This window comes from Oncorhynchus mykiss, chromosome 26 (genome assembly GCF_057628025.1).
Source record: "Oncorhynchus mykiss isolate SJ-2025 chromosome 26, ASM5762802v1, whole genome shotgun sequence".
NCBI lineage: Eukaryota > Metazoa > Chordata > Actinopteri > Salmoniformes > Salmonidae > Oncorhynchus > Oncorhynchus mykiss.
The window spans coordinates 16,450,895-16,988,784 of record NC_143047.1 but is presented as its reverse complement, the minus strand read 5'-3'; the positions used below and the strand labels follow the sequence as shown (position 1 = coordinate 16,988,784).

Sequence of the window (537,890 nt, the reverse complement as noted above, 5' to 3'; positions counted from 1 at the left end):
AGTGTGCCCAGTTGCTCCTGCTGTGTGCATCAGACAGGGCCTTGATCCCTCTCCCCCTGTATTCCTCTGGAACATGAAAGCATGAGAGAAATGTCACCCCTCAGGCCTAAAAACGATTTCACCCCTGCAGGCCTGAAAACGACAATAAACACTGAAACATCTCAGCAGCCGCTCAATGGGGGGCATCATGGAAGATGGATATGCAATATTATATTGTAAAGTTGAGAAGGCTATTGATCTCTGATGCCAGCGTGAGTTCAGCTGCACATTGAGACTTTGGTTTTATGCCTCGTAGGAATGCAAATGTACTGGTGGAAAGGCATTATTTCCTCCCCTCTAACAAGTGATTCAGCACTTGAACAATATGGCGTCATTATTTTGTAAGTTAATGGATTTACAGTAAAGCAAAGATAACATATTCAGCACCACAGCGATTCATTGATGCATGGTTTTGCATTGTCTTTTTCTATCTATCGACAGTGCATTTGCAAAATATTCAGACCCCTTGACTTTTTCCACATTATGCTACGTTACAGCCTTATTCTAAAAAGGATTCAATAAAAATAAATCTACTCACAGTACCTCATAATCACAAAGCGAAACAGGTTTTTAGAAAAGTTAGCTAATTTATTACAAATAAAAAACAGAAATACCTTATTTACATACTGTAAGTATTCAGACCCTTTGCTATGAGACTTTAAATTGATCTCAGGCGCTTCCTGTTTCCATTGATCATCCTTGAGATGTTTCTACAACTTGATCGGAGTATACCTGTGGTAAATTCAACTGTTTGGACATGATTTGGAAAGGCACACACCTGTCTATACAAGGTCCCACAGTTGACAGTGCATGTCAGAGGAAAAAACAAGCCATGAAGTCGAAGGAATTGTGCTAGAGCTCCGAGAGAGTATTGTGTCGAGGCACAGATCTGCGGAAGCGTACCAAAACATTTCTGCAGAATTGAATATTCCCAAGAACACAGTGGCCTCCATCATACTTAAATGGAAGAAGTTTGGAACCACCAAGACTCCCTAGAGCTGGCGGCCCCACCAAACTGAGCAATCGGGAGAGAAGGGACTTGGTCAGGGAGGAGACCAAGAACCTGATGGTCACTATAAAAGAGCTCCAGAGTTCCTCTGTGGAGATGGGAGAAACTTCCAGAAGGACAACCATCTCTGCAGCACTCCACCAATCAGGCCTGTATGGTAGAGTGGCCAGGCGGAAGCAACTCCTCAGTAAAAAGCACATGACAGCCCATTTGGAGTTTGCCAAAAGGGACCTAAAGACACAAGATTCTCTGGTCTGATGGAACCAAGATTGAACTCTTTGGCCTGAATGTCAAGCGTCACGTCTGGAGGAAATCTGACACCATCCCTACGGTGAAGGATGGTGGTGGCAGCATCATGCTGTGGGGATGTTTTCCAGCGGCAGGGACTGCGAGACAAGTCAGTATCGAGGGAAAGATGAACGGAGCAAAGTACAGAGAGATCCTTGATGAAAACCTGCTCAGGACCTCAGACTAGGGGCAAAGGTTCACCTTCCAACAGGCCAACGACCCTAAGCACACAGCCAAGACAATGCAGGAGTGGCTTCGCGACAAGTCTCTGAATGTCCTTGAGTGGCCCAGCCAGAGCCTGGACTTGTGCCAAGCTTGTGGCGTCATACACAAGAAGACTCAAGAAGACTCAAGGCTGTAACCTGTGTGCCAACAAAGTACTGAGTAAAGGGTCTGAATAGTTATGTAAATGTGATATTTCAGTTTTTTATTTTTAATACATTTGCAAAAATGTCTAAAAATCTGTTTTGCCATTATGGGGTATTGCGTGTAGATTGATGAGGGGGAAAACTATTTAATCAATTTTAGAAAAATGCTGTAACGTAACAAAATGTGGAAAAAGTCAAGTGGTCTGAGTACTTTCAGAATGCACTGTATATCCAACCTTTATGTATGGTATGTGACATTGGTCAGAGGTGAAAGGCTAATAAAGGTAAAGGTTGGGGGCGCTGCACCTCTTCCGTCACATCCCTTCATTCCTCATCCTCCACCCCAACAATGCATCCTCCTTCCTGAATTACATGCTCTGCTGTACACTAATTGCCTTTCTGGGCCTCCCTTTTGTTGTGATGCCGTTAATGGATCTCAAATCGTCTAGTCGTATGAAACTTGAATTTTGAAAATTGGTATTTGCGTCTGCCCAGAGTGCAGGCCCTTTGTGAATGGCTTCAGTGCCAGTTTTGTAAGTGCCAAGCACACTGCAGCTGTGGGAGAGAGTGGAGACTCAATTAAGGGGCACAGCAGAAAGCCAGTCTTGTTCCACAGAACCTAGTCAGAGTGGCGAGGGTTTTGTAAAAATCTCAGTCCAAAGCACCATGCTGTAATTCTCATATCTGCTGGAATATAATGTTCTTGGTGCAGTGGGGCCAATGGATTTTCTGTTTGTGTGCCAGTTGGAACAAAATGTCCCCAAATCCCATTCTGATTCGCTCTTCATGCTGGCTGCTTTTAGAGATGAGAGACATCTGTGTAATGCCTCAAGTGTTCCTCTGATACCAGCAGCTTCCAACAGCCCTTTTCCTGTCGCCAATCAAGAGGAACTAATTTATACCTTTTTACAGGTCAGCCCACTCTATATATTGTATTCATAAATCCAGCTGGCCCCATGGTCCTCTTGTGAGGTTTGTTGCAGTGTGACCAGAACATGACTTTTGTGTAGCTCCCTATTGCTAAAGCACCGGGTTTCTAAGCCTCCTCTCCCTCAGGGTTCCTAATGGGCATAAATGGCAATATCAAAGTCTGGTATCAGCATTCGACCTAAAATTACATTTCTCAATATGATCTGAAGGAGAGCTAGAGGGTCATTTGCACTCAGTGTCTTAGTCATCACAAGCACCAGTCAAAGACAGCAGCAGGGCCAGACTCACAATAGATGTGATGAAAGAGAAGCAGGGAATGTTGCCCCAGCAGGCCAGTTGTGTTTCCAACACCGGATTAAAGGCGGATAATTATGACAGGTCTTTGCCCCTGACAGACGTCTGCACTGCTTAAGGAGTTTGACCAAACATATTTATGTCACAGCAGGGAGGTGGCGGGTGCCCTCTCAACCTTCGCTGTGGGACACTCACAGTCCCTACCTCTTCAGAACAGAATGAATTACTGGCCGCCTGTGTGGCTGGCCTCGATTACAAACTTGATTAGAGAGAGGATGCCACAAGTAGAGAGCACCAAGCAGCCTCAGCATCTCTGGGAATTAAAAAGCTTTAACAATTGCATTGATGGGAAATTTGTAAGGATCAGTAGGGGAAGACATTATGCAAACACAATTAGAAGATGTAATACCATCTGCTTACCATTTGATATCAAATGTATTCCTTTATAATCCCATTAGAATCACATTTGAACATAGAGGGTTGTTATTTAAATATATTTGATCATCAAGATGGGATCCATTTGTTTTCCATTCCCCCTTCCCTGTGTAAGCCCTGAGGTGGCATGACAAACAACCACTGGTCTCCTATGCTGCTCCATCTCATCAGCTTCACTCTCATGGGAGAATGAGTCAGGCCCTTATACAGTATGATCAGTGTGGTCCATTCCTCCCAGCTAACAGGCATACAGCCCACTGCACATCTGTGATTTACTACAGTGTGGAGTCAGCGGTTTGTAGGGCTACCTGGGTGTGATGTAAAATGGCAGTGCTTATTTTCATCTGGCTCTGCTTATTTACACTTACATCAGAATTAATGTCAACCCCACCACTCCAGCCCAGCCTCCATTCCTTTCATTTAACCTTGCCATATCTATCAACACTACAGTATGTGTCTTGGAAGCCTTGGAGTTTTCAGACTGTCCTAAAAAACATTGACTTGGATTTTTCCGGGTCAGTTGAAGTGCTTTTTAACTGAGTTCTAACCCTGCACAGTTCGTCGCATGGTACAGAGCTGGCCTTAAGCTCTCCTGCTTCAAGGTATGGAATTAGCTTTTTAATCAAAGTGTATAGAAAGCAGATGGCAACTCTCCTTGGGTTTAGACCAGCATATTATTAATATGATATTCTCTGTCTTTAATCACTCTGATGACAGACATGGCTGACAGATGGCCCTTAGGTTTTGAGGCCATAGTTTTACGCTTATTCCAGCCCATGCTGCTGACGCAAATCTACTCCATCCACTTTAACCCACTACATCTAGTCCTGACAGTGCATGCCTGCATTTCCCATCATAGGATTATCTCATATGTTGTGGTCAAAGTATCCTCAAACAATCTCTGTATACAGGTATAATAATGGCTGAGGATGCCAACCATGGAAACCTTGCTTCCACAGTGACAGAGCAGGGTGTTGTCATTAAGCTTGGGGCTCATGCGTCTGTCATCTCACACCTCTGTTTAAATTGTATATATACTGCATTGTCACGCTCTGATCTGTTTCACCTGTCCTTGCAATTGTCTCCACCCCCTTCAGGTGTCTTGTATGTTTCCAAGTCAACCAGCGTTTTGCTTTTTGCATTCTCCTTTTTCTAGTCCTCCCGGTTTTGACCCTTGCCTGTTTCTGGACTTTGTACCCACCTGCCTGACCATTCTCCCTGCCTTGACCATGAGCATGTCTGCCACTCTGTACCTCCTGGATTCTGATCTGGTTTTGACCTTTTTGCCTGTCCATGACCATTCTCTTGCCTACCCCTTTGGATTAATAAACATTGTAAGACTCCAACCATCTGCCTCCTGTGTCTGCATTTGGGTCTCGCCTTGTGCCTTGATACTGTATATTTTTTATAAATAATTTTGACAGTAACCCTCCTTTTTAATTTGCACATGTAACAAGCAGAGTTATTGTGTTGTTAAATCTACAGTAGGTGAGTCAGACAATATAGTTTTCATTAATCTAATTAGCCTATTTCTCAACGGCGCCGGCGGCGAACCGCCTCGGCCTCATCACCTAATTGCCTATCAAGTTTTTAAAAAGTTAGGTGAATCGGACTCAGATGGAGAATGAGTGAATTGTTCAAGATGGATAAATAATAGTCAAGACCAAGAGGTGCACAAATACGCCGCAAAAAAAGCTTTATCTGATCAACCTCGTGCCAAATTGCCACATCAGCAAAGCTACCCCCTTGTCCTCGTTTGACGAAACACCATCGCAGGTGGAAGCCAGTAGTACTACTTACAGTAAGTAGTTTTTTGGGGTACAGTGCATTTGTAAAGTGTTCATACCCCTTGATTTTTTTCCACATTTTGTGACATTACAGACTTATTCTAAATTAATTTAATTGTTTTTTCCCCCCTCATGAATTTACACAAAATACCCAATAATAACAGAGCACAAACAGATTTGTATTTTTTTTCTCTCCAAAAAAACAAAACAAAACGGAAATATCACATTTACATAAGTTTTCAGACCCTTTACTCAGTACTTTGTTGAAGCACCTTTGGCGGTGATTACAGCCTTGGGTCTTCTTGGGTATGACGCTACAAGCTTGGCACACCGGTATTTGGGGAGTTTCTCCCATTCTTCTCTGCAGATCCTCTCAAGCTCTGTCAGGTTAGATGTTGAGTATCGCTGCACAGCTATTTTCAGGTCTCTCCAGAGATGTCGATAGGGTTCAAGTCCGGGCTCTGACTGGTCCGCTGCCAAAGAGGTTCTGATGGCTCTGGAGCAGGTTTTCATCAAGGATCTCTCTGTACTTTGCTCCGTTCATCTTTCCCTTGATCTTGACCTGTCTCGCAGTCCCTGCCGCTGAAAAACATTGCCACCACCATGCTTCACCGTAGGGATGGTGCCAGGTGTCCTCCAGACGTGACGCTTTGCATTCAGGCCAAAGAGTTCAATCTTGGTTTCATCAGACCAGAGAATCTTGTTTCTCATCATCTGAGAGTCCTTTAGGTCCCTTTTGGCAAACTCCAAGCGGGCTGTCATGTGCATTTTATGAGGATTGGCTTCCGTCTGGCCACTCTACCATGAAGACCTGATTGGTGGAGTGCTGAAGAGATGGTTGTCCTTCTGGAAGGTTCTCCTATCTCCACAGAGGAACTCTGGAGCTCTGTCATAGTGACCATCAGGTTCTTGGTCACCTCCCTGACCAAGGCCCTTCTACTAAACACAAATGCTTCATTTGTAAATGATGTCTGAGTGTTGGAATGTGTCCCTGGCTATCTGTAAATAAATTAAAAATGTTGACGTCTGGTTTGCTTAATATAAGGAATTAGAAATTATTTTTACTTTTACTTTTGATACTTAAGTATATTTTGGCAATTACATTTACTTCAGAGGTGGAGGGAGAGAGAGAGAGAGACAGCTGCATGTGAGCTCTTACATTTTTCAACATATTTTTTGCAAAAATATAGATTTTGAGTTAGATCAACTTAATCACTCTGAGAGCTTAAGGCTACCCTCGACAGCATAACCTTCACTCCAGATCAAAACTCCAAACCTACAACCTAATTTATGGACAACATTACCTGGAAGGATTAATACACCATCCAACCTAGAACTGAGACAGACCAGACAGACCAGATACAACTTCAATTAGCGCAGAGGTGTGGAGTGAGAGGTGTCGAAGCCTTTGAGGCCAACATATGGCAGGCTACCACACCCAAATCCAGAGGCCTTGAAGCCCGCTCCTGTTCAGAGATCATCCACTGGAGTATTCTACAATAAATCTGCCTCCAGAAATAAAAGCTTCTCCCACGTGGGTGTGACACCTTCTCCTGTTGTCTGCTGCACTGCTGCTTGGATTCCACCTGGCGATTTGTTCGCCGTCTGCTCAGGTTGTCTCCCCCTGTCTTGTACAGGTACCCCCACCACACTCCCCCCTCTCTACTGAGCTTTCGTTCGCCTCCAGCACACAGGCACTGTTGGGGCGAGTGACTCTGAACTTATAATGGCTATCCCCAAGTCGTTATATATTTTTTTCTTGTGCATTTTGATATTTGCCTCATGACTCCTGCATGCTTTGTTGACTATGAACTTTCATCTTTACCCAACTGTGGGACAGAATATGTTTGTTCCCACACTCGGGATTCCGACTTTCTATTGGTTACACAGACTTTTTGCCTCCCATCCTATTCTAACCACCTCTCGCCGGGTTTGTTTTCATGTTACCTGATGAAATTGCTGTATAATATGATCTTGTTGCCATATAATACACATTCAAATGTCATAAATCAACACTGCAGAGCTCTCCCTGTCCTCTGCCGTGCCTTGATTGTATTACTGTTGATGATATCTAGAAATGTATATGTACACCCGGGCCCATCTACTGTTGCTAGCCTGAATTCTGACTTGTGCTCTGATATCTGTTTCACAGACTTCTGCTCTCGTAAAAGCCTGTGTTTTCTGCACGTTAACAATAGAAACTTATTACCGAAAATGGATCAATTGAAAGTGTGGGTTCACAGCTCCAATCCAGATGTGTTCGTCATTACTGAGACGTGGTTAAGAAATAATGTTTTGAATACTGATGTTAACCTTTCTGGTTATAACCTTTTTCAGCAAGACAGAACTTGGGGGAGTGGGAATCTTTAACAAGGATCACCTTCAGTGCTCGGTTGTCTCCACCAAGTCTGTCCCCAAACAATTTGATTTGCTGGTTTTAAGCATTTAACTTTCAAAAAGCTCTTCATTGACTGTTGCTGGTTGTTATCGTCCTCCATCAGCCCCGGCCTGTACCCTTCCAGCCCTAACCTCTCTCCTGGCCCCTTACACTAAGTCTGAATTTTTCCTGCTAGGTGACCTAAACTGGGACATGTTTAAACCACCTGACCAAGTCCTAAAGCAATGGAACTTGCTAAATCTTTCTCAGATTATTACCAATCCCACAAAGTACGACTCCAAACACCCAAAAAAGGCTACTCTCCTCAATGTTATCCCCACAAAAAGTCCTGATAGGTATCAGTCTTATGTAATAACCTTAGTGATCACTGTTTTACAGCCTGCGTTCGTAATGGCTGCTCAGTGAAATGACCTGTCCTGATTTGTCATAGACGCTCGCTAAAAATAAGCAATGAGCAAGCCTTCCTTCATGGCCTGGCCTCTGTAAATTGGTATAGAATCAGCTTGATCCCCTACGTCTGTCATGCCCTGACCTTAGAGAGCCTTTTTATGTCTCTATTTGGTTTGGTCAGGGTGTGATTTGGATGGGCATTCTATGTGTTGTATTTCTTTGTATTTGGCCGAGTGTGGTTCCCAATCAGCGGCAGCTGTCTATCGTTGTCTCTGATTGGGATTTATACTTAGGCCGCCTTTTTTTCCACCTATGTTGTGGGATCTTGTCCTTGTATTGTTGCTGTTGAGCCCTGCAAGGCTATACATTTCATTGGTTCTCTTTTTCTTGTTTCGCGGGTTATCATTAAAGAATATGAGTAACCTACCTCACGCTGCATCTTGGTCTCATTAGTACAACGGACGTTACAATGTCGAAGACGCTTGGACCTTCTTCTTTGATATTTTCAGTAATATTTGTTTTAAACACGCCCCCATGAAGAAAAGGAGAATTAATAACAGGTTCAACCCCTGGTGCGACCGTGATCTTGCAGAGTTACTCCACCTCAAGAATTGCATTTGGCGAAAGGCTTGGCACACGCATGCTCAGGCTGACAGGCTCTCGTTCAGGCAAATGAGAAATAAGTTCATTAAAGCTATCCGGAGGGCCAAAGTTAGTTACTCTAAGGAGCAGTTCTCTCTCTGTGGGTCTAAACCCAAGACTTTCTGGAAAGCGGTTAAAGACCTGGAGAATAAACCCTCCTCCTCACAGCTGCCCATGTCCCTTAAAGTTGATGATGTGGTTGTTACAGACGAAGCACATGGCTGGGCTTTTTAATCACCACTTTATTAAGTCAGGATTCCTATTTGACTCAGCCATGCCTCCAACATTTCCTGATCTCCCACCCCTTCTAATGGGACTAGCCCCGATGCTCCTCCCTCTTCTTCCCCTGCCCCACTACAAAGTTTCTCCCTGCAGGCGGTCACTGAGTCCGAGGTGCTGAAGGTGCTCCTTAAACTTGACCCCAATAAAACATCTGGTTCAGATGGTTTAGAGCCTTTCTTCTTTAAGGTTGCTGCCCCTATAATCGCCAAGCCTATCTCTGACCATTTTAACCTGTCTCTCCTCTCTGGGGGTTCCCATTGCTCGGAAGGCAGCCACGGTTTGTCCTTTATTTAAAGGGGAGATCAAGCTGATCCTAACTGTTATAGGCCTATTTCTATTTTGCCCTGTTTAACAAAAGTGTTGGAAAAACATGTCAATCATCAACTGACTGACTTTCTTGATGTCTATAGTATTCTCTCTGGTATGCAATCTTGTTTCTGCTCAGGTTATGGATGTGTCACTGCAACCTTAAAGATCCTCAATGATGTCGCCACTGCCTTTGATTCTAAGCAATGTTGTGCTGGTATTTTTATTGACTTGGCCAAAGCTTTTGATACAGTAGACCATTCCATTATTGTGGGCCTGCTAAGGAGTATTGGTGTCTCTGTATTGGGTCTTTGCCCTGGTTTGCTAACTACCTCTCTCGAAGAGTGCAGTGTATAAAGTCAGAACATCTGCTGTCTCAGCCACTGCCTGTCACGAAGGTTGTACCCCAAGGCTCGATCCTAGGCCCCACGCTCTTCTCAATTTACATCAACAACATAGCTCAGGCAGTAGGAAGATCTCTCATCCATTTATATGCAGATTATACAGTCTTATACTCAGCTGGCCCCTCCCTGGATTTTGTGTTAAACCCTCTATAACAAAGCTTTCTCAGTGTCCAACAAGCTTTTTCTGCCCTTAACCTTGTTCTGAACACCTCCAAAACAAAGTGGTTTGGTAAGAAGAATCACACCTGTGGGGAGAGGGGCATTACTACCTCTGAGGGTTTAGAGCTTGAGGTAGTCACCTCATACAAGTACTTGGGAGTATGGCTAGACAGTACACTGTCCTTCTCTTAACACATATCAAAGCTGCAGGCTAAAGTTAAATCTAGACTTGGTTTCCTCTATCGTAATCGCTCCTCTTTCAACCCAGCTGCCAAATTAACCCTGATTCAGATGACCATTCTACCCATGCTAGATTTATAGTAATTTATAGATCGGCAGGTAAGGGTGCTCTCGTGTGGCTAGATGTTCTTTACCATTCGAACATCAGATTTGCCACCTATGCTCCTTATAGGACATATCACTGCACTCTATACTCGTCTGTAAACTGGTCATCTCTGTATACCAGTCACAAGACCCACTAGTTGATGCTTATTTATAAAACCCTCTTAGGCATCACTCCCCCCTATCTGAGATCTATACTGCATCCCTCATCCTCCACATACAACACCTGTTCTGCCAGTCCGCATTTTGTTAAAGGTCCCCAAAGCACACACACCCCTGGGTCGCTCGTCTTTTCAGTTCACTGCAGCTAGCGACTGGAACAAGCTGCAAACAAACACTCAAAATGGAAATTTGTATCTTAATCTCTTAATTCAAAGACTCAATCATAGACACTCTTACTGACCGTTGTGGCTGCTTTGCGTGATGTAATGTTGTCTCTACATTCTTGCCCGTTGTGCTGTTGTCTGTGCCCAATAATGTTTGTACCCTGTTTTGTGCTGCTACCATGTTGTGCTGCTGCCATGTTGTGTTGCTACCATGTTGTTGTCCTGTTGTGTTGCTACCATGTTGTGTTGTCATGTGTTGCTGCCATGCTATGTTGTCTTAGGTCTCTATGTATTATTGTGTTGTCTCTCTTGTAATGTGTGTTTTGAGCTATATTTTAATTTTAAATCCTAGCCCCTGACCCGCAGGAGGCCTTTTGCCTTTTGGTAGGCCGTCATTGTAAATAAGAATTTGTTCTCAACTGACTTGCCTAGTTAAATAAAGGTTAAATAATAATTTTGATGCTTAAAAATATTTAAAACCAAATACTTTTAGACTTTTACTGGGTGACTTTCACTTTTACTTGAGTCATTTTCTATGAAGGTATCTTTACCTATTACAATTACGTACTTATTACACTATTGACAATATGATACTTGATAAGTCCCACTGATGTGAACAATGCTGATGTAAATGTATTCCTCTGGCTGCTTGTCTGCAGACACCCTCCTTCATCTGAGCCCCAGAGAACACTCATACTCCGTTATCATGTCAGAAAATGTTCAGTGATGACCAATCTCCATGATCAATAATTTGATGGGATTCATACAGATTCATTATGGGTTATGGCATCCCCTACACTGTGATGGAAGCTCTGGGGTTCCATGAGTCCCTCTAGTAATCAACCGATTGATTCTTAGCTAGGGAATGTGGTGGTTGGGTGATTCGTGGAATAATTCATGGGATTCATGCTTTTAATCCCCTCTCTGCATGCATGAACAATCCACACAGTTTATAGGCCACAGGCACAGATGAAATAAATAACCTCAAGGAGCTTGAGCCATTTTTCTAAACGTCTTCACATTTTGCATATTCATTATTAAGAGTGGACTAGGGTTTTATATGGAGATTTTAAAGATTTGAAATGGATCCTCTCAATAGTAAACACAAACACACAGCTCCACGTTAATGAGCTCACAGCTTATTACAGCGTGCAAAACCTAACGGCAACAGGAAGGAGGCAGGTGCTCTGTGTACCTTCTGTGCGTCTGCAGGGATTACGGCGCTGCGTTTGGCATATATAACTAAATCACTTTATACAGTATCTTCCCTAACACTTTTAAAGAGATCTGTGTAGGGTGTTTAGGGTAGGGTTTTAGCTAAGCAGTTTTATTGGTCTTCATGGTAGGTCTTTGGGGGATGGACTCCAATTTCCTCTTTGGACAGTATAGTGCAGTATGTGTGGTGTGTGTTTGTGTATTTGTATTTTGGAAGCCTGGCATACTTCTAAACTGATGTTGCAGTGTTTAAAGATATGTTTTTTTTAATTCAAAATTCACATGCATGTCATAAGTCTATAATAATAGAGGCAGATCTCTGAACTTTACGTTATCTTGTTCAAAGCTGTAAATGGACCCAGAGGAGAATGTCTGTTTGTTTTTCATTACTGTCTGTGCCCCATTCTGTTGACCCGTCGGATGGGTGGTCACAGATGAGATTAAGGTGGAACAGGGATATTACATTTCCTGCCCTTGGCCAGTCTCTTCTGACTTCGCTGGCATCAGATAAATTCACAATAAATGAGCCCAGAGAATGGAAGGAAACAGAGGCCTTCAGACAGGAGGAACAGACACTGTAGGTCACCAACGAGGGGGAGTTAGCAGGGGACATGTTTTAATTTTCTCATCATGCTGCATGCTGGGAAAGCTCAGTGGGGCCAGATGTGAGCCTTTAAAAAGAATTGCTTCAGATTGTGGAAAATAATCAGGAAACAAGGAGAAACAACAGGCAGGAAAATTAATATGTGAAGAGAATCGTCTGTGATGTCAAAGGGGATTTGAGAGGTAATAAGATTAACAGGCGCAGTTGGGTCCCCTGGAACAAAAGTCTGGGGCCTTTCTCTCTGCAGGCAGACAGGAGTCAAATAAGGATAACTTATCACTGTGCTCAAATTAGTGAGACAATGCTGCCGCAAAGGACATTGAATCATAATGTTCTCTTTAATTTCATTCATTTCATAAAGTCCCTAATCCAAGAGTTGAATGAGTTGAACATTTTGAAGCCCTCCCAGATATAGGACAGAGAGAGAGAGAGAGAGAGAGAGAGAGAGAGAGAGAGAGAGAGAGAGAGAGAGAACACTAGCTTCCAGTCTGTTGACATGATGCCAGGCTAAACCTGACAGGATCATCCTTAAAAATACCATGGGTTGTGAAGCAAACCACAGTCTTTGCTTGAATGAAGTAGAAAAGCAAATAATTTTGACTTGGAGAAACGTTGTTCTTGAACTACAGTATGAAACATAAGTTACATCGATGAGGTTAGAAAATAGGAGAAAGCTTCGCTTGCTGAGGGCACATGTTTAGCTATGTTAAATACATCAAAGGGGTCTCTTGTAATAGAAACAAAATAGAACAAAAGTGTTGGCAAATAAACTGCAATTTATCTCTGAGGTGTTTTAGTACTAAATGTCGCTTTGCATCATGTAGGAACAACCGTACACTTAAGCTGCGTTCGTCCCACATAGATATATAAAGATGCTTGTCCAGTTAATCTGTGCTGGATTGGTGAAGTATTTATTTGACCTTAATCTGCTTTTTTTATGCTGAGGAAAAACAACCAATTGATAAGCCTTGTCAAGTACAGCTTTGGTTTAATCAATTATTCTAATCCAATCCAATGAACTCTCCTCCTGATCAACAGACTTTGAGTAACCGGCCAACAATGCATGGAGACAGCTGCATGTCAGTTCTATGCTACTGGAATGTTATGTATAGATAGCGCTGTACTTATAGCGTGTGGTTCCTGCTGATACTGCAGGTCTTTACCGTTTATGGCCCTTTATGACTTAATGCGAAATTTGCATTCCCAAATGTTGTACAAATTCTGCTCTGCTCTCTCCCAGTCACCAGAAAGTAGCAATAATAACATAATAATAGTGGTGGACTAACACCCGGGAGAAAATCCCTTTGCCCCACTTTTTCAGTTAGAGTTGCAGGCGGAGGCAGCAATTCCGCTCCATTTCTCTGGTGTATACAGCAAGAAGAGCACTGACAATACTCTGAGGAGAGGACACAGTCTGCTCTTGAATGTACTTTTGCCTCTCACATTTTCACCCACATGTCAGGGTGAGCAGTGAGTCACGTATCAGCAGTGCAAGGAGCAGCCAGGCATCATGTGGTCAGAGTAGATCAGGGTCTAATTCCTGACCTCCCATGATCCTCAGTCCCTGACCTCTCATCAGACCCCCTATTGGCCTCATCTGAGGAAATTACCATTACCAAGAGGATCTCTTTAGGAGATAGGTCATCATGTCAGTGATAATGACTGCATGGGGGTTTTCTATAGAGTAGAGACATTTAGACAGGAAAGGAACACTGCTGCCTCTGTCCTAATGCATCATCATCTCTGCAAGGGGGAAATTACATTTTTTACCAGATATTGTACTCTAGGCCTATTTGAGAGTGATCTTCCAAGCCCCTCGTCACTTTTGCCCTATTTCACTCCTACATCTTACCCCACTCATTCCTAGGCACCCAGGGGTAACCGGGTAAATGTAAAATTGTTCTAAGCTGTACCTCACTGTCATTGCTGCATCCACCGTGACTCAGATCCTTCTCAGCGGAACTTGTTTTAATTTCTCCCTAGACCTATAAAACGAATGACATACATATAAGATCAATGTAGCATATTCATATGTTTGACAATACTACAGACGATACTAATTTATCTTGAGTGTGTGTCTTTGTAATCACCACGGTATAGCTCTTTACATATTGTGGAAAGCTATTAAAGCTTGAGAACTGTGACCAAGAACTCTGCGACAGGCCTTTTTGAAACAAAAGCTTTTAGGGCAGCCTACCAGTCGGTGCTTGCTGCTCGCCTGCCCGTCCTTGTGTCTGCCACTTCATCTCTCATATCAATTTGTTACTGTCACTTATCTCCATGTTCTCTGTGGGCAGCACAGAACAAGGTCACAAGAGGAAACTCTGTCCCTGAAGTGAGCCTTTTACAAATCAGTGTGTGAAGAGAACACTTTGTCTGAACACCCAGTAGCAATGTTGAGTGTTACGCAGAGCGGAGCAGGTGAACCCAAGAGTAGACTAGACTCAGACGAGGAGATTGGGATAAGGTATCCAAGGTTATTTATTGAAAAGCAGGGGAAAGATGGAGTGCAGGCCTGGGGAAGCTTGGGAGGGTTGCAGGAAGCCAGGTTCTGAGGCTAAGGCTGGAGCGAGAGGAGTTGGGGCTGGGTAAGTAGGTCCGGAGCGGAATCCAAGGAAGCAGTGGAGTGGGTGTTCTAGGCAGAGTGGCAGGACTGACAAGACGTGGGGCTGGAGACAGGGACCAGAGTCAGAGCAGACGGAACTGTAGCGGAGAGAAAACAGTGTCAGGCAAGGGAAAACGGGCACAGCATGAAAACAGGATCTATGCGTGAGCCAATGGCTAAAACGCAGACTGACTGAGTAGAGGCTACGATCTGGCAGCGTGGAAGTGACAGGGCTGAGTATTTGTAGAGGTCTTGATTATGGAACAGGTTGCAGCTGGTGGGGATCTGCTCCGACTCCAGCACACCTGTCTCCGCCCACACAATCACACACACGCGCACACGCACTGGGGGAGTGGCGGAAGGTCAAGGAGACACAGGATGAGCAGTAGAGGGCATGGCAGGAGCAGATGTAACATTTCGAGGATTCATATCCGTAACCAAGCACCTATAGGAGGCTTGAACAACATTAGTATTTTCCTGAGAAATGTACTGTATTTCCTGACCATGGTCTTTGATAATCTAATAGCCTATGGGTTTGAGCGGTAATAGCATCTAAGTACAGGCATAGCAGGAACACTTGAGAAGAAAATCAATTGTGAGGATTCTCCTGGCTCCGACCTCTTGACAATTTAATGATTTAGCCCATTAGATTGATGCTTTTTGAGTCTCTGAATTATTAACACAAAGATAGACCCATGAGCAGGGATAGAATTACATCAAGAGATTATTAGTGTTCTGACCCATGTGCATAGGGGATATTATTTAATTGAACAACCAGTGCTTGACTTGGGCAGGAGCTCACCAGAGCTCACCGGCACCTCAAATGTTCTACTGCTTGAGCTCCTGTTCCTCCTATAGAATACTAGCACAAAAGTACTGTTGAGCTCTTGCCCCTAAATATAAACAGTACCTGCACCAAAAATGAGTACCAGAACCTATTTCAGTCCAAGTCAAGCACCGTGAACAACAATGACAGTATCTTGTGTATATGAAGCATTGTATGTTATACCTGATTCTGATTTATGCTACTAACTGAATCTGATGCATTTTGGTAGCTATACGAGACCTTTTCAAATCAAAATCAAATCACATTTCATTGGTCACATGCGCTGAATACAACAGGTGTAGACTTTACAATGAAATTCTTACTTATGAGCCCATTCCCAACAGTGCAGAGTTAATTAAAAAGTAAAAAAAATATTTGTAAAATGTAAAGAGGAAATAGTAACTCAATAAAAAACAATAACGAGGCTATATACAAGGACTCAGTACCGAGTCAATGTGCAGGGGTATGAGGTAGTTGAGGTAATTGAGGTAATGCAGTATACTGTGTACAGGGGTAGAGAGGAGTAGAGACAGACTTTGGAGGATAACCGACTGCATGCATGAACCCATTAAGTGAATCTCAGTTATCAGGTGTTTCTTCTGAAGCAGAATGGCCATATGTCAGTTATGGAAGTCTGCATTTGTTTCATGTCAAGGCTTTAACAAACCCATTCTACGATGTCCCTTTGACAGAATAAACACACATTTCTTTGAAATGTCAAACCTATTTAGACAAGGAAAATTTGCTCAAGCAGTGCAAATTGAGGTCACAAAACAAACTGTCTCAGAGCAAAGTTAAAGTCTAACCTCTTGGGAGACACGGACTTGCTCCCTCCTCAAGGCAGATGGATTTCTTGTGAGGTAGCTAGAAGACAAAGGGGTAACTGCAGTGAAGATCACAATTTATTAGGAATAGACATACTGTAGGTCACTTCCCACTGAAAAAAACTGGTTGAATCAACATTGTTTCCACGTCATTTCAGCAAAAACAATTAAATGTGATGACGTTGAATCAACGTGGAAAATTGACTGGATTTGCAAAAAGTCATCAACATAAGGGAATTTCGCCTTTTCTTCACCCAATTTGTTACCTAAATCCAATGTCATGGTGAATTCTCGTTGAATTCACATTAGTTGACAACTCAACCAAAAATAAATCCAAAATAGACATTGAACTGATTGATGTCTGTACCCAGTGGGTTCTTATCTTCTGCTTCCCCATTTCCAATGGCAGGTTTGACCAAATGCAGAGTGATGTATAACATGACAAGCCCTCTGCTAGTTGATGGGGTAGTTAGTGAAGATCATTGGATGAGCAGTAGCAGCAGGTGTTGGGCCTGGATTGTTAAACGCTAACTAGTCTTGACATCCTCTCTCCGGGGACTGTGCGAGCCCATCTGGATGCCTTGATGTCTGCCGGCTTTGTTACGGAGCACCGAGCGCATCATGTTTACCCTGTCAATCACATGGTGATTCCTGTCACTCACTGACATATTAGTGTATGTGAGTGTGTGTTTTGAGGCGGAACAACAAACCTGCATTATTGAAAGAGCTACAGCAACACAGGGGACAGATGTCATCACGGAGGAATCAAATGAGGACATCACTGTGTGTGTTGTCGTTTTGTTCTTCTCTCTATAAATGGATGCAAGTGCAGGAGGTGCGATGGCTAATTCATTAGATCTTATCACACATAAGAGTAACACACATATTTTATTGCCAAAAAATTGTATTATAGACAATATGAACTGAACAGGAGACAGTAATATATGGGACCAAAAGGGAATTATGTGCTGAAGTGGAGTGGATCAAATCCACTCCAGAAAAGTCTGAAAGGAACCCCATTCATGTCAGCCAAAGACCTTCAGTGGCCGTCAGCCATAGTTGTACATCGTGCTAGGTTACATAAAGTACAGTATAAGGGCCTCGGTAAGTAACAAGTAACTAGTCAACTGTAGGCCTAATCAGGGCAACCCTTAATTCTGTCCTTTCTATTCTGTCCATTTCTATGGTAAGCCCCTCCCTCCATCCAACACAAACACTCTCTTCAATCCAATAGGAACACCATTAACAGTTTGGGAAACTGGAAGCCCAAACATAATTAGCAGTAATCCAGTGATAAGGATTATCTCTAAATTGTATTGTTCCGCTGGCACTGAACACTGCCCAGTGGCCATAGGCTTGTATATCTGAGCCAATGTTGTGGTGTCCTTGTAGCAGTTAAGCAGCCTGCACGAATGACTGCATTATCATGCTGTGTGAAATAGTTGCATACAAACTGTAATAGGGCATGCTTAGTCATGTTTTGTAGATTGCTCATACATTATACAGTAAGAACAGTTGAGAGTAGTGCACTGCGTATGGCTGTTGACATTTTTTTATCATAAGCTCACACCACTGAATTTCTGACCTCCGTCTCTGACTCTTAGCTCACCAGTTGCCCTTATTGATATTGACTATCAATTTTGAGACATTTTCCACCATCCAGATTGAATCACATGGAACAATAACCAATCCTCTAGCTCTCTGGCGTTAAATCCATATACTTAGCAGAAGTAACAAGTCTGAGAGGACCATGTCCTGATCCGGCGCCCTACTGATAGCATAACGTGGACCTCTCTGAACTATGCGTCTGGTGAAATAGATGCACTCTGACACCCCCCGACCTCCTACATGCCCTCTGTGCTTTAAAAGGTCTCTTGTGTACGATCTGAGCTTTCTGCTTTCATACAGCAGTCCAGTCTAATTTGCACTTCAAAGCCACAGCGAAAGAGGGAGGGAGGGAGATAGGTAGTGAGGTAGCGAGGGAGGGAGGGAGGGAGGGAGGGAGGGAGGGAGGGAGGGAGGGAGGGAGGGAGGGAGGGAGGGAGGGAGGGAGGGAGGGAGGGAGGGAGGGAGGGAGGGAGGGGACAGAGAGCCTTCCAGACTTAGTTTTGATTTCATTAAGTCTGAGAAAGAAGGGGAAATCAATTGGAGTGAGGGTGATGGTTCTCCCAAGTGACTCTGGGCCAGCGTTTCTCTAACATTAGGACAGCCATGCAGGTGCTCTCTGTGCCCAGTTGATATGGTTAGGGATTCAGACTGAGGCTTTGATGAACGAACGAGTCCTCAGCTGTCACTCACAGCACTTGTTGTGTTTGTTTCCTTTGTGTTGGGAGAACATCAAAAGCTGACGGGCAGCTCCCTGCTCTGTTTCCTGTGTGCTAGGCCGCTGACCTCCTGATGCTGTGTCTGCTAGAGATGTCACTCTGCTATTGCTCTGTGCTGTGTCTGGATCCAGAGTGCACTGCTTCCTCTCATTAGTCAGAGTTATAAAGTGGGGAGTGCTGACTGGGTGCTTCGTCTATTAAAAAACTCAATTGGGCTCAGAGGCTTGTCGTAGAGTTGCTTACTACGCAAAGTTATTTGAACATGTTATTTAGAAAATAAAAAACATGGATTTTGTGTAGAGGTGGATCATAGACAAGACTGTTTTAGCAAGACCACCCTTGAGATTTTAACTGAATTTGGATGGCTACAGGGTGAAATACAGAAACACAAAGGGAATGTTTTCTCATGGTTTACAACAGTGTTGTACAACACTCACCGGTCAGTAGATTGAAATCCAACAACAACCCCCTCAACAAAACAAACTAAAACAATCCTCTCTCAGAGAAGGTGATGCATCTCTCCTCACTAAAACAGTGTTCCATCAGCCTACAGCTTCACCGCAGGACTCTAAATGAAGTCCCTGGAAGCACAGTGATATATAAGGCAGAAATAATGTAGCTCCTTCTTCACTCTCAGACAGAGGAACCCACAGAAAACAACATTAGGCCATACATCAACTACACCCACCCTCATTTGAAAGGTCTTGGCAGAAGCTCCCTAGACAAGCAAGGGACCCTGTCTCTTCCATATCCCAGTGTCACCAGTAACCAGTGTAAACGAAGGCCGACACCCAATTTGGTGCCACAGCTATGTCCAATCAGGTATATCCAATCACAGCCAGTAAGGTGAGACAAAGTTTGTGAGGTGAGACGAAGGAGACATTAGAGAGATGGATGAGGCTGGGAAACCTGGGGAAGAACATTTGGATCCATGGGAGTTTGGATGGATCAGCCAAGAGGTGAGGCAGGAAACAGGTGTCTGTGTGGACATGTTGTGGTTGTGTCTCAAAGCTCAAAGCTCTGAAGCTGAAACAAAGGAATGTGGAATAATTCATAAGCCTGAAACTATTAGCAGTATTAAAACTGAACACAGAGCACTGCTTAACTTTCCTCTAATCATCAGATATCAATTGTGAATGTATAATATACTCTGTGGAGTATTTTGCAGTTCATTTACCCTCTTCTGAGACATGAGCAACATGACTCCACTGATAGGAGCGAGCATGCATTGCACAATTCACAGTCATTAGGAAGATTCCCTATTCTATTAAAAAGCGTTACTTGAATTGACCTGATAGCCCACTAAATAATAAGCTTGGCTGACACAGAGCATCATTCGTCTCTATTATAAATGATCACATGTAAACAGTACAACTGCAATCTTGAGTTAGAGCCCTTACACCAGTGTTCTATGATATTTTAGGGCAGTCCAGTCATGCCTTGGCTTCATTTTGTTCTTTTAACATTTGAAATTTGGGGTGACACGCCTGTGGCATGTCCAGTTCATGGCTGTTGGTTCTCAACTGTCTCACTAGCTTCTGATATTCTCTGAAGCACTCTAGGAATGGAAAGAAGTGGATTTAAACCCCAAAGGGACACCACCGACACCACTTACGTTTTCCAGCTGCATACCCTTGTAATTCAGTTTTAGGTTTAGCTGCATAGACAATAGCAAAACAGGTTTGGTCTTTCTAACTTCCAGACATAGACTAGCCTACAGTACAAACAGAAAAGATTCAATAGCGGCTTTATACTGCACGCTTTGCCACTTGTGTGTGTGTGCTGGAGAGTTACTTTGGCATTGGATGATTTAAGCTATAACTGAACACAATTTCCCTATAAATGGCCTGTGATTCCACTGGGTCTTTGATTTATCCTATCAGTCTCTCTCTCTCTCACTCTTTCTCTCACTCTCACTCTCACTCTCACTCTCACTCTCTCTCTCTCACTCTTTCTCTCACTCTCACTCTCACTCTCTCTCTCTCTCTCTCTCTCTCTCTCTCTCTCTCTCTCTCTCTTTCTCTCTTTCAGACCTGCGTTTAAAATTTAAAGGGAAGCCACAGTGAGACGGTAAGGACTCAGGGTTTGTTTGCAGGAGGAGGTTAATGGCCACAGACAGGCCTCAGCAGGCTGTACAGAACACCAGAGCACCAGAGCATCCAGACTGCTGTGCTGCATTTACTTCTGCTTTGGGGGTTGATTCATACAGAGTCAGAATAAAGGCCATGGCTTTTCATGACCTGGCATATTTATAGGCTTGGATATCCTGTGGGGGTTTAAGACGTCATGTTATTATTTTCTGTGTCTCAGGAATGTTGCTTCTCATGCATTTGTGTCATTTAAAAGTATTGTCTACACCTTGTCATAACAGCCCTATGTGACCAAATATCCACTGCAGCTCCTGGCAAAAATGCAATAGCTCCAGTGTGGTTGAAATCCAGTGTTCTTTGCCTTCACCTTAGATTGATGCTGTGCCAGAGGTGGCATGGTGTAACCATTCCTTTCTACCTGAGTTATATTGTCTACAGAGTAATAATATTTCATTGTATTATTTCTACAGCTGTAAGAACTCTTATGTAACAATTGTAGTAATTGTCTGTCTGGAAATAGACAGCACTTTGAAATGCTACATAGCCACTGGTCATACCCATCAGTGAAGCAGAACTCTGCTGCAGTGTGTCCATAACTTCCCTGGTGTGATTCATTGGTCTTGAATGCTCCCATCCTGTATGCCAGACCAGACTGCACCACACAGGGTCTGTAGCCAAAGCAATACTACAGAATGTTCTCCTGTGAGAAATGAACTGATTCTGTTCATCAGGACATCAGATCTAGATGTATGCATCCATGAGATCCTCTGACCTCAGATGTGCACATCAGAGAGATGTGCAGACAAAACACCAATGCTGTCAGAACACATATCCCCCCACTTACATGACAAGCCATTCAGACGGTCTCCCGAGTCTCAAGTCTCAAGAAGTGTGACGTGGTTCACATCTCAAACCGCTGAGGGACTGCCGATTTACTGCCTGCTGTCTGGGATTTGTAATCGGCCTCTTCTTCCACCGTGCCTACACTCACCACACGTTATCCCTCTCTGCAGAACTAGTACTGCATATGCCATAACCTGGAGAGCATTCTGGGACACTGGGTTTTTTGTTGTCTCGGATCAACAATCACTCTTCATCTTGGATGTCAGGCCCTGAGAAACGTAGCTGTCTTGTGCCAGAGTTAGAGTCAGGGGTCAGAGTAGAGCTTAAGCCCGGGCAATCCTCTTCCCCATGCCTCTGCCCTAGCCAAAACACGACATCACATTTTCGCTGCTGCCCCTTAATGCAAACTCTGGAGGGAATAACTAGCACCAGCTCATTTTAGAGTGGTGTTTAAGAAGCATAAGGAATGATCAAACATTCTCACAAAATGCATCAAAATAATGTTAACTTTGCCCCAGCAAGCCAAGTCTGAATACTGCAGAACTGGCAATGGCATGGACTCCTTTTCCTAAATAATATTAGCAGCCTGAAATTAAACTTTCACTCAACCACAACCAGAAACGCAATGTTTAAAAAATTGTTTTTCCTCAAAGCATTTCACTTTGTGCTTCCTTTTGCGCTGTGTACTATAGTTAGCCAATTAGACTGGGAAACAATTGAACAGAAAACTATTGAATCCCAGATGTGTCAATGACACTATCTCAAAGTGAACTTTAACAAGTGTCTTTCTCCTGCTGTTTAGTCAATCTAATTGTAAATGGGGCATGTTATAGCCATTGCGCTAACCTTGATTGTTACGATACTATTGACTCCTCTCTGAATTGTAGACCTTGGCTGAATGGGCCCTGGGGTAATCGATAGCAGTGTGGGCTCATTATTCACCAGGGTCAGACGGAGGGGAGAGAAAAAGCATCGCAGCACCAAGGAAATAGGAATGCAGGAAAGCCATTCATGTAGAGAAGCTAAATTATATTGTCCTCGAGGCACACAATGCAGTAAGATAAAATTGTCTCACTAACACAACAACATCCAAATCCCAGTGCCTGTGTTTGCAAATGGAGCAAATAATGGTGGCTGCCTGGGACACATACACAGTCACCCAAGCAGCTTCTCCCTCTGAGAGGAGCCTAAAGCTTCCTGCTAGGATGTCCCTCTCAGCAGCACAGGACCTCCCTTTTCCTGCCTCCTCCAGCCTTGCTCCAGTCTCCCCCAGTCATGCTCCAACCTCCTCCCTCTTCTTTCCTGCTTCAGCCTCTTCCTGCTTCCTTCCTGCTCCAGCCGTTCTCCAGTTTCCTCCAGCCCTGCTCCAGCCTCCTCCTATCTCATTCAGCCTCCTCCTGCCTCCTTCAGCCTCCTCTAGTCTACCCCAGCCTCCTCTAGTCTACCCAAGATTCCTCCCTCTTCCTTCCTGCTCCAGCCTCCTCCAGCGATGCTCCAGCCTCCTTCCACCTCTTCTTGCCTCCTTCCACCACCTCTTGCCTCCCCCAGTCTCCTTCAGCATCCTCATGCTTCCCCCAACTCCTCCCGCTTTCTACGTACTCCATCCTCCCCCAGTCTCCTCCAGGCCTCCTCCTTCCTCCAGTCTCCTCCAACTGTAGAAACCTCCCTCTGGTTAGAGGGAGCACAGTTGCACAGTTGCACAGCTTCTGGAAGAGGAAGGGATCTGGGTCTCATTGAGAAGGATGGCCCATTTCATTTGTGGAAATGGAAGTGCTCATGGATCCAATGGTCCTGTCACAGGTTTCTACAGTCACCAGAATGTTCATTTGAGTGGCTGTGTGGTAGAGGGGAGGGGGCAGTTTCATTTGGAGAGGGAATCATTTGCATTCTGCTCTCCTCATGTCCATGCTACTCCCTCACACTCTCAGACTGAAGTCTAACTGGAGTGGCGTTTGCCTGATGAGTGAAGATACTGTAAGGACAATGGATATGAAAAACTTCCCATTTCTCCTGCCTCCTTATTGTGTCAAAGTCAGAGAGAAGGGCACTGTCCAGTGGTTTAGGTGGAGAGAGAGGTAACGATGCATTAACAACAAATTGCTTCAGCAAATTGGAGACCATTAGTAAAATGGATGTCCACACATAAAAATGGAACTGTAACTGTACTGATTAAAAGCATACATTTTTTTAATCAACAACCTCAGCTTGGTTATTGTCTTTCTCCTGCCAGAGAGTGCAATTAGCTGTGCATTAAAACCAATTACTGTCTAATGGCAAGGAGTGCAGTACAATGAAAACGCCAGCTCGTCTGTTCAGCAAGGATAACTTGCTGCTCTAAAATATCTTAAATGTCGGAACATTATTCATTCAGGCACTGCACCAGCGGCTAAAATCATTTATGGACCTACTGTTATGGCTTTTAGGCCATGGGGACGTTTCCTCAAGACACAAGTCATTCATCATCCATTTACCAAAGTCGAGCCTCACTCAAGCAGAACTGGGAACTCACACTTGGTCCCTTTCAGAGTTATTTTTGGGAACTCAGTGCGGTTCGCTTACATTTTTGTGCATTGTGAATGCTCCAAAGGAACTCAGAGACCCCTCAGAAGAGCCCATGAAGTGAACCAAACTGAGAACATCTCGAGAGGTGGTCTGAGTTTGGTTCACTTGAAGTCTGTAGTTCGGTTCCCTGTTTTAGTGCAATGTGAACACAAAGCTCTCCAGGCTCACTTGTCATTATTTCCACATCAAGCACCATAAGCTATTGCAAAACAGTTCCCCTGCCATAGCCCCTCTCATTAGTGCCACAAACAAACAAAAAAGATGATGTGCAGGTTGGCAGTAAAATTTTGAGAATAACATTTTCAATTTAAGCATTATTTAAACCTGCAATTATTATTCTGCTATTTATCCCGCTACCAGTCATTTTTACATGTAAATATTATATTTTGATTGTAATTCTTATTTTGTAACTAAATACAAACTGTTACCTTTCAAAATGTATGTAGGTACATCCATGGCTGTCTGATAGTAGGTTGTGATGGTATGGCTTGTCCTGCACTGTGTATTTACCCAGAGTGCATTGAGTGAATGTTGGAAAAAGATCTTGGTTCTTTTCTAAACTCAGCAAAATGAATGCAAAGAGGACACAGATCACAAACATTTTGAAGTGAACTAGCAAGAGAGCTGAGACATCATTCAAAGGCAAGGGCAGTGTGAATACGAAGAGAACGGAGTTCTTTTGCTTTTTTAAAGAGGGCCGAGATCGGTTATTTTAAAGAGGACTATACAGTGGACTCCATAAGTATTGGGACAGTGACACATTTTAGTTTTGGCAGACTGTCAGCTTTAATTTGAGGGTATTTTAATCCACATCGGGTGAACTGTTTAGAAATGACAGCACTTTTTGTACATAGTCCCTCTTTTTAACCTCATAGTCATTGTATCCTTTCAAATCCAAAGTACTGGAGTACAGAGCCAAAACGAGTGGTCTAAAGTACTGAAGTCATTTATTGGGGTATTTGTACTTTACTTTTTATATTTTTGACAACTTTTACTTCTACTTACTCCATACATTTCCCTGACACCCAAAAGTACTTAGCAAGACAGGAAAATGGTCCATTCACATACTTACAGTGCCTTGCGAAAGTATTCGGCCCCCTTGAACTTTGCGACCTTTTGCCACATTTCAGGCTTCAAACATAAAGATATAAAACTGTAGTTTTTTTGTGAAGAATCAACAACAAGTGGGACACAATCATGAAGTGGAACGACATTTATTGGATATTTCAAACTTTTTTAACAAATCAAAAACTGAAAAATTGGGCGTGCAAAATGATTCAGCCCCTTTACTTTCAGTGCAACAAACTCTCTCCAGAAGTTCAGTGAGGATCTCTGAATGATCCAATGTTGACCTAAATGACTAATGATGATAAATACAATCCACCTGTGTGTAATCAAGTCTCCGTATAAATGCACCTGCACTGTGATAGTCTCAGAGGTCCGTTAAAAGCGCAGAGAGCATCATGAAGAACAAGGAACACACCAGGCAGGTCCGAGATACTGTTGTGAAGAAGTTTAAAGCCGGATTTGGATACAAAAATATTTCCCAAGCTTTAAACATCCCAAGGAGCACTGTGCAAGCGATAATATTGAAATGGAAGGAGTATCAGACCACTGCAAATCTACCAAGACCTGGCCGTCCCTCTAAACTTTCAGCTCATACAAGGAGAAGACTGATCAGAGATGCAGCCAAGAGGCCCATGATCACTCTGGATGAACTGCAGAGATCTACAGCTGAGGTGGGAGACTCTGTCCATAGGACAACAATCAGTCGTATATTGCACAAATCTGGCCTTTATGGAAGAGTGGCAAGAAGAAAGCCATTTCTTAAAGATATCCATAAAAAGTGTTGTTTAAAGTTTGCCACAAGCCACCTGGGAGACACACCAAACATGTGGAAGAAGGTGCTCTGGTCAGATGAAACCAAAATGGAACTTTTTGGCAACAATGCAAAACGTTATGTTTGGCGTAAAAGCAACACAGCTGAACACACCATCCCCACTGTCAAACATGGTGGTGGCAGCATCATGGTTTGGGCCTGCTTTTCTTCAGCAGGGACAGGGAAGATGGTTCAAATTGATGGGAAGATGGATGGAGCCAAATACAGGACCATTCTGGAAGAAAACCTGATGGAGTCTGCAAAAGACCTGAGATTGGGACGGAGATTTGTCTTCCAACAAGACAATGATCCAAAACATAAAGCAAAATCTACAATGGAATGGTTCAAAAATAAACATATCCAGGTGTTAGAATGGCCAAGTCAAAGTCCAGACCTGAATCCAATCGAGAATCTGTGGAAAGAACTGAAAACTGCTGTTCACAAATGCTCTCCATCCAACCTCACTGAGCTCGAGCTGTTTTGCAAGGAGGAATGGGAAATAAATTCAGTCTCTCGATGTGCAAAACTGATAGAGACATACCCCAAACGACTTACAGCTGTAATCGCAGCAAAAGGTGGCGCTACAAAGTATTAACTTAAGGGGGCTGAATAATTTTGCACGCCCAATTTTTCAGTTTTTGATTTGTTAAAAAAGTTTGAAATATCCAATAAATGTCGTTCCACTTCATGATTGTGTCCCACTTGTTGTTGATTCTTCACAAAAAAATACAGTTTTATATCTTTATGTTTGAAGCCTGAAATGTGGCAAAAGGTTGCAAAGTTCAAGGGGGCCGAATATTTTCGCAAGGCACTGTATCAAGAGAATATCCATGGTCATCCCTACTGCCTCTGATCTGGCAGACTCACTAAACACACATGATTTGTTTGTAAATTATGTCTGAGTGTTGTAATGTGCCCCTTGCTACCAGTGAATAAAAAAAACTAGAAAATTGTGCCATCTGGTTTGCTGAATATAAGGAATTTTAAATTATTTATACTTTTACTTTTGACACAATAAGTATATTTTAGTAATTACATTTAGTTTTGATACTTACATGTATTTAAAACCAAATACTTTTCCTCAAGTAGTATTTTACTGGGTGATTTTCACGTTCACTTGAGTCATTTTATATTAAGGTATTTTTTACTTTTACTCAAGTGTGACAATTGGGTACTTTTTTCCACCACTGGCCAAAACAACAACAAAACGTGTCACTGTCCCAGGACTTTTGGAGCTCACAGTATGTGAAAACCCCATAAGAAAGAAGTAAGAAAGAAAGTGTGAAATCTATTCTGTCTTGAGATGTATTAATAGCTTCTTCTGTATCCAACATCCGCCACAGGCTATGTAATTTGTGTAAACCCCTACCCTTACTACAAAGTCAAAGAAGATGGTGAAACGTAAACTTCCAATTAAGTTTTTTTACATATACATTGTTGTTCAATTGCTTTCCAACCGATTGCATGTGTCCCTGAGGAATGATTTTGACCAATTTCCTTTGCAGCACAGTACACATCTAATGTGTCAGCTTTCATTACAATGTCATTTGAATTCCATTTTCCCAACCTACGCTTTCCGCAAAACAAGAGTAAAACAAATATATATCATTCAAACATTGTTGTCCTGTAGTACTGCTGCTTCTGATCAGAATCCTTATGTCATAAGACAAGACTGGCTAGATGAATACTTCAAATGGCTGGTCTATTCTCCTGACTGTTCAACAGGAGCTGGGTACATCATTAGGTCAGACCCTCCAGGGTGAGGATCAAGCTGTCTGGGTCGGCCCCACACAGCAGAGAGAGCAGGATTTGTTGGAATCTAATGGCCATTTGCAAAGAGGGATAAATCCCTTAACACCTACTGAGCTCAAGAGGGTTTAACTTAGCTGGATACAGTCAGGCAGATCCCCATAAATTCTTACCGGGAAGCAAATTCTGACCATTCTCTCCACAGAACCTGGTGTAATGACTTAATCTTTCAGGTTATTTGCATTGTCGGGGGTTGTGAAACAATGGCCAACACTTTTATATGTATTTTAGGTTTTACTGTGACCTTACTGTACAAAGTACATTTGGAAGTTAACTGATGAATGACGATTCACTCTAGGATATGTCATTTGTCTTTAAGATGCATGTTATTCTCAGACCAACAGCAATTCAGTTTTGATATGCAACAATGATGTAATCTGGTGATAGCGTCTTTCATTTTTATCACAATCCTTTCCCCTTTTTAGGGGAAGATATTTGATCTTTGTCTTGAACATGAATCTATTCCAATAAGTCATAATAAAATGTAAATCCAAGAGGAGAGTGTCACACTGACTCTGTGTCCGTTTTTAATGTGTTCTCCCTTTTTTCGTCTAATGGTTTTAACAGAAGACCTAACATAGGTTTATTTTACTGCCTATTATTAGGATAAATCATAAATTCCATTCATAAAATTGACAGACAAGGATGTGACACATATTTCCGAAATGTTATTGATACCTCAGGTCTTGGAATGTCCGTTCCCTGATCACTCAATCCACCCCCATTCAGATTGGATTCTGTAAAGATTTTACTGCGTGAGACCAATTTATGGGAACCTATTGGACAATGTCCTTGAACAGGACATTTTAACAACCTAATTAATTCATTAATTATAATTTCCCAAGTCCCATAAATCAAGCAGTCAGTTCACACTTGATAGCAAATGTAGAGGGGATGGAGGACAATCCATTATCATATCCATCTATAATGGCTGATACATCAAAACTGATCAGGGAGCCAGATAACTATTGGGAATTACTGTATGTTACATCCTGTACTGTCAGCTTCTTGTGATCTGATTTAAGATTCTGAAGCTGCATTTTGATGATGCAAACTATCACTCCAATAACTTGTTAAAGTGACCTTTCAGGCGTCTCCTTAAAATGCCATAATAAAGTTATTTTATTTCAAAAACACAGCCATCACTAATTTCCAAAATTCCTTATAAAAGTCACAGTGCAGTCAAAAATGTGATTTTCCTGTGTTTTATATAGATTTCCACACTACGAGGTGGGAATAATACTGCGAAATGGTGATAACGCCCTTTTAGTTTAAGAGCTGTTTGAAAAGACCGGTAAGAAATGTTGCCTGTTTTGGTAGGATGGAGTTTTCGCCTGTCTGGTGACATCCCCAGGTGGTAATTTAATCAATAGACCAATAAAAAAGAGAGTTCCAAACCTCTCTGACAATAACAACTAGTTTTTAGTTTCCCCCTCCCCACCCAGACAGTCCTAGCAAAATTCTTGCATGAGAAATAGCTTTTGCCAATAAGCTATTTTTGTTTATTTTTGACCATTTTAATTGAAAACAATCCCAGTAAGGTACTTAATTGTTAGTGAAAAATGATTTGATATTGAGATAAACTGCTGCATTTGACATTTATGGCTTCATTACTAACCCTTTAAAGTTGGAGGGACCACACTGATAAATCCTATATAACGATTGTGATTGGCTCTCTCTCTACACCTGTTTAATATCTCCATATATTATACCTATAATCCCAAACCTAATTAAATCCTCTCTGTCAGCCCAGTTCCAGCCAGGTAAAGGAAAGTCTGTCCTCAGTTTGTTTCCAGGCTGGCACACCCCTCATCTCCATCACTGGCCACACTGTTGAACAGAGTGAGGGCTGTACTCCTCCGATAAGTGGATTGAGCCTAAGTGCTACTGTATCATAAATGAATGAGAGAGAGAGAGAAGGAAGAGGAAAAGAGACAGTCATTATCCACTTGCTCCAGATGGTGGAATCCCTGAGTTACAGTGTAGTCCTTTGTGTGAAAAGGCAGCTGTAGTCCCTCCTCACGTGCTGTGGCTCACCTGGTTATGTTTGATGATTGGACTCCCATTCAGGACGGTGAGCTGTGGAGTCCTAATAATTTGTTAGAACAAGAGAGGTAATTAATAATTGTGATGAAATAACAGGTAGAAGAGAGGAGAGGAGTGATAGAGAGGAGGGCAGTGAAGCTGTGTGTGTTACTGTGTTTCTGACCTTCTTCATAATATGCTGAGTTTGTATTATGTTGTATTGATGCAGGTTTAGAGGGGGTATAATCCTTCCTCCTTCATTAAGGGTAATAAAGGATATCCTTTACATCTAAGCTTTCCATATAGAGGAAGTGGTGGAATACATGCATGTGGTGTTGGACATTCTGGGTGGTCAGATTGTAATTCTGTCTGCTTAGCCAAACTCAGTGACTCTAGATGTGGTATTAGATTCAGAGTTAGGGCTTAATAAAGGCTGAGTTGTCACCATGCTCCCACCAGTACCCGATCATATTACCGAGAAACTTGGAAATGGACCTGAGGCATAATTCAGATTTCCTTTCTCTTGCTTGAGTTTCTGTTGGATGGAAGTTATATGCACATGGTCTGTGGAGGATAAAGAATAAACAATTGAGGGCTGGGTTGGTTGACAAACTTCATACAAGATGAATTATGTCTTCAAACAGATTTGATCTATTTTTCCCAATCATAAAACAAAAAGTATGAACACATTTCTTTCGGACTTGCCTGCCATTGGGAATATGAAAGTCAACAAACTTTGAACAAACAAATAACAGTCCAGGTTCTAGGTTGCATAGCCTTCAACTATTACATCAAACACTAGGATGTACAGAACAATAGCTCTTCCCGCGTGATATCTACTGAAATCCTTGTAGTAGTGCATCCATAGACTAGTAGTTTCTGTTTGAGTGTACCCATGGTCTTGTTGAGTGTACCCATGGATATTTGGGGCAGCACTCCTTTTCAGAGTGTAACATCCTCCCACGTGCCAGTGTGCAGGCTTTAAATGCGGCTGATTTAGGCTTGGGTATTTTGTTAAAAAATGTTTTGTATGTATTCTCTCCCCTTGCTGAGGGTATAATTGCAATAGCTATAACTTCACATAAATTGCGGATTTTGGACAAAAAAAATCACTGAAATGTCTCGAAAAAAGCAGGAAACAAACTTGAAAGCTCCAGACAATTGCCTGACAATTTGAGTTTAAATACATCCAACTCGAATTAATTCCAATTTGTCTAGATATCACGTTATCAAAGAGGGAAGGATGCTTATTCAAGTTTCATTTAGGGCTACAGTTGAAGTCGGAAGTTTACAGACACTTAGGTTGGAGTCATTAAAACTCGTTTTTCAACCACTCTACACCTGTATTGTTAACAAACTATAGTTTTGGCACGTCGGTTAGGACATCTACTTTGTGCAAGTCATTTTTCCAAAAATTGTTTACAGACAGATCATTTCACTTATAATTCACTGTATCACATTTCCAGTGGGTCAGAAGTTTACATACACTAAGTTGACTATGCCTTTAGACAGCTTGGAAAATTCCAGAAAATGATTTATGGCTTTAGAAGCTTCTGATAGGCTAATTGATATAATTTGAGTCAATTGGAGGTGTACCTGTGGCCTACCTTCAAGGCCTACCTTCAAACTCAGTGCCTCTGCTTGCCATCATGGGAAAATCAGAAGAAATCAGCCAAGACCTCAGAAAAAAAATTGTGGACCTCCACAAGAATGGTTCATTCTTGGGAGCAATTTCCAAATGCCTGAAAATACCATGTTCATCTGTACAAACAATAGTATGCAAATATAAACACCATGGGACCACGCAGCCGTCATACTGCTCAGGAAGGAGACACGTTCTGTCTCCTAGAGATGAACATACTTAGGTGCGAAAAGTGGAAATCAATCCCAGAACAACAGCAAAGGATGCTGGAGGAAACGGGTACAAAAGTATCTATATCCACAGTAAAACGAGTCCTACATCAACATAACCTGAAAGGCCGCTCAGCAAGGAAGAAGCCACTGATCCAAAACCGCCATAAAAAAGGCAGACTACAGTTTGCAACTGCACATAGGGACAAATATGGTACTTATTGGAGAAATGTTCTCTGGCCTGATGAAACAAAAATCGAACTGTTTGGCCATAATGACCATTGTTATGTTTGGAGGAAAAAGGGAGAGGCTTGCAAGCCGAGGAACACCATCCCAACCATGAAGCACGGGGTGGCAGCATCATGTTGTGGGGGTGCTTTGCTGTAGGAGGGACTGGTGCACATCACAAAATAGATGGCATCATGAGGCTGGAAAATGATGCAGATATATTGAAGCAACATCTCAAGACATCAGTCAGGAAGGTAAAGCTTGGTCGCAATAGGGTCTTCCAAATGGACAATGACCCCAAGCATACTTCCAAAGTTGTGGCAAAATGGCTTAAGGACAACAAAGTCCAGGCATTGGAGTGGCCATCATAAAGCCCTGACCTCAATCTTATAGAACAGTTGTGGGCAGAACTGAAAAGGCTTGTGGGAACATGGAGGCCTACAAACCTGACTCAGTTACACCAGCTCTGTCACAGGAGGAATGGGCCAAAATTCAGCCAACTTATTGAGGGAAGGTTGTGGAAGGCTACGTGAAACGTTTGACCCAAGTTAAACAATTTAAAGGCAATGCTACCAAATACTAATTGAGTATGTAAACTTCTGACCCACTGGGAATGTGATGAAATAAATAAAAGCTGAAATAAATCATTCTCTCTACTATCATTCTTATATTAAAGTGGTGATCCTAACTGACCTAAGACATGGGATTTTTACTAGGATTAAATGTCAGGAATTGTGAAAAACTGAGTTTAAATGTATTTGGCTAAGGTGGATGTAATCTTCCGACTTCAACTGTACATGTTTTGTTGTAAATATTTCATAAACATGGTTTATTGGTACTTTAATGAGTGGAGTGTGACGTTGTTTGGTTAATTGAATCCCTTAGAGAATATATACGTTTCCAGAAAGCTGCTCAGTGAGAGCCTGCAGTGAATAGATCATTTTTGGTCACAGTATTTATCCCTAATGGTTTCCATGGAGATGCCTTAGGAGCATTCATGATAAGAGCTTACAGGTACTGTATATTTTTCTAACACCAGGAAAATTACAGTTGTTATATTTAAAAACTGAAAGCAGAGAAATAGTAGACAATGTCAACAGCCTAACAATATGCTTTAATCCCTTTTTCTTTTTAGTTTACCTGCCAGTTGAAGTTTAATTCTCTATTCTCACTATTCTACCTAGATTTCCATGCTGCATTATCCAATGTGTTGTTGGGATAACATGTGCATATTTTACTGAATGTGTGAAATTTGAGACATGAACCATAGCAAATGTCTGCAATTTGACGCTCCATGTTTGAGCTCAGTAGATAATGGGAAAACATAAACTAGATTAGTTGTGAGAGAGAGCACCTGTCACAAGGCAGAGTGAAGAGAAATGGGAACGGGGGAAGTTGATAATTAGGTATAGGTGTTTCCTCATCACCTTTTAGCATTCTATTTTAGCAGCATGTCACGTCTGCTCCTGCTCCTCCCCTCCGGCACACGACGTCGCCAGAGTACTAACCACCGGTCCTGGGATTCATCATTACGCACACCTGGCACTCATCATTACACACACCTGTGAATCATTATGATTCACACCTGGACTCCATCATTACCTTCATCATTTCCTCCCCTTTATATGTCACTCTCCCATGTTCACTCATCAGTTGGTATTGTTCTTGTGTATCGGCGTACTGCCTTATGTTAATGTCGTGTTCTTGGTTTTGTTGTTTTATTAAAATGTTTCACCTGCTTCCGACTCACCGCCCCATCATTACACAGCATGCGCTATTTCCCCAGCTACGGGAGCATGGGTAATGATGGCATTACCCATTCTGTTGTAGAGGAGCAAACAAAACCTCTGGGAGAATATCTGGAAGGCTACAGTATCCCACATGGTTGGTAAGGCAAAATTTCAGCTGCAGGATGTTGTTGCAGTGAGTCTTTCCTGGGTCATGCAATATTATATTATCATTCTTCCAAAGTCACTGAATGGCTGCAGCTTTAGCAAAATGCTAAACCAACCAAGTGGAGCGTAACTTTGGATACGTATTGGGTCAAAGATCCATAAGGTCTTCCATCACAAAGATGCTCTCATTTCTCTGTATTATCCAAAAATCTATTCAGCAAGTAAAATTATTCAGCCCCAACTTACAACTTTTCCAACCCGTTCTTAGGTGATTCAATTCTTGGTTGGATATGTTAAAATGAATATATTGCAGTAGAATTGGCCCTTTAATACTTGGAAGATACCGAAGAAGAGAAATGATGGGCTTTGCATTATCAGTTGACAGAAGATTCTTCTCCCTGCGGAGAGTGGATCTTGTGAGGCATAACATTCTCTTTCACATCAATATACTTTTTTAAAATTCTTTAGCCCAATTACCTTTAAGTATTCAATTTTTTGGTATGGTTTATCTTCTGTGGTTGTCTCTCCCTCTTAATCATTTCCCATCCACCCTTGGCATGGCACTGTGTCATCCACCACACGTTGGCAGGCCAATTTACCTCAATAAAGCTAATTAATTTGAAGAAACAAGAGACTGGGGTAAAATAATTTATGCAAATCATCTGTGTGCATTTCCATTCACTTGGAAAAGCACATTTGATGTAATGATGTATATTTCCAGGTTAGTGGAGAGCAGGATGTCTTATCAACACCATAAGGGTAAGAACGTGTGTGTTTTAATCTCTGAACATATGTCATATTCATCTGGGTCATTTATTAATTGGAATGTGTACAGTGCCTTCGGAAAGTACTCAAACCCATGCATTTTGTGGATCAAATCGATTAAAACGTTTTTCCCTCATCAATCTCAATCTACACACAATACCCCATTATGACAAAGCAAAAACAGGTTTAGAAATGTTTGCTAATTTATAAGAAATAAAAATAAACATCACATTAACATAAGTATTCAGACCCTTAACTCTGTACTTTATTGAAGCACCTTTGGCAGCAATTAGAGCATTGAGTCTTCTTGGGTATGACGCTACAAGATTGGCACATCTGTATTTGGGGAGTTTCTCCCATTCTTCTCTGCAGATCCTCAAGTTCTGTCAGGTTGGATGGGAAGCATTGCTGCACAACTATTTTCAGGTCTCTCTAGAGATGTTCGATCTGGTTCAAGTCCGGGCTTTGGCTGGGCCAATCTAGGACATTCAGACTTCTCCTGAAGCCACTCCTGCGTTGTCTTGGCTGTGACCTTAGGGTGTTTGTCCTGTTGGAAAATTAACCTTTGCCCCAGTCTGAGGTCCAGAGCGCTCTGGAGCAGGTTTTCATCAAGGATCTCTCTGTACTTTGCTCCGTTCATCTTTGCCCCAATCCTGACTAGTCTCCCAGTCACTGATGCTGAAAAACTTCCCCACAGCATGATGCTATTACCACCATGCTTCGCCACAGGGATGGTGCCAGGTTTCCTCCAGACGTGATGCTTGGCATTGAGGCCAAAGAGTTCAATCTTGGTTTCATCAGACCAGAGAATCTTGTATCTCATGGTCTGAGAGTCTTTAGGTGCCTTTTGGCAAACTCCAAGTGGACTGTCATGTGCCTTTTTGCTGATGGCTTCAGTCTGGCCACTCTACTATACAGGCCTGATTGGTGGAGTGATGCTGAGATGGTTGTCCTTCTGGAAGGTTCTCCCATCTCCACAGAGGAACTCTAGAGCTCTGTCAGAGTGACCATCAGGTTCTTGGTCACCTCCCTGACCAAGGACCTTCTTCCCCGATCGCTCAGTTTGGCTGGGTGGCCAGCTCTAGGAAGAGTCTTGGTGGTTCGAACATCTTTCATTTAAGAAGGATGTAGGCCACTGTGTTCTTGGGGACCTTCAATGCTGCAGAAATGTTTTCGTACCCTTCCTCAGATCTCTGCCTCAACGCAATCCTGTCTCAGAGTTCTACGGACAATTCCTTCAACCTCATGGCTTGGTTTTTGCTCTGACATGCACTGTCAACTGTGGGACCTTATACAGACTGGTGTGTGCCTTTCCAAATCATGTCCAATCAATTGAAATGACCACAGGTGGACTCCAATGAAGTTGTAGAAACATCTCAAGTTTGATCAATGGAAACAGAATGCACCTGAGCTCAATTTTGAGTCTCATAGCAAAGGGTCTGAATACTTGTGTAAATAAGGTATTTGTGTTTTTTAAAATGTGATAACATTTCAAAAAACCTGTTCGCTTTGTCATTATGGGGTGTAGTGTGTAGATTGCTGAGGATTTTTTTTATTTAATCAACTTTAGAAATAGACTGTAACGTAAACCAAATGTGGAAAAAGTAAAGTGGTCTGAATGCTTTCTGAATGCACTATGTGCTATTAAACCACAGTTTCCAGTCACATTTTATGCACAGGGGCATTTACAGTGGTCATCACAAGGACTGTCTACTGTGCACCTAGGGCAGCTAGTGTGCTTGTCTGAGGATGTGGTCACCCAGTGTGACAAGACAAGTCAGGAAAAATTGGCCTCTGCTTGCTCTTAGCCTCTGTCTCCCATGGTTAGTGCATCTTGCTCTTTTCTGGCAGGCTGATATAAGTGCCAGTGAAATATTAATGTCTGCTTGACGCTGGTGCCCATGAGCAGAGACAATTAGGTCTGGCTGCAATCAAAATGTGGTGAGACAGGTTGTTAGAGCCTTCCATACGGAACCGATGGCTCTACACTTATTCTGTCTGAAATAGTTCTACTCATACAAAAATTAACAGGACAGGTCTGTGTGTGTGCGTGTGCATGCATGTGGGTAAGGCATTGCCCATTTCCACACACTAGACCTGTGTTACTCAGCCTTTCTGCTCTGATGACTATCACTTCCTGTCTGAAATGTCATGACCTGTTGTTACCATGGTGAGGAATGGAAACTGACATTCATAGGCTGAAAACACACTGGTGCCAAATAATGCATAAATGTCACCCAGTTTCCACAATAGAACACAATGGGACAGAAACCTGCTGTGCAGACACAATATCCAGGCTGGACCAGTCACCCTGTCTGCTGGCACAGTCATCATTCTACCACGATATACAGCACAAAATATGGAGCCTGAAAATCATTCAGCGTTTAGCACCTGAGAGTGAGGATCAACTGTTTTCCATATCTTCAATATATCATTCCTCTCACATCATCTCTGGAGACTAGGCCTGAGTAACACCAAGCAGTCCCAGCAGTCCACCCATGGCCACGGAAATGGCATGCCATGACAAACTGAATCTCTGAGACACAATTAAGCACCAGTGAGAGTGGGCAGTTATCGGTCGAGGGGAGCCCAGATTGACAGCTCAGTGGAGGCAGTGCGGGGTTAAAGATGAGCTCTGTCAGTGAAGAGGGGATGCAGCCCTGTCATCTCCAAGAAGGCCCGAGCATCCATCAATACATTTTCATTTGCAGGCTGGTGCATGGAGGCAAACAACCTTAAGAGAAGCAGCTAAAACAGCAGGCTCCCTGGTTCCCTGGCCTGGAGATAAAAGCAACAGGGCATGAACACAGTACAGTCCCTGAGAGACATGGCACTTGAATGGAAAAAAGAGGCTAGGGAGGGAGAGACGGGGAAGGGAGGAAGAAACCCAGCAGCTTGTTACCAAGTGTTCTCTCCAATAAAAGAAGGGAAGTGAACCAAAGTTTGTTTGCGGCCCGTGTGTGTGAACGTACACGTGCATGAGTGAGATTATGCTTGGGTTTGTGCTACTGTGCTACTGTGCTACATGACCTATCAGTGTCCCTTCTCCATATGAGCCTCATTATAGTGAAATGGACAATTGTAAGAGACTCACATGCAGCAGGGAACACTGGACTAATCTGATCTGCATTATGTTACTGCACCAGTGTCCAACCAGATTAGGAGAGAGCAGGTGTGTCTTACATGTCTCAGGCATTCTGGTACGTCTGAGTGACTCTATGTGAACTGATATGGAGACAGAGGAGTCTGTGTGCTGCGTATGTATAGATGAAGCGGACATTGAACACTATTGTGGTGTGCCAATTAAAACAGATTGTATCCTCCACTGCCTACGGTGCTAATGGAGATGGCAGTAGTCTATAAGCCTCCACAAAAGTTCACGAGTGTGAATCTGACACTCAATAAACATCTTGACCCCAATCAGAGACAGAGGATATTTCTACTTTTAATCTGCTCTGACAGGGTGTTAAAAGGAAGCAGTAAAAAATAGCCTCACAAACAGCAGCATGGGTTTGTAGGTTATGGGTTTGTCGGTTATAAATACTTCATTTCATTCGGTAACACAAGAACATCTTTAGCATTGCAGCACTTCTGAGTGCTTTTTGTTTTTCACAACACATTTCCCCTGAACTGTGTAATAGGCTGAAACAGATCCGCCTACAGGATGGGGTATCTTGAGAAGGGACATGATTAACATGACAGACATCTTAATAATGTCACTGTGGACCTAACATTTTTGTTTCCTGGGAGACGCAGGTTCCAGCGCTGTCATGACAGCTATGATTTATTTTCCACTACACCAGGTTCACATCACTGTCACCCAAACGCATTCCTTCTCTACATACATATACACTTAGTGTACAAAACATTAAGAACACCTGCTCTTTCCGTGACAGACTGACCAGTTGAAAGCTATGATCCCTTATTGGTGTCACTTGTTAAATCCACTTCAATCAGTGTAGATGGAGGGGAGGAGACCGGTTAAAGAAGGATTTTAAGTGTTGAAACAGTTGAGACGTAGATTATCTGTCTGTCATTCAGAGTTTGCATGACCAAGTCAAAAGATTTAAGTGCCTTTGAACGGGGTATGGTAGCAGGTGCCAGGTGCACCGGTTTGTGTCAAGAATTGCAACACTGCTGGGTTTTTCATCCTCCAGTATGTATCAACAACGGTTCACCACCCAAAGGACAATCCAGCCAACTTGACACAACTGTGGGATGCATTGGAGTCAACATGGGCCAGCATCCCTGTGGAACCCTTTCGACACCTTGTAGAGTCCATGCCCGACAAATTAAGGCTGTTCCGAGGGCAAAAAGAGGGGTGGGGGGTGTTCCTAATGTTTGGTATACTCCACAATACTAAAAATCAGAGAATATTAATTTAACGTACAAGATTGTGGTTTGAGGATGCAGCCCCTATTTATGTTAATCATGATTATTCAAGATAAATGGTATATTCCAGTGGCACATTTACCACAAAGCACCCCCGAAAGACCACAATAACTAGCTCAACAATACTAATGAGCGTCTTGCTGGGTGGTGTTTATGAGCAGGCAGAGAAGCTGCACACACAGCACTTTCTGCATCGTAATGACTGTCCAATTCCCATTCCCACACAGTGAGAGAAATCTACTGCTCTGATTAGCTGTAGTTCTGTAAAGGAAGGGTATGGGAGATGGTAAAGCCTGGGAGTCACAGTGAGTGATGATGCCATTTGAACTTCGGCAGGTCACACATACGCTGTACGTTATTAGGAGGAGTTATTAGTCTCGCCCCCAGTGTGATTTAGCAGCAGTGGTAATTACAGGGGAGCTTGGAAGAGGCTCAGAGGCTGTGGGGCTGGCCAACCCTGTTACTGTAGCTCTGTCTGTCTGTTAGTCCCCTCACTAGGCTGGCTGGGGAGGGGGAGGAGGACTGGAGAGTTACACATGGTGGCGTGACACTCCATGCTGGATGAATGCTGGATGAAGGTCACAGAATTCTCACTGACCTCAGATCAGATACGCCACATCACTGTAACCTTATCATTGAACATTGCATTTGATATGCAGTGAATTATTTTGCATCTTGCATTGACTGAGAAATAAAATATATAGTACATCTCAGTCACTTTTTCTTGTACTATGAATTAATGTAGTCTAGGACCCTATAAAGGTAGTGGGGGAGGGGTCTTATAGCCCTTCCCCTTCTATTAATACAACATAGGCATAATCAATTATTATAATACATCAACCATTTGGTGCAGCCCCTATCATGACCCAAAGGTGAACCCAATCAGCAGGCAATAGACAGGTCAAGGCAGGCAGGGGTCAGTAAACCGGAGGAGAGGCAACAGTACGGACAAGCTCGGGGTGAGCAGAGGTCAAAAATCCAGCAGGCGCAAAGGTACAGGTCGGTAGGCAGGGTCAGGCAGAGTGGTCAGGCAGGCGGGCTCGGAGTCAGGACAGGCAAGAATCAAAACCAGCAGGGTGAGAAAAGAGAGACGGAGAAAAAGCACGGGCTGAACAACAAAACGCTGGTTGACTTGACAAACAAGGCGAACTGGCAATGGACAAAGAGAGAGCACAGGGGTAATGGGGAAGATGGGCGACACCTGGAGGGGTGTGGATACAACCACAATGACAGGTGAAACAGATCAGGGTGTGACAATTCCTAATTTGGTGTCACGTTCGTCGTAAGAATTATCGGACCAAGGTGCAGCGTGAAATGGTTTCCACATGTTTATTGACTGACACCCACAAAAACAATAAAGAATGAACGAAAAGTGAAGACAATTGAGTGCTCACAGGCAACTACACATAAACAAGATTCCACAAAATACAGTAGAGAAATGGCTGCTTAAATATGATCCCCAATCAGAGACAACGATAAACAGCTGCCTCTGATTGGGAACCATACCAGGCCAACATAGAAATAAACACACTAGATTACCCACCCTAGTCACACCCCGACCTAACCGAAAAAGAGAATAAAAAGGCTCTCTATGGTCAGGGCGTGACACTTGGACTCACTGGAAAGTGTAGCTCAAGCAGAGAGGAATCCCTCGAGGTACTGGAAATACCAACACATGCCTGTTATGTATTGTAGCCTAGATCTCACCCTTTTGGTTTTACTCTGAAAGCATGTGCATTTATGTCTTGCTCTCCTCTATAACAGATGTATCAAACAATTCAGGTGTAGGATACAAAGATATATACTCAGGCTTTGGCCTTCCAGATTTGCTGCTTGACAACAATGCTGTTTTAATGGCTGGGGTCTGTATCTGGACAGAGTTCTATAGGAAGTGACCCCTGGTCCCTGGTTGGAGGGTTAATGTGGCGTAGCCTGCAGCCCTGTTCTGTGTCCTGGCTGTGTGGACTGATGGGAGGCGTTGGTCTGACAGAAGGTGATGCAGTGAACTGAGAGCTGCAGGACTGGAGCCCATAGAGGCTCTGGAAATGGTCCCAGATCAGCAACCCCACTGAGCTCCAGCAGGGCCAGCCTGGTGCAGCATATTGGTCCTGCCTGCAGACCACCTGCCTGCACACACTCTGGCTGACACCAGAACAGCGCTAAGGGACATTCACAGAGACACTCACACACAAGGCCAACACTGCTGCAGCATAGATTTTTCTATATGCCATATGATAATGCACATAAACTATTTGTGGATTTTGTCATGACTAGGGGAAAATAATATGTACCCAGGGGCCAATGTGAAGCACATGGCTGAATAAGAATTACCCATCTGACGCATAGCCCAACTCAAAACACATGCAAATGAATCAAAGGCGGTAGGTTATGCAGCCGTTGTGACTGCAAGTCTGTTGGAATATATCAGACAACCTCACTCTCAGCCTCTGCCAAGCAGATTGGATGGAGAAACGGGGATCATTGAACACTGTGAAGAAGCTTGTAAAGCGGTTATGCAAATGTGATGTGCTGCATGAGAATTGTATTTTAAAAATAAATATGCATAAGCTGTATGGGGAGTGAACAAATTATGAGGATAAGACATGAATAGCTAATGACTGAATTGCAGGTTGCTCAAACAGAATTAGAGTTTTGCATAATCACCACTGTTAACCCTGAAATAGGCACGTCCATGACAGCATGCTTTGACAAATTGATTATTTGATTTCTAAGGCTCCTTGGAGCAAAACAAATAAGTCCCAAATCATTGGCATAATGGGAGATAATGAAGTGTTTCACAGACTGGAGCATAGCACATCTAGTGTACTATAAGGGTTTGAATATGTGGTAATACAGCTGGTATGGTCATATCTTCCTGAATATCTTGGGACTACATGTAAACACTATGCAAGGAGAAATGTATTGTGATAAGCATAGCCGCGGGAAGTAGGGGTGCTGAGGGTGCTGCAGCTCCCCCTGATAAATCAAAATCAAAAATGTCATTAAACAATTCTAGAAAAATGATTGAACTAGGCCTTTATTACTCCTGTATGAGTGGAGAAAAATATTTGTTAGCAGAGCGGAGATAAACACTCCTCAGCATCCAGCATGCTACCATTCAGCCACAAGAGCATTAGTGAGGTTGGCACTGATGTTGGGCAATTGGGCCTGGCTCGCAGTCGGTGTTCCAATTAATCCCAAAGGTGTTCGATGGTGTTGAGGTAAGGGCTCTGTGAATGCTAGTCAAGTTCTTCCACACCGATTTTGACAAACCATTTCTGTATGACTTTGTTCATGGGGGCATTGTCATGCTGAAACAGGAAAGGTCCTTCCCCATACTGTTGCCACAAAGTTGGAAGCACAGAATAGTCTAGAATGTCATTGTATGCTGTAGCGTTAAGATGTTCCTAAGGGGCTTGAACAAAGAAAACAGCCCCAGAACCATTATTCATCCTCCACCAAACTTTTCAGTTGGCACTCTGCATTGGAGCAGGTAGCGTTCTCCTGGCATCTACCAAACCCAGAATAGTCCGTTGGACTGCCAGATGGTGAAGCTTGATTCATCACTCCAGAGAACACGTTTCCACTGCTCCAGAGTCCAATGGTGGCGAGGTTTACACCACTCCAGCCGACGGTTGGCATTGCGCATGGTGATCTTAGGCTTGTGTGCGGCTGCTTGGATATTGGACCTATTTCATGAAGCTCCTGACAGGCAGTTTGGAACTCGGTAGTGAGTGTTGCAACCGAGGACAGACAATTTTTACGCACTACGCGCTTCAGCACTCTCTTTCTGTGTGCTTGTGTGGCCTACCACTTCGCTGCTGAGCCGTTGTTGCTCCGGGACATTTCCACTTCAAAATAACAGCACTAGCAGGGCAGAAATTTGAACTGACTTGTTGGAAAGGTGGCATCCTATGACGGTGCCACGTTGAAAGTCAATGAGCTCTTCAGTAAGGCCATTCTACTGCCAATGTTTGTCTCTGGAGATTGCATGGATGTGTGCTAGTTTTTATGCACCTGTCATCAATTGGTGCGGCTGGGAGAGGTGGATCACACAGAGTGTTTCTTGGGAGTCTTAAATATATGTACTATGAAACAAAAGTACAGTATACACCTCACACCTATGGTTATGGAAGACAAAAAATAACAGAACCATTTGACATACACTAGATATACAAAAGTATGTGGACACCCCTTCATATTAGTGGATTTGTGTATTTCAGCCACACCCATTGCTGACAGGTGTATAAAATCGAGCAACATGGCGCCGACAGAGATGGTCGCCTCACTTCGAGTCCTTAGAAAAGTAAAAAAAAAGCAGTATTTCGTTTTTGTATGTATTATTTCTTAGATTGTTACCCCAATAAATCTTAAGTCTTATTACATACAGCTGGGAAGAACTATTGGATATAAGAGCAACATCAACTTACCAACATTACGACCAGGAATGCGACTTTCCCGAAACAGATCCTCTGTTTGGACCACCACCCTGGACAATGGATCTAATCTCAGAAGCCGACCCAAAACAACAGAGCAGCATAAGGGGCAGAAGGAGTGGCCTCATGGTCAGGCTCCGTAGACGTGCACATCGCCCACCGCTCCCGAGTATACTACTCGCCAATGTCCAGTCTTTTGACAACAAGGTAGATGAAAATCGAGTGAGGGTTGCCTCCAGAGAGACAGAGATTGTAACATTCTCTGTTTCACGGAAACATGGCTCTCTCGGGATGCATTGTCGGAATTGTTTCAGCCACCGGGCTTCTCCACGCATTGCGCCGACAGAGATAAACAGCTCTCTGGGAAAAGGAAGGGACGAGGTGTATGCTTCATGATTAATGACTCATGGTGTAATCATAACAACATACAGGAACTCAAGTCCTTCTGCTCGCCTGACCTAGGATTCCTTACAATCAAATGCCGGCCATATTACCTCCCAAGACAATTCTCGTCAGTTATCGTGACAGCTGTGTGCATTCCCCCTCAAGGAGACACCAAGAAGGCCCTCAGGGAACTTCAGTGGATTCTATGTCAACTGGAAACCATATATATAGATTTACAGTGCCTTGCGAAAGTATTCGGCCCCCTTGAACTTTGCGACCTTTTGCCACATTTCAGGCTTCAAACATAAAGATATAAAACTGTATTTTTTTGTGAAGAATCAACAACAAGTGGGACACAATCATGAAGTGGAACGACATTTATTGGATATTTCAAACTTTTTTAACAAATCAAAAACTGAAAAATTGGGCGTGCAAAATTATTCAGCCCCCTTAAGTTAATACTTTGTAGCGCCACCTTTTGCTGCGATTACAGCTGTAAGTCGCTTGGGGTATGTCTCTATCAGTTTTGCACATCGAGAGACTGAAATTTTTTCCCATTCCTCCTTGCAAAACAGCTCGAGCTCAGTGAGGTTGGATGGAGAGCATTTGTGAACAGCAGTTTTCAGTTCTTTCCACAGATTCTCGATTGGATTCAGGTCTGGACTTTGACTTGGCCATTCTAACACTTGGATATGTTTATTTTTGAACCATTCCATTGTAGATTTTGCTTTATGTTTTGGATCATTGTCTTGTTGGAAGACAAATCTCCGTCCCAGTCTCAGGTCTTTTGCAGACTCCATCAGGTTTTCTTCCAGAATGGTCCTGTATTTGGCTCCATCCATCTTCCCATCAATTTTAACCATCTTCCCTGTCACTGCTGAAGAAAAGCAGGCCCAAACCATGATGCTGCCACCACCATGTTTGACAGTGGGGATGGTGTGTTCAGGGTGATGAGCTGTGTTGCTTTTACGCCAAACATAACATTTTGCATTGTTGCCAAAAAGTTCAATTTTGGTTTCATCTGACCAGAGCACCTTCTTCCACATGTTTGGTGTGTCTCCCAGGTGGCATGTGGCAAACTTTAAACGACACTTTTTATGGATATCTTTAAGAAATGGCTTTCTTCTTGCCACTCTTCCATAAAGGCCAGATTTGTGCAATATACGACTGATTGTTGTCCTATGGACAGAGTCTCCCACCTCAGCTGTAGATCTCTGCAGTTCATCCAGAGTGATCATGGTCCTCTTGGCTGCATCTCTGATCAGTCTTCTCCTTGTATGAGCTGAAAGTTTAGAGGAATGGCCAGGTCTTGGTAGATTTGCAGTGGTCTGATACTCCTTCCATTTCAATATTATCGCTTGCACAGTGCTCCTTGGGATGTTTAAAGCTTGGGAAATATTTTTGTATCCAAATCCGGCTTTAAACTTCTTCACAACAGTATCTCGGACCTGCCTGGTGTGTTCCTTGTTCTTCATGATGCTCTCTGCGCTTTTAACGGACCTCTGAGACTATCACAGTGCAGGTGCATTTATACGGAGACTTGATTACACACAGGTGGATTGTATTTATCATCATTAGTCATTTAGGTCAACATTGGATCATTCAGAGATCCTCACTGAACTTCTGGAGAGAGTTTGCTGCACTGAAAGTAAAGGGGCTGAATAATTTTGCACGCCCAATTTTTCAGTTTTTGATTTGTTAAAAAAGTTTGAAATATCCAATAAATGTCGTTCCACTTCATGATTGTGTCCCACTTGTTGTTGATTCTTCACAAAAAACTACAGTTTTATATATTTTTGTTTGAAGCCTGAAATGTGGCAAAAGGTCGTAAAGTTCAAGGGGGCCGAATACTTTCGCAAGGCACTGTATATATATATATCCTAAGGCTGCATTTATTGCACCTGATTCCACTACACGCGGGGGTAATACACTCGACCACTGCTACTCTAACTTCCGCGATGCATACAAAGCCCTCCCCCACCCTCGCTTCGCAATCGGAATCCACGTTTCAAGATTGTTTTGACCACGCTGACTGGGATATGTTACAGTCAGAGAACTCAGAGAACAACATCGGTCTATATGCTGACTCGGTGAGTGAGTTTATAAAGAAGTGCATTGGAGACGTTGTACCCACTGTGACTATTAAAACCTACCCTAATCAGAAACCGTGGATGGATGGTGACATTCACTCAAAACTAAAAGCGCAAACCACCACATTTAAGAGGTCTGGGAATATGGCTGAATATAAACAGTGTAGTTATTCCCTCTGCATGGCAATAAAACAAGCAAAATTCTGGTACAGGGACAAAGTGGAGTTGCAATTCAACGGCTTAGACACGAGACGTATGTGGCAGGGTCTACAGGAAATCAGGACTACAAAAAGAAAACCAGCCACGTCACGGACACTGACGTCACGCTTCCAGACAAACTGAACACCATCTTTCCTCTCTTTGAGGATAATCCAGTGCCCACCCTGTAGCACTCACTTCTGTCATCATGAAATGCTTTGAGAGACTATTCAAGGATCATATCACCCCCACCTTGTCGGCCACCCTAGACCCACTTCAGTTTGCATACCGCAGACGATGCAATGGCCACCACAGACGATGCAATGGCCATCACACTGCACACTGCCCTATCCCATCTGGAGAAGAGGAATACCTATGTAAGACAGTGTGGTGAAGAAGGCGCAACAGTGCCTCTTCAACCTCAGGAGGCTGAAGAAATTCACCCAAAACCCTTACAAATTTTTACTGATGCACAATCGATAGCATCCTGTCGGCTGTATCACAGCCTGGTACGGCAACTGCACCGCCCTCAAACGCAAGGCTCTCCAGAGGGTGGTGTGATCTGCACAATGCACCGTGGGTAAACTACCTGCCCTCCATGACACCTACAGCTCCCGATGTCACAGGAAGGCCAAAAAGTTCAGTTAGATATTGCTGCACTGTCAGAACTGGAAACACAAGCATTTCGCTACACTCGCATTAACATCTGCTAACCATGTGTATGTGACCAATACAATTGTATTTCATTTTATTTGATTACTGACACCTAGACATGAGCCCCCTCTCTTTTCATTTACTGTAACCAGCATCCTTACTCACCAGCATCCTTACCGACACAGGACGTCCAAGGACTTAAGTAGTCATTCTGCCCTGGCCGTGATTTCAGCGTCCACGGATGTAATTTCATGATACTTTCTGGACTGGCTTAAATTTCCAAATCCACACACTTTGATTTTTGGACAGACCTTGATTTGGCCCCAACATAGGCATCCATGATTGGTTCAGATTTGGTCCGGTCCGGAATGGACAAAATATGAACCAATCAATAGACATCTATATTTCACAAGTTTGGAGAGCACAGTACAGTACAGTATAGTACAGTAGAGCATAGTAGATTACAGTAAAGTCAAGTCAAGTAAAAAGCTGAATAGTATACAGTACAGTACAGAGCACAATAGAGTACAGTAAAGTAAAGTAAAATATTGAGTTGAGTGTACAGTACAGTACGGTATGGAGCACAGTAGAGTACAGTACAGAGCAGGGTTGATAATGGCAAAACCTAGCCGTGACACCCCTGTCTGGGACTCTCAGATCGAGTTGGGATATGCAAAAAACACATTTTCAATTTAAACATGCGTATAATACACAATTTTACATGAAATAGGATAAATATAAGCACCCATTAGTTATATTATATGTACAGTACAATAAAGTAAAATAAAGTTGAGTAGAAGATGAGAGATGCAGAGTAGGTGAACGGATGATCTCTATCGGGAATCAAGGTAAGACCCAGATGCAGACACGAGGAATTGACAATGGTTGGATATTCCAACAGAGGCAGGCAGTAGACAGGTCAAGGCAGGGAGGGATCACTAAACCAGAGTTGAGGCAACAGTACAGTTTGGCAGGCAGGCTCAGGGTCAGGGGCAGGCAGAGTGGTCTTGCTGGTGGGCTCAGAGTCAGGACAGGCAAGGGTCAAAACCAGGAGGGAGAGAAAAAGAGAGACTGGGAAAAGCAGGAGCAGGGGAATAAAAATGCTTGTTGACTTGACTAACAAGACGAACTGGCAACGGACAAACAGAGAACACGGGTATAAATACACAGGGGATAATGGGGAAACTGGGCGACACCTGGAGGGGGGTGGAGACAATCACAAGGACACGTGAAACAGATCAGGGTGTGGCAGATCTCTGCATGTGTGGTTCCCACCGTGAAGCATGGAGGAGGTGTGATGGTGCTTTGCTGGTGACACTGTTAGTGATTTATTTAGAAAGCAAGGCACACTTAACCAGCATGGCTACCACAGCATTCTACAGTGATACTCCATCCCATCTGGTTTGCGCTTAGTGGGACTATCATTTGTTTTTCAACAGGATAATGACCCAACACACCTATAAGGGCTATTTGACCAAGAAGGAGAGTGATGGAGTGCTGCATCAGGTGACCTGGCCTCCACAATCACCCGACCTCAATTCAACTGAGATGGTTTGGGATGAATTGGACTGTATAGTGAAGGAAAAGCAGCCAACAGGTGCTCAGCATATGTGGGAACTCCTTCCAGGTGAAGCTGGTTGAGAGAATGTCAAGTGTGTGCAAAGCTGTCAAGCCAAAGGGTGGTTACTTTGAAGAATCTAAAATATAAAATGTATTTTGATTTGTTTAATGCTTTTTTGGTTACTACATGATTCCATATGTGTTTTTTCATAGTTTTGATGTCTTCACTATTATTCTTCAATGCAGAAAATAGTAAAAATAAAGAAAACCCCTGAATGAGTAGGTGTGCCCAAACTTTTGACTGGTACTGTGTATATTAGTGACAATTTCATAGGTTTTGTTTTCCTTTAGATTTGCTTTGTGAAAACAAACATGTTGACACAGCTGATTAGACGGCAGTGGAGAAAAGAGCAAAACGAACAGAACTATGATGCGAGACCGCACACAGAACACTAGCTTAGTGGAATGCATCAGTAAATTGGGTTTGATGAAAAACACACAAGGATTGCATGTTCAAATAAATATAACAAATAATCATGATCAGTCTTTCATTATACTATATGTCATTTTGATCCACTGTGAATATACTGAAGGTACATTCTTATCTGTTCTCAGTGTCAGGGCTTTTTAAAACTGCCACTGAAAGCTATGGATGGACAGATGAGAGAGGAGGGCGTAAATTGGGATAACTTTACTCCTTTTTCTGTCCAATCGTCTATGTCAGCAGCAGTGGAATGAATGTCTCAGTTTTGGGGACTACATTAGAAGTGTGACAAACAGCACTGGTTTGGAACAAACATTTTCACTCTGAAACAAATATTACTTGCATGACTCTCACATCTGTTACAATTTTTTAAAGGCCCATGTCAGTCGAACACATGATTTTTCTGTGTTTTATACATATTTCCTCACTATGGGGTTGGAATAATATTGTGAAATTGTGAACATTTGGATAATGCCCTTTTAGTGTAAGAGCTGTTTGAAAAGACCACCTGAAATGTCCAACAAGCTCTCACAGTTTCAATGCAGAATTAGACTTTTATCTACGTTTCTCCAAATGTAACATTTCGAAGTTGCTCCAAACATCGCATTTAAAAGGTTAGGATTAAGGTTTTGGATAGGGTTAAAACCTTAAGTTTAGGCACTCATTCCGGTGCTTAAGGTAAGGTTTAGGGTTTGGGATATGGTTAAAACAAAATAATAAAAACGAGTGTCCACCACTGAGATCCATCACCCTAGCAAAACCCAAGTCTGCTTAATGGTTATAGCACTCACTGTTGCCTCTAGTGGCCAGTTGAAGGCATTTCCCGGCGTCCTCAGGACATGGATAGACGTCCAATTTCAAAGTCACTCTTGAGCGATCTGCCTGGAAATTTCAGACTGTTTTGGTGGGATGGAGTTTTGGCCTGCCTGATGACATCACCAGGTGGTAAATTAGTTAATAGACCAATATGAAAGAGAGTTTCAAATCTCTCTGCCAATAACAGCTAGTTTTCAGTTTGCCCCCTCAGACAACTCCCAGATAGTCCTATCAAAATTCTTGCTTGAGAAATTGTTCTTTGCTAAGAAGCTATTTTGGTTTCTCTTTGACCATTTTAATTGGAAACAATCACAGTAAGCTACTTAACTGCTACCCAGAAATGATTTGATATTGAGAATAAAACTGCTGCATTGGACATTTAACAAACTTTGGGACAATTTTGGAACATAACGGAATGGTAGCACTCTGGAACATACTTTAATGTTCTGAAATGAAAGTCGGGGTTCTGGCACAGATGGGACGGGATCCCGTTGGGATGTCATCCCGTTGAAAGACAGTTAGTTGTATGGAGGGAGAGGACAGGAGAGGACAGGACGAGACATGAAAGGCTCCTGACTGGATGCTATAAGCACTTCAGGGACGGAGCAGAGATTTGAAAGCAGGCAGAGCACAGATACGCAGAGCAACTGATGTGTTCAATTAGGGATCAAGGGGAGACATTTCTATCTCAACAGTAAATCACAGAGTACACTACATATGAAAGGTCAAAATGCAATTGAGCCTGCAGCAGAACGGAGAGGCGGACATGTAAGGTCTGTTTGCATCCCTGCAAGCAAGGCAACTATTTCACAATGCAGCACATTTGTAATCTGTGTTGCGGCTGTTTCTCATAGGCTGCTGGACCTGACAGCGACTGGGACCTTCACAAGATGAAGGAGCTGCCAGAGAACATGGAGGACCAGATATTACTCTTACTACAGCCTCTGCTGGTCAGAACTAATTTCAACAAGTCATACACACACTGATAAATGGCCTCTTGGGTTCTACTGTGGCCTTGCAATCTTTTTAGTCATTAGAAAGATCACATCACACCGCTCCTTCCTAACAACATGACACCAAGGACCTGAGGACGCCCGCAGGCAGATGCACATGTAGGCTATTACACGTGTTCTGTCAGTTCTCTACCAGCCAGAAAATGATAATAGGTACAGTCAGTTCAGTCTTGAAAATCCCCTACAATATTCTGTAATCAAACTACATCACTATAATCTGCTGTGTCAAGATTTGCTTAGCTGAAGTTGGCAGGGGAAACACTGTGGTTCTGCATAAACACACATTTCTGTAGCAGCGTGGCTCTGTAAATGTGGTCCCATCTACCTTAGCCCCAGTCTCTGTGTGCACTCCCAGGGTTGGCAGGCTAAAGCCTGAGTATGATGTGGAAGAGGCACACATAGCCTTGTGCAGGAACTCCGGAGTGAAGCACTGCCAGTGACTATACACAGACCTGCCCAAGTGCTAAAGCTTTTAATCACATTCCCCAGGCGAGTGGGGAAGAAACAGTCCATTGTGTGTGTGCACATACAGTACACAGTATAGTGTAAAGTGTATTGTTTGTGAGACTTCCATTGTGTGTGCACATGTTCAGTGATGAGAAGTCATTTGTGTATGGACATATATTGTTGTGCAGTGGTGAGGCTGGTGAGCAGCGCTTGCTTTGTGTCACATCCTCTCACAGAGCTGCCTGTGTGGCTAAATGGGATTCTCAGCAATGTTTTGAATTTGCGTGCTGGGTAAGCGAGCACACCGGCCATGTTTATATTTGCTATTCAAGTTTAATCCAAACAGTTCTACTTCTAGTGTCTCAATCCTGGAAGTTGTATGCTTTGTAAACACTGTCAAACATTTGCTGAATGTGTGCAGCCTTTGTGGCACAGTTATTTTCACCCTAGTACACATATACACTGAGTGCACAAAACGTTAGGAACACCTTCCTAATATCGAGTTGAAACACCCCCTTTTGCCCTCAGGAGAGCCTCAATTCATCGGGGCATGGACTCTACTAGGTGTCGAAAGCGTTCCACAGGGATGCTGGCCCATGTTGACTCCAATGCTTCCCATAGTTGTGTCAAGTTGTCTGGATGTCCTTTGGGTGGTGGACCATTCTTGATACACACAGGAAACTGTTGAGCAAGAAATACCCAGTTGCATTGTAGTTCTTGACACAAACTGGGGCACCTGGCACCTACTACCATACCCTGTTAAAAGCCACTTAAATATTTTGTGTTGCCCATTCACCCTCTGAATGGCACACATCTCAAATGTCTGAAGGCTTAAAAGTCCTTCTTTAATCTCCTCCCTTCATCTTTCACCTTTTTTCACCTGGTCAGTCTGTCATGGAAACAGTATCTTGCAATAAGGCTTTGGCATTTCCTGGAAAGATAATATAATCCTATCCAACTACCACAAAAGAAACAAAAAAACATTGCACTGAACTTCAAGACAACTCAATAGACTAGACATAGACTGTCAACTATACACTCTTTTTCCGTTTCAACTTTGAATATGACAGAAAAATATATACTTATGCCTTTTGCTCTAAAGTCATACAATATTACAGTTCAAACCCCTTTGATCAATACCTGTCATTGCTACGCATTACTGGCTGCTTTGAAAAGAACACTGCGTTTTTTAAAGAGGAGAGGTTGTGACCGGTGAAGCTACTGTCACCGTTTCATATTCCCATTTCAGAATACCAACTTGGCGAAGTTCAGAGACATAGGCATAGCTGTGAATGTGAATGCTGTTGTCTAGTAGCCGCTAGCAGCTCCTGAAAATGAATTGCACTTGTTTGGGAAAGATGTTGGAAATAAAGAAGCTCACTGAGGGAATGGATCCTTCATTATCTGACTGTACAGTGACTGTCAATGTTGATGAGACTACTCTGTTCTCCCATTGCATGCTTCTTTCTAAAAAATAAAAAAAAACTGCTTTCCTATTTCCTCTGAGGAAATGTATTTCCTGGCTTGTGATATCAAAAGCAATGCATAAAACTGCTACATTATCCCAGAGACAACCCTGCTGAATTCACCGGAACAATTGAAATGTTCCAAAATCCATTGTCCCTTCAGGTCGTCCTTGAAGTTTTTACTTTCTACCGGTTGCTGTCTGCTGATGGGAGATGAGGTATCTCGTTTCATTTCACTCTCAGCTCAAGTACCACTTGTATTTGAGTTACAAAATGTAATTTACTAAGTGTTCTTATCTTCTCCATTTCAATTGTGATCCTCCAAACAGATTCCTCCTGCTGGATTAGTCAACCGTTCACAGTATACAAGGAGCTGAAGGAGCCAAGAGCAGAAAAGTTATTGCAAAAGAGTGATTGCAAAAGGCAGTGTGTGTGTGACTATGTTGTTAAATCTAAATGAAAATGCATCCCTCTGATCACAAATGAACTTGTCCTTGAAGGAAGGGCCAATGAAGCAAAGTAAACTTCTTCAACTCAATGCTTCTGCAAACTTCACACATGAGCAAGCATTTTAAATCGTCTCTCTGTTGTTGCACATTCTACATCTCTTTCCCTGAAATCCTTTGAGCAAATGTTTGTGCTGATTGCAGCAGGGATTACTGTGTTTATAAAATAAACTAAAGTTTCTCCAAATGAAAGTTCCTTTGAGAGTTCTTGGGAGTATCACAGAAAGGCAGTGATTCCTCAAAAGAAAGATCCTGTCTAATAAAGTCCCCTTGCAGTCTAACAAACAAATTCAAAGACAATAGAAATGTACCGTTGCATCCTCTAAAATGTAATCTGTCTAATTTCATATCAGCTCCTTCTGAGCTTCAAAGGAGCTGCACATGAATAAAATGTTCAATCGAATTTGATCTCAAGCTGTTTCAAGGATGCTGTCTTCACTGCTCATTTTATCGTTTGGACTTCAAGGAATAATTTGCATACAAATATCTTCCTGACTCTCTGCAGACGTCATTGTATTAGGCAAATTATCACAAAACTCCTCAGCTCAAGACAGCTGCTGTCATGGGGAATGGGCCATAGACATGTTATTTTGTACCAGCTGTTATGGTGCTCTGGCTTATGGCTCATGCCCTGCTTTGCTCTCTACTCCTTCCACCAACTCCATCCAGCTGTGATACACCCCCCCCCCCCCCCCCCCCAGGTCAGCATCTGCCCCACCTGTAGACAAACCTACTCATTCCTCACATGCAAGTCAATAGAGTCTATGTATACATGCAGCTTAAATCCCCCAACAGACGATATCACCTCTGCTCAATTCAAACACATTCCTTGGGTATTTTAAGATCAGGCATGAGTCTGTCTATGTACTTCATAGTCTTTGGTATGTCTGATTTGCTATGGCTGGGTTGTGCAATGGGGCACTCTTGGCACTTTGCCGCCTTTTTCACTTCATGTTAATGTAAGCACTTGAACAGATCCCTTTAGTACGCTGTGGACCGTAGTGCACTTCAGATCTAGGAAACACTATCGTTATTTTCCCAAAATGTTGCACTTTCCAATATATCAAGAATTCTCAACAGGAATCACATGGTGTAAACCTATTGGTTTACTGGGGTGAGACAATGTATTGTGATGTGATTCAGTATCGGTGCACTGTGTTCTTTATTTAGAAGCATTCTCACACAGTTGGATAAATAAAGCTCATCTCTATACTGGAAGAGGCATAGAGTAAGTTCTCGTGAAGATTTTAAACTTCCTGCTTCCAACTCCCTGTCAATTGCCCTGAATAGTCTGTACCTCTAATATAAACTGACATATTGGACCGCTCATAGCATTATGAGAGAAATTAAAACTAATATAATAGCGCATATGGAGACAGGCTAAGAGATGTCACACATAATCATGATCTATTTACATTATGTTGACAATATGCACGCAGCGTGCCATAGTGGGACACAAATCACAGCTCCGGCATTGACTTTATGAATCTCAAAACACCACCAGTCAAAGGAATGCAGTAGAAAGGAAGGAAATAGCACCATATCACAACCTAAATAAGGATTGCCTTGACACACGCATTGACGACAGCTTGTGCATTCTCATGACAGAACAATGAGAAAAAGGTGTGATTGTACCCAGATTGACTCTGTTCAGTGACCGTCTGAACACAAATCCACACATCATCATCTACAAATCAAATCAAATGATATTGGTCACGTGTGCATATTTAGCCGTTGTTATTGTGGGTGGAGCGAAATGCTTTAGTTCCTAGCTCCAACAGTGCAGTAGTATCTAACGATTCACAACAATACACAAATCTAAAAGTAAAATAATTGAAGAAATGTATAAATATTAGGACGAGCAATGTCGGAGTGGCATTGACTAAAATACAGTAGAATAGAATACAGTATATACATATGAGATGAGTAAAGCAGTATGTAAACATTATTCAGGTGACTAGTGTTCCATTATTAAAGTGGCCAGTGATTCCATGTCTATGTATATAGGGCAGCAGCCTCTATGGTGCAAGGTTGAGTAGCCAGACGGGAGCCAGTGCTGCTATCACTGCTCTGCTACGATTGTGCTTTGATGGCAGACAATAACAGGCTCAAACGCTTTTCAGGCAATTCTTATTTTGACATTCAATTTCTAACAAATGTTTCAAAAGCAATGTGGCTACATTGTCTCTATTCCTTTTACAAGAAAAATACAAGAACACTTCAAGGGAATATTCAACTGAAAAGGTCACATGCTCAGAATGGATTACTAAACCATACATTTTCAGCATTCTTTCTTTAATTGATCCCTAACTTTAGGGATCCATATTATGCTTCATGTAGCATAAATGGGATAGGCCTATCCGTGATATATTGATTTTGTTTTGGTATGACAAAGACATTTCAGTGTGGATTTGGACAGAGGGTAAAATGGAATATCTGACTGAATTGAGTGGAATATAGTGTACTGCTGGTACCTCGCCAACCACCTGCAGGAATACATGTCAACTGTTAATCTATGTAGAGGGGCACAGAGCATCCGCAGCTCGTTTGGCAATTAACCTGTGGGCCTCCGTACTCCCCTCCATTAGCAGGGCTCTGAGACAGCTTTGTTAGCTCAGCACTTCCTCTCCAGCTCCTGGCCCCACCGTAGAGCTCAGTCAGCTTCACAGCATACAAAGAGAGATAAATTGACTTGATAATGAAAATGAAATGTACTTCTGGGTGTATTAACATTAAGTCGCTGACATAATGCATTATGGCAAGGATGCATCAACTGGGAGATTGCATTATGAGGTGGTTTTGGGGCAGGTTGTTATTTTACAAATTCTGATGCTGTGCTAGGGAAAATGTTCTTTGTTGTGTCAAACAAGCTCTCGAATTGGTATTTTATTGTAGTGAATACACATGTGGAAATAAAATGTCTGAAAGGGCAAAATGATGAGGGTATGCTGCTGGGATGTTTTCTTCATTACTGTCTGTTCAGATTATGGAAGATGGTTTGTAAAAAATAAAATGTTAATGTTTGTGTGAGGCGAATGCACTGGACCTGTGCTTCCAATGTGTCTGTTGATTAACTTTACAGAATGAGCTGGGGGAAAGAAACTATGCCTCAGCAAGAAGAAAAGAAGACAAAAATCCATTTAACTTTAGGAGATAAGGAATTTATGCTTTCTGTGTCTGTAATCATCATGACAGTGTAGAGAAATCCACCATGAGTCATGTTCTGCCCTGCTCACACATAATAAACACTGTTATTTCTCTAGATAACACAATTACACATTACAACATTAACATGCACATTAGTCACAATGCGAAACTAAACTAAATTAATTTATTTCTAAATGTTCCTTTGTTGCACCACTCAGGAGGAGGGGACTGTAGAGAGCAATCCTCCTGTTAGGTCTCCCATTAAATTAAACTGCAGTCCTCAGAAATAATTTTCCAGCTCATTTGTATTGAACATTCATCATTTATAAACATTTATCCCCGGTGGAAAATCATATCTAAAGGTATCTTTAATTATTGGTCAGCTTTTCACCACACTTGTCGTCTGCATCAAAGAATACCACAGCAAATATATACATATACTGTGGTTATTGGTGTTATAATTCCTAGGTTTTTGGGACGATACAAAGCACAGAATGATTCACCTATCCATCAAGATTAGAGTCTATGGACTGAGCCAGGGATGTGCCTATGCATTACGTCACATCAGTTAGGTTGATAAACATTGTTCCATTCAGACAGTCTCGCTGTTGTTGAAACACATTGCAATCACTTTTATCTCAGTGCAGTTTCACCCAGCAGCACTACCCTCTGGCACGTGTAGAGGGGTTTCCCCTGACTCTCAAACTCTTTTAGAAAAGGGGGGGACGGGGGGTTCCAGGACCAGTGACCATCATTAGCTTCACCACACATCAGGAAAGACATCAAAATCCCACTGAACCTTATTAATAAACGTACTAGCCATCAAATAGAATATTATGCAGTGTCTCAATGACAGCCGTGGCAGCATCACAGCATCAGTGTGATAAAACATTAATGGAACAAGAACCAAGTAACATGCACAGTGGGCAATTCTATGATGAAAAAATAAGCCCATATGCGATTTCCTTGGTCTGCTGAGGTAATATGTGTCCTTTCAGAAAATAATCCCTCTTCGTCTGTCTTTTCTAGAATCATATCTGATGGCTAATAGACATATGGACAGAGACAGGGTTCAGAGCCTATTTACAGGAATATGATTATGGACACTGAGTAGGGTTTAGAGTCGGAAGCTGAGCTGCTGACATATCCCTCATTGACTGACAGCTAAATTGTTGGGATGATGCTTCTGTGCCGAAGATATGTATCTTTTAAGGGACAGAGGAGGCATTTCTTTAGTCTGATGTGGGTTAGAGGGCTGCATGTAAGGGAATGCATGACTGTTAGCTGTCGTGACTGTTGCCTGTGTTACCTGAGATGAGGATGCTTTACATAGTTATGTTACTGTAAAGTTTTGGAGTGGAACCAGACCTATAGTCTATGCTGTGTCCTCAATACGTGTGTATGAAGAATGAGGAGAAGAAGAGATGGAATCTAATAATACAGTGTTGACTGTGAAAGGACAAAATGCCTACTTATTCTTGCATTGTAAAGGGGTCAATTTCTTGGGCTTTGTGATGAATATGCAGAATTGCAAATATGCTGCCTCGCCATAAACCCGTCCTGAAGTATAATGGGCTCAAGACAGCAATAAAACCAGGTATTTGCTTCATGTAGCTTGACACCCTCTCATGGCACAACTGATCCAAGACCAGGGAGCCAGATCATACATCTAAATGCAGACAGCGCTATTCTAGGATTATAAAAGGTGTGTGTGTGTGTGTGCATGCGTGTGTGTGTGCGCAACTGACAGAGAGAGGGAGAAAGACAGAAACGTGTGTTAAAAGGTGAAAGAGAGGTTCACCCCTACAGCATCCAATGCTGAAGGTGACTGAAGTATTGACACTCAGCTCTCTCTCTGCTCATGTTGAGTCTAGAGCAGGTCTCTATCACTAAGCCGTGTCCTCCTCTCCACCTCCCAGGTCTGTGTATTGACAAAAGTATCACAGCTGCTCCTGGCTGCAGATACTACACTACACAACACAACTGACAGCCCCTGAAGATGTGAACAGAGGCCTCTCTCCTACGGTACAAGCCAGGACAAAAAACGCACACACAGCACACTGATAGCGCTCTAATTAAAAGGCCAGTAGAGAATGAACAGTGCCATTTCTTTGTGTGCGTTCCTCCTACTCACACAAATTCGGCCTACTTTTCTGGTCTTAAATTAAACATGTAACAAAATGAACGATTTCCTTCTGTTCCAGGTTTAGATTTCATTGGGGAAATTGATGGAAATGTGCTCTCTTACATTTAAAAGTAGCATTAAGTGAACTTTCGGGACTGATGGATGTGGTTGCATCGTGCTCATTCAACAGTTTGCCACTTTTTCCTCAAATTCTCCTGTATAACTGTGAGCATCACCCTCATCGTCTGGCCACATTACCTATATGTACATATCTACCTGTTTGTGCTTTGTCATTATGGGGTGTTATTGTGTGTAGATTGCAGAGAGGAAAAAAAACATTTAATCCATTTTAGAATAAGGCTGTAACATAAGAAAATGTGGAAAAAGTCCAGGGGTCTGATTATTTTCTGAAGGCCAAGTTATCGTCGTTGTGTTTTTAATTCCTTGTGTTATTATTTTTCTATATTTTTTCTATATTTTCCTCTCTACATTGTTGGGAAAGGCCCGTAACTAAGCATTTATCTGTTAGTCTACAACTGTTGTTTTACGAAGCATGTGACAAATACAATTTGATTTGACTTGTGTGACCCAAGCCTTTTGCCTTTTGGTTTCATCATCAAACAGCCATTCTAAGAGTTAATTGTGTACGGTATGAGTACCATTGCACAGCTTGATGAACAGCAAAATGAACATTTTCAAACGAGTATTAACACCAGACATATTTGCATTTTGCATAAGTTCATCCATCGTTGTAATCAGTTTGTGTGCTTTTCTGCATTCCTGCATGACTTTGACTACCTTTACCATAGCTTGGTACTCAAATTCAACGCATTTTCTTCTTTGCTAGAATCCATTTCAACTGCTTTGGACACAACACCAATACCTGTCCAGAACGCAACTGACAATACTTCTAGGGAAGCCTTTTCCTATCACAGTTTCAAATACTGCTTCTTTAAGGACCAACGTAGCGCAGTCACGCTTGCACCACTCAGGTATGAGCGGCAAAACACATCACCAGCGCTTGCAACGCGCCACCTTGAACTTGCCCAATCGGCTCCATCAACAAAATGCAACACAATCTCTGCCTTCATATGACCAAAACAAAAACAAAACCCACCACCTGACCTGTAACTAGACTAGAATGCCCCTGGTGGTGACAAATGTCGTGTCTTTGGCTATGCCGGAGTAAGTGATATGACATGCTATTCTATAAAATACATTTCCGTAATTAATATTACCCGATTGAGCTAATCATGTAAATGTAATTAACTAGAGAGTCGGGCACCACGTAATAATATTTATAGAGCTGTTATCTTCCGAATAAACTCTTAAAGACCTAGTAATATTTTACATCAATAGCAGACAATATTAATCGTCATTTTAATTCAGTCTCACTTGATAGTTGTAAATTCTTGGTTATCTGCACGAACCCTGGCTAACAAGTTGAACCAGCAATACAAAATTGGGTTTAATTATTTATTTACTAAATAGCTAACTAATCACACAGAATTACACATACACATAATTAAATCATAACTTGATTACAAATTACGTCATAAAGGAAAACGTCCCTAGCGGGCGGAACAGATATGACAGCTTGTTACACAAAAGAAATGGGGCTGGGTTTGAGTGAAAGAGCGGGAAGACTTAGGAACAAAGGGCGAGGCTGTGCTATCATAAATACAGTATCTTATGCATTCTAAATTACCACCCATTTGGAAAAGGAAAATGCAATAAATATTTACTCTGAGCTGCGCTTCTGTAGGTTGGTGGTAGATGGAAGGCTGTGTTGCCGAACCAAGTCCTTTGTCCTTTGAAGAATGTCTCTGCTGGTAAATTGAATACGTTGTAGTAACGTCGTTGTATGGTAGACGGGATACTCTGTCTGTTCCTTCCTAACCCTCGTTTGCAGCGGCTGTTGCTAACTCAAAGGCTAGGAGGTATTACTTCTGTAGTGAATAATAGTTAAAAGTTCATACCATTCGCAACCAAAGCTCACGCTGATGTTGGCTTCATTCTGTAGTTATTATCTGAACCATTCGTACATCGGACCGTCGTCCTCACGTCCTCGGAACAGGAGGTTACATTGTCGTCCAGGCTTTATATATGAAGGGAGAGGAGGGCGTGTTTGGAATGTTGTATAGCCCATGTCCCTTTACAGGGCCGGCCACTGATTGAGCATAGCCCTAACTTATGAAAACCCAAATCTCACATTTTAGAAGCTAAAATCACATTTCATCCCATCACGAATAATTTCATATTCAAACATTTAAATTGAACAACAATTCCATGTGAATACGATAACTCTGATGTGTAGACTTTCCACTATAGAGTTTGTCATCTTATCATTGATGAGAATGTCTCAGATGACAACCGAACTGACATCATATTCATTAAGTACCACCGCATATGTTCAATTAGTCGGATTACCAGAATATTGTTCATTTCCCCCCCAACTTCTGATGTTCCCAGAATCTCTATGTTAACCAAGGGTTTTGCAAATGTAACATCAGTAGGGTAGAGAGAGAGGAAAGGCCAACGTCATGACACAAATGACAACCAACAACACACCAACTGGCAAAATGACTCTTACAATAATAAGCAGCCTATTGAAGTTGGGCACCATCCCCAGGCAGTCACCTAGAGGCTCACAAAGAGGTGAATTAAACTCATTCTTGGAGATATAACTTTGCCTTGCATAAAAAGGCATGCACTAAGGGCACTAAACCTATTATTCCATTGAAGTGTTTTATTTTAATACAAAAATGAAATCTCAAACCATTAAATTGCAACGCTCCTCAAGGAGACAGGCCTAAAGTGATACAGCAGGTTATTGAAACAGTCAGTGTCAGTTTGTCTGCTGCAGACAAAGCAATGAGGCTGAATATTATGGCTTTCTGTATTTGTCAGACTGCTGGATCATCACAGAGGCAGAGGGAGCCCTAATAAATCACAAGGCTAATTTCCTGGGCCGCACCTCCACTAGCCAGGAAATGACTTGTTCTAACTCATTATTTATGCTGTGGGAGTGCAGTATAGTATGTTGGATGACATGGCCCTGTGTGCAATCATATATTTAGGTACATGCTTATCCTCAAAAGACCATTTTAAAAAGGAATAATCTGGACTATTCGCTTGAACACGTTCTAAAATCAGTCCACACATGGCTTCTTTGACACATTTAAACTCATTTTTGAGTTTAAACGCATTTCTGAAAAATGCCTGTCAAGACCAATTATAAAGAAATTGAATGCCTCTTACACCACTTTCACTGTGCCATTGTGTCACGCATGTAAAGCGCCGTCCCTCGTTGAGGAAGCTAGAGACTGTACCTCTGTCTCTCCTGCCTCTCTCTCTCTCTCTCTCTCTCTCTCCTCGGTCTATTGTCCTCTTTTATCATTAAGTAGCTGATTCTTTTTTTCCTGTTAGAAAGGCGACAGCATCTCCCAGAAGGCTCTCTTTGGTCCAGCACCTCTTTGACTGGTCTACTCACAGATTTTTATTAAAGGGCCTTCTCCATTAAATATGCATAGGCCCAATAACAACTCTAAGTTTCCTCTATCCCCTACCAGAGATTAATATGACGCTTTCTTCTGAGACATGTCTGTAGTGTGAATAGGTGGGTGGGACTTCATAGACCATTAAATCCAAGCAGTTGTACGTGATATATAATAGACATAACATCAAATTTAGAAGAATTTTAACCGTGGTTCAAATATCTCTCTCCCTATGTCCTCTGAGTCTGAGTCACATTATGAGAGGAGGAGTATTCCGATGTTCTACCTACACTATTACAGCCTGGTGTTGTTCTCAGTGGATTTAAACCCCAAAGGGACACCACCGTAGCGATTACGTTTTCCAGCTGCATATACTTGTAATTCAGTTTTAGGTTTAGCTGCAGAGACAATAGCAAAACAGGTTTGGGCTTTCTAACTTCCAGACATAGAATCAAATCAAATTGATTTATATAGCCCTTCGTACATCAGCTGATATCTCAAAGTGCTGTACAGAAACCCAGCCAAAAACCACAAACAGCAAGCAATGCAGGTGTTGAAGCACGTTGGCTAGGAAAACTCCCTAGAAAGGCCAAAACTTAGGAAGAAACCTAGAGAGGATCCAGGCTATGAGGGGTGGCCTCATAGTCCTCTTCTGGCTGTGCCGGGTGGAGATTATAACAGAACATGGCCAAGATGTTCAAAAGTTCATAAATGACCAGCTTGGTCCAATAATAGGTCTGGGACAGGTAGCACGTCCGGTGAACAGGTCAGGATTCCATAGCCGCAGGCAGAACAGTTGAAATTGGAGCAGCAGCAGGGCCAGGTGGACTGGGGACAGCAAGGAGTCATCATGCCAGGTAGTGAGGCATGGTCCTAGGGCTCAGGTCCTCCGAAAGAGAGAAAGAAAGAGAGAAAGAGAGAATTAGAGAGAACATACTTAAATTCACACAGGACACCGGATAAGACAGGAGAAGTACTCCAGATATAACAAACTGACCCTAACCCCCCGACACAAACTACTGCAGCATAAATACTGGAGGCTGAGACAGGAGGGGTCAGGAGACACTGTGGCCCCATCTGATGATACCCCCGGACAGGGGCAAACAGGAAGGATATAAACCCACCCACTTTGCCAAAGCACAGCCCCCACACCACGAGAGGGATATCTTCAACCACCAACTTACCATCCTGAGACAAGGCCGAGTATAGCCCACAAAGATCTCCGCCACGGCACAACCCAAGGGGGGGCGCCAACCCAGACAGGAAGATCACATCAGTGACTCAACCCACTCAAGTGACGCACTCATCCTAGGGACGGCATGAAAGAGCACCAGTAAGCCAGTGACTCAGCCCCTGTAATAGGGTTAGAGGCAGAGAATCCCAGTGGAAAGAGGGGAACCGGCCAGGCAGAGACAGCAAGGGCGGTTCGTTGCTCCAGAGCCTTTCCGTTCACCTTCACACTCCTGGGCCAGACTACACTCAATCATATGACCCACTGAAGAGATGAGTCTTCAGTAAAGACTTAAAGGTTGAGACCGAGTTTGCGTCTCTCACATGGGTAGGCAGACCATTCCATACAAATCGAGCTCTATAGGAGAAAGCCCTGCCTCCAGCTGTTTGCATAGACATCCTAGGGACAATTAGGAGGCCTGCATCTTGTGACCTTAGCGTATGTGTAGGTATGTACGGCAGGACCAAATCAGAGAGATAAGTAGGAGCAAGCCCATGTAATGCTTTGTAGGTTAGCAGTAAAACCTTGAAATCAGCCCTTTACTTGACAGGAAGCAAGTGTAGGGAGGCTAGCACTGGAGTAATATGATCAGATTTTTTGGTTCTAGTCAGGATTCTAGCAGCCGTATTTAGCACTAACTGAAGTTTATTTAGTGCTTTATCCGGGTAGCCGGAAAGTAGAGCATTGCAGTAGTCTAACCTAGAAGTAACAAAAGCATGGATACATTTTTCTGCATAATTTTTGGACAGAAAGTTTCTGATTTTTGCAATGTTACGTAGCTGGAAAAAAGCTGTCCTTGAAACAGTCTTGATATGTTCGTCAAAAGAGAGATCAGGGTCCAGAGTAACGCCGAGGTCCTTCACAGTTTTATTTGAGACAAGTGTACAACCATTAAGATTAATTGTCAGATTCAACAGAAGATCATTGTTTCTTGGGACCTAGAACAAGCATCTCTGTTTTGTCCGGGTTTAAAGTAGAAAGTTTGCAGCCATCTACTTCTTTATGTCTGAAACACAGGCTTCTAGCGAGGGCAATTTTGGGTCTTCACCATGTTTCATTGAAATGTACAGCTGTGTGTCATCCGCATAGCAGTGAAAGTTAACATTATGTTTTCGAATGACATCCCCAAGAGGTAAAATATATAGTGAAAACGGGTCCTAAAACGGAACCTTGAGGAACACCGAAATTTACAGTTGATTTGTCAGAGGACAAACCATTCACAGAAACAAACTGATATCTTTCCGACAGATAAGATCTAAACCAGGCCAGAACTTGTCCGTGTAGACCAATTTGGGTTTCCAATCTCTTCAAAAGAATGTGGTGATCGATGGTATCTAAAGGAGGACTAAGGTCTAGGAGCACGAGGACAGATGCAGAGCCTCGGTCTGATGCCATTAAAAGGTAATTTACCACCTTCACAAGTGCAGTCTCAGTGCTATGATGGGGTCTAAAACCAGACTGAAGCATTTCATATTCATTGTTTGTCTTCAGGAAGGCAGCAACAGCCTTTTCGTTTGGCTTTTTCAAGAGAGGCTTTATTTCTACCGTTTATTACTACCGTACTACCGAGCCGTTTATTATGTTCAACATAGGAGGGCCAAGCACAGGAAGCAGCTCTTTCAGTAGTTTAGTTGGAATAGGGTCCAGTATGCAGCTTGAAGGTTTAGAGGCCATGATTATTTTCATCATTGTGTCAAGAGATATAGTACTAAAACACTTGATCCTAGGTCCTGGCAGAGTTGTGCAGACTCAGGACAACTGAGCTTTGAAGGAATACACACATTTAAAAGAGGAGTCCGTAATTTGCTTTCTAATAATCTTGATATTTTCCTTAAAAGAAGTTCATGAATTTATTACTGCTGAAGTGAAAGCCATCCTCACTTGGGGAATACTGCTTTTTAGTTAGCTTTGCGACAGTATCAAAAATACATTTCGGGATTGTTCTTATTTTCCTCGATTAAGTTGGAAAAATAGGATGATCTTCGATACAAGCTAGTCGGAAGACTTCCAGTTTGGTGTGGCGCCATTTCCGTTCCAATTTTCTAGAAGCTTGCTTCAGAGCTCGGGTATTTTATGTAGAGCTCGGGTATTTTCTGTATACCAGGAAGCTAGTTTTTTATGAGAAACGTTTTTAGTTTTTAGGGGTGAAACCTCATCTAGGGTATTGCGCAAGGTTGAATTGAGTTCCTTAGGTGGTTAACTGATTTTTGTCCTCTGACGTCCTTGGGTAGGCAGAGGGAGTCTAGAAGGGCATCAAGGAATCTTTGTGTTGTCTGTGAATTTATTGCACAACTTTTGATGCTCCTTAGTTTGGGTCTGAGCAGATTATTTGTTGCAATTGCAAATGTAATAAAATGGTGGTCCGATAGTCCAGGATTATGAGGAAAAACATTAAGATCCACAACATTTATTCCATGGGACAAAACTAGGTCCAGAGTATGACTGTGACAGTGAGTAGGTCCAGAGACATGTTGGACAAAACCCACTGAGGCGATGATGGCTCCGAAAGCCTTTTGGAGTGGGTCTGTGGACTTTTCCATGTGAATATTAGTCACCAAAAATGTGAATATTATCTGCTATGACTACAAGGTCCGATAGGAATTCAGGGAACTCAGTGAGGAACGCTGTATATGGCCCAGGAGGCCTGTAAACAGTAGCTATAAAAAGTGATTGAGTAGGCTGCATAGATTTCATGACTAGAAGCTCAAAAGACGAAAATGTATTTTCTTTTGTACATATAAATTTGCTATCATAAATGTTAGCAAGACCTCCGCCTTTGCAGGATGCACAGGGGATATAGTCACTAGTGTAACCAGGAGGTGAGGCCTCATTTAACACAGTAAATTCATCAGGCTTCAGCCATGATTCAGTCAGGCCAATCACATTAAGATTATGATCAGTGATTAGTTCATTGACTATAATTGCCTTTGAAGTAAGGGATCTAACATTAAGTAGCCCTATTTGAGATGTGCGGTATCACGATCTCTTTCAATAATGACAGGAATGGAGGAGGTCTTTATCCTAGTGAGATCGCTAAAGCGAACACCGCCATGTTTAGTTTTGCCCAACCCAGGTCGAGGCACAGACATGTTCTCATTGGGGATAGCTGAGCTGACTACACTGACTGTGCTAGTGACAGACTCCACTAAGCTTGCAGGCTGGCTAACAGCCTACTGCCTGGCCTGCACCCTATTTCATTGTGGAGCTAGAGGAGTTAGAGCCCTGTCTATGTTGGTAGATAAGATGAGAGCACCCCTCCAGCTTGGATGGAGTCAGTCACTCCTCAGCACGCCAGGCTTGGTCCTGTTTGTGGGCGAGTCCCAGAAAGAGGGCCAATTATCTACAAATCTTTTGGGAGGGGCAGAAAACAGTTTTCAACCAGCGATTGAGTTGTGAGACTCTGCTATAGAGCTCATCACTCCCCCTAACTGGGAGGGGGCCAGAGACAATTACTCAATGCCAACGTCTTTCTAGCTGATTTACACACTGAAGCTATGTTGCACTTGGTGACCTCTGACTGTTTCATCCTAACATCATTGGTGCCGACGTGGATAACAATATCTCTATACTCGCCAGTTTTAGCTTTAGCCAGCACCATCTTCAGATTAGCCTTAACGTCGGTAGCCCTGCCCCCTGGTAAACAGTGTATGATCGCTGGATGATTCGTTTTAAGTCTAGTACTGCGGGTAATGGAGTCGCCAATGACTAGGGTTTTCAATTTGTCAGAGCTAATGGTGGGAAGCTTCGGTGTCTCAGCCCACGCCTCTGATTCCAACTAGCTGCTTAATGGGGAAAACCGGTTGAAAGTTTGGCTGAATGAGCGACACCGGTTGAGCATTCCTACAGCATTTCCCTCCAGAAGCCATAAGAAAGTTGTCTGGCTGCGGGGACCGTGCGAGGTGATTTATACTAACGTTACTATCTGTACTTACTGGTGGCACAGACGCTGTTTCATCCTTTCCTACACTGAAATTACTCTTGCCTAACAATTGCGTCTGAAGCTGGGCTTACAACACAGCTATCTTCGCCATAAGGTGATTGTTCTCCTGTATATTATGAGTACAACAACTGCAATTAGAAGGCATCATGTTAATGTTATTACTTAGCTTCGGCTGTTGGAGGTCCTGACGAACCACGTCCAGATAAAGCATCCAGAGTGAAAAAGTTTAATGAAAAAAAGTTGAGTGAGGGAAAAACCAAAAGTATAAACGGTAATTAAAAAGTAAAAACCGTAAAGTTGTCAGCCAGCAAAGTAAGATTGGCAACAAAACGCACAGCAACACAGTAAACAAGTCTGCATAGACTAGCCTACAGTACAAACAGAAAAGATTCAACAGCGGCTTACACTATTACAGCCTGGTGTTGTTCTCATCTGCTGTTTCCCATTCAGTTTCTGCTAAAGAGTTGTGTAATCCAAATCTTTCTATTCAGTTGTAGGGGTAGCAGGAGTATATAAACAGGGTCTCAGGGGCTACGCTGTGTTTGGTGTAGCTCATTCCTAGAGCTAATCATCACAGATATAATTTTGATGGATTAAATAACATTGGGAAAGTTACAGCGTGTGAGAGGACACAAATCAATGACACAGTCAATTGTTTTCCAAAGGCAAACACACTGATCAAAATGTATTATAGCCTAGAACTACCCACTTCCCATGCATTTAATTTGGGGTCTAACTATTGTGCCAATCATGGTAAATCATTTAGACGGAAAATCTATATGTAATGCAAAACCCTGGTAGGCGCACAAGTCACAGGAGGAACTTAAAATGTCAAGGAATTTCTTCCAAACAATACCTTACCAAGCAGACGACAGGTCCTTTTAAATTGCTGGAGTGTATTAAGAGTAACAAAAGAGAAAGTGTTATAATGGACTGTAAGATGAACAACTTAAATTGCATTTTGAATTGCAGGAAGGGGATTTGAAGGAGGCCTACAGAATTAATGCTGAGGCTTGAGAGGCACCAAGCAGTCCAGTGGGTGGGGGCCTTTGTTAGTAGGGGCCCAGGGGACAGAGGTGTCGGGCAGAGCAGCGCAATCTCTGAATCAACATGCTGCAGTCTCACAGGCTCCAAGGGAATGGAGAATGATTGGCTCTTGTCTAAAACAACCATTTTGATTCTAAAGGCTACCAAGGACAGAACACAGTAGTACTTCAACATTGATCATGTAATCACAGCGCCTGCCTACCTGTAATTATCATGTAGCCTCATGGGTAATAGCAGCCTGGTCTCAGAGACATACAAAATATATTTTAAGTATTTCTGAGCACCTCCAAGAGGTATGATACTCATTAATGGTCTAGTTACTTTAGACAGAAATTAAAGTAGGGAGGTGGGTGGGGGGATGGGTAGACGTAACCCACAACAGTCTACCAGTCTAGCAATCTAAAAGTTGTACGTTCAAGTAGTGTCGGGGACAGCTGAAGCATTTTAGCTAACTGTTACCCTAACTCTTATTCTACACTTTATAAAAAGGGTCTAGGGTTCTTCGTCTGTCCCCATAGGATAACACATTGAAGGACCCTTTTTGGTTCCAGGTACAACCCTTTTGGTTCCAGGTTAAACCCTTGAGTTCCATGCAAAATCCTTTCCACAGAGAGTTCTATATGGAACCCAAAAGGGTTCTGCCTGGAACCAAAAAGGGTTCTAACTGGAACCATAAAGGGTTTTCCTATGGTGACAGCCCCAAAAATTCTAAGCTTTGTCATTTTAGTTCTAACTTTTGTTGTTAGTTCCCCTAACCGCCAATGTAAATTCTCCCTGTAATTGTCCTTTGTTTTAAGCAATCTGGTCTCAGATAAAGATGTGCAATACCATAGGTCCTCCAAGAAGTATGATAATTATGTCATCTAATGTATGCTATTTCCCACCCAGTAAGTCATCTGGTACTATACGTCCTCTAAATTGTATGATCGCTTTCCATTCATAACCTAAACTAAATGGAATGTCACAGATTTTTTTATTTAACTAGGCAAGTCAAGAACAAATTCTTATTTACAATGACGGCCTACCGGGGAGCATTGGGTTAACTGCCTGCTTCAGGGGCAGAACAGATTTCTAACCTGTAAGCTAAGGGATTCAATCCAGTAGCCTTTCAGTTACAGGCCCAACAATTTAACCACTAGGCTACCTGCCACCCCAGTTCTCTGAGACCATGTTGGTATTAGGGACACTTTCTGTAAAGTGACACCCAGTGGGATTGTAAAATGGCTGATTTCCCAGAGACAGATTACACATCTTCCTGTACTAAAAAGCGTTTAATTAAAATTCTCCATTTGACTAGGCTTAATCCGAGTCCTGGAAACCAGCCCTCAAAGTTTTACACTACATTAAATGTGGTTTATGACCATTTAGGATCTTGGTAGGAGTGATTGAGTTCATTACCCCCCAAGTTAGTCTGAAGTCCTACTGGAACTATCAAACGATCACCCTCAGTGCAGGCAGGGCTCCCCAGTGTGTGGAGATCTGCTTGTTTGTCATGATGCAGTACACCACCACTGTTAGGGTGCATGATTAATTAGTCTTGTGTGTTAGCACAGGGACAGTGGGCAAGGTGAAACCCTAAGAGGGAGGCCTCAGCCTCATTAATCCTGAGAATCTGATTCCAGATACCTTTGAGCCACCTTGCCAATCTATGAGACGTGAGGTGAGATGAAGGGTTACTCTGCTCATTTCCATGAGACGACTATCGTTGAAGTTCTGACGTGTGATAAAAGGCCATAATGAAAAGGTTCACAGAAGAGACAGGGGTACACTGTGATAGTTGCTGTGTAAATATACATCTATCGCATGCACTGACTACACAGTTACAAAATGTTTGTTTTAATTAGGATGAGATTTAAATGACTAGCAGATGTTAACCATGATTTGGCTTGAACAGAATAATTTCAATGTGGGTGAACGAGGAAGAAATGATCATGTGATTTGGGTTCAAATGATTTGCGGGATGTTCATTCTCAAACCAATATGGCATTTTGGCAGAAAATAGGTCTCAAAGCAGCTGTAAAGCACTTTATTCCATATCATCATACACAAAGATTGTTTACTTCTAGCAAACACAACCGAATGCACAATTATACATTCATTACCTGTAACGGGTGTCGTCGTTGGATGAGGAGGAAACGGACCAAAGCGCAGCGTGGTGAGTGTTCATGACTTTCATTGAACTGAACACTTAAACAAAAATAACATGACTACACAAACCTGTCCTGTCCTGTCCTGTCCTGTCCTGTCATGTCCTGTCATGTCATGTCATGTCATGTCATGTCATGTCATGTCATGTCATGTCATGTCATGTCATGTCATGTCATGTCATGTCATGTCATGTCATGTCATGTCATGTCATGTCATGTCCTGTCATGTCATGTCATGTCATGTCATGTCATGTCCTGTCCTGTCCTGTCCTGTCCTGTCCTGTCCTGTCATGTCCTGTCATGTCATGTCATGTCATGTCATGTAAAGATCACTAAACAGAAAACAACTACCCACAAAACATAGGAGGGAAAAAGCTCCCTAAGTATGGTTCCCAATCAGAGACAACGATAGTCAGCTGTCCCTGATTGAGAACCATACCCGGCCAAAACAAAGAAATACAAAACATAGAAAAAGAACATAGAATGCCCACCCCAAATCACACCCTGGCCAAACCAAAATAGAGACATAAAAATCTTTCTACAGGGTGGGCGTGACATTACCATACTCACAGCTGGCCTTTGACAATTTTCAAGATGTACAGTGCCTTGCGAAAGTATTCGGCCCCCTTGAACTTTGCGACCTTTTGCCACATTTCAGGCTTCAAACATAAAGATATATGTATTTTTTTGTGAAGAATCAACAACAAGTGGGACACAATCATGAAGTGGAACGACATTTATTGGATATTTCAAACTTTTTTAACAAATCAAAAACTGAAAAATTGGGCGTGCAAAATTATTCAGCCCCTTTACTTTCAGTGCAGCAAACTCTCTCCAGAAGTTCAGTGAGGATCTCTGAATGATCCAATGTTGACCTAAATGACTAATGATGATAAATACAATCCACCTGTGTGTAATCAAGTCTCCGTATAAATGCACCTGCAATGTGATAGTCTCAGAGGTCCGTTAAAAGCGCAGAGAGCATCATGAAGAACAAGGAACATACCAGGCAGGTCCGAGATACTGTTGTGAAGAAGTTTAAAGCCGGATTTGGATACAAAAAGATTTCCCAAGCTTTAAACATCCCAATGAGCACTGTGCAAGCGATAATATTGAAATGGAAGGAGTATCAGACCACTGCAAATCTACCAAGACCTGGCCGTCCCTCTAAACTTTCAGCTCATACAAGGAGAAGACTGATCAGAGATGCAGCCAAGAGGCCCATGATCACTCTGGATGAACTGCAGAGATCTACAGCTGGTCACAGACGATCCCGCAGGTGAATAAGCTGGATGTGGAGGTTCTGGGCTGGCATGGTTACATGTGGTCTGCGGTTGTGAGGCCAGTTGGATGTACTGCCAAATTCTCTACATTTGGTGGCTTATGGTAGATAAATTAACGTTCAATTCTCTGGCAACAGCTGTTGGACATTCCTGCAGTCAATATGCCAATTGCACGCTCCCAATTGCATGCTCCCTCCATCTGTGGCATTGTATTGTGTGACAAAACTGCACATTTTAGAGTGGTCTTTTGTTGTCCCTAGCACAAGGTGCACCTGTGTAATGATTATGCTATTTTATCAGCTTTTTGATATGCCACACCTGTCAGATGGATGGATTATCTTATCTTGGCAAAGGAGAAATGCTCACTAACCGGGATGTAAACAAATGTGTGCAGAAAATTTGACAGAAATAAGCTTTTTGTGCATATGGAACATTTCTGGGATCTTTTATATCAGCTCATGAAACATTGGACCAACACTTTACATGCTGCGTTTATATTTTTGTTCAATATAGTTTAAAATTCAAAAGGCACTCGCACATCTGAGCAATCTTTTTTACAGGTGCATGGTAGCAAAATACCTGCTGTTAACTTTTAAATGATTGGAATGAATTATCCAAAGAGAGTATAAAGATTTTTTTTTTCTTGTTCAACACAAGATTAAGGAAAAAAGCTCTGACAAAGGCCGTTAGGCCGATACGTAAGCATATTAAAGATCAGGGATACTATCAAGAGCAGTGTGCGGTTGTCTTTTTCCTTCATCTTGTTCAGTATAGTTTAAAATCAAGGAAGAATAACGAAAATGCATTTTACATTTACACTATATTTTAGTAATTTAGCAGCAAGCACTCTTATCCAGAGCGACTTAAAATAATTACATTTAAAAGTTTTTCTGTGTGTACTTGTTCTCTAATGGATTCAGTCTAATTATATACATAAACCACTCCGACACCTCTTCCCTCAAATTATACCCCTCTTTTGTATGAGTCACCAGTGTTGGAATTTAAGGAGTTGGCTGGATGGTGAGAAGTGCAACCGGTGTTCATGTGTTCATTTCATAACTCTGAGCTCTATGTATGCAATACCTCCTGCCAATCATCAATGGAGTGCTTGGGTGGGCTCAACGGATGGAAAAGGGATTTCAGTGAAAGGCAGGTAATGATTTATGTGTCCTTGAAATGAAATACACCAGCATGAGCTTTAGCACACTGAATACTCACCACTCACTAAAATGTCTCTCTGGAGAACCACTATAAAAGTGACTGGCACATAAAAATGCCATCAAGAGAATGACAGCTTTCCTCCCTTGGACCAAGTGTGTAATTGCATATGGAAGAGTAAATAACACCTGTGGCTTGAAGATAAATGTGTGTTAGTGTGGCAGTCAGCTGTCATGCATTCCTCTGTTGACTTTGTGTTAAGTTAAGCAGGGTTAGGCCTGGTGGGTACCTTAATGGGAGATCATCCAAGTGGTGGAGGGAAACCCAATGCCCAAGGACAGTGGCAGGGACGCAAAACTCCCACTGGCCTCTTCCCATTGGAAGGCGATGTGAGGCTGACATGTATTACCCAGGCGGGTGCTATCCATACAATGTAAACATTTTGAGACTATTGAAAAGCGTAATAGAAAATGCATTCCATTATTAATTATTAATGACACTTAATGACACTTTGAACAATGTGGTTCCTCTAAAGTACACACATGTAGGCTTTTCAAACGGTTGGGATTGAATGATGAGAAATCTTTTCAAGACATTTGGTTATATTCCTCTGAAAACATTCAATGGGTGGGGGGGTCAACAGCACAGGCAGAGAAAGTCATTAACAGAACAGAAAGTATTTTTCATCCATTTAATTTAACACTACTGAGTTCCATTGCTCACATTCTGTACATATCCAGTCTGCATTGACACAGGGCAGCTGCACAGTATCATTCAAGCGCTCTGTTTCTCCTCGTCTTGCCCCACTTTCACACAATTTATATTTCCATTTAAGTAATTTAGCAGATCCTCTTATCCAGAGCAATTAGGGTTAAGTGTCTTGCTCAAGGGCACAAAAACAGATTTTAACCGTTGCCTCAAACCAGAAACCTTTCGGTTACTAGCCCTACGCTTTTAACCACTAGGCTACATGCTGCGTTTTACTGTGATCTTCATCTAAGGTTTCAAATACTGACCTCTATCGATTTTTTCCCATTACTCATTTTTTTTTCCCATTTTTCCCACAACAATTGGTGGTTGTGCGTATCCAAATGTTTTTTTCTTTATGTGGAGCCCAGTTTGCTAATAAAAGGACAACCTCAAAATTAAGTTTCTACCGTCTGTATACTGAACTAAAATATTAATGCAACATGCAACAATTTCAAAGGTTTTACTGAGTTACAGTTCACATAAGGAAATCAGTAAATTGAAATAAATTCATTAGGCCCTACATCTGTACCTTAAAAAAAGGTAGGGGCGTGGATCAGAAAACCAGTCAGTATCTGTTGTGACCACCATTTGCCTCATGCAGCGCGACACATTTCCTTCGCATAGAGTTGATCAGGCTGTTGATTGTGGCCTGTGGAATGTTATCGCTGTGCATTATCATGCTGAAACATGAGGTGATGGCGGCGGATGAATGACACGACAATGGTCCTCAGGATGTCGTCTCGGTATTTCTGTGCATTCAAATTGCCATACATAAAATGCAATTGTGTTCTTTGTCCATAGCTTATGCCTGTCCATACCATAACCCCACCGCCACCATGGGGGGTTCACAACGTTGACATCAGCAAACCACTTGCCCACTCAACGCAATACACGTGATCTGCGGTTGTGAGGCCAGTTGGATGTATTGCCAAATTCTCTAAAACATCAATGGAGGTGGCTTATAGTAGAAAATATTACATATGTGCAGTCAGCATGCCAATTGCACACTCCCTCAAAACTTGAGACATCAGTGGCATTGCGTTGTGTGACAAACTGCACATTTTAGAGTGGCCTTTTGTTGTCCCAGCACAAGGTGCACCTGTGTAATGATCATGCTGTTTAATCAGCTTCTTGATATGCCACACCTGTCAGGTGGAAAGATTATCTTGACAAAGGATAAATGCTCACTAACAGAGATGTAAACAAATGTGTGCACAACATTTGAGAGAAATAAGCTTTTTGTGCATATGGAACATTTCTGAGTTATTTTATTTCACCTCATGAAACATGGGCCCAACACTTTACATGTTGCGTTTATGTTGTGGTTCAGTGTAGTAAAAATGCTCTCTTTGACCACACTTGTGATTCACAGAAACCAAGACTACCATAAAGCCTGGTCTCATCTCCTCATCAAGGAATATTAAATGCAGAAGATGAAGATTTGAGCTCTGGGACACAAAGATCATAGATATTTCAGTATATGAGATTCAGGATGCAGGGCAAATGTACTCTGCCCCCATGAAAATGAGGTCAGCTTTGGCTAAACTAATTTGTAGCCTGATAGATAAACATTATCAAAGACATGCAGATTGCAGCCTTGCCTTCCTGGAATCTTGGCACAGATCCTCCCCCACTGCTGAATACAGCGCAGGTCCTTCATAACAACATACTGAAACCAAGGACCTGAGGATGCTTGCAGGCATGCAAGCAAACACACTCACACACATGCAGTATGAAACAAGAAGAGCACCTTTGGGAGCAAATATCAAGCCAGTACCAAGATGAACAGCACATCTAGGCACATCTCAGTGTGAACACTTTCAGGATAATGCCAGGCCTTATCCTGTCTCGATTCTCACATATATGTGTGAGGCACAGAAGTTGTTTACTGTTGGTAAAAACAACTCTGGAGAGAGTGCTTGAGGATGTGATATATGCTCTGTTCTGTAGGTGTTGCTACAGCAGAACAAATATCTCACTTATGGAGATCTCGTGGAAAAGAACGCTGATATGAAAAGTGGACGAAGATTACTCTGAAAAAATCTATGGATGTAAGTCATATGACTGTCAATAGTTAGATTCATCATATTTGGCAAAAATGTTTGCATATTGTCCCTGAGAATTTCAATCACAAACGACCATGAAAACATCACATTAAGGAGGCACTGTATTTGAAAAATCTCCTGAAAGCCCACTTTAAATTCAGCCTTTGCTGGGTGTTGAAAATCTCTGAGCTGACAGCCTTGACACTTCCTTCATAACGAGCAACATGGGAACTGAGTGTAACTTTCTACTGACTTTTCCAAAATGATGGAGACACCCAGAATCATCTTTGAGCTGTTCTTCACTTGAACTGAAAATTGGTGCCATCACACACAAGCATTTCATTTCGATTCTCTGCTGTGTGTGCCTGCATTCTTCATGCCTCAGACAATGCTTCACCAAGCCTCGACAGTCCTCTTTAAAATCTTTATCCAAGGCCACCTATTGAAAACCCCAGCACAACCCTCTCCAGTGAGGATGTCTCAAACTTCATTGTGGATTTTAAATTCAGATAAACATATTTACTTGGTCTGTGCTCAAACATTTGTAAATGTCTTCACATCGCATGTTAAAAACATATAAGACAGGGAGTGTAGCGAGAAAGTATTTATTTAAATAGTGTACTATGAACAGCTGTATTGCTCTCAACAAGAAGAGCATATGCTTTTCTATTCTGAAACACAAAAATATGTCAGTTAAACCCCTAAGAATGTCACTGCTGCATGACTTCAGTATTCATTTGAATATGAATAATCTGAATATGGCTGAAAATCACACACCACATAAAGTACAGTACAGTATGTTCAGTCAGTGAGTGAGACTGCTTCCAGTCTCAGTATTCCACACACGGCTGCAAGTCCTCTCTCGATCAATACCTAGAGTTTAGCATCTGTCATAAGATTCAGTCCACAGCTAATACCCATCAAACACCACTTGACGGCCAAGTATTGAGTTCTGGTGGACAGAGATGGTGGACACATTTCTCTTCATGTCAGCATGTGTACATCAGAGGATTACACTCTCCTATTAGCATCTCTAAAAGTTCTAAAGATAATGAAGGCCATCTAAATATTGAAAAGGGATCAAGAAAACCAAGCCTAGGTGGCTTGTCCTGTATAGATAGACCAGTCCTTTAGTCAGGCGTTAATTCATAGTGTGTATCAGAGTGGGAGATAAAGCACCCACATCGCTCAGTCCTGACAGGACACCTCCCTGAATGCCAAAGTCATTTGGCTCCACCAATCTGACGGCCATTTGTCTCACTAAGCGAGAGGGATTTGGTTGGGAATGTTATGCAGTGGCATGACAGCAGCTAGGGTCAGTGTTTTTGTCTGCCTGTAACTGATACAGTTGAAGTCAGAAGTTTACATACACCTTAGCCAAATAGATTTAAACTCAGTTTTTCAATATTCCTGATATTTATTCCTAATAAACATTCCCTGTTTATGGATCACCACTTTATTTTAAGAATGTGAAATGTCAGAATAATAGTAGAGAGATTGATTTATTTCAGCTTTAATTTCTTCACATTCCCAGTGGGTCAGAAGTTTACATACACTATTTGGTAGCATTGCCTTTAAATTGTATAACTTGGGTCAAACGTTTTGGGTAGCCTTCCACCAGCTTCCCACAATAAGTTGGGTAAATGTTGGCTCATTCCTCCTGACAGAGCTGGTGTAACCGAGTCAGGTTTGTAGGCCTTCTTGCTCACACACGCTTTTTCGGTTCTGCCCACAAATATTTAATAGGATTGAGGTCAGGGCTTTGTGATGGCCACTCCAATAGCTTGACTTTGTTGTCCTTAAGCCATTTTACCACAAATTCTTATTTTCAATGACAGCCTAGGAACAGTGGGTTAACTGCCTGTTCAGGGGCAGAACAACAGATTTGTACCTTGGGGATTTGAACTTGCAACCTGGTTCCTAGTCCAACGCTCTAACCACTAGGCTACCCTGCCGCCCCAGGAAGTATGCTTGAGGTCATTGTCCATTTGGAAGACCCATTTGCAACCAAGCTTTAACTTCCTGACTGATGTCTTGAGATGTTGCTTCAATATATCCACATATTTTTCCAGCCTCATGATACCATCTATTTTGTGAAGTGCATCAATCCCTCCTACAGCAAAGCACCCCCCACAACATGATGCTGCCATCCCCATGCGTCACGTTTGGGATGGTGTTCTTTGGCTTGCAAGCCTCCCCCTTTTCCCTCCAAACATAACAATGGTCATTATGGCCAAACAGTTATATTTTTGTTTCATCAGACTAGAGGAAATTTCTCCAAAAAGTACGATCTTTGTCCCCATGTGCAGTTGCAAACCGTAGTCTGTCTTTTTTATGGCGGTTTTAGAGCAAAGGCTTCTTCCTTGCTGAGTGGCCTTTCAGGTTATGTCGATATAGGACTTGTTTTACTGTAGATATAGATAATTTTGTACCTGCTTCATCCAGCATCTTCACAAGGTCCTTTGCTGTTGTTCTGGGATTGATTTGCACTTTTCGCACCAAAGTACGTTCATCTCTAGGAGACAGAACGCGTCTCCTTCCCGAGCGGTATGACGGCTGCGTGGGCCCATGGTGTTTATACTTACGTACTATTGTTTGTACAGATGAACACGGTACCTTCAGGCAATCCACAGACTTGTGGAGGTCTAAATAAAAATTCTGAGGTCTTGGCTGATTTCTTTTGATTTTCCCATGATGTCAAGCAGAGGCACTGAGTTTGAAGGTAGGCCTTGAAGTAAACCCACAGGTACATCTCCAATTGACTCAAATTATGTCAATTAGCTTATCAGAAGCTTTGAAAGCCATAACATCATTTTCTGGAATTTCTAAGATGTTTAAAGGCACAGTTAACTTAGTGTATGTAAACTTCTGACCCACTGGAATTGTGATAGAGTGAATTAATTAGAAGTGAAATAATCTGTCTGTAAACAATTGTTGGAAAAATGCCTTGTGTCATTGCTAAAGTAGATTTCCTAACCGACTTGCCAAAACTATAGTTTGTTAACAAGACATTTGTGGAGTGGTTGAAAAACAAGTTTTAATGATTTCAACCTAAGTGTATGTAAACTTCCGACTTCAACTGTAATTGCCAGTCCTGGGTATCAGGACTACAGCTAAACAAAAAGTACCTTGCTCTTTACCCATTAAATAATTACATTGGCACTCTCATTATGATTTGATTGAAATGAATCAATACTATGCAACGTTTGGAGCTCTGTTTTTAATTCCAACACAGATGGGAATGAACAATTCATATCTGCTGGCATTACAGTGTTTCTAATTCTCGGATACAGTCAACTATACTTAAACAGAAAATGTTGTTTGCTTATTATTCACAGATCATGGATCATTTCAGAATTTGCAGCGATTCCCTCTGAAATATGATGACAACCTTAAGTGCTATTGAACCTAAATATTGGGAGAAGTGAGTATTCCACAGATGAATAACTTTAAGGGGATGTAAGGGAAGTACCCCTGACTGCATTGTGCAGTACGGGGCGGGGCTTAATGTGGGTTGGAGTCAGATGTTTGAGTCCACCCACATTTGACCCTGCCCACTGTTTTTTTTTTTGTCCATCTGAGGATTGACAGTCACACACTGAATGCAAACACACACGTTTGTGCAAGACACATGTTGAATACAAACATATTTTATTTTTGAAGTTCGTAAGAAATATTATAGAAAGTGGTACCAACAGATGTGAGGTAACACTTTTTGCTTCATGCTATATTTGAGATAAGCTTTATTGTTGCGGTGAACAACAGACTTGTTATATATATATATATATATATATCATGTACTGTTAAAATTGTGTTGATAAATATTATAACTTTGTAATTATATTATTCCATTGAGCATATATAAACAGTTACTACCTATCCTGAGTGATAATGCTATTTACTTTCCTCATGAGAATGGAGACAGACTATATCACATAGACATACTGACAAGCTGAATGTGCTTTGTACATTAAGTTATACCAGCTCCAGTACAGAGATCAGAGACTCGGTGTGACTTCTACGTCATCTTTACTAAACAACATAACACAATTTACAAAGGAAATCATTAACACAGCAGACAATAACAAGATTTGACCACTCCTCAAAAATGGCTTCACTCCTGCTCCTCAAACGAGACAAAGACAGTCATTTTCTTGTTGTCAACTGCCTCCACATAGAACACCTCATCATCTCTCAGTAACTGGAATGAGAACATGAATGGTTCCTTGAGGGTAATATTTTGCTCTTCATCCAGGCCATTATACAACCGTAGTTCTTTAAAGGTTGTAATGCGGTCTTCCCCATCCATCCCAATTACACTATGGAGGGAAACAGTGCCTTTAAATGTTTGCCGTTTGCACCACCTTGCTTCCTCTAGGGTGTCCCTTAGAAGAACATCTGCTTCCTTGAAGAAAAAGGAAGAATAAATATTAAGAGTAGTGCTTCATTGTGTGATTAAGACAAATTACACCACTTTCACAATACCACCATGCAAACAAAAGCCACTATTACTAAAGTGGTTTTCAGTGATATCTATAACTATTCAAAAGGTCATCACAACTATTATATCTTGCCATGCAGCAAGCCTTCAGCATTACACACAGTATTGATGCCAGGCAATAGCAGCAATGAAAGTGTGTCACATTTCCACAACTGAAGCCACACTTTATGATTGTGAACTCTGAAAGAGAGGAATAACAGTAAAGTAAGAAGTTATACAATTCAATTAAATCCACTGATGTAACTGAAAAAATAGTGCAAATCAAAAAAACGTAAAGTAAACAAATAAAGAAATAGTACCTCTGTGCCTCACTGAAGCATGACCTTTGATGTGGTTGTTGACCTTATATGTCAACATGGAACATGCTTAACACCCCAGCCATCCTACAATCTAAGCTTGATGCCCTCAATCTCACACAAATTATCAATGAACCTACCAGGTACCGCCCCAAAACCGTAAAGACAGGCACCCTCATAGATATCATCCTAACCAACTTGCCCTCTAAATACACCTTTGCTGTTTTCAACCAAGATCTCAGCGATCACTGCCTGCATCCGTAATGGGTCAGCGGTCAAACGACCTCCACTCATCTCTGTCAAACGCTCCCTGAAACACTTCAGCGAGCAGGCCTTTCTAATCGACCTGGCCCGGGTATCCTGGAAGGATATTGATCTCATCCCGTCAGTAGAGGATGCCTGGTTATTTTTTTTAAATGTCTTCCTCGCCATCTTAAATACGCATGCCCCATTCAAGAAATTTAGAACCAGGAACAGATATAGCCCTTGGTTCTCTCCAGACCTGACTGCCCTTCACCAACACAAAAACATCCGTTCTGCATTAGCATCGAACAGCCCCCGGGATATGAAACTTTTCAGGGAAGCTAGAAACCAATATACATAGGCAGTTAGGAAAGCCAAGGCTAGCTTTTTCAAGCAGAAATTTGCTTCCTGCAACACAAACTTTAAAAAGTTCTGGGACACTGTGAAGTCCATGGAGAATAAGAACACCTCCTCCCAGTTGCCCACTGCACTGAAGATAGGAAACACTGTCACCACCGATAAATCCACTATAATTGAGAATTTCAATAAGTATTTTTCTAAGGCTGGCCATGCTTTCCACCTGGCTACCCCTACCCCGGTCAACAGCACTGCACCCCCCACAGCAACTTGTCCAAGCCTTCCCTATTTCTCCCAAATCCAGTCAGCTGATGTTCTGAAAGAGCTGCTAAATCTGGACCTCTACAAATCAGCCGGGCTAGACAATCTGGACCCTTTCTTTCTAAAATGATCTGCCGAAATTGTTGCCAGCCCTATTACTAGCCTGTTCAACCTCTCCTTCGTGTCGTCTGAGATTCCCAAAGATTGTAAAGCAGCTGCGGTCATCCCCCTCTTCAAAGGGGGGGACACTCTTGACACTCCAAACTGCTACAGACCTATATCTATCCTACCCTGCCATTCTAAGGTCTTCGAAAGCCATGTCAACAAACAGATTACCGGACATTTTGAATCCCACCATACCTTCTCCGCTATGTAATCTGGTTTCCGAGCTGGTCATGGGTGTACCTCAGCCACGCTCAAGATCCTAAACGATATCTTAACCGCCATCGATAAGAAACAATACTGTGCAGCCGTATTCATTGACCTGGCCGAGGCTTTCGACTCTGTCAATCACCACATCCTCATCGGCAGACTCGACAGCCTTGGTTTCTCAAATGATTGCCTCGCCTGGTTCACCAACTACTTCTCTGATAGAGTTCAGTGTGTCAAATCGGAGGGTCTGTTGTCCGGGCCTCTGGCAGTCTCTATGGGGGTGCCACAGGGTTCAATTCTTGGACCGACTCTCGTCTATGTATACATCAATGATGTCGCTCTTGCTGCTGGTGAGTCTCTGATCCACCTCTATGCAGACGACACCATTTTGTATACTTCTGGCCCTTCTTTGGACACTGTGTTAACAACCCTCCAGACGAGCTTCAATGCCATCTCTGGAACATGCTAACATCTCTGTTGATGAGTCTACGATACGTAAAACACTAAACAAGAATGGTGTACATGGGAAGACACCACGGAAGAAGCCACTGCTGTCCAAAAATAACATTGCTGCACGTCTGAAGTTCGCAAAAGAGCATCTGGATGTTCCACAGCGCTACTGGCAAAATATTCTGAGGACAGATTAAACTAAAGTTGAGTTGTTTGGAAGGAACGCACAAAACTATGTGTGGAGAAAAAAGCACACCAACATCAAAACCTCATCAACTGTAAAGTATGGTGAAGGGAGCATCATGGTTTGAAGCTGCTTTGCTGCCTCAGGGCCTGGACAGCTTGCTATCATGGAAGGAAAAATGAATTCCCAAGTTTTCTTTCAGGAGAATGTAAGGCTATCTGTCCGCCAATTGAAGCTCAACAGAAGTTGGGTGATGCAACAGGACAACAACCCAAAACACAGAAGTAAATCAACAACAAAATGGCTTCAACGGAAGAAAATATGCCTTCTGGAGTGGCCCAGTCAGAGTCCTGACCTCAACCCGATTGAGATGCTGTGGCATGACCTCAAGAGAGTGGTTCACACCAGACATCCCAAGAATAATGCTGAACTGAAACAGTTTTGTGAAGAGGAATGGTCCAAAATTCCCCCTGACAGGTCTGATCCACAACTAGAGAAATGTTTGGTTGAGGTTATTGCTGCCAAAGAAGGGACAACCAGTTATTAAATCCTGGGGGTTCACATACTTTTCCCACCCTGCACTGTGAATGTTTACACACTGTGTTCAATAAAGACATGAAAACGTATAATTGTTTGTGTGTTATTAGTTTAAGCAGAATGTTTTTGTCTATTGTTGTGACTTAGATGATGATCAGATCAAATTTGATGACCAATTTATGCAGAAGTCCAGGTAATTCCAAAGGGTTCACATACTTTTTCTTGCCACTGGAACTGTACATGTAAAAAAAAAAAAAAAAAAGATTCCCTCATTGTAAGCAATTAGCTAGCTCACATGCAAAAGAGTGCTATTGCTAATTAGCTAGCTCACATGCAAATGAGGGCTAATTAACGCTGCGCTAACATCGGTACGGTAGTTGGTTATATAAAAATATATCACTGCACTGGTATAACATGAATATTACAAAGTACATTATGCATGATGACAGTCTCACTTACTTCCATGGTTTATATGTTTATCCATGTAGGTTAGATTCAATTAAGTTTTCGCTTTTGTTGATGTTGATACCTTCAACGTGAACTTCAACTTGGGTGACCTTGAAGGAGACGGGAAGGGTTCAGGTTAAACATGTTTGACTCCACCCACATTGAGCCCTACCCCGAACTGCACACTGTAGTCAGGGGATTCTCGTGAGACTGGGGTAAGATAGGTCACTTCTGTCAGGTGGTTGACAGTGCAGCTTGTGTGCAGCTTGTCAGAGAGCCTGCCTATCAGTCATCAACAAGTGTGCCTCAGTCCTCAAAAGGGGTCCCATACTGCAACACTGAAACACTCCATCCCCAATGAACCACACTGGGGTGTCATTAGTTCACTTTACACTAGGATTTGATCAGACCGTTTGTTTAGTCACTTGACTAAACAACTAGTAAAAAACTGACAACTATATGCATAGGTGATCTACTTAGTCACTCAAAGAGTTAGGCTGGATTCCTGGCACATCTTGCAGCTTGTTTTTTTGAGCACTTCATGTGCATGTGAGGTAGAGAAGAGAAACTAGCAGAGGCTCCAAATCATAAAGAGCTCATCAGTACCATCTACTGGTCATTTGAAATAGAGCAAGTAAATAATCGGAGTCCTTGACAGAAATATTGAGTACTGATAGCCTATTAGAAATATTGAGTACTGATAGCCTATCAGAAATATAGAGTACTGATAGCCTATCAGAAATATTGAGTACTGATAGCCTGTCAGAAGTATTGAGTACTGATAGCCTACCAGAAATATTGAGTACTGATAGCCTATCAGAAATATGGAGTACTGATAGCCTAACATTCTAACAGACATAGAAGCTCAGATAAAGATGACTATGGGTAAAATATGTTACCTATCATTTATGATTCATAAATATTTCTAGACTCACCTTTGCTATGTTTATGCCCCCCCCCCCCCCCGGTCAGATATAATGTGGGAGGTTGCATATGAAACTGAAATGACAACGCACCAGGAAAAGTCACAGATGGTAATATATTTGCTGATATGTAAGCACTGTTAAAATGACAAAAATCAGATAAAAGAGGGCAAGGCAGTTCTCGTATTGTAAATAGCTACTGTATATTGAAGACCCCAAACTAAAACCTGCTGATACTCACACACACTAGCACAGGCACTGGTGCACACATACATACATAGGGCCTACTGTAAACTCGCTTGCAACAAGCTTATACAAATGGCCTTCTGATGGCATCACTTCGGGCCTTATTAGCAGCAGTGGCTGCCCACAGCAAGACAGCTGGTCTATTTCCCCGTGATTAATGATTTAAGAAAGCCTTACAGTCACACAGCTGCATGTAGAAATGTGAGGGAAAGTCTGTACAACCTCCACAATGAAAGATAAAGAAAAGGATTTGAGTGTGTGAATAAAACTGACCATGAAGCAGCCAGCTTCCACACTGACAAAGGAATCCCGGGCCTATTGATCATAGAATTTGAAAGGTTCTCTAAACGTGTTAGTGTGATGTGCATTGGTCATTGTCTTGAATTCTTTCTTCATTAAGTAATACAATTCCTTCACAATGACATTAGCTCACAATGCTCTCATGTTATCTGATTACAAAAAAACTGGAACCAATTATGTTATCACCAAAAATATTGTAATTAGATTACAGATACTTTTGAAAAACTAGATTATTAATTATTGGATTACTTTTAAATTCAGAAAGGATGTTTGCAACAAAATAAAAACATTATGCCGCCTTTCTGTTTTCTTAATGGCATTTAATTCAGCATTGAAAACAGATGCAAGTTGAAGTTTGTTCCACATAAGCAAGTCTGACCACAAGTCAGAGACCACTATGACACACCAAATGTGTTTGACGGATCCTTTTTGTCTTCTTCTAATGCCTCTCAAGGGGAAAGTATTCCAAAAGATTATGTTACTGATTGTGTAATCCAAAAGTTACCTTATTGATTACAATTTTGGACGGGTAACTATAACGGATTACATTTAGAAAGTAACCTACCCAACCCTGATGGCACCATTGTGCTTCCAATCTATCAAGACTGGTGATAATGGGCTTATCACAGAGGGAAATAGAAACACTTGGCAGATGTCAAGCAAGTCTGTCAGTGTGGATATAATTCATAGACAAGCTCTGATTAAACTGATTTCATTTCCCCAAAGCCTCCAGATACTGTGTCAAGGTCTTCTGGTCCACCATACATTTCAGATGGCTCATATCAGCACAATTTAACACCTGATGCGATTATTTTCAATAGACATGCTTGAAAGCAGCATCACCACTGAGAGGAGTGCAATTTACTTAGCAGAATATATGTAGGAAAAGCAGCTTCCTGTAATGGCCGTTGTTGGTGGAAGAAGGTGAGGACCAAGGTGCAGCGTGGTATGTATCCATGTTTATTAGAATGAACACGGAAATAACCAAAATAACAAAGAGAAACGACCAAAAACTGTTCTGGCTGGTGCAGACACAACAGACAACAGAAAATAATCACCCACGAAACACAATAGAAAACAGGCTACCTAAATATGGTTCTCAATCAGGGACAACGATTGACAGCTGCCTCTGATTGAGAACCATACCAGGCCAAACTCAGAAATTGCAAATCATAGAAAAACTAACATAGACAACCCACCCAACTCACGCCCTGACCATACTAAAACAAAGACATAATAAAAGAACTAAGGTCAGAACGTGACACTTCCTGCTCAATGTTAAGGATTGCCAGTAAGCATAAGAAATCTTAAATGTGTCTATCGTTGTCTGTGTATTCCATCCTGGCATTGCTTAATGCCTACTGTGGCAGACAATGGGGCTGGGCTGGGCTGATGACACACTATAAGAGAGACAGACAGGTACAGACTGGCAGAATGGAATGTGTCTAGCCTTGAGTCATGCCGGTCTCAAGAACCTCTGCTTCCAAGAGTAAATATACTTGGGAGAAACACAATGCTCAGTGAACTTCCTTGATAATTCAAACCTTTATACAGGGCTATGCTCCATCTCACTGGGCACTCACTGGTTGAATCAACACTGTTTCAATGTAATTTCAATGAAATTACATGCAACCAAGGTGTCATAGACATTGAATTGACATCTGTGCCCAGTTGTTTAGAAAACAGATTACACAGTGTGTAATCAGAGTGCTCTAAACGACCGTGATATAATCGAATGAACCTTGACAAACACAAAACGGTATATAAAACCAGTGGACACATTGACAAGAGAAAGATGAATTTAAGTTTCAGCCCCTGGTGGAGGGCTTTGAGGTACAGCCAGTGAATAAGTCAAGAACTGTATGTTTGGTGTGAAAAAGAAAAAGAAACCTGAGCACCAGTAGCCATTTACCGGAGGCATGAGGATCTGACTCAACATGACCTTATGAGCATTTTTATTAATTGTGTCAACAAGCAATGGTGTCAACAAGCAAGTTCCAGGAACTTCTTTCAGCAACATAGTCTGGCACTCCTCTCAGTTCATCATGACTATTGTGAAATCCTGGAGTAGAACGTTCTGTACAATACACTACACTGTAAATCAAAAAGTGTTGACGTTTTAAAATCACTGAATGAGAATACTGAAATTCAGGACAATCGTAAAATAGCCCACTGAATCAAGTTTAATCCCTTAAAACTCACAACAATAGGCTACATGAAACCAATACTCTCTTTCAGCGATTTCAAAACGTAAGTGAGTCTCCTAAACCTAAACATACTGCCTGGAGGTACCGGACCCCCAGTCAATCAATGTACTGCACTGGAAAATGAGCACATTGTCTGGGTCGACATCCTGTACACTTTGGTTCGGGCCAATAGGACCGCATACTACCCATGGCTTTACAGAAATTGAATGAAGAGTGGTTTAACCATGGGAGACCACCACAGATGTTGCTGTTTTTGTATCCAGATAGTGCAACTAATAATGATATAAAAACACAAACTCACATTTACAATAGCTCGGACACAAATAGGTAGAATAGAATATATATATATATATATCTTAGATTTTTTTCAGACAGTTAACTCTGACATAATGGATTAAAGGAATTATTTATTTATTTTAGATTTTTTATTTCACCTTTATTTAACCAGGTAGGCTAGTTGAGAACAAGTTCACATTTGGCCAAGATAAAGCAAAACAGTGCGACACAAACAACAACACAGAGTTACACATGGAATAAACAAAACATACAGTCAATAAAACAGTAGAAAAAAAGCCTACATACAGTGTGTGCAAATTAGGTAAGATAAGGGAGGTAAGGCAATAAATAGGCCATAGTGGCGAAATAATTACAATTTAGCTATTGAACACTGGAGTGATAGATGTGCAGAAGATTAATGTGCAAGTAGAGATACTGGGGTGCAAAGGAGAAGAAAAAACAAAGAAAAAAAACAACAGTATGGGGATGAGGTAGTTGGATGGGCAATTTACAGATGGGCTATGTACAGGTACAGTGATCTGTAAGCTGCTATGACAGCTGGTGCTTAAAGCTAGTGAGGGAGATATGAGTCTCCAGCTTCAGTGATTTTTACAATTCGTTCCAGTCATTGGCAGCAGAGAACTGGAAGGAAAGGCGGTCAAAGTAGGAATTGGCTTTGTGGGTGACCAGTGAAATATACCTGCTGGAGCACGTGCTATGGGTGGGTGCTGCTATGGTGACCAGTGAGCTGAGATAAGGCGGGGCTTTACCTAGCATAGACTTATAGATGACCTGGAGCCAGTGGGTTTGGTGACGAATATGAAGCGAGGGCCAGCCAACGAGAGCATACAGGTCGCAGTGGTGGGTAGTATATGGGGCTTTGGTGACAAAACAGATGGCACTGTGATAGACTGCATCCAATTTGCTGAGTAGAGTGTTGGAGGCTATTTTGTAAATGACATCGCCAAAGTCAAGGATCGGTAGGGTAGTCCGTTTTACGAGGGTATGTTTGGCAGCATGAGTGAAGGATGCTTTGTTATGAAATAGGAAGCCGATTCTAGATTTAATTTTGGATTGGAGATGCTTAATGTGAGAAGAGTTTAGAGTCTAACCAGACACCTAGGTATTTGTAGATGTCCACATATTCTAAGTCAGAACCGTCCAGAGTAGTAATGCTGGATGCTCCTCTGGATGTTGGTTAAGACAGTGTCCAAAGAAGGGCCAGAAGTATACAGAATGGTATTGTCTGCGTAGAGGTGGATCAGAGACTCACCAGCAGCAAGAGTGACATCATTGATGTATACAGAGAAGAGAGTCGGCCTGAGAATTGAACCCTGTGGCACCCCAATAGAGACTGCCAGAGGTCTGGACAACAGGCCCTCCGATTTGACACTGAACTCTGTCTGAGAAGTAGTTGGTGAACCAGGCGAGGCAGTCATTTGAGAAACCAAGGCTGTTGAGTCTGAATTTGGTGATTGACAGAGTCGAAAGCCTTGGCCAGGTCTATGAGTACAGCTGCACAGTCTCTTATTAATGGAGGTTATGATCTCGTTTAGGACCTTGAGCGTGGCTGAAGTGCACCCATGACCAGCTCTGAAACCAGATTGCATAACGGAGAAGGTACAGTGGGATTCGAAATGGTCGGTGATCTGTTTGTTAACTTGACTTTCGAAGACCTTAGAAATGCAGGGTACAGATAGATATAGGTATGTAGCAGTTTGGGTCTAGAGTGTCTCCCCCTTTGAAGAGGGGGATGACCGGCAGCTTTCCAATCTTTGGGATCTCAGACGATACAAAAGAGAGGTTGAACAGGCTAGTAATAGGGGTTGCAACAATTTCAGCTGATAATTTTTAGAAAGAGAGGGTCCAGATTTTCTAGTTCTGCAAATTTTTAGGGGTCGAGATTTTGCAGCTCTTTCAGAACATCAGCTATCTGGATTTGGGTGAAGAAGAAATGGGGGAGGCTTGGGCAAGTTGCTCTGGGGGGGCAGGGCTGTTGACCAGGGTAGGTATATTTTGCAGCTCTTTCAGAATATCAGCTATCTGGATTTGGGTGAAGAAGAAATGGGGCTTGTGTAAGTTGCTCTGGGGGGTGCAGGGCTGTTGACCAAGGTAGGGGTGGCCAGATGGAAAGCATGGCCAGCCGTTGAAAAGTGCTTATTGAAGTTCTCAATTATCGTGGATTTATCAGCGGTGACAGTGTTTCCTAGCCTCAGTGCAGTGGGCAGCTGTGAGGAGGTGCTCTTATTCTCCATGGACTTTGCAGTGTCCCATAACTTTTTGGAGTTTGTGCTGCAGGATGCAAATTTCTGTTTGAAAAAGCTAGCCTTTGCTTTCCTAATTGCCTGTGTATATTGGTTCCTAACTTCCCTGAAAAGTTGCATATCGCGGGGGCTATTCGATGCTAATGCAGTACGCCACACGATGGTTTTGTGCTGGTGAAGGGCAGTCATGTCTGGAGAGAACCACGGGCTATATCTGTTCCTGGTTCTATTTTTTTTATGTGGCATGCTTATTTAGGATTGTGAGGAAAGCACTTTTAAAGAATAACCAGGCATCTTCTGCTGACGGAATGAGGTCAATATCCTTCCAGGATACCCGTGCCAGGTCGATTATGAAGGCCTGCTCGCTGAAGTGTTTTAGGGAGCGTTTGACAGTGATGAGGGGTGATCGTTTGACCGCAGATCTATTACGGACGCAAGCAATGAGGCAGTCAGTGATCGCTGAGATCCTGGTGAAGACAGGAGGGCAGGTTGGTTAGGATGATATCTATGAGGGTGCCCGTGTTTACGGATTTTGGGTGGTACCATAGATAAAAAGTCTTTATAACAATTGAGAGAGAATGCAGTTCATGAATTCAGTCCAGGAATACAACACAAATACATCATGCGTGTATTTCCCCCAGTAAACTACCTTTTTTATTTAGGGATTTAATATATATATATATATATATATATATATATATATATATATATATATATATAATGTGGGTGAGCTTGAGAAAGGAGTATTTGATTATGTTTTACGTGTGATACAAAGGCTGGCAGCCCAGTAAATAAAGTCCCATCAACGCATGACGTAGATTACAGTCAGCGTTCTTCTCACCAGTGCGAGGTCTGGCCCTGGAACGCACTGCTTTTTATTTCAGTATTTCCAGTTAATTAATCACGACCAAACAGGGTCCTTCCTTCTTTATTTTTATTTCTCACATTTGGAAACCACACAACCTACAAAACTGACGTTCCTTCGGTGAAGGTAGGACCGTTACATCTAGTCTGTATTTAACTTTAGGTTTGGCTAGCTGGCCGTTTAACTGTTTTAAAATGGCTTCCGATTGTTAGCCTAGCTACTTGGCTAGCTTTCCAATGTGGCGTTTCCTGCGTATGCTAACTGGATAGCAGTCTATAACCTAACTAGCAGTTTAACTACAATTTATCACGACACATTAGTAGAACATGGAGTCTTGCCATTGGTAATATACTACTAATATTAAGCACTTGCCACACAGAACCGGCATATTGTTATTTTCATGTAACATCATGATGGCAGCTATCTGGCTAGCTAATAAACTTTGTAAATGTTGATATTGTATCACAAGACCGTTGACAATAATGTTGAAAGTGATATCACTGCTTGATAACTAGCTATCTAACGTAGTTAACTAGTCCACCACAAACAACAGGCAGAGAGGAAATGATGAGCTAGTTACCGGTAGAATTAATTAGCTAGCTAGTTAGTTAGTTATAATTTAATAAACAGATCACCTTTGATCAGAATAGACATGGATGGCTAAACATGCCATGGATTCGGAATCTCAGCATTACCATGTCCTTGTCATGTTGTTTAGTTAGTTAAATGAGTCAGGCTACCAGTAGTTAGCTACTGGCCATTTACAACAAAGGATGTGTAGCGTTAGCTGCGAGTGAAGCTAGCCAACTCTGTGCTTTAGCAGGAAGTGTATGCCATGCGTCAATCTATTAATTTACTTTGTACTCTAAAAATGCATTTTCTTCAGGTCGCTTTTGCCTACCCCCACCCATTGAATATTATTATTTTCGGGAATTCATCGTTGTCAAGCCGCCAAAGTGGAGAGTGTGATTGCAGAAGGGGGTGCTTCTCGTTTCAGGTAAGATTGTAACTTGTTTAGGGCTAAATGCAATTTAGTCCTCAGGTCGTTGTTTCACTTCCTACTGATATCCTTCACATAGTGTAGAATAGATTATACCTTTAATAGTCCTAGCTATGTCATTTTGTTCACACTATTCTTCAAGTAAATAATATTTGTTCCACAGTGCTTCTTCGGGTGGGGGAGGAGGTAGGGGTGCCTCTCAGTACCATCCCAAGACTGTCGGCAACAGGTACTATTCAAGCCATTTTACCAAAATGTAATGTTACTCCAAACAATCTTACTTCAGATGTCACTAATGCTGTTAATTGCAGCGAGTTCCTGGGGAAAGCCCCAGGATCTAGCGTTCAGAGATGGGTTCCTTCACGAAGCACTAGACGAGATGCCAATGCCTCCAATGAAAAAGAACGACATGATGCAATCTTCAGGAAAGTGAGAGGGTATGTAATCCCATAATAAATTGTGGCTACACACATTAGATTCAAATAAAAATGTTATCTTGTAGGCTGTTTTCCAACTTGAATCTGGTTGGCGCCCCATAGCTTTTTTGTTTTATCCATTAGAAATGACTGGCCCATTTGCAAGTCAGCAGATTTCAGTGAATGTGTGTTAGTGGTGCCATTTTCTAACACCAGATAATGCCTTGTCTTCAGAATGCAGTATTTTTCATGTTTCCTGTTCTTTCCATCCTCAGCATACTTAATAAACTGACCCCCGAGAAGTTTGACAAGCTATGCCTTGAGCTCCTGAATGTGGGCGTAGATTCAAAACTCGTCCTAAAAGGAGTGATCTTGCTGGTAATTTAAAATCTATTTCTTAGCTCTGTGTGCATTCATGTTTATTGATCGAGTGGAAAATGGCTTTACTGTTCAGTGTACATCACCTCATTTCAAACAGATTGTTGACAAAGCCCTCGAAGAGCCCAAGTATAGCTCGCTTTATGCACAGCTATGTCTGCGCTTGGCAGAGGACGCACCGAACTTTGACGGCCCATCGCCAGAGATCCAAACGTCACAAAAACAAAGCACCGTAAGCATCATTGTCATCCTCCTCACAGATTGATTACTACTATTATAGACAATGGTATCATGTTTTTTTTTCTCACCCCGTCTAATCTTTTCATTTGGAAACAATGTGTGTTGCAGACATTCAGGAGACTTTTGATTTCTAAGCTTCAAGATGAATTTGAGAACCGCGCCAGAAATGTTGAAAGTGAGTGAACATTTGAAAAAATGTGCCTATTTTCTGTTCCCTGTGTGGTTGATTGTGTTAACCTTTGCTCTTTTCTATTCCCTCAGTCTATGACAAACATGACAACCCTCTTACCTCTGAGGAAGAAGAGCAGCATGCCATTGCCAAGTTTAAGATGCTGGGAAATATCAAATTCATTGGGGAACTTGGCAAACTCGATCTTATCCATGAATCTATCCTTCATAAGTGCATCAAAACAGTAAGTCGAATACATCAGTACTGTTTTTACAATGTTAAACCATATGAAATACATGTTAACTAATCTTTCGTCTTTATTTCAGCTTTTGGAAAAGAAGAAGAGAGTCCAACTTAAGGATATGGGGGAAGATTTGGAGTGCCTCTGTCAGATAATGAGAACAGTGGGGCCTAGGCTCGATCATGAAAAGGCTAGGGTAAGCATATACTCTCGAGTCATTTTATTTAGTTTGTTAATATTCTTTTCCATTTGGGCGTGACTAATTTGTTTCTCTTGCAGTCTTTAATGGATCAGTACTTTGGTCGTATGAAATCCTTAATGAACAACAAGGACTTGCCGGCAAGGATTCGTTTCCTGGTGCAGGATTCAGTGGAGTTGCGGGAGAACAATTGGGTGGCTCGCAAAGCTTTTATCGATAATGGACCAAAGACGATTAACCAGATTCGTCAGGAAGCAGTAAAAGTTAGTTAACCATTCTTTATTAAGTGCAGCCAAATCTTATGAATCTGTAATGCCACAGTGTGTCTTAATACACTTCTGCTTTGTGTCTTGCAGGATTTGGGTGTTTTTATTCCACCAATGGCACAGGGAATGAGAACTGACTTCTTTTTGGAGGGGCCCTTCATGCCTAGGTTGAAACTTGACAGGGAAACTCTTGGCGGGTTGGCGGATATGTTTGGACAGATGCCAGGTACATCCATGACTGACGCTCCTGAGTAGTTTGAATTTATTGCTGTCCTGTTGTCCAACATTTTAATGTGTGTTCTGGCTACTAGGAAGTGGGATCGGCACAGGCCCTGGAGTGATTCAGGACCGGTATTCGCCCACCATGGGCCGTCACCGCACCAACCCACTCTTCAACGGGCACACAGCCCCTGCTACCCAGTCTCAGTTTGAGATGGGAGGCAAGCCCTTCATCAAATCTAACCAGGTGACAGTTGCACATTTTACTAAAAGCAGTAGCTTTTGAATATTATTGGACTGCTCAAATCTTGATGGATATGGCATTGCATCTAAAGTAATTTCAAACATTTTCCCAGGGGCAGAATCCAATTTTCCAGAACCAGCAACAGCAGGCTCAGTCTAAGGACATGGCACCGCGTTTCATCAAGAAAGGATCGCTCAACGCTGATGAGGTACAACACCTGGTAGATACCCACTCTTTTAAACCACCGTTTGCACAGGCAACAAGCCAAAATACTTTAATGCAAAAGATGAGAACGATGCATTCCCTGTCTTAGATCAGTCTAAGGCCGGCACAGTCATTCCTTCTCAACACAAACCAAGTGCCAAAGTTGCAGCCGCAGATACCAACAATGATTCCTCCAAGTGCTCAACCTCCACGCACTCAAACGCCACCACTGGGACAGGTAAAGACAAACGCGCATACCGCTTTTTATAGCATTCAGCTGGAGTTGATGTGTATTTAAAGTCTGCCCACTCTAAACGGTCTTATCATTTCTCAGCCTCCTCTGCTTGGTCTGAAAACCAACCCTCCGCCAATTCAGGAAAAACCTCCAAAGACCACCAAGAAACCGCCTCCTGCAAAGGAAGAGTTGCTTAAGATGACTGTATGTTCCATTTTACAATCTCAAGGAACTCCTTCAAGTTGTACTTTTTGCCCCATAGAAGGATTTCTGAACGCTAACAGTCTTTGTCCATATTATGTCTTATCAGGAGACCATAGTGACCGATTACCTGAACAGCAAAAACATTGATGAAGCTGTGAACAGTGTAAGAGAGATGAAGGCTCCCAAATACTTCCTGCCTGAGATGTTGAGCAAGATCGTGATCTGTTCTCTTGACTGCCCAGACGAAGACAAGGAGCATGCCAGCACCTTGATCCACACACTCCGCACAGAGGGCCTTGTTACTGGGGAGAGCTTCATGCGGGTCAGTCTTCCAGTCATGGCAAAGAGCTTTTGTTGTAAGATATCAAAGGTTCTACTGTTCAGTGAATTTACTTACCACATGCCTGTGTACTTTTTTTTACAGGCTTTTCTCAGTGTTCTGGACCAGTGTCCCAAGATCGAAGTGGACATTCCTCTGGTGAAGTCCTACTTGGCCCAGTTTGCAGCGCGAGCCATCATCGCAGAGCTGGTGAGCATGGACGAGCTAGCCCACCCTCTGGAGAATGGCACCCACTTCCCCCTCTTCCTGCTTTGTCTGCAACAGACTGCCAAGCTGAAGGATCGTGAGTGGCTCACTGATCTATTCCAGCAAAGCAAGGTCAACATGCAGAAGATGCTGCCTGGTATGCCAACCTCTCCTAAACCCTTAGCCTAGAAAGCTCTGTCAATTTTTCACATTTTAACAAGATTGTTGTGATTTTGCCAAAATCTGCAGAAATCGACCAAAACAAGGATCGCATGCTGGAGATCTTGGAGGGCAAAGGCCTGAGCTTCTTATTCCCACTCATGAAGCTGGAAAAGGAACTGCTGAAGCAGATCAAAGCAGACCCCTCTCCCCAGTGCATCTACAAGTGGATCAAGGACAACATCTCCCCTAAGCTCCACACCGAAAAGGGCTTCGTCAATATCCTCATGACCAGGTATGGGGAAAGGGCTAATGCCCACATTGCAGAGTTCTGTGGTTATGCATCTTGAGATGCATGTTATTAAGACTAGGTCTGAATTCTGCTCACCCCCCCCCCCCCCCCCCTCCAGTTTCTTGCAGTACATTGCCCAAGAGATAAATGCCAGTGAGGAAGAAGACCAGTTATCAGCCCCCACTAAAGAACAGCTGGACCAGGAGAAGCAGCTGCTGCTGGTCTTCAAGCCAGTGATGCAGAAGTTCCTGCATGATCACCAGGATCTGCAAGTCGGTGCCCTCTACGCACTGCAGGTCCACTGCAATGCAAACACTTTCCCTAAAGGTACGTACAGGTCACACGGTCAAATTATTACTTGGGTTAATTTTATGCAAGCGCATTTGCCTAGAAGGGTTTTTGTTCAGTTTTTTAAAAATATAGATTTTTATTTCTCTAGGAATGTTACTGCGCTATTTTGTCCACTTCTATGATATGGAAATCATTGAAGAAGAAGCCTTCCTTGCATGGAAAGAAGACATAACTCAAGAGTTTCCTGGGAAGGGGAAAGCATTATTCCAGGTAATTACATTTCTACTCCCAGACAATTTGTATTGCAACTCACACCATTACAGGTGCATACTAAACTGGCTTTTTTATTAGACTAGAAAACACCACATAAATGGGTACTGCATCTCTGTTTTGGCTCATGGTATGTTCCCTGTGAAGGTGAACCAGTGGCTGACCTGGCTGGAGACTGCTGAGGAAGAGGAGTCTGAGGAGGAAGCTGACTGAAGAACCAGCCAAAAGCCTAATGGTGCAGAAATGCTATTGATATAATACCGCTTTTGTTTCCTTCCCATCTTCCCTGTCCTAATATGATATGCATACCTAACCACTGCAACACTTCATTCCGCTATCAAGTTTTTGGCCATGATAAGCCAATGCATGTTTAGTTTCCCCCCCTTGTGGCTCTTTTCTAGCGCTTAAGCGTAATAATGGTTTGCCATCTGTTTTAAGAGCCCCTTTTAAGATCAATGGTATCAGCTGCTTTGAATCTAGACTTTTGTTTTTCTCCAAGACAATTGAATTGCAAGGGCCTTGTTCCTGCTGCTGAATGCTATGCTTTTATTTTTGTTGTTAGCCGATTAGCAACACTGTAGAGATGCACTTTGCTCAACGTCATACATGAGTCGTTGCAATATTCACTCATCCCTTGATTGTTACAAAGAATCCTCAACTGTAATCATTGGTTACCATAACATTAATGGTTTATATTTGCTTGTGTTTCTACCTCCTCATTATGGGCTTCATGTGTTGGGTTTGAATTGCTTAATGTCTCCATTTCAAGTGAAAACACTTAGTCTGGACTAATGCACAAGTCTGTAATAAAAAAAAAACGGTTTTACTTGCACAATATCCTGATTGTAAGAATTCAAATTCAAACCTTTTTTAAGTGCTTTTGTGGCTGTATGGCACATCGCCTGGGAGAGATGAAATTATGCGGCCTTGTTAATTTATCAACCCTTGTTGCTGTGTACCTCCCGCTGTGTCTGTCATACATTGTGATACTTGAATTTTCTTTACGGGGAACAACCAAACAATGTGTGAGTTGGTTTTGCATGGCTCGGTGCCCTAGCTGAGGGGTGATTTCACTTAAGGACCAATGGAATGGTCTAAACATTTGCAAGCTAACCCACGTGGGGCATTGGGCCATGCAAAATGAACTCGCACACGGTCTGTTCTCATGCAACAATTTTCAAACTACACAAGTGCAACATGTTTTAATTGGTGAATAAAGTTAACATGAGAAATGAATTTGATTTTGTTACACTTTAACTCTGCCCCCCCCCCCCCCCTCGTGTGAAAAATTGAAGCCTGTTTGCCATAATGTCTGATCCAGATATTTATTGTTTCTATCAAGATTTTAAAAATTATAATCTCAACTTATTATGATCTAATAAAATCACGAGGTATACATCTGTACAACTTTCTGTAAAAGTGTTACTGTAATGTTCTGTAACTGCTAAGAATGTTCTTGTGTACCACTATTGCTTAACTTTTTTTAAATAAAGTTAAACACTGAGTTCACTTAGACTTGTCCTGTGTAATATTTCACCTAGATTCAGATATGTAACTGTGAACCCAACAGGCCATTTAATATGGTTTATAAAGTCCTGCAACTACTGTATTAGTACATAGTTGCTATGTATAACTCCCCAATGACCAAGGCAAGCTCTCAAACACTTCCTGTTTCTTGGTAGGCCTACGAGAAATGCCCAACAATTACAGAAATTCCGGTTACCATGGAAGTTAACTGTTTTGATTTTTAAGGAGTTGCCTTAATATAGCACATTGTCACACCATTATTTGTTGGACCTTTCCCCTACTGAATGGTTTTATTGCAACGGACTGATCCTGACGGAGAACACTTCAAGTGCCCACATGTGGTATGCATTTTGTGAGAAACTTACTTCTTGAAGTAGGTCGCAAAGGACGGTGTAACGCAGCATGTAGAGGGTGATTCAACCCCTGAATGCTGATTGGCCGACAGCTGTGGTATATCAGATCGTATACCACGGGTATGACGAAACATTTATTTTTAGTGCTCTAATTACATTGGTATCCAGTTTATAATAGCAATAAGGCACCTCTGGGTTTTGTGGTATATGGTCAATATACCACAGCTAAGGACTGTATCCAGGCAATCTGCGTTGCATCAATGCTTGGCCATGGTATATTAGCCATATATCACACCAACTCGGCCCTTATTGCTTAAATATAGTACTGTAGCATTTTTGCATGTCAGTAAGTGGTTGCAAGGGGAAGATAAGGCCCATTAGTAGCAGTTGTATGTTAATACAGTGTGTCCACAGCTAAATAAGGCACTTGATCAGTGTATTTAGTGGGCTGGGGGTATTCAGACTTGTGATGAGTATTCGCAATGCACTTTGGGCTATAGCCAAGGCCTAGTTGTTCACTTTACTTCTATAGTCCCATTTCCTTATGAGCTTTTATTATTCTTAGAATAAGCAGTCCATCTGCACTTTGAACAGAGCTACACTGGAACCCATATTCAGAACCATGTTTAGGCTACCGACACAGTGACAACTCTGAGAAAACCTCCACAACAAGTGTCAAACTCATTCCATGGAGGGCTTAGTTTCTGTTTTTTCCTTTTAATTAAGACTTAGACAACCAGGTGAGGGGAGTTCCTTACTAATCAAGTACAAGAGAGGAGCGAAAACCTGCAGATACTCCGCCCTCTGTGGAACGAGTTTGACAAGTGCGCTACAACATATGTTCTTCAGACAGGCTCGGTCAGCCCCGTCAGACATACCCTGATCTGGTGTTGTCAGTTCCAGAAGCTGGCCACAGACAGGACCTCTTCACAAACATGTGTTTGCCTCATCCACCCCACTGCGGTACCTCCGGAATGGGGCCATGTATTTGGAGTCTCGATGTGTCTCAAACTCTACGAATACATTTACAACTGCATCACCTAGGCGTGCCGCCAGATTACTTAGCACTTCTTGTATCCATATAGAGGACCTAAATAAAAAAATGGCACATATATACACTTTCACTATTGAAGCTGAACTTGTAATATGGCAGTTTTAGGTTTGCCAAAAATATTTTTCTGAATGGCAGAGGTCATGTTGATACAGAAAACAAGGAAAATGCAGCCTAAACAATTACAACACATTTACCCCATAATCAGAAGATAAGTGTCAAGTGGTTTTCCAATGTCATTACAAGCATCTTCATCAGAAATAGAAAAAAACTAATATTTATTTTGTGTTTGTTTATTATCTACATATAATTTGTCCCAACTCTGGGTCAATTTACTAATTTTCTGTGACGTCACCTCTTCCAATCAGCCGTCAGACTACTTACAAGTCAAATTTTCCATCCATCATCAACAAAACAAAAGGACATGAGGTACAGCATCAATGCAAAAGTCTTAGTCTGGTGACCAAAAACTAGTAAAGACAACCCACATTAAGGGCTACAAAGCTACACTGCATGTGCTCAGTTCAATTTCATGGTACAAACCAAGACGGAAGAAAAAAGCCTTTACAAAAATCTGTTAAAAAAAATAATAAAAATTCTGTAGGAAAAAAAGTCAGTTCTGAGTTTGAGGCCTCAGTCACTGTCAGAGCCAGAGCCGTGGTTGGAGGCCTCTTTGGCAGAGCCCCCTGGTTCTGATCCGTTGTCGGAGCGGTGTGGGGAGCACGCCGGAGAACCTGCTTCAGAGCCAGAGGCTGCGGCCGGTGAGCCAGGTCGGGACTCCTTCTCCGACCCAGAGCGGCTCCTCTTGCTCTCGTTATCAGACTGCTCTGAGTCAGACTGCTGCTGCACTCTCTTCCTCTTCACTGGACGTTCGCTGCCTGAGTCGCTAACCGAGTTTCCGGAGCGTTGGGGGCTTCCAGCGCCGCTGCCGGAGTCACTAACCGAGTTTCCGGAGCGTTGGGGGCTTCCAGCTTCGCTGCCAGAGCGGTTCCGGCCCCCGTCGGACTCACTGTCGGAGGCGATGCGCTTCTTGTGTCCGCCCTCGTTATCAGAGCCTGAACCACTGTCTCTGGGGTTTCTGGGTGGTCAACAGACAAAGAATTATGAATTAGTGGCACAAAACCCTCCGGAGTTGTATTTTCATGTAGCATTTCATGTACGAATGAGTTTATGCCTTCACCTGTCTTCAGCAATTTTCAGTCCATCCTCGTCTGATGAAGAGTCGGAGGATGAGATGATGGCCTTCGACTTGATCTTGCCTTTGAGAGATGGTGGCACAGGCTCGTACTAGACAAGAACAGAACTGTTACATCTCTGGGCCTAAGGCCAGTCATTTGGGTTAAAAAATACCATTAGAACCTAGATAACCTAGATTTAACTGACCTTTTGCATCTTCTTGCCGCCCGCTCTGGGTTTGCGTTGCTTTTTGGGCCGTGAGCCTCCTTCCTCATCATCACTGCCATCGTCACCCCCTTTGTTGGGTCTGAAATACACAGTCACAGTGCCACTCACACCAGGCCATTTTCCTACCGATCACTACAAATAAAACACTTTCCACAGCAGTCTCACCTCCTCCTCTTCCTGCGGCCCTCCTCCTCACTCCCGCTGCCACCCTTCCTCTTCTTCCTCCTTCTCACTGGCAGGTCCTCATCAGAGCCATCGTTGACAAACTCATCAAAGTCTCCTTTCTTGCGCTGGGGAGAACGAAACAAGAACAATATAGTCACACTGCACCCTAGATCGTTTGAGATTTATATCGATCTGATGTGCCATGAGCTAATCATTGATCAACACAAACCTCTGCATTGCACTAGCTGTTCTCTACACATTTGCACTCACTCGGCCGCCACCTTTCTTCTTCTCTTTCCTTTCCTCCTTCATTCCATCGGCGAAGGAGAGCAGACCCTTGGTCTTCTCCACGTACATGGCTCTCTGCTCCAGCAGCTTCTTCTGATCCTCTTCCAGCTTGGTTCTCTTCTCCTCCTGGTGGTGCAGCAGGAAAAAAAGGTCAGTGGGTTAGTCACACTGTTATAAAGGAATACATTTACAGTGAACCAAAGAAACATGTTATTTAAGACATCCCAGCCTCAAGTAAGGTATGTTTACTTAAATTGCCGGATCCATTATGGTTTACAAGTACAACATAGAAGGGATGAGGGACTTGTGGAGATGTGACATCCCATAGACAGACCTGTTCTTTATGCATCTGTTGGCGCAGGAAGTCCCTCTCCTGATCCTGCTTGGCCCGGATCTCCTTCTCCTCCTCGTCCTGCTTCCTGGCCCGAGCCACGTGATACTGAGCCTGACTCAGCAGGTCAGAGCATTGCCTGCAACGACCCCCACACAAACACAGCTCACAATCCAGGCTTAGCCCGACATCTGATGGCTGGGCTCAGCTGTCACCCCTCTAAATTCCTCTGAGGTGTGATGAGAATTTTGGCTAAGAGTGGTTCATTGATTTACTGAAGGCTATGAAGTAAGTACTGGCCTGCATTTGGATTTTAGAGGGGAGATATTTGTTCAAACTGACCTGGCCTCAGTAGAGGCAAGCACTAGGTCGAACCTCATCTTGTCACCTGCCTTGGCAAGGTAGCTGAAATACCTGAGACAAAAGAGAACAGAAAAGAGAAGATTAGGCTGAGAAAAGTGAAGGATTATTTTAGGAGAAGTGTTAAAGTGAGTTTAGGGTGTACCGGTGGGCTAGCTCCAGCTCTTTGACAGCACTGAGTACAGCCTTTAGGTTACTCTTCTCATCCTTCAGCACCAGAGTGGCCAGCCTCTGCAGCACCAGGGCCACGTTGAACATCAGCACCGTGTCACTGGGGGCCACGTGACGTGCCTGGGGACACAGCCAGCCACATCAGTGAGCAACAGGTAGGGTTGCAAAATTCCAGGAACTTTCAATAAATTCCCTAGTTTCCCAGAAAGGATCCTGAAATTCCTGTTTATTCCCTTCTGATCCCAGGAATCCTCCAATCGGGATGTTGGGAGAAATGTTTTAAAAAGTTCACAAGATTTTGCAACCCTAGTAACAGGACATTCACACAAGGGTCACCTTCCTTTCACATAAACAGGCTCAGGGAAATGAATCCCAGCCATAGGGTTACTAAAAGGAATGAGAGACACTTCATTTCACACAAATCTCACCTTCAGCAGAGTCTGTTTGCACTCCTGGAGTTTCCCGCATTTGAAGAGTGCCCGAGCCAGGTACAGCAGCACCTCAGTGTTCTGATGCTTGTAGAATTTCTTCAGACAGTTCTCGTACTAAATGCCACAAAGAGTGGATAAGACATTTTAATAGAACTCCTCAAGTAAAAACATAGGAATGTAAAATAACTCTGCAGTGTGTACATGAGCCAGTACAGAGCCTTACCATCTGCACAGCGCTGATGTACTGTTTCTGCTCCACGTAGATGTGGGCCAGGTTGAGCCAGACATCACTGATATCAGCTGTGGCTTCTCTCACCTGGGCAAACACGTCACGGGCCTCTCGGTAGTAGCCCTTATGGGCCAGGACGGCACCTGGACAGAAAAGACGGCAAACTCCGAGGTATTTACACGCTAATAGTTATCTGAGGTAAATACATGCTTATAGTTAAACACAGTCAAGTCTGAGTATTAAGCATTTATGTGAATACAATGAGTGAGTGAAGGCCAACAAACCTATGCCGTTGGCAGCGTAAAGGTTCTTGGAGTCGTTTCGTAGGACCTGTTTGTAAATGGCCAGGGCTCGATCCTGATGTCTCTTTTCCTGGAGGGACACAACCACAGACACAGACAAATGATGAAGGCAATGTTTCTGACAGTGATGATTTATGGCTCCACATCAAAACAACTGATATTCTGCCGTACCTTCTCCCGGTCCCTGGTGGGCTGGTGCAGGGTCTGGAGCCACACGTTGCCCAGGGCCAGCATGGAGTAGGTGTCGTTCTGAGTGGACGGCTGCTTGAGGATACGCTCAAACTTCTTCTGACCCGGACCCCACTCCTGCTTGGCCAAGTGGAGATTCCCAATCAGGGACCAGGCGTCTGGGTGATCCTGATTAATCTGCAGAGCCTCTTTGAACCAGTCGGAAGCTTCATAGAAGTTTCCTTTGTCACGAGCCATTGCGCCAAGTCGCAGGTAACCTGCAAGCAACAACAAAGGACCAATTGATACGCACACACCCTAAGGAGACAGACATTAACTAAAAAGTATAGTGTGTCTTCAGTGCTTACAGTCAACGTAGTTGGGATGTTCCCTCAGGATGTTCTTGTAGAGTTTCTCCGCCTCATGGAATTCGCACATGGCCTCGTAGAGCCTGGCTAGGTTGTAAGAGGTGGTGACAGAGATGGCGTTGTAGTAATGCTCGTCATGCTCTCCCTCAGCTTTGGCCCGCTCCAAAGAGGCCAGGAAGTATTTCTAAACATGGACAGACAGAACAAACCCCTGAAATCTATTTATAGCTCTGTTGTGTCTACTAGGGTTGGGCGATGTCTGGAATGACACATCGTCCTGTTCAAACATCATTGATATACAATTGTACTGTAAAAAAAATTATAATAATAATAATAATCTGGGGGGTGCGCGTTGAGCACGGAGAGGTCAGTCAATTGGCGGGAAGAAGGCACTATAAAGGACACATTGCTAGGCCTAGTTATTTATCTAGTCTAGGCTGTTGAACGATTTACAAAATTGGGAGAGCAATGTTTCTCTTGTTCATAAAAATACTCCGATAGGAGCTAAAAATGAATATTACAGCCGTATCAAGTGTAGTCTATTGTAATTTCATTAGGCGACTTTCCGACAGTTTCAGACAAAATTAAAAAAAGGCGTGATGGGATTTCACTATAGTACAGTCTGCCGTATGCTAAAACAGGAACAAAAAAAAAACTCTGGCTCCTTGGTGGGAAAGAAAAGCCTGTCTTCACCTGTTTGGCAGTTGTTTGGTTTCAGGCTGAATGATAAAGGTGAGCCAGCAGACCTGAATAAAGGTGAGCCAGCAGACCTGAATAAAGGTGAGCCAGCAGACCTGAATAAAGGTGAGCCAGCAGACCTGAATAAAGGTGAGCCAGCAGACCTGAATAAAGGTGAGCCAGCAGACCTGAATAAAGGTGAGCCAGCAGACCTGAATAAAGGTGAGCCAGCAGACCTGAATAAAGGTGAGCCAGCAGACCTGAATAAAGGTGAGCCAGCAGACCTGAATAAAGGTGATCCAGCAGACCTGAATAAAGGTGAGCCAGCAGACCTGACTGAAGTCACCTTCAGAATACGTAAAAAGACAATCAGGGCAAAGGATCGAGACTGCAAACCTCCGTCAACATTTACAAGTCCATCATCCTGCTGAGTTCGCTACTCTGGGGCAGAAAAGTTGAACATGCTGGTGTTCCTTACCAGAAACCATTAGCGCGAGGAGAAAAAAAAAGAAAAGAAAAAAAAAGAAAATGGTTCCTAATTGTACTTTGTTTAATTTAAAAAATGTAGCCTATATTCAAATCCAGATGCATCATACTCAAATGACATACTCTAGCCTATCAAAGCTTGAAATACTTTTTTTGAACTTGTTTAGGCTACTTTATTTATTTTGTAAAGGGGCGGTAGCCTAGTGGTTAGAGCGTTGGACTAGTAACCGGAAGGTTGCAAGTTCAAACCCCTTTAAATGTTAACAGGCAGTTAACCCACTAGGCCGTCATTGAAAATAAGAATTTATTCTTAACTGACTTGCCTAGAAAATAAAAATAAAATATTTAGGATTTGTACAGTTCATTCGTTTTTTAAGTGTTATGAATGAATGTTTAAGTGTTATGAGTGAATGTTAAATAATAATTTGCTTTATCTAATTGTATATTTAGGATTTTTACAGGTCAATAGGCAAAAGGCATAGCCTAAGCCAATGTTCATTCATCTGCTATAAAGAATGTTAGGCTAAATAATAATTTGTTTTATCTGATTGTTGTTGACAATTTATTTAGCCCACACTTTGGTCAAGTAAAGCAGAAACGTAGCAGGTTTGTTTATACTTCCTATTCGATTAGTCGATCTTGAAATGGTTTGTTCTCTCCCTCGTTATTACTATGTTTTTATTTCGGCTCATCACAAACAACAGCTGGAACTCTGCTACACCTATAGATTCATTCCATGATTGATCATGAAACAGTAGGATATGCCTAGGCCAACAAGTCACATTACAATTGAGTGGGGATTGGGGAGAAAAAGGGAAATGAAAGTTGAAAACAATAAGCCCGACAACAGAATGCGTGATGCCAAAGTCCTATGATCATCCAACATTGGTGGGAGGAAACAACACATTAGGCCTCATTTGACATTTTGCACTGCTTTGGTGCTCTCCACTCTATCAATAATCTACATTGTTCTCCTGCATTATGTTAATAGTCTAACTACCTCATATTTATTGAACATTTAGGCTATGGCAAATAGGGAACAGGCTATTCGGCATGTCGCCTTGCTGGGTGCTCTCTGCACTGCGCTGTTCTGCGCTGCCAGACTCCAGAGGTGCAGTCAAATTCAAATATGCTAGACCACCGTGTGACATCACGATGTCGTCACTATCGACAATGGCTGTCAAACATCAAACACAAAGGCAAGTTAGGAAACTACAAATAGCCATTTGAGTAGTTCATGAATTCATTGCTACAACATGTAAATGTCTAAATCTAGTCAGGAAGCTCTGCCATCCTCCTAAACTGTACCTTGGCCTCTCCCAGGTTCCCCAGTCTGAAGTGGAGAGCCCCCAGGTTGTTGAGGATCTCAGGGGGGACGTCAGCCTGGACCTTCTCCTGCAGAATGCGGGTGGCCGTGCCGTAGGCAGAGAGGGCGCCCTGGATGTCGGTCTGCTCCAGGATCTGGGCCAGCTCGATCCAGGCCTCAACGTCATCAGGGTACTGCTCGGTCACCTTCTTCAGATGACCCTGCAGAACACAAAGACATTACATCTTATTGATTTTAGCAATAGTGCTGATTAACATCTACAGAGTTACAAGTGAATACTTCATGTGAGGGTCACCTTCGCATAGCTGTTTTACTTACTTTGGCAATGTCTCTCTTTTCCTGATCATCTGAAGTAGCATAAAGAGATCCCAGGATCTTCATGGTTTCATAGTTGTTGGGGTAGGCCTTTAGGACCTTCTCAAAACACTGGGCTGCATTCTCCTTGTCTCTACGGTACACGTACATCTGCCCCAGGCCAAAGAAAGGCAGCACAAAGGTAGACGAGGCAAATTGGGTGGCCTGGTAGTAGTACTGGAAGGCCTGGTCATAGTCCTCCTGAAACACACAAGAAGGAGAGATGTAATGCCCATTCAATTAGAAAAGCAAGAGTCTTCCCGAAAAATAAACTGAGGCCTTAGCGTTTACCTGTACATGAAAGGAGCGGGCCAACTGGTAGCAGCTCTCAGCCTGCATTGCTTCCACCTCTGTGTTGTGAAATGCATGGAGAGCCAGGTGCTGCACTTTACTGTAGTCCTGAAAATAAGAAAGTACATCAATGTGAATGATAAACGATGCTCAAGTCAAGACATGCTACTATATACCAGGAATAAGATGACAACCCTCTCACCTTTTTGAAGAAGAAGTGGTTAGCCAGGTGGTTGAGCACCATGGGGTTGCTGGGGTCGATGGTGTAGGCTCTGGATAGGAGCTGCACTCCATTCTTGATGGAGTCGGGCTCCTTGCTGTTGAGCTCCAGCACAGCCAAGCCCACAAGGGCTCCCACACACTTGGAGTTGAGCTCCAGGGCCCGGCCAAAGGCCAGACGGGCCTTCTCCAGCTTACTGAGCTTGACAAAGCAGTGGCCCATCCCCAGCCTCACCTCGGCTGGTAAGATAAATAGTGATGGTATATTAGGAGAGACCAGGGATATTATTCATTTTAATATGACAGGTGGAAGTGAAATGCTTACCAGGACATCCAGGGTTTGTGCGTAGAGCCTTCTTGTAGTAGGCCAATGCTCCCCTGTAATCCTTCTTATTGAAGGAGATGCAAGCTTTACCTGTTGAAATTAAATGTATAGTGGTTAGGCCCCATTTCGAAGTGAACCTTTGTAGTTGTAATGGTAGATCTTTCCCTTTGTGTTTTACTTACCAAGTAGAGCAGGGATGTTATTGGTAGACTGGTTCAAGACAAAGTGGAACTGAGCATCAGCCTGGTCCATTTTGTCCCCCTCCAGCAGGCAGAAACAGGCTCTTCCCAACAAGTGGTTCTGTTACAAACAAATAGATTACTCTTGGTTATGATTTTTTGTGTTGGGGAAATTAACTTTCACATTATCCAATAAATTGTTAAGCTGATTATCTTACCTGGTCGTACATGATGATCTTGTCTGCCATGGTGTAGAGCAGGGTGGCCTGAGTGATGAGCTCCTTCTTGGCATCTTTGTTCTTCTCTTTACGTGCCTGCTGGACATAGTAGGCTGCCAAGGTGTCCAGACAGGTCATCTGGTCCTTCTCATGGTCTCTGTAGTCCAGGTTCCCATCGATACGGGCCGCCTCCAGCAGCTTGACAAAGTCCTCCGTCTTCGTCTGTTTGTAATACTCCAGCTAAAAGAAAAATATGTCTGTGTTTATTTTGGTGACAAACAAGCCATAAACAAACCATCAGTCAGTGGGAATGCAACTACATAACTCACCAGGGAGGATAGCCCATTTCCTGAGATCTGTATAACATTTAGACACCGTGGGAGATATTTGCCGACACGTACCTGTTTGGCAACACTTTTCCCATGTTGGAGAGTATATCCGTGGTTGGTGGACAGTTCTGATAAGGAACTTGTTATTTGTGTCGCCGGACTGTGCCCAGGAAATAATTACATTAAATTGTTAGATGCTACCACCCCCCTCCAAATCAAAACATTCCATGTTTTGTCTCCGTGTTTCACACCTGTTTGTCTAGCTAATCAGCCTCACAATTGGGCAGCATGCTGCTGCAGACGGGTAGTAGAACAGTGTCTGTGCGCCCAAACATTGACATCCATGTTTGGTTTTGCCTTGGTAGCCTATAACAAATGGATTCAATTATTTCCTTCGGCGATGCAGACGACAATTTCCTAATCAAAACTGTCCACGGATATACTCTCCAACATAGGAAGTGTCTCCAAACAGGCACAGGTCAGCAAATATCTCACACGCCTCTCCAATGGTATGCCATAAGATGGAATGTTACTGTTAAAATAACTGTAAATGGCGGCAAGCCTGCAGGGCTACAGGGAGGAGTTACAGAAATTACAATCTAACTGTATTTGATGCATCACTCATAGAGAGTAATATGTGCAACTGTCATTTCAACCATTTCGTTTCTTAAGGCTTAAATGAATTATCATACCAGTCTATGTATTCATACTTACAGCAAGAGCAATCCATATGTGCAACTGTGTATGCTCCTGTTTCAGGATACTGATTACCTCATCTCCTTCTGGCAGCTGGTCGAAATCAAGCTCAATGACCTGCAGAACAAATGTCTATGTGAACACCAGTTCGTACACATACAACATGACATGTGACCTTTAACCTATGGCTAAACAGCTTGATCAGAAAGGCTAAGTTACTTTATGAAATGTTTTGACTGGGGACAAGAAGTGGCTGCATTTACTAGTTAGCTTACTGAATGATCGGAAAGACAATATCAGTGTAGAGCATGGTGGCCTTTACAACTCAAATCTTGGTTATGACCCATAATTTTCATGACTGATAGTAAAAAAAAAAAAAAGTAAAAGTAAAAAAATCTCAGAAGTTGTTAGCGATCTGGCTGACGTTAGTCAACAAGCACAGGGCAATACTACGTTAGCTAACGTAAGTAGGCTAGCTATAGCAATCCACGGTCAAACAAAGCAGCGTAGGTAGGTAGTCCTTACCTCATCGGTGTCCCGTAAGGGGATTTCAATTGATCCCCGAGACATCTTGGCTGATGGAAATCCACGTCCCTACACCAATATATTCCCAAGATTCGTTCAGCTGTCGCCGTGGTCTCGAGGATCTGGCTCCACTTCCGCTCTACAACAAATACATGGATGTTCACAAAACAATGTCCGGGTAGGACAGCGAGCGACTGTTCGGAATAAAATGACCCACTGGTGTAATACCCGTAGCAAATAAAAGTGTCCTCCTGACTAATCCAGCTGTTGTTCTCTCTCTTCTTGGCAGCCCAAACTTCTTTCAACTGAAAGAGAAACATTCTGTATTTTCACAGTAGTCTTTGTTTTATTTTCAAACGTAGTAGGTCTATTTGTTGTTTAGAAACCTGTAAATGTTTGTTAATAATAAAATGTGTTGTGTTCACTATTTTAACATGTGCAAAGTAGGGAACTAGAATTTGTACATTATGCAGTGTGCCAGTATGCCTTTCAAGTCAAGCTCCATAGTGGTCATATTTCGAGAACATCAAAACCGTACTGTATCATGGGTACATTGTGACTGACTGATCTACAAATAATAAAAGACAAGAAAGGGAAGGAAAGGCAGGACAATCAATCAAACTTGATTGGTTGATTGGTTGATGATTGATTAAGGGAGGGGAAAATAAGATAATAATAAAAGCTGTTATAATTGTGATAATCATCTGTGGTGTGTTTCTGTGACCTGTTCCCAGTTCTTCATTGACCCTGCCCTGTCCTAAAGAATCTGATTGCTACTGGTGATTTCCTATTGGTTTATACAGGAGATGTTATGCAGATGATCTAGAATCATTTGATATGTTAAACTGACTAATGTTAATTCAAAAAGTCCATTAACTGATTCATTGTTTGCTGGCCTGAGCCAGCAATTGGTGGAGCTGAGGGGAGGGGGTGGGGGTGTCAGCTGGTTTTGATGTGTGGCAGTGAATGATCAAAACAGGCAAAGGCTACACTCACTGAAGAGCATCTTGAGGGTTTCCCACTGCAAACTGGCAGCAATAGAATTGTCTAAAATTAGTGTGCATTTTTGACCAGCTTGTGTGATGAGATGTAGCTAGTTGTTATACGTTTTCATATGCACATTTTCTGCCGCTTTCAAAGGAACATTCCTCAACTGGAAGGTAAAGACTTTATTTTTTTGTATTCTCACCGCTTTTCCTAACATATCTAACATTCTTAGGGTAAGTGTGTATGTCTTGTATAACTTCATAATGCAATCTTGATTAAATAATAACTGTAAATATCTCATGTAGGCTACTTGACATCTAGTAAGCTTAGACAACCTCTCTCTGTTTTGTTACCTAATGTTTCCACTGTCTTTCTTTGCTTCGTGTGCTGTTGACTGACCTGCAGTTTCAGTTACATGACTATCACAAATCTAGTCCCTGGTTAGGTTAAAGTGGTCATTCCTTTCTCTTGACCAGGGACCCAAAAGGAAAAAACACATGAGTTCAGGAAACATAAGTTAACAAAAGAACATTCACATTCTAACTGGCCCTTAATACATTACCGTGCATGTACGTATGGTATTATATACATATAATGCACTTCTACAGAGATAGAATAGTCCTTAACAAACTAACTCAAACTTTCCGCCCACAATCAAATAGAAATATATAAAACAACACTTCGATTCTAACAATTTCTTGAAACTCAATCTTCAGACTTTTTCAGACTAATTTGTAAACCACTATGACAAGTATCTTATATGCATTGTCATATTTTTCTTTATACAGAGAGATGTTATGGCCTCGGAGAACTTACTGAATGGAGATCAGAGCTTTCATGGGGAACAATCTGAATCTAATCTTCTGAGGAGCCAGGGTGAGAACCATGAAAGCAGCAGGCCATCAACTCAGACCAGGCCGATGAGAGAGGACAGAAGGGGATACATAGCACCAGCTCTCTCAAGGGACTCTGGAGTTAGTTCCATAGACCATCACCAGGTGCCGGAAAGCAATGAAAGTAAGCATTGATATTAATATTGACTTATTGTCAATGGCCTAATACCTCATCATAATACAGAACATCTTGATAACCAGGCATTTATTTTTTCAGAGCAGCAAACAGAATGCTTTTATTTTGAAAGATGTGTATAGACATCTAAGTTTAAAACTACTTTCTCCACTGCACTTTGACTTCTGCTTTCGCTTATTTGAAGTTGTACATGACAAAGCGTGATGGATGTTTTAGTGTGGAGCAGCTATGGACCAGAGGATTCTACTGAAGAAACCATGGACACAAGTACATTTTCTGAGGAAGAGCTTCTTGATATAACATTTGAGGCATGCAATACCGCTGGCACAGGTACAAATCACCTCTTGTAATAACAGCGGTACATTAGTGTTCTCTTTGTGTACTGGCATGCTTCCTAAGTCTTTGTTCTCCATAGGAGAGGTTCTGGTCTCCACCATCATGCAGTACCTGCAGACGATGACTAGCCAGAGCCCAGAACAGGACAGGCTGAATGCTTTGAATCGTATGCTGGACCCTGAGTGCCGGGACCCCGCTATTAGCAGGGCCAAATTCCAATCCACCATGAGGGAGTGGATTGCCCAGTGCAGCCAGGATGGGTAAAGAAAAATCCTTCAGACAGCTAACTGCTATAGAATGTTCATCTGCAGAAGCCTTATAATCAACAACATGCCTCAGAAGATTTGCCACTAAATATGACTCACATTTATAGTTGATTGCATCTGTTTGTGTGATTTATTTTGATAAAACATTGGTTAATCTTGCTAATCTGCTGTGTACCTATAATTGGAGACTAGTGATTGTTTGTATCTTTCAGCATGCATGAGGACGACAAACATATTTCAGGGGAAAACCCTTGTAAAGTGTCTATAAATGGTAAGGTTTTACTTTTGTAGGCAGCCTGGAAATCCGTCTCAGATTACAGTGCAGCACTGACTGTGTTGTTCTTTCAGGGAGGGATTTCTCAGGTCCTGAAACTGCCTTCTCAGAGAGAGAACAGTGTCATTGGTAAGTTATTCAGCTTTCTCAGTCACTCATGATTTGACTCTTTCTATGCAGTACTATTTCTGTGTTCTACTGTATTCAACTGGCTTCCAGTTGAAGCTCGCATTGGCCCCCATCTCCCGTTCAGCCCAGTCAAATCTCTTCTCTGTCCTGGCACCCCAGTGGTGGAACTAGCTGCCCCCTGAAGCTAGGACAGCAGAGTCCCTGCCCATCTTCCAAAAACATCTGAAAACCTACCTCTTCAAACAGTATCTTAAATAATTATCCTCCTCACCCCCCCCCCCCCCCCCCCCCTGCCAATAAAAAAAGACACACACATATCTTCTAGCTCTGACTCTACTGACAGCTATATTATGGAGGAAAATGTTACTTTCTATGACTGTGATATGTGGTTGTCCCACTGTGATATGTGGTTGTCCCACTGTGATAAGTGGTTGTCCCTCTATCTCAAGGTTAATGCACTAACTGTAAGTCACTCTGGATAAGAGTGTCTGCTAAAATAATACAATTTAAAATGTAAATGTATTAATGCTATAAATCTGACTTCTCCTTTGGCTCTAGTGATTCCAGGGAGTTGCTGGCCACTGTGTCTGAGTTGAAGCATGCACACCGCAGAATGAGTAAGCAGAACAACAGCCTGTTGAGGACTGTATCTCAGGGTGAGGACACCAACCTGCAGCTCACAGTGGAGATCACTGAACTAAGTGCCAAGCTGGCCAGGTACTGTCTGTGAGGATGGAGCAATATGTTGTTTTGATATGGTGGAACATTATATGGATTCATTATTGCAAGGCTTGGTAGTTCTGATGATTTACTGTTGTAAAACTGTCTGTGTGACATCCCCAGTGCCCAGCGGTCAGCAAGGAGAACCAGGTCCCTTGTAGAGGAGCTGGAGGAGGCCAGGAGAGCCCTGAGGGAGGCAAAGGAGAGAGCCAGCCAAGCCCAGGCTAGCAGCTGCAAACTGGTACTGCACTCAGCTCTTAGCAGGAAATGACATATAAGGAAAGGACATACAAATGGCTTAGGCCAGAGTGTGGATGATTTTATTGGAATGTATACATTTCCATGTACATTGTACCTTTTTTCAATTTTAGAGCAAAGAATGTGACTGTCTGAAAGCACACATTAAAGTGCTTGAAGACAAGGTAACTTTGATCTTTATTATTATTTTATAATGTATGTACAACGTTTGTCATGCCACAAACTGTCCACTTTATGTGTGTGACACAATCCCTTTCATATCTGCAGAATGAACAACTCACACTCGAGGGGACTTGTTCCGAAGATTGTCTCAACAAATTGAGGAAGGTTAATGCTGAGATGAGGGTAAGAACTGTTGGCCAGAACATCTCTGTCTGTCACTGAGATAAGAGTGCAGTAATGGAGATCCTCTCATTTGTTTTGCAGGAGGAACTTGAAGAGACCCATGTCATGCTGACTGTAAGAGACAGGGAACTCATTAAGGTTAGTGTACCATACCTTCACACATAGAGGGTTCATTCTCTGTTTTACAATGACTGCATTGGTAGATTTCTCTTTTTCTTCTGTTCCTTTCCAGAAAGACATACTGATGGATAAGCTGAAGAACTCTCATCTGGAGAACCACAGAATCATTGAGGTATCTTCATATTAACATTCATCATTTCAAGTTCCTGTAGTTATGCCTGTGCACTAGCAGAAAGTAGCTCTGATTGTTTTTTCCCTGTAATTGAAGGGGCTACAGTCAGAGTTTATGCATTTATCAGAGCATTCCCAGCAAGCTCTTTTGAGGTAAGTGCTGTCAATAATTTCTATGTCTATATGCTACTTGTCATTGTTTTTGTTACCAACATCTCACCCAACAGCTGTTCAGGTGACATATTTGTTGGAGCTCATTCGTGACTGAGAATGTATGTGAGTGACATCATCACAATGGGACATGCTAGGGGTCAGTGGGGTCAGTGTGTTTAACCTGGTAGTGTGCTGCTGTAATTCATAGGTTTGACATGTACTGTAGCAGTCCACCAGGTTTCCAGGGAAGGAGTGGAGGTGTTCCTAACCACCGCTCTCTGCATGCTGAGATCCAGGACATTCAGCAGGTGACAAAGGCTTTAGTTCTGCAGTTGGTTGTCAAAAGCCCTATTGCGTTACTATAGGTTTATTATAACAATGTATTTCCCTCAGCAACGTGGGGTTCTGGAGGAGATGACTGGTCCAGTATGTGGGGTTCGGACCTCTCACACTCAGAGGGACGATATCCAAAACATAATTCACAGGATCAAGTCTGCTGAGCTGGCCCACCTTCTCCACGCACACTACCCAGAGAGAGTGAGAACACACACACACACACACACACACACACACACACACACACACACACACACACACACACACACACACATTCATAAATAAATACTAACACCGTCAGAAGGGTTTTGAGGGTCTAATGTCTGTTCAATCACTCAGGATTCTGTTGGCGGTTGTGCTGTTGAGACCCTGGAGAGGCCATATCCCCACAGCCAGCAGTCACAGCCTAGCATCAAGCAGCAGCTGGTTAATGTGTATGTGAGTTTTTATCCCCTTCTCTCTTCTGTTGTGATTACTGACATAATAAAAGTACGACAATGATTGCTATTTATTGAAACCCATTCTGATAATAAAAAAGCCTTGTGTTGCTACTTGCCAGAGCAATTATATGGACTACTATTATGTCATCCGTAGTAGTTACTGGCTTTCTGTCTAAGATGTTAGAGATAATGGCAGTTTTAGGATCCTCGGTTGGTTCAAGATGTAACAATGTGTGAGTGAGTTGTTTATAAAGTCCAGGCTGTTATTCCAGACTGAAGGAACTGGAGCTGCAGACGACTCTGTGGGAGGAGAGAGAGGAGAAGGTGGCGGAACAGCGGAGGCTACGGGAGCAGCAGGAGCAGAAGCAGAAGTCCCAGGCCAAGAAGGAAGCTGTGGTGAACTGGTGGAGAACCCTTAAGGTGGAGGGGAGTAGGACCAAGGCCAAGCCGGAAGACACCCTGACCCAGCCCAGCCAGGTCCTCACTGAGACAGAGTCCAAGCTTCAACAGGCAGAGCACACCATCACAAAGATTAGGGAACAGGTATGCCACCTTGAGGCGGCTCTGAGAACTGCCCAGGAGGGCGTAGCTGAGCACAAAAACATTCAGGACAGGGTGGGAGTTCTTCACAAGGACAAGGAGACCAACACGGTGAGAGAGGGACCTGGCTGGACTGGGGAGGAGGCATCAAAGGAGCGTAAGGACGTGGCTGTGGCTACAGACCCTGTGGAGGACCCAGGTAGATCAGAGAAGGTAGCAGGCCAGTTTGTGACCTCAGAGGGTCTGCTGGTAACCCTCAGGAGGATGGAGGCCATGGTCAGCAGTGCCCTGGAGGCAGCTGAGCTGGTTAGGGAGAGTCAGCAAAGGGTCAGCCAGGTCAAGGAGAGGATGGAGAGCATCACTCAGAAGATGGAGGAAGCTCTGACCAGAGCAGCGGACACAGAGGGTCAGCTCATTTCCCTGGAGGCCAGGGTCACAGCCAAACCTCAGGTCAGTTTGCATAGTCTTTTCTGTGTATTACAAGAATAGTGAGCTCAAATAAGCACTGACAGTGAAAGTTTAGAATATTCATTAATGTGCAATTTGAATATGCAACCCCACATATATGCTCACGTCTGCTTTTGCAATGATTACCAATGATCTACTAGGCTGTGTTTGTTTTCCTCCTGTAAAACTCTTAAAAGTTATTTACAGCCGTTTCATTTGCATTTCCTTTCTCTCTTCTGTTCCAAAGTTGCCAGGTCCTGTAGGGCAGACAGCCCAGCCTGATGTTGAAGCTATAGGCAGAGACAGATCCAGGAACCCCTCTCCACCAGAGCCTGTGACGGAAAGCTACAGCAAGTCTCGATGGCCCCTTATAAGCGGTATGATGAGACTACTACTACTGAAATACAGGGCAAACACGGCATTTGTATGTCACTGACTGTAGCAGTATTAATTAGCCTACTCTACTGTAATAGGAGAAACACAGAGGGAAACAAATTCGTTAGCCACATTCCTTTTTATTAGTAATCGCTGGGGATGTTACTGAAATAGACCCAGCAGACTGTAACGTACACAAAGCAGCTGGCGTAGAGAGGCTGAAGGCCCCTTGGTGAGTGTCACTCATCATGAAAGGTTTACTGTGACCACCATGGGCCTTGCCCTTTTTTTCTGTGTCTCAGGAGCCCAAGCCCTATTATCTGGGGAGGAATAGAGGAAGCCCCTCAGTAGAAACACCAGGATGTAAACAGTGAACATTTGGTGTGGTTTGCTCTCACAGCTAGAGGGAAGACCAGCTCTGTTTGGTTCACACGAAAGGGAGCCATGCTCATGTGACCTCCATGAGGAGAGTCCATCTATGCAAAGTCACAGCCTCATTGTTTATTGTTCAGTCAAGTTGATGAGTTTAGAAAATCTTGAGAATGCTGTAGATCAGTGGAAGTTGTTTGGTATGAACAGGCCTACTGGTCAGTGTTTGTAGTGTGTTGGCGATCAGATCACTACATTAGTTCTACAGTACAGTGTAGTTTATCACCTGACCCTTGCACCTGTTCTGCCAGGCTATTTGTGGTGATGAGAAGTCTTCTATTTGCTTAACAAGTGAAGCATCTGCCATGAGAACAGCAATATGCCAGAAGCATCCTCTGATGCTCAAATAACACTATGACACTTACCTTACGCATTCTCACCTGGCAGGCATTCACACAAACCCATAAAATATGGCACATACGGCATACGGTAGGTACTGCAGGCAATGCAGGTGGGATATGTGATATGTGGACTACTGAAAGCCAGCACCAGGCTAATGTAATACCTCTGAACGTGGGCTGTTAGTCATCTAACCCCATTGATGTGACTCCTAGTGGCTTTCACTTTAGAAGGAACTAAAAGGAGCTCTGGATGCCAGCATCGACTCTAGCTTGGTATTCAAAATCAAATGCAATCCATCCAGTAAAACAGGATTAACCTCCAGCAAGACAGGATTAACCTCCAGCCCTCCCCGCATGCAAATTAAGATATCCTTTTACGGCTATGTTTCGACAACATCCGGTGAAATTGCAGAGAGCGAAATTGAAAATAGATTTGGAAAATATTTAACTTTCATACAATCACAATTGCAATACACCAAAATACAGCTTAACTTCTTGTTAATCCAGCCACCATCAGATTTCAAAAAGGCTTTACAGCAAAAGCTAACCATGCTATTATCTGAGGACAGCACCCCATCAAACAAACCCGCCAGGCGTGACACAAAACTCAGAAATAAACATATAATTCATACCTTACCTTTGAAGATCTTCTTCTGTTGGCACTCCAATATGTCCCATAAACATCACAAATGGTCCTTTTGTTCGATTAATTCCATCGTTATATCCCCAAAATGTCCATTCATTTGGTGCGTTTGATTCAGAAAAACACCGGTTCCAACTCGCTCAACATGACAACCATTTATCTAATAAGTTACCTGTAATCTTGGTCCAAACATTTCAAACAACTTTCCTTATCCAACTTTAGGTATTTTAAAATGTAAATAAACAATAACATTTAAGACGGAATACACTGTGTTCAATTGCGGCTAAAATGAAAGTGGAGCGAGCTTCAGGTCGCGCGCCCCAAACAAGAGTACACTAGGCTGGACCCTCGTTCTGAATAGCCGTACTTCTTCATTTCTCTAAAGAAAAACATCAACCAATTTCTAAAGACTGTTGACATCTAGTGGAAGCAATAGGAACTGCAACCAAGTGCCACAGAAATCTAGGTTCCCATATAAAACTAATTGAAAACACAGTGAACTCAACAAAAAACATTTCCTGGATGGTTTGTCCTCGGGGTTTTGCCTGTCAAATCAGTTCTGTTTTACTCACAGACATTATTTTAACAGTTTTAGAAACTTTAGAGTGTTTTATATCCAAATCTAGCAAGTATATGCATATCCTATCTTCTGGGCCTGAGTAGCAGGCAGTTTACTTTAGGCACGCTTTTCATCTGGACGTGAAAATACTGCCCCCTATCGCAAACAGGATATTTGGAATATACTTTACAAATGTAGGCCTGTTAAGGTGTTAGTAAAAGGCCAGTATTCCAACACACCTATTGTAACATCTCCTGAAATAAGCTTGTAGGATAGTAGTCTTCGTCTGTTTACCTTATCAACATTCTACTAAGTCCCTCTACTCCGATTTACCCGTAAAACCCTAAAAGCAATTTTATATCCCCTGCACAATGGTTTCATACCAACCAGGGCAGTTTAATATGGGCTTGTGTTTATTAGAAGATATTAACTAGAATTCAAGTATGTTTTCTTCATACTGAACATTTTGTGCCAAAACATGTGTATTTAGTAGTACGGTAAACTAAAGCAATATTGTACATACTGTACTGTAGGCCCTATCACTATGTACAGTATCACTTGTACAGATGTTTATGGATTTTTACATGAGCAATACCTAAAGACTTGTGGAGCAGGTGTATGTCACAATCAAAAGATTGACTCAATTCACATACACATGTAACAAGATATTGAAATTGTTTTACTGAAATCAGCAGTGGCAGGAGCAAATGTGATAATTCTACTGTAGTCAGAAGCAAAAGGGCTCTTATGACCATTTATGCTTTTCTGAGCCTGAGAGCTCTCGGTGGCGACGTTGTAAAATAAATACTAGACAAGAATGAAGTGCTTCCAAGATGTTTTGCCAACGTGAAGTGCAATCGGATGTTTTCCTGTCTGTCCACTGTTGGAGTTGGATAGCTGTGATGTGGTTTCTTTTCTCAACCTGCCACTGACCCCAGTATGAATGAATTATAGATCCTTGTGATCATTCTATTTCCCCCTGTAATTAGATCTGAAAGCCATGAGGACGTTTCCAGTGATAAGGATGCTTCAAGTAGCATGTAGCATTGGTGTCATTTAGATTTCTGTTTGTTCGCAATGACGGAACGACACTGTCTTTCAGGAGAGGTTCAAAAGGATATGACACAATAGGCCTGCCGTGGGCCAAGTGCTTTCAACCAGAGGATCAAGCATCCCATGAAACTGGTTGCCAGGTTATTGTTGCCCCTAGAAATGGAGGTAGGGGGTGAGGTAGAGGACTTTCTGAAATACTGTCCGGTCCGCCAATTAGACAGACAGCTCAATCGGTGCGTCATCCTCAGAGGAATTACTCCTCAATTGAGTGGCATTAATTTACATGACATACAGTACCAGTAAGATGCAAATTGAGCCCTTCTCACTTTCTCTGGTTTGGTTCAAACAGGTGCCATTTATTCACGAACTGGAGGAGGCAGCAACAGTGGCAGCAAGGTAAGATATACATATATATTATTTTGTTTGTTTGTAATTTTGGTGTTGTATAGGCTAACATAACAAAGAATAAATATTGTTTGCACGTTCATATTTTACTACACGTCTTCCCACTTTGTCTACAATTCTGATCGATGTCATGTATTTCCTGTTGTAGTGACAGTTCACTGCCTGAATCATTACTATGTTTGTCTTATAACCTGGATGACTAGGCTCTTTGTTCTCTGTATCTGTTCAGTAGCATGATCCTGTGCCTCTGAATGGAACTTTGCTTTTTGATCTAATTGAGTCAAATACGAGAGGAATATCTAGAATGTTTTCTACAGCCCTTTCTCCTTTCCTCTCTAATCCTTTCTGGGCTTCAAACACCCAAACCTGAGATAAACAATTATCCTCACACTGTAGCAGAGGCCTGTCAGCCCATATTAGTGCAAACTGTACCGCTGCTCCCAGAACAATGAGATACAGGCTAGCTGTGTCATTATTGGATCATTTAATAATCACACACTAACAGAAGGCCTTTTCTCTTTGTTGAGATCTGATTTCAAATGGAAACAGGTTCCATAATGTGTCTGCTGTTACTGGTTCCACCTTCCATTTACTTTATGTGATGTGTAGTATCCCCTGTTTCTCATACTGTCTCTTATGGTCTTATGGTCTATTAATGACCCGTAAAAAAGCATATAACCTCAGATAATCCATAACATTTGAGAAGCTTATCATGAGAGCTTTTTTAGTCTGTGTGCCTCTGTATGTAGATAACATAGGATGCAGATGTGTACACATACGTATGTATGTGCGTGTATGTCTGTGTGTTTTATTTTAGGTGCTCAGTAGGAGCTACCCACCCACCCTTCATTTCTTGAGTTTATGTAACTGCTTGGAACACTGTTTACACCCTTGTCCTAGACTCCAATCTGGTGGGGGATGGAGGAATGATAGTTTGAGTTATAAGGTGTTTAGATCAAACACACACACGTCCCAAACTCTACCCTTCCCTGGTCAGACCTCTGCCCCCACAGAATGATCACAGAGAGGAAAAAATAGCAACTTGGCGCTCACAGGCAGAGTACGAGCTCAGAGTTGGAGCTCAGAGTTGGAGTGTAATTCAGGAGATGTGATCAGTCAGGGCTGAGTGGAGTGGAGTGGAGCGGCAGCCTTAGAGAAAAGCTGTACACATACACAGCAGCAGCAGCCCAGAGAGGCACACAGAGCCTTCTCCTTAAATGGTCAAAGCTCCCAGGAGTGAAAGAGAGGCTGGTGCTGGAAAAAAAGACGGGGAAAGGAAAAGAGACAGCCAGGGATAGCTAGGTTTTCTGTGAAAAAATCTGGGAATTACAGTTTGACTGAGGGAATGTTCTGTCGGGTGTTTTATGTGGAGTTTATGTGGAGCTAAGCAGTGAAGGTGGTATCTCTCACAGGAGGTTACAGGTACAGCTATTGATCTATTCTCTGCTCTGTGGACAGGTAGACATGATGTATTGTACGCACGTTCTATTTGTTTAGAGATTAGAGAGTCTGCAGCTGCATGATATGCACGTTATCATTAGTATCGTTGGCTATGTGCATCGAGTTGACAGCCATGTAAACATTTACACTGTTCATCATCACTTTGGGGTTACTATGACTTTGTTGGAATATGCATATCTCTGCTGAGGGTCTATAGGCTGTCACTTATTGGGAAGATAGCAATAGTTTGCTAAGGGAGAACAATAATTACAAGACTTGGTTGGAAGTTGCACATACTGGGATTCTATGCATGACCAGCAGATGCTAATGCTTTTTTTGTTTTATTGCGATACTGTATATAGCCGTGATCGCCTAAATGGCATTGGTATTTTGAACAAGCTCACTTGCCTCCCCCTCTATCTTTTCCCATCCATCTCTCATCTTTCTCACACTCCCTCCATATCCTGTTATCTGGGATGGTGGCTGTGTAACCACCACTTCCTCTGCCGGTTCTGTACTCCCTGTGCTTTACACAACCAAATTTTAAACAAATCTGGCAACAGGCAGAGGGCTTACGTAACAGGGGAGAAGGGGGTCGGGGCGAACGCTCTGCTCAGCTAACTTTATCATGAGGGAGCAGCGAGGCCAGCCCTCTGCCTTGCCGTGAGGTAACTCTGTGGCCCTCAGGGACCTGCCTGCTAAAGGGGACAGGCTGGAGGTTCCCAAAAATAGCTCTGGTCAGGGAAGAGAGAGGCTGAGAGGCCCTGTGTGTCCAGTGGACAGATCCTTGCAGGCGTGGATGTACTCCCGGGCCCGGCAGGAAATAATCAGAGTGATTCAATTACACTGCAATATTCATCTCATTGTCTCTCTGTTTAGACTCCTGCATCTCAGCTTGGCCCCCTTGACTCTGTTTGCTTTGAAATTTACTCACACTGTGGACTCCCAGAAACTATCTCAGCCCAGGACATTGCTTCTAAATTGCAGTGTTGCACTGTAAAAAATGAATTAATTAAACAACACCCACAAATCTAGTTATTTCAATAAATTGTTATTAAGTTACTGGGTCCACAATATTTTTGGTTTACTCAACTTTTCGGTCCAAGTGTTACTTGAACAACAACAAAAAAATTGTTGGTCCAAACTTGGTCCAAACCAAGCTCTAACTTGAGAAAACTTTGATCAACTTGATCAACTGGAAATGATGTGTGCTTAACTTTCCCATATGCTCATTCAACTAAAAATGATTATTTGGGCATCTTACCTTAAAAAAAGTCTATAGAACTAGTTACACACAGAGTGCTGTTAACATACATGATTGCAGTGTGTATGTTCATTTATACGGTAATTGTTGTTCAACATGTCCTCACCTGGAAGTTGAACTCACAACCTCTCGGTTCAAGGCATTCCGATCTTCCTGCTACACCACCCAAATAATAATTTATACTTGAACATATGAGACAATTTAAGCAAACGTTGTTTTAAGTTGACTGAATTTTTGCCTACGTTTTCTAATGTTGCAGCTAAGTTTGGGCCAACACGTTTTTTTAAGTTCAGGTACTGCTTTGACCGAAAAGTTGAGTAAACCAACAACAAAAAAATCTGTGGAACCAGTTACTTAATAATATTTAGTGTAAACATTTACAGTGTGTCAAAACCCTTGCAATGTTGCACAGCCACAGTACAGCAGTCTTTCTGGACAGCCTTCATTTGTCACTGTGTTCTTTAGATTATTGTTTTTATTTATTAACATAATTTATTAACTATGTTTGAAAGTGTTCTCTCTACGTCATCTCCTTCATCATGGCCAGATATAGAAGTGTGTAGGACTAAATAAGCAGGCTTGATAAGGAGGAGACCTTCGGTACTGAACCTGAACTCACTAAACCCTCACACTAATGGAAATAGCAGCATTCTCTGATGTTTGACAATGCACTAGAGATTTATAACAGCTTGTTATTAACTTTTATGACAAATAATTTGTCTGTTTATTGTAGTATGTTAGACAGGAGATCCGGGTGCATTTTGTGTTGTCTATGAGTGGTTCATCACAGCTCCAGTTGTAGAAAGTTGGCCTATCTAGACATTGTGTTTTGTGAAGGCCATAACAGGACAGTGATTTAATTTCGTCAGTGTTGGGTCTTGTTTTTCTTATCAGAGAATGGCACACGGTTCTCCTGGCTCATTGGCTCATTGTGATTATGGAAAATAAAAGGCCATGTCCTTACAAAGGGGCCAATCAACTCCAGTTATGTTATAAGTATTTCAAACTGAAAATAAATAGTTTTTCAAGGTTTTGTTCTAGCTCACATTTGCTGTTCCTGGGTGTGGACAATGTGCTTTTTAATTCTATAAAAACAATTAGACAATAAGAACATAAGTACTTTCATCTTACTGAGGCCTGGTCAAAATATCCCTCTTGTACATAGGAGAATGCTAAACAGTCGACTTCCTCCCTTGTGAGGGATGGGTCTATTAGCCTCGCGTTCCCAGCATCCTCTAGCCACGTTAGCCATTTTTGTCATGACATTTACCAGCATACACTGTTACTGTACTGTGTCTGGACTCAGGACTCAGGAAACCATTCCTCAATGAAATGTGCACTCTGGATTACTTATGAGCAAAGATAAGAGGGTGAATGTGTTCTGTTCTACAGCTTATTGTTTTTTCCTTCTGCTTAGTGAATACTGAACACATGACACTGAATCTCTCATTGCCGGCGTGTCAGAAAAATCCATTGATGCGTTCTCTCTCGCTTTTTAAATGTATTTTAAATGTCTAAATAGGCTAGGTCTGATACGGCTAACAGCCCCATGAAACACTAAACATAGGTAGGGACTAGGAGATGATGAGTGTGGATGACACATCATAGTTCATAGAATGGATTAATGGAATATGTTGTTTTCTCTCTGTCAGAGCTGTGATGATTCAGAGCCACCCTGGACTGAGGACAACAAACCAAGCCAAGTCCAATGTACTGACTTTGTCCCAGACCAAAAGCACAACAGTACCAGCAGTGATGGTCCTGCACCTGCAGTTTTAGGTAATAGATCCACTGTCATCTTCAAATCAAAATCCAATGTATTCGTCACATACACAGTTTACAGCAGGTATAATACTGTAGGTGCAGCGAAATGCTCATGTGCACCTCCCATTTCTTCCACTTCCTTTTGGCAGATCATTCAGATCACCTACCATTCATTTGCATGTCATTTCTGCTCCTATCTCCTGTCCATCTGCTTGTTTCATGTGTTTTGTTTTCACACGTCTGCGACTCTGCCTACAACATGTTGTTAGTGTGACTGGGACCTCCCTGTCTGTGTTGGTTCCTCCCTCTCGTAGGTTTCATCCCAGTGTCAGAGACACAAACGCCCCCAGTGTCTCCATCACAAGTCTTCCTCCAGGACGAGTGTGCACCTCCTCTTACTGTCCCACCGGAAACACCCCCTCAGTCTGCCTGTGTCAGTCACGCTGCCGCTCACACTGAGGAGAATGTAGCAGGGTTAGTGTTTATATTCTCTCTCTTTTACAGGAAGAGGATATTGCATGTGTTTAGATTAACATCCCCCACACTGAAGAGCTAGGCTAAGGTGAGACTGTGCAGGGATGCCAATGTTTACATGGTCACACACCAGCGCCCCAATAATATACAAGGGCACTCAGTAAGTTCTTAGGAGGAAGCGGGAACTGTCAGAAGATTGCATAAAGTGTGTTAGGAAAGGCCCACCTCTCCGGGTTTAGAATGAGGAGGTGGTGGTATTTCACAGAGCAGGAAGCAGTGGAAGTTATCACAAGTATTCAAGCTGATATACGGGTTACAATTGTGTTTGATATGATTTTGGAGAGATTTAACTGTTGATTGTGGATAAAGAACAGTGTGTTGATGTGTTTGATCAGTCTCAGATCGGAGGATCCCAGTTGCCGTGACTACTGTCAGTCAGAGGCCCGCGACTGTGGGAGTGGCCAAGCATTGCCGCCTGGAGACTGTGGGAGAAGTCAGCCATCAAACCCAGGAGACAGTGCTGGTAGTAAAGCCTCTGAACCAGAAGATCGTGGGAGGAGCAACGCATTACAACCAACAGATATTGGGTGTGATCTTGAGCATTGTGGGAGTTTCCATTCTCGAGATCTACCGACTGTTTTAATAACAGGCTCAGATAAGGTAAGTTAGGACTGAATACTTTTTAATATCTTTAATGAAGATAGCCTCTTTTATGATTAAATACTTGAGTGATTCCCAAATCATTGTAGTTTAAAAAAAAGAACACTCACACACTATTCTAAATGGGCAGAGACAGAAACATAAGCAAGTTATTTTACCCATTTAAGGTGTCCACATCCTTCCAAAGCCATGGTTTCCTACACAAACACCCCCTCCCATACCCAGGAACAGAGTGAGTGGTGCTTGTCTGCTGGCTGTGGGGGGCACGGGTTGGCTGATGGTCAGAGAGGCAGGGCAGGATGGGGGGGGGGGGGGGGGGATAGAATGGAGCAGGGGATCCTGGAGTGAGCCCTGGCAAAGACCATTAGGCTCAGAGAGGGAGACTCCAGTTAGAATGTGACCTCCGCCAACCCCGACAGACTGATGGCATGTCTGATTTGGATGATTCTGGCTCTGCTGAATGACATTTTCCCAGAGTATTATTTCCATAGGCATGTTGAAATGGATAGGATAAATAATTGTGTTTGTTTCCCCTTTAGAATCAGATTGTGATTGTGTGGTTAGATATGCTCGTTTTTGTGTAAATATGGTAGTTCAAGCTAACCTTGCTCTGTGACGATTTAATTGCAACTCTTCTGACCTTTCATCCTCCATTGTGCTACCTCGCTGTCTCCACGCTTGATTTGCCTGTCGTAGATGTTTAGATGCGTTACAAGACAACGGTATCTTGTTTTTCTTTGTTCATTCTCAGAATTAAATCAATCTAACTTTAATATCTGGAAGAATGCGTTCCTCTGGGGATTCCCGTTCTCCCAGATTAACTTGGCTCATCCGCCCCCGCCTAAGGGGAGAGAAAGGTCACATTTGTTTATGCACTGCTCTGGAATCTCCAGGACTTGTTAGTCAGGTCTAACACTAGAGAGAAGCAGCTGACATGTCTGTGTGATGGTTTGTCTGAGACGTTATTACAGTAATATGCCGCTAGAGAGTTGTGCTGCATCTGGAATATTGCAATGATAATTCATTGCATCATAACCAAGTTGTTTGAGAGAAGGGTCGATTCCATTGTAACAGAGTGACGCTGAGACTCTCTCTTTCACTTTAAAATGTTTAAAGGACCATTTCTACCTCAACATCTAATCATTTCTGCATAACAATGAAGTACCTTACTAACCACGTTTCCAACCAACCATTTAATGCGGATGAGTTACCTAACGCATGAAAGAAAGTCACAACCGGGCTGATGGAAACATAAAATGCCGGTACAATTTTATAAATGCCGACAAAACAATTTGTTCGTTTGACATGGTGAGATCTTTTTGTGTGGGTAAAATTAATTATCTGAAAAATGGCGGTGGAAATGTATGGGCAAGTATTGATATAAGAACCATCATATCGAAGTAAACTTGGAGTCAAGTGATATGGTGTGTTGTCCTCCCACTACGACTTGGGAAAGCATGCAGTTTATTAAACTACAGATGAAATAAGTTATGAACTTCACAGGGTGATTAATGTGCAAGGTGATGAGCTTGATGCTCCTTTCCAATAAATATTGAGTGTCTTATTCTGGTTTCATAATGATCGATGCTTGGCTGCCATTTGACAAATACAAATACTAGCGCTCTTATCCATAATAATCTCATAATGTAGGTATCCTACACGCACTGTATCTGCGAGGTGTTGGTTAAACCACATGTGCAAAAGTCATTCTTATGTGCACTACGTCATCGTGCACAGCCTTACATCCACAAAAAGTATGTTTGATGGAAACATCTCTGGTGGAAAATGGGCATATTGTTTTATACAGATTTTTGATAATGTAACGGCTTTCTTCCTGGGAAGGAGAAGCGGACCAAAACGCAGCGTGGTTAGGGTTAAACATCTTTAATCAAGACGAATACTGAGAAACACTACAAATATACAAAACAATAAATGTGAAAACCGAAACAGTCCTGTGTGGTGAAACAAACACAGACATGGAAATAATCACCCACAAAACCCAACACAAAACAGGCTACCTAAATATGGTTCCCAATCAGAGACAATGACTAACACCTGCCTCTGATTGAGAACCATATCAGGCCAAACACAGAAACAGACAAACAAGACACACAACATAGAATGCCCACCCAGCTCACGTCCTGAGCAACATTAAAACAAGTAAAACACACTGTCAGAAAATGTACAGATAATTTGCATGAAAATCTGTAGCACATTGGATGGAAACTTAGCCACTGTGATTATTTTCATTCAAAATGGTCAAAAAGAAAACAAAAAACATCTCAAGCAAGAATTTTGCTAGGACTGTCTGGGAGTTGTCTGAGTGGGGAGGGGAAAATGAAAACTATCTGTCATTGGCAGAGAGGTTTGGAACTCTCTTTCTTATTGGTTTAATATTAACACATTTACAGCCTAGTGATGTCACCAGGCAGGCCAAAACTCCATCCCACCAAAACAGGCTGAAAGTACAGACAGTCTTTTCAAACAGCTCTTACACTGAAAGGGTATTATTATCATTTTCATAATTTCACAGTAATAGGCCAAACTCATAGTGTGGAAATATATATCAAAACACAGAAATCAAGTTTTTGACTGCACTGAGCCTTTAACCCCTATACAAATAAGTCTACTTTTAACAATTGCCACTGAAAATGTTACTAAAATACATTTACTAGATGAACAGTACAGATGCAAAGTTTGGTAACAGAATGACAGGCTACAACGAAACTGTGTGCTGTTGGGGGTACTGGAGGACCAGGGTTGGGAAACGCTGCTCTAATCTATGGAATTAAAATGACTAGGAATACAGATATATGTATCTGTCATCACAGATACCTTAAAAAAAACGTAGTGGCGTGGATCAGAAAACCAGTCAATATCTGTTGTGACCACCATTTGCCTCATGCAGCGCGACACATTTCCTTTCGCATGGAATTAATCAGGCTGTTGATTGTGGCCTGTGGAATGTTGTCCCACTCTTCTTCAATGGCTGTGTGAAGTTGCTCGATATTGGCAGGAACTGGAACACGCTGTCATACATGTCGATCCAGAGCATGTCAAAGATGCTCAATGGGTGACATGTCTGGTGAGTATGCAGGCCATGGAAGAACTAGGACATTTTCAGTATCCAGGAATTGTGTACAGATCCTTGTGACATGGGGCCGTGCATTATCATGTGCATTATCATGGCGGAAACATGAGGTGATGGCGACGGATGAATGGCACGTCAAAGGGCCTCAAGATCTCGTCATATCTCTTTGCATTAAAATTGCTGTTGATAAAATGCAATTGTGTTTGTTGCCCAGTAGCGTATGCCTGCCCATACAATAACCCCACCGCCACCATGTGACACTCTGTTCAGCAAACCACTCGCCCACACGACGCCATCTGCCCGGTACAGTTGAAACCGGGATTCATCCATGAAGAGCACACTTCTCCAGCATGCCAGTGGCTACCGAAGGTGAGCATTTGCCCACTGAAGTCGGATACGATGCCGAACTGCAGTCAGGTCAACAGCCTGGTGAGGACGACACACACGCATATGAACTTCCCTTTGTGCAGAAATTCTTTGGTTTTCAAACCCACAATTTCTTCAGCTGTCCGGGTGGCTGCTCTCAGACAATCCCGCAGTTGAAGAAGCCAGTGGAAGTCCTGGACTGGCCTGTGGTCTGCGGTTGTGAGGCCGGTTGGACATTCTATCAAATTCTCTAAAACAACGTTAGAGGCGGCTTATGGTAGAGAAATTAACATGCAATTCTCTAGCAACAGCTCTGGTGTACCTTCCTGCAGTCAGCATGCATCTTTTTGCATGCTACCTCAACTTGAGACATCTGTGGCATTATGTTGTGTGACAAAACTACACATGTATTGTCCCCAGCACAAGGTGCACCTGTGTAATGATCATTCTGTTTAATCAGCTTCTTGATATGCCGCATCTGTCAGGTGAATTAATTATCTTGGCAAAGGAGAAATGCTCACTAACAGGGATGTAAACACATTTGTGCACAAAGAAAGAGAAATACAATTCTTGTATGTATGGAACATTTCTGGGATCTTTTATTTCAACTCATGAAACATGGGACCAACACTTTACCTGTTACGTTTATATTTTTGTTCAGTATATTTTGGTGGATCAACACCCGGTAATGGATCATGGGTGCTTAATCTGGACTATGCAGAAATGCAATTATGAATGTGTATTCATGGTGATACATCCTGAATAGGTGCACAAAGGTAGAAAAATGTAATATCCTCCTTTGCATGTTTTGGTATTATTCTACACACTGGCTATTTTTGGTCCAGACCGGACAAAATCTGTACCAATCATAGACGTCTATGTTTCACAAGTTTGGACATCGTACGGCACAGTACAGTAGAGTAGAATTTAGTATAGTACAGTAAAGAAAATACAAATAGAGTAAAGTATAGTGCAGTACAGTAGAGCTGTCACGGGATACTAGGAGTGGTGGGTTGGAATAAGGCGCAGAGAGCAGGGTTCAGTAAATCGTGATTTATTCTCCGGCCAAAAAACGGTCACGCCAACATACAGGGCGCATAAAACAGACCAGCCTAAACACAGGACCAAACAGTCCGGAGAATACACACATGAAAACCACATCCAACAGAGTAACAAAAACAATCCCGCACAAAACAAGGGCGGGTCAAACTACTACATATAGGGAAGCTAATTAAACTAAAATACACACAGGTGAAACTAATAAGACAAAACCAACAGACAAACGAAAAAGGTATCGGTAGCGGCTAGTAGGACGGTGACGACGACCGCCGAGCACCGCCCGAACAGGCAGAGGAGCCAACTTCGGCGAAAGTCGTGACAAGAGCACAGTACAGTACAGTAACGAAAAGTACAGTAGAGTCCAGTCCATTACAATGTACTCTACTCTACTGTGCTCTACTGTACTGTACTGCAACTGTGGTTAGTGACTACTATGATTTTCCATTGTGACGAATTCAATTGCAGATTTTTCAAAACATTTGAATCACTTAATAATTATTTAACAACATTTTTATCATTAGAAACAATATAACTAATTGCTAGGACTACCTTTACTTGTTATTTCTGTGAAATTTCATTATCCTCCCTCATAATATCTTATAGATATGTGGATTTTTCGTAACAGAATGACAAGACACTAGGCAATATTTCTTAAACTTACAGAAGGAAAATCATTTCTCCAAAACTAAATATAAGTGTTGATATTAGTTAGCAGGGGTCTTTACATCATCATTATTGGGTTTTGATGTATTTCTGATACCTTTTAAGACTTTTTCTGGTGGATGTTTTCTAAGACATCTTTTCCCTCTGTTTATCCACAAATCAAAACTTTACTTATGCCACATTTTTAGAATTGAAAATGATTGAAAAATCTATGCCTTCATGTCCCAAAAACATAGACTTAGCTTTCATTTGACATCAAATATGATATGCTCCTACAAACTTCACGTTGGTCCATTTACATCAAGATGACCAGAATAGTGCAACTGCAATACTATTTACAGACCTTTTGAATGTATGTCTACAAGGCCCTTTCCTTATGATATCATAGGTTTTGTCTTCCAGCATCAAAGTTCAAACAGACATAGCCACCACCAGTTGGCACACCCATTCATAGACAAATGTTCTATACACTTATCCTATTCGAGGAAGTGTCATGCTTCTTTGTGGTTTCCCTGATAGTTAGAAGCTATCAGAGGCTGTGTATTCTCAGTGGTGCCTGTGTGACTTCCTGCTTGCATGCATATAATTCTGGTTTCAGGAAGGAGGGGGCCACGAGTTGTACTGCTTTCCCTGGGTTCAGACTGAACAGCAGTTAGAGGAATCCCCTACCCAACCCACTCCAGCTGAGAGCCCCTTTTTCTTCCCACTGACACGACCCCGAGCCCCACAGCCCCCCGTAATGCCCGTCCTCCCTGAAGAAGAGGAGGATTCCCCTGAGGAGCTCGACAGTTCCTCCAGCTCACCCAGCACAGTGAGTACCTATCCATTACATTAAACCTTCACTCTAAAGCTGTGGTATGTTGCACTCAGAGCTATACATGGCACTCGCTCATTAATACTGAACCTAGAACATAAGCTTCAGTATTGGCAAGCTATACGGTTTTGCAATGAATATGTGAGCAACAATAGCATATGAGCAATATGAGCATTAGGCTTAACTCTTATCTCTATGCTCATAGTATTACTCACATATTCATTGCTAATACATGTCAGTGTGTTATGGATGTGTGTACCTTTTAGTAACAATGACCTGCTTTTCACCCACTTCTATTTTTGACTCAGGAACAAAGCTTTGCTCAGCAGTGAAAATATGTCATTAATTCCAGAAAAATCATAAGCAGGATGTTCTTTCCTCTTCTGTCCAGATCACAAACTTTTTTCCCCCAGCGCCTCTTATTACCCTGTGTTTTTTGTGTTGATGAGGTAATTTGCACTGCGCTGGTGGTCAAGACAAGGTTTGCACAGTGTGTCCAGACCCCTCTAGATCTTGGCTCTACTCTGAAGACTGAACTGTCTCTCGTTGTTTTGTTCTGTCACCTGTTCAGATCCTGTGTGACTCCCCACCCTAATGTTAATTTAGTTGAGTAGACTTGTACAGAGCAGTGGATAGATTGTATGTTTTATGAGTCTCTGAATGTGGCTTTGCCTAGTCCAGTACGTCTCCCTGAAAACATGCCATTGAAACGTAGACAAAAAGTAGAGGCTTCCTGAAAGCTGCCTGTGTACAGTCCGGAGCTATATACAGTGCCTTGCGAAAGTATTCGGCCCCCTTGAACTTTGCGACCTTTTGCCACATTTCAGGCTTCAAACATAAAGATATAAAACTGTATTTTTTTGTGAAGAATCAACAACAAGTGGGACACAATCATGAAGTGGAACGACATTTATTGGATATTTCAAACTTTTTTAACAAATCAAAAACTGAAAAATTGGGCGTGCAAAATTATTCAGCCCCCTTAAGTTTATATTTTGTAGCGCCACCTTTTGCTGCGATTACAGCTGTAAGTCGCTTGGGGTATGTCTCTATCAGTTTTGCACATCGAGAGACTGACATTTTTTCCCATTCCTCCTTGCAAAACAACTCGAGCTCAGTGAGGTTGGATGGAGAGCATTTGTGAACAGCAGTTTTCAGTCCTTTCCACAGATTCTCGATTGGATTCAGGTCTGGACTTTGACTTGGACATTCTAACACCTGGATATGTTTATTTTTGAACCATTCCATTGTAGATTTTGCTTTATGTTTTGGATCATTGTCTTTTTGGAAGACAAATCTCCGTCCCAGTCTCAGGTCTTTTGCAGACTCCATCAGGTTTTCTTCCAGAATGGTCCTGTATTTGGCTCCATCCATCTTCCCATCAATTTTAACCATCTTCCCTGTCCCTGCTGAAGAAAAGCAGGCCCAAACCATGATGCTGCCACCACCATGTTTGACAGTGGGTATGGTGTGTTCAGGGTGATGGGCTGTGTTGCTTTTACGCCAAACATAACGTTTTGCATTGTTGCCAAAAAGTTCAATTTTGGTTTCATCTGACCAGAGCACCTTCTTCCACATGTTTGGTGTGTCTCCCAGGTGGCTTGTGGCAAACTTTAAACAACACTTTTTATGGATATCTTTAAGAAATGGCTTTCTTCTTGCCACTCTTCCATAAAGGCCAGATTTGTGCAATATACGACTGATTGTTGTCCTATGGACAGAGTCTCCCACCTCAGCTGTAGATCTCTGCAGTTCATCCAGAGTGATCATGGGCCTCTTGGCTGCATCTCTGATCAGTCTTCTCCTTGTATGAGCTGAAAGTTTAGAGGGACGGCCAGGTCTTCGTAGATTTGCAGTGGTCTGATACTCCTTCCATTTCAATATTATCGCTTGCACAGTGCTCCTTGGGATGTTTAAAGCTTGGGAAATCTTTTTGTATCCAAATCCGGCTTTAAACTTCTTCACAACAGTATCTCGGACCTGCCTGGTGTGTTCCTTGTTCTTCATGATGCTCTCTGCGCTTTTAACGGACCTCTGAGACTATCACAGTGCAGGTGCATTCATATGGAGACTTGATTACACACAGGTGGATTGTATTTATCATCATTAGTCATTTAGGTCAACATTGGATCATTCAGAGATCCTCACTGAACTTCTGGAGAGAGTTTGCTGCACTGGAAGTAAAGGGGCTGAATAATTTTGCACGCCCAATTTTTCAGTTTTTGATTTGTTAAAAAAGTTTGAAATATCCAATAAATGTCGTTCCACTTCATGATTGTGTCCCACTTGTTGATTCTTCACAAAAAAATACAGTTTTATATCTTTATGTTTGAAGCCTGAAATGTGGCAAAAGGTCGCAAAGTTCAAGGGGGCCGAATACTTTCGCAAGGCACTGTACAGCTGTTTGGTTTACACTGTAGAGACACAACAGATTTGTGTTGAGCGGATGGCTGCCTCACCAGAACCACTGAGTTACTCCTCCTAGGAGTACACTGTCATCCGTTCCAGTCAGCCATAAACACGGCCTAGATAAGACTTCACTGAGGAATGCAATGAGCCTCTGTAATCTAACCTGGGGGTATGGCAGCCGTATAAAATGATCCTCCTTTATTAAACAATAGCCCTGGCCTTTCAGCAGTTTTAGACTCTTATAGGGATATAATTTATTAGCAATTTCTTCCAGGACAAAGGTCTCAGTGAAGTATCATTTAATGCCTCCCTGTTTATTTGCATACTTTTCTCTCAGGATAGAACTAGATACTAGGATATAAATAAAACGTGAATGGGGTATATAAGCCTGACCTTTAATGTTGGAAATATACTTAACATGGTTGACTTAGTTACAGATCACATGGTTCAGGTGAGTGTTCATTCTGTGCTTCCACTCTCCTGGGATGCTGAGGTCCAGTGAGTTCAGGATGTGTTTAGTCCAGAGGGACGTTGTCTAGAGTTTCTGATCTTCAGGGGTTCAGGCTGTTGACATTGTGCTGCTGAGCTAAAAATGCTGCTGCTGGAAACCAGGGACCACCTGCTAGTCAACAGAGCTAAGTGCCTCACTGAAATACCCACCGTTAACAGAGGACCACAAGTTTATTTCTTTTTCCCTTAAAAGTACTTTGAAATGGTTGTGCCTTGAAGTTGAAGTGTCTTTCCCCCTCTGCTGATTCCACCACGTTCCCCATACAGTCCCAGTCATGGTCAACATCAGGGAGGGTCTAGAGAGACATTAAGGTGTATGTTAGGCTCTGTCTTCACACTAATATCAACATTAAAAGTGTACGAAAACAGCAAGTCTCCAGTTTGGGGAACCAAGTCACCAAACATCTCTGTGAAAGTGTGTACAAAAGATTTTATAGATGTGTACACAAGCAGGAAGGTTAAAGGGCAGAGCATGAGAAAGTGTTGGTGCCTTTGCTGTGACACAAGCCATTTGGAGACATGTTTACTCAAATGTCTCTGTAATCTTTGTTTTGCATGATTTTATGTTTCAAAAGATTTAAATGAAAATGTCCCCCAATTTACGTCATTGCAGTAACAATATCCATATCTATGATTTTGCCTTATTTTTGAGAGACAATATTAGATTGTCTATGGCAGGATACCATTTCTATTATCCCGGTCCCTCAAAGTCCTCTCAAAACCCTTTTCATGCAGTCTAGTTCTGGTCTTGCTGCATAACTAAAGTTGTACCTCTCCTAACTTATTTTAAACCTTTTGTTTCTCACATATTTTTCTATCTAGTATACACCAGCTGAAAGTAGAGCAGTTACCGTGGAGATGCCTGCTCCCACCATTGTCTTCCCAAAGCAAGCGACCGTGACCGTGGTCCAAGCAGACGGTCGCCCTCTGGAACAGACCAGGTACATGTGTTATTTCATCCTGAGAACAGGACTGTTCATGTCAAGATGAATTGAGAGCAAACCACCTCTGGAAAAATTATCCACTTTAACCAAGCCAGCATCGAGATATTTCTAGAAAATAAAATCCATCCTTCTTCAAGTGTTTAGAGTAGCTAAATGTAAATAAAGACTGCGTCGTAAGAACACGGCGTCTGTTCATTTGAAACGTTTCTCTTTCCCAGACCACACAGTCCCAGACCTCGCTTGTCCCGAAACGCCCTGGGAGGACCCATCACTACTGTCGGTGGGTACAGTCAAATACTTAAAGGCTAAATATAGCCTCGTGTTTACAAAACGTACATAAGTCCATTGTTCAAAATGTGAGTTCCATTCAGATTTTCTTTCTTCATAACATTGTATGGCTAATTTAATTCCATCTATTGAAATGTATAAGTTTGGTCATCAGTGTCTGACAGCATACAGAACTGGGGCCCTTTGTCCTTAGAAAATCAGAGCCAAAGCTCTCAGTGCCGGGATGCTTCTGCTTTGATTACTATTGATGTTGGCCTGTTGCTCTGTGCTGAGCTCAGAGAGAAGACTATTGGTTGTTGCCACGTGTGTGTGTGTGTGTGTGTGTGTGTGTGTGTGTGTGTGTGTGTGTGTGTGTGTGTTTGCGCACGTGTGTGTATCCTTCTCAGACAGTACAGGCAATGTGATAGATCGGATGAAAGACCATCTGCCTGAGCTCAGAGAGAAGACTATTGGTTGTTGCCATTTGTCTCTTATTGTCTCTGTTTGTGTTTTAATTACGACTCTGGTGTGTGTGTGTGTGTGCGCGTGTGTATCCTTCTCAGACAGTACAGGCAATGTGATAGACCTGGTGAAAGACCATCTGCCTGAGCTGCAGCTCTCGGAGGAGGACCGTCAGAAGAACCTGGTGCTGCTGCAGGAGGCCAAGAAAGTCAGCGACCGCTTCCTGAGCCGCAGGGGCCGAAAGTCCACCTGCAGCCTCTCTGAATCCCCCACAGGTGAGAGACACTCACTGGTTTACAGACTGGTATACAAGTGAAACAGGGAAATAGACAAGTACTTTATGGTAAGTCTTACTGTGTACCGTATGTAAGTTTTAAGCTATTCAGTTGAAGACCACTATTTACACAGAAGATATTTAATCAGCTGGTGGAGTGTAGATTTGGTTGAACAATATTTTGACTCTTAACGCTGGTTATGAAATACAGTGAGCAGCCAACAAACCCTCAGGTCTGCTAGCTGAGTTGCGTAAGTGAGTCATTGTAATTGCTGTATGTTTCTATCTTGACTTCCGGAGTTATCTGAACATCACGTACGTGCCCTCATGCCTTCGTCTTGCAGCATTCTGAATGCACGCCAGATAAGTCCAGTCTTCCATCACGTAACAGACTACAGTGGCAGATGTCAAATGAAATCCCAATACCTATAGTTTTATTGTTGCGTTGTTATCTGGAAAGCGATGCTGATGCAGTCTACTGTACTTTCATTGTCCAAACATAAAACACATGTGTATGTTTTACCCACAGGTCTTTCTCCTAACCACACACCATCCTCCTCACCTGTACCGTCCAGAAGCAGCTCTCTAATCACAGCCCCTCAAATAGGTACGTCCATCTCTCTGTCAGTTAGAGGATATTCACTCTCTTTGCTGGGGAGCATGAAAATCCCTGCATAAAAATACATTTCATTATTCCGCTTTTTTTGTAAACCTTTTTCTTTCAGCTGTAGCCACAGAGGTGAACTATGCCCCCTCGTCGCCTGTCAGCCTGGTAATTATATTTTTCTGATGCACTCAGTAATGGTATTTTAACAGTATGTTGATGTGTGTTGTTTCGTGTTCCTCTCTGGCAGCGATTGGAGGTTCTGTCTGCGAGGGAGCAGGCTGATACCAGTACACCGGAGCATGAGGTAGCATAGCACTAATCACCACCACTCTCATTCTCAAGAGGCACCCTGGAACAGTTAGTCATACATGAAAATGCAATACGTAGTCAGTTTACACTCCAGAATAGCTATGCTCATAGCTATGTTGGTTACAATAATTCATTTACGGTAGAAAATTGTAAATGTTGACATTCTTGCGCCCCCTCTCCAAGAAAATCCAATTAGTTTCTCCTGAATTGACAGTGTTTAAAGAATTGTGATATTGCTGTTTTTAGAGCACCAGGAGGTTGGTGGACTGGAAGCCTAATGAGAAGCGTAAGGTGTCCTCAGGCACCCTGGCTCCACGCTACTCTGTTCCCCCACCCCCCAGGGAGCCCAGTGGGGGCCAGAAGGAGAACTTTGACCCCCGGGTAACAGCTAAGAATTGCCCAGCACCAGTACTAGTCAATAAGCCAGAAGAGGGTCTGGCCCGAGCCCCCAACCAGGCCCCTGCCACTGGGGTGGCCAAGCCTGTCCCTCGGCCCCCCACTCAGCAGGCCCCCTGCACGGCAGAGATCAAGACCATCGGGGCCTTTCCTCCCCTAATGAGAGCTGTGTCCTGGGACACTGTTGGAACTCTCAACGCCAGAAATGGGGCACCAAGTCTCCCCTCTACAAACGAGGAAACCTTCTCCTTTCAAGACAAGACCCGGGATGCCCTGCTCAAGTCCTCTGGGTACAAGGACTTCCCTGTACAGCCTGTCAACGTGCAGAAGCTGTCCAAAATAAGAGAGGTACGATGGGAGCCTTTTAACTACCGGGACTCATCCCTTGACTTGAACCTGATAGCATTAATGTGACATTTATTGCATGTTTTGGGGATTTAAGAACCTTTATGGTAAATGCTAAAATCTTGAGAGAGAGAATGTTTTGTTCTTGTAATATTTTGGTCTCGTAAACATCTTTGTATGTGACACAGTTACAACATAAAAGCTCTTTAAAATCCACATTTGCACTGTTCTTCTGTATACAGGAGCACAAGCTGATGCGGAACCAAAGCATTGTGGGGTCAAAGTTGGCAGACTTGAGTGAAACAGCTGAACAGGAAAGAGGTACTGTGTTACCCCGTGTCTGACCTGGAGAGGAGACAGTGCTGTGTGTAGTGCTGTCTAACAGACCATTGGAGTAGACAGTAGACTTTTATCTAGTGAGGGGGAAAGGAGTCAAGGCTCCCAGCTACGTCACAGTCCTTACTGACCCCGAGAGATTTTCCTTAGAACTGAGGGCATGTTCTGTTCTAAGTTTGGCATAGAGCTGCAATTTATTGGCAACCTGAAATTTTATTTTAAATTTGCACCAGCAGATGGTGTGAGTGAGAGAACCCACTCAGCTAATATTGTTTTGCCAAAACATTGAAAAGACATCAGTGAAATAGTTTGTGATCCAAGAAGACTGCAGCACAATGTTGTTCAGAAGTAGGTTGATTATCAAAATAGTAATCTGATTATTTAAATAAATTAGTTAGTTTCCCCATAGAGACCAGATAGTTACAACGTGGCTATCTAATTGTGTGTGTGTGTGTGTGTGTGTGTGTGTGTGTGTGTGCGGCCAGGTCCCTCTCTTCTGCCCCCTGCAGGGTCTCCTACTGATGAGGATGCTAAAGAGAAGTCAGATGCCATGCCCAACATCTCAGACATCATGCTGAGGAAACTCAAACTGCACAGAGGGCTACCAGGCTGGTGGGTATCACAGTATTTAGACTGACAGGGAATGACCTTTTACCATAGATTTTAGTATTTCTACTTACATGCAGAACCTATATTTCCTCTTTGATTATATTGCAGTGCACCTCCACTCACGGAAAAAGAAGTTGAGGTGAGTATCTACTCTGGAGAGTGTATTATACAGTAGTAACCAGTTTTATAGTGCATGTTCTCCCGTTGTCTGTGGCCTCATGAATGTAATGTACAGGAAGCCCCTAGTCTCTACCAATGATTGAGACTAATGGGAGCCTCAATTTCCTGTCTCTAAGGAGAAAATGCAAACATGGCTGTGTTGTTTGAGTGCAGAGCACTTGGACTAGGCTTTAGCCCCGCCTGCACAGACGCCTGTCCCTCCCAAGGGGATACATGTTGTGCACTAGGACAGTCGAGTTCACCAATTTCCTCTCAACACTTGCCTCAGTACTCTGGGACGATGTTTGGAATGCTGCAGCAGAGACCCTTTGATCATGACAGCATGACACCAAGAGTTCATCTGTCATCATCGCTGCACGTTATAGGCTCATCTCAGGCCTGGTAGCAAGCAGCACTGTCAACACACTGGCTATTTGGTGGGTAGCCAACTAGCCAGTGATAGCTGGGTAGCCAACTGGTGTAGTTCTATATGGTAGCTGGGTAGCCAGCTGGTGTCGTTCTATATGGTAGCTGGGTAGCCAGCTGGTGTAGTTGTGCTTTACATTACCGCATACTGTACATTGCTAGCATAACAGTTATGTTATGTTAACATGTGATCAAGGATGTTCAGTGTTACATGTGTTTATTCAGTCCCATACTGTATTCATGTTTTCTTGGGCAGCACATTAATTGACTTGACCCCTCTGATCTACTTTGTGTGGCGGTCCAGTGAGTTGACGTGTCTCAGTCCTTAATAATGGTACCTAATGTGTCCCCGGGGACCGTTTCATGAACATTAAACACAGTCATATCCTCCCCACAGAACGCGTTTGTTCAACTGTCGCTGGCGTTCCGGAACGACAACTACACTCTGGAGACACGGCTCAAACAGGCGGAGCGGGAGCGGACCCTGACCGAGGAGAACACGGAGAAGGAACTGGAAGAATTCAAAGGCTCTCTGAAGGTCAGCCTTTAGTCGGCCATGATGACACAGGATATGAAATTAGTTGTGATTCACTCATTTATCAAGGTCCTTTGTTTTGTTGCTGTTGCCTCCTCAGTGCACGGCACCACAGTGGAGTAACATGGAGCAGCGCGAGTCCTACCAGTGCCTCATAGAGACAGTAGCAGTACTGCACCGTTTGGCCAACAGGCTCTCCAGCAGAGCTGAGATGGTTGGAGCAGTCAGACAGGTACTGGAAATCAGACATAGGATAGGATAGCATGGGCCATCCACAGGGTACACTCAAACCCCCGAATGAGAGAAGAAAACATTGAGTGAAAGTGAAAACTTTTCCATGCTCCACTGTCATGAGAAAAATACTTTGGGATGTTCAGGAGCATGGGTATTTTTTTAATATTTTTTTTAAATAAGATATGTTTGTGAAATATTTAGCCTGTTATGCTTCCCTCAGGTTATCGTTCACACCAAAGCCAAGTCCAATAAATGACTAGGGAAGGACTCAGGGGTATGTCCGTTGTGATTTATAGACTAACAATATTGCTGCTGTACAAGACCTGACCCCAGACTGGACATGATGATGGCTTTCCACAGTGTTGGAGTCCCTCTCAAAATTATATTCTCTCTCTCTCTGCTGTGACTGTATGGTTAACTCTCCTGCCCATAGACAGTAATGACCCTGCTGTTGCTGCACTCTTAGAACAAAAGATACTATCTAGAACCTAAAAGGGTTATTTGTCTGTCCCAATAGGAGAATCCTTTAAAGAACCCTTTTAGGTTCCAGGTAGAACCCTTTTGGGTTCCAAGTAAAACCCTTTCCACAGAGGGTTTTACATGGAACCCAAAAGGTTTCTCCTATGGGGACAGCCGAAGAACCCTTTTGGAACCCTGTGTGTGATAGGAGAAACGTATGAACAAGGCCACAGAGGTGATGATGCAGTACGTGGAGAATCTGAAGAGAACCTATGAGAAGGACCACGCTGAGCTGATGGAGTTCAAGAAGCTGGCCAACCAGAACTCTAGTCGCTGCTATGGAGGATCCATAGACACTGGAGGTACACCTGCACAAACTCTTTATCTCCATTACATGAAGGGCAAGTTGTTGCAAAATGTTGATTGACTTAAACTACGTTCTCCTGTGTTCTTTGGTTAGATGATGGAGTCCCACGGCCATCCAGGTCTATGTCCCTGACCCTGGGAAAGGTTGGTGCTGTAGTGTTGAACAGAGTGTTTCTACTGGGTTTGACTGGTTATATCAGGGTAACAGTTCTCAATGTGATAGACCATATATTTTTAAGGATAATATCCCCAACTGAACTCTCCCTCTCTTTTCTTCCCTCCTCTTTCTCTCACCCTCTCTCTCTCCCTTCCAATGGATCCTTATCAGGCTTTGCCCAGGCGGAGGGTCAGTGTTGCGGTAGTCCCCAAATTTAACCTCCTGAACATCCCTGGTCAGACCCCGGTCATGGCAGGACCCGGCCCCAGCGTTGCCATGGGACCCAGCCCCCAACCCACCATGGGCCAAGCACTTCCTGTCCTGGTATGTTTTCTACCCAATCACGGCCTTCTCAGCCTGTCAACTTGACCACATGATTAAGTGGTTAACTTAAATAGACAGGATATTATCAGTCTGCTTTGTCTACATGCATGTTGTTTGATCTTGTTAATTACAGTGTGAAGCCAACAGTATGAAAAGCAACTTTCCCACTGAACCTACACATCCAGCTATAGCTGAGAGGTATGTTCCTCCATCCTCTGTCATAATGTTGACCTAATGCATACCCACGAATATACTGTACATACTGTTCTCAGCACAATCTATCTCCTTGCCTGTATTGCCTGGTTCCCAAGGTCCGTTCACAGCACTGTGAAACAATGGGCGATGCGGGGCCTTAATATATGTACACCCTTATCAGAAGACATCTTGTGCTGTATCAGAATCTTTGCCTTGTGTACTTGACCTTCAGGAAGTAGCTTGATTAACCATTGCCATCCGGATACCAGGGGCCATATACAGCAGATAACTGCACTACCGTTATGCAACTCCCAGATTGTCTATGCACCCAAAATAACTGTGCAACATTCCATAAAAACCCAACTGCAACTGGCTGATGGGATATTCTGAGATGTAATCTAAACATTTGGGCTGGGGAGCTTGACAAAAGCCAGGCCAGAGACTCCATCCCTGGCTTAGTAATAAGGGGAGTCTGAGAGAGAGAGAGAGAGAGAGAGAGAGCATTCAAGTGGTGTGCTCTCTTAGTTTGCCCCATGCCAAAATCTCAGGATCTCTCGGAGCGAGAGAGACAATAACAATTGTATCAAGTGTCTGCTCAGTAAAAGCCAGGGACGTTTTAAGAGTCCCCATGTACACATTTTGCCTTTGTACTTTTGGTTTTTACGCAAGCTTGCCTGGCAGTGATGGTGCCATCCCCGCACGCTGCCATTCAACTGCGTTCCAGCCTGTCCATTAACACAAGGCCACAGTGTTATGATGGAAAGCCTAATGACCATGATGCACTCCTCACTCTCATCATAATATCTATTGGTAAAATGTTCTATGTGTTCTTTCCGCAATGAAACAATGCAGTGGAAAGAGTGTGGCAGAGCAGGAAGCTGAGCCATCTGCCCCAGCCAAGCCCTCCGTCAACCTAGAGGAGATCAGATCAGAGATCAAGGCAAAGATCGAGGAGGAGGCCTACAATAAAGGGTGAGGCCCTTTTCTATGTACCCACTCACCCTGACCACCCACAATCATACCCACAGTCACACACCCTGTGCACGCTGACAGAAGAGTGGCTGTACTGACATAATAGTGTCAGTACATAATAGTATGAAGAATCAACAAAATATAACAGTACATTCAGTACAGTCAGCATTGCAATAAAGTGAAGTAGTGTATATGTAATGTGCCCCTGCTGCCTTATGATACTTCCTCTACGTTCAGCTCATGTGCCTTTTAATGAGAAAACACGTGTGATGTTCCAAATACAGCTACCAAGAGGGACTGAAGAGAAGTAAAGAAGTCAAAGAGGTGGAGGAAGAGGAGGAGGAGGAGAAGGTAGAGGAAAATCCAGAAAAGAAGGATGAAATAAAAGAGGTCAGCAGAAAAGAAAAGTTCAACAGGTAATTTTCACTTCATGTTGATCAACTGTAAATAAATTATGATGTAGTTATACTAGCCGCTGTATAATGACTGGGTGTATACCTTGTAATTGTTCTGAATCACCTCTCAATTTTGCCTTTACAGTAAGGTTGAAGAGGTCCTAGTTGTTCTTGACCGACTTTGCCCCAAGATTTTCCGCCGTAACCGACTTCTCTGGATTGTTTTGACGTTGTTCCTGGTCACGTTTCTGGCCGTCAGTGTTTTCACATACTTTAGTGATCGCTATAACAACCATGGGGACATGTCGGCAGAAAAAGCCATGGTCCAGGGCAAGAAGAAGATCTTTGGACTGAATGTAGGAGTACAGCCAAAGAATCCCACTCCAGAATAACAAAGAGCCTGTCTCATACTTCTCTCAGTCCAAATACTCTTTTTTTCCATGATACATCAAGAGCTGAACTTGAATATAGGGTTTTGAAGATCTAGGGTTTGGGGGGGGTGTATCTTTGGGAGCATTTATTTCGTTTTTTATTGGTTTCAGAGGATAAGTCTTCTAATGATCATAAACGTTATCAAGGCATATTTATGTTGTGTTAGGAAAGCTGCCTGACTGTTTCTGATGTTGATATATGATTGTTGCTTAGGGGGCCAAGTATAATAGTGTGATGAAATATGTTCTTATCTACAGTGAGATCCAGGATTTTGTATTTGAAATGATACAATGACTATTATGTGAAAATGCAGACTGTCAGCTTTAATATGAGGGCCTTTCCATCCATATCAGGTGAACTGAATGACACATTGAACAGAATGAACAGGGAGGGTAGCATTTTGGAGGGGAACAAATCATTATTCCCAATTCATTCATAAGTATCATGGTAGCATCCACATGAATTTAAATAGGGTTTAGAAACAGGTTCTATTCTTATTTACAATAAAAGTGACTCCAAAATACACAATACATTATTTACCATTCATTTCTCTTTGGCACAAAATAATCTGACACACAAACTGCAAATGCATTCAACAAGTTTGTATTCACGAGCTTGATGTAATCATTGTGTGCTATGAATATGGGACCAAATACTACACATATACTACACTTATGAATATGGGACCAAATACTACACATATACTACACTTATGAATATGGGACCAAATACTACACATATACTACACTTATGAATATGGGACCAAATACCCTCAAACTAAAGCTGACAGTTTGCACTTTATAGTCTTTATCATTTAAAATCCAAAGTGCTGGAGTACAGAGACAAATATATATTTGTCATTGTCCAAATACTTTTGGACCTCACTGTATATATTCACAACGTATTGTTATTATTCCTTGTCCTACTCTGAATGTCATCCTGTAGGACTGAATGTGGCCCCTTGGGCGAAAATGGATGATTCATGATGAGTTCCCTAAGACAAATGTCACAGTAGACATTAGACTAACGTACATTAATCTACCACTCTGTTACTTTTATGTTCATTCTCTCAGGTCCAGTAAACGGACCTCCCCTGAAGAGATTTACAGAGATATTTAAAGAGATATGTTTTTTAATTCAACTTTTTTTTTTGTGTAAAATATCTATATTTGTGGAATTTAAGCAGATACTTTTTTGGAAAATCTATAATACAAGCACATTCCAAAGTAGTTCCTCAAGTGCAATATTTAGCAGCTGATGGTTCTTGTTTGTATGTGTTGTTCCTGTGTTGGTTTGCGTCCTCCGAGCACTGAAAGATTTCCTTCATGTACGAGAGCACTTTTAGACAGCATGAGAAATGTTTTATCTTCTACGCACTTGTGTGCCAGGATTTTCTGTTGTGTCAACTTCGCCTTGAAATAAAGGTGCCTTAACTCCCAGCATTCATTTTCATAGTGAATAAGACAAACAGGTGCAGTTTACATGAAGCAAACAGGTGTATTGGCAGAATTCTCATGCTAACCTCGGTGGAATGAGTGACACAGTAATTGTATTTTTCAACACAGTGCTTGTTCCCTTCCGCCCTACACTTATGAAAATGAAAGATCTGTCATATCTCTCAGGAAACCACTTATGTAATCTAATTGGCTCCATTAAGCTGTAGCTGCAGTGTGTCAAGGCTGCTTGTGTAAGGGTTGTCGTCGGGAGAAAGAGAGGACCAAGGTGCAGCGTGGTAAGTATTCATTGTAATTTAATAAAGAATGAATACTGAAACAAAAACAATACCCGACAAACGAACAGTCCTGAACGGTGCAACAAAACACAGAATAGAAAATAAACACCCACGAAACACAGGTGGAAAAAGGCTACCTTAAGTATGATTCTCAATCAGAGACAACTAACAACACCTGCCTCTGATAGAGAACCATACTAGGCCGAACACAGAAACCAACATAGAAAAACAAACAGACTGCCCACCCCAACTCACGCTCTGACCATACTAAAACAAAGACAAAACAAAGGAACTAAGGTCAGAACGTGACAGCTTGAGTGATTCTCTCTGTTTTAATATTCAATTAATGTCACAAAAGAAAATATAGATGTCCTCTTTAGATGTCCATTGTTTTGGGACGTTTAAATGTCACTGACTCTTCTCACACATCAAAAAACTACTTTTGCTTATTTTTCAGTTCTGTCTGCGTCATTTCCTGCTGTACTAGGTTGGGGTGAGGTGTTTTGCTGGAAGTGGGATTTCGCTGTGTGTCAGAGTCATCAGAGGATGCCAGGGATCACGAGCTTGTTAATGACTGAGCAAACGGCAGAGGGAGGAAATCATTGTGTGAGGTGCCAAAGTCAATAAAAAAGAAAAAATGTTCCCAACATCTATCTGTGCCAAATAACTCCTCATGTACTCTCTCGAAAGAATACAACTTAAGGACTAGCTTGTTTGATTCATGCTTATTCTGCATCCATACGTTTTTTTAGGCAGACTCCCAATCTAACGTGCCTATCTATTAAAACAAATTTGACTAAGGTTCAATGTTTTAATGTTAGTTGTTTTAACAGAAGGGATCCTTGAGGTCAAATCAGAAATGATCATCTCAGAAATGTTTTCCTGAAGTTGGTAAAGGAGGCCTGAAGATCAGTTTCGGATGGAATCCTCCATCTGTCTTTTCGAGCATAATGTGTTATTACACAGTATTATGAGTAAGAGCTGTTCATCTTATTCTCAATTAATTAACCTCTTAAAAAAATATTACCACTACTTCAGCAGTTTATGCCACACTTCCGATGCTTCTGCATCATGTTATGTTAACGTCTTGCTACATTTATCTTATTCTTGGACCTGGTTGGCTCCTAAAGTGCTCATACTGAACGTACTGCCTGCTTCCTGTTCCCGGTGGTTCCGTGACCTTGTCACCACCTCGTCTGACTGGTCATTTATACAACAGCTTTGTACACTTCATGAACCCACCCTTCTAATATGAAGAGAATCACCTCTCACTAACCCCTTCATTTGGCTCACAGACACACAGTGGAACACATCCCAGTAGCTCCCAGTCCGGTGTCACTGACCATTGGTAACCATGATGCAGGTTTGGATCCTCTCACTACTGCTGCCTCTCACACTGTCATTCTCTGGTCTACACGTTGTTCCTAGCAAAATCAATGGTAAGATGAATCTTTTTGTATTCATTATTTTTATACTGCATGTGTCTCAAAGCTCAAAGATGTTGCCTTCAAAATCAGTTCTCAAATATGCATTGTGCTTTTGGAGAAAAACTTTGAACATCATTTTGAAGTGATTTTGTAATCTTCATGAATGATTACTGATGAACGTTGATATAAAAATATATTAAATAATACAAGGCATGCAAATGCATTAAGTGATACTTTCACTAAATTATCTAAAAGAAGAAAAACATCATTAGTTTAAAATATTCTGACTTATTATTGGATTTTCAAATTGATAAACTTGACTAATTAGAAATAATTTTAAAACCAGCAAACATGCACATAAACTAATCTTCAATTCCCTTAACACCAGCTTTCCCAGAGAGACAAATAGCTGGGGTGTTTCTGGTCAGCTACACAAATTACCTCAACCAGTTTACCTATGCCTTCAATGCCTCTGAGGCCAGGAAGGTGTGCTGGTATCTGGGTGTAACCATGGCCTCCAATTCCCAGGTTGAGGAGGCTCAGAGACTGGGCTTGGAAACATGCAGGTAAAATTACTTTTGGATTCGATTCTTCTTTGTATGCTAGTGATCCTTTTCATAATAGATAACCTCTGAGAATAAATGAATCCAATTTAAATTGGCTGTGTCTCTAGGTTTGGGTGGATTGATGAACATTTTGCAGTGATCCCTCGTATTGAGGCCAGTAAAACCTGTGGTCAAAACCAGACCGGTGTCATCAAATGGAGAGCCTCTGTCACCAAACTTTTTGATGTGTTCTGCTTCAATGCTTCAGGTACAGTAAAGGATTTTAAAAAATCTTAATCTCAATGCAAATCAAATCAAATCAAATTGTATTACCGTAGTCACTTGCACCGAATAAAACACCTTATAGTGAAATGCTTACTTATGAGCCCCTGACCAACAATGCAGTTTCAAATAAATACAGCTAGGAATAAGAGATAAAAGTAACAAGTAATTAAAGTAAAATAACAATAGCGAGACTATATACAGGTGGGAACCGATACAGAGTCAATGTGCGGGGGCACCAGCTAGTTGAGGTAGTATGTACATGTAGGTAGAGTTATTAAAGTGACTAGGCATAGATGAGAACAGAGAGTAGCAGTGGTGAAAAGAGGGGAAGCGGGGGGGGGGGGGGGGGGTAGCCATTTGATAGTCTGGGTAGCCATTTGATTAGATGTTCAGGAGTCTTATGGTTTGGGGGTAGAAGCTGTTTAGAATCAGTCTATGACTAGGGTGGCTGGAGTCTTTTTGACCATTTTTAGGGCCTTCCTCTGACACTGCCTGGTATAGAGGTCCTGGATGGCAGGAAACTTGGCCCCGGTGATGTACTGGGCCGAACGCATTACCCTCTGTAGTGCCTTGTGGTCAGAGGCCGAGCAGTTGCCATACCAGGCAGTGATGCAACCAGTCAGGATGCTCTCAATGGTGCAGCTGTAGAACCTTTTGGGGATCTGAGGACCCATGCAAAATCTTTTCAGTCTCCTGAGGGGGAATAGGTTTTGTTGTGCCCTCTTCACGGCTGTCTTGGTGTGCTTGGACCATGTTAGTTTGTTGGTGATGTGGACACCAAGGAACTTGAAGCTCTCAACCTGCTCCACTGCAGCCCTGTCGATGAGAATGGGGGAGTGCTCGGTCCTCCTTTTCCTGTAGTCCACAGTCATCTCCTTTGTCTTGATCACTTTGAGGGAGATGTTGTTATCCTGGCACCACACAGCCAGGTCTCTGACCTCCTCCCTATAGGCTGTCTCGTCGTTGTCGGTGATCAGGCCTATCACTGGTGTGTCATCAGCAAATTTAATGATGGTGTGTGCAGTCATGAGTGAACAGAGAGTACAGGAGGGGACCGAGCACGCACCCCTGAGGGGCCCTCGTGTTGAGGATCAGCGTGGCGGATGTGTTGTTACCTTCCCTTACCACCTGGGGGCAGCCTGTCAGGAAGATCAGGATCCAGCAGAGGGAGATGTCCCAGGGTCCTTAGCTTATTGATGAGCTTTGAGGGCACTATGGTGTTGAATGCTGAGCTCGTCTGGTAGGCTCGTGTCACTGGATCAATGGATCCAGTAGAGAAATGTTATGCTATGGTGATTCATGAATACAGTGCCTTGCGAAAGTATTCGGCCCCCTTGAACTTTGCGACCTTTTGACACATTTCAGGCTTCAAACATAAAGATATAAAACTATATTTTTTTGTGAAGAATCAACAACAAGTGGGACACAATCATGAAGTGGAACGACATTTATTGGATATTTCAAACTTTTTTAACAAATCAAAAACTGAAAAATTGGGCGTGCAAAATTATTCAGCCGCTTTACTTTCAGTGCAGCAAACTCTCTCCAGAAGTTCAGTGAGGATCTCTGAATGATCCAATGTTGACCTAAATGACTAATGATGATAAATACAATCCACCTGTGTGTAATCAAGTCTTCGTATAAATGCACCTGCACTGTGATAGTCTCAGAGGTCCGTTAAAAGCGCAGAGAGCATCATGAAGAACAAGGAACACACCAGGCAGGTCCGAGATACTGTTGTGAAGAAGTTTAAAGCCGAATTTGGATACAAAAATATTTCCTAAGCTTTAAACATCCCAAGGAGCACTGTGCAAGCGATAATATTGAAATGGAAGGAGTATCAGACCACTGCAAATCTACCAAGACCTGGCCGTCCCTCTAAACTTTCAGCTCATACAAGGAGAAGACTGATCAGAGATGCAGCCAAGAGGCCCATGATCACTCTGGATGAACTGCAGAGATCTACAGCTGAGGTGGGAGACTCTGTCCATAGGACAACAATCAGTCGTATATTGCACAAATCTGGCCTTTATGGAAGAGTGGCAAGAAGAAAGCCATTTCTTAAAGATATCCATAAAAAGTGTCATTTAAAGTTTGCCACAAGCCACCTGGGAGACACACCAAACATGTGGAAGAAGGTGCTCTGGTCAGATGAAACCAAAATTGAACTTTTTGGCAACAATGCAAAACGTTATGTTTGGCGTAAAAGGAAACACAGCTCATCACCCTGAACACACCATACCCACTGTCAAACATGGTGGTGGCAGCATCATGGTTTGGGCCTGCTTTTCTTCAGCAGGGACAGGGAAGATGGTTAAAATTGATGGGAAGATGGATGGAGCCAAATACAGGACCATTCTGGAAGAAAACCTGATGGAGTCTGCAAAAGACCTGAGACTGGGACGAAGATTTGTCTTCCAACAAGACAATGATCCAAAACATAAAGCAAAATCTACAATGGAATGGTTCAAAACTAAACATATCCAGATGTTAGAATGGCCAAGTCAAAGTCCAGACCTGAATCCAATCGAGAATCTGTGGAAAGAACTGAAAACTGCTGTTCACAAATGCTCTCCATCCAACCTCACTGAGCTCGAGCTGTTTTGCAAGGAGGAATGAGAAAACATTTCAGTCTCTCGATGTGCAAAACTGATAGAGACATACCCCAAGCGACTTACAGCTGTAATCGCAGCAAAAGGTGGCGCTACAAAGTATTAACTTGAGGGGGCTGAATAATTTTGCACGCCCAATTTTTCAGTTTTTGATTTGTTAAAAAAGTTTGAAATATCCAATAAATGTCGTTCCACTTCATGATTGTGTCCCACTTGTTGTTGATTCTTCACAAAAAAATACAGTTTTATATCTTTATGTTTGAAGCCTGAAATGTGTCAAAAGGTCGCAAAGTTCAAGGGGGCCGAATACTTTCGCAAGGCACTGTATATAGGCTAATTGTTCTGTGCCTTTCTGTTGACCCTAAACTCTGAGGTAATTGGGATTTTTTCAGAAAGTCAAATCACTTACTTTCCTTTCCTTTGTGAGACTAACAATTGTATGAACGTGAGAGGAAAAGGGAACATTTGAGTGTGAAAAACATCCTACATTAACTTCCTGAACTCTCCCTGGGGTGGTGTGACCAAGTTTTAGGTATTGAGTGAAATGAAAATGTTTGGCAAACAGCTACTGTGATGGTAATGCTGGATATCAATTTATTCATTTAATTGAATGTGAATGCATTGCTAACTTACTCTCATTTACTTACCACAGTGATACAATTGGAGGATACCACAGCTGATACCGCTTTGACCACGCCGAAGCAACAGGAGGGAGCACATCCTTCTCGTTCAGGAGAGGCCTCATCCCCCTCTACCTCCCTCTCTCCAGCCATCATTCATCTTGTCCCCTCCACACAGTCCGCCCGGCCCACCTCTCATTCTCGCTCCTCTCTTCTCTCTCTCAGTAGTTTTTCTGATAGCCCAGAGGTAGAGGTAGAACTACCCCAGCCCGTGAGCAGCGCAATACTTATCACCTCGACCATTGTTCTTCTTCTGACCGCAATGGCCATTCTCTTGTACTTTAGAATGTAAGTGTTTTTGTTTTGTTACCTTTTCTTTGTAAAAGGGGAAAAACTAGATATGTAAGATCCCTTGAATTGAAAACCATTATTTAGATTGAGGTAATTCATTAAGCACAATTACTATAACATATACCCGTTGACATGGTCATGCATACGTTTGATTTTTGGCAGAGGCAGAGTGACTTTAGGGATGTAAGTTGATACTGTGTTAACTAATGTTCAGCCTGCACGTCACATTTTATTTTTCCTCTTTAAAAAGGAACAATGGGCTCAAGACTATTCTCCCCTGCTGGGATGGAGAGCAGCAGAAAGAGTACATTGAGACAAAGGAATGTGCAGCACACACCTGTATGAAGGACACAAAGGAAGCCCAGACTGAGGCTGAAGCTGAGACTGAGGAGGATGTGTGCAAAGAGACAGCCAATGACATCAGTGTAAACATCAGTGATGAGACCAACGCAGATTCAGCATCAGAGACAGAACCTTGATGCTTTAGATTTGGTAAGACCAAAGATAAGGTCTGGCTGCTTTTTTAAAGTTATGTTCCTGCTTATGGAAGTTATGTTGTTTAGTAGTTTGTATAAAGTGTGCATTAATGTTATTCAAATGCATTTATTTATAGCATGGGATGCCTTTCCAATTTTGCTTTAAAAGGTTATTTTATGTCTCCTTGTTTTCTGTTGTTTATGTTCACAATAGATTGTTCTGGAGAGCGTCCTGTATTTTAACCACTAGATGGCGATGTCATCAAGGCAATTATTGCTGCAACGTGGATGAGTTGATTTTAGGACTAGTATAGTAGCTGAGTTGAAAATGGTTTCATATTTTTTGCTATACATATAATTGATTTTACGACTTCAAAAAAGGTTAGTCAGTATGCCAGGGCCACTGCTAACTACTGCATTTTAAATCATATTTTTAAACTAATGCCAATCTCGAATTGATGCAATAAATTCTAACTTTTTGTATACCCTGCCTTGCAGTTACTTCTTAGCCTTTTTTGGAAATGCAGACTAACGCCATGAGTTTTGGGTTCATGTTCTAATAAACAATGTATTCCATCATCTCACAGTTTTAAATTGCTGCATGACAACAACAAAAAAATGGAATTATCCATGTTTAAATATCTTTATTTATAACAAAAGTAACATCATTAAAAACAGGCTATTTTACAGCATTCTGTCAACCATTAACGAGGAAGAGGTGAGATAGAGCGTTGTAACATCTTTGGACATCTTGCATCTTATATGCTTTCTCATTTTTCTCTCTTGTCCAAACTTTCACAACTCAATTGACTCAATGTTGCTTTATAGACACAGCACAGTACGTTATAGATACAGTACATTCAAATGAAATATAGCATACTCTGACCAATATAAATGCCTGTTTTCATTCAAATTGAAACAAAACATTCACACAAATACTTCAAGCAGATATCATACAGTACATGCAAGTACAATGTATAGTACCTACAGTGTCCCACAATTGACTTCAGTGTCCTCCTTGGAACCTACTGCATGACATCCTGTAAAAACAAGCACACATGGAAAGGGACAGTGGAAATGTACCAGACTTCATTCATCACAGCTAAAGCAGTGTTCCAGCTCCAGAGATAAACACTGTCAGGTTCTGTCAACAGCTGGGACCGCCCATCACTAAGGCATGATGCAGTGAGTGTTGGACATCAAAATAGAAGTGGCCAGTGTTTTTTCTCCCAGACATTGCACTTGAAACCACAAATATGTTGTAACATTACTGAACTGTGAGTAAGTGCTCTGCAGAGGGAGCCAGCCTTAGTGCAGAGGATGTTGCTGCACTGCAGAAGGAAACCCTTGTACTGTGGACCTACATCATTAAGACACTAAGATGTAGTTGGCTCCTAGTGCTACCTCTCCAAACTATTTTTATACTGTTAAAGACATGCTCTGGAACTTTGGCGACTAATACGTATTCATTAAACCTCCCGCTTTGGATGTGTCAATGTGCAGTTCATACATGCATAACCTACCTTACCTCAGTTATACATGAAATGCCTAGTTTTAAAGAAACTACTTTTCTGGAAGCTGTGCTTGGCCTACATATTCCTCCATGTGGGCCAGCCCCTTAGGATTCGAATTCAACCAATGAGCTTCAGCCCCTCGCCATATGACAACTAGCAAGATGCACATGATGCACCCACAGCAGAGCGAGAGAGAGAGCAATGGCATGGTGCATATATCTGCACGTACAGTATGTGATATAGTACACCATTTTCGGGGGCCACTTTTGGCTCTTGAGCACTACTTTCAGAACCACTGGCAAAATGTATACAAAAGTACTGGAGAATCTCTTTAACTGCAATGGCGCCCCTTGTTATCTGCTTTCACAGTAGCACACATGCAGCCAGAGAAACAAGAGTCACACTTATCCATTCAAACCATTGGGCTTTTTCTCCCAAGAGATATCGTTGTGATGGTTGAGAGCTTACATGCATGGATTGAGCTAAGTCCCATGTTGTTGTGGTCACTCTGGTTGTGTGCCAATGGCCGCTTCAGTCTTCACTGCATCCACTAGGAAGCTGAGTTCATTGCACAGGGTCTCGTGGCGGTAGGCCATGCGGATCTGAGCCACATTGGTCCGCCGAATGTCGTTCCCCTCAGGTCCATCCTTCAAGTAGTTGGCCCCAATAAAGTGCTTCTTCTCCTGCACAAAATGAGTCATACAGTATTACCAGATATTGTATATCATGTAAGCTCCTTAGGTATAACCACTCCATTAGATGGGGGACAGGGGAAGGATATTTCATGTTATTTTGCATTCATGCTATTATACACTATAAAGAATATGCTATCTAGAATGTAAAAGGGTTCATTGGCTGTCACCATAGGAGAACCCTTTGAAGTACCCTTGGTTCCTGGTAGAACACTTTTGGGTTTCTACCTGGAACCAAAGAGTATTCTACCTGGAACATGAAGGGTTCTCCTGTGAGGACAGCGAAGAGCCCTTTTGGAACCCTTTTTTCTAAAAGTGTAGATATCAGTGCCCAGAGCTCTACCTGGTGAGACAGGCCACTCTGCAGCACACTGTTCCTGGCAATCTCACACACATCACAGGTGCTGAGCTTCCACAGCTGGGCCGCGATGGCATACTCCTCCATTAGTGCCTCCTACAGACAGGACACACTGTCATCCGGTACTGTCCTACAATGCAGCTATTGAACACTCAGCTGATTTGAGCTACTATTTTCTCCAACAGTTTACCTTGGTATAGTGGAACTGCATAGGATCATCTGTTGATAGAGACACGCACAGCCCCTTGTGTAGGAACTCCCTGAGAGGGTTTTTGGAATATTCCAGGAACAAGCTGTTATTGCTCAGAGGAGACATGGCAATGGGCACCTGGGCCAGGTAGTACAGGTACTGTAGGACAGGGCTCTGTGACAGAGAGAGACAGACACACTCAGTACATACACACAGACTCACACACACCTCGCTGTCACCTGCTCAGCGTACAGGGTCTCTGCTTACTGATCAGCAGACACGGTGGATGTTAAAATGTGTCAAAAGTTGAAAGCTAGCTCCTGTCTCTGTGGCTGGCTCGGTTATTTTCAGTGGCTGTATTTGCATGGAGCAGGCCTGGTAGACAGGGCCTTTCCTTGTCTGTGTGCTGGTTAGGCCCACAGAAAGACAGGAAAATGAAGCAAACAGGAAGCCCTGAAGGGCTGAACACTGTTACTGTATTACAGTACAATGGCTTGCATTTATACAGTGTGCTTTCATGTGAGAATATTAGATAGCTTTGCATTTCTTTAGGGTCATCTCATGACATCCACTATTCATGTGAGTAGCACCTACTGTATCACATGGGAGATCAGCATGAGAGTGCTCCATTCAAACATGCTGGGGAGTTGAGGAACTATATTAGTCCATTGATGGCAGATAAATGTGTGTAGGCTGTAGTGTGTTGAGGACAGTTGATGCAGGATTCAGTCTAGTGCTAAAGGACCTTCTTGAGGTTGAGGCCGTGGGAGATGTTGTCAGCTGTGAGGAAAGCAGAGACCAGGTGGGTGATGGATCCAGCCTCCCCGCAGTGTGGACGGAACTGGAAGGTGCTCAAGCCCCGCTCTCTGGAAGAGACCCAGGGAAATATTCAGTGGTCATATTCACACACACACACACACACACACACACACACACACACACACACACACACACACACACACACACACACACACACACACACACACACACACACACACACACACACACACACACACAAACCTGCAGGTCGCAATGTTAACAATCCATGTGTATTTTTACCTGGCCTGTTGAGGTTGACTGCGCGCACACACGTTGCACATACACAAACAGAGCTACACAAGTGCATTATGTAGCACCTACAGTAGCATCTTTAGTGACCTTGGAGGAGCTCCTTGACCATATGTGCCAGTAATTCAAGTCTGTAATTCTATTCCTTTGTATTATCATAGGGAATGTATTTATAGATGCCTTGGTGCATTACACTGTGCAGTAATGTAGCATGACTGCAACCAGACACCTGTTCTGCTCCCCTTGGTTGCCCTCAGGACATTCTGAAGTGCCTTACTGTAAATTCAATGAATAATAGCAACTGAACAATGGGTGTAACACCTACATTTCCCCTCAGCAGCATCAGCAGAAGGACAGTTGGAAGTCTATGTTTCTCTTGAATGAGATGTAATGGTTTGGGTCCATTACCAGAGGCCTGAGAGGGGCAGATATCAACAGGTACGTACTTCCTCAGATTGTTGAGCACCATGATGTTGGCGTACATGTGGAAGAGGTAGTAGCTGTAGGGAGGGTTTTCATCTGCTGTCCACTGCTCAGGCTTGGGGCTCTTGTAGGAGAACATGTGGTCACTGTGCTTGGACTCGTCATCCACACTGTCAAAGCCTGTCACCTGCACAGGAAGAGTAGGGGTTGAATGGTGAATGGTTGACACTATCAGGATAGTTTTTGCAGGAAAATCCAAATGAATTATACTCACATATTTGAGAAATACATGTAGCTCCTTGTGCTTCTGTGGATTGACTGTAGCCTCAAACAGAGGAAGGAATAAGTTCTCCAACATCTTGGCAAAGTTCGTGATCAACTTCTTTGACTTGAAAATATCACTGAAAGAAGTGAAACATTTTTAAGCATGACAAACATCTCACAAAAAGAGTATTATCGTTTATAGTAGCCATGTTACATACCTTCTCCAGTTGAAAGTGAAATGTAACTCTTTGCCTTCAGCTGTCACTCAGGCAGCAGCACTTACTAGATCCTGGGGACTTGGATGATCCACTGCATGTTGGTAGAGTGCACTTTGTGCTGGATGAACCACTTGGAGAGGCTGTCCCATTCATCTGCAGAGCGTCCGTAGATGGACAGACGAGGCTCAGCATGCTGGTACTTACTCTCCTCTAGGTCATGGGACACTTCCTGTCAAGGGCAAGACGTGGTAGAAAGTTCTCTCATCTCCAAACAAGACCATTATTCTGGGTCTCTGTCACCTCCCATCCATCAGAGTAACACATCCTCAAATGTGTTGCTGCACATGTTGTTGTTGCAAAATAACAATAACTTGTGCAACACAACATGTGTTATCAATTTCAGAGAATCAGGATGTTTTCTGTATGAATGAACTATACCTTGATAATGCGTGCAAAGTACTCTCCATCTATGAGGTTGTCTGTTTTCAGGTAGATTTCTCGGAGTTCACTGGCCCCCACTGGGTTGTACTTGGAGTTGAACTTATCGAATCTGTGAAAGGTTTGTCTGCCCTGTGGGGTGAGGCACACACACAGATGTAATATTAGCGTATGGATGGTGCTAACGGATCTCCAAAACTGAAATGTGTCTCTAGACATAGATATAACTGAACAGCTATGGTTACACAATAAATCTGTGTTTTATGGCATAACAGCTGTTCCTGTAGAGTATGGATGATATACTCTTACAAAAATACACATGTCTAACAAGCAATGCCTGTTTTCACATGTTGATCTTACATTTCACATGTGAAACCATATTTTCACATGTATTCAATTAAGAGTTCACAAGTCAACACCACCTTGTAACATGTGAGGAGAGTAACATGTGTTCACCTCACATGTGAATTGCGGTTTCAGTTGTGAAATTTCCAGGTGAAAATCGGATATTCAGTTTCACATGTGAAAAACATTCACATGTGAAAAGCTCACTTTCCCATGTGGAAATGCAAGTTCAGGTGTGAAATTCAATCATGTGAAAATCACATTTGCAGTTTCATACAGTGCCTTCGGAAAGTATTCAGACCACTTGATTTTTCCAACATTTTGTTACGTTACAGCCCTATTCTAAAATGGATTAACTAAAATAGAAAAAAAACCTCAACAATCCACACAGTATACCCCATAATGGCAAAGCAAAAACAGTTTTTTTTGAAATTTTAGCTTTTTTCATTTTTAATTTTTATTTTTTTTTATACAAAAAATATTTACATAAGTATTCAGACCTTTTGCTATGAGACTCAAAGTTGAGCTCAGGTGCATCCTGTTTCCATTGATCATCCTTGAGATGTTTCTACAACTTGATTGGAGTCCACCTGTGAGAAATTCAATTGATTGGACATGATTTGGAAAGGCACACACCTGTCAATTTAAGGTCCCACAGTTGACAGTGCATGTCAGAGCAAAAACCAAGCCATGGGGTCGAAGGAATTGTCCGTAGAGCTCCAAGACAGGATTGTGTCGAGGCACAGTTCTGAGGAAGAGTACCAAAACATTTCTGCAGCATTGAAGGTCCCCAAGAACACAGTGGCCTCCATCTTTCTTACATGGAAGTTTGGAACCACCAAGACTTCCAAGAGCTGGCCGCCCAGCCAAACTGAGCAATTGGGGGACAAAAGGCCTTGGTTAAGGAGGTGACCAAAAACCTGATGGTCACACTGACAGAGCTCTAGAGTTCCTCTGTGGAGATGGGAGAACCTTCCAGAAGGACAACCATCTCTGCAGCACTCCACCAATCAGATCTTTATGGTAGAGTGGCCAGACAGAAGCCACTCCTCAGTAAAAGGCACATGACAGCCCGCTTGGAGTTTTCCAAAAGGCACTTAAAGACTCTCAGAACATGAGAAACACAATTCTCTGGTCTGAAGAAACCAAGATTGAACTCTTTGGCCTGAATGCCAAGCGTCTGGAGGAAACCAGGCACCGCTCATCACATGGCCAATACCAATGCCTACGGTGATGCATGGGGGTGGCAGCATCATGCTGTGGGGATGTTTTTCAGTGGCAGGGTCTAGTAGACGAGTCAGGCTTGAAGAAAGGTGAACGGAGCAAAGTATAGAGAGATCCTTGATGAAAACCTGCTCCAGAGCGCTCTGGACCTCAGACTGGGGTGAATGTTCACCTTCCAACAGGACAACGAGCCTAAGCACACAGCCAAGACAACGTATGAGTGGCTTCGGGACAAGTCTCTGAATGTCCTTGAGTGGCCCAGCCAGAGCCCAGACTTGAACCCGATCGAACATCTCTGGAGAGACTTGCCCCGAAGCCACTCCTGCGTTGTCTTGGCTGTGTGCTTAGGGTCGTTGTCCTCCCCATCCAACCTGACAGAGCTTGAGAGGATCAGCAGAAAAGAATGGGAGAAACTCCCCAAATACAGGTGTGCCAAGCTTGTAGCGTCATACCCAAGAAGAGTCAATACTGTAATTGCTGCCAAAGGTGCTTCAACAAAGTACTAAGTAAAGGGTCTGAATACTTATGTAAATGTGATATTTCATATTTACATAAGTCCATGTTTTTGGTTTGTCATTATGGGGTATTGTGTGTAGATTGATGAGGGGAAAAACTATTTAATCAATTTTAGAATAAAGCTGTAACGAAACAAAATATGAAAAAAGTAAAGGGGTCTGAATCATTTCCGAAGGCACTATGTGAAAACTTCCACATGATAAAAATGACAAATAAATCAAATGTGCAGTTTCACATGTGGAATTGCAAGTTCACGTGGGGTTTAAATAATGTTATTCTGTTAGCATGTTGCAGAAGCAATGTTTCCACCTATGGAATTATGGTGACAGCATCTAAAAATCCTAAATTATTTACAAGGGAGAAATTATGCGGGACATTCACAGAGCAGTGGACGAAATTATTTCTCTTTCTCTTTTCGGGCATGTTAATGGTTCACGTTCAAATGGCGACATACACTGAGTGTACAAAACATTAAGAACACCTTCCTAATATTGAGTTGCAACCCATTTTGCCCTCAGAACAGCCTCAATTCATCGGAGCATGAACTCTACATGTGTTCCACAGGGATCTGGCCAATGTTGACTCCAATGCTTCCCACAGTCGGCTGGATGTCCTTTGGGTGGTTGATCAGTCTTGATACACACGGGACACTGTTGAGCGTGAGAAACCTAGCAGCATTGTAGTTCTTGACACAAACTAGTGCGCCTGGCACCTACGACCATACCCTGTTCAAAGTCACTTAAATCTTTTTTCTTGCTCTTTCACCCTCTGAATAGCACACATACTGTACACAATCAATGTCTCAATTGTCTCAAGGCTTAAAAATGATTATTTAACCTGTCTCCTCCCCTTCATCTACACTGATTGAAGTGTATTTAACAAGTGACATCAATAAGGGATCATAGATTTCACCTGGATTCACCTGGTCACTCTATGTCATTGGAAAGAGTAGGGGTTCTTAATATCTTGTACACTCAGTGTAGGTCTGCTGTATGAAAGTCACTACCTGTTATTAAATGGGCAATCCTTAGTGACCACATCCATTTTTGGACTTATAAATTAATGATATTTACCAATTGATTCTTGAAGAATATAAAATATTTTGCCTCATGACCGCCGAGTGCTGAAGTGCATAGTGCTTAAAAATCGTCTGTCCTCGGTTGCAACACTCCAGAGTTCGTCTGTCCTTGGTTACAACTACCGAGTTCCAAACTGCCTCTGAAAACAACGTCAGCACAAGAACTGTTCGTTGGGAGCTTCATGAAATGGGTTTCCATGGCAGAGCAGCCACACACAAGCCTAAGATCACCATGCACAATGTAAAGCGTCGGCTGGAGTTGTGTATAGCTCGCTGCCATTGGACTCTGGAGCAGTGGAAATTAGTTCTCTGGAGTGATGAATCACGCTTCACCATCCATCGTCTCATGGTGGACGAATCTGGGTTTGGCGGATGCCAGGAGAATGCTACCTGCCCCAATGCATAGTGCCAACTGTAAAGTTTGGTGGAGGAGGAATAATGGTCTGGGGCTGTTTTTCATGGTTCGGGCTAGGCCCCTTAGTTCCAGTGAAGGGAAAGCTTAATGGTACAGCATACAATGACATTGTAGACGATTCAATGTTCCAACATCTAGTGGAAGCCTTCCCAGAAGAGTGGAGGCTGTTATAGCAGCAAAGAGGAGGACAAAATCCAAATTACTGCCCATGATTTTGAAATGAGATGTTCGACGAGCAAGTGTTCACATACTTTTGGTCATGTAGTGTATCATGGATGGACAGTCCTTGCATCCGTAGCGTAGTGTAGGGATTTGAGAGTGGTTGCATTTCTCCAGCCCCAAACCGTAGCTTTTTACAGAAACGGTGGTGGAGTAATAGTGTTATATATTTTCACGAGAGAAAAATACATGGAAAATAAGATGTGGAACTTCCCACGTGTCTGAAAACGATGTTTATCCCCATGATTTTTTCATTTATTTTTCTTTGTAAGGGTATTGCATGATGTCAGGCGAAATAGATAGAGAGAGGGAGGGTCTTACAGCGTGTACATCCAGGGAGTCCACAGTGAGGTCATAGGGGTCCATGTTGAGGTGTTCAAACACCTCTCTGAGGGTCAGCTTCCGCCCGCCCTTCTCCAGCACCACACGGTCTGCCTCCGTCTTGTAGGTGGTCTGGATGAAGTTCAGAAGGTGCTTCTGGGACATGCAGGCGGCTGCATGGATGTGTGTGTCCACCTGGGGAAAGAGAGACGTCACAGTTTGATTGTGGCTTTTTATCACAAAGCCTCTGGGAAAGTAGCCAAATCAGATCTAAACGGTGGACTTTCACTTCACATTATAAATTTAGCTTTCACATTCAAGTGTTGGAAACTTGCCTTTCTGACATTGTAGAAGTCTCTGTGTGGAACACCCTTCAGTTCCTTTAGCTCAGCCATCTCATTGAGCATTTCATGCAGGTAGAACTTTGAGCCCAGGAAGTTCAGGCGTCTGTGACAATAGGTCTTCCTGTAAAGCACGTTAGTTATGCAGAGACAAAAATAAAGCTCCATTACACAGTGGTGAGTTCAGGAAGTGGTGGTCACTCACGTGGGTCCATCAATGATCATAGCCAGCACATGGCTGAGGTCTATGGCGAAGGTCTCCAGGTCAGGGTAGGGTAGGCTGCGGGGCCTGTTCTGACTTAGAGCCTCTGCGTTCTCATACACATACACTATGCCATCTTTTGTCTGCAGCTCATAGCTCAGGTTGTCTGGGATATTCTCAATGTTGTACGGGTCCTCCCCCTCCCTGGGGCAAGGGCAGACATCTGTGGGGAGACCAGTATGACTGACATAGACTCTAATACAATGGACTCTACTTGTACAGGACGTTAAGAACACATTATGGACATATAGTTAATTTATGGGCACTGTTTGAGTGTACAAAACATTATGAACACCTGCTCTTTCCATGACATAAATTAACAGGTGAATCCAGGTGAAATCTATGATCCCTTATTGATGTCACTTCAATCAATGTAGATGAAGGGGAGGAGATAAGTTAAAGAAGGATTTTTAAGCCTTGAAACAATTGAGACGTGGATTGTGTATGTGTGCCATTCCAAGGGTGAATGGGCAAGACAAAATGTTTAAGTGTCTTTGAACGGGGTATGGTCATAGGTGACAGGCGCACCGGTTTGTGTCAAGAACTGCAACGATGCTTGGTTTTTCACACTCAACAGTTTCCTGTGTGCATCACTACCCAAGGGACATCTAGCCAACTTGTCACAACTGTAGGAATTATTGGAGTCAACATGGGCCAGCATCCCTGTGGAACACTTTCAACACCTTGTGGAGCCCATGCCCCGACGAATTGAGGCTGTTCTGAGGGCAAAAGGGGGGTGCAACTCAATATTAGGAAGGTGTTCTGAATGTTTTGTACACTCATTGTATACCTGGTAGAACCCCGTCCTCTTCCTTCCACGTCTGGTTCTCAGCGCTGCGGAGGAACTGGGCGACGGTCTGGGGAAAGCGATGGTAGGCCAGTCTGGAGTACTTCTCCCTAATGAACAGGGCTTTCATCAGGGTTTTTGCTGCCTGTTCATAGTCCTCTACTGTGATCTGGGGAGAGGAGAGAGCTGTCATTACTAGTCTTATCACATGGCTTTCCATTTCATCCTGTGGACTCTCTACACACAAGATTATTGTTAACCACCTGGGGATTTAAAGTCATACCAAAATACCACTTTTATTATTTTAATTGTTTATCTAACTTTTATTTTGACAGGGAGTCATGCTGAGTCCAAGTTCTTTTTTTTTTACAGACGAAACAAAAACATAAATATACACTATACACATCAATATACACATTAGTATTCACATCAATACACGAAAAGCAAAACACAATCATTACTGTCCCATTTCATTGCAACTCTTCCAGTATGAAGTGAAATACTGTATGAGTTGAGTATGAACTGTATGCCACCTGCTTGGAGCACTTACACCAGCACAGTAGTCTCCACTGATGGTGACCCTCTGGTACTCGGGGCAGTTCTCTGGAAGTGAGGAGCAGGTGGAGGATGGTGAGAGGAATGGGGTCACCACAGAACGGGCCCACTCTGCAGTCACAGGGATCTGCAGGCCCTGCAAGGACGCAGACTGCGAACGGATCATCTTGAAACTCTTCTTCCTGGAAACCAAACGTTCTCATGAATTCCCGACACTCCAGTACTTAACTGATCAGCTAGGTTCGATTCCATGAGGTCCTGTATTGTCGAGGGCCAGACTCACCTTTTGGCGCTCTCTTCTGAATGCTGCTCTGCCAGCTCTTTGAGCAGCTCCCTCTCCTTGGCCTGGTGCAGGCCGATGGGACAGTCCTCAGGGACGGTGAACATGGACAGCGCATCGTTTGTGTCCTCCTCCTTCAGCGCTGACGCGTACACCTTCTCAGCCAGCAGACGTGTCTCCTCATCCACCTCACTCAGCGTGATCTTAGGGAATTGTCTCGGCATGTCTGTAAAAACACCAGGTGTAGCAGCTTAGTATAAACACTGTACAGATATGTAGACACTTAGTTTTGGAAGCGTTAGAGTGGAGTTTTTTTATTGTAGGAGGTGGAGCTAATTCGTCCCCAAAAAATCGCTGCCAATTCCAGCATTTCTGTCCACTCAGAACTCATATCTGCTTTGTCATCACAACACCTCACTGTCATGACATCCCTCTGCTAAAAGCATTGCTTTGCATATTCACCTAGTATTAACAGAGAACTATTAGCACAATGTGTTAGCTAATATTAGATCTATTAGCACATACTCATTTATTTGCTTAGCAGAGTTACCTCGAGGCATGGCAAAACAACCACCACGACAGATTGACAAATTGTGCTGCGCTTATACTGCAATCTCCTTTTGAAATTACTCTGGTAAGCAGATCTTTAAGCACTTGTGACCGACATAAATACTGACAACTGATCACGTTACATTGCCTCCGAGACAATATGCTATTTTCACTTATGACCTTTAGGGTCAACACCAGGCCCCGTACTGTCCTCTCTGAGGACAACATACAGACAGGGTAGAGAATGACATCAGGTTAGTGTTTATCTAATGCAGAGACTGTCTGCTGAGTGGATTGTACTGTCCGAGATCATCTTATTACCCCTGGAATTTAATTCAGTTTTAATTCCCAGCTGTTCCGTCATTCTCTTCATTTTCTGAAGACCAGAGTATCTGCAGTTGTACACTCGGGCTGCAATGATGTTGTTTATACGGTTTCATGAACATGTTTGTTCGTCATGTATCAAGATGAGGCTAGGGACACAAATCTTGAGCTGGCAGATTACACTGAAAAAATCTGCTGTCTTAAGTGGCTCAATGTGATTTTCAAAATGGAAAACTCGACTTTGGAAATACAGTATGACTGCCATTTTGATTTGTCTCCAGACACATACCAGCTCTATTCCTTTCAGGTTTATGGTCCTAATCATAATAACCTGTGCAACCGTGACAGTAATGGTTGAACTGTAGACTTTATAGCCCAGTGTCTGATTGTCAGTCACTGGTCCAGTAACCACACAGTTGTCCCATTTAGGGACAAGTCTGCACCCACAGATCAAGTGACCGAACCACGAGGGGTTTGTTGATACCCCAATGACATGAAACCCAATCCACCCAGACAGCACAGTGGCCATACAGACCTGGTGCCCCTGAGAGAAAAGCTCTAGTGTCATCAGTGACAGAGTAATGTCAATGCTCCATTCTGCCAAGCCTTTCCAAGAGGGCTGCCATTCCTGCCAAAGTTCTGTGCCACAAACACCCCACTGCTCACCCTAAGCCACTTCTAAGAACAGCTTTGTGGATCAAACTAGCGCCTGCCCACTGCCCACTGCCCACTGCCCACTGCCCACTGCCCAATTCCCACTGCACTGCAGACAGACAGAGAGAGCAGCACATTACAGCAAAGACCACAGGTGAACTCTGAAAGCTGATAGGGTTTCTGTGAAGCAGCAGCAGCATTGATTAAAATATGGGTTCTCATAAATAATTTAGCACCGCTTCTTCCTCTCAAGTGTTGCCTTACTCTCACACACACACACACACACACACACACACACACACACACACACACACACACACACACACACACACACACACACACACACACACACACACACACACACACACACACACACACACACACACACACACACACACACACACACACACACACACAGTCTCTCTCTCTCTCTCTCTCTCTCTCATTCTCTCTGCTTATACTGCTGCCTTACTCTCTCACACACACACACACACACACACACACACACTCTCTCTCTCTCTCTCTCTCTCTCATTCTCTCTGCTTATACTGCTGCCTCACTCTCTCACACACACACACGCACACACACACACGCACACACTGTCTCTCTCTCTCTCTCGCTCATTTTCTCTGCTTATACTGCTGCCTCAGCATCAGTTATACACAATTTTCTTAGTCAGAGACACCAAACAGCCATCAGTATTCCTCCCAGAGTAACAGCCATCTCATTTCCATCACACGTTATGAACTTAATCACATTCTCTCAAACAGCAACACAATAGTTTCCGAGTCTCTAGCTGCTAGAACAGTTTATAATGTACCGTAACTCGTTATCTGCTGTGCCTTACCTTCTGGTCTGTTCACAGCCATCTCTCTGTGCTGTACAGTCTCCACTGGGAGTCCTGATGATGGAAATCTCAGCTAGGATCACAGTGTCTCTGTACAGTCTCTCTGCGGTAGAGACTGGCTAACAGGCTGGTCGCCTGACTCTGACGGGCTGGCTGCGATGTGGGTCGGTCCCACTCTGAGCCTGCCGTGGTTCACGACCGCGGTTCTGTTTTCTTTGAGTGTCCTTCTCTATCTATTTTAAGAAGCCAATGGCATCATGTCGACAGAGCCAATGATCCATGGGATATGTCACAACTGGCTGTCAACAGAGAGCCCAAAGCCGAGCCACCAGCACTCCCCCCAGCTGGCTGGACTCACACACACTCACACACATACACTCCTCATACACTCCTCTCCACCTTTGGGACAGTGATACATCCGCAGCCTTCCTCCTTAAGGAGCCAGATGGCAGGCTATGCAGCTGTTGCATTTATTGTAAACATTACCCAGGCAGCCCTGATTGAGAGGACTGCCGCTGCGCAGCCATGCATCACTGCTTTGCCTCAGAGCCTCGACAGACCCACCCGCACACATGATCTCAGCTCTGACTGACCTTGGTTTAGGTGCATAGTGTTAGAATGAATAATCTCTGGCATCATGTCAGTCAGCTGATGGGTAATAATCCTTAGTAAAGGATCAGACTACTACTAGAATAGGTGATGACAAAACAGTGACCCACAAACCCATGTTTACCCATGCCTGTCCAGCCCCCTCTGCTTAAACACACACACACACACACACACACACACACACACACACACACACACACACACACACACACACACACACACACACACACACACACACACACACACACACACACACACACACACACACACACACACACACACACCAACCTGCAGGTCGCAATGTTAACAATCCATGTGTATTTTTACCTGGCCTGTTGAGGTTGACTGTCGAAATGCCTCACAGCAGAATGATTTATCTTTGGACAGCAACAATGTCATTCAGCTTGCTCTATATTTCATTCAGAGCTTCATTACATGGAGAAATAATGTTGTTCTGCATTGGAGCTGACTTCCTATTATTGATCTGCACATCTGGTTTTGGGAGCATTAGATCATGTGACTGAGGTGATTTCTGCTGCAGCTCCATAGAGAGCATTAGAGGAGATGAATGTAGGCACAGACACAGTCTGATCTCAATGGTTCCCACTCTGCACTGATGTACTTATGATAGCGGGATGTGGGGACTGAGAGACAGAGAGAATGAGAGAGAACTGAGCCATGATCAGTTGTATATGTTGTTCTAAGCCTCTGTACGTCCCAGGAAATTCCTGTGAGTCTGCAAGTGGCATTTTGATACAATGATGTTAGCACATTGGGGCAAAAAGGAATTTGAGCTTCTCCTGGATGGGTTGTTTCCGAATGGTCTGGTCATTGTATCCCTGCTATCTTACTGTCAGTGTTGGATCATTTACTGTAGCGCCCCCTGTCCCTGTGCAGGAATGTTCTGAGATCACTCCAGCCATTAGTAATTCTCTTGCCTCAGACACAGCTGTCACACACTGTTTTTATCATGTCCTCTCTGGGCTCTCTCAGACACCAGCCTGCTGTCTCCTCCAGTCCTGAATGACTGTACCTTCTGTCAAAGACACCTCTATAAGAGAAGGTAAACTACATCTCTGTCAGTCTGTGTATGAGAAAGACACTTATTACCCTGGCTAAAGATATTTTAAGAGAGTACAGTACAGTAGATCAACCTTTATGAACACTGGTTGGAGTGGTGTTGTTTTATCTATAGGGCTGATGTCTGCATGTCTGAGGGTCTACATGTATGAGTGAGAGAGCATGTGAGAGATTGAGTGAATAAATAAGCCTGAGAGAGGAAGAGAAAAGGAATGAGGGGAGGAAGGTCGAGAGCAAGCTTACCCTTTGCCAAACAGGGGCTTGATTGCTGCTTTAGCAGAGAGGTGTCTCCTCTCCTCATCTTCCTCACAGTGTTTGGGGCTGGGAGAGAAAAACAAAACAGTTCAGTCATGCACGAGCGCAACGCAGCTTTACCCAGAGTGTTCCTCAGACACAATTGGATGGTCCCTTAATGCATTTACATTAGTCTCATAGCGTTGACAGATTGATGCTCATCAACATGAAAGTAATTTATCACTTTGATACGATCTTAGACAGAGAAACTGGAGAAGACAGCAAGCTGCTGAATCAGTAAGACTATGTAAGAAACACAATGCACATTCAACATGTAGCATATCACCATCACATGTCAATGATCCATCATTTGAGTCTTCGTGAGATACAATAACATCTTTAGACCATAGCTGTTCACTCACCTCCTCTGTCTCCGTGCCTCCGTACCTTCTGCAGTCAGGCAGACTATATGAACTCTGGAAGTTCCCCCAGAGCAAACCCTCTGTCATTTTCTGCTCCTGTGGTGGTAAGGAGATAACTCACTCATCGCCCTCCAGTGCACAAGACACCATCCTTAACTCTTTCACTGCCGCTGCATAGCAAATGACATAAAGTAAAGTGTTCATTCTTACTTCTTACCCAGAATGCAAATTAGTATGAGTTGGTCATAACTCACACAGGTTACACTACCATTGTTGTCCTCTCACTGTCCCTCTCTGTATATTCTACTGCTGCCCCTCAGTTTAGCAATTCCCTCTTCGGTCTGAGACAAACTGAAAAAGAGGTGCTGACATTTTGCAAAGACCATATTGTTAAACATCAGTACTTTGTAAAGAGTCCTGTTTCAGCAGTAGACACAGAGGGCCCTCATGTTGAGGATTTGTTATTTCAGGATTTTAGGGTGAGATTAGACTGGTCCCAGATCTGGTATCATGTCAACACCATGGCATGACAAGGAGTGGCAACGAGTGGCATGATGGCACAAACAGACTGTACCCAGGCTAAGGTAAGAGATGATCAAATCAAATCAAAATGAGTTTGTCACATGCGCCGAATACAACAGGTGTAGTAGACCTTACAGTGAAATGCCTATTTACAAGCTCTTAACCATCAATGCAGTTTAATAAAAATACCTAAAAAAAAGAAGAAATAAAAGTAACCAATAATTTAAGAGCAGCAGTAAAATAACAATAGCGAGGCTATATACAGGGGATACCGGTACAGAGTCAATGTGCAGGGACACCAGTTAGTCGAGGTAATTGCGGTAATATGTACATGTAGGTAGAGTTATTAAAGTGACTATGCAAAGATAATAACAGAGTAGCAGCAGCGTAAAAGGGGGGGGGGGGGGGGGGTAGTGCAAATAGTCTGGGTAGCCATTTGATTAGACGTTCAGGAGTCGGATGGCTTGGGGGTAGAAGCTGTTAAGAAGCCTCTTGGACCTAGACTTGGCGCTCCGGTACCGCTTGCCGTGCGGTAGCAGAGAGAACAGTCTATGACTAGGGTGGCTGGAGTCTGTGACAATTTTTAGGGCCTTCCTCTGACACTGCCTGGTATAGAGGTCCTAGATGGCAGGAAGCTTGGACCCAGTGATATACTGTAGTGCCTTGTAGGCCGAGCAGTTTCCATACCAGGCAGTGATGCAATCCATCTGGATGCTCTCGATGATGCAACTGTAGAACCTTTTGAGGATCTGAGGTCCCATGCCAAATCTTTTCTGTCTCCTGAGGGGGAATAAGTTTTGTCATGCACTCTTCACGACTGTCTTGGTGTGCTTGGACCATGTTAGTTTGTTGGTGATGTGGACGCCAAGGAACTTGAAGCTCTCAACCTGCTCCACTGCAGCCCTGTCGATGAGAATGGGGGTGTGCTCGGTCCTCCTTTTCCTGTAGTCCACAGTCATCTCCTTTGTCTTGATCACTTTGAGGGAGAGGTTGTTGTCCTGGCACCACACGGTCCGGTCTCTGACCTCCTCCCTATAGGCTGTGTCGTTGTTGTCTGTGATCAGGCCTATCACTATTGTGTCATCTGCAAATTTAATGATGGTGTTGGAGTCGTGCCTGGCCGTGCAGTCATGAGTGAACAGGGAGTACAGGAGGGGACCGAGTACGCACCCCTGAGTGGCCCCAGTGTTGAGGATCAGCGTGGCAGATGTGTTGTTACCTACCCTTATCTCCTGGGGGAGACCCGTCAGGAAGTCCAGGATCCAGTTGCAGAGGGAGGTGTTTAGTCCCACGGTCCTTAGCTTAGTGATGAGCTTTGTGGGCACTATGGTGTTGAACGCTGAGCTGTAGTCAAAGAATAGCATTCTCATATAGGTGTTCCTTTTGTCCAGGTGGGAACGGGCAGTGTGGAGTGCAATAGAGATTGCATCATCTGTGGATCTGTGTGCAAATTGGAGTGGGTCTAGGGTTTCTGACATAATGGTGTTGATGTGAGCCATGACCAGCCTTTCAAAGCACTTCATGGCTACAGGTCGGTAGTCATTTAGGCATAGGGACTATGGTGGTCTGCTTGAAACATGTTGGTATTACAGACTCAGAAAATGTCAGTGAAGACACTTGCCAGTTGATCAGCGCATGCGCGGAGTACACGTCCTGGTAATCCATCGGGCCTTGTGAATGTTGACCTGTTTAAAGGTCTTACTCACATCGGCTGCAGAGGACGTGATCACACACTCGTCCGGAACAGCTGTTGCTCTCATGCATGTTTCAGTGTTACTTGCCTTGAAGCAAGCACAGAAGTAATTTAGCTTGTCTGGTAGGCTCATTACAACACTAATCCTCCCCTGCTCCAGTTATCAGGGATTTTTTAGAGTTGGCTGGAGAAGACTCACTCACAGAGCCATCGGTCTGCTCCTCCTGAATGACTGACAGACAGCAGGACAGAAGGATATGGGCTTTACTGTGTGAATCTGCCCTGGGCTTCTATAGCTGCCCGTCTGGTGTAGAGAACAGCATGTCACAGTTGGCCAGAGGGCTTCACTTTCTCCATAACCAGAATGGAAAACTGCATCACGTCTCCATGTGAAGCATAGGAAAGGAGATGGCGTCCCACTGATATGACTGTGGAAGTGATCTGGCTGCGTCCATAGACAGCGTTGGTATGTGATCTTATTGAATACTGATGTTTGGCTTCCCTGACAGCTTCAGACTGTGGTTATATCACACATGCCGTGCTGAGCTGACAAATTGATTACATTCATTTGGATTATTCAATTATGCATTGATATCTAATGACATTTAGTGGTTGAGAATCAGTATCTTCGATGACATTGTGATGGAAAGAATGGCCCTCTTGTGACTTTGTGATAACCGCCTAAGAGGAACACAAGAATCACATCTCTTACAAATCCATGGGCTCTTATCAAGCATCTAGGGCCTGGGGGAGTTATTAGTTTTGACTGATTGAAAACCTGCACTAGTCAGTTTGTAGACGCTATCACACCACTGGATGACTCCTTGTGTCCCTGTGGTAAAGCAATTCTATCTATTTCATTTTCTTCTCAGATTTTTAACAGAACAATTAACAATTTTCCTATGCGAGCAGTCATTCAACTGATTGTAGAGCAGCGTATGGCAAGCGTCAGATACTGTACCCACCACCAGGTGGCAGAGTCACCAAGAAAGAAGAGCGTAGTACCGTAGTGTCATTTACCTACGTCTATGGATAGAGAGGAGCCTAAGGCCTGATACTGTTGAAATAAATCCAAAGTGTGAGCTAATATGAACATGTGCTTATTGTAGTTTGTTGTCTCACTTGGCCAGAAGTCATAGTATTGTGTTTGTTCTGTCTGCATAGTTCCAGGAAAAGCCTTGAACTTTAGGCTAGCAGGGCCTTCTTGGTGACCCATGGTGGAATTTGTTACAATCCCTTCACAATAAAAATGTAATTGATTAGTATTTGACGACTCTCACATTTGTATTGATCACTCTTGACCTGTATACATAATGCCTCATCTAAGGTCTGCTGCACCGTCTATCCTGTGATATTTGTAGCCAGATCACCCTGATCAAAATCAAAGAGATTCTCACTCTTCAACTCTAATTATTACTGTCAGAGGCTTTGAAGATGGAAAGGTCCATTGCATGCTTTAGCCCCTCGGCATATTTCCACTGCTTTTCGGTTCTCATACTTAAAAATTCCATTCCTTACGTGAAGGAAAGTAATGAACTTGAGATGCATGGCCCCCAGGTTTATAGGATTGCCATGTCTCCAACTGTCCAGTTGTCCCCTGGAGGAAGGAGTATTGATGATGAGGTGTCCAAACAGGCAGACATTTACCTGAGTATACTCATCATTTAGCTCATATGTCACCTTACGGCAGGTAACCTAGTGGTTAGAGTGTTGGGCCAGTAACCGAAAGGTTGGTGGATCGAATCCCCAAGCTGACAAGGTAAAAAAATATCTTGTTCTGCCCCTGAACAAGGCAGTTAACCCCCTGTTCCTAGGCTGTCACTGTAAATAAGAATATGTTCTTAACTGACTTGCTTAGTTAAATAATGGTTAAATAACTAAAAATAAACAGATGGCTACTTTTCCTCAATGTTGCCTGTCTAGATTTCAGCACTGCTGTGGTCCAACTGGAACAGGCCCAGGATGTTTCTCTACTCTTTAGTGATTTCAAAAAAAAATTCTGGAGATTAAACAGGTGACATATGTATTTTCCGTTAATACCACCAAATTGTGCTTTTGTTTAGGTGGCCAAAGCAATCACTTTGTCAAGCTGGTGCCATTTTAAGTCACTAGATGGCATTAGAGCCAAAACAATGTAATTACACATGTCTCTGGCAAGCTGTCTTGTAGCGCATGCCTTCTTATACAATCAGATAATAATCATCTGCATTGCAATTCAATTGGCTCCTATCCTTGACTTTTACAATGACCCAAGACAATCCATAACCTCTCTCTGGTCCAGTGGAGTTACTAATGACCATGTTTTGACTAAGACAGGAAGGAAGTGCAACGGCCTCTTCTTGAACCATACATTCATCCAAATTGTATCTGGCATACCAATCAAATAGAGTTCTGGTATACACTTCACTTGCCTGTGCAGCAACATGTTCAATAGATTTGGTCAGTAAGCAAACCAAAATAGGTAGGGTATACCACAGACAGTTGTTGGAAACCCTTAAATGTTATTCAAAGTTTAGTTTTGAATTTGCCTGTGGAAGAGTAAAGTTTAATGCGAACAAATATAATTTTGTTAACTGGCATTAATAATTGCTTGATAATTAATGGGCACATTTAATAAACAGACATATATTTTACAGGCCTTGATATTTCAAACATCATGGAGTGAATGTAACCTTCCTGTGGTTGATTAATAGCAATGACAAACTTTTGTGGTTAGGAGTGTTCTAGCATGGAAAGTCGTGTCAAAGCCACATTAATAATCCATACCAGATGCAGGCAGAGGAACCTGGAGCCTAGGTTAAATGATCAAGCCCTTAGCTTTATGTTCCCTACCTATTGATCATAATAGACTGTGAACCAAGGAGCTTGGATTTGCTGTAGCCTAGGCTACTCCATGCAAACAACTCATGACAATGAACATGACAATGCGTCAACCTCTTGGCAAGATAGTGATGTTGGTATCTTATATGAATGAATGGAATTTTCAGTTTCTGAGAAGTACATGTACAACAATTAGATACTCTAAGTTTCACATTCCCTGAGGATGGAGGGAGAAGTCAGCAGCCTCTCTGTCCTGTCCAGTCAGATGTGGTCTGTCTGTCTGTCTGTCTGCCTGTCTGTCTGTCTGTCTGTCTGTCTGTCTGTCTGTCTGTCTGTCTGTCTGTCTGTCTGTCTGTCTGTCTGTCTGTCTGTCTGTCTGTCTGTCTGTCTGTCCTCACAGCTCATGAACGCGCTTCGCCAGGGCTGTTTTTACGATGCTCTCTGCGTGCCTCTCAGGAATGTTACACAGCCCCCCGTCCCCGTCCCCCGTCCCCCTCATAGCGCTGCATCCTGATGTCCAGACCATCTACCATTGTGTGCAGATGGAGCTGGGTCTCTCAGCCTCCCATAATGGCTCAAGGGCCACGCTGCGGTGTGGAGCGAGCCAGCAAATATGCACTGTACTATGCAGGAATGCGCCTGGCACTCCCGTCTGCCCTCTAGGGGGTCACAGGGAGAGTGGAAGGGGGGTGGATTTAATGAGACCCTGAAATCACTTAACCCAGACCAGGTGTTGCGTGTTTCACTGGAACTGGCCAGACAATAGAATGCCACTTTCAATTTACAACAGTAATTTCCTGTGGAAAATAAAAAGTCTGGACAGAGTCAACTTTTATATGCAAAATGTTTATTGTATGACAATGTTAATTGCTTCGACACAAATAAAATAGACCACATTTACAAATATATTATACCATAGCTATAAAAACCATTTCTCCTATTACCACAGTTTGAAACATATAACATCCATGATGCAAACAATAGTGGAAACAACAAATAGTTACAATGCCCTTATATTTTCTTCCTGTACAAAAATAGTTCTATCTCCATAAGTAGTTGAATCTAATCTAATCTATATAATATTTAAATTATGATATCTGAAATATCTTATATACAAATTGGCAAATAAAATATACATACATAGATTGCACGTGTTTATACAAAACATATTCAAGTATAGTTCAATCCATTGTGGACTGGCACAGATATTTCATACAATCTCTAAGGCATTTCCCTCGTACAGTGTCCAAAAACTTCAGCTTCATAGCTCTGTATTATAAATCCATCTCCTTATGTCTTATCTTCCTGTTTGGCATGGACCAGATGTCTTTGGATGTATTTTAGGTCCACGTAGATGTCTGACTGAGAAGGCTGGGACTGAAAAGTGCAGATGAGTATAGAGGGTTTGGTGAAATTGGCTCCTGTAAATCCACAGGGTAAAACTCAAAGTTCAGGATCTGCATAACAGGTTTATAGAGTCCCAGTATTTACGCAGTGGACTCTTCTCTGAGTCTGTACCTCTGTATTGACCTTGCTCCTCTCCCACAGCTGGGCAGAGATAGCACCATCCTCAGCATCTCTCCTTCTCTCTCTTCACGGTGCCATCCAGTGCCTGAAGACCAGCTGTTGTTTTGGCGCTCTGCATCGCCAATGCCTCTGCTGAGTCCAGCTTCCAGAGCCGCTGCAGCTATCGCTCAGTACTCGCGTCTGGAAAAAATGCACTGGAGAACTTTTGGCAAAAGTCTGAGGCATTTGGAGAATTTTAGAACAGGGCAGAGACACTAAGCCTCGGCTGCTGCTCTCCTCCCCTGTTCCTCCCCCGTACAAGTCCAGCTCATGTCCGTCTGAGCAGCTCCTCCAGCTTGTGAACATGTGAGTTTGCATTGCCCCACACAGGCCTCAGCCTGCCCCCCTCCAGCCTCAGTGTGGCCCTGCGCTCAGGGAGGGAACGACGCCTCCGGCCGTAGCCTTGTGGGCTGATCTTGTCGATGGGTGCACTACCAATCTTTAGTTTGTTATTGAGCTGGTGGATGCGGTGGGCCAGGTCGTGCACAGTGCAGGTGCCCAGAGAGCAGCCCGGTCTCCAGGCCTGGTTCACTGAAATTTTGGACCTCTTGGTTCGGACGCTGATGTCAGTGCTGGAAGAGAGATGAGGGAGAGGACCATTAATTAATGCGCAGCATTCCTGAGCGGACACAACTTGGCTCAGAGATCCCCTCCGCAGCTTGCTTACTTTAATGACCCTTGTTTGACAATGGTGATTAATCTCTTAATTCCATTTGAAATCTTGATTTCACAAGGATAACGAAATAGCACCATGCACATTGAGTTATGTAAATGTATGGTATGGGCTTTTACCTGGAATGAGGAATCAGGTTGTTCCTGACGTCTTCTGGGCTGACAAACTGTACAGACTCTGCTATCCTCTCTGCAGAAAAACTGTTTAGATCTTGTCTCGATCTGCTCTGCATCCATATGCTCAACCTGGGAAAGAAGAAATCCAACTCATTAAAAACTGTTCAAAGAAGTCCACAAAGTACACAACAGTAAGTGTTGATATCATGGTCACCATGCATTGTAGCAGACTAATCTTGACAAATAGTTCATCAATTAGCTCACCTCTTTTTGAGCTCTGGGCTAATTTCAAGTTTGAATCCAGCCACGCTCTGTGCAATGGTGGCCAGCAAACAGCCGTAGAGGAAAGACTGCAGGATCAGTTTCATTTTGACTGGCACCTGTGGGGAAAGTGGAAAAAAACGTGTTAGTTATTTACTTATTAACGATAACTTACTTAGTTACCTCCTATCATTCCAAGTGAGCCCCCCCCCCCCCCACCCCACCCCACCAACCTCTTGCTGTTGCTTACACAAGAGTCCAAAAGCCAAGTTATTTGCACTTATCATTCATTTATTTAAAATGTCACACTAAGGTCACATTTTGTTCCCTTAAGTAAACGTACAACCCAGTTGCAGGCCCTGACCAGTGAAAAGCAGGACACAGTCTATAGAAGACTGAGTTTCCTCAACTAGAGTGAGCTTTAAGCTCCCCTGAGCAAAGTCAATCCCATTCAGTCAATTAAATCCATAGCCCAAAAAGAACCGGTAAACTTAAGGTTAGATAGAGAGAGATAAGACTTATTTGGTATTTCTGCCCGACGTCCACAACCCCCCAGAGTCATGCACAAGAAGACCAGCACTCCTTATATAATAAGATTGATAACCTGTCCTTGTCTAACGCACTTGAGCTCCTGATAAAGCCATCTATAGCAAACAGAGCAACAGTCAATATTTGCTTCAATTGAAAGTACATACCTGAAATCCTTCAATAATTCACTTGGGTGATAAAGAAGTTATAGTAGAGTCAATGTGGAGAGAGTATTCCAAAGGCTTCTTGAAGTTGCTGTTGGTGCTGAAAGGCAGCTGTGACACTGTGCTAATAGTCTGTACACACCAGACGATGAGCCTTTATAGTGGAGGTGGGAGGGGCTCACTGACTGACACACACAGACTCTCATCCCAGTCCCCCCACTCCACCTCACACAGCCCAGCACTGCTGGAAGCCTACTTTATCAGTGGGATAATACAACAACATAGCAAACCCAGGAGAATAATAAAGTTTAAATAAACCAGAAGTAATTCAATAAATATTTGGGTCACATGAGAGTGATTTACTGTAATACTTGTTAAGGAATGTTGTTGTTGTTATCTCTGCTTTTCATTGACAGAATCTTTATTTGTGATGTAAAATTCACATTTTTACCTACCTTCTTTTTATCAAATGTATTCATAAAGATTACATATATATATATATATTTATTTTTATTGTTATATACAGATATATATATATTTTTTTAAACATTTGTTTGTTATGTCTTCACAAACACATTAAGAAATAATGATTCACACTCCAAACAGAGAAGGTTGTAAGTACTCATTCCTTTGGTATTTGGGGAGGAGGCAGAGAACATTCTAAACAAAATAATTTTGTCCTCTGACATTTTGGACATAAGTGAACTTTGAGGTCAAGGGGTTATTAACTTTTGTCCACCTGCATTCCGGCACATTTTTTGTCATATACAATTTAATCAATGTTGACACAATGCCCTCTCAAGGCAATATCTGATTAAAAGTTTAGTCAGCTTGAGGTAAAGTTGGTTAGTAGGTTTGACATGAGATAACACAAGAACACGAAGCAGTTATTCATTAATAGTAAGTGTGTCAAATTATAACCACTACATTCTCCATGTCTGCGTTTGTTTAAACATTAGGGCAAATATTTGACTGCAAAATGTGTGATTTATTTTCACATTTTTTGGACAAATGTTTAGAGGAATTTAGTAATTATATCAAATAAATCAAGAGGGTTCTTTTTCCTAAGATTATATCTGTTGGCTTTACATAATCTCCAACTAACATGGTATTTTAAAAACAATTAAAATGACTTCTTCATGCTCAACACATCCCAACTGAGATCCAGAAATTAAATGGGATAATAGGTTGAGTCACAAGAGCCAGCAAGTCTGTCTGCCTCCGTGACTCAGACCCCCGTGTTACTGATATCTGCTCCTCACAATCACTGATTATATGACTTCATCTCAAACCAAAGTACAATGATTGCACTGAACCCCTTTAGCTCTTTGACCATAATAAAAGTACATTACTTTTCATATGTGCTTAGCTAAATTAAACCATTCCGAAGAATGGTGAGACATATTTCAAAGTACGGGCAGTGAAACAAAGCAAGATATGCAGCGGGGTCAAAACAATGTCAGCGAGGGTCTTAAGGCAGATGTTGATTACAGCCCCCTGGGGACAGATATATGCACAAGACGCCATCAGGATTAGCACAGGGTGCAACAATTTTAGTTTTTCATTCCAATCGACCACACAGCTGACCCAAAGCTGGTGTCTGGTGAGGGTATGTCTGGGACTGGGAACAGGGAACAGTGCATTAAAATTTGCTTGTGTGGTCCCCAAGACTTGGTCTTAAGTCTCAAGAACACTCTGAAAAACATGTAAGCCTTGATGTGGTCAGATAATCACAATTTGTGGCTTTAGCTGTGTAATGTCTTTAATAGCAAATGCATACGTATTTTGGGAGCACCATGTGAAATGCTTTCTCAGTGCTCAGAATGTATCTCAAACAACTGATAAAGAACCTTGTATGTGCTGAATAGAACATAGCTGTATCTATACCCCGTGCAGTAATTCAGTCAGAAAGTCACCTAAATCTCTCCTACGCAGCATTCTATTCGTAATTCTTACGGCTTCCTTGCTTACCTGGTGTCCCTTGTGTTACTGTAAATACATAAATGTGAAACACGTGTTGTAAACCAGCAAACATTTTGTAACCATTTTGCAATGATAATTACCTCCACCATACAAGTAATCCCCAAGTACTCAAGTCATTTAAATCTCCTAATATGGAGAGAAGAAGATTGCGCAACCATGACAGTATCATTGTACAGTGGCTCCTTATATGGAGCAATCATTTGTTAGCTTCTTGTAAGACAAGTGTCAAAGACATGACTGATATTTGTTCAGTCACAGCTGTGGAATGTTAATGTAACAGGTAAGGTGGGAAAGAACGTATGCTAGGAAGCTATGTCTTCTAAGGTATATACAGGAATAGATGAACACATACCAATATGTTATGGAAATGTTCCACAAAGTTGTCATGGTGATTTGATAGACCTGGAAGCTTCGTGGGGTTTTCACCTGTATAGTCATTCATTCTTTCATTCTGCTCCCTTGAACCCATTGGAACAATTTCAACAACAACAAAAAATTCAACAACTCAAATACCATTCTCTAATTCTGTAGAGTAGATGACAAAAGTCCTGATTTATTATTTCAACTGCAGACTGAGCGGCAGACATACTGTATTATTGTAAAATACTTTCTATTCAGAAATATTATGCTATTGTGTAAAATATAACCAGGCTACATGTCTGGTGTTGAAGTGAAGACCCTATCATGACAGATATGATAACACCTTACAGGAGAGAAGCAGCTGATAGCATAAGCATAATAGTTGGCAGAGAGGAATCATCAAAATTAACTTAACAATAGGCTACTTGTTAATGAAGAGATTCTCTCTCAAATTTCCCTATTGTGCTAGGGACCATGACGTTGTGGAATATGTTCAGTCCAAGTCGTTGAGATGTTGGCAAAAACAGCGCAAGAGAAGAATTCCCGCGCACCGGTGTTTTCCACCCCGCAGCGTCTCCCTCCCCTATTTATTGGCAGGAAAGGTCACTCACTGTCCACAGCATTCCAGAAGTGAGTGGAGTTGTGCGCTCTTTTTTCATATTTTGCCTGACCTTGCCCCCAAGTCGTGTGTGAGTGACCCAAACACCCCCCGGTGTGTGTGTTTGTGTGTGTGCGCCATAGACATTAAAAGGTGTGCGTGCGCGTGTGCCTGGGAGAGAGAGAGAGAGAGAGAGAGAGAGAGAGAGAGAGAGAGAGGGGGGGGGGGGGGGGGGGGGGGGAGGAAGGGAGGGGATGTTTAAGTTTGACGGAGCATTGTGATTATGGAAAATAATAATCATGCTATTGACACTGATTTTTCCACCAGCACTCTCTGCTTAGTGCTTCTAGCATACTAAATATCCCATACAATTAATTCAATATATTTTTAAGAAACACTGGACGCCACAATCTGCAATACTAATTTAGCTTATTATATTATAACCCACATTCTTGCAAAGAAAATGAGACTACTATTTTTTCACATCTAGCCTAGTTACACCTCTATTTTGTCTCTCTACTCTCGAATGGGCTTAAAAATATTTGGGTAACTTATTTTTATTTATTTTATTTTGTAGTCTTTTTTTCTCAATAATTGGTAGGTCACTTTTTGAATGTGCATGCTAAAGGGATTCTAGTGGTCATCAGATGGTTTTCCGTGCGGGCCAACTAGCGGTGTGGCAGGGTGTGACCCCGTTTGCAGCCACACAGTTTCTATTTGGAAACCAAGCGCCCACGCCCATGCATGTCGCTACTCCTAGACGCAGGCGCAATATCACTCCTTCTGTCAAACATGGCTGTGCTTTTGAAGAAAGAAAAATGCTGAATTGTGTTGGTAGATTTCGGAAAAAGCAGCAAACATGGCGAGATTGGCTGATTATTTGATTGTCGTGGGATTAGATCAGGACAAAACCGGTGAGTTTTTGAATGTAACGCTTGGAACACGAATGCTAAATTGAGCTTCAAATAAATGCTTGGGATTATCCAGGCCGTCAGTGTTTATAATGCTAGCTGGTTAGCATAGACTAACTAGGTAGCTAGCCATTGATATCTGAGATTTGAAGCAGTCTGCAGCGTTTCATTGTTGAACTATCGGTAGATGTAGAATTTCTGATGCACATACGACGGGTTTTAAATATATGCAAGGGGGGGGGGACGACGACGACTGTGTGTTGTAGATATTTAAACCACAAACTGGAGTTTCATTGAGTCGAACTGTAACATCCTGTTGATGTGACAAATCCAGCCTTTGGAATTGTAGTTCGTGACGTGCGTGGTTTGCACCGGGAGCAGTTTTGGTGTCATGATTTTGGAGAATGCATTCTGCTGTAAGGTTTGCATTAGTCAGGAGCTGCTGTGATTTATTTAGTATCATGTAATTTGCAACTTGAAGGATATCTCCTTTTGTTTGACACCGGCAGAATGCGAATAGAAATCCTAACTTCCTGTCTTATCCCAAAATTGTTTTATCCAACGTTCCTACAAGATGGGTTGGGGATAGGGGAGGTCTATTACTTGGTATTGCTGTATTTTTGGGGGGAGGGCTCAAAAGTGGGGCCCCGAACTGAGGTTCCCAAACCAGACCCACGCTCTGGTCTGCTATAATTCCAACCCAATATGTTCTACAGTTCTCCTACATGGCTAGTTTTGAAATATTCCATCCACTATTATACAGCTATAACCATTTTTATACTGTACTTTTGTAATAAAATTACTTTGCCTACAGTTGGAACATTCCTTTTGATTGGGCTTGGTTGAAAGAGAGGAACCTACTGAAGAAGAGCAAACAAGAAAGAGGATGTTTATACTGATCCCAAAGTATGGCCTGCATTTGAAGAATGATGAAGGAATGTATAGACCACCCGTAAGGGAGTAAAGACACATCCCGAGTGCAGTGACATCTTTCCAGGCTCATGTGTGAGAGGGAGACAACCACCCAGTCCAGCTGAATCTGCTCACTAGAGGCAGCCACATGAATAGGTAAATAGTGACCCCAATGTCACTCAACTGACAAGCAGTGCCGTAGGAACAAAATGTTCCTGGCATCGCCGGAGCCTAGATGGATTCAGACCGCCATCCTCACAAAAACCCCTGTTCTGACTGGGATGGATAGTGATGAATGGACTGCGAGAGTGATGGACCTCCCTGATAAGAGGAAGTGTCTGTTGCAGCCACGGGTGGTTGAATACGCCTCTAGTAGGGACAGAGAATAAAAGTATCTCTGTCCATACATAGTGAGGTTTATTTTCCCATCCTCTTCTCATGTGTTACTGAGGTGTGGGATTATGTACATCCAGGGGGGGGGGGGGGGGGGGGGGGGGGTAGGGAATCAGCAGTTCCCTCTGTATGAACTGGAGTTGCATTCTCTACTAGGAAACCTGAAATTATTTTTAGAGTTGATACACTCTCGCAAAAATAAAACAAACAAGAACATGTCTCTCTGAGGATGCATTTCACTTAATTGCTTTGCCCTTCTTTTGTGAAGCATGATCATAGACGGTGCGCTGAGTAGACAGACAGCAGCTGCTTTTTCTTCACCTTGCTCGTCCAACCAGGGTTCCACACCGAAGTCATGATCACTTCCCTACTTCATTGTGGTTCCTGTTCCAAAATCAGTTACTCCTAAAAAATCATGTTGATACTAGTTGTCATCTGTTGAGAGAGCAGCCCAGCCAGTCCATGGCATAAGCTAGTTTAGGCTATTTCTACTTCAGTGATATTTTACTAATGGGAGTCTCCCTCCTTGTAGGAAGATTGGGAAAAGACTCATTGGTCAGAAAAGACACAAAGCCAACAGGACAATCCACATATTGTCCAGGCTTCATTTAATGGATTTTCAACCTAGAAAAGCACACACTCTTCAGATCCGTAACATTCATTGGAGACCTTAATAAAAGCACTTACCTAGCTAACATTAACCCACTACATTCAGGTTGTTGTTAGAGTCCGACCGATTATGATTTTTCAACACCGATACCGATTATTGGAGGACCAAAAAAACGATACCGATTTAATCGGCAGATTTAAAAAAAACTAATAATAATAATAATAATAATAATAATAAAAAAATAATTATATATATATATATATATATATATATATATATATTTTGTAATAATGACAATTACAACAATACTGAATTAACACTTATTTTAAATTAATATAAAACATCAATAAAATCAATTTAGCCTCAAATAAATATTTGGTTTAAATAATGCTCAGAACATGAGAACATATGAAAGTTGGTGGTTCCTTTTAACATGAGACTTCAATATTCCAAGGTAAGAGGTTTTAGGTTGTAGTTAATATAGTATTTATAGGACTATTTCTCTCTATACCATTTGTATTTCATATACCTTTGACTATTGGATGTTCTTACAGGCACTATAGTATTGCCAGTGTAAAAGTATAGCTTCCGTCCCCCCCTCGCCCCTACCTGGGCTCGAACCAGGAACACATCGACAACAGCCACACTCGAAGCATCGTTACCCATCGCTCCACAAAAGCCACGGCCCTTGCAGTGCAAGGGGAATAACTACTCAAAATCTAAAAGCGAGTGACGTTTGAAACAGTATTAGCGCACACCCAGCTAACTAGCTAGCATTTCACATTGGTTACACCAGCCATTAGGCTGATAGGCTTGAAGTCATAAACAGCGCTGTGCTTGCGAAGAGCTGCTGGCAAAACGCAGAAAAGTGCTGTTTGAATGAATGATTACCGGCCTGCTGCTGCTCAGTCAGACTGCTCTATCAAATCAGACTTAATTATAACATAATAACACACAGAAATACGAGCCTTTGGTCATTAATATGATCGAATCCGGAAACTATCATTTCGAAAACAAAACGTTTATTATTTCAGTGAAATACGGAACCGTTCGGTATTTTATCTAACGGGTGGCATCCCTAAGTCTAAATATTGTTGTTACATTGCACAACCTTCAATGTATGTCATAATTACGTAACATTCGGGTAAAATTCGGGCAAATTAGTTCGCAATGAGACAGGCAGCCCAAACTGTTGCATATACCCTGACTCTGCGTGCAATGAACGCAAGAGAAATGGCACATTTTCACCTGGTTAATATTGCCTGCTAAACTGGATCAGTAGTTATAACTAGTGATTACGATTGCTTGTTTTTTTATAAGATAAGTTTAATGCTAGCTAGCAATTTACCTTAGCTTCTACTGCATTTGCGTAACAGGCAGGCTACTCGTGGAGTGCAATGGTTAGAGCGTTGGACTAGTTAACTGTGCGGTTGCAAAATTGGATCCCCTGAGCTGACAAGGTGAAAATCTGTCGTTCTGCCCCTGAACAGGCAGTTAACCCACAGTTCCTAGGCCGTCATTGGAAATAAGAATGTGTTCTTAATTAACTGACTTGCCTAGTTAAATAAAAGGTTAAAATAATAATAATCGGAAATCGGCGCCCAAAAACTGTGGTCACTTGAATAGAAGTAGGCAGTGATATTTTATGAAAGATCTCCACTAAGGTTGGACGATATTACAATAGCATCGTCTATTGACTGTGAATGACAGCAAAGCGTTGAGGGGGACTTCATCGTGATGTGATAGACGACGGTTAAGCCTATTTGACTGTCGCCCCACAGTATTGAACAGTCTGGTAGAGCACAGCAGGGCAGCACACAAGTGACATTCTGAGTAATTTGCCTATTCCTATTTCCTATTACCTATTTCAATATTTTATACATAACGCCAGAGGGGAATGTAGGCCAGAAAGAGCTGAGAATTCCTGTCAGAATATACCCCCACCCCCTGGTCGGATGCATGGGTTTTAGGCTATAGTCTAAACTTATTAATTATTTTTACAACGGACACTACTTAACTATCTTGCGTTTTATCTGTTTTAAAGAAACACAACTTATATTTCTTTCTCTTTCCTTCGATTGGCTATATGATCATTCATCATTTTATGCCTGACTTTCTCACCTTCAGCATTCAAATGTTTGTAAATGACTTGCGCAATATTAAGCTTTACTAGTTGAGTGACAACCAATGTAATTTGCTAGGTTATCAAATGCAATGTTGAAGAGGATGTTTTACCAGAATAAAGTAGGCTAAGCTACCCCGGGAGACACAACTCTCATCTGGTTATAGGTAGGCTATATGCTGATCAGAGCTTACATTTAGATATCATTATTTTGAGGTTTTTTTTAGTACTTTTTCACCCCCTTTTCTCATAACTTTTTTTTGTGATCTCCAATTGGTAGTTAGTCTTGTCCCATCGCTGCAAGTCCCTTACTCACTCGGGACAGGTGAAGGTCGAGAGCTATACCACCCTGCCAAGCCGCACTGCTTCTTGACACACTGCTTCTTGACACACTGCTCGCCTAACCCGGAAGCCAGCCGCACTGATGTGTTGAAGGAAACGCTGTACAACTAGCGACTGTGTCAGCGTGCATGCGCCCGGCCCGCCACAGGAGTCGCTAGAGCGCGATAGGACAAAGACGTCCCGAGAAGCTCACTCCGAGTCTGTCAACTCCCAAACGGTCTAAAACATTAGATTATGAGACTGGGGTGAGGTGAAATCCAAACTTGTTCTATATATTCATTGGCTATGACCAATGTTCCCTCTAAACTGTGGACGGGCTACTGCAGCGCAGCTCACTGGGACTGCCAGCGCAGAGTGCAGAATAAATATCAGCCCAAGGAGAGAAGCACAAGCTTGAACTTCACTCAACATTCTAGAGTTTTCCCTGTTAGTTAACACTGTCAACGTTTCCCTTTACTTTGGCAATTGTGATCGAATCAACGCAACATACCAAAAAAACTATGCAAAAAATGTTGTTGAAGGCATCGGAGTAGATTCTATTGTGCACGACTCAGCCCAAACTCTACACAGACCAGTGCGGCATAACCAATCAGAGCTGCAGTAGGCCAATATGCAAATAGGCCATTGCTATATATGGATCTGTGCCATTTGCTTTGAACTGGACTGTTTACATCTGTGGTCGTGAGTAATTGAGCTTGTTTTGAGATCAAAGCAAGAGCTGCGTCTAGCCCCGTGTGCACATTTTCTTCATAACCTTTGCTAGTTAGTGAGTTATTAGCACAGTTATAGATACTACGTAGTCAGCAATAGGTGAGTAATTGCTTCTTACAAGAGCACAAACGTGTACATTTCTAGACATACAGTGCCTTGCGAAAGTATTCGGCCCCCTTGAACTTTGCGACCTTTTGCCACATTTCAGGCTTCAAACATAAAGATATAAAACTGTATTTTTTTGTGAAGAATCAACAACAAGTGGGACACAATCATGAAGTGGAACGACATTTATTGGATATTTCAAACTTTTTAACAAATCAAAAACTGAAAAATTGGGCGTGTGTGGGAAGGTTCAAGGGGGCCGAATACTTTCACAAGGCACTGTATTTGAAAAGCGAGTCAGGCAAAGAGCTTTTTTTTGTTGTCTTGAAGGGCCAGTGTTGTATTTTGAGAAAGGCTTGAATAAGCTTAGTAGCCCATAGGCAGAGGGTAGCATAATTTGTCTGATTCTCTGTAATAATTAATCTGCAAAAATAACCAATTAATTAGTTGGTGACGGTGGTTTTCAGATCAAAAAGCAAACATTTCTCCCCTGAAATGAAAGGGTGGTGGTATATATCCAGTATCCCTTATGGCTCAGCTCAGGTGCCTACAGACACCATAGACATATACAGTGCATTCAGAAATGATTCAGACCCTTTCACTTTTTCGACATTTTGTTGTATTACATACAGCCTTATGGATTAAATGGATTAAATTGCCCCCCCCCCCCATCAATCTACACAAAATACCTAGTAATGACAAAGCATAAACAGGTTTATATATATATATATATATATATATATATATATATATATATATATATAAATATCACACACACACAGTCGTGGCCAAAAGTTTTGAGAATTTCCACAAAGTTTGCTGCTTCAGTGTCTTAAGATATTTTTGTCAGATGTTACTATGGAATACTGAAGTATAATTACAAGCATTTCAAGTGTCAAATGCTTCTATTGACAATTACATGAAGTTGATGTAAAGAGTCAATATTTGTAGTGTTGACCCTTCTTTTTCAAGACCTCTGCAATCCGCCCTGGCATGCTGTCAATTAACTTCTAGGCCACATCCTGACTGAGGAAGAACAATGATTCCAAGCACCACCCTCCTTTTGAAGCTTCCAGTCTGTTATTCGAACTCAATCAGCATGACTGAGTGATCTCCAGCCTTGTCCTCGTCAACACTCACACCTGTGTTAACGAGTGAATCACTGACATGATGTCAGCTGGTCCTTTTGTGGCAGGGCTGAAATGCAGTGGAAATGTTTTTTGGGGGATTCAGTTCATTTGCATTTGCAGTTCATTAGCATGGCATTTGCATGGCAAAGAGGGAATTTGCAATTAATTGCAATTCATCTGATCACTCTTCATAACATTCTGGAGTATATTGAAATTGTCATCATACAAACTGAGGCAGCAGACTTTGAAAATTAATATTTGTGTCATTCTCAACTTTGTGTGTTACACACATATACATATATATATATATATATATATACACACACACACACATGTTTTCAGACCCTTTACTCAGTACTTTACTCAGTACTTTTGATGAAGCACCTTTTGACAGTGGTTACACCTATGACACTGTATGCTTGGCGCACCTGTATTTGGGGAGTTTCTTCAATTCTTCTCTGCAAATCCTTTCAAGCTCTGTCAGGTTGGATGGGGAGCGTCGATGCACAGCTATTTTCAGGTCTCTCTGGTGATGTTCGATCGGGTTCAAGTCTGAGCTCTGGCTGGGCCACTCAATGACATTCTGAGATTTGTCCCAACTCATTCGGTTAGAGCGTTGGATGAGTAACCGGAAGGTTGCAAGATTGAATCCCTGAGCTGACAAGGTAATAATCTGCTGTTCTGCCCCTGAACAAGGCAGTTAACCAACTGTTCCTAGGCCGTCATTGAAAATAAATAAAGGTTAAAAAAAAATCCTGCCTTGTCTTTGCTGTGTTCTTAGGGTCGTTGTCCAGTTGGAAGGTAAACCTTCGGGAGCAGGTTTTCATCAAGGATCTCTCTGTACTTTGCTCCATTCATCTTATCCTGACTAGTCTCCCAGTACCTGCTGCTGAAAAACATCCCCACAGCAAGTTTCTGCCACCACCATGCTTCACTGTAGGGATGGTGCCAGGTTACCTCCAGACGTGACACTTGGCATTCAGGCCAAAGAGTTATTCATCAGACCAGATAATCTTGTATCTCATGGTCTGAGAGTCCTTTAGGTGCCTTTTGGCAAACTCCAAGCGGGCTGTCATGCCTTTTACTGAGGAGTGGCTTCCGTCTGGCTACTCGACCATAAAGGCCTGATTGGTGGAGTGTTGCAGAGATGGTTGTCCCTCTGGAGATGGAGAACCTTTCAGAAGAACTATGGAGCTCTGTCAGAGTGACCATCGGGTTCTTTGTTATCTCACTGACCAAGGCGCTTCTCCCCCGATTGCTCAGTTTGGCAGGGCGCCCACTATCCTAAGGGCCTTTGTGCTACCAAACTTCCATGTAAGAAGGATGGAGGCCACTGTGCTCTTGGGGACCTTCAATGGTGCAATATTTTTGGTACCCTTCCCCAGATCTGTGCCTCTACACAATCCTGTCTCGAGACTCTACGGACAATTCCTTCAACCTCATGGCTTAGTTTTTGCTCTGATATGCACTGTCAACTGTGGACCTTTTATATGTGCCTTTCCAAATGATATCCAATCAATTGAATTTACCAAAGGTGGACTCCAATCAAGTTGAAGAAACATCTCAAGTTTGATCAATGGAAACAGCATCAATGCACCTGAGCTCAATTTCAAAAGTAAAAGGTCTGAATACTTCCAGTACCACTCATTCCACTCACACATGGAATCAAATATATTTGATTTTCTTCAAAGTAGCCACCCTTTGCCTTGATTACAGCTTCTTGGTATCATTCCAAATGATATCCAATCAATTGAATTTACCAAAGGTGGACTCCAATCAAGTTGAAGAAACATCTCAAGTTTGATCAATGGAAAAACATCAATGCACCTGAGCTCAATTTCAAAAGTAAAAGGTCTGAATACTTCCAGTACCACTCATTCCACTCACACATGGAATCAAATATATTTGATTTTCTTCAAAGTAGCCACCCTTTGCCTTGATTACAGCTTCTTGGTATTCTCTCAACCAGCTTCACCTGGAATGCTTTTGCAACAGTCGTTTTTTTACCCCTTTTTTCTCCCCAATTTCATGGTATCCAATTGGTAGTAGTTAGTCTTGTCTCATCGCTGCAACTCCCGTACGGACTCGGGCGAGGCGAAGGTCGATAGCCATGCGTCCTCTGAAACTCAACTCAACCCAACCTTGCCGCACTGCTTCTTGACACAATGCACATCCGACCTGGAAGCCAGCCGCACAAATGCGTCGGAGGAAACACCGTACACCTGGCGACCTGGTCAGCGTGCACTGCGCCCGGCCCGCCACAGGAGTTGCTAGTGAGCGATGAGACAAAGATATCCCTGCCGGCCAAACCCTCCCTAACCGGGACGACGCTAGGCCATTTGTGCGCGGCCCCATGGGCCTCCCAGCCGGGGCTCGAACCCAGAGTCTCAGGTGGCACAGGAACGATTAGACCACTGCGCCACCCGGGAGGCCTGACAAATTAACTTTTAACAAGGCACACCTGTTAATTGAAATTAATTCCAGGTGACTACCTCATGAAGCTGTTTGAGAGAATACCAAGAGTGTGCAAAGCTGGCATCAATGCAAAGGGTGGCTACTTTGAAGAATCTCAAATATAAAATATGTTGATTTGTTTAACTTTTTAATTTTATTTCATAGTGTTGATGTCTTCTATTATTCTACAATGTAGAAAATAGTACACATAAAGTGAGTAGCTGTGTCCAAACTTTTGACTGGTATTGTATGTCAAGGTATTTCTGTTTTTTATTTTTATAAATGCGCAAACATTTATAAAAACCTGTTTTCACTTTGTCATTATGCGGTGGTGTTTGTAGATGAGGAATTTTCATTTTGTTTAACCTGTCTACGATACTGGTTCCCAATTGGGGATCAACCCTCCCACGTTCAGCTGAAACGGTGGCGCATGGAACGCAAAAATATTCTTAAAAATATTTAACCTCCACACATTAACAAGTCCAATAGCTCAAATGAAAGATAAACACCTTGTTCATCTAGCCAGCAAGTCAGATTTCTAAAATGTTTTACGGCGAAAACATAGCACATATATATGTAAAACCACCACCAGACACAGCTCATTTCAATAGCCAAAACATGCAATCAACAAACGCAGGATTAAAAAATAAATCGCTCACTAACCTTTTGAAAATCTTCATCAGATGACAGTAATATGACATATTACACAGTACATATTTTTTTTTTCAATAATATGCCATTTATATCCATAAATGTCCATTTACAGTGAGTTCACCTTCAGAAATTACTCAAAAATGCCCGCAGGAAATCTATGTAGCGCGGCAAGATAACGTAAATAGACATCATAAACTTTGACTAAATATACATGTTCTACATATAGTTAGAAAGATACACTGCTTCTTTATGCAACCGCTGTGTTAGATTTATTTTTAACGTTACAGAAATCGCACACTATTCCATATGCTGAGACAGCGCTCAGTTCCAAGCTACATTTCCACGTAATGTTGGAGTCAACAGAAACACAGATTTAAGCATAAATATTCCCTTACCTTCGATGGTCTTCGTTCAGAATGTTCTGGAAGGCTTCATACTTACCCAATACATCGTTTGGTTTCAAGTCTTGCGTCTTTGTATTAGCTACTGCTAATAACATCAGCTGAAATGCACCCAAAACGTCCTCTGGTCCGGAAAAGTTGCGCATCAAAACTTCAAAATTACACATATGTCGACTAAACAGGTCAAACTAAGTGCAGAAGCAAGCTTTATGATGTTTTAGACACGCAAAACAAACTTCAATTCAATCGGCCATCGTCTGCCCTTCTCTTGAGTGCTGGAAACAAAGGAATGGCTGGGACCAATTCGCGCCCATACGCACAGCCTATTCTCTCGTGGCACGCACTAATTTCACTCCCATAGGGTCAATTCTCGCGGGATTTGAACGATTCAAAGCTCTAATGAAAGAGGACATCTAGCGGAAGAGATAGAAAGTGTCCCCAGAATCATAACTGGTTGGGAAGGGTGGGGGCCATGACGTCAAAGTTGCTCCAACTTTCATGGCCACAAAAACTAGTTTGGAAGAATGCCTGCCCTGTGAGTTCTGCTATACTTACAGACATAATTCCAACGGTTTTAGAATCTTTAGAGTGTTTTCTATCCAATAATAATTTTTGCATATATATATATATTTGCATATATTAGCAATTTTTGACAGATTTTTTTTCCAGTTTACTAGGGGTACCCAATCTCTCCAAAGGGGGCGTATGTCTGCCATATCCTTAACAGGTTTTAATACATTTTAGAATAATGCTGTAATGTAACTAACAAAATGTGGAAAAAGTCAAGGTGTCCGAATGCACTGTACATCCTTTACACACACACACACACACACACACACACACACACACACACACACACACACACACACACACACACACACACACACACACACACACACACACACACACACACACAGAAGTTAGCTTAGACAGATCCAGCTCCGGGAGGCCAGGCTCTTTTATTTACAATGGAAAATGAATGTGTCAAACCGAATAGCACCGACTCGTTTCAAACTATAATCGTTCCTGTATTGTATCACAGCCCATGTATCTAGATATGTATCGAATCATCTTGAAAGTGGAAGATGCACATCCCAGGTACATAAAGTTTGACATAACCTAAACTGTACCTCCAGAGGTTGTACTAGTGCTTTGTTTCCCTGGGGACTAATGTCTCATTTGATCCATGAACCTTGGATTTATATTGCTGCATTGAGCTGGAATTAAAAAAAAAGTGTGCTTGGTTGCAGACTTGAGTAAGCAGTGTGTCTTTCTCCTTACTGAGGGATACTGTTTCTGGTTATTGGCGTCGGAGCTGTCGTAAATGCTCTCTGGCTTACTGTGCGCCAAAAAACGTAATTTGCAAAGTGAAACGGAGGAATTTGCCCTGCTGCCTGCCTCCATGATCACCTCAGATTAGAGCTACAGGGATGTGTTTTCTGAGGCATTACTGGCCCATATTGGCTTTATGATAGACCTTGCACCTTTGTATTAAGGTTGTGGACACAGGAAATGGTTTACGTATTGTCACTCAAACCTGCAAGAAAAAAAAACCCTCTCATTCATTGCGAGCCTGAACAAACTGCTTCCATATGCCGATGCCTGATGGTTCTATCATGTTGTTGTGTTTTCATATTAGCTGTGCACCTTTAGGGATGCATGCATGCGAGAGGTCTATGTGGGGTGGACTGTCTTTATCAGCGTCTATTGTAGGATGACTCGGAATGGGTTCTCCAGACTTGGCTTTGGCTGTTGTACTGTAAGTGGAAACTCAAACACATTAGCTAACTCTAAATATAAAACGTACTGCTAGTAGCCATGTATTAATCTAACAGTAAATGTAATGTACAAAAAAAAAAACGAGGCCTAGTGCACTTGCGATGGCCGATGCGCAATTTCGTGTGCGCCGTATTTCAAAACCATATCAGATATCTTGATTGTAAAGCTGTGTGCTTTGAGCTCAATAATGATAATTCGCCTACAGAAAGCGTAGAGACTCGAGGTCAACCGATTAATCGGAATGGCTGATTAATTAGGGCCGATTTTAAAGTTTTCCTAACAATCGGAAATCTGTATTTTTGGGCGCCGATTTTTATTTATTTTATTTTTTATTTTTTGTATACCTTTTATTTAACTATGCAAGTCAGTTAAGAACACATTCTTATTTTCAATGATGGCCTAGGAACAGTGGGTTAACTCCCTTGTTCAGGGGCAGAACGACAGATTTTCACCTTGTCAGCTCGGGGGATCCAATCTTGCAACCATACAGTTAACTAGTCCAACGCTCAAACCACCTGCCCCTCATTGCACTCCACAAGGAGCCTGCCTGTTACTCGAATGTAGTAGAAGCCAAGGTAAGTTGCTAGCTAGCATTAAACTTATCTTATAAAAAACAATCATAAGCACTAGTTATAACTACACATGGTTGATGATATTACTCATTTATCTAGCGTGTGCTGCGTTGCATATAATCGATGCAACGCGGGGGGAGGATTTTACAAGAGCGCATTTGCGAAAAAAGCACAATCGTTGGACGATTACCTAACCATAAACACCAATGCCTTTCTTAAAATCAATACACAGAAGTATATATTTTTAAACCTGAATATTTAGCTAAAAGAAATTCAGGTTAGCAGGCAATATTAACCAGGTGAAATTGTCATTTCTCTTGCGTTCATTGCACGCAGAGTCAGGGTATATGCAACAGTTTGGGCCACCTGGCTCATTGCGAACTAATTTGCCAGAATTTTATGTAATAATGACATAACATTGAAGGTTGTGCAATGTAACAAGAATATTTAGACTTAGGGATGCCACCCATTAGATAAAATACGGAACGGTTCCGTATTTCACTGAAATAATAAACGTTTTGTTTTCGAAATGATAGTTTCCGGATTCGACCATATTAATGACCAAAGGCTCGTATTTCTGTCTGTTATTATGTTATAATTAAGTCTGATTTGATAGAGCAGTCTGACTGAGCAGCAGCAGGCTCGTAAGCATTCATTCAAATAGCACTTTCATGCGTTTTGCCAGCAGCTCTTCGCAAGCACAGCGCTGTTTATGACTTCAAGCCTATCAGTCTAATGGCTGGTGTAACCATTGTGAAATGGCTAGCTAGTTAGCTGGGTGTGCGCTAATAGCGTTTCAAACGTCACTCGCTCTGAGACTTGGAGTAGTTATTCCCCTTGCTCTGGCTTTTGTGGAGCGATGGGTAACACTGCTTCGAGTGTGGTAGGGGCGAGGAGAGGGACGGAAGCTATACTGTTACACTGGCAATACTATAGTGCCTATAAGAACATCCAATAGTCAAAGGTATATGAAATACAAATGGTATAGAGAGAAATAGTCCTATAAACACTATATTTACTACAACCTAAAACCTCTTACCTTGGAATATTGAAGTCTCATGTTAAAAGGAACCACCAACTTTCATATGTTCTCATGTTCTGAGCAAGGAACTCAAACGTTAGCTATTTTATATGGCACATATTGCACTTTTACTTCTCCAACACTTTTTTTGCATTATTTAAACCAAATTGAACATGTTTCATTATTTATTTGTGGCTAAATTGATTTTATTGATGTATTATATTAAGTTAAAAGAAGTGTTCATTCAGTATTGTTGTAACTGTCATTATTACAAATCTTTTTTTTTCAATCGACCGATTTAATCGGTATTGGCTTTTTTTTGGTCCTCCAATAATAAGTATCGGCGTTGAAAAATCATAATCGGTCGACCTCTAGTAGAGACCCTCTTTTTAGTATGGACAACTACTTACTATTTTTTTCCCCCCGCAATTACGTTTGTGACACACCGGCTCGATTCAGTCTTATGTAGCAAAATTGGAAATAGTGTTTTTTTTTTAATCTTTTTTTTTTACATTGGATAAAAGTAGAGACTAGCATAAAAGTAGAGCTTTATAGTACTACACAGATCTTACACGTAACGTTAGCCGGCTGGCTAAAGTACGCTTTAACTTGAAAGGAAAACAACTTTCTGACAATTTTGAAACATGTAATATCTGAAAGTCTAGCAAGCTACATTATCTTACCGGTATACATGGATGGATGCTTCTCCCTCTCTGTCACAGATGCCATGGTTGCCCTTAGTTTGAAGATGTAATCCGGAGATGGGTGTTTTATCAACAGCCTTTTGTGTTCTCTTTAGACTCCCTCTGCATTTTTTTCAATCAAACGTCAGAATTGTCTCCATCTGCTATCGTACTCTTAATACCACCGGGCATTCAACTGATTTCAAAACTCAGTCCTCCAGAAAGTGGAGAGCAACACTTTTTGCAGTTCTACTACGTGATATCTTTAAAACAATCTGCGTTAGAAAGGATTACCTACGCATACTGACCAGCTCATGTTATAGACAGATGTGTGCTACATGGCAGACCAATCTGAACTCATCTTCTGGCATGTCCAGCCCACCCATTATTTAATCAAATCATTGCAGCAGGAATGTTCCTGTCTTCTTCCGTGGCTGAACCAACTAGGCTGGTAATTTAACTATTTTATTCATATTTACAGATGCCACGCATGCCTTATTAAGGCACATGAAAGTTCACATGTTCCAGAAGGCATTTCTGCCAAAAAAACGCATTTTGATAAAAAAAACTTTTTAGTTTAAGTTAAAATGGCTCTCCTGTGAAGTAGTGTCTCGCAACATACGCCTAGTTTCCTGAAACGAGTCACATTTTGAAATGCTATACAATCACGAGGGACGCATGAGAGAGGAGAGCGTGAGAGGCTCGCTCATTACTGGCCTCAGTGAAACAGGCAAGCACAGTGGCAGGGCAGACACTTTTATTACAGGAATCATGAGTATAATGCACTTTACCGTTTTAACAAATGCATGGTTTTATCCTTTCAAAAAATAGGATGTTTTGATTGAGGTGACCAGGTAGATGTGCAGCTCAAACTAGTGCGAACAATTAAAAATGCAACTCACGCAGCCAATTTTAAAGGGTCTCAAAATGTGGCTAAATGGTCTGATTTTCATTTCTCTTCTCTGGTAGACCCTCAGAGAAATATGAGGCTGGTCCTGCATCTTCATTTCTTATCGACTTGGATAATTTGATATCACAGATGCCATTTATGATAAATAGTCAGGATCAGATACTGTAATCCACTTGGGGAAAATCATGAGCTTGGTTAGTGTCACAGACAGGCTGTTACCTGGACTGTTTTGAATGAATCTCCGGACCAGGCTGTATCATGCAAAAAGTAAAGAGAGATTTTAATATAGCTTCTGACATTGCTCTCATGCAGAAAATTACAAGCAAATCATAGTATGGGTGGCAATGTAGCATTTATATGGTAAGGGAGCATTGTAAGTATTTTCTGAGTGTGATCGATTTGCTTAGTGATTCCTGCCTCCTGAAAGTTACCTGCCTCTCGTGTAGATGGGTGAATGCCCCCCCAGCCTGTGTGAGTGAGGGTGTTGGAATGCATGCACTGTTATCTCAGACCCAGTTGTGGAGCATGGAATAGGACCTGATTGAAATCACAGGGGGAAAGTATGGGCAGATTGTGGGGAATTACCCCCCCCCACAAACACACACACACACACCAGAAAAAGGATTTATTATACTGACCACTACCCCCCCACCCCAGTTACCGTTTGTGTAGGCTACAAGCAACGACTTAAAAAATGTCTTCAGATGAGAGCCGCTTCATCCTTTACTTATTTATTTAGGGTGAAAGTTTTGTTTACAGGATGGGAGATAAGAACTAGCTATAGCTTTTGATTAGTCCTCTAGTTACTCAGGGATGACATAATAGCCTAGTAGCCTACATTAAATCAACATTTTTCTGCATACAGTACAGATGTTATCAGATCAAGCTCCACTCTGCAGACGTGCAAACAGGATATTTTTACACATGGTTTGAGAGACTGGCATTCCATGTTTCCTGTTGGTCAAACATGGTGTTAGTACAAAACATGCATCTCAGGTGTTGACAGGTGTTATTGCTGAAATTATGAATCATGAATCATTGGAGGGTGTTATTTGACTGTTTTACCAGGGACATCCAAAGGTGTAGAGGAAATGTTTACCAGCTGTTTTCAAAGTACATAGGAAAAGAGTTGGCATATTACATCAAACACTTTGCTTTTATGACTAGTGACTCAGGCCAGGATTATCCACTTGGCCAAGGATTTGTAGGCCTACACACTGTAATAGGCTTTGTTTAAAAAAATACATATTGTTCCTTAACTGTCCACACTTTTTATTACAACCCTGTAGCATTGGTAACGATAATACTTTTCTGACATTGCAGAGGTTTGACCGCAAATGAAGGCTCCTGTCACATGAACCTTTTTGCTGCAGTGTAATGCTTTTGTTGTTGAAATCCTCACCAATTATTGTCTTATACTTTCATCACGTTACCATGATGGTGGGGATGGGCATATTAAATTATTTTACTATTCGAATAATATCATTTAAATATATATATGTAATTAAAATAAGGAATTTGGTATCGACTCTCGATCACAGTAAATGCAATGGCACATGGCAGAGGTGAACATACTGCTTTTCTCCGGTGCTATGGCTAACGGCAGCAGTTAAAGACCTAGAGTCTAAAAAACAGCTTATTTTACTAGGCCAGCAGACTGTTGAACAGCTGTCACTAGGCATCTACCAAGTGGTGTACACTCACTTACACATTAGGGTTGGGCGGTATCCAGATTTTCATACTATTTCTGTACCATACTGGGATATACACTATTACCGAATGTGCACACAAGGTCGCTATTTTTACAAAAATAAATAATATTATTACAAAAAAAATTGTTTTTACGTTCAAAACAATTTAGGCAACTGGGATCTTGATCCAGAAGATGAGTGAATGTCTCTGCTGTAACCAAGAAGCTTGATCTTGACATCTAGCCGCAAGTTAGCAAACCAAATGCATAGTTGGAGCCCTGATCTTGATATCATTTGACAAATCTAAGGTTTCTTATACTTAAGTTCAAAGTATAAAAATTCTAATTGACAGATCTATAACTAATATTTCTTTCTCATTTAAGGTAGGTCTCTTCTATGTGTGCTATTTCTATGTTTCCCGTTCTTAAGTTTCATTTTTGCGTCTTTCGGTGTTGTACACCAGCTGAAAATACTATATTTTGGGTTATTGAAAATGTACACTACATGACCAAAGGTATGTGGACATATGCTCGTCGAGCATCTCATTCCAAAATCATTAAGATGGAGTTGGTCCCCCCTTTGCTGTTGTAACAGCCTACACTCTTCTGGGAAGGCTTTCCACTAGATTATGGAACATTGCTGCAGGGACTTGCTTCCATTCAGCAACGAGCATTTGTCATGTCACGCATTGATGTTGGGTGATTAGGCCTGGCTCGCAGTCCGCGTTTCAATTCATTGCAAAGGTGTTCGATGAGGTTGAGGTCAGGCCAGTCAAGTTCTTCCACACCGATCTCAACAAACCATTTCTGTATGGACCTCGCTTTGTGCATGGGGACATTGTCATGCTGAAACAGGAAAAGGCCTTCCCCAAACTGTTGCCATTTAAGTTGTAAGCACAGAATTGTCACTTGGTGGTCTCGTTCTGTGAGCGTTGTTGCTCCTCGACATTTCCACTTCACAAGAACAGCACTTACAGTTTGCCAGGGAAGCTCTAGCAGGGCAGAAATTTCATGAACTGACTTGTTGGATAGGTTGCATTCTATGATGGTGCCACGTTGAAAGTCATTGAGCTCTTCAGTAAGGCCATTCTACTGACAATGTTTGTCTATGGAGATTGCATGGCTGTCTGCCTGCGGCTATGGAACCCTGACCTGTTCACTGGACGTGCTACCTTGTCCCGGACCTGCTGTTTTGGACTCTCTCTCTACCGCACCTGCTGTCTTTAACTCTGAATGATCGGCTATGAAAAGCCAACTGACATTTACTCCTGAGGTGCTGACCTGTTGCACCCTTTACAACCACTGTGATTATCTGACCCTGCTGGTCATCTATTAACGTTTGAACATCTTGGCTATGTTCTGTTATAATCTCCACCCATCAGCCTGGTTCCTCTCTAGGTTTCTTCCTAGGTTCTGACCTTTTCTAGGGAGTTTTTCCTAGCCACCGTGCTTCTGCATTGCTTGCTGTTTCGGGTTTTAGGCTGGGTTTCTGTACAGCACTTTGTGACATCGGCTGATGTAAAAAGGGCTTTATAAGTTAATTTGATTGTGCTTGAATTTATACACCTGTCAGAAACGGGTGTGGCTGAAACATCCAAATTCACTCATTTGAAGGGGTGTCCACATACTTTTGTGTGCGTACATACATAAAGTTCCAGTCAAGTTGGGACACATACTCGTTCCAGTTTTTTTTTCTTTATTTGTACTATTTTCTACATTTTGTAGAATAATAGTGAAGACATCAAAACTATGAAATAACACATTAAATCATATAGTAACCAAAAAAGTGTTGAACAAAATGTATTTGAGATTCTTCAAAGTAGCCACCCTTTGTATTGATGCCAGCTTTGCACACTCTTGGCATTCTCTCAACCAGCTTCATGAGGTAGTCACCTGGAATGAATTTCAAGCAACAGGTGTGCCTTGTTAAAAGTTCATTAGTGGAATTTATTTCCTTAATGCGTTTGAGCCAATCAGTTGTGTTGTGACAAGGTAGGGGTGGTATACAGATTATAGCCCTATTTGGTAAAAAACCAAGTCCATATTATGGCAAGAACAGCTCAAATAAGCAAAGAGAACCGACAGTCCATCATTACTTTAAGACATGGAGGTCAGTCAATCTAGATAATTTCAAGAACTTGAAAGTTTCTTCAAGTGTCGTCACAAAAACCATCAAGTGTTATGATGAAACTGGCTCTCATGAGGACCGCCACAGGAAAGGAAGACCGAGTTACCTCTACTGCAGAGGATACGTTCATTAGAGTTAACTGCACCTCAGATTGCAGCCCAAATAAATGCTTCAAGTAACAGACATGTCAACATCAACTGTTCAGAGGAGACTGCGTGAATCAGTCCTTAATGGTCGAATTGCTACAAAGAAACCACTACTAAAGGACACCAATAAGAATAAGAGACTTGCTTTGGCCAAGGGACATGAGCAATGGACATTAGACCAGTGGAAATCTGTCCTTTGGTCTGATGAATCCAAATTTGAGATTTTTGTTTCCAACAGTCATGTCTTTGTGAGACGTGAACGGATTATATCCACATGTGTGGTTCCCACTGTGAAGCATGGAGGTGTGATTTCTGTGGGGGTGCTTTGCTGGTGACGCTGTCTGCAATTTATTATTACCTTCAGACTGTGTAAGGGCTATTTGACCAGTGATGCACCAGTGATGGAGTGCTGCATCAGATGACCTGGCCTCCACAATCACCTGACCTCAACCCAAATTAGATGGTTTGGGATGAGTTAGACTGCAGAGTGAAGGAAAAGCTGCCAACAAGTGTTCAGCATATGTATGAACTCCTTCAAGACTGTTGGAAAAGCATTCCAGGTGAAGCTGGATGATAGAATGCCAAGAGTGTGCAAAGCTGTCATCAAGGCAAAGGGTGGCTACTTTGAAGAATCTCAAATAGGAAATGTGTTTTGATTTAACACTTTTGGTTACTACATGATTCCATATGTGTTTTTTCCCCATGCTTTTGTTGTCTTCACAATTATTCTACAAAGTAGAAAATGGCAAAATAAAGAAAAAACCTTGAATGAGTAGGTGTCCAAACTTTTGACTGGTACTGTATATAGTGTATTTCACAGCGGTTTAGATGGTATAATGATTCTCTACACGATACTTGTTTGTTTTGTCACAAACTATTAAACTTTTTACAACCAGGAAATGTTAGCGATTTCCGCATAGTGCATCTTTAACGTATGCTGTAGTTTATAAGCAATGACATAGTACGCCCTGTGAGGTGGGGCTGCCCCCGTTTTAAATCATAACGTTGGTATTTTGAAATACCTGCTATACTGTATAAACAGTTGATCGCCTCGTTTCATAAAATAAGGCTTATGTCGCGTGTCACTACTTCACAGGATCGTATTGAACGATATACTGTTTTTACTTTACCTTCTATAACAGTATTTTAATGTTAGATTTGGTAAATGTGGTACGTTGTGTGTGTGTAAAGTCAATTTTTTTTTGTTCGCTACTTTAAAAAAAAATATTGAAGAAAAATCAGTATACAAACGAAGTACACAAACAGACAATGATAACATACCATATGCTAGGGGGTACAACAAATTACAGATTATACAAAGACCTTAAAAGATGCATACATATTGATTGTAGAGGTCAACCGATTTATGATTTTTCAATACCGAGACCGATTATTGGGGGACCAAAAAAAGCCGATACCGATTAATCGGACGATATTTTATTTATAATTTAATTTATTTTTTATTTATTTGTAATAATGACAATTACAACAATACTGAATGAACACTTATTTTAACTTAATATAATACATCAAAATCAATTTAGCCTCAAATAAATAATGCAAAAACAAAGTGTTGGAGAAGAAAGTAAAAGTGCAATATGTGCCATGTAAGAAAGCTAACGTTTAAGTTCCTTGCTCAGAAGATGAGAACATATGAAAGCTGGTGGTTCCTTTTAACATGAGTCTTCAATATTCCCAGGTAAGAAGTTTTAGGTTCTAGTTATTATAGGAATTATAGGACTATTTCTCTCTATACGATTTGTATTTCATATGCCTTTGACTATTGGATGTGCTTATAGGCACTTTTGTATTGCCAGTGTAACAGTATAGCTTCCGTCCCTCTCCTCGCTCCTGCCTGGGCTCGAACCAGGAACACATTGACAACAGCCACCCTCGAAGCAGCGTTATCTTTGCAGAGCAAGGGGAACAACTACTCCAAGTCTCAGAGCGAGTGACGTTTGAAACGCTATTAGCGCGCACCCCGCTAACTAGCTAGCCATTTCACATCGGTTACACCAGCCTAATCTCGGGAGTTGATAGGCTTGAAACATTGTGAAGAGCTGCTGGCAAAACGCACAAAAGTGCTGTTTGAATGAATGCTTATTAGCCTGCTGATGCCTACCATCGCTCAGTCAGACTGCTCTATCAAATCATAGACTTAATTATAACATAATAACACACAGAAATACGTACGTCATTAATATGGTCGAATCCGGAAACTATCATTTCGAAAACAAAACGTTTATTCTTTCAGTGAAATATGGAACCGTTCTGTATTTTATCTAACCGGTGGCATCCCTAAGTCTAAATATTCCTGTTACATTGCACAACCTTCAATGTTATGTCATAATTATGTAAAATTCTGGCAAAATAGTTCGCAACGAGCCAGGTGGCCCAAACTGTTGCATATACCCTGACTCTGCATGCAGTGAACGCAAGAGAAGTGACACAATTTCACCTGGTTAATATTGCCTGCTAACCTGGATTTATTTTTGCTAAATATGCAGGTTTAAAAATATATACTTCTGTGTATTGATTTTAAGAAAGGCATTGGTGTTTATGGTTAGGTATAGTCGTGCAACGATTGTGCATTTTTCGCAAATGTGCTTTTGTAAAATCATCCCCCGTTTGGCAAAGTTGGCTGTCTTTGTTAGGAAGAAATAGTCTTCACACAGTTTGCAACGAGCCAGGCGGCCCAAACTGCTGCATATACCCTGACTCTGTTGCAAGAGAAGTTAAACATTTTCCCTAGTTAAAATAAAATCATGTTAGCAGGCAATATTAACTAAATATGCAGGTTTGAAAATGTATACTTATGTATTGATTTTAAGGAAGGCATGCATTGATGTTTATGGTTAGGTACACGTTGGAGCAAACACAGTCCTTTTTCGCGAATGCGCACCGCATTGATTATATGCAACGCAGGACACGCTAGATAAACCAGTAATATCATCAACCATGTGTAGTTATAACTAGTGATTATGATTGATTGATTGTTTTTATAAGGTAAGTTTAATGCTAGGTAGCAACTTACCTTGGCTTCTTACTGCATTCGCATAACAGGCAGGATCCTCGTGAGGCAGGTGGTTAGAGCGTTGGACTAGTTAACCATAAGGTTGCAAGATTGAATCTCTGAGCTGACAAGGTAAAAATCTGTCGTTCTGCCCCTGAACAAGGCAGTTAACCCACCGTTCCTAGGCCATCATTGACAATAAGGATGTGTTCTTAACTGACTTGCCTTGTTAAATAAAATAAAAATACAGATTTCCGATTATGAAAACTTGAAATCAGCCCTAATTAATCGGTCAACCTCTAATTGATTAACAGCTTTCTTATTAGAAGAATGTAGAATGGTCTTAATGTACTGCTCGAATTCCTTTTAGAAAACAGTGTTTTTTTATTAGTGAATTTACATTTATGAATATGACATTCTGCCATTAGCACAATTAGATTTATGAGGTAAAATTGTTTTTCTTTATTATGGTTAAGGAAACCGAGCTGCACATTCTCCTATAAAAAAAACTAAAGTCATCAAGAATATTAACAATTATAAAACTGAATATCTTTCCATAATTGTATTAAATATAGACAATTCCAAAATAAATGTGAAATGGTTTCTGGATGCTCAAAACTAAAAGTACAATCAATGTTAATGTCTTTTTTGACTTTCTTCAAGTAATGATTCGCAGGGTAATACTTATGGATCATTCTGAAGGAGCTTTTTCTTTGACCTTGTTAACAAGCAAGTGGTTATTACCACACAAATATACGTTTTTCCAACAGATTGGTGACCAATGTATTCCACTAACTTGAGACATAAGGAATGGATACAATATCCCTTTGAAATAATGCATGTATAGATCTGTTGTTCTGAGGGAGCAAGGAGAAACAATGTTTTCCTATTGGAGAGTCAGCTGGATTAAGCGAGGGTAGGTCAAGAGGGTGAGGTCTGGCTACACCTCTAAATAACATGAGAGTTCCAGATGGAATAGCATCAAAGACTATGGCGAACTCTCTAGGTGTTACAGGGATATTGTAACGAGATAAAAATTCCTCATAATTGACTAACAATCCTTCTGCATTAAAAAGTTGCCTCACCAGTAGGATATGATTATTGAACCAGTTTTTCAAAAATAAAGACTTGTTTCTATACAAAATGTCCTTATTGTTCCAAATGAAATACGGGGGGAATTTTTTTAAATATATTAACAACCACGCTAAGAATACTTGTCTGTGAAAAGCAGGTCATTTTGCAGGAATCTTATCAATATCATAGTTACAAAGTAACAGGAAATTGAGGCCAACAAAACGGGAGAAGATATAATGAGGGATGAAATTCCAAATTGAAGTAAGATTCTTTAAAAAATGTTAAGCCCAATTTATCTTAAGTATTATTCAAAAAATCAAAAAAATTGAGACCACCATATTCGTGAGTTCATAACGACAGATTTCCTAATATAATGTGTACGATTTTTCCAGATGAAAAGCACCTGGTCAACCGCTTGACCCATTTTGTTGTCAAGATATAGGGACTGGGCTGCATAAGTAAGTCTGGAGATACCTTCAGCTTTAGAAAGCAATACTCAACCTTTCAAGGATAAATCCCTCCGCAACCAATGGTTCAACTTCTTTTAGTTTTTTTCAATAATAGGTATACAATTCAATGAGCATCTTTCCTGTTGATCCTTAGATATGGTAATCCCAAGGTATGTTACTTTTTCCTTGACCGGAATATTTCATATAGAGTGTATCACACAGTCTTTACCAGCAAACAATTCACACTTATTAAGGTTTAGGCAAAGACCAGATGCTTGGAAATTATATTTATCACAGCGACTGCTCTAGGAATCTGGTCAGCATCTTTCAAAAAAGGGTTGTGTCATCTGGAAGTTGACTTATGATAATATCTCTGTCAGCATTCGAGATCCCTTTTATATCACTGGATTTAACAGCACTTGTAAGAGGTTGGGTTGCAAGCAGGAAGAGGTAAGGCGACATTGGGCAACCTTGCCTAGTTCCTCTTTTCAAATCAAATATAGGGCCTGCCCAGGCCTCCTAAATTTCTCAAGGGAGAAAAATGGAAACTCATGTTCCACTGTATCGAAGATTACTATCAATACTATCGTCGAAGATTAAATCAGAATAGTCAATAAGGTCTAACACCAGTCAGATATGATTAGATATGATTAGATATGTCTATTCCTCATGAAGCCTGATTTGGGTCTCTTCTATATTTGAGTCCAATTACTGCCTTCATTATTTTTGTAGAATATAGAGGCTAATATTTTGTAGTCATTATTGAGCAGTCAGATTGGACGCCAATTATCGAGTAGAAGCAAGTTTTTCTTGGGCTTAGGTCTGTAATCAGACCTTGAGTCAAACTGTGAGGGAGAGCATTATTTACAATGCTTTCAGAAAAGACCTCCAACAGAAAAGGGGCCAACTGTTGAGAAAATGTTTTTTTTTAAACTCAGCAGATATACCATCAGTCCCAGGAGACGTATTATTTTGAAGGTGTTCAATAGAATAAATTATCTCTATAATACAGTCATCACACTGTTCCCTCTCAGCCTCCCCAATTGATTTCACATCCCCCAGAGTAAAAAAAAAAAAAGAGTTGAGGAAACCTCACAATACTTAACTATATACATTCCTGTAGAAGTTGCAACTAAAGTTCGAGACCATTAATATTTAATTGTTGAATTGTATTATTTTTAGTGGTATTTTTCTAACCTGAAAAAATAAGATTAATTTTGTTCACCCTCCTCTAGCCACTTCTTCCTAGATCTGACAAAGGCTCCCTCTGCTTTCAGTTTATACATATCATCCAACTTGTTTTGTAGCTCAAACAGAACAGATTTGTCGTCCTCTGAGAGTCTTTTTAAACAGGCTTTTGAACAAGACAGGTGATCTTTGTAATTGCACTTTCTTCTTCAGCTTTTTTTGTCTTGGCAAGAATATTCCCATATTTTCTTAAATATTTTCCAACCTCATATTTAAAAAGCTCCCAGTTATTACTGTATGAATTGTAATTTATAGCTTTGTTCCAAAAGTGTGTAATTAAATTGTTTATCTCCATCTTGACCAACTCATGTTTTTAATATAGAGCTATTAAGCTTCCACTAGGATGCTCTGCCAAGTCCATTATTAGAGATAAACAGTTTAATATCAATATAAATAGCTCTATGATCAGTGGCAAGGATGTTAACAGAAATTTCCTTTCTATCAAAACGTTTAGGCACCAGCCAAAAATCTATGCGTGATTGTCTGCAGCGTGCCTTATTACTCTATGTGAAAGACTTGTCATTAGGAAACATTACTCTCCAAATATCTATAATATATAATAATATATAATAAGCCTTTCCATAAACTGCCTCAAACTTGTAGTCATAGAAGTGGACTGTCCCGGAGGCCATCTATAAGTTAAATTATTTGGAGAAATATTAAAATCCCCACCTACAATAAGCAAAGCATTAGGGAACTTTGTAGCCAATGGAGAATACACTTTTCTAAAGATTCAAGTAAGTGATCATTTTCAAGTTTGGAATTGTAACCATAAATGTTGTTAATAATAATGATGATTTAGGTACAGTTGATAACAAGACAAAGAAAGTGACCAAAAGGGTCACTCTTGAGTGCAAAATACTTCCATTGAAATGATTCTTTAGAGTGATAACTCCAGCAGAGCATTCAGAACCATGAGAAAGCCTTACATCAATACCCCACTGAGATCTCCAGAAGTTGACGTCGGTAGCAACTGAATGAGACTTGAAAAAAACAAATCTGTTTTAAGCTGTTTGGCAAATAAAAATAATGCTTTGCACTGTACATTATTTCTTAACCCCCTAGCGTTGTCGCCATCCATTTTCTCTATGGCTTCGGACCTTGCATTGATGAGCCTGGAAAGAGTGTCGATAACATCCTTATTGGCAGTGGCATCTGGGCCCAGTTCAAACATGCCTTTCTTGGAAGCTGGAGGTTTGCTTGGGGTTATAGGCAAAGAAGGAAAATCCTCGTCTGACACGCAAAGTGTCATAGAGTCTGTCAGACCAGTATAGTTGTGGCAGTTGTCAGTCAAAGCATTTGCCTCCTGTGTAACGACATTGGATGATGCCTGAGCATTGCTAGCTGAGGAGTTAGCCATAAGATTTCTCTTTCTGTCAACGCGCTGTGACATTATGAAAAATATAATCTTAAACGTGGTGTTTTTAGCAAGCAAAGTATTAGTTTTGTAGTTCAAAATAATACACTTCACTATCTTTCAAAAATTGTTATGCAGAGCTTGGTAGGAAGCATGCGTTCAAGATGCCATCTTGGAGCCTTTCCGTTTACTTCACTACTTGAGTCATCGCTCTCCGCTCTCTCGATGCCGCTTTCCACACAGACTTAGCCCCGCCCTGTTTGTTGTTCCTGGACCACGAGACACTTCCGTTCAGTCTGCATGGTCAATGCAGCACATGCAACAATGTTGATGACAACCATGCTGTTTTCACTTTGCTGCTTAATATAATTCCACTAGCTTTCTGTAATTACACTTAGTTTGTTTCTTACATATGCAAACAGCTAGTTTGTCATTTAGCATTAGCCTAAATCTTGTTAGCCGCTAATCTCTAGTTAGCTGGCTAACTAGCTAATACATGTACTGAGTCAGAACAAACTTTTTGCTTTAAGAAGGGTTATAGCTAACTAAATGATCAGATTCCACCACAGAGTTTCAAGACTGAAGCTGGCAAGTAATTTGTTTGGCTAGCTAATGATAGCTGGCTATTGTTTTGATTCAAATGCCAGCCAGTGTCCGGAGGTTGAGGATGGCGAAGCCTCAAAAGCAAGACGTGACACAGCAGAGGTGTGGGGTGATGAGGATCGCTTTTGAATTATTATTGAAATGTGGTGTGCTTTCTGGCACCACGTGACTCCTGTAGCTTCATTTTGGTAGCAGTGATGGAGTAGCTAGCTGCACCTAATCTGGAGTCCATGAACTGCAGTGGCTGAGCTCAAACATCATCCGAGTCCTGCTATGGAGAAGCCACACAGATGGCAGGAACAGCAAGACACCTTGATGACACAGACCAGCTTTGCTTGCTCTCCCCCTTATGACCACCTTCCTCCGATGACCCCTCAAGCTATTAACTTTCCTTACCCTCTCATGACCACCCTTCTCATGAATGTTGTTTTTCTAAATTAGTCATTTTTTGTTGTTATTTAAGGGCTTATATTTTTTTATTTGAATGAATAATGCTATAAATGTTAAATAAATTATTATTATTAATGGGTAGACTGGCGGCCATTGCCAGTGTACCCACAGGAGCAAAGCAGGAAATGTACCCATCAATATGTGCTGTGATTTGTTGATTGAGCTGACATTACAAAAATTACATTCCTTTGCCAGAGCCACATCATTTGAATGAAGATTCTACATTGCCATGAAAATGATTGTATCCCAGGCAGTCATTGCAAGTGAACCTATGAGTTTACCACTTATACAGTAATTGTGCCAGCCCTAATTCTTGTTACAGTTCTAGTAGCTTATGCAAGGCCTTAGTGTTATGACTATCTTTACCTAATATTATTTCAATCATATTTTATAGGAATTTGTGATGCGCCAATTCAGAAGAGTAAGTGTCCGTATCTTTCATTCTACTTCTGCTTTTGGCCAATAGAGAGACTCCGGTTGTGGTGGTTGTAGAATTTACAAGATGTCAGATGTGGAAATGTCTCTTATGTTATTGAACACCAGGGATATGTTGCCTCCATTGATTGGCTGATGCACTTTGGGCAGCTTCCCGTTTGGTTTTGCGCTTTGTGGTGAGGCATCCTGACCCACAATGGAGGAGTTCCTTCCTTTCTTCATCAGAGTGGAGAGCGCAGGAGGGGTGATAGCCAAAGCTTGTCCAGGGAAACTCCACCGACTACACTGCTTCAGAGCAGCTATCTAGATGGGGATTCTGTTTTCCATTAAGATAAACATTCCATTCAAGTATTTATGTAAGTCAAGTAATCAGTTAGGAAAAGCATTTGCGTATTGTATGATGGAAAAGGAAGAGTAGGTTGCTGATTGTCACACGTGTGGTACTGTAGGAAGGATTGCAAAGGAAGCCATGGCAAGTCCCACTCCCTAATCAGTAACTGCCTAATCTCTGTGGTCAGATATCTGTCAATGTTCCCATAAAGATCATAGCTATAGACTAGTTGTAATGGATGCCAGAGGATTGAACTCAATGAAACCTTTTATTCTTATGCCTTGCTCTTTTAGGGAAATGAAACTCAAACAAAACCACTTACTTAGCCAAATGTTATGGCCACCATTTGTCATCCATAAAGGACAAGTTCACAAATGATGTGTGCTAGGTACGTCAGTGGCTGTATGGTTAACCTTCCACGGCTCTTAATTCATTTGACCCATATTATTTTGATGGTTGATGTGCATTTTGATCCATCTTTTCCTGTGATGCCCTGATGCCTTATCATTCCAAATATTTTCCTAGTTCTGCAGCTGCTTTCAGACACTGGAATGCTTCCTGGAATTGGATCTCTATGACATCATTAATTTGATCATCTTTGATACCCTTTCCCATGCAAACCACGGCATATTCCTTTGCGTATCTTCACTTTGGAACATCCAGTCCAGTGTGTTTAGTTCTAGGATGGGGGCGGTGGAAAGCTTTTGGACAGATAGTTGGAGTGATGAGGGGCTTTACGTAATAACTCTAGCTTAAAAAATAGCATTAGGCACTAACTGGGCTTCAGTACGTGGAGCAGCAGTGGGGGATTTTAATCAAACAATTATTGTGGAACGGAGGAAAACATAGTTGGCAGCACCTGCCAACCTGTCTCCGTCCAACCGGCACACCTGTCCACACACTGGGCCAGATGCAGGTTAGGAGCTGACGTGGTGATGACGAAAGCTGGAGGCTAGCAGTCGGCCTAGGGCCTGCCCAGGCCTCCTAGAGCTCATTTCTGGAGGAGCTCTGCTGGAAGAGAAAGGCCAGGAAGATGGATGAACCTTTTTCCAGTAGAAGAAACACCTGCTCTAATCAAGAGCGAGTATAGCAAGAGAGACCAACGACCATCCTGTGGTTGTTTTGGAAACAGAATCAGTCAATGATGAATGTCTTGGGCATTGTCTTTGCCCTCATTTTCCTTTTCTCTTTTGGTGTTTTTTCATTTGAGCATGTTTTCATTGAAGCTGTTGTGATGAAAGTATACTCTCAGCGCACTTGTCTCTTGTCCCAAATTTGCTGTACAGTCACATTTTCTGTGTATCTTACTACATGCCAAAATTGTAAACATGAGTTTTAGCTGTGGAATGCATGCAGCAGGAACCTCCAGCTCTGATAATGTGTGTTGCACTAACAGGCTATGTGTAGTAAACACTCAGCAGACCCAGTGATAACCTCTATCTTATTCTGGTCATTACTCTACTGTGGAAATACCCTGGCCAACTCATTAACACTTGAGTCTACTAAAAACAGGTTTTTAGGACACACAGGAGACCTATGTGGAGTATTCGGGGAAAAACATTGTTTAATGGTTTATTTTACAGAGTTTGGCTCTGTGCGTTAGACATTTGCTTTGTGCCTGTAAGTTTTACACCATTTTTTTGAATAATATATCTTTGAACCTTTTTTGTACTACATAACATATTTTGTTAATGTAAAACAAATAAGAAAAATATTGATTTCTCAAGTGGTCTAACATGCTAGGCACAGGCTTAAATCACTTGTGTATTGCTACTGTTAGTTCAGGGCCCTGTTCAATCAATAAAGTTGTTTGACGACAGCCTGTTTTTTGCAACCCTTGTTAAACAAAGGAGTGAATAGGTGTTACTTAACAAACCAAGAAGTTGGCCTTCAGAAAGTGATCAATATTATTATTCGGCACTTCTATAAACTAAATGTTATTCACTTGTTTATTTTTTTGTCATGACCCCCAAGCAGGTTTACAATGTGAAAAAGAGAGTGGAAAATCTACCAGTTGTTTGGAATTCTTCTCTGTTTGTTATTACAAGAGGATCCTGAAATTAGCATGTTTCTGTTCTAGGCTGGCCTGTCTTGTATTAACCACAGCCGTCCGGCTGCTTTATTGTTGTCTAGGGGGTAATATCTGACAGTGTGGACTGCTTTTAATTGTTTACAGAGTGCAGCCTCACTGAATGTTAGGAATTCTGTAATTTATTGTCATCCTTGAGTAGAAAGTAGAGCTTGGAATGCTGAAAAATTCTAAGCATGTGATCTCAATCAGGGAAGGGGCACATACTGCAGACACTTGATGAAATGTGATGGTCAGGACAGGGGACAGGCTCCTCAGGGCCCTACTCTGCCCACCACACAGGCCCAGAACCCTCATGAAGATTAACTCACCTCCTGTCTCCAAAGCCCTGACAGAGGTCTGCGTATTAAGGGGCAGCTGGCTTGAGCCACTGATGACATGAGGGCTGCAGCCAAATGAGACTGGTGATGAGGTGTAGGAGTCCCTCCTATTGGATTCCTGCTCCCCTCTACATGACCTGCCTGACTCATGGACTGCTGCTCCACCATGATGAAACAGAGTATGGTACTTAAGATGTGTGTTTTAGACAGTAGTTTAGGGCTAGTCTTCATGGTACTTTAGGTACTGTAAAAGAAAATGCTAGGCTGTCATTTTATTTTTCTTGTAATAAGAGGTTTAGTGACAGTGTTTTACTGCTGGTTACAATTTCAGTGACCAACATAGCCATTAGTGTGTTCTGTGAGCCAGCAGATTCCTGAAAAATAGATCTGGAGAGAAAACACTTGGCGTTGTCGCTCTCCAGTTGGCTGACATGTTTACAGGAAGCAGAATCGACGTCAATGTGGGGAGAAAAAGTGTATTGTGGAAAGAGATCTGTCTATTTTGAAGGAAACCGTGCCATGATATACAGTAGACCGTCTTGTCAGCAAATTCTCTTAATGTCACTCTTACACGTCAACAGGTGTCAGCGAGGTTACTCTGTTTAAAGCTACTCAAAGGTAGGATGGGGGGGGTCAAGTGCAAGTGCTGGTTAGATTTTTTTCAAGGGGGGGTCGAGGTGAGGAGGAGGATTATTTAAGATGCTGTTTGAGGTAGGGTTTCAGATGTTTTCGGAAGATGGGCAGGGAGGGACTCTGCTCTCCTAGCATCAGGGAAAAGCTAGTTCCACCATTGTTGTCCCAGGACACAGAAGTTCTTGCAGAATGGAGTACTCTGGTTGGAGTGTAGGGTTTGAGCATAGCCTGAAGGTAGGGAGGGGCAGTTCCTCTTGCTGTTCCGTAGGTAAGTACCATGGTCTTGTAGTGGATTGCAGCTTTGACTGGAAGTCAATGGAGTTTGCGACCAGGATATTGCGGAGGAGTGGGGGTGACATGAGAGAACTTGAAGGTTGAAAACCAGGCAGGCTGCAGTGTTCTGGATAAGTTGCAGGGGTTTGATGGTGTAGGCGGGGAGTCCAGCCAACAGCGAGTTGCAGTAGTCCAGACGGGAGAGGACAAGTGCCTGGATTACAACCTGTGCAACTTCCTGTGTGAGGTGCGTTTGTACTATACGGATGTTGTTGATCATGAACCTGCAGGAGCGGGTCACTGCTTTGATGTTTGCGGAGAACAACAGGTTGTGAAGGGTCACGCCAAGGTTCTTTGCCCTCTGGGAGGGCGACTGTGTGGAGTTGTCAACCGTGATGGAGAGGTCTTTGAGCGGCCAGGCTGGTGTAACCGAAGTGAAATGGCCAGCTAGTTAGCCCGCGCTAATAGCGTTTCAAACATCACTCCCTCTGAGCCTTCTAGTAGGTGTTCCCCTTGCTCTGCATGGGTAACGCTGCTTCGATGGTGGCTGTTGTCGTTGTGTTGCTGGTTCGAACCCAGGGAGGAGCGAGGAGAGGGACGGAAGCTATACTGGCAATACTAAAGTGCCTATAAGCACATCCAATAGTCAAAGGTTAATGAAATACAAATGGTATAGAGAGAAATAGTCCTATAATTCCTATAATAACTAGAACCTAAAACTTCTTACCTGGGAATATTGAAGACTCATGTTAAAAGGAACCACCAGCTTTCATATGTTCTCATCTTCTGAGCAAGGAACTGGAACGTTAGCTTTCTTACATTGCACATATTGCACTTTTACTTTCTTCTCCAACACTTTGTTTTTGCATTATTTAAACCAAATTTAACATATTTCATTATTTACTTGAGGCTAAATTGATTTTATTGATGTATTATATTAAGTTAAAATAAGTGTTCATTCAGTATTGTTGTAATTGTCATTATTACAAATACATTTTGTGCTTTTTTGGTCCTCCAATAATCGGTATTGCCGTTGAAAAATCATAATCGGTCGACCTCTAGTGCAGACACAGATCCTCTCCACATCACCTGGAAGGAGCGGCCTGCCAGATAGGTTGCAATCCAAGAGTGTGCACAGCCCTGAGAGGGTGAAGAGCAGGATCTGATGGTTCACGTGTCAAAGGCAGCGGAAAAATCTAGGAGGATGAGGAGAGAGAGTCCGCTTTGGCAGTGTGGAGAGCCTCCGTAACACAGAGAAGAGCAGTCTCGGTTGAGTGACCCGTCTTGAATTTTGACTGGTTAGGGTCAAGAAGATTGTTCTGAGAGCGATAACGAGAAAGTTGGTCAGAATTCGGCACGCTCAGGTGTTTTGGAAAGTAAAGAAAGAAGGGATGGATACAGGTCTATAGTTTTTGACTATATACCTTTTTTTGGGGAGGGAAGCATCTCGGGCCATTTTGAAGTCAAAGGGGACTCAGCCAATGGGCAGGTATGAGTTGATGAGGGAAGTGAGGAATGGGAGAAGGTCACCAGAGATGGTCTGGAAAAGGAAGGAGGCTTCGAGCGGGCAGGTTGTTGGCCGGCCAGACCTCACTAGTTGCAGGATGTCATGTGGAGAGAACGGGGAGAAGGAGGTCAAGGCTTAGGGTAGTTCTGTGTGAGACCAGTGGACTCAATTGGCTGAGTGATTGAGTAGCGAATGTTGTCAACCTTTTTTTCCAAAGTGGTTGACAAAGTCGTCCAGGTGCAGGGAGAAGGTGGGAGAAGAGTTTCCTAGGGTTAGAGACAGAAGCTTGAAATGTAACGCTAGATAGTGTCTTTAGCAGCAGATAAAGAGGAAGAGAAGGTAGAAAGGAGGGAGTGAAAGGATGATAGGTCATCCAAGTTTAGATTTCCTCCATTTTCGCTCAGCTGCCCGCAGTCCTGTTCGCAATGAGTCACTCAGCCATGGAGCAGGAGGGGAGGGCGGAGCCGGCCGGAAAGAAGGGGGACAGTGCAAGTCATAGGATGCTGAAATGGAAGAGAGTAGGGTCGAAGAGGCAGAATCAGGAGACACAAGAAGGATTTAGCAGAAGGGAAGTGTAAAGTGGTGTACTGTACTGAACATCATTGATATGTTGAACTATACTAAACAAAAATATAAACGCAACATGTAAAATGAGCTGAAATTAAAGATCTCAAAAATACTCCATATGTACAAAAAGCTTATTTCTCTCAAATATTGTGCACACATTTATTTACAGTGCCTTCGGAAAGTATTCAGACCCCTTGACTTTTTCCACATTTTGTTAGATTGCAGCCCTATTCTAAAATGTATATCAATCTACACACAATAACCCATAATGAAAAAGCAAAACTTTTTTTAAATTATTTTGATTTTATTTAAAAATAAATTGGTACCCTTCCCCAGATCTGTGCCTGGACACAATCCTGTCTCGGAACTCTACAGACATTTCCTTCAACCTCAGGGCTTGGTTTTTGCTCTGACATGCACTGTCAACTGTGGGACCTTATATAGACAGGTGTGTGCCTTTCCAAATCATGTCCAACCAATTTAATTTACAACAGATGGACTCCAATCAAGTTGTAGAAACATCTCAAGGATGATCCATGGAAACGAGATGCACCGGAGTTCAATTGATAGGTTTCTTCTCAACAGTGATGGAAGGAAAACTGTGTGCTAAATGAATGTGTGACTGAGAGCTTAAAATAACTTCTAAATGATGTCATTGTGTCAGACAATACTTTGACAAATGGCACTTTGGAAAGGAAAGCATTTCTAGATGCTGTTCTTGGCATGCTGAAGAAAGGTATTATTTTAAGTTTCTTAATTAGGTTATTTTTCCATTTTCTTAGCTTTCCAGATTGAAGAGGATTTGAAAGAACAATCACCTCCTTAAATAGATTGCAGTCTGTTGTAACTCATTACATTTTGTTGACGAGTAATTACATCCAATTTGTTTAAAAATTCCCTAAAACAATTGTAAGTCAGCCATATGTAAGTCAGACAGTGACCCTGTGTTCTTTGTCATGATAAGTTGGCTCTTAAAATAGACCAGACAACACTTTGAATCTATGCAGTCCATGCTGTGGCAGTGTCTGTTCAATCGTGCATTGAATACTGAACTGATAATAAAGGGATGATGGTGTTCAGCAGATCAGCCGTGTACTGCATCTCTCTGTGCCACCAAAATCTATTGATCTGACCTCTTGTTTGCTGATATTTCCATGAGCTGTCTGATTGGTGACCTACCTGACAGATGCTGGGGTTGAGGAGGAGGAGGGTGCTCTCTCCCCTTTTCCTTCTTTCGCTACTCATCCTCATCTCACTGAATCATGCTGTCAGAGTGGATCACTCCCAAATGGATGTCCTCCCCACTTCTGTAATTTGCTTTGTGTTAGCTGTCCGGGTTCATTTTCTCGCACTTAATCTTTGACCACATTCTCGGTGAAACATCTTGATTTAATCCAACCCTGTAATTTATTTATTGGCCGTGACTGATTCCAGATCTGCTGATGCATTTCGCCTTCATTCTTTTAACCTCTATTCGTGTTTGTTTCTTCCGTCGATGGTAGTCACATTTGAATTCAATTTCAATGTAAGTGAACTCATTTACACACCCTGCACGTTGGTTCTGGATGCTCTCAAGTTTGTTTTGAATGGAGCATTTTTCAATGGCAACTTGGCTACATTAGGGCTTTGGCATTAGGGCTTTGGCTCATGCTCACTGATTTGGAAATATGCCTATTAATTTATTTCAGCATCTGCTAGTGCAGATGCAAATAATATGGAAACAAACTTAGCCTATCTGTTTGTCTTCCCCTTAGAGTGGGTTGGCAATTGGCTTGTAGGATTGCTTCACCAGTTACACTTAAAGGTACACTGTGGGATTTTTTGCAATGAGGCCTTTTATCTACTCACCCGGAGTCGGATACCAACTCGTGGATACCGTTTTATATGTCTCTATGTGCATGCTAGCAGATACCCCTAGACTTCCAGTCATTGTGCTAATGCTATTGAGCATTGGCTCGCAAAGCTACCTCTAACTTCCTTCATACTGGACACCGAGACGTATAAAAATGGTATCCACGGGTTCATCTGACTCTGAGGAAGTAGATAAAGGTTATTATTGCCAAAATCCAGAAGTATCCCTTTAACATGGCAATCTTGGGTTATTTGTTAGTACTCAGGAGCAACACAATCCCTCACATAGTACCTCTGGAGAAGCACAGGATGAATGTTCTGTCGTTATGACCCTGTAGTACTACTCATCTGTGCTTTCCTCTTGTAAGTTGTGGTCAAAGTGTTCCCACAGCATGAAGAGAAAGCTGGAAAATGTATGGAGAATCATCACAGTGGACCTGTAAGAATGCTCCAAACCGATTGTGCCAATTAGGAAGTCTGGAAATGTGATCATACATCAATGATTTGTGTGTCCTCGAATGCCCCCTTCACCTCTACTGTTTGGGAAAAATTGTTTTATTAGGGCCATTCACAACCAGTATGTCCTTTTAACAATGTGAAAAGCTGACTTTTTTTGTGTACAGTGTCCATTCTACAGAACATTACCTTGACCCATGCATCATTCACCGTACACAATGCTGTTAACTAGAGGATCTTCCTGTGGGTGGTATAGACCCCCTAGAGCGCAGTTCTAGATGAATTCCATAATCTTGTGGATAATTTCATTCAGGGTACTCCTTAGGTAGAGGACAGACACATTGACATCAGATCAGTGCCATGCCAGGTTGTCCCTGCCATTGATTGCCATTGTTTGGTTTCCAGGTGCAGGAGAAGGATGTGGGAAGATCATCCAGCGCTTCCCCAAAAAGGACTGGGAGGGCACAGCGTTTCCCCAGGGGGTGGAGATGGTGAGTTCATAACATTTTCCTGAGACTGACCGTGCTGAGAGAACACTGACTTATTCACGCACCCTGTGTGATAGCAGTGGTAGTGAGTTGCTTGCTTCCCCACATTAACCTCCCTACCTACCTCAGTCTGCATGTTTGATGGGTGCGTATTTAATACTGCAAGCCAAGGTTGAAGATGGCTCTGGTTTCTCTTCGCAGAACTTGAGTTGACCTAATGGACACATGGGGCTCTGCCTGACAAAGCAAAAATGTAGAGAGGTTTGCATAATTTCCTGTTGTGACTGTGAGCACCGTTTTAGTGGTTATTTTGTCTGCAATGGAAATTGGGCTTGTTAAGCTACTGTGCTATAACCAATCATGCTGTTGGAGCACTCTGTTCACTAAGGGAGCCCTCCCTGGTAGCTCTTCTTGACCATTTTGGAGTTAATGTGTCATTTGTACAGGTTGTGCAGTATTCCCCTGGTTAATCCTCTCTGTGCTGACCTGCCGGGACAGGTTTGATCATTTAAAAAAAAATATTTAAAAAAAATCATGCTATATATATATTTTTTTTTTTATCCTCTCCGCTGACTGAGATGCCCAAGTTATTTTGCACTGTGAAATGTTCTGTTGCCGTATCGTACTGACAAGAACCCCAGGAGTGGAGCAAACAGTTGAGACATCTTCCCATGTTCCCAGGACGCATGTTCTTCTGGAGTGTGCCGATCTAATATTGGCATTTCCTGTGTCAACAAATGCATAATGATTGTTTATTTAAGAGTTTGTTTCAACCCCTTCCGCCTCCACTAATTGGAACATTCCTACCCACCTCCCAGAATCCTCAGCTATGTCCAGCCTGTTATTGCTCCCTCTGCTCGGTGTCCCCATCTTTCTTTCTTTGGTTGCATTAGGGAGTTGCATCCCTCTTTCTCTCTGTCACTCTCATTACTCTCTTTCTCTACCCTCCTCTCCTCTGAGGGTGACTGACTCGAGACATGGGGACAGTTACCATTGTGCACAAATCATTGCACTCATTGTGACCAAATATTTGCTTGTCTGGAGAGATCTGGAAGTCAATACCCAGGGCAACAGTAGCAGTAAACTCACAGGCCCAGGCAACCTCCCACAGTTCAACTGCGTACTCCGGCAAGCACATGGCCAATGGGGCCTGCCCGCCCCCCTGCGTGTTTGTTTATTTGTTTGTTTACTTGGACATACTAAATGATTTGAATTAGGATGCCCTTGTCCCACGGTCAATAGCGAGGAGAGCGAGGCACCTCCAGAATGCCACTGTCCTGCGAAGAACCAAATGTCCCCATATTTTTGGACAGATTCTAGTCACTACTTGAGCCATTTAGTTAGAACAAGCAAAATCAGCACAATTTCTTAAAGATGTGATCGCTGCATAATTTTTAACATTTGTTTACGTTCACATATGCCCTTCTCCCCTCATGGAGGCTAAACTACTCTGCCTTTTTAATGCCAAGTGGATACACATGGACATTTTCTTCTTCCTGTTATACAGTATGTTCTTACTTTCTCTCTCCTCAACAGCCCACTATGGATTTTATTTTACATTCACAGAAAAACATGTGGCCAGTTTGTGGGTTATGTTACTCAATGTCCACGTTTTTGGCATAGCCCTCAGTGGGACGAGTAGCGCTGAGCGATTTTTTTTACAAAAATCTGTTATTGTCCAATTATTTGAATTCCATTTATTCCATTTTTTTTTCTGTGAGTAAGATGAGTAGTTTCTGTAGAGATAAATCTGAAGCCTGAACTGTGCAATGTAATAAGGAGTTGTAGTTTCCAATAGGCCAATATTCAACATAGTTCAGTGCAGAAATTGTGGTAATTAACTACAATGACCATAATCCATTGCTCGCCCGCTTAAACTTGACCAGTCTGTGCGGAGCAAAACACAGGAGACGCAGAGAACACCAGATCGAGACATATAGAAAGCAGTTGCTTCAAGAACCTGAAAATGCATCTAAGTGATTGAGTGTTGGTATTCAGCAGTCAAAAGTATCATGACATTGACAGAAATATTTAGAAGACCCAAATCTTTTCAAATAGCCTATTCCACTCTGGTGGAGCTGTGGCACGAAAGAGATGTATAGTAGCCTAGGCCAATCTGACTGTCTGTGTTTGTGCCGAATCGTGCAGGTGGAGCGAGTGACACAGGCAACGAGCCTAGCTGACTGCGTTTTGTGATGGGTTGTAAATCATAATGCGCTGCAGAGCAACTCTGCTGTCCTCATCCTCTTCCCTCTTATTAGCCTGGGCTACTATATACAGTGCCTTGCGAAAGTATTCGGCCCCCTTGAACTTTGCGACCTTTTGCCACATTTCAGGCTTCAAACATAAAGATATAAAACTGTATTTTTTTGTGAAGAATCAACAACAAGTGGGACACAATCATGAAGTGGAACGACATTTATTGGATATTTCAAACTTTTTTAACAAATCAAAAACTGAAAAATTGGGCGTGCAAAATTATTCAGCCCCTTTACTTTCAGTGCAGCAAACTCTCTCCAGAAGTTCAGTGAGGATCTCTGAATGATCCAATGTTGACCTACATGACTAATGATGATAAATACAATCCACCTGTGTGTAATCAAGTCTCCATATGAATGCACCTGCACTGTGATAGTCTCAGAGGTCCGTTAAAAGCGCAGAGAGCATCATGAAGAACAAGGAACACACCAGGCAGGTCCGAGATACTGTTGTGAAGAAGTTTAAAGCCGGATTTGGATACAACAAGATTTCCCAAGCTTTAAACATCCCAAGGAGCACTGTGCAAGCGATAATATTGAAATGGAAGGAGTATCAGACCACTGCAAATCTACCAAGACCTGGCCGTCCCTCTAAACTTTCAGCTCGTACAAGGAGAAGACTGATCAGAGATGCAGCCAAGAGGCCCATGATCACTCTGGATGAACTGCAGAGATCTACAGCTGAGGTGGGAGACTCTGTCCATAGGAAAACAATCAGTCATATATTGCACAAATCTGGCCTTTATGGAAGAGTGGCAAGAAGAAAGCCATTTCTTAAAGATATCCATAAAAAGTGTTGGTTAAAGTTTGCCACAAGCCACCTGGGAGACACACCAAACATGTGGAAGAAGGTGCTCTGGTCAGATGAAACCAAAATTGAACTTTTTGGCAACAATGCAAAACGTTATGTTTGGGGTAAAAGCAACACAGCTCATCACCCTGAACACACCATCCCCAATGTCAAACATGGTGGTGGCAGCATCATGGTTTGGGCCTGCTTTTCTTCAGCAGGGACAGGGAAGATGGTTAAAATTGATGGGAAGATGGATGGAGCCAAATACAGGACCATTCTGGAAGAAAACCTGATGGAGTGTGCAAAAGACCTGAGACTGGGACGGAGATTTGTCTTCCAACAAGACAATGATCCAAAACATAAAGCAAAATCTACAATGGAATGGTTCAAAAATAAACATATCCAGGTGTTAGAATGGCCAAGTCAAAGTCCAGACCTGAATCCAATCGAGAATCTGTGGAAAGAACTGAAAACTGCTGTTCACAAATGCTCTCCATCCAACCTCACTGAGCTCCAGCTGTTTTGCAAGGAGGAATGGGAAAAAATGTCAGTCTCTCGATGTGCAAAACTGATAGAGACATATCCCAAGCGACTTACAGCTGTAATCGCAGCAAAAGGTGGCGCTACAAAGTATTAACTTAAGGGGGCTGAATAATTTTGCACGCCCAATTTTTCAGTTTTTGATTTGTTAAAAAAGTTTGAAATATCCAATAAATGTCGTTCCACTTCATGATTGTGTCCCACTTGTTGTTGATTCTTCACAAAAAAATACAGTTTTATATCTTTGTTTGAAGCCTGAAATGTGGCAAAAGGTCGCAAAGTTCAAGGGGGCCGAATACTTTCGCAAGGCACTGTATGTTTCGTAGGTAGGTTGCACATTGCTCTAATAATATGTACATTTGTTTATGCCAGTTTAACCTTTCTTCAGCCGTAGCCTAACTTTTCTTTGGACTCATCTTGATATTGTTTGCTCAATTTCAATTCTTGTGGCCTAAAATATATTTTTCATTCAAAATAAATCTGTGAATGAGAATAGCATAGACTCCGACTTTCATACTTATTTCCATTTTTAAAAGCGGCAACTTTAGGGCAATAAACACTTTGATCGAATAGTTTTCAGAATACTCTTCATAACTTTAATTTGTTTTAATGCTTTTATGATGTTTCAGTTAGTAGGATCAGGCTTTTGGTTGTTTGGTTCACAACGGCAAGGAGGGATTTTTTGCATGCATACATTTTGCATACATACATTTTGCATGCATACATTTGTCTTGTAATGCTTTGCTCAACTGTATGGTTTGTTCAAATTTCTCATTCGATTTTTATATCTTGCTATTGTTTCTTCTATCTCTCTCATTATTACATTAGGCCTCCCATGTTTTGGGGTTATTTAAAAATAACTTACAACTTTGAGAGCCTATAACTCCATTAGATTCATTGATTGTTTGATGATGAAATAGTATGGTGGGAGAAATCCATTATGCATTAAACTGAAAGTGACTTAATAGACCAAGTCATATTCATATCAAATGTAGAGAAAATGTGTGCTTCTATAACAATAAGACACCAGAGTGTCTGCCAATGTTCTCTCCAAGCTGCATGCATGCTGTATTTTTATATAACTAGGCAAGTCAGTTAACTTCTCTAGGGTAGGGGGCAGCATTTGGAAATTTGAATGAAAAGCGTGCCCAAATTAAACTGCCTTCTACACAGGCCCAGAAGATAGGATATGCAAATTTGGATAGAAAACACTCTAAAGGTTCCAAAACTGTTAAAATAGTGTCTGTGAGTATAACAGAACTGATTTGGCAGGCGAAAACCTGAGAAAAATCTGTTCAGGAAGTAGGATTTTTTGTTTTGTTTGTAGTTTTCTATTCAATGCCATTACCGTATCCATTGATTTAGGACTCAAATTGCAGTTCCTATGCCTTCCACTAGATGTTTAGAAATTGTTTCAGGCTTGTATTCTAAAAAATGAGGGAGTAATAGCAGTCTGAATGAGTGGACCCTGCGTGTCACAGAGCTTTTTCATGCGCACGACCAAGAGAGTGCCTTTCTTGTTTACCTTTTATATTGACAACGTTATTGTCTGGTTGAAATATTATTGATTATTTAGGCTAAAAACAACCTGAGGATTGAATATAAATATTGTTTGACATGTTTCTATGAACTTTACGGATACAATTTGGATTTTTTGTCTGTCTGTTGTGACTGCGTTTGAGCCTGTGGATTACTGAAGAAAACCTCAGTTTTGTTCGCGCGTTTTCGGATATAAAGAGAGACTTTATCGAACAAAAGTAACATTTATTGAATAAATTAATGTCTTCTGAGTGCAACATATGAAGATCATCAAAGGTAAGTGATTAATTTTATCTCTATTTCTGACTTGTGTAACTCTTTTACTTGGCTTGTTACTGTTTGTAATGATTTGTCTGCTGGGCTATGTTCTCAAATAATTGCAAGGTATGCTTTCGCCGTAAAGCATTTTTAAAATCTGACATTCACAAGAAGTTCATCTTTAAACCTATGTAAAATATATTTTCTGAATTTTTATAATAAGTATTTCTGTATTTGAATTTGGCGCCCTGAAATCTCACTGGATGTTGGCCAGGTGGAAAGCCAGCGTCCCACATACCCTAGAGAGGTTAAGAACAAATTCTTATTTACAATGACGGCCTACCCCGCCCAAATCCTAACCCGGCTGACACTGGGCCAATTATGTAGTGACGCCTCTAGCACTGAGATGCAGTGCCTTAGACCGCTGTGCCACTTTGGAAGCTAAGTAGCCAATAGGCAGAGGGTAGCATAATTTCTTGTTCTCTGTAATAATGGTATTTGATCAATATTGTTTTTTATTTTGTAAAGCAGTTTCTTGCCTCAAACAACACAACATTTTCAGTCACCTCCTTGTCAGTAGGACAAGAGAATAAACAGGTTAATGTTTAGCCCTGCATGCTTTTTTTCAAAAGTCTCATAGAATGTAGGCCTAAATTGAACGCCACATGTTGGCTGCTACTGTAGGCTGAATGATCAAACCGCTTTTTCCATGTTAAAATGTTATGGGATTCATTTTGTACATTGTTTTTGATGGTAGGCCACTCTGGTAGGCCTACATTATGATCAAATAGCCACATAGCCTACTTGGCCACTTTTAAAATTAACTTAAAGCGGGTACAGCCTCAAGTGCTGGAAGTTGCACAGAAGTTTGAGAAATTGCTTTGAGGGAACATTGGTGTCTGCTATAAAAATAGACTTTGGCTATTAGCCTAGATCATCTGATTTTTTTTTTCTTTTTTTCTGCTTTGGTGAGACTAGCTGTCTACATTGTTCTCTTGCTTTGTGTAAATATAACATTCATTTAAATGGACTATAGGAATATAGGCAATTTACTCGACGTCAACTATACACTGTTCTGCTGTGCACTGCCTGATCCAATTCTGATCAGAGTACTTGTTTGGTAGGTTTTTTTTAACTTATCTATTCGGACAACTGAAATCCATATTCTGGTTGTCCCACAATTGTTTAACTTTCCCCCCGGTAAGTCTTAATGTCAAGCCCTGCTCACCTCGGTGCTGAGAGTCCACACTTGATTTCCCCTGGTGAATGAGGTTTCCTGCTAGCTGTTAGCTAGCTGTTAGCCTGGTTGGGGTATACATGGTCCCTATTCGGTTTGAGCAACAACAAAAAAAAGGAAAAGTCTTACTTCAGAAATGGAAACTTTGTGTTTTGATTGACTTAATCACACAACCTCATCTAACATTGACATTCCATTCAGAATAAATAGACCTCACTCTGTATGCCTACAAGTCATTTTTGTTTTTCTCTTGACATTGAAGTAGACGTAGACGTTACAATCCTTTCCATTTCTTTATGCAGTCAGGTGGATTCTTGGTAAGCCCAGGCACATTCCTCCTGGCTTAGATGAAAGTACACTGGGGAGATTTGGTAGCGTTACTAAGATGCTCTCAAGTCTCAGTGCTAAGCTGAAGCGTGCTCCTGTACCTACTCCGGTCTTGTCTAGAGAAGGGCTTTGCATGTCAGAGTAGGCATGCATCACCACTGATAGCAGTCAGTCAGTCTCATCCAGGCCTTTCAAGAGGTCCAGTGAAATAGACCAGACGGGACCGTACCAGATCGGCAGGTGGAGGAGCCCGTGAGCAGCCAAGCTGTTGCATAATCTATGTCAATGTTGTGGAAGCCAGAATGGATTGAGAGTGGAGCCTATTTTATTCACAGTGGGAATGGGAAATATTTGTTAACCTCAGTGCCTCCGTTAATGGTTAATGTTTATTTTCAAGGAAAAACATAGAGACCTGTATGGATGCAGCAATATACTGCCCACATCTTTTTGTTTGCTTTAAGGTCATGAACAGTCAGTCTTGTTTTTCATGAAATTGGATGAAACCAGATCAAAGTATGATGACCAAAGTATGACAAATGACTGCTTCTACATTGAAAAAATGTTTGATCCTAAAATGAATGGTTCCCTCCCCCATGTCGAACACTTGGATTCAGGAGGTGGGATTATTAAGTGAATAGGTGACTCTAATTTTAATACTCCAATGGTAACATGATATTCTCTTACCTAATTTAAGGAAGTGTGTGCCTTTCCAAATCATGTCTAATCATTTGAATTTACTACAGGTGGACTCCAAGTTGTAGAAACATCTCAAGGATGATCAATGGAAAAAGCATGCACCTGAGGTCAATTTCGAGTCTCATAGCAATGTGTCTGAGTACTTATGTAAATAAGGTATTTCAGTATTTTAATGTGTAATAATGTGTAATAAATATGCAAACATTGAGTAGATTTATGAGGAAGGTGCTTCAACAAAGTACTGAGTAAATGGTCTGAATACTTATGTAAATGTGATATTTCAGTTTTTTTTTTTTTTTTACAGTAAAATAAGACAAAATTATCTTGTTATACAACCGGTGGGTCTAATCCTGAATGCTGTTTGGTTCAAACCACATTGCAGCCGGTGTATATTCCACAAATTACCACCGGCTAAATCTATGACGTTAAAATGCCTATTTACTCTGTTCCACCTGAATGCGCAGTCCACTGTCTCATCAGCCCAGCCAAGCAATTTACAAACTTGATCTCCACTAAAAAAAGACTCTAGACATTATTTAACATTTCTTTTAGACTGACATTTCGTTTTCAACGGCAGAGATTTGTATAAACCTTGCTGTCTGCATCTTCAACATTTTAAACATTGTTTCAATATTCAAATTTGATCTCCAACAGACAGGCAGGCAGCATTTCTCATCCAGTCAAAATCATTAATCGGCTGGCATCATTTTTATGGATAAATACAAAGAAATGTCAATTGAAATAAGGTAAAATGTGCAGCTAGTTTGCAGTGCTTCAGTTTGAAATGATTGTGTTAGCTGTGTTGTTGGCTTGCTCCTCTGAACAACAGACAATTAGGCACATTTTCTATGCAAGACAAAATCACTCCTCATCAGCTCTTTGTTATGGATGTATCCAAATAAATGTCACTAGAAAACAGTTTATGCAAATGTTGCTACTTTGCTGTTATTCTGGCTTTTTGACGTGACTGTAAGTTAGCTGTAGTAGGCTAGCTAGCAAGCAAGCCAGTATGACATTGGAACGTTTTATAACGAACGACTTAGATCTCATCCATAAAGACTGAACGACTTGGTCGTTTCTCTGGCAACTGAACCGATAGAACAAACAACCAGCCGGCTTGGGTAGCAACCCTAGATTTGTGGCGGGACTATATCTTATGGAAGGATCAAATAGTATGAATACATTCAGAAAAATATAATTTTTAATTTAAACGTCAATCGTTATTTGAATATGTTTGTAACCTGTTGTATAAAAGTGATATTGCCTACGAAGCCGATGTTTCGAGGATATATTGGCATGGTTTGCCGGCATCTCATTCATCTCAGGCCGAACAACACCCGTGCTAGTATATCCTCCAAACATGATATTTTCTGGCATTATTACAAATTTTTTGTTCACCAAGGTATGTTGCTACTTTGAGAATGTGACATGCAGGCACAACTGCTGGCATGAAAAACCTGCATTTTTAATTGGCAAGGAATGCTCATGAAATATGCTATCATGTGCATATATTAGCAAAAAGTCTAAGTCTGTAAAACTAACATGTTTCAAGCAGACCACTATAGTCACTGTGCCCAAGAACACTAAGGTAACCTGCTTAAATGACTACCAACCCGTAGCACTCACGTCTACAGCCATGAAATGCTTTGAAAGGCTGGTCATGGCTCGCATCAACACCATTATCCCAGAAACCCTGGACTCACTCCAATTTGCATACCGCCCCAACAGATCCACAGGTGATGCAATCTCTATTGCACTTCCCACTGTCCTTTTTACACCCGGACAAAAGGAACACCTATGTGAGAATGCTATTCATTGAATACAGCTCAGCATTCAACACCATTGTGCCCTCAAAGCTCATCAATAAGCTAAGAACCCTGGGACTAAACACCTCCCTCTGCAACTGGATCCTGGACTTCCCAACGGCCCGCCCCCAGTTGGTAAGGGCAGGTAACAACACCTCCACCACACTGATCCTCAACACAGGGGCCCCTCAGGGATGCGTGCTCAGTCCTCTCCTGTACTCCCTGTTCACTCATGACTGCATGGCCAGGCACGACTCAAACACCATCATTAAGTTTGCTGTTGACACAACAGTGGTAGGGGAGATTAATAACATAGGTGTGCCTGATTACCGACAATGATGAGACAGCCTATAGGGAGGAGGTCAGAGACCTGACCGTGTGGTGCAAGGACAGCAACCTTTCCCTCAACGTGATCAAGACAAAGGAGATGATTGTGGACTACAGGAAAAGGAGGGGCTGTAGTGGAGCAGGTTGAGAGCTTCAAGTTCCTTGGCTGCCACATCACCAACAAACTAACATGGTCCAAGCACACCAAGACAGTTGTGAAGAGGCCTGCGACCGCAAGGCACAGAGGGTTGTGCGTATGGCACAGTACATCACCGGGGCCAAGCTTCCTGCCATCCAAGACCTCTATACCAGGTGGTGTCAGAGGAAGGCCCTAAAAATTGTCAGACTCCGGTCACCCAAGTCCTAGACCGTTCTCTCTGCTACCGCGTGGTACCAGAGTGCCAGGTCTAGGTCCAAGAGGCTTCTAAACAGCTTCTACCCCCCAAGCCATAAGACTCCTGAACATCTAATCAAATGGCTACCCAGACTATTTGCATCTTCTACGCTGCTGCTACTCTGTTATTATCTATGCATAGTCACTTTAATAACTCTACCTACATGTACATATTACCTCAATTACCTCGACACCGGTGCCCCCGCACATTGACTCTGTACCGGTACCCCCTGTATAAAGCCCCGCTATTGTTATTTACTGCTGCTCTTTAATTATGTTGTTATTATCTATTTTTTTAGGTATTTTCTTAACTGCATTGTTGGTTAAGGGCTTGTAATCCTTTCACTAAGGTCTACCTACACCTGTTGCATTTGGCGCATGTGACAAATAACATTTGATTTAAATCTCAATTTTAGAAAAAATATGTTCATTTATCTGATAAGGTACTAAAAATATCAGAACAATTTGTTTATCTGAGGGTAGCCTCAACAGAAGTTGTTTGGTAGCTTTGAAATTGGTCACTAGTGAGAACTTAGACAACTATGTATAACTTAATAAAACATCTGATTGGCTTAGAATAACAAAAAAATATGGATATAACGAGATTAATTAGTTGAAAGAAGTTGGAAGTGGGCTTAATAGGTACGTGTTTCAAAGAGCTGTCAGTCAAGGTGAGCTCATTAATATAAGCTTCCCGCCCACTCAGCCTGTCTTTTCAAACTTCCTTGTAGTTAGCCATGAGAGAGAGTAATTTCTTTCAAATATAGAACATTTCTATCCCCCCAAAATATTATGCGTGATATTTTTGTCACTCAAGGCTATTTTACATGTGAATCAGAATGACTGTTTGGGACTTTTTAAAATGATATATAAAATAAAAAAAGTGATTGAATGAGTGACAGAGATCTGCATGAATGCCATGAAGAGCTGAAGCGGAAGTCTGACGGTCTCTGGCCAGTGTCAATGGTTTTAGGTGAACATTCCAGCGACCTTGTTTATGCTTGGGTATTTATGGGATTTTACGAAAGAGACACCAGCCCTTAGTGAAGAACAAATATACTTATTTTGAAGGGGCATTGTGGTCTCTTCCTGTGTGAGTCACTGGGTCCGCTTTGCTGGTGGCCATCATGGCTGTGCTGCTCTGTGAGTTATAGCACTAATGTATCACACTGCAGAGCCATCTTCACGCTCCGTCTCCTAGGGATCAATGAGCTATGACAGCATCATCCTCCAAACTTCCATCCCCAGTAGGGTGGTAGTTAAATATAGAAGCAGCACCACTAGTTCAGCCAAACATCACTCATGTCTACAGATGTCCTTGGACACCCATGTGTGCTTGGGTTCCAATATATGGTCCGTGTGTGAACACTTCCATATTGATTTGTGGTGATGTGGCATTTAGGAGGCATTGTGCGTGTGGTGGACCCCCAAGAGCAGCTTCAGTCTTTGTCTGATGAGACTGGAGAGAAGATATACTGGCCCATATGTGACACATTAGATTGCATTACAGTAAGCAACCAACAGCTGAGTAAACATGAACATTTATAACAGCCACATTTGGACTAAATTACATAATGCTTTCTAAATTGTGTGATTCCTCTAAAATATGTGCAAGACAATTAGAGGATTAGATGAAATCAATAGCATTCATATGTTGATATCTTTATTTTTGCAAATGGAAAAAGTCCAGAGAGGTGAGGCAGCATGTAAGGGGGCCAGTCCTGGTGTCCCCACTGTGATGTGACACACTTTGGTCAAAGGCCAAATGAATGGGATTCTAGCTTTGAACTTTTTAATGAAGATACACCATAGTGTTTTAACATACCCCACCAAGCAATTTAGCTCCAGTTTTAGCTGGTATGTAAATTGTTATTATTTGCAGATTTCCTCCACGCCATAAAAAAGAAAATGAGCCGTTTACTAACAGTTGGAATACATCTGTTGAATGAAAAAAAACGGATGGGGCTGAGCACGAAAAGCATTTTGTGGTCAAAACAGGCCCCCAGCAAACTAAATAACCACAGATGAAGAATGCACCAAGAAAAAGCGTTTACAACTCAAGTTCTGAAAATGTGTTTCTAATCTTTTCAGGCAAGTGACGATTAGGCTATATATATCACCCAGCTCCATTCCTCTCATCTGACAGGCTGGCCTGCTCTGCATCGGCCTAGAGCCTGTGGTCTTACAGACAACTTCACTCAGGAAGTCCCTATGTGTGTCAAAATGGATGCTATTGTCCCAAACACACAGATTTGTTCACTGCAGGCCACTTTTCACTTGTTGCAAAATGCCTCTCAACACACATGCTTACCTCTACTGTTGTATTGACTACTGAAGTGGGAAAAAATGGATACAGATGCATATTGCAATATTATTTTTGGATTTTATTTTATCGATATTTTACTTGTTTTCGGCTACTCTAGGTAGCCTTAGCTAGCGCTAGCGCTGAGGGGTGGTCAGTCTTCTTTTGGCTGTGCCGGGTGAAGGTTATAACAGTACATGGCCACGATGTTGAAATGTTCATAGATGACCAGCAGGGTCAAATAATAATAATCACAGTGATTGTAGAGATTGCTACAGGTCAGCACCTCAGGAGTAAATGTCAGTTAGCTTTTCATAGCTGATCATTCAGAGTTAGAGACAGCAGGTGCGGTAGAGAGAGTCAAAAACAGCAGGTCCGGGACAAGGTAGCATGTCCGGTGAACAGGTCAGGGTTCCATAGCCGCAGGCAGCAGCACAACCAGGTGGACTGGGGACAGCAAAGAGTCATCAGGCCAGGTAGTCCTGAGACCTGGTCCTAGGGCTGAGGTCCTCCGAGAGAAGAGAATTAGAGTGAGCAAACTAATTTACACAGGACACCGGATAAGACGGGAGAAATACTCCAGATATAAGACTGACCCTAGCCCCCCCGACACACAAACTATTGCAGCATAAATACCGGAGGCTGAGACAGGAGGGGTCGGGAGGCACTATGGCCCCGTCCGACTATACCCCCAGACAGGGCCAACTAGGCAAGATATAACCCCACCCACTTTGCCAAAGCACAGCCCCCACATCACTAGAGGGATATCTTCAACCACCAACTACTACCCTGAGACAAGGCCGAGTATAGCCTATAAAGATCTCCCCCCATGGCATGTACCCGAGGGGGGCGCCATCCCGACAGGAAGATCACGTCAAAGATTCAACCCACTCAAGTGACGCACCTGTCCTAGGGACAGCATGGAAGAGCACCAGTAAGCCGGTGACTCAGCCCCCATATTAGGGTTAGAGGCAGAGAATCCCAGTGGAGAGAGGGGAACCGGCCATGCAGAGACAGCAAGGATGGTTTGTCGCTCCAGTGCCTTTCCGTTCACCTTCACACCCCTGGGCCAGACTACACTCAGGACCTACTGAAGAGGTGAGTCTTCAATAAAGACTTAAAGGTCAAGACCGAGTCTGCGTCTCTCACATGGATAGGCAGATCATTCCATAAAAATGGAGCTCTATAGGAGAAATCCCTGCCTTCAGCTGTTTACTTAGAAATTCTAGGGACAATTAGGGACAATTCTAGGGACAACATACTACGGGACCAAATCAGAAAGATGGATAGGAGCAAGCCCATGTAACGCTTTGTAGGTTGGCAGTAAAACCTTGGAATCAGCCCTAGCCTTAACAGGATCCAGTGTAGAGAAACTAGCGCTGGAGTAATATCATGAAGTTTTTTGGTTCAAGTAAAGATTCTAGCAGCTGTGTTTAGCACTAACTGGAGTTTATTTAGTGCTTTATCCGGGTAGCCGGAAAGTAGAGCATTGCAGTAGTCTAATCTAGAAGTGACACAAGCATGGATTAATTTTTCAGCATAATTTTTGGACAGGAAGTTTCAGTTCTTTTGCAATGTTATGTAGATGGAAAAAAGCTGTCCTTGAACAGCACCAAAACTCTGGTATTTTCCATCCTATAGCTTGTTCTCCATATTTTTAAATGGTGAGCCAACATGTTTTCACCCCTTATTTCCCTGACTGAATTAAACTTGTTTTCTCATGCTCTCTGGTCTCTCTGCATCAAACATACACTGAGTGTACAAAACATTGGGAACACACATTGAGTTGCACCCCCATTTCCCCTCAGAACAGCTTTAATTTGTCAGGGCATGGACTCTACAAGGTGTCAAAAGCATTCCACAGGGATTCTGGCCCATGTTGACTCCAATGCTTCCCACAGTTGTTAAGTTGGCTGTATGTCCTTTGGCTGGTGGACTTTTCTTGATACACACGAGAAACTGTTGAGTGTGGAAAAACCCAGCAGCGTTGCAGTTCTTAACACACTCATACCGGTGCGCCTTGCATACCACCATGCCCTCTTCAATGGCACTTAAATGTTGTCTTGCACATTCAACCTCTGAATGGCGCACACACACACAGCCATGTCTCAATTGTGGAAAGAGCAGGTATTCATAATGTTTTGTCCATAGTGAGCAATATGTTTGAAACATCAAATTTGCAAATACAATCGCAGTGTTGAATCACAATACATATAACGTTGTGATAATCCCAATACATATTGTATCGGCACGTAAGGATCATGATAATATTGTATCGTGAGGTCCCTGGAAATTCCCAGCTGTAGCATTGACCTCTTGATTGTGCAGTAGGATGCATGGATGGAGGCACAGGAAGAGGAGATGGTAAGGGGGAAGTACACAGACAGTCAGCATTAAGTGGTGTCATCGGTAGTGAAATGTCATAGATTCAGAAGAGTCTGGTCCATGTTGTGACTTGGGGATAAAGATGCTACGGAAACACAAGGACAAAATGTATCCCATAAACAGGAGTGACATTTGGCCAGTTTTGGATAGATACACCTCAACTCTGTGACCAGAGACTAACCACAGCACCACTGACATGGATTACAGCATTCAGAAAGTCAAGGCTGATTCCATTTCACTTGCTTGCAATTCATCCATTGAGAACCTATTATTCCCTATGAGGATTCATCAATTCACTGTATGACGTACCCTAGATTGCCTGAAATTTTCCCTTTCGATATGGATTGAGTCTATAATTCACTTCACATATTTTTACTTTCATGCACAAAGATTTAAGCTGAGAGCCCCACCTAGACATTCTACGGTTTTCTTTTGAAACTAGGAGAAAATATAGCCTACATATGTGACCCGTTTCAGGAAACTAGGCGTATGTTGCAAGTCATGACTTCATGTGCCTTAATAATTAATCAAAATGTGTTTTTTGGCAGAAATGCCTTCTGAAACGTGAACCTTCATGTGCCTTAATAACACACTTTGTCATATATGAATACAATTGTTAAATCACGAGCCTTGCTGGTTAAGCCACAGAAAATGAGAGCAACCTTCCCACTAGCCGTGATTGGCTGATTATAAGGAGTGGGCTGGACATGCCCAGAGAGGAGTTTGGATTGGTCTGCCATATAGAAGGCTTCTATTTGAGCTGGTCGGTCTGTGTTGGTAATCCTTTCGAACGCTGCTTTTTAAAAATGTGTTGTGAAGCTGCATAGCTAAGTGTTAATCTCCACTTTCTGGAGGATAAAGTTTTGAAATCAGTGGAATTAGAGTATGATTGCTAAAGAGATGGAGAAAACACCGGTCTCCGGATTACATCTTCAAACTAAGGGTAACTGTGGCATGCCATCCGCGTCGATCATGCATGATGAAGTATTCAGATAGTCTAGCGTTAGCTAGCTACATTTTCAGATATTACTAGTTTCTAATTTTGACAAAGTGGTTTCATTTCAAGCTAAAGTGTACTGTTAGCTATCCAGCTAACTTTAGCTGGCTGGCTCCCTAGCTGACGTTATTATTCATATCCCACAGCTGTTTGCTTCGCTAGTTAGAGCCTAATGTTAACTAGCTAACATTGAACCTGGATGGTTAGCTCCCAGAATATTCATGCAGGATAGTAACGACATGATTTGGCACTATGTTCATTGTTGTTTAACAAGGTATGTGATCTTACGTTGTTTACTTAGCTAGCTACATGTCTTAAGCTGAAGTGTACAACATATGTTGACTATGGCCGGTGTCAGTAAACGTCTGCAAAAAAGCGTAATGAAATTGTTGCCAGCAGAGCTGGTTTGGCTGTTTTCATGTTATCCATAGGTAAACAAATCGGCCAGAGCGTCAAGTGTGCACTCCGAGGGTGAAATGAGATGGTTGGGGCTAATGCTTAAGAGGGTGTAAACGATGCTGAATGGGTGTAGACAAAGAAGAGCGCTTCACTAGATACCAAATCATTCAAAGGCCATTTTCTCAAAGTGAGTTTATCAACTTTCAAAGCAGAATTACTTTCCCATTGTTCCTCTACAATGCAGTGTATGATATACCATTCTGTAGCTCCGAGTCTCTACTTTTACCCAATGTAAAAAAAAAAAACGCAATTACAAATTTTGCTTCATAAGACCGAATCCAGGTGGTGAGTCACACACAGTACCAGTCAAAGGTTAAATACAAATATATTTTGATTTGTTTAACACTTTTGGTTACTACAAGATTCCATATTTGTGTTTTCATAGTTTTGTTGTACTGTATACAGTACTGTATTCTTTCCATGACACAGATTGACCAGGTGAATCCAGGTGAAAGCTATGATCCCTTATTGATGTCACTTGTTAATTTCACTTCAATCAGTGTCGATGAAGGTGCCGAGCCAGGGCTAAGAAGGATTTATAGGCCTTGACAATTGAGACATGGATTGTGTATGTGTGCCATTGAGGGTCAATAGGCAAGACAAAAAATGTAAGTGCCTTTTGAACAGGTTATGGTAGTAGATGCCAGGTATATTCTCCTCTGGCTGCTCCAACATCAGTCTGGTTAAGGAATTGCTCTCTGATGATGCCAAAGGAAAGGCCTAATCACAAATCGTTTGACTTTTACTCCATCCGGCCCTCTATATTTCTGCCTTGGGATTCAGGGGTAATGGAATCAATGTGCTGAAATAATTTCAGTGTGTTGTGATGGTTATCGTGAGTGTTTTACATTTGTATTGGAATCGGACACTTCCAGCGCCTTTATCACTACGGTATTTGAATTTACTACCATCAAGTCCACAACGAGGAAATTAAACATGCCACACACATGCCAGAGAAATGATCAGACTGACTTTGTTTGTTACAAAAATGTTGAGTATGCTAATTTAATTACGCGGACCCTTTCTAAAATGCTTTGATGAAAGTTAATTGCAGGCCCATATCCATTCACATCAGTCTTAAAGTATTTTAAATCTGATACAAGTTTGTTATTTCAGGTATTTACAGTTTTAGTCGTAAGTTTACATACACTTTTGTTGGAGTCATTAACTTGTTTTTCAACCACTCCACAAATGTCTTGTTAACAAACTGTATAGTTTTGGCATGTCAGTTAGGACATCTAACTTTGCATGACACAAGTCATTTATCCAACAATTGTTTACAGACAGATTATTTCACTATCACAATTCCAGTGGGTCAGAAGTTTACGTACACTAAGTTGACTGTGCCTTTAAACAGCTTGGAGAATTCCCGAAAATTATGTTATGGCTTTAGAAGCTTCTGATAGGCTAATTGACATAATTTGAGTCAATTGGAGGTGTAACTGTGGATGTATTTCAAGGCCTACCTTCAAACTCAGTCCTTCTTTGCTTGACATCATGGGAAAATCTAAATAAATCAGCCAAGACCTCAGAAAATAAATTGTAGACCTCCATAAGTCTGGTTCATCCTTGGGAGCAATTTCCAAACGCCTGAAGGTACCATGTTCATCTGTACAAACAATGGTACGCAAGTATAAACACCATGGGACCATGCAGTCGTCATACCGCTCAGCAAGGAAGAAGCCACTGCTCCAAAACCACTATAAAAAAGCCAGACTACGGTTTGCAACTGCACATGGGTTTGGTCTGATGAAACAAAAATGGAACTGTTTGGCCATAATGACCATCGTTATGTTTGGAGGAAAAAGGGGGAAGCTTGCAAGCTGAAGAACACCATCCCAACCTTGAAGCACGGGGGTGGTAGCATCATGTTGTGGGGGTGCTTTGCTGCAGGAGGGACTGGTGCACTTCACAAAATAGATGGCATCATGAGGTAGGAAAAATATGTGCCTATATTGAAGCAACATCTAAAGACATCAGTCAGGAAGTTAAAACTTGGTTGCAAATGGGTCTTCCAAAGGTGTCAAGGTGTTGGAGTGGCCATCACAAAGCCCTGACATCAATCCTATAGAAAATGTGTGGGCAGAACTGAAAAAGCTTGTGTGAGCAAGGAGGCCTTACAAGCCTGACTCAGTTACACCATTTCTGTCAGGCGGAATGGGCCAAAATTCACCCAACTTATTGTTGGAAGCTTGTGGAAGGCTACCTAAAACGTTTGACCCAAGTCATTTAAAGGCAATGCTACCAAATACTAATTGAGTGTATGTAAACTTCTGACCCACTGGGAATGTGATGAAAAAAATAAAAGCTGAAATAAATAATTCTCTATTATTCTGACATTTCACATTTCTTAAAATAAAGTGGTGGTCCAAACTGACCTAAGACAGGGAATTGTTACTAGGATTATATGTCAATAACTGTGAAAAAGAGTTTAAATGTATTTGTCTATGGTGTATGCAAACTTCCAACTTCAACTGTATGTGGTCATTGAATGATTCTTAAATAACGGCCAACATAAACCCATTTCTGTTTGTTTCTCTCTTTTCTCACTTATGTCGACACCTCACTGTTAACTTGTGTGTTGCTGAGCTCTAGGCAAAACACTGGGCGAGAAGTCACTCACATTCCAGAGAGCATTCAACGCTGAACGTCAGGGTCACTTAATTACTAGGCACAATTTGTCTTGCCTCCTCTATGGAAATATGTGACAGTTGGGTACCAAACATAATTTAGTACCTGTAGTCATTGTTGTATATAATTTGGAGCATTTCAGACTGACATTGTGCTGCCCCTGTCCATCTTAACAAGACTGAAAGAAGCGATAGTAGATAAGGACGTAGGACGGGGGGGTGGGGCTGTCATATTGTTTCCAAAAGGTTGGAGGTCTATTACTCTGTAAAGAAGAAGCTTTCAATACAGTACAGTTAGTTTGAAAGGACTACATTGTAGCATAGCAGCTAACCAAAAAATAGCAGCTAACCAAAAAAAGGGGTCAATAGAACCATGTTCTGCTCTGGTGAAGTCCATCGGTGTAAAGCTGGAAACTCTTCACAATACCATTTTACCCTTCTTTGCCCAATCAATGAAGCAGGCAGCACTTCATCAAAGGATCTGCTAAAGGCCCTGGCTTCCCAACACATTCCACACTTTGACACCTCCCAACCATCACGCATTCTCCCTCTGACTCAGTCTTAATTTTGTTCTGGTTGAGTTTAAAGACCACCCTCCTCACCTCATGCAACATGGAGGATAAGGCAGAGTGTTTGTTTGCAGTGACATAACTGAACACTGCCTGAAACTGTCACTTCTAGACTGTAGTTGTTGTGCTGTGGGCGAGATGCTGACCAAGTAAACAATGGGAGTCCTGTCCAGCCCTGTCCGACTGACTCCCATGCTCCAGTCAGACTAAGCTTCTTCTCAATGGTGTCTCTGGCATACCCCGCCAGGCCTCTCCTCTGTCTCCGGCATACCCCGCCAGGCCTCTCCTCTGTCTCCGGCATACCCCGCCAGGCCTCTCCTCTGTCTTTGTCAAACCCCGCCAGGCCTCTCCCCTGTGTCTCTGGCATACCCCGCCAGGCCTCTCCTCTGTGTCTCTGTCATACCCCGCCAGGCCTCTCCTCTGTGTCTCTGTCATACCCCGCCAGGTCTCTCCTCTGTGTCTCTGTCATACCTCGCCAGGCCTCACCTCTGTGTCTCTGTCATACCCCGCCAGGCCTCTCCTCTGTGTCTCTGGCATACCTCGCCAGGTCTCTCCTCTGTGTCTCTGTCATACCTCGCCAGGCCTCTCCTCTGTGTCTCTGGCATACCCCGCCAGGCCTCTCCTCTGTGTCTCTGTCATACCCCGCCAGGCCTCTCTGTGTCTCTGTCATACCCCGCCAGGCCTCTCTGTGTCTCTGTCATACCCCGCCAGGCCTCTCCTCTGTGTCTCTGTCATACCGCGCCAGGCCTCTCCTCTGTGTCTCTGTCATACCTCGCCAGGCCTCTCCTCTGTGTCTCTGTCATACCCCGCCAGGCCTCTCCTCTGTGTCTCTGTCATACCCCGCCAGGCCTCTCCTCTGTGTCTCTGGCATACCTCGCCAGGCCTCTCCTCTGTGTCTCTGGCATACCCCGCCAGGCCTCTCTGTGTCTCTGGCATACCTCGCCAGGCCTCTCCTCTGTGTCTCTGTCATACCTCGCCAGGCCTCTCCTCTGTGTCTCTGTCATACCTCGCCAGGCCTCTCCTCTGCTTTACTATCCTGCCGTTTACTCAGATATGTAAGGAGGTGTTGTTAGATTTATAGATCCACATGGTTAGAGCTCCTCTCATTCCTCAGGATTCCAGCTAGTCTCTCATTGGACTCTCACCTAAAACAATACCCCATTACCTAAAAATGCTTGATATTTTGCTACGGCAACTCAGACATTTTGCATGGCAATATGCAATAAATTTGTCCAATTTGGCCCGAAAATGCACTGACGAGGGAAAAGTTTGACGTGTGGCTTGTTAAAATGTATGTGTTTTACAGGGCCAGCTATAGTAGTACGGGGTCCCTAGAGCAAATTAGAGTTAAGGAGTGTCTTGTTAGCTCGAGTATTCGAACCAGCGACCTTTCGGTTACTGGCCCAACTCTCAAACCGCTAGACTACCTGCCGGCCTTAGGAACCACATTATGCGGTAAAAGTGTGGTGATTGGTTAAAATTGCAAGCCCTCCTTTGTACTTTGATAATATTGAGATAATTTGACTGTTTTATGAGGAAATGGTGTGGTGATTGCATATTATGCAAGGAATCATTAATTTTGCAACAAAAGAAATGGCCACATCATCACAGACTCCTGGAGGGCCTGAATAAGACTCGGTGAGCTTTTAGTTCATGGTGAGGTATTTTCATAAAGGCTGCATAGCAGCTGCCTCTTGATTTATAGAAGTTGGATCCCTGTCAAAAATGAAGTGTTGACAACATGGTCATGTTTGTCTCCCAGTTCAGTGTTTTTCTAAAAAGATTTTGAGGATATAGTGTGCCTGCTATTTGGTCAGGTGGTGGGATATGAACTCATTTTGGGATTGGTTTCAGCTCTAGTACCTCAATACACAGCTGTAACGCAAGCCCATTGTGAAATATGGAAAAGTACTTTTAGCCCATATCATCGCAGTGTATTTGGTTCTTCTCAATTTAGGGATATGACATGTTATACAACAGCTTTTATCTGTTTGATATATTAAGTTAAATTAGCCTTGCGATGTGGGAGCCTGTCAATGCAGGAATGCAAGGTAAGAGTAATGTTCCTTTAAACACCAAAAAGATTGATAACACATTTTTCAAATGATCTTGCATACTTTCACTTCTGGACCAAAGAGATCAGGCTGTGATTTCCTTTTGTACCCCTTACCCCAAAAGCTGTGAGTAGGCAGTCAATGGTGTAGGCTGTTTGGAGGCTTAGATACCACCCTTCACTTAAAGGAGATGGGCATTTCCATCAAAGTACCCATAGGCACAACAGTGAAGTTCATAGGAGCATGTCAAATTAAAGCTAAGAGTCTATTTTTGGTGAAATAAAGGTACTTAAAAAAAAAATCTTTTTCTATTATAAAAATTGACTTAAGTGAAGGCTTTGATTTCTGGATAAACAGATGGAAAAGGGGTCTTAAACATCTACCAAAAAAGTCTTAAGGTATCAGAAATGCATAAAAACACAATGTTGATGAAAAGCCCTGCCAACTAACGTCAACACCTTATATTTCGTTTTGGAGAAATCGTATACCTTCTGTAAGTTTATGAAATATTCCCCCAAAAACCCACATATGTTTAAGATATTTTCTCATTTCTCTCCCTCATGAGGGAGGATGATGAAAGTTCACAGAAGTAACAAGTGAAGGTAGACCTACCAATTGGTTAGAGTGTTTCTACTGGTAACAATTTTGTTTATGAATTAAGTGATTAAAACTGGTTATGCCAAATTGATAACTGGATTCCAAAAAAATCGAACTGAATTACTGCAACTGAATTGGCTACAATGGGAAATCATAATAGTCACGACACAGTTGGGTCACCTGCTTACTGTCCTCCCTTCCACTGGCATACTGTTATGTTCAGCTCATAACTGTTTTCTTTGTGTTTCTGTTGTCTGGTTTTCAAACAGAGTGTTATAACAGTCTTGACAACCCATTCCTCTCTCAGCTCTTACTGACATCTGCCCACGAGCCTCTTTCCATTTGCGGTGTAGTTTGAATCATACTAATATAATTCATAGAATAGACCCATCCCTTCAGACCACTGCAATTTAGCTGGTACGCCATTTTTGAAATTTGAAATGAATTGTAATTTTAACTTCTAATTTCTGTCACAATGATAGCTGCTGGTCCACCCACCGTCGAATGTCAACTTAAATGGTCTATTCTATTATCTATATTTCTCTCGTTTCCGTAGGTTTCCTATGAAGGATTGACAGTATAATTTTTAAACAACAAGACTCCTATTCAAGTCAACATTCTCTGATCTGTGGACCTCCAACCATCTATGTGGTACCATTTGAATGTTGAAATGTCAATTTTATTCCCAAATATGCCACCCAGAGTGGCCCATATTCAAGAGCATGTTGTTAATCAACCGATGGCAGGCACAACTCAAAAACCTATAAATAGGGTCTAAGCCAATGGTTCCCAACCTTTTTCGGTTACTGTACCACCAACTGAATTTTACTCTGCCCGGAGTACCCCTCTACGCAGACGACACCATTCTGTATACTTCAGGCCCTTCTTTGAACACTGTGTTAACTAACTTCCAGACGAGCTTCAATGCCATACAACTCTCCTTCCGTGGCCTCCAACTGCTCTTAAATGCAAGTAAAACTAAATGCATGCTCTTCAACCGATCGCTGCCCACACCTGCCTGCCCGTCCATCATCACTACTCTGGACGGTTCTGACTTAGAGTATGTGGACAACTACAAATACCTAGGTGTCTGGTTAAGACTGTAAACTCTCCTTCCAGACTCACATTAAGCATCTCCAATCCAAAATGAAATCTAGAATCAGCTTCCTATTTCGCAACAAAGCATCCTTCACTCATGCTGCCCAACATACCCTCTTCAAACGGACTATCCTACAAAATAGCCTCCAACCCTCAGACTGCATCCAATTTGCTGAGTTATCACAGTGCCATCAGTTTTGTCACCAAAGCCCCATATACTACCCACCATTGCGACCTGTATGCTGGCTGGCCTGGCTGGCCCTCACTTCATATGCGTCACCAAACCCACTGGCTCCAGGTCATCTATAAGTCTTTGCTAGGTAAAGCCCTGCCTTATCTCAGCTCACTGGTCACCATAGCAGCACCCACCCGTAGCACGTGCTCCAGCAGGTATATTTCACTGGTCACCCCAAAAGCGATTTCCTCCTTCGCCCGCCTTTCCTTCCAGTTCTCTACTGCCAATGACTGCAACAAACAGCAAACATCTCTGAAGCTGGAGACCCATTTCTCCCTCACTAGCTTTAAGCACCAGCTGTCAGAGCAGCTCATAGATCACTCCACCTGTACACAGCCCACATGTAATTAGCCCATCCAACTACCTCATCCCCATACTGTTGTCTATTTATTTATTTTGCTCCTTTCCACCCCAGTATCTCTACTTGCACAGTCATCTTCTGCACATCGATCACTCGTGTTTAATTGCTATATTGTAATTATTTTGCCACTATGGCCTATTTATTACCTTACCTCTGTTATCCTACCTCATTTGCACCTACTGTATATAGACTTTTCCTATTGTATTATTGACTGTAGGTTTGTTTATTCCATTTGTAACTCTGTTGCTGTTGTTTGTGTTGCACTGCTTTGCTTTATCTTGGCCAGGCTGCAGTTGTAAATGAGAACTTTTTCTCAACTAGCCTACCTGGTTAAATAAAATAGTTTCCCCTTGTGCATTTTACCACTAACCCTATGGTCTCATGAGTCTTCTCAAGATACCCTCTGTGGATAGACCAAGTACCCTCCAAGGGGTCCTTTTTAATGTTATATGAAGAATTCCCAATAAATTATAAAATTGTATGAGGAGTCTGTAAGCTTTTAAATGATATACATCTCAACCGTTTATCCTTTCCATTGATTAAAATGTGGATGAATACCTGCCATGTCATTATTTTGTTCAATCGAGATGAATTTGCCTTAATCTTTCTGTACTAATATTATATAAAGGCCTAATTAAATTGGTGCTAATTCATCACCTACTGTTAGTAGCCATGTATTAATCTACAATTTCGCATTTTCGCACGCTCTCTGTTTCAAAGCCATATCAGATATCTTGATTGTAAAACAGGGCTTTGATCTCAATGATCGTTGAGAAATAGAACGTATACCTACAGAAAGCTAAAACGCTCCTTTAATATGGACAACTGGTTGCATCCAAGGTCATTTTTATCGCTGCAATTTCATGTTGAAATGTCATACATCACGAGGGGCACACGAGGGAGGGAGAGAGTGTGAGAGGCTCGCTCATTACAGCAGCCAACCCCAACGTAACGACAGGCAAGCACTGCGACAGGGTCGACACTTTTATGACAGGAATCACGAGTATAATGCGCACTTTACTCTTTGACAAATTCATGGGTTTATCCGCCCCAAAATTAGGACGTTTTGTAGGGATGGGGGAAAACACTTATACAGTAACATATTTTGGACAATATTATATCAATACTTTTGCCTTAACTTTGACTTCGCTAGGGAGGGTCAGCTAGCCCTAGTCAGCTGTACCTGCGCCTATAGCTTTTTCTCCATCTTCTTTTTGAATAGTGAGCCAACATGTTTTCAGCGCTTTTATTTCCATGACTGATCAAAACACGTTTTCTCATGGCTCTCTCTTGTCCCTCTGCAGCAGACCTATAGTGAGCAATATGTTTGGAACCTTAAATCGCACTCAAATCACACTATTGAATCGCAATACATATAGAACCATGAGAATCGCAATACATATTATATCGGCACCTATCATGATAATATTGTATCGTGAGTTCCGTGGCAAGTCCCAGCCCTAATGTTTTGATTTTGTGGTGACTAGGTAGAATGTGCAACTTGCATCAATGTGACCAATTCCATTTTTTTTATTTTACTCACACAACCAAAGGGTCGCAGTCTGAAGCCCTGCATATTGGAAATTTGTGAAATTGAAGGACCATGTGCCAGTCAGGTGTCCCCCACCGGGTTAATAAGGGGGAATCTGATTCCTGTCAAAGTAGCAGCACTCTACATCCTGAGGTCTGTTCCAATGATCATGAGGTCTTACCTGGAAAGCCCTTGTCAGTATGTTGAACCATATCATAGTAGCCTGATGGATATCATTTGAATGAACATTGCTGTAAGTACAGCGACGTCTTGTCATGGAAATATAACATAGTTTGATCTTAGACATGTGTCTATCTGATGTTCTCTTTTTGGTCTCTTGTTCAAGTCTTGGCTGAAGATGTACTTTTCAGTGGAGAATTTGTACAGGACCAAGTGGATATGTCATTTTAAATTGGTGAGAGACTCCTTAAATATTAAGCAAAAAGTTCAGATCTCTCCCCCCCTTATTTTTTTATGTATGTTATTGCATTTTTTTGTCTGGTCACTTTCGTGTGTAAGTCAACTAGCCATTTTTTTTATTATTATTTTTTAATTAAAATGTTCTGCATTTTAATGGCAGATTTTGTGCTAGCAATGGATTGGTATAATTTATTAGAATTTCCACTTGACTATTTGCATAGCCTAATCCATAGGGGCAATGTTTAGTTTGCCTGATAGGTTTGTAGGGGTCTCTGTGCAGACTTGCCTCCTTTCCCACCTGGCTGCATGGGGAATTAATGAATTATGATGCAGGTTCTGATTCCAGCTGACACTCATTGCCACTGGTTTGCCTCAATACTATATACTACCCCCCCCCCCCCCCCCCCCCGCAATGATTACCAGGCCTCGTGCTGCTTGATATAATCTGCCCCCTGAGTTTAAATCAAAGCGGAATTCATTGTGTACATAAGAGCAGAATGAATCTGGTCATGACTGTAAAACAACATTTGTGACACATTCTTTGAAGTCCCCAATGGCAAAACCGTTTTAATCTTCCTCTGCTTGTTTTTATTTTAACAAAACTGTGTACATATGAATAAAAAAATTCCTCCTTGGGGCCTGACTTCCTCTAATGAAGGAATTTGACCAGACTTGACCAGTAAACATTTGTTTCATTTCTCTTGTCTCCCCCCAAATCCCTGTTGTAATGTGGAATGTGGTACGTACTTCCGGGAAGGATGCTGGAGTTATTCAAACTGTGTGTACTGTTGGTGCGGAGTGGGCAGTGGATGGGACAGTGACTAAGGTTCGCGCTAGTGGAGTGATCTTGACTGGGGGGACCGGCATCTCTGGGTGTTATTGTTTCATGGTGTCAGGGTCTGAAACAGCATGCTTAGACTATCTGGGTCAGACTAGGACGCTTGTCACGTCACAGTATTGCTGTCTCCTCCTGGCCAGTCCAGAGACCAAGGGGGAGGTGCTGGGCTGGCTGGTTGTATCACCAGGCTGTGTCACCAAAGCTGACATGTCGCACGGCACGTCGTTCCTGTGTGTTTGTAAAACTAAATACAACAGTGCATTCCACATACAGGATGTCGTCCAAGTCGGGGATAATAGAATCATGTGTTTGTCAGGAAGATCTTCATGAGTAATCAATGCTTTGACTTCCAGCGAAACAGAAAATCCCCAGGAAACGGCACTGGCAGTGGGTTGGAGTACATGGCAGCCTTGTCCATGATGAAAACCACAGTGAGCTCATCAGGAAATGTGAATACTCAGGATACATGGAGCTAATATGTTGTGCTCCCAGAATAAGCTAATAACCTTATTCTGGGAGCACATAGTTATGTTACACAGTTTGGCAGAACTAACCCCTCTGTTGAAGTAATTATAATCACTCTTTTGCGCTCGCCCACACACGCACGCACACACCAAAAATCACTGTTATTTCCTTGTTTTCCATAAAATGGAAATATACTCACAAGGACTTCATTCCAGCTCCATTGAATCAAAACAAGCCATTGAGCTGTGAGACCGTCCACTGTCCACCTCTCCGTCTGCCCTGGAACTGGAAAATGTGTGGATAGGAGCCAGGAGGGGAGCCAGTCTCAGCTTTTGGCACAGGAGCACAGCTCAGAGGCCACATAGCCTCCTGTGGCCTTCCCCTTCCTCACTGCCCAGCTCCATGGTGGCTCTCCCCTGCCAGTCACCGCCTCTGTTTTACGTGGAGCGGTGGAAATGTGCTAGACCGCAAGACCAAAATGCCTGCGGACATACCTGAGATTCCTCTCGCAGTGCTAAGAGATGTCCTAATTTGTCTGGAATGTCCGTTCTCTTGACATGACCCACCTGTAAATCACGGTGTCTTGTCCCACACCTTCTCTCTGCCTCCACTCTGTATGAGAGGTCCACGGGTGAAACCACGACACCCAGACATTTTACTCAAACCATTCCCCTTGTCACAAGAGCTTCTTTGCAGAGACCATTGTTGGGTGAAGTTCACTAGTGGCACTGCAGTGGAGACCTATGTTTCGGGGCTCCCTGTTGTCATAGCAAAAGCAGTCCATACTGACCTAGTGATTGAGGGCAGGGCAGGAGACATATTCGAGCTGGATTGATCCTGAGGATAGACCAAGGCCGATTAATGACAACTGCTTTAGCATGAGGTGCTAACCCCAGCTCTTGTGCCTAACCAGCTAACAGTGCTATATGATAGACAGCTATAAATGCTGTATTGTTGACTTATCTGAAAGAGCAGCATTTAAGAGCAGCATGTCATGACAGTCCTGTATTGCCATTAAAATGCCATTAAAATGAAGTATGAAACGGCACCCGTCCTTGACCCTGTCTGTGAGGCCATGTCTTTCTCCAATGCCAGGTCATTGACCTCCCACAGCCCTCATCCTGTGTGGCGGGCAGAGTGCAGTACCATAGACCCAGAGCCCTGGATAGGCAGTCAGCTGGAAAACTAAAGGCCAGTGTCCCCTGTGTAATGCACTGCCATTGTCTTGGTGTGTTTTTCCAGTTGCACTTTTCACACTATCAGGGATATAGCATAACACACAGACTGTCTTCCTGGTCTGGAGTGGTACAACAACAGTAGAAAGTGCTACTGGTCCGCGTGAGGGGTGTATAACTCTGCGAGCCAGTCATATGAAGTTTGGGGGGCCTCACTGTTTTTTCAGGTGAAAAACAAGCGGAGATCTAAAAACAGGCAGAAGAAAGGCCACGGTTGGAGGGTGGCTTAGTGACAGCGATAGGGAGAGAGGAGTGGGCCTGGGCCCGGCAGGAAGCACCTGTCCCTGGGACATTATCACAGGGCTCCACAGGCAGGGGCTCCACAGGCTGACGCATAAGCACATTGTGTTTCTCTACAGTCCAGGACAAAGCTGTTTACCCTCTGCTGTACCCTCATCAAACACACTGTACTCTTCAAATGGGCCGACCTGTTGTTTTTGTATTTTCTTTGCTTCGCACAACTGCATAGAATGCGGTTTTACTTATTGTAAACAGCACTGCACAAACTAATAACTATATAATGATGAGTAAATTCTTCAAGTGCGGTAATGCTCTTGAAAGTTAACTATACGTGTCATGAATGTGTAACTCAGTGTGTTAATTAATATGTTACAAACCAATGAATGGGGGCCTCACAGGTCAGAGAGCAGGGTACAGCGCTCCACCTGTAGGCCACCGCCATCTACTGTGTGTGTGTGTGTGTGGGAGAGTGTGTGAGGATGCAGCATAACAATAGAGGTAGAGTAATGTCAGGTTTGGATTATGATGGCAAAGCCCTGCTCTTATCCCGCCAGCGGCAGCCTTCGGGAAAATCCTTGGGAGTTTTCTTGGACTGTGGAAGGGGTTTCCAGCACTGAAGAGCATCCATCCCTGCGTTTAATACCGAGTCTTCTCTGAATTTACACTCCATCCGCTTGTCACATGTTGGAAATGCATCTAGTTCTACCCTTGGACCCAAGGAACACGTTTGAAAGATCTTACTAAGGCGACTTTAGTTAACTAGGTTTATTAACCCACTTAGCCTACTTTTTCTGAAATGAAACTCTAATAAAGTTCATATCTGGTCACCAACATTCACCCCTTGGTTTGGGACACCCTTGAGTGTAGTGAATAGCATGTGAGTGCTCAAGGCTGGGTTTGAGAGGTTGCAGTGATTGGAGCAGAATTAAGCTGAAATTAAACTGACAGTAGATTGGTTTAAGAGAAGGAATGCCTAATCCTTTTTCTATTTGCGTTTTAATGCATCTCAGATTGAAATAAGTTACATGTGGTGAACCAGCCGTATGTTTTTAATTTATTGTGTTTTAAAATAAATCTGAAGTATTTACCCCCAAGTGAAGAAATCTTCCCATGAGACTTTGAATGTGAGGAACTCTGCAGAGCTGTCTGTATTTTCATATTATTCTAGCACAACAAATTACATTACATCCCCCCCATACACTTTTAGAAATGATCGAAATATGGACCCTGAAATTCTCCACGTTGTTTGCGTTGCAGTTTTAGACATCGACTTCCTAGCTTATTACTCTCTTCCCCCATCTTCCTGGCCTAGGCTGTCTGTTGAATTATTGCGGTCCTTTATGACCAGCTAAAAATATCCATCTCTGAAATGAACCATATGTTCCGGGTTGCATAACAGATCACAGGGAACCACAGAGCTGTGGGGACCGAGGGAAATAAGGATGGATGTGAGATGCCAGTTGTCGGCAGTCGTCCGCTGTGTGATGGAGCTCTCCAGTCAGACCAGTTGGCCTACAGTACATCACAGGGCTGCCTGCGCTCTACTTTCCACTTTGCACTCTGGTACCTGTGGTTTGAAGCTGGCTAACTTTGTTTTGTTGTTTGTGTCACGCTGACCCTGAAGATGTTCTCAGGAAGTGTCGTCTGTGTGCCTCCTGTTTGCTGGGCTTCCTCCTGGCCTCCTATGAAGATAGCCTCCATCTCAGCTCAAGACTTCCTACCATGTGGCTGCTCTGTGTTGCCCCGGCTGCTGGGGAAACTCAAATAGCCCTGGCACATGTTTGGAGTTCAGCTCTGTCCACTGTCCTGTCCATCCTCCAGAGTTGATAAAGCAGCAGATGTCTAGGCCGGCCAGGTTGCAGCCCGGTAATGACCCGCTCACCCCCTGCCAACCCCGCCACCTCAGACACCACTTTCCTGCAAGTCATTGTCTTGTCTTCCTGAGAAACAGGCCCTTGAAGTGAAGCGGAAAGAGAGAGAGGAGGATAAGATGGACCTCGAAGATGGAGAGGGAGGGAGCAAGGGAGGGGAGCGTACACAACACAACACATCTGTTGTCGTGTTTTTGTCCTGACCACAAAGTCTTGGCAATCACTTTGCTTTCAGACTGTGTCAGCACTTCACTGGCATCGGTTGGATGCACTTTGTTTTGGAGACTTTGTTTTGTGTTCATGCAGCATTGCGGTATTACTGTTACTACGTTTGAGTAGGCACGTCTGAATGGGATGTTGTCCTTCATTACAAATACCTTGTTGCCTTGCAACCTTTCCACTGTGCATGATTCACCTACCTAGTCAGCCACTCTTTCTGGAGAATATAACTTAATGTGTTCGGTCAACAAAGTCTCCTCAAAGGCTTTAATTCAGACAAAGTCTGATCTCAATAGCTGTTGCTCTTGTGTAGTATTCTCATTCATCAGAACCGACCAGATAAACCCGGGTTAAATCTAATGCGACATACTGTAGAGAGAATGTTGTGTTGGAGAGATTCCACCCTGGGAATGCTCTTCATTCCTGTCGGAGGAGTTGGGAAAGTGTTTTCCCATCAACGTGTCCTTTTTCCAGTTCCAGACGTCCTTCTCTTTCACCCAGCTCAGTCTTGCATCACATTTGTTAATGCTCAGAAGGGAGGAGACATCTACATTTTATTACCATACAGAGGAACTGAAGAGTGCATTTGATGTTTGTTTGTTTGGCTATGTCATTTTGGAACTGATCAACTTAGGAAATCAAACTATGAAACCAGTATTTTTTTTAATCTGAATTTGTGGTGTGGCGATGTACCATTTCATACCATGTCATAAGCCTATATTAACTCCATTCCCCATTTTTCAACTGGAGGACACCAGTAAATGGTTGCATCAGATTTCTTTCTAGTGGAGTCTTGTAAAGACTGCCCAGTGTGTGTGTCCCTGACTGACGGTCTGGAGTTTCAGCCCCAGTGCCCACAGCATAGCTGTTTGTTTGTCCCCTGGGCAGTTATTACAGCGGCATACTGTACATTTTCACAGTATTAGAATACAGCTCTGACCACAAACTAGGCTTCAGTTCAGTGGGACTGTTCCCCATGCTTTTCTGTGCCGATTCTTAGCAGGTCAAGTTGCAGATCTAGTGTCGCTATCTGAAAGGGTGGACTAGGGGGGAGCCACGCCACACAGAGCCACATGATGCAGAGAGCTCAGTCGGTGGCAGGGCAACAATGTGCTAAAGGACAAAGATCCCAGAGTCGGTTAGCCAATGAGTTCCATTGTCACTTGACTGTGGTCTAATTTGAGACCAGGGACTGTCCTCGCCGTGACTCAGCGTGTGTGTGTACGTGTGTGTCTCTGTTCACCATGCATATATATGGGCTACATGGGTGTGTAAGTGTAGTCGTGTACGTTTACACCATGCGTATGTGTTTATTCTTGTACTGTATGTTTCTTGACAAGCCACGCACCTGTTGCACTGCAGTGAACATATTTTGCTTGATCTCTCCAAACAGTCTGCTGGTACTGTGTGTGTCAGTCACAGCTGGCGGCAGGCAGGGGCTCCCTGGAGCTGCTACCTGGAGTGGTGCCTAGAATCACTGCTTTGCTCCCTCTGTGTGTGTGTGTGTGTGTCTGGCAGATAGGCCCTCACACAGCAGGAGAGACAACACGTTCAGGGCATGCTTGGATGCACTTCCTACTATGGGATGATTGACAGTAGAGTAAGTTTTCAGCTCCTTTCAGTTTGACAGACAGCTACTGGTCCTTGGACTTATTTTTGTTGTGTGTCTCTCATGCAAGTCCTCCTCCTCCCTGTCCTCTGGTTAATATAATAATATAATGTAATTTACAGTGCCATTAAGCAGGTGCTTTTATTCAAAGTGACTTAGTCATGCATGCATACTTTTTACCTTTGGTTGGTCCCAGGAATCGAACCCACTAGTCCTCATCTACTCTGCTTTTTCTTCAATTTCCCCCTTCTCCTCATTCCACCTCTCTCCACCTGTATGACTGGTGCTGATATTAGTGTATCAGGTTAGCATCTCCGGTGTTGTGACTAAAGTCCCTGTCAGTCAACTCTTACTCAGTCGGTTGTTCTCTATTCAGTCTTCTTAGTAAGCCTAGCTACTTGAGTCTAAGCTAATATTTGCAGAAAGAGAAATCCTTCAAAACATGATTGCTTTCCAGTCAGTCACTGGCACGTGAAGAGGGATAGGATATCTTCATTGGTGTTATTTAGTAGACTGTCTGGCTGTTATTCAGCCTACCTAAGGCACCGGGCACGTGGAGGGGGGGTAGAAGTAAACTGTGGACCCAATGAAGTGTCTTTGAACCCAGTCCAGAGCCTCTCCTCAGACCTCCGTGGTAGCGTGAGCATAACAACTTTGCAGAAGATGGCCATTGGTATTGTTTAAGTAAAACAAGACCCCCTTCCTCCTCACACACACACACACACACACACACACACACACACACACACACACACACACACACAAGTCCTCTGCTTCCATCCCCCATTTTGGCGTATCTCTGCTTATCTCCCAAGGAATGCGGTCTGAAAGCTGTTTATCTCCTTTCCGACAGTGATTAATGACATATACTTTGAATATTTTTGGATGTGTTCACAGTTATCTGCAATTGTCCTTGGGTCCTGTCTGGGCCCTGGCCCAGTATGTATGACACTCCCCCACAATGCAGCTTTTCCAGATTTCCTGCTGTCAATTGTGTCTGTTGGTGGAAGGTGGCATCCTGGTTCAAGCCCCCGGGCGTCAAGCACAGCTCCCTCTCTCTCTTTCTCTCTCTTCCTCTCTCTCTCATCCTGTCTTACACCACCCACCCACCTTCTCTTTTCATTTGATTTTCTCTCCGTCCATCCATCTATCCATCCTCTCTTCCCCCCCTGCTCCTCTCTCCTCTCCCTCCGTCAGTCCACTGTTCTTCCAGGAGCAGTCTACACACTGTCCCACAGCCAGGCCAGCTCGGCCTCCAGCACAAACACACAATATTTACTCACTCTGGCTGCCTGCCTGCCTCTCACATGCTGCTCTCGACACTCCATCATCCTCATCATTTCTCTGTTTTCCTCTTAGGTCTGTATGCTTTTTGTCCTCACACCTCTTTTCTATCCCTCTGCACTCCTCTTCTTTCAATCTTCCCATATCCCCCCCCCTCTGTCCCCTCTCCCTTTCTCTTGCTCACCAGTACTTCATGTTCCCATTAGATTGCATATATTTTCTGCTGTGTCATTTCTAATGTTTATAAATCAAGTTGAGATGGTTCAGTAGTGGAGTAAAAGTTAAAACAACATGATCCCAAACTGATACGTTTTATCCCAGAAAAAGGAAGAAGTGGTGCATTTTTTTATGACATGGGGTTTTATGTCAATTAGTCATTATCTTGTTTATGTTTTAATGATAACATGGGATTTCCTGCTTGAACAACCAGAGTTGGCTTAAGTATCCACTATTACATTCTTCATGTTAATCCCAGTGTTATCCAATACAATCCTACTTTTGTCATGTTCATCTTATCCTAAACGTTTTTATGCTTATCCAACTGAGTACATAGCAGCCTACTGTTTCACAGTAAAAGTCATTACTTTTGGTTTCAGTACCTTTTTGTCATACTTTTCTTTCTGCCTAGAACCAGACTGATATCAAACCCCTCTGACGAGCAGTGAGGAACGTGAACCAGTGCCATTTCCCTCTCTGTGGTGAGAGTATTCAGCAGTAGCACTAATGCACTGAAACAGGACATCCTGTGCATCCTCTCCACAATGGCGTCAATGGCCTCCTAACTAACGTAATACCTTCCTATTCACACTGAAGGGTTACCAGCAGCGGCTCTCCTGGGGACACCGGCTAGAATACGGCCTCCGCTCTCAACACAACAACACTGGCTTCCAGTAACCACTCTGGAAAAGCCACTGGGTGTCTTGTACTCTGCCTGCCCTGTACTCTGTCTGTGCCCATTTCATCTGCACCTGAGGGCAGACTGTGTTCCTGTTTAGAGTTCCAGTACAGGTGCTCATGCATGTGTGTTATACTTTGTGTTTTTTCCAGTTCTGCCAGCCAGGAGGATGGAGGCTGTCCCGAGAGAGGAAAGCTCCCACCTTCTTCACGGTGGTGTTGACGGACATCGACTCAGATAGACACTACTGCTCCTGCCTCACCTTCTACGAAGCAGAGGTCAACCTGCAGGTGAGATGGCCTATTGTACTCCTCAACCCCCAACCCCCCTACATGCATATCTTAGTGTTATAGCCAAAGCCACTTACAAGGGCATTATGTAAAATATTATAGCAAATCTAATGTATATCTCTTACAGCTTACCCATAGTTGCCCTATTCAAAGCAATCCGTTATACCGTGCCTTGCAAAGGTATTCATCCCCATTGGTATTTTTTGTATTTTGTGGTATTACAACCTGTAATTTAAATTGATTTTTATTTGGATTTTATGTAATGGACATACACAAAATAGTCCAATTTGGTGAAGTGAAATTAAAAAAATAACTTGTTTAAAATTAAAACATTAAAAACTGAAAAGTGGTGCATGCTAATGTATTCACCCCCTTTGCTATGAAGCCCCTAAATAAGATCTGGTGCCATCAATTACCTTCAGAAGTCACATAATTAGTTACATAAAGTCCACCTGTGTGCAATCTAAGTGTCACATGATCGGTCACATGAGCTCAGTATATATACACCTGTTCTGAAAGGCCCCAGAGTCTGCAACACCACTAAGCAAGGGGCACCACCAAGCAAGCGGCACCATGAAGACCAAGGAGCTCTCCAAACAGGTCATGGACAAAGTTGTGGACAAGTACAGATCAGGGTTGGGCTATAAAAAAATATCTGAAACTTTGAACATCCCATGGAGCACCATTAAATCCATTATTAAAAAATTTAAAGAATATGGCACCACAACGAACCTGCCAAGAGAGGGCCGCCCACCTAAACTCACGGACCAGGCAAGGAGGGCATTAATCAGAGAGGAAACAAAGTGACCAAAGATAATCCGATCTCCGCTGTGGAGCTCCTTCAGGGTTATCTGTCCATAGGACCACTTTAAGCCGTATACTCCACAGAGCTGGACTTTATGGAAGAGTGGTCAGAAAAAAGCCATTGCTTAAAGAAAAAAATAAGCAAACACGTTTGGTGTTCGCCAAAAGGAAGAGGGTACTCTAGTCAGATGAGACTAAAATTTAGCTTTTTGGCCATCAAGGAAAACGCTTTGTCTGGCGCAAACCCAACACCTCTCATCACCCCGAGAACACCATCCCCAGTGAAACATGGTGGTGACAGCATTATGCTGTGGGGATGTTTTTCATCAGCTGGGAAACTGGTCAGAATTGAAGGAATGATGGATGGCGCTAAATACAGGGAAATTCTTGAGGGAAACCTGTTTTGGTCTTCCAGAGATTTGAGACTGGGACAGAGGTTCACCTTCCAGCAGGACAATAACACTTAGCATATTGCTAAAGCAAAACTCAAATGGTTTAAGGGGAAACATTGAAATGTCTTTGAATGGCCTCGTTAAAGCCCAGACCTCAATCCAATTGAGAATCTGTGGCATGTTGTGTAAATCAAATGATACAACCCCCCCAAAAAATCTATTTTTAATTCCAGGTTGTAAGGCAACAAAATAGGGAAAATGCCAAGGGGTGTGAATACTTTCGCAAGCCACTGTACGTATGGTTTGACATTTGGTGTTTTTTCATGCCTTTTAAACTCTTACACACATGCTGAATAGGACTACGTCCTGCAGGTCCTGTTTAGGATCTGGGTCATAAGGGCAAAATAAGTGAACCACGCTATGGCAGATAGTGCCTACTGCCTCGGCTGGCAGCATGATGCTTCTCTTGATAAGCAGTTCATTTCTTTATCATTTCCAGCTACTCTCTCTCTCTGGATGAATACTTGATTCCGAGCATCCAGCAGGGGCTATTTGTTAATTCTTGGGATTTTTTTTATATTTTTCATTGTGTTGTAAATGTTTTGTTTTTGACATGTTTTCTTGCATGGCACATTTTTGTACTATTAGGAATGTGTCACGGCATGATGTGTTCCAGAACATCCAGAAAATAACAGCATTCCGGATGAATTGCGATGAATTTAACAACACTTCACACACTGAAGTTTAGTGTGATGGGACAAAAGACGTATCCAATGAGCTGACATCTCATCCCCTCTAGCACTGGCTCTTGGATGCACCCATCCTCATATGAATTCAGTTCTGTCTTTGATGTTTTTTCTTCCGCACAAGTTGACAAACCCCTGAAATAAACTATTGGAACGACCGCAATCCTCTCAAGGTTTGCCCTGATACATTACACAGAATGCCTGGCTGGATGTCTAATTGTGTTTAAGAATATGACTCCTTACAATGGCCTGACATCACCCTCCAGACGGTCTCTGAAGTGCTGCATTTTGTCACAAGAACAGGACATGTCCCCTGCCTCTTATAAAACACATGACAATCATGGCCATTAGTCACATTCTTCGAAAATCTGACATTCTTCGAAAGGCCCCATTCTTCTGACCATTAGTCATGTTTATTCAAGGAGTCTTCTAAAAAAGGGAATTGAAATCTGATCATATCCTCTTACGTAAATTCCGGTGGAATTCTAACCTTTATTATTACACAGTGTACTGTATGAATCAGACCAATTTACACAAACATCCCTTGTTGTGCCTGGATGCAGAACCACTGATTTTCCATGTGGGTTTCAAACAAAGCCTTGGCCTGACAAGGTATAAACCACCACATCCTTCATTAAATACGTGGGATAACGGCTAGGTTAGCTGTGACTGGGTCTCTAGCCGGGCCTGGTCTATGCCTGGGCTGGATGGTCACGTAACCGACCCTGCAATAGTCTGACTACTTCCCCTGTCAGGCGCTGTTCGGTGATGTCCTGCAGCTGTCCACTCTGCTCACGCCCCCACCCCCCCGGAGGACTCTGGACCCTCTCCTCCATGTCCAGACTTTAATCATCCCTTATTTGTTTTCTGTCCTCCTCACACGCCGGCCGGTCTACTGAGGGAGAAGAGGCGAAGGCCACCCATAACGATCAGTGCAGTGTCATCGCAGACTTTAATACAGGATCATTAAAGGTCTTTATTACAGGGCTAAATGTGGCTGGTCACCTCACTGCCTCTTCATCATGGCCCCACCTCTCTGTTTTGGTTTGATTTCTTTCCAGGAACTGTTCCCAGACCCCTTTTGTTCACTTGGTAATGGCTCAGATAAGGATAAGAGTTTGGATCACACACTGGACAGATGTGGGGCTGGTTTCTCACTGTGTAGGTGACTGTTGCTGCATCTTATGGTTTAGGGACCAGCTTGATATAGTATACCATCCACTGCAAAGGTTTGCACCAGAGCCAGGACCTATGTTCTCAATATTCACATTTACACTGTTAACAAGGTTAGCAAGATGCTAACGCAGTTTGAAGTAGTGTTGCACGGTATCGAGGTAATACCACAGTACCAAAGCATCATGATGGCAACATTTTAGAATACCGTACTACCGTTTCATATGATACTACAAAAATTATCAAATGTTTATGAAGTCAGTTTTGTTTAGACATTCCGTTGAATTTAAGCAATGCTAGTCTCTTGTATGCGCAGGTGCAATAATGTCCACTTCACGTTCATGCGCACATCACCTGTGGCAGCTGTAATCGGCCAGCCACATCCCCTTCCAGCCATCACTCACCTGCTTCTCTCCTCTCCGTCCGCTCTTCCTGCTCATCTATTCCTCCGTCTGTTTAAAAAACTATAATTTAGCTTTGATGGCGAGGGGGGATGCAGACCCGGATCAGTCTGCTGTTGTTACATCTACAGTAGCGAAGAGCACAGGCCAGTCTGATAGGCTTTGAAAGTTCACTGTCACGCAGCAGGAACAGAGAGTAGAAACGGCTTTGTAACAGTCGCGTTTGCAGTTTTACAGCAAAGAAAGCGGCTCTTACCGGACCAGCCTTTTTTCCTTCCTGCACTATTTTGCGCTCATTTCATTCTCATTTCACAAACCATATCGCGGCCGTTTTAAACTAATCCCAGGCCGCTAATTATTGTTTTGATAACAATGTTTTTCAGTCCTATTACCTAGCTAGCTTAACGACCTGGTAACTTGACAGTAGGTTAAGGCAAATTTGATTGGCCCAGGAAGAAAAAGGGTCTGCTTCAAAAGTAGGATCTCTCTTTCTGGTGCTCCTTACATTTTTTATTTTTTTTACCTTTATTTAACTAGGCAAGTCAGTTCAGGGGCAGAACGACAGATTTGTACCTTGTCAGCTCGGGGGTTTGAACTTGCAACCTTCCGGTTATTAGTCCAACGCTCTAACCACTAGGCTACCCTGCCACCCCATTCTGTTTTGGTGCCTAACATTTTTAAAGTGTGGAGCCATGTGTTTGTGGGAGAGCGAGTGGTGTGTTTGAGGGAGACCGAGAGAGTAGTGTGTACATGTTTGTGGGAGAGCGAGAGTTGTGGTGTGTGTGTTTGAGGGAGACAGAGAGAGAGCAGTGTGTACATGTGTGTGGGAGAGAGAGAGTGTGGTTTGTGTTTGAGGGAGACCGAGGGAGTGTGTGTGTGTGTGTGTCTTGTCTGTTAACTGAAGAGTAAAGGTTTCATGCAGTGTTTTCCCCTTACTGCCACAATGACATGCAGATCATTATGCATGTATATTCCTTCCTCCCATTCCTCCAGCCAAATCACAGCTAGACCTTTGAAAATATGAGGAACTTAGCCATTCTATGCAGTAGACAGTGAACAGTGAGAATTTAAATGCAATATTTGTTTTATTTAGTAGAAGTGTGAATATCAGTGACAGGTTTTTTTGTACCACAGGCATTACGTTTACAAAACGTGAAGAATTGTCGGGGGACGGGTCGAACAGGATGCAAGGCCAATCAGAATTCTCTGTGCTGTCATGATACTTGGCCTGGTATCTTATCGTTAGTGAAATGTTGGTATCGTGACAACACTAGTTTGAGGTGCCTTGTGTTTTGTCAAATACACCTAACTTGGTTAGTACAGTATATTGGGCCTAGTCTGCAAAGCATTTTACTGAAAAGGGCACACATGGTTTTCGTAGACCCTTGTAAGCCAGCATACGTTTTTTTTAATTACTTTTTTTATTTATGTGGGCATTATCATGAGCCTTACCCTGTTGTGTTTAAACCAGCCTGGCTTTATTCTGTGATTGGATTCGAGAGGCAGATATGTATTTTTGCCGATAATTGAACCAAATCCTCAGAATGCTGTAGAAATGTGTTTCTCGTCTGACGGGATATTTAGATCCTGTGTCCCCTGCTTGGAGCATGCCAGAGCTCTTGTGGCATGTTTTCACTGTCTGAAGGAATATATGTGATTCTGATAAAAGGTTTAGCCAGGAACGAGCCCTGTGAGGCTGCTATGCTGCTATCTCTGTAAACTGGTAGGACTGACGGCTCCTGGTATGGGACAATTGGAACCAGATTGAGACGAGACCACTGAGACTTGACCTCTGTGTCCCAGTGGAGCACTTTGGGAAGGAGTGGGGAGGTATCTTTGTTCAAATCATTCACCTTAATGACTTAGCCCATATGCTGTTAGTTTAACATGATCACTCAATTGCTATTTATAGTACATTACGCCATGTCCTTCCAACCCAAATGTCTGCATCGTATTTTGGCTAGGTTCTGAATGATTAATATCCTACAGGTAGGCCTAGGTCTATCTCCAGTGTGGTTACTGGATCAGAGGTGTCGGAGGTCGAGCAGCTTTTGCTTGAATTATCTTTGGTTCTCTGTTATGGGAGAAAAACATAGTTGAATACTTAGAACTCAGGCTTCAGGGGGTTTATTACGGCTATTTCTATACTGATTACATCTTGTGACTCGGTTTTGTAGGAAATGTCATTTGAATTTCAAACCTCCCGTTCTGGGTTTGTAGCCGTAGTTTAGAATAATCTCCAAACCACAAAAGATTATTCCTCAACTCAGGGAACCAAAGTTATGACGTTGTAGTCTTTAAAATAAATACCCTATTTTGTGAAGAAACAACTGAACAGATGAGAAATCAGTATGGGTAAAGTCCAGGCTGGACGTAGCCTATTCATACTCTGTTGTTAGTGTTTTCACAACTATTTTAGTAAACCGAGGAATGTGACTTGATGCATAGTTGACTTGATTTCTTGTACTGTACATATCATGCTGATTTATGGTTGGCCTTTTGTCAGTATGTGACTCTGGAGGGGAAATGACACTCCTCTCTTAAGCTCCTGGGTTTCGTCTCCATGAAAATAATGTTTTATGATCTATTTTTTGGGGCTTAGTAATCTTTTATGAACCCCATGGTGATTTGAAGAATATCCTTGTTGCTCTTTCAACTCCTCAAATGTGATGAGTATCTGTTTTACTGGGTACTACACATTGGAGAGGATTTTTTACAACTCAAATCTGTATCCCATTGCAGAGGAAACACAGGATTTTGAGTTTTTTGTGCATGAAAAGGTTGCAAACACAGGATTTTGAGTTTTTTGTAACCGAAAGGTTGCAAGTTCGAATCCCCAAGCTGACAAGGTACAAATCTGTTGTTCTGCCCCTGAACCGGTAGTTAACCCACTGTTCCTAGGCCGTCATTGAAAATAAGAATTTGTTCTTAACTGACTTGCCTAGTTAAATAAGGTAAAATGAAAATAAATAAATCAGAATTATCGAGGAGGGGGTGGCACTTGCATGTTTCCAAACATAGGCTACAGTATGTAATGTACTGTATAATGTACAGTAGATAACACTAGACCCACCCTCAGCGGGTTAGCAGGAAAATGTTTTTTCCGTCCCTGCTCAGGCGTTTCTTTCACGCCTGCTATGTTAGGTTACACTGCACAGGGTCTTAACTCACCCCCATATCACTGTTGAACTCTCCCACTTGAATAACTTCTTCTGTTTTGCTGTTTCAGGGAACAAAGACCACCGATGCAGATGAGGATGAGGAAGAGGATGGCTTGATCCAGCCCGCTCAAGTCTTTGCACCAAAAAGTCTCATTCTGGTCTCCAGGCTCGATTATCCTGAAATATTCCGGGTAACATAATATCTGATTAATTCCTGACTAAAATAGGTTCCTTTCAAAATGTCAGATGACCATGCATAGTGGTCATTTCAGTTTTTGCGGGTTTATTTGCTATCTATAGTTGACCTGGCCAGGAACATTCTTGGTCCTATTCATGAGGTTCGTGACTGTTCACTTTACTTATCTAATTAGCATTGGCATGATATACAGTAGTCAATGCACTAATTTCTGCGCTATCGATTGTCTCATGATGGTGATAGAATGCATCATGTTGGATCCTGTGTGCGAAGAATGAACATATTGGCTCTATAGAGTGAATTCTGCAAGTACTCAAGGCCAGGATATCCAGCCAATCCCTCACTGAAGAACAGAGTGGGTCTTAGCGGATCTCTCCTGTCCCTAGGCACTCCACTGAACCACTATGATCTTCAACTTTGGCATTCAAATGTCTCCGACACAAATATTATTTTAGCGTTTATTTTTTAGCTTTGCTCTGCCCAGGTATTTGCCATTAAACCACACGTCAGCTGAATATTATACTATACATCTGATTGTATTAGATAACGAATTCCAACACAGTGTCTTTAATTGTCCATTTAGGCACAAAACTGTGATTGGGTGTATGTATCTTGCGATACATCTGTATGTGAGTGTGCTGATTGACCTGGTTGTGTGTCTGTCTCCTCCTGACCTCCCCAGGGCTGCTTGGGCCTGATCTACACGGTGTACGTCGACAGCCTGCCGTTCCCCCTGGAGGGGCTGGTTTCCAACCTCTTCACGTGCATGGTTCCTGTGGCTGGCGGCTCCCAGGTAAACAGGCATTACTAAAGCAAACAATTCCTCAAATACCTCCATCTCTCAACCCTTCTGGCCTGCTCTCCACAGAGGCACGAATCCACCCAAGACTAGGGGTCAGTCTGGGTTAATATTGCTGCTAGACCCACACAAGGTGCTTGGTTACCCACTGACGGCCTGATGCTTATTATAGTTTGTCTCCTACAAGTAGAGTGTGAGTGAGGAAGGACGTTTTTGCCCATGTGCGTTTGCTTTCCATTCAATCATGCATTCCTCATCTAGATGGTGCCATAGATTGCTGTACCACCGCGCGCAGAAATGTCCTCATAATACTATTTTGTTTTTCTAGCTGCTCTTCTGATGACATTACTTAGTGAAGCTAGGGTAGAAAAAAAACAAAGTAGGGGGCCTGTTTTTATATTTTCACATCTCACTAGGTTATTAAAAACCACATCTGAAGCTGTCCTACAGTATAACCAAAACCCTACACTGGTCTGCTCCCTTAAAGTCTAGACAATAGTGATCAATGTGGCTTTAAAAAACGGGACAATATTTCATCTGTGTTTGTAAAGGGGAAGGAATGTGACCCATGGTTAAGTTCACATCCTGAACCTTAGTGTAATTTGAGTGTTTTTGATGTAATTTACCAACCAACACATGCCAGTGTTCCTCCTCAAACTATCGCCGCTCCCCGCAGAGCCAAGGGCTTTCGGCTGTAGTGACACAACATGAGTTAGAAACCTCAGGAGTGGAACAAACTCATCCTTCAACAGACTGTCAAACATGAAGGAATGTCATGAATCAGGGAACAGAGTTGTTCTCTAGCTGGTTCAAACTCAGTTGAAAATAACAGAAAGGCTATGCTCCCAATTAAGACCTTCATTGACCATGTTTCAATCCACTAGGATCTTCTTCAGGTTAAAAGCCAAGCTCCGTTGAACCACTGTCTGTCTCCCTATCATGTTCAACATTGGTTTAGCTGAATTAGACGTACTGATTGCGTTCACGCGAACACACTGTTTCCACTGTGCGCTTACTTCTCTACCCTCAGCCACACTGGATACAGCGACGGATGCTGCTGTCCCTATTGGTTTGCAGAGGCGTTGTGCCGTGCCAGTGAAATTTAGGTTAACATGCAATTGAGGTTTCTCCCATTGCCGCCGGACTGACTCAAAAGGCTAATTCAGTCATGCAGCTGCGATGTCCATCGGGTTCAACAACACGTGTTTTATTCATTTTTCTGGGAGATCGTCAAAAAAACTCACACAGTGGATCCCTTAACTGCCATTGTACTGTCATTTCTCCCTTGCGTATATGACCTTTGGCCTTGTTTTGAGTTACAGTCTTGTTCAGTTTCCTAATGATATATACATTACCATGAAAACATGTTTTGATGTCTGTTGAAAAAAAATGTCTGTCTCTGAAACTGTTGTACAGTCTTGTCTAGTTCTATGATAGACCCATCCAATGGTTTTTCATATAACCTATGACTTTTCACTTTGGTGTTTTTCCCCACAGAAATTGTTTTCCCTGGGAGCTGGCGACCGACAGCTAATCCAAACCCCTCTGAATGACAACCTGCCTGTTACATGCAAGAGTGTGGCCCTGCTCTTCCAGCAACTTGGTATGTCACTGGGCTTCTGCTTCCTCATTACTACACTACAGTACCACCAGTCAAACCCAAACTCCATGAACTCGACTCCACTTTATGGCACCATCATGTTCCTTCCGTTATTTCCAGTCTGGTCTGCATCGGGTCTACTTAGTTGCAGTACAGTAGCTCTATGCTGCTCTGCCTGTTGGTCACGTACAGTCACAGTATACACAGCTCACATTGTAATTTAGCTTATGCTTCCTGGTAACATGCTTACGCGGGTCGGCTCAAATAACCTGACAGCTGAATACGAACTGTAGTACCAGATATTAGGAACATCCCTCTTAATCATATTGTTTGCATCGTTTTCTTTGTTTATTTTAGTAAGTAGCTTAGTTGTATGACAGGTTATCCGGTATTGATCCTTGATGGTATTAAACCTTTTTAGGTTCAACTCCAACATTAAGAGGTTTAGAGTTACTACGCGGACGATCACATGGTTATGAATAAAGCATCTGTCCAAATCACAATTTTAAACTCTCAAACTGAATAGCCACTAAGCAGTTGGGTTAGATGCTGTAGAAATGAACATGTGCAGTGCCTTCAGGAAGTATTCACACCCCTTGACTTTTTCCACATTTTGTTGTGTTACAGCTTGAATTTAAAATTGATCAAATGTAGATTTTTTGGGGTCACTGGCCTACCTACACACAATACCCCATAATATCAAAGTGGATTTAAAAAAAAAAAAAATATTTATGTTTTCAAATAAATAAAAAATGAAAAGCTGAAATGTCTTGAGTCAATAAGTATTCAACCATAATATGTTACATAGACTCACTGTTTAACATGATTTCTGAATGTCTACTTCATCTCTGTACCCCACACGTACAATTATCGGTAAGGTCCCTCAGTCGAGCAGTACATTTCAAACACGGATTCTACCACAAAGACCAGGGAGGTTTTCCAATGCCTCGCAAAGAAGGGCACCTATTGGTAGATGGGTAAAAATAAAAACATTGAATACATTGAATATCCCTTTGAGCATGGTGAAGTTATTAATTACACTTTGGATGGGGTGTCAATGCACCCAGTAACTACAAAGATACAGGCGTCCTTCCTAACTCAGTTGCCGGAGAGGAAGGAAACCGTTCAGGGATTTCACCACGAGGCCAATGGTGACTTTAAAACAGTTACAGAGTTGAATGGCTGTGATAGGAGGAAACTGAGGATTGATCAACAACATTGTAGTTACTCCACAATACCAACCTAATTCACAAAGTGAAAAGAAGGAAGCCTGCACAGAGTAAAATATACCAAAACATATGCGTCCTGTTTCCAATAAGGCACAAAAGTAATACTGCAAAAAATGTGTCAAAGCAATTCAATTTTGTCCTGAACGCAAAGTGTTATGTTTGAGGCAATTCCAATGCAACACATTACTGAGTAACACTCTCCATATTTTCAAACATGGTGGTGGCTGCATCATGTTATGGTTGTAATTGTTAAGGACTGGGGAGATTTTCACTGTAAAAAAATGTACGGAATGGAGCTAAGCATAGGCAAATCCTAGAGTAAAACCTGGTTCAGTGTGCTTTCCACCAGACTTTGAGAGATGAATTAACCTTTCAGCAGGACAATAACCTAAAACACAAGGCCAACTATGCACTGGATTTGCTTACCAAGAAGACTGTGAATGTTCCCGAGTTAGTTTTGACTTAAAGCTGCTTGAAGTTGATGGCAAGACCCGAAAATGGTTGTCTAGCATTGATCAACATCTAATTTGACAGAGCTTGAAGAATTTTGAAAATAATAATAGTTAAATCCAGTTTAATCCCACTTTGTATCATCAAAATGTAGAAAAAGTCAATGGGGTGTGAATACTTTCTCAAGGCACTGTATGTATACTCCTTTACTAGGATTTGCGTTAGTCTGTTTTGCATTCTTGTACACATGACATAGCTTTGCTGTGGGTTGGTGGCTTCACGTGGTTACCTTATATTGCCCCAAATTCCTGCTCACTGCATTCGTGCATACACTGGACTCAAGTATGTGGTTCTAATACACACAAATCACTGCAGAAGTCAAGTCTACATTCCAGGGGCTGATGTTGGGGGCGATTTCGTAAATAAGTGAAATCCAATCCAATTTTTCTGATGCTTTTTTTTTGTAATGGGAAATAGGCCCTTATTTAGTGTGATTAGAAGAATGTGTTACAAAACTAAATGGATTATGTTTCTTGTAAGCATTAGGCCCTGAACCCCTTGAGGAATTCAATAATAGTTTGCATGCTCCTTTGTGTTTAATTTGGGGGGGAGGGGGGGCACTTTACCGATACACAAGTGAGCAGGGTCATGTTCAAGTCATGTGTTTGTAGCCAACCTGGATAAACACAGAGATGGCCTGTACCTTGACATTGTCCTCAGCCATGGTTTGTGTCAGTCCTCACCTTCTTTGTTTTTGTTACCAAATACTGCACATGTTATCCAGGAACAGTCCACAAAGCTAATAAAACTGACCCAATTCATACGTCTCTCTCTAAATTTGACATTCCAAAGTTTTGAATTTACCCGGAGTTTGATAGAGGATAGGTCTAAACTCCTCAGGTCTAGACAGCTGTTTTTGGAGTCACAGGAGGACATGGGGCTTGTTATTGTGCAGCTCAGTCCAACCATCAGGAGGAATGTCTCTGTGTGTTGTGATGTGTACAGTAGTGTGTCCATTCCCCTCCATGCTGGATCTGAACATGGCCCCTGTCCCTGACCGATGAAGATGACGGGCAGACAGAGAGGCCTGGGCACCTCATGCCATTGCTGTTTGCTTACAGTACCCTTGTATAGGACTGCATGTAACTCTTAAGAGATGCTCTCTGTCATGTTCTTGGGCTACAGGTGATGTGACCGATGTCCTGTAAGAACTGATCAGTACTGCATGATATCATATGAAGGATAGGCATTCCAACAGCACCAGAAGTGATCAGATCATGCGTCTCGTGTAAGCGAAGCACCTTGCATCTCCCATCCATCACTGTTGTTATACAATGCAGGCTGAGAGTATGTTCTGAGTGCAGAATCAGTGTTCCCCCTATATTAATTTAGCAGGGGCGGGCCGCTGCTGTTAATTTGTTGCCGCCACGTTTTTTGATTTTATCTTTGCCAAGACGCAATTTTAAGATCGGAGTGTGATTAGTTACAATGTTTATTTGTACCAAGTAGCGTTGGGTGCATTTAGAGTCTTGAGATTTTTCAATTAAGTAAATGCAGATGGGCAACCCCATGCTTCAGCCTATTCATTTAAAGGGTCTGTGCAGTTAAAAATGTAATTATCCTTTTTTAAATATATATATTTCCACACTATGAGGTAAAATAACACTCTGAAATTGTGAATATTATGATAATGGCCTTTTATGTAAGAGCTGTTTGGGGGGGGAAATATTCCTGGAATTTCAGCGTCTTCAGGTGGAACTTTTTGGTCCACATGATTACGTCACAATGTGATCTGATTATAATAGACCAATGACTGTTCGTCTAGGTAAGGGGCGGGGCTCGAGAGTCTAGACCATCCTATCAGCCCAATCAGGGCTGTGTATGTAAATACAGTATCGTCAAAATTGTTTCCTAACGTCCAAAGGAGCCTCAGGGATAAAACTTAGAAATATATTTTGGAGTTATTAAATAAAAACACAGTGATTTATTAGACCTACAGTGGTGATTGATTGATTGATTGATTTGTTTTGTTTTACAAAGACTGCATGGGGGCTTTAAAGCCACTATGCTACATCAGTTGAGCTGAAGGTTATTTCAGATGGTGTCAACATTTACATGTTTTATTTTCCTCATTTTTTGGGGTAGAATGTCCTTTCAAAATGTCATCACAAGTGACCTTCTCACATTCGTTCTACCTTTGCTGCCAGAAAAAAATGATAGGGGAAACACTGCGCGTGTTTGAGTATCGTGACGATGCAACCACTGCACAGCCCAAAGGCCGGATCATATGTCAGAACATATTCTCTCATTATTTATAATCTCTCATACTTCCATGATTCTATTTCATGAATCAGCAACATATTTGCTCTCCATGTGGGCTGGCCTGTGTCCTCTTTTCCTCCTCTGCTTGGAGGGTCTATTTTAAAGTCATGTGTTTAGTGTAACATGCTAAATGCATGTGATTCATCATGACCGTCAGTCAAATCTGTAAGAACAAATTATTAAACACAGATTTGAGTTATAACATGAAATACAGTACAACTTACAGTAGTCTACATTGCACCCACCCCCACCCCTTGTGTGATGGACTTTGTCTCTCTCCCAGCCTGTCAGGTACTAAGTTATTCTGTCCACCTTATGACCAAACAAGACCTGGGGGAAAAGGCCCAGACCTAGTGGGTGGTGAGGAAACGTGTAGCATGTCCACGCACAACTGTGTCCAGAGGTCATCCCAGAGGAATGTCCGTCCAACATGTCACACTGCACAGGAAGTGTGGCCCCCAAAGGGATAGAATGGACAGGCCCTGGACAGGCTGCTGGGCTGTTTGTTGTTTGCTGCCTTTGTCTTGGCCCGGTCTGTCTCTTGTTTTTTAGGGTCGGAAATGTGTTGCTGTTTCCCATAGATATGTAAACACCTCAATGGCACTAAACAAGCCAGGCTGCTTACCTCAGGAGGCCATTGTGAAACATAATTGGCTGCCAAGTGCAAAAATGCCAGGTTAGTCCCCTCAGACCTATACACTTCCACACAGGAAGTCATGTTGAGGTGACATAGGCTTGTTACATTCTATGTCGCTGTAAGAGATCCAGGTCAGTCAACAACGGAACAGACAATGTTCATGTTCCCATTCCTGTTTATCAGGGTCTATCTGAGCTGGAGGCAGACACAGATTCAGGGACCTCAGTTTGTTGTGGACTGCAGATATGTCTGCCAGTGTGCCGTTGTCTTTATCTCTGTAATGAGTGATGGATTGGTCTACCACTAGGTTGATAGGAAACAATAACAGGAACTGTAAACTTGAGAATTTGACTGAACTGTCATATTGGAATTTGACATATTATTTATATTGTCTCATAGCGTGTCATTTCCTCTGGCTATTTTTGAGATTGTATTTACTTATCATTAATTATATACACTGTGTGTGTGCAAAACATTAGGAACACCCTTTTGCCCCTCAGAACAGCCTCCATTTGTCAGGGCATCGACTCCACAAGGTGTTGAAAGAGCTCAACAGGGATGCTGGCCCATGTTGACTCCAATGCTTCCCACAGTTGTCAAGTTGGCTGGATATTCTTTGGGTGGTGGACCGTTCTTGATACACACGGGAAACTGTTGAGCTTAAACAACCCTGCAGCATTGCAGTTCTTAACACACTCAAACCGGTGCACCTGGCAACTACTACCATACCCCGTTCAAAGGCACTTAAATATTTTGTCTTGCTCATTCACCCTCTGAATGGCATGCATACACAATCTCTGTGTCTAAAGGTTTAAAAAATCCTTCTTTATACTGTCTACTCCCCTTCATCTACACAGATTGAAATGGGTTTAACAAGTGACATCAATAAGGGATCATAGATTCACCTATTCAGTCTGTCATGGAAAGCCTAATGTTTTGTACGCCTGTGTATAATAAACTCAGCAAAAAAAGAAACTGCCCCTCACTGTAAACTGTGTTTATTTTCACAAACTTAACATGTGTAAATATTTGTATGAACATAACAAGATTCAACAACTGAGACATAAACTGAACAAGTTCCAAAGACATGTGACTGTTCAGGGACACATTATTCCATTTCTGTTAAAGAAGGGGAGGGGTCAAAATCAAAAGTAACAGTCATTATCTGCTGTGGCCACCAGCTGCATTAAGTACTGCAGTGCATCTCCTCATGGACTTCACCAGATTTGCCAGTTCTTGCTGTGAGATGTTACCCCACTCTTCCACCAAGGCACCTGCAAATTCTGCCAAGGCACCTGCCATTCCCCCCAAACATTTCTGGGTGGAATGGCCCTAGCCCTCACCCTCTGATCCAACAGGTTCCAGATGTGTTCAGTGGGATTGAGATCCGGGCTCTTCTGCAAAACAGATCTTTACTCCAATAATTTCAACAAACTAGTCACATATGATTGAAAACACCACATTCTAACACCCCAAAGAAATATAATTTACTGAGTAGTGTTTGCTCAGCTTAGAAATAAAATCCACCCCCAACAGTATGTTTTCTTTTTATCATTTGTCCAAACGAATACCTCATTAATTACACATTCTCTCTACTTTCTTCTGCCAGGAATCCAGAATGTTCTGAGTCTTTTCTGTGCGGTTCTGACCGAACACAAGGTTTTGTTCCATTCTACGAGCTACCAGAGACTAGGGGAGGCGTCGCGTGCCCTGGAGGCACTCATGTTCCCCCTCAAATACAGGTACGTGATTGGCCCGTCAGTCTCCACATTCCCCCATCAGTCCGCATTACACCTCGGCTATTGACACGACTTGCCTTGCACCAAGTATGAATTAAATGATGACGTTTCTTATTATCGTTATTTGTTTGTTTCTCAGTAAAAATTGTTACACTTAGGCTAGCTTTGATTATGAGTCCATTGAAAGTTCAAACATATTAAGATGTTGATGTTGATTGCGTTGCCATCTGACTTTCTGACATTTTGTGACAAAACAGAACAACCCCCCAAAGTGGTCTTGGTTATCTGTTCTCATATGTCTTTAAGATTAATACACTTCCTGTAAGTTGCTCTGGATAAGTGTGTCTGCTAAATGACTGGAATGTAAATGTACTTGAAAGATTATTCTCTGGTTTACTGAGTACCACACGTTGATGTAGAATTTGACCTGGCAAATGGTGTGTTTCCTCACTGTCGTCTCCTGTTTGAAACTCAGTTACCCATACATCCCCATCCTGCCGTCACGGCTGCTAGAGGTGCTGAGCTCACCCACCCCCTTCATCATCGGCGTCCACTCCATGTTCCAGAGCGAGATCCAAGAACTGGTGAGGGATCGTTAGCACCTTCTCCAGACATGAACCACCTCTGACCCTGATTCAATACAGTACACCAGGGAAACACACCTTTATTTAGACTGATTTATTGAAAGCTTGCCCAATATTGCCTATGAATCATGTAGCCTTATATATGAGTCATTGTACATTTTAAGGAAATGTTGAGCTGACATTCCTTATACAGAGAAGTGCCGATTGACACGGCCTCCTGAGTCCCTTAGATTCAGGGAGTTGTGACTCCTCCACTATGTTGGCCAAGAGCCTGTTTTGGCAGGTTTCAGCCTTAGTTTCTCTTATACGCTCTGCCATAGTAATGTAGAATGTGCTCTACAACTAAAATCGGAATATAACTAATTGGAAAGGATTGTTTAGTGATGTGTGTTGTCTGTCTTACAGTTGGACGTTATCATAGCTGATCTGGATGGAGGAACCATAAAGATTCCAGAGTGCATCCACCTGTCCCAGCTCCCTGAACCACTGTTACACACCACACAGACTGCCCTGTCTCTGGTACATACCTGTTACACACCACACAGACTGCCCTGTCTCTGGTACATACCTGTTACACACCACACAGACTGCCCTGTCTCTGGTACATACCTGTTACACACCACACAGACTGCCCTGTCTCTGGTACATACCTGTTACACACCACACAGACTGCCCTGTCTCTGGTACATACCTGTTACACACCACACAGACTGCCCTGTCTCTGGTACATACCTGTTACACACCACACAGACTGCCCTGTCTCTGGTACATACCTGTTACACACCACACAGACTGCCCTGTCTCTGGTACATACCTGTTACACACCACACAGACTGCCCTGTCTCTGGTACATACCTGTTACACACCACACAGACTGCCCTGTCTCTGGTACATACCTGTTACACACCACACAGACTGCCCTGTCTCTGGTACATACCTGTTACACACTACACAGACTGCCCTGTCTCTGGTACATACCTGTTACACACCACACAGACTGCCCTGTCTCTGGTACATACCTGTTACACACCACACAGACTGCCCTGTCTCTGGTACATACCTGTTACACACCACACAGACTGCCCTGTCTCTGGTACATACCTGTTACACACCACACAGACTGCCCTGTCTCTGGTACATACCTGTTACACACTACACAGACTGCCCTGTCTCTGGTACATACCTGTTACACACCACACAGACTGCCCTGTCTCTGGTACATACCTGTTACACACCACACAGACTGCCCTGTCTCTGGTACATACCTGTTACACACCACACAGACTGCCCTGTCTCTGGTACATACCTGTTACACACCACACAGACTGCCCTGTCTCTGGTACATACCTGTTACACACCACACAGACTGCCCTGTCTCTGGTACATACCTGTTACACACCACACAGACTGCCCTGTCTCTGGTACATACCTGTTACACACCACACAGACTGCCCTGTCTCTGGTACATACCTGTTACACACCACACAGACTGCCCTGTCTCTGGTACATACCTGTTACACACCACACAGACTGCCCTGTCTCTGGTACATACCTGTTACACACCACACAGACTGCCCTGTCTCTGGTACGTACCTGTTACACACCACACAGACTGCCCTGTCTCTGGTACATACCTGTTACACACCACACAGACTGCCCTGTCTCTGGTACGTACCTGTTACACACCACACAGACTGCCCTGTCTCTGGTACATACCTGTTACACACTACACAGACTGCCCTGTCTCTGGTACGTACCTGTTACACACCACACAGACTGCCCTGTCTCTGGTACATACCTGTTACACACCACACAGACTGCCCTGTCTCTGGTACGTACCTGTTACACACCACACAGACTGCCCTGTCTCTGGTACATACCTGTTACACACCACACAGACTGCCCTGTCTCTGGTACGTACCTGTTACACACCACACAGACTGCCCTGTCTCTGGTACATACCTGTTACACACTACACAGACTGCCCTGTCTCTGGTACATACCTGTTACACACCACACAGACTGCCCTGTCTCTGGTACATACCTGTTACACACCACACAGACTGCCCTGTCTCTGGTACATACCTGTTACACACCACACAGACTGCCCTGTCTCTGGTACGTACCTGTTACACACCACACAGACTGCCCTGTCTCTGGTACATACCTGTTACACACTACACAGACTGCCCTGTCTCTGGTACGTACCTGTTACACACCACAGCCTCTGTCTGTAAAGGCTGAATGCTCACCCTTGGATATTTCACATTAGATCATAATGAGAATGTGGTTTGTTGCAAACAGCTGTAGAATGTCCTTATGTAACTTGTCTAAATTATTGTAATGGGTATTTGTTTATGTAATCTGAACAATAAAAGTGTACTTAGGAACTAACAAAATAATAAGTCAAGACTAAGAGGCATTTTTATTATTTTCAGGTTTTGCATCCTGATCTGGAGATAGCTGACAATGCCTTCCCACCCCCTCGCACAGCCCCCTCCAACCTCAAACTGTTGGTAAGGCCCATCATTCCAGTAAACACAGTGTCTTTAACCTTTACCCCTGGCCATGTCTCATTGTAATAGATGGAGCCTTTTCCCAGAACATCATGTGTTTGTGATATGAGGAGGACACCACTGCTCTGAGATATCTCCTGTAGCACGCGCATCTCTTGTCCGACCTATGAATAGCACAGACATGTGAACTTTTGTGGGGTTTTCCATTTCTTCAGATGGTACAATAATCACGTTAAGATGTGAACTTGACTGAATTATCAAGGTGGTATTCATGGCATGTCTGTGAGGTGACTCTCCCCTCTCTCCCTTGTGTTTTCAGGATAAGGAGGTGCGAGCCGTGTTCCTCAGGCTGTTTGCACAACTCTTCCAGGGCTACAGGTCCTGCCTGCAGCTCATCCGCATCCATTCCGAACCTGTTATCCACTTTCACAAGGTGAGATCAACTCAATCTGGGTGGGTCAAGAATCCTATTGCCAACTGAAGGCATGTGCTCCATCACACCCTCAATGTGTCTCCTGATTATGACGCATGTTTGTCACCCATATGCTGCTGTAATCCCAGGAAAATATCACATTTCACTGATCACTGCAATGACGGTGGTTACCTTTCTTATTCAATTTGTTTGTCCCCATTAACATTTGATAGGTGCAGGCTGATGTTTATCTTATAGATAACAACTCTTGTTCTCTCAACCTGTAAAAGAATGTTTGGAGAGAATCCAAGAACAAGAGGATTCTCTCCTATCCTGTCTTATCCTGTCTGATAAAGCTGTTTTGGAGGTGTTTTGTTTCAGCATGTGTGTGTTCTTTTGATGCGCTTTAGTGACTGACCGTATGACTCTTCACCATGCTATCTGCTTGTTTGTGTTATGTGCTGTCAGCCTTGGCCAATGGCCTCGCGATGAGCCATATGAAATGTATCAAATTAAAATAAAAAAAAATCGCTGGGTTTTGTATTTGTTTGTGTCTGCGGCGTCTCCGTGGTAACCTCTCAGCACGTCCCCCTCAAAGTACCCCACATGGCTCGGATTATGGGCCAGGAATTCATCACAAATCTACAGAAACTCTGCGCTTTTTTTTATCGGCTTTTTTTTTATCGGAGAGGAGGTGACTGCGGTGACCCACTAGCACGAACCACAGGGCTAATTCAGCATATAGACATCTTCAGTCATTTGTTTCACTTTTGTGACTGGGTTCATTGTGATAAGAAAATTCTAACAATAAAGAAAAGCTCAGAAAAGTAAAGCTGTTAGTCCTAAACGTACATCTTTATGTACCTACCATTATTTAACCTTTGACCCTGTCCCCTTACAGACTGCCTTCCTGGGCCAGAGAGGCCTGATCGAGAATGACTTCCTGACCAAGGTTCTGGATGGCATGGCCTTCGCTGGCTTCGTGTCCGAGAGGGGTCCGCCTTACAGAGCCTGTGATCTCTTTGATGAGGTACTGTCAGACATGGCTAATGTAACCAGACGGTATGTTTTGCAGCTCTAGTCTGATTTGGCAACAGTTTTTCTAATTTCACTGTTGTGTGTGAAACTGGGCTTGTTGAGAGATTGTATCGTTTGGGAACAGCTTGACTGACTTGTTGTTGGTTCTGTAGCTGGTGGCCTTTGACATGGAGCGCTTTAAGGAGGGGGCGGCTAGCCCTGCCAAGCTGCAGAAGCACATGAGGGAACTCTCTGACCAACTGTACAAAAACGTGAGTTAACTGGGCCTCTGTGCTATAGTGTTCACATTAGGCACTTTCTGTACTCTTTAGTGTTCTAGCATGTCCTATGGCCGTTACAGATGTTGATAGTGTTGTTCTTGTCTGTATGTTTTATTATTGAATGGTCCATTACAGGAGAATCCCAACCCCCACATGGCGTTCCAGAAAGTGCCTCGGCCCACAGAGGGTTCCCACCTGCGGGTGCATGTGGTGCCCTTCCCCCTGCTGGACGATGAGAAGGTGGAGCGGCTGCTGGCGGAGGGCCTGGCCAAGCATCCCAGCGCCGCTGCCATCACTACTACCACCCGCGCAGAGAGGAAGTGTGTGGTGCCCGCCGGCCCTCCCGTGGGTACGTGAGACACAAACATCAGCTCTACTCTATGTCTGCTCCTGTGTGAGACAAATGGCTTGGCAGGAGTCTGTCTATAATGTGTTAATAGCTGTAAGTACTGAGTATTGAATGGCGTCTGTACTAGCGTAACTAGTATTTCTACCACTCTTGTATTCCTAACCTGCTCACCCCTCATCTGTGCAGTGTCCATCATGGGGAAGATGGGCTCAGTGTTCAACAGCGCTCGCAGGCTGGAGGTTGTGAGGAGCTGCATCTCTTTCATCTTCGACAACAAGACCCAGGAGACGGAGAAGGTGACGCACGGCATCCTCCCTAATCCCTGTCTCTCAGCACAGCGTAACCAGCCACGTCTGTAATGGCCCAGACATCTGGACAGACATCCATCCCTCCGATTACAGCAGGCAGGCAACCGTGTGTGTCTGTCTGGAGTTAGCGCTCTCAACTCTATCAGGCTAATTATACCTCCCAGCTGGGAGACATGGCCACACTGGAGACAGATAATCAAACACTTAGACTAGCCTCATAATCTCCTCGTTATCAGCAGAAATAACCCCATTGTTTTAACACCGAGGTTAATGGCATAGCTGTTTTGCTTTCTGTTTTCCCATAAAGCATTTACACGTAAATGATGCTCTTTGATTTCCCCGCACCGTGGCACCCCCTATAGCCCATAGGAACATTGATGGGGGTGTCCCATGTGCACTATATGAAATGGGAAGGGAGCCAGTTTCTTTATGCCTGCACCGCTGGCTGTAATAACCAGGTTATATAAGGCAGACATGCATCCAGCTATAACCGCCCCCCCGAGCCTATAAACCCTTCACCTCAATATACATTATACAGCCAATGTGAAAACCATTACCCAGACGCATGACCATCACATTTTCTCATTGTTTGACATTAGTATGAAATGTGTCGTATTATTAATATTTCCCAGAGGTCAACAGTTCACAGTTTGGACTGGTAATACTGTAGCTGCTATTGTACCTGTCTCTGAGCTCCTGCAGAGCTACCAGCTTATGTTTCTTGGCTGCAGCCTGATTGGTTCTAGAATTCTGGGACATAACGTTCTGGGAAGTTGAGAAATCAATTCAGAAGATGATTATCCCCACTGTTTTTGTTCATGTATGTTGTGGTGTGGCATGGTATTTGTGTTAAAAAAAGGCTGTGCTGTGTTCCCAGACCCTGCCGGCTGCGCTGCGTGCTCTGAAAGGCAAGGCGGCTCGCCAGTGCCTGACTGAGGAGCTCAGTCTGCACGTCCAGCAGAACCGGGCCATACTGGACCACCAACAGTTTGACTACGTCATCCGCATGATGAACTGTGCCCTCCAGGTGGGTCAAAGCTCGGCCAGTCTGTCCCAGTCTGTGATGTGACTCTTTCAGAACAAATCAACTGGCTCTGTTATTAAAGTTCAGTGTACGGTATGTCCCTCCACGAGGTAGTTAACATCCCTCCTAAAAGTCTCTCTGAATGTCAACGTGCTGCTTTTACAAAGGATGGAACACTGTTTTCTAATAGCTAATGTACAGTAAGTATCCAGATGTCAGATGGCAGCCTTTTTTCTTGGGTGTTCCCTAGCGTTCTCACAGAGACAATAACAGGTAAACCACAAAATATTTGAGGAGCAGGAAGCAGTAGTTTGTTTCCAGGCTCTACCCTTAAAACAACCCCACTCTGGATGCGATGACGTGTTTTCATGGGCTTTAACTGGTTCTAATTTAGCGCGTCTGAAGTTGTCTGTAATGGAAACAGTACGAGACAGCGAGAGAATGTGCCGGCTAACCAAGCGCTAAGCAGACAGCTCTGGCAGGGTAATGTGATGTAGAGCTCTGCCTCGGGTACACAGGCCTCTGGCAACAACACGTGCTGCTTCTCCACCATACATGTTCTTACTGCCCTTCTCCCTTACCTTAGTCATGCTTGGCTGCTGGTGGAAGCATGGCCAAATCATGTATGTTCCCAGTGATTTATGCTCAAGTTAGTCTTCATTTACAGTAGTTTGACAGATTGTCAAGAGTGAGTGCTCGCTGCACCCCACATATCTAGTAAAAGGTTGGTGTCTGATTTACTTGGGTGCTATTGGGTTTTTGCGCTATCACTTCGGTTATTAGACAAAGCGATTAGTGGTTTATTCTGCTCTCCCTGTGCTGCACACGCCCCATAAAGTTTCCCTCTGCCATCAATCAGGTGGGAGAGGAGGGCTCGTAGAGGAGGGCTCGTAGAGGAGGGCTCGTAGAGGAGGGCTCGGAGAGGAGGGCTCGGAGAGGAGGGCCGGAACTCAGAGCTGAGGCCTCTGATAGTTCCTCATGTTTTACAGCCTCACATGGCCGTAGCCACGGGGATTTAATGATTCGGAGCAGTGTTCACAGAGAGTGACTTTTATGGAGTGGCTCTGGATTCCACGCATTCTTCTGGCCAAATGATCGAGGCCGGCGAGCCAATTAATCTCACCATCTGCCTTTAGCCTGGGTGTGCAGAGGTCACTGGACGTGTCACTGGCCTCCCCACTTATAAAATAGGTCAAGAGCCAGCCAGCCAACCAGTGGCTGTGTAATTTATACATGACAGAGGTATATATGCTCTCCCTTCCTGTGCTCCTGTCAGCAACACAGGTTCTAGGAGATGTGCCATACCACCTGGTTTCAGTTACCCCCTGCATGCATAGCTAACCGCATGTCTTCAGTATCTGAGTCCAGGTCCCACTCTGTCCAAGCCAAGGTAGTGATGTGATGAAGCTGCTGGTCTAACAGTAGTCTGTCTCCCTGTGGTACAGAGTGGTTGAAAGACACCACAATGACACCCGGACACTCTGTATAATAACTGCAGGTTAGTCGTCTTTGTTTCAAGGTCTGTCTGGCGAATACCGGACTGTTCTGGAATGTACAGAACAATGTAGAAATGCTTGTCTATTAGGTTGCTTAATGTGGCTGTGTTATCTGATAGCTGGCTTGCGAGCGTGTCTGACATGTATTGTGTTTCTCCCCGAAATGGGATCCTGATGTGGAGGTTTTTATTTTTTCAAGGAACCGATTAATAGTATTTCTGCAGATAAAGGATTTTTTCCCCCCTCAAACTGGACGTGAGCATTTTCAGTGACATTGCATTGGGAATACTGAGTCCCTAGACAGATGCTATGAAGCGAAGCATGTGAGATGCATTCAATGCCAACCTTCAGAGTTGATTAGTCAGGATAACAACCACGTGTGAGTGTGTGTACTCTGGACCAGAGGATTTTTATTTAGAGCCAAGTGCTGCGGAGTGACTTCGTGTGGACTTATACAGACTGTCTCTCTAGGACTGTGTTTGGTCCAGGGGGCACTTGGCAGGGTTTCCCATAACAACATGGAACATGTCAGGAGAGGGTGACGGACTGGAGAGAGGGGAGCAGAGGGGTTCTGTCTGGCTGTGGCACGAAGACTCGGATCAGCATCAGTCCGGGGCGCCTGTCTCTCCTCAACAACCACTATTCAAACCCAAACAACAGATGGAGACTTGCAGATAGAGTCCACCATTAGAGATGGACATCTCCACACCAAAACATCCCCATCGGAGATCAACTGCCTGTCAGCATAGTACTGCACTACGGGTGACCTAGTGACTTCACCTTTTAAGGTAGATGGATGGAGGCCAGTGTGTATATTATCTCCAAACCTTCAGGGTTCTCATTTCACCAGACATTCCCGTCTTATTTTGATTTAATCTCTGCTTTGCCTCTCAAAACCAAATAAGCAATAATTTTACTCATGGAGCTGGTATTTAAAATAGAACGAGGGTTTCCTTGCCAAATGGTTAGATAAAATATAGCGAGCATTTCTCTATAATTTCATTTAGCTTTACGGTGTAATACTGTATTGTTATTTCTCCCCTATATTTTCACCAAGGCAACAACAGGCCAGAGGTCCATCCATTTTGCAGTTATTTGGTCCTGATTCTGTGTCCTGGTCCGTAGCCCAGGTCCATGGATTTGTCTCAGATGGGCTGTAAAAGGAACAGAAATAGCAGATTGCCTCGGCAGTAATTACTCTCGTATTTCACTTGCACCCCTCTCCTCTCAACGCCCTTCCCTGTCAAAAAGCCCTTGGAGATATCACAGATTGCACCGATGCCAGTGATTATGCTACGCGTGTGTGTGTGTGCGTGTGTGCGTGTGTGTGATCCCTCAACACCCCACACAGCTAGGGGTGTTGACCTCTACAGTGTGCTATGCACCACAGTCTCAGTACAGTGACAGAATGATGCCTCATTAGAACGGGACAGGAGGCATGTGTTTTTCGATCTAAAAACATCTCACATTCCTGATGATATCATCATCCTGAGGCCAATCAACAGTTTATGGGCCACATGTAACATGTCAGTTTGGGGCTAACCGTAGGGGTGCGTACTGGGAAAGGGGATACTTAGTCAGTTGCACAACTGAATGCATTCAACCGAAATGTGTCTTCCGCATATAACCGGGGGGATGCCTTAATCGACGTTCACGTCATCGGCGCCCAGGGAGCAGTTGTTGTTGGGGATTAACTGCCTTGTTCAAGGACAGAATGGCCCGATTTGAACCAGCAACCTTTCGGTAACTGGCCCAACACTCTTAGGCTATGCTCCATGTGTTGTTCTGTCTCTGTTGACTGTTAGAAGGCTAGCGTTAGAGGTTCAAACTGTTTTGAAAGGGCACTCGTCCACAGGGTGCGGTGTTTGTTCTGCAGAGTTTCTCTACTACAGTATGAGTCAAAGCAGTGTGTGTATACAGTACAGTAGTTTCTGCTTACTGACAGACAACCAGGTGAGAGAGGGGATTGTCCTTTCGAATGGAAGTAGGTGTGGGATTTCATCACTCAGAGTAGTTCTGAACTCAGCTGTGTTTATTTTCAGCAAACTTAACATGTGTAAATATTTGTATGAACATAGCAAGATTCAACAACTGAGACTTTAACTGAACAAGTTCCACAGACATGTGACTAAGAGAAATGTAATAATGTGTAATGTGTCCCTGAACAAAGGGGGGGTCAAAATCAGAAGTAACAGTCAGCATCTGGTGTGGCCACCAGCTGCATTAAGTCCTCCTCATGGACTGCACCAGATTTGCCCCAGTTCTTGCTGTGAGATGTTACCCCACTCTTCCACCAAGGCGCCTGCAAGTTCCTGGACATTTCTGGAGGGAATGGCCATAGCCCTCAACCTCCGATCCAACAGGTCCCAGACGTGATCAATGGGATTGAGATCCGGGCTCTTCGCTGGCCATGGCAGAACACTGACTTCCTGTCTTGCTGGAAATCACGCACAGAACGAGCAGTATGGCTGGTGGCATTGTCCTGCTGGAGGGTCATGTCAGGATGAGCCTGCAGGAAGGTTACCACATGAGGAAGGAGGATGTCTTCCCTGTTACGCACAGCGTTGAGATTGCCTGCAATGACAACCAGTCCGATGATGCTGTGACACACCGCCTCAGACCATGACGGACCCTCCACCTTCAAATCGATCCCACTCCAGAGTACAGTCCTCGGTGTAACGCTCATTCCTTCGATGATAAACGCGAATCCGACCATCACCCCTGGTGAGACGATACCGCGACTCGTCAGTGAAGAGCACTTTTTGCCAGTCCTGTCTGGTCCGGCGATGGTGGGTTTGTGCCAATAGGCGCCGTTGTTGCCAGTGATGTCTGGTGAGGACCTGCCTTACAACAGGCCTACAAGCCCCCAGTCCAGCCTCTCTCAGTCTATTGTGTACAGTCTGAGCACTGATGGAGGGATTGTGCGTTCCTGGTGTAACTCGATCAGTTGTTGTTGCCATCCTGTACCTGTCCCGCCGGTATGATGTTCGGATGTACCGATCCTGTGCAGGTGTTGTTACACATGGTTTGTCACTGCAAGGACAGACGATCAGCTGTCCGTCATGTCTCCCTGTAGAACTGTCTTAGGCGTCTCACAGTACGGACTTTGCAATTTATTGCCCTGGCCACATCTGCGGTCCTCATGCCTCCTTGCAGCATGCTTAAGGCATGTTCACACAGATGAGCAGGGACCCTGGGCATCTTTCTTTTGGTGTTTTTCAGTAGTCAGTAGAAAGGCCACTTTAGTGTCCTAAGTTTTCATAACTGTGTCCTTAATTGCCTACCGTGGGTAAGCTGTTAGTGTCTTAACGACCATTCCACAGGCGCACGTTAATTCATTGTTTATGGTTCATTGAACAAGCATGGGAAACCGTGTTTAAACCCTTTACAATGAAGATCTGTGAAGTTATTTTAATTTTTACAAATTACCTTTGTAATTGCTTTATAAATCAGGCTATACTGTAACTCAGTGGATGTCTGTGTACATTCACTGAGCCCCAGCTTGGCCGTCCTCAACTCCACACTTTCCTGAAGCAGTGCACTCAAATCAGAACATAAGTCACCTCAAGTACTTGTAAGGCCATGGAGGACCAAGTGAGCCTTCAAAAGACTGGACATTATTGTAATTTGTGTTTTCTTACAAATCAGATTTTCTTTTTCTTTTTTTCTGAGGTAATGTTATTCTCTGGTATAGAACATCCCCATGTTTGTCCCTACTGGAGAGACAGTGAACCTGTTAGTGACTCATTTTCCCTGCTCTCATTAATTGCTTCAAGGTTTGTTTACATACCGTACCCCGTTTTTTTTCTTCATTTATTGCAAGTATTTGACATATTCAAAGTAAATATTTACCATACTGTCATTCTGAGTCAATTGTTATTTTAATGAGATACGATCTTCCGTCAGTGCGTTGGAGGCCTGCTGGTCTGTCTGTGTAGTGTGAGTGATTTGATTGGCTGATTGAGCCATCACCAGAGGTATCAGATGAAGACCATGCAGTGTTACTACTTCCTGACCATGTAGACAAACACATTTTACACCACTTCTTTGAAAACCAACGAGCGCTGACCAAATCATTACTCATCCATCCCTCAAATGCTTTGACCTCAACTGTTACAGTAAGATGCTGACTAAACTGTCCAAAGTGGATGCCAGTGCTATCGGTGCTGGACGCATCTTATCTGTGTATGTGGTAAACATTCTGCAGCTGTTTTAAGTCCTATCTCCTACTTGACAGCCGCATGACTCAAAGACATGACTGACCTTAATTGGAGTATTTGCACTAATGGGGGGCCTATTTGTTTCTGTGTGCGTGCAGAGCACCTCTCCTCCCTCTCTCCCCCTCCAGCTGTTGCAGGTTTGAAAGTGGACATTGCACAAGGCCAGGCGAGCAGAGTCCTGCTGTGGAAAAAGGGGTATATGCATCCTGGCATCCCAAACATTTCCTATCAGAGAGAATTATAGTGCTCAAAAACACTGTCAAAATGTCATTCACACATGTGCTCCTTCACCTGAAGGGGGTTGTTGGGCAAAGGAGAAAAGTTGTAGGTCCATCCATTCTAGATTAGTTTATGCTGATTAGTTTATGCTGCTGGCTGTGATGCTATTGGCCAGATGGGCCCACAACCAATGTTCCCTCGAAGCTGAGGGAGCGCAGCTCAACTCGCACTTCCACGCAGAAGAAATATGAGCCCGCACAGAGAAGCACGAGATTGATCTTCACTCATCTTTCTACAGTTTCCCATTTAGTTAACACTATCAACGTTTCCTTCTACTGCGGCAATTGTGATTGAATCAAAGCAATATTAGTCATTTTCAACGTAATATGCCGAAACAAAATAAACTATGCAAGATTTAGTATGCAAAATTAACTGTGGAAGAGATTTTCTTGTAGGCAGTAGAATGGCCTGTACTGAAGAGCTCAGTTACTTTCAACGTGGCACCGTCGTAAGATGCCACCTTTCCAACAAGTCAGTTCGTCAAATTTCTGCCCTGCTTGAGCTGCCTAGTCAACTGTAAGTACTGTTATTGTGAATTGGAAATGTCTAGGAGCAGCAATGGCTCAGCCGTGATGTGGTAAGCCACACAAGCTCACAGAACGGGACCGCCGAGTGTAGAAGAGTGTAGTGCGTAGAAATCATCTGTCATCAGTTGCAACACTCTACCAAGTTCCAAACTGCCTCTGGAAGCAATATCAGCTTCATGAAATGAGTTTCCATGGCCAAGTAGCCGCACACATGCCTAAGATCACCATGCTCAATGGCTGTAGTGGTGTAAAGCTCCCCACCATTGGACTCTTGAGCAGTAGAAACACGTTTTATGGAGTGATGACTCATGCTTCATCATCTGGCAGTCTGACGGACAAATCTGGGTTTGGTGGATGCCAGGAGAACGCTACCTGTCTCAATGCATAGTGCCAACTGTAAAGTTTGGTGAAGGAGGAATCATGGTCTGGGGCTATTTTTCATGGTTTGGGATAGGCATCTTTGTTCCAGTGAAGGGAATCTTAATGCAACAGCATTCAATTCTAGGCAATTCTGTGCTTCCAACTCTGTCAACAGTTTTGGGAAGGCCCTTTCCTGTTTCATCATGACAATGCCCCCGTGCACAAAGCGAGGTCTATACAGAAATAGTTTGTCGATCGGTGTGGAAGAACTTGACTGGCCTGCACATAGCCCTGACCTGAACCCCATTGAACACCTTTGGGATAAATTGGAACGCAGACCGCGAGCCAGACCTAATCATCCAACATCAGTGCCCGACCTCACTAATGCTCTTGCAGCTGAATGGAAGCAAGTCCCCACAGTAATGTTCCAACATCTAGTGGAAAGCCTTCCCAGAAGAGTGGAGGCTAATCGCAGCAAAGGTGGACCATCTCCATATTAATGCCTAAATACAGTGGGGCAAAAAAGTATTTAGTCAGCCACCAATTGTGCAAGTTCTCCCACTTAAAAAGATGAGAGAGGACTGTACTTTTCATCATAGGTACACTTCAAATATGACAGACAAAATTAGAAAAAAAAATCCAGAAAATCACATTGTAGGATTTTTAATGAATTTATTTGCAAATTATGGTGGAAAATAAGTATTTGGTCAATAACTAAAGTTTATCTCAATACTTTGTTATATACCCTTTGTTGGCAATGACAGAGGTCAAACGTTTTCTGTAAGTGTTCACAAGGTTTTCACACACTGTTGCTTCTATTTTGGCCCATTCCTCCATGCAGATCTCCTCTCCTCTAACAGTGATGTTTTGGGGTTGCTGCATCAGTGTCTTTAGATATTTTTGTCAGATGTTACTATGGAATGCTGAAGTATAATTACAAGCATTTCATAAGTGTCAAAGGCTTTTTTGACAATTACATTAAGTTGATGCAAAGAGTCAATATTTGCAGTGTTGACCCTTCTTTTTCAAGACCTTTGCAATCTGCCCTGGCATGCTGTCAATTAACTTCTGGGCCACGTCCTGACTGATGGCAGCCCATTCTTGCATAATCAATGCTTGGAGTTTGTCAGAATTTGTGGGTTTTTGTTTGTCCACCCACCTCTTGTGGATTGACCACAAGTTCTCAATGGGATTAAGGTCTGGGGGTTTCCTGGCCATGGACCCAAAATATCTATGTTTTGTTCCCCGAGCCATCATGCTGGAAAAGGCATTGTACATAGCCTGGTTCCTCTCTAGGTTTCTTCCTAGGTTTTGGCCTTTCTAGGGAGTTTTTCCTAGCCACCGTGCTTCTTCACCTGCATTGCTTGCTGTTTGGGGTTTTAGGCTGGGTTTCTGTACAGCACTTTGAGATATCAGCTGATGTACGAAGGGCTATATAAAATACATTTGATTGATTGATTGATTGATTGTTCGTCACCAAACTGTTCCTGGATGGTTGGGAGAAGTTGCTCTCGGAGGATGTGTTGGTACCATTCTTTATTCATGGCTTTATTCTTAGGAAAAGTTGTGAGTGAGCCTGCTCCCTTGGCTGAGAAGCAACCCCACACATGAATGGTCTCAGGATGCTTTACTGTTGGCATGACACAGGACTGATGATAGCGCTCACCTTGTCTTCTCCGGACAAGCTTTTTTCCAGATTCCCCAAACAATCGGAAAGGGAATTCATCAGAGAAAATGACTTTACCCCAGTCCTCAGCAGTCCAATCCCTGTACCTTTTGCTGAATATCAGTCTGTCCCTGACGTTTTTCCTGGAGAGAAGTGGCTTCTTTGCTTCCCTTCTTGACACTAGGCCATCCTCCAAAGTCTTTGCCTCACTGTTCGTGCAGATGCACTCACACCTGCCTGCTGCCATTCCTGAGCAAGCTCTGTACTGGTGGTGCCCCAATCCCGCAGCTGAATCAACTTTAGGAGATGGTCCTGGCGCTTGCTGGACTTTCTTGGGTGCCCTGAGGCCTTCTTCACAACAATTGAACCACTTTCCTTGAAGTTCTTGATGATCTGATAAATGGTTAATTTAGGTGCAATCTTACTGGCATCAATATCCTTGCCTGTGAAGCCCTTTTTGTGCAAAGCAATGATGATGGCATGTGTTTCCTTGCAGGTAACCATGGTTGATAGAGGAAGAAGAATGATTCCAAGCACCCTCCTTTTGAAGCTTCAAGTCTGTTATTCAAAATCAATCAGCATGACAGAGTGATCTCCAGCCTTGTTCTCGTCAACACTGACATGATGTCAGCTGGTCCTTTTGTGGCAGGGCTGAAATGCCGTGGAAATATATTTCTGGGATTCAGTTCATTTGCATGGCAAAGACGGACTTTGCAAGTAATTGCAATTCATCTGATCACTCTTCATAACATTCTGGAGTATATGCAAATTGCCATCATACAAACTGAGGCAGCAGACTTTGTGAAAATTTATATTTGTGTCATTCTCAACTTTTGGCCACGACTGTACATGACCACACAGCTGGGCAGTAGTCCAGGTGCGACAGCTAGAGCCTTTAGACCCCTCTGGTCGACTGAGATGCCAAGAAGGCAGAGCAACGCCCTTTCATAGACAGACCTCTTCCCATTTTAATAACCATTGAGGTATTTGTTTTGACCATGACAGCTTGCTATCTAGGGTTACACCCAGCAGTTTAGTCTCCTTTAGCGTTGAGCAGATGATTCATTTTTAGAGATATTTAGCACTCATGGCTTTGCTTTGCTAAAGAGAGCAGTGTCCACAGATTCCCATTCATGCAAGATCATGTGCTGTTTTCTTTGCCCTCCTCTGTACTAGGAGGTCTGCTGTGTGTTTGACAGTCTCACACAGCGTCCCCAGCCTACCTCCCTCCAGGACTTGGACAGTAACTTGGTTAAGGTTTAATTTAGAGTCCCCCACTTCTCCTGCTCTCCTTTAATATCCTCTGTGAGACGAGTTGTGGGTTCTTGCTGTGAAAAAGCTCTCCCTCTGCTCTGCTTGGGGTTGCAGATGGGTCAGTCTCTGGACTGGTTGGACAGGCTAACATAACGAAGGCACTGGGAAGTTCTCTCGAGCATCATTCTCATGTACAGATAAAGCCGTTCCCCTTGGATGTCAGCCAGCAGGACCAGGTAAACATGGCCAGCGAACACAGTACAGGCCAGGAAGCGAACACTGATTTATCCCATGCTTCTGACATTCAATTTGATTAGTGTACCATAGTTTCTAGTCTGTCTTTGTCTGTGTGTATGGTATGTGTCTTTGTGCACGGCTGTGTGCAGTATTGTGCTTGTTTTGTCAATGAGTCAGCTTATGATGAGTGAGTATGGTTCGTGCTCTATGGTTCCACAGCACTGCAGCCTCATAAAAGCCTCCCCCAGCTCCCCTTCTCTGCTTTAAATGCCGGTCTCAGTCGGACGGTTCCTGGAAAGCGCCAAGGGAGAGAGGTGTCTGGAGTCTGCAGGAAGATGCTCTCTGATCACTTCCTGTCATGGGGGTCTGTCAAACGTGCGGGTCCAGGGTCTTTGTTTGCGTAGTATAGACCTACGTGTTTATCAGGGGCAAAACTCCATGAGTCATCCATGAACCACAGCCTTGAGAGAGAACGAAAGAGACGGAGAAAAGAGGAAGGGAGACGGCTTCCTCCTTCCTAAGCGGAGCTGCAGGGGTGCACGTTGCTCTCCTCACCCTTCTGTACACAGATACGCTTACGCACATACATTTATACACGCACGCCCCGCCCCTGCACTCTTGCATGTGCTCGTATGCGCTACGGCGACTGCAGTGTCCCGGATCATAAACGGCAGCATTCCTCTGTCTCAATCTAAACAGGCATACCTGCTGCTGGTAAACCAGGAATAACTCCAAGCACATGCAGTTGAGCCTATGCAGGCCAGCAGACAAAAGGGTCTCCCTCACTCCCTGCCTTCTTTCAGCCGGACTGTTCGGCGTCTTTATACTCTTAGTAGGGTTTGTTGTGACCTATTGGCCTAGGAAGTTCTGAATTACAGTAAATCATGGTGCTAACCTTGATAACTGCTTCTAAGACATAATGTCTTCCCTAAACGTAGCATTTTCCCTGTCAGATTACAGCGCTGCCCTGTTTGTAGATGATACTGAGGTTGCCTGAAGTAAACGGGATTGTATCAGAATGAAATATGAACATGTACAATGGGTCTGTTTTCTTACAGATAGCAGAGTACTGCTTGGTCTTATGACACTTCTTCATGCTCTGAATCAATGCTTCTGCCTTTTGATGTTGACAGGCTCGGCTCAAGGCATTACAGCACAGTGTTGTGGAATGATGCTTTATGAAATGTTAGCCCAGACTTGGCTCCTCTGATCTTGTGGTCTTTTTGTCTGAATAACGACGTCTCTGTTAAATGTTTCCATTTTTCTGCCCTTGCGCTTCTGCTCCTGGGGTTATTTGGAGAGTTTTCGCTGGGTTCTTTGAACCTCTGTGACCTGCGGCATTGTCAAGGATGCCGGTAAACAAAGATTTGGTGGCTCTCCAAACTGGAGCGTTCAACCGCAACCCAAAATAAACTGAAAACCGACTGCAAGGGGAAAACAAAGTATATCGCTCGGCCCATGGGGGGCCAGGCTTTCATGTTTAGCTGAAGACCGTATGTTTTGCATTTGCTCCTCTCTGTACATTCCTCTGTTTTTTGTGAGGTATGAGGGAATGGGGGATTTATCCATGAAAAAGGCCCCCTATCCAATATTGGCAAGTCCAGCATTCCTGTCACAATCCCTTTACCCCCCCCCCTCTCCTGCCAAAATGAGAGGCTCTGATCGTGTGTGTGTGTGTGTGTGTGTGTGTGGTGTGCGTCTTTGTGAAAATGCTAAGTTTGTCAAATGCATGCGTGAATATGAAGTGTTTGGTTGTATATGTGTGCGACAGTTGGGTTGTGAATGTAGATGTGTTTAGGGTGGTGTGTGTGCATGTATTTGATTTACGATGTTCCCTGCCCTTGGGGTCCCTGTGAGGGTTATGAGACACAGCACCAGATCAGGATCAGCTCTGCTGTTTTGACATGGACTTAAATCAAGTTTCCGGCGGCCATTCTGATTTTCCCAGTTGAACAAATAAATCCCAACAAAGCTCATGGAGATAAGTACCAATTTCCTGTGTGGAGCTCTTTTGGGTCCTTTTCAGATGTTCTCCTTTCCCATCCAGTCTCTCTGTTTTCAATATGAGCCATTTTTATTTTGGACCTTAAGTCCCCAGTTCTACTGGATGTATTGTACTATCTACCGGAATGCCGTGCTCATCTCTAATGCTCCATTGAATACAACTTATTTTATATTCAGACAGACCCCAGTACAGATTCTGTGAGTGGCGTAAAAATAGGAGAAAAAAATTGTCAGCTGCGCTCTAGCTGTTTGAGAAATTAAATGTCTGTTTTCTTGGACTCGCCATGGTGCTTGGCTAATAGATGTTGCATTTTAAAGACAAGACAATTGGATTTTATGCAACAAAATCCTATGGTTTCATTCAATACGTTTGTAGATGTTGATCCCGGAAACTCTGGGATGTAATCTGGAGCAGGAATGCATAACATGAAATGACCAATAAATTGAGAAATTGGAACATTCTGACAATTGTCAGGATTATATAAGCATATTGGAAGCATATGTCCCAACGCTGCAGTGGCCTTGAAAGGGAAAGTATGGCTGGTGCAAACCCTGAAGATAAAATTACACTAAATGACTTGTAATTTTTGCAAGCGACTATCCGATTTTGCTCGTACGTAATGTTTTTTGGAGAGGTGCACTGCCCAGAACTTCTTGACCCATAGAGATATAACTGGTGCACTGCCCAGACCTTCTTGACCCATAGAGATATAACTGGTGCACTGCCCAGACCTTCTTGACCCATAGAGATATAACTGGTGCACTGCCCAGACCTTCTTGACCCATAGAGATATAACTGGTGCACTGCCCAGACCTTCTTGACCCATAGAGAGACCCATAGAGATATAAGTGGTGCACTGCCCAGACCTTCTTGACCCATAGAGAGACCCATAGAGATATAACAGGTGCACTGCCCAGACCTTCTTGACCCATAGAGAGACCCTTAGAGATATAACTGGTGCACTGCCCAGACCTTCTTGACCCATAGAGAGACCCATAGAGATATAACTGGTGCACTGCCCAGACCTTCTTGACCCATAGAGAGACCCTTAGAGATATAACTGGTGCACTGCCCAGACCTTCTTGGCCCATAGCGATATAACATTGTCATGCTGTGTCCTGACCTCATCTCTCCCCTGTTGTGTGACCCACAGGACTGCTCCAGCTCTGAAGAGTACACGGTCGCCTCCGCCCTGCTGCCCCTGACGACGGCCTTTTACCGGGTGAGTGACTGACTGGGAGATTCCATTCCACAGAGCTCTTCTCCTCTCTCACACAGACAGAGCAGATAGAGAGTCAGCCAGCAGGTCCTTTTGACTATATTGCTCAATCAAGGGCAGGACGGCCTGGCATTCACCGCAAGCTGGCCGTCCTAATGGAGGGTATTTATAACGGGGGGCAATAATAGAAAAGGGATGGGGTGTGATATCCCAGCTGTCCTGGCGCTGGTCCTGTTCTGTTCCAGGCAGGACAAGAGACTTCCCAAGCCTCCGACCATGCAGCTCTGGGACAGGGGAGTGTCCCGTTTGTTCTCAGACGGGGACAGGGGAGTGTCCCGCTGGTCTCAGACGAGCCACATGAGGGTAAAGAGGGTGAGAACTGTACCTCACACCAAAGCCCAGAGGGCCACTGTGGGTTTGTGGTTTCCAACCTCTCGTGATCAAACTCGGTTGCTGCGGCGCGCACCGCAAATCCGTCCCCAATGCTCTGCAGTTGCCACGGTGACCAACAACTGTGAGCTGTTGACCTGCATTGGGTACAAGACCCAAGGAGACAGAATTTGGACCTCGCCCACTCTCTTCCATCGTATGTCTCACCCTGTTCTTACAAGATAGGCTGATGTAACTCTCTGAGATAAGCCTGCTCTCTTGTTTCCCAGCCAGGATAACCATTGGAAATGTACACTTATAGTAAGTTATCTAAATAAAACCAAGGGAATTGTCTCTGTTTGTTGATACAGGTGTACAGTGTGACCTATGTAATGGGGGTGAGAGCAGAGTTGTCTCTGTACACAACCTGAGTAAAGTGTAGTGGTCACAGACCCCACTACACCACATTGTTGATAGTTTGGTTTGTTGCTGTAACGGAGTAACAGTGTCTCTCTGTGACCGTCAAGTTGTCAACACAACACTGTGACCCTAGGCTCCAGCTTTCTGCCTCTTCATTAAGACATCTGAAAGCCATTGCCTAAACGCATTGGATTTCCTGTAATTTTTTTTTACCCCATTTCCCCATTTTACGTAACCATAAAATCTGATTAAAGGATTACGTTAAAGGACCTTTATCACCAGGTTTTCAGAAAGAGACACGAATCCTGAGAGGCGTCTCATTCTCGACGGAGCAGTTTCTGGCACGGGAGGAATGAGAAGGAATGATATCGTGAGCTCCAGAACGCAACAGATTTCTCCCAGATTTCCAAAGGAATGGCATTAACTGTCGAGTCCAGCATGTGGTCACGCAAATGGCGAAAAGCAAGAGCACAGGAATCCACCACGGTCCATGTTGTGTAATCTCTTGTGTGGAAAAACAACGTATCCCAAAAAAACAGAGCACCTTGTGATGGTTCACAACGCTCCGCAGAGATTCTCGGGATAATCGCAGCATCGCACGATAGTCAATTACATCCTTTTGCAAAATGTCTGTTGGCCTGCTTTACCCTACCCCCCCCCCCCCCATCCTGCCACATTTCCCCAAAGTCTTTGACTTTACCACACGGACTGTTATGGGGCTGTTCAAAGCATGCCTGGCAGCAGATGAAGGAACCAGTGGTTTTGTAAGTGTTGGGTTTACCCCCACGCTATAGTAGAGGACCATGACAGTCTACTGTAGGACACTGCTGAGAGAACCATTTGTAAAGGAACAGAAGGAGTGTCTTCTGTCTGTATCCAGGTGACAATCGTGACAAAATAGCAGATGAAATGTGCAATCCGTTTTCAGTGGTACGTGTGTTTTTGTTACGAAGCCAAAAAGAGAATATTTCAACCAGAACCGTTTATTTCTTTTCCAATGGAATGGTTCTGACCCGGGTCTTCTGGTCAAGATTATATTCGTACCTTTTCATGGAAGATTAGCTCTGATATCATTCATCATGGACTTTATTACACCACCAAGGTAAACAACACGTTTCGGGTACTTGTTACACATCTGCGTCCAAGTCCTCCTGACCTCCTAGCTTCAGTACTAAACTGCTAAGCCCTCCAAATACAGCCTTACTACAACAGCACACTGTCCTTAAGTCAAGACAACCTGCTGTCGGTAGATCCCATTTATATTTCCTAGAAGGTGAAGCTGATCTGATAGGTGTTTTACCTGTGGGTCACGCCAGGGGAGGAGAACCTTTAATACAATGGTAGTTAAAACTGGGCCAGAGGTGTCCCCGGAAAGGCATTTGGACAGCGGGATTCCCACACACACAAAACCTGTCTGTAATCTCCATAGAAAGACGTAGTTAATCAGTGCTCAAGTGGCTTTGAGTGATTAGGCTACTCTTTTACAATTTTTAACGTAACCACGGTAACCCTGGCTTGCCTCGTGAATTTGCTGCATAGTTTCATTATAAACATGTTCTTATTTTGGAGTAGAGCAGGCCTATTGCATTCCTTAAGTGTAATTCCATCTGTGTAAATCGTGAACTGTACATAATATACAGTCTTGCAGTGGCAAGCCGTGCCGTTGACAACATCCGCTTTGCTGATTACCGTATCATTTTTTTAATATATATATTTTTTTACTTCAGCCAGTCCTCATGCTCAGTCCACAGGAGTATATAGTTTTACATCCCCACCACCCTCAACCCTTCCCAACGAGGTCAGTTGGCTTTAAGGCCCTTTTCTATGAAAACCGCTGCTTCACCTGTACCTGTCATCCATCACTCCTCATTGACATCTTCTCCAGCGCCTCTCGGCCCGTCAACCTCTGCTGCCCGCAGTAACTACAACGAGACGAGGGGATCGGGTCTGGAAGAAATTAGGTCAGGGCTTCACCTTCTGGGTTTCATCACCACAGTATGTAATGTGTTCAATCATCACAATGCCCCCATCTGAATGCACAATGCCCCCATCTGAATGCACAATGCCCCCATCTGAATGCACAATGCCCCCAGAATCAGACCCTAAATTAACATGACCCTTTTATAGTCACATATTTCCAGTAAATCTCCTAAGTCTTAAGGTAGAGTGAAAATTCATGAAAACCGTATGACGTTGTTCTCAACTTAATCTGAAGAATATAGACTTACCTGTCACGGTGGTCTTCTTTCTCTTAGCTTTAGCCTGGCTAGTCTGGACCCTCCCCAGTGGACTGTCTTCAGCCCACAGTGCTGCTGCCCAACCTCTCCTCACTACAGAATGTAGGAAGCTTCCCAGCAATGTGCCCGCTCCCACAGAGTGTTTGTGGGAGAGACGTGTGTGTTTTTTGGTTTGTGTTTTGGGCAAATGTTCAAACTGAAGAGCCGCCTTTCATTGACCTATATTCTGCCCCTTCCTTCCCTCGGTCTGTCTGGTGTCTGGCAGGCTGCACAGTGAGGTCTGCGAAACGAACCACTCTTGGAACAACATATGTTCTTTACTTTAGAGGGCTTTGTGTCTGGTGAAGTCATCATAATGCAGCCAACAGGTTGAACTGTGTTTGACAGAAGCTTCTGGGTTAAACTGGGTTGGCGTGCTCTCTTGTGCTCAGTAAGTAGTTTACCTAAACTGCATGCAACCTTTTGTACAGGCCATATCTCAGTTAGCAGTGACAGGTTGTTGTATTGCTCTGTATAAATGTTTCTGAATTCCTCTGCAAATATACTACTTCTGATAAAAACCCTTCTTTACTACAAGCGTCAGCACTGTTTGGGTCAGTGTTATTGTGCCCTTTAATAAACTTCCATTTGTATTCATGTTTTGATTGTTGCAGTTGAATGTAGAGCGAAAGTAGAGCTCTGCCTACCTCCTTGGCTCTCTGAGGTAACAATCTACTTGGATGTGCCGTGGCAGCGGATGATTCTGGACTCAACACAGAAAACCGTTGGACTGTTTAAATTCTTTCTGCCCCAGTTTATGCGTGGAGGGATTGGAAGGTTTTCGCTGTCAAGTTGTTTTACGTTTGGTCCTGGGGAGAGCAGATGATTTACGTCGTGACCTTTGTGTCCCTGTGAGACGTCTAGAGCTGGACTCGTCTCTGTTTACTCTGCATTGTAGACCATTTATGTTAACAGTACATCCCGCGTGAATACTTATGGCATGATGGACTTGTTTGTTCCACACTTTTCCACGTCGTCTGTTTGTTTGACTCAGTCATTTGTGTAAATACATTGTTTGGATGGCGACGTCTTCAGTGCTACAGGACGCAAATACCTCTGACACAATAGTCATTCATGAGGAATAAGTCTAGAAAGATTGATTGGTCCAAGTCGGGATATTTTCTTCCCCCAGAGTCTCTGTCACAAAGGACCTAAAGAAATGTCTATTTTTATGCCCGTGGATGCCAAGTGATTTGCTCCAAAACAGACAAACTATTTTGTTGCCCAAGGCTGGTCAGGGATCAAACACGGCACTTTTCCTCCAGTGTCCAGATACATGTTAACCAGCAGAGCTATGAGACATCATACCTCCCTTTAGAGCTGATGACATACCCTGAGCGATCACTCTGTATATGTCTCTCTCACTGTCTATCTAGCTCTATGGGCAAAACTGTATTATTGAAGAGTTACCACCTCTTCCTTCAGGTCCTTATGGGATCCCCTAGCCAGACCTTGAGCTATGTCTGGCTGTCTCGGTCTGTCTGGCTGTCTCTGCCTGTCTGGCTCTCTCTGCCTGTCTGGCTGGCTTTCTGTGTGTCTGGCTGGCTGTTTCTCTGTGTGTCTGGCTGGCTGTTTCTCTGTCTGGCTCTCTGGTTGTCTGACTGGCTCTCTGTCTGGCTAGCTGGCTCTCTGGCTGGCTGACCCGCTGGCTGGCTGGCTTGCTCTCTTTGTGGCTGGCTTGCTCTCTTTGTGGCTGGCTTGCTCTCTTTGTGGCTGGCTTGCTCTCTGGCTGGCTGGCTCTCTGGCTGGCTCTCTTTGTGGTTGGCTGGCTCTCTGGCTGACTGGCTGGATCTCTGGTTGACTGGCTGGATCTCTGGCTGACTGGCTGGCTCTCTGGCTGGCTCTCTTTGGCAGGCTGGCTCTCTTTTGGCTGGCTGGCTTACACTCTGGCTGGCTGGCTGTCTTTGTGGCTGGCTGGCTCTCTGGCTGGCTGGCTCTCTGGCTGGCTGGCTCTCTGGCTGGCTCTCTGTGTGGCTGGCTGGCTCTCAGGCTGACTCGCTGGCTGTCTTTGTGGCTGGCTGGCTCTCTTTGGCTGGCTGGCTCTCTGTGTGGCTGGCTTACTCTCTGGCTGGCTGGCTCTCTGTGTGGCTGGCTCTCTGGCTGGCTGGCTCTCTGGCTGGCTGGCTGGCTCTCTGGCTGGCTCTCTGGCTGGCTCTCTGGCTGGCTGGCTCTCTGGCTGGCTCTCTGGCTGGCTGGCTCTCTGTGTGACTGGATGGCTCTCCTGCTGGATGGCTGGCTGGCTCTCTGGCTGGCTGGTTCTCTGTGTGGCTGGATGGCTCTCCTGCTGGATGGCCGCTGGCTCTCTGGCTGTGTGTCTGGCTCTCTGGCTGTGTGTCTGGCTCTCTGGCTGTGTGTGTCTGGCTCTCTGGCTGTGTGTGTCTGGCTCTCTGGCTGTGTGTGTCTGGCTCTCTGGCTGTGCGTCTGGCTCTCTGGCTGTGTGTCTGGCTCTCTGGCTGTGTGTCTGGCTCTCTGGCTGTGTGTCTGGCTCTCTGGCTGTCTGTCTGGCTCTCTGGCTGTCTGTCTGGCTCTCTGGCTGTCTGTCTGTTTGTCCGGCTCTCTGACTCTCTGGCTGCGTGTCTGGCTGTCTGACTCTCTGGCTGTGTGTCTGGCTCTCTGGCTGTGTGTCTGGCTCTCTGGCTGTGTGTCTGGCTCTCTGGCTGTCTGTGTGTCTGGCTGTCTGTGTTTCTGGCTGTCTGTGTGTCTGGCTGTCTGACTCTCTGGCTGTGTCTTTGAATCTCTGGCTGTGTGTCTGGCTGTGTCTCTGGCTCTCTGGCTGTGTCTCTGGCTGTGTGTCTAGCTCTCCGTCTGTGTCTCTGCGTCTCTGTCTGTGTCTGTTTCTCTCTCTGTCTGGGTCTCTGTGTCTGTCTCTGTTTGTCTGTCTGGGTCTGTGTCTCTGTCTGGGTCTCTGTGTGTATGTCTGGGTGTCTGGGAATCTTTCTGGGTCTGTTTCTGTGTCTGGGTCTCTCTGTGTCTGGGTCTCTCTGTGTCTGGGTCTCTCTGTGTCTGGGTCTCTCTGTGTCTGTGTCTCTGTCTGGGTCTCTGTTTGGGTCTCTGGGTCTCTGTCTGCGTCTCTGTCTGTCTGGGTCTCTGTCTGGGTCTCTGTCTCTGCCTTTGTCTGGGTCTCTGTCTGTCTGGAGTGACTGTCTCTCTCTGGAGTGACTGTCTCTCTCTGGAGTGACTGTCTCTGTCTGGAGTGATTGTCTCTGCCTGGAGTCACTGTCTCTGCCTGGAGTCACTGTTTCTGTCTGGGTCTCTCTCTCGGTCTCATGCTCGCTCGGTCGCTCTCTCTGTCTGTTTCTCTCTTGCTCTCTCTGTCTCTCTCTCTCGCTCTCTCTGTCTGTTTCTCTCTCTCGCTCTCTCTCTCTCTCTCTCTCTGTCTGTCTCTCGCTCTCTCTGTCTGTCTCTCGCTCTCTCTCGCTCTCTGTCTCGCTCTCTCTCTCTCTCAATTCAATTCAATTCAAGAGGCTTTATTAGCATGGGAAACATGTGTTAACATTGCCAAAGCAAGTGAGGTAGATAATATATAAAGTGAAATAAACAATAAAAATGAACTGTAAACATTACACATACAGAAGTTTCAAAACAATAAAGACAATCCAAATGTCATATTATATATATATATACAGTGTTTTAACAATGTACAAATGGTTAAAAGACACAAGATTAAAATAAATAAGCATAAATATGGGTTGTATTTACAATGGTGTTTGTTCTTCACTCTTTGCCCTTTTCTCGTGGCAACAGGTCACAAATCTTGCTGCTGTGATGGCACACTGTGGAATTTCACCCAGTAGATATGGGAGTTTATCAAAATGGGATTTGTTTTCGAGCACATAGCCTGTCTTCTCTTGAGAGCCATGTCTGCCTACGGCGGCCTTTCTCAATAGCAAGGCTATGCTCACTGAGTCTGTACATAGTCAAAGCTTTTCTTAATTTTGGGTCAGTCACAGTGGTCAGGTATTCTGCTGCTGTGTACTCTCTGTTTAGGGCCAAATAGCATTCTAGTTTGCTCTTTTTTTTGTTAATTCTTTCCAATGTGTCAAGTAATTATCTTTTTATTTTCTCATGATTTGGTTGGGTCTAATTGTGCTGCTGTCCTGGGGCTCTGTAGGGTGTGTTTGTGTTTGTGAACAGAGCCCCAGGACCAGCTTGCTTAGGGGACTCTTCTCCAGGTTCATCTCTCTGTAGGTGATGGCTTTGTTATGGAAGGTTTGGGAATCGCTTTCTTTTAGGTGGTTATAGAATTTAACGGCTCTTTTCTGGATTTTGATAATTAGTGGGTATCGGCCTAATTCTGCTCTGCATGCATTATTTACTCTCTCTCTCTCTCTTGCTCTCTGTCTGTCTCTCTCTCTCTTGCTCTGTCTGTCTCTCTGTCTCTCTGTCTGTCTCTGTCTGTCTGTCTGTCTGTCTGTCTGTCTGTCTCTGCCTGTCTCTGCCTGTCTCTGCCTGTCTGGGTCTCTGTCTGGGTCTCTGTCTGGGTCTCGGTTTGTGTCTCTGTCTGGGTCTCTACCTCTGTCTGGAGTCACCGACTCTGTCTGGGTCTCTGCCTGGGCCTCTGTCTGTCTGGAGTCACCGACTCTGTCCGGATCTCGGTCTCTGGCTCGGGCTCCCTGTCTGTCTCTGTCTGTCTGTCTCTGTCTGTCTCTGTCTGTCTGTCTGTCTGTCTGTCTGTCTGTCTGTCTGTCTCCCTCTCTCTCTGTCTCTCTCTCTTCCAGCCCCGCATTCCTTTTCTACATTTGGCAAGTGGAACATTCATATGGGCCTCTGAGGGTCGTCTACCTCCATCCCTCCATCTGTCTTATCTTGTCCCTCTGCTCTGTGTAGTAGGTTATGACTGCAGCCTAGACCCTGGCTCCCCTCTGTTATCAGAGCAGGGAGAGCCAACCGGCCGTGGTCAACCTGACCTCCAGACAACTGAGCAGGCTGTGTGTTTAACAGGAGAGGACACACACACCTCCACTCAATCCGCTGCAAAACCCACACACCATATGACATGAGAGCATGATGACTAATATTGTAAATATTGTTCTCTGGTGCAGGTCCCAGAATAACAGCTGCATTAAAGTGTCTACTGTTCTTGTTTTTCATATTGGTCGATGTTCCATGAATGGCCACGGTTCATTAATTTCCATCCTTTAACACTGACCCCTGTGCATTTAGTCTAAATTCTTTAATCCAATCAGGTAATCTGTAAGTCTATTAGCGCCACGGTTTGTCCTGAAAACACTTGCGGCCGTGTCAGATTTGTCTCTGTCGACAGAGGGTTGGTAGACCAGCCCCCTGCTCTCACTGTAAATGGCTGAGTGTGGAGGACACCGTGTTCCTGTGAAGATGTAATGTGTATAAAACATTCCCGGGGAAAGGAAACTATCCGTACAAGCTTTGACATTGGCGTCATCCTCCTTACTTCCCTAACGATATGAAGCTGCACTCTGACGGACTGCGTACATTTGCAGGTGAATTATGTATTTGTGACAGTGGTTTAGACAGGAGGCTTACGAGTGGATTTATCATTCACATCAGAGGGATAGGGCTGTCCTGAGCAGGGAGGAAACAGAGCAGGCGGTCTACTGCTGCCCTCCAACGGCCTTCAAACCTCTCTGGAGAGGAGAGACGATGAGCTACACAGCCCATCGTACACTAGAATCACTTCCAACCCCAGTCTCACCTTTGAACTTCCGCCCACTGCTCTCTCACTCCCCCAGGGCTCTGTGCTCGGACCCCTGCCCTCGGTTAAGCCTCAGCAGGGTGCCGGGACTGTAGCTATTTTAGTTCTGCTTCCTCGTAACTACAGTAGCCCCACTGCCGCTGATTATTCAGGGAGAACCAAGACGATAATGAACAGCGCCGTGTTGTATTGTGTCAGGCTCAGAGGGAAGAAATCAGAAGCTAATCTAATAAGAGGCTTGAGCGTCGCTAAAGAAAGACACATGGCCTTCAGACTCGGCCAGGGGGAAGAGAGGAACATAGAGGTGGGGTGGGGTAAGGATGTTCATTTATAAACAGTGTTGTGTTCTTGGGTTTGGGACTGGTAGGTGCTACAGCTGTTGCCAAACATTCATTTGTTTATATCGGGACATGGGAACAGTCTTCATGGCTTTAGCAGAGCTGCATGCTCCCTCTAGGTGCTGTGTGCAGGTGCTTCACTTCACTATTCATACCGCGGAAAAACCCTCAGGGCCCTGTTTTTAGTGCTCATCCAGAGAGAGAGCGGGAGCCTGACGTTCTTCGTGTGGTGTTGTATGTGTTAAAAACTTACAGCCCACGAGAAATGATTGATTGTGCTTGAAACCTTTGGCAGCTTTGTATTCTTTTCCTATTTCCACCCAGTTTTTAATGGTCGTCTTTACAAGCTATGCTCACCACAGCCCAGTTAGTTTCACGAGTTGTGAGACGTTGAGCCCAAACTACTCTCTTGTACGTTCAGTCAAAAGCAGACAGTCAGCAGGTCTGAACGTTTGGCTGGTCAGCGCTTCAGTGTAAACTGTTGAAAATGTCGACTCCTCAGCCTCTTACTGTCAAAATATTCCCTCGTGTCTGCAGAAACTGCCAGCTGGTGTGAGCCAGTTTGCCTACACCTGTGTCCAGGACCATCCCATTTGGACCAATCAGCAGTTCTGGGAGGCCACGTTCTACAGCGAGGTCCAGAACCAGATCCGAGCCCTGTACCTCACCGCCCCTGACAAACTAGGCATCAGTGCCAGGCTAAAGGTAAGAGAATGAGAGGTTCCATACAATGGTCTTTCTTCTCTCACTTTTTTAGGCCCATATGCAGAATGACACTGAACACCCCCATATCTTTCTCCCCCCCAGGAACAAGGTCCCCTGCCCCCGGCGGCCCCCAGCGCCTTGGAGCGCACGGCCATGGACCTGGCGGCGGAGCAGCTGCGCGCCTGGCCCTGCCTCAGCAAGGAGAAGCAGCAGGAGCTGGTGAAGAACGAGGAGAGCACAGTGTTCAGCCAGGCCATCCACTACGCCAGCCTCCTCGTCTACCTGCTGGTCCCCCTGGACACCAGCAAGAACAAGCTGCTCAGAGCCAACCCCGTCGCTGACTGGGAGAGCGGCAGCAACAGCATCGTAACCAACAGGCAAGCAGAGCAGCTGGTTGCGCCTCACTGCACCCCACTGATACTCAGTCAGTTCAATCTGACACCTAGCTATTCGCCACAGCTATATCAACAGTTAGTTTGGCACAGTACACAGAAGCTCATGGCCCCCTAGAGTGAAATGCACTCGATCGGAAAGAGAAAAAGAGCTGAAATGTAAGGTTGTTATCTAGGACGATAGCGCTCTTGCTTGGGGAGTGTTTTGTACTTTGTCATAAAGGTGACGATAAGTTTGTGGGCGGACATGGCATCAATCTCCTCTCCTCTAAAACGGATCAGTGTACAGCACCTCCTCAGCCATATCCTGCCCACTCCCACGTCCATCCTGTTGGCTGTCCGATCACCTGCTGGAGTTTCAGCCTCAGGTCTGCCAGAGGGGGCGACCTCCACTCAGCCTGTCTGTGGTGGTGGGGGGCGACATCCACTCAGCCTGTCTGTGGTGGTGGGGGGCGACATCCACTCAGCCTGTCTGTGGTGGTGGGGGGCGACCTCCACTCAGTCTGTCTGTGGTGGTGGGGGGCGACATCCACTCAGCCTGTCTGTGGTGGTGGGGGGCGACATCCACTCAGTCTGTCTGTGGTGGTGGGGGGCGACCTCCACTCAGTCTGTCTGTGGTGGTGGGGGGCGACCTCCACTCAGCCTGTCTGTGGTGGTGGGGGGCGACCTCCAGTCAGCCTGTCTGTGGTGGTGGGGGGGCGACCTCCACTCAGCCTGTCTGTGGTGGTGGGGGGGCGACCTCCACTCAGCCTGTCTGTGGTGGTGGGGGGGCGACCTCCACTCAGCCTGTCTGTGGTGGTGGGGGGCGACCTCCACTCAGCCTGTCTGTGGTGGTGGGGGGCGACCTCCACTCAGCCTGTCTGTGGTGGTGGGGGGCGACCTCCACTCAGCCTGTCTGTGGTGGTGGGGGGCGACCTCCACTCAGCCAAAAGAAACAAAGATTGGGATTTCCAGTGCTCCGCACTAATAGTAATGTGTACCAAGTTTGGAAAATTTGCACGTGTGGCTTTTCTCAGAAATGGAGAAGGGTCTGCCAAGGCCTTATCTCCAGAGTTTCTCACTTTCACTTTCTGTATGCGCTGCTGCTACACGGTAGCCCCCTAGCTAGTCCCCTCTGAAGTGTATTACTGGAGAGTTTAGGCCCTTTGAGTTGTTTACATGGAGAATGTTGAAGACTACACCTTGATGAATCCTTTAGTTCTTATTTTGCCACTAGTTTCATGAGTAGGGGGGGAAAGGCGATGGCCACACTGTGTTCATTTGGTTATTTTTTTCCCCTCTTTTGGTTCTTGCCCCAGACTTGTTTTGTTTCTCACAGAGAGACTTCTGGATCTGTGTGTTTGTAAACCCCACGGGACGTTACATCACCGTCCCATGTGAAAAGTGTAGCGTGGCCAAGAGACCGAGTGAGAGGTCCTGGCATCACAGCTGACCTCTCGCCAGACTGCTGGGGTGCCATGCTCACAGACCTCAGACACGCTATATCGTCATGTGCATCTCTGGGAAAACTTCAAGCGTCCTTCTCTGCAGCCTGTTCTATTCTCATGCCATTAATGAAGACTAAAATCTGATATATCTAAAATGTAAATGTGTGTTTTCAGTATTGCAGGCAGTGTGGCGGAGAGCTTTGACACAGAGAGTGGCTTTGAGGACTCTGAGAACAGCGACGTGGCCAACTCTGTGGTACGGTTCATCGCCCGCTTCATTGACAAGGTGTGCACCGAGAGTGGCGTCAGCCAGGACCACATCAAGAGTTTGCATAGCATGATCCCAGGTACCGTACGACCCCCAGTCAACCTCAATACTACCAAATACAACGTCAATTAAACCCCAATACACCTCTATCCAGGAGCTCTGTAGCTAGCAAGCACCGTGACCTCTGACTTCAGTAGCAAACTCCCACTGTCCTAATTCTGTGAGCTTTATCAGTTTATTTTTGCCAAGGTATCCCTGGAAGCTGATTGAAGTGTGTATTCTGAGTGCAGGCCTGTAGCGCTGTGGAGTCCTACAGCCTCTGAGCAGATTAACTCTTTGACAAACAGTGAGCTCCAAAAGTATTGGGACAGTAACACATTTTTTGTGGTTTTGGCTCTGTACTCCAGCACTTTACAAAATAGAATATTTCTAAACACTTCAACTTTCTCAGTCATCCTTATTCACGATTCGTTCAGGATTAAACGGAATCACGGTAACAACCACATTAATGAAGACATGTTTAGAAACATGCCTCCCGAGTAGCGCAGTGGTCTAAGGCACTTTGGTGGTCTAAGTGCAGTGGTCTATGGCACTGCATCGCAGTACTAGCTGTGCCACTAGAGATCCTGGTTCGAGTCCAAGCTCTATCGCAGGAGGCTCACAATTGGCTCAGCATTGTCTGGGTTAGAGGAGGGTTTGGCCGGCAGGGATGTTCCTGTCCCATTGAGCTCTAGCTCTAGTTTCGGAGGACGCACGGCTCTTGACCATCGCCTCTCCCGAGTCCGTACAGGAGTTGCAGCGATGGGACAGGACTGGAACTACCAATTGGATACCATGAAATTGGGGAGAAAAAAGGGGGTAAAATAATAATTTCAAAAATTAGGTGTTTAGAAACATCATGTTCTTATATACAAAAAAATGACACAATACATTATTTACCAAAGGCCATATGGATGAAAATACCCTCAAATTAAAGCTGACAGTTTAACCTCATAGTCATTGTATCATCCCAGTACTTGTGTATCTCACTGTAGGTGGTGGTCTTCAAATCTGTAAATATAGGCTTCTTGGGGTTGTAATTAGGGGTGTAGAAGCATGTGTTTATGTTTACCTGGGTTGGGTAACGTGTTTTTGTGTGTGCATGACATTGTGCTAACTGGTCATGACCTCTGACCCCAGGCATCGTGGCCATGCAGATGGAAACTCTGGAGGCAGTCCACAGGGAGAGCAGGAGGCTGCCGCCCATCCAGAAGGTAGGTACTGCCCTGCACTGGGCCATCCATCCAGAAGATAGGTACTGCCCTGCACTGGGCCACCCATCCAGAAGGTAGGTACTGCCCTGCACTGGGCCATCCATCCAGAAGGTAGGTACTGCCCTGCACTGGGCCACCCATCCAGAAGGTAGGTGCTGCCCTGCACTGGGCCACCCATCCAGAAGGTAGGTGCTGCCCTGCACTGGGCCATCCATCCAGAAGATAGGTACTGCCCTGCACTGGGCCACCCATCCAGAAGGTAGGTGCTGCCCTGCACTGGGCCACCCATACAGAAGGTAGGTACTGCCCTGCACTGGGCCATCCATCCAGAAGATAGGTACTGCCCTGCACTGGGCCACCCATCCAGAAGGTAGGTACTGCCCTGCACTGGGCCTCCCATCCAGAAGGTAGGTGCTGCCCTGCACTGGGCCACCCATCCAGAAGGTAGGTGCTGCCCTGCACTGGGCCACCCATCCAGAAGGTAGGTGCTGCCCTGCACTGGGCCACCCATCCAGAAGGTAGGTGCTGCCCTGCACTGGGCCACCCATCCAGAAGGTAGGTACTGCCCTGCACTGGGCCATCCATCCAGAAGATAGGTACTGCCCTGCACTGGGCCACCCATACAGAAGGTAGGTACTGCCCTGCACTGGGCCACCCATCCAGAAGATAGGTACTGCCCTGCACTGGGCCTCCCATCCAGAAGGTAGGTACTGCCCTGCACTGGGCCACCCATCCAGAAGATAGGTACTGCCCTGCACTGGGCCTCCCATCCAGAAGGTAGGTACTGCCCTGCACTGGGCCTCCCATCCAGAAGGTAGGTACTGCCCTACACTGGGCCACCCATCCAGAAGATAGGTACAGTTACCCTGCACTGGGCCACCCATCCAGAAGGTAGGTGCTGCCCTGCACTGGGCCACCCATCCAGAAGGTAGGTGCTGCCCTGCACTGAACCACCGAGTTCTCTAATATGTCTGTCTGAATAGAAATGGAGTTTATCAACCATGAATATCAGTACCATTTGGATTATTTTATTGTATTGTAAATAAAAATAGAATATTTCTAAACACTTCAACTTTCTCAGTCATCCTTATTCACAATTCGTTCAGGATTATCCGGAATCACGGTAACAACCACATTAATGTAGACATGTTTAGAAACATGCCTCCCGAGTAGCGCAGTGGTCTAAGGCACAGTGGTGGTCTAAGCGCATTGGTCTAAGGCACTGCATCGCAGTACTAGATGTGCCACTAGAGATCCTGGTTCGAGGCCAAGCTCTATCGCAGGAGGCTCACGGGGCTTTGCACAATTGGCCCAGCATCGTCTGGGTTAGACGAGGGTTTGGCCGGCAGGGATGTTCCTGTCCCATTGAGCTCTAGCAACTCCTGTAGCGAGCCGGGTGCAGTGCAAACTAACACAGTCACCAAGTGTACAGTGTACTCCGACACATTGATGCGACTGGTTTCCGGGTTAAGCGGGCGTAGTCAAGAAGCAGTGCGGCTTGGTTGGGTTGTGTTTCGGAGGACGCACGGCTCTTGACCTTCGCCTCTCCCGAGTCCGTACGGGAGTTGCAGCGATGGGACAGGACTGGAACTACCAATTGGATACCATGAAATTGGGGAGAAAAAAGGGGTAAAATAATTATAAATATTTAAAAAAGAGGTGTTTAGAATTTGAAGCTCTGTAATCTGTCATCAAAATCATTGTCATTTCACCGGATGTTGTCGAGGTGGGACGCTAGCCCAAAGAGGTTAATGATTGGAGTAATTCTTTGTGCCTTTTGAAGTAAACCTGTCCTTTGATAATGAAGTGGTGTTAGAACCCCTATTTAACTGGCAGTGGTGTTAGAACCCCTATTCTCCTGGAAGTGGTGTTTGATCCCCTATTCTCCTGGAAAGGGTGTTAGAACCCCTATTTTACTGGCAGTGGTGTTAGAACCCCTATTCTCCTGGAAGTGATGTTCGAACCCCTATTCTCCTGGAAGTGGTGTTAGAACCCCTATTCTCCTGGAAGTGGTGTTAGAACCCCTATTCTCCTGGAAGTGGTGTTAGAGAACCCCTATTCTCCTGGAAGTGGTGTTAGATCCCCTATTCTCCTGGAAGTGGTGTTAGATCCCCTATTTTACTGGAAGTGGTGTTAGATCCCCTATTCTCCTGGAAGTGGTGTTGGAACCCCTATTCTTCTGGAAGTGGTGTTAGAACCCCTATTCTCCTGGAAGTGGTGTTGGAACCCCTATTTTACTGGAAGTGGTGTTGGAACCCCTATTTTACTGGAAGTGGTGTTGGAACCCCTATTTTACTGGAAGTGGTGTTAGAACCCCTATTCTCCTGGAAGTGGTGTTAGATCCCCTATTTTACTGGAAGTGGTGTTAGAACCCCTTTTCTCCTGGAAGGGGTGTTACAACCCCTATTCTCCTGGAAGGTGTGTTAGAACCCCTATTCTCCTGGAAGTGGTGTTGGAACCCCTATTCTCCTGGAAGTGGTGTTAGATCCCTTATTTTACTGGAAGTGGTGTTAGAACCCCTTTTCTCCTGGAAGGGGTGTTAGAACCCCTTTTCTCCTGGAAGGGGTGTTAGAACCCTTATTCTCCTGGAAGTGGTGTTAGATCCCTTATTTTACTGGAAGTGGTGTTAGAACCCCTTTTCTCCTGGAAGGGGTGTTAGAACCCCTTTTCTCCTGGAAGGGGTGTTAGAACCCTTATTCTCCTGGAAGTGGTGTTGGAACCCCTATTTTACTGGAAGTGGTGTTGGAACCCCTATTTTACTGGAAGTGGTGTTAGAACCCCTATTCTCCTGGAAGTGGTGTTAGATCCCCTATTTTCCTGGAAGTGGTGTTAGAACCCCTTTTCTCCTGTAAGTGGTGTTAGAACCCCTTTTCTCCTGTAAGTGGTGTTAGAACCCCTATTCTCCTGGAAGTGGTGTTGGAACCCCTATTTTACTGGAAGTGGTGTTGGAACCCCTATTTTACTGGAAGTGGTGTTAGAACCCCTATTCTCCTGGAAGTGGTGTTAGATCCCCTATTTTCCTGGAAGTGGTGTTAGAACCCCTTTTCTCCTGTAAGTGGTGTTAGAGCCCCTATTCTCCTGTAAGTGGTGTTAGAACCCCTATTCTCCTGGAAGTGGTGTTGGAACCCCTATTTTACTGGAAGTGGTGTTGGAACCCCTATTTTACTGGAAGTGGTGTTAGAACCCCTTTTCTCCTGTAAGTGGTGTTAGAACCCCTTTTCTCCTGTAAGTGGTGTTAGAACCCCTATTCTCCTGGAAGTGGTGTTAGATCCCCTATTTTACTGTAAGTAGTGTTAGAACCCCTTTTCTCCTGTAAGTGGTGTTAGAACCCCTATTCTCCTGGAAGTGGTGTTAGATCCCCTATTTTCCTGGAAGTGGTGTTAGAACCCCTTTTCTCCTGTAAGTGGTGTTAGAACCCCTATTCTCCTGGAAGTGGTGTTAGAACCCCTATTCTCCTGGAAGTGGTGTGCTGGAGCTGAAGTGCCTATCATCCAGTAATGTTGCAGTTGTCAGATTGTCATCACTCATCAAACATCAGACTGGGGTTATTACAGTGAAGCCAGGCTACAGTAGTCATGGATGCTGTTGTGCTCCTTACCACACTGCCAGCTCTTGATAGGTCTCTGCGGGCCCAGTGTAATTGATTTGTAAGTTTGTCTGGCAGGGCCTTGTCTGACATTTATGGCTGAGGCCATGTTGTACACATCTCTGCTTTCAGCAGCACATTCAATCCTATGAACTCTGTAAACAAGCGCAGGAATGACCCTGGTGGGCCATCAGCACAGGGATTTATGACTCGTAGAGTTGGAGCTCTCCTTGCTTCTATGTGGAACCTGCTACTGCTTTGGCCCAAGGTTCAGGCGGAGGAGGAGGTAGCGCTGTTGGGTCTGTCGGGATTAAACAATCAGCTAAGGGAGCTGGGCGTACTGGTGTACCTTGGGCACTCCAAGCTACAAGCAGTGAAAATGGTCACTGTGATAAGTAGCTATCGCTGGCTCTAATGTCTAGTGTGTGTAGGGGTGAATACTTTGTTAGAGTTCCAGCTGGCAGCCTCATTGGGGTGCTAGGGGACCGTTGGGACCTTTAACACACTGGCCCCTGGCCCTGGGCCATCCAACACCAGCAGGACCATGTTCCTCTTATCTATTGGCCAGAACTCAACCGCAAAGCCTCTGGACCTACCTGACCTTAGCATGGATGTCCCTTCAGGTAGAGCAGAGCTTTCCTCTGCTAGAGAGTAAACAGAAAATACCACACCCCACACACACACAAAGGCTGTGATCATCTGATGGACCAGTGACACCATTCTGTTCCCCATGGAAAATATGAACACTGCACAGAACCATGCCCTTCTGACTAGAGGGCATTTACTGTCTAGGCCCCCTCACACAAGAGTGCTCAACTTGGCTACAGTTTGATGAGCTAGAGAGACAAAGCAGTGTTAGACCAGCTTTTAGACCTGGCTCTGCTGGGGAGCTGATGAGAAACCAACTTCCAACACAGTGGAATGGAGTTTGGATTTACAGGTTGCTTCGAAGCACCTCAAAGCAGATGTTCAGCAGTTGTCAGTACTCATTGACGAGAGGTTTGCTTTGGATCCTCCAGCATTTCTTGAAGCATGTAAATCAACATATATTGGTAGTGTGTGGTAAAAGTTGAGTTAATAATTCAGAAGGTCACTGGAAAGATGTTGCGTAGACTACACTCAATGCATATATCAAAATGAACTAAATTAATTATTGTAGTAGTAAAAAATGGAGGACCAAACGATTAACTTGGGAGTATTACTGATGATTAGTCTCCACGGAACACATGCTTTGTTTTTCTTGGCATCGCATTAGTAACTAGGAAGCAGTGTTATACGCTATTTGATGCTGAGTGTCCGTGTAACACACAGTGTGTTGGTGATGTGTTGCATTTATGTCGTGTGTGTGTGTGTGTGTGATACGTTTGTCTTCGATATGCTCAGCTGTTGTTTAGGTGCAACGTTTGTGTTGATGTCTATCCTTATCCAATGCACTGATATGTTGACATTAGGGCTGAGGGTCATCTGTTCTTTTAACTATTGGTCTATCTATTGGTCTTCATTTTTAAATGTGTATTTTTCCATATATAGACACACCCTATGTGTTTGAATAAATCAACTACAGTGCCTTGGGAAAGTATTCAGACCCCTTGACCTTTCCCCCATTTTGTTATGTTACAGCCTTATTCTAAAATATATGTTTTTCCATCATCAATCCTCAGTGCCAGCAGCATACCACCCTGCCTCCCACTGCTGGCTTACTTCTGAAGCTAAGCAGGGTTGGTCCTGGTCAGTCCCTGCATGGGAGACCAGATGCTGCTGTTGGAGGGCCAGTAGGAGGCAATCTTTCCTCTGGTCTAAAAAATGATCCCAAATCCCCAGGTCAGTGATTGGGGACATTGCTCTATGTAGGGTGCCGTCTTTTGGATGGGTCGTTAAACGGGTGTCCTGACTTTCTGTTGTCACTAATTACACCTAATCATCCCCAGCTTACAATTGGCTCATTCATCTCCTCTCCTCCAGGTCGTTGCTGTAAATGAGAATGTGGTCTCAGTCAACTTACCTGGTAAAATAAGGGTTAAATAAAAAAAATACCAAAATCAACACACACACTACCCCATAATGACAAAGCAGAAACAGGTTTATAGAAATGTTTGCTAATTTATAAAAATAAAAAGTAGTATTCAGAACCTTTACTCTGTACTTTGTTGAAGCACCTTTGGCAGTGTTTACACCCTCAAGTCTTCTTGGGTATGATGCTACAATCTTGGCACACCTGTATTTGGGGAGTTTGTCCCATTCTTCTCTGCAGATCCTCTCAAGCTCTGTCAAGTTGGATGGGAAGCGTTGCTGCATAGCTATTTTCAAGTCTCTAGAGATGTTTTATCGGGTTCAAGTCTGGGCCACTCAAGGACATTCAGAGACTTGTCCCGAAGCCACTCCTGTGATGTCTTGGCTGTGTGCTTAGGGTCATTATCCTGTTGGAAGGGGAACATTCGCCCCAGTCGGAAGTCCTGAGCGATCTGGAGCTGGTTTTCATCAAGGATCTCTCTGTACTCATCTCTCTGTTCATCTTTGTATTGATCCTGTCTCTCCCAGTGAAAGCTGCTGAAAAACATCCCCACTGCATGATGCTGTCACCATCATGCTTCACCGTAGGGATGGTGCCAGGTTTCCTCCAGACGTGACGCTTGGCATTCAGGCCAAAGAGTTCAATCTTAGTTTCATCAGACCAGAGAATCTTGTTTTTCATGGTCGGAGAGTCTTCCAAGTGCCTTTTGGCAAACTCCAAGTGGACTGTCATGTGCCTTTTTGCTCATGAGTGGCTTCTGTCTGGCCACTCTACTATACAGGCCTGATTGGTGGAGTGCTGCAGAGATGGTCGTCCTTCTGAAAGATTCTAGCATCTCCACAGAGAAACTTTAGAGCTCTATCAGTGACCATCTGGTTCATGGTCACCTCCTTCTCCCCCGATTGCTCAGTTTGGCCGGGCGGCCAGCTCTAGGAGTCTTGGTGGTTCCAAACTTCTTCCATTTAATAATGGAGGCCACTGTGTTCTTGGAGACCTTCAATGCTGCAGAAGTGTTTTGGTACCCTTCCCCAGATCTGTGCCTCGACACAATCCTGTCTCGGAGCTCTAGGACAATTCCTTCGACCTCATGGCTTGGTTTTTGCTCTGACATGCACTGCCAACTGTGGGACCTTATATAGACAGGTGTGTGCCTTTCCAAATCATGTCCAATCAATTTAATTTCCCACAGGTTATAGAAACATCTCAAGGATGATCAATGGATAAAAGGATGCACCTGAGCTCAATTTCGAGTCTCAATGCAAGGGTCTGAATACCTATGTAACAAGGTTTTTCTATTTATTTTTAATACATGTGCAGGAAATTCTAAAAACCTGTTTTCACTTTGCCATTATGGGGTATTGTGTGTAGATTGCTGAGGAAAATGTTTTATTTAATACTTTTAGAATAAGGCTGTTATGTGGAAAAAGTCCAGGAATCTGAATACTTTCTGAAGGCATTGTATATGTACTGAGTTTGTCTGGTGTTTTATTCCAACTATTTGATGAAATAAGACACACAAATGACTCAAGAAGGGAGCCCGATAGCCACGCTGTGTTAAAATGAAATGACGATGAGTGCCTGGGTGACTGGTGCACGTTGTCTCTTTCCCCTCCCTGCTGCAGCGAACAGGCACCACAGCAAGTGTTTATCGCCGCTGTCTGTGCTGAAGCTGCAACATAATTACAGCCATTTTATTTCTTTCTTGTTTCTGACTGAAAGGTTCTGTTACCGAAATACCTCATTTGTTTAGGAAAAACATTCCCTCAACCCTTGCTCTCTTTATGTGAAAAATGTATGCATCGCATGCACGCAACCAATAAGGCCTGACCTATAACCTATCATAATCACAATAATATTTGGTTATAACAAACTCTGAGCACCGTAATACAGGTGACAGCAAAATGGATGCGGAGGACGTGAAAAAATAACTTTGAAGCGGGTGAATGTCTACTGGCTGCTCAGGAGGGAAAGGGGAAGTCAGATCTGTGGAAGACATTTGACTTAGTGTTGCGTCAGTATTATGTGTGCCAAACAGTTGCTGCTAGATTACAATATCATTTTTTCTGACCATTTGGAACAGTGTAAACAACACTAAATAAGTGGACCAGAGAGTCTGTATCAAGCCTTTATTACAGCAGACTAAAAACAGTTGCATGCATTCATGAATTGTGGTTTGTTGTTTGGGCTAATTATTGAAAGCTTCCTTTGTTATTTAATTTTAAAACGAAAATGCTTATTTGCAATTTCAAAACATGAATGTTGCTGTGATGGCATGAACGAATGATTGATTGATACAGTAGCCTATACTGTATATTGAAATATAGGCCTAAGTAAGTTATGGTATTAAGACTAAACAGGACGCACTCTTTTGCATACAGCTCGATGGTGGTTATACAAGGCTGCTATACCAAGACCACTAATGATAACGACATTACTTATTATTATAATGATGATTATAATAATAATTGTAATAATAACAGTAAGGAGATCAAGGACAAGGAGGCTACAGGAGTGAGAGCTGGGTACATTTTATGTGTGACAAACAGGTGCTGTTAGATTACAATATACTTTTTCTGCCTGTTTGGAAGAGTGTAAACAACACTAAATACATTATAAGTAATACCAGTCTGTACTAACCCCCCCCCCCCCCCCCCCCCCCAAAAAAAAAAATGTAAAGCTTAAATTACAGCGTAACAATGACTAAAAACAGCCGAATCTGTGAAATTGCTTTATCTTGACATTTTGCTGTTGCATGAGGCCTGGTCCTCATGGATTCATTAGGTTATTAACTAATCACTCAAACAGGCAACAGAAGCAAGACCTGTCTTATTTCTGTAGATATATATGGATGATTTATAAAGAGGCACATTTCAATTCTACTCTGCATTGAAGATTATTTCAGGACCGCGGACAGCGACTGTATCCAATTCGGGAGAATGCGAATTTGTTATAAAATAATATTCAATAGATTTATTATTGTTGCACTAATATGATCATATACAATTTCAGTATCAAATATCTAAGAGTGATAGACGGTGCCATCCCGTATCTTCCGCAATGAATTAGTCCACTGAGACAGGCGCAAATCAGACAGGTTTCTTGTCCACCATGAAGAAAAGAAAATAGTGACTGCTCGACTAAAGAAATCTCGTTCAACCAACAGCCTACCGACCAGACAATCAACCAGTCAGCTAAATGGGGTCAGCCCTAGTTGACATGCTTAAGTACATGGTGTGCGTGCAGGTATCAGTACATACAGTATGTTCTGATGGAGTGTGTTTGACATGTGCATCCTCTACGCCACCCAGCCTAAGATCCTGCGCCCAGTGCTGCTCCCTGGTGAAGAGTTTGTGTCGGAGGGTCTTAGAGTGGTCCTGGACCCTGATGGCAGAGAGGAGGCTACGGGGGGGATGCTCGGGGGACCGCACATTCTGCCAGCAGAGGGAGCCCTCTTCCTCACCTCCTACCGCATCATCTTCAAGGGCTCCCCACACGACCCACTAGGTAAATCATCCAGCTAGCATCTAATTATTATTCCTTCTTGAGGTACCGCATAAGAAGTTGATAGTGCACTTTGGGATTCCCAATGTATATAGGGTATCATTTGAGATGAAGCCTGTTTTGGACTATGTTGTGTGGATGAGGTACATAAGCATAGAAGTGTATGTTGAGGTGGTGTATGTGTGTGTGTGTGTAGTGGGGGAGCAGGCTGTGATCAGGAGCTTCCCAGTGTCCACCTTGACCAAGGAGAAGAAGATCAGCGTCCAGAACCAACTGCAGCAGAACATGCAGGAGGGACTGCAGCTCCGCTCGGCATCCTTCCAGGTAACACACACACCTACTCCTGATGATGATGATGATGATGAAGGTACATTATTGAAGAGGTGATTATGATGCTATGGGCTTTTCCATTATTGATTTCATAGTGGAGGGATCTGTCTCCGTTCGTGGATCTGTCTCCGCTCATTCGTTCATTAGTCTATCTCAGACCGCACTGGGCCGATTTTGACGTAACTTGGGTGAATGATGTGTCTTGCCATAGAGATCCACCATTTACAAAATTACACTGATTGCCTAAGGCGGGAGCTGTAGTAATTAACTGAAATGTGTCGCCCATGTGTCATTCATGGGCGACGACATGTTTACTGTTCCCATGTCTCTCATTAAGTACACAAAGTCCTATTTCTTAGATTTTAACGTAGTTTTTCCAAGTATGTGAGTGTTCCCTCCTTTTGCCCCAAGCCATGTGTAAGATTGCAGAACATGTACAACAGATTCACAGAGAAGCCAGAATTACTGATCAGTTGTGACATTTGGAGAGATTAAAGGAATGCATAGGCTACAGACTCTGCCCTATATCCAGCCTGATATCACTACATTTCTTGGAAGTTATACGAGTAACCTATGTTGAGTTTGATTTGAAGAAGAAAAAAAGGCAACCGTGCACATGTTTTTGGTCTTTCACAATTCATGTAGTGCTGTAAAATTGCTATGGTTCATTCCTATCTTTTTAGTAACACGGACAATAAAACAGGCCTTTATGTGGCGAGGGGGTCACTTGGCCTAGCTGGGCCTGTGGGTGTGTGAGTGTGTGTGTTATCGAGCAAGAGTGTGTGAGTGTGTTGCTAAGCCTGGCCAGAGGGCTGTGTCTAAGTCTGGGGTGCATTATCAGGCCTTTATTGAGAGCTGCAGGCTGCTGGGGATCCACAGGAGAGCAGGGGGGGGGGGGGGGCTAGGTCTCCTCTCCTCGGGCAGGAACTGGTGGGATGTTGGGGGAGGGATGGATGGGGAGAGGAGGGACGGATGGGTCAGGGCGGTCAGTGAGAAGCGGACCTCACTCTGGAAAGACAGTCTGTGCGAAATATGTGAACATTCCGTACATTCTGTTTCCGATTTGCAATTATTAGTATTTGCTTCCCTGCGAGGAAAAAAACAACAACATGTGAATAGAAATATGCCGAGTTTTTGGGGCTTCACAGATGTGCATATCTGCCGAGACATTTTGATTTATGAATGCATTATTATTTTCCAGCCATTCCATGGAAAGCCATATGTTTAATCTGGAGGCAATGAGCTCACAGGTTCCCTGATGCGGTCCTGTGTCCCCTCCAGTTGATCAAGGTGGCGTTTGACGAGGAGGTGAGCTCAGAGATGGTGGAGGTCTTCAGGAAACACGTCCAGAGGATCCGCTACCCTCAGTCCATCTTCAGCACATTTGCCTTCGCCGCAGGCCAGACCACTCCCCAACTCATCCTTCCCAAACAGAAGGAGAGGAACACAGGTTTCAGGTCAGTCCCACCTCTGTCTGAGTGGTGCACAGTGACGCGCTATAGTCAACTCGTCAATGTTCTGTTAAAGTTGTTTTGGATGGCAAATCCCATTATGTGTTTGAAAGGTTCCTGTAATACCTCCCACAACAGACACTGCCTGTTTAGAAATCGTCCTAATCTGACGCTGGAATCAGACATGATAAATGATGTTACGGTCTCCTCTTTATCCTCCTCCTCACAGGACGCTGTCCAAGACCATTGTGAAAGGAGCCAAGAGAGCTGGGATGATCACCATGGGCCGTCAGAGTCAGACCACGCTGAAGAAGAACGACAGAGGGAGTCGGATGACCTGGCACGAGGATGATGACATCTCAGGTAGGAGCAGACTGATGTTAAACTCCTACAAGGAAGAAGAGGAGGGGAGTTTTGACGAGCTAGAGTTTCCTGACCTGCTTGTGTGTTCCAGTGTCAGATGAGGGTGAGCCACCCCCCATCAGCACGTTGAGGGCGTCAGAGAAGTCCACCATGGAGCAGCTGGTGGAGAGGGCGTGTTTCCGTGACTACCAGCGGCTGGGCCTGGGCACCATCACAGCCAGCTCCTCCCGCTCTAAGACAGGAGAGCAGTTCAGAGTCACTGCAGTCAACAGACTCTACTCCCTCTGTCGCAGGTACACACAACGCACTTTGTCGTATCAGATAAGAAGTTGGCGCCATGAGCAATGTGTGTGTATTGCTCAGAGGTGTATTCAATGTTCATGTATTGGTTGTATCAGATTAAACTGCCATCATAGGTGTCCCAGTAATGGTCTCCATGCTGAATGGGCTGATGGTGTGTGTAACCCACAGTTACCCAGGGCTCCTGGTGGTTCCCCAGTCGGTGCAGGACAGCAGCCTGCAGAAGGTGGCCCGTTGTTACAGACACAACCGCCTGCCAGTGGTGTGTTGGAAACACCCCCGCACCAAAGCTGTGCTGCTGCGATCCGGAGGCTTCCACGGCAAGAGTGTGGTGGGACTCTTTAAGTCCCAGAACCAATCTTCAACAGGTACATGACACACATTACCAGTCAAAAGTTTGGACACATACTCATTTCAGGGTTTTTCTTTCTTCTTTACTATTTTCTACATTGTAGAATAATAGTGAAGGCATCAAGACTGTTAAATAACACATATGGAATCATGTCGTAACCAAAAAAGTGTTAAACAAATCTAAATATATTTGAGATTCTTCAAAGTAGCCACCCTTTCCCTTTGACAGCTTTGCACACTCTTGGCATTCTCTCAACCAGCTTCATGAGGTAGTCACCTGGAATGCATTTCAATAAACAGGTGATCCTTGTTAAACATTAACTTGTGGAATTTCTTTCCTTCTTATTGTGTTTGAGCCAATCAGTCGTATTGTGACAAGGTAGGGGTGGTATACAGATTATAGCCCTATTTGGTAAAAGACCAAGCCCATATTATGGCAAGAACAGCTCAAATAAGCAAAGAGCAACGACAGTCCATCATTACTTTAAGACATGGAGGTCAGTCAATGCGGAACATTTCAATAACTTTCTTCAAGTGCAGTCACATAAACCAAGTGCTATGATGAAACTGGCTCTCATGAGGACCACCACAGGAAAAGGAAGACTCAGAGTTACCTCTGCTGCAGAGGATAAGTTCATTAGAGTTAACTGCACCTCAGATTGCAGCCCAAATAAATGCTTCACAGAGTTCAAGTAACAGACACATCTCAACATCAACTGTTCAGAGGAGACTATGAATCAGGTCAAATTACTGCAAAGAAACCACTACTAAAGGACACCAATAAGAGGAAGAGACTTGCTTGGGCCAAAAAACACGAGCAATGGACATTAGACCGGTGGAAATCTGTCTTTTGGTCTGATGAGTCTGTTTGAGATTTTTGGTTCAATCGTAGCGTCTTTGTGAGACGCAGAGTAGGTGACCGGATGATATCCACATGTGTGATTCCCACCGTGAAGCATGGAGGAGGAAGTGTGATGGTGTGGAGGTGCTTTGCTGGTAACACCGTGTGTGATTTATTTAGAATTCATGGCACATTTAACCAGCATGGCTACCACAGCATTCTGCAGGGATACGCCATCCAATCTGGTTTGCGCTTAGTGGGACTACCATTTGTTTTTCAACAGGACAATGACCCAACACACCTCCAGGCTGTGTAAGGGCTATTTGACCAAGATGGAGAGTGATGGAATGCTGCAACATGGCCTCCTCAATCACCTGACCTCAACCCAGTTGAGATGGTTTGGGATGAGTTGGGCCGCAGAGTGAAGGGAAAGCAGCCAACAAGTACTCAGCATATGTGGGCTCTCCTTCAAGACTGTTGGAAAAGCATTCCTCATCAAGCTGGTTGAGAGAATGCCAAGAGTGTGCAAAGCTGTAATCAAGGCAAAGGGTTGCTACTTTAGAGAATCTCAAATAAAAACTATATTTTGATATGTTTGATGTTCCAATCGGACAATTCCTTTGTCTGTACAAATGAAGTGGAACGTAGCTACCTTTCACGTGAGCGCGCCAGACCGAGGCTGTGGCACTCTGCCAGACCACTCACTCAAAGAGCCCTTATGAGCCCCTCCTTTAGAGTAGAATCCTCAAAAACGGTTCTAAATACTGTTGACATCTAGTGGAAGCCTTGGGAAGTGAAACAAAACTAATATCACCCAGTATCTTCAATGTGGGCTGAGTTGAAAAACTACAAACCTCAGATTTTCCACTTCCTGGTTGGATTTTTTCTCAGGTTTTCGCCTGCCATATGAGATCTGTTATACTCACAGACATCATTCAAACAGTTTTAGAAACTTGAGACTGTTTTCTATCCAATACTAATAATAATATGCATATATTAGCATCTGGGACAGAGTAGGAGGCAGTTCAATCTGGCCATGCTATTCATCCAAAAGTGAAAATGCTGCCCCCTATCCCAAAAATGTTAAATAAGGCATATTGAGCTGGGCTAGAGGGTCTACAGTGAAATAAGGCAATAATTACTAACCAAAACAGCAATGGACAAGGCATATTGACATTAGGGAGAGGCATGCGTAGCCGAGTGATCATAGGGGTCCAGTGAGTTGCTCGGCGGGCCGGAGACACGGCAATTCAGACAGCTAGCGGGCCGGGGCTAGCAAGCTAGCAGAAGGGCCTTAGAGGGACGTTGCGACAGAAGAAGTCTGTTGTAGCCCCTTTGTGCTGTTACTTCGGCAAACCAGTCGTCATGGATCAGCAGGTCTCCGCGTGGTAAAAGGGTCCAGGCCAAATGGCAAAATAGGTATAGTGGCCAAAGAATTTGTCCGATGGGCCTCTTCAGCTGCGATGATCCAGGTGGAAAGGTTCAGAGCTTGCGGTAGGAATCCAGAGATATGGAGAAAAATAAGTCCGATTTGCTCTGGTTTGAGTCGCGCTGTGCAGACTGGCGAGAGTTGTCCGGGCTAAAGGTAGCTGATGACCGCTAGCAGTGGCTAGCTGACTACTAGCTAGTTAGCTGGCTAGCTTCTGTTGGGGGTTCCGGTTCAAAAGTAAAGAAAATAGCAGATCTATACCACATTGGGTGAGGCGGATTGCAGGAGAGTATGTTGAAGTTGACGTTAAGAAAAATATACAAAATATATGCGTGGAAAAAATATGTATGACAAGACAAAAGACGTTTGACTACGCCATCTTGGATTAGAATTAGAACTATTATTCTACAGTGTAGAAAAACTCTTGAATGAGTAGGTGTGTCCAAACTTTTGACTGGTACTGTACATTACTTACACACACCTGTAGAAACCTTTTGATACCATTCTCGTTAGGCATACACCGTATGGAATTTAAAGGACTTGCATTACACAGTCATGTTATACAATTTGGACCATTGAGGATGAATATGTCTAATGACTGGTGTCCTCTCCCTCTAGCCCCTGCCAACTCTTCAGAGTTGTCCAGTAGTCTGGAGCAGGAGAAGTATCTACAGGCCATCCTCAACTCCATCCCCGTCTACTTCAAACTGAACGGCAGCAACACTCTGTCCAACCGCTCTCTCATCGGCCTCTCACCAGGTATCCCCTGCTCTGTTCTGCTCTGGGCTCTGTTCTGCTATGGGCTCCGCTCTGGATTCTGTCCTGCTCTAGACTGGTGGTATTTTTCCCACTCTTGTCACTATTGTTTTTGTGTGTTTGTTCTCGTTCCTTCAGTTTTATTCTGCTGATTATCTTAGTGAGGTTTCCTCTAGGCCGCTGCCTGTTATTTATGTTGTATCCGTTGTGTTTGGAAGGAACTGCGGCACAATGTTGTGGTTATGTAAGAGGAACAGGACACTCAGGGGTCACCCTCCATCCATCTCCCCAGACTTCACCCCACCGCCGAGTGGAAGTCCAGAGAGCTGTGTGACCAGTACATACCCTACGCAAAGTCAGCGGGATTCTGTTTCCCATGTAACCACAATAGATCTTTAGTCTCTGGGAACTGGATCAAAACACACCCTGAATCAATGTCAATGGCATCCATCTCCCAGCTTTAAGATCTACGTCTGCAGGGATCAAATAGTCTTAAAGGGGAAAATAGGATTCCCAAGGCTTGATAGCTTCAGACTTTCTGATTATGTTCTGATCCGCTGATTGGAACTTAAGCAACGGGACACGATTGTCGAGTGTGAGCCCAAGGCTTAGGCCTAATTTGAAACACAGCGATCAGTATTTTTCCTAAATGTAGGTAATGCAACTCTGTTCGCTCGCCTCATTTAACTCTTAAATAATCCCTGTTTGCGGTCAATCTGGCCTAATCTCCCAGGTCTGTGTCCATTTTGGGAAGTATCTGAGACACACTGTTGGGTAGTTATGTTCTCAGATGCTGTGTCTGACAAATATAGATGGTTAGTCATCCAGGCATGGTTTTCATTCCCTGTCCTCTCTGGGTCTGTGTTACTGTGTTTGTCCTGGTTACAGCTGAATGGTGGTGTTATCCCCGTTTCATGCCTGTGTGTCCTCTTCAGGCAGTGAAAGGAGGACATCTAGAATACCAAAGATGGCTCCCGTCCATTTGGACATGCCCTTCTCCAACAGCTTTGCCAGAGGAGGTGAGTGCTGTGCCCACGTGTCACTTCCTCAAAGTCCAGTATATCACACTGCAACCGCAGTTCTGGAAATAAACTGGCCCCCTTTTGGTCTATGACTCAGCTTTATTTGCCATTAATACACATGGCGATGGTCTGTGTGCTACATGTTCGTTAGGGTAGCAGATGTGCCCCGCTCGTGCACTATGCTAGTAGGTCACAACTTCATATGAACAGATTGACACATTTCCACTTCAACATGGTAAACATCCTATAGGAGGAGCACATAACTCCTGTGAAATCCACGTGCATTTTCTGACCGTTTACAGTAATGGTATGGGGTGGAATGACACGTTAGGCAAATGACTGTGCATGGCCCAGTTCAATACACTGAGCAGTTTCCGTTTCAAATATAGCACATGCTGTGGTCTCCGACATCCCATCGTTAGTGTAATATTAACAAGGAGGTTGATCTGTTTATTGATTCATGCTAATTCATCTGTTGATCTCTTAACTCTTATTGAACATGGCCTAGTTGTATCTTACCAAATAAATGTGACCTAGTAGTCTGGTATGCCCAGTGAAGATGTGTCCTAGATTTTCTGGAAATTATAAGATGTCTGTTATTGGCATGCAGCTGTCTGCATCATGGTTTGAGAGAAGTCTTCTCTGGAAGTTGAAGTGCATAAGTGTATTGTTAGGTTAGTTGCCACAGTTCCTGTAATATTTAAACACAAGATTGCTATACCCAAAGGTGACTTTCAGGGTCATTGCCAGCTGCATTAAGTGGAGTTTGATTTGTCTTCTTAATAATCTTCAAATATTTCCAGTAGCATGGCTTCTGTGGGATATTCATCATCGTTTTTAAGCAACATTGTGGTGGAACCCTGCACGGAGCCTTCACCATGTGCTGCCACTTTTAAGAGCGCATCAGCAGTAAGGAAGGAGGAAATAAAGACAGCTCTTTCAGTTCTCTGGATTGGGAGCTCTTGGTTGGCACGACATTTTGATTGCGTGTGCTATGCTGCGTGTGCTATGTCCTTGTTTATTTTCAGCGTGTTTAGTTTATAAAGTGTTTAACTCAATGGTCTACAATGTCATGCATGTTACCTCCATCCTGTTCATCTCAAGGCTGAATTGCAAATTCATATTTTCCTTTGGTTTTCATATCTTTCCACCATCCAACCCTGTTGGTCTCTTAAGTCTGGAGCCTAGCTCCTCATTTTAATTTAATTTCACCTTTATTTAACCAGGTAGGCCAGTTGAGAACAAGTGCTCAGTTACAACTGCGACCTGGCCAAGATAAAGCAAAGCAGTGCGACACAAACAACAACACAGAGTTGCACATGGAATAAACAAACATAGTCAAACCATGTCCTGGTCCCTTGATGTAACCCCCCAGGTAACCTTATGACTGTGTGTGGCACTATGTTGCCCCTACGGTTGGGGGATTGAGTGTGTGCTGGTATGTTATGTCCTTCTGATGTTGTGATCTTTCTGTGCCCCCCTCACCCCGCATCCATTACCTGCCAGTGCTTGGGTACAGAGATAAGCTATTCACTCACTCAAACCAAAAACCTGCCACTAAGGGGAGAATCCAAAATCAAGGTATAGTGGATATGTCTACTCTCTTCAGATCTCCCCCCTCTCTTTCTCCAACCCTCTTCATTAACATCATCTTCTTATTTCCTGGTCATTGATTCTATGTAACCCACACTCATGCCTCTGTAACAGTTAAAAATGTATCCTGTGTGCTCATCTCTCTTTTGAGTAATAAGGAGTATCTCTGTAGAGATTCCTAGTTTCACCCATTGCTTCCTCTTTTGGTACGCTTGGGCAAGGCTGTGGTTCTTCTCTGCTGGAAAATAATCTGACTGTGGTCCACTTCAGGGTAAATGTGGGCCACTTGTCACTGAATGTGATGTCTCAGCAGTTGTGGATGTGGTCAGTCAGCAGTCTTGGCCCTGAGGGAGGTACTGTTGGCCCAGCTCAGTCATGACAGGCAGCTCGGGAAGGAGGCCTCTGTGGCTTAACCTCTGCAGTGTATTCAATGTGTGTCTAGCCGTCTCAAGCCGAGATAGGATTTAGAATGTAAGTTACCTGTCTATTGGTTGATGGTTTGATTGGTTGAGAGCTCACTATAAATTGTTGTAATTGATATCCGGCAGTTTAATTGGACGATGTACTCCAAGCCAAAGCTGCTTAAACGCTAAATGTGGTGTCCTTTTCCTGATCTACAGCCTGGCTCAGACAGGGCCCCTAGGGGCAGTAACAACAGCATAAGCAAATCAGAGGAAGTGTGGTTTATCACAAAAGGTTCTATCATATACAGATCTTTATTGTAGGTATCTTGGTGGGAGTGGTTTGTCAAAGAGAAATCAGCATCGTTCAGTTTCTTCCCCTTGGATTAGTGAATTAATAGATCTGTGCCCGTAGATTTGAGTCCGAATTCTATTCTTCAATGTGTCAATATGGTGTAGTCTTCATGTCGCTATGTGCCATTCTGTCATTATCATTCCGTTATCTGTTTCCCCAGTATGGTTGTCTCGGCTGTTTGTGCTTAACCAACCCCTCTCTGTGGTCATACACTGTCATGTCAAAGATAACGACAGAGGAGCACATGAGTATTGAACCAGGCTAGTTAGCGCCTGTGTGTTCCAGCCCTCTATAGGCCTGCAGTGCCAACTCTAACTGTACTTCTCTCTCTCTCTCTCTGTGTTGTTGCAGGTGTCTGGGCCAGCCTGCGTTCCAGCAGCCGCTTCAGCCAGCACCCTTCTGCAACCGATGTTGGTGCCAGGCTGGCAGGGAAGGATTTGGCGCCCCCTGAAGGCAGCGAGAGCCTGCATGCCCAGCTCCTCAAACAGCAGGCTGCCCTCTACATTTTTGGAGAGAAGTCCCACCTCAGGGTAAGACGAGAGCTGGGTCCAAACTTTTAGGGGATGATGAGTCCATAGAGTGTGTGTGTGTGTGTGTGTGTGTGTGTGTGTGTGTGTGTGTGTGTGTGTGTGTGTGTGTGTGTGTGTGTTCAACGTAAAGCTTTGTTGTTATTGGGACCTTCAGGTGAAATTCTCAGTAGGGGTCTGGCTAGACTGTTCCACAGAGTTATGGAGTATTTGTCTATGTGAGGGCTGGTACATTTTTACAGGATGGGGAATCAGGTCACTCCATTCTAGAATGTGTAACCACTCTTTTGTTCCAGCAGACTACATTTCCAAACTGATAAGGGGACTCTTGATTGCCATATAATCAAAATGATGATTTATTATTAATACAGTCCCACATCTCTGATAATATTACATTTGGACTGTTGTTGGAACGTTCTTCTCGTTTCAGTGACTTGTTCGAGTGGAGCAATGTGTGTGTGTGTTGAATGTGAAATTGATATTCTTTTCCTTGGCTAGAAGAGGTTATAAATAAATGTGAGCGTGGTGGAGTCGCCAGCTGTGCGGGTGGCTGTGATTGGCCAGTGGCCACATTGACAGAGACAGTCTTCTCTTAAATGAAACTTCTACTTCATTTCATAACAGAAGCCCTATTTTTACCTCATACAGTACGTCCCGAGTATTTAATATGTTCCCTATCTTTGTCTTCTGCTTTAAACATTTGTTTATTTCTGTCAGTCAGTTTCAGGTGTCTTTTAATCGGTCTTTCAGAGTGTTATTTTAATGTCTGTGTCTACCTGTGATAGTTGACTCTCGGGGACTGTTAATTTTCATTGACATTTCTCCTGTTTTGTCAGGGCTTCAAACTGGACTCTACTCTGAACTGTGAACTGGTGCCTGTGGACTTTGCTGACACGCGCCAGATCAAAGGTGCCTTTAAGAAGCTGCTGAGGGCCTGTGCTCCGAGCGCTACGTCTTCAGACACGCAGGACTCCTTCCTCAAAGCCCTGGAGGACTCTGAGTGGATCCTTCAGGTGAGCTCCCATCAAATACACAAACACACACTCACCAATACACATGCATACACACCCTCCTACGGTTTCCACAACAACTCACTGACCCTCAGTGAGAGATCTGTGACAACGAGCTAGCGGCGTGCTCTCCATGTTCTTTCTGTGTGACTCTGACCTCATCCTATATTCTCTCCTCATCCAATAAGCTTATTTTCCAAGGGAAATGATAACGATACAAACAGACATGGGAGAACTACCAAATTGTTATCATAGTGACCCTCGCAGCGTATGGCCCTGCATTAAATGTGTCATAAACTACAGAACAGTATTATCTGGGAGAAGCCCTGCTCAGGCTCCACACCGTCTTCACAGGAACAGCTTAACGGCATGAACTGACTGTGTGTGTGTGTGTGTGTGTGTGTGTGTGTGTGTGTGTGTGTGTGTGTGTGTGTGTGTGTGTGTGTGTGTGTGTGTGTGTGTGTGTGTGTGTTCCCTGCAGCTTCACAAGCTCCTGCAGTTGGCCCTGATTCTGGTGGAGCTGCTGGACAGTGGCTCGTCAGTCCTGCTGAGTCTGGAGGATGGCTGGGACATCACCACACAGGTGAGCCTCACGAGCACACACACACACTGCCTCTCCCCCAGCAGGAGTAGTGGAAGAGAGGGACTGGGGATGTAGGAGAGAGAGGGGGACTGGGTTTAGGAGAGGGACTGGGAGGGTAGGAGAGAGAGGGGGACTGGGTGTAGGAGGGTAGGAGAGGGACTGGGGATGTAGGAGAGAGAGGGGGACTGGGTGTAGGAGGGTAGGAGAGGGACTGGGAGGGTAGGAGAGAGAGGGGGACTGGGTGTAGGAGGGTAGGAGAGGGACTGGGAGGGTAGGAGAGAGAGGGGGACTGGGTGTAGGAGGGTAGGAGAGGGACTGGGAGGGTAGGAGAGAGAGGGGGACTGGGTGTAGGAGGGTAGGAGAGGGACTGGGAGGGTAGGAAAGAGAGGGGGACTGGGTGTAGGAGGGTAGGAGAGGGACTGGGAGGGTAGGAGAGAGAGGGGGACTGGGTGTAGGAGGGTAGGAGAGGGACTGGGGATGTAGGAGAGAGAGGGGGACTGGGTGTAGGAGGGTAGGAGAGGGACTGGGAGGGTAGGAGAGAGAGGGGGACTGGGTGTAGGAGGGTAGGAGAGGGACTGGGAGGGTAGGAGAGAGAGGGGGACTGGGTGAAGGAGGGTAGGAGAGGGACTGGGAGGGTAGGAGAGAGTGGGAAGAAAAGGAAAAGAGAGACATCTTGGCTGCAACTGACAGGTGAAACGTCTACACCCGGTGTGTCAAACATACGGGCCGAGGTCCAATTCTGCCCCACGGGTGGTTTGATTTAAAAAGTGTTTGTGTGTGTATATACAGTATATCACAAAAGTGAGTACACCCCTCACATTTTTGTAAATATTTGAGTATATCTTTTCATGTGACAACACTGAAGAAATGACACTTTGCTACACTCTAAAGTAGTGAGTGTACAGCTTGTATAACAGTGTAAATTTGCTGTCCCCTCAAAATAACTCAACACACAGCCATTAATATCTAAACCGCTGGCAACAAAAGTGAGTACACCCCTAAAAAAATGTCCAAATTGGGCCCAAAGTGTCAATATTTTGTGTGGCCACCATCATTTTCCATCACTGCCTTAACCCTCTTGAGCAGGGAGTTCACCAGAGCTTCACAGGATGTCACTGGAGTCCTATTCCACTCCTCCATGACGACATCACAGCGCTGGTGGATGTTAGAGACCTTGCACTCCTCCACCTTCTGTTTGAGGATGCTCCACAGATGCTCAATAGGGTTTAGGTCTGGAGACATGCTTGGCCAGTCCATCACCTTTACCCTCAGCTTCTTTAGCAAGGCAGTGGTCGTCTTGGAGGTGTGTTTGGGGTCGTTATCATGTTGGAATACTACCCTGCGGCCCAGTCTGCGAAGGGAGGGGATCATGCTCTGCTTCAGTATGTCACAGTACACGTTGGCATTCATGGTTCCCTCAATGAACTGTAGCTCCCCAGTGCCGGCAGCACTCATGCAGCCCCAGACCATGACACTCCCACCACCATGCTTGACTGTAGGCAAGACACACTTGTCTTTGTACTCCTCACCTGGTTGCCGCCACACACGCTTGACACCATCTGAACCAAATAAGTTTATCTTGGTCTCATCAGACCACAGGACATGGTTCCAGTAATCTATGTCCTTAGTCTGCTTGTCTTCAGCAAACTATTTGCGGGCTTTCTTGTGCATCATTTTAGAAGAGGCTTCCTTCCGGGACGACAGCCATGCAGATCAATTTGATGCAGTGTACGGCTTATGGTCTGAGCACTGACAGGCTGACTCCCACCCCTTCAACCCCTGCAGCAATGCTGGCAGCACTCATATGTCTATTTCCCAAAGACAACCTCTGGATATGGCGCTGAGCACATGCACTCAACCTCTTTGGTCGACCATGGCGAGGCCTGTTCTGAGTGGAACCTGTCCAGTTAAACCGCTGTATGGTCTTGGCCACCGTGCTGCAGCTCAGTTTCAGGGTCTTGGCAATCTTCTTATAGCCCAGGCCATCTTATGTAGAGCAACACTTCTTTTTTTCAGATCCTCAGAGAGTTCTTTGCCATGAGGTGCCATGTTGAACTTCCAGTGACCAGTCAGTATGAGGAAATGTGAGAGAGATGACACCAAATTTAACACACCTGCTCCCCATTCACACCTGAGACCTTGTAACACTAACGAGTCACATGACACCGGGGAGGGAAAATGGCTAATTAGGCCCAATTTGGACATTTTCACTTAGGGGTGTACTCACTTTTGTTGCCAGTGGTTTAGACATTAATGGCTGTGTGTTGAGTTATTTTTGAGGGGACAGCAAATGTACACTGTTATACAAGCTGTACACTCACTACTTTACAGTGTAGCAAAGTGTAATTTCTTCAGTGTTGTCACATGAAAAGAAATACTCAAATATTTACAAAAATGTGAGGGGTGTACTCACTTTTGTGATATACTGTATATATAACTCCGCAAAAAAAAAATCCCCTTTTCAGGACCCTGTCTTTCAAAGATAACTCGTAAAATCCAAATAACTTCACAGCTCTTTATTGTAAAGGGTTTAAACACTGTTTCCCATGCTTGTTCAAAGAACCATAAACAATTAATGAACATGCACCTGTGGAACGGTTGTTAAAACACTAACATCTTACAGACTGTAGGCAATTAAGGTCACAGTTATGAAAACTTACGACACTAAAGAGGCCTTTCTACTGACTTTCTAAAAATACCAAAAGAAAGATGCTCAGGGTCCCTGCTCATCTGCGTGAACGTGCCTTAAGCATGCTGCAAGGAGGCATGAGGACTGCAGATGTGGCCAGGGTAATAAATTGCAATGTCCGTACTGTGAGACGCCTAAGACAGCGATACAGGGAGACATGACGGACAGCTGATCGCAGACCACGTGTAACACCTGCACAGGATCGGTACATCTAAACATCACACCTGCGGGACAGGTACAGGATGGCAACAACAACTGCCCGAGTTACACCAGGAATGCACAATCCCTCCATCAGTGCTCAGACTGTCCACAATAGGCTGAGAGAGGCTGGACTGAGGGCTTGTAGGCTTGTTGTAAGGCAGGTCCTCGCCAGACATCACCGGCAACAATGTCGCCTATGGGCACAAACCCACCGTTGCTGGATCAGACAGGACTGGCAAAAAGTGCTCTTCACTGACTAGTCGCGGTACTGTCTCACCAGGGGTGATGGTCGGATTCGCGTTTATTGTCGAAGGAATGAGTGTTACACCGAGGCCTGTACTCTGGAGCGGGATCGATTTGGAGGTGGAGGTTCCGTCATGGTCTGGGGCGGTGTGTCATAGCATCATCGAACTGAGCCTGTTGTCATTACAGACAATCTCAACACTGTGCGTTACAGGGAACATGTGGTAGGCGACCCCCGGGATGCTGGCCTTCTAGGCAGAGTTCCTCTGTCCAGTGTCTGTTCTTTTGCCCATCTTAAACTTTTATTTTTATTGGCCAGTCTGAGATATTACTTTTTCTTTGCAACTCTGCCTAGAAGGCCAGCATAATGGAGTTGCCTCTTCACTGTTGACGTTGAGACTGGTGTTTTGCGGGCACTATTTAATGAAGCTGCCAGTTGAGGACTTGTGAGGCATCTGTTTCTCAATCTAGACACTCTAGTGTACTTGTCCTCTTGCTCAGTTGTGCACCGGGGCCTCCCACTCCTCTTTCTATTCTGGTTAGAGTCAGTTTACACTGTTCTGTGAAGAGAGTTGTGCACAGCGTTGTATGAAATCTTCAGTTTCTTGGCAATTTCTCACATGAAATAGCCTTAATTTCTCAGAACAAGAATAGACTGACGAGTTTCAGAAGAAAGTTCTTTGTTTCTAGCCATTTGGAGCCTGTAATCGAACCCACAAATGCTGATGCTCCAGATACGCAACTAGTCTAAAGAAGGACAGTTTTATTGCTTCTTTAATCAGAACAACAGTTTTCAGCTGTGCTAACATAATTGCAAAATGGTTTTCTAATGATCAATTATCCTTTTAAAATGATAAACTTGGATGAGCTAACACAACGTGCCATTGAAACAAAGGAGTGATGGTTGGTGATAATGGGCCTCTGTATGTCTATGTAGATATTCCATAAAAAAAATCTGCCGTTTCCAGCTACAATAGTCATTTACAACATTAACTAAATCTACACTGTATTTCTTATCAATTTGATGTTACTTGACCCCAATCTTTTAAACGGTAGTATATCAATGAAATGAAAGCTAGACAGTCGGGGAGCGTATATAATTTTTTTTAAACGATGGTTATAGAGGCCAATTTTGACTACATATAACACATTTTCCCTCCGGGACCTCGTTGAAGACTGTATGCAGCCTCCATGGCAAAATGAGTTTGACAACCCTGGTCTACACTTACAGGTAAGGAAATAGGTCATCACGTCGTCAGGTCTAATACACAGCTACGCCTTTAGTTTCAACGACTTATTTCCAAAGTTGTTCTGGCACTACACTACCAGACAACCTGGTTAGTACACCATGCTGAAATGTTCACTCAGCGTTTTGTCACATTTTTGCACTGTGAGCTCACATTTTCCATGCCAACCTGTTAAGTGAGCGTGTGTTATTGGGGATGGCATTGTGCGCGTGGCCTCCCAATGTGTTTACTGGGCCCGTAAAGCCCATGGCTGTCGTGTAAAAGCACCAGTGTAGCCTCGCTTCCCGTGCCTGGCACGTGTCAGGCCCAGAACATCTTGCTCATCACGGTGGGGCCTGATCAGCCTTGCTCCAGGAAATGGGCTCCATATGCCTTGGCTCTTCATCTCCTGACCAACTCATAGACACCCAGCAGAGGAGAAGCAGATCCCTGTGTTTCTCGCTCTCCCCTCTTTCCTTTCTAATAGCCCCCTCTTCAGTGATGGTGCTATGGTCATTTAGGAGCTTAGGTCTGTACTGGGGAGGACTGCTGGGCTGTGATGAAGAGGACTTTTCACCAACTCCAGAAAGCCTGCAAAGCCTGCTCTGTTTTTTTGGAGGGTACAGTGGTGCTCTAGAGAGGGAGTGCAATCTGTTTCCCTCATTCATTCCACATGCATCAGGGTTCATCGGTTAGCTGACACAGAGAGGGATCCAGGCCAAGTGCCGGCAACATGTGTGCAGTCAGACGACACGCTCTTACAGATATCAGCCATAACCGTCCCACTGCATATAGAGGGAGAGGATTCAAACCACAGACAGGAAAGGTAGTGTAACCACAGACCAGGGAGAACAGAGGTTACTGGTTTGGAAAACGGGGTCAATGGAGACCTCTCCTCGTCACCTACCCCTCTGTCACAGAAATCCTAAGTCCTTGTCACGCCGTTGACAGTTGGCAGCTTAGTCAGTCTTCGGAGTTTTAAAAGACTTCAAGAGTTTTATTTCATTCCCACCCTCTAACTCCCCCCGTGTCTCTCTCTCTTTCTCTCTCTCTCTCTCTCGCTCTCTCTCTCTCTCTCTCTCTTTCTCTCTCTCCTTCTTTCTCTCTCTCGCTCTCTCTCTCTCTCTCTCTCTCCTTTTTCTTTCTCTCTGTGTCTCTCTTGCCGATGTTCTCTCTCTTTCTCCCTCTCCCTTTCTCTCTCCCTCCAGGTGGTGTCCCTGGTCCAGCTGCTGAGTGACCCGTTCTACCGGACTCTGGAGGGCTTCCAGGTGCTGCTGGAGAAGGAGTGGCTGTCCTTCGGCCACAAGTTCAGCCAGCGCTCCAACCTGACCCCCAGCAGCCAGGGCAGTGGTTTCACGCCCATCTTTCTGCAGTTCCTGGACTGCGTGCACCAGGCAAGCCTTGCACACCCACCTCCGAGTCCCACACCCCTTTCATTACCCCCCGTCCACACCCCTCTTCAACCCCTTCCCTCCCTCCCACCATACCTCCTCCGTGAGCTCATCACATTCCTTCAGAGAAGAGAAGAGGAGGCGGAGGAGGAGAGAGACTCAGCTGTCATTATCTATGGACTCGGTTGATTTTTTGTACTCTGCAATCCCCACATCGGATAAGTAATTTAGACAGAGTTGTACGCTGGGGAGTTTCAGCTGCAGGGCTGTTGCCCAGATGGTCTGTGAACCCCACGGTCAGTGCTGTGCTTTTCCGTGCTAGTGTTTTTCACCATCCCCTATGCATTTCCTCAGTGTTAAGAGCACCGAGTGGGAAAATTGCTGTTGTGGGGATTAAAAGTCTCTCACCTCGGAAGGCAGGGTGAGGAGGAGGGGAGGAGGGTGCAGCTGAAGTGGATTGGGTTTTACATGCTCAAATGCTAACTTTAGAGAACGTTGTGTTTTCTGTCTCCCCCAGGGTCCGGCAGGCCAACTCCCATACACTTACATCAACACATAGTTTCTGAGTTTGTCTTTTGTAACTGGAGGGGCGTCTGCCAAGGAGGCCTGACAGAGGTTCTCTAGGGCCGAAGTGCGATAAACAGGGGGAGAGGGAGTTTGATGAGTTTCTGAAAATAGAAGTTCCTCATCTCAGACACAGCTGTTGTTTTCGCCAGTACGCCCAGGTGGCCCAAAACATGCAAAAGAGCGGCAAGGTCCTCTCGCTTGGCCACTGCTGCACATTGCTGGACCGCTGCCTTCTAGCTCGGCCCTGCTTTTGTCTGAGAGTGATGATGTCAGTCACTGGCCTTTGCTCCCTGGTCTCCATTTAATTCTGCCAGTAATGGGGAGTGTATGTAGTCATAACGGACCCATCTGTAGTCATAACACAGGAACATGCTCCAGCCATCACAATGTGTCACCTTTCTCTCTCTCTATCTCTCGCCACCTCTCTCTCGCCATCTCTCTCGCCATCTCTCCTCATTGCAGATCCAGGACCAGTGCCCCTTGGAATTTGAGTTTAATCAGCACTATCTGAAGTTCCTGGCATACCACTACATCTCCAACCGCTTCAAGAACTTCCTCCTGGACTCCGACTACGAACGCCTGGAGCATGGTCGGTATAGTACAAATACAGTGTAAAGGGATGATTTAACAGTAATGCCATTAAGATCTGTATCTGTATTTAAAGTCTTTGGCAGAGTTGCGGGATTCAACAGGCAGAGTGTTGAAACTACTGTTCTGTCTGTGAAATGATAGTGTGTAATGATAGTGTAATGGGTCAGGTATTTCAGGATACTGACATGTTGCTGTGAAGCACTTCTAAATTACCTAGATCCTATCTCTTATCTTAGATCAGGGATTTGTCAGCTGATAGTGGTAGTGTGTCTCGGCCTGTTGAACAACCTTGTCTTTGTCTCACTCTTCAAAAGGCACATTGTTCGAGGACAAGCCGGGAGACAAGCAGACCAGGAGGGGGGTCTGTATCTGGGAGTGTATCAGCAGAATGCACCGGAGGAGTCCACTGTTCTTCAACTACCTGTACAGTCCCACAGAGGCTGAGGTGACTGCTTGTTTGTGTGTCGTGTATGTTGCAACTCCCCAAGCAAGTTTGCTGCCATCTCTGATACGTAGTGTTGGTACTTCATTCTGTTTGTGTATGTCAGCCAGATCCCCAATGGCCTTTTCTCTAGTTCACCCACTGACTCACACTTACGCACACCCATGTTCTCCTGTTCTGGACGTCCTCAGTAGAGATACACAGGGATCTTCACACTTTCCAGAGCAGCCAGTCCAGCTGCTAAAACTTCAGATCTCTCCCAGATGACATCCACAATGATGGATGGCCAGTCTGCCACTCTCTTGCACCAGATGATGCCTTATTGCGATGACCTTCCAGTGTTCCTCTCCCAGTCCTGCTGAATGTTCTGTAGCAGACTGTTGATGTCGATGAAGACCGTGAGTCACAGGCCCAGGAGAGCCCAGCTGAACTCTGTTAGCAGTTTCTTATCAGTGTTGTTCGGGATCTTTTAATATCTGTGGTCGTAAAGGAAGCGTCTCACTTAGCCTCTTCCAACTCCCTGACAGGGACTTTCTGATGTTGCTGTTTAACCCTGTCTATGTCTGGTCTTCAACTTCAAAGTCCATCCCAATGGGTTAGTTGTGTTCATGGGAACCGTAAATCCTCTTCCCGCTGGCCAGCGATCGCGGCGGCTGTACCCATTATTTCAGGGGCGTATAAATCAGTAGGAGGTGGAGGCAAACAGCCTGCGTGTTTGTACACCCCGGGCCCCGACGTGATTAAGTGCTCGGGGAAGTGTTAGGTCCGGTGGGCAGCATTCTTTCCCACTGGCTGTTGACAGTGGTGTGCTCACTGAGAGATTGGACAGATTCACATCATTGGGGAAAGAACTCTACTCTACAGACTTGATTTCAAACTAGCCAAAATAGATATTTGTCTCATGTGTTATCTGTGTAAACATATCAGATTATCATAAGTTGTTTTTTGTTGTTTCATATGTTATTTAGCCGGTGCTCAAGCCCTCTATTAGCATCCCTGCTTTGAGGAAGTGGGACTTCTTCACAGGGGAGACCCTGTGCACAGGCCCGTCCTATGACTGGAGGATGCTGGCTGTCAGGTCGGAGAGCATGGAGGAGACGGACACCATCGCCACCAGCAAGAGGAGGATCGTGTGGCCCTGCTACAGCAGTGTGGGGCGCGCCCAGCCTGACGCCATCACCAAGCTCCTGGCTGTGAGTTCTAAAAGTCTGAGCTGGGATGATGTTATCCATGCCTGACTATGTGCCTGACACCGATGAGAGCCCTGTTGTTGTTGCAGGACATAGAGCGGCTGGAGGGGGAGATGAGCCAAGCACCAGAGAGGTGGCAGGCCACTCTGGAGAGGGTCCGAGTCAGTATCCAGGAGGACCTCAAACAGGAGGGAAATGTAAGACAAACACAACACACTTTCCCATGTTTTCTCCTCTGCCCCCGACTCCTGTTTCCCATAAACCTCACTTACCCTGAACTCTTGTTTACTGGACAGTTCAACTAGACAGCATTGTTTGACTCGTCAATCTGTGACAGACCATCGGGAGGATGTTTTGTCTAATGTTTCATGGCTTTTCTTATTCCATCTGTCTTGTCTGTTTTGCAGCTCCGCAAGCAGTCTGCGTCCACCTCGGGGCTGATCCCCACGTCCAGTCTGCAGGCGTTCCAGAGACGTTCCATACTGCACCTGCCTGACACTGGCTTGGGGGAGGACAGCAGCACCACTGCCACTAACGGGGTCAACCGCCGGGCCGCCACACTCTACAACCAGTTCACCCCCAAGAATGAGGAAAACAGGTGGGTCTCCACTCCCAGCACTGAGACGGCAAACAGGGACCGGGACTTCCAATTAGTCCTGTTTCCTCACCCAACTCTTCTGTAAAGCGTTGACACATAGACAGAATCTCTCTACCAAGCAGATGTTTTAAATTCATCTTAATGGTGTTTTTTTTTTCAGATCGTTTGAGGGGATTCTTTACAAACGAGGAGCACTGCTGAAAGGATGGAAACCTCGCTGGTTTGTTTTAGACATTACAAAACACCAAGTGAGTATTACAGCATGTTGCATGTTGCTACCAGTCTGTTCCAGACAATGTCTCCACTCCTATGCCAGTGGTGTTAAATGTATGTGTGTGTGTGTGTTGTCCCAGCTGAGGTACTACGACACGGGGGAGGACACTAACTGCCGGGGCCACATTGACCTGGCGGAGGTGGAGTCAGCTCTGATCGCCACCCCCACCATAGGAGCTCCTAAACACATCAGTGAGAAGGCCTTCTTCGATGTGAGTGTCTCTCTGGTTCTCCATTCCTCTGTCTGCTTGTGATCTTGTGATCTTTTCTGTGTTCTGTGGTAGAATACACTCCAGCCATGGCATTATCAGGCTCTGTATGTCACATCCACCTCTCCTGTCACTGTTGAACCATTGGTTGGGTGTTGTCATTCCAGCTGAAGACCACCAAGCGAGTGTACAACTTCTGCGCCTCGGATGCCCAGAGCGCCCATCAGTGGATGGATAAGATCCAGAGCTGCATCTCCGACGCGTGACCTCTGAACTCCCCAGCCAGGGCGTGGTCGGGATGTGGTCAGGTCACTGCATTAACACTAAGTGCAGCAAGGTGGCTGAGGGCAGAGACGTGGGCACATATATACAGTACATATTCAGCTCAGTCACCATGGGAGTGGCTTTAACATGAGGACCACAGTGATCTAAGTGCCTGTTAGTGGAGGCTATGCCGTACATCCATCCATCCTGCTGCCTTGCAGGACTTCAGGCAGTCTGCCTGACAGCTTTAGGAGTTGATGAATGTGTCCTGGTCTCTGCCGTCAGCTCTCGCTGTACTGTACCTTGTTACTACTACAGGGATCAACACTTATAGTGAAAAGTAAATGGCTGAAACGGATGGCTGAGCACTAAGGATAGTTTAAGCCATTTCAGTTGTAAATAGATAAAAGCAATAGCACTGGCCATTTTAAACTGTGGGTTCAATATATAAACGAAAATATATAAGAGAATTTATATTAGATATTTTACAATGAGGAAAAGGTGTTGCTGCTTGACAAAAGGTCTAAACCACCAAAAACGGAGGTTTTGAAAATGCACAATATGACAAGGCAATTTGTTTGCACTTAGTTCTATAATATGCACTCCATATAGAATTATAGATTTTCTTACTGAAGCGAACAGCCAGGCAAAAGGCATTACTTTATAACAATGTATAAAAGGACCTTTCCTTATCAAGACAAATTGGAAGAGAGAAAAAACACTAAAGTTCAAAACATTTTCCTGACATTTTATATTTAAGTGATGTCCTCTATTTTTAAACATACACTATGAATGTTTTGACTCATGGATAACAGTTTGTTTGTTTTTGTGATGTAAATTATTTTTTTTTATTAAAAGAGTAACTCATTGTTAAAGTGTGGTGGCTTAATGTTTTATGTAAATACTCATGTGATATTCCATTTTTTTTATATATATATATAACGTGTGTATGCTTTTCTAACTGAGACTGTAATAAGACCATGTCTTATGTGCCAATATAGTAACCTTGTTTCCTATCTTTGATGAGACTGACTGAGCCATTGTGTCTTTAGATGAAGAGGAGTCGACTCTTTCTCAGAATATCCAGAAAGGCTCTGTCGTAAGGACTTTTAAATCAATCGGTCAGACGGTGTTTGTTTCATCTGTTGTCTGCACCTTCCAGTTTGAGAGACCAAAGCAAAAGAAGAGCAGTCATTTCAGAAGCTATATGTTACTGTGTCTTTTGTACCATGTTTTGCATTGATACTAATGTTTGGTTTTGTTTATAAATCAAGAGTACTTGAACTAGCCAGATGATTGGTGTGATTATTTTACAGTAGATATGACGGCTGCATATTTGAGATTAAGAGAATTTACAAATTGTGAATTATGTGGCTTCTGACGAGTGTTTTTTTTTTTTCAATCTGACAATAATAGCCCTTTAGATGCCACCTACATCTAAAAGGGATGAGAGTATATTCAGGCGCCAGTAAGTCTCTATTGTAGGTTGCAAAATACCTCATTTATTTGCAGATAATAGGTCACAAGATATAGGGAACAAACCTGAACCTAACCTAAGCCACTTGAAATAGGTTTGGCTTGTTATGAACCTCTCCTCTTGTTAAAAATAGTCTGTCTTTTCTCATGAAAGGTAAGCAGACACCACTGCAGCAGGATAGTTCATAAGGCCCGAGCCAAAACTGGGCTTGGCAAGGATGTTTCACTTCCAACAATGAGTAAGGAACTGGGCGAGAAACCCAACACAGAGCCACTGGCGTCTGCTTGGCGAGACTCGAAGGCACTCCTGGTCCTGGAGAGACCTGTCCCACAGCAGGAAGGCGGGAAAGCCCTAAACTGAAGTTCTCTAGAAGACATTGTGGACGTGTTCCTGATCCTGAGCACTCTCTCCCAGCTGGCTTGTACTGCGAGCAGGTGCAGTGCTGGCTAACATCTGGACAGACGCTTCTCTGGCAGGTCTCTCCATATTTAGCTGCCCCCTGGAGGAGTGGATTTACGCCTCCGCCCATGACGAGAGGGATGAGGCGGAAGTGGGGTTCCGGTTGGATTTTCAGGAATGGAGCCGTTGGGACTCCTCAGTCCCTTAAGGAGAGTTAGTGGTTTAAAACTCACTCAACAGGCCGATGATGAATCCAAATTCACTGGTTCACTGCTGTGATTGTAGTTCATTGACTGTTCTATGACTATTTCACAAATAGATTGTCTGTGTTAGTAAATAATCTATTACATGAGGATGAGCAGGACATGAGACCTGGTTGTATGTTACACAATTCTCCAGATGCAACAGTGCATTCGGTAAGTATTCAGAACCATTCCCTTTTTCTACATTTTGTTACGTCACAGCCTTATTCTCAAATGTTCCTCATTGATCTACACACAATACCAAAGCGAAAACCGGTTATTAGACACTTTTGAAAAGTATAAAAAAAACAGAAATACCTTATTTACATAAGTATTCAGACCCTATGCTATGAGACTCGAAATTGAGCTCAGGTGCATCCTGTTTCCACTGATCATCCTTGAGATGTTTCTACAACTTGATTTCTACAAATCCATTGATTGGAAATTATTTGTAAAGGTCCCACATTTGACAGTGCATGTCAGAGCAAAAACCAAGCCATGAGGTCGAAGGTATTGTCTTGGAGCTCTGAGACAGGATTGTTTTGAGGCACAGATGGGTACCAAAAAATGTCTGCAGCATTGAAGGTCCCCAAGAACATGGTGGCCTCCATCATTCTAAAATGGAAGAAGTCTAAGGTCCTGAGCGCTCTGGAGCAAGTTTTCATCAAGGATCTCTCTGCACTTTGCTCTGTTCATCTTTTCCTCTATCCTGACTAGTCTCCCAGTCCCTGCCACTGAAAAACATTCCTACAGCATGCTGCTGCCACCACCATGCTTCACCGTAGGGATGGTGCCAGGTTTCCTCCAGACATGATGTTTGGCATTCAGGCCTAAGAGTTCAATCTTGGTTTCATCAGACCAGAGAATCTTGTTTCTCATGGTCTGAGAGTTCTTTAGGTGCCTTTTGGCTAACTCCAAGTGGGCTGTTGTGTGCCTTTTACTGAGGAGTGGCTTCTGTTTGGCCACTGTACCATAAAGGCCTGATTGGTGGTGTGCTGCAGAGATGGTTGTCCTTCTGGAAGATCCTGGAGCTCTGTCAGAGTGACCATCTGGTTCTTGGTCACCTCCCTGACCAAGGCCCTTCTCCCCCGATTGCTCAGTTTGGTTGGGCGGCCAGCTCTAGAGTTTTGATGGTACCAAACTTCTTCCATTTAAGAATGGTGGAGGCCACTGTTTTCTTGGGGACCTTCAATGCTGCAGAAATGTTTTGGTACCCTTCCCCAGATCTGTGCATTGACACAATCCTGTCTCGGAGCTCTAGGACAATTCCTTCGACCTCATGTCTTGGTTTTTGCTCTGACATGCACTGCCAACTGTGGGACCTTACATAGACAAGTGTGTGCCTTTGCAAATCATGTCCAATCAATTGTATTTACCACAGGTTGAGTCCAATCAAATTGTAGAAACATCTCCAGGATGATCAATGGAAACACGATGCACCTGAGCTCAATTTTGAGTCTCATAGCAAATAAGGTATTTCTGTTTTTTATTTTGAATACATTTGCAAAACATCTAAACCTGTTTTTGCGTTGTCATTATGGGGTATTGTGTGTAGATTGGGGTTGGGGGGGATTTACTACAAAAGGTGCAACAACAAATAACTATTATTTGTGCAGCAACTGTTGAGACAAACAGTGTTTAATTGTAAAGTTATATAATACTGTAAGATATCATTACAGTTTTGTGCTTTCTGAATGTTTTCCACATTAGCTCATAGTAATTAGTCCTGGTGGTTTCGGAGAATAATCCCTTGAATCAGAATGGAAATCAAAACCTACTGCAAGTTCAAGATTCCGATTTTAATTTGGATCATATCTAGTGTCTAGTTCTTGCTCCCATCCCAAGAAATTAATTCTAAATATAAGTTATAATTGTAGGACTATGAACCTAAAAATAACTCCCTATCGACTGGCAGGCGATAAATACAAAACAAATGTTTTTTTATTGGCGTCCCCAAGTCCCCGTGGCTGTTTTTCATTTACAGGGCACATCAGCAATCAGCATGTCCTGGAAGAAGTTGAGCTACACTAAAGCTACCCTTAAGAAACTAAAGTTACTTTGAAAAAGTAGTTTACTACATCCAAACTAAATTATCCTACCTAAATCTGAAATTGCAAGGTCAGATCACTCTGGAGTCAGATGTTAAATAGAATATATAATTTAGCATAAAAACACACAATGTTTCAAGTGAGAATTAGGCAGGTCAGATTTAGAAAAATAAAATCTTGCCTACTACTTTACCCATATTTTATTTTCTTTCTGCAAAAAAAGTAGTGTGTAATTCCAGTAGTCAGCTACACTGCTACATGGTAAAAAAATGTATGAACTACTGAAAACACTACCAATATTTAAATTTAGTTCAACTCTTACTAAGCTACAGCAAACTGTGATGAAATTTCCAAAATTGGCTATTTCAGTGTGACCCAGGATTGTACATGGGTGATTCACAGTTCTGAGAACCCCATAGTTTCACGGGGCTTTGGCCCTCACAATGCACCTGCTCCAACACTCACTAAATACTCCTCCCACCATTGATCTCAACTCTGGGCGATCCATTTCCGCTCTTCAGAAAGGATGAGAATATGTATGACAAAGCCAGTTCAGGGAAATCATGTTTGTGAATCATTAGGACAATCAGGGAATGATCTTATCTGGACCTCACCCCTCGACCCCTATTTGGAGCATGATTTTAACGTTAATTTATAGCCATGACAGGCAGATTCTCCTTGGCTTTGGGGGGTAAGACGAGTTTGCTGTGTTGGCTTTTCCTCGGCCCACTTGGTGTCATTTGTCTGAGGCCATCCATGTACTTATGTCAATCCACCCACGTTGTTAGTGACCCTAACTTCTACCCTACAGAGCCCAGGGTCCACCATGTGCACTAGTCAGAGCTGTGAGGTCACTCTGGGGAGACATTTCAACCAGAAACCAGGCATCTGCAAGAGATTTATTCATTACCAGACCATCCGAAAGAATGTTCCCATTTCAAATCTATTGAGATGAGAATCTGTTGGACAGGCGTCAGATAAGCTGGATGCGGGTATTAAGGTTCTTTAAGACACGTAGACGGGGTTAGACGGGTCAGAGATATTTTTGCCTTATTTTTGGAATGTAGAGGCTTGTGCAATTAAGTCACAGAGATGAAGTTCAACATTCCCCGAGGGTGAGTACTGAGAACGGCCTGAATCCCTGCTGAATCACCTGCCTGCATTTTTCACATCTGGATATTAGATTGATTTCTTTATTTGGATCCCCATTAGCTTTTGCTGATGCAGCACCTACTCTTCCTGGTGTCCACAAAAACACAACACATGACAAGTAATAAAACACTGATAGACAACGACGTTTACACAAATTTCAAATACAACAACATACAAACAATACACCAAAATGTGTGTGTCCCCACCGCTGTTCCATGAACTTGTTTAACTTGTTTTTTTAAAGGTCATTTTGCGGTTTGCTTGAGTAATTGGAGATGGAAGTGAGTTCTATGCGTTCATTGCTCTGTATAATACTGTGCGTTGCCATGAATTAGTTTTGGACATGGGGACGGTGAAGAAACGCCTGGTGGCATGTCATGTGGGGACGTGTTCCGGGTAGCCTCAGAATAATATCGACGTATACGCTGAATCGGTGAGTGAGTTTATAAGGAAGTGCATAGGAGATGTTGTACCCACTGTGACTATTAAAACCTATCCTAACCAGAAACCGTGGATAGATGGCGGCATTCGTGCAAAACTGAAATCTCGAACCACCGCATTTAACCATGGAAAGGTGACTGGGATTATGGCCGAATAAAAACTGTAGTTATTCCCTCTGCAAGGCAATGAAACAAGCGAAATGTCAGTACAAAAAGTGGAGTCGTAATTCAACGGCTCAGACACGAGCCTTACGTGGCAGGGTTTACAGTCTATCACGGACTACAAAAATAAAACCATCCACGTCATGGACACAGACGTCTTGCTTCCAGACTAACTAAACACCTTCTTTGCCCGCATTGATATTACAGTGCCACCGACACGGCCCACTACCAAGGACTGTGTGCTCTCCTTCTCTGTGGCCGACATGAGTAAGACATTTAAACTGTTAACCCTCACAAGGCTGCCGGCCCAGACGGTATCCCTAGCCGCATCCTCAGAGCATGCGCAGACCAGATGGCTGGAGTGTTTACGGACATATTCAATATTTCCTTATCCAAGTCTGCTGTCCCCACATGCTTCACATGTTCTCTATGTTCAGTTAAGGGCAAGGTGTGCTTGCTCTATTTTGAGCCAGCTGCATCTTTGCTAGATACACTACATGGCCAAGCGTATGTGGACACCAGCTCATCGAACATCTCATTACAAACAAAATCATGGGCATTAATAGGGAGTTGGTCCCCCTTTTGCTGCTATAACAGCCTCCACTCTTCTGGGAAGGCTTTCCACTACATGTTGGAACATTGCTGTGCGGACTTGCTTCCATTCAGCCACGAGCATTAATTAGGTCAGGCACTGATGTTGGGCGATTAGGCCTGGCTCGCTTCGATGGGGTGGAGGTCAGGGCTCTGTGCAGGCCAGACCAGTTCTCCCACACCAATCTCGACAAACCATTTCTATATGGACCTCGCTTTGTGCACGGGGGCATTGTCATGCTGAAACAGGAAAGGGCCTTCCCCAAACTGTTGCCACAAAGAAACATATAGAATGTCATTGTATGCTGTAGCGTTAAGATCTCCCTTCATTGGAACTAAGGTGCCTATCCCGAACCATTTAAAACGGACCCAGACCATTATTCCTTCTCCACCAATCTTTACAGTTGGCACTATGCATTGGGGCAGGTAGCGTTCTCCTGGCATCCGCCAAACACAGATTTGTCCGTCGGACTACCAGATGGTGAAGTGTGATTCATCACTCCAGAGAACACGTTTCCACTGCTCCAGAGTCCAATGGTGGCGAGCTTTACACCACTCCAGTCGACAGTTGGCATTGCTGTTTCCATGGCTGCTCCGCCATGGAAACTCATTTCATGAAGCTCCCGATGAAGAGTTTGCGGCTGAGACTTTGTTGCTCCTAGACGTTTCCACTTCACAAAAACAGCTCTTACAGTTGACCGGGGCAGCTCTAGCAGGGCAGAAATTTGGCAAACTGACTTGTTAGAAAGGTGGCATCCTATGACGCTGCCAGGTTAAAAGTCACTGAGCTCTTCAGTAAGGCCATTCTATTGCCAATGTTTGTCTATGGAGATTGCATGGCCGTGTGCTTGATTATATACACCTGTCAGCAAAGGGTGTAGCTGAAATAGCCAAATCCAATAACATTTAACTGGATAAACGTTAGCAGCAAATCTACACTGCTCAAAAAAATTAAGGGAACACTAAAATAACACATCCTAGATCTGAATGAATGAAATATTCTTATTAAATATTTTTTTCTTTACATAGTTGAATGTGCTGACAACAAAATCACACAAAAATGATCAATGGAAATCAAATTTATCAACCCATGGAGGTCTGGATTTGGAGTGACACTAAAAATTAAAGTGGAAAACCAGACTACAGGCTGATCCAACTTTGATGTAATGTCCTTAAAACAAGTCAAAATGAGGCTCAGTAGTGTGTGTGGCCTCCACGTGCCTGTATGACCTCCCTACAACGCCTGGGCATGCTCCTGATGAGGTAGCGGATGGTCTCCTGAGGGATCTCCTCCCAGACCCGGACTAAAGCATCCGCCAACTCCTGGACAGTCTGTGGTGCAACGTGGCGTTGGTGGATGGAGCGAGACATGATGTCCTAGATGTGCTCAATTGGATTCAGGTCTGGGGAACGGGCGGGCCAGTCCATAGCATCAATGCCTTCCTCTTGCAGGAACTGCTGACACACTCCAGCCACATGAGGTCTAGCATTGTCTTGCATTAGGAGAAACCCAGGGCCAACCGCACCAGCATATGGTCTCACAAGGGGTCTGAGAATCTCATCTCGCTACCTAATGTCAGTCAGGCTACCTCTGGCGAGCACATGGAGGGCTGTGCGGCCCTCCAAAGAAATGCCACCCCACACCATGACTGACCCACCGCCAAACCGGTCATGCTGGAGGATGTTGCAGGCAACAGAACGTTCTCCACGGCGTCTCCAGACTCTGTCATGTCTGTCACGTGCTCAGTGTGAACCTGCTTTCATCTGTGAAGAGCACAGGGCGCCAGTGGCGAATTTGCCAATCTTGGTGTTCTCTGGCAAATGCCAAACGTCCTGCACGGTGTTGGGCTGTAAGCACAACCCCCACCTGTCGACGTCGGGCCCATACCACCCTCATGGAGTCTGTTTCTGACTGTTTGAGCAGACACATGCACATTTGTGGCCTGCTGGAGATAATTTTGCAGGGCTCTGGCAGTGCTCCTCCTGCTCCTCCTCGCACAAAAGCGGAGGTAGCGGTCCTGCTGCTGTTTTGTTGTCCTCCTACGGCCTCCTCCACGTCTCCTGATGTACTGGCCTGTCTCCTGGTAGCGCCTCCATCCTCTGGACACTACGCTGACAGACACAGCAAACCTTCTTGCCACAGCTCGCATTGATGTGACCATCCTGGATGAGCTGCACTACCTGAGCCACTTGTGTGGGTTGTAGACTCCATCTCATGCTACCACTAGAGTGAAAGCACCGCCAGCATTCAAAAGTGACCAAAACATCAGCCAGGAAGCATAGGAACTGAGAAGTGGTCGGTGGTTACCACCTGCAGAACCACTCCTTTATTGGGGGTGTCTTACTAATTGCCTATAATTTCCACCTGTTGTCTATTCCATTTGCACAACAGCATGTGAAATGTATTGTCAATCAGTGTTGCTTCCTAAGTGGACAGTTTGATTTCACAGAAGTGTGATTGACTTGGAGTTACATTGTGTTGTTTAAGTGTTCCTTTTTTTTTTTTTGAGCAGTGTATTAATATTCAAAGGCAATTAAACATTGGGTCAAAAAACAGTGTTGTAAAACATGTTTTAAGGAAATACATGTTTGTGTGTAGTGGTGTTTGTCCATTTACTGCTGGATCCCATCAGTCATTGTGTTCAGGACAAAAATAGAAAGGTTTACGGAAAAAGTTAAGCTCACAGGGACCCAGCAATCTGATTCAAACGTCATCATTGTGAAAGACACAGCCTTGAAGTATATTATTTGAATGATGGCCAATCATACAAACAAACCATGCCATAAATGGAGCTGGTGTAACTTGTTGCATTATCTTTTGATGTACCACATTCCAGGTTGATGTGACAACCAAGAACTGGAGTTTCAGTTTCTGAGTGAGCGCACAGGCCTGTATTTTTATGTGTTGTCTTTTGCCCAAGCTAGTGCAGGTCCCTATCTCCATTGATGGCCTTGACTGGCGTGTGGTAGAGGTAGTTGTCAGATTGGTGCATTGCATGCCTGTCATTGGTGTCAATCATGACCCTCTGGCCTTGGGATGAACTGTCTGTTCCCGTAGAATATGGCAAAAAGTACTGCGTTTTGCCCCGTGATGTCAAGGCCCCCATTGGGAGCATGGATGCTGGCTGCGGCTGATGCCCACATATGATAGTTTCAGATAGTTTAACAGTCCTTCTCTGTTACCGCTGACTCCAGACGGGAAGGAGGAGACGCTCCAGTGAAGAGAGGGGGGCAGAAAGGTGTGTATGAGGGCGCCTCCCCTGTCAGATGCCAGGAACACAGTGCTGTTATTGTCTCGTCTTCCCATTCTTGATAAAGAGACCTGGGCCCTGCATGTCATGTGTGCAGCTTAAATGATGCATCATTGTAGCTGTCCATGGTTTATGAGAACTAGCAACTTTGTCAACATGCTTTTTAACTGATGCCTGGGATACAGTAGTTTGGGGAACTTACCATATATCTTTTCTGTTTGAAGCACAAGCAATAATTCAAGCCTCAAAAACAACATTGGTGTCCCTTAGATTTCAGAGGGTCTGGGAATAGGTCATGAGATGGTTGCAAATAATACCGAGCATTTTTCTATTTGACCAATTTGAACATAATTTGAACATAATTAATCATTATTAATGGCCAAGATACATTTTAGGGGACTCATATTTCAGACATGGCCGACATGAGCGGCAGTAGGATAGACTTATATAATTAAAGTGGAATAGCCATCAACAGTCACAAAATGTAAACCTCAGTCTGTATCCATTTAAGTCTGTCTGATCTCATCCATCAACCCAAGTATCAAGTATCAGTATCAAGTATTCACACAATAATTACCTGGTCCATGTTCTGGCAACACACGGTTTTGCTGGGACAGTAAAATATCAAACTCATCCCCAAAGCCAACACCTCTTTGGCCGCCTTTCCTTCCAGTTTTCTGCTGCCAATGATTGGAACAAATGTCAAAATTGCTGAAGTTGGAGGCTTATATCTCTAACTTTAAGCATCAGCTATCTGAGCAGCTTACCGATCGCTGCAGCTGTACACAGCCCATCTGTAAATAGCCCATCCAACTACCTACCTCATCCCTATATTGTTTTTATTTACTTTTTTTTGCTATTTTGTACACCAGTATTTCTACTTGCACATCATCATCTGCACATCAATCACTACAGTGTTAATTTGCTAAATTGTAATTACTTCACTACTATGGCCTATTATTTGCCTTACCTCCTTACTCCATTTGCACACAAAGTATATATAGATTTTTCTATTGTGTTATTGACTGTACTTTTGTTCATCCCACGTGTAACTCTGTGTTGTTTTTTGTCGCACTGCTTTGCTTTATCTTAGCCAGGTCGCAGTTGCAGCCCAAAGGACCAAGCAAAACCATGAATCAAACTGCAGGTGAACTCCCTAATATATTGGGTACTATATTATCGAAGTCATTTTGACACATAATAGGTTAACTGTCAAGAAACAGACATTTCAAAGCATTCAGAACAGGTCCTAAGTCATCACTTATGACACAAATCCCTTTGCTACCTTCAGTGAACACAAACCATGTTCTGTCCATTGTCTTATTTAGATTCCATGTTGTACTGAGCCTGGTGCTTGCTTATCCGTGCCAATCATGACACCTAGTGGTCACAAAGCCTCACAGATCATTTGTATTCATGGAGTCGCAGCAAGAAATGCTATTCACCAACATTAATTTGTATTTTTACATTCACACATGTATGTATGTATATGTACTCTCACTTTCAGACAGAAGTTAATCATATTCATTGTTTTCTCAGCAGTTTCACCAATTATCAAAGGAACAAACATCAAGCAATGCTCTCACTCTGAGCCAACAACAGTTAGGTGCAGTTACCTGCAGCTACCTGGAGTTAGAGTTGAACTGGGGTGTGAACATGAAGCTAGGATTAGGGTTAGCTTTACGGTGGAGCTTGTGGTTGAGGCTAAGGTTAGGGTTGAACTGGGGTGTGAACATGAAGCTAGGATTAGGGTTAGCTTTACAGTGGAGCTTGTGGTTGAGGCTAAGGTTAGGGTTGAACTGGGGTGTGAACATGAAGCTAGGATTAGGGTTAGCTTTACAGTGGAGCTTGTGGTTGAGGCTAAGGTTAGGGTTGAACTGTGGTGTGGACATGATGCTAGGGTTAGAGTTAGGGTTGTGATTGAGGCTATGGCTAGGGAATCCAACAGAATCCAAGTCATCTAGATTCTACTGTATTGTGCCGGAGTATTGTGCAGAGGTTACGTTTCTGACTCTGGACCACACATACCCCCCTGGGTGACGGGATTTCGAGACCTTTTGTCTTTATCCCTACTACTACTATCTGTATTTTCCACTGTCTCTTTTATAAAATAGTACAATACTTACTGTAAGGAGGTCAGTAAATAAGATATTTTTCCATTTTTAAAAAGGGGGATATTCTGTGTGATCTGATCTGTACACCCACTTCCCCCTCACAAAACATGTCATAACCATTTTTTGGGCAATTCTATCCAAAACAATACATAAATATCAATATATGGGCAATTGTGAGTTATTGTGACATATGTTGTGGATTACACTAAATCAGAGTTTGGCCCGCGAGGGATTTTGTATAATAAGAAATATTGAAAACTTTTTTTTGTGGTTGTTTTTTAGAAATGATTATTTGGGGTCTAAAAAACTCCAGACAATTTAGAAATCCTGATGTGGCCCTCAAGCCAAAACCTTTGCCCACTCCTGCTGTAAGTGATGGCAGCTGGAACCTCATTTTCTCTGTGTAGATGGCTTTGTTCTTTAAAGAACACTTACTGGCTGATATACTCTGATCAGTTCTCCCTCAATCCTCTGGCTGTCATCAGCCAATTGAGTCCTGCCTTCGATCTACAGGGAGAGGCTACCTGTCTACCTGTCACCCAACCTGTCTTTGACCTCCTCAGGCTATATGTCATCATGTATTAGTCATAATCACTCTTTATACTGTCTGGCAGAGTCATTCCATGTACAATCACATCATTGAGACTGTCATACAGTATGTCTATGAGACTAAGCGTGTGTGTTTTAGACATTAAACAGACTATTAAACATCTCTCCACTGCTGGACTCCAGAGAAATGGAATGCATACCAAAAAGGGCATGACTGATAACTCATTACATGCCCTATGAAAGTGACACAGATAACACAGTGCAAATAAATGTGACTCGTATCACACCAAAGACACAGTAGAAGTTTTGTGTCCCCTATGCGTGTTTGTGCCGAGGTTGTGGAAGTTTTTGGGATGTAGTGATTGTCAAATAAGCATATTAGGGTTGTAAGACTGTCCCCACTCTGCAGTAAGAACAAAGCAAGCAGCATCCATCCATGATGTTGCAAAAAAAATATGTATAAATAGTAAAGCACCCTTTGCTGGCTCTAACAGCCGTCCAATCAGTTGGCTGCTTGGTCTTAGTAAACTGATGGAGAGAATTATGTTTGAACAAATACAATGCTACTTTTTTTTTTAAAGGTTAACTACTGACTTTCAGCATGCATGTATGGAAGGGCACTCAACTTGTACTGCACTGACTCAGATGACTGATGATTGGCTAAAATAAATGGACGGTAATATGATAGTTGGAGGTGTAATGCTAGATTGCAGTGAAGCCTTTGATGTTATTGATCATCATTTGTTATTGAAAAAACTTGCTTGTTATGGATTTACAACACTTGTCATCACATGGTTGGAGAGTTACTTATCCAATAGAACTCAGAGAGTTCTTCTCTTACATCAGATATTTACAGTGCGGTATCCCTCAGGGCAGTTGCCTTTGGCCATTACTATTCTCTATTTTTGCAAATGATCTGGCACATAAAGCTAAAATTACTATGTATTCGGATGACTGCACAATGTACACATTAGCACATACAGCCAGTGAGCTCACAGAGACTCTTACCAAAGAGTTACAGTCAGTGTCAGAATGGGTAATTAACAATAAACTGGTCTTAAATAAACCTAAAACCAAAAGCATTGTATTTGGTTCAAAGCATTCTCTTAGACCTAAACCTCAAATGGAGTTGTGCATAAATGGTGTGACCATTCAAGTTGAAGAAGCTGAACTCCTATGAGTACCATTGGATGGTTAGTTACCATGGTCAAGTCATATTGACAATTTTTGTGAAGCTGGGGAGAGGTATGTCTGTTATAACAAGATGATCTGTGTTTTTGACACAAAGATCAACTGCGCTAGTTCTTCAGGCTTCGATTTTGTCCAATCTTGATTCCTGTCCAGTAATATCGTCAGATGCAGCAAAGACCTAGCAAAGCTGCAGCTGGCTCAAGACCAAGCAGCACGCCTTGCCCTTAACCAGTGGTGTGTATTCATGGATGCCAGTGGAAGTCAGGCTTCCCCAATAAATTCACTAAGAAAAATTATTAATATTATCTTTCGTCACTCTGTGTTTCAGAATTGTCCTTCAATTCACAAGAGGCTGAATATATCTCACTGGAGAAAGCTTCCGAGTGAGCGAAACAGCACCCCTCTGTCTCTGTATGTGTAGGCCATCTTTCTGATGCTGTCTGGTCAAAAAGAGAATGACATTGCCTCCTGTGGTATCGAATGAAAGGGAAGTCAGCGAGCATTTGGCCTCCCTTGATATAAAATAGTATAAAATAATAGACAATCAGCATTGAGCTCAACTGTGGATGGTCCTGGCACACCATAAAAAAGTGTCAAGGGAAACCAGTTTGGATTTGGCTTCACTCCAATCACATCACATCGAGAGTGTACGTCATTAACAGAAACAACTTGAATTGTTGCATCTCTTTGTGTTGTTGTCCTCCAGTGGGTAGCTAGCTAGCTAAAATTAGCCCTTTGCTAAATTAGCCATGGATGGAGATAGGGATTTGGATTTGTGGTTTTACTTAATTCTCTGTACTGGCTAATCATTATAACAGCGATTCTGATCAAACCATTTAGTCATACATTGTGCCCCTGGTCTGAGAGGTATGTTCAATATGTAGCTAGCTATATGTAGAAGGCCAATGTTAACTAGCTAACGTTGCCATTAAAGGAAGTTAGGCTAGCGAGCAAGAATTTTAGCCAGGTAGCCTATGACAACAAAAAATAAAAGTGTGTACTGTATGACATAGTGATAGACCGTTTTTTCAATGTGAAAGAGAGGAGGATGGCATTGGCGTTTCTCTACAAGTAGGGTGAGTCAACATGTTTTTCTACTTGCACACAAGCACGCGCATACGCCCACAGAAATCAGAACCATGGACAGCCACATCATATTTAGCTTACATTGATTGGGCTCAATTGTTTTTGGTATCTTTTAGTTGTCACTGTATTAGGCTAAGCCTAGGTGACTTGATGATGTTGAAATTGAAATGGTGCTGGAAAAGTGGAGGCAGCTCCTGTTTTCTTTGCGACTTGCTGTAACTCTCCGGGGTTGTTAAAACAATAGTTGTTTAGTGGTCTGAAAATGTCAGAAACACTAACTTGCTTGACCATAGGTCGTGTAACTGTTTGTTACATGCAATATGCTTTGTGGACTTCACTGGACAACGGTTGCTCTCTGGTTTTGTGATGAAACAAAGGTGTGGTTGAATGTCTCGGCCTTTGGCCTATATATCACAGTCGCAAAGCATATGAACTAACAGGTTATAGATCAAACAACGCAATTATCACAACACAGGTTTTAATATGGCATTTCTTTCTAGGTTGGCTTCCCCAGTGGTTTTACCCATGCACCGCTACTGCCCTGAACTGCACACACAGAACTAACATCAACAACATGGATGATAGTATTTCATGGTTGAGGTTTGAGGAGAAATTTACTACTTCTCTTCTAGTTTTTTTTAAGAAACATTTGTGTGTTGAAAATGCCTAACCACTTGTATAATCTATCTGCATATACTTCAAACAGACGTGTAATGAGCTGAAAACAAAGTCACTAAAAACAGACACCCCTTTATTATTTTTTATCTTTTTAAACCAATTTCTTTATGTATTTGTCTTAATTAATCTAAATAGTATATTCTACATGCTTTAGCGTTAGTAGTACATCAGGCCAATAGATGGCGCTGTTGTGCTGTGTAGTTCAGAACAGCAAATTCTGGCCAAGCGTGCGCATCATTCTTCAGAATAAATTAAGCGCCAGAATTTTGCAGACGTAAACGTGTGTCTTTTTACTGTTACAGACCACCTCGGCTACAGACTGGGGCCAGTAACACATACATACCCCACCAGACACACAACTATAGGATTCTATAAACCAAAAACGTATTTAATGCGTCGCTATGTCCTCATGGAATGCTCAACCATCAGAGGTGTGATTTTTTTTATTTTGGCTTTAAAAAAATATTTTAAAAACATATCATAGCACCTCTTTCTAAAGATCTAATTTAACTGTACTGTATATAAGAATATGTATATATGAATAGAGTGTAAATATAATGTTTGCTGTCTCTTGGTGTCTTTCCTGTATATAACTATTTTGTCTAACTCTTCTGTACTTTGTTACGTATTTGTATGTTTTATGTGTACCCCAGGAAGAGTAGTTGTTACATCTGCAGTAGCTAATGGGGGTCCTAATATCCAAAAACCAAAACTGTGGACCGCGTCCTCTACTATTCAGCCTAACTCGGTCTCCCCTGAGAGTCTGACTCACCTTTACTTCCATCCACCAGCCTCTTTCTGGGGGTGGTGGAGTAGGGGGGAGCAACCTCTCTTAAAAACAGCTGTCCCCTCAAGATGAGTCACCTCCCTCTGTGTCTTTACCCGCCTTGCCAAGGATATCGATCTTCCCTTGCTCTGCCTTCGCTTCATAACCATGATCAATAGGCGTGATGTTCGCAAGCAGTGAAAAAAATCATGTTCGGATTTTCACTGATGGCTGAACCTCCTGTCCACAATTGTAGAGTATGGTACAGCTCCAGCCGGTCTGTATTGCCTGTATGAGTCTGGCTAATGGACAGACAGCTAGATCCACAGCCTATTATGGTCACTCTAGAACTCAAAATTATGATAATTGGTGTGTTGCTATGGATAGATATGGGTGATGTTCGCAATGTGAGAGTACTGAAAGGTGGGCATGACGTACTGTATGTTATATGAGTGTGTTGACTCTTAGAGCTAAATTTGAAGACATTTCCTTCTTTGCTGTCTGTTTTAATGGGTGAACCCTCTTGAGGGTGACAGTGACTTAGCCTTCAGCAATAGTTGATACTGGCTTGACAAATAAGCAGAGATATCCAAAACCTTTTGGAGGTATGTGCACTCCATGCTACTTTCTCAAATCCTGTGAATCTCTCTCATTTGACCATAATCCTGAAACCTGTACTCCTGTTTAGATGTAGTGCAGGCAACAGTATGTTTCTACTGTGCAGGATCAGCAAGGGTTCACACAGATTTAAGGGAATGAGAACAGATGATCAAACACCCATTAAGATACCTTGTCTGGGAAAGTGGCAGATTAGAGAAATGTAAAAATGAAACAATGCCATTGTGGTATCACGTGAAGGGCTTTCATAGAAATCACAGATCAAACCTTATCGCACTGTTTACATTGGCATGTTTTAGTTCTACTAGATTAAACCCATATGGAATGTATATTTTCTTCTAACTCTCAACTCCTACTCCATCATAGACCATTCAACAGTAAAGATGTCCTGTCTGTCACATTCAATATAAGTGCTGTATAAGTGATAGAGCTATAAATTGATATCCGGGACCATGATTTCAGTGACACATCCAGTAGTAGAAAGGGCAGCAGTTACACAACGTGTGAAACCAGTGTGAAATGGCTAGCTAGTTAGCGGTGCACGCTAGTAGCATTTCAATCGGTGACGTCACTCACTCTGAGACCTTGAAGTACTTGTTTCCCTTGCTCTGCAAACATCATGGCTTTTGTGGAGCGATAGCTAACAATGGTTCGTACGAAGCAGTTGTTGATGTGTTCAGAGGGTCCCTGGTTCGAGCCCAGGTTGGAGCAAGTAGAGGGACGGCAGCAACACTGTTACATATGGATATTTATAACCATCAAAAGGGCATGCCATCAGAAATACATAAGAAACAATGGCAACGACTGAAGATTGAGTTCTACAAGTCTTTCCATATCAGGCATTTTACTCCACTAGTCAACTGTGGTATTTTTTTGTAATAATGTTAGGTACATGTAATATTCTAGTGCATGGGACATATACTATCTATAAATATGACAGAACCTATGGTATCTTCATCACATCACTTTCATTCAGAGACACATGTCAACTGTGAGAGCTTTCTCTGTTAAAAAGCATAAATATGCAGTTTTAGCAAGACAAGACAGCCATTTCATTTGTCAATGCTGATTAAAAGAATTGAAAGTCCCATGACAGAATGTATCAAGTATAAGTCCCTTAAAAAGCATGCCTACACAGTTACAGTAATCAATTGATGGCTGATTGATGTACGCAAATGGCTTTTCAGACTCCTGTCTTCATGAAGGTGTTTGGAGGGCTTCTCTGGTACAGGCTTGATTATGTCCAGGTAAAGATATATGGTATGTAATGATTCAGGCCAACACCTATACAAGTACTGCACATATGTCTGTTATCATCCTGCCACAGTGGATGGTGGATGAGTAGTCCATGACAGAGTACAGCGCATGACGGTCAATATCACTTTTTCAATCACGCTAATGTCTGGCAAAGATCCCAATCATGCAAGTAGCTCAGACCACAAGTACCACAACACAAACAAAGCAAACAGAGATCAATGCTGGGGACAAATACTGACACAGAACGTCACAGTAAACCACAACTAGAAGTGTTTTGGCCATGACTTAAGAATCATTGACAGTAGAGCAAATTCAGACAATGGTCTTTAAAGCTGGAATCCTTAGTTGCTACACCCATTTTTGGACGTATAAATTAATGATACAGTATATACCCATTGATTCTTGAAAAATCTAACTTGGTAATGCCTCATGAGCTTAGTTAAACTGTCCTACTCCATCAGAACCCAAAATACAAGCTTATTTTACTCCAGTGTTTGTAAACAATGTAAATGTAAACAAACACTGTATAGCCTCAAAACATGGTTAAAACTATCATTTTGATATCATGGATGTTAAGTCGTGACTATGAATTTGAGAGCGGTTGTCTTTCTCCAGGCTCATCCCTCAGCCTTTTACCAAAACACAGGTGGGGTGTCCGCTTTGCTGTTGTTTCAATTAAGGATTCCAGCTTTAAAGATGTGTGGGACTGACAGATTGTCCTCTATGATACAAACAGCACCAACACATAACACAAATGCATGCAACTGGTATCATACAGCAGTAGTGGCAGTCAGTCCTGTGGCCTGTGTCTCACTGTTAGGTCAGTGTGGAACAGTAAGTATCAGGTACCACAGGTCTAAATGCAATGACATCACAATATGTTTACAGGTGCCACCACTGATAGTCCATTTGCTGTTCGTCCTTTGTGCGTGTCCCATTAGTCTGGCAAGCCCTCTATCACCTGTCCTCTCTCCAGCAACGTCCTGACCCTCCTGACACAGGTAGAGGTCAGCTATAAAGTCCTAAAAGACTGCTGGTGTGATGGGGTGCCAGTGCGCTGTCTCCACCTGTCCCTGCCTGCACATGTCCCTCCAGTGTCCCTGTCCTGCCTCCGGGGCCTCGCAGCCAATCAACACACGGCCCAGCATGCTGCTCTTCGTGTAGAGCCGCCCCTGTTGAAAAGATAGTTCTATTGTTGGTTGCTCTCTGACCATATACACTAAAGTAGTCTGAGACATTTCTGAGACATGTCTTTTGTAGAAAAATAACATACAGATAGTTGTAAGACGCAAATGCACAGAAGATACATTTGATGGAAGACATAATTGAGGATGTAATAAAAACTGTGGACAAACAAGTAATTACATTATCTGTTATTACATTATCCATGGTTGCACTCTCCTAATTCTTCACCACTGAGTCATTCCTACCTGCATGATGATGAACTCCAGAGCAAGAGGCAGCTGAGTGATGTTACCAACAGGCAGGTCAAAGAGAAAGGGAGCGTTCCACACAGCGTTGTGTCCCCCCGCCCCTTTGGTCTCCTTCGTACTGATCACCTTCCCATCCTGACGGAGGTTGATGACTACGTAGTGATCTGTAGGGACATGAGAGCTACAATCAATATGAAAAATGGAGAGAGAGCGAGCGAGAGAGAGAGGGGAAATGACAGGAGGCCCATCAGTATCTGTAATCTCATAAGGAGCTCAATCAGGGCTGCAGGGGCCTGGGAATATGACTGACTGTGACTAAGGCTGGGACTGGATATGGGATTGTGAGGTTGAGGGCTTGACTGGGGTGGTTCTGGTTCTAAATAATGGCTCAGTGGCTTAAAGCATAGTGCCGGCAACACCAGAGTTGTGGTATTGATTCCTGCATGTGTATCACTGTCAGTGTCGACAGTTCTGTATGTTGCTTGGGATGAAAGCTAAATGGACCTATCATACCTGCTGCTCCTGGCATCCGGGAGAGTTTGGCCAGGTTCTCAGCCTTGCGGACCATCACCTTGATGCGGTGGGCCAGTGTCTGGTACTGCAGCAGAATGAAGAGCTGACCCAGGGCCCGTGGAGCAGCACAGACCGAACTCTTCCTACGACCTAACGTCTCTTGGGAACTCATACTCTGGGAGGGGAGAGGCTGAGTTAATAGGAAGAAGAGACGAGCACAGTGTGTTGTTGTTTTATTAAGCACATGTTCTTCTTTGTGTCCTGAGGTAACTAAAGTAGAACACACAGCGTAAAAAGAACGACATGTTGTTGCCGCTAAATTATCATCCTTAAGAATCTCGTCTTTTACCCCATGAGGTTTCCATGAGATTCATGACATAAAAAGCACAACGAATCTCATTAGTTGCTTATTTAGAGCCGACAGCACCCTGGGCCCAGACCTAGTGAGCATGCAGCTGTAAGCCTGCCTGTGTTTGTGAGACCAGTGGAGTCTAATGGGAGATCACCCAACAAGGGAGACATCACTTGCTCTGTCTCTCAGTCAGTATGTCCCATCAGGCTAAAGTATGACATTGCACAGTCAAATGCTGAGTAACCTGTAAGTGGGCTGACAAACCCATTGATTCCGGACGTCACAAACTAAAGTGACCATCCTGTCTGTATTCTGCACCAGCTACAAACTCTGCCACATCAGTCCCTGGCCTCCCACATCATGTCAACAATAGTGTTATAATGCTAACGGGTTACAGTAATATGGCAACTTTCATCTGATCTCATTGCACCACTACAGTACCATTAGAGATCACAACTACATCATCACACCACCTATCAGCTACCGTCTCTCTACTTCTATTCGTTTTCTCATTGGGTGATAACTCATTGAGCTTCATACATGTACAGCATGCATGACATCTCTCTGTGCCTTGCAGCTGAGATCAGAGGTGCCTGCATGCTGCCACCCAGCCTCACGCAGAGATCCACTGATAAGACATGGTGTCTACATAATGTCCATTCATACATCACCATGCTCGCTCAGCCCAGCGCCTGAGGTCTAGCTCTGTCCCTCTCACCCACACCCTCGCCAGCTCAGGCTGTCAGTAATGCCTTCTGGCACAGCCGCCACAGCACCACAGAGGACAAGGCCCACTGCTCACTGCACTCCACATGTTTGCTCTCCAGTCACAAACTACAATGTCACCATGTCCAACAACAGTGGAAAAGCTGCTAATGGCCCAGACCTTGTTCTGATTAGACTAGCCTGACACATTCCCTCATAGATAAAACACGATATGGACTATTCATAGCCCCAGTGTGTGTAGTTTTTCTGTGCTTAAAGTTAACTGAAAAAAGAGGTCTAAGATGGTGGGGAAATGTTTAGATAGTGATTGTGAGGCTATAGTGCCCATAGAAATAGAATGACTATACAGTATATCTATCTTGTTGTTCTATTTCTATGATAGTGCCGTAGGCTTGTAAAATGATGGGCATAATGTGTTACCTTTTTCAGCCTACTCCTGGTGGGGGTGAGCTCCCTGGTGTAGGGGACAGTTGTGTCTGGCTCCCAGTCCATCTCCCCACAAGGCATCTCCAGCTCCCCCAGCGCTGTCTCTCTCAGGCCTGAGAAGTCCCTGCTGAACACAGCCAGCCGGAGGGTGCAGGCACGGAGCTCCTCCACAGAGCCCACCTGTAGCACAAGGCTCTGGCACTGTATCTCTGGGCTGAGGCTGAGCCGCCGAGACGCCCCCTGCTGGGGTGAGGGGCAGAGCGGGGGCAGGCTGGCTCGTACGAACACCCCACTGCGCCGCCGTGCCCCCCCGGATAGGCCCATGATGTTGGTGGTCAGAGTGCCCCGTGCCGGGGAGAAGAGCAGGGAGAAGTGCAGGAGAGGAGCAGGCTTGGTGGGGATGGATAGGGAGCTGGAGCCGTACTGTGGCTGGGACAGCTCCCCCTGAATGCCAGGAGACTGCATGGCATTGCCAGGGTTGGTCAGGCGGCTCTGTTCGCTGTACAGGAAGTTGTCACCGGTCACGGTGCAGCGGCGTTCCAGCGCCCGACGGGTCTTGGAGACCAGGCCCAGTTTGGAGATAGAGGGCAGGGAGGCACGGCCATGGCCTGAAGGCTTGTAGTGGGAGGAGGAGGACACACTCGGGGTGCTGAGGCGACGCATGGGAAAGCAGGACCTGGGGGAGGACCTCAGCTGGGAGGAGGACGACCTGGGGCGAGGTTCAAAGGGCAGGGCGGTGAGGTCATCCTCAGAGGGGGAGGAGCTGCTATTGGGGGATGGGAGGTCCAGGACATCCCCGTCTAGCTCCTCATACTGCTGCTTGATGGGTAAGGTGCCAGAGGAGGGGGTCAGGGACACGGTAACCCGTTCACAAGTGGCTGAGGAAGGGGATATTGCTGCCTCTTTGTCCTCTGGTGGATGATACTTCCCTCTCCGCCAACACAGTAGACAGCCCAGCACCAGGCAGAAGCAGAAGACTGCCAGACCCACTGCCAGCAGAATCTGCAGGTGGACTGGACACAGGAGGGGTTACGTTTCAATTACATTAGTGACTGAAAAACACAGAGAGTGAAAAAGAGAGCGAGAGAGAGGCCACCATCAATTTTCTCCTATTCATTATGAATCATTGAACATAATTCTATTTACCTTATTTATTTGCCAATACAGCCCTTAATTTATTATGTTTCTACACCCATCATCCATTATGAGATTAAACAGGAAATGTTTTGGGTCCTAATCCTAACTAATTGTCCTCTATTGGAAATGGAAATTATGGGCTTTGATTTAAACCAGAGCAGCAGACTGAACTGAATGCGGTGGAGTCACATTTCCTGCTTTCCTGAGGCTTAGTACATGTGTAGGAGGCGATATCAGCTCTCATCTCATCTCACTTGACTACAGATTTATAAGCAATGTAATTGGGACACCAAGGGATGGTACCCTATTACTTCTTTAGTGCACTACTTTTGATCAGGGCCCTAGTCAGAATCAATGCACTATAAAGAGAATAGGGTGCCATTTCAGACACCAAAAAGTAACTTGTCCTGTAACATAAACACTTTGTGACAGACAGTCTCTGACTATGACTCATCCATCAGGCCCAATCTGTTTGATTGAGAATGAGAAGCTCTAAAAATATATATATATATTTTCAAGGAGAATGTGAACCATCACTCTGATCAAGACTCACCAGGGCATGAGCCATTCAGAGACATTATCATGGCCAGATGGTGGATGGAAAAGATGAAGGCTCTCTACTGTGGACAGTGAGCCGATGATCCTTATCAGGAAAAATATTATTGCCTGGTGTAATTTATTGCACGGGTCCATTTTAGTCATTGCTGAAACACAGCCATTGATAAGACAGCTACTAGCCTAATTAAAAATTGTTATGCAGTCTGTTACCACAAATTAAATACAGTATGCTTCAAGCTAGTGTTATTAGACATTACAGGGTCAGGGATGATGTTGTTAGCCAGTTTACATACATCTCTAAAGTGAAGGCAATGCCTCTTATAAAGAACTGCGCCAGCTAATTCCTATGCTAATATGACTACAAGGAAATCTGTTGGTCTCTATAAATTCTAAAACAGAGAGCAACAGATTTCCTGTGTCTCTTTGCATTACATGGCCTGCTAAACCACTACATATCAAAAAGAGGCAGAAAAAGCCCAAATAAAATGAATACTATTTAATACATTATTTTATTTAGCAACATGTATGCATTTATAACCAGATGTTTATAAACTACACCAGAACATTTCCACTAGTCATTTTTAGCTTACACAATCGAATTTAAATTAAATCCATTAAAAGGTGTACCACATTGTTACTGTATTAGACGTCATCTTCATGCTGTTGGTATTTCCTGCTGTTTGCAACCTGTTGGTCCTCGATGTCTTCATCAAATAATATTTACAAAGCCACGTAAAATTGTGTATCTATTAGTATGCAAACTATGCACCACCTTAACAGAAGTTGAATTATAAATTAATAAAATGAGATCTGGTTTTCATAAAGTATTAAGCTTGTCATTTTTTCCATCTTGAGATGAAGACAAGCAAATTCACAATAAGACATAACTCGTATCAATTTAACTTGAATTTCAAAGTACAACAGAACTGCCCAAAATTATAATTACGTTTCTTACCTCCAAGAACATATTGCGTCATTTTTTAGATGTTATTTTTATATTCCACCGACATCAATGTGAACGCGGTTTGTGCGTGAGATCCATTCCCGCTTTATCCTGGGAATTTCCTTAGCACAGTGGGTCACTGCATTGACATGACAGACCGGCCCTTTAAGCCAATCAGAGGAGTCGGTGACTAAGCTTTTCTTCCTATTCTATACGTGGGAGTCCGTGGGAGGATATGTTGGACTAAAAGTAAACCATTGCTGCTAATTAGCATCGTATATCTTGTTGACAATATTACCTAATACAAACGTAGCTTGATACAAAAAGCCAGATAAAGTTATTAATGAAGCATCATCTGACATTTTAAGGCATCAATTCAATAATCATTAAATAGTGTAGCCTCATTAGAGAATGCACACACACACTCTGTGTATGACTCACAGAGAAAGACCAAAGGCTGCGCCAAGAAAGCTGTCTTTCCTCAGATCTCACTTATCCTTTATTAAATGGTACAGGCATTTTGCCTACATGGTACCCATTACTTAGAAATAGTCATCTCCCATCATCTGCAACTACCTCTCCCACTCTCTGTCCTGTGTCAACCCCCTCCTCATTTCCCTCTCACATTCAACATGGACACACACACAAACACACAAGCAAACACACACACACACACACAAACACACACACACACACAAACACACAAGCAAACACACACAAACACACACACACACACAAACACACAAGCAAACACACACACACACACACACACACACACACACACACACACATGCAGTATGATGCCCTTCCTAATGTATCTCCCCCTTGTATAGGGAAAGACAGTGATGAATATCTATTTAAAGTATGCAGGCTCTTGGCTTTGGGCAGAAAATGCATCCTACTCCTCTTTGTGAAGAAGCTTCCCTGACTCTTTGAGAGGTGGATGAGTAATCATTGTAACAGTGTGCGTGTGTATGCTTGCGTGTGTTGTCAGTCCCTTTCAGATCTCTTTATTTCTCAATGTAAGACACAGCAAATCCAATTAGTTATCACGTATTCACATGAAGACAATCCATCATGTCATCTTCATATGCCATCACCACTGTCCAGCCTTCTAGACTGCACCAAGCAACTAGTGTACGGTTATTTTAATTTCATAAGAAGATTCCTTCCAACCACATCCACTTTCATGCTCTGTAAACCTTTATGAGGATTAATAGGTCAATATTTCCTTATCTCTAATGACCTCAGTGGAAAGAATGCACAAGCCTGCCTGCTGATGGCAGCACACATCATATGGTTTAAAGTTAGAGTTTGATTGTCTATGAAGCATGTGTGTTGTGCTATGGATATAATCCCTTGAATATGATCACGGCCATATAGTAAAAACATTCAATCAGAATAGATCAACAGAAGAACACTGCCTTGCCTAAAGTATTTTGTGAACATTTTGAAAAGCGTTTGCGTGGGAGCTAGATAATCTGTTCAGTGAGTACAGATGAATAGGCAGGCATAAATCTAATTCTAACCATTTTAGCTATGTTTAACAGTGTGAGTCAAATGTTTGTTCTTGTTGCACAATCAGCAGACCTACCAGACAAGCAGTCACTGTTGTGTGAAAGGTACATCATGCACATTAGAGCAATATCAACAATATTTCAGGTGTTATAAATATCCAGGAGCCTAGTTAATTCAACACTCATACTACCAACTGGGGTCATTTTGATCCCAGAGGCACGTTTTTGATCATAGCCCAAATTCTTCAACATTTCTTGACTTTGTTAATTAATAATAATACATCTAAATCATTGTTTAGTGTTTCTGAATAATAAAAAAATGCCCCCCATTTTGACACCAGCCATAAAAACAGAATTCTGCATAATTTAGTAGATAGGAACTTTATTTGAATCTACAGTTAACTGCCAAAATAAAGGAAACACCAATATAACGTTTCTTAATAGGGCTTTGGGCGACCATGAGCCACCAGAACAGCGCCTTGGCACGATTATTTCACCAGAAATTCCATAATTTTGAGTTTTGCTGATACTAATAATACTTGATTAAAAATCTAAAAGTATCTGGTTTTAAATGTACTTAAGTATAGTGGTAGAAAAAGTACTCACGTGTCATACTTTAGTAAAAGTACAAAGTAAAAGTAAATGCTCTACATCAAATTCCTTATATTAACCAAACCAGACTTCACGATTTTCATATTATTTTTAATTATGGACAGACAGGGGCACAATCCTACACTCAGATATCATTTACAAACACAGTATTTGTTTTCGTGAGTCTGCCAGAACAGAGGCTGTAGGGATGACAAAATGTTATATTGATAGGTGCCATAATTCTGTCCTGCTTGAGCATTCTAAATGTAACGAGTACTTTTAGGTGTCAGGGGAAAATGTATTGTGTAAAAAGTACATTATTTTCGTTATGAATGTAATGGAGTAAATGTAAAAGTTGTCAAAAATATCAATAGTAAAGTAAAACACAGATACCCCCAAAAACGACTTAATAAATAGTACTTAAAAGTATTTTTACTGAAGTACTTTACACCACCGCTCAAGCCCCACCTGTTTAGCTACAAAAAAATATGTACCAGTCAAAAGTTTGGACACACCTACTCATTCTTTATTTTTAGTATTTTCTACATTGTAGAATTATAGTGAAGACATCAAAACTTTGAAATAACACATATGGAATCATGTAGTAATCAAAGAAGTGTTAAACAAATCAAAATATATTTTATATTGAAGAGTCTTCAAAGTAGTAACCCTTTCCCTTGATGACAGCTTTGCACACTCTTGGCATTCTCTCAACCAGCTTCACCTGGAATGCTTTTCCAACAGTCTTGAAGGAGTTCCCACATATGCTGAGCACTTGTTGGCTGCTTTTCCTTAACTCTGCGGTCCAACTCATCCCAAACCATCACAATTGGGTTGAGGTCTGGTGATTGTGGAGGCCAGGTCATCTGACGCAGCACTGCATCACTCTCCTTCTTGGTCATATAGCCCTTACACAGCCTGGAGATATGTTAGGTCATTGTCCTATTGAAAAACAAAATGATAGCCCCACTAAGCGCAAACCAGATGGGATGGTGTATCGCTGCAGAATGCTGTGATAGCCATGCTGGTTAAGTGTGCCTTGAATTCTAAATAAATCATAGACAGTGTCACCAGCAAAGCACCGCCACACCATCACACCTCCTCCTCCAAGCTTCACGGCGGGAACCACACACGAGGAGATCATCCATTCACCTATTCTGCATCTCACAAGGACACCGAGGTTGGAACCAAAAATCTCAAATTTGGACTCTCTGACCAAAGGACAGATTTCCTCTGGTCTAATGTCCATTGCTCGTGTTTCCTGGCCCAAGCTTGTCTCTTCTTATTATTGGAGTCCTTTAGTAGTGGTTTATTTGACCATGAAGACCTGATTCACGCAGTCTCCTCTGAACAGTTGATGTTGAGAACTCTGTGAAGCATTTATTTGGGCTGGAATTTCTGAGGCTGGTAACTCTAATAAATGTATCATCTGCAGTAGAGGTAACTCTGGGTCTTCCTTTACTGTGTCTGTCCTCATGAGAGCCAGTTTCCTCATAGTGCTTGATGGTTTTTGCGACTGCACTTGAAGAACCTTTAAATGTTCTTGACATTTTCTGGATTGTCTGACCTTCATCTCTTAAAGTAATGATGGACTGTTGTTTCTCTTTGCTTATTTGAGTTGTTCTCAACATAATATGGACTGGGTCTTTTACCAAATAGGGTTATCTTCTGTATACCACCCCTACCTTGTCACAACACAACTGATTGGCTCAAACACATTAAGAAGGAAATAAATTCCACAAATGAACTTTTATCAAGGCACACCTGTTATTTGAAATGCATTCCAGGTGACTACCTCATGAAGCTGCTTGAGAGAATGCCAGAATGTACAAAGCTGTCATCAAGGCAAAGTGTGGCTACTTTGAAGAATCTCAAATATTAAATATATTTTGGATTCAAAAACAATTCGGTTACAACATGATTCCATATGTGTAATTTCATAGTTTTGATGTCTTCACTATTATTCTACAATGTAGAAAATAGTAAAAATAAAGAAAAGCCCTGAAATGAGTAGGTGTGTCTAAACTTTTGACTGGTACATATGTCATTTGTTGCTGTCAAAAATCAGTTTGCAAACAATGTAAAAAAATACCAACATGGTTCGTTTTTTGCTTTCTTGAGTAAGGCAGCCCAAAATGCAGGTGTTTCAGCCTAGCTCAGTGCTTTCTGTGGTTGTGGGGCAGCCAGCAGAAAATACAGAGTGTATAGGTTGGTAATATTCTCTAGTTGGGCCGTGATTCGCTCAGTGTTCTGTCATTGATTGGGACATTACGTCACCACAAAATCTACGGGGAGAGCTCGGATATTCAAGCCCCTTGGGTGCTCAAGTTCATTGGCCACAGATAATATTACGTAAAATCTTGTTATGTCTACATTAGCTTTGATTGGACTGACTTTCAAAGTCTTAGCTAGCAAGCTAGTAGTCATCATCATGAATCAAGTCAGCAATCTACTGACAAATCATTTTCAATCCTTGTCACATGAAGAAAATTACGAAGAGAAATTATAGATAAAACCTATCGATGCTCATCGGCCAATGGACATAAACATCACACAAGTTGGAAATCGCAAATTCCACAATGAGTGGTTTGGAAGGAATCAGTGGGTATCTGCAAGCATTGCAAAGCAATCACTAGCCTGCTATTCAGTGGAGTGGGTGTGTGGTCCAAGTTTGTGTTTAAGGGTCTCTTTCCCAAGCTTAAAAGAATAAACATTCAACATTGGCCACGCTGTCAATCCAGCATGATTTATATTGTGTTCAAAACAACTGGAAACTGGGAACTCTCAGACTTCAGTAAGTTTAAGACAACTGGGAACTCTGAAAAAAATGAGCTCTGACTGGGAAAATACGTTTTCAACGGTAATCCAACATGGAATTCCAAGTCGGGAAATCGGGCCTCTTTTTAGAGCTCCGACCTGAAGATCACTGACCTCATAATTCGTCTTTGTTTTTTTCAGAGTTTCCAGTTGTCTTGAACTCACTGAAGTCTGAGATTTCCCAGTTCTGGGTTTCCAGTTGTTTTGATCGCGATAGAAGTCATGCTGGATTGACAGCATGGCCAATGTCAAATGTTTATCCTTTTAAGCTATAAATCCAGAGAATGCCAGACGAAGGACCGCCGCACCTCCTTCCTGTTCAAGTGAGCACAGCACAACAAGCACAACAAGGTGAGTCCAAAAATGTATGTATCGGCCATGTATCGTGAGATTTTGAGTGAAAACCTCCTTCCATCAGCAAGGGCATTGAAGATGAAACGTGGCTGGGTCTTTCAGCATGACAATGATCCCAAACACACCGCCCGGGCAACGAAGGAGTGGCTTCGTAAGAAGCATTTCAAGGTCCTGGAGTGGCCTAGCCAGTCTCCAGATCTCAACCCCATAGAAATCTTTGGAGGGAGTTGAAAGTCCGTGTTGCCCAGCAACAGCCCCAAAACATCACTGCTCTAGAGGAGATCTGCATGGAGGAATGGGCCAAAATACCAGGAACAGTGTGTGAAAACCTTGTGAAGATTTACAGAAAACATTTGCCACGTTTGCCAACAAAGGGTATATAACAAAGTATTGAGATAAACTTTTGTTATTGACCAATTACTTATTTTCCACCATAATTTGCAAATTAATTAATTAAAAATCCTACAATGTGATTTTCTGGATTTTTTTTCTCATTTTTTCTCATTCTGTCTGTCATAGTTGAATGATGAAAATTACAGGCCTCTCTCATCTTTTTAAGTGGGAGAACTTGCACAGTTGGTGGCAGACTAAATACTTTTTTGCCCCACTGTATATAGTAAACAACAATAACGGGTAAAAATAACATGGCTACATACAGGGAGCACCAGCACCAAATTGATGTGCATGGGCTCGAGGCAATTGAGCTAGCTATATACATATAGGATGTACAACAGGATAGATAATAGCCCGAGCTGTAGCAGCAGTGTGTGTGTGTGTGTGTGTGTGTGTGTGTGTGTGTGTGTGTGTGTGTGTGTGTGTGTGTGTGTTGGGGTGTAAGTACTGTGTGGGTGTAGAGTCTAGTGGGTGTGCATAGAGTCAGTGCCAGGGAGTTTGTTAAAAGAAGGGTAGCTTGTTTAGTAGTCATATAGCTTGAGGGTTGAGGCTGTTCAGGGTTGGTTCCAAACTTAGTGCACTGGTACCACTTGCTGTGCGGTAGCAGACGGAACAGTCTATGGCTTGGTTGGCTGGAGTCTTTCAAAATGTTTTTTGGCCTTCCTCTGACACCGCCTGGTATAGAGGTCCTGAATGGCAGGGGGCTCGGCCCCAGTGATGTACTAGGCCATACTCACCACCCTCTGTAGTGCCACGCAGTTGCCGTTCCAAGCGGGGATGCATCCAGTCAAGATGCTCTCAATGGTGCAGCTGTAGATCTTTTTGAGGATCTGAGAGCCCATGCCAAATCTTTTCAGCCTCCTGAGGGGGAAGAGGTGCTGTTGTGCCCTCTTCACAACTGTTTGGGCGTGTGTAGACCATGTTAATTCCTTGGTGATGTGGACAGAGAGGAACTGCTCCAGTACAGAGAGGACCCGCTCCACTACAGCTCCATCAATGTGGACACAAAGGAACTTGAAGCTTTCGAACCGCTCCACCACAGCCCAATCAATGTTTCATGTAGCCACGATCAACTCCTTTGTCTTGCTGACGATGGGCGAGAGGTTGATGTCCTGGCACCACACAGTCAGATTTCTGACCTGTAGTCAACGAACAGCATTCTTACATAGGCATTCCTTTTGTCTAGCTGGGTCAATGGGAAAGGGGATATTTACTCAGAGACAACTGAATGCATTCAATCGAAATGTGTCTTCCACATTTAACCTAACCCCTCTGAATCAGAGAGGTGCGGGGAGCTGCCTTAATTGACATCCACATCATCGGTGCCCGGGGAACAGTTGTTGTTGGGGGTTAAACTACCTTGCTCAAGTGCAGAACGGCTGATTTTTCCACCTTGCCGGCTCTGGGATTCGAACCAGGGTGTCTTCACTGGCCCAACGCTCTTAACCGCTAGCCTACATGCCACCCCACTATGGGAGGGCACTGTGGAGTGCAATAGAGATTGTGTCATCTGTGGATCTGTTGGGGCGGTATGCGAATTGGAGTGGATCCTGGGTGTCTGGGATGATGTCGTTGATGTGGGCCATGACCAACCATTCAAAGCATTTTATGGCTATAGATGCGAGTGCTACGGGGTGATAGTCATTTAGGTAGGTTACCTTGGCGCTCTTGGGCACGGAGACTATGGTGGTCTGCTTGAAATGTCAGTGAAGACACTTGCCAGCTGGTCAGTGCATGCTCTGTGTACGTGTCCTGGTATTCCATCTGGCCCCGTGCCCTTGCAAATGTAAACCTGTTTAAAGGTCTTATTCACAACAGCTACGGAGAGCACGATCACACAAGTCGTCTGGAACAGCTCATGTTCTCATGCATGGTTCAGTGTTGCTTGCCTCGAAGCGAGCATAGGAGGCATTTAGCTCATCTAGCAATCTCGCCTTGCTGGGAAGCTCGCGGCTGGGTTTCCCTTTGCAATCTGTGAAGGTTTGCAAGCCCTGCCACAGCCGTTGAGTGTCAGAGCCGGCATAGTAGGATTCGTTCTTAGTCCTGTATTGACACATTGCCTGTTTGATGGCTCGCCGGCGCGATTTCCTATAATCATCCCGATTAGTGTTCCGCTCCTTGAAAGCGGCAGCTCTAACCTTTAGCTGTAATGCCTGTAATCCATGGCTTCTGGTTGGGGTATCTACGTACGGTCACTGTGCGGACAACATCGTTGATGCACTTATTCATGAAGCCAGTGACTGATTTGGTAAACTCCTCAACGTTATCGGACGAATCCTGGAACATATTCCAATCTGTGCCAGTGAAACAGTCATGTAGCTTAGCATCCACTTCATTGGACAACTTCCATATTGAGCGCATCGCTGGTACTTCCTGTTTGAGTTTTTGCTTGTAAGCAGGATGCAGGAGGATAGACATATGGTCTGGTTTCACAAAGGGAGGGCGAGGGAGGGCCTTGTATGCATTTCTGTATGTGGAATAAAAGTGATCTAGAGTTTTATCACCTCTAGTTGCACAGGTGACATGCTGATAAAAATGTTGTTTAAAACCTCTTAAGGATCCGGACCCTTTATAAAAAATGTGCTCCTCAAACAATAGCATGGTATTATTTCACTGTAATATCTACTGTAAATTGGACAGTGCTGTTAGATTAACAATAATTTGAGCTTTCTGCCAATATCAGATATTTCCGTGTCCTGAGAAATATTCTTGTTACTTACAACCTCATGGTTGCTCAACAGTCCCGCGTGGGACCCACCAATCCTGTAGAGGATAACGGATTTCAGTTTCCTTGCATTAAAATCACCAGCCACAACAAACGTTGCCATTTTCTTGTTTGACTCTTTTCAAAGTCCACAAAGTAGTTGTTTTGGCTGACCCATGCTGAGTTGCTCCATTCCACAGCTGAAATAATCGCTCATTCAGTGAAGTGGCAGGTGCTCCGGGTCATTATGGCGATGTGATGTGGATATCCCGATGACTTCTCAACAATACCCTCTTTCTATTCTGTAATCTCTCCAGGACTGTAATCCCTTCTCCCTTGCAGAGAGGGGGAGGCTGGTGGGGTGGTGTAGGCACAATACCAATGAGCCAAGTGTCAGTGAAGAGAGATTTGTTCGTCCTGCAGTTTTTATCTCTGGTCAGGTTTCTCTCATAACTGCAGTCTTGTCCCAGCTCCCAACTCTCCCCACTCCATGCCCAATCCACACACATGGTCAGCACAATTCCCCCTCCCTTTCTTTTGTGACCTGCAAGCTGTCACTTCCATTAGCAAGTTCCGGTCTGCGGACTGAAGAGATGTACCCTTACTCACTCTGCTGCAAACCACCTGCACCCACTTTCTCACTGCCATTCAGAGAATCAGTGAACTCTTCACTGGCCCATGGCCAGCATTTAGATTGCATTCAGTGTTCACCTCAATTACTGCTATGGAATACAATTTGTGTGTGTGTGTGTGTGTGTGTGTGTGTGTGTGTGTGTGTGTGTGTGTGTGTGTGTGTGTGTGTGTGTGTGTGTGTGTGTGTAAAAAAAGAGGTGGTATAGCAGTTCAATGTCTTCTGTATTGTCCACATATAGAAATGTGATAATATGATCCAGAATATCAAGTCTTTCATATCTTGTAGGACTACTTTATTAACAACGCTGCAATGCTGGCTGCTGTTCCATTCCACTCCACATTCTATCCAGATCCAAATGGCACAATATTTTAAATGGAGATACACTGAGTGATAGAATATTCTAATGATTGTGTCCACAGTCAGTTTAAAAAAAAACATGTTTACAGGTGGGGAAAACCCTCAAACCTATATCATGTTATCCAAGTACTGTAACATCAAACTGAGAGATGCAGGGTCATCACTAAGCTGGGATAATGCTGCCATCTATTGGTTTGCAGTAAAAAAGAAAAAAACTATTTTACCCCACAAACAAATAAAAACATGGATGTTTCCCTCTGAGGAAATACTGGTTCACTTACTCCTTTGACCCACTAAAAGGCTCATTGTTGGTTAAAGGGGAATGGAAACACTTTAGGAAGTAAAGCTAAGCAAAGATTGCAAAAATCGCTAAAGTTAGAGACTTTTATCTCCCTCACCAACTTCAAACATCTGCTATCTGAGCAGCTGTCCGATCGCTGCAGCTGTACATAGTCTATCGGTAAATAGCCCACCCATTTTTACCTACCTCATCCCAATACTGTTTTTATTTATTTACTTTTCTGCTCTTTTGCACACCAATATCTCTACCTGTACATGACCATCTGATCATTTCACTCCAGTGTTAATCTGCAAAATTGTAATTATTCGCCTACCTCCTCATGCCTTTTGCACACAATGTATATAGACTCTCCTTTTTTTCTACTGTGTTATTGACTTGTTAATTGTTTACTCCATGTGTAACTCTGTGTTGTCTGTTCACACTGCTATGCTTTATCTTGGCCAGGCTGCAGTTGCAAATGAGAACTTATTCTCAACTAGCCTACCTGGTTAAATAAAGGTGAAATAAATACATTTAAAAAAAGATATGCATTCAATCCACTAATATTAAGTATGTGCATTTAACATAGAAACATCTTTATTTTTGGTATTTTGATCTTGAACAACGTTTATTAGGTATGAGTAGTGACGTAGAGCTAGTGATGTAGAGAATTGTCATAGTAATGACTGGTGCCAATGTCTCATTGGAAGTAATAAGCAAATTGTGAGTTTTAGAGACTGTGGAGGCTAGTGGCAAGTCCCCCAAATGTTTGAGGTAACCCTACCCGAAGTATAACAAAGCACAACCATGTTTATCCATATCTCTAAGGTATCCACTATATGAAATGGATGGTTGTATAAAAACATTCTACTGCAAAAGTGGTTAAATGAAATAGATAGTGACACACCCCCTTAACTCAGTATTTTTGATGTAATTGTGTTCATTGCTAACTGTACAAAATAATATGCTCATATTGACAATTTGAAGAGCATTTATCATTATGTAGCTGGCTAGTGATAGCTATTTAACAGTCTGATGGCCTTGAGATAGAAGCTGTTTTTCATTCTCTCAGTCCCAGCTTTGATGAAACTGCACTGATCTTGGCTTCTGGATAATAGTGGGGTGAATAAGCAGTGGCTCAAGTGATTGATGTCCTTGATGATCTTTTTGGCCTTCCTGTGACATCGGGTGCTGTAGGTGTCCTGGGGGGCAGGCAGTGTGCCCCGGGTGATGCGTTGAGCAGATCGCACCTCCCTCTGGAGATCCCTGCGGTTGTGGGCGGTGCAGTTGCCGTACCAGGTGGTGATACAGCCCGATAGGATGTTCTCAATTGTGCATCTGTAAAAGTTTGTGAGAGTCTTAGGGGTCAAGCCAAATTTCTTCAGCCTCCTGAGGTTGAAGAGGCGCTGTCGTGCCTTCTTCACCACACTGTCTGTTTGGGTGGACCATTTCAGATTGTCAGTGATGTGTACGCCGAGGAACTTGAAGCTTTTCACCTCCTCCACTGCGGTCTCGTCGATAGGGGTTAGGGGTGTGCTCCCTCTGCTGTCTCCTGAAGTCCACGATCAGCTCATTTGTTTTGTTGGCATTGAGGGAGAGGTTATTTTCCTGGTGTAACGGATGTGAAACGGCTAGCAGTGTGCGCTAAATAGCGTTTCAATCGGTGACGTCACTTGCTCTGAGACCTTGAAGTAGTAGTTCCCCTTGCTCTGCAAGGGCCGCGGCTTTTGTGGAGCGATGGGTAACGACGCTTCGTAGGTGTCAGTTGTTGATGTGTGCAGAAGGTCCCTGGTTCGCGCCCGTGTATACTTGATGGTTGGAGGTGTGCGTGACCACGCAGTCATGGGTGAACAGGGAGTACAAGAGGGAGACTGTCACGCTGGTATAAAGGATTTGGAGAGCGCAGGAATACACAATAGGGGGTTTTAATACACCCAAACAATCAAGTATACAAAAGAGCGAGGGTAAACCTCGTTAAACGACACGGGACGATACCCGTAATAAAGCACGCAGCATAACAGCTGCACCAACGCATGGGTACTCACACAACCAACGGACATGGGAACAGAGGGCACATATATAATATACTAATCAGGGGAAATGGGAACCAGGTGTGTGTAATCAGACAAGACAGCCTAGAAAGCCGGTGACGTAGACCTCCGGAACTGGTGAACAGAATGAGCAGCAGTACATGGGGGATCCATGACAAGCACGCACCCTTGTGGGGCCCCTGTGTTGAGGATCAGCGTAGTGAAGGTGTTGTTTCCTACCTTCACCACCTTGGGGCAGCCTGTCACGAAGTCCAGGACCCTGTTGCACAGGGTGGGGTTCAGACCCAGGGCCCTAAGCTTAGGGATGAGCTTGGAGGGTACTATGGTGTTGAAGGCTGAGCTATAGTCAATGAACAGCATTCTTACATAGGTATCCCTCTTGTCCAGATGGGATAGGGCAGTGTGCAGTGTGGATCTATGCAAATCTCTCAGACACCCAGCACATCCACAAGGGATCCCAACCTTTGTCACAGCTGTTAATGAATCGATTGCAGCTAAGAAGAAGCGAAACAATATATTGGTGAATTTAGTGGAAACATGCCCATTTGTAACAAGCATGGTAACAAGCATTCATTGTTACACATCTGTAATTACAGAGCGCAATTACTACCAGGTACATGTTATTACACTGTAACTACTTGTTACACAACTTCAATACTTGTTACAGAGTAATTACACTGTAATAAGGACAGCTTAAAAGGTAGTGTTACCAAATGGATGGTTTTGAACGCTTAAAACCTTTGGAAATTAAGCTTTTGGAAACGCATATACAGCGATTAGTTTCTCTCTCTTTCATACAGACCTATAACGAGGAACGCCCACAATGTGTTTTGTGCTTAGTAATGAGTCTCTCATAACGAACAAATTAATAAAACGACACGTCCTGACCAAACATCCACAGCGTGATATTAAACCCAGGGAGTTATTTCAGAACGGGGCATAATGCTTCAGGAAACAGTGCTTCGACAGTGGAGAAGTAAGTCAACAAGCAAGGCATTGTTGTCATGTTATATAACAGGTGATGATAAGCAGAAATAATCGAGTACTACTACCTCTCATAGTAGTAGATATGAGTTCCTCTTTCAAACAATCCCCTGGCCTTGTACACAGCTAATCGCTAACATTCTCCAAAACTAGCTAGCTACTGACCCTAGTAACAGTACAGACGAAGATGAAACATGATCAGGCCTACTGCACCTCTTACTGTAGAAATGATTGTTGAAAACTAGTCTAGGTTGGAATTGTTGCTGTTAAAATACAATAATAATTGTTATTCTTAACTGGAATAAACTTGATTGAAGCAAGATGCTTTTGAGGCAAACACACTCACACAGTTCTGGGTTGTTCATTTTATTCTTGTTCAGAATAAAAAAAGATGTATTGTATTTTAACAGCAACAGTTCCAACCTAGACTTTCTTTTAACAATCATTTCTACAGTAAGATGTACAGTAGGCCTGATAATTTTTCATCTGTACTGTTACTCAGAGTTGCACTATCAAAAAGCCTGTGTGTGGGTGCTGTTACTCATATGTGTGATGTGATCAATCTGTTTATTCCAATTCAGAATGAAAATTATTTATTGTATTTTAACAGCAACAGTTCCAACCTAGACAGATATGTAAGAGTGTTTTTAATGGGGGAAAATAAACATGAATAGATATTTAATTTCATTGTTATTTATTTTTTGTCTAAATTGCATTTGTTTTAGACATAAGAGCAATGAAATGTACTGATATTTATGTATAGTTGCATATTTTCCTAAGTTTGGGTCCCAGGAAAACACAGCATTTCTCATTTGGGTCCCATGCTGAAAACGTTTAAGAACCCCTGGTCTAGACTAGTCTAGCCTTCTCTGAAAATAGGCTAATATGGGTAGTCAATCAAAAAAATACTACCGAGTGAAGTATGTTTCACTACAGAACAATTAAGCTACTTTGAGGCTACTGTACTTGATTGAAAATTGAAGACAAGACTAGATGGAAGACCAGACTGTATTTATACAGAAAAGATTAGACTGTTCTCATAGACTAGACGTAACATAGTAAAAGTAAGACTAGATGGAAGACCAGACTGTATCTATACAGAAAAGTCCAGACTGTTCTCATAGACTAGACGTAACATATTAAAAGTAAGACTAGATGGAAGACCCGACTGTATCTATACAGATCCCACCCCTGTGTTGTATGCTAAATCAACGCGCCTACCGTTTCAAGTAATTCATTGCGGAGAAACTCAGAAAAGTATGTGTCCGCTCGCGCTCTTTGCGGTCTTTTTAGGACAATTCATTTTTTCGGTGAAAGCTTCGACCCATACCCACAAACCGAGAGTGACATTGACAGACAAAGGTAAAGTAAGCTTTTTCTTTTAAATCAATAGTACAAGTATTGAATGACAACAGCAGGGTTGAATGATCAGGCCTATTAGGAATCGATATTTATTCAATAGCTACTAAAAGTGTCCACAATAGCCAAAGGGGTCGATTTATTTTCAATACTAAACCATTTGGAGGAAAAGTGTATTGAGTCCACAATAGCCAAAAGAACTCGACTCTCTTTGAGTTCTCTTTCTCTCTCTTGATTTGGAACTGCTATCAAAGACCCGACTGTTCTCATAGACTAGACGTAGCATAGTAAAAGTAAATCCGGGACACTCAAATTAGTACGTTATATATGTTATGTTTGGTATGATTACACAAGACCAATGTCGATTTTTGCAGTGATGTAAAAATACTTTAAAGTACTACTACTACTTTTGGGTATCTGTACTTTACTATTGATATTTTTGACGAATTTAACTTCACTACATTCATAAAGAAAAGTATGTACTTTTTACTCCATACATTTTCCCTGACACCCAAAAGCACGCGTTACATTTTGAATGCTTTGCAGGACAGAAAATAGTAAAGTTCACACACCGATCAAGAGAACATCCCTGGTCATCCCTACTGCCTCTGATCTGGCGAACTCACTAAACACAAATGCTTTGTTTTTAAATTATATCTATGTGTTGGAGTGTGACCCTGGCTATTCATAAATACAAATACATTTAAAAATTGTGCCGCCTGGTTTGATTAATATAAGGATTTTTTTATTTTATTATTCATACTTTTCCCTTTCCTTTTGATAGGTAAGTATATTTTAGCAACTACATGTACTTTTACATGTACTTTTTTAACGGGTACAGTACCCGTTAAAAGTTTGGATATGTAACGGATGTGAAACGGCTAGCTAGTTGCGGTGGTGCGCACTAAATAGCGTTTGGGTAACGATGCTTCGTGGGTAACTGTTGTTGATGTGTGCAGAGGGTCCCTGGTTCGCGCCCGGGTAGGGGCGAGGGAACGTTATACTGTTACAGATACACCTGCTCATTGCAGGGTTGTACTTTATTTTTACTATTTGCTACATTGTAAAATAATAGTGAAGACATCAAAACTATGAAATAACACATATGGAATTATGTAGTAACCAAAAAAGTGTTAAACAAATCAAAATATATTTTCTATTTGAGATTCTTCCAAGTAGCCACCCTTTGCCTTGTTGACAGCTTTGCACACTCTTGGCATTCTTTCAACCAGCTTCATGAGGAATGCGTTTCCAATAGTCTTGAAGGAGCTCCCACATATGCTGAGCACTTATTGGCTGCTTTTAAAGTTATCACAAACAGCCATGTTTGGAAGTCCCATAGGGCTGCGTCCAATTGGCCCAGTGTCGTCCGTAGGCATCTTTGTAAATAAGAATGTGTTCTTAACTGGCTTGCCTAGTTCAATAAAGGTTACATTTGGAGAAAACTTAGTCCACTCTGTTCGTAACATATTGTAGTTTTGGGAACAGAAAATTGTATTGAAAATTAACAGAATCTCGGCCAAAATCCATCTCGTTCCATCTTCTCACACGGCAGGCAACTGGGCTTCGGTAGTGAGTTGAAACGCCAAGCGTAAGATTCACATTTATACATCCAGTGAAATATCTGTCTCATTGTTCTATCTGTGAAAGTACTGTCTGAAGATAGGCAGGAACTGCTTCTCCAATAGAAATCCCAGATCACACTTGTAGGCGATGTCATGGCGACGTTGGCTAGCTAAGCTCATGCATGCCATCAAATCAAAGGCACTCCTTCGATATAAAGTTGTTTTTGACTGAAATTAAAATATGTAATTGTGTCACTTTCACAAGGTTGGAATAATAACATATTCAAATACTTAAAGACATTTAACTTTTCTCGTTGACTTCTCAAACCCCGGCCTGGTCTGCTTGGTCTGTTTCACAAACGTTCCCGGAAGTCTCGCAAAGTTGGGTCTCTGGGTTTAGAAACTCTGTGGTGCTATGCCGGAATGTGAAAACATACCTCAATCCAGGGATGGAATATGTCGTTCTACTCATACCGAATCGAGAATATTTAAATACTACTTGTTTTTAATTAAACTGACGTTTTCACCAGCATGCTAGGCTAGCTAATGCAATAGCAGCCCATTGAAAGTGCAACGCCTAGAGTTGGCGTGAGTAGCTACCGGAAGTGTTATTGAATCCAATGGGTTGCTTTAGCATTAGCTTGCTGACGAAAATGGCAGTTTAATAAAATAATGAACAGTATTTCAATCTTCTTGATTCACCTTTCATCATTTCGTGATGATTAGAAGTACAACGATATATTCCATCCCTGGATTGAGGTATACTGTGACGGGCTCTGGCTGTCCACATTCTGACATAGTACCGTTCCGACTCAAGGGAGAGAAATGATAGAGAGTAGGATCCTTTTTGCGCTTCTCCAAAAGTACAAGAACATGAACCATATTTCATACCTTTGTCATTAGCCAACTCTGGTAAGGAACACAAACTATTTATACAAGCCTACATTAATACTGAGCTTGAACATATTTAATGAGGAATGTCCATCATACAGCCTATCACAGTGGTGAGATACAAGGACAGTAGGCCTATCCTTAATATAATATGGAAATATGCTATGCTACGGTAAAGTTTGAAGGATAAACTCATCTGGCACAACGTGAATCATTAACCCTATTCAAATTCAGTCACTGGGTATCTTCTTTTATTTAACTTTTATTTAACTTTTATTTAACTGGCAATGTCAGTATATACTGTGTGAACAAAACATTAGGAACACCTGCTCTTTCCATGACATAGCTTTCACCTGGTCCGTCATAAGGATCAATCGTGGTTTCTAAGAAGTTATCCTAGTTCCAGAGTGTAATCTCAATGAGCACAGTTTTTGCATGAACACATATCCAGTCCGGTCATATGTTTGCTTAATGATTTATATCTCTGTGTCCTCAGATGTGAGCTTCCTAAGAATCCACCTGTCTGGGAATAACAGCCGTATAGAGCTCCTGCAGGGCCCTCGGGACAACATAGTATATGCTACAGACCACATAAACCTGTTCCAGACAAACTTCAACAGTTCTAAGCCCTCTAGAATGCTAGTATGACTGAGTTACATACCCTTACTGTAAACCTTACTTGTGTATTGTGTTGCTTTATATTGATTTATCTCTATTCAGGTTGTGCTCTAAGTAGGATTGTCCAATACAGTTGCTGTAATGTAATTGATGGTAATAACAGAGGGAGGGATATTGATATTTTACATTAAATATTTAGCTAAACAGTCCTTCCCCTCTTACATGCTGTGGACTAGATTATGTTGAAATGGATGTATTGAACATTGTACTCTACATGTACAGATGTAGGATCTTACTTTGATCACTATTTTGTTGCTGCACAGCAAGAAATGCAAACTTGTAGTATATTCAATGTTTAAAAAGGCTTTTAAACTTTGTAATATCCACTTTAAAATGTCACTTGATTTACCCTAACGAAAATGTATCAATGCCTACAAAAAATGTCCATTAATTATAATCCACATGTCCTGTTGTATTAAACTCGCTCAAATGAAGGTCCTACATCTGTACCTGTACAATCTTTTTAATGATTGCCTTTGCAGAGTCCTGTGTTTCGAGAGGAATGTAGAAGTAATGATTTCACATCACCAGTGAGTATCTGAAAAGATGAGAGGATGTTGGTTTTATAGCATAGTTCATTACTAAAGTTACACATAGAATATTTTGTATACAACCAGTTCTGTTTTCTCCTTCAGGACTGTCACTATAACATCACTGTTTTACACAAGACTAACGATCCAAACCAACTGTTCCTGTGTGGAACCAATGGACAACAACACACTTTGTGCTGTTACATGGTATGGGAAATACTTTTCATTATATAAGTATACAGGACTTTTCATGATACCATTTTGCCATTGGCATGTTAACACAACACGATTCCACTATAGAAGCCATCAGACGACCCGTTTAACTGCACTCGATCCAAGGCCATCCAAAACATTCAACAACACATAAATGAAACAGAGCCATCACTCCTCATTGGTGAGGAAAATGTCTAATTGGAAAACATTACCCTATAATATGACCTAATGTTCTTGAGTGGTTATTGAGCTAATGTGTTGTGTCTCCAGGTTCTTCTGGGGTAGAGGAGTTCTACACCACTCACTCAGGCACAGAGGGTTCCGTGGGGATCAACAGGTTCGGGAAGAACAGACTATGGACAGACAACAGTGGAACAGGTATGGAACAGGGCGAGAGAACAAGACATGGCCTGACATGGTTTTGCATAGTACTGTATATCTGGTCAGACTGTCCATGGACTGTCATTATTTATCCTGTTCTTTTCCTTAGAACAGAGATATGTAAGTTTGGTGGCTAGCGGGCAGAGAGAGGATCGTCTGCAGGACAGACTATATGCTTTCTACATAGAGAAGAACCGACACCCGCGTTTGGACTCTGATCTCTGGGTTCCCCGGGTTGCTCAAGTCTGCATGGTAAGCACCACAGGAGGTTGGTGGCACCTTAATTGGAGAGGACAGGCTTGTGGTAATGACTGGGAGGAATCAGTGGAATGGTATTAAATACATCAAACACATGGTTTCCAGGTGTTTTAATGCCATTCCATTTGCTTCGTTCCAGCCATTATTATGAGCCGTTCTCCCCAGCATCCTCCACTGGTAAGCACTACATAACTGTAGAGCATGAATCATGCCTGCACTGTATGTAATCACCAGTGTTGCAGTTTAGTTCAGAACATTTTTGTAGCTCTTTCATATGCGGTACCACTCCATTTCTGCTCATTTAAGCCCGTAATTAAGACCAATTCCATCGGGGGGCTCCTTGAGTGGTGTGTGCACTGCCCACTGTGATGTCTGTGGTTGCATGTGTGTTCCAGGCCGATCGTGGAGGACCTAAGGGTTATCTGCAGTTCAGGTGGACCTCCAAGCTGAGTGCCAGGCTCTTCTGTGGATACCAAGACAGCAGGCTGTCCTTCACCCAGCTAGTGGACGTGAACACGGTTCTGTCAGAGAGGTGGCAGGATACCAGGGTCTATGCACTCTTCAGGAATGGCTGGTAGGACGACATACTGTATGTAGATAGATCATAATGGACCTTAGTAACATACACAAATCATCAATAACATCACAACAGGCACTGGTAACAGGGACTCATAGTACAGTTTATGACATAAAGTTGCAGTGCCGTTAAGAAAATAAATCAAATTTGAAAGAGAAAAAAAATCCAACTGAAAGTGACACAACGATTAAGAAGTCTTTGTCTTGTCAAGTCTTTGTTTTGTTCTTATCACCATGGAAGTTTGGGTTGTACTTCCCCTCTCCCCTTTTCTGATCTCGAGAGTCAGCTGTTTCTCTGACCACTGAAAGCAGATGTCGTGAAACATTGCGAAAGAGACCTTTAGTAAGGGGTTAGTTGAAACTTGCTGAGCTCTGTGTCTACCCCTAGGGGTATGAGTGCTGTATGTGTCTACACCGTAGAAGATATTGACCGCATCTTTAAAACCTCCAACTTCAAGGGACACACGGGGTCCGTCCCAATCCCACGACCTGGGAAGGTATGCTCAACAATATGACTTTCTAGTCAGCTCTACTCCTTTACTCTGTATGTTTACTATATTGGACTGTATTCTGTGTATGTTGAAGTATACATAAAAGTGTCCATCCTCTTGTAGTGTGTTGAAGACAGTACTAAACTCCCCATGGAAGTCCTGAAGATGGTGGACAAGGTTTCAGAGATGGAGGAGCGTGTCACCAGTAGGCCTCTCCTGGTCACTCACCAGTATTACCACCACATCCGCGTGGACAAAGTCCAAGGCAAAGGGAATGTCCTGTTTCTGTCTCTAGGTGAGAAGTTTTGATCTCTAGACGATGAATCAGAAATGATCAGTCTGAAAGGAATGACGGGAAACCTTGTGTTTGGAGACCTTTAACATATACCCCCTTATGACCCTGCAGCAAGTGATGATAGGGAGCCGTATTGTGTATACGTACAGCATATTTATAGGAATGTGGATGAGGTGAGAACATTTCCATCTTATACTCACACCAGTTTTAAGAGACAGAGGCTTTCAGAAGGTTGAAATACTATTGACAGTACATGGGTGTAAAGTGATACTTTTTTTCATGCTGACTACCTGACACTGATCTTTTGTAAGGTGTAAAAAAGGCCTGTCTGAGCGGTTTATTTTTTAGTTTAAAAAGATAACTAAGCGGAAGTATACTCTTATCACACTGTGCTGGGAAACCAGAGATGCAGTTTATTTCCCATCATTGGCACACATGGACTTATTCAAACAACCCTAACTCGAGATTCACGTTTGCACAACATTTTGTAGGTTGTGGTTAGCGTCAGGGAAGTACAATCCAAACATGAGACTGATGAATGTAATTGAAATACAGTATCAGAAGCATTACTGGAGCAATAGTCATAGATACTCATAGATATGTGTCCTTAGGGCGAGTCTATGCCTCACCATGCATCTGTACTGTGAGTGGTGTAATATGACTGGAGGATGTCTCAACATTATGTTGAAACATGAACTATTGTGTGTGTGTTATGCTTAAATGACTGTGTTGACATTTCTTACACAACTTTCCTTTGTAATGTTTGACTCTCACTCATAACCTCAATGATCGATAACTGCTGTTTGACACACTGTGTGTGTGTGTGTGTGTGTGTGTGCGTGTGTGTGTGTGTGCATGTCTACACTAGGGAATGGAGGGATTCATAAGGTTCTGGAGAGGGATGGTCATGCCTTCATCATCGCTGAGTTACGACCTTTTAACTACAGAGCACACATCCTCAGTATGATGTTGCACTCCTCCACGGTGAGTCAAGGAACACAGCCCACACCGAAACCTCCCCACAGATCCAACAGTGGTAATAATGAAACATGGAGTGGAATAGACAATAGTCAAAGAGATCCATTTCAAACCATGTTTATATCTCTATAATAATACTGTAAAAGAAGTGGTGTTCTTATTGTAAATCAGAAACTTTCTTCTGCAGTCAACAGTCATTGTTTGAGTACTTCCTACAATATTAGGTTCTAGATAGCACCTTTTTTCCAAAGAGTGTACTAGTGTTCTTGTGGTGTTGTGTTCCAGGGGAAGCTGTATGTGGGCTCCAGCAGAGAGCTGGTTCAGATTGACCTGGGCAGCTGTGAGCAGTATGGAGCCCAGTGTGAAGACTGTGTCCTGGCCAGAGACCCTTACTGTGGCTGGGATGGCCATCACTGCACCACAGCAACAAAGTAAGACCAAACACAGCCCGCTTGCAGCTTATAGCATCCGCTATATCGATATTTAATGGTAGTGATTCAAAAATAGATTTTTCATTAATGGTTTCCTCTCTGTGGTTTCCTGTCAGCCTTACAGTTTATTTGGAACACTTCATAGTGTTTGTCAAAAATGCTAATATAGAGTGGTGCATTATTTTGGCCATTATACTAGACCTTATTTTCCATCAGTTCAGTTCAACATGGCCAGAGCCAGTTTTTCCAGAATTATGTAAACACACATGGCCCTTGTTCAAACAAATGTGGTGTCAGATGAGGCCTTGAAAACAAACAAAATATACTTAAAACAAGTGTAGTGTCAGATAGAGGCCATAAAAGAAAACAAAATATACTTCATTTGATTAAACGTAACATACTAGTCTGTCTGCAGTGTGTGTCAGTGGGAAATGTTAGTTCTCACTTCCTCACTCTGATCCCCACCTTCTGTTAAAAGTATACTACACTTCCTCCTCTACACTCCCCCAACACATGCTACACACACACACGATACTACACACTACCTGTTGTGTCGTCAAATGCTCTATGCTCTGTTGGTGTGATACCATGTGTTTTCAGTTCATCTTTGCATTTTCAAATAACTATCACTGCCAACCACAAGGTAGACACTCTACTGGCCCATAAACAGGAATAAGCAACCTCTGAGTGAAAATAGACATTCACTATTTTCTGGCTGAGTTGCTTGTTGAGACTCCTTAACTCATATGTGCTTGTCTTTTTACAGTAAGACAATTCAGGATGTGGAGAACGGGAACCATCAGGTATGCAGCAACATATCCAGAGGAGTTACTGCAAGTAAAGGTGTGTAGTGTGTTACAGTCACCCTTGTATAAATACAAAACCATTTATTATGACCATGTACTAAAGTAAAGGATGGAAACCACCCACAAATGGTTAGCTATGGAAGTCTTAAAGCTTTGTTTTGCTCTTAGTTTATGTTCTAAGGTCATCAGGTGGCGCTGCAGATGGAATCAGAGTTTCTCAATCTTCAAAGTACTTCCTCCATTGCCCAACCTTGTCCAGCCACGCTGAGTACAGCTGGAGGCACCATGGCAACACCACAGCAACACCGTGCATCTCCACAGGGTCAGAGCACCAGTGTCTCCTGCTAATAGAGAGCATGGGCCCTGAGCAGCAGGGAACATACAGCTGTGTGTCTGAGGAGAGGGGCTACCACAGGACTCTGGTGCAGTACCAGTTACAGCTGGACAGTGGGGCCTCAGGCCTGGCCTCTCACCGCCTGCCCTGTCTTGGTCTGGGTCTGGTACTAACACTGGTCCTGACTTTGCTCTGCTAGCATCCGCTCTATGGATTCTCACCCCTGCCCTATGACCAAGCTGACTTGACTTGGACATCCCTGCACTTGTACTTTTGTCTTCCTTACACCCATGCTACCTCAAGAATAGTTCATGACAGTCAAAGTCTGAGCCATTTCGCTGAGCCGTTTCCTTTTTTACTTTCACAATCAATTGGTAAAAAACAGAACGCTGTAGAAGTTAAAGCTACTGCACTTTTGCGGAGTTAAGGATTTATTGGCCTTATGCATTTTATAATCATGCTACGTTATCCAATATGGAAGGCAGCAAGCCTTGTAGAGGACACCCAGGTTAACACTCAAAAATGTCATAAAAAATAGACACTACTGCCAGAGTCTTCAGAACAGCCACATGCCTGCTCATGGCTTCGAGCAAGAAGTTGACATGGTAGGGAAAAAAAAAATAGTTTAAAGTTTGTAATCTGAATATGAGCCTCATATTATCACATATAAATTCTCAAATGTGTGTTCTGCTGTTGCCTAAATTTATTTAAAGTTATATTATGATATTTTGATGTTTGTTTTACTTCTACATTGTCTTGAAACTGATATGAAATTCGGGTCTTGAAAGCCCCACAGCTGAGTATGTGTGCATATGTCTGGTGTTCTCCAGTGTCGTCTAAAAATGTTACTGTACATTGATGAGGCTATAAGAAATTCAGACTTGTGTAAGCCCTGCATCTACACTCACATCAGTGAATTCTAAAATGCTTTGAATAATTAGCACCTTGGAGAGTGCTGTCCGTTTCACCACCATAGATAGTAGGCTACTTGAAGAGTGCTGTTTCACCACCATAGATAGTAGGCTACTTGAAGAGTGCTGTTTCACCACCATAGATAGTAGGCTACTTGAAGAGTGCTGTTTCACCACCATAGATAGTAGGCTACTTGAAGAGTGCTGTTTCACCACCATAGATAATAGGCTACTTGGAGAGTGCTGTTTCACCACCATAGATAGTAGGCTACTTGAAGAGTGCTGTTTCACCACCATAGATAGTAGGCTACTTGGCTGCTACGTTGTGTTTGACACTTTTTTCTCAATGTGTTCCAGTACCAGAGCCCCCCATGATAATGTAGGCTATACAATATATTTTTTTATTTAACAGGAAACAGAGAAAGTCAAGGTTGCCAAGAATTAAGACATTCAAGAGCGCCCATCCCTGCAAGTTAAAAGACTGCAATTTAAATTCTGCATAACGGCACAGCATTTCGTCAACTTCACTGTGGGAAATGTAATACTGTATGCTTCAGTGTGCTGCCATATGACTGGTTTCACATTTGTCTCTAAGGTAAAATATATATTTTTAAATGTAATTTATATTTACAATTAACTTACAGTGCCTTGCGAAAGTATTCGGCCCCCTTGAACTTTGCGACCTTTTGCCACATTTCAGGCTTCAAACATAAAGATATAAAACTGTATTTTTTTGTGAAGAATCAACAAGTGAGACACAATCATGAAGTGGAACGACATTTATTGGATATTTCAAACTTTTTTAACAAATCAAAAACTGAAAAATTGGGCGTGCAAAATTATTCAGCCCCTTTACTTTCAGTGCAGCAAACTCTCTCCAGATGTTCAGTGAGGATCTCTGAATGATCCAATGTTGACCTAAATGACTAATGATGATAAATACAATCCACCTGTGTGTAATCAAGTCTCCGTATAAATGCACCTGCACTGTGATAGTCTCAGAGGTCCGTTAAAAGCGCAGAGAGCATCATGAAGAACAAGGAACACACCAGGCAGGTCCGAGATACTGTTGTGAAGAAGTTTAAAGCCGGATTTGGATACAAAAAGATTTTCCAAGCTTTAAACATCCCAAGGAACACTGTGCAAGCGATAATATTGAAATGGAAGGAGTATCAGACCACTGCAAATCTACCAAGACCTGGCCGTCCCTCTAAACTTTCAGCTCATACAAGGAGAAGACTGATCAGAGATGCAGCCAAGAGGCCCATGATCACTCTGGATGAACTGCAGAGATCTACAGCTGAGGTGGGAGACTCTGTCCATAGGACAACAATCAGTCGTATATTGCACAAATCTGGCCTTTATGGAAGAGTGGCAAGAAGCCATTTCTTAAAGATATCCATAAAAAGTGTCGTTTAAAGTTTGCCACAAGCCACCTGGGAGACACACCAAACATGTGGAAGAAGGTGCTCTGGTCAGATGAAACCAAAATTGAACTTTTTGGCAACAATGCAAAACGTTATGTTTGGCGTAAAAGCAACACAGCTCATCACCCTGAACACACCATCTCCACTGTCAAACATGGTGGTGGCAGCATCATGGTTTGGGCCTGCTTTTCTTCAGCGGGGACAGGGAAGATGGTTAAAATTGATGGGAAGATGGATGGAGCCAAATACAGGACCATTCTGGAAGAAAACCTGATGGAGTCTGCAAAAGACCTGAGACTGGGACGGAGATTTGTCTTCCAACAAGACAATGATCCAAAACATAAAGCAAAATCTACAATGGAATGGTTCAAAAATAAACATATCCAGGTGTTAGAATGGCCAAGTCAAAGTCCAGACCTGAATCCAATCGAGAATCTGTGGAAAGAACTGAAAACTGCTGTTCACAAATGCTCTCCATCCAACCTCACTGAGCTCGAGCTGTTTTGCAAGGAGGAATGGGAAAAAATTTCAGTCTCTCGATGTGCGAAACTGATAGAGACATACCCCAAGCGACTTACAGCTGTAATCGCAGCAAAAGGTGGCGCTACAAAGTATTAACTTAAGGGGGCTGAATAATTTTGCACGCCCAATTTTTCAGTTTTTGATTTGTTAAAAAAGTTTGAAATATCCAATAAATGTCGTTCCACTTCATGATTGTGTCCCACTTGTTGTTGATTATTCACAAAAAAATACAGTTGTATATCTTTATGTTTGAAGCCTGAAATGTGGCAAAAGGTCGCAAAGTTCAAGGGGGCCGAATACTTTCGCAAGGCACTGTATCCAAATGGATTTCTTATTTACCTATCTCTTATTAATAGCTCTTATCAAGTTGTAAATTACAGTCCTTGGAGAACAGTGTTAATTCTATCGGGGAAAAAATGTAATGCTTTATACTCCTGGAACCGGTAGGTTCACTAGACCTTATTTATGGTTTCGTCACAAGTAATGGTGGTAAAATGAGGAAATTAAGTCGAGATCACATCTTCATTTATTCGGTCTACACTCCAAACAAATAGTGGATGAATAGCATGCTATTATCATGCTAAACAGAATACTCGGAGAAAAGTGTATTAACTCGGGTCGGAATTGGGTCCTAATGCTTAGACCTGTTGTGTATCAGATGGAAAGGTTTGTGTTGAGTTTGAGTAAGTGTGAACATGAGTCAATGAGTGAAGAGTGAGTAGTCGAGAGGTGTGGGTAGCTAACAGGAACCCCACACAATGGAAAGTTAGCTCTTCCGGAGGTGGGGGGCTTTTGCATGCTGAATCATTTCCGAAACCTACAAAATACCATAAAATGTTTTAGGGTTATCCACGATACAAAAAATCTGACACCTCATTGTGAGAGCCCCTAATTAGTATGCCTAATCCATGCTTGAGTAACAGGAGGCTTAGGCCACTGTAGCAAAATAGGCCTCAACTTCCCATAAAAACCTTGTGACAGCTGTCATACGAAGAGGAAGCGGTTTGTAATCATGAACTTTTTAAAACTGTGACAAAATGTTATCAACTATTTTCATGCCTCATTCCTCCGCCTGAGTCACTTTCCCACTCTAATCTCTATGGTGCAGCTGCTGAGACATGGCACCAAGTCCTGTATCATTCATGTGCAAATGAAAATGATGTGCCAATGAAAATCATGTTAAATGGAGCTGGAGAAGAAGGCAGACGTTTTACGTGCCCCCAACTGATTGTGTTTTTTGTTTGTCTATTTGCGTTGTTTGTAACTCATTTTTTGGACTTATTTTGTACAAAATGTTGCCGTTACCATCTCTTATGAATGAAAATAACTTCTGGACATCAGGACTGCGATTACAGACTGGCAGAATCCTTTTTTTCCTATAACGTGTCTGACGCGAATGATATACTGTTTCTCGGGAACAGGCCCAGATCCCCCTGATTTGTGTGAAGAGAAGGTGGGGGAAAAGGGGCCTGAGGGCGGGCTGCCTTCTGAGAATTCGTAGGCGATCGAATAAACCCCCACTTCCTTCCATTCTGCTAACAAACGTGCAATCTTTGGAGAATAAAATAGATTACCTACGCGGAAGATTAAACTACCAAAGGGACATTCAAAACTGTGATATCTTATGCTTCATGATATCTAAGGAAGTCTCAAGCTATTGCTCGCCTAAGGTAGAGTCTCTCATGATAAGCTGTAGACCACACTATCTATATAGAGAGTTATCTGGATTGTTCATAGCTGTTTACATACCACCACAGTCACAGGCTGGCACCCAGACAGCATTGAATGAGCTGTATTCCATCCTAAGCAAACAAGGAAACGCTCACCCAGAGGCGGCGCTCCTAGTAGCCAGGAACTTTAATGCAGGGAAACCATTGTTGTACTAAATTTCTATCAGCATGTTAAATGTGCAACCAGAGGGAAAACAAACTCTACACCCCCTTTACTCCACACACAGACTCGCATACAAAGCTTTCCCTCAACCTCCATTTGGCAAATCTGACCATAATTATATCCTCCTGAAAAATTTAAACAGGAAGCACCAGTGACTAGATCAATAACAAAGTGGTCAGATGAATCAGATGCTAAGCTACAGGACTGATTTGCTAGCACCGACTGGAATATGTTCCGGGATTCCACCAACGGCATTGAGGAGTACACCACATCAGTCATTGGCTTCATCAATAAGTGCATCGATGACGTCATCCCCACAGTACATTTATTTCGATTTTCTTTAAACCTTTATTTATCCAGGTTTTTCTCATTGAGATAACATCTCTTTTCCAAGAGAGACCTGGTCCAATAGCAGCAGGGGGAACAATGTTTCAGACAAAACAACTTACATACACTAACAACATTAAACAAAACTAAAAACACACAAACAGTACAACAAAAACAACATTTTACCTAAAAAACACAAAAGTATTTACTAAAAACAGCCATCCTAAAGACAATTACACTCTTCTATGATATATACATCGATCAAGTGTTTGAACTCCAACAACGAAACTAGATCTTCAAATTTTAAAATGTTCAGGAGAGAATTCCAGGACCACGGAGCTAAGTAACTAAAACTATTTCTACCATGCCCTGTTCTACTTTTTGGTACTGTTAGAAGTAAATGAGAATGGGACCGTAATTGATATTTATTTACCAACCTAACTAAAAAAGAACAGAAATAAAATGGCATTTTACCCAATATGGCCTTATAAATCAGTGTATACCAGTGTTTAAGCCTACGCAAGGTCAATGACGACCAGCCAACAGCGCTGTAGAGGTCACAATGATGTGCTAGATGTTATTGATTTGTAATGAACCTGAGGACTGACTGCATGATACACTGAATCAAGTGCTCTCAGGGTAGTGGTTGAGACCTGCATATACACTGCTCAAAAAAATAAAGGGAACACTTAAACAACACAATGTAACTCCAAGTCAATCACACTTCTGTGAAATCAAACTGTCCACTTAGGAAGCAACACTGATTGACAATAAATTTCACATGCTGTTGTGCAAAAGTAATAGACAACAGGTGGAAATTATAGGCAATTAGCAAGACACCTCCAATAAAGGAGTGGTTCTGCAGGTGGTGACCACAGACCACTTCTCAGTTCCTATGCTTCCTGGCTGATGTTTTGGTCACTTATGAATGCTGGCGGTGCTTTCACTCGTGGTAGCATGAGACGGAGTCTACAACCCACACAAGTGGCTCAGGTAGCGCAGCTCATCCAGGATGGCACATCAATGCGAGCTGTGGCAAGAAGGTTTGCTGTGTCTGTCAGCGTAGTGTCCAGAGCATGGAGGCGCTACCAGGAGACAGGCCAGTACATCAGGAGACGTGGAGGAGGCCGTAGGAGGGCAACAACCCAGCTGCAGGACCGCTACCTCCGCTTTTGTGCAAGGAGGAGCAGGAGGAGCACTGCCAGAGCCCTGCAAAATGACCTCCAGCAGGCCACAAATGTGCATGTGTCTGCTCAAACGGTCAGAAACAGACTCCATGAGGGTGGTATGAGGGCCCGACGTCCACAGGTGGGGGTTGTGCTTACAGCCCAACACCGTGCAGGACGTTTGGCATTTGCCAGAGAACACCAAGATTGGCAAATTCGCCACTGGTGGCCCTGTGCTCTTCACAGATGAAAGCAGGTTCACACTGAGCACGTGACAGACGTGACAGAGTCTGGAGACGCCGTGGAGAACGTTCTGCTGCCTGCAACATCCTCCAGCATGACCGGTTTGGCGGTGGGTCAGTCATGGTGTGGGGTGGCATTTCTTTGGGGGGCCGCACAGTCCTCCATGTGCTCGCCAGAAGTAGCCTGACTGCCATTAGGTACCGAGATGAGATCCTCAGACCCCTTGTGAGACCATATGCTGGTGCGGTTGGCCCTGGGTTCCTCCTAATGCAAGACAATGCTAGACCTCATGTGGCTGGAGTGTGTCAGCAGTTCCTGTAAGAGGAAAGCATTGATGCTATGGACTGGCCCGCCCGTTCCCCAGACCTGAATCCAATTGAGCACATCTGGGACATCATGTCTCGCTCCATCCACCAACGCCACGTTGCACCACAGACTGTCCAGGAGTTGGCGGATGCTTTAGTCCAGGTCTGGGAAGAGATCCCTCAGGAGACCATCCGCCACCTCATCAGGAGCATGCCCAGGCGTTGTAGGGAGGTCATACAGGCACGTGGAGGCCACACACACTACTGAGCCTCATTTTGACTTGTTTTAAGGACATTACATCAAAGTTGGATCAGCCTGTAGTGTGGTTTCCCACTTTAATTTTGAGTGTGACTCCAAATCCAGACCTCCATGGGTTGATAAATTTGATTTCCATTGATAATTTTTGTGTGATTTTGTTGTCAGCACATTCAACTATGTAAAGAAAAAAATATTTAATAAGAATATTTAATTCATTCAGATCTAGGATGTGTTATTTTCGTGTTCCCTTTATTTTTTTGACCAGTATATATAACATCACTAAAATCTAAAACCGCCAGTAATGTACATCGTACCAGCTCCTTCCTGGCCTCAAAAGAAAAACAAGCCTTATGCCAGTAATAAAAACCTATTCTCAGTCTGAGCTTCCTTATAAAGTTCTCTACATGCACAGTCAAGCTCAGTTTATCATCAAACCACACACCCAAACATTTGTACACTTTAACTTACTCTATAGTATGTCCAGCCAACGTAGCAATGATTTGATTAGTAACATGCCTGACATTTGAATATACCACGCATTTTGTTTTACACGAATTTAGAACCAGCTTTAAATCATTCAGATTATGTGGTATGATGTTAAATGCTCTTTGGGCATTTTCAAAAGCTAAAGATAAACTACTACCACTTGAATAAAGAACAGTATCATCTGCATAAAAATGAACATCTGCTGTTTCAATAAGATCCCCCAATGTTGTTGATATACAACATTAACAACAGTGGACCCATAACATAACCTTGCGGAACACCTGAGCACACGTCTATGGACTCAGATTTACAACCATCCGCCATTACACATTGTGTACGATTTGATAGGTAATTTATAAACCAATCTAGAGCATGACCAGTAACTCCACAACATTTTAACCTTTGCACTAACACAGCATGGTCCACGGTGTCAAAAGCCTTCGACAAATCAATGAAGACAGATACACAATGTAACATCTTATCAAGAGCACAATGGATGTCATTTAAAACCTTCAATGTTGCTGAAAGTGCTGTGTCCAGACCTAAAACCTGATTGCATTCCATTTAAGACGTTGTTTTCTTGGAAGTAGGCCTTTAGCTGCCTACTAAGGACTCCAGTACCTTAGGCAGTACAGACAATTTTGATATGAGTCGATAGTTGTCCAGTAGCGAAGGATCTCCACCTTTCAGGAGAGGCAATACAAAAGCATATATATTTCCATAACTTGGGGATTTCCTTAACATCAAGCGTGAGGTTAAAAATACATGTTAAGGGGGAGCAATGATGTCTGCAGCTAGGTGCAGGAAGCGGGGGTCTAGTTCATCAGGGCCAAGGAATTTCTTTCCATCAATTTCTTTCAGGGCTCGACACACTTCTGAAACAAAGAAGGATGAAAAGGAGAACCTGGTGAAGGAGTGCACAGGGGTGTCAGGTAAATTCATAGGGGGCTCACTTATACCTTTGACCTTTTCAAATAAACTGCCTGCATCTAAAAAATGCTGATTCAAGGCTTTCAGAACAGAGGTTCTCTCAGTTACTTACAATCTGTGTGTCTAACAAGAATTGTTTGGGAAGCTGTGTATCTTTTTAGCACTCCAAACCTTTCACTACTTGCCAGAATTTGGATGGATTATTTAAATTATGTGAAGTAGATTTCAGGTAGTGGTCTGCTTTCAATTTACGGACCATAGCCACACCCATATTTTGAAGACGTTTAAAAGCCATCCAATCATCTGCCAAACCAGTCCCTCTTGCTTTAGCCCACATAGCATTTCGTTCCCTTATGATTTTTGTAAGTTCCTTAGTAAACCAAGGGTTCTCTCTGCCCTTAATCATTAATTTAAAAAAAAGAGGCATGCCTATTGCATACATCCTGGAATGCGTTGTGGAAGTAAGAAAAGGCTAGTTGAACATCAGGGATTAATTCCAGTCTATTCCATTCAATGATTGATACATCATGTAAAAAACCTTGAATATCAAACCGCTTCCAGTTTCTTTTCGTAATGACACGTGGAGATTTCTTAGGAATTTTATCATCTCTCACACAGGCAATTGCACAGTACATACATACCCCAACCAGAAGCCATGGATTACAGGCAGCATCCGCACTGAGCTAAAGCTGCCTCTTTTAAGGAGTGGGACTCTAACCCGGAAGCTTGTAAGAAATCCCGCTATGCACTCCGACGAACCATCAAACAGGCAAAGCATCAATACAGGACTAAGATTGAATCGAAGACCGGCTCTGACGCTCGTCGGATGTGGCAGGACTTACAAACCATTACAGACTACAAAGGGAAGCACAGCCGAGAGCTGCTGAGTGACTCGAGCCTACCAGACAAGCTAAACTACTTATATGCTCGCTTCAAGGAAAATAACTCTGAAACATGCATGAGAGTACCAGCTGTTCCGGAAGACTGTGTGATCACGCTCTCCGCAGCCGATGTAAGTAAGACCTTTAAACAGATCAACATTCACAAGGCCACAGGGCCAGACGGATTACCAGTACGTGTACTGCGAGCAAGCGCTGACCAACTGGCAAGTGGAAGGAAATTCAAGCCACACTTCACAAAAACCACACACACAGATAAGATATAAAGTAAAACTTTATCATGACATACAAGTTTAAAGCCCTGAGAACCATATCTTTATATTACTAATGTGAACAAAACTGAATGTCAAAATCACTTTGGAAAAGTGCTCCTCTTTTAAATACAATCAGCACAAACCAGTTTTACAAGCATTTACGTTGTCCCAATTTTGTTTTAATCAAAAGAGAAAACTATAATATCATTACCATGTCCATAATAATAATAATAATAATAACAGTACAAAAATATGCACAAACCTCACAGATTTATGTACGGAGCATTGTACAAGCCAAAAACAACATAGAATTGATAAATGAGGTATTCAATAACCACTTACATATGCACTTGTATTACACAGATCAGGTTAGATTTAAATAATAAAAAATCTAATAAAATCCAAACCATCCAGGGACAAGGTTCTGCAGACTTTCAACTTCACAGTTTTTTGAGTGATGTGACCTTGCCTGCAACTGATGACAAAAATCAAAAAGCGACAAAAACCGAACCAGTCTAAAATAGCATTTAGCAAGTCAGTAGAGACAGATTTTGGGTCGTCCAAGATTTGGATGTGTCCCTCAGTATACATGCCAATTGCATAACTTCAATATCAAATGCAACAATGACAGCAGCCCAATGCCCTGAGGTAAGAGGTAGGGGGTCTTCAAGAGCTCTCTCACACACACACACCAACAATTGTAGCCCACATAAGCCTGAGCTGTAAACTGAATTCCCAGTAAATGTGGTTCTAACTGGTTTCCCACCCTTGTCATGGTGTGGTTTTAGAGAACAGCACCACCTGCAGTCTCCTACATGGCATTACATGGTTGTTACACACCCTCCTCTACCATATTCTGAACTTGCTCTCACACTCATACACACACTCCCCCTCTCTCATGCAAAGGCTGTAAGGATACACTGTCAGACAGTCATTGACTAGACTGATTGGAAAAAAACAGAAATGTCCGTTTCTAAAACGAGAGAAACGAAAAAGGGTTTTTGTGACACCACCTAAGTGATCAAGCTAATTCGGTCCATCAGAAGAAGAAAAATCGACACAAATAAATAGCATACCTTGGTTTTGAAACCAATAACATGATTTATGAATGCCTTAATGCCTGACTTCATTCATAAAGATCATGGAAATAGTTTATTCTTCAAAGGATTAAGCTTGAAGATAAAACAGTCATTCCTAGCAGAGTCCTGAAAGGTTCACTGTTCTCTCACAGCTGATTTTAAGGCAGCAACTACATCTTTCACCTTTATTAAATGTGGACATACTATTTCATCACGATTGCAGGTGTCTCTTTAGTCATTGTATATGTGTTGTGGTGGTCCTGTAATCCTGGTCTGTGGTCTGCACCGCAAAAAGCCAACAAATAACAGCTAAAACACAGCTTACTAAAAGCAACAAGGCTGCCCACCTCAGAGATTACAGGAGATCAGGGGTGAAAGGTTTAGAAACAGTTAAATGCCTCACAGATAATGCTAGAAATTAATTTCATTCAAATCACGTTCTATTAAAAATGCAGAGTAATTACCTGAACAGTTTGAGAATGGAAATACTGTAACTGTGGATGTGTCTGAGAAATTTGGGAGGCCTGAACTTTGAATTGAGACAGAAACCAGTTGTCAAAACAGCTACCCTTTCTGTCTTATTCAATGTAGAGATTAGGCCAAGGGGCCTTGTGTGTCATGCACTGTTCACTGCAGCATAACTCACTGAGGTATATCCCTGGTGTGTCAGGTGATGGGTGCCCATGCCAGGCAGAACCATACCGGGCCCAAGACTCAATCACAGGTAGGCAAATGTCTGATTAAGAAGCTAAGGAAAGCAACAACAGACCAGAGCTGACAACTTTAACAGTATGGACTATAGAAGATGGGCTAGCATAGAACTCATTCTTTACTCCACTGTATCCTACATAGTGGTTCAGCTAGCCTATTCAGCTAACCCACAGCAGCTAGCCCATAACAGCCTGGGCAGGAGACAGGGCTAGTCTTTGGTATTCAGCTGTGCAACGGCCAAAGGCTACCACACAGCAGAGGATTACGGTGTAAAATACTGGCCACCTGATTGTACACATGCAGAGCAATACTCTTAAATAGGTTTTGTCTCATAAAATGCAGTATGAAGTAAACCAAACAAATACAGAGAAAACTGGAGAGCAAGCCCATCCCAGTTCAGCTTGGTATAATAATGTGTCCCCAAGAAAACCCAGTAGTCAAGTCTACGTATGTAGTCCAGCATTCGGGAGGAGTCCACTCCTGTGGACCGTTGCTCGTCGCAGGGACTCAAACCACCAGGACAAGTCACGCTGGCTTTGCAGCAATGAGGTATGTAGTGTACGTCTCCTTCTAGAGAGTCTGAGGTATTCTTTGAAGACAGTCTGTTAGACTTGCGCATTATTTCGGTGGAATCCTTTTTTAAATGACAAAGCGAGTCCATAATAAGAGACTTCACTATGCTTCCTGAGAAAGGGCCCTCTCCCACACGGAGAGGTGAATGAGGTTTGCAAAGGTCTGTGGTTAGAACACTTCAGGTCTGGTCTGCCAGTGTTGAAGGAAAACCATTGATGGGTGATTTGTCTCTCCTCTCTGTTGAATTGAACTAGGGACACACACTGATCCCAGAGCAGGGACTAGAACACCTTCACTACCTTTCTGATTATTAGATAGATCCGGGGTGGTGAGCTTGGGGCTTGCTAGTCCTAAACAGATAGATAGACGGATCAGTCAGTTCTTATGACCTCATACCGTGCGTGAAAAAATATCCAAAGCTAATTCTGATCCTCAAAGCCCTTTAGACACATTGCCCATCCGTTTCTTGTGTTAGATTGAAGATTAAGTACATCATTCCAAATAGGCTGAATGAGGGGGTGACTCCCTGGTATTGATTGTGGGAGTGACTACAGTATATGAGGTATTACATGGCGATCTGTAGGATCAATAAAGTAGTGCACTCAGAAGCAAAAAGGCTACGGCCCGTCGTCATGGCAACTCGAGCGTTGTGATAGGGTTACTGTATGAATGCGTAGGAGGTGTGCTGAGGTGAGTGAGGTTCCGTTGTGAAATTCCCAGAAATTCCCCTGATTTCAACAAGATCAAAAAGGATACAAAAATAAAGTTAATTCAGGTGAAGTATACTACAGCTCCTGAGGTAAAGATACCACTGCAGGTTACTTGATTTGAGGTATGTGAAAAGATAACTAAAAAAATAGTATTAATAATAATAATAATAATAATAATATTAATTCGAAAAAACTAAAATCAAAAAAACAAAAAGCCAACAAACAAACAAAATAAAACTCTTCAAGTTCAGTTGTGAACACCTGTCAGTGGGTTTTGGCTGAGCTCTGATTGTGTTTAGCATGTGTTTGGGACAAGAGTGTCTGTGTGCTGGGTGTCTGTGAAATGCATGTGTGTATGTGTACATGTGTGTAGAATGCATAGGTGTGTGTGTGTGTTCATGTTCTCTTGAGATGTAATTGGGTGTGTGAATTGTGTATTCATAAACGGGTAGCCAAGGTTGACAGGAGCAATGAGGTATTTGTTGTGCACCAGTTTCTTTTTTTCTTATCGATTTATCAATGTACTGTATTCATGCTAGGCCTCGGTGTTGATGAAAAGCCTAGAGAGTGGGTTGTAGGGCGGCCTGAGCTAAGGGGAGCCACTGGTGGAGGGCTCGGCTGAGCAAGGCCCCTTGGAAGAAGAGGAAGAGCTGGGACTGTGGCTGTGGGCAGAGGTGGTGAACCCAAACCCAGCACTGGGTCCAGCAGGGGGCACTGTTACTGCAGTGGACACGCTAGTCCCTGGTGCGCCTGACTTCTGTGCAAACAGGGTTCCTACAGGACAGAAGGACAAACAGAATATTACAGCAAGATAAACAACACAACCAAATCTGTGTATTTCTTACACGCACGCACGCGCACACACACCTGAATAGAGTGTGCCGTTGACCTCCACAGACACACTGATGCTAGCAGATCCATTGGTGGAGATGCTCAGAGCCATGTCCTGCTGCTTCTCATCTGGAAAGAACGAGAAAGAGGAAGTGTAAACCAGTGTGGTCAGAAAGCAGAATCAGGTACTGTACAATAGCATGCAGTAAGTGAGAATTGGGTGTCACGAACATTTCCTTGTGGGTGTCTTGCAGCATACATCTGCATAACCCACTGAGGAGAGAGAAACACAATCATGTCACAGTGACCCCAGGAAAACCCAGGAAAACATTCTGCACTTCCCCTCTCAAAGCTTTTCTTGTGTAGCAGTCATAATGTGTTGATTGTACTCGCACACACACATTCAACACCCATACAGGCTGAACCTCTACTGTGTGTGTGTGTGTGTGTGTGTGTGAGAGAGAGACATGGGGAATAACCAGCATGTGATAACATTAAGGCACCAAACAAAGCATGTGTTATGACGTATATACAAACAGCCAGAGGCTGAGCTGAAGAGACACAGGTCAGTGAGTCAGCTAGCAGAGTGGGCTGAAAGCCTTTATCTCTGTTGTGCAGTGACCGCTGCGTTGCCTTTATAATGGCTTCTAAATGTCATCCTCCTCTATCTCACGGGGGAGCGGAGGGAATCTGGTGTAGGCTGTGCGTTTTCTCATGGTGCTCAGAGAGTCAGGCATTGAGGGAGCTTCAGTGTACATCACTAGTGTACTTAAATGTATGCGCTTCCTTGAGAAAATGATTACTAGTGCATATCAGGCAATTACTCCAATCTTGAAAACGTATGGAATGTACTGCATGTGTCGGATACAAACTGACTATCACATGTAACTGTATAGAGTGCCCAGGGGGAGTCAGCCTGGGCACGTACCTCTAGCGGTGGTGCTGTTGCCCAGGCGCAGGTTCATGGGGACCTGGGAGGCCATGGCAAGCAGGTTGTGTTGGAAGGCCTGCTGCATCAGACGCTGCTGCTGCTCCTCTGCCAGGCGTGCCATCTTCCTCTCAGGGCCCTCGCCAGTCTCCAGCTTCTCCCTCAGCTGCTCCAGAGTGGCAGCCCGGGCCAGCCCTGACACCTGCTGCTGCCCCAGCGACAGGGACATGGAGGTACCACGAGCCGCTGCCATCAAGGAGGGGGTGACCTCTTCTAAAGAGAGGCAGGGTAGGAGAGGTAGGATATGTTACTCTCATGGAAACAAAAATGAGAATAATTTCAGTATTGTAAAATATGAAGAAAATATTTGATAAAATGACAATTTAACGTGGTAAAATGAGGCCAAAGAAAGGGAGGGAGATCTGTTGAAACAATAACTACCTCTTTTAGAGAAAGGGGAAAAAAACCACAGCAATTATGTGGGCAGTATTTTCTGTAACTGAGCAGCATTCCAATAACATCAAAGGTAAGATCAGATAAGAAAAACAGGTAACGGTAGTGATCCAGCCAGATCCTATTGATGAGGACAGACAGCTGTAATCCAGGCTGGCCGTAAAGTGTCCTGCTGTCTGTGGGAAACATGTTATTAATCAGTAGTAAATGGTTAAGAGACAGTGAACAGCCCAGGGTCAAACCCTCAGTCACACACAGACGCTTTGATCACAAAGGGAGTGCATAGCACATTGATCGTCACACAATCTACAGTACAATACACACTGGAGAACAGTGGAGGCTGCTGAGGGGAGGACGGCTCATAATAATGGCTGGAATGAATGGAATGGCATCAAACACATGGAAACCATGTGTTCTGTACTTTTACCCCTTTTTCTTCCCAATATCGTGGTCTCCAATTGGTAACTACAGTCTTGTCCCATCGCTGCAACTCCCGTATGGACTCAGGAGAGGCGAAGGCCGAGAGCCATGCGTCCTCCGAAACACAACCCTGCCAAGCCGCACTGCTTCTTGACTGCCAGGCGCACCAATTTGCCGGCTCATGGGTCTCCCAGTCACTGCCGGCTGTGACACAGCCTGGGATCGAACCCAGGTCCGTAGTGCCTTAGACCGCTGCGCCACTTGGGTGGTGGAAACCATGTGTTTGATGTATTTGATACCATTCCACTTATTCCGCTCCAGCCATTTCCACGAGCCCGTCCTCCCCAATTAAGGGGTCACCAACCTCCTGTGCTGCAGATTTTACATAACACAAAGCCTGCCAATGAGTGTAAAGTGTGTAAAGTACAAAATACTTCGGTAAATGGCCATTAAGAAATCAGAGCATTTCTTCTTGTAATACCTGTACTGTACATAATGTCTGACTCTCTACAGTCTGTAGGCTGTGGTGTCTAATCCTATCCAGACAGTGAAAGAAAATGATCCTGTAGTTCCTAACCATTGCGACAGAGAGCGCTAAGGCACTATGGATATTTGTTGAGGGTTGCGCTCCGATCAGTCCGATGCGCAAACCCGGAGCACAACTCTCACTTCTATCTTATTTGAACTCAATAGAGAGCATGGTCTTACTTTTCCTTTTGTCAAGATGCCTACTGTGTGTTTAGGTTATAAATTCCAGTATTTATTTGAATTCATTATTTATTTTCCAATCTTAACCCTTTATTTCCAGTTTTTTATTGAGAAGTTGCTGATCCTTTAATGCTCACCTTTTTTGAGAGAGTGGACGGGTGACGCCAGCAGGCCGTTGAGGCTCCCAGCGGCTCCGGCACCCAGTGCAGACAGGTGCATCTTGGGAGGGGAGAGGATGTGAGGGGCTGTGCTGGGAGAGAAGCGGAAGAGGCTGCTGCTGTAGCTGGGGCGACGGCCCTCCCGGCGGTTACTGTCGATGGCCGCCTGAAGCTCGCCTGGCGAACTTAGACCTTTCCTCTCACACTCAAAGGGATACAGGTACTTCATGTACCTGAATGAGACAAACATTAAGATATAAGATAAGATATGCAATTTAGCAGACCAAAACGACTTACAGTCATGCGTGAATACATGGGTCTTCAGATCAGAGTACACACACACACACATTATATATGCAAACGTATGTGGACACCCCTTCAAGTTAGTGGATTTGGCCCTTTCAGCCACACCCGTGGCTGACAGGTCTATAAAATCTAGCACACAGCCACACAATCTCTATAGACAAACATTGGCAGTAGAATGGCCTTACTGAAGAGCTCAGTGACTTTCAACGTGGCACCGTCATAGGATGCCACCTTTCCAACAAGTCAGTTCGCCAAATTTTTGCCCTGTTAGAGCTGCCCCGGTCAACTGAAAGTGCTGTTATTGTGAAGTGGAAACGTCTAGGAGCAACAACGGCTCGGCCACGAAGTGGCAGGCCACACAAGCTCACAGAAAGAGTCCGGTGAGAAGCACGTAGTGGGGTTGCAACATTCACTACCAAGTTGCAAAATGCCTTTGGAAGCAACGTCATCACAAGAACGTTGGGAGCTTCATTAAACCGATTTCCATAGCCAAGCAGCCGCACCCAAGCCTAAGATCACCATGAGAAAAGCCAAGAATTGGCTGGAGTGGTGTAAAGCTCGCCGCCAATGGACTCTGGAGCAGTGGAAACGTGTTCTCTGGTGTGATGAATCACGCGTCACCATCTGGCAGTCTGAAATCTTAACGCTACAGCATACAATGACAATCTAGACAATTCTGTGCTTCCAACAGTTGGGGAAGGCCCTTTCCTGTTCCAACATGACAATCCCCCTGTGCACAAAACATAAATGGTTTGTCAAGATCAGTGTGGAAGATCTTGACTGGCCTGCACAGAGACCTGACCTCAACTCCATCGAACACCTCTGGGATGAATTCGAACGCCGACAGCAAGCCAGGCCTAATCGTCCAACATCAGTGCCCGAACTCACTAATGCTCGTAGCTGAATGGAAGCAAGTCCCCGCAGCAATGTTCCAACATCTACTGGAAAGCCTTCCCAGAAGAGTGGAGGGCGGGGACCAACTCCATTTTAATGCTCATGACTTTGGAATGAGATGTTCGACGAGCAGGTGTCCACATACTTTTGTCCAGGTAGTGTAGATGCAGTGGCAGAGAGAGGTCAAAGTGTTACCTAACAGAGACCATGGTATGTAGCAGCCTGTGAGCGTGCAGTAGCAGCAGTAGCATGGGTATTTTTCCACCCCATAAAAATGTATAAAAGTGAAGAGCATAATAGAGAGAGAGAGAACACTGAGGATCAATACGGAGTGAAGAGCACTATCCATTAGATAAGACCAGTGGACCGTTGCTGCTGGAGAGAACAGGCAGGCTGAGTAGGCTAGCATTAAAAATACATAAAAGGCTCATTAAGGCTCTCTGGTATACAGGCAGTAGTATAGAGAGCTAAAGCCCTTACACAGGGGCTTACAGAGCGCAGAGCGCTCGCCCCTCAGTGAAAGCCCACCTCAATTGCTGTGAACTCTGACCCAAATCACATCACAAAATCTACTGGATCAATGGGCTCCTCACACGTGTGATGTAATGGCTGGAGGATGGAATGCAGCGAGAGAGAAGGTGAGTAGTTAAGAGGGATGTACACACACACACACACACACACACACACACACACACGGTCAGGATGAATGGACACATGCAAACAGACACACATAGACGTCATAGAAAGAGACACAGATCATAGGGACACACGACTAAGCAGAATGGGGTAGAGAGAGAGAGACTTACTGTGTGCGGAGGGTGAAGGCAGCAGAGGTGATAGAGGTGGGCAGGCTGAGGCCCTTGGTGATCTCTCTCCAGATCTTCTTGTTGATGACCTCCACCAGGCCGCCCTTCTCTGTCACCAGCTTGTAAAGCATGTACAGGTCCAGAACCTGCTTGGCCATGATGGGGATGCGGTTCACTGGAGTCCCTGAAGGTAGAACCACACGCATCAATATGGATCCAAGTATCCTGTTGACGTTACATTGCTGAAGGAGCTGGAATGGTGTGGGTGAGGAGGCTTGTTGCACGTTTTAACAACCTGAAAACAACCTAAACTGTTATTTTTTTTTAAAACTCTATATTGTCATAGCACTGTAACATGCTTCGAACAGTTAATGAAAGTACATTTTCACCCCCCATGGTTTGCTGAAACAAATAGACAGGTGATATCGTTACTGCCCTCGGTGACAGAGGCCCATAACTCAGAGAGCCGGTTGAATTAGACTGGGAAATGTAAACACATCGGTATAAAATGACAAAGAGAACCTATTAGCCAGGTTAAGGCAAAAACAGCTTGACCTGGAAAGAGGGATTTGCAAACAACAAAGTGAACCTGCTCCAGACTTTTGATACAGATGCATTAATCTGGTTAACAGCTTATCTGCAGTAAAGCGTGTAGAAAGTGTGTGTGTCGGGAGGGAGGGAGGGGCGGGGAGGTGTAGCCATTGCCCTGGCCTAGTATGCACCAGCATCAAAAAAAGTGCTACTCTCCAGCCCCGATAGGGGTTGCAGGTCTGCTAATCCTTGGGCGGGGTGGGGTGGGGTGGGGTGGCTCGTGGGGGAGGCATGGTTAGCCCGGTATAATGAAGCTTATTTAGAGGATTGTGGAGAGTAAATCCACACCCCTCGGCTGTTAGCTGTTGTGCCAGTGCTGCCTGGGGCCTGGTGCTGAGTGGCTGCTGGGCAGAGAGGACAGACAGCCTGAAGCCAGGCCAGCTTTGTGGCACGGTGGTTAATAGCAGCCAATCATCCAAGCCTCCGCAGGCTGCTAGCAGCTCTAACCTGGAATAAGACCCATTAATGTTTTTTTTAAATAGCAATGTGATCAGGCCAGGAGAGGAGATAAGCCCTGGTCCTGATTCAATGTCTCAAGTTAGCAGCAGACAGTCAGTCCAGTCCTCCGAGGCACAGGTTGTCTTTAATTAAACCATTAGAATCATTGGCTCTGACTGGAGGACACATGGGCTAGCTTGTGTAAGTGTTGCTAGCTAACTCTGAGGCGGGGTGTAGTTGTAGAGGCATTACCTCTCATCTCATGTCAGAGAGGAACGTGTGTTAGAAAACACTGCAGACCCTTACGACTAAAGCCTATATACAGTAGACCATCAGCAAAGCCAGCGGTAACTACAGCTAGCTAAGCTAGGAAATCAAAATCCCCTATTCCTACAAGACAGTGGGAAGTCTCAGCTTTTCCCGGAATTCCACATTCTGTGGAATAGTACAGTAGTAGTAGTTGGAGTAGTAGTAGTAGTAATAATAAATAAAACAAATCTGAAAGGAGAAAGACATTTCACAAAACTAGGGTACAATGTACACAAAACATACAATTAACTACAGATTGTACATGGCCGCTATGACATAATATCAGTTTCCTGTAAGATTAAGGAAGTGCCAACAGCCAGTAATGTGTCCGGAGTCCTGTCTCTCTGTGTGGTGGATGAGATGACATCAGGCAGGATGTTTGATTAGCACAGAGAGCATAGTGTCACTACCACCAGCCACCACACAGCCCAGCACAAAGAGAGAACAGAGAGAGAGACACAGAGACACAGAGAGACAGACACAGAGAGACACAGAGACAGAGACAGAGAGAGACAGAGAGAGGGAGAGAGGCCGGGTAGAGGGTAGATAGATCAGGAGCCAGTAGCCCTGCGCTTCCAGAACATACAGCCTATCAAAAGCAGCAGGAATGTGGTGTAAAAAGGCAGCCTGAGCCCTGGTCAGGCCACAGTTATTTAATGCAGCGCTGCAAGGACATCAATCCTGCATCAAACAATTAGTACAACTGCAGGGGTCAAAGGTTGGCCAGGGGTTATTGATGTCTGAATTAAAGTGCAGGTCAGCAGGAAGCCGTTTTCATACACAGCCAGCCGTATGTCCCCCTGGACAATGAGGCCAGAACAGATAAGCACAATAGACCTGACCTGCACTGACAACCCAGCATTTAGGCTTTAATTCACATCAATGCCTCTATTCCATTCCAGGAGAGTAATATCAATGTCAGGAAGAGGACCATCAGGAAGCGATGTATAGAAAGAAGCGAATCAGTATTTTGAATTTAGACAATAGATTTATACTCTGAATTTGTAAACAAAAAAACACTACAATAAACCTAACGGTGCAATAAACCTAACGGTACAGAATCAAATGAACACGTTTCAACAGGATCAGCTGAAATGTGAACAAACTGCAACAACCCATTTACGAATATGATTAAATGACGTAATTAACCAAAGCCCCTTCAGCTGGGCTGGAGGAGATAGAGAAACATTAGTGAGAACTAACAACCCACCAGTCTTTGGTGAGAAACATCTGCTCCAGCTCTTTTAGGCCTGTGGGCACAATCACTTTAAACACCTCATGTTTAATCTGGGAAACCCAACCCCCGAGTCAGTCGATGTAGAAATGAGTAGCAGAGCAGAGTAGCCATGATAGCAGGCCACAGAACAGCTGAAGCATTAGCTCAAGCTAGCGTTAATGTTGGCCACTATTGGCTGCTTTCCCTCAAAGGGCAGCAGGGATTTGTCCACAGCAGCACCGAAACAATTTGTAATTGGCTACAGGCTTCACCTCCCATCGTCCTTTGCCCTGGACTGATTTTCCCCCTGGGACAGGGCCATCAGGAGGCAAGTGATTAATGGCTGTGGAGGTCAGGGGTCATGGTGGTGGGAAGTGCTGTGGTGGTGAAGGCTCCCTGAGCCACTCCCTAACTCCTTCCTCCAGTCGCGGTACTTCCAGTGTTCATACAGGGCCAGGGCCCAACAGAGAAAGGCCCCCAGGTGGAGGGAGTTACAGTACAGTAATTGAGGTATTATTTTCAGTAGTGAGCACAGTCCAGCTTAGAAGACATTATGCTGGATAGAGAACAAGACCGAAAGAGAGACTGAGACCAGCCTACTGCAGTCTGAACCAGTCAAATCATTGAGTCACAGTTCCAGGATTGAAAAAACACACCAATGAGACTGGTGTTGAAGCATCACCTCGTCACATGATAGGTTTAACCCCCTTCACCATCCACACTGCTCCCTACAGTTCCAAGGATGCGTTCCATCTCCGTGAGATAAAAAACAAGGTCATTACAGGATGATCCCTGACCAATTATTTTGTAAAACAGTTGTCTGCATTAAAGAGTTCTATAATAAATAAATTATATATAGCTGATTTCACATTACTGGCACTCCAGCTGACAGGGGCTGGGGAGAAGAGACAGGAAATGCATTTTTTACAGAATGTGCTGCCACGAGGTGTGGGGTTTCACTACCACCCTGCTCCACCTCTTCGGAAGTGAGGGAGGAGGAAAAGAGGAAGGAAAGAGAGGATGGAGAGAGGTGAGAGAGAGACAAGGACAGGCAGGAGCACATTTATAAGCCCATCATTATCTAAAGGATATATTGCTTTCTGTGGACCCCCCCATGCTCTGAGAGAGGGAAGGAGCGGATGAGGTGGATGGGACAGCCAGCTGGATAAAGCCTGGATTACTGCTATAAAAAAAGGTGTCAGCCAAAACACAAATGGCCTCTGCCTCATGTCAGTGTCTGAGTCCTTTCAGATGATCACCCTCCCCCCAAACCCCTTTGGATCCCAACCCACCACCAGCAATATCCAAGATTAGACCAAACAAGGGCCTGCAGCTCCCCACCACTGTTCTGCCTCTCTGTCTCCGACCCACTACAGTCCACAAGCAGCCCTTACTGCTCCTGCTGGATGTTTAGTTTACCCAGGGACCCAAGGCCATTTGGTTTACATGTTCATATGTCGAGCCTGGTATTGTCAGGGCCTGCTATGCTGCTGCTGGAGCAGCGTTGGTTTGATTTTTAATGCCGGGCCGAGGGACATAGAAGGTAAAGTCCAACGACGGTATGGAATTCTTCAGCTATCTTTAGTCTGGGGAGAGCCATTCATATGCATCACATGACTGACCAATTCAGATCAAGTGGTACGGAACACGTATGTGGACACACAGCATCCAACCAGCCCTCCTATCTATAGCGAGAGTTAAGATCACCCCCTATATATGTAGGAGGCCAATAACACCAGGCAGGCAGGGATATAAAAGCACAGCTGGGAGGGGAGGGGAGGGGGGGGGGGGGGGGGGGTAGTGTCTCATGACAAACCATGAAAAATAAACCCCACAACAAACATTTGAGGAGTAAATTACAAAGAGACCTTCCATTATATGTTAAACTCAGTACACAACATGTAAATCACTATATTGAGGCCTGGGAACGAGAGCCTTTTTTATTTATAGGACAAATCCTTTGATACATCAAGTCTCGTCAATGATAAAAGAACAACAGTAACAACTCACGGAGTAGACCGTGATCTGGCTGCAGTCCAAAATGGGGACGGTAATCTCTCTCTCTTTGGGAACAATTAGTTCAGTAAGAAGATCAGCGATAAAGGGGTGAGAGAAGGAGCAAGAGAGAGAGAAACCTGACTCCCTCCTCTCGGGTCATAAAGATGGGTCACAAAGATGGGTCACCTGGTGAATTGGGGGAGGGGGATTGAAAGGGCGGAATGTGGATAGCGTGAAAAATGAGACTGTAACCCAAATCCCTTTGGTCCCTCGAGGCCAAGCGGGGTCTGGCTTGGACTACTGGCTGACTGGACTATAATCAAGAGTGCATCAGATAAAGAGGTAAACATGGCCCGGTAGACGGAAGAGATCTAGTCTTGATCTCAAATCCCTCAATCTCAACCGGAGATCAAACCATAGCCTACACTTTTACATTTGTATTCAGTTTCAGTAGTCTAATAGCCAAATTGCACTGGCGGGTAAATCTCTGTCAATTATTTATTTTTTTAAAGCAAAAATTGGCTTGATGAAATTTGACATGATGAGCACATTACTAGACGGCTTTTTGATCTCCACTGTGCTTCTACGTTTGCTCTCCCCGTCAAAATATGAAACGTCATCATTCTCGTCTGAGGTAATCAAGTGAGACAGGTCTGAAATCAGCTGCTCCTCAAATAACAATAGAGCAGTGACCACAGAGGCGGTCAACTAGAACAGGGCTAGTTTAGAGGGCAGGTAGGGGACAGAAACCTCTCCACCGGCAGGTGGACCATCGACAGGGTCTCAGTGGACCTCTGCTCCCCCCACTCCTCACTTTATTTCATAGATAACTGCTCCCAATCAATGGACACCCAGATTGACAGATAAAGCCATCAGCTGGCGAGCCTCATTTGGAGCCCAGCAAGAGATGATCAATACAGGAGCATCAGCTGCTGTGGATTGGGGATAGCATTGGGTCTGGAGGAGAGGAAACCAGGCACCCCTCACAACTCAATACAAAACCCTCTCTATGGTAACTGCTGATTGGAACGTTGAGCTGGAATGGAACAGTCTATGTACGTGGACCATAGTAGCGTGGGCTGACATTGTAACCTAGAGAAAGCAATAAAAAGGTGTAGGATCGATACTGTACCACTGACTGTGTGCGTAAATGAGTACAACACGCACTAAGGCTCTTTTGAGACATCCTTTATCCCCCGACAGTACAGACATCTGTCATTCCTTGTTTCTCTTGAAAACCCAACGTGTACTAGTACATTACTGAGTCGTATGTAACGGTACTATATATACCATACTGTATGTCAGTGCAGGGCTATTGTGCTGGTGAAGATCTCCTTCAGGGGCCGTTTACTATTTCAGTCCATCACTGGATTACGATGGAGAGGAATCCCAACTCCAGTGCACACAGAACAGGACACATATGTAGAAATGGACAAAGAGAGAACTATAGAGAGAAATACAGAGAGAGAAATATAAATGTTACATTAACGTTACAACGGTCAGATTGAAACCTTGTCAAATAGAGTAGGGAATCGTCACAGCTCTATTCATTTGGTTTCTGTCTGCAACATTTACATCACTGAATACACCCCACAACCAAGTAGATTGATTGAGGAAAGGACAGGAAGAGGTGGGGGTGGGGAGAGGAAGAAAGAAAGACACTAAAACATAAAAGAAGGGCGGGCCCCTGATGGTACCGAAACTAAAAACAAATAGGATGGAGTAGATTCCCATCGAGCTAACATCAGGAAAACCCCAATTTCCTTTGGTTTTGAAGTGGGGAAAAACAGAGGACAGAAGGGTCTGCCTGTGGATGAGCCTGCATCTAAATACAGCTTTGTAATTTGGGCGGGCGGGGTTTTAAAATTACCCAAGACAATCTCAGACCTCTAACATATCAACACGCTGACCACATCTTTGATCAAAAAAGAGAGAAATGTCTGCAGCTAAGAATACTTGTCCTTTTTGGCATATGTCAAGATTCTATAAGGCATTTATTATAAAGCAGTGGCTCTGACTGCGCTGGGCTGGGGTTGGCCCTGCGGTTCCCACCCTTTCCTCCCTCAGGGGCCCACTCTACTCTGCCAGCCCATCCCCAGCTCCTGCCTGTCTGGACCAGCCCCAGACCTAAATTGCGTCTCAAATAGCACCATATTCCCCATATATTACAGAACTTTTAACCAGGGCACAGGTCAAAAGTAGTGCTCATAGGGCTCGGGTCAAAAGCAGTAAACTCTATAGGGAATAGGGTGCTGTTTGGGACACACCCCCAGTGTCTGCTCCAGTGACGGATCGCCCATTTCCAGGGGAAATGAAAGACTGTGGCTTTGTTTCCAAACACGCAGGCCTGATGCCTCCCTTCGCTCCACTTCCCCTCTGATGCCTCTGTAGTTGTGGCACCCTCTCCCCTCTCTCCTTTCCTCCTCTGTCTGTTGGTTACCTTCATCCCTCTTGCAGTCCAGACACGTGGCGGCCTTTCCCTAGTCTGCTGTCCGTCAGTGTTCCCCCTATCAAAAAGGCGGGGCACCCCAGTTTTAGGGGCTCATTAATCATTCTCTTCGGGACAGGAGGCCCCTTAATCCAGCCCCTCCCCCTACCGCCTGCCCTGCGCACTACCCTCAGCCCCTATCCCCCACGGTCTTATCAAGTTTCAGTGGCTGTAACTGTAGCACAATAAACAGAGGGAAAAGGGGGTGAGGGGAGAAGAGAGGGAAAACGGGGTGAGGGGAGACGAGGGAGGAGGACAGAGGAGAGATTTTCCAGTACCATCACATTTCTATTCTGGCTCCAGTCACTGTTCTTTACAGCCATGTTTCACACACTTCTCACAAGGAGCTGAATCTGTGAGCTAGTCATCTATATAACGTGTTGCTACACTCACGGTTGCTACACTCATGGTTGAGTTAGTAGCGTAGTGAAACCAGAATGAAATTCAAATAAATGGTTTCTAAATCAGTGCACCATATGAGTAGCCTGACGTTTTACCACCTCTCAGACCAGCGGGGGAGGTTAGATTCAACAGGTTTGGATTCAGTTGGAAACCATTTTGCTCACACAACACCTACTATAATAGTATGGACAGATGTGCTCATATGAAAGAGCTGGTAAAACTCTCAGGCAAGTCATTTCCAGAAACTGTTAAATGAAAATAAAGCCCTATTAAACAGGCCACAGAATGTTCCCATTGTAGCTCTGCTAAAGTGTGAGTGTGTACAGCACAGCGCACCTCCCTGTCCTGTATGGGGGGGGGGGAGCTCTGTAGCGTGAGTGTTAGCCCTGCTCAAAGTGGTAATGTAATGCATACATGGATCCCCTGGAGCCCATTCGTGGTGTAATTGGTGTGGACAGAGCACTCCGTCTCTGGGTTACTGTTAGGGACTTCCTCACGTCCCCCGCTGGGCATCTACTGTTCCCACGCCGCTACACTATGCAGCCCTGGCCGCCAACACATCGCCAAGCCAACGTGGCCGGCCCTCAGTAAACACAGCTGACTGACCGACAGCCTGGTAACATTAAGACGATTAGGGCACAACTACTGTCAGCCTCGAGATTCAGTCACTAGCTAATAGGCCTGGCTGTGCTGAGCCGGCTGGCGGAGCTACTGTAGTTCAAAGAGAAGCCTGCCTTCAACAAATCCAAATCAATTCAGAGTTTATTAGTCACATGCACAGGGTCGCAGATGTAATTGCAGGGTACAGTGAAATTCTTAAGCTCAGAGTTCCAACAACACAGGTTAAAAAGTGAATGAAACAATAAAATAATACTAAGTAAAATAATAGAATAGAAAAAGATCACAAGATGACATATATAGTGTACAAAACACTTCCATGACAGACTGACCAGCTGAATCCAGGTGAAAGCTAGGATCCCTTATTGATGTCACTTGTTAAATCCACTTCAATCCGTGTAGATGAAAGGGAGGAGAGGTTAAAGAAGAATGTTTAAGTCTTGAGACAATTAAGACATGGATGCGTGTCATTCAGAGGGTGAATGGGGGTGAATGGACACAAGATTGAAGTGCCTTTGAACAGAGTATGGTAGTAGGTACCAGGCACACCGGTTTCAGGAAGGTGACTTTTATATTTGGTATAGTCAGTGTATATTTACAGCTAGTTTTAAATTCTATACAGCTGCTGCAGTTAAACGTGGTGATGTGCGTAAACAAGGATACGTGTCCATAGAAGGACGAGTGAGTAACAAGAATACATGTCCATTGGGGTTGAGTGGGGGAAACAAGTAGCTGACTAGTGGTGGCTACTCATGATGCAAAACCACCATCAGATCAGTTTCTGTCCCTCTCCCCAGTCCTGACTGTTCTGGTTAAATGGCACAGACAAGGCCGGCTTACAGCATTTCAATCTAAATCTTTACTACGGAGGATTTCCCTATAATAACCTCTTACTCCAATAGCCAAACAAACCCCCAGCATCAGGTTTCTTGACACATCAACTTACTACAGTACACTCGACACTAAACAATGTTTGGGCGATATACAGCCGTGGCCAAGAAATATTAGCACCCTCGCACTTTTTTCAAGTAACTCACAATTTCCCCTAAAAATAAGTTGAAATTGAACCAAGTATTTGGTCTCCACAATTCTTTATTTCACTGTTAATATTACAGAACCTTTGTTTTTAATTCAGAACCTAAAATATCCATTCAACAGAAATGACGTTGACAAAATTATTGACACTAGACTTAATATTTCGTAGCACAGCCTTTGGTCAAAATAACTGCAATCAAGCGCATCCTATAGCCATCGATGAGCTTCCTGCACCTCTGTACTGGTAGTTTGGCCCACTCCTCTTGGTCAAACTGCTCCAGTTCTCCCAGATTAGAAGGGTGCCTTCTCCCAACTGCTGTTTTCAGATCTCTCCACAAGTCTTCAAAGGGATTTTGATCTAGACTCGTTGCTGGCCACAGGACAGTCCAGCGTTTTGTCTTGAGTCTTTCCTGGGAGCTTTTTGAAGTGTGTTTGGGGTCATTGTCCTGCTGGAAGACGACTTCCATTTATACTGTATCAAATCAAATCACATTTTATTTGTCACCGAATACAACCGTGAAATGCTTCCTTACAAGCCCTTGACCATCAATGCAGTTAAGAAAATCGAGTAAAGAAATTATTTACTAAATAAACTAAAGTAAAAAACAAAAATTGTAACAAAAAAATAACAACGAGGCTATATACAGGGGCTACCGAGTCAATGGGTTAGTACAGGTTAGTTGAGTTCATTTTTACATGTAGGTAGGGGTAAAGTGACTATGCATAGAAAATAAACAGTGCGTAGCAGCAGTGTAAAAACGAGAGGGGGGGGGGGGGGGCATCGTCTGGGTGGCCATTTGATTAATTGTTCAGCAGGCTCATGGCTTGGAAGTAGAAGCTGTTAAGGAGCCTTTTGGACCTAGACGTGGCCCTCCGGTACCACTTGCCATAAGGTAGCAGAGAGAACAGTTTATGACTTGAGTGACAGGAGTCTGACAATTTTTCGGGACTTCTTCTGACACCGCCACCGTATTCTAGGGTATTTCATAATACCAACGGTATGATTTTCAATACAATTATAGGGAGTTAGGGGCACAGCTGCAAGGGTGCACGCTACACCACCCACTGCTTATAAATATAAGAAATCTAAGATGTGTCAAATGAACGATATCCTGCTCTGGGCTCCAGCTATTCATTTGGTCTGCTAGCTAAGTGGCTAGATGTCAAGATCAAGCTTCATGGTTACAGCAAAGACATTAAATCACCTCATGGATCAAGATTGGTCTTGTCAAAACTGTTGTGTGTATTTAAAAATATATTTTTTAAATGATATACATACATATTTTTTGTTTTTCGCCACATTCGGTAATAGCGTATACCCACCCCGGTGTGGTACAGTATGAAAGTCTGGATACTGCCCAACACTACACTAGAAGCTCTACTATATTAGCTTCCCAATTACTAAGCTTTGTTGTTAAAGTATAAAAACATGAGATCCCAAACCTGTTAACACCTGTTGTTTAACTCTTGACGTTCCTCGGGTCTCCTCCGAACAAACTAAAACCTGTTAACACCTGTTGTTTAACTCTTGACGTTCCTCGGGTCTCCTCCGAACAAAGTAAATACGCTTTAACTTTTATTTACAAAATACATTTGGATTCCCTGGTTCCCCTAGAGCAGTTTAAACCCCTGATGAGATTTTTTTTTACATTTTATTTCACCTTTATTTAACCAGGTAGGAAAGTTGAGAACAAGTTCTCATTTACAATTGCAACCTGGCCAAGATAAAGCAAAGCAGTTCGACACATACAACGACACAGAGTTACACATGGAGTAAAACAAACATACAGTCAATAATACAGTTTAAACAAGTCTATATACGATGTCAGCAAGTGAGGTGAGATAAGGGAGGTAAAGGCAAAAAAAAGGCCATGGTGGCGAAGTAAATACAATATAGCAAGTAAAACACTGGAATGGTAGATTTGCAGTGGAAGAATGTGCAAAGTAGAAATAAAAATGAAAATAGTTCACCAAGGTATGCAACTGTTATGATATATTGACTTTAATAACTTATTTATAATGGCTGTGATGTTTGTAATGTTCTAATGTAATGAATGCACTTGTTATTCTATCTTGTAGTTTATCTTTATGTCATTAGGGCACCATTGAAAATGAGATTCTGGTCTCAATTGGTCTCCACTGAAAAGTTAATGAATAAAAAAACTATACGACAAGACAGGACACTGCTTCACAGGCAGCAGGGACAACTGGGGTGGATCAAACCATTCTCTAGTTTGGAGGGGTCTATCTTTTTGTTGGAGAGGTGTGTGTGGGGGGGTTAAACACTTGTCTTAACCCCACTCTCTCCGTCCCGTGATTCCCTAAACAGAAGTCTCTCACACTCGTTCTGTCCATCAGACCTAGGCACCATTAATCATCTCAAGTGGACAGCAGTGACAGACATTTGGCTGCTTTGCACTGTTTAAAAAAAAAATATTTAAGTGCCCGTTTCTCCTAGTCTCCCTTACTGCCCCCTCCACCTCCCTCCCAGCCCCCATCCCATCTCAGAGCAAGAGGTGAGGGAGGGGTGTCAAACCAAAACAAACAATCACCCATCTGCTTAAATCGAAGCCTTTAAGACAGTTAATAGCAACACAACAGTGTCAAAGTTTTTCTCCACGTTCCCAATGAGAGAGAACGCAGGAAGTGAAACGGATATGAAAAACAATCAGGCTACAGGAAAACACGGCAGCTAAACACTCCTGAGTCCTCAGCCACCAATTGAAGAGGAAACGCTGCTGCTGTTGCTGCTACTCTAATGTGGGGCGTGTCAATGGGCCTCTTCATAGGCTCATTGGGTGTATGACAGCTGGTGAAATTCCTCAACAATGAACACACAAACACGCCTGTTTTTAGGCACACAAGGCCAAATGGGATTCTCTCGTAAGCTTCCTTTCAGTTATTTCCCACTTCCCAAGGACTTGGGGGGGCATGAAGTGGGTAATTGCTCCTCCATTTGGGCCTCTCAACCTTCCCATTTCCTCTTTTCTTTCTTTCACTCCTCAGAAACTCACACTCTCTTCTCTAACTAACATCTTTGATCAGCTGTCAGCTGTCCAAATATATTCAATATCATTAGCTTAGAGTGTTTTCTTCTACTTCAAAACAAGGTAATAATGAGAAAAATGTTTGACACTCAAAGCACAACTGACAATGAAATGCAGTATCCAAGTATAAATCTGTATTTTCATTTGATGGTGCAGCAGAAGCCACAAAAACAAACCAAAAATGGAGTACAGTGCCTCATAACAGATCATTTTGTCAGAGAGATCACCGGCCTGGCCTGCGAGGCAAGCGGCTGAGGGCTGCATCTCACGGTAGTCCTGGGGAATGTGTGCTGTGCTGCGGCCCTGTTCTCACAGCCGAGTGGGAAGACAGCCAAGCAATTTGTTTGCCATGATTAAGGCCCCGATTTAGGAGACAGCGGAGGTCAGCCAAGTGCCGCTTATTGAAGTAGAAAAAAGGAGAGGGGGGGGTTCTTTCTCTCTCAGGCCACAAAGAGGTATTGACAGGGTAGCCACGTAGGTGAAATTCTTTGCTGCACCATGGTAATGACAGGATAGAGAACATCTCCGCTAAAAGCATTGACCTTCTGGTTCTAGAATGATCCTGTGATATCATCAATAAAGAAGCCTGGGGGTTATCACTCTCTCAGTGAATCTTATTGGAAACACAACACAGCTATAAATCAGGACTCACCCATCACCACTCACAATTATCTTGAATTACTTTTGAATAACTTCTTTGACTCATCACTGCTGCTACTGTTTATTATCTGTCACTTTATTCCTAGTTATATGTACAGTACCAGTCAAAAGTTTGGACACACCTCCTCTTTAATCTTACTATTTTCTACATTGTAGAATAGTGAAGACATCAAAACTATGGAATCATGTAGTACCCCCCCTCCCCCCAAAAAGAGTTCAATCAAAATAGATTTTGTATTTGACTCTTCAAAGTAGCCACCCTTTGCCTTGATGACAGCTTTGCACACTCTTGGCATTCTCTCAACCAGATTCATGAGGAATGCTTTTCCAATAGTCTGGAAGGAGTTCCCACATATGCTGAGCACTTGTTGGCTGCTTTTCACTCTGATGTCCAACTTATCCCAAACCATCTCAAAATGGGTTGAGGTCGGTGATTGTGGAGGCCATGTAATCCGATGCAGCACTCCACCACTTTCCTTGGTTAAATAGCCAATACACAGCCTGGAGGTGTGTTTAAGGTCATTGTCCTGTTGAAAAATATATGAAAATGGGACTAAGCGCAAACCAGGTGGGATGGCGTATCGCTGCAGAATGCTGTGGTAGCCATGCTGGTTAAGTTAGTCTTGAATTCTAAATAAATCACTGACAAAGTCACCAGCAAAGCACCCCCACACCATCTCACCTCCTCCTCCATGCTTCATGGTGGGAACCACACATGCTGAGGTCATCCATTCACTTACTCTGCATCTCACAAAGACACAGCGGTTGGAATCAAAAATCTCAAATTTGGACTCATCAGACCAAAAGGACAGATTTCCACCTGTCCAATATCCATTGCTTGTGTTTCTTGGACAAAGCAAGTCTTCTTATTTGTGTCCTTTAGTTTTGGTTTCTTTGCAGCAATTCAACCATGAAGTAAGGCCTGATTCACGCAGTCTCCTCTGAAAAGTTAATGTTGAGATGTGTTACTTGAACTGTGTGAATCATTTATTTGGGATGCAATCTGAGGTACAGTTAACTGTAATGAAGTTATCCTCTGCAGAAGAGGTAACTCAGGGTCTTCTTTTCTTGTGGCGGTCCTCATGAGAGCCAGTTTCGTCATAGCGCTTGATGGTTTTTGTGGCTGCACTTGAAGAAACATTCAAAGTTCTTTTCAAAATTGACTCTTAAAGTAATGATGGACTGTCGTTTCTCTTTGCTTATTTGAGCTGTTCTTGCCATAGCCTTATTTTGGTATAAGACCAAGTCCATACTATCTTCTGTATACCACCCCTACCTTGTCACAACACAACTGATTGGCTAAAATGCATTAAGAAAATAAATTCCACAAATTAACTTTTAACAAGGCACACCTATTAATCGAAATGCATTCCAGGTGAAGCTGGTTGAGAAAATACCAAGAATGTGCAAAGCTGTCATCAAGGCAAAGGGTGGCTACTTTGAAGAATCTAAAATCAAAAATATATTCTGATTTATTTAACACTTTTTTGGTTACTACGTGATTCCATGTGTTCTTTCATAGTTCACTATTATTTTACAATGTAGAAAATAGTAAAAAATAAAAACCCTTGAATGAGTTGGTGTGTCCAAAATATTGACTGGTACTGTACACCTTTAGCTAACACAATTACCTTGTACCCCTGCATATCAAATTGGTACTGGTACCACTTGTATATAGCCAAGTTATTTACTCATTGTGTACACAGTGGGGCAAAAAGTATTTAGTCAGCCACCAATTTAGTCAGCCACCCACTTAAAAAGATGAGAGGCCTGTAATTTTCATCATAGGAACACTTCTACTATGACAGACAAAATGAGGAGAAAAAAAATCCAGAAAATCACATTGTAGGATTTTTTATGAATTTATTTGCAAATTATGGTGGAAAATAAGTATTTGGTCAATAACAAAAGTTTCTCAATACTTTGTTATATACCCTTTGTTGGCAATGACAGAGGTCAAATGTTTTCTGTAAGTCTTCACAAGGTTTTCACACACTGTTGCTGGTATTTTGGCCCATTCCTCCATGCAGATCTCCTCTAGAGCAGTGATGTTTTGGGGCTGTTGCTGGGCAACACAGACTTTCAACTCCCTCCAAAGATTTTCTATGGGGTTGAGATCTGGAGACTGGCTAGGCCACTCCACGACCTTGAAATGCTTCTTACGAAGCCACTCCTTCGTTGCCCGGGCGGTGTGTTTGGGATCATTGTCATGCTGAAAGACCCAGCCACGTTTCATCTTCAATGCCCTTGCTGATGGAAGGAGGTTTTCACTCAAAATCTCACGATACATGGCCCCATTCATTCTTTCCTTTACACGGATCAGTCGTCCTGGTCCCTTTGCAGAAAAACAGCCCCAAAGCATGATGTTTCCACCCCCATGCTTCACAGTAGGTATGGTGTTCTTTGGATGAAACTCAGCATTCTTTGTCCTCCAAACACAACGAGTTGAGTTTTTACCAAAAAGTTATATTTTGGTTTCATCTGACCATATGACATTCTCCCAATCTTCTTCTGGATTATCCAAATGCTCTCTAGCAAACTTCAGACGGGCCTGGACATGTACTTGCTTAAGCGGGGGGACACGTCTGGCACTGCCGGATTTGAGTCTGGCTGCGTAGTGTGTTACTGATGGTAGGCTTTGTTACTTTGGTCCCAGCCCTCTGCGGGTCATTCACTAGGTCCCCCCGTGTGGTTCTGGGATTTTTGCTCACCGTTCTTGTGTTACCCCATGGGGTGAGATCTTGCATGGAGCCCCAGATTGAGGGAGATTATCAGTGGTCTTGTATGTCTTCCATTTCCTAATAATTGCTCCCACAGTTGATTTCTTCAAACCAAGCTGCTTACCTATTGCAGATTCCGTCTTCCCAGCCTGGTGCAGGTCTACAATTTTGTTTCTGGTGTCCTTTGACAGCTCTTTGGTCTTGGCCATAGTGGAGTTTGGAGTGTGACTGTTTGAGGTTGTGGACAGGTGTCTTTTATACTGATAACAAGTTCAAACAGGTGCCATTAATACAGGTAACGAGTGGAGGACAGAGGAGCCTCTTAAAGAAGAAGTTACAGGTCTGTGAGAGCCAGAAATCTTGCTTGTTTGTAGGTGACCAAATACTTATTTTCCACCATAATTTGCAAATAAATTCATTAAAAATCCTACAATGTGATTTTCTGGATTTTTTTTCTAATTTTGTCTGTCATAGTTGAAGTGTACCTATGATGAAAATTACAGGCCTCTCATCTTTTTAACTTCTTCGATATAGGGGGTGATCTTTTAATTTTTGGATGAAAAACATTCCCGTTTTAAACAAGATATTTTGTCACGAAAAGATGCTCGACTATGCATATAATTGACAGCTTTGGAAAGAAAACACTGATGTTTCCAAAACTGCAAAGATATTGTCTGTGAGTGCCACAGAACTGATGTTACAGGCGAAACCCAGATAAAAATCCAATCAGGAAGTGCCGCATTTTTTGAAACCGCCTCATTCCAATGACTCCTTATATAGCTGTGGAGGAGCTAGGAGTCAGCTTACGTTTTCCACGTTTTTCCCAAGGTGTCTGCAGCAGTGTGACGTATTTGTAGGCATATCATTGGAAGATTGACCATAGACTACATCTACCAGGTGGTCGCTTGGTGTCCTCCGTCACAATTATTGCGTAATCTCCAGCTGCAGTATTTTTCCGTTTGCCTTTGATGAGAAACCGACTGCCAGGAATGATTTTTCATCGAATAGAATTGTGAAAAACACCTTGAGGATTAATTCTAAACAACGTTTGCCATGTTTCTGTCGATATTATGGAGCTAATTTGGGCAAAAGTTCGGCATTGTGTTGACTGCATTTTCGTTTTTCTTTCTTAGCCAAACGTGATGAACAAAACGGAGCTATTTCTCTTACACAAATAATATTTTTGGAAAAAATGAACATTTGCTATCTAACCTCGTCATTGAAAACATCCGAAGTTCTTCAAAGGTAAATGATTTTATTTGAATGCTTTTCTTGTTTTTGTGAAAATGTTGCCTGCTGAATGCTAGGCTTAATGCTATGCTAGGCTAGGCTATCAATACTCTTACACAAATGCTTGTGTAGCTTTGGTTAAAGCATATTTTGAAAATCTGAGATGACAGTGTTGTTAACAAAAGGCTAAGCTTGTGTTTCAATATATTTATTTCATTTCATTTGCGATTTTCATGAATAGGAAACGTTGCGTTATGGTAATGAGCTTGAGGCTATGATTACGCTCCCGGATACGGGATTGCTCGACGCTAGAGGTTAAGTGGGAGAACTTGCACAATTGGTGGCTGACTAAATATTTTTTTGCCCCACTGTATATGCCATACAACACTCCTTCCGTGGCCTCCAACTGCTCTTAAATGCTGGTAAAACCAAATGCATGCTTTTCAACCGTTCGCTGCCTGCACCCTTTCCCACTTCCCAAGGACTTGGGGGGGCATGAAGTGGGTAATTGCTCCTCCATTTGGGCCTCTCAACCTTCCCATTTCCTCTTTTCTTTCTTTCACTCCTCAGAAACTCACACTCTCTTCTCCAACTAACATCTTTGATCAGCTGTCAGCTATCCAAATATATTCAATATCATTAGCTTAGAGTGTTTTCTCCTACTTCAAAACAAGGTAATAATGAGATTTTTTTTTGACAAAGGGTGGCTACTTTGAAGAATCTAAAATCTAAAATATATTCTGATTTATTTAACACTTTTTTGGTTACTACGTGATTCCATGTGTTATTTCATAGTTTTGATGTCTTCACTATTATTTTACAATGCAGAAAATAGTAAAAAATAAAAACCCTTGAATGAGTTGGTGTGTCCAAAATATTGACTGGTACTGTACACCTTTAGCTAACTCAATTACCTTGTACCCCTGCATATCAAATTGGTACTGGTACCACTTGTATATAGCCAAGTTATTTACTCATTGTGTATATATGCCATACAACCCTTCACTCACACCGCCAAACTTACCCTAGTAAAACTGACTATCCTATCGATCCTCGACTTCGGCGATGTCATCTACAAAATAGCTTCCAATACTCTACTCAGCAAACTGGATGCAGTTTATCACAGTGCCATCCGTTTTGTTACTAAAGCACCTTATACCACCCACCACTGCGACCTGTATGCGCTAGTCGGCTGGCCCTCGCTACATGTTCGTCGCCAGACCCACTGGCTCCAGGTCATCTACAAGTCTATGCTAGGTAAAGCTCCGCCTTATCTCAGTTCACTGGTCACGATGGCAACACCCACCCGTAGCACGCGCTCCAGCAGGTGTATCTTACTGATCATCCCTAAAGCCAAAACCGCCTTTCCTTCCAGTTCTCTGCTGCCTGCGACTGGAACGAATTGCAAAAATCTCTGAAGTTGGAGACTTTTATCTCCCTCACCAACTTTAAACATCTGCTATCTGAGCAGCTAACCGATCGCTGCAGCTGTACATAGTCCATCGGTATATAGCCCACCCAATTTACCTACCTCATCCCCATACTGTTTTTATTTTATTTACTTTTCTGCTCTTTTGCACACCAGTATCTCTACCTGCACATGTTCATCTGATCATTTATCACTCCAGTGTTAATCTGCTAAATTGTAATTCACTCCTATGGCCTATTTATTGCCTACCTCATGCCTTTTGCACACAATGTATATAGATTGTTTTTTTTCCTACTATGTTATTGACTTGTTTATTGTTTATTCCATGTGTAACTCTGTGTTGTTGTCTGTTCACACTGCTATGCTTTACCTTGGCCAGGTCGCAGTTCCAAATGAGAACTTGTTCTCAACTAGCCTACCTGGTTAAATAAAGGTGAAATAAAACAAATAAAACAAATATTATTATGTGTTTAACTTTTCTATTATTTCTCCATTTCTTTCTCGCTGCAGGGCCTGTAAGTAAGCATTTCACTGTTAGTCCTCACCTGTTGTTTACGAAGCATGTGACACAACAAATTTGATTTTGAAACTCATCCTGGCACCATGTTCTGAACAAAATGATGCATCATGAATGAAACCAGATTGAACTTGACTGGTTGTGAAAACAACACACTTGCAGTATGTAGGATAAAAAAGGAAACCACAAAAAACAACTGATTAAATCATCATCTATCCAGTTTTAGTCGGCTTGATGAAGATTCCCATCTGACCAACATAGTACAAGGGTCAGCCTTCCACTCCCCACTGTCAGAGCAGTGACATCCTAATTGGCCACTGACAGATCCTCTCCCTCTCTAACTAATACATTATCCCCCAACAAGACATCTAAAACACACGTGCTAGGCCAGGCCAGCCAGGCCCAGAGACCAGGGTGGGGAGTCACTAGCTCCCGCTGATTTCACTGGCCGTGTGAGGACACACATAAGGCTCTCTCTACAGGGACTCAAGTCATTTGACTGGATCGGAGTCATGACATCCGCCGTGACAATGTTTTGACAGTATCTTAGTTCACACACACACACACTGAAACTAACATTTTACATTTGGCTCTATACTCCAGCATTTTGGATTTGAGATCAAATGTTTCATGAGGTGACAGTACAGAATGTCAACTTTTATTTTAGGGTATTTTCATACATATCTGTTTTACCGTTTAGAAATGCAAGTACTTTATGTATCTAGTCCCCCCATTTGAGGAAGTGAAGTATTTGGACAAACTTCACTTAGTGTATTAAAGTAGTCAAAAGTTGAGTATTTTGGCCCATATTTCTAGTACACAATGACTACATCAAGCATTTGACTCCACAAACTCGGATTTATTTGCAGTTTGTGTTAGGTTTTGCTAAGTGCGTAACTTTGTGTTGCATATTATGGGTGGTCAGGGTCAATGGGTTCCGGGTTCAACACCCTTCATGAGGCAGGATAATAAAACAAGAAGAAATGTTGAAATGCCTTGAAATGTTTCTGGTGTATTTTTAAGGGAAAATACATCCAAAACTTTGATAACTGATAATTTGGTCAATATATCCCAATATATCCAAACCACAGCTGAAATACCAATCATTTCTGTATTACTTTAAACTGTTGGTCTAACTCTAACAATTAAGAAAGAAACCATGCTTGAAAATGTATTGGTTGAATGACTGTGAAAGTCAGTTCTGGGGCTTGTACTAAATGACGCTTCCCCAAAATGTTCTTCAACTTTCTTGAACAGACTTTAAGGTAGCCTACATTTGCTCCGTTTGGTAGGTGTGCTGAGGTGTGGCTTGAAGCAATGAGTGACATATTTGAAGTGAAGCGGTGCATTTTGAATCCACAACAGAAACCCTCCCGGATTTCAACCGGTCGTTCAGAACACCGCCGTTTCCATTTAATTGAATGTTGTATTATGTTTTGTTTTTGTACTAAACGCAGCCCTGGTGAATTTTCTACAACAAAATTAATGAAAGTAAAATGGTGACACCTTTAAAATATAATTTCCCCTTGAAAAAAATGCACCTAACAAAATATTGGTCCATATTAACAGGCTGGTGTGTTATTTAGCAATAAGCATTATCACCTGTAGCCCAAATTATGCAGCATAGTGGCTATAAATAAATAGGCAGAAACATGGGGTTGCCCATATGTATTTGTACTAGTCATTAGCTAGAGCAGGGCTTCCCAAACCTTTTCAGTCATGGCTCCCTTTCATCTTGGGTGAACATCATTTTGGCCTTCAAAATTGTTTTCTAAACACAAATAAGGAGGATAGGTTGCTGCTACTGGTCAGAGTCTATGAGACAAGCAGGCTGCCTCTGACTGGGGAGAGAAACAGGCTTGTTTGAGCCTACTGCCTGAGGTTCAGAGAAACAACTTTTCTCTAATTCTGTAGCCTACAACAACCCCGTTGTTTCAAAGTTTATAATACTACCAAAGTTGTCTTTGAACTCTCAAAAATGAGCCCAATATGACCATTACCAATTATCACTGGCTTTGAAAAATAACACTCACATGTGACAAGATGAGCATCTCGCCACTTTGCAATACAAACTTTTCCATTTGAAAAATTGAACTTTATATACAATTGTTATTCGTGTTTACATTTGTTTTATTTATTTAAATAATTTCCAATTCATTAAATTCACCATGGTACAGTGCCTTGAGAAAATATGCACCCAGTCACTACAAAGATACAGGCTCCCTTCCTAACTCAGTTGCCGGAGAAGAAGGAAAGCGCTCAGGGATTTCACCATGAGGCCAATGGTGATTTTAAAACCATTACAGAGTTGAATGGCTGTGATAGGAAATAACTGTGGATGGGTCAACAACATTGTAATTACTCCACAATACTAACATAAATTAAAGAGTGAAAAGGAGGAAGTAACGTTCTTTGTGCCTCTAAATTTCTCACTGAACCTTTTCCACAATGAATTCACGATTATCCATAATCATGGTAGTATCCACATGAATGTAGAAGTGTTCAGAAACATTATATTCTCACTCACAATAAAAGTGACTCCAAAATGACAATACATTAGTCACCATTCAGTTCCTATTGGGCGAAATATAACCAGAAACAACCAAAACAAACTACAAATGCATCCGAGTTTGTAGAGTCACAAGCTTGATGTTGTCATTGAGTACACGGAATATGGGACCAAATACAAAAAAAGTTTTGACTACTTTAATACACTTTTAGTGAATTTGTCTAAATACGTGACTTCCTCAAATAGGGGGACTAGATACATGAAGTGCTTTCATTTCTAAACTGTAAAACAGATATTTATGAAAATGCCCTCCAATAAAAGGTGGCATTCTGTACTGTTGCCTTATATGAAACACTTGATCTCAAATCCAAAATGGTGGAGTATAGAGACAAATTAAAAAATGTAGATTCACTGTCCAAATACATATAGAGAGGGGTGGACCTGGCAATTGAACATGACCTAAAAGCATTCTGAAAATGTGATATGACCACAGGGAAAAAGCTATGCTTATAAGATACTGGGAAAACACTGCAAATTACAGGTTGGATTAAACTGAGCCTTTTTTTCTCATTTGAGTGACCATGTTTAGAAAGTAGACTGATTGTGGAGCCTTCCAGGCTGTTTGCTTAGTGAATTAGTCACAGCCTAAACAGGTCCTCTCAGGTCTGAGACTTGCGTGTGTGTGTGTGGGGGGGGGGTCAGAGGGGACAGCAGGAGACTGATCTCACCTGACAAGCCCTCGAACACCTTTAACACAGCGAAACAGGATTTACAGTGTTCTATAGTTTAAGTCTATTTTCTAGTTGACTACTCTTTCCTCTAAGGAGAGGAAAAGCTTGTTTTGTGTGTGTGTGTGTGTGTGTGTGTGTGTGTGTGTGCGCGTCAGAGGGGACACCAAGAGGCTGATCTCACCTTTAACACAGCGAAACAGGATTTACAGTGTTCTATAGTTTAAGTCTATTTTCTAGTTGACTACTTTCTCTGAGAAAGGGCTTGTTTCGTGCGTGTGTGTGTGTGTGTGTGCTTGCGTGCGTGTGCTTGCATGCGACTGAAAGTGGAAGAGAAACTATGGTGTTGTGAATCATACAGGCAAGACAATCTTTGAGAATTTCAGTATCTCTACAAGTGAACCATAGTACATAGAAGAGGAAATGAATGTCGTCTAAATGGAAGTAGTAGGGGAAAGTTGCTTTCTAAACGTCTGTCTTCTTACCTCGTTTCTGCATGTAGGTGAACAGGTCATCCAGGAACTCCTTTCTGTTGGGGTCACTGTCAAGCTCATACAGCTGAAGGTGAAAGCCATTGAGTTACAGTCAGTCTTATCTTTTGATACTTTTAAATAAAGCATTTAAGTCCAACATGCATTCGTATTTATTGAATTGCTTCTAATCAATGGCTAACTAAAGGAAAGCAGGAAGTATCATCAAGCAATCACTACTAATAAATAGTAAGGGTTCATTATATCAAATCTGACCTGTGACCTTCTCTACGAGATTAATAACATTCTTTCTTTACGGCTAGATAGGTATTTGATGACCTGTTGGAGCTGTGTTCTGAGTGCTAACCAAAGCCTGGTTCAGCCATAATGTGCTCCAGACCAGATACGTACCTTAGCAAAGTCTCTGGAGGCCTCTCCTCTTCCTCCTCTTCCACTGTCATTCTCATCTGCCCAAGCACCACTCCCATTCTGCAGAGAGATGACGCAGAGAATTAACATCCAGTACACCCAAACATACACACGCTTAGGGCTGCGGCGGTCATGACATTTTGTCCACTGTTTTCTTTCATGCAAATGACTGCCAGTGTCACAGTAAAAGACTGAGAAAAAAAAAAAAAAAAAAAAAAAAAAACAGGTTTAGCATTTCAAAGACTCCACACATTCAATCCACTGATGCGCGCCTATGGAACATCTACATTGAAAAAAAGGATAATAAATCTATTTAACCCTTTTAGAACCCATAGTGGCTGTCAACAACCTTTCTTTATATTACTATAGCGCCCGCGAACTGCCTTTTCTTTCTGCAAAAATATCTGTCTCTCGCTAGCTAGCCTGTTAGGCAAGAAAAGTTGTGTGTCGGTAAATTTGGGCTGCGCACGCAAATTGTCAACCTTGTGCTTTGCTTGCGACGCTGTCACTTGGTCATCTCACTCCCTCCCTACAAAGACAACCAGCTAAATACGCCCATAGAAATATATTAAGAATTGCTTTAAACCTGTTAGGCTAAATTGCAGAAGGTCATCTTTACAATCTTTTACTTTCAACATTCTAAATAAATAAACAAGAGATGAAGTGTTGAATCTGTAAACCGTTGTGCCACATACAATTGAGGTCAGAATTTTACAGACCCTTAGGTTGGAGTCATTAAAACTCATTTTTCAACCACTCCACAAATGTATTGTTAACAAACTATAGTTTTGGCAAGTTGGTTAGGACATCTACTTTGTGCATGACATAAGTCATTTTTCTAACAGTTGTTTACAGACAGATTATTTCACTTACAATTCACTGTATCACAATTCCAGTGGGTCAGAAGTTTACAAACACTAAGTTGACTGTGCCTTTAAACAGCTTGGAAAATTCCAGAAAATGGTGCCATGGCTTTAGAAGCTTCTGATAGGCTAATTGACATAATTTTAGTCAATTGGCAGTGTACCTGTGGATGTACAGCGGGGCAAAAAAGTATTTAATACTTATTTTCCACCATAATTTGCAAATAAATTCATTAAAAATCCTACAATGTGATTTTCTGGATTTTTTTATTCTCATTTTGTCTGTCATAGTTGAAGTGTACCTATGATGAAAATTACAGGCCTCTCTCATCTTTTTTAAGTGGGAGAACTTGCACAATTGGTGGCTGACTAAATACTTTTTTGCCCCACTGTATTTCAAGGCCTACCATCAAACTCAGTGCCTCCTTGCTTGACATCATGGGAAAATCAAAAGAAATCAGCCAAGACCTCACAATAAACATTGGAGACCTCCACAAGTCTGGTAAATCCTTGGGAGCAATTTCCAAATGCCTGAAGATATCACGTTCATCTGTAAAAACAATAGTACGCAAGAATAAACACCATGGGACCACGCAGACGTCATACCGCTCAGGAAGGAGACGCAGTCGGTCTCCTAGAGATGAACGTACTTTGGTGTGAAAAGTGCAAATCAATCCCAGAACAGCAGCAAAGGACTTTGTGAAGATGCTGGAGGAAACAGGTACAAAAGTACCTATATCCACATTAAAACGAGTCCTATATCGACATAAACTGAAAGACCGCTCAGCAACAAAAAAGCCACCGCTCCAAAACCACCATAAAAAAAGCCAAACTACGGTTTGCAACTGCACATGGGGACAAAGATGGTACTTTTTGGAGAAATGTCCTCTGGTCTGATGAAACAAAAATAGAACTGTTTGGCCATAATGACCATCGTTATGTTTGTAGGAAAAAGGGGGACGCTTGCAAGCTGAAGAACACCGTGAAGCATGGGGTGGCAGCATCATGTTGTGGGGGTGCTTTGATGCAGAAGGGACTGGTGCACTTCACAAAACAGATGGTGGCATCATGAAGAAGGAAAATGTGGATATATTATGTGAATATATTGAAGCAACATCTAAAGACATCCGTCAGGAAGCTAAAGCTTGGTCACAAATGGGTCTTCCAAATGGACAATGACCCCAAGCATACTTCCAAAGTTGTGGCAAAATGGCTTAAAGACAACAAAGTCAAGGTATTGGAGTGGCCATCACAAAGCCCTGACCTCAATCCTATAGAACATTTGTGGGAAGAACTAAAAAAGTGTGTACGAGCAAGGAGGCCTACAAACCTGACTCGGTTACACCAGCTCTGTCAGGAGGAATGGGCCAAAATTCACCCAACTTCTTGTGGGAAGCTTGTGGAAGGCTACCCGAAACATTTGAACCAAGTAAAACCATTTAAAGGCAATGCTACCAAATACTAATTGAGTGTATGTAAACTTCTGACCCACTGGGAATGTGATGAAATGAATAAAAGCTGAAATAAATCACTCTACTATTATTCTGACATTTCACATTCTTAAAACAAAGTGGTGATCCTAACTGACCTAAAACAGGGAATTTTTACTAGATTTAAATGTCAGAAATTGTTAAAAAAAAACTGAGTTTAAATATATTTGGCGAAGGTGTATGTAAACTTCTGACTTCAACTGTACTTTGACTTCTTACCATCTATGAAAAGTAATCTGACCATGGGTCTTGAAGTGCCCTATATAGTCTTCAGTGTTATAATCTAACCTATCTATAAACCCAGTCGTCAATGTCTTTGTGTACTCATATTCATGAACGTCTCTGTACTCCCGTCTGCTTATCTATCAGCGTGACATACAGCTCCAGTCTAAAGTTTGGACACACCTACTCATTCAAACCTACTCATGGTTGTAAATATATATTTTTTAAACTATTTCTACATTGTAGATAAAGAGTGAAGCCATTAAAGCTATGAAAAAATACATACGGAATAATGTAGTAACCAAAAAAAGTGTTAAACAAATCCATATATATTTAATAATTATTTAATATTTCAGGTTCTTCAAATAGCTACCTTTTGCCTTGATGACATCTTATAAATAAAAATATATTTTGGTTTAAAAAAAATGTTGGGTCCTACATGATTCCATATGTGTTAATTCAAAGTTTTGATATATTCACTATTAGTCTACAATGTAGAAAATAGTACAAATAAAGAAAAACATTGCAATGAGTAGATGTGTCCAAAACGTTTGACTGGTACTGTACATATGCACACCATGAACTGAGAAACAATCTGGCCACCAAGGGCTACATACAATCATTTTGATTGATTGATTTAAAGTGCTGTACAGCATCATGATGATACTGTTCACAGTGTGAGTGTGTAGAAGTCAAATGGGAGGCATGTAACTACCACACAATTTATTATGGAACCCCCTAAGAGGTGATTATTAGGAAGACAGTATGTGTATGGTTGAGAAAGAGAGGAAGGAAGAGAGAGACAGTGTGAGTGGGAGAGAGATTATGTTCCTGACCACAATTGTTTCCTATTTGTTGCTTCCCTCCCTCCCTGCAGGTCAGTGAAAGTGAGGGAAGTGATGTGGAGAGTCAGGGCTCTGCAGCAGAAGGCAGGGAGGAAGAGATGATTGGCGAGATAGAGATGTGGAGCGAGGAGGAAGAGGAGAGTGATGAGGGAGGAAGGTGAGGAGAGTGATGAGGAAGGGAGAGAGAGGAGCGTGATGAGGGAGAGAGAGGGGAGTGATGAGGGAGAGGAGAGTGATGAGGGAGGGAGTTAGTGGAGAGTGATGAGGGAGAGAGTGGAGAGTGATGAGGGAGAGGAGAGTGATGAGGGAGAGGAGAGTGATGAGGGAGAGGGAGGGAGTTAGTGGAGAGTGATGAGGGAAGGCAGAGGAGAGGGAAGGTAGAGGAATATGGAGAAGAGGAAGCAGAGGGAGAGCACACCCAAGAGGGGAGCCTACATTTCCATGGAGTGTTTCTGCCCCAAGTCCCACCATTCACCCTTGTACCACACCACCAGGGACTAAAGTGACAGTGGCGGGGAGTTTTGAGTTGTAGGAGACTGTTCTTTTTTCTTCACATCTGCTGTTTAACACCAACCTGTCTGCCACCACATCCAATTCACTGAATTGTTGTCAAAGTAGGCTACTATTTCTACATTTTGTGTCAGGCTTAGTCTGTACTAAATCTTATTGAAATAGTCTCCGAATAGTTGTTTGCATTTTGACATTTTTACAGAAGAAAGAATCGTAGTTAATCAAATAGCTTACTTTGTGTGGATTTTGAAATACTTTCTGAATATTGTTCTCTGGTCACATTTCTGATTATTTAAAAAATATTTATATGTAAATAATATTTATAAGTATAATGCTATACTTCATACATTTAGTGAGTAACAAACTACAATTTAAACTCTAGGGTTTGTTGAGTGTTTTATTGATAGTGATTGTAGACAAAATGAGTTATTCCTACTGACATGAATGTGATCTTTAAAAATAAGTTAACTTCTAATTGTCATTTGTTCTTTGTTTTAGAGCTATTTATGTTTGAGAAAATTAGCTTCGTCTTAAATTCTCAGTAATCTCAGCAGCAGCCTAGAATTCTATTGGGGTCTAAATGGTTATTATAAACTAGGTGGTTTATATTGTATACCTTAGGTATGACAGAATATTTGTTTTTACTGCTTTAAATTACATTGGTAACCAGTTTATAATAGCAATAAGGCAGCTCGGGAGTTTGTGGCATATGGCCAATATACCATGGCTGTATCCAGGCACTCCGCGTTGCATCGGGCATAAGAACAGCCCTTACCGGTGGTATATTGGCCATATACCACACCCCCTCGGGCCTTAATGCTTAAATACACACCCTCACAATAAACCATTTTTTACATTTTAGGCAGGTGCAAGGAAACATGATATGAAGAAAATGTATTTCGGCCTACTGTATGTTATCTGGCTATGCGCCATGCTATAGGCTAGTTCATTTTTATTTTATTTTACCTTTATTTAACCAGGTAGGCCAGTTGAGAACAAGTTCTCATTTACAACTGCAACCTGGCCAAGATAAAGCAAAGCAGTGCGACAACAACAACACAGAGTTACACATAAACAAGCGTACAGTCAATAACACAATAGAAGGATTTAGCTGACAAGATATGCTGATAAGCTCCGTGCAATTATTTTATATGATTTTATTGTAAGAATGATATAACTGAACTTAGCTGAATAATATAGAAAGGATATTTTTCACATTCCGGAGTGAGTGTGCATATTCAGTGGCAATGCGTAAAAGTGTTCATTTGAAACAGGTCCTATACGCTAGATTTAGCATGATTTGGCAAATTTAGTTGTGAATGATACAAACCGTAGAAATGAAAACATATTGCAAATACAATATTGCACTCTGTTCCTTGCCTCAGGCTGCACACCATGTTCTCTCATCATAGCAACATGTTTCCACAACGAAACAAATGTAAATAAACTGTTGACAGCCTCTATCTCTGCTCCAGAAAGGACTGAGAGAGGATAAGAAGGAAACGCACGGTGGTGAGATATTTTGTACCTAAAAAGGTAATGTGTCAGCATATTCTTTAAGAAAATATGAAAATGGCCTATTACTAGGGATGCACAATATATTGGTGAACATATCGTAATCGGCCGATATTAACTAAAAATGCAAACATCGGTATCGGCCTGATGTCTAATTTAACGCCAATGTTAAAAACCGATGTCAAAACTACCGTTCATACCTAAACTCGCTGGCCAGGTCAGAACACTGACATTCCTGTCTTGCAGGAAATCACGCACAGAACAAGCAGTATGGCTGGTGGCATTGTCATGCTGGAGGGTCATATCAGGATGAGCCTGCAGGAAGGGTACCACATGAGGGAGGAGGATGTCTTCCCTGTTACGCACAGTGTTGAGATTGCCTGCAATGACAAGCTCAGTCCGATGATGCTGTGACACACCGCCCCAGGCCATGATGGACCCTCCACCTCCAAATCGATCCCGCTTCAGAGTACAGGCCTCGGTGTAACGCTCATTCCTTTGGCGATAAACGTGAATCCGACCATCACCCCTGGTGAGACAAAACCGCAACTCGTCAGTGAAGAGTACTTTTTGACAGTCCTGTCTGGTCCAGCGACAGTGGGTTTGTGCCTATAGGCGACGTTGTTGCCGGTGATGTAAGGCAGGGCCTCACCAGACCAGACAACAGGCCTACAAGCCCTCAGTCTAGCCTTTCTCAGCCTATTGCGGACAGTCTGAGCACTGATGGAGGGATTGTGCGTTCCTGGTGTAACTCGGGCAGTTGTTGTTGCCATCCTGTACCTGTCCCGCAGGTGTGATGTTTAGATGTACCGATCCTGTGTTGTTACACGTGGTCTGCCACTGCGAGGACGATCAGCTGTCTGTCCTGGCTCCCTGTAGCGCTATCTTAGGCATCTCACAGTACGGACATTGCAATTTATTGCCCTGGCCACTTCTGCAGTCCTCATGCCTCCTTGCAGCATACCTAAGGCACGTTCATGCAGATGAGCAGGGATCCTTGGGCATCTTTCTTTTAATGTTTAATGAAGATCTGTGAAGCTATTTGGATTTTTACGAATTATCGTTGAAAGACAGGTTCCTGAAAAAGGGCCGTTGCTTTTTTTTTGCTGAGTTTATAATAATGTAACAGGACTGAATGACGCCACACGAAATGTTGCGCTACAAGTGCAACACAGATTTCCTAACCTAGCTCACAATGTCTGCTGTGTGGATCGAGCAGTCAACAAGTCAAGCAGTCATTTGAAAGAGTAAGAACATTTCAGCGAGACAATTCAAAAGGCGAAATCCATTGAAGCCAAGATAACGGAATTCATTACCCTTGACAATCAACCGTTCTCTGTCGTGCGTGATGTTGGCTTTCGCCGACTGGTCGAGCACCGGGACACACTACCAAGTGCGCTATTTTTCAGATGCTACCCTACCGGAGTCACACAGTAATACCGTCACTGCTATTAGCTTCACGACATAGATACTATGGAACACCGTTTGAGTCTTTGCGCGTCAAAAAAGATACAGGACTGTCAAAGCTGTATAAAAAAAGTCTGCAAACAAGCAAAGACCTGCCATGAATGATGTGTCTACAATACCGTGTTGATAATAAAGCATAATTTGTTCGACTGCAACTTCTGGGGTAGCTAGCTTTAGCTTGGTACCTAGCTAGCACCAATACAACCAGCCTGGAAACAATGACCAGTAGAAACTGCAGTCATTTTCATTATTCTTAACAATGATTTAGGAATCCTTGTGAGTAAGCATTAGCTAGGGTGCCACTTGTTGTTCGCCTATTGAAATTGAACTGAATAGCTAGCCAGCTACTTAACCCTGTTGCCCAAATCTAAGCAGCCAGCAAGTTTCATCTGGCTAATGAGGCTTGATCGGACCGGGTTATGTGTTGTGAAGCTAGCCACAATAAGGATTAGGCACAATAGTGGAATTTGCGGTTTGCCTGTCATTGACGCAAATTAATACAAATAGTAGAATTATGCCATAATTTTATTTTGAGGGCTATTAGTCCACTATAAGTCCACTATTATGGCTAATCCTTATTGTGGCTAGCTTCACATAGATGGGTCCGACCACCATTAATCAAATAAGAACTGTTTTATAAATTAGGGTTATTTTAGACGATGACACCTAGTTAGTGTGACACCTAGTTATATAGTTAGTTAGCTAACTATAGCTACTGAAACAGATGTCGTTTTGCTTTGTTTTTGGGGAAGAACATTGTTTGCATCCATCAGCTAGCTAGCTTTTTTTACGACCAGCACTGTAGGTGCGCGAGACAACTTTACCAGCATCATAGCATACATATCGATGAATCATTGTGACATATGAAATACGAGTGATTGATTAAACTGTGTGTAATAACTACGTAAAAATGTATGAACGCGTTAAATTATTATTTGACGTGCAGTCACATTCAGGTCCTGATTGGTCAACAAGCTTATTTGTCAAAGTGTGTTATTTGACGTGTATCTTTTTTGACACGCAAAAAAACGTTCCATAGAAATCCTGGCTGAGAATGAAACAACTGAACAACGAAACAGCACAGCAAGTAAGTGAAAAAATAGGTATGTTTTACTGGTAATGGGGACATATGTAAATGCCAACAAAATATATTTTTGGTCAGCGTGGTGTGTATATGTGTAACCTTTATTTTACTAGGCAAGTCTGTTAAGGACAAATTCTGATTTACAATGACGGCCTGGACGACGCCGGGCCAATTGTGCGCCGCCCTATGGGACTCCCAATCACGGCCGGATGTGATACAGCCTGGATATGAACCAGGGACTGTTGTGACGCCTCTTGCACTGAGATGCAGTGCCTTAGACTGCTGCGTCCTTGTGTGTGTTAACTATTTAACTGTACTAGAATGCTTTAATATGCTGCTAAAATTTGTAATATTGGTTATCGATATAAATTTTTTGGGCAAGAAAAATATCGTATATCGGTATTAGCCAAAAATGTAATATCGGTGCATTACTACCTATTACTAGGCTATTTAAAATAAAATACAAATTCACTATAATTGTAGGCAAACTCTGTAAGCCGCCCTGCACAACTCAGTGAACCAACAGCATCGCCTAGGCCTATACGTTCTCTCCCAGACTCATACAAAGTTTGGAGCGTTTCATAAGGTAACTAGTCCATCCAGTAGGCTATGCATAATAATACAGTCCACACTCAAAGGCATTTACAAAAATTTGTTTAACATTTTGGAGCATAGGATAGACCAATTATGTACCAAAGACATCTTAAATCTTTTTATTTTTAATGTTTTTCTTCCGTGGGTAATATACAGCGATGGATTTTGGATTGCATTTGCATTGATGTCAAAGTGATTAGAGGGACAATAGAGCCCTGAGTACCAGCCATTAGGACCTGATGGTCGTTAGCGAGTTAGGTACTACCAATACATGCCCAGAGTGCATAAGAGGAGATTACAGTGACTCAACGGCCACGTGGAATTTGACTGCGGTCATGACTCACGACTGCCAGTGTGGCGGTAATACGGTCATCGCGACAGCCCTACAAACACTCACAAAGCATTTCCTTGGATCTGTGAGTGAAGCCTGAGGAGTTAGTGTGTTCCTCAGAAGCTCCTGTGCCCTTCCCCCATTAGCTAACATCTCAATTTCACCTAAACCATCTACATCTGGGCCCGGACCCAGACCTGCCCCCACCAGGCCTTCCAACCCAGCTGGATACCTTGCCCCCCCCCCCCCATCCCTCAACCCAAAAGCAGCTGCAGCAGGCGGCCAGGTTAATGGGGTGTAGCAGGGCTGACAGACAGGCTGGTCAGTAGCCCTAACCAGAGGCGGACTGGTCATAAGGGGGAGGGGGAGGGGGTCACTCAGTGGCCCCACAGGACGGAAGATAAAGGAATATAGGGGTAGAAGGTAAAACAGGATGTGCAGAACAGGAATTTCTCCTTTAAGACAAACCCAATAAAAGTATCAGGAATCAAAACAAGATCCGGACAGGAGAGAGAAGAGAGGGGCTGTTAATAGCCCCAAGCCCATTGGTCAGTACGGAAGAAAACTCCTGAAAACGAGAGGCAGGAGGCCAAAGGTTGTCAAGGCCCCAGAGAGTAAGTTATTTTCACTCGCTCACTCACTGGGCATGTGAACATCTATATCTTAATGGTTGCCAATGGTCATGCAATTTAAATAGATATTGATATCAGCTTACAACACATATAGATTTCAATCCAGTTCTGATCCAAATATCCCTCTTTGTGTTTCTAAGTAACAGGTCAAACAAATATCTTTTTACAATAAAAATCTTGCATAGTTTTCCTTATCAAACACTTTAGATGTACATTTCCACTAAGGGCTCACACACACACCAATAGCATTGGCTGGACTTTGCACCTCTGAACAGAGCGACGGCTGTGATTTGCACACCAATTTAACATTTAGAATCTGTGAAAATGTCAGCAGTCAGACACCCACCAACGGGTGGTCCATAAAACACAGCGCGCTTAACAAATCGGCAGATGAACGCTAGACCCACATTCGGTGCAATGTGTGCGAGCCTTAAGTAACAAAGATTACAACAGGACCATCAAGAAAGTACACATGTAAAATAGTACATTTAGAAATCTTTATTGACCCCCCTTGCACACTATTTGGTTGCTTTTGTTCAAGCTGGACCATTAGAAATGATAACATAAGATAATTCATATTATGACCATGCAGAATCCCACATACTTGTATTTACTTTTTCATTCAAAATGTTGCGATCTGTATCTCATAAACAAGATTGTTGTTATCTTTTCCATGGCTCAGAGGTCATTGTGATGTAAAAAGCCATAAACCTATATCTGTCACACTAAATCATTTCACTAGTCTGGCTAACACTGAACTCTCAAAGTCCTTCTGACTTCAGAGTCTGGAATGGCTCTTTGATGTTATCGGCACAATGCTTTGATAATGAAGGAGGCTGTGCTTTTACTGGTTGTCTCTCCTCTGTCTTTCTCACTAAAAACACCCAGACGCACAGCCCCTCCGAGAGCCGCCCCCTTCCATTACAACGGCTGGATTTTCAAATCCAAACAGAGGGAGGTCTCAACCCGAGGGGGAAAAAAATGATATTTGAGAGATCCAAATCTAAATGAGTGAGTGACTCATCACTGAAGATCTAACTACCAGTAGCCCCCTCCCTCTCCATAGGGTGAATATATAATATAACTATTGACAGTGAGCAGTGACAGTTGGGTTATCGGCCGCCATTTGTTAGAGTACACACGTGCACAAATCTCCCCAAGGGACACTCCGTGCTGCACTGCGCTGTGAGAGCGCGGGTCAAGGTGTGTGGCATCACAGGGAACAACGATCTGTGTGATAGAATGTCACTGCTAAATGACAGACTTCCAGCGTCTGGGCCAGCCCACCTGTCCACTGACCCACGCCCCTGTCTAGGGTACTGCCTACCTGTCTGACCAACTGTCTGCTCCAGGGGCCAGAGGATATCCCCTTCCCTGGACTTCCCCTCCTAATGGACAGCTAATGGGTATACAGGCCTGTAAATTCCTCGGTCTATATTCTGTCTGTATATTGTCTATTGCTAACAGCACCACTTCACCAAGTCAAATTCTGGATGAAGGTGATTGTGCTCCGGGCCTACAAACACACCTGACTCAGTAAACTATTCAAAATGAATTTGTATAAATCAGATTGAGGCTGGAACAAAAGCCTGCACAAGGGCAGCTTTCCAGAAGGAGGGTTGGTCACCCCAGTTGTAGGGCTTTATCCCAAATAGACATCAAATATGGGCCAATACAAAAGGAACCTCCTACTCATGGGCAGACATGTTGGCTCTTGTAGGGAAATGGTCAGCCCAGGAATGTTAAAACTATGTTGTTAGTGTTTAGTGTGGAGCACAGCCTTTTGGACCACTTTGTATAAATTGCCCATCTCTGCCCCTTCATCAGCAAGTACACACTCCACCCCAAGTTCCACATTTATCATGAGGCTCCCACATCCTAAAAACATATAACAGGGTACTTACTACCTCTGATGGGGTCTGGTGTATGTGTGGGTGCACACGCATGTATGAGACATGAGTGTGTGTTGCTGAGGCTGAAAACGTTTTTCTCTTTCCCTCTCCCTCTCTAGTCTTCCAGAGTAATGCTGTTAGCAGGTTTACTGGCCAGGCGGTGGAAGGGATAATCACATTATGGCCATACGTGTCTGACTGGCCCAGCACCAAATAAGGGATGAGAATCATCCAGATGAATATCCATGTGTTAGTGAGTCACCAGGAGGGAACAAACAAGCAGTCTGTCTGCCACAGCTATAACGACATCTCAGAGAGGAGAGAACTGGACTGATGACAAAAGAGCACTACGCCTGGGGACGATTACACACACACACACATACATACATACATACATACACACATACATACATACATACATACATACATACATACATACATACATACATACACACACACACAACACATACATAAGGACACTTGATGAGCAGCTCAAAGAGCCACACTTATGTTGAGATGGAGGAACCATGCCAGAAATGCAAATCATTTGGAGAAAAAAAGGCCCATTTCTGGCAAAACAAATGCAGTGTGTTTTATTTTGAGTGGTAAACATAATAGTTGAAATGGACTTGACTGTAAATGGATAATACATCTCCGGGAAATAAGCATTGTGTATTGCAGTGTGTAATGTGTTTATTTTCTTTACATATATGCTTCAATCAACATCTCACACACACAAACAGGTTTACAATCCCTCCTCCTAGTTGAATGTCGACACATACCTGAGGGGGAACACAAAACAGCCATTAAAAACAAATGTTTGGAGTCACGCCTCCATTTTGGTGGAGGAAGCCAGGCGAGTTGGAACAGGAGGGGTTAATGGCAGGCGCTGGGCAGCTTTAAAGGGGGGAGGGGACAGAGTTGATTGCTCAGGATGTTGACAGCAGTTCTCCAATTTGATAAGCAGCTGTTATTAGATGAAGAGGCTAGTTTGCAATAAAAGCACTTTGTGATTTTCCTTCATTTCTCCAGAGGGGCTTTGAGGGACAGAGCTAGTTCACAACATGATGTGGTGTGGCTCTGTGTGGTGCTTACAAAGAGAAATACATGAAAAAGAGAAACCTTGGCTCTGGGAAAATCCTCTCTACAGCAACACTACACAAGCACACTAAAGCAGGTCAACCTGCAGCACATACTGTAAGAGAACATCCTATTGAACTAGGTCATTGTCATGTTGTAGATAACTTAGCAGATAACACTGAACATGTTTGTGGGACGGGGTGGAGCGCAGGGAAGATCATTTTCTCATTGGCTGGTTTAAACGTGTGTCTGGCTGGCTGGCTTGCAGTTCTGGTTTCCAGAGTTACATTATGCTCGTATGGAGCTAGGCTAGGGTTAATCAACGAAGGCGCGCGTGTCGCTGACATACCAGAGTCGTATTTAACCGGAGTCAGGCCGGAGCTGCTGCAGCCCCCTAACCTCTCCACTCCACTGGACCTAGATGCCACAGTCCCGCCCACAGCTTCATGCTACAGGCCTTGGCTCTTTCCCCGGGGGCCTGGCCAGCGATCGAACTGAAGCCCGATCAATAGCTCTGGATGTGCAAACATGGTGAACTTCCCAACCCCCCCCGGACACAATCTCACAGCACGGGTCAATACTCATCATCCTCATACTACTGCTATGACCAGGGAAATTGAGATTGGGGAAAATATCATTGTGACGACTCTGGTGTGACTTCAACCGATCACCTTGAGCAAGAGCCTCACGTTTGGGACTGGGGGATTTCCATTGGAAAAACTCATGTCCCCTAGCTGGCTGAATTAATAATACAAACCCATAATCACCTACAAGCTGGAGCAAAGAGTCACAACCATCCTTTAAAAAAAAAAAAAACAGACACACACACAGACACACCAAAATGTATTAGTCACATGTGCCGAATACAACAGCGAAATGCTTACCAACAACCAACACTGCAGTTTAAAAAAAAATACAGATAAGAATAAGGTGATAAAAGTAACAAGTAATTAAAGAGCAGCAGTAAAACAACAATAGCGAGACTATATACAGGGGGGTACAGAGTCAATGTGCAGGGGCACCGGTTAGTTGAGGTAGTATGTAGATGTAGAGTTAAGGTGACTATGCATAGATGATAACAACAGAGAGTAGCAGTGGTGTAAAAGAGCGGGAGGAGGGGAGCAAAGCAAATAGTCTGGGAGGCCATTTGATTAGGTGTTCAAACAATATCCCTATGGTAACCGCAGGTTGTAAATCATGGCTAGAGAAATGCCATTGTACTCCCAGCTTGACCTAGTCAACAATGGCAGGCAGACTTTACTAAAATAGAGCAACAGTTCACATCCCACTGTAAATCTACAGACAGTCATGGGATCTCACAACACTGGGGGAGCAGAGCAGTCACCATCTCACAGCCTTCTCTAGGTCACACTCCTCTTACTAATCTTTTTCCCTAAAATGACTAGCTGTCAAACTGGAAGATTGAGGGAAATCTCTAAAACAGACAAGGGAAGGGGAGGTAATTGAATCATATTCAAGGTTGTCTCTGGGCTAAGCATACCACAAGACTTCTGAGACCGTTCTGGAACCCAGCCAAAACGCTGGAGATAAATGACAAGAAACATGCAAATGTGCATCTCCATACAGTGAACTCTCTACACCATAATTATAGAATTATGCTAAAAGTCTGGTTCTTTCTATGAGGTCCAAAGACCCTGTGCTAAAATAAACATGCAGTGGTTAAATTAAGTTATCAAAATGAAATTACAGCTAGTCAAATAGAATGTTTCCCAGTCTTTCTATAATTTAACTTGGTTCCACCATTGTGAGAAAAAAAAAAAAACTTCAATTATTTGCTTTGTACATTACTCAATTACTGTTTGGGAAGTGAAACATTGGATTAAAGCAGATTATGTGTACAGCAAGCACCTTCTGTGTTACTGAACTCATACTGCGTTGTCACTCTCCTTGGTATTCCCTACAGCTGCAAATCCACTTCCCTATGTCGGACAGTGATACTGCCCTTTCAGCACACTTAAAAAATAAATATAAACTGGCATTGCAGTGGGCTGCCATCTTTAATCCAAATCAAATAATTGGGCTTTATCCCTTTGCGGGACTCATATAATCCTTTATAGAGCCTCTTGCTGTGGTGGGGGAGGGGGTGCTGAGTGGATAGGGCTGTAAAGGATCTCATGGTGAGCCGGCCATACGCTATGCTAGCACAAAGGTTCTCACTAATCACAATTCCATGTGCACAGGGAGTAAATCTCACTGCCAATGCTGGAACATATGGTGGAATTCCTCCACACACATACGACCGGATTCTCTCTGTTCACATTTAGAACTACCACAACGCATTCAAAAGCTCATACATCACCACATGAAACGCAGCAGGGTTCTGAATCAGATCAGAGCCTGCCTGCCTCTGGATGTCCAGTCATGTTGGAGGGAGATGTATTTCTTTGGGGAGCAGCAGACAGAACGGCGGGGAGCCAGGGACAAGGGGCCAAACGTCCAGAGGGGGGAGCATGTCGCTACCTGCCCATCCTGCGATTTGTCTTGCACCTCTAAAGAGAAGAGGCATGTGAAAGGCAGGTAGGCCCCAGGACAGACCACCATCCTCCATTAAATCACTCCAATTACAGAGCAAAGAGAGAGACAGAGAGGACAAACCAGACACTGACTGACCAACTTTTTCACCTTGTCCTACTTGGCTTCTTCAGACTCCAAGTCACTAGAAGTAAGGGTTTAAAACTCAGAGGACAAAGGCAGGGTCTTAGAGAAAGCCAGGGTGCATCAACATTCTGGGTAAACATTTCTACTGCTGGTGACCAGTAAGTCTGGTTCATCAAATAAACTGTCTGCATTTGTTCAGCTCCAGCCCTTTCACCAAGATACCACATTCCTCAGGCAGAGAGAGATCCCCTCCCCCACTGCCTCACTCTCTCTCACCCGCTGCCCCCTTCCCCCGCAAATGCAAAAAGTTTACAGGCTGGCATGGCCAGAAGTTCACACTCATTGGTTGAAAGACCCCTTCAGAGCCAGAGTAAACTTATAAAATTCCATCTGTGGCTCAACATGCACCATACCACTGCCGCTTTAGGAGTGAATGTCTGAGAACCTTGAGAACTGAACTGTAAATGGGTTGAATTTTCCAAATCTAACTACTGTATGCACAGATTTGCGTGAGACCCAGACCCCCCTTTAATATAATTGGATTTTGAGCTATTACCTTTGTTCTCTGAAGTGTAGTGACCATTTTATTTGAAGTGCTCTCAGAAGTGGGGGAGCGAGAAGATCGTGCTAAAGCAGATCCAGTGAACAAACAAGTGGGAGCTTTTAAGACTAGAATCTAAGTACATTATACATACAATAAAACTACATCTATTTGATACCATTCAAGTCAAGACTGCTCCAAGCAAACACTGCTCTACACAGGTCAAAAGAGCCATTAGCCTTTTTTCTTGGGTTAAAAGCTTTGGCTAAAAAATATGTTGCATATCTCACATCAATCATCCACCTCACCCCAGTGCTAATGGTAGCTGTAGACATCACATGTCACTGGTCGGCTTTTATAGCCATTCTCATTACACTGCAGAGCCAAAGGAATTCAATACATTCAGAAATAAACAAAAGCCTTTCTGCTATTAAGCCACATCACATCTAATTACATATGAAATGGGGCCAGGGCCACAAACCCGGCTGTTAAATGAGAAAATTACTTCTTTGTCTGGTGGGGATATAAAAAAAAAAACAGAGTGCCTCATTCAGAGCAGAGGCTTTCCTTCTTAACTCCTAACGTCACATAGCAGCTAGCAGGAAGAATTTCCCCCATTCTGAAGTATCAGATGGCGCAAGTAATTTTCCCAATTCAAACACAGCCCTTTTGCAGAGCAGAACGTGGCAATGTCTAATCAATAGGGACTGATTTCCCTTTTCAGTGGCTGTGGGTATCGGTTTTGTCTCAGCTAGTGTTAAGTGTGTGGGGGTGTTCCACCTCTGACAGTCTGGTCGGCTCCCTAGAGGACCCGGGCTGGTGTTCCACTGTGGGCCCGCTGCCGGTGTTGCGTTGAGAGGAGCTGCGGCCCCGTGGCTCCTGCATCGTCCACCCAGGCCTCGGCCTCAGCCTCGGCCTCAGCCTCGGCCGTCACGCATCTGGAGCTCATCTCCAGGCCCCAGGGAGGCAGCAGAGAGGAGTCCAGCTGCTGCTCACTGGCTGCTGCAGCTCTATTGTACATTCTCACAAAGTTACTTCATGTGGCGGGCTAATACAGTACGCAAAGGGAAGTGTGTTACATCAAGTCTCACATAATAATTCACTTGGATGACTAGCCATCAGGATGTCAAGAGAAATGTCCTACTTTCCTATAGCCTGCGGTTTAATATTAGTTACAACACTGAGTAACAGAAGTCACTGAAGTCACTTTGAAAACAACATTTCTAAAGATTTATTTAGGTCCAAAGTGAAGCATTTAACTTGTACATGCCCTTTAGGTTTCATGTTTCAAGTTTTATTGTCACATGCACAAGTACAGTTAAATGCTATTCTCGCGCTTTCCCAACAATGCAGTAATCAATATCAGCAGTAGTATGTATACATTTTATGAAAAAGTCAAGTAGAACAAAAAACACAAGAAATATAAATAAGACTACGAGAAAATGAGTAAGCTATATACAGGGTCAGTTCCAGTACCATATTTACAATGTGCAGGGATACTGGAGTGATAGAGGTAGATATGATTAGGGGTAAGATGACTAGGCATCAGGATATATGATAAACAGAGTAGCAGCAGCATATTTGGTGATTATATATATATATATATATATATATATATATATATATATATATATATATATATATATATATATATATATATATATATATATATATATATGAGTCAGTATGAATGTGTGTGCATGTTATGTACACCCTACCTACCGCCCCAACAGATCCACATATGATGCAATCTCTATTGCATCCACATTGGCCTCTCCCACCTGGACAAGAGGAACACCTATGTGAGAATGCTGTTTAAAGATAACAGATCAGAATTCAACACCATAGTGCCCTCCAAGCTCATCACTAAGCTGAGGACCCTGGTACTGAACAACAGCTGCAACTGGTTCCTGGACTTCCTGACGGGCCCACCCCCAGGTGGTAAGGGTAGGCAACAACACATACGCCACACTGACCCTCAACACGGGGGCCCCTCAGGGGTGCATGCTCAGTCTCCTCATGTACTCTCTGTTCAACCACAGCTGTGGCATGGATATGTGCCCTCAGATCCTCAAAAACGTTCTACAGCTGCACCATTGAGAGCATCTTGACTGGCTGCATCACCGCTTGGTATGGTAACTGCTTGTCATTTAACGGCAAGGCGATACAGAGAGTAGTACGTACGGCCAAGTAAATTACTTAGGCCAAGCTCCCGGTCATCCAGGACCTCTGTACCAGGCCATGTCAGAGGAAAGCCGTACAAATTGTCAAAGACTCCAGCCACCCAAGTAAGGCTGGGCGATATGGAATAAAAATCATGTCTCCATTGTTTTCTAAAAGTTATGGGCGATTCACAATATAGATCTTGATTTCGTAAACTGTTTTTGAAATAAGCTTTGTTGTAAAATACACTGCATTACAAAACAGTCAGCAATAATCAAATGAATTCAGGGGTTGTGAAATGATACATAGCATAGGCTAAATACAAGACTTCCACAATTATAAGACCAAATCATTATTTATCGACTCAAAATAGTTTAACATGCTTTTTTTTTTGCAATAATCACTGATCTGGCTTTCAGGTATGTCTATAAAACACAATTTTTGCAACAAATTTAACCACAAAACACACATTCACAAATAAATGAGAAATTCTGGAAGCAAAGAATATTAGCACAGGTAGGTCTCAATCTCTCAAGCACAAACCCACATGCTAGTGAGGACACAAGCTCATTTTTATACTTCAAGTTTTGCCAACTTGTAATCTATTTGCTAGCTAACAAGGTAGAACAGTGTAATTGTTATGGACATATTCTCCAGTCCATCTCTAACTGTTTGAACAGCATGCTAGCCTGTCCACTAGGTTCAGATGATGAAAATCAAGTGGCCTACCTTATTTCTCAGAATGAGAAAAGTTGCCAATTCCTTGTATAATAGATTATGCTCATTTCACATTTATAAAACAGATTAGACAGCTAGTATAACAGTCTTTGGCTAAAATGCTGCTAGTGGTACGTGGTACCCCAATGCAGCTCAAAACAGAAACAGAGCATTTATTTTCCAGAATCAATGTTCATTGACTCTCCCGTTTTGGTAGTCTGCTCTTCACACAATTTCAGGAGTTGAGACATAAGGGTATCATTAAAAAAAACGTGATTCTTGCAATCTGTATTGACCCTTTTTACATCAACTCTTGACTTATCGGGGCGGCAGGTCGCCTAGTGGTTAGAGAGAGTTGGGCCAGTAACCAAAAGGTTGCTGGATTGGATCCCCCGAGCTGACAAGGTAAAAATCTGTCATTCTGCCCCTGAACAAGGCAGTTAGCCCACTGTTCCCTGGTAGGCCGTCATTGTAAATCTTAACTGAATTGCCTTGTTAAATAAATAACATACGCTGCTGGAACCGTTTATTGCCTAGTCACTTTATTCCTAAATACAGTGCCTTCGGAATCTATTCAGACCCCTTTGAGTTTTAAATAAAACAATTTCCTCAGCAATCTACACACAATACCCCATAATGACAAAGTGAAAACAGGTTTCTGGACATTTGCAAATTAATTAAAAACAAAAAAAGAAATACGTTATTTACATAAGCATTCAGACCCTTTGCTATGAGCCTCGAAATTGCGCTCAGGTGCATCCTATTTCCATTGATCATCTTTGAGATGTTTCTACAACTTGATTGGTAAATTCAACTGATTGGACATTTGGAAAGAGAAATACCTATCTATATAAGGTCCCACAGGTTGCCAGTGCCTATCAGAGCACAAAACCAAGCCATGAGGTCGAAGGAATAGTCCGTAGAGCTCCAAGACAGGACCAAAACATTTCTGCAGCATTGAAAGCCCCCAAGAGCACAGTGGCCTCCATCATACTGAAAATGAAAAGAAGCTTGGAAACCCCAAGACTCTTCCTAGAACTGGTCATCTGGCCAAAACTGAGTAATCGGGGGAGAAGGGCCTTGGTCGGGGAGGTGACCAAGAACCCGATGGTAACTCTGACAGAGCTCTACAGTTCCTCTGTATCAGCTGTATTTACTAAGGATGGAGAAAAAGTTACACCAATCAGGCACTCGAGGACTGGAGTTGCCCACCCCTGCTGTAATCGCTGCCAAAGGTTCTTCTACAAAGCACAAAGTAAAAGGTCTGAATACTTACGTAAATGTGACGTGTTATTTTTATAAATGTGTTAATTTATAAAAAAGTTTGTTTTGTCATTATGCGGTATTGTTTGTAGATTGAGGGGGGGGGGGGTGAAAACTACGTAATACATTTTAGAATAAGACAAACTACAAAATATGGAAAAAGCCAAGGGGTTTGAATACTTTCCAAAGGCACTGTATACATCTACCAACCTCAATTACCTAGTACCCCTGCAAATCGACTCAGTACTGGTATCCTGTGTTCCACTGTGTATTTATTCCTTGTTATTATTTTTCTCTATTTAAAAAAATCATATTTCTCTAGATTCTTGGGAAGGGCTTGTAAGTAAGGGCTTGTGTGTGTAGAGTGTGTGTATAGAGTGTGCATAGAGGGTCAAAGCAGAAAGCCGGTGACGCCACTTTGTTAGCTATTTAGCAGTCTTAAGGCTTGAGGATATAGATGCTGTTCAGGAGCCGTTGGTGTCAGACTTGTTGCTTCGGTACCGCTTGCCGTGAAGAAGCAAAGAACAGTCTATGGCTTGGGTGGCAGGAATCATTTTCCGGGCCTTCCTTTCACATTCTCTACTGGGTGGTTCAAAAATAGAGTTCCTGCTAAATAAGGAAATAACTATTTATTTAGCAGTTAAAATCATAAGAGTAAACAACCCACTGACATTTACTATATTGATGCTACAAAGCGTACAGAACGATATACTGACACTTTCAAGATTTGAGTAATGCAGTTAAACAAGTTTGACAAAAATGCTACTGCAATGTTGTACTTTCTTCATATTAAGCAAATAAAAACCAATCGTCCAAACCTAATCTCTCTATCATAATTCATTATTGGTTTTTACCCTTGTAGGGTGGCCAAAATTAGGGTGACAAAATCAAGTGATAATCAAGTGACAAAATCAATGTAGGCCAGAGAAAATTCTGGAAAAAAAGCATTGTGTAAACTAGGCTAGATGCTGTGCGATAATTAAGGCTAACTGACAGGCCCACCATTGTTGAACTCGTCATTTTTCTTTTCGAATCCAGAGGATATTAAAAAAAATTGAGGTAAGATAGAGATACATTTTGGTATCCACTGTTTCATGTGAAATTCTTGTTATTTTTCAAAGACAAGCGCATCTCTAAAATGTCAACGGTGCACTGAGTGTACCGCAACCTTTACATTCTCAAAGCCTTTTCTATTGAATTCCATTCGTGTCATGTAAATTCTCCTCCTTTCCAGACCAGTGTGGTCACAGTTCTCCCTGCGCTGTGAGTCACGTTAGTCGTGTCAACCATTCTAGGTTAATTGTTCGTGGAGGATTAAAACACATATTTGAGTCAGGCAGGTCTGACTGGATGTCTTTTGTTTGACCAGATGGTGGACCAATCTAGGCTAATTCAGGTTAGGAAAGAAAACAGCCTCCACAGTCCCTCACATTTAGATCCATGCAAATGATTTCTGAAATCTGCATGGATCCAAAACTTGCAAAGGCTCTTTTTTTCAGTTGATGTTCTTATCTTCCTACTCATTCCATACCTTATCAGGTATACCACAGTATCCTCCATTTTATACTGAACATAATCTTTACCATTCAATGCAGTCCCAACTCTTTCTCTTCAAAAGGCTTGAGGTTAATAATTAACATTTTTGGACCAACCTTTTAAATCATTTACCAACACGGCTTTAGAAATGATCGACTCCAGTTGACATGGTTCATAGTTCTATTGAGAATGTGATTGTCTACTAACTAGATCAGCAAAAAATAATCACAGGTTGTATTTCCTAATCTATCAAACCCCCATTTCTATATCTCACATTTAATATAATCTGAATCTCTAGAGCCAGGAACCATATTCTGACTGATATGGACATCAGACAAAAGTAGTTTGCTTGATTTCAAAGTTGGGAGTAGGGTTGTTTTAGTTGAGAAACATGAGCCTAGAAAGACAAGCCTCAAGAAAGACCTTCGCAAGTCCAATCTATCCATGTGCCTGATTTGCAAGTGAAATGTCTCTAAAATACAAGTTTCACTGCTTCACAACAACACCGAGAACGCAATATTAAACTGCCTTTTAGTCCAGAAATAGGGTGAAACACGACTCGACATGGTGAAAATTCTCAGATTTCCGAATGTGTGAAAACATCAGCTGGCACAGCAAAGCAGACATTGGTTTTGCTGCGAAAAATTACGTTTACCAATATAAACGAGTGGCGAATTCTCTCTCTCTGCCTCCTCTGCAAGAGACTGGTGCTGACAAGCGGGGGCGATTACACGGAGGCCTGTATTGTGAAGACTTGGCAGATTAACAACCTGGCCACACACTTGCGCTGTAATATACTGTACGCTACACAGGAGGTTGGCAGGCAGGTCGTCTGCACATGCCGTTAGAGCAGGGGGTGGACTGCGGTGAGGTGGGAGGAGAGAAAGGCAGCAGTGAAAGGAAAGCCTCCCTCCTACACACCTCCTGCTCCTCTGCCTGGCTGGGTGCCAGGCTCCAGTCAGCTGCGCTGCTGCTGCAGTGTTGTTTACCCAGGGCCTCTGACACAGCGGGTCATTTAGCAACTCAGGGCCCGCCTGCCACTGGCCTGGACCTGAGCCAAACCACCGCCAGGGTTCGGAGACGGCCAAGACTGCCACTAACAATAGCGAAACGCCTTTCACTCCTCACCTCCACACTGTGCTTTCAATAGGGAGCGCAGCCCGGTTTCGACACGCCAGGATTAAACTCAGACCGACCCGGACCACCCTTCCCTCCGGTCTGTTCTAAAGACATGCTACGGATACTAAATAGTCAGTGGTGTTAGGGAGAATTCACTCACTTCCAGACGGAGGTAGAAATGTTAAGTTTAATGACGAGGCTCTACTGTGACATCGGAGCTCAGCTTGGCTCTGTTCCCTGGCTGCAGCCATGGTGGAGGCCTTTGTTTCACTCTGCCATTTCCTCTCATCTGTCTGTGCATAGGGGGCTTCATTAAAGAGTAGGTGTTGAGATATGTCATAGTGGGAAGGATATGGTCATTGAGGATGAAGAGAGAGGGAGAGAGAAAGGGAGAAAAAAAGGGGGCGCAATAGAGAAGAGGGGGGAGAGGGAGATAGGGAGCGGGGCATGCGGTTGCTGCTGACTGATCAGATTACACCAGCCATCAGTAGCTTTCCAACAAGGGCCAAGGAAGTCAAATCCTACAGGTCGATTTCGGGGGGGACGACTCAGTTGGGATATGCGAAAATCACATTTCCAATTCACACATGAATATTAATACACACTTGTACGCAGGGCTGGGCAATATATCAAATTAAGAATCTAGGTAATTTATTTATTATGCGTGTTTATGGCCACTTGTTCTCACGTTGTCTTCCCATTTACACACACACACACACACACCAAGCTCATCCCCTGCCACTAACAACAAAGATGAGAGATCACTTCTTCCTCTCTGACAAGCGGTTTCAACTCGCTATTTGCATTTGAGGTTTGGTCCAACAGAATCACTCATACGGACACCGAAACACATTGAGACAATATTTTACCGTAATAAAAGGGGAAGTTAACCTTTTTCATGTTGCAACTCCTCACATTGTGGTTGTATCAATGAACATTGACTCTGGAAATGTAATGCTCAGTTTGTCATGTGTGGCATTGCGCTACCACGTACCGCTAGGAGCATTTTAGCCAAAGACTTATACTAGCTGTCTAGTTGGGGCGGCAGGGTAGCCTAGTGGTTAGAGCGTTGGACTAGTTGCAAGTTCAAAACCCCCGAGCTGACAAGGTACAAATCTGTCGTTCTGCCCCTGAACAGGCAGTTAACCCACTGTTCCTAGGCCGTCATTGAAAATAAGAATTTGTTCTTAACTGACTTGCCTAGTTAAATAAAGGTAAAATAAAATAAAATAAAAATAAATATGTGCAACATGGCAACTTGTTCTCATTTTGAGAAGAAAAAAAAAAGGTAGGCTGCTTGACTTCAACATCTGAACAAAATGGACAGGCTGTTCAAACAGAGACAGACAGAAGGGTGTGTTCATAACTTAAATGAACAATAATTAAATGATTAGTGGGTCTTGTGGTTGTGGAAAGCCTAGGTATAATTTCACAAGCGGTGAATTCAATAGCTTATTGCTGACTGTTTGAAATGCAGCGTATTTTACCTTTAAATTGTACAATAAAGCTTATTTAGAGAAAAAAAATGTATTAATCAATATGTATTGTATTAATCGAGATATATAATTAAATCACCCATAAGTTCAAAAAAATTCAATTGGGATACACTACATGTATGTGGACCCTTCCAAGTAGTGGATTCGGTTATTTGAGCAACACACATTGGTGACAGGTGTATAAAATCGGGCACACAGCCATGCAATCTCCATAGATAGACATTGGCAGTAGAATGGCCCATACTGAAGAGCTCAGTGACTTCAACATGGCACCGTTATAGAATGCCATCTTTCCAGTTGGTCAAATTGTTTGACCTGCCCTGGCCACCTGTAAATGCTGTTAGGCTACAAAAGCTCACAGAACGGGACCGAGGGCTGAAGTACGTATCACTTAAAAATAATCTGTCCTCGGTTGCAGCACTCACTACCGAGCTCCAAACTGCCTCAGGAAGTAATGTCAACACAAGAACTGTTCGTTGGGAGCTTCATGAAATGGGTGTCCGAGCAGCCCCACACAAGCCTTAAATCACCATGTGCAATGCAAAGCATCGGCTGAAGTGGTGTAAAGCTCGCCACCTTCGGACTCTGGAGCAGTGGAAACGCGTTCTCTAGAGTGATGAATCACACTTCCCAATCTGGCAGTCCGACGGACTAATCTGGGTTTGGCAGATGCCAGAAGTATGCTACCTGCCCCAATGCATAGTGCCAACTGTAATGTTTGGTGGAGGAGGAGTAATGTCTGGGGCTATTTTTTAATGGTTCGGGCTAGTTTGGGGAAGGCCCTTTCCTGTTTCAGCATGACAATGCCCCCATGCACAAAGCAAGGTTCACACAGAAATGGTTTCTGAGATTGGTGTGGAAGAACTTGACTGGCCTGTACAGAGCTCTGACCTCAACCCCATCAAACACCTTTGGGATGAATTGGAAAGCGGACTGCGAGCCAGACCTAATTGCCCAACATCAGTGTCCAACCTCACTAATGCTCATGACTGAATGGAAGTAAGTCCCCGCAGCAATGTTCAAAAACCTAGTGGAAAGCCTTCCCATATTAATGCCCATGATTTTGGAATGAGACGTTCAACAAATAATTTTGGCCATGTGTATGATTTTAAGGCCATATCGCCCCGCCCTACTTGTAGATGTTTATTTTATTTATTTTATTTTACCTTTATTTAACCAGGTAGGCAAGTTGAGAACAAGTTCTCATTTACAATTGCGACCTGGCCAAGATAAAGCAAAGCAGTTCGACAGATACAACAACACAGAGTTACACATGGAGTAAAACAAACATACAGTCAATAATAAAGTATAAACAAGTCTATATACAATGTGAGCAAATGAGGTGAGAAGGGAGGTAAAGGCAAAAAAAGGCCTTGGTGGCAAGGTAAATACAATATAGCAAGTAAAACACTGGAATGGTAGTTTTGCATTGGAAGAATGTGCAAAGTAGAAATAAAAATAAAAATAATGGGGTGCAAAGGAGCAAAATAAATAAATAAATTAAATACAGTTGGGAAAGAGGTAGTTGATAGGGCTAAATTATATGTGGGCTATGTACAGGTGCAGTAATCTGTGAGCTGCTCTGACAGTTGGTGCTTAAAGCTAGTGAGGGAGATAAGTGTTTCCAGTTTCAGAGATTTTTGTAGTTCGTTCCAGTCATTGGCAGCAGAGAACTGGAAAGAGAGGCGGCCAAAGAAAGAATTGGTTTTGGGGGTGACTAGAGAGATATACCTGCTGGAGCGTGTGCTACAGGTGGGAGATGCTATGGTGACCAGCGAGCTGAGATAAGGGGGGACTTTACCTAGCAGGGTCTTGTAGATGACATGGAGCCAGTGGGTTTGGCGACGAGTATGAAGCGAGGGCCAGCCAACGAGAGCGTACAGGTCGCAATGGTGGGTAGTGTATGGGGCTTTGGTGACAAAACGGATTGCACTGTGATAGACTGCATCCAGTTTGTTGAGTAGGGTATTGGAGGCTATTTTGTAAATTACATCGCCAAAGTCGAGGATTGGTAGGATGGTCAGTTTTACAAGGGTATGTTTGGCAGCATGAGTGAAGGATGCTTTGTTGCGAAATAGGAAGCCAATTCTAGATTTAACTTTGGATTGGAGATGTTTGATATGGGTCTGGAAGGAGAGTTTACAGTCTAACCAGACACCTAAGTATTTGTAGTTGTTCACGTATTCTAAGTCAGAGCCGTCCAGAGTAGTGATGTTGGACAGGCGGGTAGGTGCAGGTAGTGATCGGTTGAAGAGCATGCATTTAGTTTTACTTGTATTTAAGAGCAGTTGGAGGCCACGGAAGGAGAGTTGTATGGCATTGAAGCTTGCCTGGAGGGTTGTTAACACAGTGTCCAAAGAAGGGCCGGAAGTATACAGAATGGTGTCGTCTGCGTAGAGGTGGATCAGAGACTCACCAGCAGCAAGAGCGACCTCATTGATGTATACAGAGAAGAGAGTTGGTCCAAGAATTGAACCCTGTGGCACCCCCATAGAGACTGCCAGAGGTCCGGACAACAGACCCTCAGATTTGACACACTGAACTCTATCAGAGAAGTAGTTGGTGAACCAGGCGAGGCAATCATTTGAGAAACCAAGGCTGTTGAGTCTGCCGATGAGGATGTGGTGATTGACAGAGTCGAAAGCCTTGGCCAGATCAATGAATACGGCTGCACAGTAATGTTTCTTATCGATGGCGGTTAAGATATCGTTTAGGACCTTGAGCGTGGCTGAGGTGCACCCATGACCAGCTCTGAAACCAGATTGCATAGCAGAGAAGGTATGGTGAGATTCAAAATGGTCGGTAATCTGTTTGTTGACTTGGCTTTCGAAGACCTTAGAAAGGCATGGTAGGATAGATATAGGTCTGTAGCAGTTTGGGTCAAGAGTGTCCCCCCCTTTGAAGAGGGGGATGACCGCAGCTGCTTTCCAATCTTTGGGAATCTCAGACGACACGAAAGAGAGGTTGAACAGGCTAGTAATAGGGGTGGCAACAATTTCGGCAGATAATTTTAGAAAGAAAGGGTCCAGATTGTCTAGCCCGGCTGATTTGTAGGGGTCCAGATTTTGCAGCTCTTTCAGAACATCAGCTGAATGGATTTGGGAGAAGGAGAAATGGGGAAGGCTTGGGCGAGTTGCTGTTGGGGGTGCAGTGCTGTTGACAGGGGTAGGAGTAGCCAGGTGGAAAGCATGGCCAGCAGTAGAAAAATGCTTATTGAAATTTTCAATTATGGTGGATTTATCAGTGGTGACAGTGTTTCCTATCTTCAGTGCAGTGGGCAGCTGGGAGGAGGTGTTCTTATTCTCCATGGACTTTACAGTGTCCCAGAACTTTTTTGAGTTAGTGTTGCAAGAAGCAAATTTCTGCTTGAAAAAGCTAGCCTTGGCTTTTCTAACTGCCTGTGTATAATGGTTTCTAGCTTCCCTGAACAGCTGCATATCACGGGGGCTGTTCGATGCTAATGCAGAACGCCATAGGACGTTTTTGTGTTGATTAAGGGCAGTCAGGTCTGGGGAGAACCAAGGGCTATATCTGTTCCTGGTTCTAAATTTCTTGAATGGGGCATGTTTATTTAAGATGGTTAGGAAGGCATTTTTAAAAAATATCCAGGCATCCTCTACTGACGGGATGAGGTCAATATCCTTCCAGGATACCCCGGCCAGGTCGATTAGAAAGGCCTGCTCGCTGAAGTGTTTCAGGGAGCGTTTTACAGTGATGAGAGGAGGTCGTTTGACCGCTGACCCATTACGGATGCAGGCAATGAGGCAGTGATCGCTGAGATCTTGGTTGAAGACAGCAGAGGTGTATTTAGAGGGGAAGTTGGTTAGGATGATATCTATGAGGGTGCCCGTGTTTAAGGCTTTGGGGAGGTACCTGGTAGGTTCATTGATAATTTGTGTGAGATTGAGGGCATCAAGTTTAGATTGTAGGATGGCTGGGGTGTTAAGCATGTTCCAGTTTAGGTCGCCTAGCAGCACGAGCTCTGAAGATAGATGGGGGGCAATCAGTTCACATATGGTGTCCAGAGCACAGCTGGGGGCAGAGGGTGGTCTATAGCAGGCGGCAACGGTGAGAGACTTGTTTTTAGAAAGGTGGATTTTTAAAAGTAGAAGTTCAAATTGTTTGGGTACAGACCTGGATAGTAGGACAGAACTCTGCAGGCTATCTTTGCAGTAAATTGCAACACCGCCCCCTTTGGCAGTTCTATCTTGTCTGAAAATGTTGTAGTTTGGAATTAAAATGTCTGAATTTTTGGTGGTCTTCCTAAGCCAGGATTCAGACACAGCTAGAACATCCGGGTTGGCAGAGTGTGCTAAAGCAGTGAAAAGAACAAACTTAGGGAGGAGGCTTCTAATGTTAACATGCATGAAACCAAGGCTATTACGGTTACAGAAGTCGTCAAAAGAGAGCGCCTGGGGAATAGGAGTGGAGCTAGGCACTGCAGGGCCTGGATTCACCTCTACATCGCCAGAGGAACATAGGAGGAGTAGAATAAGGGTGCGACTGAAAGCAATAAGAATTGGTCGTCTAGAACGTCTGGAACAGAGAGTAAAAGGAGGTTTCTGGGGGCGATAAAATAGCATCAAGGTATAATGTACAGACAAAGGTAAGGTAGGATGTGAATACAGTGGAGGTAAACCTAGGTATTGAGTGATGAAGAGAGAGATATTGTCTCTAGAAACATCATTGAAACCAGGAGATGTCATTGCATGTGTGGGTGGTGGAACTAATAGGTTGGATAAGGTATAGTGAGCAGGACTAGAGGCTCTACAGTGAAATAAGCCAATAAACACTAACCAGAACAGCAATGGACAAGACATATTGACATTAAGGAGAGGCATGCTTAGTCGAGTGATCAAAAGGGTCCAGTGAGTGGAGAGGTTGGTTTAGGGTCACGGCGATTTAGACAGCTAGCCAAGCCAACCGGTAGCAAGCTAGCATAGGATGGAGTCTGTTGTTAGCCACCTCTTGCGTTCGGTCAGTAGATTAGTGGGGTTCCGTGTGGTAGAGGGGATTAATCCAAATCACACAACAACAAAAATAAGAACAATAGATATAGTTATAGAGGCCCGAGAAGAAAACATAATAATTCAAATAAATAAATTGTCCGATTGTCTATTCAGATAGCAGCCGGAAAGACAGCTAACGGTTAGCGGGCCGCAGATGGGCGTTCCGGTAACGTCGCGACAGAGGAGCCAGCCGGATCTCCTTCAGGTAGATAACGTCGGCAGTCCGGTTGTGAAGGCCCGGTGGGGCTCCGCGTAGGCAGTGAAACGGGTCCGGATAGGTGACTGCAGCCCAGGAGTGAATGATGGAACTCAGGCGTGATTGACGGAGCTGGCTAGCACCGGAACAATCGATGTTTGCTCCGGAATCGACGAAAGCCGACTGTCACACGGATAGCAGCTAGCTAGCTGTGAGATCCGGGTATGAACGTCCAGAGAGCAGTTGAAATCCAGGGACATGGAGAGAAAAAAATGGTCCGGTATGTTCCGTTCCGAGCCGCGCTGCGCCGTACAAAACTGGCGATAGATTTTCGATAGATTTTCGAACTAAAGGACAGCCGATGACCACAAACCGTGGTTAGCTTCTGATTAGCTTCTGGGCTAGCTCCTGGCTAGCTTCTGGCTAGTTTCTGGCCAGCCTCCTGGAGTTTCTGGCTAGCTTCCTGAAGGATTGCAGATCTGAGGTAAATAATACTTTTTTATAAATATAAATTGGTGAGGCTGGTTGCAGGAGAGTGTTTAGAAGATGAGTTGATGGAAAATAAAAATAATAAAATGTATGTGAAAAAAAGTTGTAAATATATATATAGGACACGACAAGACGAGGACAAAAGACGTCTGAACTGCTATGCGATCTTGGATGAAAAAAGTATATGTATAAAATAGGACAAATATAGAAACACCCACCAAATTATTATTATTACATATGGTGGCAGAAAACACCATCTTTAATAATATTTGGCCTCTTTTTGGTTCATGTGGCCATAGTGCTGGAGCTGCAATCAAGAGCACGGATCTTGAAATTCAACAACTCCTTTCTTCCCTGTAGCCTCAGACAAAAATCACTATGCCAATCCATGGTCGGTAGACTCATCACTGCCAATAAAGCTGAGGTTGAGTGGGCCAAGCTCTGGTCAGGTCAGCTGGTGCACATCTTTAGCACAGCATTGTCAGTCTGTCTGTCTGAGAGAGAAGTGGAGAGGAGCCATGAGGGTTCCCCCAGACCAGACCAGCCTCCCCGGGAGGGCTCTCTCCCAGCAGCAGCAGGTGTGCCCTTTGAGACGGAGATAAATAAAATAAGTGTCTTTCCCTGCACCAGCCCTCCCCTCCCGCTCCTTTTTATTTTACAGCCCCTGTGACAATGACTAAAATAAATTAAAAGATCACCAATCACGGCCCTGACAGAACAGCACAGATACGCTACCCCACCCTTCCCCCCCAGCCTCTTGTAGGAGCAACAATGGGAATGCTCACTGTTTGAACAGTTAACTCTTTAATTCCGTCTGGAATGTTTCCTTTGGGTGGGGCAGTGCAATGTTGAGACAGACCAATATCCCCCTGACCCCACCCCTCCACGTCTCCCCCTTCATCTCTCTACCTCTATTTCTAGGTTAGCGGAATATTCCACACTTGACTGTTAGGAGCAGGATACCGCAAGCAAACTCCCACAAAGGAGCCTTCCCATAGCCCCATGGTTCGATCATCTCACGAGATTACTCAGGCTCACGTCTCCTTTCTAAATCTCTGTAAATCTGACACCTAAACAGGTTCTGTATTGGTTTCTGTACCAAGTCAAACTAGCACAGTTACATTTAGTACAAACTATTCTCTGATGGAAAGAATGCTATTAGAATGGTGGAGTCGGTGCTAATCGCGTGTTGCCTCCTACACCCAAACCACCCAGCCAGGGCCCTTTGTTAATGAGGCACAACGAAGGCCCACAAAGCACTGGGCCACAAACAGACAGAAAATCCCACTACAGACGCAAGGCACCATGTGAAGCAAACGTATAAACACAGCACAGAGTCTGTTTAAAGAGTTAGAAATGCTCCATCACTGAAACCCAGGTTATGAAAATAAAGACTGGATTAAAATTACACAAGAAAAACATCAACATACATAATTCATTAATGTGGACTGCCTGAAGCATGAAAATAGAAACGTATACAAGGACACTTATTTCAAACACACTGTTAAAGCCACATCTTAAATCAGCCTAACACAAGATCAACATAAACTACGGATATCCTAATTTATATAATCATAAACTTCTCAAACTGTATTATCATAAATCCTGGCTCCAGCCACAATCTCACCAGGTAGTTGTCCACCACAAACTAAAACTAAAGCTGGAATCATGGAGGCCCTGAGCAGTCTAATCTGTTTTAAGACAAGCTCTGAAATTAACAGGCCAAATTAGGCAATGTTAACCCCTTAGCGCTCAGCCTATCAATCACATGAATCACATTAGGACACATCAAGAAAGCCCAGATCATAGCATGTGTGTTCTTGATCGGTTCTTATTCTGTTAGTTCCTGTATTCTGAATTGAAAAGAAACTCCAGCACATTGGCGATCTCGATGGTCCACAAAAAAGAAACTGATCTTATGTAACCAACGATTCAGTCTCAATGGAACACCAGAAATGAAAAATGTAAAGTTAGTTACTGTATTGCCAGCTCCACAAGAGACATCCATCTGAGTGGACAAAAGACTGTACAAACATTCTACAACAGGACTAGGCTATACTTATTCAACCAGTCTTTAAACACAACCATTAGAAAACCTGTGTAGAACTAATGAGACACCGTTGTGTGTGTGTGTGTTTTTTTATGTATTCAGCTGTACAACAAATAGGTGTTGCACAATGGTTCTATAAATAGATGTGAAGAATTATCTAGGCTGGGAAATTCTGTTGGTTGAAAAAGGCTGTGTGAGAAGAACTCTAGCCTGTGGCAGGTAGGAAAATAAACTAAAAGCAGACCGTGTTCACTTAACTAAACACGGCAAGACTCTGGCTTATAATAGCTACAGATCCCCAGTAGTAGCTGTCAATAGGAGAAAACAAACAGGATGTTGCTAAACAAAGGAGATGGGAGGGTTCAAACTGAACAAGTATACAACATCATTGAAAAACAGGTAGTAAGTGGCATTGGATAGTGAATACAAACAAGGCAACATTGTGAAGCCTTTAACAAGGTCATACGGATGCCGTACACCTGTACTGTATCACAGACTAGGCAAGGAGGGAGAGAGGCCCCATGATTCCAACCACAGCCTCCATCTCTGAGAACTGAAGCCATGTCACCGTGCAAAGAAACCATTTCTCACACATTTCCAGTGGTCTTCCCAGCACTCTGCTGGGCAGATGCATCAGGCTGCATTTGACCCACATTTCATTGTCAAAATGCATAGTGGAATACATCTGCTAAATATGTTCGCCATAAACGAGGCTTAACATTCACCCCCTCCTCCCTGCTCTAAAAGCAGCTCCAACAACCTCCATCGATCGATTCGCAGGCAGCTGCAGCTGTGCAGCCAGCTCCCCATTTCCTGACTGATGCGTTGCTGGGGCGACAGCTGAATTATGCAACAGCATGCATTCAACAAACATGTTTTAATGCCTGGCCAGTAACTAGCAGCAGCCAGCAGTAGAAACCAGCAGTGCTTGGAGTTTAATGATGCGATGAGAGAGGGGCTCTGAGAAACCATGTCACAGTGCAAAGAAACCATTTCTCACATTTCCAGTGGTCTTCCCAGCACTCCCTCCTAGACCCAGCTTAGTGCTCCCTGACTCGGTCATCACTACAATGCAAATGAAGCACCAGTCTAACTTTTGTTGATTAGGTCTCCCTCGACACCAGAAAAAAAAGGAACATCAAAGATGTAAACATGAAGAAACGGCAGATAAACCAGCGAAACCAAAACTACCTCTAGTCTACCACAAGTATTATCATTAGAAAATGCTCAGCTCAACCCCTCCAGTATGGAGCTGCTAGGGAGGGAGTTAGCTATCACTGCCCGACACACCAGGGCACGTTCAACAGGCGTGATTATTACTCTATTAATCACTGGGAGATTATCATGAGGAGAGGGATACGAGAGGTCAATTAGTGGGCCTACAGCAGAGCCCAGACCGGGGGGAAAGAGAGTGATATGCCCAGGCCCAATAACACCCCGGCCAACACTCCATGCAATGCTGTTGTCCATCCTCTCGTTTGACAATTATTTACTCTGCTGTTAAGGGCAAGGGCGAGGTCACGACACATGCGTCAATGACAGAAAACACAAACTCTCCACCCCCGATCTTTACACCATGCACCTTTGACACACAGAGTGCTGTCGTAGAGCAGTGTTTCCCAACTCCTGTACCCCCAACGGCACACATTTTTGTTGTAGCCCCAGACAAACTCACCTAATTCAACTCATTGAGGGCTTGATGATTAATTGACAAGTTGAACCAGGTGCGCTTGTCCAGGGCTACAATAAAAATGTGTGCTGTTGGGGGTTCTGGAGAACTGGAAAACACTTAGAGGACATTCAGTTGAATGCATTAGGTTGTAAAACTAACTAGGTATCCCCCTTTCCCATTCTTGGCTAATATAACAATAGCATAATATCAAATCAGTGGTAGGTTGTTCTATTTGTTTTTTATAACCTTAATATAAATGTATATAATAGGCTACTTCTAACTATTGTGACACCCAGATTATGGTGTGCCATTGCTTTTGAAAATATTAATCAACACTCCCTCCAGAGAATGGTATTTGTGGCATTTGCTGGGGCTTCTCTCCAGCCTCTTGAAGACAATACCATCAAAAAAGTCCCCCTTCAGCAGTGCAACCTAAAACTGCCACAAGAGATGAGCAGTTGTTAAATACTGCAGAGCTGACATAATGACAGGAAAGATAAAAGAGAGGAAACAAAAAAAAAACGCAGACCAATTCTCGTTTGACAATGCCTCTCCAACCCCCCAGGCTCAATCCCCTCTCCTAATAAAAGAACCACGCCACAGATAGCCAGGCCAGGGCTCTGCGACACCTCTCCTGCTCTGATCACTGGTGGCTGTCTGACAACTGGCCTAAACAGAGACAAGTCGACCACCTCTAACCTACTGCCGCCAATGACGCATTTTTTTGTTCACAGTCACATAACAATGTGGTCAAACTTCTTTTCATTCAGGTTGTTTCCACTGTGATCTAATAATGTGGTAGCTAGAAGTCTACTACACCCTCTATCCTGTCCATCTGTTCTTTGTGATAACTGTAGCCTACTCTAACCATAGCACTGCGGCTGCATGCCTGCCTCTAATCCAGGGCTCAATCTGCTGTCATTTATTTACTTCCCCTTCCACCATCACTCCTGTGGAGCTAAATTTGGAAATAGACGGAGTGACAGTCCCAAAGCCATTTCCCCTTTAAATAGACAGTAATGACATCCTTGGAAAATGATAGTGCAGCACACGCAATGCCACGGTCAGTCACAGCAATAGATCTGTTCTGCCTCCTACATCTGTCAACTCCACTGCAACATGGCTTTTTATATCAACCACTGGTGGGCTGTTACACAACACATGCTACTTCCCTAGTGCTGACTCAACCATGAAGGATAGCTTGGATTCCACTCTGCATTCTGTCGCACCGTGACAAAGCGGTGAGGAAATATTTACCTTCAATGGAAAAAGTACACTCGGCACAGTGTTGAAACCCTTCAGATGGGTAGCACCACTACTGTGCCTTAGGATACCTCTACCTTCTCACCCCGTGTGCTGCATGTCTGCCAGGAGAGCGCAAGAGAGAAATCACTGAGTGAGAGAGAGAGAGCGCAGTGAGTGAGAGCGACACACGTGCCTGGCCCTCTGCCAGTGCACACTTCTAGGATTTTTGGCCACAAAAGCCATAGAGCGGCTCAGCCCTCCCCAGTGATTGTAAGTGTCTCACAAAGATACTGGCTGAGAGGTCTGTGTCGAAGCTAAGATTAACCCACCCGCTCACAGCAGGAGAGGGCAGAAACAAATCAGATAAAACACACAACAGGAGACTGGAAAATAGCGAAAGGCTTTCCCCCTATATGACGCTTACTTACCAAGGGGGACATTTGTATTTTCATTATACAGCTTTGTGTTGACTCACTGTGTTTGGGGAAGAGATAGTACAAGTTTGGATACCAGATTAGCTGCCGATGAGAAATATTCAAAGAAATGTGGCAATCTTTCTTCATGTGGACAAATCTATTCTTTAATGTCAAGGGCAGACATAAAATTAAATTGGGATTGGATTTTGAGAATATAGCTAAGAAAGGAGAACTGACATACATTTATAAGGAGAGTAGAATGGCGGTAAGCCAAGGTGGCCTTACCTGTTTGAACTGATCCTCAAAGCTATTCCAGTCAGCCTGCCCGTTGGGGGAGGTGGCAGAATGGGGCCCTGCAGGAGAGCGGCTCTCGTCAGGCTCCTGCTTCACCCTGACAGGTGGCAATGGCACCTGCTGGGGGCCCGAGGTAGAGTAACTGCCAAATGGATGCGCTGGGAGGCGGGAGGCACCCTGTTGTAGAGCCAGTGTCTGCTTGCGGAGGTACTCAAGACCACTAGCCCCTCCCTCTTCCTCCTCGCTCCCCTCGTCTCCATCCATCATCTCCTCATCATCCCCTGAATCCCGGCCTCTGTCCTCCTCATCCTCCCTCTCTGAGTCCACACTGCTCTGGTTGGAGACCCGGGACAGTGGGCCTCCTCTGGGTATCCCTGCACCTCCAACCAGGGCCTTGCCCATGAAGCCAGCTCCAGAGGCCCGGGCCGCGGCCAGGATGGCCTGCTGCGCTGCTACCTGCTGGGCGTACATGATGTGGGCCTCGCGGAGCCGCCTCTCTTTGCACTCCATCTCCAGCCTGGCCTGCTGCTGGCGCTGCAGCTGCTCCATGACAGCCTCCAGCTTCATTCCTCCTGCAGTGCCAGCCTGAGGATAGACACCCCCCAGACCACTCTCCTGTGACATGCTGGGCTGGGAGAGGAAGTGAGGAAGACATCAATAGCCAACCATAAACCAACAACTCAAATTACCACTGGATGTCTGGCTTTACAGATTCTAATAAAAACATGCATAACACAAAGTGGACTATTTAGACATAAAAAAACAGGGAAGTCCCATATGTCAGGATTAGACTTAGTACAGTAGACTACAACAAACCATCCACTTCATGAGGATAACATGGGTAAGTTTCAACATGAGCACAATAGATGAGGGAAAGGCTAACTGACATTGAGGAAAGCGAGAAGACACTGCAAAATACTGTTAATAAACAAACAACAACAACAAAAAGTACAAAGAAATATACTGCATGGAAAGGATTGTATGGTATGCAATATCTTGTCCTACACGTGATTGTATTTAAAAGTACAGTAGTAAAATGCAGGACATATTTATACGTAGGTGTAGTATAGGAAAATGATACAATGTTCAGCACAGCTGCACATAATACAGAAGTTACAAGACCACGTTTCGTCCTGTAGATAGATCTACAGCATATTGCATTTATGATTCTTATTTGAAAAAAATGAATTCGAGTTAACGCATAACACTCAATTTAAATAGATATTCACCACTTTAAGAATGAGCTAAAACAATGTAAACCATTGGATTAACAGAAACATCAGTAACAATAACAACTTTGAAATAATTGTGAACCATGTAGCCTCGTACAGTTGTTTCTTATCATCAAAAGGTGTCAATTTAGCTTAAATCCGAAACAATAAATCAACCCAGATGTATCCTACATTCAAAATTAACGTTAGATGATTGTTAAAGTTCGAATATAATCTTTATCCAAAACACATAGGCCTACAGCCTCTTCTATTCGTGCAGTCAGTCAAAATTAGCCTTCCGGATGTATATGGCGAGGCTCCAGAAAACGTACATGAGTAAACAGCGTATAGTATAGTAGCTGGCTACGCACATATACCCCACCCCCCCCCCCCCCTAAATCATATTAGGGGAGCAGATTACAGTGCATAAAAATATGCATGCATTTGATCTATTTTATTGGGTTACGCACTATACATTATTTATTTGCAGTAGGATTTATAACTGTAATTAAAACAGGACATTGGCAATGACGTACGCTGAACTATCAAAACCAAATATTAATAAGGATTTCAATTTTTTTTTAAGCGTTACTTTTTATAGGCTAAAAGCACGAGACTATATTGCTCTGCAAATAAATGCTCGCTACCTCGCTCCTATAGGCTATGACACAGCCGAGACCCAGCCAGGGCACAGCGCCAAACAGGGGGAAACAACTCACCATTTGTGCCTTGCTGCTACCGGAATTGTCCACCATCCCTCCTTCCTAGGTTATCCTTTTCCCTCTTCGCTGGCACGGTTTCAATCACTTGTAAACACAGAGAAATTGTGCATGCACGGGGGGTGGGGGGGTTAAATTTGTCCACCAGCAGATAGGCAGAATGTTGGCTGTGTAACTCTCAATTGTATCTTTCTCCACTCCTTTTTTATTTTATTTAGAGAAAGACTAACATGAAATATGGCCCGATCTCATATCTCGAAAAACTAGCCGTTGAGGTAACTCCCTTGACTCGATTTTCCTTCACTTGAATTACACCCCCCGTCTAGGCGTACAACATCATTAGGGCCCGCCCAGTGACAGCAACAAGTTCCAGAGTTCCAGCGCAGCGTTGGCTGAATAGTTACTATGCGTATGCAAATCTCATGAGAATGGCAATTTTATGAGAATGGCAACATTGTCAGTCCATGCAAACTAGAGCCTATTAAATAGTACATAATAGATCGCGTGTGGCCGTTATGCTGACAGGCGTTTTCCCTCAATACAATTCCATTTGACATGTGGATAACTTGCCTGTTGAATAATTATCCGGCCCCACATTTTTGACAAACATTGATAATGCAAAGCTAAAATGATATAACTATTTAGGTACAGTACTCATGCAATTTATAATCCCAGATAAAAACTACTCCGCTGAGCGTGAACTATAAAATAGCCTACAAAGACACATTTATACAGTGATGCATGTACGTAACGCAAGTAGTGACAGCCTGTTAGCTACTTCCCTCGCCATGAAATAATATTGTGACAACTCAATTCTGCCCCCAAATGGATGGAAATGGTCTGGTACTATGGCCCCACAGTATGTGTGGTCTCTATGTTCAGTTAACGATCTATTTATTCCACGTGTCAAACTCATTTCACGGAGCGCGGAATGTCTGTGGGTTTTCGCTCATCCCTTGTACTTGATTGTGGAATTAAGGTCACTGATTAGTAAGGAACTCCCCTCACCTGGTTGTCTAGGTCTTAACTGAAAGGTTAAAACAAAAACCAACAGCCCAGTTTGACACCCCTGATCTAACATAACCAACCTGCTTTTATCAAAATGTCTTTCCAATATACCAGAATACTCATCATAAGCATATTCTGCATCCTCAATGCTGTACATTCAAGCTCTTCTACATAACAAATATTTGACAGAGATTAGATTGATAGTACTCTGAATTCTGTGAAAATAACTTTCAATGGTGTAACATCCCCTCCAGCAAACCAGAAGAAAATTACAACAGGACGTGTGCATATTAATTATATTGAATATAGCAAAACAATCTTTATAATCAAATAAAAATAGTTTCCTATACATAACTCAAGTTTTTAAAAAAACATTTAGCACTCAGTAACACTTGGTATATTGTTTTAACTAGGATACTTAAGCAGATTGTCCCATTAGTTGCATAGTACAGGCGAGTGCAGTGTACTGACTGCACCAGTTGGTGTTGAGTGCAATATTTATCTATCTAGCACACAGGTCAAGCACTCAATGGCTGCGTTTAAACAGGCAGCCCAATTCTGATATTCTTTCTGCTAAATTGGTCTTTGGACCAATCATGCCAGAACTTTCCACCGCAGCTCTTTTTCAAAGCTGATGTGATTGGTCAAAAGACCAATTAGTGAAAAAAATATCAGAATTGGGTCGCTTGTGTAAACACCGCCGGACTGACACACTTCCACATTAAGTCTGCACTGATAAACAGCAACTAGCAAACACACTTATCTTTAGCCACACATGTAAGGGCTCGAGTGATGAGAATCACCCATTCTAATGCCTGACAACACAGACAGAATTCTTCAAAATGTTTAGTGTACTGACAATGTACTGCTTGATTTAAAAATCAGAAGATACCAAAACACTAACATACGGGTGGGTAAATTTACAATTTGCTGAGTGAGAGTGATCCAAATGTAACAACAGGTAGGTGACTTGTCTGTTCAGATCGCCTATCGTATGCATGTCCCTGTGAGTATCTAGTAACTACTATATGTAGTAGGCAGAGGATCAAGTAGGTTATTGTGTACAGCATTGTCAGGAGGTAGTGGTTAACCTCAGTGACACCATGGGATGTAATGTTACCTCTAACACACAGGACAAGATTGACCAGTTCTCATTGCTGTAACATTACAGTAAAAACAGTGCCATTTTGTAACCCTTTAACATATAACACTTTTTTGGGGAAAAAGCATTGAAAGGCAGCCTGACATGAGTAAGTGCTAATTTCCCTATACAATTTAAAGCATTAATTCACATACAAGTAAACCATGTAGTGTCAAAGCCACAGACAAGGGTTTGAGGTTAAGACCCAAGATTAATACCAAGGATTTGCAACAGAAACAGGGAATTTTAGGAAGATGTATTAAAAATGCCAATCAACATATCTAAAGTTAGGGAATGTTCAGGTTTGTTTTCAAAGGGCTTACTTTGAAAGGGAATTGGAGCAAGACAAGTTTGCGGAAAAACTTTGGCGTTCAAACCGCTCTAGGACATTTGTTGTATGCATATCAATTTTCTATGTTTAAATATACCTGGGAGAGGTATGCCAAAGAGGACAACAAGACAGTGACCTTCTCCATCAGGTGAAGGAGCATAGTGCATGTCCAGAGACTAATCACCCTGCACCTGTCTATTCAGAGGGGCTGCTGCATGGTTAGCATTTCATCTAGATCCAAAATAACACAGAGGTCAACCTTTGGGGTGACAGAGAGCCCTGCTTGGACAGTGGCTAAGGCTTAGGATGACTTCAGTCCATGCTTAAGGTTAGTTAGGGTGTAGAGAGCACTGCATAAACAGTGGCTAGGCGTTTAAAGTGTTAGGGGGGTTCCATGCTTAGACAGTGGTAGGGTTTGGGTAACAAGAGGCCTTCCTTGACTTAAACAGTGGCTAAGGTCAGGTTAACAGAGGTCCAGTCTTTAAACACAGAGCTGCAGGGTCAGCCAGGTCACAGCACTAAGTGCCCTCCTCACTGCACGGAGCACGACGGGGCCTCAGCGCAGCAGCAGGCTGAGGAACCCATGGCTTTAGGGGGAATGAGGTCCAGGTCCTCGTCGTCAGGAATCTCATCCAGCCGGTATCCATCCTGCAGCAGCTGCCTGCTCAGGTCTGGGTGTACCTGCACAGAGAGGTCAACAGGTCAGCCGTGGAATGACAATTCAAAAAGGTATGCGGACAGGAGGTGTAAGAAAAATGTGTGAGGAGAATATAAATTGTAGGTGGATTTCAGATTTTCTTTTTTACATTGTATATACTTGTATTGAATCTTGTTTAAATATGAATAGATGTGCAGTTGACTATAAGGGCAACTATTTTATATAAAAACTGAACCCTGTTCCTGATAGAGAGCACTGCTGCTCAACGAACAAGCCTTTCTATGTAGAAGCATGGTCTGAGTATAGTATACACTCTTTCACACTGGGCACACTCACCTCAGCTGAAGAATATCCCGAGGAATACTGCTCGACATCTAGCTCATCATCACTGCAAGGTCAAGACAAGATAATGTCATTAGGAAAACTCTTAGGCTGGGATTCAATCCGATCTCAGATTTGGACAATGTGCCATTTAAAGGTCATTTACAATTGAGTCAACATATGCAGCGTTTACCATAAATGTGTTCTATGCAAACGTGGGAAAATTGCTTTTTAAAATGTGCATTGCTGACCAGGCGCACTTGGATTGAATTCCAGCCCTATACGGGCTCCCGAGTGGCACAGCGGTCTAAGGCACTGCATCTGAGTGGAGAGGCATCACCACAGACCCTGATTCGATTCCAGGCTGAATCACATCCAGCTGTGATTGGGAGTCCCATAGGGCGGCACACAATTGGCCCAGCGTCGTCCGGGTTTGGCCGAGGTAGGCCGTCATTGTTAATAAGAATTTGTTCTGACTTGCCTGGTTAAATAAAAAACTTTGTAAAAAAAACAATCTCTAAAGACCCTGTCTGCAGTTAGTAGTGCCTTGCCAATAGTGTTTGCCAGAGAAAGTACTTCTGAACAGAGGCCATAATTTGCACAATGTCAGACATCCACCAGGGTGTGGTCCCTAAATCCCAGCGCGCCGAACGATTGGCAGATCAACATTCGGCGCCATATGTGTGTAGTCCTTTACCTGTCTGAATCCAATGCTACCAGTGTCTCTTCAGCGTGCTGACTCAAAGCAGCATAGCCTTTGTTGAACTTCACACTTCTACAAGAGGAACAAGAGAAACTTGAATTGTAACAGCTCGAATACCTCAAATTCCATGTTTGTAGGCGTCCAATGATACACACCTACAAACATACATCTCTTACCTCTTTCCTCCTTGCCTGGGCTGTTGCATCACTGGACCGCCTGAGGTAAGGCCTTTTTTCTTCATTGCTTTACGGGCCATCTCACGGTGTTTCTCTAAAGCCAGGATTCAGTCACATGCAGAAGAACACTTTAAATAAAAACATAGGCTATGACACTGAAACACTGAATCATCACAAGGCTTTAAACAGGAATTGTGTCAATCTAGGGCCAGGGATGTGCTTACGTAGTTTCATGTGAATGGCTGGGGCTTTGGACATGATGTAGGGTCCCCTCTTCTCCAAAGGTCTGATGCCCCCATCTGTAGCCCTTGGTCTTGAGCTGCTGCCATTGCCCGGACCCTTGACATGTGAAAATCAGGAATGTATGAAATGTCATGGCGGATTGGCGGATTCTGTTACAAATAGAGGATCCCTGGAAGACAACTACAGAAAACAGCCTTGCCCTTAATGCTGCTACACAACTACAAATTAGCCCTGCCATTAGCCTCTCATTTGACTCAAAAAGATAACTAGCCAAGTATATTGCCACCAATTTAGAAAATGATCCATTTTTTTATAAATGTTTTGCTCCATGAAGTAATCCAACAATATTTACGCCGCCATTTTGTCTATTTAAAATCTTCTCACATTGTTTGTCACAGGTGAGTGCCATCATGATCATGACACTTCCCAAAGTGCTGCATGTCATGACTCACCAGTGTCGCTCAATGAGAGAAGGTTTTTAATTGACAAGATGGTGGCATTAACATTGTTGGATTACTTCATGGAGAAAAACATTTATTTTAATAACTGAGCATTTTCAAAATTCAAACGAATCACCTGCAACTGGTCACACCCGAATCAAGACCATAAAAAGTGTTATCAAATACAGGTTAGTTCAAATCTATGCTGGCGGTTTGTATAGGGCTGTCCAGTAAAGGACACCCAAAATATTTGGTTATATCATAAAAATACCAGTGTTCTGTTTGGATTCAGTCGTGTCATTAACTTTGTGAAACTCTTCCGTTTCAATTGCTACCATAGCTATGCTTTTCATATTTCTTCTGCAATAAACATTTCAATTTAGCCATTTCCATATAGCAATGGAGGCTGCTGAGTGGAGGACGGCTCATAATAACGCTTGGAATCTGCCCGCTTTTATCCACTCAGAGACTAAGTCCCCAACCCAACCTCCACATCCTGAGTGATGCCCCCAGCCCGAGTCCGGCCGTCCCTGCTTGGACTCTGAGTGCCCCCAGCCTTGGGGGAGGCCTCATCGTGCACCTGGTGACCTTTTGACTTCTATAGCGAGTCCCAACCTGACTGACAATCCCACCAGAAGACGGGCCTGGCGGATGGGCGACCACCACCTAGCCCCCTACCTATCCAGAGCCCAATGTCAATGTCTTCTACCCACCTGCCTGTTCTCTCTCACACTCTATGTCTGGCCTCTGGCCCAGACAAAAGCTTGGATCGAGGGCTGACTATCAATAGATCGCAGTAAGTGAGCTGCTCTGCTACGTATGAAACCCTGACCCAGAATCAGGTCGTCTACGAGTGATTTAGCACCAGGTTCCCCACAAACATGCGGTGCATCAGGAGAGGGGCAGCAACTTATCCGGCTGCACCCCAACCTCGTGACGAACGGCTCTACTCACCTGTCAAAAGAGGAAGGCTAACCCGGGCCAACCGAAGATCTGCGGCGCTACGGTATCGTTACGTTTAGGGGGGGATTCTGATTTAGAGGCGTTCAGTCATAATCCCACAGATGGTAGCTTCGCATCACTGGCTCCTCAGCCAAGCACGTACACCAAATGTCTGAACCTGCGGTTCCTCTCATATTGAGCAGGATTACTATTTCAACAACATATCATCAGTAGCGTAAAACTAAACTGTCTCACGATGGTCCAAACTCTGCTCATGTTCCCTATTAGTGGGTGAATAATCCAACACTTGGTGAATTCTGCTTCACAATGATAGGAAGAGCTGACATCGAAAGATCAAAAAGCGACATCGCTATGAACTTTTCAAACTGAAAATCAAGATCAAGCGAGCTTTTGCCCTCCCTAAGCTCACCTGCGTTACCGTTTGACAGGTGTACCGCCCCAGTCAAACTCCCCACCTGCCACTGTCCCTGGAGCGGGTCGCACCCGGCGCGAGCACCCAGGGCTCGCCTCCCCAAGTAAGTGAAAAAACGACTAGAGTAGTGGTATTTCACCGGCGGCAAAGGCCTCCCACTTATTCTACACCTCTCATGTCTTTTCACAGTGCCAGACTAGAGTCAAGCTCAACATGGTCTTCTTTCCCCGCTCAACATGGTCTTCACTTTGACATGCCGGACCCAACCTCCCCACCGGTCCGCCTTCGGCCGGCCAACGGACACCACCCGGACGAACACCCACATACAGCTCCTTGCGAGACCACGCACGAGAAACCATGAGATGGGCCGCACAACTAACTTCCAATGATGGCGAGAGGAGGGCCTCCCTAATCTTCTACATTTGCAGTCACTGTACATAGATTTTGACTGTATGTTTGTTTATGTGTAACTCTGTGTTGTTGTTTTTGTCGCACTGATTTGCTTTATCTTGGCCAGGTCGCAGTTGGAAATGAGAACTTGTTCTCAACTGGCCTATCTGGTTAAATAAAGGTGGAATAAAAAGATAAAATAAAAAAGGGCGACAGAGCGACTGCTCCCCCAGCCGCGGCTCGAGCCCAGCCCCGCTTCGCACCCCAGCCCAACTGACCCAGCCCTAAGAGCCAATCCTTACCACGAGTGTCACATTACTATTGAGCTATTGAAATTATAAAGTTTGAAAAACTAATGTAAAAACATGTGAGATGAAAATGGACAAACTAAAGTGTGTGCAATGTGTAGGTCTGCTGAGTGTACATTTTGAACCTTGTTTGAAGTCACTTGGTCACATGACCAAGGAGCTATTGAAAAAAAAATATTATAATAATATTAAATAGTGCAAGATGTAAAAAATTAAAAAGCGTGTGCAATGTGTGTCTATGCCATCGGGTTAGCTAGAACCTGTTTTTAAAGTTTTAGGAGTAATGGTTAAAGAGCTATTGAAATTTGAAAAATTAGATTTGTCACTATGTTGACTGCCAACTGCTGTTGGTGGAGGTAAGGAAAACTACAGGCGAATATCCAACCTGAATCTGGTTTACCTCGGTTGCAATATAGCCATATTCCCACGAGTGTAACGGGTTAACGGAATAGTTAAGATTATACAAGACGTTTTGAAATATAAAAAAAACATATTGGTGTGTATTCTACGCAGTTGAACATACCCTCTTTTTAATATTTGTCAGTGAACCTAAACAAGTTGCTGGATAGGGCAAGTAGCCAAGCTGATAAGAGCGTTGGGCCAGTAACAAAAAGGTCGCTGGTTCGAATGCCCGAGGCGACTAGGTGGAAAATATGTCGATGTGCCCTTGAGCAAGGCACTTATCCAGAGCAATAATGGTTAAGAGCGTCTTCTAAATGACATATTTAAATAACGTTCTCAATATCTGGTGTACAATCTGTAGCTAGCATGGTTAACTTACAAACTTTGCTAACGTAAACAGTAAATAACAAGCCAAGTAACGTTATACGCTGAGAGAATGGTAGCAAGGTTGGCTGTCATTTGAAAACAGAGTTGCCAGAAATCAGATTGCGTGTTATTGGTTAGCTAGCTAGCCAAAACATAGTTACCGGCGTCAAAACTTGGGATTCGGGCACAGCAGCAAGGAGAGTATCCCTCTCCTGTTCCTCCATAATGTTGTTCATGTTGGTGGGAATGTTCACGCTTTATACGCTAAAACAGGCATGTTGACTGTATTTCCAACCATCCATGAAAGGATGTCTTATCGCTGCTGTCTTTTCCTCCTGCTAGCTAGTCTAAGGACCACTTCCGCTTCCTGTCAACAGAAGCCTTGGACTACTTTCACTGTCCTTCCTTCATCCCTACCCCATGACATCAGAAACCACAAGGTGGGAGAACTTCAGTGGTAGCAAACAGGTAACAAACTTTCTGGTGATAGTATTACCAATATCAAATTCTGTCTGATTATTGCAATATTCAACAAAAGGGGCCACCTAACAGGGCTAGTGCAAAATTACATTTTGGCTAGCACCTATTGATGAAGGTAACTTCTTCCCGGGGACCATTTTGTTAAGAGCCCCGACGCTTGCGGTAAAGTTTTGGAAATAACGTATGTTCATTCATTATAGGTGTGAAATTATTTTGAGAAAACAAAATGTTAAATTACCACACACCTTTAGGGTTAGTGTTCCCAAACGGCCGTATCACAGCACTTCAGGAAGACGACCACCAGTGCTAATTAGCAATCTAGCATGTGTAACGTTAACGGAGGAAGCACGCAACATATAGCTATTTGCAAATCTGCTAGTTGATGTTAGTGTTTTAAGATTATTTATCGCTAAAATGAGAGAAGGGACATATTTCGAAAACCGGCCCACAAGCAATCATTGACGTTTAACAGCCAGCCGTGGGCGCAGTTTAACCGCTGAACACCATACACTACGGGAAGAAGGGTTTGAGAGCTTGTGCAAAACCTGACAGAATTACAAGACCCCTCTGCATTGAATCAAAGTGAATGCTGACCAAACCCATTGTTGGAATTAATCCCTTTGTCCTCAACTTTCTTGAACTACCATCTTACATCAGTTTCGACCCAGCAGTGTTATGACATGCATCAAAGTACATACTACTAGTTAGGTTAAATGTTTGGGTCTGCCATATGTTCATGTAAACATAAGATTGTTGTATATGTCAGTGGTCTGAAAAGCCCATAATTGATTTAATTGAGAAAAGGTTTGTTTAGAAATTGAACATTGTAACCCATTAATTCAAAAGGTGTCTACACGCCAGTAAATCAAGCTTACCATTGAGACAGCAGCGTCAATAGATATTGCTTTATTAAATCCATAATTTTGTACACAACAGGAGAGTGGATTAAATCAACATCATACAGACACCAGGACAAGGCAGAGACTTGAAGAGAAGTGGTTCATCTCGTTGGCCACCAGATGACCTGATGGGAAATGAAAAGGAAACATTTAATTAGTTGATTTAAAAATGAAGAGAACTGAAGGGCCCAAAGATGCAACATGCCTTTCCCAAAAGACCATGCAGAGAGAACATTCGCTTATCGTGTCGTTGAGGCATGTGTCAATACTGATAGGATCAAAAGAAAGGCAGCGCTGCTCTCAGGCCAGCTTTCTCCATTGACATCTTACCTTAAAGCTGCAGTATGTAACTTTCTGGGCAACCAGACCAAGTTCACATAGAAATGGGTTATAGATGTCACTCATTGTAAGCAAGCCTAAGATGCGGTAGATCTGTTATGTGCGCTATATCTATGCTTCCAGTTCAAGTTTAGTTTTAGTGTCTTGGTTTTGTACACCAGCTTCACATTGATATGGAAAAGTTATTTCAGAGCAGTACAATGATTCTCTACACAATGACTGCTTGTTTTATCCAACTGAAATTAGGCAAACTAGAATTTTAGCAACCAGGAAATGGAGGAGCGATTTTTCTGCACATTGCACCTTTAACATTAGAATTATTCCACAATACTGATGCTGTATCAGCTCCTAGAGATTATCACCTATGGCTGCTAATATTGAGGCAGCTTACCCTATAATGCACAAAATAAAACTCAATTGAATAAACATAACTAATTTAAATATAGGCCTATGTAGCCTATACTTTGGATAGGCTATTTGTTTTTTAATGCAGTCATCATCCTTTGCTTGTTTAATATTTGCAGAGACATTGGCAACTTTATTTGTATTCAACTTCGTTGTGAAGTTATGGGGTCACAGACTGAAACATCTTGATTCTATGTTTAGTGGGGATCTGTCTAACAGTTAACGATGCACTTCGCTGTTCTACAAATGGTCTGAGGCAGTTGGTAAATAACATGCGTTTAAGTGCAACTTTAGGAACAAAGGTTTTGGGACACGGCTCAGATTTAACAATGCTCCTACAAAGGTTGTAACAATGAACTTAGCCTTAAGATGCTTTTGAGAAACTGGGCCCAGAGCATTCACTTTTCAATGTGTAAGCACTCACCCAGAGGATGTCTATAATTTGTCCATGCCCAGATCCTCAGGTGTGGAGATACCCAGCTCAATCAGAGTGGGCTGCAGTTCTTGAATCAGGTATGGGTAGATATCTTTGTGGGGGCCAGATTTGTCCTGTTACAGAGAGAGGATGATGAAGTTCACCATAGGGAATATTACAAAAAAGGCATACAGGTTGAATATTGTGTACCATTCTATACGTTTCCTAAAATACGAATATATTATGTGAATAAATTCAAAGGAAATTAAATCAAAATTATTTTACATGTTAAACCCAATTTCACAAAAAAGTGACATATACAGAACAAAAATAAACACTATGTGAAGTGTTGGTCCCATGAGCTGAAATAAGATCCCAGAAATGTTCCATATGCAAAGAGTATATTTTTCTCAAATGTTTATATTTTGTTAGTGAGCATTTCTCCAAGATAGTCCATCCACCGGACAGTTGTGGCATATCAAGAAACTGATTAAACAGCATGATCGTTACACAGGTGCACCTTGTGCTGGGGATAAAAGGCCACTCAAATGTGCAGTTGTGTCACAACACAATAATGCCACCGATGTCTCAAGTTGAGGGAGCATGATATTGGCATGCTGAATGCAGGAACGTCAACCAGAGCTGTTGCCAGAAAATGTCATGTTAATTTCTCTATATACAGTGGGGCAAAAAAGTATTTAGTCAGCCACCAATTGTGCAAGTTCTCCCACTTAAAAAGATGAGGCCTGTAATTTATAATAGGTACACTTCAACTATGACAGACAATGAGGGAAAAAAATCCAGAAAATCACATTGTAGGATTTTTAATGAATTTATCTGCAAATAAAAGTCTGATTTGGTGGGCCTATGCCCACCCATATTGTGCCCATGCCGAGTCATGTGAAATCCATAGATTATGGCCTAATTTCACTTTAAATTGACTGATTTCCTTATATGAACTGTAACTCGTTAAATGTTGCGTTTGTTCAGTATAGCATAAAAATAGATTATGCTGTGAACCTTCCAGCTAGTCTAGTTAAATAACAGGTAACAAAAAATAGTTGGCTACGTTGAAAGGATGAGGAATTGGTACACCTACTAATTAAGGAGTTTGACTGTTCTTTTTGTACAGCTAGGTGGCTCATGTGAGGATTAAAGTCTGCTTCCACCAAATACAAGAAATAGCCCAAACCCTAAAAGTCAATAGTATGAATACTGGTTCCCCTGAAATATGCAAAGCTACTGGAATCTTCAAAAATGTGCTTTTGGTGGATTTGTCTGAATGGAAGTCATTTAAATGTATGCTCATGTGGAAGCTAGGTGAATTGCAATAGGCCCACCTAATCAGAAGGAGTTCTCCCCCACAAAAGGGAATGTTGCGTTTTACATTTTTGTTCAGTATATTGACATTTTCAGAAATTACAATGCAAAAATTGTACATGTAGCTCCTTTTAACCAAATGGCATAAATTGAAATGTAAAGAGATTTTCCATTTTGACATACGATATAAAAGCAGCGAGTATATCCACACTTATGTAGTTCTGTCCTTGAGCGGTTGTCTTCTAATGTTCCGTATTGTGTCATGTGTGGACCCTAGGTGGAGTAGCTGCTGCTACAGCTAATGGGGATCCTAATACAGTCGGAAAGTATTCAGAACCCTTGACTTTTTTCAATTACATTAGTCTTATTCTTAGACCCCCCCCCCCCAAATCTACATGCAATACCCCATAATGGAAAAGCAAAAACAGGTTTTTACAAATGTTTGGGTTTATCTGTGTGTGTGTGATATATATATATATATATATATACACAAGTATTCAGACCCTTTACTCAGTACTTTGTTGAAACACCTTTTGGCAGTGATTACAGCCTCGATTCTTCTTGGGTATGAAGCGACAAGCTTGGCACACCTGTATTTGGGGAGTTTCTCCCATTCCTCTTTGCAGATCCTCTTGAGTTCTGTCAGGTTGGATGGGGAGCGTTGCTGCACAGCAACTTTCAGGTCTCTCCAGAGATGTTCGATCAGGTTCAAGTCTGGGCTCTGGCTGGGCCACTCAAGGACATTCAGAGACTTGTCCCGAAGCCAAATACAATTCCTTCGACCTCATGGCTTGGTTTGACATGCACTGTCAACTAGGACCTTATATAGGCTGGTGCGTGTGCTTTTCCAAATCATGTCCAATCAATTGAATTTACCACAGGTGGACTCCAATCAAGTTATAGAAACATCAAGGATGATCATTGGAAACATGAGCTCAATTTCAAGTCTCATAGCAAAGGGTCTGAATAGGTATGTTTTATTAGTACATTTGCAGAAACATTTAAACCTGTTTTCGCTTTGTCATTATTGTGTGTAGATTGAGGGGGGAAATAATGTGATCAATTTTAGAATAAGGCCAACATTACAATGTGGGAAAAGTCAAGGGGTCTGAACACTTCCCGACTGCACTGTAAAATACCAAAAATACATATGTTTATTTTATTGAGATATGTAGTAGGGGAAGCTGTGTAGCTCACCTTGACTGCCTCGAGGATGCGGATGGCACTGGCCAAGTCATTCAACCTTCGGCAAGCACGAAGAGCTGAGTCGAGGATTTTGGGTTCAGGTACCAGGTCGTAGCCAATTAATGTGTTCATGCCTATGGGATTCAAGCATACTGTTAACTTTTTTAAATCCGGCTATCCGTTAGTCTCCAACTCAAGGACTGAAAGAAAATGACAGACCGGTCGGCAAAAGTGCAAACTTATTTTCAATCATCTTTAGAAGATCACCTTTCTTCAGCTCCCAGGCATCAATGTCTGGCTTGCTGAAATAAGTGACCCAACGGGCATCGAACTCCTCATCTGTCTCCACCTTGGCATGGGAGTAGCATCGGGAGGCCAAAGGAGCTGCAACATAGAAAATAAATTAATTCTAGATTATATAGGTCAAGGACTATTCATAGATGCTTGGCTGAAAAAAAAATACACACCCTTCCATTCTCATGAAAAAGCAGGTGATCCATAACCTACACCTTCTGTCAGATAAGATTTTTGCAGCCCAGTATGTTTTGAGTACTTTGCCTGTGTACTACACTAAGATCTATTCTAGGGGAAACTGACCTTTGACATTAAATTGCAATATCCCCTTAGCTTGCAGGGAAGGAATGTATATTTACAGCAATCTGGTTAACTGGGCCAGAGGTCAATAACAAGACACTCAGTTTATTTTCACAGCACAAATCTAGCCATAACTGAGTGTACAGATCTCAAGAGCAGTCGATGGTGTAGGACATGACCATACACTGGTTTGACCGCAAGGTCTAGAATTGCTGCGCATTGTTGTGCACTTGTGATTCCCTCGAAAAACTGAAGCGTGGGTCATCACAAGGACACATGCTAAAGTTTACTAGCTGTCTCATGGAATCTATACATTTACACTGGATATGACAAATTTATGAACGTGATGTCACTACACTAAGGGCACCAATAAATGTTAAATGTCCATAAATGTCCATCAAATGAAAATCAATGTCACCCTGACGCAAACAGTCCCATTGACTTAGCTTTAAGCTAGCTACATACAGCGAATACCATCTGTGTAGGACCACAATACACAACTTAACAGTATTTGTGACTTAATATACTTACCGCAATGCATTGAATTAGCCTAATAGTGTAAACTATGTCGAGTTTTGTGAGACTACCTTAACGTTACATACCATTTACGACTAACGTTAGCTAGCTTTATGGCTATTTGCGATGGACAACTGGTTAACACGAAAGGCAAACAATTGTATGAATAAATATACCATTTAATAGGCTTTGCCGTCAGTCTTACCCGAGTAACATGGTCGTATCCGCGCTAAACTCCGTACCCCAGAGGTTGAAAGTCGAACAACTGCTCTGAACATCTTGCCGACCGGTGAGAATCAGTGGCTAACTGTGTCGTATGCTAAGGAACAGATTCAGAGGGACATCGAAAAGGGAAGCAATTGCGCCTGCGCAAAACCGCAGGGCCTACGTGCTAGGAGACAACCGCGCGAGTGAGGTAGGCTGTTAGTCTCACCTTGAAGGTCTATCAACAACTACCAGTTGGAAATATATGCATACAATGCACATATACCTTAAGGTAATGCATTCATATATTACACACTACTATGGTGGTGTTAACCTGCCTAACGCAGTAAATAAACTGGGGAACACCTCTCTTTTTAGCTAGGCTACATTACCCACTGATAATTGGGGCATTCGAACGCAGCTCTAGGCTGGGTTTGCCAAAAGCATCGTAACACTTATCTTAATTCTATAGAAACCAAATGGTCGAAATATTAAATTGGTTAAATTACATTACACACAAATCATTGGATGAAGGAAGGGGGAGTTTTGTTAAGAGCTGTGAAGCTAGGTCTGAACATTAAAGGAAAATTCCACCCAAAACTATTTTGGTATGCGTAATTAGTCCATTGTTGAGTCCCAACATGCTTTGCTTGTCAACAATGGACTAATGAAACAAATGTCAAAATACAGTTTTTGGGTGGAGTTTTCTTTTTAACAAGGAAACCCCTATGGGACTCCCGAGTGGCGCAACGATCTAAAGCTCTGCATCTCAGTGCTAGAGGCGTCACTATAGACCCTGGTTCAATTCCAGGCTGTATCACAACCGGCCGTGATTGGGAGTCCCATAGCGCAGCGCACAATTGGCCCAGCGTCGTTAGTGTTTGGCAGGGGTAGGCCGTCATTGTAAATAAGAATTTGTTAAAGGACTTGCCTAGTTAAATAAAAACATTTAAACAATGCATTGCATGCAGTATGGTTTGGGAAGCATACAAACTCTTTCCAATCAGTGAGAAATCATTTTCGAAAAACAAAGGTTAAATTGATACACACCTTTTTATAGTGTTAGTGTTCCCAGACGGCCATATGTCCATGTTACTGCGCTTGTGTACGGAAACAGGGAAGAAAGATTGGACGACCTTTGCTAATTAGCTATCTGAACACCTGTGTGTAAACGGACAGCCTGGTCTCATTGACCAGAGGTAAAATAGTACATAAAATCCGGGACACTCTAATTAGTATATGTTATGTTTGGTATGTTTACATGAGACAAAAGGTTACGTAAGGCAAATGAAATGAGGATGGGTTTAGGATTTGCGCTAATTAGCAACTACTTAGCATGTTAGCTAACCTTAACTCTAACCCTAACTCCTAGCCTAGCTAAGGTTACTGTTAGCTACCAAGCGAATGTTAGCCACAAATTTTAATTTGTAACATATCATACAAATTGCAATTTGTAACATATCATATGAAATGTAAGGTCCTTGGACTAAGGAGTAACGTTAGAGTCCAATATTGGGCTTGGGCTTGTCATGCCAAATAGTGTCCCCCCTACGTCACAATAGGATTCGATGAGTCCTAGCTTGCAACATTCTGACCGGATTATGTAATAAACCAAAGCGTCCGTTATTATGCTGGTTGCTTGGCTCTATTTGACCTTGTAGGAGGATGTGGGAAGTTATATTCAGTGTTGCCAACTTAGCGACCTTGTCGCTATATTTAGCGAGTATTTAGACCCCTCTAGCGACACATTTTCAAAAAAATCGACTAGCGACAAATCTAGTGACTTTTTCTGCTGTTGTTGGAGACTTTTGAAGACTGACGTGAAAGCACGCATCGTTCTTACTCTTCTCAACGAGCAGCAGGTGCTGCCGTGGGCCCCACGAGAAACTCCTGGGGATAGGGACTGACAATGCCTCTGTTATGACGGGGATTAACAATGGGGTCCATAAAGTGCTGAAGGAGGAGTATGGCCTCAAACATCTGGTTCTTATTCGCTGTGTGTGCCACTCTCTGCAGCTTGCTGTAAGTCATGCTTCCAATGACGCCATCCCTCTTAGTGTGGGGTACTTGGTACAAGAGACTTATAACTGGTTTTCAGTGTCTCCAAAGTGCAGGGAGGCCTACAAGGCCATATATGAGACCATCAACTGTGGGGGGAAACCTTTACAGATAACCAAGTTGTGTGCCACATGTTGGCTCTCCATTGAACCCGCGGTTTCACGCATTTTGGACCAGTGGGTGGAGCTTTGGCTGCATTTCGCAGTCACCAAGTCCAGTGAACACTGCAACATGGCTGAGGTTTTATACTCCATGTACAGTAAACACTGCTACATGGCTGAGGTTTTATACTCCATGTACAGTAAACACTGCTACATGGCTGAGGTTTTATACTCCATGTACAGTGAACACTGCAACATGGCTGAGGTTTTATACTCCATGTACAGTAAACACTGCTACATGGCTGAGGTTTTATACTCCATGTACAGTAAACACTGCTACATGGCTGAGGTTTTATACTCCATGTACAGTGAACACTGCAACATGGCTGAGGTTTTATACTCCATGTACAGTAAACACTGCTACATGGCTGAGGTTTTATACTCCATGTACAGTGAACACTGCTACATGGCTGAGGTTTTATACTCCATGTACAGTGAACACTGCAACATGGCTGAGGTTTTATACTCCATGTACAGTGAACACTGCTACATGGCTGAGGTTTTATACTCCATGTACAGTAAACACTGCTACATGGCTGAGGTTTTATACTCCATGTACAGTGAACACTGCAACATGGCTGAGGTTTTATACTCCATGTACAGTGAACACTGCAACATGGCTGAGGTTTTATACTCCATGTACAGTGAACACTGCAACATGGCTGAGGTTTTATATGTACAGTAAACACTGCAACATGGCTGAGGTTTTATACTCCATGTACAGTGAACACTGCAACATGGCTGAGGTTTTATACTCCATGTACAGTAAACACTGCTACATGACTGAGGTTTTATACTCCATGTACAGTAAACACTGCAACATGGCTGAGGTTTTATACTCCATGTACAGTAAACACTGCTACATGGCTGAGGTTTTATACTCCATGTACAGTAAACACTGCTACATGGCTGAGGTTTTATATGTACAGTGAACACTGCTACATGGCTGAGGTTTTATACTCCATGTACAGTAAACACTGCTACATGGCTGAGGTTTTATACTCCATGTACAGTGAACACTGCAACATGGCTGAGGTTTTATACTCCATGTACAGTAAACACTGCTACATGGCTGAGGTTTTATACTCCATGTACAGTAAACACTGCTACATGGCTGAGGTTTTATACTCCATGTACAGTAAACACTGCAACATGGCTGAGGTTTTATACTCCATGTACAGTAAACACTGCAACATGACTGAGGTTTTATACTCCATGTACAGTAAACACTGCAACATGGCTGAGGTTTTATATGTACAGTGAACACTGCAACATGGCTGAGGTTTTATACTCCATGTACAGTAAACACTGCAACATGGCTGAGGTTTTATACTCCATGTACAGTGAACACTGCTACATGGCTGAGGTTTTATACTCCATGTACAGTAAACACTGCTACATGGCTGAGGTTTTATACTCCATGTACAGTGAACACTGCAACATGGCTGAGGTTTTATACTCCATGTACAGTAAACACTGCTACATGGCTGAGGTTTTATACTCCATGTACAGTAAACACTGCAACATGGCTGAGGTTTTATACTCCATGTACAGTAAACACTGCAACATGACTGAGGTTTTATACTCCATGTACAGTAAACACTGCAACATGGCTGAGGTTTTATATGTACAGTGAACACTGCAACATGGCTGAGGTTTTATACTCCATGTACAGTAAACACTGCAACATGGCTGAGGTTTTATACTCCATGTACAGTAAACACTGCAACATGGCTGAGGTTTTATACTCCATGTACAGTAAACACTGCTACATGGCTGAGGTTTTATACTCCATGTACAGTAAACACTGCTACATGGCTGAGGTTTTATACTCCATGTACAGTGAACACTGCTACATGGCTGAGGTTTTATACTCCATGTACAGTAAACACTGCTACATGGCTGAGGTTTTATACTCCATGTACAGTGAACACTGCTACATGGCTGAGGTTTTATACTCCATGTACAGTAAACACTGCAACATGGCTGAGGTTTTATACTCCATGTACAGTGAACACTGCAACATGGCTGAGGTTTTATACTCCATGTACAGTGAACACTGCTACATGGCTGAGGTTTTATACTCCATGTACAGTGAACACTGCTACATGGCTGAGGTTTTATACTCCATGTACAGTGAACACTGCTACATGGCTGAGGTTTTATACTCCATGTACAGTAAACACTGCAACATGGCTGAGGTTTTATACTCCATGTACAGTGAACACTGCTACATGGCTGAGGTTTTATACTCCATGTACAGTGAACACTGCTACATGGCTGAGGTTTTATACTCCATGTACAGTGAACACTGCTACATGGCTGAGGTTTTATACTCCATGTACAGTAAACACTGCTACATGGCTGAGGTTTTATACTCCATGTACAGTAAACACTGCAACATGGCTGAGGTTTTATACTCCATGTACAGTGAACACTGCAACATGGCTGAGGTTTTATATGTACAGTAAACACTGCAACATGGCTGAGGTTTTATACTCCATGTACAGTGAACACTGCTACATGGCTGAGGTTTTATATGTACAGTGAACACTGCAACATGGCTGAGGTTTTATATGTACAGGGATCCTTAAAACATATTGGATCTGACTTTTTTGAAGTCAGTGCTGGGTGAGGTACGGTAGTGCTGGGTGAGGTACAGTAGTGCTTGGTGAGGTACAGTAGTGCTGGGTGAGGTACAGTAATGCTGGGTGAGGTGCAGTAGTGCTGGGTGAGGTACAGTAGTGCTGGGTGAGGTACAGTTGTGCTGGGTGAGGTACAGTTGGCCATCAAGGCTTTTGAGGGAGAGCTAGTAGATCCTCTTAAGCTACTTGACAGCTTGGTAAGCCTGATCAAGTCTGTGAGCTGAATCCACTGGCAAATGTTGATGTACTCAAAGGGCCAATAGATGGATACATCAGTCCCAAACCGTACCTTGGTTACCTTTTTTGAGTCTGAGGCAGCTGAGCTCCACCTTGCGCCTGAGGATGAAACAATGTCCAAAAGCGCCGTGTAGCCTTCACCATCCCCATTACTAATGAGTTTAGGGTGAGACTGCCGGACAATATTGAAGCATTGCAGTACATGTCAGTTTTCAATGTGGAGGAAACTCTAAAGCACAATAAGAGCCCTGGAGAATAGCCAAGCTCCTTGGCTACTCCCCTACAGAGATAGACAAGATTGTCCAGCAATGGCGTGCCATCCATCTTAGTAAATGGAATGAGAAAAAAACACACTGGGCTTCTGGAGTGAGATTTGGAAGTTCAGGGATGCAGCTGATATCAACCCGTTTCAAGAACTTGCCATGGCTGCTGTGTCTGTGTTGTCCTTGCCACACTCAAATGCTGAAGTCGAGAGAGTATTCAGCCAGATGAGGGTGGTAAAAAGCAAACTTAGAAATCAGATGTCCTTGCAGACCCTTAATTCCATCCTGTACATTCGATATGGACTGAAACTGTCTGGTGAGGCTTGCTATGAGCACCAGCTGCCTGATAAGGTTTTGCAGTTTTGGGGGCACATCAGCTGCTCACTCATTTAAGTCAGCTCCCTCAGTTGCTGAACCTGCCTTGACCAAAATTACGATGACCCACTCTTTCTGTGAGCCAGCACAGTGTGTGTGTGTGTGTGTGTGTGGAGGGGGTATGGAGAAGAAAATAAACTGAATTAGGGCCAGACTAGTTACCATAATTTTCTCACATTGCCATTGCCAGTTTTTTATATTGTCTCTTTTTGGTCCATTTAGATTGTATACAATTTTTTAATTTTTTTATTGTCATATCAGAGAGCACACAATGTTTCAATATATCACTTTTTGCCTAAAGGTCAGTATCCTGTCTAGCATGCCAGACGTTTGAGAAGGCAAAGACTGGCACCGGAGTTGAAGCCCATCAAAGTTGTTTCAACATGGCACATGATCGGTAAGTGTTCCAATTAAAATTTTGCCCTGATAAGTTGTTTTGTAATGGTTACTTTATTTGGCAGTTCAATATCATAGAATGTGTGTGTCAGTATCCTTACAATTACAAAAATCTGCACACTGTATGACAGATATGGGTAAGAATAAGGTCATCTTCTCTCTAACATTTTAAATGTTATGGGTGGACCTCATCAGACCCTTCACGAAATCCAGGAATGGCATCAGCTGGTGTCTGACGGTGACCGATCACTTTACCAAGTCGGTGGAGGCAATACCCATTAAGGTCAGTAAAGGAAGAGTACGTGCTTAACTCTAAATTCCCTTCTGTAACCCGTTAAAAATGATGCTTGGAACCAAAAATAAATGTTTTGTATGATACCCATCAAGGACGAGACTAGCGAGGCCGCCTCCAAGGCGATGGTGGACTATCTTCAACACCCACGGTTCTCCTGAGGTCATGACTTCGGTCTCCTGACTGAGGTCATGAACGGTGGAACAAGGTACGGATGTTATAGGTTATGTTCTGCCACCAATGGTTTGTTTTATTTATTTTTTACTATTTGTTTTTCCATGGTACATAATCAGACATATTTCAATATCTTACATTGTCAATAGATATCGCTTTCTTACCCCCTCCTCCAGGTTTGGTAAATGGACCAACCAGACCCTCAAGACTGCCATGGGAAAGCCCCTTGATACCAGGAAGGGTGGGAGAACAACCTGAAGGTAATTCTCTTTGCACACAACAGCAGACGGGAGCCGCAGCTGTTGACTGAGGTAAACAATGCAATTGTATATACAATTATTGCATATACTGTAGTATTTCAAATTTGTGATTGACTTAGTGTTGTTGTTTGTCTATTGCTATTTTTGTATAACGATCTTTCAGACCACTGAAACCCCACCTGAAGTGGGGGAAGTTGTCGAACCAGATTAGAACGCCTTGGAGGACCACCTTCAGGCACGGACTGAGAAGGAAGTGGAGGTTTTTGACCAGGTAAATATGATTACCCGTTGTTAATTTATTTTTTTAACACTGCACTAATCCATCACATTTTCTCACAGTGAAGTGTAACCTGTGTGTTTGCTTGTTTACGTCTGTCTCCTACCCTGTTCCTTTTAACTCTGCTCCTGTTCTCCAGCAGCTAGAGGTTCTGCCCAACACCCAGACGTGGACCCACCTGATGTCCCCCATTACCAACCATCCTCCAACTTTTCTTTACATCATCTACACTGTTGTTGTCATTATCTGCTAAGAAAGTTTCCTTGCTCTATCATACTGGACACATAATATGTGAGATACACAGATGAACTAAAAACACTAGCACTGTAAACACACAGAACAAAGAGAGCAGCAGTGCCTGGACTTTGCCGTCTCCCTCTTCAAGTCCCCCTTCTGAGACTGGCTGCCTGTTGAGAACAAGTGACAGACAGAATTCCACACACCATAATTCAGTATTTTAGTCTATGATTGCCATGTAAGTGTACAGAAAATCTGTGAAAATAAATGAATGACACAACTGTACCAAAAACTATCAAAGTTTGTATTCAAATCTTAAATATTGCCAGGTTGTTTTTCACAGCTGTTTCACAAGGTGTTCATTATTGTAAGCTGTAAGGTATCCTTTGATGGTATTTATTTGTTCTACATGATTCATTGTTGTATCCGAGGACAATACAATAGATTGAAGAAAAAAAAGGATCATAATAGAGGACTACGGAAATGATATTATTTCAGCGTAGATAGGGGGAGTGCAGGTTAAAATAAAACATGACAGCCAGACAAGCCAGTGTATGAATCAAACGGATTTGCATATGAATGGAGTGGAAATTAGCTGACTTCGTGATCTGCAAGGTAAGTACTTTCATGTGTCAAGCAGATGACACGTTTTCTTTGCCATTTCCGAAACGTATTAACGTTTAAGACATGGATTTCATGTTGTAATGTTAACAAGGTACCCAAAAGTAGTTCAAATGAATGTTTTCATTTTATTAGCTAAACAAAACTTGTTTAATTAAACATTGAAATTGTTGCGGAAATAAGTCTTGTTTGCATAGCGATTATGAAAATAAAGTCATTTAGTCTGTAACGATCTACAAAATTCTAATCATTAGGTCAACACACCGTTGATATAGCATCGGACGCTAATAGTTTGTCGAATTCCATTGTGGCTTAGAGGGGGACACTATTTGGCCGGGGGACATTATTTGGCATGACAAGCCCTATAAATTAGACTAAGTGCGATAACTTGAGGATCATCAATCAATAAATGTACAGAACCATTTAAAATCAATGTGCCAAAACAAACATGTCTTTCCATCATCTAGTCCCTTTACGGCCTGAACATGAAGCATATATAACTGTTATTTACTGATGTCCTCTCAAAATGTAGGCCTCTATAATAGTTCACCTCCACCAGAGGGCAGCAACAGCCAGATAAAGTATCCAAATTGACAGCTTTCACAATTTTACAATAACCCATATAACACAGTGAGAGGCTGTTTCCTGGACACTGATTCATTTAGTCCCGGACTAACTATTTCATTGGAGATTCTTTGAGAATTTTGAGAAAGCTTCAGAAGACAGGCAAATAATTAAAACCACCATTTAGGCCAAATTATTTTTTTCTTCTCAATTGTCAATTTTATCATTCAATCATCAGCTTGCACATCAGAAATATAATTTTGCGGTATAGATTCATTTGTTCTATACCAATTCCGTGAACCCTTGCTACTCTTGCATCAATATAAAACAAACTAAAATCCCATCATTTTGTTTTGTGGCCCTCTACGATTTTAGAGCATATATATCAGGGGCACAATGGTCGCTGCAATTCTCATAATTTTTAAACTTTGAATTCTGGAAGTCATTTATTCAGTCTTCATTATCTGCACTTACAGCTTTGACTTCAGCACTGCAATTATATCCTCAACTGCACTGATTAATCCAACATGGAGGAATTTCAGAAAAGTGTTTTTTGCAAAGACATTTCGAGACACTTACCAGGGAGGAGCTGTGCCCTGGTTTGTTCATGCAGATAGACCCCAGCCAGCCAGTTATATTGCAATAAGACGCTTTCAATTGCTGTTTGAGTGTGCCTCAATCCGTGGTGTACAAAGTGAAGAAGGAAATAAGAGTGTGGGGGAAAAAAGTGATTAACTCCATCTATTCTATTCTTGACACAAGATGGAGGAGGTATTCCCCCCTGTCATAATCCATACATACTTTTCTCTATTGTTGAACATATTCCCTGTATGGTCATTCATTAATACCTCCGTGCTGCTCCCAGCTTAACCTTACGTTCTTTTCTGGCATAATCACATAATCAATCACTGTCCCATTCCCTAACTAGGGAGATGGAGAGTGAGAATGTGCATGAGGAGGGGGGGGGGGGGGGGGGGGGGGGGAGAGAGAAAAACCCTTCGGCCTGTCTTCCCAAGCAAGAGGAATAGTGTGTTCAGTCGGGCTAACACAGGCAGAAAGCAACATAGGCCCAGTAAATATTCAATTGAAAGGATTCCCAGATAAGGGAATGGAGGCAGCACCCATTCTTCTAGATAAGAAAAGATGGAACCATCTGGAGGCAGGGTGATAGCAAACTCCCACGCCATCCGAGAGACCTCGCTCTCATCTGCTGCAGCGGGGGGGAGAGCAATAGAGTGCACACTTTTATCACAAGTTCAAAATGAATTTATTCTCATTCTTTATGCAGTGGGAAAGGAAGAGGAAACGGGGATACCTGGTCAGTTCAACTGAAATGCGCATTCAACTGAAATGTGTCTTCAGCATTTAATCCAACCGCTCTGAATCAGAGAGCCTTAATCCACATCCACGTCATTGGTAGGTTTTGGCAAACAGAAAAGGGTTATTATTAATCAATATTAAAATTTATTATTATTAGTAGTAGTAGTAGTATACTGAACAAAAATATAAACGCAACATGCAACAATTTCAAAGATTTTACTGAGTTACAGTTCATATAAGGAAATCAGTCAATTGAAATAAATAAATTAGGCCCTGATCAATGGATTTCACATGACTGGGAATACAGATATGCATCTGTTGGTCACAGATACCATAAAAAATCAGAAATCAGAAAATTCAGTGAGTATCTGGTGTGACCACCATTTCCGACACATCTCCTTCACATAGAGTTGATCAGGCTGTTGATTGTGGCCTGTGGAATGTTGTCCCACTCCTCTTCAATGGCGAAGTTGCTGCATATTGGCGGGAACTGGATGATGCTGTCGATCCAGAGCATCCCTAACATGCTCAATGGGTGACATGTCTGGTGAGTATGCAGGCCATGGAAGAACTGGGACATTGTCATCTTCCAGGAATTGTGTGCAGATCCTTGCTTCATGGGGTCATGCATTATCATGCTGAAACAGTCAGCATGCCAATTGCACACTCCCTAAAAACTTGAGACATCTGTGGCATTGTGTTGTGTGACCAAACTGCACCTTTTAAAGTGGTGTTTTATTTTCCCCAGCACAAGGTGTACCTGTGTAATGATCATGCTGTTTAATCAGCTTCTTGATATTCCACACCTGTCAGGTGGATGGGTTATCTTGTCAAAGGATAAATGCTCACTAACAGGGATGTAAACACATTTGTGCACAACATTTGAGAGAAATAAGCTTTTTGTGCGTATGGAACATTTCTGTGATCTTTTATTTCAGCTCATGAAACATGGGACACTTTACATGTTGCGTTTATACTTTGGTTCAGTGTAGTTGTAGGCCTATATCTTTTAGGAGAATACCACTTGACGTGTTCCATACAAAAAGAAGTGGTACTTCATAGAAAACCAATGCCATTGGGGAAATAGACTTCCGTCTTGTGTATTCTTGTCCACCACACACTCATATGGTATCTTGTTGTCTCATCTGATATGCTATTTCTCACCAGCCACATGTGATTTGGCTCTAGGGTAATGCTTTTGTCACAGTTTTTTATCTGTCCTCTCACTCAGGTATACACTATCCAGTTCTCCCTAATTACCCTCTCTGGATTTTACACTTGGCCCAGAATTTGTCATGCTTGATAACGGATTCAGCAGGTCGATAGGAGATTTACTTATAGAGCCTCTATCTATGTGACCAGCATCACTGACTGGCCGTTCCTCAGGCACCTCACTGAAAGCTGTTAACTGTATGATAACAGCGACCTGAAGTGATAACCTTTCTCCAGTCTTGAGGACACACGATTTGTTCCATTTGGGCTTTATTGCAGTCGCAGCATTTTTTTTATTCAACCTTGGGTTCTCTGCTTTGCTCAGATTGATTTAATGGGTTTGAGAAGGAGGTTAATGGCTGTGTCCGCTCTAGACAGTGAAACGCAGGTAGACATTTGCTACAAAAGCACTGTTTGGTATTTCATGATTTAAAAAATATATATATTTTGAAAGATGTCATCTCAGCCAAAATATTAGGAGTGCATGGGATCACACTTCATGACAGATTGCACTATGATCGTAATTGTTCAAATCTATTTTCAGAGCTCTAAAGCCATTTCGATAAATGGATTGTAATTAGGCCAATTGTTGTCCTTGCAGATTTTCATTATGATGAAGAGAAAGGACACTTAATTCCATTTGTAAAAGGTTATCATACTCAGCAGGCATGGCTGATTTAGAACTAATACCTCTGGGGAAGTGTGATCTTGGTTTGGGACAGTATCTAATCGTTTTTGATAAAGGAAAATCTTCTTACACTTATCAGTATTTTAATGAGTTGTCCAAAACGGATCGAGCAAGGACTACTTGACTCCTTTTTGAGTCAGATGTACAATATCCCTTAAGATATAGGGAAGGGGAAGTTACTCTGAAAATATAGTTTACCAAGCTACCAATTACTTCACACTAGAAGAAGTTTAGCCACACTAAAGCTACCCTTAAGAAACATAGTTTACCTAACTAAAGGGGCATTTCAGCAAGCCATGACACCCATCATCTCAGATTGTTCTGAAATCATTTATGTAGGTCGAAACAAATAAGATTATCATTCCTGAAACATTATTTTGTTGAAATAAAGATAATTGATTGCGCCCAAATTGGCAATTTTAAGTTATAGGATGTATATATTCTTCAATAAATATAGTACCTAATATCCGACTTGGACCATAATTCTACCTAACAATGATTAGACATGAGGAATCCAATAAAACGATCAAAAGCCACCCACGGACCCACACACCCCAACTCAACAACCAGTATACAATATCAGTTCTCTGTCTGACAGGTAGTATGGCGCTTCTGCTTGGAGTATTGCTTCTTAATCCTTATTAATGTATTCCATGTGAATCTGGTGATGGTTTTTTCCCCCTGTTAAGAGAAATTAGCCATTGAAGTTGCTTGCTTTATTTACCGTAAGTTAGTGTGAAGGTAGCACGTTTTGCCCACTAGATGCCACTGTTCCTGCTACTGTCACCACACCCTGTAATCCATTTTGCTTGTCTCTTGTATTTATTAAACAGATCACAATTTTCTTTGGAACTTTGGGTAGAAAACCAAAACTTTTGCTCATGATGAAAATTAATTTCAATCGTGTTTCTTGTGCTTTTTAAAGCTGGAAAGACTCTGAAGTTACTTTAAAAAAACATCCAATTTACTTCATGATAAATGATGTCTTAATCTGAAATGTCATATACTACAAATTGCAATAACATATCACTCTGGAGTCAGATTTAAAGGAAAATACCTCTCAAAAACAAACTTTTGGTATTTATTTCATTAGCTCACTGTTGATACAGTCCCAAAATGTTTAGCAAAATGTTTCCTTAAACAGAATGTGTAATTTAGCCTATTCAACACAAAAACTGTTTCAAGTTAGCATTAGGCAAGTCTGATGCTGTGAAAGAAAGGAAATTCTTGCCTACTTCACCAATATGTTCTTTGTGTGTAGTTCCAGTTAGCCACACATCTAAAAAGTAATTAACTACTGAAAACACTACCAAGATTTTAATTGAGTTCAACTAACAAATGTAATTAAATTACAAATTAAATTAAATTACCCCCCAGGGGTACCTGCAATGCAGTCGGGGGTACGCCAAATAAAAATGTGATTATTTTATTGATTTATTTTTAAAAAATGTAAAAAATTCTTCACATTTTCAAACAGTCCATTTATATTTTCGAACGGGTCTATACATTTGGGTGAGGTTTTTTCCTCACATAAGTAGCCTCGTTTCACTGCCAAAAATAAAATTAAACAGTCTAGTGTTCAGCAAAATAACAACACAATGTCAAATACAGGTAGCCTAGTCAAATAATTATTATCCAATCACATTAACCGTTACTCTCTCGCAGGAATTCCACTAACGGTACGTATGTAGCCAAACGTAGCTGCTGCTCATTCCGTTTGCTCTAAAATTGATAAATAGTGCAGAAACCTTACTTATTTCAACCATGTCCATAGACACACATACCAGCTCTACTGGTAGCACTGCTACTACCAGCAGTACTACAACTGCACCTGTCGACGGCACAAGTTGTTCTGCTTCCACGAGCACATCCAATGCTAGCATCAGTAATTCTACATTTGTTGTTAGACCAGCTAGCATGGACACTGACAGTTGTGTATCTAATGCAGCCAAAGAGCTACTGCCCCCTTACCCGGGAAAGCACCGAACAACAGACAGGGACGTTGGACCATCGAAGAGGCGCAAATATGATGAGAACTACATTGATTTGCGATTCACTTATATTGGGAGTAGTGCCTTTCCTCAGCCACAGTGTGTTATATGTGCAAAAGTACTATCTCACAACTCGATGAAACCTTCACTCTTGCGCAGACATTGAGAAACAAAAAATGGCAAATTTAAAAATAAGCCACTAGAGTTTTTTTTATCGAGAATTAAGACGACTTTCAAGTTGTAAGACATGAATGAAAGCAACAGATACCATTAATTAATAAGAAGGGGCTAGAAGAGTCTTCAATGGTGAGCTACAGAGTGGCTAGGACAGACAAGCCCCATACAATTGTGGAGGACTTAATTCTTCCTGCTGCCACGGATATGGCTGGGACAATACTGGGGGAAAAGGCCCAAAAAACTATACAGACAATGTCTTCATCAAACAACACTGTTTCACAACACACCAGTGACATGGCAGGAGATGTTTTGAAACAATTACTGCTTCGCATACAAGCCAGTGAATTCTATGCGTTACAGCTGGATGAGTCAACAGATATGTCGGGCCTGGCACAGCTCCTGGTATATGTCCGTTACATTTATGGGGGGGTCAATTTAAGGAAGACATCCTCTTCTGCAAACCACTGGAAACCAGGACAACAGGAGAGGATATTTTTAAAGTACTGGACAGCTTTGTGACATCAAATGGACTTTGTTGGTCAAGATGTGTTGGTATCTGTACTGATGATGCAAAAGCCATGACAGGGAGACATAGTGGAGTGGTAACGCGCGTGCAAACAGTTGCTCCCGACACCACTTGGGTACACTGCAGCATCCTCAGAGAGGCTCTTGCTACCAAGGGAATGCCTGACAGCTTGAAAGACGTTTTGAACACTACAGTGAAAATGGTTAACTTTGTTAAAGCAAGGCCCCTGAACTCTCGTGTATTTTCTGCACTATGCAATGATATGGGCAGTGACCATGTAACGCTTTTACAACATACAGAAGTGCGCTGGTTATCAAGGAGCAAAGTATTGACACATTTGTTTGAATTGAGAGACGAGCTTAAAGTTCTCTTTACTGAGCATCATTTTCACTTGTCTGACCGCTTGTATGATGACGAGTTTCTCACATGACTGGCCTACCTGGGTGACGTTTTTTCTCGCCTGAATGATCTGAATCTAGGATTACAGGGACTCTTTCCCAATACAGATGACACAAACAACTGGATTCGTTATCCCTTTCATGCCCTGCCTCCAGTCCACTTACAGATATCAGAACAAGAGAGCCTCATTGAAATTGCAACAAGCGGTTCTGTGAGAATTTAATTTAATCAGAAGCCACTGCCAGATTTCTGGATTGGGCTGCGCTCCGAGTATCCTGCCTTGGCAAATCACGCTGTTAAGACACTGATGCCCTTTGCAACCATGTACCTTTGTGAGAGTGGATTCTTGGCCGTCACTAGCATGACAACTAAAGACAGGCACAGACTGTGTGTGGAAAATTATTTAAGACTGAGACTCTCTCCAATACAACCCAACATTGCAGAGTTATGTGCATCCTTTCAAGCACACTCTTCTCATTAACCTGTGGTTAATGTGTTATTCACAATTTTTGATGAACAAACACAGTTTTATATGTAAGATGGCTAAATAAAGAGCAAAATGATTGATTATTATTATGTTATTATTTGTGACCTGGTCCTATAAGAGCTCTTTGTCACTTCCCATGAGCTGGGTTGTGACAAAAACTCACACTCATTATTATGTTTAATAAATGTATTGTATAGTGTGTGTGTGGCAGACTTACATTGATGGCAACATTTGAGAGTGTGCTGACCCTGGTGCTAGAGGGGGTACGCAGCTGGAGGTTGAATGTTTTGAAGCTGTACCGGACTAAAAAAAAGTTTGGGAACCTCTACTTGAACCCTAGCGCTGTAGTAATGGTATGGAGTTGAGTCTGCTGCTATGGTTTCATATTCTGGAGGGACACTGACTGTGTGAATTTATATCAACCTTAGTTTTGATCCTTTTCTCTAGTGTGCTGCAATGTAGTGTCGTAATCTTAATGATAATCTGTCCCTGTATTTCAGCCCCCAGCATCTGTCAGGCTGCTTGGTTCTGGAGCTGCGTCTTATCAGGGGCCATGTCATTAAATCAGTCTCTTAGACAAATTTCACTCCCGTTACTCTTATCAACACATCAGCATGCTGTGATTTCCTTTTCAATCTGGACTTTGTACAGTACTATAGGCTGAGGGATAAAAATACACAAAAAGGCTTTTCCTGCATATAGTTTATTTGAATGTTTGGATATTTGAAAACATGATACATTTGCCATATTATGGATAGTTTAGAAATGAATGCGCTTAATGTATATTGTCCCCCCATTTGACGGTGCCATAAGTATTTGGACAAATTCACTCAGTGTAATAATAGTCTACATTTTATACACTATAAGTACCTTCAAATGGGGGACTAGATACATAAAGTACTTTCATTTCTAAACAGGTAAACAGATATGCATGAAAATACCCTCAACTCAAAGGTGACATTCTCTACTGTCGCATTTTGGATTTGATCTCAAATCCGAAATGCTGGCGTATAGAGCCAAATTAAACATTTATCTTCCCTGTCCAAATAAATACATAGGGGAGTGTAGATATTCTGTGTATTCATTACAATATCGTGGACATACCTTGTGCATTTGAACAGATTTGCAGATGTAGGACATAATTAGGAAAACAGAACTACAATGTTCAAAAGGTATTGTCAGTCTACTGAAAGCAGAAATCTGGGATCTTGGGTGATTGGTCGCTCTGTGTTGTTGATGTTTTAAAATGTGATAAGTGTGCTGTCATGTCTAAGTTCTTACAGTGTGACATACAGTGTGATGATATTAAGTATCTCTGGGCACAAAGGCCAACGATTGATTGTGCTGAGAAATGGGTTCAATAAATGCTGTATCTACAGAGACAAGCGTTCAGGTCCTATTTTGACTGACCTCTGGAGGATGGGGTGGGCAGGGTGCTCAGATCTCCTCAGAAAGCACGGTTCTGTCTGAGTGAATGTTCTGATTGTTTCAGCACTGTGCTTCAGTGGAGGGCAGTGCAGAATGAACTCCTCTGATCCTTCCCACTCAACTGTTTGATACCAGTTCAGTCAGTCAGTTAGCCTGGGGGGTGGACAGAGCCAGAGTCCCCTCATCCAGACCCAGACACACTCTCTTAGATTCAGGGAAACTGCTGTATGGGGACAGACCAAGAGGTCTCTTGCTGGCTGTCTGTGGGGCATCCACACTGTCTCTGTCCTCCCAGAGAGCACTGAGAGTCTCAGGGGGCTGGTAGCCGGGCTCCTGGGGGTCCAGGGGGTCTTTGGACAAAAGGATGCTGATGGAGGGGACGGTCCTGTGAACGGTCATCTCCGATGCCCCCCCTTCGTGGCTCTCCCACACCTCCCTTACACCCTTGTAGCGCAGCTTGGTCAGCTGGTGCAGAGACCCCACTTTTCTCTTCATGATCTCAGCGCATGTGATGGTCTTGGTGACGGCACGACCTGACCCAGAGAAAACAACCTGCCTCAGGCCACCGCCTCCACTAACCCCAACACCACTGACATCCCCCTGCATGCGAGCCATGGCAAAACCCATGAGGTTACGGATCTTACTGCCCTCCTTGACACGCATCTCCAGCACTCCTGAGGCCAATCCTGGGAAGGGGCACGGGCAGTCCTCTTCTGTGCGACACACCTTCTTGAACCCACCCTGGCCCGGTTTGAGTGCGGCGGGAGGTGGAGGTAGAGGTGTAGGCACTGGGGTGGGCTGTGTGTTGGAAACACTGTTGACAGTGCAGGAGGGCTGCCCACTGTAAGGCTGAACCTGATATACTGGGCACCTAGCTGGGATCACACCGGTTTCCATTGGGACCTGTGTATTCCCTCCAGGTCCGGTGTATGGTCTGACAGAGTCCCTGACCTGATACTGTCTTTGAATGCTGGCCACTCCAACTCCACAGCCGGAATACATCTCTTCACTCCTGTATCTTCTCCAATCATAAAAGTCCAGTCAGAGACCCTTACTCATATGGGATCCAGCACAGCATTGTTTTCTTATTCTTGTTAGAGGTTTTTTCTGTAGACGTCTGCGAAAGTTACAAGGCTTCAGACAGGAATATTATCCGGCTCGCAGAAAGTGCTTTCAATGGAGTCTTTCATGCTGCTTTACAGACAGCTGAAAAAATAAGATAAACGCTGGGTGGTGAATTGAGAATACAAATGGGGCAATTCAAGATGTAAAAAAAAAAAAAAAGACTTGAAAATGCATAAATTCTCAGCTGAAGTGTCCTTTCTCTTGTTTTCTCTCGATGAGCCTTTATCCTTGTAACCTGGAGACTTCGATGCTTCAGTCTAACTTTTCAAGAGAAAACGGTTACTTTAGACAACACACTCAATACACCTTCTCACTTAGGGTTCAGATCCAGCATTTATCAGTTGGATTCATATCATTCATGTCATCTCACTTTCTGGGACGGTCCAGTTGATTAGCATCTCTTCTCCTTTCGTGAACCTCTTGGCCAAGGTGCTCTGGGGGAGCTGTCCCCTGCAGGGCTGGGCCAGGGGTGGCTGTAGGCTGGAACCCTGGGCGTCCTGCCTGGAACTCTGTGTCTCTGTCTCCAGTTATGCTCTAGAAAGTGTGCCCTCTGTTTCCCCACAAAGAGACGTAAGGGACAGGAGCTGCCTCACAAATGCTCGCAGGAGGAGTGTCTACTCTGTGTGGTTGGGGGGGGGGGGGGGGGGGGGGAGCATTAGGAAAAGGGGGGGGACAGCCCTCTTAAAGGCACAGGCCTTTCAAATATCAGATGAACACTTTCCCTCCACAATAGAAACCTGCCATGGAGGGGAGGGGGGTTATGTCCCTTTTAAGAGCCGTAGCGAGCACAGATCCCGGGCAACTTTGTCAATCTCTTTAGAGGACGTTCCAGTGCATGTGTTCAATGTACATGACTGATTAAACCTGATTTCTGAAATGGAGACTCAGTGAAGCTTTAAAAATGCATTTTCGGCTGTGAAACAATGAATTACATTAGCAAGGTTATAATTGAAAACATCATTCAAAGAGCCAGTTAAAGTCAGCTGCATTATATTGCACTGTACTTAAGCCTTTATCCTATTAGATGTTTTTGTCCATTATTATTTACATAATGTGGTGTTAATGGCTTCATTGTTCAAGCAATCACGAGTCCACTGAGGTGCATGTCTCTCATGGATGATTTGTTATGTTGTTACCAGGTTGGAAACAACCTCATGATGATCAAGGACGTGTGGATCACAGAAGCATAGAGCCATTACTTCTATTACCAAAGTATTGTTGTGATGGGGCAAGGGTAGGTCTGCACATTAGTGTGCTGGAGGCACCTCCAGGTGAGATGGTGTCGTAGTGGTGACAGGTGGGCTAATAAGCAGACTAATGGACCCTCCATCACCAGAGGAGGGCGCTGTCACACTCTCCTGTCCCGGCCCAGACAGCTGCAGCGTCTCTGAGCCCAGCCTCCTGGAAGACAGGTGGATTTGTTTTGGCCTGTGACTGACAGATGGGAAAATTGGTAAAGACAGCCCACTGAGGCTGAACCTATGAGGCTAGGAGAGAGGCACAGAACTCCTAACTGTTCTCCAATCACTCCTCTGAGGGCACACACTAGGAATAAGAACCACGCTATATCTGGGACTAGTCCATGAAGGTAATTCACATTGGTGGGGGTATTATTTTGGATCCCCAAAGGAAAATCAAAGAAAATAAGGAGGTTTGCTGTTTTCACCGCCATGGTGTTATTTAAATCCGTATTAAATGTTGTATTCAAGTCCAAGTTTCTATGATTGAGAAGCAACATTTCTTCACCAATGAAAACTGAGAACACATTTGCCAATTTCTTTTGTTTGTGCACAATTATGTTTATTTTCTCACCAACCACTTTATTATAGCCAATGTGTGCGTATCTCAAATGCATGGGACTGGAGAGCTATTCATCATCTGAACCCATTCTATCCACAGCAGCAAACGTCTCTGTCTTCTTTCTACTCGGATATAAAGAAGGAGGAGGGAGTTGGGGGACCAAACCAAAGTGATCATTCTGCTGTTTGGGAGAAATTACCCTCATCAGTCATAAGGAGATGCACAGCTGCCTAAGGAGATCTGGTGATGTTACTGCATAATAAACTGAGAGAGAGAGAGAGAGAGAGAGAAAAGGACTGATTTAAGTGCACAGAGGTTAAACTACATGATAAAAAGCTGCCAGTAATCACTCCCACTTCACAACCTGTTTTTAGCACATTTCACTGTGCATTTGAAAAATAATGATCTCTCCTCTATTTTGTAAATAACTACATGAAAACATGGTACATTTCCATCAGACTGTACTTGTACCTTTTCGAGAGAGGAGAGCTTTTAGAACGGTGGTGGTGTTTAATGACAGAGAGAGCAGTAGCAGCTCACGCTTGGTCACTCACCCTCTCACACCTCCTCCACGGTTGCCCTCTGCTCCCACACCTCTCCAAACACTCACACCTTTATCTGTTCTCCTGACACCTCTGCTCTGACTGCAGGCAGGCACTCTATCTCTCCCAAATACTGTTCTCTTTACTCCACCTATAGTTTCTCCTTCTCTCCTGCATGTATACCAGCATTTATTCACGCACAAAAACAATGTATTCTTAAAGACTGTGACAAATAGCAGTCATTCTGTCTAGCTCCTCTCTGCTTACCTTGGATGGCATAGCTGCTGGTGTTAGGAATTGTAACACGGACTCTGTTGTTTTGTTTCTGTACTGCAGAGTAGTTGGAGAGGGGCTTGTGTTGCTGGCAGAACTGCACACAGCCTCACAGTCCTCGCTGTGCCAGCCTCTCGCTCGCTTTACATTAACCGCAAGAGTTTCACGGTCATCAACCAATGGTGGCCTGGAGGCTGTCATTTCCCTCAGTGTGGAGCTCGCCCGCGGCTCTGCTGACGTTCTGCCCCACAAACTCCCAGCCGGCCCCGGTGGGGCACAGAGTTGTTCTCTCCACACACACACACACACACACACACACACACACACACACACATGCATGCTCAGCATAAGGCAGGCCGTTTCAGCAATTACAGGAACATGGCAGAACACAATGAAGCAGGGTCCCGCCATCAGGAGGGAAATAGAGAGAGACCAGGAAAAATGCTGATGCCATTAATAAGAGACTTTGAGGGAGGTGGGGGTGGAGGGGTACATGACCCTCTCAGTATTGTCATCACTTCAGGATGAGATTGATTGGTCTATGTGTTAGTGTGTGTCAAATGGCAATAATACCAAGGTGTCACCCATGACTCCATGATGTTGCTTCCCCGCCATCTCTCCTCTTCTCTCCCTCTTCCTCTCTCTCTACATGCACAACGACTCCTCTCATGCAGCCACTGCTTTCTCCTCGGCACTGCAATGCAGATGTGAGCCTCACATGATGGCAGGAAACTTTCAGAGAGAGAGAGAGAGAGAATTGACAGAGGGAAGGTGATCTAGTGCCACCAAGAGGGTGTAGGCAAGGATTAAGAAAGTTTTAGTACATAGAACAAAGGAAGGACAGAAAGTAAACAAACACCATAGCACAGAAAAACAGACGGGGAAACTCTTGATTTATGAGAATGGACTTTGAAAGTCCTCTGTTATACACTACATGGCCAAAACACCCCTTCAAATTAGTTGATTTAGCTATTTCAGTCACACCCGTCCCTGACAGGTGTTTAAAATCGAGCACCCAGCCATGCAATCTCCATAGACAAACATTGTCAGTAGAAAGGCCCGTACTGAAGAGCTCAGTAACTTTCAGCGTGGCACTGTCATAGGATGCCACCTTTCCAACAAGTCAGTTTGTCAAATTTCTGCCGTTCTACAGCTGCCCCTGTCAACTGTAAGTGCTGTTATTGTGAAGTGGAAACTATCAACACCAGCTCAGCCACAAAGTGGTAGTCCACACAAGTACTGAAGCAGGTAAAAATAGTCTATTCTCGGTTGCAACACTCACTACTGAGTACAAACTGCCTCTGGAAGCAACATCAGCACAGCAACTGTTCGCCAGGAGGTTCATGAAATGGGTTTCCATGGCTGATCAGCCGCAATCAAGCCTAAGATCAGCATGCGCAATGCCAAGAGTCAGCTAGAGTGGTGTAAAGCTTGCCGACCATTGGACTCTGGAGCAGTGGAAATGCGTTCTCTGGAGTGATGAATCACACTTCACCATCTAGCGAATCTGGTGTTTGGCGGCTGCCAAGAGAACGCTACCTGCCCGAATAAATAAATAAATAATAATATACATATACAGTGCCTTGCAAAAGTATTCATCCCCCTTAGTGTTTTTCCTATTTTGTTGCATTACAACCTGTAATTTAAATGGATTTTTATTTGGATTTCATGTAATGGACATACACAAAATAGTACAAATTGATGAAGGGAAATTTTAAAAATGACAGGTTTAAAAAAATTATAAAAAAATTAAAAATGGTGCGTGCATATGTATTCACCCACTTTGCTATGAAGCCCCTAAATAAGATCTGGTGCAACCAATTACCTTCAGAAGTCACATAATTAGTTTGATTGCACACGGGTGGACTTTATTTAACTGTCACATGATCTGTCACATGATCTCAGTATATATTCACCTGTTCTGAAAGGCCCCAGAGTCTGCAACACCCCTATGCAAGGGGCACCACCAAGCAAGTGGCACTATGAAAACCAATGAGCGTGCCAAACAGGTCAGAGACAAAGTTGTGGAGAAGTACAGATCAGGGTTGGGTTATAAAAAAATATCCGAAACTTTGAACATCCCACGGAGCACCATTAAATTATTTAAAAAAGGAAAGAATATGGCACCACAACACAACAAACCTGCCAGGAGAGGGCCGCCCACCAAAACTCACGGGCCAGGCAAGGAGGGCATTAATCAGAGAGGAAAAAAGAGACCAAAGATAACCCTGAAGGAGCTGCAAAGCTCCACCACAGAGATTGGAGTATCTGTCCATACGACCACTTTAAGCTGTACACTCCACAGAGCTGGGCTTTACGGAAGAGTGGACAGAAAAAAATAAGCAAACATGTTTGGTGTTCGCCAAAAGGCATGTGGGAGACTCCCCAAACATATGGAAGAAGGTACTCTGGTCAGACAAGACTAAAATTGAGCTATTTGGCCATCAAGGAAAACGCTATGTCTGGTGCAAACCCAACACCTCTCATCACCCCGAGAACCCCATCCCCACAATGAAGCATGGTGATGGCAGCATCATGCTGTGGGGATGTTTTTAATTGGCAGAGACTGGGAAACTGGTCAGAATTGAAGGTGATGGATGACGCTAAATACCGGGAAATTATTGAGGGAAACCTGTTTCAGTCTTCCAGAGATTTGAGACTGGGACAGAGGTTCACCTTCCAGCAGGACAATGACCCTAAGCATACTGCTAAAGCAACACTTGAGTGGTTTAAGGGGAAACATTTAAATGTCTTGGAATGGCCTTGTCAAAGCCCAGACCTCAATCCAATTGAGAATCTGTGGTATGACTTTTGCCTTGAAGAATGGGCAAAAATCCCAGTGGCTAGATGTGCCAAGCTTATAGAGATATACCCCAAGAGACTTGCAGCTGTAATTGCTTCAAAATATGTCTCTACAAAGTATTGACTTTGGGGGGGGGTGAATAGTTATGCATGCTCAAGTTTTCTGTTTTTTCTTCTTTTCTTTATCTTTTTGTTTGTTTCACAATAAAAAATATTTTGCATCTTCAAAGTGGTAGGCATGTTGTGTAAATCAAATGATACAACCCCCCCAAAAATCTATTTTAATTCCAGGTTGTAAGGCAACAAAATAGGAAAAATGCTAAGGGGGTGAATACTTTTGCAAGCCACTATATAGGTCTGATCGCCCAACATCAGTGACCGACCTCACTAATGCTCTTGTGGTTGAATGGAAGCCAGTCTCCGCAGCAATGTTCCAACATCTAGTGGAAAGCTTTCCCAAAAGAGTGGAGGCTGTTTATAGCAGCAAAGGGGAGACCAAGTCAATGTTAATGCCCATGATTTTGGAATGAGATGTTTGACAAGTAGGTGTCCACATACTTTTGGCCATGTAGTGTACAATCTCTGTGGAGCTATGAGGAAACATTTTTTTTTCCCATAAATGCATTCTCTGAAGCCATTGTAGGTTATTTCCTAACAAGCATGTCATCCCAGAAAACATTTCCTAATCCATGACATTTTGAATGTGACATTTAAAGAGATGAGTGAAGAGTTGAGAGCTGTTTTTCTCTGCTCTGCGGTATATTTGTGCACTGTGTTTGATTAACTCCATGGACTCTAACTGTAATTGGCAGAGTCTACCTGTTAATGGCAAACACACACAGGCACAAACACATGCTGTTCTCTCCAGCCCTAGGCTACAACTAATGGATTTTATTGGAAATGTTTGATCAATTAAATGAAGGGAAATGAACATGCCATGTATAACAAATGTTAATAGCTAATGAATGGCTCCTAGCGACTACGAGCTAATACCAGGAGTTCCATTTAGAGACGTACCGGTGCTAAAAAAAACAAACAACACAACTAAAAACAGATGAAGAGCAGTAGTGTCACAGAGAACAGCATGTCCTAACACAACACTAAGCACCATCAGAGATACTGATTAGAGCCCTACAGATAATCTCCCATTAAAATGACTTGTTTGTTGTTATCCTTTTGATGGCTGGTCTACAGCAGCAGCACAGGACAAGGTAGCAGCCCAGGTTGTGGGTGTCGTTAGTCTCCCCAGAGGGCTGCCTCAGTCATAAACACTCTCCCGCCACTGTTTCCAGATGGCCACGGCCCGATAGTGCCCGAGTCCGGTGCTTTGCCACTTCCTACTGAGCACATTCGTACCGGGTCACTGCTTCCTCCGACACGCTACGCACTGCAGAGGAGAGGAGGGTGGCTAATCCTACCCAGCATGCCACACTCTGGAAACTCTAAATGCAAATGTGTGGATCTATGGATGGAAAACGGTGTGTGTGCGTGCGTGTCGACTGTGTTCCAAGTGTGTATCCTCAAATGGATTTACTTCAGTAGGTTCTTTGGTGAGTCTGTCAGTGTGACCTCTTCCAAATATTCTGGGACATGTTTCACAACCCCTAGAAAGACTACAGAGTGTAACTGCGGTAAGCTTCAAAAGACCCGTCGTGTGCAGACACGTTTACAGGGCCAGACCAGATTTGTCCCGTTTTTAATTGCATCGGAGAGCAATCATTCTCTGCCCCACAAATCCTCTGTAAAGCCGCAGCACGTTACAATGGAACCATAATTGCAGGAGTTGAATTGGCTGCCAATGTTCTGCTACTCTCAGTGCCTGCTAGCATTGGAGAGCTCAATAATTAGAAACAGGGAAAAATTAGGTGGCAATTTTGTGTTGGCAATTATCATAATGTAAAAGAAGTGCCATTAGTATTGTTAGTTCTGCGGTATGGCGTCCTGTGACACTTGTCCTGTACCCCTCTCAGCTGCTGGAGTCAACTCTTGATTTCCCTGTAGCCTTTGCACCCCCACCATCACTGATTTGGTGTTTAGGCTCTCAGAGGAGGTAGCTCATTGGGTGGAGACTAGCAAACTGCCTCAGCCAAAAACATCACTAGCCTCAAATACTATGAGGATGATTACAGCATTAGACCCTTGTTTCCATATAGGTAAACAATGAAGTGTTCACCCATTTGAGAGTTTAACCAAATGTATGAGTTCTACCTCAACTGAGATACACTGATTGTACAAAACATCAAGAACACCTTCCTAATATTGAGTTGGTGCCTCCTTTTTGCCCTCGGAACAGCCTCAATTCATTGGGGCATGGACTCTACAAGGATTCGAAAGCATTCCACAGGGATGCTGGTCCATGTTGACTATTCTTGATACACACAGGAAACTGTTGAGCGTGACAAGCCCAGCAATGTTGCATTTGGCACCTATTACCATACCGCGTTCAAAGGCACTTAAATATTTTGTCTTGCCCATTCACCCTCTGAATGGCACACATACACAATCCATGTCTCAATTGTCTCAAGGCTTAAAATCCTCCTTTAACCTGTTTCCTCCCTTTCATCTACACTGATTGAAGTGGATTTAACAAGTGACATTGATAAGGGATCATAGCTTTCACCTGGATTCACCTGGTCAGTCTACTGTATGTCATGGAAAGAGCATGTGTTCTTAATGTTTTGTATACTCAGTGTATATACAGACAATATTATTTTACTATTATAAATAGCAGCACAACTGAGAGGATGGGGAATTCATTTCATTGTTAAGCTAGATGTCCCTGGGCAGAAAACAAGAAGTGTTCATAAACGAATGAAAAAGAAAATGACTTTGGGATACAGGAAGTCCTTCAGCATTAAGGTTGGAACAACTCTCAGCGGCTCTCAAGCAATCAAGCGTGGGGATTTACACAAGATTTTAATTTGGATGCATTATCCAATCCCTCTCGGACTGAAAAGCTGGCAATTGCTTAGACAAAAGATATGCACTGATAAGTGTTGAAGGTCAACAAGCTGCAACAGTGAAGATATCAGCAGTTGGTCCACAACAGAAACACGTAGCTACACGCACACACGCACACACACACACACACACACACACACACACACACACACAGCCACAAAATATAAACCGCAGACTTCATACGTTACATGACAGTCTACACACAGATCCTACAGTGAGTCTCTGCTATAACTCTTAGATCAAAGCTTATGATCAGTCCAATGTTTTTGTTTCACAGTGTGTTTGAAAGCTGCTTGGCACATGGCTTACACTTCCTCATGATGTCGTGAAGCCGTAAAGCTAAATGAGGGTCTGTGTTAAGAATAAAAGAAGGATTAAATGAGCAACACTGTCTGAGAAGAGAGGCAGCCCTTTCAGCATACTGTATGTATATGGTAGGTGAGAGAATATTCTTGTGCTTTTTCTCATCCCTGACGCATTATAGAATGGCCTGCACCTTCTCTCGCCTCAAAGCATTCTGCTGATGGAATCAAAATCCCTTTCACAGATTTAAATGAGGTGTGCTCTGCTGTGAGTGGTATTGGAAAAGCATTTGTCGGAACAGAGCCTCGCAGAAGCATCCTTAAATACAAGGCAATCACCGTCTAACACAGAGACGAGGCAGGCGGAGAGGTGTGCCCAGACTGCAGAGTGGAAGAGGACAGATGATTATGATGGTAATAAGCAATAAACCAAAACAAAGTCATCCCTGAATCTCTCGCTTTTCTCTCTGCACCACCCAGCAACATTGACAGGGCCTTTTTTTTTGTCAACGGACTAAGCTACAATTTAAAAGTCATTTCTCATTATTTGCCTTGAATCCATATACTGTACACACACGTTCTAATCTGTCAAAGCCTTGATAGGGAGCAGTAGTCAGAGAGCCACATCATGCATAACATGCCTATTCAATATCAACTATGCCCTGGCCCGCTTTCTTACAACCAACAGAACATATTGACACGTTCAAATGAAACCCGGCACATGCAGTGTGAGCTTCTGGTCTACGTACTGAGGACATTTTGAAGGCATTTCCGTGATCTCCGTGATAATGGACTGGTGCCGATCGGCGAGTGGTTCTGCCATACATGCTCCAGGGACACCTCCTTGTGTCAGACCTGAGCAGGGAGGAGGAGTAGAAGGTGGAGGAAGATGAGGAGGAAATTAGAATGAGGGGAGAGGAGGAAGATGAAGAAGAATGAGGAGCCCTTTTAATTCTATCCTGGTCTAATGAGAGGCTGTCAGGGCTACACCACAACGAAAGTACCCCTCAAATGTACTTCTATTGTGGAGCCCTGGCACTACAGGGGAGTGTGTGGAGCAGGCAGGAAGGGTGCCGAGACAACCATTATTATGCCTGCAAAGAGCAGGGTCTGGCAGAGAGAGGAGGACAGAGAAGAAAAGAGAGTAGAAGATTGCGGCTGGAATTGTCAAACTGTGGCAGTAGTGGGCTTCAGTCACTTTATCAGTGCCAGAGCAGGGCCTCTTCCTCCCATCTACAGAGACTATTCTCTCCCCCTCCAACCAGGAAAACACACTCTCTCACCCTGAAAGCTGAAAGCAATCACCCTTCTTGTCTTTTCTCTCTTCCCCTTTCTCTCTCTGCCACTATCTCTTCTCTCAATTTCTCTTTTTCTCTCGCCATCTCTGTCCCACTTTGTTTATTGTGAACAGTACATCAAACACAAAGGCTGTCGGTTGAGAGCATGATCAGCTTGAGCAAATCATTGATCAGGTTGAAATTACGATAGGATTTCTGCGAAGCAAGTGCACGAAAATCTATTGTGCTCCAGGTCATCTATTGGGAATCACAGAGGTATGTAATGCAGTGATCTTGCCCCAATACACAGAGTTAATAATCTGTTTACACTCCAACCTCCTTTTCATTGATTTTCAATCTTACCACTGAAATACACATTCCCAATAGGTTTCAGTTGGTTTTAGAGAGTGGGCAAAGTCAGGTGTGTGTGCATGAGACCATGTGTATGTGGAGGGGTAATTATAATAGTATTGGAGTCGATAATGAAATGAAGGTGTTCTTGGGTATTCTAAGATCAATATCTGCATGAGAAAGGTTGCGAGAGGTGTCCTGTTGTGATGATAGGTAGTGTGTAGGAGGGGAGGAGTGAGGGGCCTCTCCTAACACCATGTCAACAGGTCAGTGAGAAGACCGGGACTCTGATCTAGTGGTTGAAAGGTTCATATTGAGGTGTTTTGAGGTAGTGAGATGCATATTGAGCAGGGTCAGTAGTTAGAACAGGTCTCTGATGTGCGCTACTCCCTGTACCTCCATTCCTGGTACATATACTGTGTGTGGAGCTCTGGGACTGTGTCTGTCTGAGTGCCTCCCTTTAAAGAGGCTGTGAATGATGTTATTTAGAGAGTGCTGATTGCTGGTTTAACCTGGCAGCCACGGTGGCTGCTGCTGCATTAATAATCGCGGGAAGGCAGGAGTGCTGGCGGGGCCTTTGCCTTGTTCAACGCTATCTCTGTCTCTGTCTCTGTCCCCTCTGTCTCTGTCTCTATCTCTGTCTCTGTCCCCTCTGTCTCTATCTCTGTCTCTGTCCCCTCTATCTCTGTCTCTGTCTCTATCTCTGTCTCTGTCTATGTCTCTGTCTCTATCTCTGTCCCCTCTGTCTCTGTCTCTGTCCCCTCTGTCTCTGTCTCTATCTCTGTCTCTGTCCCCTCTGTCTCTATCTCTGTCTCTGTCCCCTCTATCTCTGTCTCTGTCTCTATCTCTGTCTCTGTCTCTGTCCCCTCTGTCTCTGTCTCTGTCTCTGTCCCCTCTGTCTATGTCTCTATCTCTGTCCCCTCTGTCTCTGTCTCTATCTCTGTCTCTGTCCCCTCTGTCTCTGTCTCCTCTGTCTCTGTCTCTGTCTCTGTCTCCTCTGTCGCTGTCTCTGTCTCTGTGCCCGGCCAAGAAAAAGGCAGCAAACAGCAGGGGAACTGTGGCGGAAAATTACAGCATCTTCACATGCCAGCCAGCCAGCCAGCCGACCAGCCAGCCAGCCGACCAGTCAGCCAGCCAGCTACCATGCCACGGTCGGAGCAATAGGGGGGAGCAGAAAGAGAGCGAGCCCATTCCAGCAGCAGGAGACCAATCCACAACCCCCCTGTGTCAATATTAACTGTGTGGCTGAAACGCTCCTTCCCCTCCCATTACTTCAGCCCCACATTTCTCCCACCCAGTCAGAAGACATTTTGATTGGTTGTGTGAAGATTAAAGACACTCTGTCCGCTAGGGAGAGAACAGTATAATTGATATTTCGGCTCAGGGCAAACTTGCTCTCGCAGGCCAGTGGCTGTTTCAGCAGGAAATGAATGTTAGCACAGCTTGGCAGCGGAACGTACGGCCGGCGTGTTTCGGGAAATATATTGGAGTTCAGTCTCTGGTCCACTGACTACTGCAACTACAGCTGAATGAAATGAACATTGTGTAGAGAGGAGATAAACAGAATAGATGATTCATCGAGCTGCCCTCAGATTTAGCACCAATGTGTTATGGTGGTGGCACTTGTGAAAGGGTTTGAAATAAATATAGATTTCTGAGTATGTTATAAAAAATGATGGACTGGACCAACAATGATATTTTTGAACACTTATGAGGGTGCACATGGTAACATCGTTAGTAGTGCCCAGTCGTATTATAGGGGATCACACCATGACTGAAATGTGAACCCTGCTTGTACATCGAAAGACTTTATAATGCATTGAATGGGAACTATCATGCAAATCAGTCCCACGTTGCTGGGAATGGGGGTGGTGGGGGAGCATTATTCAAGAGTTCCACATCTCTGATGTCGCCATTCTGATTCTATAACACATGACATGTCCAGGGAAACAATAGCCGTGGTCCAGCAGTGTTGAGGTACCCATTCTGAAAAATCACCACAGTACATGCAGCGGTCTAAGGCACTGCATCTCAGTGGAAGAGGCATCACTACAGTCCCTGGTTTGATTCCAGGCTGTATCACATCCGGCCGTGATTGGGAGTCCCATAGGGCGCCGCACAACTGGCCCAGCGTCATCCGGATTTGGCCGGGGTAGGCTGTCGTTGTAAATAAGAATTTGTTCTTAACTGACTTGCCTAGTTCAAATAAAATCAAATGTATTTATATAGCCCTTCGTACATCAGCTGATATCTCAAAGTGCTGTACAGAAACCCAGCCTAAAACCCCAAACAGCAAGCAATGCAGGTGTAGAAGCACGGTTAAATAAACGGAGTGGACACTGGGGTCTGGTCATGGTGAAATGTGGCCTTATTGTGGCGCTGTGTGACTGACCACATAAACAGGACATTTAGTCTAATTTCTATTCACTGAGTGTTCTGTCTCGGAACACTGGAGAGCAGGACCAAACCACTGTGACCCTCACGCTCTTCCTTTTATTTCCTGACTTCCTTCAAGACCCCCTTTCACTGTCTCTCTCTCTCTCTCGCTCACTCTCTCCCCACTTCCCCCTTTCTCTCTCTCTCTCTCTCTCTCTCTATCTTTTTCCACACGAGCGCCTCCATAAAACCTCTCTCTGCTACGCTTGGCCGCTCTCTTTTTAATTACCATGTATTCTTCTTTGGCTAATAGAAACACTGATGAAACCGATTACATGGCAGCGGTGCTGTGTGTGGACCTGAATTTAGGAAAGAATGAGGGACAAGACAAAGAGAGAGAGCGTGGAAGGGAAGGACAGAGCACAGAAAGATGGATGGGGTAAAAAGCTATTTGTTGCCTTTGTTGTTGTTGGGTCAGAGATGTTTAAGTCCTGAGGGAAGTTCCCCATCTTATCACAGTGAACAGACTGCTGTACCCCCACCTTTCACATTACCAACCTTACAGTTATAGATTATACCTCTGTTTTTTTTTCTTTCTCTCTCTCTCTCTCTCTCTCTCTCTCTCTCTCTCTCTCTCTCTCTCACACTCTCTCCCATTCTCTCTCCAGTCTAAAGGCAGGCTGGATCTCTCTCTCTCCAGTCCAAAGGCAGGCTGGATCTCTCTCTCTCTCCCTCCAGTCCAAAGGCAGGTTGGATCTCTCTCTTTCCAGTCCAAAGGCAGGCTGGATCACTCTTCACGCTATTACAGCCTACCAACTGGAAGTTTCTCTTTCATGTACTGAATATATACAGTTGAAGTCAGAAGTTAACATACACCTTAGCCAAATATATTTAAACTCAGTTTTTCATAATTCCTGACATTTAATCTTAGTAAGAAATCCCTGTTTTAGGTCAGTTAGGATCACCACTTTATTTTAAGAATGTGAAATGTCAGAATAATAGTAGAGAGAATGATTTATTTCAGATTTTATTTCTTTCATCACATTCCGAGTGGGTCAGACGTTTCCATACACTCATTTAGTATTTGGTAGCATTGCCTTTAAATTGTTTAACTTGGTTCAAACGTTTCGGGTAGCCTTCCACAAGCTTCCGACAATAAGTTGGGTGAATTTTGGCCCATTCCTCCTGACAGAGCTGGTGTAAATGAATCAGGTTTGTAGGCCTCCTTGCACGCTTTTTCAGTTCTGCCCACAAATTTTCTATAGGATTGAGGTCAGGACTTTGGTGATGGCCACTCTAATACCTTGACTTTGATGTCCTTAAGCCATTTTGCCACAACTTTGGAAGTATGCTTGGGGTCATTGTCCATTTGGAACACCAATTTGCAACCAAGCTTTTACTTCCTGACTGATGTCTTGAGATGTTGCTTCAATATATCCACATAATTTTCCTACCTCATGATGCCATCTATATTGTGATGCCATCTATATTGTGAAGTGCACCAGTCCCTCCTGCAGCAAAGCACCCCCACAACATGATGCTGCCACCCCCGTGCTCCACGGTTGGGATGGTGTTCTTCGGCTTGCAAGCCTCCCCCTTTTCCCTCCAAACATAACGATGGTCATAATGGCCAAACAGTTCTATTTTTGTTTCATCAGACCAGAGGACATTTCTCCATGAAGTATGATCTTTGTCCCTATGTTCAGTTGCAAACCGTAGTCTGGCTTTTTTTTTATGGCGGTTTTGGAGCAGTGTCTTCTTCCTTGCTGAGCGGCCTTTCAGGTTATGTCGATATAGGACTCGATTTACTGTGGATATAGATATTGTTGTACCTGTTTCCTCCAGCATCTTCACAAGGTCCTTTGCTGTTGCTCTGGGATTGATTTGCACTTTTCGCACCAAAGTACATTCATCTCTAAGAGACAGAACGCGTCTCCTTCCTGAGCAGTATGACGGCTGAGTGGTCCAATGGTGTTTATACTTGCGTACTATTGTTTGTACAGATGATATCTTCAGGGGTTTGGAAATTGCTCCCAAGGATGAACCAGACTTGTGGAGGTCTACAATTATTTTTCTGAGGTCTTGGCTGATATCTTTTGATTTTCCCATGATGTCAAGCAAAGAGGCACTGAGTTTGAACGTAGGCCTTGAAATACATCCACAGGTACACCTCCAATTGACTAAAATTATGTTAATTAGCATATCAGAAGCTTCTAAAGCCATGGCACCATTTTCTGGAATTTTACAAGCTGTTTAAAGGCACAGTCAACTTAGTGTATGTAAACTTCTGACCCACTGGAATTGTGATACAGTGAATTATAAGTGAAATAATTTGTCTGTAAACAATTGTTGGAAAAATTACTTGTGTCAAGCACAAAATAGATGTCCTAACCGACTTGCCAAAACTATAGTTTGTTAACAAGACATTTGTGGAGTGGTTGAAAAACGAGTTTTAATGATTTCAACCTAAGTGTCTGTAAACTTCCGATTTCAGCTGTATGTCTGTTCTTGCTCTTTGAAGACCGTTAAAATCAAATCTTCTGGCTGATTGAAAAGCCTTCTGAGAGGACTGCTAGTTGTTAGCTTATGGCACATTTATGACACACTCTTTCACTTTGAGTCTTATTGTATTCTCATAAAATGGCATGGTGTGCCTGTAACATGAAATAGCATCAGCAAACTGAAAAAAACTATTATTTTGTCTATAAATAATGGAAACTATTCTAAATGTGAACATTTGAGAAAATCCAAATACTAGTTGTCTTTTTTATTACCAAAGACTGCTAATGTAAAAGTGGTTGTGCAAGCCTTTCTGTATGGCATCCTATATGCTCAGTGTTTTCTGTTATGATCAGCACACTGTGTAGTTGTGGCCATTGTCATTCCTTCTACAGTATTTTATGGCCCATTTCAATGAATACACACCCTCACATCTACATAGTAATATCTTCCATTTGTAAACATAAATGTAAAATGTCAGTTCAACAGCTAAATGTTGACAAGTAGACACATTATGGAGACAGTCATGGCCACTTGCTGTCTGTTGAGAGTTGTATATGTAAAAAAAAAAAAATGAGGAAGAAGAGGAGGAGGACGAGGACAAAGATGAATAAAGAAAAGAGGAAGAGGCACTTTAATTTGCGCAGCACGTACTTGCCGAGGGGGCGAGACGATTAGGTTTGTGATGAGAGGCAGGAGTGTGACGAAGAGGGCATGGGTGGTGTCAGGATGAGCGAGGATGAGGGAGATGAGAAAGAGAGAAGCATTATCTCCTTGTGCTTTCAGGCACGCACACACACACACACGCACACACATTCTGCCGCGGAGCAGTGTTGATGCAGTGGGCACCCGGTTCCCCATCCTGCACACATTCATCACTCACTCATGGGCCTGACAGAGGCTCCTGCTCTACAGGCCATGGGCCCAGACACACACACACACACACACACTCTCTCTCTCTCCCTCTCTCTCTAGCTACACTGACAGTAAACATTTGCAAATGACAGCAGCACACAGTAAATGAATAATGGTCGACACAAAATGAGATATGGCTAGTCCTACTCTTATTACTTGTTTTTGCTTTATGCCTGAAAAAATATACTTTTGTCTTACTGGCATGCAGTGTGTTTGCGTGTGTGCGAGATACACGCACACACACACACAAAGAGAGTGTTCACCACGTACGTGTGTTAATTTCTGTCTCAGCACTTGTATAGGAATTGCAGTATTAATGGACGTTCCAGTACATTTGATTCAACGTCGCTGTGCCCCAATTGCCTGCAATGCCTGTAGGACATTAATTGATGGCTGGGTTACGCTGTCTAATAAGTGTCATAAATAACAGTTTAGCGGACGAGGGGAAACGCTAAAATACATTAACCACTGATTTGACATCTTAATGAGGATTCAACCGAGAAATGATGATGCGGAATCAGTCAAAAAGAATAGAACACATTAGCAGGGTGAAGTGAAGCAACCCTCTATACTGGTGATGACGACTGGAGGGACAGACTGCTGCCATCATGGCTGTCCATGAGTCATCCAGCGGCTAATGGACGTCCCTGTCAACAGCCTCATCCCCACACACATGGGCGTCCTCCGCCACAGCTGCTGAGGATCTGTCAAACTTGCGTGTGTGTGTGTGCTGGTGCGTGTGTGTGTGTGCTGGTGTGTGTGTGTGTGTGTGTGTGTGTGTGTGTGTGTGTGTGTGTGTGTGTGTGTGTGTGCTGGTGTGTGTGTGTGTGTGCTGGTGTGTGCGCACGTGTGTTTTTAGTGCAGGGAACTTACCAAAATGCAGTCCTGTCTGTCTGGAAATAATACTCTGCCTCATTTGGTGAACCCTGTTTTCACCCAGGGGCTGTTCAACTGGCAAGCCATTGGTTTTAGTCTCACATTATTGGTAGTAGGAAGCAGTCCCATGCATACCAACGGGAGCTTTCGTATAGAGAACGACAGACAAGCGGGGCAGAATGAGCCCCAAATTGCAGCGGTTTTGTTGTGGGTATTAGAGCTGGAGGATCGTGCACGGCACGGCGAGCAGCTCTACTTACTGATTGGATGACTGGATGCCACACACTCAATGCTGTCCAGAATCACCTGGGTAGCAGTTAGTGGGTAGCTGGGTACCCAGCCAGGAAGCTCATCAGTGGAATTGCAGGTTTGGCCAAGTGAGGATTTCTTTGTGTAACGAACCCTTAAATGAAAACTTCTGAGCTCCCGGAAACAGAGTGGCAGAAAACAGTGTGTGTGTGGGGGGAGGTCTGAAAAGGTGCTCATTGCAGTGCTTTATTAGGCAGCTGGAAAAATACTGTGTGTACAAGAGAGAGAGAGTGTGTACATAGCACACTCGATAGAGGATATCCAGGCCAAAATTCAATTGTCGTGAATTTTTCTGCAATGTGATTTCTCACAGGTTGATTATGTAGTATTGGAGGTGCCAACTGCATTAACTCAACTGCTTCTTATCACAACCCTGGGTCATTTCTGTTCTGTGTTATGCAATGTTTTATGATTGAATTCTGTCCCCAGTTTCTTTGCTGTGACTTCATGTCACTAAACACTGCAGTTCAGTTCAGTTTGGAATAGAAATACCATCCTCAGCTATTCTAGTGAAGCAGGGGTCTACTCCATCATTAACTTACACTGCTACCTGACAGCTAGCTTTTGTTAAAGAAATTCCCTTTAGTTTGACAACAGCAGTGCTGAACTTTCCATTGGGAGTGTGCTGATCTGTGAGGTGTGTGTGTGTGTGTTTTGACGTTGTCTGCTGGGGCCTGCGGGGGGACAGTTCTGCTCACGGTAAGTAGGTAATTAGCATTAATTATTCAAATGAAAGACGGAGGGAATGAGGGTGGAGACCTGTCCGCCGGGCTGTCAGCACTGGGGCCCGTCTCGTTCAGCCCCATGGCCCACGGCTCTCCACTCCACAATGCAGTCTTGAGACAAGCCTCTACACACACACACACACACACACACACACACACACACACACACACACACACACACACACACACACACACACACACACACACACACACACACACACACAAGCATAGGGAAATACACTTATGTGTATTACACACACGCACACGAGCATAGGGAAATATACTTATGTATATTACCCACACACACACACTCTACTCCATACTCATCCTGGCACGGTTCTCCACGGATTGTCCACAAGGTGTTCCTGTTCCCAAAAGCCATTGTCCTCGATTAGGATCTCCAGATCTCCAGCCTTCCATAACCACAGCTGAGTCATTACTGCTGAGGCTTATCTATCTCCCCACCCACCCCTCAGTCTCCCACTGCACTTTCTGTTTACCTAATTGATCAATTAGCTGCTTCAGAAGAGACTCCCTCTTCACCACACGTTCCATTTATCCAACATTTACATACTGCCTCTTTAATTGTGTTTCTGTCTCCTCTCAAAATATTTACCAACTCACTCGCCATAGCTTTCATTGTCCCCAGCTGACTGATGGGCTCTACCTGACTGGAATTGGAATGTGTTGAGTGGCTATGTTGTTGTGGGCCCTGCTGTAGATTCGCTTTTCAATAGGAGTTCTGTTGAATACAATAGACATGGTCGTAACCAGGTATATAAACTGTTCAATTCTATTGTTACTTTCGACACTGAATAAAAATATGAATGCAACATGCAACAAACAATCTAAGATTTTACTGTGTTGCAGTTCATACAAGGAAATCAGTCATTTGAAATAAATAAATTAGGCTCTAATCTATGGATTTCACATGACTGGAATACAGATGTGCATCTGTTGGTCACAGATACCTTAACAAAAAGTTAGGGGAGTGGATCAGAAAACCAGTCAGTATCTGGTGTGACCACCATTTGCCTCATACAGCGTGACACATCTCCTTCGCATAGAGTTGATCAGGCTGTTGATTGTGGCCTGTGGAATATTGTCCCATGGGAACTGAAACACACTGTTGTACACGTAAATCCGGAGCATCCTAAAAATGCTCAATGGGTGACATGTCTGGTGAGTATGCAGGCCATGGAAGAACGGGGACATATTCAGCTGTACGTGTACGGATCTCTGGTGGACATTCCTGCAGTCAGCATGCCAATTGCACGCTTCCTCAAAACGTCCTCAAAACTCTGAAGCATTGTGTTGTGTGACAAAACTGCACATTTTATAGGTTTCCTGACACGTTGCATCACTGCCTGGTACTGCAATCGCTTGGCCTTTGATCGCAAGGCACTACAGAGGGTAGTGAGTATGGCCCAGTACATCACTGGGGCTAAGCTGCCTGCCATCCAGGACCTCTACACAAGGTGGTGTCAGAGGAAGGCCTTAAAAATGGTCAAAGACCCCAGCCACCCCAGTCATAGACTGTTCTCTCTACTACCGCATGGCAAGTGGTACCGGAGTACTCCTGAGCAGGTAATCAAATGGCTCCCCGGACTATGTGCATTGTGTGCCCCCCCCAACCCCTCTTTCTACGCTGCTGCTACTCTCTGTTTGTCATATATGCATAGTCACTTTAACTATACATTCATGTACATACTACCTCAATTGGGCCGACCAACCAGTGCTCCCGCACATTGGCTAACCGGGCTATCTGCATTGTGTCCCGCCACCCGCCAACCCCTCTTTTACGCTATAGCTACTCTCTGTTCATCATATATGCATAGTCACTTTAACCATATCTACATGTACATAGTACCTCAATCAGCGTGACTAACCGGTGTCTGTATGTAGCCTCGCTACTGTATAAAGTCTGTCTTTTTACTGTTGTTTTATTTCTTTACTTACCTTTTGTTCACCTAATACCTTTTTGCACTATTGGTTAGAGCCTGTAAGTAAGCATTTCACTGTTGTATTCGTTGCACGTGACAAATAAACTTCGATTTGATTTGTTTATTTTATTGTACCCAGCACACATTGCATCTGTGTAATGATCATGCTGTTTAATCAGGTTCTTGATATACCACACCTGTCAGGTGGATGGATTATCTTGGCAAAGGAGAAAATGCTCAATAACAGGGATGATTTGATTTGAAACAAATGTGTGCTCAATATTTGAGAGAAATAAGCTTTTTTGTGCACATGGACATTTTGAGTGATCTTTTATTTCAGCTCATGAAACATGGGACCAACACTTTACATGTTGCGTTTATATTTTTGTTCAGTGTAATAACCAAATCCATCGTTCTCCATAATACACTCTTACCTGTTGATTGATTTAGTGTCAATAGGTCACGCGTTTTCTAATATGTTGTTCTAGAGGTTGTCGTGCATACCCAGTTGACCTACTATCTGTAGTGTTCTATCCAGCTACCAGGGTGTGGAATCAAAGTGACATGGCCTTCCGTTCCCATTCCGGATTTAGTGGATTTACACAGGATATCCTTTTCACTCTGATGGACCTCCAACTACTACCTTTGTTCCCAAGAGAGAGGGCTTCAGCTGTACACTACTCCCAGCTCAACACACACACAGCCTGGGATGATTTAGAAGGCTTTACTGCCCTCTGGTGGATAACTGTCAAGGAATTCTTCAAAAACAAAGTATGATGTTGCATTGAAGACAAAATGGAGATCTGTTTAAATCATAAAAGTACAGGATCAAATGACTTGACATTTCCATTGAGCTGACAGACGTTTTGTACCGTTTTTCCATGGCTGTATTCATCAATCTAGAAAGAAGGCTACGTTATAATAAAGTGTAATGAAACATATACAAAAATGATGACATCACAGTGAATTCATGACATGTGAAGCCTTTTCATACTTAATAATATAATATGTCCATATATAGTTACAATCCGTTTTAGGAACATCTACCCAAAATATTTCACCTTCTTTATTACTTTATCCAAAAATGTGTGATAGTCAAAATCTGTGAAATTTGTTACGGTCTAAATCATCATTTTTGCCATTTTTAAACACTGTGTATCAACAATGGGAGAGATGCGCTGTGAAAATGGCACTTTTTCTTGGTTCTACTGTCTGTCTAGTTTCTTGTGTTTTGACTTAAAAAAAGATGGGAAATGAATCAAATATGTCATGTTAACATATAGTCAGTGATTATCCAGAATCAGGGACTACAGTCTTAAGAGGTTACAAAATAAGTGACAATCAAATTAGAAATTCTAAATGAGCTATTTCAAATAGTCTATCATCAAGTTCTTGTCAATTCAACTTGGTTCCTTTTAACATATGGAGGGTAGATTTGATACTGAAATGTCAATTTTTCAGTGTTAGATTAATTGTTTGAAGTTACTGTTGCAAACAGAAATACAGTTACAGTAGAGGCCTGAATTCAGAAGGGTCGAGAATGGTCTGACTGCGATCCGCGTCCCAGGAACCCCCCCCCCCCCCCCCTTCTATTGGTTCTTGGCTAACCATAACCCTTTCCCTAACCATTTCCCCATTCTCCTAACCTGTAACGTTAGCTCTCCTAACCTGCCACATTCATTATCCTAACCTGCCACATTCATTATCCTAACCTGCCACATTCATTATCCTAACCTGCCACATTCATTATCCTAACCTGCCACATTCATTATCCTAACCTGCCACGTGAATTATCCTAACCTGCCACGTGAATTATCCTAACCTGCCACATTCATTATCCTAACCTGCCACATTCATTATCCTAACCTGCCACGTGAATTATCCTAACCTGCCACATTCATTATCCTAACCTGCCACATTCATTATCCTAACCTGCCACATTCATTATCCTAACCTGCCACATGAATTATCCTAACCTGCCACATTCATTATCCTAACCTGCCACATTCATTATCCTAACCTGCCACATTCATTATCCTAACCTGCCACGTGAATTATCCTAACCTGCCACATTCATTATCCTAACCTGCCACATTCATTATCCTAACCTGCCACGTGAATTATCCTAACCTGCCACATTCATTATCCTAACCTGCCACATTCATTATCCTAACCTGCCATGTGAATTATCCTAACCTGCCACGTGAATTATCCTAACCTGCCACATTCATTATCCTAACCTGCCACATTCATTATCCTAACCTGCCACATTCATTATCCTAACCTGCCACGTGAATTATCCTAACCTGCCACATTCATTATCCTAACCTGCCACATTCATTATCCTAACCTGCCACGTGAATTATCCTAACCTGCCACATTCATTATCCTAACCTGCCACGTGAATTATCCTAACCTGCCACATTCATTATCCTAACCTGCCACATTCATTATCCTAACCTGCCAAGTGAATTATCAAACCTTGCAATGTTAGTTCTCCTAACCAGCCACGTTAAATATCCTAACCTGCTAGAACAAGGGTGTAGCCAGGAGCGGGTGGGGTTTCCCTGGGCGGTGCTCCCTGGGCGGTGCTCCCTGGGCGGTGCTCCCTGGGCGGTGCTCCCTGGGCGGTGCTCCCTGGGCGGTGCTCCCTGGGCGGTGCTCCCTGGGCGGTGCTCCCTGGGCGGTGCTCCCTGGGCGGTGCTCCCTGGGCGTTTTTTTTCCTGGTCTTGCCCAAAGGACTCGGGTTGCAGTCAGACCATATTGGAAGGATTAGATTATCTCGTTTTTAGCATAATCAACAATCAGATAAGTCAATTTATAGAGACAATACTTTTTTCTGTTGAATTTCCATACAAACTGTGACATTAACTTTTGCTCCCTCAACGTCCACAGGGTGGTGCTGCTGTATCAGGGTTTGCTTGTGTGTACCAGTCTTTTGTGCCAGTCTTCCAGGCTCTCCCCTAGGCCCTTCTTGTACATGACACAGGCTGGTGGACAACACTGCATCTTGGAACTCCAATTTCTGTGCTTGTTGTAACTTCTTTGGTTTATTTGAACCATTGTCAATGCAGGTCAGACCAGAACTGACTACTCAGGGGTGGGGCAAATATTCCAAAGCAGATACAACTTTGTCTACACAATCCTTATAGTATTTAATTATGGAGAAGACATCATGTTCTTCATTGATTACACATGTTTAAACACCAGATCAGTGTTTTATAACTCCAATTCAGCTCCATCCTTTGACTCAGTAGCTAGGAGGTGTAAGAATTTCAATATCCCCATCTTTGTTTGACCCCAAAAAAGGAGAGCAGATTTGCTCATCATTAATACTGCAGTCCAGATTCCAGAACCCAGTGTTGGTGAATCCATTCTGTTGTAGCAGCAGCCCTGCTGGCCAGCCAGCACATTAGGAGCCAGCAGCCAGGGCATGTGTTGTCAGTTCTATGTGGATAACAGCAATGGGGTATGACCAGTCCAGGGCCTCTGGTCTGTCAGCTGTCTCCCCAATCCACCAAACTCTCCAATCCCAGCCCTTATACCCAGAACCCAGCCCACTAACATCCAGTTTGGTAGCAGCGTTGGGGGAGAAAGTGACATGGAACAGAGTGCTCCACCGCCGTTCGATCACCAACCAGCACTTTCCAAAGACATTACAGCCCCATTCCTCTGGCTCTCTAGTGGCAGGTTATCATTAATGTGCTTGTGAGGTGACAGCAGGGGAATAGCAGGCTTTCATATCCACGGGCTGGTCCACAGGATGCCAGCCTGTTTGTGCTGTAATTTAGCTCAGAGGATGGAAAATAGTGGGGTAATATAATGACTAGTTTGTGTGCCCATGTAAAAGCATTCATCAGAGAGCGAGGGGACGGAGAGAACAGCAGATGAGAGAGAAAAGACAGTGTGTGTCCACGCATTTACATTTATTATCAAAATGTTGCCTTGTATTTCCTTGTTCTCACTGAAACAAAGTGTACAATTTAGTTTTTTTTATGAGTTATGTTTAACATTATATAAAACACTATTATATATACACTAGATATATTTATTTGAATGAGTATTGTAAAAAGTCCTCTGTGAACACGTAATACTACAAAAACACTATATAAAACATCTAAAAACAGAATAAACAAAGACGGTCACCGCTACATTATAATGTATATTTGAATTACCGTGCCACCAAACAGGTTCATTTAGAAAATACAGAATGACAAAGGGGTTTAGACTTTTATTTGTAGGTGTTCACTCTCATACCCAGGACTAAAGTACCAGATGTACAACGTTGTTGTTTTCTCTGCATACATGTCAAGAAAAGTAATGAACAGCCCCATGGATCCCTGTAATTGAATTATAGAACCGCTTGATAATGGTTTGTTCTTTGATTATCATTGATTATTATTCTCCTCCTACATTCAATGAACATCATATTAGACCTGCTTAATGATCTATTGATCTTCACCAATAACAAATAAACACACTATCAAGACCAATCGTATGGACATTTGTCTGGTGTATTATTTATTGCTAGTATGTACAAAATGCAGACACATTCATTGTTTTATTTAGAACAGAGCTTGGCAATGGGAATCTGTGTTACATTATCATGTTTTCTTATCAAATCAAAAATGTGAGTTGAGAAAGGAAGTCGTTCTTGCCAAAATATATACCAGAACATCGCCAGTAAACTAAGTGAATATAATGGCAAGCAGACAAAGGAAGAAGTAGGCTATTGCAATGATATGGCACTAGAGAACAAGAATAAACTTTAGATGCATAACAGTGTATGAATGAATAAACATATCATTCATAAATTAAAGTGTATCCTGTCTCCAAGCATATTTGATCTATTTAGTTATTTTTTCATTTCATCCCTGAAAATCAATTTTCCAGCTCTGTCTCCCTTAGCAACAGGTTATAATCCATAGTTACGAGAGGCGGTTGCTAGGCGCGTTGCCGAGATACAGACCATCACTGCTACGTGGGAGGCCACAGGGTCCTTGACGATGGCAGAGAGACCAGGGACTGGTGACAAGAGACATGACAATAATGGTGGGATCTTTTTCTGTCTGTAATATTAATTATGCGAGGAATGGCAGTGGAAAGTCTTTAAGCGCAAATATTGATCTAATAACCATCATATTGAAGTTAACCTGGAATCATAAGATGATATGGTGTGTGGTCCTCCCACTATGACTGGAAAAGCCAAGCCGTTTTTTTAGGCTACAAATGAATGGGCTACCAGCTCTCACAGTCTTACATCAGAATAAGACATTCATCCATGTTATTCAAACGCCAAATTTCGAAGTGTTTAACGTTAAGTTAAGGTATTCATTCTGAAATGTTTAAGGCTAGGGTTAAGTTCAGGCATTAACTCCGAATTGTTAAGGTAATGGTTAAGGTTTGGGATAGGCTTAAAACAAAAATATTAAAAACATCCTTCTTTAGCTGGATTCAAACTTGCAACCTTTGGAATAAAAGGCAGATGCTAACGCTCATTCGCATTTCCTGTCCACTACGCCCCAGCAAAACCGAAGTCTACATGAAGGTAATAGCATTTTCTACGTTATCTACCGATGTCCTCAGACATGGATGGACGTGGAATACTGACTTGTATCACGGGTGACCTGGCTGGAAATAAATAATGATGAACTTCACAGGGTGGTGAAAGTGCACGGTGATGTTGATGCTCCTTTACAATAAATGTCGAGAGTCTTATTCTGGTGGCATAATCGACGGTTGACTGCCCTTTGACAACCCGCACAGCCTGCCCGCACTGTATCTGTGAGCTGTTGGCTAGAGCACAGGTGCCAAGGTCGGAGCAGGCGGATTTGCTATTTAACGCAACAGTTTTTGTGACCAAACTATCCGTAGAGTTGAACATGCGATGGAAACACATTGAACTTTAGGTTTTTATTCAGAACATGTAAACATAAGCAAAAAAGTACATGTTGTGTGCACTACATCATCACCCACGGACTTTATCCGCAAAAAAATGAACGTTTGGTGGAAACACCACTGTTGCGAAAAAGCGCATATATTCTTTATGCAGATTTTAGAAAATTCGCATGAAAATCCGTTGCCAATGAAAACCCAGATAGTGTGAGGACAGAATTGTAGAAAAACACAAAGGATAAAGTCAAACATCAAAATTGACAATCTGCTGACCTTGATTTACTGAAAAAAACCTCCGCTGCTATTTCTGTCTGTGTGTTTGTGTGTGTGTGCCACAGGTGGCTGGTGGCAGTTTATTAGTAAGACAGGACACTGCTAAAAGGATATTTCCTTGAACTTCTTCACCCGAGGAACACAAAGTCTCAGAGAGTGATCCAGACTCCAGCACTTCAGAAAATGTATAAAGATAAATGTGTGTTTTTCTAAAGTGTAACTGCACAAACACTGACGTGACATTGGTCTCACCATTACTCAGGGGAGTTTTAAAAAGCATGCAAAAAATGTGTGCCTACTGTATACCCTCTGTATTATTAGTAATATCTAAGATACTTGTTGCATACACATGAACCAGAGGCAACAGTGGAGTCAGTTATCCAACCATGAAAAAACAGTGTGCGTGTGCATTTGATGTGGATGGGCAAGCAAGATAGTGAGTGTCTTAATTTGTCTTGCATCATCTTTGTGGAAGAAGCGCCAGTTACTCCGGTCATGACAAAGACATCTGGAGTTACTCTAGTAGTCTTTGTTAGAGAGTGGGGCCAGTAACCAAAAGGTTGCTTGATCGAATTCCTAAGCTGCAAGGCAGTTAGCCCATTGTTCCCCGGGTGCCGAAGATGTGGATGTCGATTAAGGCGGTCCCCTGCACCTCTCTGATTCAGAGGGGTTGGGTTAAATGCGGAAGACACATTTCAGTTGAATGCATTCAGCTGTACAACTGACTAGGTATTCCCTTTTCCCTGATAGGGCATATTAAAGTTGCAATCGGAGCTCCAGTATTTCGCTCCATCCCTCCCCATACTTCCCTCTAGGGGGCAGTAGCACTATACTCACACCAGGGCCGCCCGGCTTCTGCTCCTGCTGAGATGAAAGCCACAAAGCTAAGCCTTACACAAACTGCATAACCATCACACTCCCTTATTTCTCTTTAGGACAGGGTTGAGACATTTTAAAGGATGTTAGTATGATGGCACAAGATGAAAAGCCAACCTAAGGTAACACTCTGAATGAGTCTTCAGCTCTACTCTACTACTATTCAAACATATTATGTCTTAAAGGTCCAATGTAGCTGTTTTATCTCAATATCAGATCATTCCTGGGTAACAATTAAGTACCTTATTGGGATTGTTTTCAATTAAAATTGTCAAAAAGATACAAAAATAGCTTCTTGGCAAATAGAAATGTATCAAGCAAGAATTTTGCTAGGACTGTCAGGGAGTGGTCTGAGTGGAGAGGGAAACTGAAAACTATCTGTTATTGGCAAAGAGGTTTGGCATTCTCTTTGTTATTGGTCTATTAACAAATTGACCACATGGTGATGTCACAAGGCAGGCCAAAACTCCATACCAACAAAACAGGCGGACATTTCAGGCAGTCTTTTCAAATAACTCCGACACAAAAATAGTATTAGCGTCATTTTTGAAATGTCATAGTATTATTCCAACCACATCGTGTGTAAATATATATATCACGTTTTTGACTGCAATGGGCCTTTAAAAAACAGAAGCATAGACAACATGGCACGTTTGTGTACATTTTGGGTTCAAATTTTTTTTATTTCATCTTTATTTTACTGGATGTGGTGGGGACATCATTATGCATGCAGTTTTTCTGTCTTAGTACAGTTTTCATGTAAAAACTGAACGTGATATTAGTCTTGGTTGGTTGAGATGATGAATTACTTCTCTAAACCTTGAGAAAATTGAGTAAACAGTATAACAATTTTACTCTTTAAAAGACGAAATAAGCAGTGACTTGTGTGAATGAACTGATTTTTTTCATTGCTAACCTGAACAGAGAACACCCACTATATAATGAAAACATGGAATAAGATACTGTATATCTCAGAATAAATGAAAAAAAACAAATTGTTACAAAATATTTCAAATCAAACCAATATTTGTGTGGGTTGAGTTGTAAGATGGATCAATTACAGAAAATATATTAGTTAATCATGCAATCAATTGTGTCCAAAAAACAAACATGGTAAAAATATTTAATTATTATGTACATAGAATACTCATGCTACATTATACTTGCTGTAAATCTACCCAACAATTTACCCAACGATGGGTAAATACACATAAAAAAATGTGAATCAGGGAATATGGGCATATTTCTCTCCTATTCAGGAGACAGTAACTGTGTCCCCAACTGTTGTTCCCAGCCCATGAGGCTGATCATGGACTTGGTTGGGAGGAGAATAAGATGCCCCTGTTCTACTGGATCCCCTGTTGGATGGGATGGAATGGCTTCTCTAATTGGTTTCAATTCTTAATTGAAATGTCATAAAAATGCATCAGTACATGTGCTGCCACAATTACCTCATGCAAATCTCCTGATGAATTGACGTGTGGGGCGTAATTGCAGCTGTTAAAAAATGCATTGATTTCTACTGGAATAACATCAATTCAAATCAGTTCACTCTGTTGCTTCAACCTGTGGAAAGCTTTTGTCACTGCTCAGTTTCCTATTCCTAGCACGCTGATCTAAATAGAAATGAAAACACTTGCACCCGTTCACAATGGGGGTACATCAGATTGATTTGAATGGTAAGCTTTTATACCCTATGTACTATATCCATTCAAATGACCTTTTGTAGTAGAAATTGTAAGGGAAGAAAATACATAATGTTTTTGTTTGTACACGTTTCTCATTATTAGTTATGAGTACTTTATATAGAACAAACATAGTCTGTAGGGAATTCAAAAGCACTTGTATGAATGTAGAACACACACACACACACACACACACACACACACACACACACACACACACACACACACACACACACACACACACACACACACACACACACACACACACACACAAGCATGCACATACACTCTCTCTCTCTCTCTATCTCTGATAGCTTTGATTTTGCCTTTCACCAAATGTTCTGAGCCTTATCTGTCAGGCCTGATGATAGAGGGTGGCAGGCCTGAAAGAAAGGGTTAAAGCATCTTGTGAGTTATTGCCTTCCACTGTAGTCATAGCAACAAGTTAATAAGTAGCTTCTCTGATCTTCTTTTGTTGCTTTGTGCAGGTTGCTAAGATACAGATTGCATTCAGAGGTGCAAACATGTTCTAATAATAAGAAGAATGAACTTTAAACGCTAAAAAATATTTACAAATATAAAAACATTAGAGCAGAGCTATCCTATTAGAACTATCTGATTTAAAAAGAACTGGTTGAATTGAACCAAATGTAACAGTAACAAGAAAATAAACAATAGTTAAACTAAGACCATCATTAATAATGTTTTGTGCTTTATTCCTAGTTCTCATTGGTCTAGAAACATATATGAATGTAAAATACACTTTAATAATCTTCTACTTTGGCTAACAACCGTCTCACACTACAGTAGACCAGTAAGATCGTTTCTAAAGGTAAACCGGCCAATCAGATGATTTGGTAGTCTGTAGTCGAGCATGCTCCTGGATACACACGGTGGATACAAGGGCAAAGTAAAGCGTTGCCTCGGAGTTGCATCATTCTCTTTGCAGGTCTATTAGCAGGCATAGTCTGCCTAGCTCCTTATGAGACCCACTCAGAAAGCAGAATTAGACACACTTCCTCTAGTGCTGTGACCTTTGTGAACCGCTGCATCATGAGTTCTAATCCAAGGAGAAATAACCACTGTCTGAGCTGTATTACTGTAGTTGGTATATCTTTATTCCTATTGAATTACTGTAACACAGTAGAAAGACAGAATTTAGAAGTATAATATTAATAGTCAATGATCCTACCTAGATTTTTTGGCAGATAATATTAAAGATATGATTAATCACATAAAGATATCTGATCTGTGTACTTACTTCCAAAATAATCATTGTAAAAGACATGTATGACTAAGACCGCACAGCCCCGCCCTTGACACCGAGGTCTTCCTTCCCTACCCATTTCCTTGCCCTTCAAACGGCGGAGGCCTTTTTTCAGAGGAAAACGTGCATTGATTGAAAAGACAAACGGCATCCATACTGACACCGCAAACAAACAAACAAGCAGCTGGAAGCTGTGAAGCAACGGTGGGGGAGCGTTTGGGTTGTTTTGGATGATAACGCCTGATCCCTCTTGTCCTGTGTCATTGTAACGCTCTGGCCTCTCAGCTCAGCCATCAACAGGCAGACAAGAGGACAGACAGAGTAACTCCACCGCCTGCCGTGGAAATGTCCTGTCTGTCCCTAAGACACACTGTCCCTCATGTGGACTATTGTGTGTGTGTGTGTTTGCAATTTCCCCCAGCGTATGACTGTTTATGAGTGTGTGTGTGTGTAAATCAGTCTGTGTGATTAAAGCAGGATAATTAGAGAATAATGAAGCCTCAGTGTGATTTATGAAAATATATTCAATGTCACAGCTGAACAGTGGCAGGTTAAATGCCACTGACCCACCAAATACCAAGAGAGATTTGAACAAAGACTATCCTGAATACAAGTGAGAGGTTGGGGACTGGACTGGGCCAGGGTGGGCCTGAGGGAGGGGTAGTGGGATGTGTCGGCTTCGTAGCGAGCCAGAGGACCAATGCGGCCAGGTGGTTGGGTTTTGGTTTATTCTGCTTACATCTAGAGAAGAAAGAAAAGCAGCTTTACCTCTCCAATACTGATTAAAGGCCCTGTTCTCCCACCGGGCTTCAGGCTAGTCTGGGTTCATTCAATCTCCGGCTTGATTACTCGATTGGACTCATTGATTGGAGAGGCACTTTAATGACCTATTGTCTCAAGTGTTAATCAGTTGTTGACAGACAGTTCTCTCTGGGACCAGCGGGGCTCGCTGAGACGGTCGGCCAGAGAGGAGAGGACCGATGTTCACTGGACTTACTGGGGCTGAATGATTCAAGGGCTATAAAAGCAGGAAGCACGTGGACCATCGACGTTCACGTTGGCCACATCCCTCTGGAGCGCCACCGTGCTTGAGAGTGACATCATCGTCAGGGAGGGGGGGCGGGGTTTAATGAGTCAGATGTACTTGGTCCGTTGTGCTCAAACCTTTTGCACTCACTCTGTTTTATATTTTATCGTTGTGTTTTTACCACCCTGTGAGTTACCCTGAAATGAGAGAAAGATTGAGATATAAAAATGGGGGGTTGGAGCATGGTCTCTCTGTATGCACATTTCATCTTGTATTTATGGAAACTCTGCAATTGCAAATCACATAAATTCAAAAGAAATGTAGAACCTTGTAAAATATTACCTAGGGGATAGAGATGGGGGGATTTTATGAATAAGGTCCACTGGTGTAAAACTGAGTTAGTGACCAAGATTTGGAATGAACCAGCAAGCGTAATGTGTTCAGCTGTATGGCTAACGCAGTGAAAAAATAATGGTGTCATTAGTGATGATCCAAACCCCAGACCTTACAGATTTGCTCAAACAATTTTCTTCATCCAAAATGACAAATGACCCCTAATGTATAATTATTTCTATTGAAAAAAGTGCTAGATGAAAAGCACTAAATGGGCTTGGATATCAATTTCTAATTTGTATTACCCCCATTTAGTCACAGTTTTCCTTTGGAAGCCCTGTTGCAAAGAAAGAAAGAGATGAAAAGAGAGTGACGGAGAAGGAAAGTGACAGGTACTTAGAGGCATAGTGAGTCTGTGGGTGTGTGTATGCGTACAGTACATGCTTCCCCCCCCATCTTTATTACCTGAGACAAAAGAGAAATTAGTTTTGACACAGAGTGGCTCTGACTGCCATTGGTGACATTTGGAGGAGGTGACACTGACACTGCCACTGCAGATGACTGTAAACTTTGACACAAAAGGATTGGGTGGAGATCTAATGCAAATTGAGGTGGAGATAGAGAGAAGTTGTTTTCCATCTTGATGACTGCTTGGTGAACATAATTTGAGCAACAATAAAAGCATATTAAGAAACACAAAGAAAACACCATACCTCTCCATAACTGCAGCAACAGAGATATGGCATGGCTGGCCGTTTTAATTATGGCATGTGGGGCCTCCTGTGGTGCCGCATGTAGATTATGTCGTATGTTGCCTTTTTAATTATGGCATATAGTATAAACTGTCAGTCAAACTAACCTTGACGGTTAAGCTTAGGTATTCATTCGGAGTGGATAAGGTAAGGGTTAAGGTTTGGGATATTGTTAACCTCAACGGTTAAATGTAGGTATTAATTTGGCGTGGTTAAGGTAAGGGTTAAGGTTTGGGATATTGTTAACCTCAACGGTTAAATGCAGGTATTAATTCAGAGCGGTTAAGGTAAGGGTTAAGGTTTGGGATATTGTTAACCTCAACGGTTAAATGTAGGTATTAATTCAGAGCGGTTAAGGTAAGGGTTAAGGTTTGGGATATTGTTAACCTCAACGGTTAAATGTAGGTATTAATTCAGAGCGGTTAAGGTAAGGGTTAAGGTTTGGGATATGGTTAAAACAGGACATTTAAATGACAAAACAAGAGGGATTGAACACTGGCATAGAACCCGCGATCCGCAGAGCTATAGCTTGTAGTTTAACCCATCCCTAGCTACAGAAGATGGTAATTGGTAGTGGTGTTGCCCGTAGTGGACGGTAGGAAATTACTATGGAAATAAAATGACAACTCATGCCATAATTTCACCATTTAGAATATGCCGAAATAAACCAGAATCGTCTAGACTGGCCTGATATTACTGTATATAAATTAACAGCTCCTCTGTATAAAACCTGTACTTTCATATTCATGTCCGTTGTTATTTCTATCCTATTGAAAAGCAGAGTGGACATAATGGTTTAAGCATGCATGTCCACCTGTCCGTCTAGATCTATACCGAGCCCCTCGCTGGCTGTTGCTGCATCCTTCTCTTTAATTATCTCCCCCTTTCAATCCCAACATCGTCAAGTCTCATCAATGCTTCTTCATTTTTTGTCTAATACCAGCACAGGCCTAAGCTCTCCACACCTGGCCAGTCACCATGGAAACCTCACCTCTAACAACAAAGAGCTCTGTAAGAGACGGCAACGCTGTGTTCTCCTTGATTAGATATTGATTAAGCTTTTGTAAAACAAAATAGGATTAAAATGATTGGGCAGCTATGCTTACCCAGGGTCCACTCTAGACTTCCATTTAGTTATAAGCCTTTGTTATTTCAGAATCTACATGTTAAGGGGGATGGAATCGAAAACGCAGAGAGCTTTCTCCTGTCATTTTAGAGACCCCTCCAGGGACAGAATGATGCACAAAGCAACTGGTACTTTACAGGGGATTATAGAGGGCTGGGAGTTATTCTAGACTGATCTCAGCCTTGAATAGACTATTGTGAACAAATAGAGGCTTTTGAGTGGCATAGCCTATGCTTAGTGTTTCCAACATGTTACCCATTACAAGGACACGATAATAGGCCTGGTTGAAGTCGCCAGGGTGGCATCCTTGGGAGCCCTAATGGAGAAAACGATACATTGATGGATCATTAACATCATATGCTAAATGCATGCTAAATGACCAATAATAAGTCAATATTATTCAATAATAACATTATTATGGTGAATATTACAACATACTACGACGTAGACAAAACAACGTAGTTACACTGTAAAAAAAAAAAGTAGTGTTGTTTTTACGGTAACTTACTGGCAGACAGTTACTTGTAAGTTACTGTACAAAAAGGTTTGCTACTGTAAGTTCCAAATAAACTTTAGTTTAGCAGTACATTACTGTAGTTTCTATGGAATGTATGGTAACATACTGTACTTTTTTTCTACAGTAACTTACAGGTACCTGGCTGCCAGTAAGTTATTGTAAAAACAACAGGATTTTTTATTTTTTATTTTTTTACAGTGTATGAAATCCTTATTAGCATACCTGTGTAAGCGGGATGCAGGATCAACTGGATGTTTTTTTAAAACTATTTGAGCAATTACCTATTTTTTTTCTCTCTCACCTCTAATTGGGACTCCAGACTGTATCAACACACAGCACCTACCAAGTGTGAACTTCTCACTTATCAGAGAAGTAGGTGTGTGTCACCCTCATACAAAAGAGGGAACTGAAGAGCTGTAAGGTTGAGAGAACGGGGAGAACTCACCACACCTCTCCTGCTTGAAAACGTGGGGATCTCTTAATTGAGGATAACCATTCAGAGGAATTTCGAAGTAACATTGTTGAAACAATCTGACCCTTTCTCATAATAGTACACAACCAAACATAAAAACATCCATCTCTTTTATTATCTCCCCCATAACAGCTTTTTAAATGTATTTTTGTACATCTTCAACCAGTCTTTAATTGGTATTCTACACTCTGAAGAGTACAGATGGGAAGTGTTCTTGTAGTATTCTATCTTCTTTTACCCACACCCCTCCTTCCCCGAAAACAAACAACCAAAAGCCTGTTAGCTGTGTTTCATTGGCTTTAGGGGAAACAGGACAGATTGAGTATCGACAGTGGTAGCTAGCTGCAGAAGCTTATAGCTCAGAGGCAACACTGTGAAATCTCAGGGGTAGGAGAGAGACACAATCAAAAAGGCAGAAATAATTCTGCAAAGACTCACATCGAGGACCCATCCAGTTTGTCATGAGGAATCATGGACTGTCGGCAGCACAATGAGGAAGTCTCCAGGGACACAGACCAGGAGTCACCATGTGATGGCTACGAGTTACTGTCCCAACTGGGCCTTTTGCTTTTTTATCGTCTGCAGATTTAACCACTATAAATCTGTTTCCACACCGATACTATTCTCTTTGTACCGGGGGACAAATAAAGAAGATACATCTTTAGTGTCTGTGGGGACTATGTGGTCATTGAAATCCCTTGGGTGACATACTCTATTCTGGGATGTTGTGCTGTCCAACCAGAGATACTCAAAATAAAGAGTAAAATCGTATTTGGCCCAACTGAGTGTAACCTTTGAACTGGGCTGTGACATGTGATGTGTCATGGCTGGTGTCCTCACTGTTTAGGGTTAACGAAAGCGGAGGTGAGTTGGTCCATAAGAAGGTCACTTAGTTAACCACAGACAGGCTCAACGTTACTGAAGCCTCTGTCTGCACTACAAATATTTCCTTCCTTCCTTTTCCTTTGTTATTATGGTCTACGAGATCAAATTCATTGATTCGTCTATTGATCTTTTACTTCTTATTAGTCAGATGCCAACTCACAAAAATCCCTCGTGCACCTTGGTTTGTTTCAACTGTTACACCTCAGAGGTCGATGGAATATCCATTTCAGGTTCATCAATTCACAAATGATTCCCCTCCCACTCCCAATCTCCGTCCCATTTATTATGCATTATTCGTCCTTTTTAAACGATTTTCTACTAACCTTCTCATCTAATTTGGTATTCAGATATGGTTAGCACTATTATCTCAATTAATACAATGACACATTCTAAATGCATTCTGCGTATATATATCAAATGACAGAAGGCACCACAAGATGTTTTACAGCTCTACCGACCAAGGCCATGTCATGGCATGCTCTTCCAAGTTCAGCAGACTTTAGTTGATTGTAAATTATTGAATCAATAAAAGGAGGACAATGCAGGCTCAATCTTCTACAGGACTGTGCTTTATTTTAGTCTAAGCAGAATATAATGAACTAGAGAACTACAGTTCAGGAGCACTATGGGAGAAACCACCCCGAATTAGGGAAAACAGACCCGTGCCAACACTAAGTCAAATTACAGTTCTGTTTTGAGAAAATAGGGATAATCAAGTTCAAGTAAAAATGAGAAAGATATACAATTATATCTAAAATATAAATAAATCAGCTAACAAGTACCTAAAATAAATTATAATAAAATACATAAAATTACATGTTTTATATGTCTGACAGAAGTAAAATCAAGTGGATGAAATGCGAGAGAGAAGCTGGGAATGTAATGTCTCATGAAGCAAAGTACAGTGGATGATTTTCGCTTTCCTTTATATCTTAATGGTTGCACAAAGGCTCTCATTTCATGTTTGATTAGGGCAACTCTGCTCTGTTGGTTTCATGTGGTAACATTTGGTCCATGTAACCGATGGAAATGGAACTGTACTGTATGACCCCGTACTTATTGGTGTCAGAAGTGGGATTGAGGCAAAACTGACACAAGGCAATCTTTACAACTGACAGCTGCATTTCAATTAAACAGAAACTCATCATGTCAGCAAGGAAAAACCAGAGCATGTTTGCGAACAAAGGTAAAGAACTAGCATTGGCATCCCCAGAATGCAATGTATGTGATACGTTTTTTAAGGTAATACTGCCAGAGAGAATGAATGTGTTTTAAGGCAGACTTCCCTCTCTTGATCAGTTTGGTGTCAAGGCCATGGGTTGACCTGACTAGACCAAAACAGTGTTGTGGAACTTTTAATCTGTTAGTGGCACATTTTCTTCAGTGGTGTTGGAGTCAACCACAGTTGTTATATACAAGCTTGTCCAGTAATGTTGAAATAACTCTTCAGAAATTATGTCTGAGAGAAACTTCCCGCATACAGAAAAGATGACAATAAAAGAGATGTCTCTGATTCTTTTTCTAGAAAAAAAAACTGAATTCAAGATGAAGAAAGAAATGATCAAACAAAAGAGAAATGTATGGCTAAAAGACAATGATCACGGTAAATGACAGCTTATTTTTCAAAACAAATCTGACAACAAATGTTCTGAGGTTTTCCTAAAGAACAGAAGGTCGACAATGAAATCCTTTTGAACGTTACTTACAGCCGATGCGTCCTCTCGAAATTGTGTTGTGCAATGGATTCATCTTTATGAATCCCCATGACCTTTTATCATCTTTTACAGTCCAGTTTCTAAGTCTTGTACTGAATGTAAGAGCTTTCTGTCAACAGCATGTCATTAAACTTGCCCATTTACAAGTAATTCCATACGGGGATTGTGTAGCAAAAAGTCCCTTCAACATGTATCTTCAAAGCATATCAGAATAAACCTTGAGACAATGGGTCCATCCCAGCTTCAGCAGATAACAAAACAGAAAACATAAGATAATGGAAAAAAAGAACCATTTACCAACATTAATATAAAATCCATCAGTGCTTCAATATACAAGAAAAACAAAAATTCCCTACTGTTTTTGATAAATTATTTCATAGTTTCCTTCTCGTAGTCAGTGAAATATATTAACTATTTCTTTCTTTTTTTTCAACATGATTTATTGTACGGTCATCTATAAAGAAGCCTTAACAGAATTAAAAAATAAGCTATGTAATATGTACAGGAGTACCGCAGGCAGCTGTGTACTCGGGCCGTAAGGAGAGCAGAGGCAGGGGCAGGCCACAGAGGCCGGGAGATCTGCAGGGTAGTCATTCATTCTAGTATCAGTGCATCCGGCTCACCTGGCCCTCTCTCTTTCTCATCATACACATGTGTTCTGTGTTTGGATAATGTGTAAATATGTTTTTAGCTCCAATCTGGCAATCCCTCACCCCCTTCTGCCCATAACCGTGGAGCTGTGGAGTATAGCGGTGACTGGCGGGCGCCGCCCAGCCCCGGTGGCAAGCTAGCTAGCTAGCGACTAGCGAACTAACGGCTGCTATCACTATCACCTGCTCCTCTGCATGGCACGGAGCAGACTGAGGGGCGGGAACTCTTCACGTCTTTGAGGTCACATATATCAGTCTCATCAGCTCCGATTGGACTAATCCAATTAGCTAGTGCGCAGGCAATCTTTCAACTGTCAGAAATATCATGATGTGTCAGTGTAAACCTAATTAATGGATTGCTCCAGGCTGGAATTGAAGCCCTACTAAATCATCTAGAATCAGATCTCTGCTATCTTCTCCCTGTTATGTAGGGTGGTGTTCAGCTGAGTGTATAGTGCATATTCATTCATATTTACTCAGTAACCAAAAGGCCAAAAGGTTAAAATATCCCACCCTCTCCAAAGATTCCCTGCACTGCTGTGGATACGTTTTATAGTGACATCAATGTCCACACAGCCAGGCGACTACTATAGACAGACCTCTCTACTGTACAGTTCTTACTTCCTGACTCATTTGTTTGTGTTCAATTATTTACATGAAGGAATAAAAAATTCTGTCTCCATCACTTTGATTCGAATCTCCAGCTTTGTTGTCAAACATGATCCCACACTTTTCTGTGATTGACTGCTCTTTATGTTGTTTATGATAGGATCAAGGTCTTCCTTTTAGTGTCTTTTAAAATTGCACGATGACTCGATGGATCCAAGGCATTAATGTTTCAATGACAGACAACACTCCCCCTGACTGACTGACAGTGTGATTCTGTCTCTGGCTCCTTCAGCTACCCTGGCAGAGGTCCAACATGCTCCCCCAGCTCCCACCATACTCTCTGCCTCTGGGTGAATACGCAGCTCTTATTCCTCCCTAGCCTGACAAGGCAGGCAGGGCCCATGGGGAAGGCAAGGCTCTGAAAGTTTCCACTAATCATGACATCATAGCGCCTGATGCCCTGAGTATCGAAGTGACTTTGTGGAGTTTCAGTTTAACACGCATCCCCCCCTCCAAACCCACTTCACTTCCCCTCTCAGCTAAAATCCCATTTCCACGGCGAAAACCCCTTTTTGCGTTACCTAAGCGAGATGACGGAAAAGCTCTCCTCTTCTCCCAAAGCAGCTATTAAATGAGAGCCATTAATTTCTCCCTCCTGTCCAACAGGTTCCTTTAATTATCTCTCCACTTTCAGTCAATTACATTTCACTTCCTTTCCTTGACAATCACTGCTATTTTAGGGTGAGTGTTCTCTACACCCAGGGGCTGGGGTCTGCTAGACATGCTAGGCAGATCTCTCTTCGCCCACTAGGATTGGTTATTCAACCCATCCACCAGCTTCAGAGCTCAGATGATTGGTTAACTAGCCTCTTAGTCAACCTATTCGGCTCTTAGGATAGGTTACCCTGCCCCTCTGTCAGCCTCGGAGCTCTGAGGTTTCTAACTCCTCATGAGGACAGACTTTATGGAATGCAAACTAGGAAGGTATTATAACTAGAGCCAGTAGAGGAGGCAGAATAACCAGAGGTTAAGAAATGTGAATAACTGCCTCACAGGTGCTAATGTTACATGAGAAGGTCAGACATTACAGTGACCGTTGACATGACCATAAATATGTTTTTGTTATATTATATTTTACATACAGTACCAGTCAAAAGTTTGGACACACCTGCTCATTCAAGGGTTTTTCTTTATTTGTACTTTTATCTACATTGTAGAATAATAGTGAAGACATCAAAACTATGAAATAACACATATGGAATCATTAAGTAACCAAAAAAGTGATAAACAAATCAAAATATATTTATATTTGAGATTCTTCAAAGTAGCCACCTTTTGCCTTGATGACAGCTTTGCACATGCTTGGCATTCTCTTAACCATCTTCATGAGGTAGTCACCTGGAATGCCTTTCAATTAACAGGTGTGCCTTGTTAAAAGTTCATTTGTGGAATTTCTTTCCTTCTTAATGCGTTTGAACCAATCAGTTGTGTTGTGACAAGGTAGGGGTGGTAAACAGAAGATAGCCCTATTTGGTAAAATACCAAATCCATTTTATGGCAAGAACAGCTCAAATAAGCAAAGAGAAATGATTCCATCATTACTTTAAGACATGAAGGTCAGTCATTATGGAACATTTCAAGAGCGTTGAAAGTTTATTCAAGTGCAGTTACAAAAACCATCAAGCACTATGATGAAACTGGCTCTCATGAGGACAGACACAGGAAAATGAAGACCCAGAGTTACGTCTGCTGCAGAGGATAAGTTCATTAGAGTTCCAGCCTCAGAAATTGCAGCCCAATTAAATGCTTCACAGAGTTCAAGTAACAGACACAACTCAACATCAACTGTTCAGAGGAGACTGTGTAAATCAGGCCTTGCTGCAAAGAAACCACTACTAAAGGACATAAATAATAATAAGAGACTTGCTTGGGCCAAGAAACACGTGCAATCATCATTAGACCGGTGGAAATCTGTGTTTTGGTCTGATGAGACCAAATTTGAGATTTTGTTCAAACCGCCGTGTCTTTGTGAGACGCAGAGTAGGTGAACGGATGATATCTGCATGTGTAGTTCCCACTGTGAAGCATGGAGGAGGAGATGTGATGGTGTGGGGGTGCTTTACTGGTGACACTGTCTGGGATTTATTTAGAATTCAAGGCACACTTAACCAGCATGGCTATCACAGTATTCTACAGCGATACGCCATCCCATCTTGTTTGCACTAAGTGGGACTATCATTTGTTTTTCAACAGTACAATGACCCAACACACCTCCAGGCTGTGTAAGGGCTATTTGACCAAGAAGGAGAGTGATGGTGCTGCATCAGATGACCTGGCCTCCACAATCCCCCGACCTCAACCCAATTAAGATGGTTTGGGATGAGTTGGACCGCATAGTTAAGGAAAAGCAGCCCACAAGTGCTCAGAATATGTGGGAACTCCTCCAAGACTGTTGGAAAAGCATTCCAGGTGAAGCTGGTTGAGAGAATGCCAAGAGTGTGCAAAGCTGTCATCAAGGCAATGGGTGGCTACTTTGAAGAACCTAAAATCTAAAATATATTTTGATTTGTTTAACACTTTTTTGGTCACTACATGATTCCATATGTGTTATTTTATAGTTTTGATGCCTTCACTATTATTCTACAATGTAGAATATAGTAAAAATAAAGAAAAACCCTTGAATGAGCAGGCGTGTCCAAACTTTTGACTGGTACTATGTTTCCAAACAGACATAAAGTGAGTTGAACTAACAACATCAATAACCTATAATGTCAATCTAAATATTCTCATCTGAACATGAGTGGGTGGATTTCAGTCCTGCGTAAGGCGAGTCACCCCTAAGTTAACATTCTCCAGACAGCCTGACTTAAGGCCAGACAGGGCCAGATCTGAGCTGAGATGGGCTGAGTTGGCAGCCTTCTGGAGTCAGTAAAAGAAGGATATAAAACCCACTTCTCATTTCTGATGTTCCAGAGCCTGGCTTCACTACAGCTATTTCTGTTTTCACTGCATGTCACACTAATAACCTTCCTCCCCTGTGTAGAAGAGCAATAAGAGTACCCTCGTTCAAACAGCTCCCTGATTTAACATTGTCTAATCTAGCCTTCCCAAGCATGTTTCTGCAGCTCCCTGGTGCAACAGAAAGGCTATACGAGCGTAGCACGTTAGCCAAGCAGGGAATATAAGACTGGGCAGGGGATTGGACCTAGGCTGAACCTAACCTTGCTCTAAGTTGACTGTAGGGGTATGCAGCATTTATCTGGTGTAGGAGCCATCAGAGGGCTCATGGTGAGGCTAATGGGACTAGTCTTGCAGGAGGTGCTTTTGAAGCGGCAGAGAGACAAGCATAGGAGATTTCATCGCTCACGGAACATTAGGTTTCCTATTGATTAATTCAGCATTACATAAATAATGAGCACAAAAGGGCTGCTGTGAAGAACATGCATTCATATTGACCTACTTCACATTAATTCATGTGGCTTCCTAGTTCCTACATGTTTGGCTGACTTCATAACAACTAAAGGTTGAGTGTTTTTACTGTTTTTGAAGGCAAGTTGCGACAACCCATGACCAAAGCTGGCACTGTTTTTTCAATGGGCATCGTTTTGATTCAAAATAACTACTGTGCTCCTCCAGTTCTGAACAATATTCTGTGCTTTGCAGGTGTCCCGACTGCAATACTGCCGTGAAAAAGACAACATTTTTTAGAGCTGGTTGTTTTGTGGAAAATGGCGGCCTCTGAGGAGATTGTTGAGACACAATTAAGTGCTGAAAGCTGAAGTACAATAGCACAGGCCACCCGGCAGGCAGCTGCAACGGAGGAACTGAGGGTTTTTAAACGGAAGAGTTGGTTGTCTGCTAACCATTTCAACCTGCTATTGTTCAGTACCTTTTGTGCCTGGAGCAATATTTCAAACCGGGTCTCTTTTGCCTTATCTTCAATATAATCTATACCCACGCCAATCAAATATCCAACATTAATACCCAGAGTAGCTTTGACATGGAGGGTTTCATCCTGCTTCCTGGATCTCATCTCCATCATAAATACGGCTGCGGTGATATCGGTGCCAGGTCAGCTGTCGGCATCCTTGCCAGGGAGCCGCTACAAACATAATTCTCTCTAATCTACCTTCTGTCATCACAGAGCATTCAAGGGACCATCCCCACTGTCATTTGGTCCAGGTGATTATGCAGATGACTTTTCACTTGGTTGGTGTTAATGTATAGAGCCTCACTATTACAACGTGATTAGAGGGAAAGGTGAAATAGCACGTCTAATACGGAGGAAGAGATCATCGAAGGCGACTGAAGCCAAACACTGAACTGCAAGTTGGTTTGAAACATTGTTCCAGGGGAACAGCTGAACAGCTAGGTTGGGGTTCTGGAAGGCATGATGGAACAGAACAGTGTCTATTCATAGCAGAGGAACACAAACACAAAGTCAGAAGCTAACATTCATTACAGTAATGTGGTATGATAAAAACAAGGATACAAATCAAGACAAATCCAAGAGCTTTTCGCTCACAGAAAAGAGTGGCATTGTGTTGTATTTAAGCAGCTGGGAGAAAGAGAATGAATGTCATGTGTCTTGATGTCTCTTGTGTGATGCAGGCAGGCAGGCAGGCAGGCAGGGCTTTCAGTCAGTGACTTGGAATGCGTCCGCTCTGCTTTGGAGAGCAAGTCCCAGAGGTAAACAGACACAGGCTGGACAGAAGGCAGCAGGTACCTAATACATGCCAAGTGATTCCTTATCAACCCTTCAATCCCATTCCCCAAGAGCAAGCCAGCACAGATACCTGGAGGCTGCGCTTGCTGTGGCTTCGGTCCCCGGGGGAAAACTCCAAGAAGCATCACTTTAAAGGATAAAGTAAGACGAGGTTGGACATGCTGGCGTGGAGTAGAGCTCAGAGATCAGGGTTTGGCTGTTGACTTCTCCCACTTTCCTCTCCCCTTCTCTTCCCTGTCCAGCTCTACCTCCCCCTCCATATGCCTTCAGTCAGCTCTCAGGGCGTTGTGAGAGAGGGGGAGAGCTGGTGTTCTACTGAGAGAACTTGAGGAAGTGTGGACAGTGAATGACTTGCCATCTTATCCTTCCTCGAGACTCATAGCAAACATATTGATCTGGTTTTCATAGAGGGGCCAGCTGCATCCACCACTGTAAAATAGTCCAAATAAAGGGTCTCGTGGACACTAAGTCAAAGCCTGACAAGTTAAGAGTTCAGAGCTGTGTTCTGCTAGGCATGGATTGGCAGGGAGGAGCTGAATGATGACTGTGGTATGGCTGTAATTCAGACTGTGTTAGGTTAGGTTGAGTCGGATAGGTAGGTTTTTCCACAGGCTCATTATATAATATTTGAAAAAAAGCAGGTCAGGGAGGGGACATGTTAACAGTGGCATGTACATTATATACGACAAAGTTAAATGAGCTCTAAAAGCTTCCACTGTTTTGCCATCGATAAATCTAGTGTGTCTTTCAGAGCAAGTTCTGCTTGTTTCTGTTCTGCAGCCGGGGAGATGAGGCGATGTTTCTCAATCTCACCAGAGCTTCAGAACGGCTTCAGCGGACATAAATATCCCTATCCCTCTCTCTCTTTCTCCCTCTTGCCTATAACATGGTTATTTTTAATGGGTCTATTTTTTTCGTTCACTCAAACGCCACGACAGCCAATTCATTGTTATACTGTTGAGTCCACTCTTTTGGCAGTTTCAGTAGCTATCAACTCAATCATTTTCTTCTCTGCTTGCCTTAATTTTTGTCCATTAGTCCATCTCATTTTCAGAAGCTTCTCTTTATGCATTTCTTTAATAACTTTTATAATAGCACACTCCCTGTCGTAATAATAGAGGTCAAAAGAAAAGAACACACCATGTCCGATTTGCTTGGTTTTTTACAGTGGATTGTCGCTTGAACACAAAAGCTTGTGGGAAATAAGCCTCTCATATCTGCACCCTGTCCAGCACAGACACTCGGAAGGTCCATCTGTCTTTTCTCTTCTTCTTCCCCCTCTTCTCAAAAACAGTTCCTTTATAGCTGTCAGATAGTGCTGTGAGTGAGTTTGAGTTGTACACCATGATGAGGAACATGTCCAGCGGCCCGACCGTAACATCCAAGAGAGAGACCCCAATGCCCCAAAGCCCACTGGGACGGGACAGACAAAATGAATCATTTTTTCTTTTTCATCCCTCCCCCCTTACTTTACAAGTTCAAGTATTTTTTTCTTTAAAAAAACAACAGCAAAAAAGAGCAAATCTACTTTTCTAGTATTCTACATTTTCTAATCTACTAACTGGTGGCAAAACAGCAACCAGAACATAATAATCAGTCCCTTTACTACGTTTCCTTGTCTTTTTTTCAATGTATACATTATTTCCTTTATCTTTTTATTCTTACTTAGGCCACTGGATATTGATTTAATGATTTATTTTGACTACTATTAAATTGTAATACTTGCAGCTACAAGGTAAGAGTTTTTTTTAAATATATATATATATATATATATATATATGTATATATATTTATATTATTTTAAAAAGCGTTAAGTCCTTTGGTCCCTATTTCCTAAGGAATGATGCATGTAAATTCTCCTGGATTCTCCATTTCTCTTCTTCTTTCCTCAGAGCTCGCCCTGTCACAGAGCACATCACCTGTGTAGGCACGAAAACCAAAATGGCAGCAGGCTGGTGTGTGTATATGTGTGTGTGTTTATGTGTGTGTCTGTCTGTCCGCGTGTATGTTTAAGTTGGCAAATGCACATACAGGTATGTACACTGTAGGATGTCTGAGAGAATATGTGTGTGTGTGTGTGTGCATGTGTGTGCATGTGTGTGTGTGTGTGTGTGTGTGTGTGTGTGTGTGTGTGTGTGTGTGTGTGTGTGTGTGTGTGTGTGTGTGTGTGTGTGTGTTGGCCTGTATGTATGCATGTGTGTTTGATAAGAGTGTGTTCATGTCTATATATATCGGTGTCAGTTTGCATGCTTTGAGCATAATGTGTCTATAAAGGTTTTCCATCTTGTTTAAAAAACAGCAGCAAAAAGTTGGTCTCTGCAAAAAATCCTCTTCCACAGACGCCAAAGCAAAACAGGGAAAAGAGGCATTTGCTAAAAAAAAAAAAAAAAGAATCTCCGGGTTCCTTCTCCTCAGTCACCCAATCTTCTCCAGCTATTCTTCTAGCAGAATCAAGGGACCACCCTTCTTTCATGATATGTAGCAGAGCAAGAAGTCTTTGTACTTTATACTGCACTTGTGGAAATAAGGTGTTGTGGCCCTTCATCCTGTAAGAGAGAGAGAGAGAGAGAGAGAGAGAGAGAGAGCAGATTCAGTGAGGTGAGGGCACAGGGGTCTTGTTCAGGGTGCTGGCTCCTGCCTGGTTTAGCACACTGACAGGCACAGCTAACAGAATGGAAAACAGACAAAGGAAAAGAAGGAGGATGTCTATCAGATCTAGAAAGAAGTGGGCTGAAGGTGGAGGGCTTGTGTTTTACCATAAGGAACAGTCATGTATGCTGTGACAGCTCTAATCCAAAGGCGGTAGGTATTTAAAGCAACTTTACTCTCGACTCAAAAAAATTATTTTACTAAACGTTAGCCTGTCATCTCTGTTAATTCCTCTGTTAATAGTATTTTCTGATCATTTGTGATAATAATTGTAAAAAATCCCAATGACAACCGAGGGAAGGGGGACGCCAAAGACGAAGGGATGTACTGAAGGTCAAATAGTAGCCCATTAATGATAATATTATGATGTTAAAAATTATTATTACAAAACTCCAGGTGGAGGAAAAGTTTATGATCATCTTTTCATGCGTTTTTTTGTGTAGTGAACAAATTAAAAATGAATACTCAAAACTATTGGAAAATACACCCAGAGCTATAATGTTTTCATTTTCATAACAGTAGATATGAAATACGTACTTTTTATGGATTTGTGTGCTTTTTGGCAATGGTTGAATAAGCTGGAGGTACAGTTGGATGCAATCATCCTTAATGTGTACTGGCCCTGAATCCTGGTACAAAAAGACAGCCAAATCACAGCTAATCACTCTCACAGAGCCCACATGAAAAATATCTGACTTTGTGGAGCGAACATATGCAGCGCAAGTCTTTGTTCTGTTATTTTCTCCTGAGAAATGAGCTTGTTACCATTTTATAATAGATCAGCTACTTAACTGCGGGAGATGAGATGCTGGTAACGTATTTCATATCTGCGGATGCAAGCAGGACCATTAGAGATAAGCCTTTGCACAAAGATACCTGATTATAGATGTTCCAGCTTTTATACAAAAACACCAGTAATTCAAAGTAAGCATCTACCATAGAAGTTACAGTACAGAAGAAGAGAAAACAGTCCATTTAAAACATAACAGCTTGTATTTCCAGAGGGGAGTTTTAAGTGGAAGCAACTGATGAAGACCAAACTACTGGAAAAACATCTTTATATCTACATGGATAACTACCTACTTTCACACAAATGCGCACACCCTGAAGTGGCTCTCAATTAGAGATTCACGAGAGAGACACAGCCACAGGGGAGACTGGCGAACCCAGAGAGACCTGAGTTACAGGAGAGATCGGCAAACCCAGAGAGACCTGATCTACAGAGGAGACAGGCGAACCCAGAGAAACTTGATCCACAGGGGAGACAGGCGAACCCAGAGAAACCTGATCCACAGGGGAGACAGGCGAACCCAGAGAAACCTGATCCACAGGGGAGACAGGCAAACCCAGAGAGACCCAGTGCCCTGCTGGCTGGTTGTCCAGACAGACTGCACTTACTTAAGTCAGAGATCTGTATATAATGACAAGATGTTCATGTCTCTGCACTAACAATGGGAGTTGTTGTCCCAAAGGCAGGAAGGCAGGTGACAAGCTTCGGACCAAAATAAGCCCATAGAAACGCATGGGGCTTATTTTTGGCAGATTTTGGAGAGAGTAAAAATATTTGTAGATGATTCATCATGAGACAATAGTAACTCATACATGGCATGCACCAGTAATCTATTCAGTGCTAAAATAATTACAAACACATTGAGTTAATTGTTGGGCATGATAATACTGAAAAGACCAGACTAAAACAACACAAGCAGAGGATGCCCCATTCATGGTATTAGTTTTTTTAATTTATTTTTGATGGTGTTTGTGTGTGTTTGTGGGTGGAGTTTGGCTGGGGTGTTTGGGGCTACACCACTGCCTGCAGCTCTGCAATCACAATGTAATTGGTTAGCCCCCTCATAAATATATACATGGGAAGTTATCCTCATGTTCGGCAAACAAAACAATCACACCAAGTACTCCAAGTGCAGACCAAATGCAGGGAGGAGTGGAGGAGAGTCAACATTTTCCTGCGCTTCTCTACAGTTTGTGGATGGATAGATGGATGGAGGAGATTTAATTGGCTGCACAAACCCAGGGTCATCTTGTCTATCACTCAACTAAAGAGCTGGGGATTGACTTTAAAAAAAGGTTATTTAAGCAAATAATCTGTTTTATGACAACAAAAGTGGGCATCAGCCCTCTTGTGTGAAGAAATGTTGGTACAAATTATAAATAATTACAAAAACACTGTTGGCATACACAGTGCCTTCAGAAAGTATTCATACCCCTTGACTTATTCCATATTTTCTCATGTTAGTCTGAATCCAATATTTTTTTCTCTCACCCATCTACACACAATAATCCAGAATGACAAAGTGAAAACATGTTTTTAGAAATGTTAGCAAATTTATTGAAGTTGAAATACAGAAATATCTCATTTGCATACAGTAGGTATTCACAACCCTGAATCAATATATATGTTAGAATCACCTTTGGTAGTGATTACAGCTGTGAGTCTTTCTGGGTAAGTCTAAGAGCTTTGCACACCTGGATTGTACAATATTTGCACTTTTTGTTTCATTCTTCAAGCTCTGTCAAGTTGGTTGTTGATCATTGCTAGACAGACATTTTCAAGTTATTCAATAGATTTTAAAGAAGATTTAAATCAAAACTGTAACTAGTCCACTCAGGAACATTCAATGTCATCTTGGTAAGCAACTCCATTGTATATTTGACCTTGTGTTTGAGGATATTGACCTGCTGAAAGGTGAACCAGGGTTTCCTCTTGGATTTTGCCTGTATTTAGCTCTATTCCGTTTCTTTTTATCCAAAACAAAAAAACTCACTAGTCCATGCTGATGACAAGCATGCCCATATCATGATGCAGCCACCACTATAAGTGAAATTATGAAGAGTGGTACTCTATGATGTGTTGTGTTGGATTTGCCCCAAACATAATGCTTTGCATTCAGGAAATAAAGTTAATTTCTTTGCCACATTTTTTGCAGTTTTACTTTAGTGTGTTATTGCAAACAGGATCCATGTTTTGGAATAGTGTTATTCTGTACAGGCTTCCTTCTTTTCACGCTGTCAATTACAGTGCATTCGGAAAGTATTCAGACTCCTTGACTTTTTCCACATTTTGTTACGTTACAGCCTTATTCTAAAATTGATTCAATCGTTTTTTCCCTCATCAATCTACACACAATACCCCATAATAACAAAGGAATTTAATTAAAAAGAAAATATCACATTTAATATCACAATATCACAAGTATTTAGATGCTTTACTCAGTACTTTGTTGAAGCACCTTTGGTAACGTCTACAGCCTCAAGTCTTCTTGGTTACGACGCTACAAGCTTGGCACACCTGTATTTGTAGAGTTTCTGCCATTCTTCTCTGCAGGTCCTCTCAAGCTCTGTCAGGTTGGATGGGGAGCGTTGCTGCACAGCTATTTTCAGGTCTCTCCAGAGATGTTCGATCGGGTTCAAGTCCGGGCTCTGGCTGGGCCACCTGCATTGTCGTGGTTGTGTGCTTAGGGTCGTTGTCCTGTTGGAAGGTGAACCTTTGCCCCAGTCTGAGGTCCTGAGCGCTCTGGAGCAGGTTTTCATCAAGGATGTCTCTGTACTTTGCTCCATTCATCTTTCCCTCGATCCTGACTACTCTCCCAGTCCCTGCCACTGAAAAATATCCCCACAGCATGATGCTGCCACCACCATTCTACACTGTAGGGATGGTGCCTGGTTTCCTCCAGACGTGATGCTTGGCATTCAGGCCAAAGAGTTCAATCTTGGTTTCATCAGACCAGAGAAACTTGTTTCTCGTGGTCTGAGAGTCTTTAGGTGCCTTTTGGTAAACCGCAAGCGGGCTGTCATGTGCCTTTTACTGAGAAGTGGCTTCCGTCTGGCCACTCTACCAATCAGGCCTGAATGGTTGAGTGCTGCAGAGATGGTTGTCCTTCTGGAAGGTTCTCCCATCTCCACACTGTGGAGCTCTATCAGAGTAACCATTTGGTTCTTGGCCACCTCCCTGACCAAGGCCCTTCTCCCATGATTGCTCAGTTTGGCCAGGTGGTCAGCTGTAGGAAATAGTCTCGGTGGTTCCAAACTTCTTCCATTTAAGAATAATGGAGGCCACTGTGTTCTTGGGGACCTTCAATGCTGCAAACATTTTTTGGTACACTTCCCAAGATCTGTGTCTCGACACAATCCTGTCTCGGAGCTCTACGGACAATTCCTTTCGACCTCATGGCTTGGTTTTTGCTCTGACATTTGCTCTGTGGGACCTTATATAGACAGGTGTGCCCCTTTCCAAATCATGTCCAATCAATTGAATTTACCACAGGTGGACTTCAATCAATTGTAGAAACATCTCAAGGATGATCAATGGAAACAGGATGTACCTGAGCTCAATTTAGAGTCTCATAGCAAAGAGTCTGAATACTTATGTAAATAAGGTACTGCTGTTTTTTATTTCCACTAAATTTGCAAAACAACCTGTTTTCGCTTTGTCATTATGGGGTATTGTGTGTAGATTGATAAGGGAAAAATATATTTAATCAATTTTAGAATAAGGTTGTAATGTAACAGAATGTGGAACAAGTCAAGGGGTCTGAATACTTTCCGAATGCACTGTATGTTAGTATTGTGGAGTAACAACAATGATCCATCCTCAGTTTTCTCCTATCACATGAAACTCCGTAACTGTTTTAAAGTCACCATTGGCCTCATGGTGAAATCCCTTAGCGGTTTCCTTCCTTTCTGGAAACTGACCCAGGAAGGAAGCCTGTATCTTTGTAGTGACTGGGTTAAAGTGTAATTAATAACTTCACCATGGTGAAAGATATTCAATCTCTGCTTTTTAAAATTTTGACCCATCTACCAATAGGTGCCCTTCTTTGCGAGACATTGGAAAACCTCTCTGGTGTTTGTGGTTGAATCTGTGTTTGAAATTCACTGCTCGACTGAGGGACCTTACAGAGATAATTGTACGTGTGGGGTACAGAGATGAGGTAGTCATTCAAAACTCATGTTAAACACTATTATTACACGCAGAGTTAGTCCATGCATAGTATTATGTGACTTGTAAGCACTTTTTTACTCCTGAACATATATATTTAGGCTTGCCATAACAAAGGGGTTGAATACTTATTGACTCAAGACATTTTAGTTTTTAATTTGTAAACATTTCTAAAAGGATAACTCCACTTTGACATTATTGGGTATTGTGTGTAGGCCAGTGACACAAAATCTCAATTTAATGCATTTTAGATTCAGGCTGTAACAAAATGTGGAAAAAGTCAATGGGTTTGAATACTTTCTGAAGACACTGTATGTATATATATATATATATATATAAACAACACAATGTAACTCCAAGTCAATCACACTTCTGTGAAATCAAACTGTCCACTTAGGAAGCAACACTGATTGACAATACATTTCACATGCTGTTGTGCAAATGGAATAGACAACAGGTGGAAATTATAGGCATTTAGCAAGACACCCCCAATAAAGGAGTGGTTCTGCAGGTGGGGACCACAGACCACTTCTCAGTTCCTATGCTTCCTGGCTGATGTTTTGGTCACGTTTGAATGCTGGCGGTGCTTTCATTCTAGTGGTAGCATGAGACGGAGTCTACAACCAACACAAGTGGCTCAGGTAGTGCAGCTCATCCAGGATGGAACATCAATGCGAGATGTGGCAAGAAGGTTTGCTGTGTCTGTCAGCGTAGTGTCCAGAGCATGGAGGCGCTACCAAGTGACAGGCCAGTACATCAGGAGACGTGGAGGAGGCCGTAGGAGGGCAACAACCCAGCAGCAGGACCGCTACCTCCGCCTTTGTGCAAGGAGGAGCAGGAGGAGCACTGCCAGAGCCCTGCAAAATGACCTCCAGCAGGACACAAATGTGCATGTGTCTGCTCAAACGATCAGAAACAGACTCCATGAGGGTGGTATGAGGGCCCGACGTCCACAGGTGGGGGTTGTGCTTACAGCCCAACACCATGCAGGACGTTTGGCATTTGCCAGAGAACACCAAGATTGGCAAATTCGCCACTGGCGCCCTGTGCTCTTCACAGATGAAAGCAGGTTCACACTGAGCACATGTGACAGACGTGACAGTCTGGAGACGCCGTGGAGAACGTTCTGCTGCCTGCAACATCCTCCAGCATGACCGGTTTGGCGGTGGGTCAGTCATGGTGTGGGGTGGCATTTCTTTGGGGGGCCGCACAGCCCTCCATGTGCTCGCCAGAAGTAGCCTGACTGCCATTAGGTACCGAGATGAGATCCTCAGACCCCTTGTGAGACCATATGCTGGTGTGGGTTCCTCCTAATGCAAGACAATGCTAGACTTCATGTGGCTGGAGTGTGTCAGCAGTTCCTGCAAGAGGAAGGCATTGATGCTATGGACTGACCGGCCCGTTCCCCAGACCTGAATCTGGGACATCATGTCTCGCTCCATCCACCAACGCCACGTTGTACCACAGACTGTCCAGGAGTTGGCGGATGCTTTAGTCCAGGTCTGGGAGGAGATCCCTCGGGAGACCATCCGCCAACTCATCAGGAGCATGTCCAGGCGTTGTAGGGAGGTCATACAGGCACGTGGAGGCCACAAACACTACTGAGCCTCATTTTGACTTGTTTTAAGGACATTACATCAAAGTTGGATCAGCCTGTAGTGTGGTTTTCCACTTTAATTTTGAGTGTGACTCCAAATCCAGACCTCCATGGGTTGATAAATTTGATTGCCATTGCTAATTCTTGTGTGATTTTGTTGTCAGCACATACAACTATGTAAAGAAAAAAGTATTTAATAAGAATATTTCATTCATTCATTCAGATGTGTTATATTAGTGTTCCATTTATTTTTTTGAGCAGTGTA

At 43.1% G+C, this 537,890-nt stretch overlaps 14 protein-coding genes, 3 long non-coding RNA genes and 1 pseudogene across 55 annotated transcripts in view; 6 read left to right on the top strand and 12 right to left on the bottom strand.

The window, feature by feature from the left end:
• Positions 1–79,194: 79,194 nt before the first annotated feature.
• Positions 79,195–83,321, bottom strand: LOC149971389 (uncharacterized). Its single transcript, XR_016492270.1, has 2 exons — positions 83,221–83,321; positions 79,195–79,965 (listed from the first exon to the last, which is right to left on the bottom strand). It is a non-coding gene; the product is annotated as an uncharacterized LOC149971389 (long non-coding RNA).
• A 6,904-nt stretch (positions 83,322–90,225) lies between these two features.
• LOC110506095 (eukaryotic translation initiation factor 4 gamma 2) lies at positions 90,226–97,360 on the top strand. 2 transcript variants are annotated; one of them, XM_090222267.1, is made up of 21 exons: positions 90,226–90,415; positions 91,176–91,286; positions 91,453–91,518; positions 91,601–91,726; positions 91,981–92,083; positions 92,184–92,315; positions 92,432–92,498; positions 92,585–92,736; positions 92,819–92,929; positions 93,013–93,195; positions 93,289–93,424; positions 93,510–93,664; positions 93,774–93,869; positions 93,975–94,103; positions 94,200–94,304; positions 94,411–94,626; positions 94,729–94,987; positions 95,080–95,284; positions 95,400–95,608; positions 95,721–95,842; positions 95,990–97,360. In XM_090222267.1, the coding sequence occupies exons 8-21, from the start codon at positions 92,653–92,655 to the stop codon at positions 96,053–96,055; spliced, it is 2,076 nt and encodes a 691-aa protein (XP_090078393.1). In that variant the 5' UTR covers positions 90,226–90,415; positions 91,176–91,286; positions 91,453–91,518; positions 91,601–91,726; positions 91,981–92,083; positions 92,184–92,315; positions 92,432–92,498; positions 92,585–92,652; the 3' UTR covers positions 96,056–97,360. The 2 variants fall into 2 exon arrangements, with proteins under 2 accessions (XP_090078393.1, XP_090078392.1); XM_090222266.1 differs by having other exon boundaries at positions 93,774–93,881.
• A 1,690-nt stretch (positions 97,361–99,050) lies between these two features.
• Positions 99,051–108,827, bottom strand: LOC110506479 (RNA polymerase-associated protein CTR9 homolog). The gene is made up of 22 exons (XM_021586117.3): positions 108,618–108,827; positions 108,111–108,209; positions 107,068–107,307; positions 106,853–106,970; positions 106,671–106,760; positions 106,329–106,585; positions 106,127–106,234; positions 105,800–106,036; positions 105,463–105,681; positions 102,991–103,174; positions 102,626–102,900; positions 102,437–102,524; positions 102,147–102,295; positions 101,921–102,037; positions 101,467–101,612; positions 101,304–101,375; positions 100,965–101,100; positions 100,613–100,756; positions 100,343–100,467; positions 100,157–100,256; positions 99,954–100,060; positions 99,051–99,851 (listed from the first exon to the last, which is right to left on the bottom strand). The coding sequence occupies exons 1-22, from the start codon at positions 108,660–108,662 to the stop codon at positions 99,407–99,409; spliced, it is 3,501 nt and encodes a 1,166-aa protein (XP_021441792.1). The 5' UTR covers positions 108,663–108,827; the 3' UTR covers positions 99,051–99,406.
• A 5,632-nt stretch (positions 108,828–114,459) lies between these two features.
• Positions 114,460–144,129, top strand: LOC110506477 (inositol 1,4,5-triphosphate receptor associated 1). Of its 2 annotated transcripts, XM_036963933.2 has the most exons (26): positions 114,460–115,171; positions 115,416–115,545; positions 118,918–118,964; positions 123,330–123,456; positions 123,756–123,915; positions 124,311–124,575; positions 130,353–130,565; positions 134,310–134,428; positions 134,650–134,711; positions 135,262–135,435; positions 135,964–136,041; positions 136,160–136,206; positions 136,289–136,345; positions 136,597–137,094; positions 137,334–137,412; positions 137,913–138,039; positions 138,145–138,175; positions 139,019–139,159; positions 139,257–139,388; positions 140,058–140,211; positions 140,310–140,359; positions 140,544–140,696; positions 140,830–140,894; positions 141,744–141,863; positions 142,148–142,279; positions 142,404–144,129. In XM_036963933.2, the coding sequence occupies exons 1-26, from the start codon at positions 114,986–114,988 to the stop codon at positions 142,648–142,650; spliced, it is 3,594 nt and encodes a 1,197-aa protein (XP_036819828.1). In that variant the 5' UTR covers positions 114,460–114,985; the 3' UTR covers positions 142,651–144,129. The 2 variants fall into 2 exon arrangements, with proteins under 2 accessions (XP_036819828.1, XP_036819830.1); XM_036963935.2 differs by lacking the exons at positions 114,460–115,171; positions 115,416–115,545; positions 118,918–118,964 and adding an exon at positions 119,994–120,395.
• A 1,020-nt stretch (positions 144,130–145,149) lies between these two features.
• Positions 145,150–151,221, top strand: LOC110506491 (uncharacterized). The gene is made up of 5 exons (XM_021586138.3): positions 145,150–145,861; positions 146,238–146,415; positions 146,523–146,662; positions 149,944–150,259; positions 150,513–151,221. Exons 1-5 carry the CDS (start codon positions 145,777–145,779, stop codon positions 150,739–150,741), a joined length of 948 nt encoding a protein of 315 aa, XP_021441813.2. The 5' UTR covers positions 145,150–145,776; the 3' UTR covers positions 150,742–151,221.
• Positions 151,222–151,367: 146 nt separating this feature from the next.
• On the bottom strand, positions 151,368–167,103 carry LOC110506480 (AMP deaminase 3). Of its 6 annotated transcripts, XM_021586119.3 has the most exons (17): positions 166,966–167,103; positions 166,553–166,630; positions 162,250–162,472; positions 161,962–162,148; positions 161,415–161,580; positions 160,568–160,787; positions 160,357–160,486; positions 160,022–160,216; positions 155,904–156,035; positions 155,531–155,694; positions 155,258–155,384; positions 155,007–155,170; positions 154,238–154,358; positions 153,493–153,666; positions 153,288–153,398; positions 152,721–152,935; positions 151,368–151,778 (listed from the first exon to the last, which is right to left on the bottom strand). In XM_021586119.3, the coding sequence occupies exons 2-16, from the start codon at positions 166,608–166,610 to the stop codon at positions 152,756–152,758; spliced, it is 2,352 nt and encodes a 783-aa protein (XP_021441794.3). In that variant the 5' UTR covers positions 166,611–166,630; positions 166,966–167,103; the 3' UTR covers positions 151,368–151,778; positions 152,721–152,755. The 6 variants fall into 6 exon arrangements, with proteins under 6 accessions (XP_021441794.3, XP_090078390.1, XP_090078389.1 ...); XM_090222264.1 differs by having other exon boundaries at positions 151,368–152,935; XM_090222263.1 differs by lacking the exon at positions 166,966–167,103 and having other exon boundaries at positions 166,553–166,731.
• A 5,727-nt stretch (positions 167,104–172,830) lies between these two features.
• LOC110506494 (pro-adrenomedullin) lies at positions 172,831–175,448 on the bottom strand. Its single transcript, XM_021586141.3, has 4 exons — positions 175,312–175,448; positions 174,620–174,735; positions 174,359–174,484; positions 172,831–174,138 (listed from the first exon to the last, which is right to left on the bottom strand). Exons 2-4 carry the CDS (start codon positions 174,721–174,723, stop codon positions 173,835–173,837), a joined length of 534 nt encoding a protein of 177 aa, XP_021441816.1. The 5' UTR covers positions 174,724–174,735; positions 175,312–175,448; the 3' UTR covers positions 172,831–173,834.
• A 3,495-nt stretch (positions 175,449–178,943) lies between these two features.
• Positions 178,944–329,928, top strand: LOC110506476 (myotubularin-related protein 13). Of its 5 annotated transcripts, XM_090222253.1 has the most exons (42): positions 178,944–179,163; positions 214,985–215,070; positions 249,688–249,825; positions 256,571–256,693; positions 257,381–257,491; positions 258,995–259,100; positions 265,345–265,477; positions 265,950–266,058; positions 266,464–266,577; positions 268,497–268,574; positions 268,894–269,007; positions 269,888–270,016; positions 270,177–270,275; positions 270,420–270,633; positions 270,820–270,929; positions 271,819–271,968; positions 285,163–285,231; positions 294,840–295,007; positions 295,110–295,384; positions 297,001–297,173; positions 298,274–298,347; positions 307,253–307,448; positions 307,642–307,769; positions 309,057–309,232; positions 309,456–309,589; positions 309,681–309,882; positions 310,061–310,257; positions 313,129–313,269; positions 314,202–314,285; positions 315,795–315,869; positions 316,989–317,167; positions 318,001–318,177; positions 318,656–318,757; positions 324,325–324,510; positions 325,537–325,663; positions 325,980–326,110; positions 327,076–327,300; positions 327,387–327,494; positions 327,705–327,895; positions 328,056–328,143; positions 328,249–328,380; positions 328,545–329,928. In XM_090222253.1, the coding sequence occupies exons 1-42, from the start codon at positions 179,109–179,111 to the stop codon at positions 328,641–328,643; spliced, it is 5,706 nt and encodes a 1,901-aa protein (XP_090078379.1). In that variant the 5' UTR covers positions 178,944–179,108; the 3' UTR covers positions 328,644–329,928. The 5 variants fall into 5 exon arrangements, with proteins under 5 accessions (XP_090078379.1, XP_090078381.1, XP_090078380.1 ...); XM_090222255.1 differs by lacking the exon at positions 314,202–314,285; XM_090222254.1 differs by lacking the exon at positions 315,795–315,869.
• Positions 274,482–288,344, bottom strand: LOC149971388 (uncharacterized). The gene is made up of 3 exons (XR_016492269.1): positions 288,246–288,344; positions 287,867–287,964; positions 274,482–274,615 (listed from the first exon to the last, which is right to left on the bottom strand). It is a non-coding gene; the product is annotated as an uncharacterized LOC149971388 (long non-coding RNA).
• A 16,208-nt stretch (positions 329,929–346,136) lies between the features above and the next one.
• Positions 346,137–352,912, bottom strand: LOC110506486 (synaptotagmin-5). Of its 2 annotated transcripts, none has more exons than XM_021586129.3 (5): positions 352,763–352,912; positions 350,107–351,125; positions 348,609–348,783; positions 348,093–348,259; positions 346,137–347,834 (listed from the first exon to the last, which is right to left on the bottom strand). In XM_021586129.3, the coding sequence occupies exons 1-5, from the start codon at positions 352,782–352,784 to the stop codon at positions 347,685–347,687; spliced, it is 1,533 nt and encodes a 510-aa protein (XP_021441804.2). In that variant the 5' UTR covers positions 352,785–352,912; the 3' UTR covers positions 346,137–347,684. The 2 variants fall into 2 exon arrangements, with proteins under 2 accessions (XP_021441804.2, XP_090078396.1); XM_090222270.1 differs by having other exon boundaries at positions 350,107–351,164; positions 352,763–352,865.
• Positions 352,913–366,663: 13,751 nt separating this feature from the next.
• On the top strand, positions 366,664–376,018 carry LOC110506481 (semaphorin-4D). 2 transcript variants are annotated; one of them, XM_021586123.3, is made up of 14 exons: positions 366,664–366,794; positions 369,744–369,889; positions 370,408–370,455; positions 370,561–370,662; positions 370,756–370,849; positions 370,939–371,046; positions 371,159–371,301; positions 371,703–371,881; positions 372,272–372,380; positions 372,498–372,669; positions 373,538–373,653; positions 373,933–374,078; positions 374,845–374,881; positions 375,053–376,018. In XM_021586123.3, the coding sequence occupies exons 1-14, from the start codon at positions 366,692–366,694 to the stop codon at positions 375,062–375,064; spliced, it is 1,515 nt and encodes a 504-aa protein (XP_021441798.3). In that variant the 5' UTR covers positions 366,664–366,691; the 3' UTR covers positions 375,065–376,018. The 2 variants fall into 2 exon arrangements, with proteins under 2 accessions (XP_021441798.3, XP_021441796.3); XM_021586121.3 differs by having other exon boundaries at positions 374,845–374,921.
• An 8,824-nt stretch (positions 376,019–384,842) lies between these two features.
• LOC110506484 (AT-rich interactive domain-containing protein 3B) lies at positions 384,843–454,623 on the bottom strand. Of its 2 annotated transcripts, XM_021586126.3 has the most exons (10): positions 453,532–454,623; positions 451,593–452,231; positions 416,234–416,311; positions 415,838–415,910; positions 393,418–393,601; positions 391,391–391,644; positions 389,673–389,945; positions 388,976–389,017; positions 388,781–388,873; positions 384,843–388,687 (listed from the first exon to the last, which is right to left on the bottom strand). In XM_021586126.3, the coding sequence occupies exons 1-10, from the start codon at positions 453,565–453,567 to the stop codon at positions 388,503–388,505; spliced, it is 1,857 nt and encodes a 618-aa protein (XP_021441801.3). In that variant the 5' UTR covers positions 453,568–454,623; the 3' UTR covers positions 384,843–388,502. The 2 variants fall into 2 exon arrangements, with proteins under 2 accessions (XP_021441801.3, XP_021441802.3); XM_021586127.3 differs by lacking the exon at positions 388,976–389,017.
• A 198-nt stretch (positions 454,624–454,821) lies between these two features.
• On the bottom strand, positions 454,822–461,813 carry fam219b (family with sequence similarity 219 member B). Its single transcript, XM_021586140.3, has 6 exons — positions 461,555–461,813; positions 458,094–458,208; positions 457,870–457,963; positions 457,688–457,765; positions 457,006–457,057; positions 454,822–456,692 (listed from the first exon to the last, which is right to left on the bottom strand). The coding sequence occupies exons 1-6, from the start codon at positions 461,627–461,629 to the stop codon at positions 456,543–456,545; spliced, it is 564 nt and encodes a 187-aa protein (XP_021441815.1). The 5' UTR covers positions 461,630–461,813; the 3' UTR covers positions 454,822–456,542.
• LOC149971387 (28S ribosomal RNA) lies at positions 459,311–460,166 on the bottom strand (annotated as a pseudogene; the record flags this gene model as incomplete).
• LOC110506497 (uncharacterized) lies at positions 461,757–475,417 on the top strand. 7 transcript variants are annotated; one of them, XR_016492267.1, is made up of 7 exons: positions 461,757–461,861; positions 473,791–473,886; positions 474,081–474,168; positions 474,273–474,385; positions 474,528–474,611; positions 474,775–474,882; positions 475,028–475,417. It is a non-coding gene; the product is annotated as an uncharacterized LOC110506497 (long non-coding RNA). The 7 variants fall into 7 exon arrangements; XR_016492266.1 differs by lacking the exon at positions 461,757–461,861 and adding an exon at positions 467,891–467,961; XR_016492268.1 differs by lacking the exon at positions 461,757–461,861 and adding an exon at positions 467,891–467,961 and having other exon boundaries at positions 474,528–474,662.
• Positions 462,764–467,961, bottom strand: LOC110506495 (cytochrome c oxidase subunit 5A, mitochondrial). The gene is made up of 5 exons (XM_021586142.3): positions 467,752–467,961; positions 466,704–466,820; positions 466,449–466,570; positions 463,941–464,065; positions 462,764–462,897 (listed from the first exon to the last, which is right to left on the bottom strand). The coding sequence occupies exons 1-4, from the start codon at positions 467,822–467,824 to the stop codon at positions 463,952–463,954; spliced, it is 426 nt and encodes a 141-aa protein (XP_021441817.1). The 5' UTR covers positions 467,825–467,961; the 3' UTR covers positions 462,764–462,897; positions 463,941–463,951.
• Positions 475,418–483,797: 8,380 nt separating the features above from the next.
• On the bottom strand, positions 483,798–486,282 carry LOC110506475 (ribonuclease P protein subunit p25-like). The gene has a single exon (XM_021586114.3). The coding sequence runs from the start codon at positions 485,538–485,540 to the stop codon at positions 484,683–484,685; it is 858 nt and encodes a 285-aa protein (XP_021441789.1). The 5' UTR covers positions 485,541–486,282; the 3' UTR covers positions 483,798–484,682.
• A 43,198-nt stretch (positions 486,283–529,480) lies between these two features.
• Positions 529,481–537,890, bottom strand: part of celf6 (CUGBP Elav-like family member 6) — a 196,716-nt gene continuing 188,306 nt past the window's right edge. For all 19 annotated transcript variants that reach the window (XM_090222271.1, XM_090222273.1, XM_090222281.1 and 16 more), the window contains exon 13: positions 529,481–530,968. The gene's annotated coding sequence lies outside the window, so the exon portion shown is untranslated. The remainder of the gene's footprint in view (positions 530,969–537,890) is intronic.

Excerpts from the sequence above, each read along its gene's own strand:
- LOC110506484 (XM_021586126.3), bottom strand. The coding sequence starts at position 453,567 with ATGGTGGACAATTCCGGTAGCAGCAAGGCACAAATG. Across the intron at positions 416,312-451,592 it reads TTGAGGATCAGTTCAAACAG|AATGGGAGTGGTGCTTGGGC; the intron begins GTAAGGCCACCT and ends ATCTCTCTGCAG. Across the intron at positions 389,946-391,390 it reads CGTCCACTCTCTCAAAAAAG|AAGAGGTCACCCCCTCCTTG; the intron begins GTGAGCATTAAA and ends GCCTCTCTTTAG.
- LOC110506480 (XM_090222263.1), bottom strand. The coding sequence starts at position 166,661 with ATGACTGAACTGTTTTGTTTTTCTCTCCCAGCCCCAAACACTGTGAGG. Across the intron at positions 162,473-166,552 it reads AAGCCCCTGTTTGGCAAAGG|ACATGCCGAGACAATTCCCT; the intron begins GTAAGCTTGCTC and ends GTGTTTTTACAG. Across the intron at positions 154,359-155,006 it reads GTGCTCAACAATCTGAGGAA|AGAGCGGGGCTTGAGCACCT; the intron begins GTACGTACCTGT and ends GGTCTCTTCCAG.
- LOC110506095 (XM_090222266.1), top strand. The coding sequence starts at position 92,653 with ATGCTGGGAAATATCAAATTCATTGGGGAACTTGGCAAACTCGATCTT. Across the intron at positions 93,665-93,773 it reads CCTTCATCAAATCTAACCAG|GGGCAGAATCCAATTTTCCA; the intron begins GTGACAGTTGCA and ends ACATTTTCCCAG. Across the intron at positions 94,627-94,728 it reads CTGGGGAGAGCTTCATGCGG|GCTTTTCTCAGTGTTCTGGA; the intron begins GTCAGTCTTCCA and ends TTTTTTTTACAG.
- LOC110506491 (XM_021586138.3), top strand. The coding sequence starts at position 145,777 with ATGATGCAGGTTTGGATCCTCTCACTACTGCTGCCTCTCACACTGTCA. Across the intron at positions 145,862-146,237 it reads TGTTCCTAGCAAAATCAATG|CTTTCCCAGAGAGACAAATA; the intron begins GTAAGATGAATC and ends CCTTAACACCAG. Across the intron at positions 146,663-149,943 it reads GTTCTGCTTCAATGCTTCAG|TGATACAATTGGAGGATACC; the intron begins GTACAGTAAAGG and ends TACTTACCACAG.
- LOC110506479 (XM_021586117.3), bottom strand. The coding sequence starts at position 108,662 with ATGTCTCGGGGATCAATTGAAATCCCCTTACGGGACACCGATGAG. Across the intron at positions 107,308-108,110 it reads ACATATGGATTGCTCTTGCT|CTGGAGTATTACAAACAGAC; the intron begins GTAAGTATGAAT and ends TTTTTCTTTTAG. Across the intron at positions 100,757-100,964 it reads AACAGATGCATAAAGAACAG|GAGGAGAAGAGAACCAAGCT; the intron begins GTCTGTCTATGG and ends CTGCACCACCAG.
- LOC110506475 (XM_021586114.3), bottom strand. The coding sequence starts at position 485,540 with ATGTATTCCGGCTGTGGAGTTGGAGTGGCCAGCATTCAAAGACAGTAT.
- fam219b (XM_021586140.3), bottom strand. The coding sequence starts at position 461,629 with ATGAACAACATTATGGAGGAACAGGAGAGGGATACTCTCCTTGCTGCT. Across the intron at positions 457,766-457,869 it reads CCCAGGCAAGGAGGAAAGAG|AAGTGTGAAGTTCAACAAAG; the intron begins GTAAGAGATGTA and ends TTCCTCTTGTAG. Across the intron at positions 456,693-457,005 it reads CGGGATATTCTTCAGCTGAG|GTACACCCAGACCTGAGCAG; the intron begins GTGAGTGTGCCC and ends CTCTCTGTGCAG.
- LOC110506477 (XM_036963933.2), top strand. The coding sequence starts at position 114,986 with ATGGAGGCCATGGTCAGCAGTGCCCTGGAGGCAGCTGAGCTGGTTAGG. Across the intron at positions 134,429-134,649 it reads CGCCCTCTGGAACAGACCAG|ACCACACAGTCCCAGACCTC; the intron begins GTACATGTGTTA and ends TCTCTTTCCCAG. Across the intron at positions 139,389-140,057 it reads TGGTTGGAGCAGTCAGACAG|GAGAAACGTATGAACAAGGC; the intron begins GTACTGGAAATC and ends TGTGTGTGATAG.
- LOC110506481 (XM_021586121.3), top strand. The coding sequence starts at position 366,692 with ATGTGTCCGCTCGCGCTCTTTGCGGTCTTTTTAGGACAATTCATTTTT. Across the intron at positions 371,302-371,702 it reads GGGTTGCTCAAGTCTGCATG|GCCGATCGTGGAGGACCTAA; the intron begins GTAAGCACCACA and ends TGTGTGTTCCAG. Across the intron at positions 374,922-375,052 it reads AGGAGTTACTGCAAGTAAAG|TTTATGTTCTAAGGTCATCA; the intron begins GTGTGTAGTGTG and ends TTTTGCTCTTAG.
- LOC110506486 (XM_021586129.3), bottom strand. The coding sequence starts at position 352,784 with ATGACGCAATATGTTCTTGGAG. Across the intron at positions 351,126-352,762 it reads GACGCAATATGTTCTTGGAG|TCCACCTGCAGATTCTGCTG; the intron begins GTAAGAAACGTA and ends TCCTGTGTCCAG. Across the intron at positions 348,784-350,106 it reads CCAGGAGTAGGCTGAAAAAG|AGTATGAGTTCCCAAGAGAC; the intron begins GTAACACATTAT and ends CTCCCCTCCCAG.
- LOC110506476 (XM_090222253.1), top strand. The coding sequence starts at position 179,109 with ATGGCGAGATTGGCTGATTATTTGATTGTCGTGGGATTAGATCAGGAC. Across the intron at positions 309,883-310,060 it reads CTCTACTCCCTCTGTCGCAG|TTACCCAGGGCTCCTGGTGG; the intron begins GTACACACAACG and ends TGTAACCCACAG. Across the intron at positions 314,286-315,794 it reads CAACAGCTTTGCCAGAGGAG|TGCTTGGGTACAGAGATAAG; the intron begins GTGAGTGCTGTG and ends ATTACCTGCCAG.
- LOC110506495 (XM_021586142.3), bottom strand. The coding sequence starts at position 467,824 with ATGTTCAGAGCAGTTGTTCGACTTTCAACCTCTGGGGTACGGAGTTTA. Across the intron at positions 466,571-466,703 it reads TGCCTGGGAGCTGAAGAAAG|GCATGAACACATTAATTGGC; the intron begins GTGATCTTCTAA and ends TGAATCCCATAG. Across the intron at positions 464,066-466,448 it reads GCATCCTCGAGGCAGTCAAG|GACAAATCTGGCCCCCACAA; the intron begins GTGAGCTACACA and ends TCTCTGTAACAG.
- LOC110506494 (XM_021586141.3), bottom strand. The coding sequence starts at position 174,723 with ATGAAACTGATCCTGCAGTCTTTCCTCTACGGCTGTTTGCTGGCCACC. Across the intron at positions 174,485-174,619 it reads AGCCCAGAGCTCAAAAAGAG|GTTGAGCATATGGATGCAGA; the intron begins GTGAGCTAATTG and ends CTTCTTTCCCAG. Across the intron at positions 174,139-174,358 it reads AACCTGATTCCTCATTCCAG|CACTGACATCAGCGTCCGAA; the intron begins GTAAAAGCCCAT and ends TCTCTCTTCCAG.